General features: G+C 43.5%; 3 protein-coding genes across 6 annotated transcripts; 1 reads left to right on the top strand and 2 right to left on the bottom strand.

Moving 5' to 3' along the window:
* Positions 1 to 21,557: 21,557 nt before the first annotated feature.
* Positions 21,558 to 118,871, top strand: LOC144596678 (fasciculation and elongation protein zeta-2-like). 3 transcript variants are annotated; one of them, XM_078405331.1, is made up of 10 exons: positions 21,558 to 21,972; positions 66,260 to 66,368; positions 79,107 to 79,223; positions 84,232 to 84,376; positions 96,582 to 96,850; positions 99,590 to 99,670; positions 102,098 to 102,173; positions 106,424 to 106,489; positions 108,679 to 108,706; positions 117,942 to 118,871. In XM_078405331.1, the coding sequence occupies exons 1-9, from the start codon at positions 21,569 to 21,571 to the stop codon at positions 108,687 to 108,689; spliced, it is 1,278 nt and encodes a 425-aa protein (XP_078261457.1). In that variant the 5' UTR covers positions 21,558 to 21,568; the 3' UTR covers positions 108,690 to 108,706; positions 117,942 to 118,871. The 3 variants fall into 3 exon arrangements, with proteins under 3 accessions (XP_078261457.1, XP_078261456.1, XP_078261458.1); XM_078405330.1 differs by lacking the exon at positions 108,679 to 108,706 and having other exon boundaries at positions 21,560 to 21,972; XM_078405332.1 differs by lacking the exons at positions 99,590 to 99,670; positions 108,679 to 108,706 and having other exon boundaries at positions 21,560 to 21,972.
* Positions 118,872 to 135,760: 16,889 nt separating this feature from the next.
* riox1 (ribosomal oxygenase 1) lies at positions 135,761 to 205,103 on the bottom strand. Its single transcript, XM_078405875.1, has 15 exons — positions 205,013 to 205,103; positions 201,931 to 202,287; positions 194,017 to 194,156; positions 191,209 to 191,308; positions 188,475 to 188,588; positions 174,842 to 174,948; positions 170,580 to 170,687; positions 166,763 to 166,797; positions 166,461 to 166,639; positions 152,595 to 152,699; positions 144,812 to 144,956; positions 143,070 to 143,190; positions 139,294 to 139,393; positions 138,922 to 139,008; positions 135,761 to 136,838 (listed from the first exon to the last, which is right to left on the bottom strand). Exons 1-15 carry the CDS (start codon positions 205,082 to 205,084, stop codon positions 136,764 to 136,766), a joined length of 1,845 nt encoding a protein of 614 aa, XP_078262001.1. The 5' UTR covers positions 205,085 to 205,103; the 3' UTR covers positions 135,761 to 136,763.
* A 24,593-nt stretch (positions 205,104 to 229,696) lies between these two features.
* On the bottom strand, positions 229,697 to 431,232 carry crim1 (cysteine rich transmembrane BMP regulator 1 (chordin-like)). Of its 2 annotated transcripts, XM_078405327.1 has the most exons (18): positions 430,885 to 431,232; positions 425,096 to 425,269; positions 326,498 to 326,740; positions 321,431 to 321,551; positions 319,924 to 320,045; positions 296,056 to 296,238; positions 291,523 to 291,720; positions 270,212 to 270,340; positions 262,372 to 262,528; positions 258,470 to 258,591; positions 250,372 to 250,581; positions 247,111 to 247,326; positions 243,281 to 243,502; positions 241,723 to 241,917; positions 240,594 to 240,722; positions 238,040 to 238,221; positions 234,229 to 234,405; positions 229,697 to 233,498 (listed from the first exon to the last, which is right to left on the bottom strand). In XM_078405327.1, exons 1-18 carry the CDS (start codon positions 431,195 to 431,197, stop codon positions 233,484 to 233,486), a joined length of 3,108 nt encoding a protein of 1,035 aa, XP_078261453.1. In that variant the 5' UTR covers positions 431,198 to 431,232; the 3' UTR covers positions 229,697 to 233,483. The 2 variants fall into 2 exon arrangements, with proteins under 2 accessions (XP_078261453.1, XP_078261455.1); XM_078405329.1 differs by lacking the exon at positions 234,229 to 234,405.
* Between the last annotated feature and the right edge of the window lie 130,466 nt (positions 431,233 to 561,698).

Raw genomic sequence — 561,698 nt, 5'->3', positions numbered from 1 at the left:
TCCAACATGGTAATACCATCTATTTTAATCCTTCTACATCCCACAGACCATTTCAAGTTGACCGCAGTTCCTTACTTTCTTTCACAGCTTTCAATGGACCGCTGTGCTCAACTTTAGGAGTGACTACACTGCAAATATTAATGAAGTAGTAACCAAGCTATTGTCTGACAGCACAGAATAAATTTCAACTTTAATTATTTCTCCTTTGTGATAAAGACACACTGTGCTGATAAACCCAGCTAATGAGTTGAACATCTCGGGAGAATTCAAGGGAACACAACTTTGCATTCAGCAGCTCACATTCTTGCCCCCTCTCTTATACCAGTTCTTTCCTTTCTTTTCTCTTTACATCCCATAGCTTACCCAGTGTTGCTCTGAGCTATTTTCACACACATTCTCAGGTGCCAACACATTCTTCTCTTGTGATGTTAATGTGCAGAGTTCATTTGGATTAATCAATTGTTTTGGGTTTTGAAATCAGTTGTGAAAATGCACTTAAAAAAACCATCTGCCCAGGGATTTATGGATCAGCTGAGGCTTAGTTCGATTTTAGGATTCCTTCTACTCCAATTGACAAAGAGGATTGAGAACACTGTACTGAGACACACAGTGGTGCAACACCAGGGATCCAGGTACACTCCTGATTCCCATGTGTATATTTGCCCCTTCTCCCTTTGACTGTGTAGTGTATCCCATGTACTCTGGTTTCCTCCCACTTCTCAAAATGGTATGAGTTGGTAGGTTAATTTAGTCATCTAAGTTCCACAAGTGTAGGTAGTAGCTACATTTATCAGGGTGGTGTTGATGGAGTCGTGAGAGTACAGGTTACAATGAATATGTTACGCAGGTGGAGTTAATGGGATTATGCTGTGATCAAGCATGAACTAAATAGGTTGTAAGGCATCCTTTGTTGTAAGAAAATACATTATGGAAATAGAAAGAAAATGTCACTGGAGAGACCCATTCCAAATAATAAATTGCTTCTGAGGACATTTTAATTCCAGGATTATTGCTCTCGACACAATACTGTTGGCAATAGTTGCCCTTTTTTACTGGAACCATTGAAGTTTTTTTCATATGGAAACTCAATGCTAATGCTATTTTTTTGGACCCCTATTAAACTAATTCCAGAGTCCTAAACTACTTAACCAGCTAACTTTCACAAATATGCTCCATACCATACACTGCCAAGAAGCAATGTATAAGGGTATATATGGTATTTATGTTCCATTTTGTTTCTTTGCTCACTTCATTATCTCATTTTAGCTATGATGATCTATTAAAACATTTAAATTAAAAAACATATTCATGTGTATACATTGATATGGGAACCACTGGCAAGGCCGGCATTTATTGCTGATCCTTAATATGGTGTTGTTAAATCACCTTTTTGAACCTCTGCAGATTGTCTCATGAATGCAATCCCAGAAATCCACGAAGGAGGGATTTCTAGGATTTTAATCCATTAACGATGGAACAATATATTTGCAAGTCAGCATGTGCGACTTCAAGGAGAACATGCATGAGGTGGTGTTCCCATGTGTCCAACGCTCTTATTCTTCTTGGTATTAGAAGCTGCAGTTTGTCAGATATTGACGGATTAGCCTGGGTAATTGTATTTTGTCGCTGGTATGCACTGCAGCCACGGTGTGTCAGTAGTACATAGAACACAGAGCATCTATTACTCTCTGTGTAAAAAAACTTGCCTTCAAATCTCCTTTAAGACATTCTCTCTCTCACTGATCTTAAAGCTATGGTCTCTATCCTTTGATATTTCTACACTGAGAAAGAATGTTCTGATTGTCTATTCTATCTATGCCTTTCATAATTTTATATACATCTATCAGGTTTCCCCCTCAACCTCTGATGCTTGGGAGAAAACAATCTGTTTGTTCAATCTCCCCTTAGACAGATACCTTCTAATCCAGGCAGCATCCTGGTAAACCTCTTCTCTTCTGCACCCTTTTCAAAGCCTCGATTACTCCTGTAATGGGGCCAAAACTGCACACAACACATCAAATGCAGCCTAACCAGTTTTATAAAGCTGCAACATGACTTCCTGACTCCTATATACAATACCTTGACCGATGAAGGCAAGCATCACCTTCTTTATTACTCTTAGTTTTAGTTTTAGTTTAGTTTATTATTGTCATGTGTACTTTTTGTTGTGTGTTATCCAGTCAACAAAAAGACTATACATGGTTAAGGCACAATCAAGCCTCTACCTCTGTTGCTGCTGTTGGGCGAGATGGACTTGGACCCCAAGATCCCTCTCTGCATGTATGCTGTTAAGGGTATTAGAGATAATAGTTTTAAGATATCCATGAAATGAGCTGATGTTGAACTGTTTAGATGTTGCTGTAGTGGCGCTCATCCAGGCAAGTGGAGAGTATTCCATCATACACCTGATTACAATATTTACACTATTGACCATATCACTTTTATTTGTGCATTCTCAATACTCCTAAAGAATAACAATAAATTATTGATTATGTCTTACAATTATTATTTTCATGTTGGTTTGAATGCATTAATTCTATTTTTATCAGACGCATGATGGATAACAATATTTTGTGCACAATGGATGCATAAATAATGGATTTTTTCCCCCACAGAATCAATCTTTTTTACAGTTTGGAATAAATGTCATTATTTACCAATTTTCTAGCAATTAAATGGGCTTTGCTGAATGAGTCATGCTGTTGGGTTAATATAGTAATAAGAATATTAGAACATCTACAATAGGCATATAATCATGCTAAGCTTGGCTTCATTCTTCAGTCTGCTTTATAATCTGATTGATGTTTTTTACTGTAAACTGCAGCTAAATCTTTGGAGTGAAATGTAAGGTTAAGTGAATCTAACACAAGGTCATTATGACTTGAGCAATTAATTTAGCAGCTTTAAAAAATCCAACTTATGAAATACTCTACCCATCATTCTTTGCAGTTTACAGATAGGCTCAATTTCGCAGCACATCTTTAGGCTAACTAATGACTTTCATAAAAAGCAATGGAAGTCCGACAGGAATTGGTAGCATAGTAGTTAATATGTGAAGGTCTGGGTTATTAATATGGAAGCTTGAGATTGAATCTCTGTGCAGCAGCTAGAGGATTTAAATGCATCTGCTATCAGTAATGGTAACCATGAAATTACTTGATTGTCATTAAAACTTCATCTGACTCAGAAAGCCCATTGGAGAATGAAAGATCCACCAGCATGGTTGAAATCTGACTCTTGACTGTGCCATGCTAGTCAATAAACCTTAGGAACAATTAGCGACATACAACAAGCACAGGTATTGTCAGCAACATTCACTTCCCATAAACAAATATGACACCAAGTGATTTAGGAGGTGCACTATACATAGATCATTAAAATGTCATGGAGTGGTAAGGAAAATAGCTCAGAAGTTCTAAAGAAGTAAATGGAACTCAAGTACCAGCATTCCCCGACTTACATCGAGTCAAAGAGTGATACAGTGTGGAAACAGGCCCTTTGGCCCAACTTGCCCATACTGGCCAACATGTCCCAGCTGCCCTACCAGCCGAGGTTTGGTCCATATCCCTCCATACCTGTCCTATAAATGTATCTGTCTAACTGTTTCTTAAATGTTGGGATAGTCCCTGCCTCTACAATGACTTCTGGCAGCTTGTTTCATACACCCGCCAACCTATGTGTGAAAAAGTTACCCTTCAGATTCCTTAAACCTACATCCTCTGATCCTCGATTCACCTACTCTGGGCAAGAGACTCTGTGCATCTACCCAATCTATTCCTCTCATGATTTTATACATAATAGGTGACTTACATAAATTCACACTTACATAAGCAATCTTTTAGTCCACAGACGCCCATGTGGTCTCCACGTTGGAGCTCCTCGGTGTCCCCATGGTGTCCACGTCAGAGCTCCCACGTTGGCTCCGCATTGGAGCCCTACCCCATGGTCTCTGTCTCAAATAGTAAATTTACACGCGCGCAGTAGCACTACCTTTCCGATTTACATAATATGCAACTTACGCAAGGGTCTACGAGACGTGGCCCTTACGTAAGTCGGGGAGTGTCTGTATAAGGAAGTAGAAATGATGCCACAGCAATTCAAAGACCCATTTAGGACACACCGGGAGAACTGTGGGTACCATAGAACTTACTGTGTGTCATTTTTTTGGAAAAACAGCATCTGCAGTTCTTTGTTTCTACATAGACTAGTATAACACAGAAACAGGCTTTTTGGCCCATAATATCCATGCTGAACATGATGCCAAGTCAAATAAATCTCTGCATGTACATATTCCATATTCTTCCAATCCCTGTATGTCCATGAACCTTTCCAAAAGCCTTTTAAATGCCGCTATCGTTTATGTCTCCAGTACCACGCCAAGCAGTGTGTTTCAGGCACCCACCACTTTCTGTGCAAAATCTTGCCATTCCCTTCCCCCCCCCTCCCATTTTACTGCTATGCCCTCTAGTCTTTGACATTTCCATACTAGAAAAAAGGTTCTGAAGTGGGGGAGAGGGGAGGAGTGGCGGATAAGGGGGGTGAGGGGGGATGGAGTGAGTGAGTGGGGGAGGTAAGGGAGTAGAGGGGGGATGGAGTGGGTGAGAGGAGGGGAAGTGGGGGAGGGGAGGGTGCTACACCAATGCAGGAGAGGTTTGGGGGGATGGAGTGGGTGAGGGAGGGGGGGAGGTGGGGATAAGGGGGGTTGAGAAGGGATGGAGTAGGTGAGTGGGGGGAGAGGGGGAGGGGAGGGAAGGAGTGGTGGGGGAGGAGAGGGTGCTGGACCAATGCAGGTTTGGGGCCAATGAGGGGGAGGAGGCTGCTGAACCCACGATCTGCTGCTAACTTTAATAGATTCGCCGCCCCCCCTCACCAGGAGGAGCGGCCCCTGTCCCGGTGCGCCCCGTGCCTGACTTTCCTCCCGTGGTCCAGCGCGGCAGCAGAGGGTCCAACAAGATGGCCGTCGCCACTGTTCGCCGACGATTGCCGCTGTGCTGCAGGAGATGCTTTGGGTCCACAGCTCGCAGGGAGGAGTGTCCCCCCTCGCCCGCCCATGCCCCCTGGGGGACACTCCCTGCCCGGCAACGGGCTTCGTCAGCTGGAGAGGGTTGCCAGGCCTGCAGGATCGTCAGTTTGGGGAGGGTTGCCCCAGGAGAGGCCCGCAGGAGAGATTTGGACCCAACGGGTTCACCTCAGTCTAGTTTTGAAATAAAAACAGAAAATGATGAAAATACTGAGCAGGTCAAGCAGCATCTGTGGAGAGAGAATCGGAGTCAATTCAATTATTCAGTTCCCTAATAGAACCAAAATAATCAGTCTGCTTTTTACTCCCATGATATCAGTTTGATTGATGACCTGTGTTTTTTACGCACTGATGAATGTAAATGTTATCCTATTGTCTTTGGAGGTCTCCTGTACTTGGGCCCGTGGATACTTTCTTGGCAGGATAGACACAAAATGCTGGAATAACTCAGTGGGTTAGGCAGCATCTCTGGAGAAAAGGAATAGATGACGTCTCGACCCAAAATGTCACCTGTTGCTTTTCTCCAGAGATGCTGCCTGAGCCGCTGAGTTCCTCTAGCATTTTGTGTCTATCTTCGGTGTAAACCAACATCTATAGTTCCTTCCTACATTTTCTCGGCAGGAATTTGGGTTGGGACTGGACACATCTCTGGATGAGATTAATCATTACTGCATCAAACTATGGCTTGGGGAGAAATGTATTAATAGGTGGTGTTGAGGTATGGAAAGAGCCGTGGATTATACTAAAAGGAGACTCCATGAGAATAAGTGCCATCATTTTGGAATCATTCTATAACCTAAATCATTGTTTCTTTTTCTGTGTACTGTATAAATGCATTAAGTGTTAACAATATTTTCCATTTTCTGTTTTTCTGTTATGTGGCCCTAGTTTTTCTTATCCAACTCATTTGTCTAGCCTCTTGGGCAAGTCCCACCACCTTACCATTCATGACTCATTACTCGGACTAATGCAAGGTAATGAAGCCCTTTGGACTCATTTTATCTCAGACATTCTTTTTATGCCACACATTCCTCCTCCACCTTCTCTCATACAGAAACTAACCTACACAAAAAACAAAGTGCTGAAAGTACTAGGCAGCATCTGCGGAGGGAAATGGACATACAACATTTCGGTTCTGATGGAGTGGGGGGGGGGGGGGGGGGAAGCTGCAAAAGAGGTAGAGGTGGGGCAAAGTTATCATTTAGTTAGGCAAAGTTATTCTGAAAACCAACTTGTATTTTTTTCTTTCCCAATTCTGACAAAGAGTTGCAAACCTGAAATTTAACACAGGTCTCTCTTTCCACAGATGCTGTCTGATCTGCTGAGCTTTTCCAGTATTTTTTGTTTTGTTTTGGAATAATTGAACATTTGAACAACAGCAACAAGTCAACCTATGAGCTAGAGGGGTGGGTCACATGGCTCACAGCAAACAGTCTATGGCTCAGCAAAGAACTGCTGTGCCGCCGTGGGTGGCATTGTGGCGCAGCAGTAGAGTTGCTGCCTTACAGCGTTTGCAGCACCAGAGACCCGGGATCGATTCCGACTACTGTCTGTATGTAGTTTGTACGTGACTGCGTGGCTTTTCTCCGAGATCTTCGGTTTCCTCCTGCATTCCAATATCGTACAGGTTTGTAGGTTAATTGGCTTGGTACAAGTGCAAATTGTCCCCAATCTGTGTAGGATGGTGTTAATGTGCGGGGATTGCTGGTCAGTGCGGACTCGGTGGGCCAAAGGGCCTGTTTCCGCACTGTATCTCTAAACTAAACTAAACTAAAGAAAGCCAATTTATGCAGAAGGTGAAGCCAATTAAGAGACTGGAGGACATAGCGACCTACAACTTTTCCCAATAAAAGCAGTAACACAAGAAACTCCACAAACTGCAGTTATTTCTCCAGAAAACTGCACTGTGGAAGATAGTTAGATATAAATTATATGCAAAAAATTGTTCTCAGTAACTTACAAGCAGTGTGATCATCATGTTTGATACCCCGATTATCTTAAGTTACCAAACTGTAACATGCCATTGGATGCTGCCTTTTTAACAGTTAAGCCACTGACAGGACGTACGAAATCAAGCAACCAATTTGCCCTCCAACCAAGTCCAACATATAGCAACGTAACAATAAGCTGAAAATGTGCTCTGAAGTGTGGCTTGAAGGACAGATATTGGTAATAGAAGTTGAGCCAGAATCAGACAGTGAGGCTGCAGAGCTAAGCTGGCAGCAGAAGAGAAAAAGACCATCTGGCATGTCACAGAGAAAAGATCAAGGGAAATTCTGGTTCTGCAAATGGGATAAAGTGCAGGGAAGCTGGTGTGGAATCTGGCATGGCCATGTTGTTATCCTTCCCAGACCTCATGGGTGTCAGCTGCCATCTGACCAAGAACATCACATGTTCCCCTTCAGATGAACCACAATCTACCATTAATCCATCAAAACGCCAAAACCAGCAGCGATATTGACAGTAGAATATTTGCTATTTTCCCCCAGCTGGTACCATAGAGAGATCTACAGATTAACCTGGCTGAGAAAGTAGCAGACATTACATTTTCAGAAAAAAAAATTATATGACCAACCAATTAAGATATTTAAGTAAGTTCAATATATTAGTGAATTCCATTCACCAAATTACCTGACAGAAACAATTTGACCAGCTTTATACTGGCACAGCAGGGTAAATAAATTAAGACTGCAGCTATAATAGTCCACAATAAATCACACATCAGCAGTGCACTGTAAGGCTAGAAGGTCTCCCAAAAATATAGAATTCCAAATACACGAATGAAGACACCATTAATACTTGTCAGATGAGTGTGAAATCACCAGCATTATCCCCCTCACCCCCCCCCCCCCCCCCCCCCCCATCCCATCCCGGCAGTCTGTGGCTGTTGTGTGCCCACGAGCAACAAATACAGCAAATAAAGATACAAGAGTCTGTAGATGCTGGAATCTTGAGCAAAATACAAAGTGATGGAGGAACTCGGGTAGCATCTGAGGAGAGAATGGACAGGTGATGATTCGGGTCTGCAGAAAGATCCCGTCCCGGAATGTCACTTGTCCATTCCCTCCCCTTAGGCTGCCTGACCTGCTAAATACAGCAAATAATTCAGTGGTCATGTACTTGTGGAGCGTGTTGCTGACATGTGAGTGTCTGGGTTCCATAGGAATGAAAGATGAAGTTGGCACAGGCTGTGAGAACATTGCGTAGACCTGCTTGGTGACCTTCATTAATAGGTCTTCAAGCCTTCATTAGTGCCTGTAGACCTGTTTGGGTTGAATTCAATGGGGGAAAGGTACATTCTGGTCTCTGGCAGTACACGTAAAAGTGAGTATCAACTGTGTATTTGCTCCACTAATTTCAATGCACATATATTGGATGAAAATGTACAAGATAGGATTAGTACGTTTGCAGATGGAAATGGCACTAAAATGGGTGGTATCATAGATAGTGAAGATGGTTATCAAAAATTATAGTAGGTTCTTGGCAGCTGGGCAAGTGGGCTGAGGGATGGCTAATGGAGTGGTAAAGAAGACTTTTGATACATTGGCCTTCAATACTCAGGGTATTGAGTATAGAAATTGGGACATTATGTTACAGTTGTATAAGATATTGGTGAGGCCGCCTTTGGAGTATTGTGTTCAGTTTTGGTCATCCTATTATTGGAAGAATGCCATTAAGCTGGAAAGAATGCAGAGAAGATTTACAAGTATGTTGTCATGATTTGAGGGCCTGATCTTGGGGAGAGGCTCGAGGCTCGAGGCTTGGACTTTATTTCTTGGAGTGATCCTATAGAGGTATATAAAATCATAAGAGGAATAAATAGGGTGATAGGAACCTGAGGAGTAACTTTTACACTGAGAGGGTCGTGAGTATATGGAACCAGCTGCCAGAGCAGGTAGTTGAGGAAGACGATATAACGATGTTTAAAAGACATTTGGACAGGCACATGGCTAGAAAAATTTTAGAGAGATATTATGGACCAAACATGGGCATGTGTGACTCACATAGATGGGACATTTTTGTCGGCATGGAGGGGTTGGGCCGAAGGACCTGTTTCTATGCTATATGATTCTATAATTCTTAACCTCTTTAGTCAATAAATATCGTTTCTAACCTCAATCAGTCAAATTCTTCTCAGGAATACTTTATGATGCAAAATTTGGGGAAAGAATACAAATACCACAGACTTCTTTATATTTACAATCAGAGGAGATGGAAAACTTAATTTAGAGAGGATTGGAAAACAATCAGTTTCTGTTTTTTTCTGTTCTATTATATTTTGCTTGGAGGAGATGTACCACAGGCTGTTCAGAACGATGCAGATAAAGAAATTTATAAGCACAGATTGCATATACAGTATATAAAGCTTATATTTTGTTCTGATGATTAAGGCCTTGATCTAACTTAGCATATGATTAAAGCCATAAACAAAATGATAGAAGCTATTGCCTGGAAATACATCAGTGCCAAACGTGTTTTATGATAGCAGCAGCACTTCTCAAATTAGTTACAGCATAGTCAATATAATTGATCTTTGGTGTCATACTGTAATACACAGATTCAGTATCATCGAGCATGCATTGGTTTAATGTTACCACCCAATCATGCTGGCTGATGGTGCTATGAATCTGACAGGTCACATCCAGGTAGGAGAGATCCTGGATGCATGATAAGAATCCAATTGGCTGCTGCTGAGGTCAACCCCATCTCACCCAGATCAACCTTTAACTTGTTAGCTGTTGCCCTACCCTTTCCCCTCACCTCTTTCTACCAGCTACCTCCCTTCTACTCCGTCAGTCAAGTGAAGAGCCCTGACCCGAAATGTCATCTATTCATTTCCCTCCACAGATGTTGCCTGACCTGCTGTATCTTGTCCTAATATAATGCAGTCAGTCCCATTCCCTAGGTCTCTACAAATTTGCCTATTCAATTCCTATTTGAAGATGATTGATTCTATTGTCACAACGATCAAAAGCAGTGAGTTCCAAATCATTGAGTCATAGAGTGATACAGTGTGGAAACACCTCTTTAGCCCAATTTGTCCACACTGACCAACATATCCCATCTACAATTGTCCCACCTGCCTGCTTTGGCTCATATCCCTCTAAACTTGTCCTATCCACGTACCTGTCTAATTGTTTCTTAAACGTTGTGATAGTCCCTGTGTCAACTACCTCCTCTGGCAGCTCGTTCCATAGCCCCACCACCCTTTGAGTGGAAAAAGTTACCCCTCAGATTCCTATTAAATCTTTTCCTCTTCACCTTAAACCTATGTCTTCTGGTTCTCGATTCCCCTACCCTGGTCAAGGGAATGTGCATCTACTCAATCCATTCCTCTCATGAATCTATACATCTCTATAATATCACCCCTCATCCTCCTGCACTCCAAGGAAGAGAGTCTCAGCCTGTTCAACCTCTCCCTATAGCTCAGACCCTCGAGTCCTGGCAACATCTTTGTAAATCTTCTCTGTACCCTTTTCACTTGACAACATCTTTCCTATAACATATGGTGCCCAGAACCGAACACAATACTCTAAATGCGGCCTCACCAACGTCTTATATAACTGCAACGTGACCTCCCAACTTCTATACTCCATACTCTGACTGATGAAGGCCAATGTGCCAAAAGCCTTTTTAACCACTCGATCTACCTGTGACGCCACCTTTAGGAAATCCTAACTATTGTGTGTGTGCATTAACATGTAAATTTGTACAATCAAAATGGGTATCAATGTTTCAATTATACTTTATTGTCACATGTAGATAGGTGCAGGTGCTCCTCAGCTTCCGATGGGGTTCTGTTCCGAGAAACCCATCGGAAACAGAGGTATTTTAAGTCGAAATGCATTGAAAACGCATGATCACGTGTCCGGAAGCGAGCGGTGGTACACTACAGGTCGCTACCAATTGCACCAACGTAAAATCAAACTATCGCAAGTCGAAACATCGTAAGCTGAGGAGTACCTGTACAGTGGAATGCTTTGTTTTGCATACAACCCGGTAAAATCACATAGCAGACCTCACCTAGGCAGTACACTAGCATTGCCATGTTTTGGAGCCGACAAACTTAGAAAAGTTCACCAAACAATCCTACCTACTGCCTGTCGTCGCACATGTCAGCGGCCACCCCCGCTGGGTCCCCCCTTCATTTTTGGTGGCCCCCCTCACTCTCGACAGTCCCCTCGCTTTCCAATGGACCTCCTTGTTCTCCAATGGCCTTTTTTGCTCTCCGACAGCCTTCCTCGACGGTCTTCTTGCTCTCCAACAAACCCCTCTCTATCCGACAGCTCTACGTTCCGTTTGTTTATGTCTTTATGCCATTGTTTCTTTATGCGGTTGTTTGTACGCTTTTCATCCACAAAAAAAAGGTACATGAAAAAAATGGTACATGATAGCGTAACAATTTTAGCACCACCTTACTCACCTTTGGCCTGGGGACACCTTCATCCAAGTTTCATTCAAATTGGTCTTATATCTTTAAAGTTAGAGAGATTTTAAAGTTTTAAAATTACCTTATTAAACCGATGCTTGCCATGTTCAGCATGACGTCACAATGGGACCTGCCCGTGTGACGGCCAATTAGAGGGAGGGGGGGGGCACGATGACCGCCAGGGGCGGGACCCACCAGAGTGACGAGAGTCGTGGCCAATGAGGGGGGGCTAAATTTAATAATTGGAGGACTGGAGGACTGGCGCCCCTCCCTCACCCACTCACCTGCAACCCCCCCACCAGGAGGACGAGTGAGTGGGGGGAGGGGAGGAGTGGGAGATAAGGGGGTTGAGGGGGGATGGGGTGAGGGGGAGGAGAAAAAGGGGGAGTGGGGAAGGGGAGGGTGCTAGACCAATGCAGGAGAGGTTTGGTGGGGTTGAGGGGGTGGAGTGGGTGAGTGGGTGATGGGAGGGGGATAAGGGGGGTTGAGGAGGGATGGAATGGTTGAGGGGGAGGGGAGGAGGTGGGGTTGAGGGGGGATCGAGTGCATGAGTGGGGGGAGGGGAGGAGGGGGATAAGGGGGGGAATAGAATGGGTGAGTGGTGGGGGAGGGGGAGGGGGGAGTGGAGGGTGCTGGACCAATGCAGGAGAGGTTTGGGGCCAATGAGGGGGAGGGGGCTGCTGAGCCCACGAGCTGCCACTAACTTTAATAGATGTGCTCCCCCCCACCGGGAGGACTGGTGCCTGTCCCGGCGCCCGTCCCGGCGTGCCTCGCGCCTGACCTTCCTCCCTTGGTGCAGCGCGACGGCAGAGGGTCCAACAAGATGGCCGTTGCCGTTGTTCACTGACAATTGTCGCCATGCTGCAGGAGAGGCTTTGGGTCCACAGCTCGCTCTGGCTGCAGCGCTGGCAGCACGGGGCCGGGATGAGTGGCTCTCTGTCCGCCCTCGTCCACCCACGGCCCCGGGGGACACTCCCCGCCCGGCAACGTCAGTTGGAGAGGGTTGCCAGTCCAGTAGGATCGTCAGTTGGGGGAGGGTTGCAGGAGAGATTTGGACCCACCGGTTCACCTCAGTCTAGTAAATATCAAGCTGCCAGGTAAAGACCAGCACCGTACCAGTTAATCTGACAGACAATACTGGCCACTCCGGGAGAGGTACTGGGAGAGAGATGGATGTATGATGGTGAACCACAGTGGAGTTATTAAGCTGAAGTTTGGAGAAGCGCAACTGTTTCTGATATGTTTAATATAAGTAAAGTCTCTTCTGATACATTGACAACTGCTACTGAAGACTGAATAATATGCAGTGTTCTGGGGAGATGAGTATAATACTGGGACTGGTGAGGTTGTTGTACTAGGATGTTCAATGGACTCAATGACGTCCTTTCCCAAAATTGTTGCGCTATCCTGTACCGTTATGGCTGTGTTTTGGGTTCACACAAACAGACAAGATGATAGTTTTATATACTAGACCAAGTGGACCTGTTGGGCCCAAACCTCTCCTGCATTGGTGCAGCACCCACTCCACCCCCCCTCCCAAGCTCCCCCCCTCCCCCTTCCCCTCACCCTCTCTCCCCCACCTCCTCCCCCCATCCCCCTCCCCTACCCCCTCCACCCTATCCCCCCTCCTTCCCCCCTCCCTAGGAGATAGATTTAAACTTTAAAATGTGAATAACTTAAAAAATATAACACCGATTTCAATGAAACTTCTTCCATTAGCACCAAAGGGAGGACGGTGAGTAAGGTAGGCCTAAAATTGTCGCGCTATCTTGCACGGTTTTGGCTGTAGTTCAGGAACAAACAAACAATCAAACGAGTTTTAGTATATAGATACTAGACAGGCGTGGACCCATTGGGTCCAAATCTCTCCTGCAGGCCCAGCAACCCCCGTTGGGTCCAAACCTCACCTGCGGGCCCGGCAACCCTCCATGCAAACCCCCCCCCCCTTCACCCACTCCATCCCCCCTCAATCCCCCTTATCCACTCCTCTCCTCACCCCCTGCCCCTCACCCATTCCATCCCCCCTCAACCCCCCCACTTCCCCCTCCCCCTTGCCCTCCCCCCCACTTGCTCACCCACTCCATCCCCCCTTATCCCACCCTCCACACCTCACCCCCCTCACCCACTCCATGCCTCCTCAACCCCCCTCTCCCTCCTCCCCACTCACCCACTCCATCCCCCCTCAACCCCCCTTATCCATCCCTGCCGTTTGGACCATCGCAAAATCGAAATATCATCCAAATCTCCTGCGGGCCAGGCAACCCTCCATGCACCCCCCACCCCCCCCCCCCCCCCACTCATCCACTCCATCCCCCCTCAACCCCCCTTATCCCCCCTCCACCCCATAACCCCCCCTCACCCGCTCCATTCCCCCTCAAACCCCCTTATCCCCCCCTCCCCCTTCCCCACCCACTCACCTACTCTATCCCCCCTCAACCCTTGCACCATTGCAAAGTCGAAATATCGTAACTCGAAGCATGGTAAGTCGGGGAGCATCTGTATTAGAGCACGTATTAGAGCATCTGTATTATGGCACGTGGCTGGAAGCGAGCTGTGGCTTGTTACGGGTCACTGTTGTCGAAATATCGTAAGTCGAAATATCGTAAGTCGAAGCATCGTAATTTGGGGAGCATCTGTATTAGATCAACGGGCCCCAACTGCGCACGCGCGGACCTTCTCCCATTGTGACGTCGAAAACGCAGCTCGGGTGCGACGGCCATCTTGTTTGACCCACTGCCGCCGCGCTGGAGGAAGGTCAGGCGCTGGGCACAGTGGGACGGGCGCCGGTCCTACCGGCGGGGGGGAGCGCAATTATTAAAGTTTCAGCTTGATGGCTCAGCAACAGCGGCAGCTCATCGGCTCAGCAGTACCCCCCTCATTGGCCGCCACTCCCGTCACTCGGGCGGGTCCCATTGTGACGTTGAATGCGGCCGATGGCCAGGTAAAATGGAAAAGTGATTTTTTAAACTTTAAAATGTCAATAACCTAAAAAATATGACCAATTTGAATGAAACTTCCTCCAGCCTACCCCAGGATAATGGTGTAAGGCGTGCCTAATATTGTTGTGCTATCGTGCACCATTTTGGCCTAACAAACAAGATGAGATTTTTAGTTTTATATATATATATATTATATATATATAGATAATCATGGAGTCATAGAGCTGTGCAGCTTAAAAACAACCCCTTTGGCCCACGTTATACATGCCAACCAACTTGGCATTCTGGGCTAGTTCTATTTTCCTGCATTTGGACCATGAAATCTAAATTCTTCCTATCTCATATCTGTCCAAATGTCTATGAAAAAAAATCCAGATGTCACTTGTCAAGGGTGTGTTTGTTAAATCCATGGACATTTATAATTTATCAATTTTAGCAGTGTAAACATCACTTTTTAAGTTAATTTGACTGATTTGTCCACTGACTGCATCTTTGTAAAAATTAAATTTGCATTTCCTGGATTGGTGTATCTGATGATTTTGCATGCCTCTGGGCTTCAACATGGAAACTCATAACAATCCATTCATGACATTGTAAGAGGAACCCTCAGTACAATTTCTCGAGCAATCTCAGGTGGAGGTGAAATAAATCTCTGAAAGATACATTTCAAGGGGAATAGATTCTGGTTGCACTGACTGTCAACTAACAAAATTATAATTCTCAATAACCTCAGGGTCTTCAGTGGTAATGCGAGGTGCAGATGGTATAATACATTAGAAACGGGTTAATTGACTGCTACATTCAGGGAAATGAGTCAGTGAATATGAATGAGGTTGTGATCCTAATAACATAAGAGATTAACTCACATAAAGATCTCTTGCAGTTCAGATATGTATCTGGCATGGAGCCGATTCACAGGATGCTACATATGCAGTGTGTATGAAGCAATGTTGACAGTCTGGCAACTAATGTATGCTGTCGTTATTACAGACAGGGCAATGAACAAGATCCATTCAGAGCACACAAAGGCTGTGTATCCAGCACGGCAACCACTCACTGTAACCACCTCTCATATACCATTTTTCCAGACAGAACACATTATTTATGAATCCCTTATCTGCACAGAATCCATGAAAAATGCTGGCTTCGTAACATGATCATATGTATAACACATTTAATGTTTTTCAATGCATGTCCATCAAGAGAGATTAGATTACTTTTCCAGTCTTTCTTTCACCAGAATGGCAGCTAAAGAACAGCCAAATGAATTACAGCCACATCTGTGACCTCAGCTTTCCCCGCAAGCCTACAGAGAAAAGAGCTGGTTACTGCAGGCAAAATCAAACATGGCAAATGTCCTGTGATTCTGAAGGGGTGACATCTTCTAGGATATGGCCACTAACAAAATATCACAGATATAGCTGGAAAACAAAAAAATAAACAAGCAATGATCCTAAAAAAAATGATTGGTGTCAGGGGAGCAGTATATGAATGCATGAGATTCACCTTTTTTCTTCATTTATATACACACAAACACTTATTGCAAAATTGGCTGAACACAGTAACATAATCAATTTACATGCAAAGTGCAAATAAATGAAACTGACATAAAACCCATCAATGTTTCAAATATTTGGCGAGGGAGAAGGGTTACGTTGAATTTGAAAAAGAAAAATAATGTGCAGAGACTCATTTAGAAAAAGGAAAAAATACACTTGTGAAGTGCCTTCATTGATTCCAGTGTGAGAAAATCAGATTTTCTCATTCTTTTCCTTGAACATTGTGCAATGAAATAATGGGGAAAAAATCAATATAGGGATGAAATAGTATGTTGATGAAGCACGTAAACATGTCTGGGATGTATGCAACCCTGAGACTACCAGATGTCATTCATGAATAATACTCCTAACGTTTGCAATTTAGAAAGGACGTTATTAAGGATGGAAAACTCATGCACATAAATTTGAAGGAATGCAACTCAATGTTCTTAATCCTTCGAATTACAGTCCGGCACATGCCAGATAACATAGCTTTATTATATATAGGCAGGACTGTATCGTGACGAATTACTGTTGATGCTTCACTGACAAACTTTAATCTTGAAATTAATGAAAATATAATAAAGATGCAAGTCCAACCTATTTTCTTCTTTCAAACGCCAACTGCCATCATATACATTTCCATAAATCCCAACTCTCCACTTCTCCCTCATCAATACACTATTTAACTATTATCCCTTAATCAAGCTATTAATTAACTTCACTGATACCTTATCCTTTGACTTATTGTCTCTGTTCTACCTTATGTCTCTGATAAAAACTTTACCTTAGAACATATTTCTATGAAAAAGATAATCCTTTTAATAACAAGCGGCTGTTGCCCAGCACTAAAGAACCAATCTACTCATAACATTTCCATTGTTGACATAATTTTGATAACTGTGGCATGGCACATTATTTTCAGTAATGACAGAGATCTGAATTCCACTTAAATTATTTGTCCATCTTAAACAAAGATAAAACATAAGATTAGGTATCTGAACATTCAATGTAGACTTCAAGAATTTCACTGTCACTTGGGGAATTATTGTCTAGGTCACATTTTGTGTGATCTACAATATTGCATAAAACTGACGGCACCCATATTGCATGCAAGCATAATCAACCATGTACAATATTCCCAGAAATCCAGCTGTCCAGGTATTGCTTTGCATCTAAACTTTCATAGGAAAAAAAAATGCAAATGCCGATTTAAATCGAAGACACAAAATGCTGGTGTAACTCAGCGGGTCAGGCAGCATCTCGGGAGAGAAGTAATGGCGTTTCGGGTCGAGACCCTTTCATGTTGCTTTTCAAAACATGAATGAATGTTGCCATCACTTTAAAAAGTATATCGTGAAAGATATAAAAAGTATATCGTGAAGATACAAATGAAGCCTTGTGCTTTTCTCCATAAATTTTCAAAGGACAAACAAATACCAAAGGTTTCAAAGGTCTTCTATTGTCATGTGCATCAAGTAAGGTACAGGGATATGTGAATTACCATACAGCCATACCAAAAAAGCAGCAAGACACACAACTACATAAAGGTTGACATAAACATCCACCACAGCGGATTCCCCACATTCCTCACTGTGATGGAAGGCAATAAAGTCTAACCTTCTTCCCTCATTTTTCTCCCGCAGTCAGGGCAGTCAAACCATCTGTCGGGACGATTGAAGCTCCAGCAGCCGGCGGTCGAAGCCCCTGCATCGGGGCGATCGAAGCCCCTGCATTGGAGCGATCGAAGCTCCCGCGATCGGGGCGGTCGACGCTCCTGCGGCTTGGAGTTTCCAATGTCGGTCTCTAACCAGAGACCGCAAGCTCCATGATGTTAAAGTCCGCAGGCACCCACGGTATAGCTCAAAGGTCGATCCCTGGCAAAGGGATCGCGGGCTCCACGATGGTAAGTCTGCAGCACCTGCGGTGGAGGTCTCGAAGTCGGTCTCCAGCAAAGGCCGCCAACTCCTCGATGTTAGGCCGCAATGTGGATGGAGTTACGATACTGAAAAGAATCGCATCTCCGTCCAGGTAAGAGATTAGAAAAAAATTTCCCCCAACCCCCCACATAAAACAAGCTAAAGAACACTGAAAACATACATATACCACATACTAGAAAAACAACAAAGAAAAAAGGGACATACAGACTGATGGGAAGGTGGTCTACGGTAGGTGAAAATTAAAAAAAACTGCAGATGCTGGAAATCTAAAATAAATTCAGAAAATGCTGGAAATACTCAGGGGGCATCTGTGGGGATGAGAAGCAGAGTGAATGTTTCAGGTAGAAGACCCTTCATCAGAACCTGGTAGCTAAAGTAGTTTTTGTGCCACTTGTCCAATGATAGCTATACATTGGTGTCTTCCTTGGTATTCAGGATGATTCAGGAGATATTGGAATCAAGGCTTAATGTGCTCATAATAGCATCATATATATAGAAAGGTGTTACTGGTGGTGCTGCTGTGCTAGAAACCGTTTGCAAATCCCTCTCTGCCAATATTCCAACCCACTGTCAGGAATCTGGTTGAGGCTTCAACCCTTGATTGTTGCTATTGCACAGCTTGATGTCGAGTGAACCACTAATGAAATGTGCAGGGACTACTGTGAGGGATGAAGACAGAGGGTTGGCAATGTGGCCACTCAGTGCTGTGGGGCTCAGAATGACCCTGACCAAGCAGTGGTGCAGTCATTACTGGGGACCTCCATCAGCTGCTCCATCTGTTGTATGACTGCACAGATCTTCCCTTCCCCAAGGTCTCTCTGTGATAACAAGCTCAAAGGTGGCTTGTAGCCCAAGCTGAGGTCTTTTTTAATAATGCTTGATGGTGTGTACCTGTAAGTGTTCAGATTCCAAGATCAAGAACACTACAGTGAATTAGCACACTATAGGATAGTTAGAAATAAAGACTTGGATTTCTATGGAGATGTAAGGAACAGCAAATGGCGATTTACAAATAAAGACACAAAGTGCTGGAGTAACTCAGTGGGTCAGGCAGTATCTCAGGAGAACATGGACAGGTGACGTTTTGGGTCAAGACCTTTCTGCAGACTCTTGCATTTGAAAGAAGGGTCCGGACCTGAAATGTCACCTGTCCTTGTTCTCCAGAGATGCTGCCTGACCCCCTGACTACTCCAGCACTTTGTGACTTTTTTTACATGAATTTATATACTACTTTACATCTTCCTATCTGGAGGCCCCATAACAGTTTATGGCCTGGTTTTGAAATGTTGTCATTTTAGCAAAGTAGAAACACAGCAGCCACTTTATGAATCAACACACACAAATACCAAACAGATAATGACCAGATGATCTGTTTCAGCATGGTTGGGTAGGTATAATACTGGCTGGGGATCCAGCAATGGCTTCCCTACTCATATTCACCTGAGGTTGTAGACAAAGTCTCAGTTTACCATATCATTCAAAAGATGGCACTTCGAACAGTGCAGCACTCCATCAGAACTGCAGTGGGATATTGGTCTTGATCTTTGTCTCTTTGGAACAGGATTTGAATCTCCAACCTCATGATACAGACCTAAGACCCACAGATCCTCAGTGATCATTTTTGCAACATTTAACATTCCTGAACTTACATGATAAGACCATATCTGTTTATAAAGACAATAATTTGGCCTGATTTCTAAAACTGTTCACTCCACTGATTTCATGTTATGTTCAAATCAATTTTCTTGACTTAACATAGTTCTTCCCCAGTGCATGATATTATTACAATAATAAAATGTAATACTTAGATCTAGAGGGATGCGATCTCGCTGGCTCTCCACACTGCATGGGACCACTTGGACAGTAAAAGCACATATGTCAGGTCATTGAAGACCTGTCCTGTACCCAACACATTGATGCAATCATAAAGAAAGCCCATGAACTTCCTTAGAAGATTGAGGAGCTTCAGTATGCCGACAATACTCTCTTGAACTTCTGCAGGTGTACGGCAGAGAGCATATTGACTGGTTGCATGCCTGGTTCAGCAACCCAAATGCCCAGGAAGGAAGATTACAAAAAGTGGTAAACACTGCCTGGACCAACAGATTCTGACCTTCCCACCATCATAGGGATTTATAAGAGGTGTTGTTCAAAAAAACAGCCAGCATCATCAAGACCTTACACCACCCTGGGCATACTTTCATTTCACTCCCGCAATCAGGAGTCTGAAAACTATAATGTCCAGGTATAGGAACAGCTTCCTCCAACAACCATCAACACTGTGGACTCCAATTAAATTCTGAACTACCTGGGTTGCACTCAGTACTTTGCATTGTGTTTTTCACTATATTGGGTTTTTACTGAACTTATTTTTTTGTTTATTTCATTATCTTTTGAGTACTGTGCTTAAAACAGGTTGTGCTGCTTCTGTACGTACGAATTTAATTGTTTCGTTTCGATACATATAACAACATGACTCTCTTGACTTGCCTTCACGCCCGACCTCAAGCATGGCCGAAGATAGACACAAAAATGCTGGAGTATCTCAGTGGGACAGGCAGTATCCCTGGAGAGAAGCAATGGGCGACGTCTTGGGTCGAAACCCTTCTTCAGATTGAGAATTCCGGGGAGAGGGAAACTAGAGAAATGGAAAGGTAAGGTGTGAAAAGGACAGATCAAAGCAGATGCTGTTCAAGGAAATTTAGAATGGTTCATTGTTGGCTGAGGGGAAGGTAACAATGTTGCATACAAACAGTAGTCATAGAGTGATATAGTATGGAAACAGGCCCTTTGGCCCAACTTGCCTACACCAGCCAACATGTCCCAGCTACACTAGTCCCACCTGCCTGCGTTTGGTCCATATCCCTCCAAACTTCCTATCCATGTACCTGTCTGTTTCTTAAATGTTGGGATACTCCCAGCCTCAACTACCTCCTAGATCATATCATCATATCATATATATACAGCCGGAAACAGGCCTTTTCGGCCCTCCAAGTCCGTGCCGCCCTGTGATCCCCGTACATTAACACTATCCTACACCCACTAGGGACAATTTTTACATTTACCCAGCCAATTAACCTACATACCTGGCAGCTTGTTCCATACACCCACCACCCTTTGTGTGAAAAAGTTACCCCTCAGATTCCTATTAAATCTTTTCCCCTTCACCTCGAATCTATGTCGTCTGGTCCTCGAATCCCCTACTCTGGGCAAGAGATTTTGTACATCTACCTGATTTATTCCTCTCGTGATTTTATACACCTCTATAGGATCACCCCTCATTCTCCTGCACTCTAAGGAATAGAGAACCAGCCTACTCAACCTCTCCCTCAGACCCTCTAATCCTGGCAACATCCTCGTAAATCTTCTCTGAACCCTTTAAAGCTTGATAATATCATGGTGCCCAGAACTGAACACAATATTGAAATCAATTAGGCCAGTGAAACTAGTAGGATGACTAATGTGGGGGAGGGAGGGACTGAGAGAGAAGGAAAGCAAAGGTTATTTGAAGTAAGAGAAATCAATACTCGTACTGCTGCGGTTGTCAGCAGCCCAAGAAGACCGGGCACACGCCTCGAGTTGTCGAGGTCACGTGGTTGGTCGGGAACGCTCTGCCCCCCCGCCCGGCGATCCATGCGGACGGAGTGATGTCACGGCGCATGGGGCGGCGACGCCACGCTGCTGGCTGGCAGTTGGCGTGCATGCGCGCGCGCGCCCCCGTCGCTGGAGGGAGGGACGGACGGAGTGGTCGAGCGACGGGAGGTCCGATTGCTGCGGCCATGGCGGCTCCCTTGGCGCAGTTCGACGAGGACTGGCAGGATTTCTTCGAGTTCAAGGCGCCCTCCGGCAATTTCAAACTGGATCGGGTAAACTCTAACGGCGTCCCTGCTCCGGCCGGCGGCCCCGGAACGCTGGAGCAGAGCCTGGAAGATTTCTCCGAGCTTGACAACTTCTCCGGCGAGATAGTCAGCTTCAAATCGATGGAGGATCTGGTCAATGACTTCGACGAGAAGTTAACCGTGTGCTTCCGCAACTACAACACCAACACGGAAAACATTGCTCCGGTCAAACCCATCTCCGATGAGAACATAATGAGAGACGACGAGTGAGTGCGGGGCGAGGGTCGCGAATGGGACCGGGTCTGGGAATGTGTGTGTCGGGGCGGGGGAGGTTCTCCGTGATCCGTTGTTGCATCCATCCAGTGAATCTGCATTGATGCAAACTTTGTCCTCGCCACTTTGTCGTCCTGGCTTTCAGTGCAACATCACCGGCGGACTATAGGTCTGTACTTGAGATGTCGTTTTCCCCTCTGCAGATCTTTTCCAGGTGATGGGCGAATTGTAGTGCTCCTGTATGTTTCATTAGAATTCACTTTTCGAGCAGATCTGTATGTTTTGCAGAATACATTCTTCTCATCGGAACATGAAACTTTTTATGTAAGGTCATTTGCTTCCTACAATGTGAAAAAAAAGAACATTGAGCATACTGGATATGTTATGGGCTTGCATGATATGTCATATTCATAGAGGGATCCAGCACGGAAACAGGTCCTTTGGCCCACCGAGTGCATCATCCATCTATTTACACTAATCCAGCATTAATCCATAAAACATTTTTATATTGTCACCCCATTCTCATCGATTGGTCAAGTGACCTACTAATCTGTACATCGTTACGGTGTGGCAGGAAACGGGAGCCTCCTGAGGCATCCCACGGTCACTGGGAGAATGTACAGACTTCACAGTTAACAACCTTGGTCAGTATTGAACCTGGGGCTCTGGCACTGTCAAAAGGTTTCTCTCTTTGCTGTGTGTGCTGCACTGTGTAGGCAGAGCTAACTGCCTTATTTATATTTGTACACAAAAAGGTTTTGTTGCACAGTTCTTTAGGTCTCCAAATTTGTGGAAGGATATTCTTGCTATTGAGGGCGTGCAGCGTAGGTTTACTAGGTTAATTCCCGGAATGGCGGGACTGTCATATGTTGAAAGACTGGAGCGTCTAGGCTTGTATACATTGGAATTTAGAAGGATGAGAGGGGATCTTATCGAAACGTATAAGATTATTAAGGGGTTAGACACGTTAGAGGCAGGAAACATATTCCCAATGTTGGGGGAGTCCAGAACCAGGGGCCACAGTTTAAGAATAAGGGGTAGGCCATTTAGAACGGAGATGAGGAAAAACCTTTTCAGTCGGAGAGTTGTGAATCTGTGGAATTCTCTCTCAGAAGGCAGTGGAGGCCAATTCTCTGAATGTATTCAAGAGAGAGCTAGATAGAGCTCTTAAGGATAGCGGAGTCAGGGGTATGGGGAGAAGGCAGGAATGGGGTACTGATTGAGAATGATCAGCCATGATCACATTGAATGGGAGTGCTGGCTCGAAGGGCCGAATGGCCTACTTCACCTATTGTCTATTGTAAACTGAATTGGTCCTGATTGTGTATTGCAAGTAAAAGTTTGGAGGATAATGACTGATTTTAATCATAATGTTGAGTATGTAAGTTTTCAATTTATGAATTGGCTCTATTGGAGTATACCGTGATTTATAGTATTTTAGCATCCAGTGCATAGCTGCAGAATATAAATCTATGATAGTCTCAAAATGCTGGAGTAACTCAGCAGAACACGTGGCATATCTGGAGAGAAGGAATGGGTGATGTTTCAGGTAGAGACCCTTCTTCAGATGGGTCTGAATATTGTTTCCTCATAGAACTGTAGACTTGGTGCTGCATTGAGATCATCTGGGTGGGTAACTAGCCTATGTAGCCCAGGTAGCTTATTGTAAGAAAAAAAAAAATGTTGGAAATATTCAGATATTCATATATTCAGCAAAATATTCAACCTCGGTAAAAGGATGTAGTGGTAACATTTCAGGTCGATGACTGTTCATCAGAACTCACCTGAGTATTTCCAGTAATTTCTGTTTTTATTAAAGATTTTCAGCTTTTTGTCTCATTATAAGCCAAATTCTGTTAGCAAGAAATCATTTGAGATTCTATGCAATAATGTTTACAAGGAATTGAATATTGGAACCAATCTTCACTTCAGTTACTTTTTAATAATTTAAAATCATTTTTTTTGTTCATCTTTATCTTTGCTGTTGTAGAGATGTGAATAACATGTGCATGTCATATCTTACATTCTACTAAATTACTCAATCCATGTCTTTCATTAGTAAAGATGCAAATATGGTGACCAGTTTATACAGAGTGAGGTATTGAATGTGTTTCATTGATTTTCAAACCATGTTGTGAGTTACCTCTTTACTAAGTTTCCAAGTACAACACTTTGTTCCTGTTTTGACCCTGCTCATTTTTCTTAGCACCAAATACTGCTTAAATAATTCAGTAAGGGTGGTTTGCTTGTTCTGCCTTATTTAAGTAAGTTCTGGCACGGTACTAGTACAAGTTCAGTGCACAAATGACACATTTAAGAGAAATCTATCCGGTAGTCATGTTAATGTGATTATATTGGTACCAAAGTCAGTTAAGGGTCAATGTGGATTTTAGGAGGAATGAACGAAATAAGTTTTAATAATGTGGAATTTGATTTCACATGCTTGCTGTTTCACAAAGTATGGATTTATTACCTGTAAATCAAGGAATCCTTTTTGTAACAACAAGGTATTGCAGATACAGGTTTATACCAAAGAAAGACACAAAATTCTGGAGTAAACTCAGCAGGTCAGGTAGCATCCTTGGATGACATGGATGGATGACGTTTTGGGTTGTGACCCTTCTTCAGACTCTTTGTGGGGGGGGGGGGGGGGAGAGAGGGGGAGAGGGAAAAGCTAGAAGGGAGGAGGGGCCAGACAGAGAATGTCCGGGAATAGGTGAACGCGGGCAAGGGGGGGTTTTGATAGGCAGATTGTTGGACAAAGACCAGAGATAAAAAGACAGATGTGAGCCCAAAAGGACAGAGATGTGAATTATGGAGCTTGAAGGTTTTGAATTTTGTGGATGGAATGCAGGTGCAGGGGGATGAGAGAAACGGTCAGGGAAGGGGAGTGGAGGGAAGAAGCTTACGGGAGAAAGGAGAGGGGACGGGATTATTTGTGGGATAGTTGTAGTTATCTAAAATTGGACAATTCAATGTTCATGTCATTGGGTTGTAAGCTACCCAAGTGGAATACAAATTTCTGATCCTCCAGTTTGTGTGTGGCCTCACTCTGGCAATGGAGGAGGCCCAGGACTCAAAAGTCACTATGGGAAGGGGTTCTTAAAATGGTTAGCGATCGGGAGACCCAGTAGGCCTTGGTGGGCCGAGTGTAAGTGTTCGGCAAAGCAATCGACAAGTCTACACATGATCTCACCGATGTACAGGAGGCCACATCAGGAACATTGGATGCAGAGGATGAAGTTCGAGGAGGTGCAAATGAACATCTGTCTCAATTGGAAGGACTGCTGGGGTCCCTGGATGGGGGTGACGGAGGAGGTATGGAGACAGGTGCTGCATCACCTGTGGTTGCAGGGGAAAGTAATATCTGCACATCAATGTCACATCTTCCCATCTCTACCCCTTTCCACCTTCCATATAGATCGCTCACTCGGCAACTCCTTGGTTCACTCATTCCTTCCCACCCAAACCATCTCCCCCCCCCCCCCCCCCCCCCAGTACTTTCCCATAGCACATCCAGTGTTCCCAAAATGGCCTCGATCTTTGGTAAACATGGTTTCCCCCCCTGCTGCATAGATGAATCCTTCTCTCGTGTCTCCTCTGTGTCCTATAGTTCTACTCTGCTCTCGCTCGCCTTCTCTCACACTGAACAAGGATAGTTCCCCTAGTCCTTGCCTTTCACTCCACCGGCCTCTGCATCCAGCACATCATTCTCTAACATTTCCATCACCTCCAACGTGATCTCGCTGCCAGTTGCATCTTTTGATCCGCACTACTTTCCACCTTCTGCAGAGACCACTGCCTCTGCAACTCCATGGTTCACTCATCTCATCCCACCTGAACCACTCCCCCCTCATGTACTTTCCCCTGCAACCACAAGCGATGTGCAACTATTCTCTTCCGAATCCCATGCTGATCTTTCTCTCCCTGGCTGCTTTCTTGGCACACAAACTGGAGGAAAAACAACTCACATTCCGGTTGGATAGCTTTCCAATGGTATGAACATCAAATTCTGCAATTTTAGGTAACAACAAAAACTCCCCCTCTATTCAGAAGATTGACACAAAAATCTGGAGGAACAGTGGGTCAGGCAGCATCTCTGGAGAGAAGGAGTGGGTGATGTTTTGAGTCGAGACCCTTCTTCAGACTGAAAGTCACGGGAAAAGGAAACGAGAGAAAAAGACGATAATGTAGAGAGAGACAAGAACAATGAATGAAAGATAAGCAGAAAAGTAACCAATAAAGGAAACAGGCCATTTTGTTAGCTGCTTGTTGGGTGAAAACGAGAAGCTGGTGTGACTTGGGTGGGGGAGGGATAGAGAGAGAGGGAATGCCAGGGTTACTTGAAGTTAGAGAAATCAATATTCATACCACTGGGCTGTAAGCTGCCCAAGCGAAATATGAGATGCTGCCTGACCTGCTGAGTTACTCCAGCTTTTGGCCTCACTCTGACAATGGAGGAGACCTAGGACAGTAAAGTCAGTGTGGGAATGGGAAGGAGAATTAAAGTGTTTAGCTACTCATTACTATTCAGAGTTGTTGTAATAAAAACACTCTTTCAGACTTCCTTAAAATATATTTATAAAGTCCAGATTGGGAACCTGTGCTGCTGGTAATTTACTTAATGCCAAAGTTAATTTGTGGAACCCTGTTAGTGTTTACATGACAGAGAGGTTGCATACTTCTTCACCTCGACATTTTCAAATTTTCCTCCTTGACACCAAATTGGCAAAATATCTAGTATTAATGCATGGCAAAATTTGTTTATTTTAACTTTTTAACTTTAGTTGAAAACTTTATTGTGACAGGTATGCTTTTTTTGCAATTCTAATTATGATCAATATTATTATCAATAATTTTGTCTTTTTAAAATTAGACTATTAGAAATTCCTACCTACCAGCCTTGGTAAGGTATCTTCTTCAGAAGATCTACAGTGAGTTAAGATAAAAGCCCATCATCACCACATGTGACCTATTCATCTTAATTACTACGTGCCTGGAAAATTATCCTGACCCCATGAATATCGCTCAAAGTTCCTTGTGTGCCGTGTTGCAGATCTAACCACTTTCAGTTGCTTTATCAATTATAAAGTCAGTAGTAGGTATGTTGGATGGTGATTTTAGAGTTCATTTGCATTTACACCAGCCCGCAAAATGAAGCAATCAATATTTCAAGCTCAGAAACAGGCCCTTCGGCCCACCGTGTCCACGCTGCCCAGCGATCCCTGCACGCTAACACTATCCTACACGTACTAGGGACAATTTGCAATTATACCAAGGCAATTAATCTACAAACCTGTACGTCTTTGGAGGAAATTGGAGATCCTGAAGAAAGCCCACGCAGGTCATGGGAAGAATGAACAAACTCCGTGAAAAAAAGCACCCACGTAGTTAATATCGAACCCGGGTCTTTGGCGCTCTCAGGCAGTAACTCTACCGCTGTGCCAACCTGCTGCCCTTGGGGAGTTGGGGAGGGGTCACCACTGACGAGACATCTCAACTGGACTAGGATGAGGAGCTAAGGACTAGGAGCTAAGATATCCTGCAGCATATGACTTGATTCCTGATACCTCAAAACTTTTCACATGCCTATAAGGCACATTAAGAGTGTGGTGGAATACTGTTCACTTGCTTGGATGTAGACAGCTTCAACAACACTCAAAGTAGTTCATTATCAATGGCAATTCAACTGGGTTGATTGGCATCCCATCTATCAACCTAAATCTTCATCTCCAGTGCAATATGAATGCAGTGTGTACCCTCAACAAAACGTCATATGGTTCTTTGCCGAGGTCCCCTGAAAGCACCTACTGTGAAAGCCAAGGACAACAGGTGCTTAGGAATGGCACCACTTGCAAATTTGCAGTACATAACTGACCATTCCAACTCTAAACATATCACTGTTCCTTCATTGCTGCTTAGTCTGACTCTTCAAACTTCTACCCACCAGCCTTGTTAGAATAAATTTAAGGTGGTTGGTCATCATCACCACTTAAGGATGGACGATACTTCTTGGCCATGCCAGTGACACCTTGGTACCAAAAAGTGAATATTTAAAACAAATATCAACTGTGTCTACTAGCACCACTGTGAAGGCTGAACCTGTCCACTTTTGAATTTTTTTTCATTATTCTTACTGGTTTTATCGTAAAACAATAATCTCTTGGAGAGAGAAAATAATAAGTTTAATGCAAACTGAATCAAGGCAGAAAAATACTGAAAGTTCTGATTCCATGCACAAATTGTGACTTGAAATGTATGAATTTTATTATGAGATTTTTCAACGTTATGATATTTTATCTCTTTCCAATGATCTATAATTACGTGCCATAGTCAAGAAATGCTGACTTGTTTGTTGCAATCTATAAGTCTGGTTTGCAACAACTGAATCTATATACTAAAACTCTCATTTGTTATCATGTTTGTGATTGAACTTCAGCCAAAACGATACACGATAGCGTCAACAATTTTAGGCCCACCTTACTCACCATTGTCACTTTAGTGATAATGCAAGTAGTTTCATTGAAATCGGTCTTATATTTTTAAAGTTATTCACATTTTAAAGTTTAAAAGGAGGGGGGAGGGGGGGAGAAGGGAGAGGGGAGGGGGGGGGGGTTGAGGAGAGAGGGGAGTGGGGGAGGACAGGGTGCTGCACCAATGCAGGAAAGGTTTGGTCCCAACGGGTCCACTTGGTCTAGTATACTCTATTGTGGATCAATATTTTCCTCTGGGAAGCTGCACTGAAAGTTATTACCTATTCTTAGACTGCTTGCAGCCCAGAATTAGTTAAGAATAGCCTTTTCATGTTTCCATTATATTTTATATTTTTTATTCCTCCTTAAATCATCCTGCAATACTGAGTGTTCTGCATTTTCAGAGGTGAACCGATTCCAGGGGACATCCTTATTGATTTAATAGGCTACTCTATAATTTAGTTTAGAGTTTAGCAATACTGCGCGGAAAAAGGCCCTTCGGCCCATTGAGTCCGCACCGACCAGCGATCCCCGCACATTAACACTGCCCTACACACACTAGGGACAATTTACAATTGTACCAAGTATACAAACCCAAGCCAATCATCCTACAAACCAGTACGTCTTTGGAGTGTGGGAGGAAACCGAAGTTCTCGGAGAAAACCCACGCAGGTCACGGGGAGAACGTACAAACTCCTTACAGGCAGCCACCGTAGTCTAGATTGAACCCGGGTCTCCGGCGCTGCAAGCGCTGTAAGGCAGCAACTCTACCGCTGCGCCACCGTGTAAATGAACAAAGTTAATTTAAATGTGTTACATTTAAAGAAGAGCAGTTTGCTAAGTATCCTGCCTAGCACCCTCTTGATTATTATAGAACTATGAGTTGGTCTTAATCTACCAATCTGAATTGATGAATTTGTCAATATAAAATATGTTCACTGCGTGTGTAATATGCATCCAACATGTTCTGCTTTTATTTCAGATTTCCAGCATCTAGTTTTTTTTAACTATCATTAGTTTGCTGCATCTAGTTACATCTTGTTGATCATTCAATGGGCAATCTAAATGTCCAATTCATTTTGATAGTGTAATCAGTGCACTTCAGTTAGGAAATATTGTAAAGTTACGTTTTATTCTTTAGAATGTTTCCATTCTAAATAATCCGAGTTACTCCTTTCACATTTTATACAAAGGATGATTAAAAACATTATCTCAAGGCTTAAAATATTTATGATATTAGTTTATCTTAAATTAAAATAAAACTTAATTTAATCTCCCATGATGTTCGTGCAAATAAGTGTGAAATTGATGCTGACTTAGAATTGTTGCTGAAAAATGTAAATTGCATTTTACTGTTCTTTCTACCGTGCAGATTTGTGTGACTTTCTGGCTTTCACCAGGGCAATTGTGGTGACTTTTAGTACTTTATATTCCTTGGAGTGCAGGAGTGTATAAGATCATGAGGGAAATAGCTAGGGTGAATGAATGCACTGAGTCTTTTACCAGAGGACATAGGTTTAAGGTGAAAGGGGAAAGATTTAATAGAAATCCATGGGGGCAAACTTTTTCACAGAGGGTGCTGAGTATATGGAACAAACTGCCAGAGAAGGTAGTTGAGGCAGGTACTATAAACAACATTTAAAATACATTTGGACAGTTACATGGATAGGTAAGGTTTAGAGCGATATGGGCCAAATGCGGGCAGGTGGAACTAGTGTAGATGGGGCATCTTGGCCAACATGCATCTTGGGCTAGTTGGCCAAAAAGACCTATTTCCGTGCTATATAACTATGACTCTGTGACCCTGTCACTAATGCATTGGTAATTGTTACTAAACAGAGTAAGAGACATAATAGAGACACAAGAAACTACAGATGCTGGAATCTTGAGTAAAGTAGTGTTGGAGGAAGTCAGCAGGTCAGACAGCATTTATGGAGGGAATGGGCAGGCAATGTTTGTGTCAGGACCCTTCAGCATAATAGACTGATGGAGTTACTATTATTATTAATATTCAATAACACTTTTGATTATTTGTGTCTAGAGCCATTTCAATTTAGTTTGTAATCATTTGAGGTTATTGTATCTGTTTGGGGCACATTCTTATGTTTCAGTGCTGGAGTAACTCAGCAGGTCAGGCGGCATTTCTGGAGAATGGATTGGTGACGTTTCGTGTCACGACCCCTCAGTCTGATGAGTCCCTCCAGCAGTTTGTGTCATTTCACCTTAAAACAAGGCGCCGATGCCATTGGTCTGCATGACATGAGCGAGCTCTTCTTCACCAGCTGCCGCATGGTCCAGATGGCTCTGCTGTTGTTGTGGCTCACATTATAGCCCCTGGCTGGCAACGCTTTCTTTGGGCTACCAACAGGTTGCACTCGGTCACTGTGGAACCCCCTCCCCTTTCACCAGCCGCAGCTTCTTCCGGCCAGCCATTGCTTTGTCCATTCCCTGCTCCTCCACCGCCGCCGCCTCCTCCCCGGCAGTCATCAACATCTTCCATGGTGGAGTATGTCGGAGAATCCGGGGGAGAAGGAGGAGGCAATGGTGGAGGGAGGAAGAGGCCGAGTGGACAAAGCGACATGAGGATGAGGAGGAGGCAATGGGAAGCGGACAAAGCAATGGTCAACAGGAGGTGGCAGCTGATGAGAGGGGAGGGAGCCCCACAGTGACCGAGTGCGTCCTGCCGGGGGCCATAACGTGAGCCACATCAACCGGATAGAGTGGGCATCTGGTGGAGAAGGGCTCGTTGGTGTATTTTGTTGGCCTCTTTCCACCTCCCCTCCGCCGCCTCCCCAGAGTCACTGACATACTGTATCTTCGAAGATATCGATGACTCCTGGCGAGGAGGAGGAGGAGGCAGCATCGGAGTGGACAAAGTGATAGGAGAAGGAGGAGGAGGCCGCAGTGTAGAGCGGAGCGGACGAAGTGATGGCTGGTGAGAAGGGAGGAAGCTCCACGCTGGCCTAGTGCATCCTGTCGGTGGCTATGGCCTGAGGAAAGCGCTATTCCCAAGGGCTACAACGTTAACTGCAACAATCATTCTTGATTAGTACAGATGTCAAACATTATGGGGAGAAGGCAGGAGAATGGGGTTAGGAGTGAGAGATAGATCAGACATGATTGAATGGTGGAGTAGACTTGATGGGCCGAATGGCATAATTCTACTATCACTTATGACCTTATTACAACAGCCACTTCAACTGAATGATGTGGGCAGTAAGAGGCCTGGGAGGCAGTGCCAGCCGAGGTCCTTCCGCTATAACCGAAATCCGTCAAGAGGTCCGTTAAAACAAAGGTTTACTGTATTCATGAGCATTTAAATTGTGAAGAAAAGTCATGAATTTTTTTAATCCTGTCCATTTTGACAATTTTTTTTTGTTAAAGCGTGGCTCACCACAGAATCTGTTTTTTTTTTCTACTTTCTCTCATGGAGATGCAAAGTGAGGACAATATCATTTTGGACTCCCATTATTTGTCTGAAGTACTTATGGGTTATACAAGCTTGCCTAAAGTAGCTGCAGCATAATATTTCGTATTCACAACAATTAACATTAACCCTGATTTCCACTAGACAACTCGTGCAGAGCAATGTGCTTATTTTTATTTCACCATTTGATGCATTTGTAGTTTATGGTTATGGTGAAATTGTCTGCTTTGTAAACCTTTCAAAATTCATTAATAACACAATGCATTATTTTGACTGAGTGGTGATCAGGGCATCCTGATACGATATGATAGAACTTTATTTATCACAGGCGGGAAATTGTCTGCCAACAGTCATAAAAACACAACATACATGAAATTAACTTTACGAGTGGAAAGGATTGAGGATGTGGAAAGATTGGGGATGGGGGGGGTGGGGAGAGGGGGTCAGTCTCGGTCTACCCCACGATAGAGGGGGGAGGAGTTGTACAGTTTGATAGCCACAGGGAAGAAGGATCTCCTGTGGCGTTCTGTCCTGCATCTTGGTGGAATCAGTCTGTTGCTGAAGGTACTCCTCAGGGTTGACCAGTGTGTCATGGAGGGGGTGAGCTGTATTGTCCAGGATGCTCCGCAATTTGAGGAGCTTCCTCCCCTCCAAGACCACCTCTCATGAAGCCAGCCTTCCTGATCTTTGTTGATCCTATTGGCGTCCGCAGCCTTCGCCTTCCTGCCCCAGCACACAGCAGCGAAGAAGATGGCATTGGCTGCCACTGATTGGTAGAACATCTGCAGCATCTTACTGCAGACGTTGAAGGAGCGGAGACTTCTCAAAAAGTACAGCCGGCTCCGATAAAATTGAAGTTATAGTGCATTGAAGGGAAGATACTCCAATGAATGGAGATACGTGTCACACAAATGAAGATGGTTATGGTTGACAGAAGTCAATCATCACAGCCCCAGGCCATCTCTGCAGGAATGCCCCATGGCAATGTGCTAGACACAACCATTCACTGCTGCTTCATCCATAATAAACTCAGAAGTGGACATTTTTGCTGCTGACTGCACAAAGGTCCCAATGCTATTTGTAGCTGCAAGGAACAGCAAATGTTGCTTTACAAAAAAAAGACAATGCTGGAATAACTCAGCGGGCCAGGAAGCATCCCATGAGAAGATGGATAGGTAATGTTTTGGGTCAGGACCCTTCTAAATGTCACCTATTCATGTTCTCCAAGGATGCTGCCTAACATGCTGCATTATTCCAGCACTCTGTGTCTCTCCATATGTAGCTCCTCAGCAAACCACACACATCTCTGAAGAAGGGCCTTGACCCAAAACGTAACAAATTCCTTCTCTCCAGGGAATTTAGCAGGTCAGCATCTGTGGAGGGAAAGTGATTGTTGATGTTTCAGGTCAAGACTCTCTCAGCAGATTGTTTTTTTGCTCCATATCTCTGCATCTGCAGTCTCTTGGGTCCCTAGATTCTGACCTGTTGTTTTGTTAATCATGTTTTTCTTGGTTTTAGAATTTTATATGAATTGTTGCTGTAATTTTTAGGCTGCTATGCTTTGATACAGTGTGTAACCGTGTACTAGTGTGTTGGTTCTATTTAACAAGCCCAATCTGAAAATGCATCACTTCCATTATTTTTGCCAGGTCAAATTGGTTCTTGCCCTACAGAACAATGCATACTATCACAAAAAGGACCCTGTCAGTTCAAAAAGGTGTTTCATAACAATATTTTTGAATGATTAATGATTATTTGAATGTAAGAATCCTGAGGGAGCAATGCTCAATCAAGGCTCTCCAGCAGCTAACATCCAACAGTGGTTATAACTAAAACCAGAGGAAAAACAGTTATACTTGGGGCAGCTGGCTGGACTGGCAGAAATTTGGGTCTTTCATGCGGTTGGGTTTTAAGGCATCAAATTCTGTCCTGATAAGTACTGCATATCTGCTTTAATAGCATCTATATTAAAAAAAAAGCTTCAAAAAAGGAAAGTGTTTCAGTGGAGAATTTTTTATTCAAAGAATATTTTACCAGTTAAATATTCCTAGTTCAAAAAAAAGATGCTAGCGATTGGGGACAACAGTGGAAGTATCTTTGATAATGACACTGATTCTGTTATAACACATTGTGGGAATGCAAACTCGCCTTTGGGGCATGAAATAATTGCTGTAGAAATACTTTTCCACTGAGAATTGTGGAGCAGAGGGTTCTAGGAATGCAGATGCATCGTTCCTTAAAAGTGGCGTCACAAGGTGGTCAAGAAGGCCTTCATCAGTCAGAGTATTGAGCATAGAAGTTGGGAGGTCATGTTACAATTATATACAGGCATGTGAATTTTCCGTATTTTTAAAATCCATTTTCCGCACTTTTTGCATGATTTCCGCGTTTTTCACTTTGCCAAATAAACGGAGAAATCGGATCGAAAAAAAGATAGAAAGAAAAAACCATGTATAGACTTGTAATGAACACTAGGGTTCCGCTAGAGGTCGGTTCCGCGAGAAATCCCCCGGTGCCCTGGAAGTCGCCCCAAAAAAGTGGCACCTAGGCTGGGCAAAGCAGCCAATCTCGACCTCATCGGGACTTCCATGACCGATTGGTGGCTTGAATTTGCAACCTGCGGCCGGGGCTCTGGAACTCCAGCCCAGCTGGAGCCAGCACATCTATCCCCGTAGCCGACTTCCTTGGCCTGCTGGATTAACCAGCAAAGCTCTGGAACCAAGAGTGCCAGAAAATCAGTGGTGGAACTGTAATGAGTAAATATTAAATTTAAACGCAAGATTTTATAACTAAATTAATTAAGACAGGGTTAAAATATAAAACACAGCAGAAAAGCCAATTACCACCTTTTTGGGCTGATTATTCAAAAAAGTGCTATAAGAAAGACGTACAGGTATGTAGGTTAATTGGCTGGGTAAATGTAAAAATTGTCCCTAGTGGGTGTAGGATAGTGTTAATGTACGGGGATCGCTGGGCGGCACGGAGTTGGTGGGCCGAAAAGGCCTGTTTCCGGCTGTATATATATGATATGATATGATATGATGATAATTGTCAATAAGGCTGGTTATAATGACCCAACCAACCCATTATTTATGAAATCATATGCCCTAAAATTTATGGACCTAGTAGACTTTAAAACTCTACAAATAATGTTTAGAGCAAAAGAAAGAACAATTCCTGACTGTATCCAAGGTTTGTTTTCAGTGAGGGAGAGCAGGTATCCATCCACTCAGGGGTAATTATATATTTCAAAAAATGAGGGTAAGAACAAATGTGAAAAATAGATGTGTGACTGTTAAAGGGGTCAATTTATGGAATAGTTGCAACAATGAATTAAAAGAGTATAGTAATATGTGTAAATTCAAGAAAATGTTCAAAAATATTATATTTGAAAGATACAAAATATGTGATCAGCACTGAGAAATGACTGACATGACAGAAATGATGGTTCTTGACTATATTTGTGTTTCTTTCTATATTTTGTTTATCTGCTTCTGACCTATGATGTGTTTTGTTAAGTATTAAGGGTAGGCATAATAAGCTTTGGCTTCTGCCAACACCTTTATTTTTCGGTCAGAAAATATAATGTGTGATTATATTGGGGTTTTTTTGATACAATGATTTTTGCATTATTTAACTTTCACAACTGTATGGTCTGTTGTATTGTATTGACCGGAAAAAAAATAAAAATAATGTGCGAATTTACTTCAAAATGTTATTAGTGACATATTCACATTATTTTGTAATGTCTGATTTTACTTTGAAATGCACTAAAAGAGACATGAAACGGGTAATTTTGCGTGTACGTTTTAAAAAAATCCGATTTTTTGACCCCCATTGCTCGGCTCTTTTCCTCTCTTTTTTTAACCTCACTCACATGCCTGTATATAAGACGTTGGTGTGGCCACATTTAGAGTAGTGTGTTCAGTTTTGGTCACCTTTTTATAGGAAAGATATTGTCAAGCTTAAGGGTTCAGAGAAGATTTACCAGGATGTTGCCAGTACTTGAGGGACTGCGCCATAGGGAGAGGTTGAGCAGAGCTTTATTCTTTGGAATGCAGGAGGATGAGGGGTAATCTTCTGGAGGTGTACAAAAACATGCGATGAATAGATCGGGTAAACACACAGTGTCTTTTAAAATCTTAATCCATCTTAAAGATAGCGGAGTCAGGGGGTTTGGGGAGAAGGCAGGAACGGGGTACCGATTGCGAATGAACAGCCAAGATCACATTGAATGGCGTTGCTGGCTCGAAGGGCAGAATGGCCTACTCCTGCACCTATTGTCTATTGTCTATTTTGCTTAGAGTAGGGGAATGGAGAACCAGAGGACATAGGGCTGGGGGGGGGGGGGGGGGGGGGAGGATTTAACAGGAACCTGAGGGGTAACTTTTTTTTACACAATCGGCGGTGGGTGTATGGAACAAGCTGCCGGAGGAGGTAGTTGAGGCAGGTACTATCGCAACGTTTAAGAAAATTTAGACAGGTACATGGATAGGGTAGCTTTAGAGGGATATGGGCCAAAAACTTGTAGGTGGGATTAGTGTAGATGAATAAGTTTATTAATAACTTTAAGTTTATTGGCCAAGTATGCATATACAAGGAAAGTGCCTTGGTGCTCCGCTCACAAATGACAACACAAACATACAGTTAACAATTAAGAATAAAGCATAACCACATCAAAACAATGATACAACGTTACGGTCTAAACATGTGGGTGAAAATAAACCAGGGCAAAAAAGAGACTACAGACTTTGGTTATTGAGTAGAACTATCACTCGTGGAAAAAAGCTGTTTTTATGTCTGGCTGTGGTTGCTTTGACAGTCCAGAGTCGCCTTCCAGAGGAAAGTGCTTCGAAGAGTTTGTGGCCAGGGTGAGAGGGGTCAGAGATGATCTTGCCCGCTCGCTTCCTGGCCCTTGCAGTGTACAGTTCATCAATGGGGGGAAGATTGCAGCCAACAACCTTCTCAGCTGTGCGAACGATCCGTTGCAGCCTCCGGATGTCGTGCTTGGTGGCTGAGCTAAACCAGACCATGATGGAGAAGGTGAGGACGGACTCAATGATAGCAGTATAGAATTGGACCATCATTGCCTGTGGCAGATTGTGTTTCTTCAGTTGCCGCAGGAAGGACATCCTTTGTTGGGCCTTTTTGACTGTGTTGGGCCTTTGTTGGGCCTTCTGGGTCCACCTTGTCCATGCCAACCATAGATCGCCTGATCACACTGGTTCAGGTTATCCCACTTTCCCAACCAGTCTCAACATATTAGAGACAATTTAGAAGCCAATTAATCTACAAACCTGCATCTTTGGGGTGTGGGAGGATACCAAAGCATCTGGTCCCTCAATGTAATAGTGTGGATTCTATTCATCAAGGGATATGATCCTCACTAAATGACGTCAAGGAAGTAGTACTGTTCAACTATGCCTTTTTCACCTTATAAAAAGCCTTTTACTCTGCAAATTGGGATAGATTGTGAGCAGCAGAGAAATAACGGTCCATGATGAAACCCTGGAAAGCTTGGGCCGCTTTCCAAATCTCAAAGTAAAAAATATTGATGATAAAATTGATCATGGTCTTCAGTGTGCCAGCACAGCTCGACCTTTATCAGAGGGAATGTGTAGGAAGGAACTGGAGTTGCTGGATAAACCGAAGATCGACACAAAATGCTGTAGTAACTCAGAGGGACAGGCAGTATCTCTGGAGAGAAGGAATAGGTGATGTTTTGGGTCGAGACCCTTCTTCAGACTGAAAGTCTGAAGAAGGGCCTTGTCCTGAAACATCACCCATTCCTGCTGAGTTACTCCGGCATTTTGTATCTATCTTCTGTTATCTGACGGAATCAAGATGTCAAACTTGGCAGATAGTCCATTGACTACTTGGCAGTAGCAATCTCTGCCCTACCATAAACATCTGAGCTGTAGACTACCTTCAGCGAGAGCTCAAAGCACTGGAGATGTAACTCCAATACTGTTCCAGCAAAATCCTTCAAATCTAGTGGTACGATAAGTATATCAATGTCATTTCCTTTCCGCGACAGAGATCCTCACTATCAAAGCTTGAATTACCCGTGGCTGGATCAGATCAACAGGCCTCGTATTTTGCGGACCTGACGTTAAACTCCTCAAGCAGGCACTTAAGCTTTGTCATAGCAAGAGTACATAAGAATCAGTTCATTTCTTTTTTCTCAGTCTCCTGGAAAAATGGTAATGCTGCTCCTGATTTATGGGAATCCTTGATCCATGATATCTCAAAGGGGAGCACGCGGAAATGCAATGAAAACAATGGAAGGTGCCACCACCTGCCAGGCTGATTCACTTGGTCCATCAGGACTCCCAATTGTAAAATCTGTCAGGCTGACCTGGGCTTCATCAGCTGGAGAAATGGTGTGGAAGTAAGTCATCCATGACCATTTGAAACTGCGTAAGAAAAAAGTAAAAGCCATAGAAAAAGTGTTATGATAGACCTCTGTCTTGTCAAGTCAGATTGTGGCAGGAAGGAGGTGCCTTTCAAGATTAACCCTTTATTGTTTCCGTTAGGACATATATTAAACAGCTATTCTGAAAGATGAAATAATCACTTTTTTTACAATTGTCCTGTTTAGTCAGAGAAATTATTTTTGGGCTGAATAGTGGGCGATTGTTTGAAATTATATTTACAATCTTTTCACACCAACAATACCCAAGATTTGGGTCTCAAAAAAATCAGTGAGATTTTAGCCAGACAGATCCTTTTGGGTTTTTCTTAAAATGTTATCTCTTTGCCTGGCTGTGCTTCAGCGAATGGCTTCTAATATCTTACCAATATCTTCTGCAAACCATTAGGTGAGTCTTTTTCGTGTGGCTAATTAAGGCACATTTTCTACAATGAGTGTTAACTAAAGACCTTAACTTCTACAATGAGTGTTAACTAAATGTAGATACACTATCAAATGTATATTTGCCTTGCTCTAATAGCACAGTTGTTTGCAACCTTAAAGTTCTGGGGAAATGCTTATTCTTTTTTGCTCTGGATAACATTGTTGACTCAGTTTCCGAATTAGTTTGATAAATATACTGTGTTTTGGTAGCTTTATAGTTTTGTTCTTTGGCTTCTAACACATTCTCTCTTTATTACAAGCGGTTAGAAAGAGGTAGATGGGACTGACCCTACCATGCTGCAGCTCCCCCTCCCCCCCACACATCCCTTTCTAGGTGATCACAGCTTCTGGACTTTATTACTTATTCCTTTAGAACATATATGAAACGGGCAGGGATGGAGCTTATTATCTATTCCTAATTATCAATGAAATGGTTGTAGATGAGCCACATTTTTAAATTGCTGTGATACTATCCTAATTCAGACTGATAAGTGATTTTGAGAGGAAGTTATGGACTTCCCCTGTGCTTGTTAGATCCTTGTAAATTTAAAAGATTGGATGTTTGGGAGATGTTGAGGCTCTGGATTGCTACAGTACATCTTATAGATAATACCCATCACAGGCACTCTGCACAAGTAAGTGGTGAAGGAAATGAGGGTTTTAGATGGATGGGTTGCCAATCAAACTAGCTTCTTGATCCAATAGTGCTGAGCATCTTTAGTGTTGAAACACAATTGTTTGACTTTGATAGAAGACTCCTTGTTCTTTAAGAGTGATATGACAGTCAGCTGTAAAGGACAGAAATGTAAAAGCAGCCACTGCTATAGAAAAAAACAAATTGTTTATTAATTTTTTTAAAGATATATTTGTAAAGCTGACATGAGGGAAAGGTATCAATATGCATAATTGAACTTACCTTTGCAGGTTATCACTATACTTGACACAAATGACATAAATTGCAAAACTCCTTGTCGTAAAACCTCATAGCGCTCAAGATATGTCCCTAGAAAATGAAGTGCTACATGAACCAGTGTTATACAGGAACATTATAACATAGCATTAATGGAGATGAGATACTGATAAGTTATTTTTAACTCGCTTATTCCATTTGCTGTTCCTGTATAAAAAGAGAAGTGAAACAACAGGATTCCCCCGATTTTCTCCGACTGGTGCTTTCGTTGCCTCTCGCAACTTTAATAGGCTCCTACAGAGATGCTACCAGACCTGCTGAGTTACTCAGGCACTTTTTTTGTCTACGTAAGATACCAGCATCTCCAGTTTCTTGTGTCTACCACCCAATCCTAACTGGGGAGCACTAGAGCATACTCCAGGAGGGAACTGGAACATAACCTGCCTGCACCTAGCCATAAACCTCACTGGGCGGAACGGCAAAACACAAACCTGGTGAGGCACAAACTGGAACCTTAGTGGGTAAATGAGCTGGTTGCACCCTGCAGAAGGTATCTGGAGACCGAAAGGGTAAATCCTGCCCCTTCAACTGTCCTGTGTCCCTATGGCCCGTGAAAATTGCCTGTGCTCACCCAGTAGAAAGTGCCTCCAGTCCCCAGAAGCAAGCAAATCCAACTTCTTGCAATCCTCCGGTCTCCCAGTGGTCAGGGGAAATCACCCATACTCACCCAGCAGAAGAAGCCTGCAATCCTACAGGCAGAGCCACCTGTACACCCAACGCAGCGGCTCTAATTGACAATTGTGCCTCTGCTGTGTCAGCACTTTCAAAAGCACCTGCCTCCATGCTACCTATTAAGCCCCCTGAATTCATTAAGCCAAAGTACGGACTGGAAAAATAAGACTCCAAAATGAAAAAGGGCTATGCAGGGTAGCGTTAAGCAAGGGATACCTGTACATTCCTAACTGGCAATTTTTTGCTTGATCATTCTTCTTTATTGCCCTTTCTTGAAGGGATTGTCTTCTTTGTTTGGAATGGTTATAAGTGACCACCTTATTATTTGGTCAAAACTTTTTTTATGTTTGCGGAAAACAGAGGAATTGATTGTGGAACAGCATCACAACTTGAATACCCAAATTAAACATTCATGCAATTTGAGTTGGGAAATGGTTTGACAATAGACAATAGACAATAGGTGCAGGAGTAGGCCATTCGGCCCTTCGAGCCAGCACCGCCATTCAATGTGATCATGGCTGATCATTCTCAATCAGTACCCTGTTCCTGCTTTCTCCCCATACCCCCTGACTCCGCTATCCTTAAGAGCTCTATCTAGCTCTCTCTTGAATGTATTCAGAGAATTGGCCTCCACTGCCCACTGAGGCAGAGAATTCCACAGATTCACAACTCTCTGACTGAAAATGTTTTTCCTCATCTCTGTTCTAAATGGCTCACCCCTTATTCTTAAACTGTGGCCCCGGTTCTGGACTCCCCCAACATTGGGAACATGCTTCCTGCCTCTAACGTGTCCAACCCCTTAATAATCTTATACGTTTCGATAAGATCCCCTCTCATCCTTCTAAATTCCAGTGTATACAAGCCTAGTCGCTCCAGTCTTTCAACATATGACAGTCCCGCCATTCCTGGAATTAACCTAGTAAACGTACGCTGCACGCCCTCAATAGCAAGAATATCCTTCCTTAAATTTGGAGACCAAAACTGCACACAGTACTCCAGGTGCGGTCTCACTAGGGCCCTGTACAACTGCAGAAGGACCTCTTTGCTCCTATACTCAACTCCTCTTGTTATGAAGGCCAACATTCCATTGGCTTTCTTCACTGCCTGCTGTACCTGCATGCTTCCTTTCAGTGACTGATGCACTAGGACACCCAGATCACGTTGTACGTCCCCTTTTCCTAACTTGACACCATTCAGATAACACTCTGCCTTCCTATTCTTACCACCAAAGTGGATAACCTCACACTTATCCACATTAAACTGCATCTGCCAAGCATCCGCCCACTCACACAACCTGTCCAAGTCACCCTGCAACCTCATAGCATCTTCCTCACAGTTCACACTGCCACCCAGCTTTGTATCATCTGCAAATTTGCTAATGGTACTTTTAATCCCTTCATCCAAGTCATTGATGTATATTGTAAATAGCTGCGGTCCCAACACCGAGCCTTGCGGTACCCCACTAGTCACTGCCTGCCATTCTGAAAGGGACCCATTTATCCCCACTCTTTGCTCCGCCATTAGTGCCTTTTTTTGCCAAGCTATCATTGAAAATAATCTGAATCAGGATTCAGATATCTGAGTTGCAAAGGGACTTGGGAGTGCTGGTGCAGGATTCCCAAAAGGTTAATTTGCAAGTTGAATAGGTAGTAGGGAAGTCAAATGCAATGTTAGCTTTTATATTGCAAGGACTTGAATATAAAAACTGGGATGTAATGCTGAGGCTTTACAAGACACTGGCCAAACCTCATTTGTGCGTAGTTTTGGGTCCCATATCTGAGGAGGGATGTGCTGCCGTTGGAGAGGGTTCAGACGAGGTTTACAAGAATAATTCGGGGGTTGATTGGGTTGGCATATGATGAGTGTTTGATGCCACCAGCTCTGTACCTGCTGGAGTTTAGAAGGATGAGGGGGGACCAAATAATGAAAGGCCTAGATAAAGTGGATGTAGAGTGTCTTGGGGAGAGTTTCCATTAGTGGGATTGTCTAGGACCAAAGAGCACAGCCTCGGAATGAGGTACCTTTACAAAGGAGATGAGGAATTTCTTTAGTCAGAGAGTGGTGAATCAGTGGAATTCATTGTCGCAGACAGATGTGTAGGCAAAGTCATTGGGTATTTTTAAAAGCGGTGATTGACAGATTCTTGCTCAGTAAGAGTGTCAAATGTTATGGGATTAAGAGGGAAAGGTGAATCAACCATGATTGAATGGGGATTAGACTCGATGGGCCGAATGACCTAATTCTGCTCCTATGACTTATGAACTTATGCTTTGTCCTCTGTGATTTTATTTATAAATCAGTTTTCCCTTTGCATTTTAAATAGTATAAGATCTGTTCCAAAAAATTCACATGGGTTTTTTTGCCACAAACTATGGTTCTGTAGAACAAAAGGTTTTGCATTTTTCATTTCCTGACTTAAAAGCATGGAAAATTTTCTGCTGCTGTCAATTATCATGTACTTAATATTCTTCACTTGGATCATTGTGAATGCGCAATTTATCTGTCAAGTATTTTCCTCAACTCTGCTGCTGCATGATTTTGAGAGAGCTGCATGTTATTCACTGAAAATAAATGAGCTTCTACTTTGAATGTGATTAGAGCCCATTTCCCATGAGGAAAACAAGGCTGCTGTGCTGGGATCTGGAAGCCTTTGTGCTCAGAAAATGTCTCGGGATGTAAATGGTGTAAATTAATATTCATGCTCTTTTATACAGAATATATAAAACCATACCAACGGCCTTTTTTTTAATCAAGGTGCTCTTTACAATTCTGTATACTTGCATCGTAATGAGAAAAAACCTCTGTTCATTATTGTTTCTTACATATTTATTATTAATATAATCCCTCAATTGCTTCATGGTTATTTGACCCCTGTAATTTCATCCCCCTCTTGTAGGCCGGTTTATTGTTGGAGAGTGTTTATTCTGCTTACTTTAAAGAGTGAATGCCAACAGGTTATGGAAGCAATTCTATTGTAATTGGTTGTTTTAATGCACATGGTGTTATTCTCTGAATCTGCTTATCCTTATCTTTTGACCTAGCCACCCATCTATATTTCATTCAACTTGCCTTGCTCATGCCTCCTAATGTAGCATTTAGCCCTGTTAGCTACAGAATGATAGTGAAGTTGCTGATGATGCGCGGGACACCTGGCAGTTCACAGATTGATCAGCATCTGCGACTGGTTTGAGTTTTATCGGGAATCATCCATCCTCTTCACCAATGATATGAAGATGCTGGGGATCTGGTTAGGACTGGCCAAGGCGTGCAACAAAAAATGGCTGGAGTGGGTAGGCATTGTTATCATATCATATCAGATTGGGATGGTAAGGTCAACATTTCTTCTCCACAATTGTTAAAAACCTGGTCATCGGGTACGAGGCACTCACGGGGTTACTGTACTTGGAGCGGGTGTGGCCTGTTCCCTCGCTCTGGCATTCACCTGGGCTGTATTCTGGGAAATCATAGAAGAAGCGTGTCGAATGAGTCACGATTCACAAATCCACAGACAAAAGCTTACCCAGCATTGTCCTCCTTGTGATGGCCACATTCGAATGTGGCTGCATCAAGCTCTACATTGAGCCACAGCATGTCCACCAAATATCATTACCTGCTGAGGTTTGACCTATCCCCAGTGTGGGGAAGGATCATCCTGATATGACTGCCATGCAATGCGCCAGCCAGCTGGACATTGTCCCACCATGTTGTGGGAAAATTCTTCCAGTCCATCAACTTACACCATAAACCCATCAGGCAGTGCTTAGCATGGGACATCCTGAAGGCGGAATAAGGAATTGATGGATCCTGGAGCGGTTCCCTTAGCAGACTGCCCAGATTGATTGGCAAAGTGCCTCATCATCACAACCCACCAACAAGCACCAAGACCTCACTTTGCTGGTGGTCAGAAGGGCCCTCCCAATCAGATCCATCCTGTACTGTTGGAATCTTAATGACAATGCTAGGTGTCCTTGGGACAGCTGCTATGGAGAGAAGATGGTTGCCCAGCTCTTTGAAGAGTGCGGTTTCGCAAAGAGGCTCTGGAGAAGCATGTAAGGGTCCTTGCAGGTCTGATGATCTGCATCCCAGAGTACTTAAGTGGCTCTAGAAATCGTAGATGCATTGGTGATCATTTTCCAATGTTCTATAGATTCAGGATCAGTTCCTGTGGATTGGAAGGAAGCTAATTTAATCCCACTTTTTAAGAAAGGAGGGAGAGAGAAAAACGTAATTATAGACCAGTTAGCCTGACATCGGTGGTTGGGAAGATGCTGGAGTCAATTATAAAAAATGAAATAACGGCACATTTGGATAGCAGTAACAGGAACGGTCTGAGTCAGCATGGATTTACGATTGGGAAATCATGCTTGACTAATCGTTTGGATTTTGAGGATGTAACTAGGAAAATGGACAATGGAGAGCCAGTGGATATAGTGTACCTGGACTTTCAGAAACCCTTAGATAAGGTCCCACATAGGAGATTAGTGGGCAAAATTAGAGCGTATGGTATTGGGGGTAGGGTACTGACATGGATAGAAAATTGGTTGGCAGACAGGAAACAAAGCGTAGGGATTAAGGCAGTGAAGAAAGATAGAGTTGCTGCCTTACAGCGAATGCAGTGCGGGAGACTCAGGTTCGATCCTGACTACGGGCGCCGTCTGTATGGAGTTTGTACGTTCTCCCCGTGACCTGCGTGGGTTTTCTCCGAGATCTTCGGTTTCCTCCCACACTCCAAAGACGTGCAGGTTTGTAGGTTAATTGACTGGGTAAATGTAAAAATTGTCCTTGGTGTGTGTAGGATAGTGTTAATGTGCGGGGATCACTGGGCGGCGCAGACTTGGTGGGCCGAAAGGGCCTGTTTCCGCGCTGTAGAATCTAAATCTAAAAAAAAAAAAAAAAGAGGAGTTGAGTATAGGAGCAAAGAGGTCTTTCTGCAGTTCATGGCACTAGTGAGACCACACCTGGAGTATTGTGTGCAGTTTTGGTCTCCAAATTTGAGGAAGGACATTCTTGCTATTGGCCAGACTGTCATATGTTGAAAGAATGGAGCGACTGGGCTTATATACACTGGAATTTAGAAGGATGAGATGGGATCTTATTGAAACATATAAGATTATTAAGGGATTGGACACGTTAGAGGCAGGAAACATGTTCCTAATGTTGGGGGAGTCCTGAACCAAGGGCCACAGTTTAAGAACAAGGGGTAGGCCATTTAGAATGGAGATGAGGAAGAACCTTTTCACCCAGAGAATTGTGAATCTGTGGAATACTTTGCCTCAGAAGGCCGTGGAGGCCAATTCTCTGGATGCTTTCAAGAGAGAGTTAGATAGAGCTCTTAAAGATAGTGGAGTCAAGGGATAAGGGGAGAAGGCAGGAAAGGGGTACCGATTGTGGATGATCAGCCATGATCACAGTGAATGGTGGTGCTGACGCAAAGGGGCGAATGGCCTACTCCTGCACCTGTTGTCTATTGTCCTTGCCATGGTTCATCCCGTAGCTGTGTAACAGACTGCTTTCTGATTTATGAACTGTTTGCAGGGATACACTAGGAGACAGACATCAAGTATTGCTGGATGATCATTAATTCGGTGAACCAGCACAGCGAGATGTCCACAAGAAAATATTGCTGACTGGCCAAAGCCAGACTGCAGGAATACCTGCTGAGGGACGCAATACAAAAGCTCAGTGAGGGAGGACCACAGTCAAGGGTCCTTTCACTGCTGGACATTAAGGAGTTGAGTCTGGTGGGAATACCCCATAGACAAGGGAAGGCATATCACCCCAGGGGGGCAAATGAGTGGCTGTTTTGTGTAAGGACACGTACTAACAGTACTGAAGACAGACACAAAATACTGGAGTAACTTAGCGGGACAGACAGCGTCTCTGGAAAGAAGGAATGGGTGGTGTTTTCGATCGAGACCCTTATTCAAACTGAGAGTCAAGGGAGCGGGAAACTGGAGATATGGAAGGGTACTAAGAGAATGTAAGGTGTGTAACGACAGATCAAAGCAGACAAAGCTAAAGGAAATATAGAATGGTTCATTGTTGACTATGGGGAAGGTGACAACTAGGCATAAACAGTAAAGTAGCGAGTCTGGGTCAAAACGTGGTCGTAGAGCAGGAGGGCAAGAGAAATCACAGAGGGGGAGCAGCGAGAGAGCATGTTGCTAAACTCGTCGAAGAGAGGAGGAGAACGTCTTCAAAGTGGACATACCTTGAGGAGAAATCGCAGTGGAGCAACAGGTAGTGTAAGAAAATAACTGCAGATGCTGGTACAAATCAAAGGTATTTATTCACAAAATGCTGGAGTAACTCAGCAGGTCAGGCAGCATCTCAGGAGAGAAGGAATGGGTGACGTTTCGGGTCGAGACCCTTCTTCAGACTGATGTCAGGGGGGCGGGACAAAGGAAGGATATAGGTGGAGACAGGAAGACAGTGGGAGATCTGGGAAGGAGGAGAGGAAGAGAGGGACAGAGGAACTATCTAAAGTTGGAGAAGTCAATGTTCATACCACTGGGCTGCAAGCTGCCCAGGCGAAATATGAGGTGCTGTTCCTCCAATTTCCGGTGGGCCTCACTATGGCACTGGAGGAGGCCCATGACAGAAAGGTCAGACTGGGAATGGGAGGGGGAGTTGAAATGCTGGGCCACCGGGAGATCAAGTTGGTTAAGGCGGTCTGAGCGAAGGTGTTGGGCGAAGCGATCACCAAGCCTGCGTTTGGTTTCGCCGATGTAAAGAAGTTGACATCTAGAGCAGCGGATGCAATAGATGAGTTTGGAGGAGGTGCAGGTGAACCTCTGTCTCACCTGGAAAGACTGTTTGGGTCCTTGGATTGAGGTGAGGGGGGAGGTAAAGGGACAGGTGTTGCATCTCCTGCGGTTGCAGGGGAAAGTGCCCGGGGATGGGTGGTTTGGGTAGGCAGGGACGAGTGAACCAGGGAGTTACAGAGGGAACGGTCTCTGCGGAACGCAGAAAGGGGAGGGGATGGGAAGATATGGCCAGTGGTGGGGTCCCGTTGTAGGTGACGGAAATGTTGGCGGATGATTTGTTGGATACGCTGGCTGGTGGGGTGGAAGGTGAGAATGAGGGGGATTCTGTCCTTGTTACGAATGGAGGGAGGGGGAGCAAGAGCGGAGCTGCGGGATGTAGAAGAGACCCTAGTGAGAGCCTCATCTATAATGGAAGAGGGGAAGCCCCGTTTCCTGAAGAATGAGGACATCTCTGATGCCCTGGTGTGAAACACCTCATCCCGGGCGCAGATGCGGCGTAGACGGAGGAATTGGGAGTAGGGGGTAGACTTTTTGCAGGAGACAGAGTGGGCAGAAGTGTAGTCCAGATAGCTGTGCGAGTCAGTGGGTTTATAGTAGATGTCAGTCAATAGTCTGTCTCCTGTGATGGCACGGTGGCGCAGCAGTAGATTTGCTGCCTTACAGCGAATGCAGCGCCGGAGACTCGGGTTCGATCCTGACTACGGGCGCTGTCTGTACGGAGTTTGTACGTGACCTGCGTGGGTTTTCTCCGAGATTTTCGGTTTCCTCCCACACTCCAAAGACGTACAAGTATGTAGGTTAATTGGCTGGGCAAATGTAAAAAAAAATTGTCCCTAGTGTGTGTAGGATAATGTTAGTGTGCGGGGATCGCAGGGCGGCGCGGACCCGGTGGGCCGAAGGGCCTGTTTCTGTGCTGTATCTCTAAATCTAAAAATCTAAAATTAATCAGTACAATAAAACTAGGGTAGGGGAGGGATGGAGGGAGAGGGAAAGCAAGGGTTACTAGAAGTTGGAGAAATCAATATTCATACCACTGTGTTGGAAACTGCCCAGGAGGTGCTGTTCCTCCACTTTACATTTGGTTTCATTCTGACAATGGAGGAGGCCCAGAACTGAAAGATAAGTATGGGAATGGGAGGGGAGTTAGTGTTTAGCAGCCATAAGATCACATAGGCCTTGGCAGACTGAGCAAAGGTGTTCAGTGAAACGATCGCTGAGCCTGGACTTCTCGCCGAAATATAGGCGTCCACTCCTGGAACAGCAGATACAGTAGATGAGCTTGGAGGAGGTGCTAGTGAACCTCTGCCTCGCCCAAGGGGGAGGTATATGAACAGGTGTTGCATCTCCTGCGGTTGCAGGGCAAAGTACCTGGGGAGGGGGTGGCTAACCAGGGTGTTGTGGAGGAAACAGTCTCTGCGGGAAGGGGTGGAGATGAGAAGTTGTGACTAGTGGTGGGATCCTGGAGGTGGTGAAAATGTTGGAGGAATATGTGCTGTATGCGATAAGCTGATGGGGTGAAAGGTGAATACTGGGGGACTCTGTCCCTGATGTGACTGGGGGGAGGGGGAGCAAGAGCGGAGCAAGAGCGGAGCTGCGGGACACCAAGGAGACCCTTGTGAGATCCTCATCTATGATGGGAGAGGGGAACCCCCATTCCCTAAAGGGTAAGGACATCTCGGATGTCCTGGTATGGAACACCTGATCTTGGGCGCTGATGCGGTGTTGATGGAGGAATTGGGATTAGGGAATGGAGTCTTTACAGAAGGCAGTGTGGGATGAAGTGTAGCTGTGGGAGTCAATAGGTTTATATCGACTGATGTCTATTGTAAACCTACTGACTGAAGCTAACGTTTGAGGGGCTGAGTGTGGTGGGGAAACCCCTCAAACAACAGAAGACATCACCCTCAGGGGCCAAGTGAATGGCATTGATGCTTATGTGCTAACACTATGTATAAAATCAATAGCACAAAATATAGAGCAACTAAGAATGTATTATGAGTTTTCCACTAATTCCTTTCATTTTTTTCAAATAAAGTTTATCTCAGAAATAAAAAAATATCACACAACAAAAAAAAAACTCCATGTGGCACTCTGCATCAAGTTTCATTGTTCACAATATAGTCGTGGATCTTGTGAGATTAAATTACTGTGTCCAGATTCCAGCATGTCTCCCCAAGTAACTGAGTATTCACTCTAACTTTAAATAAGGAAAGGCAAATGTTAAAATCGGTTTTAGTTTGGAGGGAAGCCAAAATAAGTTGAATGATAGCACTCTGCCCTTCAATTTTCAGCTTATTTAATGACCCATTGTGAAACAACCTCAGTTGGAGTGATTTTCTGCTTTGCTTGTTGGATGGTAATCATTTGCTCATCTGAGTTTTAAGATAAGTTTTTTTTTATGGCATAAAAATGAGTGATTTCTGGAAAAAGGCAAGAGACCTGCTACACTCAATTGTCTCCAAGCATTAAAGTCAAACATTCCAAAAAAAATAATTTGTGTCTAAAATGTCAGACAAAAATAATATAATTTTGAAAACTGCATATTATACAGGTCTTAAGATGTTAAAACTGTTCCCCTTTCTATTGAAATCTTCATTTGTTTTGTTTGGCTCTTAAAGTTTGTGGATGATTTAGACAGGTGTGTGTTGATTGATTGCAATTTTGAAAATAACAGCATGAACTAGAAAGGATTCTTCAAGAAAAAGTAGAAATTGACTGTTGGTTTACTTAATGAGTAAAGTAGAATGGATGTGTGGCCTGTGAATGCTGAAATGGGTGGGCTAAATATCCTATTTCTGTGCTGTACATAATAATGTAATCTGCAAGAAAGAGTGATGTGATTTGTGAATCTTGATGACCTGACATACTGATGTGCAACCAACGGTATTGCGAATCCATGAAGGCAGTGTGACTACAAATTTATCCACAAAATTGTGGTTTAGATCAGAAACTGTTTTGATTGCCATTTAAGATTTGTTTCTAAATCCTGCTTGCATTAGGTATATGATTTATCTCTCAGCTGACTACAGAGAAAAGGATGAAATATGTACAATTGCTGCTTAATCCACTTAACTGATACTTTAATAATATTGCAGCAGTAATAAAGAACATGTATTTAGTAACTTTTCAATATCTGTGGCTAAAGTGCTACAGATTTAAATAAAATCTATTGTATAATTTAAAAAAAAATGTAATTTCAGCAACGTATGATGTTATAATTGAATTTCAAGCTCCAGATCCAAGTACTTTGGTGCTTTGGTTGCAAAAGATTGAATATCTGTAATCCATACCGTTACAACTCTTTTCTGAGTATAAAATAAGCTCTCAAAGCAGTATTTTTTTCAAATAATAGCTGGAAAGCATTGAAACATGGTTAAATATTGTAATGCTTGAAGCAATGTTCAATGCTATGATGTCTGACTGATCATCAAGATATTCTGAACATTATTAACTTAAAAGTAATGTGGTAAAAATTAGATTAATATTTATGTAAAACAAATGAAACACTAAGAAAATATAGAGACATGGGACAAGAAAAATGACTATTTTATGTGCATTAAAATTTGTTTTACAAAATCTGAAATTCTGTTACCTATGTATGCTTGCATCAAAATTTATTTTCACCACTTTTCCCTTGAAGCCTCAAGATGGAAATTGGACTTGGTTCAAAATTGGTTCAGCAATATCAGCCCCATATTAGGGGCTGATAACTGAGCCAAGAATGCCGAAGACCATTGTTCAATTAACTTCATAGCTCTTTTCATTTAAAAGAGCTTTTGTTTGAAATCTCTCATGACTTATCTTTGAGGAAGAAAGTTTAGTCACCGGGTCAGAGTCATAGAGCTGCGCAGCACAGGAGCAGGCACTTTGGCCCACCATGTCCATACCAGCCAAGCTGACATACTGGATTAGTCCAAATTGCCTGTATTTGGCACATGTTCCTCTAAACCTTTCGTATCCATATCTGTCCAAATGTCTTTTAAAGTAGTAATTGTATCCATTTCTATAACTTCCTCTGGCAGCAAATTCCAGATAACGACTACCGTCTGAATGAAAAAATTGCCCCAGGATTTCTCCTAAATCTCTCCCTTCCAACTTTAAGCCGATGCCCTCTAGTTTTAGAAATCTCTATCTGGAAAAAAGACTGAGCGTTCATTTTATTCACACCCCTCATGATCGTATACATCTCAACAAGGCCACCCCTTAGCCTCAACATTCGGTCTCAGCCTGCCCAACCTCTCCCTATACCTTAACACCGCAAGCCAGATAATGTATTGGTGTATAAGAAAAAAAGTGCAGATGCTGGTTTAAATCGAAGGTAGACACAAAATGCTGGAGTAACTCAGCACGTCAGGCAGCATCTCGGGAGAGAAGGAATGGGTGACGTTTCGGGTCGTGAACTTCAGACTGATATCAGGGGAGGGGGTGGGACAAGATAGAATGTAGTTGGAGACAGTAAGACGTGGGAGAACTGGGAAGGGGGAGGGGATAGAGTGGGAAAGCAAGGGCTGTCTGAAGTTAAAGAAGTCAATGTTCGAACCGCTGGGGTGTAAACTGCCCAAGCGAAATATGAGGTGCTGTTCCTCCAATTTGCGCTGGGCCTCACTCTGACATTGGAGTATATTGGTGCATGTCGTTGCACCCTTTCCAACTTAACAACATCCTTCCTATAGCTGGGTTAGAGGGATATGGGCCAAATGTGGGCACATGGGACTAGCTAAGATGAGTCGACATGATCGACAAGATTGGTCTGCATGGATGAGTTCATGTGAAGGGCCTGTTTTCATGCTGTATGATTCCATGACCAGAATGCGTACATACTTCATGCGTTATCTTACCAAGGGCTTGTACAGCTGCATCAGCCTTTTGTACTTGTTACCCATCCCAAATGAAGGCAAGCATGCCAAATGCCTTCATAACACCGTCCACCTGACTCACCATTTGTATGAGAAGTATTCATTTAATATCTCCCCATCTTTTGTAGCCCTATACAAAGACAAATATGATGATCTTTATAGTGGACCTATTCGTTCCCTAGCCACCTTTTTACTTTACTTTACCTTGCCTGCTAGCTCCATTTCATATCCTTTTTTGCCCTCCAAGAGCGCGCACTTCTTGCGTGTACTCCTACACTTCATTTACTTGTGTAGGTATTTGCTTCATCCTGTCCTCCTTTATCTAACATGCCTCTTTTTTCTGTGCAGAACCTCAACAACTATCATTAGCCATGTTTCCCTAAACTCCTTCAAGTTCCCACCTAATGGCTACAAAATTGGCCCTGTCTTTTATTCATATGCAAGAATTTTAGCATATAGCACAGATTGCAGTCTAGAATTTTCATCAGAATCAGCAATGTAAATTTAAGTTAGAAAAATTGTATTTCCTACTTGTTCTTCTTAAGACTGCACTTCTTAAGACTACTCCGGAAAAACAGACTGAAGGAGAATCTGCTGGTGACCTACCGCTCCACCATTGAGAGCGTACTGGCATACTGCACCATTGTGTGGTATGCTGGCTGCTCGGCTGCAGACCAGAAGGCCCTCCAGAAGGTCATCAAGACAGCAGAGAAAATCATCTCTGAAGGACATCACCAGCTCGCGCTGTCTGAACAGGGCCAGAAACATAATCAAGGACAGCACTCACCCAGGACACGAACTGTTTGCTTTCCTGCCCTCTGGGAGGCGCTACAGGAGCCTAAGGGCCAGAACAAATCGACTCAAAAACAGTTTCTTTCCCTGGGCCATAAGAACAGTGAATGGAAGCACATGACTTGACTACTCTCATTTTCGTCGCATATTTAAAAAAGAAACATTTTTTAGAATTTTAGGTGTAAAACTCATTCATTATTTATAAGGTTTTTTAAATTGTTTTTTTTATTGATACTGGTATTTGTTATGTTGGTTCGTATGTCTGTGCAATTGTCTTTGAAAGATATGCACTGTCGCACTGTTATCAGCTGTAGCACTTCTAATTTCGTTGTACCTTGCGTACAATGACAATAAAGGCATATTATTATTATTATTCTTCAAAGAGCAACATCTTCAAATTTATTTCAGAAAAGATTTCATTTGTTCACATACTATTCAACATTGGATATACTTGTGTGATTTGTGTAATTTGTACAGTACAATAACTTGTTCACAACACTTCAATTTTAAATAACCGATTACTTGAATGAATACGCCACAGTCGTTACAGACTTCATAAGGAAATGTGTGGAGGACTGTGTTCCTCCAAAAACCATCCAAGTGTTTCCGAACCAGAAGCCTTGGATGAACTAGGAGGTCCTCATTCTTCTGAGGACCAGATCCCGAGCATTCAGTTCTGGCAATGCAGAGATGTATAACAAGTCCAGATACGACCTTAACAAGGCCATCAAAAGGTCAAAAGGGACTTTTGCTCTAAGCTGGAGGATGAGGCGGATGACAATAGACAATAGGTGCAGGAGTAGGCCATTCGGCCCTTTGAGCCAGCACCACCATTCAATGTGATCATGGCTGATCGTTCTCAATCAATACCCCGTTCCTGCCTTCTCCCCATACCCCCTGACTCCACTACCCTTAAGAGCTCTATCTAGCTCTCTCGTGAATGCATTCAAAGAATTGGCCTCCACTGCCTTCAGAGGATTTTCGGCAACTGAGGCAGGGCTTGAATGCCATCACTTCCTATAAGGTGAAATCAGGAGGCAGCTTAAGCGACAGTGAAACACCACTCCCTGGCAAGCTCAATGCGTTCTACGCACGCTTTGATAGGGAGTACAGTGATGTTCCTTCCCGAGCCCCCACTCGTCCTGATGGTATTACTGTTACAGAGGCCAATGTCAGAAGATCCTTCAAGGGGGTGAACCTTCGGAAAGTGTCTGGACTTGATGGTACCCGGTCGAGTTCTCAAAGTCTGTGCAGACCAACTGGCTGGAGTTTTTGCAGACATTTTCAACCTCTCATTACTAAGGTCTGAGATTCCCACCTGCTTTAAGAGAGCATCAATAATACTGGTGCTCAAGAATAAGGTGGCGTACCTCAACGACTATCGACCGGTGGCAATATTTTCCGTGGTGATGAAGTGCTTTGAGAGGTTGGTTATGGTGCATATCAACTCCTACCTCTTTAAGAAGCTTGACCCACTACAATTTGCTCACCGCCACAACAGGTCAACGGAGGATGCGATCTCACGGGCCCTCCACTCTGCACTGGACCACTTGAACAATAAAAACACACACATCAGGCTACAGCTCGGCGTTCAATACCATCATCTCCTCCAAGCTGGTTACCAAGCTCACGGGACTAGCTCTCCGTGCATCCCTCTGCAACTGGATCCTCGACTTCCTCATCAACAGGCACTTCCTCAATAACAATCAGTACGGGAGCATCTCAAGGCTGTGTGCTCAGCCCCCTACTCTATTCACGACTGTATAGCCGGACGCAGTGTGAACTCCATCTTCAAGTTCACCGACGACACCACCGTTGTTGGACAAATTATAGATGGTGATGAGTCAGAGTATAGAAGTGAGATTGACCGATTGACCAAATAGTGCCGACCCAACAACCTGGCTCTCAACATCAGTAAGACCAATGAACTGATTGTGGACTTTGGAAGAGGAAGAATGAGGATCCACAATCCTGTTTATATCAACGGGACGATAGTGGAAAGAGTCAAAAACTTCAAATTCCTGGGCATGCATATTTCAGATCTTTCCTGGACCCAGCACACTGATGCAATTATAAAGAAAGCTCATCAATGCCTCTACTTTCTGAGAAGATTACGGTGATTTTGTATGTCAGTGAGGATTCTCTTGAACTTCTACAGATGTACAGTAGAGAGCATATTGACTGGTTACGTCACAGCCTGGTTCATCAACTTGAATGCCCAGTAGCGAAGAAGACTGCAAAAAGTTGAGAGCACTGCCCAGAGTATCACCGGCTCTGACCTCCCCACCATCGAAGGGGTTTACCAGAGTCGCTGCCTCAAAAAGGCAGCCAGCGTCATCAGAGTCCCACACCACCCTGGCCATACACTCATTTCACCCCTGCCATCGGGAAAAAAGTAACAGGAGCCTGAAAATTAACGTTCAGGTTCAGAAACAGCTTCTGCCCTACAGCCATTCGGGTATTAAACACTGCAACCTCAAATAATCTCTGAACTACATAGACTATTATTATTATTGCACTATTTTTGTTTGTTTTTTTGTTTGTATGTGTGTGTGTATACGTATATGTGTGTATATTTCAAGTGTGTATTTGTGAGTTTATGTATATATACACGCACTGAACTTTTTTCTCTCGTTTATTACATTGTTTACAATGTATTATGTTTACATATTATGTTGCGCTGCTGCAATTTCATTGTTCTATCTGGGACATATGACAATAAAACACTCTTGACTCTTGAGTTAAAATATCTGTTTCGGCACGGTCCATTTGGACTAGAGTAAAAAGCATTGGTAGGTGCTTCACAGCCACCAACAATATGCCTCTTTGTTTTCCTGGGAACTGAAGCACATTGTGTGGACCCATTAGTAACACTTTTTTAATAATATTATAAACTTTACGGTAAAATCCAGAAACCCACTATTTTATTTATTCATTCGTAGTATGTCGACCACTGGCAATGCCAGAATTTACTGTCTATTCCTAATTATCCCTGATCTGAGGAACAACAACAGTCAACTGAAGGTTATTTGAAAACCAGACGGGTTTTAAACACACTGGTGGTTTCAGGGCAATTATTATTGTGACGAGTAGACTTCAGTTGCTTGTATATAAATTCTCCGAGCTGTCAGAATGAGGTTCAAACTTGTGTCTGAATCAATGAGGTGCAAGTTTGAGCATTAGTCCGGTAACTACTACAAAGCCAAACCCACTGACTTCCCTTACCACATGGCTATTTCCATTCAAAGTATTTACAGCTGTTTTATTTAAAAATTCAATGTGCAGAGCATCCTTGCTAATACTGAATTGCATGTACCATTTTTAAACCCATCTTCTAATTTTATCAATATCCATTTACAGTTCACTCAAGCATTCTAACAAGGTAACTCCTATTCTTGTGTCATTTGCATATCCTGCCATAATTTCTTCAAAACCCTTGATGTATTATTCACAATAATACAAAAGGAATCTAAGGCAGTCTTTGTTCCCCAGGATGGCTAAATCAGAGCTGCTTCTCATCCATCGTAATCTATTTTGAAGCACCAGAACCCTTTGCATTGATTCAGCTTTCACTTAGAAAATTCAGCAGCAAATCAAATGAAATTGGTTTTCACTGGGGCACGTTAGTGTAGGAAATCTACCAGTCATGCTTGACCACGTTGTTGGACTGTTAAGTCCCTCTTCAGATCAGGGATTCTGGATTTTACTATGGGGTCTATAATATTGATCAAAATATTGAGTTCATATAATCAGCTCCCAGGAAGGCAAAGAAAATAGAGGCTAAAATGAAACAGAAAAAATAGATATTACATGACACATGCCAGGGCAGAATGCAATTAAAAATTGCCCAAAATACATAGTGCAAAAAAAAGAAAAATGCTGAAGGAAGTCAGAGGTTCAGGCAATATCTATGGACGGAAATGGGCAGACTATTTTTTGGGTCAGGGCCCCTCCTTAGTCTGCCTATTTCCTGAAATGTGAAAGAGGTGATTGATTCATGAGACTGAGAGCTGTGGGGAAAAAGGTGTTCTTGAGCCCAGACATCTGGGATTCCAAGCTCCTGGATCTTTTTTTCTCAGAAGGTAGAAGAGAGCAAAGGGAATGGTAAGGTTGGCAGGCATCCTTGGCGATACTGCAAGCTGCCTTGATGCAATGCACCATGAAGATGGACTGGATGGAAGGAAGGGAGGACCTGTGTTGGATGGGGCCATTCAGCCCATCGAGTGTATTCTACCATTCAATAATGGCTGATGTAACTTTCCCCCTCATCACATTCTCCTGCCTTTTCTCCAAACCTTTGACACCTTTACTAATCAATAATCTGTCAATATCTGCTTTAATAATTCCCAATGACGGCCTGCACAGCTGTCTGTGGCATTGAATTCCACAAATTCACCACCCTCTGGCTATAGAAATTTTACCTCATCTCCTTCCTAAAGGTACATCATTTTATTCTGAAGCTATGTCCTCTTGTCCTAGACTCTCCCACTAGTGGAATCATCCTCTCTACATCCACTCTATCCAAGCCTTTCACCATTCGATAATTTTCAACAAGGTTGTCTCTCATCCTTCTGAACTACAGCAAGTAATGGCCAGTGTCATCAAACACTCATCATGTGTTAACCCAATCATTCCCGGGATTATTCACTGAACCCTTTCCATGCCAGCATATCCCTCCTCGGAGAGTGGGGGTGGGGGGAGGGGGGAGGACGTGGTGGGGGGCAGGAGTGAGTGGGGGTGGGGGGAGGGGAGAGTGGGGGTGGGGGAGGAGAGGGTGAGGGAGGAGAGAGTGGGTGTGGGTGTGGGGGTGGGGGAGGAGAGAATGGGGGTGGGGGAAGGGGGAGAGTGGGGGTGGGGAGGAGGGAAGAATGGGGGGTGGGGAGGGAGGTGAGGGAAGGAGGAAGGGGGAGTAGGGGTGGAGAGGGGGGAATGGGAGTGGAGGCAGGGCTGGGGGAGTGGGGGTGGGAGCAGGGGAGGGTGGGGGGATGGAGTGGGTCAGTGGGGGGAGGAGGGGGGATAAGGGGGATTAAATTGGGGGGGGGGGTTGAGGGTGCTACACCAATACAGGAGAGGCTTTTGAGTCCAGGGCTCACTCACTCACTCACTCACTCACACTCTCTCCCCTTCCCTGTCCCCCCTCTACAAGGAATGGGCCCATGGGTCCACTTGGTCTAGTCTATTATAAAACTGAAGATAATTCTTGGTACGCAGGGCAGAAATAAAAAAGCAGAATGGTTAATAAAATTGATTAAAATGGTGAATGGTGATTCCTACACATAATTTGCAGTGTTTCTTACAAATGATTTACGCAAATAAGGCATATAGGGAAGGAATGGGAGAAAGGGGTAAGTCATTCAATAAAATAGCAAAAACTTCAAGTGCAAACCAGGGTTATTTTGTTTAGCTATCTGTGAAATTTCAGAACTTCATTCAACCTGCATAAAAAGTTAAGACCATCAATTTCAGACATGTACAGTACTTTGGTATTCAAAACAACGGTCAGAAACCTTAGATGTGTTTGATACAACGACTTTATGCAATAATCACTTGATTGCAGCATTTGTATTCACGTCAAATTCGAAAGTATGTACGAAAGTGTATACACAAAAGTGTAAACGCAGGCATGTGGGACTCGTGTAGCTGGGGCATTGTTGGCCGGTGTGGGCAAGTTGGGCCGAAGGACCTGTTTCCACACTGTATCACTCATTGACTATGACTCCTCAAAATTAGATGCAAAAGTCTAATTGAACACATTTAATCAAGATATATAATCATTCTATTGATTAAACTCCTTTTTGTCATCAATGCAACCCTAGTAAAGTGGAAACAATGTTGAAATTGTTCTTTGCTATTTACAGACATTCCATCTAAAGACAACAATTATTATGGAACCCAATTTATCAACTGCAACTATCATATCATATCATATCATATATATACAGCGCGGAAACAGGCCTTTTCGGCCCACCAAGTCCGCGCCGCCCAGTGATCCCCGCACATTAACACTATCCTACACCCACTAGGGACAATTTTTATATTTACCCAGCCAATTAACCTACATACCTGTACGTCTTTGGAGTGTGGGAGGTAACCGAAGATCTCGGAGAAAACCCACATGCAGGTCACGGGGAGAACGTACAAACTCCTTACAGTGCAGCACCCGTAGTCAGGATCGAACCTGAGTCTCCGGCACTGCATTCGCTGTAAAGCAGCAACTCTACCGCTGCGCTACCGTGCCGCCCGGTACTGGATAAAATAATGTTATAAACAAGTTTGGCTCCCTAGCATTTAACAGCATTAAATCATTTTTATATTTTCACCAGGAAAGCAATCCCATTTGCACAACTAGAGTCAAGAGTGTTTTATTGTCATATGTCCCTGATAGAACAATGACATTCTTACTTGCTGCAGCACACCAGAATATGTAAACATAGTACATTGTAAACAATATAATAAACAAGAGAGAAAAAACGAGATGAACAAATGACAATGTAAATCGATGTTAGTTAGCGATGAGCACCAGACAACCCATGATAGGCAGGAGACAAACCTCATTCCGTGCCAACCATCATCACCTTCAAAATATCAAGTGGAACTTTTTTTGAATAAGTACATGAGCAGCACAGTGGCACAGCTGGTAGAGTTGCTTCCTCACAAAGCCAGAGGCCTGTGTTTGATCTGACCTCGGAAATGGTGTTGGGTAGACTGATGGGACTGAAGGCTGATAAATCCCCAGGGCCTGATGGTCTGCATCCCAGAGTACTTAAGGAGGTGGCGCTAGAAATTGTGGACGTATTGGTGATCATTTTCCAATGTTCTATAGATTCAGGATCAGTTCCTGTGGATTGGAGGGTAGCTAATGTTGTCCGACTTTTTAAGAAAGGAGGGAGAGAGAAAACGGGAAATTATAGACCAGTTAGTCTTACATCAGTGGTGGGGAAGATGCTGGAGTCAATTATAAAAGACGAAATTGCGGAGCATTTGAATAGTAGTAACAGGATCTTGACTCATTACTTTTGCGAAAGGGAAATCATGCTTGACTAATCTTCTGGAATTCTTTGAGAATGTAACTAGGAAAATTGACAGGGGAGAGCCAGTGGATGTGGTGTACCTTGACTTTCAGAAAGCCTTCGACAAGGTTCCACATAGGAGATTAGTGGGCAAAATTAGAGCACATGGTATTGGAGGTAGGGTACTGACATGGATAGAAAATTGGTTGACCGACAGAAAGCAAAGAGTGGGGATAAATCGGTCCCTTTCAGAATGGCAGGCAGTAACTAGTGGGGTACCGCAAGGCTCGGTGCTGGGACTGCAGCTTTTTACAATATATATTAATGACTTGGATGAAGGGATTAAAAGTACCATTAGCAAATTTGCAGATGATACAAAGCTGGGTGGTAGTGTGAACTGTGAGGAAGATGCTATAAGGTTGTATGGTGACTTGGACAGGTTGTGTGAGTGGGCGGATGCATGGCAGATGCAGTTTAATGTGGATAAGTGTGAGGTTATCCACTTTGGTGGTAAGAATAGGAAGGCAGAGTATTATCTGAATGGTGTCAAATTAGGAAAAGGGGACGTACAACGAGATCTGGGTGTCCTAGTGCATCAGTCACTGAAAGGAAGCATGCAGGTACAGCAGGCAGTGAAGAAAGCCAATGGAATGTTGGCCTTCTTAACAAAAGGAATTGAGTATAGGAGCAAAGAGGTCCTTCTGCACGTAGGTTTACTAGGTTAATTCCCGGAATGGCGGGACTGTCATATGTTGAAAGACTGGAGCGACTAGGCTTGTATACACTGGAATTTAGAAGGATGAGAGGGGATCTTATCGAAACGTATAAGATTATTAAGGGGTTGGACACGTTAGAGGCAGGAAACATGTTCCCAATGTTGGGGGAGTCTAGAACAAGGGGCCACAGTTTAAGAATAAGGGGTAGGCCATTTAGAACTGAGATGAGGAAAAAAAATTTCAGTCAGAGTTGTGAATCTGCCAATTCTCTGAATGCATTCAAGAGAGAGCTAGATAGAGCTCTTAAAGAGAGCAGAGTCAGGGGGTATGGGGAGAAGGCAGGAACGGGGTACTGATTGAGAATGATCAGCCATGATCACATTGAATGGCGGTGCTGGCTCGAAGGGCCGAATGGCCTCCTCCTGCACCTATTGTCTATTGTCTATTATTCGTGGAAAGAGGATCTGAGTTATTTCAAATTGAGGACCTTTCATCAAACAATTTTCTGCTATCTCGTACCAAGTGTCGTATTTTCCCCCATCATGATTCAGGACTTTAAAATTAGTTATGTCAAATAATATTCTTAACTTTATTTTTGAAGTGATGTTTTTACATAATATTTGCATCATTTGCAATAATTTCATGATTTTTCAGCTTTTGCTGCCAAAGGCAATGACATTACAATAAATGATTCTTTCTGACATCAGCCTGAAGTAATAAACATGATGAGGTCATTTTGATTTGAGAATGTAAATGTGGATAATTTTATTCCACTTCCTGCAGGTTATTTTTTGTGGAATTTTCACTTGGAAAGGGTTTGAACGTTAAAAAATAGTTATTTCCATGTGTTGAAATTTTTAAGCAAGAATGAATTGTGGAATAATTCTGTCCTTGAGTGATTTGCTTTCATAGTAGATTGTATGGCATTGATGTGACTTTCATCTATAAATACCACTTTGCCTAGGACATATGACGTTGGAGAATTGTGTAAGTTTTTCAGTTCACAGTCTAATAAGCATGTTTTGTGAGTTTAAATTTAAAATAGCAGGGTTTCTAATTGTTAAGCTTAATTTCTATTCATTTTTGCTGACTTTGGGATTAGGATACCGAAGATGCTTCTGAAAAATGTTTGAATTATAATACAGGCCATCTAATACGTTGCACCTTGTGCTGTTTTTTTTCCAATTGTCCCCTCTGACTCTGTTTCTCTGCCATTTTGCTTTTTATGTTATATTTATCTTTAAACATTTAGCTCTCCTTTAAATACTGCTTTAATCAGTTGGGTTGGTGGACTGAGGACTGGTTAATGGAATTTAATTCAGAGAAATGTGAGGTGTTGCATTTTTGGAAGTTGAACATGGACAGGACCAACACAATGAATAGTGGGGCTTTGGGGAGTGTTGCAGAACAGAGGGATCTAGGTGTTCAGGTGCATTGTTCCTTGAAAGTAGTGTCACGGGTGGATAGAGTGGTCAAGAAGTCTTTCGGCACATTGCCCTTCAACAGTCAGAGTATTGAATATAGAAGTTGGGATGTTGGTGAGGCCACATTTAGAGTATTGCATTCAGTTTTGGTCACCATGTTATGGGAAAGATTTTGTCAAGCTTGAAATGTGGATTTCTTTCACAGAAGGCAGTAGGGACCAATTCACTGGATGTTTTCAAGCGAGAGTTAGACCTAGCTCTTAGGGCTAACGGAATCAAGGGATATGGGGATAAAGAAGGAACAGGGTACTGATTTTGGATGATCAGCTATGATCATATTGAAAGACGGTGCTGGCTCGAAGGGCCGAATGGCCTACTCCTGTACCTATTTTCTATGTTTCTATGAAAGGGCTCAAAGATGATTTACCAGGATATTGCCAGGACTTGAGGAACTGTGAAATCTCCTCAGGGTATGTCTACTTTGAAGAAGTTCTCCTCCTCTCTCCGACGAGAGTTCAGCAACATCCTCTCTCACTGCTCCCCCTCTGTGACCCATTCCTTCTCTCCAGAGATGCTGTCGATCTCGCTGAGTTACTCCTGCAACTAATGATGTGCGTCGGGGATCACTGCTGGTCCCATTAGTTTTAGGTTTCAATGGGTCTTTTATTGTCACATGTACCAATTAAGGTACAGTGATATGCGAATTACCATACAGCCATGCGAAAAATAAGACACACAACTACATAAAAGTTAACATAAACATCCACCACAGTGGATTCCCCACATTATTCTGTGATGGAAGGCAGAAAAGTCCAATCTTCCTCTTTATTCTCCCGCGGTCGGGGCAGTCAAACCATCCGTTGGGGTGATCAAAGCTCCCGCAGCCAGCGGTCGAAGATCCCATGTCGAGCGATCGAAACTCCAGCATCGGGACAGTTGAAGCTCCTGCGGCTTGAAGTTACCGAAGTCGGTCTCTGACCAGAGACCGCGAGCTACGTGATGTTAAAGTCCACAGGCACCCACGATGGAGCTCTCAAAAATCAGTTTTCAACAAAGGCCGCCAACTCCTTGATGTAGGAAAATAACTGCAGATGCTGGTACAAATTGAAGGTATCACAAAATGCTGGAGTAACTCAGCAGGTCAGGCAGCATCTAGGAGAGAGGGAATGGGTGACATTTCGGGTCGAGACCCTTCTTCAGACTGATCCGTTTCGGGTCGAGCTGCCTGACCTGCTGAGTTACTCCAACAATTTGTGATGCCAACTTTCCGTCGAGGTAAGAGATTTAAAAAAGTTTCTCCCAACCCCCACCCCCCTCATAAAACAAGCTAAAGAACACTAAAAACATACATTTAACACATACTATTAAAACACAAAGAAGGAAGGGACAGACAGGCTGTTGGCGATGCAGCCATTGCTAGCGCCTCTATATTAATGATTTGGATGAGAAAGTACAAAGCATGATTAGTAAATTTGCAGAAAACACTAAAATATGTGGTATAGTAGGCAGTGAATATAGTTTCAAGAATTATAGTAGGGACAAAGGGCTGAGGAGTGACAAATGGTCTCAAATTCCGATAAGGTTGCATTTTGGGAAGTTTAAATTTGGACAAGATCTCCACAGTGAATGAGAGGCGCCCTGGGAAGTATTGTGGAGCTGAGGGATCTAGGAGTACATTTACAATGTTCCTTGATAGTGACATTGCAAGAGGATAGGATGGTGAAGAAGGCATTTGGCATATTGGCCTACGTCAGTCAGGAAAGTGAAAAAAGAAGATGTTACAGTAATACAAGACATTGAGATGAGGAAAAACTTTTTCAGTCAGAGAGTTGTAAATCTGGAATTCTCTGCCTCAAGAGAGAGCTAGATAGAGCTCTTAAGGATAGCAGAGTCAGGGGGTATGCGGAGAAGGCAAGAACGGGGTACTAATTGGGAATGATCAGCCATGATCACATTGAATGGCGGTGCTGGCTCAAAGGACCGAATGGCCTACTGCACCTATTGTCTATTGTCTATTGCTGAAGCCACATTTAGAGTATTGTTTAATTTTGGTCACCCTGCTGTAGGAAAAATGACACTAAGCTGGAAAGAATGCAGCGAATACTGAAGAGGATTGGAAGGCAGAGTTTGGGCAATCTAGGATATAGGTTTAAGTGAGAGGGCAAAGATTTAATAGGAACCTGAGGGGTCAATGTTTTTACTTGAGTATTATGTGTATTTGGAACAAGCTGCCAGAGGAAGTAGTTGAGGTAGGTACAATAAAAAACACTTAGAAGACATTTGGATGGACCCATGGATAGGAAAGGTTTGGATGCATATGGGTGAAATGCGTGCAAATGGGACTACCTTAGGTATCTTGGATAGCGTGAATGACTTGAGCCGAATGAGCCTGTTTCCATGCTGTATTACTCTATGGCTGTATGATCTCTGATTCTGGGCTTAGGAAATTGCTAAATATAAGTTTATTGAACCTTTTCTGATAGTCTACTTAGTGTGTTGCTATTATGTAGGAAATGTTCTTTTCTAAGGAAATTGCACATTTAAACACCCGAGCATTAACTTAATGGTGGCAGCACTCAGCAGTTGGACAATCTTAAGGATTTTAATGAATTTAAATGGTATTGCAGATGAATCACGAGTTCTTGGCTGTTAATTCCAGTCAATTGTTCAGCTACCTTTTCTGCAGCTACTTGATTATGTATGTTTGATGTGCCAGAAATCGGCTAATCATCCATGGCTGTAAACATCAGAGACTCACAAATGCCCATGTGGTTTTGTTAATCTTAATTGAGAAGGCAGTGTATGATTACTTCTTTCGGCATGCTAATATCTTCACTAAAATGAAAGTCTTGTGGCTACAATTCCAATTGGTACTCTTAATTTAAATAGTACTTCTGCCAGTGTCCATGCATGTCTGGTACCTTTTGTCTTGGGGAATGCTTAGGAGCACCTTACTTTGCAAAGAAACATTATCTGGATGGATTTATTTACTTACATTGCATGTCTCCCAAAAATAGGTAGTTGTGTTTACACTGTCTAGCATCACAACAAGCCCTAATCCTGCCTCTGCCTTCCTCTCCATCCAAGTCTTACCATTTTTAAAGTTTCACCATCAAACTCTGTTTCTGCAATTCCTTGTTTTAACAAACCCCGTTTCTCCCTGAGTGAAACTGCACATCAACTGAAGATTGATGATCCCAGTCTCTTCAATCAATGTCCTTCCACTCTCATCTTTCTTATTTTGATCATTCACAATTTTGAAAACCATGTCAATTGCCTCTTGCTTTCTTGGAGATAAAATACCAGGTGACAGTGCTCAAATGAATGACCAGTTAAAGATAAGGGTGAGTTGTGGTTCAGTGATAGCCTCAAAATCAGAACATTTATCTTTGATCTGCAACCCATTGGCTTCTTTATAATTTGCCATTTAGACTCAGCGATGGGAACGTGAATAGGTAATTAAACTGAATGTATGTCTCCCTATGTAAAAGATTCCACACGGTTATATGAAAAATTAGATCTTATTCTGAAATTGCCTGTGCTATTCCTCACTTTGAAAATCTGCTGACATTAAACTGTCATAATTGAAGCAGATAAACTGTTTCAAGAGAGAGTTAGATTTAGCTCTTGGGGCTAAAGGAATCAAGGGATATGGGGAAAAAGTCGGAGCGGGGCCATGATGATATTGAATGGTGGTACTGGCTCGAAGGGCCGACTGGCCTACTCCTGCACCTATTTTCTATGTTTCTTCTCGGTATGCTCTGGTTTGGGTAATCAACTCCTGAATGCTCATCTAAGCAGTGCTGTTTTTATTGTCTGGTTGGCTGTGCCTTTTTTTCTTCAATCTTTTCCTGTGGGCCTTTTAGACTCCAGAGTGAAGTTTGTTTTAGATATGTCAATCCTACTTGGATTTATCTGCGCATTGTTCCTTAATCAATTGTAAATTGTCTGCAAACAGAATTTGGCATTTCTTTAAACTCTGGTTTTCGCGATTTATCCTTAGATGTTTGTCTAACTAGTGGGAAAGTACTGTATGTCGCTCTGCTTGTTATCCATGTTGTTTTACCCAGAGGGCACAGTGTAAAATGAGCTTTTCGGGACCTTGGCTGTAGATCTAGATTTTGCTGTTCTTGAATACCCATTTGAGCTAAATATATGGCATAAATGTTTGAAGCATATGTTCATTTGCATAAGATTTTCTGATTTTTTTTTGCATTGGATTGCAGGTTATAATGCATTTAAGACAAAGCTGAATTTCTGCCAGATTGTAGACGGCCACTTTCCTCATTATCGTTCATGAATCTATTTTTTTTCTAGAATTTGGAATGCATTGACTGATAACTATGGTAATGTAATGGCCGTGGACTGGAAGACTTCCCATACCCGTGCTTTACACCTGCCAACACTTAATCTAACAGAAAAGGCGGTGAGTGTTTTATCATTCCTGATCTCAATATCAATAAATTGGCAATTTTGGTTGTTTCTTATGGAATTGGCTTGCAGCCGTGTGAAGATATCTGTCATGATGATCTTTATGGGTTATTTTTTAATTATCTTGCCCCATTTTCTCCTCCTTGATCTGTCTGCAATTTTGACCACATTAGTCATACTAACCCCTCCAATTCTGTTTCACCATTCTTCCTTTGAGTGGCGTCCCATTCACTTTGTTCCATTCTTATCTATCCTGTCATAATCAATGATATTTCTATGATAGCTTCTCTTCCTCCCCTTGCGCCATTATTTGTTTTATCTCCATCTAAGGAGCTATCCTTCGCTCCCACTTATCCACATGCTGTGTCTTGATGGCACCATACAAAAATATAGCACTAATGTTCACACCTGCACTGCGTGCGCCATTTGTACCTTGACAATACTTTTATTGACCCTTACATACACCAAATTGTCATATTACTTATCTAACATAGCACTAGATGAGCTTTTCTTTCCTTCAAATAACTGTGAAAACCAATGCATTGTCTTTCATCAACTTCATCAACTCTCTTCCTTTATCACTTATCACTATCACTTATCCTACTCCATTGCAGTGTCCTGAAACTGAATTCAGTTATTAGCAATCTTGTAACATTTGATCAAGAGATGAGGTTTTGGTTATGTATCATTATGCCTACCTATTCTGATCCATGGTGTCATTGAACTTTTTGTAGCCTTGGTCTGTATGCTTCTGGACATCAGTGATCCAACACAGTGCTAATTGGATTCCCATATTCTACCTTTCATAAACAAGACTTTTCAAAACATTGCTGCCCATGTCGCAAATCCCATCAAGTCCCATGTTTGTTTAAACTTCCGTGGCAGCTATCAAGCATCACCTCTCGGACTTGTTTTAAAATCTTTCCATAACCACACAGTTTAGAATCCACTCTGTTCTTACAATGATCAGATTTCTGTGCTCCATTTCTGATGACTTGATCAATCCTAATTTTAATTGCTGCGTGTTTGGCAACTGTCTTCGTTTCTGGAGTTATCAGATAATTATTCATGCATCACTTATCTTTCCTCCTTTAAGTCACTCCTTTATAGTATTTAACTCTTTGACGGATCATCTGCCCTAATATGTTCAATATCTAATGTGTGGTTCAATATCAATTTTTGATTAACCATTTGGGACGTTCTTCATTAGAGGTGATATATAAACATGAGGTGTTAATATTGGGAATCAATAAGTAATAAATGACCTAAAAATCCCACTGCTAACAAGGAGTGTTCATTTATATGTTTGTAATCCTGTTATATTGGTGCTTATTTTTAGAATTCCTCCTCCTCTGTCCTGCTCCTGGCATTTTTATTATTAGTCTGTTTTCTATTGTGTCGACAGACATATGAATCAAGATAAAACAGCTTAATCACTGGGAATAGCTCAAACATGTAGTCTTAGACTTCAAATTAAGTGAAATCCAGCATTCAAACAGCATTAAAGCTTTGTTCTCACTGTGTAGCTTGATTTGTTCATTTTGTGGTTCTCATTGACAAGACTGCAGTCTCCCTTGGCAGCGATTTGCCAAGAGTTAGTTAATTATCCAGATTGTGACTGTGAATGGCGGTGTCACTAAACGTTGTCTGGACTAAATATGTCAAAGAGGACATATATGCCGCCAGAGTGACAGGAGTTGCGGTCAATGAGGGGGGGAGCTAACTTTAATGATTGCGCTCTCTCCCCCACCCCCTGCCGGGAGGACAGGCACCCCTCCCTCACCCGCTCCCCACCGGGAGGACAAGCTGCACTCACCCGCTACCCCCCCCCTCACTGGGAGGACGAGCTGTGTATTCGACGTCAGTCCGTGTGTGCGCATTTGGCACCCGTCCATCCATTACAGATGCTCCCCGACTTAGTGGGTGAGTGGGGAGGAGGGGAGGGGGGATGGAGTGGGTGAGGAGGGGGGTTGAGGGGAATGGAGTGGGTGAGTGGGGGGGAGGGGAGAAGGTGGGTTCAGGGGGGGGGTGGAGTGGGTGAGTGGAGGCGGGAGGGGAGGAGGGGGGTTGAGATGGGATGGAGTGGGTGAGGGACGGCAGTTGAGGGGGGGTGGAGTGGGTGTGTGGGGCGGAGGGGGGTTCAGGGGGATGGAGTGGGTGAGTGGGGGGGATGGGGAGATAAGGGGGGTTGAGGGAGGATGGAGAGGGTGAGTGTGGGGGGAGGATGGGGAGATAAAGGGGAGGGTGGAGTGGGTGAGTGGGGGGAGGGGAAGAGGGGGGGTTCAGGGGAGATGGAGTGGGTGAGTTGGGGGGGAAGGGGAGTGGGGGGGTTCATGGGGGATGGAGTGGGTGAGTGGGGGGGAGGGGTTGGGAGTGATAAGGAGGTTGAGGGGGGATGGAGTGGGGGGGGAAAGAGGGGGAGTAGGGGAGTGTGCCAGACCAATGCAGGAGAGGTTTGGGGGGTTCAGGGGGGATGGAGTGGGGGAGGATGGGAAGATAAGGAGGGTTTGAGGGGGGATGGAGTGGGTGAGTGGGAGGGGGGAAGGGGGAGTGGGGGAGGGGCGGGTGCTAGACTAATATAGGAGAGGTTTGATGGGTTCAGGGGTGAGGGAGATGGGAAGGAGGGGGTCATAGGGGGGGTTGAGAAGGTGAGGGGGAGGGGGGTTGAGTGGGGGAGGAGGGGGGGGATAAGGGGATTCAGGGGAGATCAAGTGGGTGAGTGGGGGGAAGGTGGGGGAGGACAGGGTGCTAGACCAATGCAGGAGAGGTTTGGGCCCAACGGGTCCGCTTGGTCAATTTCATTTTTGAAAAAGACGTTTAATTTAAACAGACAATGCTTTATTTTAAAGAGATTTTTTCCCCTTTTTTAAAAAAAGATCGCCATTTATGGGGGTATGGGGAGAAGGCAGGAACGGGGTACTGATTGAGAATGATCAGCCATGATCATATTGAATGGTGGTGCTGGCTCGAAGGACCGAATGGCCTACTCCTGCACCTATTGTCTATTGTCTATTTTCATTTACATTTCTTTCACCTTAAAAAAAGCCGTTTAATTTAAAAGAATAACGCTTTATTTTAAAGAAAGATTTATTTCATTTTTTTTAAAACGCCACTTTCATTTACATTTATTTCATTTAAAAAAAGTTAATTTAAACAAATTTTAAAAATTTAAATAAAAAACGCTCGGCGACCGATTGGTCTGGGTACCACATGGGGGCAGCACCGCCGCCGCTCTGATTGGTCGCCGGCTCTTCCTGCTCCAAGCACCCTGGTTGTCCGTTGGGGCTTCTTCATCGCGATTTTCATTGAGATTTATTTTATTTCTTTAAAAAAGCCATTTATTTTAAAGAAAAAACACAATTTTGCCACGTCACAACAGGAACCCAACGAGGAATGGGCCCAACGGGTCCACTTGGTCTAGTTGTCATTAAAATTGTTCAATCAATCTCTGACCAGTTGTATTGATGGAAGAACTCCCTCTTCATAAAACTGAATCAATTTTTAGGATTTATTGAACCTGTTTTTCTTTTATTTTGTATTTTTCAGTTTTTCTTTTCTCTGATAGTTTTATCTGTTTGTGGAATCGGGATGTTTACTGTGAAATGAAGCAGGACTGCACACAAAATGCCAAATGTGGCCTGACCCAAGTCCATTATTAAAGCTGCAACATGATTGTTTGACTCATATACTCAATGCCCCAACCGATGAAGGCAAGCATACCATATACCACCTTTACCATTCTATCTACTTGTATTGCTTCTTTCAGGGAGCTATGGACTTGGATCCCAAGATAATCTTTCGTTAGTAAACACATGCAATATTATTTTTGTCCAGCCTATTACTAACAAAAGGCTTTGGCAGTGACAGTTGGCCTTGGGATCTGCTCACAAGAACCACACCAGAAATGTGTATTATTTCACTTCCCTCATCTGTTACTCTCCCATGTTTCCAAAGGACCTACTGAAGGCTTCTTTAATACAGTTACTCCATTCTGCCACTGGACTGCCAACTGACTCCAAAGTTTCGTTAGTTTAGTTTAGAGATACAGCGCAGAAACAGGCCATTCGGCCCACTGAGTCCACACTGACCAGCGATCCCCATGCATTAACACTATCCTACACGCAAGGAACAATTTGCAATTTTTACCGATGCCAATTAACCTGTCTTTGAAGTGTGGGAGGAAACCGGAGCACCCAGGGAAAACCCACATGGCCACAGGGAGAATGTACAAACTCCATACAGACAGCATCGGTAGTCAGGATTGAACCTGGGACTCTTGCGCTGTAAGGCAGCATCTATTTATCGCTGCGCCACAGTGCCACCCCAAAGGTGGAACACTAATGAGTAACGCTAAAAGGTGGAACACTGAATTAAGAGGTTAGATCCAACACTTTACATTTATGCCAGCCATTTGAAAGGGGTCGCTGACCCTGACATTATTTTGCATATCTATATTTTTCTTTCATTTCAATCCTTTTAAGGATTTAAAGAAAAGTGAAGACATCTTATTGAAATTATTTAAAATTCTGTGACTATACTTGGAGTATATTATGCATGTCTGGCTTCCCTACCGCATGAAGGATGTATTTGTAATGGAAGGGGTGCAAAGAAGGTTCACCAGATTGATTTCTGGAATTGTGGGGAATTTCCTCTGATAAGGGATTAAACAGACTGGTCCTGTATCTTTGAGTGAGGAGAATGGGAACTGGTCTCATTGAAGCATGCCAAATTCTTAAGTGGCTCGACAAGGTAGATAGAATAAAGATGATTTCACCCACCTGAGGCATTGAGACGTCATGGTCACAATATAAGGTATTGGCCATTCAGGACTGTGATGAGACATTTAATTTTCTTTTAATTGAGGGAATGGATGAATATGGATTATGTGCAGGCAGATAAGGGTTGATACAGTGAAAAGCTACATTTTGCATGCTATCCAGGCAAATAAGCAGTGCAGAAGAAAGTGTGACAGCTATTGGGAAAATGCAGGTTTAAAAAAGTGAAAGGCCCCAACAAAATAGTTTCAAAAATCGTGAATTTGCCCTTGGCATATGAGAGGTTTGTTCAGGAGTTTACTAAATAGGGAAGAAACTATTCTTGAATCTAGTAGTTTGTGCATTCAAGCTTTTGTATGTTCTGCCCAATGGAAGAGGGGAGAAGAGGGAATAACAGGTGTTTGAGTGGCCCTTGATTATGCTGGCTACTTTCCTGAGGCAGCGTGAAGTGCAGATGGAGTTAACGGGGAGGCTGGTTTGCATGATGGAATAGGTTGCATTCACAATTCCTAGCAAATTCTTGCGACCTTGCATTGTTGGGCTTTCTTGGTTCCATTGCTTTCATCTTGCTTTCATAGTGTGATTGTGGTTGGACCGGGATGATTTATTAGAGATAGTTACACCAAGGAACTTGAAGCTTGACCTTTTCCACTGCATCCGACTGGGGCATGCACTCCACCAAGCTTGCTGAAATCAATGACCAGTTTCTTCGATTTCCTGACAATGAGGGAGAGGTTGTTGTCTTGACACTGTGCTACTGAGCTCCTATCTCCTTCCTGTAGTTGATCTTATCATTATTTGAGATCCATCCAGCTCACTAGGGGATGTCATCTGTAAATTTATGTTTGCAACCAAGACTGGTTTGATTAAGAAATGGGTTCAGACAGCAATTGATAAATATTAATGCGTCATTACCTTCAGATATCTAATCGTCTGAAGAACCTCGGTAAAATGGATAACTTGGTGTTTATTAAATTTCAGGGATGAGAGACTCAGCAAAAGTGTAACCTTCATCATGAAATTGGAGAGTGTGTTCTCATCGACTGGATCAAGTGATATGCTTTTGCCCATCATTTACTTTGCATTGCTGCTTCTGGAGACAGCAGTTATGCAAAGTAATCAATTTTACCAATGAGTGCAAAGGTTTAATTGGCACTTCTGACAAAGATATGAAAGGCATTGACTAAATATAAAACATTTACTTCAGTGTTTGCATCTGTTGAGAATTTTTCAATTTAAAATATTGTCTCCTCAGTTGCTTCCTGACTAGTGAATTTGCCATGGAAGGAGCAGAGCAAAGAATTTACTTGCCTGTTTCCAGGGTGGTGGATTAGCATACAAGGAAAAATTTGGACTGTATAGTCAAAAATTTAGGGGAATGAGAGGGAAATCATGGAAACATACAAAATTATTACAGGACTTGACAGGTTCAATGTAAAGAGGATATTTCCCATGTTCATGGAATCTGGAACCAGAGGGCATATATTAAGAATATGCCTTGTCCTCCAGGATTCAGATGCCAAATTTCATGCAGAAGGTAGTGAAACTCTGGAATTCTCTAACTTGGAGGGTTATGGAGGCTCAGTCAATATATTCATTCAAAATAGTGAAGGATAAATTTCAAGACATTGACTTGAAGAACAAGGGATTCCACCTCTGTAGTTTTTTATTTGGCAAGAAATTCTCCTTCCTCCCTAAAGGCAGCACCTTCACTACTGCGTCACCATCACTCACTGTGATGTCTAACAAATAAAACAAATGTAAACAGTGTAAAATTTAAACTTCTGAGATTGAGTGACTCAAAGTTGGACGGAAGAGATAAATGATGGAGATTTGTTTCAATTTCCTATCAGCATTGCAGTCGTTTTTAATCTTCCGTTGGTAGTTTCCGGCAAAATGCATATTTATGATGTGAGATTCTCTGTGGGTTGATCGGTGACTTATCACAGCTATCAGTATTGGAGCTGCTCTACCATGTTATTGATACTATATTTAAAAGTCTCTTGATATTTAGTCCTTTAAATAATGTTCTTATGTCCATCAACTAACTAGCCAGCTATTATCCCAAGGGGCCTCAGGCCTCATGTTCTTAAATATTAAACCTTGCACTATTTTACAGACCTTTCTAATCCTTCAGACCTAATCTCTTCTTGTCTCCTCGCTTAACTATTTTATCATTTTATTTTTCTTTTAGTGTAAAGAGTGCATGAGTCATTACCATACTGTAAATTCTCTGCAATGGAATACAGGGCATAAATCTACTGATGTGATGTTGAAGGTAGACACAAAATGCTGGAGTAACTCAGCGGGACAGGCAGCATCTCTGGAGAGAAGGAATGGGTGACGTTTCGGATGGAGACCCTTCTTCAGTCTGAGTTACTCCAGCATTTTGTGTCTACCTTCGATTTAAGCCAGCATCTGCAGTTCTTTCCTACACAATGTGATGTTGAAATTTATTTCAAGTCAGATAGATTCAGTTCTAAATTCATCTAGTATTTCATTTCTATTTAGAGCTCTAATACTATCCATAATTGATACTCTTTATTCTGCCTTCCTGTTTTCCTTCTCTATCATTCCTTATATATTTGTTGATCTTCTTTTCAGTGTAGATACATCCTAACCCAAATTGCAACTTCACTAATCTTATTGATTAATTTATGGATGTGGATTTCCATTCAATTTATTATCTCCTTCAATCTGCCCCTTGTACATAGTTTGTGAAAACGTTGCTATTTTTGGTTTAGATTGCTGGTTCTTGGGTTTTTTTCCATTTCTTCTGCCAGATTAGTTTAAATGTTGCCAATAAGAGCATTGTTCAGATACAAACTATCTATTCTGTAGCAAAATCTAAAAATATTTATCGTTCTTCATTTCTTGTGTTTCCCATCTGCATTATGTCACTAAAGAGAAGTGCTGGAGGAATTCAGAGGAAAACAGGGCAAACCTCCTGAGCCTGATGGACTACAAATCTAGAATTCTTAGTGGCAGACAGAGATAACAGGTGCATGAGCAATGCACTTCCAAAATTCTGAAACAGTTCCTGCAGATTAGAATATAATACTGCCAATTAAGATAGGAGGGTTATAAATAAATAAGGATCTACGCTAGCTTTAAATCTGTCACGAGCAAAGTGGTGGATTCCATTATTAAAATGTGTTAACAGGGTACTTAGAAAATCAACATAGAGTTACAGAATCATTGCGCAGAAACAGACCAAGTCCATGCTCATCATCAGAAATCAATTTACACTAAATCCACATTCCCATCAACCCTCTCCACCCCCCCCCCCCCCCCCACCCAAAGACTCCACCACTACTACAAACACAGGGGTCACTTTGCAGTACCCAACTAATTGGCATTAGTTTATCATTGTCTCGATACCGAGATACAGCGCAAAGCTTTGTTTGTATGTTATCCAATCAACTCAGATCATACTACATGAGGGTGTCTTGTGATGAAAGGCCGAAACACTCAGTGACGATGAGGTACACAACTGAAGATGTGTTTGAATGGTAGCAACATCACCTAGTAGTCATCCCCAAGAAGAACACCATGCAAGTCAATTGTAGTGCAAAACTTTAGGGATTGTAACAGCCAGTCCTACTAATCAATCTGAGTACAACCAAGCACATAAGTTACCATGCTCTGGCATCATCTTTCTGTATGTCTTGAAGGAAACTTGATTACCTGGAGGAAGTTCTCTCAGTTGATGAGAACTTGCAAACTCCACACGGAGAGCACCATCAGATAGGATTGAATCCGGGTCACTGGAGCTGAGGCCATTTTTCTAAAATGTGCTGTTTTGCTGATCTGCCATATAACCAGGCTCAATCAATGTGTTTTTTGGGGGGAAAAAATATGCCCATTTTTGAAATTGTAATGAGCAATAGATGGGGAAAGCAGTGGATGAAATCTGTTTTGATTCTCAAAAGATATCTGATCAGGTGTCTGATGGTTATGTAAAATCACGATTTGCAACTTGGGTGCAACATACACGGATGAGCCAAAACATTATGACCACCTGCCTAATATGCTGTTGGTCCTCTGTGTGCCGCCAAAACAGCGTCGACCCGCCGAGCCATGGACTCTACAAGACCCCTGAAGGTATCCTGTGGTATCTGGCACCAAAACATTAGCAGCAGATCCTTCAAGTCCTGTAAGTTGTGAGGTGGAGCCGCCGTGGATCGGACATAGATCCAGCACATCCCACAGATACTCAATCTGATTGATATCTGGAGAATTTGGAGGCCAGGGCAACACCGTGAACACTTCATCATGTTCCTCAAACCATTCCCGAACAATGTGTGCAGTGTGGCAGGGTGCATTATCCTGCTGAGAGGCCACTGCCATCAGGGCATACCATTGCCATGAAGGGGTGTACCTGGTCTGCAACGATGTTTAGGTAGGTGACACGTGTCAAATTGACGTCCACATGAATGGCTGGACCCAGGGTTTCCCAGCAGAACATTGCCCAGAGCATCACACTCCCTCCACCAGCTTGTCGTCTTCCCACAGTGCATCCTGGTGCCATCACTTCCCCAGGTAAACGGCGCACACGTACACGGCCATCGACGTGATCTAAAAGAAAACGGGACCCATCGGACCAGGCGACCTTATTCCACTGCTCCAAGGTCCAGTTCCGACGCTCGCCTGCCCAATGTAGGCGCTTTTGATGGTGGATAGGGGTCATCATGGGCACTCTGACTGGTCTTCAGCTACACAGCCCCATACGCAGCAGGGTGCAATGCACTGTGTATTGTGACACATTCCTCCCGTGACCACCATTAAAATTATCTGTGACTTGTGCCACAGAAGACCTTCTGTCGGATCGGACCAGACAGGATAGCCTTCGTTGCCCTCACGCATCGATGAGCCTTGGGCGCCCAACACCCTGTCGCCGGTTTGTGGTTTGTCCCTCCTCGGACCACTTTCGGTAGGTACTCACCACTGCTGACCTGGTGCAGTATTTTCATTTACAGAAAAGTAATATTTTATCATTGTGGGCGAAACCAAGAGAGAGGCTTAAAACTCAGTGGTGGCCTTCAACAGCACAGGATTGAATGATCTGGCTTATTGTGGTAGAACCTTTATCATTTGGTCACTTGATCTACAATTTGTACAATATTGCCATTCAAGTAAGGCCTTGGTTAATAGTATTGGATTCAACTTTTCTGCTGATATGAAGATAGGCTACAAAGTGAGGAGAACACAAAATGTCTACATAGTAATGAAGACCTATTATATCCCCTACACGGGTGCTAACTGAGTCGGCAAGAGGAAATGCAAGTCGGGCACTTTGTTGGAAGGAATAGATAGAAATAGAAAGAGAATACTAAAAGCAAAAATATATATTATTTGTTCAAAAAGTAAAAATGCAGATACAACAAACAATTTGAAAGACAAATGGCTTGTAGGTTTACAGCATAAAGGGTAGAAGTTGACCATGGAATTTTGGAGAACAAGAACCGCATTCTACTGGGAACCACAAAATTCTGAAAAGGATCAACAGGAAAGATGTTGAGCAGAGACATCGTCTGAATAGAACTAGTCGTAGTCTCAAAAGAATTGTCCACTTAGAAGTTGGTAAGCTTTGCACAAAGGATTGGAATTCTGTACTCTAAGAGCAGTGGATGTTTAATTATTAAGTGCATTCAAAACTGAAATCAATAGCTGAACACGAGAATTGGAGGAACAAAAAAGCTTTTCACTGGACCTTGGTCATCCCGTCCGAATTTGGCGGAAAGTTTCCGCTTTCTTATTTCATTTCCGCCATTCCGATTGCTCCTCACATTTTCCCGCAAAACAGTCGGTAATTGCAATTTGTCGATTCGGCAGCTACAGGTCGCTCGGGGTTCCACGAGCCTGGAAGTCTCCCCGAAAATGTGCCACCTAGGCTGGGCAAGGCAGCCAATCTCGACCTCATCGGGACTTCCATGGCCAATCGGTGGGTTGAATTTGCAACCTGCGGCCGGGGCTCTGGAACTCCAGCCCAGCTGGAGCCAGCACATCTATCCCCATCACCGAGCGACTTATTTGGCCGGCTGGATAAACCAGCAAAGCACTGGAACCGAGAGCCAGAAAATCAGTGGTTTAACTGTAATGAGTAAATATTAAATTTAAGTGCAAGATTATATAACTATATTAATTAATTAAGGCGGGGTTAAATTATAAAACAGCCCAAAAGCCAATTACCACCTTTTTGGGTTGATTATCAATTAATGTGCGAATGTATTTCAACAAGTGCTTCCGTATGCTTAGTCGATTTGCATATATCAACTCTTTCTTCATAACTTAGTCATACATTTTATGACCATTGTTCTTTTATTCAATACCAAAAGAATTGGGATGTGTAAGGAAAAAGCAAAACAGAAAAAAACAAGACAAAACCATTTTTTCTTTGTGTTGCAAAAAATATGTCTATTCAATAACCTTTCTATAAATATCAGAATATACTCATGATAGGCCTGACATTGTACATGTAGTCCAAGAACTACATACAGACTGTTGGAAATAATAGTCGTTTTTCACACTTGAAGCGTATGCGCATTTGGCATGCATACTTTTTTTTGCTGAAAAGTTGCATTACACGCCATATTATGAATTTTGATGTAAAATTCTGAATTTTCGACATCTAAATTATGAATTTTTAATATCAAAGGTTGGGAGGTCTGCTTGGTACACCTGACAATAAACTTAACTAAACTAATATATATGTTTTGAATGTGGATTTTCAATGATTTTATTGAATGATTGAGCACTAGTTGTAATTTTGATATTAGCACTTTTGTGATTGGACTTTAAATTTTTTTTAGCTTTCTGCAGGAGGGCTAATAATTGAGAATGGCCTTTTGGTTCTGATCAGGCCAGTGTAGTGGATACTTTGTGAAGTGGTACTTTTCTTCTGCCATATGCTCCCAACACATGGATTTGAGATTCACATTTGAGATAAAATAAACAAAAGAGAATAGAAATGTTGGATTAATGCTTTTAGGAAATCTTTGACAGTTCTATATTTATGAATTTTGAGTCTTTGAAGGGAATTTAATATCTTCACTAATCTTATGAGAAAGCAGAAATGTATAAAATGGTGAGATTATGCATTTCTGATTTTTATCTTTTTCTAACAACTTCCAGTTATGTGACACAACATAATGAACCAAAATTATAATCAAGGTTGCTCAGCAAGCATAATTGTGGTAGGTGAACAGTGTGCTGTACCAGTTGATTTGTGGGAACCAGTATTTTGGATAGGTATGGTAAACAGAGATGGAAAGTCAGGAAGCCATCCAGAAGTGAATTGGTAGAATAAAATCTAGAGATGCCAAGGACCAGGAGCTTCATAGCAGATTAAGACTGTTACTGAAATTAAAATATGGGCTGACTTTAAAGGGGTGAAGATGGGGGATGTGATTTTGCATGGGATCAAAGGAGAGAGTGACCGATCTGAATGATGGCTACAGAAATGTAGCAGATGGTGGTCCAAAAGTTGCAAGGCATTTTGGGAAAAGCCTGCAGTTTTCAGAATTGCACATATTGAATTCTAAACCTGCACAGAGCGGTTCGCAATAAAGAATGGTGTTAGCAAGTAATATCTGCCAGTTAAATAAAGATGTGTAAAGGTGTGAAGGTATTCATTTCTACAATTGTAACTGCTAATCTGATTCAATCTTTATATTGGACAGCTGTTTACAGTATCATTCCCTTACCGGAATGAACCCACACTTTTACTTGTAGTGCAACATATAACAATTGAAACTTTGCCTTGAACTCAGAAATAGGTAGATACCTGGGTTATCTCTTGAACTACTGTTGGGGTGGATGAATATTTTTCAGCATAGCTCAGGCATACATGGTCTTATAGAACATCATATAGGTGAAGCTAATGGTTGTTTGCAACAATGTAATTCATGAGAGTTGTGCTGGAAGGCAATAACATTGACTTTATTTGTGTTTTCTAGTTGAACGATAACCTTAACCTTGATCTTTCTGATGATGAGGAACTGCGGGATCAGCTAGACATGCATTCCATTATTGTCTCTTGCATAAATGATGAACCACTCTTCACAGCTGAACAGGTGACTTCATTACGAACATGCAATTTTTATAATATAAGTTGCTATGAAGCAGCTAGATTTTTTAACTAAGAATGTCCAATTTACTTAACAAAATAACTGTTCAGGTTAACAAATACAGAAAATGCTGGAAATACTCATACTTCAGGCAACATCTGCAGCAAGAAACAGGGCTGTGGGTGGTCAGTGATGTGGGAGGGCAGCTAATGTTATCCCACTTTTCAAGAAAGGAGCGAGAGAGAAAACGGGGAATTATAGACCAGTTAGCCTGACATCGGTGGTGGGGAAGATGCTGGAGTCAATTATTAAAGAGGCTATAACGGCGCATTTGGATAGCAGTAAAAGGATTGGTCCAAGTCAGCATAGATTTATGAAGGGGAAATCCTGCTTGAGTAATCTTCTGGAATTTTTTGAGGATGTGACCAGTAAAATGGATGAAGGAGAGCCAGTGGATATAGTGTATCTAGACTTTCAGAAAGCCTTTGATAAGGTCCCACACGGGAGGTTGGTGAGCAAAATTAGATCACATGGTATTGGAGGTAGGGTATTGACATGGATAGAGAATTGGTTGGCAGACAGCAAGCAAATGTAGGAATAAACGGGTCCTTTTCAGAATGGCAGGCAGTGGCATGTGAAGTGTCGCAAGGCTCGGTGCTGAGGCCGCAACTATTTACAATATATATTAATGATTTGGATGATGGAATTAGAAGTAACATTATCAAGTTTGCAGATCACACAAAGCTGGGTGGCAGTGTGAACTGCGAAGAGGATGTTAGGAGGTTGCAGGGTGACTTGGACAGGTTGAGTGAGTGGGCAGATGCATGGCAGATGCAGTATAATATAGATAAATGTGAGGTTATCCACTTTGGCGGCAAAAACAAAGAGGCAAATTATTATCTCAATGGTGTCAGATTAGGTAAAGGGGAAGTGCAGCGGGACCTTGGTGTCCTTGTGCACCAGTCACTGAAAGTAAGCGTGCAGGTACAGCAGGCTGTGAAGAATGCTAATGGCATGTTGGCCTTCATAACGAGAGGGTTTGAGTATAGGAGCAAAGAAGTCCTTCTGCATTTGTATAAGGTCCTGGTGAGACCACATCTGGAGTATTGTGTGCAGTTTTGTTCTCCTAATGTGAGGAAGGACGTCCTTGCTATTGAGGCAGTGCAGCGTAGGTTCACGAGGTTTATCCCTGGGATGGAGGGACTGTCCTATGAGGAAAGATTGGAAAGACTGGGCTTGTATTCACTAGAGTTTAGAAGGATGATGGGATAAGAGGGGATCTTATAGAGACGTATAAAATTATAAAAGGACTGGACAAGCTAGATGCAGGAAAAATGTTCCTAATGTTGGACGAGTCCAGAACCAGGGGCCACAGTCTAAGAATAAAGGGGAGGCCATTTAAAACTGAGGTGAGAAGAAACCTTTTCACCCAGAGAGTTGTGCATTTGTGGAATTCTCTGTCACGGAAGGCAGTGGAGACCAATTCACTGGATGAATTTAAAACAGAGTTAGATAGAGCTCTGGGGGCTAGTGGGATCAAGGGATATGGGCAGGGACAGGTTACTGATTGTGGATGATCAGCCATGATCACAATGAATGGTGGTGCTGGCTCGAAGGGCAAAATGGCCGCCTCCTGCACCTATTTTCTATGTTTTTTTGTAAAGTTTAAATGGAGAGCGAATAAAGCTGGACAGACATTGACATTGATCTCGCACCAGATTCGCACATGGCAGTGTTGCTTCCTACTTAGCTGGTCTTGTAGAATTCTCTCAAATATCTTGAGACTGTGTTTCAAATGTGAGAGCTGAGCCACTGACCAGCCAAGCACCAGCCTGATGTTATATTCACAGAATTGTACCTTGCAGACAGATTCCTACATTGCAATCCTGGGTGCATGTGATCCTATCAGCAGGACAGACTGCTGGTGTTGGTGGTGTTGTAGTAATATACCAGCAAGATAGTACCCCTTGGATTTTCTCAGCATTGATTTTGGAAAGTCTTGTGGCATTAAGTCAATCACCAGCTGTCCTCCCTCAACTGTTGAATTAGTGTTTCTCCATCTTGAACAATTGTTGAAAGAAGCACTGAAATAGCAGTGGTGCAGCATGTACTCTCGAGTAGTCTTCAATATCTGTCACAATTGGCTTGGTAGGTGGCCCAATTCTGTAGCTTCTTCCTATGATTTCAACCATCACATAAATCAATTTTTCACCAATTTGATTAACTACATGTGTTAGCAAGAAACTCCTGAAAGCACAGGATAGAGCCATGGCTATGGCGTGTGACAACGCCCCAGCTGCAGTACTGAAGATTTACACTCCAGAGGATCTGCATTCCAGAACCAGCTGCTCTCTAGTCAAGCTGTTCCAGTAAAATTACAACACTGGCATGTCCCAACAGCGTGGAAAATCGACCAAATATTTATCTTTCTCAAAAAGCATGACAAATCCAATTTGGCTAATTACTAACCCTGTGTGTGAACTATTGGTCATCAGCAAAAGACGGAACTTGTTGTAGACAATGCAATCAAGTGACCCCTACTCACCAATGCCCAATTTGCATTTTACCAGCGCCACTAGTCTCCATATTTCATCACAACCTTGTTCAACATGTGGATCAGAGAGCTGAATTTTAGAGGAAAGGTGATAGTAACTGCCATTGACTGAGTCAGGTATCATGGTGCTGTGGTAGCACTGAAGATAATGGAGATCAAAGTGAAAGAGGTTGGAAGAATGGCTCACATAAAAGAAAATGTTTATGGTTGTTGACTTTTCTGTAACCATGAGGTAGAATTGGTCACGTTGCAAATGATTGCTCAATTTCTTTCACAAATTTTCAGCATTACAATTCACAAAAGATCTAGCCAACACACAAAAGTGCCAGGATATGACCATCTCCAACAAGGAGAGTTGAACCACCTTTCTTGATATTCAAGACAATACCATCACCAAGCCCCCACTACCAATTTTCTGCAGATCACCTTTGACTAGAAACTTAACTGAAACAGCCACAAGTGCTCTGGCTGCAAGAACAGGTCAGAGGCTCATTATTGTCCTGTGAGTGAGTTACCTCTTAAAACTGAGTCCTTTCCACCTACATGGCACAGCTGGATGGTGATGCAATACTCTCCACTTACCTGAATGGATGCAGTGCCAACTAAAAGCTGTTCATTTGAATGACGCTACATCAACCACTCAAACATTTATTCTCCTATCACACAGTGGCTGCAGTATCTCCCATCTGCAAAGTCACTGCAGTTCCTCACCCAGGCTGCTACTATCATCAACTTCCAACTCAACCTCTGCCACCAAAAGGATGAGGACACCAGGTACATGGCAACAGTACCAGTCTCCAAGTAACTGGAAATATATTGCAGGTCCTTCATCGCTGTTGGTTATAAATCCTAGAGATCAGTCCCCAACAGCATTATGGAAGTACTTTCATCAGTAAATATGTAGCATTTTAAGAAAGTAGGATATCACCATTTTAAGAACAATTAGGACAAGGTAGTAAATGCTAGCCTTACTAATGACACCCAGATTCTGAAACTAAATCTAAAATGAAATCTGTAATCATAGAGTGACAAAGTGTGGATATAGGTCCTTCGGCCCAACTTACCCACACCAGCCAACAATGTCCCAGCTACACTAGTCCCTCTTGCCTGCGCTTGGCCTACATCCCTCCAAACCTGTCCTATCCATGTACCTGTCTAACCCAGAGATGCTGCCTGTCCCACTGAGTTAGTCCAGCATTTTGTGTCTACCTGTCTAATTGTTTCTTAAACGATGGGATAGTTCTAGCCTCAACTTAACTCCTCTGGCAGCTTGTTCCATACACCCACCCCCTTTGTGTGAAAAAGTTACCCCTTGGATTCCTATTAAATCTTTTCCCCTTCACCTTGAACCTATGTCCTCTGGTCCTCGATTCCCCTACTTTGGGCAAGAGACTGTACATTTATCCCTCTCATGATTTTGGGCACCACTATAAGATCAACCCTCATCCTCCTGCGCTCCATGGGATAGAGACCCAGCCTACTCAACCTCTCCCTATAGCTCACACCCTCTAGTCCTGGCCACATCCTCGTAAATCTTTTCTGAACCCTTTCAAGCTTGACAAAATCTTTCCTATAACATGGTGCCCAGAACCGATCACAATATTCTAAATGCGGTCTCACCAAAGTCTTGTACAACTACAACATGACCTCCCAACTTCTATACTCAATACTCTGATTGATGAAGGCCAAAGTGCCAAATACCTTTTTGGCCACCTTATCGACCTGCGACTCGACCTTCAAGGAACCATGCACCTGTACTCCTAGATCCCTCTGCTCTACAACACTACCCAGAGCCCTACCATTTATTGTGTAGGTCCTGCCCTTGTTCGACTTCCCAAAATGCAACACCTCACATTTCTCGTATTAAATTCCATCAATCATTCCTCCGTCCACCTGGCCAATCGATCCAGATCCTGCTGCAATCTTTCACAACCAACTTCACTATCTGCAAAACCACTAACTTTTGTATCATCAGCAAATTTGCTAATCTTGCCCTGTATGTTCTCATCCAAATCATTGATGTGGATGACAAACAGTAACAGGCCCAGCACCGAACCCTGAGGCACACCACTAGTCACAGGCCTCCAGTCCGAGAAGCAAACTTCCACCATCACCCTCTGCTTCCTTCCTTGGAGCCAATTTGCTATCCATTCAGCTATCTTTCCTTGGATCCCATGTGATTTTGGAGCTACCCAAATGAGATCTGTCATACCTTTAATGCAAGCCACTTGTAATTGGTTTGTGCTGAGAAGTGTTTTGAAAGGGAAGTGCTTTGAAAAATGGTGTGTATGCTTGAGTTTAACATTACCAAGTAACAGAGTGGATGATCCAATTACAATAGAATTAATAAGAACATTGCAGTTAATGTTGCAGTTATTTTTGGCAAATTGATTCAATCCATTAATTGTATTTATGATCTAATAATTGCAGATTTAAAATACTCTCTTGCTTCTTCACAAGGTAATTGAGGAAATAGAAGAAATGATGCAAGAATCGCCTGATCCTGAAGAAGATGATACACCCACTCAGTCTGACCGACTTTCCATACTTTCCCAGGAAATTCAAACACTCAAGAGGTCTCACACCAGCAATAGTTATGAAGAACGTAAGCACCCGTGACTGCAATTAATTAATTTTGGGCTGTGGGAACTTTTTCAGTGTTGTAGTAAGACAGTATATGTTTGTAACATTGTAAAAGACAGTTTATTCTCTATGATGGGAGGTTAGCTGGAAAGGTAGAAGGTTTGTTTCAAATTGTTATTAAAAAAACAAACATAATAAATTGGAGAGTGGACGCAAGTAACTGCAGGTGCTGGTTTACAAAAAGACACAAAGTACTGGAGTAACTCAGCGGATCAGACAGAATCTCAGGAGAACATGGATTGATGATGATTCAAGTCAGGATCCTTCAGACTAAATTGTGATTCAGTCTGAAGAAGAGTGAACATTATGAATTGCAAAGATATTGAAATCATCCATTGCAGTTTAAATTAGCCAGATTAGATAGAAGAGATAACTAGAATACTAGTACTTAGTTTTCTAAGTTTCAGAATACTAATGGGATAATATACTGCTTTCTTTGTGTCAAAGTGTAGTTTAAGATCCTATAGCTTTTATGGTTATGTTCTTGAATTTCAGTGTGTTGTAAAGTGACAAAATTCCATAATATTAATGTTTATTACCATGCTTTCTTAATTAGTCCAACAGTATTTACCTTTAATACAATATTCCTATTTTCTTTGAAATTTTCATCATTAATGTACACATGATCTACATAGAATACCCAAGAATTAGACATTCAAGGTAAATGTTATTAAACACAATACCAGTGTTTGAAATTTTCTGTTATTTTTTAGTGTCATCCCCACCATCTACTTTACCACCTCTCCAGGTAGAAATGTCTTTCTAAAACAAATAACTTCCCTCTCTGCCATTGCAACAGTGACAAGAACAACCTACTGATTTTTCCTGATTTCTTTCCTACACTTTCCCCGTGAGAACCATTTATATGTTGTAATTAGTGTGGCTCATTCAGTTTGTGTAAATCAATGGAATTGCTGAATGGGATTTTAAAATTCTAGGCTAAACCCTTGAGTCTGCATGGTGAAATGAAAATCTTGCCTCAATTGGGCAGTATAAAAAAGGATGTTTTTAAAAAAGAATTGCCATTAAGTAGCCCGTTACTTATGAAATATCAGTCTGAGGTTCCCACCTGCATCAAAAGGGCACTAAAGAATCAGTACAGAATAAACTGAAAATGTCATTTAGGCTTTCATGTCAGAATGTGCCTGATCCTTTAGAAAGGATTTATTCATTGGGATTTAGTAATATCCATTTGAACTGACTCAGATAAAGATATTTCTAATCATTTCTGAAGAATGCTTGTATTTTTGACCCCCAAAAGTAATTATCTCTTTTTGTCACAAATAAGTTTCAGAACGTTTTTAATTGGAGAGTCTGTACAGAATAATTGATTCAATTGAATAAATTGGATTAAACCAATAATGTTGTAATATACAGTTTAAAGATGCCACTGCCATCAGTCTTTTCCTGATTCAGTTACAAATGCGTGGAGTAACCAATTTTGTAAAAGCGGGTTGTGTTTTTATTACTGAAACAAAGGGAGAAGGAAGCGGTAGCCTTTTATTTAAGAATAAAGACAGAAATTCTATTGTAAATTGCAGGTTTTTTTATACTACACAAAAGAATTGTATTTGAAATTCTAACTGAAATATATTAGAAATTTTATTTTATTTCTAATTGGTAGCACCATATTTACATATTGCATTATAGTAATTATGGCACAGTGCTTTGTGCATATGATGAACTTCTGCATGAAGGTGAATGATGTGTCCAGAGATGTCCAATGGTATGATTTGCACTGCTGGAACAGCGTGAATATGCAATGTGCATTTGACAAAGTCCTTGACTGTTAGAACAGTTTTAAAATAGAGAAACTAAGAAAGTAATTGTAACCTTAAATAAAAACTTCTCACTTTCACAAATATTATCTAACGTACATGTTTTTCATCTGCACCGCTGGAGCAGTTTGCTAAGAGCTCAGAGCTAGAGCTATAGATAGCTAGGCTGTCATTGCTCCTGACACGGAGCAAATATGCCAATAGACAAAATCCATTCTGGTAAGAAATTCCCCATTTCACAATTAAATGTATGCACATTCATATTGATGATGCTCCATAGAAGGAGAGGCTATAATACTTGCCCATTGAAATCAGCTAAACATTCTATGTTTTAATATTCCAAAAAAAAGGATTCTATTATCAGCACAATGGTCAAATGATGAAAGTAAATATTTTAAATGTTTCTGTAGCATATTATAATGTAGTTCTTGGACATGTGAGTTAGTACATTCTTGGACATGTGAGCAAAGCTGCTATAATTTCCCATTTTTACTTGCTTTGCGAATGTGAACTGGTTTCTTCTTGAAACAGTGTTATTAGATAGGGATCTCTATCTAATATATTATTAACATCATTTTTGATAAGCTTAGGATTTTGACCCATTAGTTGTAAAGAAACTGCCATTTCAGTCATCAGCTTGGTCTGTAAGAAAGAAAACTGCAGATGCTGATTTAAATCGAAGGTAGACACAAAATGCTGGAGTAACTCAGCGGGTCATGCTGCATCTCTGGAGAGAAAAAATGGGTGACGTTTCGGGTTGAGACCCTTCTTCAGACTGAAGGGTCTCGACCCGAAACGTCATCCATTCCTTCTCTCCAGAGATGCTGTGTGATCCGCTGAGTTACTCCAGCATTTTGTGTCTCTCATCAGCTTGGTCTGTGACTATGGAGCTTTGAAGGTGATTGTGTTTCTATTATACCCTTTCTCTCAACTTTGGCAGTAGTGGTTGTCAGAGCTAAGAGGTTGTCAATTTAATGAGTTATATACTATATTTGTTTTATCTGCTAATAACACAGGGGGTACAGTTGGAATACCATCGTTTGTCATTATTGTTGTAGTTATACTCAACCAGGCTCATAATAAGCATTCTTATGCATTCAAATAGTGAAGCTTTAAAGGTTAAAAGCGGAATTGCTTTACATAATATCTGGCTTCTGTCTTGTTTATTTGTTGTGTGATGCTGCTGTTCTCTTAAGATCCTGGTGTATACAGCCCTGTAGGCATTGGTTAAGGATTATAGGGATTTGGTGATAGTGGTCGTGTTGAAAATTAAAAGGGCTGTGATTGAGATATGTTATTGGTTATCTGATGCATAAATGTTCAATCCTCTTGTAGTTCTGCAAGATAATAAAGGCCTTCTCTGGGCCACCTGGTTTGTTTCATTATCTAAAGAATTGTGAATAGAACTAAGCATTGTAAATATTCATAGTCATGATTATCCAATAATAGGAAGGTAACTGATAAAGCAATTGGTGATAGTCAACTTAGACTGCTGTCCTGGTGATCATTTGTCTTGGGATGGGGTAAAAACATAGAAAATAGGTGCGGGAGTAGGCCCTTCAAGCTGGCACAGCCATTCAATATGATCATGGCTGATCATTCAAAATCAGTACCCTGTTCCTGCTTTCTCCCATATCCCTTGATTCTGTTAGCCGTAAGAGCTATATCTAACTCTCTCTTGAATATATCCAGTGAATTAGCCACCACTGCCTTATGTGGCAGAGAATTCCACAGATTCACAACTCTCTGGGTGAAAATGTTTTTCTTAATCTCAGTCCTAAATGGCCTACCCTTTATTCTTAATCTGTGACCCCTGGTTCTGGACTCCCCCAACATCAGGAACATTTTTTCCGGCATCTAACCTGTCTAATCTCTTAAGAATTTTCTCAAGATTAGTTTATTATCATATGCACAGGTTCAGTGAGGCACAGGTGCAGTAAAATCCAGCAGCGACAGTATGGCAGTCCCATAGACTCAAACAACACAAACAAAAATGATACACAAATCTCAAGTTTTGCAAGACAGTGAAAACAAAAGTATTGTGCAGAAAGACGATATTCTGCAAGAGGTGGGCTATTGTGTTCTGTTGCCAGAAGAGGATTAGGGTTGTACAGGTCGGTTCAAGAACTTGGTGAGATTTTAGAGTCAATTATAAAGGATGAGGTTACTTAGTACTTAGAAGTTCACGATAAAATAGGATGAAGTTAGCATGGTTTTGTGAAGGGAAAATCTTGCCTGACGAATCTGCTCGAGTTCTTTGAGGAAGTTAATAGTAGGACAGACAGAGGGGAGGTTGTAGATGTTGTTTACCTAGATTTTCAGAAGGCCTTCGATGAGGTGGCGCACGTCAGGCTGCTAGGGAAGATGAGAGCCCATGGTATTAAAGGGAAAATACCAGAATGGATAGCAGGTTGGCTGGATGGCAGAAGGCAAAAAGTTGCATTAAAAGGTGCTTTTTCTGGTTGGCTGCCAGTGACTAGTGGAGTTCTGCAAGGGTCGGTGATGGCCTGCTTCTCTTCATGTTATAGATTAATGATTTGGATAAGGGGATTGAAGGCTTTGTGGCCAAGTTTGCAGATGATGCTAAGATAGGTGGAGGGGCAGGCAGTGTAGAGGAAGCAAGGACTCTGCGAAAGGACTTGGACAGGTTAGGAGAGTGGGCAGAGAAGTGGCAGACGAAATTCATTGTGGCAAATTGTGGAGTCATGCATTTTGGTAATAAGAATAAAGGCGTAGATTATTTTCTAAATGGAGAGAGAATCCAGAAATCAGAGGTGCAAAGGGACTTGGGAGTGCTAGTGCAAGACTCCCAAAAAGTTCATTTGCGAGTCGAATCAGTAGTAAGGAAGGCAAATTCAATGATATCAAGAGGACTGGAATACAAAAACAGATGTAATGCTGAGGCTCTATAAGGCACTGGTCAGGCTGCATTTGGAATACTGTGAGCCAATTTTGGCCCCATATCTGAGGACGGATGTGCTGGCTCTGGAGAGGGTCCAGAGGAGGTTTACAAGAATGATTCCAGGAATGAGTGGGTTAGCATATAATGAGCACTTGACAACACTGGGTCTTTACTCGCTGGAGTTTAGATAGTTGAGGGGGAACCTCATTGAAACTTACAGAATAATGAAAGGCATAGATAGAGTGGATGTGGAGAGGATGTTTCCACTGGTGGGAGAGTCTAGGACTAGAGGTCATAGCCTCAGAATTAAAGGGCACTTTTAGAAAAGAGGTGAGGAGGAACCTCTTTAGTCAGAGGGTAGTTAATCTGTGGAACTCATTGTCACAGAGGGCTGTGGAGGCCAAGTCGGTGGATATTTTTAAGGCAGAGATAGACAAATTCTTGATTAGAATGGGTGTCAAGGGCTATTGGGGGGAAGGCAGGAAAATGGGATTTGGAGGCAGAGATCAGCCATGATTGAATTGTGCGGTAGACTCGATGGTCCGAATGGCCTAATTCTACTCATATAACTTGTAAACTTAATTGTTGTGGAAAGTGGCTGTTCCTGAGCCTGGATGTATGGGACTTCAGGGTTCTATACCTTCTGCCCAACAGTAGCAGTGAGAAGAACACATGGCCAAGATGGTGGGGATCCTTGGTGATAGATGCTGCGTTCTTGAGGTGAAACCTTATGTAGGATGCTTTTCATGGTTTGGAGGCTGGGTCCATGTTGGACTGCGCTCTGTCCACCAATCTCTGCTGTCCCTGGATGCAACCAGTCAGGATATCGTCTACAATTCATCAGGATATGTAGTATTCAGTGATATATCAAATCTCTTTAAACTTCTTAGAAATTAGAGGTGCTGCCGCTTCTTCTTCATGATTACATCTATGTGCTAGGACAGGTTATCCTATTTGTTAATGGCCAGGAACCTGGAGTTGCTAACTCTCCAACCCACCAATGAAAACTGGCTTATGGTCTCCTGACTTCCCTTTACTGAAGTTAATGATAAGTTCCTTGGTTTTGTTGATGTTGAGTGAAAGGTGTTGCGGCACCATTCATGCAGGTCTTCTATCTCCTGCATGCCACCCCTGTTTCGGCCAACAACAGAATTTGTAGATGGCTTTCGAGTTGTGCTAAGCGGCATGGTCAAGCGGCATAAAGAGAGCAGAGCGGGAAGCTGAGACCAGAGCCTTGCGATGCACCTTTATTGATGGTAATTTCCTTGTTATTGATCCGCTCTGATTTCGGTCTACCAATAAGGATCCAGATGCAAAAGGAGGTACAAAGGCCAAGGTCTTGGAGTTTGGTAATGATTTTGGAGGGGATGAATATGTTGAACGTCTATGTACCGCAGCCTGATATGTGTTTCTTTTATTCAAATAGCCTGAGCAGAGCAGGGATCAATAGCAATCAACTGTTGACCTATTGCTGCAAAGGTAATTGAAGCAGATCCAGTTCATTTGAGATAGGTGTTGATTCACTCGCATAGCTAACCTCTCTAAGCACATTATTGCTTACCATTATTGCTTGTAACTGCTACCAGATAATTGTCATTGAGGCAGGTCACCGTGCTCTTCTTGGTAGATAAATGCCCTTTTGATGCAGGTGGGAACCTCAGACTCAGGAGCGAGAGGTTGAAGATATCCTTGAATATTCCAGTCAGTTATCCAATAAGTCGTTGGCACTCTGCTAACAACGCCGTCCACCCTTGACCTCAAACTAGATTGTGCTGTGGTCAGTGAGGAATTTACATCAATTTTACCTGTGATGCAATTGGTACACAGGGAGAAATGAATAATGAAATCAACAAGGAAGTGAATAATGAAACATAGAGCACAATAAGATAGCCAAGAAATGGAAGAAATTAAATATGGAATTTTACTTTAAATTTAGTTGTGGGAACAAAAAAGGAAGTAAAAGTAATAATAGGTAAATTTACACTTCTATCAGAAGATACTGCTTCTCAAAGAATAATTAACATTTTGAATACAGTTGACTAGGATCTTGAAATTTTTGAAGTGATAATTAGTCATGGAATTATACAAATGGAAACAGGCTCTTTGGCCTAACTCATTAATGCCGACCAAGTTGTCTGAGCAATTTCTACATGTCTACATTTGATCCATATCCCTTTAAACTTCCCTTCCTTTTACCCGGTCCAAATGTTGTTGAACTATTGTAATTTTACCCGCCTCCACAATTTCTTCTGGCAGCTTGTTCCACATACACACAGCCCTCGGTATGAAAAATTTGTCCCTCAGGTTCCCTTCAAATTTTTCCCTTCTCACCCTAAATCTATGCCCTCTAGTTTTAAATTCACCCCTAGCCTGGGAAAAAGACTGACCATAAACCTCTGAGGTCATCTCCCCCCCCCCGCCAGTCTCCTTTGCTCCAAGGAAAAAAGCCCCATGCTATCCAGTCTCTCATATCTGAAGCCCTCCAGTCATGATAACATCCTTGTGAATCTTTGCTGTATCCTTTCCAGCTTAATGCCATCCTTCCTGGAGCTTGACAATCAGCACTCATCAACATCTTGTATAGTGGTATTATGATGTCCCATATTGTACGCAATGCCCTGAGCAATGAAATCATGCATAAAATATGTTGCCTTCATCACCTTATCTCCCTGTGTCATGACTTTTAAGAAACTATGTATTTTTACCCCTTAGTCTCCCTGTTCTACAATACTCTTCAGTGCCCTGCCATTCACTGTGTACTTCCTGCCCTGATTTAATTTGCCAAAATACAATACTTTGTACTTGTCCAAGATAAATTCCAATTAGATATTACTGTAAGAGGATTTTTAAATGGGTGATTTAAAATGGGATCAATTAAATAATCTCCATGATTTGTGATCTTCATAAAATAAAAAGACTTCTAAATAGGAATCTGCAGGGTAATGAAGGATTTTACTTTGATGTAGCAGCCAGAAAAGTCTGAGAAAATGAAATTTGGTCATACAAATCCCTGTTGAAATCTTTTTCAGTTCTTTTTCTCCACCACTACGCCTCCAGCCCACCATCCCTTACCCGCCACATTATTATCACTATAACCAAAATTAAATTAAATTAAAATGATGCAAATCCCACTCAAGATGTGTAGTTTATGTCTGAAGGATGGATGGCTGCAATTAGATTTCTGTTCAAATGGATTTTTTTTAATGATAATTTTGTTTGGACATTTGGCTAGCTTCTCATATTTGCATTCCTTAAGCAGCTCCTTGATGCCATGAAGACTGAAATACAGTTTTGTTTCAGATGTTTTAAGCATTCTAAACCTATTTTAGGATCTCACCAAATTGAAATACTTTTAAACAGTTAATTTATCTCAAAGTTCTGCCTCCTAAATATTATTTTAGATAATTTACTAAATATTTGTAGGTAACCCTCGCAGATATCCCTAACAATCTTCCCGAATAGAATTCTAGAAATTTCTGTCTTAAATATTTTGTGTATCTTCTGGAGTTTGATATATGGTTTTCTACATTATCAGTGATTGACTGGCTTGACACCAGCATTTGCTTTTATTCAAAAGGCAAGCTAATTAAAACAAAAATGATAATTGATCTTCGCATTCAAATTGGGTAGGGATTGTACAAGTTTGCAGTACTTACCAGCACTGAGCACATGGCTCCAAATCCTTTCAATAGATATCACAAGTTTTGGTAAACACATTTTCTTTCAATGGAATGTTCCCAAGCCAAGAAGCCAAGCTTAGGAGGAAATGTAAAAATATATTTACAAATTAACCAAAATATAACACACACGCATGAAGAATTCTGATGGACTTCAAAAAAAGAGCTGAGCCCCAGATTCATAAGAGGGAACAATTTACTTTCTTGGTATCATGTGTCAGGCTTTTCAATGATAAGCATGTTGTAAACTGTGTGGATGGAAGCATGCAGTAACAAAGATGTTAAGAGGTGAAGTGAATGGGCTAAGATGTAGAATAACTTTATTGATCCAGAAGCCACTTTGAAATGATCCAGGGATCTGAGTTCAAGTTGCACTTGGAGCCACTCTAGGCATTGAATGTCATCTAACAAAGTCCTAACGCTGCTGCAGAAAGTTTGAAGAAGTGCTTAAATTCGAAGAGCTATTGCACAACAGACAGTAATATGTGGTCACATTGTAAGAATCATGACATTAAAACAATTTCCAGACTCATTCCTGAAGCACCATTCCTGGACCTATTGGCCATACATGGTGGAACAAAAATGAAGAGTTAGAAAATAATTGTCCTAAGTCAGACTTCAACTTGATGTGTCATGGCATTGGATGAGCAAGGAAACCTCCTAATTATCTTCTACCATCCTACCCCAGTTTATGAATCAGTACTCCTTCAATTTGAACACTATTTGGAGGCAATAACAAGGCTGCAGAATGTACTTTTAGATGGGACTTTAATGTTCATCACTAAGAGTGGCTCATTAGCACTTTCACTGGCTGAGCTAGACAAGTACTGAAGGACCTTGCTGCCTCACAGGGTCTGCAGTTGGATTGTGAGAGAAACAGCAGTTGATGACTTCTTGAGAGTGACTGCTACACTGCTCTTGTAGAAACAAAATCCCACCATGCTCTCCATTACGTATGTGGTCCTACAATGTGCCAAATTAGTAAATTCAAAACCAATCTGCATCTGAAATCTGAGGCACAGTGTGTCAATCGCAAAATGGTATCGCTTCAGAATCTTTTGCTTCATGGTCAGACACACCCATCTGGCTAACAATGGCAGCAGTTGCTTTTGAGTTAAAACTCAACAACATGCTGTTGACAGAGAAAAGTGATCTTACAACTTTTGGTTCAGGTCAAAGCTCTGCAACTGAATTTTGGGAATGTTAAGTCATGAAGTTTTCATCAACAACTTCATACATTCAAAATGTATTTATGATACTAAAGGCTGGAGTAAAATAAATATTGGGCATATATAAACCAACTGGCTAGGAAGTCAGGTGTAAATGCTGGGTATTGATCATGGTTATGTTGTCCGGGGGGGGGGGGGTAAGGGGGTAAATGTGCCATATATAAAAGCATCCCTTTGTCATTATGACTAAGTTGGAGACCACCATATTGGCTTTTCATTAAACTTTGCAAAGTTTGAACATAATTTTCCCCTTATGCAAAGTTATGATTTAGTGCTTTAGTTAGTTTCACTATTTGTCTCCCATATCTAAAATCTGGGAAGGGAGCTGTGGGTTTATGATGATTGCCAGATATTAATCTTTGACTTGAAGGAATTGTATTTTTCCTGGTTTCGGCAGCATGTCAGTGGAAGTGAATAATGACTTTCTGGCACATATGCAATGTTTGAACGTAAATTTCACTTTCTTGGGTATTAATTATGGCAGAGGATTTGCAATGGAAGAATGAAATACAAACAAGGTCTGGTTTGATTTTAGAATGCATTTTTGTAGCATGATATTGTATTGAAATGTGTCAGAACACTTCACATGATGAATGCCTTTTGAAGTTTGGTGACTATTGCACAGTACATCAGAGACAAGAAGGGTAATTTTGGCCCAGGGCTGCCAGACTATTGAATCTGCTGCTATGTGCTACAGCTCGTTATTAGGGAGGTTTGACCAAATGCTTTGAATCATTTCACAGATAGACCCTACCCCTTAATTTATTCTGAAGCAAATCGGGTATGTTTCGGTAATTAAATTAAATGAAAGATTATATAAATATGCCATTATTACAGATTTGTTATAATTGAAATGAGTTACACATGAGCTCCATTCAGAACTTCACAGATGCAGTAAATTTACTATGGACCATTGCGATATATGACTCCAGGTTGTTTCATCGCCCATGTACAGCCATGAGGGAATGGGTAGCACTCTGAGCCATTCTTCAAACACAACACAGTGTTCAATCCCACTCATCTTAGTAAACAACATTTTAACAAAAGCAGAGTCAACACAAACATTGTGAGAGTTTTGCGTGATTACCTAAAACAATGTACAAACTTCTGTATTTATACGATGAATGGCATTTTTTTTTCAGCCAGTACTAAATTGTGTTAGAAACATAGAAAATAGGTGCAGGAGGAGGCTATTTGGCCCTTCGAGCCAGCACCGTCATTCATTGTGATCATGGCTGATCATCCACAATCAGTAACATGTGCCCAACTTCTCCCCATATCCCTTGATTCCACTAGCCCCCAGAGCTCTGTCTAACTCTCTCTTAAATTCATCCAGTGATTTGGCCTCTACTGCCCTCTGTGGCAGAGAATTCCACAAATTCACAACTGGGTGAAAAAATACCTTCTCACCTCAGTTTTAAATGGCCTCCCCTTTATTCTAAGACCGTGGCCCCTGGTTCTGCACTCCCCCAACATTGGGACCATTTTTCCTGCATCTAGCTTGTCCAGTCCTTTTATAATTTTATATGTCTCTATAAGATCCCCTCTCATCCTTCGAAACTCCAGTGAATACAAGCTTAGTCTTTTCAATCTTTCCTCATATGACGGTCCCACCATCCCAGGGATCAATCTCGTGAACCTACGCTGCACTGCCTCAATTACAAGGATGTCCTTCCTCAAATTAGGAGACCAAAACTGTACACAATACTCCAAGTGTGGTCTTACCAGGGCCCTATGCAACTGCAGAACCTATACTGAAATCCTCTTGTTATGAAACTCGTATACTGAAATCCTCTCGTGTTGTTTAAGATATCAAGGCCGAAGATTTTCCAACCATTTTCAGAGAATGGGCAGAGAAACTATGTTGGCTTTTAATCACCTTGAACCTCTTTAAAGGCATAGGCAATTGAGTTAGTACTTATGATTTAGCAGAAAGGAAGGAGTTTTCGATGATAGACATTGTGAAGATTTATATGTTGAATAAAGAAAGGATGTCTTCAGTTATACTTAATACAGAAATAATGAATGGCACCCTTGAAGTACAATTTTGTGTAGCCGGGGAAAGGTAGAGAAAGGCATAGCATGCATCTTCTGTTGTTTGAGAAAGTTCAGTCATTGATGAACAGCTGGGGAAAGTCAGCTGTGAATTGTGAAGTTGAAAGGAAGTGAAAAAATACTGCACAGGGAAATTGAGTATGTGCATTTTGTGTAGCAATAAGATTTGTGACTGTTATAGAAATATTTGTTGACGCGGAAGATAAATATTTTATTTTAAGTCGTAAATGTCTGTGCTGTGTTTGAGGCTGGCCAGTTAATTGAAAATCATCTGATATGCATGTTCTGAGAAAATGGAGTTTATATTTAAATAATTTTGTGAAAGAAAATTTGAATCTTTTCCTTGCTTTCAGGTGATTGCAACTATCTATTTTCCCAACAAATGGTTTGGGTAATACAGAAACAGATTTGTCATTTATTAATGCACAAAATGTTAAAATATTAGATTTCAGAAACTGTTAGCAAATTTCTTGGTTATTGCACATTCCGTTTGATCCCTCAGCGGTTCTGATCAACATTTTTTCAGGTGTGAAGCGATTGCCCATGGCTGAATTAAATGAACTTTTGGAGGAAATTGAGACTGCAATAAAAGACTTTTCAGAGGAGTTAATCCAACAGCTAGCCTTGCGAGATGAGCTTGAGTTTGAAAAGGAGGTGAAAAACAGCTTTATCTCCATCCTCATCGAGGTTCAAAACAAACAGAAAGAACACAAGGAAACAATGAAGAAGAAAAAGAAACAGAAGAATGGAAGCCCACAAAATGGAAAGCAAGAGAAAAGTCACATGCCAGGAACGGTGAGTAATGCCGAGATTAGTGGAGGAACAAATTTAGCATTATCAGTGATGAAGTGTGATGATTATTCAATTTTTAAATTTCTATTGGGGAGCAAATTTACAAAGGTTTGATTGATCAATCTGCATTATGGGAAGAGTGGCTATATTGTGGCATCTGGTGGAACGGTATCCAGAGATAGAACTGTCTCTTGAGATGGGGATGGGGGGGAGGGGGGTCTTAATTTAAAATTGCATGGCTGTAAAAGTGATCTAGTCACAGGGGAGTTTGTGCTGTCCTATTATTTGACTGCAGGCTGTCAGAGATGGACTTTAAGATATTGCTTCCACCTGATTAATAATGAGAGCAGGGGATAGAAATATAACCAAGCATTTTTGATCTTGCTTTTATCCAGTATTATTATTACTTCCGGTCCCATTTAATACTGCAGCACAATTAACTTTTAGAATGTACAGCTCCCACATATGATTTGCTTCAAGAAGGGTCTTGACCCGAAATGTCACCCATTCCTTCTCTCCAGAGATGCTGCCTGTCCCGCTGAGTTACTCCAGCTTTTTGTGTCTATCTTCGGTTTAAACCAGCATCTGCAGTTCCTTCTTACACATATCATTTGTGTTGTCAGATGCATTCCCTTTAATGTTTTGAAAAACCTAGGTCAACAGCTAAGGAAATTAAAATTTATATGCAGGACCAGAGCTCCAACCAAATAATTTTCTTTACGTCAGGGAATGCACAATTACGTCTTGTTGATGCCATGCCACATAGTACTTCTGCTGCAAGTGTGCTGAATTCTCCCTATTTACATAGCATGACAATGAAGTTATCTATGAATAGGCTTATTCATCCTGATAATTATAAAATCTAATTTTCTTGCAGTGGACCTTTCTCCATGTTAACATTACAAAATCTGCACAGGCTTTTTGTGACAACTTCATTGAAGATTAACAGGAAAACCAACACCAAATTTCTCCCACTGAGCCAATTCAGTGGATTAACACGTCAAAGGAATTAGCACAACATGCTGGAGAAACTGGAAGGTTTATTTTAAAAGAGGAGGGATAATTTCACAACAGTGAAACAGTGCATTTGAACACTGCTACATCTCTATACCACAGTGATAGTTAAGGGATTATCCTTGGGTTCTTTCCGATCTTACTAGTGAAAAAGCTTTTAAATCGAATTGTAATTATGTCTTATAGCTGCACTACTTATTAAAGAGATCTTTAAATTAATATTTTAGACAGTGAATTCCATTATCTAATTTCCTCGAGATGCATTGTCCCAGTGCAGATATTTCAATCGGTTTGACATCATCAAAAATGACTGATCGATGGCAGCATTTTTGTCCATTAACTTGTCACATTCCATATAGTTTCCCTCTACTTTGTTATTAAAGATAAGACCCAATTTACAGCATCGATATGATAAGGAAATATATTTTGCAAATGTTACTTTTATCTTATTTTTCATTTCAACTTGAAATGCTGCTGTTTCAATGACAGTGTGAACTGAAAAAAATAATTTAACCAAGGCTTGCAGGTTTGAATGATCGCACTTCTTGGAACAAATTTGGGACTTTAACTGAAGTTTTCAGCTTCAAGAAGTTTTTATTTTGCTTTGGGATATCTCTTGCCTATTAACTTCAGCTGAGCAAGGATAGGAAGTAAATTAGAGTTTTTGAGTATTTTCCAATTAGGACATTCGGCAATAGAAGGATTCCGACTCAAAATGTCACCTATCCATGTTCTTCAGAGATGCTGCCTGACCCGCTGAGTTACTCCAGCACTTTTGTTTCCAGCAGTAGCAACTCACCTTGATGGAATTACATTTGAAGGGCACATTTCAACATCAAAACAGCTTTGTTTATTGTAAGATATTGATGGTTCATTACATGTTGGAACATTTCTGAAAAATATTAGGTGGAAGGCCAGCAAATTCCATGAATTATTCCATATAGTATCTGTTTCATCATCAAATTATTGTCAGCATTGGAAATAAATGTTAGTCTATTGTCAGACTCTTTTTGCTTTGTCCTTCAAATTCTTGCTCACAGATTGGAAAATAACAAGGATAGGGTTTAGGGAAAAATAATGCTTCAGATGATTTGGATTTTGTCGTTTTTTTAACATATAGTATATCTGTATGAAAGATGAATGTATAAAACATTTATCCTTATGCTATAAATATATCCTGTTTAGCCATGAGTTGCTTTTAAGTATTAAGTGCATAAAGTTAGTCAGATAACTAAATATATGAAACAAAAGAAGTACTCAGGTATTTGGTTCAACATCTGAGAGGGAAACCGTTAATGTTATAGTTCAATAATCTTGTTAAAGCTAGTATGTTCAGGTTTAACACCTATTTTATGCAGAGAAAGGGTATGAAGTGAAATGAACAACAAGGAGTCTTTGGTAGACTGGAATACATGTTTTAATGAGATGTGATCCTTTCATTTTTATATCAAATGTTATAGCACTTTATCTCAAATTTATCTACACAATTACAAAAGCCATTAAAACAACTACATATGCAGATACATGGTATTTGGGGGAAGGATTTTAACTGACTCCTCATATCAATTATACTTTTTGAAGCATTAACAGTGATATTTTAAATGTGTGTTAATGGTTTGTCTTCATCTTCTGTCTTCTTGCTCTTGTCCCTGCTATGTGTTGTCAGTTGTGAGCTTGCAATTTTCATATGCTCTTTCTCTGTCCTTTTTATGCTTTCTCCTGCTTCAGCGTTTCAGCATGGAGGGACTCTCAAATGTCATTCAGAATGGCTTTCGCCAAACATTTGGAAGCTCAGGTGGCGAGAAACAGGTGCCTTATATGGTTTATTCCAGTCATTTCTTCATGTGGTTGCAGTTTTCATCATCTGTGATTATAGACTCTTTGGATGGTGTACATTTGTCATAATTTTGTTGTTAAACAATTCAAATTGGTTTTCGATGTGGGCCATTTATTTATAGAGCAGATAGCGAGGACAATTTTTACTTCTATATTAACTGTCAACAGTGGTGATTGCAAGGCAGTTTTTTTTAAACCAAGGCATGCTTATGGTGTTGTCTTAATGATTTTTTTCTTTAGTGATTGCTGGCTTTTCCCTTGAGTCAAAGATCTTTCAATAATAATAGCAACCAACAATTTATTGGTTGTGTATTAAGAACTAGGTTTAAGCATTATCTATCTAAAAAATATATTGTTCAGGCAAATACCAAATTTAGCATCTTGATTTTGAAATGCGTGTTTTATTATTCTTAAATATTCTCTGAGGACAACTCGAACATACAAAAGACTATGAAATGCTCTGGCTCAGAGAGGACTGAATTTTTAGGGTGCATCCAGGAGAGCTTTTAGATCAGGTATTGGGGAATACAACTGGTCAAATGGAAGGAATGTCAGTGAGAGTGCATTTTGGAGATAGTGGCCATAACTGTATATTTTAGAAACAAAGAACTGCAGATAATATTTTAATATGCAATCTTAGGGCAAGTTACATTGGAAAAAAGTATGAGAATGGGACTACTTAGATTAATCTAAATAAGATAGCATGGATTTAAAAGGCTGTGTGGTTGCCTCCTGTGTGCCATAACAATTGTGTTATTCTAGTTTGCATTAAAATTTAATGTGGACTTTGATAGAACTATAAGGAAGACTATAAAGTTATTGGTTTACAAAATGTCTCTGAATTTTCATTTGAGAAAATAGTTTCTTCTACCTTATTAAATCGTTTAATCATTTTAATTACACCATCTGTAGAAACATTTAGAAGCAAAAGAATATAGGCCTAGCTATCCAATAGCCCTCTAATTTTACCCTTTTTGGTTGGGTGTTACTTGTATCACTATATAAGGCTTGCATTTATCCCTCAAAATGCAGTGCCTAGACTGTAATATTTTGGATGAATCTAAGCTTTGTAAGTCTGAGGTGGTCTTCGGCGAAATCATATGAATATAGACCTATTAAAGAGGTGAATCCTAATCAGTCGTCCTGTAGCAGGATTTATGAAGTGCTCTCTTGAGCTTCTCCAGATGGTGAATCATTCCTCTACAGTAACCATTCTTTGCTCTTAAGTAGAAATGCACTCATCCTTTTGGTACTGCAGTTAATTAGGACTTCTGTCTACTTCTATCTTCTAACATTTCAAATAAATGATGCAACTGCCCATGTAAATTCCTTCAGATATATCAATTAATCCAGTGGGTAAGAAGAAGCTGCAGATACTGGCTTACACGGAAGATAGTTACAAATTGCTGGAGTAACTCAGCGGGTCAGGCAGCATCTCTGGAGAAAAGCAATAGGTGATGTTTCAGGTTGAGACCCTTCATCAGACTCAGAGTCTGATGAAGCATCTTGACTCGAAAAGTCACCTATTCCTTTTCGTCAGAGATGCTGCCTGATCCACTGAGTTACTCCAGCATTTTAAGTCTCTCTCCAATGAATCCAGTGATCAATTTCCCAAATATAGGTAAAAATACAGGTGCATCAGAATCTAATTATCATTTTCCTACCTGCAATAGCAGGTGGATAGCTCCCCAATGGATTTAACCTAGAATGCAAATTGCAGATTTACATTATGCACCAACATAATGTATTTTCATTCTAATATCAAGACAGAAATGAGCTGGGAAGTGATAATCCTTTGGGAACTGACTTTCTCTTGCTCCCCCATATTCGGCAGACCAAAACCACTGATTCAAGTGGGGTGAATGCTATTCAGTTTTGTGTTTTTACACTTTAGTATATTGCTCAATGACAGAATACTTTGTGACTAAATTCCAGACATTTAAGAATTTGAGGCATAATTTTATTTGCTTCACTAAAGACTAATTGTACAGTTGTAAATTCTGCATAACTTTCCAGTAGCTGACGCATCTCTTTTTTCCCCCCTATGTTCCATTTACATCCCTTTCTGTGGTTTGCATTGTATAGTGATATGTTTAAGAATAGTCTGTTGTTTTGCTTTTTAGCTGCAGCAGTCTATGTGATTTATATTAGTTATTTACTTGTATGTCTGAAGGATTGACATGAATTGTTTCCAGCATGTAAATAAAAAGCATGAAATGGTGCAAAAGATTGGATTGTACCAGAAGCTATTTCCCCCTGTGTTTTCCTCCTACTGGTTATAGCTTGCAGCCAGTGAAGATATACATAGAGTTGGTGAAAATGTGGCACTTGTAACAGCAAATGTATATTAATGCCTCTCATAGCAGATCTATATTACTTATTTTACTCTTTTTGTAACAGTATTTGACTACAGTTATTCCTTATGAAAAGAAGGCTGGACCCCCATCTGTAGAAGATCTGCAAATTTTAACTAAAAGTGAGTAAAGACCATCTTATAAAATGGAGTTCATCCTCGGGCTAGCTTTTACTATTTAAAGTGTTGGGGGAAACATTTCTTCAGTTATTTCCAGTGAACAACAATACAACCTTGATATTACAACCCTGCTATTACAACCCTGCTATTACAACTCTGCTAAATTGCAGTTTCAATACACTAAGGGCATTATCATGGGTAGACACAAAATGCTGGAATAACTCAGCGGGACACTCCCCTGACATCAGTCTGAAGAAGGGTCTCGACCCGAAACATCACCCATTCCTTCGCTCCTGAGATGCTGCCTGTCCTGCTGAGTTACTCCAGCATTTTGTGTCTACAGTGCCCTCCATAATGTTTGGGGCAAAGACCCATCATTTATTTATTTGCCTCTGTACTCCACAATTTGAGATTTGTAATAGAAAAAAATCACACGTGGTTACAGTGCACATTGTCAGATTTTATTAAAGGGTATTTTTATACATTTTGGTTTCACCATGTAGAAATTACAGCTGTGTTTATACATAGTCCCCTCATTTCAGGGCACCATAATGTTTGGGACACATGGCTTCACAGGTCTTTGTAATTGCTCAGGTGTGTTTAAATGACTCAATGCAAGTATAAGAGAGCTCTCAGCACATAGTCTTTCCTCCATGCTTTCCATCACCTTTGGAATCTTTTATTGCTGTTTATCAACATGAGGACCAAAGTTGTGCCAATGAAAGTCAAAGAAGCCATTATGAGACCGAGAAACAAGAATAAAACTGTTAGAGACATCAGCCAAACTTTAGGCTTACCAAAATCAACTGTTTGGAACCATTAAGAAGAAAGAGAGCACTGGTGAGCTTACTAATCGCAAAGGGACTGGCAGGCCAAGAAAGACCTCCACAGCTGATGACAGAAGATTTCTCACTCTAATAAAGAAAAATCCCCAAACACCTGTCCGACAGATCAGAAACACTCTTCAGGAGTCAGGTGTAGATTTGTCAATGACCACTGTCCGCAGAAGACTCCATGAACAGAAATACAAAGGTTACACTGCAAGATGCAAACCACTGGTTAGCCGCAAAAATAGGATGGCCAGGTTACAGTTTGCCAAGAAGTACTTAAAAGAGCAACCATAGTTCTGGAAAAAGGTCTTGTGGACAGATGAGACGAAGATTAACTTATATCAAGAGCAAAATATGGAGGAGAGAAGGAACTGCCCAAGATCCAAAGCATACCACCACATCTGTGAAACACAGTGGTGGTATGGCTGCTGAAGGTACTCTCTCATTTATCTTCATCGATGATACAACTGCTGATGGCAGTAGTGTGAGATGCAAATGTGAGTGCTCACAATCACGATGCTCGAGACAATCTAGAGAAACAAGTATTTTATTTGCAAGTCTGCAGAGTTGGGTGCCTTCCCTCTCAAGACACACCGAGGTCGGGAAAATCCCTTCTTTTTATTCACTTCACTTTACAATTGTCACACCTTAAATTCCTCCCCTCTGGACTCCTTCCAATCGGAGCACTGAGGTGCACAATCTAACGACACCGCCCCTGTTGCCTCCCACATCATACATCGCATGTGCATTTAAATGAGGCATCTTGTCATGCGGGGCGTTTTTGCAATATTCATTTATCTTATTAGGCAGGCACAGTACAGAGTAGTTCATGCCCTCTCTCCTAGTTCTTTGGATATCTTGCCCTCTCTCCTAGTGCTCTGGTTATCTTGCCCTCTCTCCTAGTTCTCTGGATATCTTGTGCTCTCTCTGCTAGTTCTTTGGATATCTTGCCCTTATCCTTGGAATGTCACCATTTGTTCTTGCGGTTCTTATCTAGCCGAGCACAGTCGGGTCAGCTATTTCTCATGGTCCTTAGTTTAAATCAATTATCCCTTCTCTCTCACAGTAGCATAATTAATTCTGAAGTGTGTAGACACATCGTATCTGCTCAAGTTCAAACAAATGCCTCAAAACTGATTGGCCGGCGGTTCATCTTAAATACTTAAATACCGTCAGACCCAGCTTCAACTGTTTTCTCCCGCACTGCATTCATGGCATATGACACTCACTGAATGGTGAAGGTGCACATCATATCTCCTTTAAATCTCTTTCCACTAATCCTAAACCTTTGTCCTCTAGTTTATTTTGTCCTAAGAACAGAAAAAAAATCCGTTGCAGTCTACCTTATCCATACCATAAAAAAAGACACATAGTTCTAGAGTACTAGAGCGCAGCGGTAGCATTGATACCTTACAGTGCTTGCAGCGCCGGAGACCTGGGTTCGATCCCGACTACGGGTGCTATTTGCACGGAGCTTGTACATTCTTCCCGTGACCGTGTGGGTTTTCTCCGAGATCTTTAGTTTCCTCCCACACTCCAAAGACGTCCAGGTTTGCAGGTTAATTGGTTTGGCATATATGTAAATTGTCCCTAGTATGTGTACGATAGTGTTAATGTGCGGGGATCGCTAGTCGGTGCCGACTCAGTGGGCCAAAGGGCCTGTTTCAGCGCTGTATCTCTAAACTAAACTAAAAGTAGCTCAGCAGCCCAGGCAGCATTTCTGGAAAACATGGTCGGAAGGTGATGTTTTAGGTTGGGGCCCTTCTACAGACTGATTATGATGGGGGAGGGGGGGAGGGGAGGAGTGGAGCATGGGGAAGAAAGCTGGACGAGAGGAAGGGCAGGTCAGGACAAAGCCTGGCGAGTGATTGGGGAATACAGGTGAGTGGGGGGTTGATAAGCAGAATGGTTGGACAAAGACCAGTGACAGAAAGATATAGATGGTGATGTGGAGAGATAATGAACAATGAATGAAAGATATAACGATGATAAAGGAAACAGGCCTGTGTATGTTTGGAACAAAGACTGTTCGATGTAACCAACTACACAGGCACTATTCCCCTACTCTTTCTCCGCTACATTAACAACGGCATAGGGGCTGCATCCTGTGCCTATGCAGAACTCTTTGATTTCATTAACTTTACTACTAACTTCCATGCTGTCCTCAAATTCACTTGGATTATCTGACGCTGCTCTCCCATTTCTTGATCTCTGCCTTGAGCACAGGGGACCGATTATGGACTGCTGTCTACTACAAACACACCAACTCCCAGATATATCTCGACTACACCTCCTCCCGCACCAATTCTTGCACAGATGCTATCACTGTCTCCGTTGCATGTGCTGCCAGGATGAGGCTTTCCATTCTAGGACACCTGAAATGTCCTCTTTCTTAAAAAACATGGTTTTCCTTCCCGCTTTGATGGATGAATACCTTACCCACATCTCCTCTGTAGGGGTTAGAGTTCCCTGGTCCTCACCTTTCACCCCACCAGCCACTGCATCCAACACCCAACACATAATTCAAATTAAAGATGTAGCCATAGGCATTCACATGGGCTCCAGCTATGCCTGTGTAACTTGAAAAAGTGAGCGGATTCAAAAGATAAGTTATTGAGGGTGAGGATAATTCTGCCAGGTGGAGGAGAGTGTTAGTAGAAGGAAACTGATTTGGTCTCTGTTCAAGGAAGAACCAGAGGGCTTTGAGACCTTCCTGGTGGGGGACAAAGGTCTAAAGGGACTGGACGTCCATGGTTTTGGTCCACTCTCACTGCATCCACTCCATTTTGTTCTTGCGTTCTACCCATATGGCTTTATTTGGAAGGAATAGGAATACTTTATTGTCACATGTGACTAGGCACAGTGAGATTCTTTGCTTGCATACACAATGTATACAAATAGCAGCCACCTACGGTGTTGACAAAGTTACAAAGCACGTCGACTCCCCCTTTTGTGTCCCCTCTCCCCCCCCCCCCAAAAGTGCCCCCATGCCGGGTCCCCATTGTCCTTTGTCGTCGTCACCTCCCTCCCCCCCGCCCCATTGTCCATTGTTCTCCCCCCACCTCCCTCACGGCGGTCCCCCAACGCCGGGTCCTCCATTGTTCTTCCCCATCCCCCACACGGTGGTCCTCCATGTTTCACCACTGCCAAACATTTAGAGGATAAATCTAATCCGACTGACAGGTTGATATTAGGGATAGATTTCCCAAATGCAAAGTCAATAGTTTGATCATTCACGTCCATTTAATTTGAATAGTTTCTGCAGACATTTGTTAATCAAAGTTATGATTGCTGAGGTTTTGATCTTCCATTTCTATTTTTGTTTAAATACTGCAAAGAAATTGAGTTTCATGCTGCACTGTAAAACCATCTCCTGAATTTTAAAAATCATGATTTGAAAATCTAATAAGCATTTTATTTTAGTCCTTCAGGCAATGAAAGAAGATAGTGAAAGAGTGCCAACCTTGTTGACAGATTACATTCTTAAAGGTAAGTGCAAATGTACTTCTATCATTTACTGATAAGCTTGAAAGTCACACTTTGATCTATAATTGTCCACACCTTTATATTGGTGAGGTCAGGTACATAATGTTATTTCAGTGTCTGCTATTTTACTTCATTCAAACTTAAAATGTGATTATCACAAACCTATTCTGTATTGCTCGCCCATATTGACATCACTGTTAGAAAGATTTGAGCACAATGTATTCCAAAACTGCACGGACAGCATACAGAAATTACCTGCAAACTAGAAATGATTTTTTTTTGCTGAAAAAGCACTGCAGGACATCCCAAGGACATGAAAGGTAGTAACTAATGCACATTCTTGTTCTCCTGGCGGCTACTCCCAAAGGCAGGCAAGCTAGATGAAATTCTATGTCATCTTAAATGTAGCAAATTAAATGTAAATTGTAGATCAAGTCCAAGCTTTGAACCCGGAGTGCTAATGGTGCCATTTATATGCAAGACTGTTTAAATAGTGTGACAAATCACTGCAGAAATGTTTCATTTGCAAAATATTCATGCTGATGGCTATGCTCAGACACGTATCTTATCCCTATATTCAACATACACCATGAAAACTATATGGCATGTTCCTTGGCAGCTTTTATTTCCTAAAATTCCTACCACAAATAAACTTCTGTAGTGTTTATAGCAAGCAAAGTTGAGCAATTTTACTATTGTGATCTCATCTTCAGGTACTTTATTGCAGGCTGAATCATGTGAAATGCCTTTCAGTGAAGATAAAATGGAAACTAACAGAAATAGAAGAGCAGATAAATGCACACTATTGTTAATTCTATCATATGGACAAAGAGAGTTTATTCCTCTCTCATTGCTGTGAATATAAAGTAGTTCAGTCACTGACCGGTTCCACATTGGTTTCTGGATGGATGACATGTTACTAATTAGACATCCAGAGATTTCAACTCCATGTTTGGAGGTAGGGTGATGGTTATTAGGGATATTATAATATTTAATAAAGAATTCCTATTCAAATAAATGGAGGAGCTGCACTGCCCACAGAATTGAGGTGTGTCTGTGGTCAAAATTCCATCAGAAATTGATGGAATGGAGGGTCGGATTATTATTCTTGTTTCCACTTGTACTCAGGCAAAATACACCCAAGTTGGCGCAGCGGTAGAGTTGCTGCCTTACAGCGAATGCAGCGCTAAAGAGCCGGGTTCGATCCTGACTACGGGTGCTGTCTGTACGGAGTTTGTACATTCTCCCCGTGACTTGCGTGGCTTTTCTCCAAAATCTTCGGTGTCCTCCCACATTCCAAAGATGTGCAGGTTTTTAGGTTAATTGGCTTGGTAAATGTAAAAATTGTCCCTAGTGTGTGCAGGATAATATTAGTGTGTGGGGATCACTGGTCGGCCCAGACCCGGTGAGCTGAAGGGCCTGTTTCCATGCTGTATCTCTAAACTAAACATTCTCTGATCTGACCTGAATCTGCCTACGTTTCTGAAATTCAGGTTTTCTGTATAAATCGGCCCTCCCTTCATTTGTAGTTGCGGCCAGCATCAAATTCTCTGTCAATCCATAATCAAGTCCCAGCCTCTTCTCAGACCAGGAACAAATTTCATCAAGAAACCATGAGCATGTAAAAATGAACCAATGGTTACAAGTGGTATGGCTTAACAATTAAAACACTAAATCTTGGTTTAAATGATTGCTGAGGCTTTATGTGTGGGAAATAATACAGGACTTATCCAATATGGTGACTATTTGCAGATTTGTGTTGCCAATATGTCTGACTCTCTGGCTTCAGCCACCCTGGTCAATTCAGCAATCAGATGATGCACCAACCGAGAGATAAGAGATTATCTGGGAAAAGAGCTGAAATTCAAGCTTTATTCTATACAAATTGGCTCCCTATTGGTTAGCAGCAGTTTGATGCCAGCTGTAGAAAGTTGAGGCCAAGCTTTGCCTTCCTTTGAGGATAGGGTCCCTCGACACCAATAGAAAATCATTTATAAATAGAAAGCTAATATATGACGCTGATAAAATGAGTTCAATTCACCTGAACCAATTTAATAACAGTGGATTGCAAAAGCTACTTTCTCATTGAATTCTCTTCAGCTTTTTTTTATGTTGCTTTGAGATTTTTTTATTTCTATTAAATTTATATTTTCTTTCCTCTCTGACTTTGTTTTGCTTTTTTGTTGTGCTAGCATTCGTATAAAGGCTGGATTGACTGAGGTTTGTGTATACTATATGGAGCACAGACGGCAATGGGGTATTTGTTGTCATCAGTAATTGTATATGTGTGCAGTTCATAGGAATTAGTATCTTGGTCTTTTAACACGGTGTAAAAGATTAAATGATTTCTGGAATCATGGGTGATTACACGGTGGTTGGTTTACTAAGGGGTTTGTGCATGTCTGTCGCTTCACCAGAACCCTAAAATCTAAGTAAATGCCTTTTAACAAATCCACTTCTTTAATATAATGTATATCATACTTTTATTTTAGTTTTCTAACAGATGCATTTAATTGAAACACTGCTGGTGGAAGGGTATTTATTTCATTCTGTAAATGTGTGTTATGAATCACCTGACTTTTTCTCCACATAAAACATATTCTCCTTTCTCATGCATGCATGAGCTCTTGTGTGGATGGGAAGCAGAAGCATGTTCCCTGTGAATATCTTTATTGATTGTTGGCTGGTACAAAATGAGAACTGGGTGATGGAACTTTTAAGTAGGAATATGATCAGTGAGCTTTGCTAAACTCTATCATCCTTTGTGGAATGAGGTCCCTCATCTTATAGATCTTGTAGAAGGATGAGAGGGGATCTTATAAGGATGAGAGGGGATCTTATTAGAAGGATGAGAGGGGATCTTATAAGAAGGATGAGAGGGGATCTTATAGAAACATATAGAATTATAAAAGGACTGGACAAGCTAGATGCAGGAAATTTTTTCCCAATGTTGGGCGAGTCCAGAACCAGGGGCCACAGTCTTAGAATAAAGGGGAGGCCATTTAAAACTGAAGTGAGAAAAAACTCTTTCACCCAGAGAGTTGTGAATTTGTGGAATTCTCTGCCACAGAGGGCAGTGGAAGCCAAATCACTGGATGGATTTAAGAGAGAGTTAGATAGAGCTCTAGGGGCTAGTGGAATCAAGGAATATGGGGAGAAGGCAGGCACGGGGTATTGATTGGGGACGATCAGCCATGATCACAATGAATGGTGGTGCTGGCTCGAAGGACCGAATGGCCTCCTCCTGCACCTATTTCCTATGTTTCTATCTACAGGAAAGCATACCTGCTAATTTGCTAAAATAATTGAACATTTCTAATGATGTAAGAGAAATTACAGCCAAATGTGAATAATAAAAGTTAAAATCTAAAATAGTTTCACGATTCAGATTTAATCCACAGATATTAGCTCAGGTATAGCTTTTTAAAGATTTTCTTTTAACATTTGCGTTTCAAATATATTAAGAAAATCTGTTCTTTTACAAAGGACTTTTGCCAATATGATCTGTTTCTTGTTTTCTGGTGTTCTGGCATTTACGCCTTTAAGGGATAGTTGAGAGGGTGGCAGTTTGTGGAGGAGATTAGTAATGGAAGAGCTAATTCCTTTGCAAGTTTGATTGCAGACATTTAAACATGTATGTTTAAATGACATATATATGATTCCTCGCAATTTTTTCCAGGATTCCTAATGAATAAAAATAGATGTTGAGAGACGATTTTTAAAACCTACTCTTTCACCAGTACAAAAATATCCTGGCCACATTCTCCCCACCAATCAAGAGTCAAAAGTGTTTAATTGATATATGTACCAAAAACTTAACAATTACATTCTTTTCAATCTCTTACCTTGCCGGAGATGTGATTTTTTTCCGGATCGTATCTCTGGTCGCTCTGCAGCCTAACATCATGGAGCTGGCGGCCTTGCTCGGGACTGACTTTGAACCCCACCGCGGGAACGTGGACTCACCATCAGAGCCTGCAATCCCTTGCCTGGGATCGACCCTCCAGTCGTGGCCTGCAGATTTCACCATCGAGGAGCTCGCAGTCTCGTGTAGAGGCTGATGTCGGGAAGCTCAAGTCACAGAAGGTTTGACTAGCCCCGACTCGGGGTCAGATCGCCTGGCGCGGGGGAGCCGAGATCCCCCCCCCCCCGATGCAGGAGCTTGATCGCCCCGACATGGAGAGCCCGAACGCCGGCTACGGGAGCAAGATTGTCCCGTCAACGGAAGGCTCGAGGCCCCTGACCGTGGGAGAACAAAGAAGAAGCAGATTGGACTTTTTTTCACCTTCCATCACAGTGAGGAATGTGGAGGAGTCGCCATGGTTTCTGACTCCTTTACCTTCTTCCTGATGATAGCGAAATGAGAGCATTGCCAGTAGTCTTTGATGACACTGGCTGCCTTTTCGAGAGCACCTCTTATAGATCCTTTCGATGGTGGGGAGCTCAGTAACAGTGATGGACCGAGCAGTGTCCACCACCACCGAACCAGGCCATGATGCAACCAATTACTATGCTCTCTACCGTACCCCTGAAGAAGTCTAAGAGGGTATTCATCGACATAACAAATCTCCTCGTTCTGAGGGATTAGTCATTGATGGGCTTTCTTTATGATAGCATTAATGTGCTGTGCCCAGTACAAACCTTCAGAAATATGCACACGTAGGAACTTGAAGTTGTTGACTTTCTCTGCTGCCAGTCCATCGATGAAGATAGGTTTGTGGATCCTTGGCCATCCCCTTCTAAAGTCAACAATTGGCTCCTTGGTCTTGCTTGTGCTGAAAGCAAGATTGTTATTCTAGCACCGTTCAGTCAGATTTATAATCTCCCTCCTATACTCTGATTCATCATTACCCATCATTCGCCCAACAACAATGGTATCGTTGGTAATTTAAAGATAGTGTTGGAATTGTGTCTGGCTACTCTGTCACAGGTATAAATTGAGTAGAGCAGAGGACTGAGCACACAGCCTTGACGTGCTTCTGTGCTGATGGTTATCAAGGTGGAAGTGTTGCCAATTTGTACTGATTGTGGTCTGCTGATGAGGAAATCAAGGATCCAGATGTGTAGGGCTGAGCAGAGACCCAGTTCCCTGAGTTTGATAATACGTTTGGAGGGAATCGTATGTTGAACGCCGAACTGTAGTCAATGAACAACAGCCTAATGTATGTCGTCTTAGAGTGGTCCAATGCAGAGTGGAGAGCCAGCAAGAATATAGGATGAGAAATAGAGACCTGTCCCCTCAAGCCTGGCTACCTTTCAATACAAAACATGGCTGATTTGTGCAGGTATCAACTCCTTATAACCATCAATTACCCGATCTTTCAAAAATGTATCTATCTCCTCTTTAAAGACTTCAAATAAGGTAGCCACAAGTCTCTGGTGTAGAGAATACTGGGGATTTGCCACTTCCTGCGAGAAGAATGCACTTCAGTTTTCGATTACCTTCCCCTTGTAACTGCATCTCTTTGCTCAAGAAAGCCAATGGAATGTTGGCCTTCGTAACAAGAGGAGTTGAGTATAGGAGCAAAGAGGTCCTTCTACAGTTGTACCGGGCCCTGGTGAGACCGCACCTGGAGTACTGTGTGCAGTTTTGGTCTCCAAATTTGAGGAAGGATATTCTTGCTATTGAGGGCGTGCAGCGTAGGTTCACTAGGTTAATTCCCGGAATGGCGGGACTGTCGTATGTTGAAAGGCTGGAGCAATTAGGCTTGTATACACTGGAATATAGAAGGATGAGGGGGGATCTTATTGAAACATATAAGATCATTAGGGGATTGGACACATTAGAGGCAGGAAACATGTTCCCAATGTTGGGGGAGTCCAGAACAAGGGGCCACAGTTTAAGAATAAGGGGTAGGCCATTTAGAACGGAGATGAGGAAGAACCTTTTCAGTCAGAGAGTGGTGAAGGTGTGGAATTCTCTGCCTCAGAAGGCAGTGGAGGCCAGTTCGTTGGATGCTTTCAAGAGAGAGCTGGATAGAGCTCTTAAGGATAGCGGAGTGAGGGGGTATGGGGAGAAGGCAGGAACGGGGTACTGATTGAGAGTGATCAGCCATGATCGCATTGAATGGCGGTGCTGGCTCGAAGGGCTGAATGGCCTACTCCTGCACCTATTGTCTATTGTCTATTGTCTATTGTCACGAATGGAAGTATTGCAGCATCTACCCTGTCATATTCCCTTAGGATCTTGTATGTTTCAGTAAGATGTCCACTTCTGAATTCCAAAGAATAGAGATCCAGCTTCATTGCCACTTGTTATAGGTCAATGCTCTTGTCACAGGAATTAGCCCTCCGAATTTATTTTACACTGTCTCTAAAGCTAGAAAAACCTGTCCAAAACGTTGTACAATACTCCTGGTGTGGCCCCGCCAAGATCCTGAACAATAGTAAGAAACTCTATTGCCAAGATTTTGCCACTCTATCTATCTATATTCTGTTGCTGTCCAATTTTAGTGTAATTGCAAATTTGGATAGCTTACATTCTGTTCGTATTCATTAGTAAATAACTGCTAAAATAAGGCTAAAAGATGATCCTTGGGGCAGGACAAAATGCTGGAGTAACTCAGCGGGTCAGGCAGCATCTCTGGAGAGAAGGAATGGGTGACGGTTTGGGTCGAGACGCTTCTTCAGACTGATGGGTCATGTCATTAGTTAAATCTTTCCAGCCTGAAAAAGACCCATGCATTCTGGCTCTGTCTTCTGTGCATTAAGAAATCTTTAATCCATGCTCATGCACTCTCCTATACCATGAGCTCCTATGTATTCAAGATACAAAGATATGGCGATGAATTTCATGATCAGAAGGCTAATTGGTTACATCAATGGAAGCACAAAGTTCCAAGGTAACTAAGTGTGAAAAGCAGTAAAAAAAAGTTAAGTTGTTTATAGGGAAATATGAGACCATCAACATTTTGATCCAAACAAATACTAGTTTTTAAGACTAGTTAAGACTAGTCCATGTGCACTAAAACATAGAGAAAAGTCATTGAGGTAATGGGACGTTGTTCTTATGGCAAAAGGTTTTGAATTCGAGTATAGTAACCTTGCAGTGTACAGGACCATGGTCAGAGAAAAATGGATCAGAAGAATTTGCTGATAATGCCTTAAGAATGGTGGCAGTAGATCTTAATAGACAATAGACAATAGATGCAGGAGTAGGCCATTGAGCCCTTCGAGCCAGCACCACCATTCACTGTGAACATGGCTGATCATCCACAATCAGGACCCTGTTCCAGCCTTCTCCCAATATTGCTTGACTCCGCTTTCTTTAAGAGCTCTATCTAACTCTCTCTTGAAAGCACTCAGAGAATTGGCCTCCACTGCCTTCTGAGGCTGAGAATTCCACAGATTCACAACTCTCTGAGTGAAAACGTTTTTCCTCATCTCTGTTCTAAATGGCCTACTGTGGCGGATCAGGCCACTCCTTGGGTCAGCCCCCTCGTTACGTGACGGACAGGCGTAAGGGGTTAAAAGCCAGCCCATGGGGAGGCGTGGCTCATCCCTAGGTGGACTACGCTGTGGGCAGGAGCTCACAGCCTAATAAAGAACCTTACTTAAAACTGCCTGGCGTCTTGCCTTTTCTCTGGCCTCCGCCAGGCCACTACACTACCTTTATTCTTAAACTGTGGCCCCTGGTTCTGGACTCCCCCAACATCGGGTACATGTTTCCTGCCTCTAACGTGTCTAATCCCTTAATAATCTTAATGTTTCAATAGGATCCCCTCTCATCCTTCTAAATTCTAGTGTATACAAGCTCAGTCACTTCAGTCTTTCAACATACAACAGTCCCGCCATCCCGGGAATTAACCTCATGAACCTTAGCTACACTCCCTCAATAGCAAGAATGTCCTTCCTCAAATTTGGAGACCAAAACTGCACACAATACTCCAGGTGTGGTCTCACTAGGGCCCTGTACAACTACAGAAGGACCTCTTTGCTCCTGTACTCAACTCCTCTTGTTATGAAGCCCAACATGCCATTAGCTTTCTTCACTGCCTACTGTACCTGCATGCTTACTTTCAGTGACTGGTGAACAAGGACACCCAGATCTCGTTGTACTTCCCCTTTGTAGATTGTGCATGCTAGTTCACCTTCACTATATATATATAGCATCACATCCTAACTTGATACCATTCAGATAATAATCTGCCTCCCTGTTCTTGCTACCAAAGTGGATAACCTCACATTTATCCACATTAAACTGCATCTGCCCACTCACACAACCTGTCCAAGTCACCCTGCATCATCATAGCATCCTCCTCACAGTTCACACTGCCACCCAGCTTTGTGTCATCTGCAAAATTGCTAATGTTACTTTTAATCCCTTCCTCTAAATCATTAATGTATATTTTAAATAGCTGCGGTCCCAGCACCGAACCTTGTGGTACCCCACTTGTGGTACCCCACTAGTCACTGCCTGCCATTCTGAAAGGGTTCCGTTAATCCCTACTCTTTGTTTCCTGCAAACCAATTTTCTATCTATGTCAGTACCCTACCCCTAATACCATGTGCTCTAATTTTGCCCACTAATCTCCTATGTAGGACCTTATCAAAGGCTTTCTGAACGTCCAGGTACACTCCATCCACTGGCTCTCCCTTGTCCATTTCCTTGTTACATCCTCAAAAAAATTCCAGAAGATTAGTCAAGCATGATTTCCCCTTCGTAAATCCATGCTGACTCGGAACGATCCTGTTACTGCTATCCAAATGTTCCACTATTTCTTCTTTTATAATTAACTCCAGCATCTTCCCAACCACCAATGTCAGGCTAACTGGTCTATAATTTCCTGTTTTCTCTCTCCCTCCTTTCTTAAAAAGTGGGATAACATTAGCTACCCTCCAATCCGCAGGAACTGATCCTGAATCTATAGAACATGGGAAAATGATCACCAATACGTCCACGATTCAAGTACCCTGGGATGCAGACCATCAGGCCCTGAGGATTTATTGGCCTTCAGTCCCATCAGTCTACCCAATACCATTTCCTGCCTAATGTGAATTTCCTTCAGTTCCTCCGTCACCCTGGGACCTCTGGCCACTAGAACATCTGGGAGATTGTTTGTGTCTTCCTTAGTGAAGACAGATCCAAAGTACCTGTTCAAATCGTCTGCCATTTCCTTGTTCCCCATAATAAATTCACCTGCTTCTGTCTTCAAGGGACCCACATTTGTCTTAACTATTTTTTTCCTCTTCACATACCTAAAGAAGCTTTAACTATCCTCCTTTAGATTCTTGGCTAGCTTACCTTTTTACCTCATCCTTTCTCCCCATATTGCTTTTTTAAGTTATCTTCTGTTGCTCTTTAAAAGTTTCCCAATCCTCTGGCTTCCTGCTCATCTTTGCAATGTCATACTTCTCTTTTATTTTTATACTGTCCTTGACTTCCCTTGTCAGCCATGGTCGCCTCTTCCTCCCCTTAGAATCTTTCTTCCTCTTTGGAATGAACTGATCCTGCACCTTCTGTATTAATTCCAGAAATACCTGCCATTGGGGGCGTGGCTGCGTTCTGCAGCTGCGACTCACCGGCAGTCTCTCTGTCTTTTTTTTTGTTTTTGTCTTTGTTATCGTTTAAATGTTTCTTTTGATTTATTTTTAACTCTGTATATGTGGGGGGTGGTGGGGGGGTGGGGGAAACCTTTTTTTCCAATCTCCTCCTCAACGGTGAAGCGACCTTTACCGTGTTGTGTCTCCGTTTGCGCTACGGCCTAACACCGTGGAGTCGGCGGCCTCCAGCTGGGATCGACCTTGAAGACTCCAGTCGCAGGGCCTGGACTTACCATCTCGGCGGCTTCGGCCGTGGGCCATGCAGACCGCAACATCGGGAGTTCGCAGGTCCCTGGCTGGCGACTGGCTTTCGGGAGCTCCAGCCGTAGCAGCTTCGACCGCCCCGAAACGCGAGGTTTGATTGACCCGCTCGCAGGCCCCTCATCGCCCTGCGTGGCCTGGCCGCGGCACTTTCCATCGCCCGGTGGGGGCTCAGGACCTTCATCGGCCTGCTCGGCTCGGCCCTGGGACTTTCCATCGCCCGGTGGGGGCTTCAAAAGTCGGGAGCCTCGATCGCCTCGTGGCACCACGGGAGAAGAATGAGGAGGAGATAAGACTTTTCTATGCCTTCCATCACAGTGAGGGTGTGCCTGGAGCAATCACTGTGATGGCTGTTTGTGTTAAAAATTGTAATTTGTGTGTCTTGTGTCCTTCATTGTTTACTGCCGGACCCTGACGTGAGAGGACGCTGGCGCTATTTGTTCGCCGCTTCTCCGTCAGGACAGTTCGTTTGTTTGTTTTTATGTCTTGACTGTTTTTGTAACGCGTCTTTGAGCATTTGGAAAAGCGCTATATAAAATAAATGTTTATTATTATATGTTTATTATTGTTGTTCCACCGTCTTCCCTGCTCGGGTCTCTTTCCAGTCAACTTTGGCCAGCTCCTCCCTCATGCCTCCATAGCCCTCATGCCTCCATAGTCCCCTTTGCTGAACTGTAATAGTGACACTTCCGATTTTCCCTTCTCCATCTCAAATTGTAGATTAAAACTTCATATTATGATCACTACCTCCTAATGGCGATTTTACCTTGAGTTCCCCTATCAAATCCGGTTCATTACACAGCACTAAATCCAGAATTGCCGTCTCCCTGCTAGGCTCCAGTACAAGCTGCTCTAAGAATCTATATGGAAAATAAACACCGAATAACCTTTTTGTGTATTATAAATAATTTAGAATTCTTTGTAATTTCTCAAAATGTGCTCTCTCCAGCTAAGGGGAAATCAAAACATTCCCTTTGTCCAGGGAGGATGTGCAGCAGTTTAATAAAATGCCCTCTAGGAACAACCGTCATTCTCAAGTTGCAATCATGCACCAGCTGAAATGAAAAGCTTTGTTATGAAGATAAGGACAAATACTTAGGGATCTGGGAAACTTAACCTCGTTTATGTAATTTTAAACATATCCACTTGACAGAAATGAGTGTCTACATATATTAAACTAAATAAACTATATTATTAAATGCTTCAGAATCAGTCATCCATTAGTTTCCTCCATTTGGAGTTCTATTGAAAGAAGACAACATGCCTATTCACCAAATGTGGAATTAACATCAATATTTGGCAACAGAGAATATTTTTCTGGCACCAGCACTTATTACAAATTACTCAAATGACTTGATAAAATGGTTTTAGCAGCTACTAATTGATTAAGAAATTTATTATGAGCATTAATTCTTTCTTATTAAATAAGACTTGACTTGTTCTGTTCCCTGTTGATCATAAAATTGCACAACATAAATGATACGTACAACAGAATAACTGAAAATATTTACCGTTATCCTTTTTCCAGTGTATGCGCACGTCGTCCACTTCACTTTGTTTCGAGCACAATTTCTTTACCAAGTTGAAGCTTTGCATTATGGTCTTCTGATTCTACAAAAATGGTAATAATATACTTTTATTCTTTTTGCAGTACTCTGCCCAACCTAAAGCCAACACCCTGTCTTCACATCAGACTGGCTTCAAGACCACATTCTGCTAGATCATGTGAAGAAAGAAACACTTTTTTAAAATCCAGAGATCCTAGTAAACAAATTTCCCTACTTGAGCATTTTACTTACCTTCTCTTCATTTAATCTAACTAGTCCATGGAGAGTAGTTCTATTAGTGAAGATAGTGTTGAAGCTTTCCACAATCCCACCCCACCAAACTTCTTCACCCCTTTAACAAACAGTGTTAGACAAGCCAACTACAAGTTCAAGTATTAGCACTATACCCCAGTGCAAATCCAGCTTCTGTTTTTATTAGTGCATAGAACAAAATAAGGCCTGTATACTTTTAACCATGAGTATTGTATTAACAGTGTAATATCTATTTTTACAATATGCACAATTCAAAGGTTAACTTTTTATCATTAATGAAACTGTTCAAGAAACAGTGTATGTAAATAGGCTCAAGAGGTTTAATCAAACCATAATGCAGCAAACCTGTACTTATTATTTATTCCAATTATGCTGATTTTCAAAAAGGGAACAAATGGTTTAACTGCACTACTAAGGTACCCCCTGAGAACACGGCTTCTTAATGCAATGCTTACTTTGTGGGGTGGTAAATGAGTTCAAGGTTTGAAAATGTAACTCATCGAGTTGCACGATTAGAAATCAGACAGAATTCTATAAAGTTGTGTGATCTGTTTCTGGATATTCTCCCATTAACGGTGATTTAACAATGAGGCACTTGTTTGTAATAATGGAGGAGCTAATCTGCCAACAAATTTGCTTTTCATATCTCACAACTTCAGTTAGATTAAGAAATACAACTGTTTAAGAAAGAATTGCTGGTATTGGTTCGTATAAAATGAAATAGACTGGTCTCCCCAACCCCTCTTCAAAATTCACTACTACTAAAATTATTTTTTAGTGATTAGTTGGCCTCCATAGCATTTTCTGGTGTATGATCATTTTGAAACATTTTTAATTTGAGGAGAGAATATGATTACTTCAATGAGTGTTAAATGAAAGCTGAAAGGTCCAATATAAGCAGTAAGACTGTCTGAAATAAAATTGAGTATTACTCCATCAAGATCACATTTACTCTTAGAAAAGAAAGTCATTTGAATTTGCAAAATCAGGAAAATAATCAGTCTCAACTGGGCCCAGCAAGCAGGATTGTGTTTATTGGGCCATATTGTAGAATGTTTTGTACTCATTCTGTGTCTCAATTAATTTAATGTACCATACTGTTTTATGCTAATAATGTGCAATGAATGTTAATAGGTTCATTATTAGAAGCCTAGTTAACTTACATATTTCTTAATGGTGGACATAGGAGAGTATTATGTATGTGCTTAGTCCATGTGTAAATTAAAGGCAGCATGCTAATCATGTTTGTCAACTGAGTATGTACCGTGATTTCATTTAAGATACAATATGGATTATTTTGAAGTGCAGACTTTTATTTTAACTTGTCTCATCTGTCCCTCTTTTCTTGTCTTTTACTGCCATGCTTATCAACAAAATCAATCACAAAATTCCCTAAACATGACTGGGAACCAGTTCACATATGGAGCACCAATGCTTGCAGCAGTTTTTAAATGAGAGCACAGTTTTGGTACAGTTGCTTACAAGTTTGGCTGAAAGCTCCATCGAATTAGTTGCTGTGTGGAAAGCAGAGCCTCATCAATGTACTATGTACCATCACATATACTGATGAGCCAAAACATTATGACCACCTGCCTAATATGCCTTCGTTGCCCTCACGGCCTCCAACACCCTGTCGCCAGTTTGTGGTTTGTACCTCTTCAGACCACTGTCGGTAGATACTCGCCAATGCTGACTGGGAGCACCCCACAAGTCTTGCCATTTTCAGAGATGCTCTGACCCAGTCGTCTGGCCATAACAATTTGGCCCATGTCAAAGTCGCTCAGGTCTTTACTGCTGACCATTTCTCCTGCATCCAACATATCAACTTCAAGAACTGACTATTCAAGAACTGACTATTCACTTGCTGCCTAATATATCCCACCCCTTGACAGGTGCCATTGTAACAAGATAATCAATGTTATTCACTTCACCTGTTAGTGGTCATAATGTGTTGGCTCATCGGTGTATGATTTACAGAATGGAGGGACATGAACATGGCACAAAGCATATCAGTCAAAACTGGCAATACTCGCATTATTATGGTTGCATGAGCAATTTTTGGAATTATGCTGAAACATATCGACTTCTGACAGTATCTGCAGCCCTCGTTGAACAAAGCATGCCTGTGTGCATAGTGTTGTCGTAATCCTCCTGTAACTTAGTATGGTTTCGTATTTTTAAGTGGTGTTTGTCGTAATTTGTTTATCCTACATCTTTGACAGCTGTAAAGTTTGTGGCAGTAATTTTATTTCATAATTGAACCTTTTGCGAACAAATAAAGTGATTTACACATTTTGTGGAGTGAACTGTATGTGTGTTCTAGAATATTTTATTTATACAGTTAATAGTAAAACTTCTATGCAGTATGAAGCCAGTGCAGGTAAATCATGGCCGATCAGTATTACCACTCAATATGTTTCTACTTTTCATAATCTTTTTGGATCCATTCCAGTAATCATAATTGAAATTCTTAATTGATTTCAATTTCCAGAGTTGGAGGAGAAATCAGGATTTCTGGTACACTTCAGATAAAATTTTCATCTATTCATGCGATTTTGACATGGCTGGCGTTTATTGCCCTTTCCTAACTGTTAGGCCATTTCGGAGGACAGTGGACAGTCAGCCACTTTGCTATTGGTCTGGAATTTCATATGGGTCAGCCAACTGTTTTTCACTCTTGATATTGCTATAAATTTAAGAATATGTCCTATATGTCCCTATGTTCACTTTAAGGAACGATTAATCCATTGTCATATTCATCTTAAACACTTCTTAACGTGAGTACATGTAAAGTTGTCTTGCTACAATTGTACAGGTCCTTGGTGAGACAACCCATGGAATATAGTGTACGGTTTTACTTGTCTTGCCTAAAATAAGATATACTTGTCACAGAGGAAGTGGAGCAAAAGTTCACTAAATTGCTTCAAGGGATGATAGATTTGCTATATAAAGAGTTTAGACTGAGACTGTTGGAGTTTAGAAGAATGAGAAGCTATGCATTCAATTCTAAGAGCCTGACAGGCTGGATCCAGGGAAGATGTTGCCACTGGCTGAGAAGTCTGGAACTAGTGATCACTGTTTTAGATAAGGGGTAAGGCAATTATTACTATGATGTGAAATTTCTACTCACACTGGATAAAGAATTTTAGCAATTTACACCCTGATCGGTCTCTGGATATTTATGGATTTAGGATTAAGCAGGAAAATGACATTGAGGTAGAAGAATCTTGATGAATGATGAAGCAAGCTTGAAGAGCTAGATACCCTATTCTTGTTTCTAATGTTCAATCCGATATTCTTTAATTGCCGATATTTCAGAGTCTATGTTACCCATTTTAATATTTAACCCATCTATTTGAGAATGGCGCATTGTCTCTTTGTGTATAAAAAGAACGAGGAAGGACCTGTTTTTGCTCAGAGATAGGTATTGGACAACCTCCAATTGTTAGTTGCCTATTATTTCATGGACCCCAGCAAGAGGAATTTTTTTGAAAGATGGGGGAAAAAAATGAAAGGACTGGAAATTGTGCAGAACAGCAATGTGCATGTAACCCAGTATTCCAAAGCTGCTATCAGCAATGATGGGGAAGGGATTCAGAGAGATGATGAGAGATATGATCAAACCAACAGATTTTCCATAAGCTTTTAAAGAGAAATGTTGAAAGAATCTGCACATTTGTCAGATACATTAACAAACGTAATTTGGAGCTAAAACTGGAAAGATTTGTGTGTATTTTAAAATATTTGACGTATATATTCAGACAAAGTAGACTGCAGTGGAAATTATGGCTGGGGCTTGGGTCGGCACCACAAAGGCGTCCGGAGAGGACCCGGCAGCAATAGTGGAGACGTCGGTGCGGCGGTTGATGATGGCACCGAACGAGGGCGGATACATGGATGTGAGGATGCCAGGTGAAGGAGCAAAGAAGGACCTGGCGTGGGGGGACCGCTGTGGGGGAGGGGAGAGGGAGGGGGGAGAGAACAAAAGGGGACCGGGGAAAGGGGGAAGAGAACAAAAGGGAACTGCTGTGGGGGAGGGAGGAGAACAGAGGGGGGGGGACCTGGAGCGGGATACTTTACAAGCACTCTTTATGTGGTGACTATTTGCATACCTTGGGTATGCTAGCAAAGAATTTCATTGTGACTTATCACGTGACAATAAAGCATTCATTCATTCAGTACATGTGACAATAATAAACGATACTACTGGTAAATGGGATGAGTATGAATTGGTACTTGGTGACACCAAAGAATGCAGATGCTTGTGATCTTGAGCAAAACACAAGGTACTGGAGAAATTCAGCAGGTCGGGGCATCTGTGAAGGAAATGGACAGGCAATGTTTTGGGTCAGGACCCTTCTTCCAGCTGTCTGAAGAAGGGCCCTGACCCGAAATATCTGTCCGTTTCCCTCCCACCGATGTTGCCGGGATTGTTAAGGTTCTCCAACATAGAGAGGGATCTGATGGTCAGCCTGGAGAGGTTGGCCTGTTTCAGTACTGTATGATACTCAAGGGTAGAGTACCGCGTGCAAACAGACCATTCTCGGGGAGGGGGATGATGTCCACCATTGCCGATTGTCTGCTACAAACCGAGTAAGGGATTACCAAGTAACATTGCACAAGTAGAAACAAAGAACTCCAGATGCTGGTAAATACACAAAAGGACATAAAGTGCTGGAGTAACTCAGCTGGAGAACATGGATAGATGATGCTTTGGGTCTCGACCCTTCTTTAGACTCTCAGTCTGGACCTGGACGTGAAATCCAGATGAGTTAACGGCCCCGGCCTGCTAGCAGCCATGGAAAAGGTGAGGATCGGCAGCCATTTGTCGCAGCCCACAGGTGGCCGGAGTGCAGGTAAGGGGTGGTGATGGCGGCAGGCATAGCCCGAAGTAGCTGAGGAAGCGATGTAGGCTGGGGGTGCTGTCGGCAATCTGTCTGTAGAATTGATAGGTTATCAAGAATAGATACCCTTTTGTCTAAGAATGATCAAAACATAATACCTCGCTCCTTAGCTTTGGTGCAGAATCCATCTGTCGCCATTACAAATTTCCAGGCCTCGATAAATCATCCCAGCACAGATCCTTGCTGAAAGCTGATCTCAAAATGTTGATTTAACCTTGATATTTCAGGGCAGGGTTTTAATAATATAATTTCATAAGCTTTAAACCTTGCCACATTAAGTTACAAATTGATGGTATGATTTCAATCAGCAGAAAACTTTCAAATCGAGTAAATATTATAAGGAGATGACCACTTAAGTATTAAGAATATTTTTTCAGATGGGTAAGCATAGCATGAGGATGTTTGCCACACATCAATTGGTTAAGTTTTTGCAGTCAGAGGAAACTGAATAATATGTCAACACTGAAGTGAAGGACACATTCTGGATCTATTAAGTAGCAACTTGGCTGAACTACAAGTGGAAAATGTTGCAGTTCAATTTCAACACTGATAAAGGTGCTGTGGGAGTTGTCCATCTGCAGAGGAGAGATACACTGGAATAAGCAAACAACAAATGAGTTGGTCAAAGATGTGGTGCCTGTGTGGAATTCTCTGCCTGCTTTTCTTCAGTTTTGCCCCTTTATGTAGGAGCAAGGACCCACTTCACCATGCTGTTCCCAAGGAAGGAATACTGAAGGATGCCTTTCACAACAGAAGCATCATCACAAATCAGCAGTAAGTTCATTGCAAAGTGATAGGTGCCAGCCCTATCACTTAGTTATCCCCTGCCCCCCCCCCCCCCCCCCCCCCCCCCCCCCACCCATATGTTATTACATACTTATTTTCTGGCAGATGTTTTGCAATGCTCTGAAGACGCTGTTCTACCAGGGTACATCATTTCAGGAACATTAGAAATAGCACAGGGCGGGGAGAGGGTATCAAAATAGAAATGCAACAAGATGTAGATGCTTGAAATCTCAAATTTAAAAACTCAGAAATTTCTGGAAATACTCAGCAGGTCAGAGTTAAAATTTGCGGTCAAATTGTTATGAATGGTCTTTACCTGAAACATTAACTCTATCTCACCTTCCGTAGATGCTGCCTAATCTGTTGAGTGTTTCCAGCATTTTCTGTGTTTATTCTAAATAGCACTAGAAAACCTGTGCTAATGTCCTAGATAGTTGAAGCACATCCATACGATTTGGTGCAAGAAACAATTGAAATTCACATTTCATCCTCAATATTATGATTTCTGTGCTACCTCTTGCCTCTAACGTTTACCTACGAGGTTCAGTTTCAAATGGGAAACACCAGTTGAAATGAGGAGGAGAAAGCTTTCTCCCCCTACTGGAGTCAGTCTGAAGAAGGGACCCAACATGAAATATCGCCTAACCGTTTTCTGGAGATGCTGTCTGACCTACTGAGTTACTCCAGCACTTTGGTCTTTTAAAAAAAACCCAGTATCTACAGTTACTTGTGTCTGAACCTGTTGACGCTGGCCAGCTCGCATTAAAGTCATGCTAATAGATCTTAAAGCATTAAAATACCAAGTGTTGGAGGAACTCAGTGGGTCAGGCGGCATCTGTGGAGGGAATAGACCTCAACATTTTGAGTTGGGACCCTTCAGACTGATGGATTAGAATGAGAATGCTTGAAAAGAGAGGTGGGGGTGGGACAAAGCCTGGCGAGTGATAGGTGGATATAGGTGGGGGGAATGATTGGCAACTGGGTGAAGTAAGTGACAAAGTAGAGGTGTAAGGGAGACATAGGGATGTCAGATAAGGAGAGGGGAAGAGTGAAATGTAAAGCCAGAGGGAGTGGTGTATATGGAAAGAGACATGGGGAGAGAAAGTGGGGGAAAAACAAGAAATGAGAGAGGAGAATACAAAGGAGGCCAATGAACCCGCGGAGGTTCACTTTCTGTTTTGATCAGGATTCCAGCATCTGCAGTCTCTTGTGTCTCGATCTTAAAGAGTTGCTGCTCTTTGCCTGTGGCTATCAGTGGAGCTATAGCAAACTTAAGGAAACTTGGTAGAAGCCACGGCCGAGTGCAAATATGTGTTAGTATCCTGATTTTACTTCAGAATCTGGACTCTTTGCTGGGTGAGATGAAGAGATGTCCCCAGCTCCCTGGGATCCAGGAATCCTCCATGTCCACTGAAGCTGGAGGCAAACTAAAAGTAGTGACCAGCTCTGTTAACTTGTAAATCAAACTATGGTCAACATCACCTTCCAGTGCAAACTCTGAACAGTATTTGTTTCTTTATTTTAAATTAGTCATGCAATGTTGTCTGCAATGCAGCCCAGCATTTAATGGTAACCCCTATGTGCATTTGAGTCTGATGACTGTTTCAGCCTTCTGCACAGCCAGTGGTGAAGGTTCAGTAGAGAGTTGTAGGACCCAGCAAGAGGTGAGAAGAACAACTGATATATTTCCAAGTCAGGGTAATGTGTGAGGGGTGATGTTCTCAGGTGCTCACTACCTTTGATCCTATCAATGGTGGAGTTAGCACATTTGCTCTAGAAGGAACTTTGGACAAGTTGTTGCCATACATTTTGGAGACTGTACACGCTGCAACATGGCTGATGGAGGCTCTAAATGTTAAGGATAATAGATGGGTGCATATCAAGCAGGCTGCTTTGGCCTAGGTCCTTGAGCATTACTGCCCTGCACACATCCAGTGAAATGCTGAGTATTCCATTGCACTCATGACATGTTTTTATGCAAATGGTGGAAAGCTCTTGTGTTGTCAGGAGGTAAATTATTTACTGCATTTGGGTTTGGATATTTAGTGTATCCAAATGCAAACACTAAATTAGAAATGCAATAGAATTGCTGCCCTTGCTGAGAGGAGTGTTTGACTGAGAGGGTGTTAGGAAGGATTATAGAGTCATACGGCATGGAAACAGGCTCTTGTCCATGCTGACCAAGATGCCTACCTGACCTTGTCGCATTTGGTAATAGGATAGCTGTTATAACTTCTGCAGTAGTGTGGGAAGGTGAAGTGTAAATGATACTGGTCATTTGTAGACATGCAACTGCTCTGACCTTGGAAGGAAGGTCATTGATGATTTGATCGGAGACTGATCCTTCACTGGTAGGCAATCTGATCTGTAAATTGGTTCAAAACTCTGACATGATACAAGCAATTCATTTCCTCTGACTATTAAACAGTTAGCTCTCCAGTTGCCAGCTTGTGATGTTGCTTGAAATGCTTCAGAGCGTTAAAAAATCTGTGTTGTCACGTCATGCAAGCAAATTAAATTCATTTTGATTTAATATGCTTGTATGGTCTGACAGCACAGATTTCAGCTTCTCTGAATCATTTCAAGCTGAGTTAAATGGAAATCAGTCCGGGAGGCAATTCAAGCATCAGTCAGATCTAAATCTACATCGGGAGATAAAATCCTAGACAAGTTCCTTCATGGTTGGTTGCTCAGCATGTATTTGTCAGGATGCTGAAGCCCAGCTTTCTTACACAGGTCTGTGTCTCTTCCCAAGGAAGGGTAAAACTGATAAAGATAAAACTGATAGCGATGATCGACAAGATTGATTTCTGAGAGAGAGGGATTGTACTGTGAAGTATGAAGGGATGAAACATGCAAAATGTACTGAGCCTGAGAAGACACATTATTTAATGACCACAATTATATTTTATTTTCTTGTTCGTGGATTATTCGCTTGCTGACAAAGCCAGCATATATTGTCCATCCCTAAAGTGGTTGGACCCTGAACTGCATGGTTCACCACAGCAATCCTGAGGTCAGTTCAGAGTGAACCACTTTGAAATGGGGTCTCACATAGGTCAGACTGGATTGGAATGGCAGACTTTCTACAAAAAAATAGATGTTAGTGAACTAGTGGCTTTTCAACTGATTTCATTATTTTAATTTAATTTCCTCAGTTGCCATTTGAACTCAGGACTTTGAATTAACAGTCCACGGTTTTGGATACAAGTCCAGTAATGCAACTCCATATCACAATACCGCATACAAGTGGACCAGACTTCCTCAGACAGTGGAGACTGTCGGGGAAATCTGATTATCTGATGAGCCAGTTGAAATGAAATCCAACAGTGATGTATGTGCCAGGCGGACAAGGGAGCTACACATGGGTACAAATTTAGTGAGTTCAACTTCTCTCTCCAGCCCTGCTGCAATGCCACCACTTTATATTCAAGATGAAAACATGTTTGTCTTTCCAGTCACCTTGAGGAGGAGTTGAAGCAGCATCTTGGGAAGATTGACTTGGAGCAAATGTCAGAAAAGGAGCTGGAATTCTATTATTTCACGTGAGTCGGGTTCCTCTGCATTTCCTTTGAATGACTTCATAAATGAAATTCCAGTAGTCGCTCAGCTGCTGACACTGAGTTTTTTGTTTGTCACAATGTTGTTTACTGGGTGTGATTTGCCTGCTGTGTTTCCAACAGTAGGGGGGGGGGGCATGAACAAAGAGGACCAGGTGGGAGGGGGGGGGGGGGGGTTGGGGGTGGCACGGAGAACGAAGAGGGACCAACATGACTGTAATTAGTATTTTTTAAACTGTGAAACATGATGACTCTTTGTGTACTTTGTGTATTGTATGCAAAAACAAATAATTTTACTGTATCTAGGTAGATGTGACAATAAAGTGTCATTGAATTGAAGAGGCCATTTCGGGAACACTGGATGCAGTAAATGTGCATCTCCTTTAGACCTCTGTCTCACCTGGAAGGACTGTTCAGGTTCCTGGATGGAGGTGAGGGAGGAGGTATATGGGCAGGTGTTATATTCCCTGCGGTGGCAGGGAGAGTACCCAAACGCATTGCGGATGAAGATGTCTCTGCGGAAGGTGTAAATGGTGGGAGATGAGAAGAGATAGCTGGTGGTGAGATCACATTTGAGTTAACGGAGATGTTGGAGAATGATGTGTTGGATGCGGAGACTGGTGGGGTGAAAGGTGAGGACCAGGGGAATTCTATCCTTGTTCAATCAGGAGGGGGAGCCAGAGCAAAGCTACGGGATACAGAGGAGGCGCTGGTGAGGGATCTATCAATGATAGTAGGGGCGATACCACGTTTACTAAAGAAAGAAGACATTTCAGATATTCTAGAATGGAAAGCTTCATCTTGAGAGCAGATGTGGTGAAGATGGAGAACTTGAGAGCAGAGGATAGCACCTTTGCAAGAGGCAAGGTGGGAGGAAGTGTAGTCCAGATAATTGTGGGAGTCAGTAGATTTGTAGTGGATGCCAGTCGATAGACTGTCCCCTGTGATGGATGGAGAGAGATCAGGAAAGGGGAGAGAGGTGGCACGGACAGTCCAAGTGAATTTGAAGGCAAGGAGGAATTAGTGGTAAAGTTGATGAAAACAATGTGTTCTCCATGGATTTAGGAGGCAGTCCCAATGCAGTTGACGATGCAGTGGAGGTGTTGGAGGATGGTGCCAGAGTACGTTTGGAAAAGGATTTTTCGACATAACCAACAAAAATGCAGGCACAGCTGGGGTCCATGTGAGTGCCCGTGGCTATACCTTTATCTTGAAGGTAGTCAAAAGTGAAGTTATTGAGGGTGAGACAAGTATTGGCAGGCAGAGGAAAGTGTTAGAAGAGGGAAACTGATTGGGTATCGCATATCTGTTGGGGAATCAAAATAATTAAAAGAACATTCATTTATTTTATTAGGCGAATGCAGATTTTCTGAGAAACAGCAATCGCATGTGTTAAATAATAATTATGTATTAAAATAGGTAATAATCTAATATTCACATCAACATAAGAGCACAAATGCGGCTGTGTCTGCAGGTCTGGACACAGAATTCCTGCAGCTATTTTTTGTCTTGATGAATTGCAGTTGAAAAATCAAGAGTAAACAGATATTCTTGCATATTAACACTTGTTTGAACATGGTTGTTAAGATAATAGAGAGAATTGGCAGATGCCCAGCACAGACAAGATATGGAGAAACAAGGAACTGCTGATGCTACTTTACAGAAATAGACACAAAGTGTTGGGTCAGGCAGCATTTCCGGAGAGCATAGATAGGTGACGTTAGATAGATAGAGCAGAGGAGCAGGATATTGCCTGTCAGGTCATAGGTGGAGACAGGTGAGGGGGCTTCAGGTGGGCAAATGGTTGGACAAAGGCCAGATGTGAAAAGACAAGAAGTATGAGATGAGGGTAGAGGAGTTGCGAATTGTCAAGCCAGTGAAAGGAATGTGGGTGGAAGGTAACGGGAGGGGGGGGGAATGTGGCCTCACTCTGGCAATGTAGGAGGCCCAGGTCCGAAAGGTCAGTATGGGAATGGGAAGGGCCGTTAAAATTGTTGGCAACCGGGAGATCCAGTAGACCATGGTGGACCAAGCGCAAATGTTCAGCAAAATGGTCGTTCAGTCTACACTTAGTTAGCTGATGTAAAGGAGGGCACATCAGGAACAACATTTGGAGTAGCTGAGGTTAGAGGAGGACTTCTCACCTGGAAGGACTGCTGGGGTCCCTGGATGGATGTGAGGTAAGACGTATTGGGGCAGGTGTTACTAAGATATGAATGGAGTTCTTTTTAACCATGATCTTGTTAAATAGAGCTGGTTAACAGCTCAGTGATACAATGTTAGCCAGAGTTTTTAATGGCAAAGTGGATATGGGTACTATATTGAATCACTTGGTTCACTTCATTGATTAAAGTGCTAATGCAGGAGTATATTTCACCAAATGCATCTAGGCAAGGCTGAAAAAGAAATGAGCCAAATTGATCAAGCCAACTTGAATTTTTTTTGACAGCTTTGTTCCTCTAAATTACATAGCTCCATACATCATTGTTGCTGAGAATTGCTACCTGACAGTAAACGTGAGAGTATCTTTACAACACTTACAACAGTGGTTCATGAAAATAGCTCTCCGCCATCTTCCCCAAGGCAACCAGCATTGAAGATTAAATGCAGGCCACCCCAGCTCTGCCCATGTTTTGAGAAAAGAAACTAGAAATAATTGGGTATTATTCCATGTTGAGCATGGAGGGTACTGCCTGGCTCTGCCCAGCACTGTAATGAAACCACAACACATCCTGCCATCCCCTGTCATGGAGAATGGTTTATACATGTCTTCATATCTCAAGCATAAAAAAAACCTAAAGAGAAGTTAAATAAAACCACAGGCAGATTACTTTTGACTGCCAGGGTCAAAAGGGAACCTTCCCAGTGTGATAATTCTTCAGACTACTTAGTTTAGTTTAGAGATACAATGCGGAAACTGATCCTTTGGCCCATGGAGTCCGTACTGACCAGCGATCCCACACATTAACACTATCCTACACTAGGGTCAATTTTCACATTTATACTAAGCCAATTAACCTACAAACCTGTACGTTTTTGGAGTGTGGGAGAAAACCAAAGTTCTCAGAGAAAACACACGCAAATCACGGGAAGAATGTACAAACTCCGTACGGAGAAGCACCTGTAGCCAGGAATGAACCCGGGTCTCTGGCGTTGCAAGCGCTGTGCAGCAACTCTACCCCTGTGCCACCTTGCCGCCCTTTTCTTCCCCATCTGATTGAAAAACACTAATTAATCAGCTTGTATCTTTCTCCCTCTATCCAGCCTGCACGACTTTGACAAAAACATGCTCTTGGACGGTCTTGAAATAATGACAGCATTGGAAGAATCACTTGAAGATGCCATGGCTGCTTTTTCAACAGAAATCATGATGAATTTACTAATAGGTATAAATTGTAAATTAATGCTTGAGATTGTCTGTGTGGCTAAATCATCAGAATCATGGAGAGAAAGGCCATCGGTTTGGTGATGATCTTCAAACACGTTGCCAGTCCCTCCCATACAGCTACATACTAGGAGCAATATACTGTGGCTGATTCATCTAATAACCCACATATCTTTGAAATGCGGAAGGAATCCTGAGCCCCAGGGGAAACCCCAGATACAAAAGCCCCAGATACAAATGGCACTGGAGCCCAGATTTAGTTTAGAGATACAGTGAGGAAACAGGCCCTTCAGTCTTTCGAGTCTGTGCTGACCAGCGATCAACCATACCATATCATATCATATCATATATATACAGCCGGAAACAGGCCTTTTCGGCCCACCAAGTCCGTGCCGCCCAGCGATCCCCGCACATTAACACCATCCTACAACCACTAGGGACAATTTTTACATTTACCCAGTCAATTAACCTACATACCTGTACGTCTTTGGAGTGTGGGAGGAAACCGAAGATCTCGGAGAAAACCCACGCAGGTCACGGGGAGAACGTACAAACTCCTTACAGTGCAGCACCCGTAGTCAGGATCGAACCTGAGTCTCCGGCGCTGCATTCGCTGTAAAGCAGCAACTCTACCGCTGCGCTACCGTGCCGCCACCATCTAGGAACAATTTACAGAAGCCAATTTACCAACAAACCTGCACGTCTTTGGAATGTGGAAGGAAACCGGAGCACCCGGAGAAAACCCACGCGGTCACATGGAGACGTACAAACTCCGTACAGACAGCACCCATAGGTCAGGATCAAACCCGGGTCTGTGGCGCTGTAAGGCAGCAACTCTACTGCTGCACCTCTGTCCTTTCTAATCCTGGAATAATGTCTAGACTGAGATTAAGGTACATACCCGTCTCAACTCCATTGTCCGTCTTCAGTAAAATGCATATTTTATGATGGTCACACTTTCCTCAGCGTAACTAGTAATCTTCCATGGTTATTAAAAGAAATGCAGATTCTGCAAAGCACCATGGCTTATGCATAGGACATATCACTTTATCGACTGGTGTTAGTCAGAAAGTTCCCATCTAAAGTTCAAAAACTCTAAATTAATATTATATCCGGCAAACAGTAAGGCCGCAAATACTTAATTGGTCTTAAGTATTTGACCAAACTCTCCACAAAACAGGTGTGGCAAACTCTCCACAAAACAGGTCCTAATATTTGCACCATTATTCACTGTGGTGGATTTCTTGATTGTGCATCTTATCATATCATATCATATCATATATATACAGCCGGAAACAGGCCTTTTCGGCCCACCAAGTCCGTGCCGCCCAACGATCCCCGTACATTAACACTATCCTACACCCACTAGGGACAATTTTTATTTTTTTTACATTTACCCAGCCAATTAACCTACATACCTGTACGTCTTTGGAGTGTGGGAGGAAACCGAAGATCTCGGAGAAAACCCACGCAGGTCACGGGGAGAACGTCCAAACTCCTTGCAGTGCAGCACCCGTAGTCAGGATCGAACCTGAGTCTCCGGCACTGCATTCGCTGTAAAGCAGCAACTCTACCACTGCGCTACCGTGCTTAACAGAGCTCTTTAAGAGATCTTTTTGGTAAAGATTGGTCACTTGTTGAAAATTATTTGTTTACAAGTTACATGACAACTCTATACACGTGGAATTTTGTAAACAATTTTACCTATTTTTAAACCATTATTTATAAAGGGGATTGTTTCTAGCACAGGATCAGTCTTTGCTTATCTTGTGCAAAGCAGATTTTCAGCAATATTGTTGATATTACAGCAGGTTACCGCTCATTAATGAATATGGAAAAATGTCAGTCATAGAATCATACAGCATGGAAATAGGTTATTCGGCCCAACTTGCCCACGCCGACCAACATGCCCCATCTATACTAGTCCCACCTGCCTGTGGTTGGCCCATATCCTTTTAAACCTACCCTATCCATGTACCTGTCCAAATGTTTTTTGAACACTGTGATAGTACTTGCCTCAACTACCTCCTCTGGCTGATCGTTCCATATAACCACCCTTTGTGTTGAAAAAATTGCCCACTGGGTTCCTATTAAATCTCCTCCCACCTACCCCACCCCACTCCCCTCACCTTCAACCTATGTCCACTGGTTCTTGATTCCCCTACACTGGGTACAAGACTGTGCATATTATCTATTCCTTTCATGATCGTGTACGCTTCTATAAGATCACCGCTCACCATGAAATCTCGACCCGAAACGTCACCTATCCGTTTCCTCCAGAGATGCTGCTTAACCCGCTGAATTACTCCAGCACTGTTTTACCGAGGATGAAGATAATATATTTTCTAGTACCTTTGTTTTGGCAAAAATACCCAGCTAGAATACTTGTTATTGCTAGAATACTTGTTATATCTGCTTACTAAATAGACTGCTTTGTGAACAAATTTCTAACTTGTGGTTAGATGTGTTTCTGGGATAAATTTCTATAGCTCATAATCATGATCAAGATTATATTTTGTACATAGTATTAGAGCAGCAGAGTTGAGTATTGAAGTCCAAGATCTCTTTCATGGCATTGGTGTTGCCATGTGGAGGATACTGACACCTCCTGTTTAAGCCCAGTATTTACAATTTGGTCAATAGTTTTAAGTTCAGAATTGTGTGTGAATGAATGAATGAATGCTTTATTGTCACCTGTGACAAGTCACAGTGAAATTCGTGAAGCTGCCATTTGTAAAGGGGATTCGGGGCCATCCAAGCCTTGTGCTAGAGCTCCAGTGAAACTATTTGGTTGGATCATGGTTAAGCAATTGGTTCCTAATGTCTATAAGTCTGACCACTGAATGCCAATTATCAGCGATTGATTCTGTGCTTCTTAAAGAGGATTTGTAGAGCAAAGTTTTTTTAATCCAATAAACCTTACCATCTCCACTCTTTTTTGGTAAAGAAATGACAGATGAAGTTTTGGAAAAGGATGATGTGGACAGAGATGGATATTTATCCTACTCCGAGTACATGCACTCTCAGAACAGGACAGCCAGCCTCACCACCATCCTTGATAAAAGTGCAAGAGATAAAACAGCAAACCTGATGTTGTGAATACATCGTACGCAAAGTCCATTGGAAGAACCTGATGGATAAGGGCAGACAAACCTGTTATATTTTATATATATAACTCATTAAATCACGAGTGAAAGATAATCTGACTCCTATTGATATCAGCAGAGAGATTGCCAACTCCTCCCAAACCCGCATTCTGCTTCTCAAGGTCAGTCAGTCACATAGCACGGAACTGTGCCCTTTGGCCCACTGAGACCGACCGCACCAACTATCAAGCGCCCATCTACAATAATCACATGCTAATTGGATTTTATTCCAACTCCTCTCAGGGTTCACCCAGCACACTAGTGGCAATTTACAGTGACCAATTAACCTACCAATCCAAATGTTTTGGGGATATGGGAGGAAACTGGAACACCTGAATGATATTCAGTCACGGGAGAGCATGCAAACTCCAGACAGTGCTGCAAGTCTGGGCTAAACCTGGCCAAAGGAGCTATTTGACCTGCTGAAGCAGGACTCTGAAATTTCATCCTGAGTGAATGGAGGTAATATTGATAGAAAAGAAATATAACTGGAAATGCAAATGCTGGAAATCTGAAATAAATACCCCAAATAGTGGAAATACTCAGTAGGTCACTCAACATCTCAAGACACTCATTTGTATGATTGCTACATCTAAAACTGGATGCACCACCTTCCATTGACCTGTGTGCCGCATGTGAACACTGCAAAGTAAATTGCCGAAAGGCAGGTTTTGTGGCTACAACAGCAGGCATTTCTGTAGCAAGTGATATATTTCCTGATTCCCTAGTTTTCTGCCATTCCATAAGAACATTGCAGTAATCACTTCTACCAATGTTCTCATGCCAAATGCAACTGTATGGCTGGGTTAGTAAGGATGATATCAAATGGAGGTCCTTCTCACCAACTTCTGCAATCCCAGTAAGGCAGCAATGTCCTTCAGGAGTCAGTCATTCGTGATACTACCCAACGAGTCTGGATGATTGTGTGGGAAGGATCTGCAGATGCTGTTTGTGCATTGTGTCTTTGCTACCTTTAGTTCTGCAATAGAGAACTGACTTTGCATCCAAGATAAATTCCTCCCAAGAAGCCAATTCTGTTTTGTCAGCAAACTCTCACTGGATTCAACGCAATCTTCCAGCGCAGCCAATCGAGTTCATGAGAGAAACCCCGCAAACTAAATTGCATGTATTCAACATATATTCATGGAGTTCTTCAGCTTAGAAAGATGCCCTCCATGCAGACTGAGCTAGTCCCACTTTGCCCATACCCTTCCAAACCTTTTCTATAAATGTACCTCCCTCCCTCAATGTTTTTCAAACAACAATTTGTTGACGTCTTCTAGCAGCTCGTTGTACATACACCATCTCAGTGAAAAAGATGCCCCTCAGGTTCTTTAAATCATTCCTCTCACCTTAAACCTCTGCTCTCTAGTTTTCAACTCCACTACACTGGGGGAAAAAGACAGTGACCATCCATCTTATCTATGCCCCTCATGATTTAATGTGCCTCTCTAAGGTCACCCCGTTGCATTCAATGCTCCTGGGTAAAAACACCCAGCTTATCCAGCCTCTCCTTATAATTCTAGCCCTCCAGTCCTGTTTAAATTCTTGTGAATATTTTCTGCATCCACACTTCAGCAAGTGTAGTGCAAGGGAACATCCTTTGTCATTCGTCTGAAAGGGACCTACACACATTTGGCTGAAATTACAATGCAGACAGCCTCTAATCCAACATTTGTTTCAGCTTGGCGCTATATAGGGAATCGTTGACAATATGTAAATAGAACATAAGAGCTAGGCTGCTAAAGTCATTCGGTAAGGCAGGACAAGTTCAGACCAGGAAATAAATGTAAATATTCAGGAAACAAAATATACATTGGGGTATACAGATGGAATCAATAGAGAGAAATATGAAAAAGACTGATAGAATGTACTTAAATAAACCTTTAATTTAAAAAAATCAACAGCATTTATTTTTCTGATGAACTGAGACACAGCATTATTTTTTTCATAGCCATAGCAGCTGCTCAAAGTACAATAATCTTTTGTGTCTTTTAAAACTCTATTACTTAAGCCTGCACCAGCATGAACCTTGTCAGGCATGTTTAACACAGTAATACTCGGTAAATACATCACACTGATTCCGTTTCAACAGCAAGTGTCAGTGAACATTACAATCCTGCAGCATATGGTGCAGCAGGGTGGGTCTGAGAGCAACTTCTGGATATCCATGTTTAAAGTGCACATGTAGGCACTAAAGGCTGCAGTCAAACCTACCCTGATATTGCAGTGAATGTTAACAGCCTCCCCCTTTTTACCTGACATCTGTTTTAATCAAATAGTACAGCAAAGAAGGAGGCCATTCAGCCTCTAAAAGGGTTTCCCAATTTGGCTCACTTCCCTTTGGCCTTACTTAGATTTTCTTTTCAAATACGGAAGTAATTTATGACATTCGCTTCACAATTCTTACTTCTCCCCATCACATAATTAGGAATCCAAAAATGGTGGGTTACATAATTTGCTTTAATAGTTTTTCAGAGCATTCTGCCTGCCCCTTGTGGCAGCAGCAAAAAAATCATAATTCAATACTCATCAGCATACTGTGCACATTTCTTATTCACTTATGGTTCTGCAGTACATATACATAGAAAGCACTGCAAAATACCAAGGATTCTCCAGTAACAATGGGGTAGAGTCACATACCACTGAACACACATCTATTCTAGTCAATAATGCATTTTTCAATGGTGGCGTGATCTTGCTTCATTTCTGAATTTAAATAACTATAAGTACATAAAAAAGGCAAGACCAGTCAAACTGGAAACAAAATCATATTTAAATCAAATCTTAAGTATTTGTACAATGAACTATGCAAATATGAAATAAGTGGATAACTGGATGCAACGGGCCTTTAAAATGTCCAGTTCCCAGATCAATCTCTCTTGGGTAGGAGTGGATATTCAGTCATCAGCAGACCTTTTTCATACAAGGCAACAGCTAAGGAGATCTGTAGAAAGAAGCAAATGCAGTTAGCTATGGATACATTCTGCCTTGTATTTTGTATGTAAACACAATATCAACTGCTTCCCATCTGACAGTAAACTGTGAAGTTGTGTCTCCCAGCCATTCTAAATCCCAAGTCTAAACGGTCACTTAACTTATGCCAGTAAGTTAAATGAAAACTGGACCTCCAGAACCTTTTTTTTGCAGAATAGAAAAATTAAATGCAAGAGGCTTTACAGTGAGAGGGGCAAAGTTCTAAAGAGATGAGCGGGACAACATTTTAAAAAAGACGGTGGGGAGTGTCTGGAACGCGTTGCCTGGATTCGTAGGTGAGGCATTTACAACAGTGGCATCTGAGAAGCTCTTGGATAGACATATAGATATGCAGGGAATTGGGGGATATGCATTATGTGCAGGTGGATAAGACATGGCCTTGGCATCATATTCAACATGGACATTGTGGGCTGAAGGGTCTGTTCTTGTGCGTTATTGTTCTATGAATGTATAAACTTCTATTGTGGAAATGAACAAGACAACCTGGAAACATCTAGAGGTTTTAGAGGTTTAAACATCTGTCAGTGCTGAGATTTCTGTTCTTAGCAGAGAGAGTAGTTGAACTGTTAGAATTGGCCTTAATATCACGCAGCTGTGGAAAAAGGCCATCGGCCAGAACATACTCAGCGAATAATATAACACATAAACATGCCACCTGGCTTATTATGTTTGGTCTGGTTCTTTGAAAGGACTTTCCAATCAGCCCCCCTGCTGCTTTATTCCCTTTATAGCCATCAAACGTTTTATTCCTTTGTGTATTTATTCAATTCCCTTTGCAATATATTAAGTTTGCTTTGTCCATCCCTGCAGGCAAAAATCCCAAACTCGCTGAGGAAAAGAAGTTTCTTCCCTCCTCTGGCTCTTGCAGCAGTTATTGTAAGCTTATGTTCACTGGTTACTGCATCTTCTTTGTGAAGTAGCTTCTCCTTATTTAATCCTATCAAAACCTTTCATAGCTTTTAGCAGCGCTATTAAATTTCAATGTTCTCCTCTCCTCAAGAACCCCATTCAATAGAGTGGCATAGCAAAGAGAGGCCCTTTGGTCCACCATTATACTTGTCTATTCCTTATCTCTCTTGCTTCCACAAGCATAACTGAGCAGGGCTCCAAATGTATGTCATAGGGTTAGTGAATTATGCTAGAAAAGATATTGGTAGATGGGGACAGAACGTGGACTGGTTGTATCAAGCTGACATAAGTTCAGTCAGTAGGGTGACTGCATAACTACAGCCTAGATGGTAGAACTGCTTCAGGACGATGGTGTGAGAGGCACGACAGTGGGAGTGGAGGTAGCTGGTAAAGATGGACTGGCAGGGAGGGGTGTTCAATGGACCTTAGAATCCCAGTGGTCTAATCCCACTAGTGGTCTAACTATAAGAATACTATGTACAGGTTTGATCACCTTATGCAAGAAAAAATACTTGCCTTGCAAGTAGCATGGAGAAGACCCACCACATTGATTTTGGTTACAAAAAATTACAAGAAAAGATAGTGTTTATATTCTCAAGTTAGGAAGAATGATGGGTGATCTTATGGAAACATACAAGATCTTGATACATAGATTTCTTATGGTGGAAGATTGAGAGATAGAAGACACAATCTCAGGATAATGCGTTGGAGACAGAAGACTTCAATGAGAAGGAATTTTTTATCTGTCAAAGTATTTCAAAATTCTCCCCACAGAACAATGAAGAGTGTGATATTAAATATATCCAGGATTGAGATTAACTTCAGTGAAATTGAAGGTATGGAGACCAAGCAAAAAAGGGTTGAGGACAAGAGGAAATCAACAGCAAAAATCTCACCGACTAGAGGAGCAGACTCAAGAAACCGTACTGTTTCTTGTTATGCTCTTATTTATCCTATCATATCCATGAGTTGAAATGTACTATCTCTGTATATTCTATGTTATTTATCTATTTCCTTATGGTTGCCAGCTCTTTCAAACCCATTTAAATTCAGATACTGAGCGCAGACCAGGCGAGCACATAACGGACTGATGCGCTCAGTTTCCAACCTAGGAGATTTCCTACCTTGTCATCAAGATTTCCAGCTGGAAGACTATCAACCTTTATATATTGTGGATATGAGCAAAGCAATAGCTCTACCCCATCAGCGAGCTGGAAGAAAAACAGGACAAGTTTATAGTTGCAGAAAAACTTGTATTACTCAGTTCTTCAAAATGCAGCATCTTACACTTCCATGTTCAATTAAGATGTTATGCTAGTGAACTAAACAGTCAGCTAGTTTACTCAAGCAATTGTTTGTCCAGGCACCCTGCACACAAGCCCAAAATTTGAAAGACATTTGAAATATTACAATAATAATTAATATAAGGAAATAAAAGGATATTTGTTTTTTCTAAAATATCATTTCAAAGGAACTCAAGACAATATCTATCTTACCTCAGGATCTATTTCTATGCATTTACTTTCCTCCTTGTGGTATTCTCTGGAATTTTCAATTGTATAATAGAGTAAAATGCTCCCATTCTCACCACATAACCTATTGAAGGGGAACAAAATAGGCACATCTATTAGTATGGATGAGAAATTGATGTGAGAGAACTGTCAACTGAATTTAACATGTCGGGTCAATGAGCATATAGCACGTTTGGTTGTCTCAATAAGGTCAAGAAACTTTTGAGAACTATTTCCATTGCAAAACCACTATACACATCTCCAGTAGAAGGCTCCTACTTGGATGTCTGAGTAGCTAATACAATGTTGTAAGGCAATGGGCTCAGATTTATTCAATGTGAGATGAGCCTGCCAAAATGTTTTGCTGGTGAACTTGTACAACTGAAGGCTGGACAGAGTTTGATGTCAGGTCTGAAGGCCAACGACATATTTTGTAATCCACTGCACCACTCTGTTCCTTTATGGCTTTGCTCACTTAAAAAATTATGGGACTTATTACTTAAAGTAAATGACAAAGAAATCAGCAAAGCTGAATTTTAATTGTTGGGCTAAATTTTACTCAACTAATTAAAGTGAAGTATCTTACAGGATAGTATAACAATCTTGGATTCATTCCAAATAATTTTCAGCATTGTTTTACACCCGAAGACACCAAAACAGGCAGGTGGGTGAAAGATTTAAGTTCACCTAAAACTGCGAGTATAATTACCACAACAAATTGGTAAGAGGATTTCCACAAAGATGGCACAAAAGCTATCTATATTAAAAATTAGCATTAACTATTAAGCATTTCTGATAGGAAACTATGGACAAATTATACTCCTTAGGCAGACCTCCCAACATTTGATTTTACAAATTCATAATTTTGATGTTCAGAATTTTATATCAAAATTCATATGGCACGTAATGCAACTTTTCAGCAAAAAAAAGTATGCACGCCAAATGCGTATACGCTTTGTGTGAAAAATGACTATTATTTCCAACAGTCTGTAGTTCTTGGACTACATGTACAATGTCAGGCCTATCATGAGTATATTTTGCTATTTTAGAAAGGTTATTGAAAAGAGATACTTTTTGCAACACAAAGAAAAAATTGTTTTGTTTTGTTTTTTCTATTTTGCTTTTTCTTTACACATCCCAATACACTTGGTATTAAATAAAAGAACAATGGTCATAAAATGTATGACTAGGTTATGAAGAAAGAGTTGATATATGTGACTCAACTAATCATACAGAAGTACTTGTTGAAGTAAATTTGCACATTAATTGATAATCAGCCCAAAAAGGTGGTAATTGGCTTTTCTGCTGTGTTTTATATTTTAACCCCGTCTTAATTAATTAATACTATAATCTTGCACTTATATAATCTTGCACTTAAATTTAATATTTACTCATTACAGTTCTAGTTTTCTGGCATGCTTGGTTCCAGAGCTTTGCTGGTTTATCCAGCTGGCCAAGGAAGTCAGCTATGGGGATAGATGTGCTGGCTCCAGCTGGGCTGGCGTTCCAGAGCCCCGGCTGCAAATTCAACCCACCGATCGGCCATGGAAGTCCCGATGAGGTCGAGATTGGTTGCGTTGCCCAGCCTAGGTGCCACATTTTTGGGGAGACTTCCAGGGCGGGGGGATTTCTCGCGGAACCCCTAGCAACCTCCAGCAGCCGAATTGACAAATTGCAATTACCGACTGTTTTGCGGAAAAATGTGAGGCGAAATCAGAATGGCGGAAATTAAATAAGAAAGCGGAAACTTTCCGCCAAATTCGGAAGGGTTGAGAGGGGTACTTAGATGAAAAGAAGAATAAAGTTTGTAAGGAAAGTACTCTTCCAACAGATCCTTCTTGTTTGAATTTATTTGTGAAAACCAATCTTTCTGATTTTTTACATAGCTAATTCACATCCACTGATTTCTCAGGTGGAAACCGTGGAGTGATCATTTTCAAATACTCATAGTTTCTAGTTCATTTCCTACTTAAATATAGGCAGATAATGTACACAAAAAAAGGGAGGAAAAGAGAAAACATGGAATTAAAAAAGCTATTAACCTGGTACCAGTGAGGGGGGATATGCTAGAGTCCATTATTAAAAGTTTAATAGCTGATAATTGGAAATTGGTGACAGGTTCTGTCAAACAACGTTAATTTACAAGAGGGAGATTACACTGTAACTAAAATTCTCTATGAACTCATGATGGAGTAGATGTAAAAAAGCCCTCTTTTGAGCGGCAGGTAGTGAGTAACAGTGCAGAGCAGATTTCAGTGCTTGGGCCCCAGCTATTCACAATATACATATTAACGATTTAGATGAGGGAACTAAATCTAGTAGCACCAAATGCTACTAAGCTGCATGAGAGCGTGAGTTGTGAAGCAGATGCAGAGAACCTTCAGAGTGATTTGGGCAGTTTGAGACAGCAGCTGTGGTAATAATGTGGATAAATGTGCAGTTATCCACTCAGTTGGCAGAAACAGGAAGACAGATTACCTGCAGAGTGAGAGAGGGGGCAAGGGGTATGGTGAGACCCGAGTGTCCTTGTACACCAGTTAAGTACAAGAAGGCAATTGCTGTATTGACCATCGCAACGAGAGGAATTGAGTACAGGTAGAGATACTTTACTGCAATTGTACAGGATTTTAAAGGCACCTGTTGAGGTGGGTACAATTACAATATTTAAAAAAACAAGTACATGGAAAGAAATGTTTGAGAGGATTATGCACCAAATGCAGGCAAATGGGACTAGCTCAGATAGACATAGACATATTGGCTGGCATGGGCGAGTTGGGCTAAAAGGCCTCACTCCATGCTGTATGATGTCAAATTTAAAAAAATTGCAAAATCCTGAAAAACCAAATGGAATAGATGGAGGAATGATGTTGCTGATAGTGGGAAGGACCAGAACCAGTCACAGCCTAAGGTTAAGGGGTAATTAGGATTTATATGGGGAGAGATCTTTTCACGAATTGTGAACAAATGGCATTTCTATTACAGAAGGCAGTTGAGGCCAGATCATTACATATATTCAAAGAGAGGTTAGATGTGGTAGCAACAGTTAAAGAGATCAAGGTATATGGGGAGAAATCTGAAATGGGACATTGAACTGGATGAACAGCCATGATTTCACTGAAGGACAGAACAGACTTGAAGGGCCTGCTGCAAATTTTTATGTTAATTCTCTTTTTGTTGGTGTTGATTGAGCAATGATTATGATGAGAATTTTGGAATCTGCCTGTTAAATGGAAACTTGGGATCCTGCCTGTCCCATAGCAATCTACTGGGGACACTCAATACATCGAGCATAGAAAAGTACTACACACGGACAGGGTCTTTGGTGCATAATGTCTGTGCCGAACATGATGCCAAGATAAACTAACTCCATCTGCCTACACATGATCCATATCCCCCCATTTCCTGCATATCCATGTAAGAGTAGGGTAACACCCTGCTTATTATTCATCAGTGTATTTCACAATGATCAAAAATTTTAGCCCTCAAATTATGACGGTCACATTAGAATGTTCCAAGATCAGTATTTCTTGGCAGAGAGCAGGAGATGCAGTTCATAACACGTAGCCTTAACTTTGTGTATTTCTTCCTAAGAGAACATTCTGTATTAGTGAAAGGAGTGGCAGGGTGGGGAGTTCTATGATCTCACTTTCTTCCCACTAGATGCACTGATGCTCTGTGCCAAGATGTGATCAAAAAACTAATACAATTTTATGAGATCACTATTATGAAAGCTATTAACAAAATAAGTAGAATTAAGAGACCTGGCAATATTACTACGAAGCATTCGTATCCGGGTACTTCCTCGTAACTGCACGACAGCGTTGTGTGGTGCACCATTTCTCCATCGAACTGGTGAACTGTACACAGTGCATGCCAGTTCCTCTAGGAGGGAAAATGCAATTATTCTTAATTAGAAAGTAAGCAGTTTTGAGTCTGAGCCACACATTTTATACTATGAGAGGTCCAGGCTCAATCTGAACATACCCGATATTTCTGTATCAATCTCCATCTATCAGACTCTCCCTGTAACACCAATACCCCACTCACACAACTACCTCCAGTGCAACAACCAGAATACTGAAATACAAGTATTCATAACTAAAGCAGGTGACTAAACTGATTTGGAGGCTTATGTTGAGAACATCTGTTTGAGAGCTCTTGCATGCAAATTTATTGGAGGGTTAACGGTTTCCTACTATATCTATACAAGGATTAATTTAGATTAATACAAATAATCCTGCAGGTCAAGATGACAGATGAGTGAAAAGGACAAACAAAAGTATTCATTTTTAAAGAGTATCGCAGATGTTAGTACATGTGGCTTCAGGTTTCAACTATTCTAGTAATTTGTGACACTTAATTTGCACTTTAAATATACTGCATTTAAAAGAATTGCTGTCCCGTGCCCCATGTACTTGTCAAGTGAATAGACAAGCTTCCATTTTATCGCGGAGAACAATAATTTACCATTATCCTGCTAATTATAGTTATCCCTCAAGGAAAGACCAATGAACTGGTTACTTCTATCAAGGCAGTTGGTTCCATTTTGACACCTTATTATAAACAATAATATTTCAAGTAATTTATTAACCACAAAGTTGTTTGAACTGTAAAATCAAAATTTCCTTTAAACTAAGGGGCTAAGATGAATTGGTTATCTAAAAATAGCCTCTCCCCAGAGCCATGCAACTCCCTTCCTTTGGTATATTTATCCAGCTCCCATGTCAATGCTCCCATTAAATCACTTTCTGCCACCATCAGACCCTAACTGTGCAAAAATGTTATTCCTCATTTTCCCCTGTGGTGATTCAATCAGAAAGGCACTCAGAGCTTTGGGATGCACTCTCATCATAAGGGTATAGAGATAAAGTTGGGACATTGACAGTCATCTCTTACATCTTCTAACATAGTGAACAGTTTAAAAGGACATAGTAGAGATAGTAGAAATAATAAACCCCAAAGAGGACTTTGATGAAAGCTGTGAAAATTGTGATGTTTTCAAACCAGAAAGACTGCAAATGAAGCAGTGATCTGTTGAGGCTATGTGGCTCACATAAGGTAACCCAGACCCAGTAAGAGTGAAAAGAAAACCAAAATATGAAACAAATCGTCAGTAAAAATTACATTTAAAACTTATACAATTAATAATAACATGCCATGGCTTTTAGAGGGTTTTAGAGGCAAATCCAGGGTTTGACTGGATATAGAAAAGGAAACATCTATTTGACCTTATCTGTTGCTTTATACATAAAAAGAACAAAAGATTCCAAAAGTGATTCTTTTTTCAGGCTCACAGCAATAAAAATGAAGTGCTGGTGAATGATAGCTCCCAAAACAATGTCTCATGTGCACTATGTATGAGGTGATGTGCCAAAACATTAAGTGTGCAGTATTCACATGGTATCCCAGTGGGAGCATGACTCGCTGCAGAGAGCTGAATTTATTCAATACTAGTTATTCCACTCACATTAAAAGGCTGCAATTAATAAAATAATCAAAATACCTTTTGTAAGTACAGGAGGTAGGCAATCATGAATAAAATCTTTGGCTTTCTGATCAACAGCTGCATCGATTGGTGCATACTTGAGTAACTTTTTCAGTAGATTGTAAACCTTCTTATTAAATATTTCCCTCCGTGGGTCATCTTCCTAAGAAATAAAATTCAGATTTCAGGCATGTGAGTGAGGTAAAAAAGAGGAAAAGAGCCGAGTGCTGGCGCGAGGCGTACAGCGGGGGGCAAGAAATTGGAAAAACCTTAGAAAAATTACCAGGTTCAAGCCTCTTTTAGTACATTTCAAAGTAAAAACGGACATTACAAAATAACGTGTATACTAATAACATTTTTATTGTTTTAATTAATTTAATTATATAATCTTGCACTTAAATTTAATATTTACTCATTACAGTTCCACCACTGATTTTCTGGCCCTCTTGGTTCCAGAGCTTTGCTGGTTTATCCAGCTGGCTAAGGAAGTTGGCTATGGGGATAGATGTGCTGGCTCCATCACATGAGCTGGGCTGGAGTACCAGAGTCCCGGCCGCAGGTTGCAAATTCAACCCACCGATCGGCTGTGGAAATCCCGATGAGGTCGAGATTGGCTGCCTTGTCCAGCCTAGGTGCCACATTTTCGGGGAGATTTTCAGGATGCGGGAGGTTTCTCGCAGAACCCTTAGCGACCTCTAACGGAACCCTAGTGCTCATTACAAGTCTATACATCGTTTATTTTCTTTTTTTTACTGATCCGATTTCGCCGTTGGTAAACGCGATTTTGACAAAGTGAAAAACGCGGAAATCATGCAAAAAGCGCGGAAAATGGATGATAAAAACGTGTAAATCCGTGGAAAATTCACATGCCTGGAAATAAACTGTTGCAGCTGTATTGCAGGAATGGTATGGGTAAGGAACAAAGATAATAGAGCAGAGCAAGATAGACCACTCGACCCTAAAAACCGTAGTATGTCATGGTACCATTTTAATAGGCAGAAACTTGCAGAAACATTTACAAAGAAAAATAACAAAAATCTGTGAATTGATAGACGAGTTCCCCCAAAACACTGATTACACTGCGAGAGGCATAGCAAATGGCAGGGTTTGCTTATTAAAATTGCGCTCCTTTGCATACTACACTTCAGTATAGGCCATTTCGACAGAGTGGTTCATCTTGCTCCTCTAGTATCTTTGATAAGGAATAAGGTCCAGCGTATACAAGCAATAAGCCAATGTTCCGAAGGGCGTGGTGCAGTGATTTAAATTATATTAGTAATCCAGACACCTGGGTCAAAGAAGTATAGAGAGTACAGATCTTATTACACGAGTGAAGAATTTAAATTTGACGTTTTTATCGCCTGCCGAAAAATAAAAATAGATCTCTAAGAGTAGTATTCAGACTTCATTGGGGCTTGCCAGAGTTGTTGTCAAAGAACAAGCAATGTTTTTTTTGTCGACTCTTTCAGACAATGATGATGATCATTGATCCTGTCCCATTGGGATTTTGTATGGAAAACTGACTTGATCACTGTACTTCAAGAGACAAGTCAGAAACTGAAGTAAAAACGGTGAGTTGACAGCATTCATGAAGAGAGAAACAGAATTATCACATCAAACAGTAATGGCCAAGAGAGCACACCAACACCTCTTCCTTAGAAGTCTTGGTAGGTTCGGCATGTCGCCCAACAGCCTTCACCAACATTACATGCGCTGTAGAAAGCATTTTATCAGGATGCATCACAGCATGGTTGAAGACTGCAAGAAATTGCAGAGAGTTGTGGATGTAGCCCAGATCATCATGCAAACCAACCTCCTCCCTTCCATGGACTCCACTAACACTTCCATGGACTCCACTTACACCATGCTGTGTTGGCAAGGCCATCAGCGTGATCAAGGACCAGTCTCACCCTAGTCACTCCCTCTTCTCCCTTCCCCCATCAAGAGGTACAGACGTTTGAAAATGCATACCTCCAGATTCAGGGACAGTTTATTTCCAGCTGATATCAGGTAACTGAACCGTCCTCTCACAAGGTAGGGTGCAGTCCTGAGCTACTATCTACCTCGTTGGATTCCTTTGAACAATGTTGGACAATATTGGACTTCATCTTGCACTAAATTATATAGCCTTTATCTGTACTACTGTGGATGGTTTGATTGTAATCATGTATAGTCTTTTCGTTGACAAAATGGGGACAGAATCCAGAAATCGGAGGTGCAAAGGGACTTGGGAGTGCTGGTGCACAATTCCCAAAAAGTTAATCTGCAAGTTGAATCAGTAGTAAAGAAAGCAAACTCAATGTTAGCATTTATTTCAAGAGGGCTTGTGTACAAAAACAGGGATGTAATGCTGAGGCTCTATTAGGCGCTGGTACGATCCGATACGATAGAACTTTATTTATCCCAGGAGGGAAATTAATTTGCCAACAGTCATAAAACACACAAAATACATATTAGCCCCTCCCCCCCCCCCCCATGGGTGATGCATCCTAGTTGGCTGCTTGCTCCACACCTCGGCTAGAGCAGCGTCGCTTGTGGCTGAAGAGACCAATGCGGGAATGACAGTCTCTGTCGCAAAGGTCAGATTTGTGTGTGGTCTCTGGTCTGTTGAAGTTGCTGCGCTCCTTTCTGCGTGCCCGCTTGTCTGCCACTGCATTCATCAGTTTCTCTTTCCCCATTTTGAGATGTTGGTTCAGGGTACCTCTCCACCTCGTACAGTCAGCTGCAAGGCTCCCCCAGGACTCCACACCAATGTCGAGCACCTTTAAATCTCTCTTGCAGACATCCTTGTAACGTAGCTGGGGGTGGCCGATGGTTCTCCTCCCAGATGTCAGCTCTCCATAGACGATATCTTTTGAAATTCGGCCATCCTCCATGGCCCAGCCATGCTGTTGACACAGGCGTGCTGTTGACACAGGCGTTGTAGACTGTGCTCTTTGTCTTCACTGTCAGCTTTGGGTTGGTCCACACTCGAGTTGTGAGGCGAGCGAGAGTTGTAGCTGCCTTCCCGATCCTCTTGTCAATCTCTGTGTCCAAGGACAGGTTGTCGGTGATGGTGGAGCCGAGGTACGTGAACTGATGGACGCATCGAGTTCGTAGTCGTCGATGATGATGACAGACAGTGCCTCTATATCCTGCCCTAGGACGTTCGTCTACTTCAGGCTGATGGTCAGTCCGAAGTCCTTGCAAGCCCGATAGAAGCGGTCCATCAGTGACTGTAGTTCCTGCTGGGTGTGGGACACAACTGCTGCGTCATCGGCGAACAACATGTCTCTGATGAGAGTTTCACGTACTTTTAGCGGCTCTGAGGCGGGTGAGGTTGAAGAGCCTGCCATCTGATCTAGTAGGCAGGTAGATCCCCTCTGTTGCAGTGCCGAAGGCATGTTTCAGGAGCAGAGCGCAGAAAATCCCAGAGTGGGGGAGCGAGGACTCAGCCTTGTTTGACGCCACCGCGGATGTCAAAGGGCTCCGAGGAACTGCCAATGAACTGCACTGCCCCCTTCATGTTGCTGTGGAAGGATTCTATCATGCTCTGCAGTTCTGGTGGGCAGCTGATCTTTGCGAGAGCCTTGAATAGGCCATCTCTACTGACGAAGTCGAACGCCTTGGTGAGGTCAATGAAAGCAATATACAGGGGCATCCGCTGTTCTCTCCACTTCTCCTGGAGCTGGCGAAGGGAGAAGACCATGTCTACCGTTGACCTTCCAGCTCGGAAACCACACTGTGACTCTGGGTAGACACCTTCTGCCAGCTTCTGCAGGCGGATCAAGATGACCCGAGCAAAGACCTTGCCGATGATGTTGAGGAGGGAGATGCCTCTGTAGTTGTTGCAGTCGCTTCTCTCGCCCTTGTTCTTGTAGAGGGTAATGATCATGGCATCCCTCATGTCCTGTGGTACAGCTCCGTCTTCAGAGGACAATTTGCAATGCTTGATCAGGTCAGGGGGAATCCCGTCGCTGCCTGGGGCCTTGCCTGAGGCCAGGCTGTCAATGGCCCTGCTGAGCTCTTCTACCGTCGGCTCTCCATCTAACTCATCCAGGGTCGGCAGGCACTCGATGGTGTCAAGGGCTGAGTGGGACACAGTGTTCTCTCTCGAGTAGAGGTCGGAGTAGTGTTCCACCCATCTCTCCATCTGCTGGCATCTGTCTGTAATTACTTCCCCAGTGGAGGATTTGAGGGGGGCTGTCTTGCTCTGGACTGGTCCTAGTGCCTTCTTAATGCCATCATCCCCTTATGTTCCCTGTTATGGCAGCCTTCTGGATGTCCTCACCAAGCTGTGTCCAGTACTCACTGGTGCAACGCCTGGCAGTCTGCTGAGCCTTGCTCCTGGCAGCCCTGAGGATCTGCAGATTTTTCTTGTTGGCTGACCGCTTGTACTCGGCTAGGGCGGCCGGTCGGACAGTCAACAAACTGAGTGAAAGTGGGTAGGGTAGTGTCCAGAGTCACGTGGTTGAAATGCCCCGAGATAGCGATGAAAGCACTCAGGTGTTGTGTCTGGAGTCTTGCTGTAACTGTGTGGATGACGTCACACGCGCTCAGCAGGTTGGCGGATGGAAGAAAGTAAACAGCCACCACAATAGCACGTGAGAATTCCCTGGGCATATAGTATGGACGGAGACCCACAGCCATCCTTAACCGTGATGTGACCAGGGTTGTACAGTTGATGTTAACGAGAATAGCAAGTCCCCGACATTTACACTTGCCACTCTCTCTGCAGTCCCTGTCCGCCCGAACAGTCTGAAAGCCATCCATACTAGTGGTGAACTTAGGGATGTCCTCGTGGAGCCATGTCTCCGTGAAGCACATCACATTGCTCTCACAGTACCCCCTCTGGGTCCTCACTAGTGCTGCTAGCTTGTCCATCTTGTTAGCCAGTGATCTCACTTTCCCAATTATGATGGAAGGCAAGTATGGCTTGTACCTCCTTTTTTCCACATGTCGTTTTACTCCCACTCGGCATCCCCTATATTTCCTCCTCAGTTCCTTGGGGATTTCTGATGTAACCCTGGCGAAGCCAGCCAGTGGGGGCGGACGGAGCTCCAGCAGTTGATCCCTTGTGCTAAACCTGTGGTCAGAACAACGAAAAGGTGGACAAGCAGGGACATTGAAAAACTACAGTCCTGCTTTGACTGCACTGATTGGAATGTGTTCAGGGAAGCAACCACAAGCCTCGATGAGTACACAGACACTGTGACATGCTATGTCAGTTTTTGCGAGGACAGTTGCATTCCCAAGAAGACCCGGATCTGGTACAACAACAACAAACCCTGGTTCACAGCAGAACTCAGGCAGCTCCGCCAGTCAAAAAATGAGGCCTACAGGAGCGGGGATGCAGACCTCTACAGGCAGGCCAAGTACAAGCTGAGAAGAGGAATCAGAGCGGCCAAGGAAGCTGAGAAGCAAGTTCCCAGCTAATGACTCCTATTCAGTTTGGAAGGGCTTGCAAGAAATCACCAGGTACAAGAGGAAAATTCCACGCTCCTTGGACAATCGTCAGCTGACCAACGACCTGAACGAGTTCTACTGCAGGTTCGAGAAACAGAAACATAACCCTAGGACCCCCTCCCCCCACCCCCAATCACCACTTCACACGTACTCAAAGACTGACTCCAGTTTGCAAAGACTGGATCCGTCCCCCCCCACCACCACCCCTCTGCAATCACCAATTTGCACATCCTCACAGAATGACTCCAGTTTAACAATAGAAATTGCGGAGATGGAGAAGCTATTCAGAAAACAGAAAAGCCTGAAATCTCCAGGACCGGACAATGTTTCCCCCTCTACCCTCAAGCTCTGTGCCGAACAACTGGCACCGATCTACAGACATTTTCAACCAGTCCCTGCAAACCTGCACTGTCCCTGCCTGCATCAGGTACTATTGTCCATCCCCTCCCCCCACTCACCATCAACAATACCATAGTCACATCTGTGGAGTCATTTAAGTTCCTTGGAACCATCATCTCCAGGGACCTTAAATGGGGGGCCACCATCGACTCCACAGTCAAAAAGGCCCAACAGAGGATGTACTCCCTGCGGCAACTGAAGAAACACAATCTGCACAGGCATTGATGGTCCAATTCTATACTGATATCATTGAGTTCGTCCTCACCTTCTCCATCATGGTCTGGTTTTGCTCAGCCACCAAGCACGACATCCGGAGGCTGCAACGGTTCATTCGCACAGCTGAGAAGGTTGTTGGCTGCAACCTTCCCCCCATTGACGAACTGTACACTACAAGGGCCAGGAAGCGAGCGGGAAAGATCATCTCTGACCCCTCTCACCTTGGCCACAAACTCTTCGAAGCACTTCCCTCTGGAAGGCGACTCTGGACTGTCAAAGCAGCCACAGCCAGACATAAAAACAGCTTTTTTTCCACGAGTGATATTTCTACTCAATAACCAAAGTCTGTAGTCTCTTTTTTGCTTATTTTCACCCACATGTTTAGACCGTAATGTTGTATCCTTATTGTTTTGATGTGTTTATGCTTTATTCTTAATTGTTAACTGTATGTTTGGGTTGTCATTTGTGAGCGGAGCACCAAGGCACATTCCTTGTATCTGCATACTTGGCCAATAAACTTATTCGTTCATTCATTGTGTAGTCAACAAAGAGACCAGCTCCTGGTTGTTGCAGTGCAGAGACAGAGACAGGGTGAAAATGTGTCTCCCCAACGAGGAAAGAGATAAAACGTTTGCCCCACCACAACATGGTACAGTAAACTTATTAATTAACCAAAGAAACACAATATAAACAGGAATTAAATAAGTCATTTAATTCTGGTAATTAAGAAATGGGAAAGCCGCATTTGGAATATAGTGAGCAATTTTGGGCACCATATTTGAGGAAGGACGTCTCTGGAGAAGGTCCAGAGGAGGTTTACAAGAATGATCCTAGGAATAAGCAGGTTAACCTATGATAAGTGGTTGTCGGCACTGGCCTGCACTCGCTGGAGTTTAGAATAATGAGGGGGGACCTCAATGAAATGTACAAAATAATGAAAGGCTTGAATAGAGTGGATGTAGAGAGGATGTTTCCACTAGTGGAAGAGTCTAGGACTAGAGGTCATAGCCTCAGAATTAAAGGCCGTTCTTTTAGGAAGGAGATGAGGAGAAATGTCTTTAGTCAGAGGGTGGTGAATCTGTGGAATTCTTTGCCACCGAAGGCTGTGGAGGCCAGATCAGTGGATATTTTTAAGGCATAAATTCCTGATTAGTGCAGGTGTCAGAGGTTATGGTGAGAAGGCACGAGAATGGGATTTGGAGGGTGAGATAGATCAGCCATGATTGAATGGAGTAGACTTGATGGGCCAAATGGGCTAATTCCACTATCACTTATGACCTAGCATGCCACATAAAAGCTTTTCACTGTACCTCGGTACACGTGACAATAATAAACTAAACTCAAGTAACTACAAGGTTTTTCTTTAGAACCTAAAGAATTAGGCATTTGCAGTTTTAAATTGGGACTGAAACAGGGTAGAGGGAGGAAAATGATAGTAAGTTACATTCCAGGGGCGTATGTGCTGGATTGGATGAGAGATTAAGTGATAAAACTAATAACAAGAAGCTAGAAGTCCTGTTTGCAAACAAAACTAAAACATTCTACAAAATATCCACCGTCTGCATATAATGTCCTGCAAAGAGGGCTAGACAACAAACAAAAAACCTTCCGTCCTCTTGCAGGGTTATGAAGTACCAAAGTCAAAAATCAAAGTTTGCACAGACTCGCTTTACTCAGAATATTATTTTCTACTGTAATTTTTAAAAAGACATTATCACAGAAAGCAAAGATGGGAATTTACCCTTTCAGAATTCTGGACTCCCATGTAGTCTAAGTAATCAACAGGCAAGCCTTCACGGAATTCTACATCATCTTCTATTGCCATGTCCAAGGCAGTTGGAAAAAGCTGTAACATACAGAAATTAAAGTCTATTTTAAAATGAATTGTGTGCCCATAGCGGTACTTATGCTTCCGGAACTTTTATTGATTCAGTTACAAACTAGGGGTACTCAATACAGTAGTTACAATATTGAACTGATAATGCAGAAACTGGACCACAAGGCCCATGCCTACGTCAATAGACACGAGTTACACGCGACCACAATCTCTGCAGAACTCAAATTCTGAAACACACAAAACAAGCAGCAAAATTAAAGTCGGGATCAGTAATAGTTAAAGCCTGGAATGTCACAAAATCCTATCTAGTTTGATATGAAATTTAGGAAAGGAAACCTTCTGTCTTTAACCATGCTGAAATATAAGTGCCTCCATACACAGAAGTAATGAGTTTCTTGAACCGTCCACTGACAAGGCATAGCAAGCTACTTAGTCTTGAACAGTGAGGGACAGGAACAAAATGCTGGCCATAGTAGCAATAATTATATTATCTGAACAAATAAATAAAAGTCAAAAAATGAATTACAGTTAATATGTGCTTGTGTGAATAAAAATATACATCATAATTTGCTGGAGACATCTGGAGACTATCTTTGTATTGAGCAAGAATTCTAACAACAGTCAAATATGCAAGATAATGATTTGAATAGCATGCAGAGTGAACAAGGATTTGTGAAAGATTATGTTTGACTAACCTAATGGAGTTCTTGTGAGGGTAAAGAAGGCATTGTACTGGATGTGGTGTATTTGGATTTTCAGAAGGCTTTACCATGCATGTCATTGAACAAAATTAGAGTACACGGAGTATAAGAAAATAACTGCAGATGCTGGTACAAATCGATTTATTCACAAAATGAAGTAGTTGGATATAGTACTATTCGGGTCACAGATCTACCTACCAAGTCCTCATTGTTCATCAAACCACACATTTACACTAATCTTATATTCATTCTCTTTTTTATATTGCCCAACTCATCTCATTAACTCCCCCTGGATTTGCCATAGATCCGTCAACGCGAGCTCTATAGCACGGAAACAGGCCCTTTGACCAATCTCGCCCATGCCGATCAAGCTGCTTAACCGAACAAGTCCCACTTCCCTGAGCCTGGCCCATACCTCTAAAAACATACTAATTCTTGTACCTGTCTAAGTGCCTTTTAAAAGTCGTAATTGTACCTGCCTCTACTACTTCCACTCGCAACCTTGGTGTGAAAAAAATGCTTCTCATACCCCTTTTAAATCTTTCCTTCTCATCATAAAACTAGGACCTGTAGTTTTAGACTCCCCAACCCTAGGGAAACGACTGTGGCTGTTCACTTTATCTATACCCCTCTATCAGGTCATCTAATCTCCAAGCAAAAAAAACCTCAGCTTATCTTACAGCTCAAACCGTCTAGACCCAGTAACATCCTTGTCCACTTTTTCAAGTTTAATAACATCGTTCCTATGGCAGGGTGGCCTGAACTGAACACAGTACTCCAAATGTGGCCATACCGATTCCTGTTCTCAACACCCTAATCAATGAAGTATAACAACTGCCTTCTTCACCATCCTGTCCACCTGTCATCACTTTCATGGAACTATGCATCTGCACCCCTAGATTTCTCAGTTCTACCATAATGCTAAGGCCCTTTTTACTGTCTAAGTCCTGCCCAGGTTTGTCCTATCAAAACGCAACACCTTGCATTTATCCGAATTATACTCCATCTGCCGTTTCTTGGCACAATCGATCAAGATCCTGTGGTAATAGTAGAAACCATCTTCACTAACTACCAATATCATCAATTTTAGTGGTCATCTTCACATTTACACACCATGCCAACTTTATTCACATCTAAAACGTTAATATAATTCACGAACAACAGTGGACACATGAGGCATACGGAACTACAGATGCTGGAATCTTGAGTGCTGGAGGGAGTCAGCAAGTCAGGCAGCATTTGTGGAAGGAATGGACTGGTTATGTTTTGGATCAGAACACTTCAGATTCAGTGGACCCATTGATCCCTTGCTACACACTTGCTACCGGCCTCCAGTCTGAAAAGCAACTCTCTATCACCACCACCTGTTTCCTACCTTTAAGGCAATTTTGGATTCAACTGGCCAGCCCTGGATCCCATGTAACGTAACTTTCCAGACCAGCCTGCTATGCATTTTGCCAAAGGGGAGCCGGCGTGCTCTGTAACTTTGTCAGCGCTATAGGTGGCTGCTATTGGTACACATTGTGTAGGCAAGCAAAGAATCTCACTGTGCCTAGTCACATGTGACAATAAAGTATTCCTATTCCTACAATTGACATTGACATTCTTGGCTGTGTTAATCAAGATCCCGTGGTAATCGTGGTAAAACTGTGCATCACCCTATCTATTCACCTCAGGATCTTAAATGCAGTGCCCGCCATAATGTTTGAAACCAAGACCCATCATTTATTTATTTGCCTCTATACTCCACAAATTGAGATTTGTAATAGAAAAAAAATCACATGTGGTTAAAGTGCACATTGTCAGATTTTATTAAAGGCCATTTTTATACATTTTGGTTTCACCATGTAGAAATTACAGCTGTGTTTATACATAGTCCCCCCATTTCAGGGCACCATAATGTTTGGGACACATGGCTTCACAGGTGTTTGTAATTGCTCAGGTGTGTTTAATTGCCTCCTTAATGCAGGTATAAGAGACCTCTCAGCACCTAGTCTTTCCATCACTTTTGGAAACTTTCATTGCTGTTTATCCACATGAGGAACAAATTGTGCCAATGAAAGTCAAAGAAGCCATTATGAGACTGAAAAACAAGAATAAAACTGTTAAGAGACATCAGCCAAACCTTAGGCTTACCAAAATCAACTGTTTAGAACATCATTAAGAAGAAAGAGAGCTCTGGTGAGCTTACTAATCACAAAGGGACTGCCAGGCCAAGGAAGACCTCCAGCAGATCAGAAACACTCTTCAAGAGTCAGTTGTGGATTTGTCAATGACCACTGTCCGCAGGAGACTTCATGAACAGAAATACAGAGGCTGTAGGAGCCATTTGTGTTTGTAATGGCTGCTGTTAGCATATTATATTATTTTGTCTAGATATATCTTGCCTTATTATTTTGGACATTTGGGGCTGTTGTTAGATGAATATATATATGGGCACAATGGACGGGGAGGAGCCAGAACAAGATGGTATATCTGTGGATACAAGGACTGGGAGGAGTTAGACAAGGGGAGTCAGGAGAGGATACAGTTCTTACCAGACATGCAACGAGACCTGTGAGCAGACGGGGGGGGGGGGGGGGGGGGGGAAGAGAGCAGCCAGCTAAGACTTGTATGCAAAATAAGTACAGCCTGATATGTTCATCTCTTTGTTTGTACAACTACTTCAATAAACAACTAATTAAACTGAAAAAACCCCATCTTTGTTGGGGTTTTCGCCAAGATCACTCCCACACCCTGTATAGTAATGGCAATTAGAAAAGAGTTTACTGGAAAAGACTGCAGTTGCCATTACAGAGGCTACACTGCAAGATGCAAACCACTGGATAGCTGCAAAAATAGGGTGGCCAGTTTACAGTTTGCCAAGAAGTACTTAAAAGAGCAACCACAATTCTGGAAAAAGGTCTTGTGGACAGATGAGACAAAGATTAACTTATATCAGAGTGATGGCAAGAGCAAAGTATGGAGGAGAGAAGGAACTGCCCAAGATCCAAAGCATACCACCTCATCTGTGAAACACTGTGGTGGGGATGTTATGGCTTGGGCATGTATGGCTGCTGAAGGTACTGGCTCACTTATCTTCATTGATGATACAACTGCTGATGGTAGTAACATAATGAATTCTGAAGTGTATATACTCATCCTATCTGCTCAAGTTCAAGCAAATGCCTCATAACTCATTGGCCGGCGGTTCATTCTACAGCAAGGCAATTATCCCAAACATACTGCTAAAGCAACAAAGGAGTTTTTCAAAGCTAAAAAATGGTAAATTCTTGAGTGGCGGGTCAACCACCCGATCTGAATCCAATTGAGCATGCCTTTTATAAGCTGAAGAGAAAACTGAAGGGGACTAGCCCCCAAAACAAGCATAAGCAAATGATGGCTGCAATACAGGCCCTGCAGAGCATCACCAGAGAAGACACCCAGCAACTGGTGATGTCCATGAATCACAGACTTCAAGCAGTCATTGCATGCATAGGATAAGCAAGAAAATACTAAACATGACTACTTTCATTTACACGACATTGCTGTGTCCCAAACATTATGGTGCCCTGAAATGGGGGAGTATGCATAAACACTGCTGTAATTTCTACATGGTGAAACCAAAATCTATTAAAATGGTCTTTTAAAAAATCTGACAATGTGCACTTTAACCACGTATGATTTTTTATATTATAAATCTCAAATTGTGGAGTACCGAGGCAAATAAATAAATGATGGGTCTTTGTCCCAAACATTATGGAGGGCACTGTACCTCTATAAAATCCCCCTCATCCTCTTCCTTTCCAATGACTAGAGTCCTAGCCTGCCCAACCTCTTTCTACAGCTCAGGGTCTCAAGTGCTGGCAACATTCTCGTACATCTACTCTGCACTCTTTCAACTCTTTCAAGCTTAACAACATCTTTCCTACAGCAGAGTGATCAAAACTGAACACAATACTCCAAACCTGACTTTTCAATCATCTTGTATAGCTGTAACATAACATCCCAGCTTCCATACTCAATACTCCGATGAAGGCCAAAGTTGGCATAAGCCTTCATGACCACCCTATCTACCTGTGATGTGACTTTCAAGGTACCTTGAACCTGCACTCATCCCTCTGCTCAACAACACTATACCAAAACTCAGATTGATCTGGTCCACAACACTAGAGCCCTGCTACTGTGGAAGGTCTTGCACCCGTTAGACTTCCCAAAATGCAACACCTCACACTTATTTGCATTAAACGCCATTAACCATTCCTCAGCCCACTTGCCCAACTGATCAAGATCCCGCTATATTTTTTAATAACCAACTTCACTATCTACAATACCACGCGGACACTACGTGGAAGCTCCCAAAAAATAGATGGCTTGCAAAAATGGCCGCATGAGCAGTAGCGCACTGCTACCGAGATGCGCAACTCAGAAATAAACCAGTGGTCTTAAAGAATTGCTTACATAAATGCGAGAATTGTTTACACAAATCGACTATTACGCAAGTTGGAGAATAATTGTACTTAGAAAATCTCTCCCTTCAGTTCCTTAGCATCCACATCTTTCTCCATTGAAAATATGCACCAGAAATATTCATTTAATACCTTGCCCATTTTCTGTGCCTCCACACAGATGAACTCGTTGATATTTATGGGTCTTTATTTTCTCCCTGTTTACTCTTCTTCCCTTACAATCTATTTGGATTTTCATTTCCTTATCTGCCAAAACTACATCATGCCCCATTTTTGTCCTGATTTCCCTCCTAAGTGTACTCCTATTCTCTAGTATAGGAGTGTAATATATAGTGTAGAACCCTATGAATCTATGAACTAGTCTCGCTGGCGATACGAAGTAGTGACTTTACTGACTGTGCCACTGTCAACCGAAGTAGGTTGAGAATTGGTTAATGGAAAGTTATGACTGGGAGTAAATGGGTCCTTCTAAGGTTGGTAGGTTGCAACATGACTGCCACTCTAAATCTGCACTAAAGATGTAGCTAACCTTTTAAAGTCGGTTGATGACACCAAACTAGATACATGAGCTAGGATGAGGTTGCAATGAGGCTTCAAACAGTTGGGACCAGCTGCGTGAGTGGGTTACATCGTAACGCATGGATAATAGTGTGGAAAAATGTGAGGATATTCACTTTGTAAAAGAAACAGAATGCCAACTCTTTTTTTGAATGATGAGAGATAGGGAAATGGTGATGTTGAAAGGACATCCTTGCACACCAGCCACATAAAGCCAAAATGCAGATGCAGTGGTCTGTTTGGAAACCTAAATGTTGGCCTTTTGGGCAAGAATTGAGATGCCTTCCTATAAGTTGGATGGCACATTTAGAACAGCCACTGGCTGTCAACGCAAAAGACCCCTGATCAATCTTCACCTGTATGACCAGGGTGCAGTCTATGTTGAGTTAGCAAGTTCTCCCTGTGACTATGTGGATTCTCCCGGGTGCTTCAGTTTACTTCCATATCCCCAATATAAATTGTGTGTGTGTGTGTGATTATTTGAGAGAATGTGTGTGTGTGTGATTGTTTGAGAGTGTTTGTGTGTGATTATTTGAGAGTATGTGAGTGTGTGTGTGAGATTATTTGAGTATGTGTGTGTGATTGTTTGAGAGAGTTGTGTGTGTGTGTGAGATTGTTTGAGAGTTGTGTGTGTGTGTGTGTGTGTGTGTGTGTGAGATTGTTTGAGAGAGTGTGTGTGTGTGTGTGTGTGTGTGTGTGTGTGTGTGTGTGTGTGCGCGCGCGTGTGAGATAATATCGAGTTGGGGGTATATTAATAACAATAAGAATTCAAAAAAGGGTATAATGTAGGGTTAATAGACAATATGTGCAGGAGTAGGCCATTCGGCCCTTCGAGCCAGCACCACCATTCAATGTGATCATGGCTGATCATTCTCAATCAGTACCCCGTTCCTGCCTTCTCCCCATACCCCCTGACTCCGCTATCCTTAAGAGCTCTATCGTGTTCTCTCTTGAATGCATTCAGAGAATTGGCCTCCACTGCCTTCTGACGCAGAGAATTCCACTGACTGAAAAAGTTTTTCCTCATATCCGTTCTAAATGGCCTACCCATTATTCTTAAACTGTGGTCCCTGGTTCTGGACTCCCCCAACATTGGGAACATGTTTCCTGCCACTAACGTGTCCAACCCCTTAATAATCATATGTTTCGATAAGATCCCCTCTCATCCTTCTAAATTGCAGTGTATACAAGCCTAGTCGCTCCAGTTTTTCAACATATGACAGTCCCGCCATTCCGGGAATTAACCTAGTAAACCTATGCTGCACGCCATCAATAGCAAGAATATCCTTCCTCAAATTTGGAGACCAAAACTGCACAGTACTCCAGGTGCGGTCTCACTAGGGCCCTGTACAACGGCAGAAGGACCTCTTTGCTCCTATACTCAACTCCTCTTGTTATGAAGGCCAACATTCCATTGGCTTTCTTCACTGCCTGCTGTACCTGCATGCTTCCTTTCAGTGACTGATGCACTAGGACATCCAGATCTCGTTGTACGTCCCCTTTTCCTAACGACACCATTCAGATAATAATCTGCCTTCCTATTCTTACCACATTAAACTGCATCTGCCATGCATCCACCCACTCACACAACCTGTCCAAGTCACCCTGCAACCTCACAGCATCTTCCTCACAGTTCACACTGCCACCCAGCTTTGTATCATCTGCAAATTTGCTAATGGTACTTTTAATCCCTTCATCCAAGTCATTAATGTATATTGTAAATAGCTGCGGTCCCAGCACCGAGCCTTGCGGTACCCCACTAGTCACTGCCTGCCATTCTGAAAGGGACCAATTTATCCCCACTCTTTGGTTTCTGTCTGCCAACCAATTTTCTATTCATGTCAGTACCTTACCCCCAATACCATGTGCTCTAATTTTGCCCACTAATCTCCTATGTGGGACCTTGTCGAAGGCTTTCCGAAAGTCAAGGTACACTACATCCAACGGCTCTCCCCTGTCAATTTTCCTACTTACATCCTCAAAAAATACAAGAAGATTAGTCAAGCACGATTTCCCCTTCGTAAATCCATGCTGACTCGGAACGATCCTGTTACTGCTATCCAAATGCTCCGCAATTTTGTCTTTTATAATTGACTCCAGCATCTTCCCCACCACTGATGTCAGACTAACTGGTCTATAATTTCCCGTTTAAAAAGTGCGATAACATTAGCTACCCTCCAATCCACAGGAACTGATCCTGAATCTAAAGAACATTGGAAAATGATCACCAATGCGTCCACAATTTCTAGAGCCACCTCCTTAAGTACCCTGGGATGCAGACCATCAGCCTTCAGTCCCATCAGTCTACCCAACACCATTTCCTGCCTAATGTGAATTTTCTTCAGTTCCTCCGTCACCCTAGGATCTCTGGCCACTAGAACATCTGGGAGATTGTTTGTATCTTCCTTAGTGAAGACAGATCCAAAGTACCGGTTCAACTCGTCTGCCATTTCCTTGTTCCCCATAATAAATTCCCCTGCTTCTGTCTTCAAGGGACCCACATTTGCCTTGACTATTTTTTTCCTCTTCACATACCTAAAAAAGCTTTTACTATCCTCCTTTATATTATTGGCTATCTTACCCTCGTACCTCATCTTTTCTCCCCGTATTGCCTTTTTAGTTATCTTTTGTTGCTCTTTAAAAGAGTCCCAATCCTCTGGCTTTCCACTCTTCTTTGCTATGTTATTTTATAGACAATAGACAATAGGTGCAGGAGGAGGCCATTCGGCCCTTCGAGCCAGCACCGCCATTCAATGTGATCATGGCTGATCATTCTCAATCAGTACCCCGTTCCTGCCTTCTCCCCATACCCCCTGACTCCGCCATCCTTAAGAGCTCTATCTAGCTCTCTCTTGAATGCATTCAGAGAATTGGCCTCCACTGCCTTCTGAGGCAGAGAATTCCACAGATTCACAACTCTCTGACTGAAAACGTTTTTCCTCATCTCAGTTCATCTAATTTCTTCTCTTTTATTTTTATGCTGTCCTTGACTTCCCTTGTCAGCTATGGGTGCCTCTTACTCCCCTTAGAATCTTTCCTCCTCTTTGGGATAAATTGATCCTGCAACGTCTGCATTATTCCCAGGAATACCTGCCATTGCTGTTCCACAGTCTTCCCTGCTAGGGCCTCCTTCCAGTCAAATCTGGCCAGCTCCTGCCTCATGCCTCTGTAATCCCCTTTGCTCTACTGTAATGCTGACACTTCCGAGTTTCCCTTCTCCCTCTCAATTTGTAGAGTAAAACTTATCATATTGTTAGTTTAATAGGTGGATGCTGGTGAGATATGGAGGGTATATCAAATGACGTATTATTGAGTAGGCTAGGGTTCTGTCCTCTCGAGATCAGAAGACACTGTGTCAGGAAAGATACAAAATAGTATAGTTTAGTTTAGTTTAGAGATATAGTGTGAAACAAGCCCTTCAGCCCAACAAGTCCGCACCAATTAACAATCACCAGTACACTAGTTCTATCCTGCACACTAGGGCAATTTACAAAAAGTCAATTAACCTACAAACTTGCACGTTTTTTGGAAAGTGGGAGGAAAACCAGACCACCCGGGGCGGTCACAGACAGCACCTGTAGTCAGGATAAAATACCTAGAAGGCTCAACAGGGTAGACATGGGGAAGATAGCTTCAGTAACTCGGGATAGGACACTCAAGGCTCAGAAAGGGATAAATTTCATCAGTTGGTGGTGTTTCTTTGTAATTCTCTAACCCAGGAACTGTGCAGGATGAGTTTTTGATTACAATCGAAACTGGTATAAAATTTTGGTTTAGTTTAGTCTAGCTATGATGTGGAAACAGGCCCTTTGGCCCATCGAGTCCACACCGACCCACGATCCCCGCACATTAACATTATCCTACGCACATTAGGGACAAATTTACATTCATACCAAGCCAATTAACCTACAAACCTGTACATTTTTAGCATGTGGGAGGAAACCGAAGATCTTGGAGAAAACCCACGCGGTCACGTGGAGAACGCACAAACTCCACGCAGACTGCACCCGTAGTTGGGATCAAACACGAGTCTCTGGTGCTGCAAGTGCTGTAAGGCAGCAACTCTACTGCTGCGCCACCGCGCCGCCCAAGGCGGTTAGGCCACATTTGTAATTTGGTGTGCAGTTCTGGTCGCTGTACGATAATAAGGATATGGGGGCTATGGATAGAGTGTAGAAGAGATTCACCAGGATGTTAGAAACAAGAAACAGATGCTGGTGTACAAAAAAAAGACACAAAATGCTCAAGTAACTCAACGGATTAGGCAGCATCTGCACAGAACATGGATAGACTTTACAACTTTAGATAGCTCCTCTGTCCCTCCCTTCCCCTCCTCCTTCCCAGATCTCCCTCTATCTTCCAGTCTCCACCTATATCCTTCCTTTGTTCCGCCCCCCTGACATCAGTCTGAAGAAGGGTCTCGACCCGAAACGTCACCCATTCCTTCTCTCCCGAGATGCTGCCTGACCTGCTGAGTTACTCCAGCATTTTGTGAATAAATCGATTTGTACCAGCATCTGCAGTTATTTTCTTATATGGATAGACTACTTTTCAGATGGGGACCCTTCAGGCTCATTGTGAGGGGCTGGGGAGTGAAAGCTGGGAGGAGGGCAGGGCAAAGCTTGGCAGATAATACATTGTTACAGGTGAGGTGGGTTTTTTGATAGGTAGATGGTTGGACAACCAGAGATGCAACGACAGAAGGTGTGAGACAAAAGGGTGGAAGAGTTGCTACGTGGGAAGTTAGCGGAAGGAATGTAGGTGGAAAGGGAGGGTGAGGAGAGAAATAGGTGTGAACCCAGGTGTGGCACAGGGATGAAGGGTGGGACAGGGACAGAGGAGAAAGGGGTGTATATGGGAGAAGGGGGAAAGGATGGACTATATAGTAGTTACCCAAAATTACAAGATTTTAATGTTCATACCAGGATGTTGCTTGGACTAGAGGGCATGTGCTACAAGGAGAGATTGAACAATCTTGGATTGATTTCTCTGCAGCATTGAAGGCTGAGGGGTGATTTGGCAGTATATAAAATTATGAGAGGCATAGACAGGGTTGACAGAATCTTTTTTCCAAGGGTGGAAATATCCAACACCAGAGATTTAAAAGGAGAGAGGGAAAGTTTGAAGGGGATTTATGTGGCATGTTTTTTTTAACAATGTTGTCGTGCCTGTAATGTGCTGCCAGAAGTGGAAACAGATACATTAGCAATATTTAAGAGGCGTTTAAACAAACACATGAAGAGGCAGGGAATTGAGGAAAATAGACTGGGCAGGCTGATGCGGTTTAAATTGGCATCATGGTGGGCACAGAGATCCTGTGCTGTACTATTCTATGTTCAGTGCTTGATAGATTTCTGGACATTGAAGGAATAAAGGGATATGGGAACAGAATAGGTTAATTGTAATAGATCAGCCATGGTCCTATTTAATTGCAGAGCTGAAGTGAGGGGCTAACGTTTCTTTCGTACTTGTGTCATCTCGTCACCTTGATATTACTTGTGAATAAATGATCATGAAATAAGATGCTATTTATAAAAAATATTTCAGTCAGTATTGTTCTTAATTTAAGACATCTTCAAAAGTATTGAATCTGTATCAGGGCTGAAAAAATTCATTCAACTGAATTTTATGCTTTGCATAACCTGGCGTCAACAAACTCAGGGCGATTGAAGAGCAAGAAAATTAATACTGTAGTAGCTGATTGTGACCACTTGGGGCTGCTCCAACACACATAGAATCACTACAGTACTGTAATCTTACGATAATACAGCAAAAACATCTCATTTAAAAACAGAGCAGTGTGTCTGCGGGTTGGTACAAATCTTGTTGGAAAAATAAATTAATGCCAAATTAACGTACAAAACATACAGCAATTTCAGAAAATTGAGGTTATTCCATGAATTACTAATCTCCAGGATTTGCTGGTTAATTTATGTAATCTATTTCACAAAGATGGTATCTCACCTTTAACTGCCTTAATATTTCTAAATACTTGTCAGATTTGCACATTAATTACATATTAAGCTTGCAGCAGAAAGTTAAAAGCACAAGTCACCTTCCAACAATTTTGACAACTGTTTAATGCAAAGCCAATCCCTTGCTCTAGGGCATAAATTTCATTCTATAAAAAGCTTATTTAAAATCACATCTTTACCTTTTCCTTTCTAACTCTGTTTACGCAATCTTTCGTTTGAACTCCTTTGGAATATCATTTCATTTGAATGCACCAACTCTAATTCTGCTGCTTCATAAATCTGAGTAATTAAGAGGTTCATTGCTCAACTGTATTCAATCCTGATTTTTGATGCTCTCTGAGTGGAGTTTTCACATTTTCCCTGTGACCACACATTTCCTCCGGAGCTAAATATGTGCAGGTTGGTAAGTATATGGGCTACTACAAATTATCCCAAGTGTATGCGGATATAGGCAGTGGTAGAATCTGGGGAAGTTAATAAGAATGTGGGGAGAATAAAGTGGGATTAGTTCTTGGGGTAAGTTCTTGATGATTGGTGTGGACCGAAGGGACTTTCGTTGCAAGCGTGGACTCTATAAGACATCTGAAGGTGTCCTGTGGTATCTGGCACCAAAACACTAGCAGCAAATCCTTCAAGTCCTATAATTTGCGAGGTGGAGCCGCCGTGGATCGGACTTGCCAATCCAGCACATCCCACAGATACTCAATCGGATTGAGATCTGGAGAATTTGGAGGCCAGGGCAACACCGTGAACATTTCATCATGTTCCTCAAACCATTCCCGAACAATGTGTGCAGTGTGGCAGGGCGCATTATCCTGCTGAAAGAGGCCACTGCCATCAGGGAATAACATTGCCATAAAGGGGTGTATCTGGTCTGCAACAATGTTTAGGTAGGTGACACGTGTCAAATTGACATCCACATGAATGGCCGGACCCAGGGTTTCCCAGCAGAACATTGCAGAACATCACAGTCCCTCCACCAGCTTGTCGTCTTCCCAGTGTATCCTGGTCCCATCACTTGCCCTCGAAGAGCCTTGGGCGCCTAACACCCTGTCGCCAGTTTGTGGTTTGTCCCTTCTCGGACCACTATCGGTAGGTACTCACCACTGCTAACTGGGAGCACCCCACAAGCCTTACAGTTTCAGAGATGCTCTGACCCAGTCGGTTGGCCATAACAATTTGGCCATTATCAAAATTGCTCAAGTCTTTACTCCTGCCCATTTCTCCTGCGTCCAACACATCAACTTCAAGAACTGACTGTTCACTTGCTGCCTAATATATCCCACCCCTTGACAGGTGAAATTGTAACAAGATAATCAATGTTATTCACTTCACCTATCAGTGGTCAAAATGTTTTGACTCATTAGTGTGTGTGTATATAGTGCAAAGACATATATATTTATTTTATATTACACTACGAGTATATTAAACCACTGAAAGCCTGCCACTTTCAACACACGCTTTCCAGCAAGATCTGGCATGTAAATGTTTTGACCGATAGGATGCAGAGCAAAACCTAATGTGGGATCCTCCTCACCCCATTATTGATATAAGATTGCCTCCAAACAACTATATGGAAGACACATCAGCAAATGCAACTCAATTTTAAATGTGCATGAAATAAGCAGCTATTTATAAAACATTTGGGCATTACTCTTAAGACACCTGCAAAGGTTCAACAATCAGCTTTTGCACTATCGATCTTCATCCGTGGCTCTATGTAATTTGTGGTCAGGTTTCCACTCGTTAATTTATCCCAGACAAAGATGTGAACCTGAAGCCACCTGATGCATGTGCCTTGTGATCCCACTAAATGAAGAAGTTCACCATGCTGTAACCAGCCCCCATGATGGAGTAATCATTGTGGAAAATAAATTTCTTCAAGCAGGAAGTTCAGAAAATTATTAACATTCTTGAACCTATAGTGTGCATGTAAAATTTGCCAATGGGTCATTCTCACCCCAGCAGATTCAATTTGCTGATGAGCTGTGAAGTAGAGGAAATTTAGGAAACTCAGAGGGAGAGGGTTATTTGGAAAAATTGGCTATGTACAACACTTCTAAATAAATATCACAAGTATCCACCTACTTTACGCAGCACATCTCCCCAAGAGTTCTTCTGGTAAGTTGAAATGGTGATGTGGAGCGAATGGTGTTCTGGTGAACAATTTGCTTGGTGGATAAAGCCTCTTGGAAAATAAAGCATGTCCCCAGCTTCAAGCATGGCATCCATAATAGGAGTGCCCAACTCCGGCTGATTAAAGTTACCTGGGCAAGACAACGCAAAGAGTCACAATTACTTCTGGTAATTGTGGAGTCATACAGTGCAAAATACATGCATAACACAAAAAAATGAAGAGGAACTGAATACAACTTTTTGAAAGTACTCACGGCTTGGAAGACTTGGAAGAATTTCTTCAGCTGACCTGTGAATACGATTGAAAAGATGTTGGCACCAAAAAGAGTGACTTACATTATTTACAACAAAAATAAAAAATACCAAACATAACAAAATAATGCAAATGCACAATATTTTACATGTTAGAAATCCAAAATAAAAACAGAAAATGCGAGAAATATTCAACTGTTCAAACTGCATCTATAGAGGGGGAATCTGATGAAAAGTTAGTTCGATGGCCTTTTGTTAATGCCAAGTAATAGTTTAGTTTATTATTGTCATGTATACTGAGGTATATTGAAAAGGTTTTTATTGTGTGCTATCCAGTCAAAGACTATACACATGATTGCAAACAAGCCATCCACTATACTGATAAAGGATAAAAGGGTAATACATTTAATGCAAATTCAATGAAAGATATCTCAAATGGGGTAGATGGGAAGTCAGGATCGCACTCTACCTGGTGAGAAGACGGTTCAGTTGCCTGATAACAGCTGGGAAAAAACTGTCCCTGAACCCGGAGGTAAGCATTTTCAAACTTCTGTTCCTATTGCCTGATGAGATAGGGGTGAAGAGGGAGTGACTGGGGTGAGGCTTGTCCTTGATTTTGTTGGTGGTCTTTCTGAGGTAGCGTGAGGTGTAGATGGAGTCAATGGAAGTGAGGTTGGTTTGCATGATGATCAGGGCTATGTCCACAACTCTCTGCAATTTTTTTGTGGTCTTGGATAAGGTGTTCCGAAACCATGCTGTGATGCATCCTGATAAAATACTTTCCACGGCACATCTGTAGAAGTTGGTGAAGGTTGTTGGGAACATGCCAAACTTCCTAAGCCTTCTAAGAAAGGTGAGGCATTGTCGTGCTTTCTTGGCCATAACTTCGATTAGGCTGGTCCAGGACAAGTGGCTGGTGATATTTCTTGTTGGGAACTTGATGTTTTTGGCCATCTCTACATCAGCGCCATCAATGTGCAGCAGGGTGTGTGTATACTGCTTCGTTTCCTAAAGTCAATCACAACCTCCTTTGTCTTGCTGACATTGAGGGAGAAGTTGTTGCCTTGGTACCAGGTTACTAGGTGCTCAATCTCCTTCCTCTACTCCGTCTCATGATTAATTGATATCTGGCTCACTACGGTGGTGCCGTCTGCAAACTTGTAAATTGGGTTGGATTGGTATTTGGCTGCACAGTCATGAAGGTATAAGGAGTAGAGGGCTGAGAACACTTCCTTGCGGGGTACCAGTATCGAGGATTATCAAAGAGGATGATTTGTCACTTATTCTTGCTGATTGTGGCCTATTGGTCAGGACTTCAAGGATCCAATTGCAGAGGTGAGTGTTGACTCAATGTTCCATGAGTTTGGAGAAAATTGTGGTTGGGATAATGGTATTGAAAACAGAGCTGTAGTCTTTGAATAGGTGTCTGAAGTAGGTGTCATTCTTATCCAGGTGTTCCAGGTATGAATGTAGGGCCAGGGAGATGGCATATGCTGTGGACCTGTTGTGACGGTAAGCAAACAGCAATGGATCAAGGCTGCTTGGTAGGCTGGATTTAATATGTACCATAATCAACCTCTCGAAGCACTTCATGATGGTGGGTGTCAAGGCCAATGGGCAGCAGTCATTAAGGCATGCGATCTTGCTGTTAGTTTAGTTCATTGAGTTTAAAGATACAGCGTGGAAACAGGCCCTTCGGCCCACTGAGTCTGCACCGACCACCGATCCCCGCACATTAATACTATCCTACACACACTAGGGACAACTTACACCACGCCAATTAACCTACAAACCTGTACGTCTTTGGAGTGTGGGAGGAAACTGAAGATCTCAGAGAAAACACACAGTCACGGGGAGAACGCACAAACTCCGGACAGACAGCACCCGTAGTCGTGATCGAACCCGGGTCTCTGGCAAGCACTGTAAGGCAGTAACTCTACCGCTGTGCCACCGTGCCGCCCTAAAATTGTACCATCCTGGTTTTCTTTGCCACCGGGATGATAGTGGTCTTCCTGCAGCAGGTGGGTACCTCAGAATGAAGTAGGGAGAAAGTAAAGACGTCCGTGAACACTCCCGCTTGTTGTTCCTCGCAGTTCTTAAGGAAGCGGCCAGGGACTCCGACTGGGCCAGTTGCTTTCAGAGCCTCAGGTAGGCCGATCTAACCTCTGCAACAATGACCCAGGGAAAACTGCACTTGAGTCTGATGGGATGGCTTGGCCTTCTGCTGAAAGCGAGCATAGAATGCATTCAGTTCATCAGGGGGAGAACTGCACTATCATTAGTGATGCTGCCTGACTTCATTTTGCAGCCAGTTATAGTATTCAGACCTTGCCACAGTCGATAGATGTCTGAGTGTTTATACTGGGACTCATGTTTGGCCCAATCTGAACCTTGGCATTCCTGATGGCTCTGCAAAGATTGTGGTAAGATTTCTCGTATCGCTCAGGACCATTTAACGTACACAGTGGTCTTGGCGTTCACCTGGGAACGGACCTCATGGTTGATCCATGGCTTCTGGTTGAGGAACACTCAGATTGTCTTCTTGGGGACGCATTCCTCTACACATATACTGATGAATTCAGTCATGGCAGAGGCATACTCCTTCAGGTTGGCTGCAGATTCCATGAATATGGACCAGCCCTCTGACTAAAAAAAATCACGAGGATGTCATTTGTTTCTGCAGACCAGCACTGAATTTCTTTCTGTAACAGATCTTCCCACTTCAGTTTTTGTTTGTAGGCATGGAGTACAAGTACAGCTAGATGATCCAATTTCCCGAAATACGGCCAGAGAATGGAGAGGTAGGAAGAAGAGACATGCAGATAGTATTTTGGTAGTACTTTCTTGAAATTGGCTTAAGTGCCCGGCTACAATGACCGGGCCATCAGGGTCTCTCAAGGTTAATTGAAGCAGAGTGCAGTTCATTCAGAGCAAGCTTAAAATCAGTATTGGGAGCAAGGTAGACTGCTGTCAGGATAGATGAGGTGAATTCCAACGGAAGGTATTAGGGACAGCACTTCAGTTAGATATTCCATATCTGGAGAGCATGAGCTTGCCAGGGCCACCATGTCTGAGCAACACGAGGTACTGATTAGGGGGCAATATTAGACAGAAGGACAATATTCTTGAAGGTCTGAGACCCTCTTCCATTTACAAGATTATTTAGGGTGAATAAGCATTGAGCATCAAAATGGTTAGGGATTTTCCACAGGAAAACAATATCCTCTAGGTTATTGAGTTATTCTGCATTTCACGAGGAAGTGGAAGCCAAATAAATCACATTACTCCTCAGAAAGCAATGAAGAACACTGATTTAGAAATTAAGAAAGGCCTCTTAAATGATGATAGCCCTTCTACAATTTCAGAACTGTGCACTGTTATGTAGTGATAAAATAAGCTAGATCACTAGGAAAACAGCATGATTATCTAGCTTTTCCAGGTTTCGATAGAAATGAAAATACAAAAATCGTCTTCTCAGTTATAGTACTTCAGAAGTTTTTTAATCCTTTTCCTTCCCTAGAGATTCCTGGCATATTCCCCATTAGCACCTACAATGATACGTTTCTGCTTGTCTCCATGTAGGTGTCTATTTTTGAACCATCAGTTCACGTCTACCATGAAATGGGAAATTATTTGATTGGCTAAGTATGAAATGTCTGAGATACAATGTATTTTCTATTAACTTCTATCCAATAATGGATCATGAGAGATGATCAAAAAAAGTTGGAAAATTTATTATACTGCAGAAACACAGCCTTCGGGTAAATGAGGTCTGGGGAGCAGTCACTACTGTGCTCGGATAGATTACATGCTACACACCTAGGATCATAGACACGCCAGGCCTTTGTTCCTTCCAGTTGAATCACAAATGCTTCAATATCATCATAGTGTGGTGCGAATCCCTGATTCCCAGGAGGAGTCAGATAACTTTCATAAGAAAACAAAACAAAGATTAAAATATTTTCATGTTAGACCAAATGCCTATTAATTTAAACTGAATTTGACAGTTTTAGCGATTCCCCTGGATATTAATTTTTCATTAATAAATAAATAATTTTGAGAAATGCCACCACTGAAATAATAGTTACAATAGTGATTACAAAATTCTACTCAATTACATCAACACACTAAAATGAATAATCTAGCACCCTTGGGGCTTTGGTAATGGCAGATAACAGATTTACCGGACCATTGGAAATTATTTTTTTTTATCAAAGAATAGGTAAGCTTATGTCTTTTTTTTACAAGCTGTTCAGAGTAGTATAAATTTTCCAATGAACCAAGTATTTTTAAAATGAGTGTACAAACAGGGCTTCAGAGTGTTTAAAATGAGGGACGGAACTGGGTCCCCGAGTGTTTAAAGTGAAAGGAAACATGGGCCCCATGTGCTAAAAGTGAATTTGGCACAGGGCACAGGGCCCAGGTATATTTAAAGTGAATTGAAACAGTGTCCCAGTGTGTGGGAACAGGGGCCTATATGCTTAAAACGTGTTTGGGGCCCCTGTATTTAAAGTAAATGGCGAGATTAAAGTGAGTGTGGGAACAGGACCCCTAAGTGTTTAATGTAAGTCAATTAACGGGTCCTCCACTGTGTATTAAGTGTGTGTTGCAACAAGGCCCCAGTGTGTTTAAAGTGGGGGTCAGAATGGGGCCCCGAATGTTCAAAATGAGCTCTGTTGAGTCAGAAGGCAGATCATTGGAATTTCCGATCAATGAGATATGGATCATTAGTGTTTTACTTTAAATGTATATAAAACTAGTATATACATGGTGTGAAACAATGAGCTCACTTCATTTTTTCAGGAGCAACTTCATTTTTTCTAAACCATAAATTTTTTTCTAAAAGACCAAAATGCTAAAGTAATACAGAACCCAAAGGATTAAATTGAATATTTTAAAGAGTCTATATAAGAAGTGGCAAGTAAGATACATGCCAAAAAAGGTGACAAGGCAATGACTCTCAATACAAAGGAAAAATGTAACCACCTAGTTTTGACATTAAAAGATAAAAAGTCACCAAAAAAAAAGTCTTGCAGTCTTAATTCCATTAAAATCCTGGGGATTACCATTGACCACCATATAATTGCAATGGGTTACAAGAGAAGGTCAGCAGCTGGGTATCCTGTGGCAAGTAACTCATCTCCTGAAATTTCAAAGCCTTTCCACCATCTACAATGATAAACATCAAGAATATGATAAAAGCTCAGCCCTGGCACCAAAAGCAATTAAAATGGTCAACATCATCAGCTCAAAGCAGCCCACTTGATTGACCCCCATATTTACAGTCAATCATCCATTGTCTCGACCAACAGTGCATAGTTGCTGCACTATGTACCATCAGTGTACTAAAGGGTACTGCAGTTACTTCCCTAAATTACATTGACACCTCCCAAACCTGCAACCTTTACTGTCAAAAAGAAAATGGAATTTAGATGCGCTTATTCCTTTCCATACCCCACATTTTCCTAACTTGGATCTATCCAAGATATATAACTTGGATATATCCAAGTTATTATATATATATAAACATAGCACAAAAAGTAAGGAAATTTGTGTTTGGTAGATTATTTCTTTGTTGTAACAATGCTTCTTGGCAATAAATCTTATACCGTTGGAAAGCCTGTTTATTTCCCTTTTAAATGGTGCCACATTTGTAAGGAACATGCATTTGTGGGATGAGCAGCAGAGCTGAGTATATGGGTTGCGCCCATGAAAAATTTGCCAAATCTTCTCTGCCAATGCCAAACAGCTTATTCTGCTGTTGCTATTGACTCTTGTTTTGAGCTTCTGGTACCCCCAGGTGCTGACAATCAGGTGCCTGATTGGCACCTGATTGGCAGCATCTGTGAGCATGGGCCCTGCTACAGTGGTCAGTAGGTGTCTGCTCCAAGAATCGGCATGCCACGTTTGACTGATCTGGATAGGGCCCGTGCGATAGGGCAACTTCAAGCTGGTATTCCGCAAAACCAAGTTGCGGCATTATTTGGAGTAAGCCCTAGTACCATCTCCAAAGTGAAGGCCAAGTTCCATATAACGGGGGATGTCAGAGACAGGCCGTGAAGTGGGCGTCCCAAGAAGACGACACCCGAAGAAGATCATTTCCTCACCCTGTCAGCACTTAGGAACCGTAGGCTGTCTTCTACAGATTTGCAGTCAAAGTTTGCAGGACGATATGGCCGACGGCTCTCTGCCCAGACAATTCGGAACAGACTGCACGCAGCCGATCTCCGGTCTCATAGGGCTGCCAGGAGGCCTGCCATGACTGCCCTTCACCGTCAGGCCCGTTTGCGCTGGTGTCGGCAACACATGCACTGGAACCTGAACATGTGGAGGAACGTTATGTTCAGCGATGAGTCCAGATTCTGCCTACGGCAGTTGGATCATAGGGTCAAAGTGTGGAGAAGATGCGGAGAACGCTATGCTGATTGCTGCACTGATAGAGTAACATCTTTTGGTGGAGGCAGTGTGATGGTGTGGGGCGGCATCTCCCTCACTGGAAAAACAAGGCTTGTCATCATTCGAGGCAATCTCAATGCAGAGAGATATCGAGATGAGATTCTGCAACCAGTGGCAATCCCATATCTCCACAGTCTGGGACCGAACTCTATCCTCCAAGATGACAATGCTCGCCCCCACAGAGCAGGGTTTCTCAGAGACTACCTCCAGAATTTGGGAGTGGAGAGGATGGAATGGCCTGCCAGCAGTCCTGACCTCAACCCCATTGAACACTTGTGGGATCAGCTTGGGCGTGCTGTTCGTGCCAGAGTGACCAACACAACCACGTTGGCTGACTTGCGACAAATGCTGGTTGAAGAATGGGATGCCATCCCACAACAGTGTGTGACCAGGCTGGTGACCAGCATGAGGAGGAGGTGCCAGGCTGTTGTGGCTGTGTATGGTTCTTCCACACGCTACTGAGGCTCCTGTTTATTAAATGAATAAATTGTTAAATTGCCAATATGTCTTGTTTCTTCAGGCTTCAATCATCCAATCCACCAAACAACACCGAACAAGAGTCAATGGCAGAATAAGCTGTTTGGCATTGGCAGAGATGATTTGGCAGATTTTTCATGGGCGCAACCCACATACTCAGCTCTGCTGCTCATCCCACAAATGCATGTTCCTTACAAATGTGGCACCATTTAAAAGGGAAATAAACAGGCTTTCCAACGGTATAAGATTTATTGCCAAGAAGCATTGTTACAACAAAGAAATAATCTACCAAACACAAATTTCCTTACTTTTTGTGCTATGTTTATATATATAAATACACATTGGCACTCCTTCAATGTCATTGGGTCTGAGTACTTTACCCAATCTGACAGTGGGAATGCCTTCACCAGAAATACATTAGTGATTCAAAACTGTTGGCACACCAGCACCTTCATGGACAATTAGGGGTTGACAATATACCCTGGGTTTATCTGCAATAATAAGATTCCCAAAAATGATTTTTTTTAAATAAAGTCTTGCGGTCTTAACTCCATTAACTATGTAACATTTCACCTCTGAATTTAGGAATTTCCAGGAAACAAAAGTAAAAATAATTAGTTAAATACTTCTACAGGACCATCATGTTGACAATGCGCATGGGTTGAATTGCTATATTTGGTTTTGGTTTTGTATTTTGCTGATAGGGGAAACAACTCCGCTGAAGAAACAACACACAACTCTTTTGCACTTTCTTAAATATTGAACTCAATTATAACTACTGAGAGCAAAATATCCATTTCATATCCACAGCAAGTACCTTTTGAGAGGTGGAGCGGGGGGGGGGGGGGGGGGGGGGGGGGGGGGGAGAGAGAGCTCAGGAACTAACTCTTTCCCGATAATGTCTTTCAATATTTTATCTTCAATCAACCAACACCCTGAATCAAACCTAAGCTACTCTTTGAATTGAATAATCATGTTATCAAATGGAAACATTTTGCAGCAATTAGCACAAGAATTAATTACATTGCACATTAACCAATGAAGAGTGAACATTTTTAATTGCATTCATGTCATTTAGCCAATTTGACAAGAATTTTCCTCTAATTTATTAACAGATTTTCATACAAAACAGAAAAATAGATACTTGCATATTGGCCCCAACCATGCTCCCAAAAGCTTCCTGAAGAATAGACAGAATGTTCCAAATGGTTCCAGAAAAGGCCTGAGGATTCAGCAGACGCAAAGAACATCCACTCTGCCGACAGAAAAACACATTTAGTTAGTTCCTGATCGATGTGCAACTCATCTTCCCCTAAAGCTGGAATAGATTGCAATTCAGAAAGTACTCCAAAGATAAAACTGTAGCCAGCATTTAAATCCAGTATTTACAATCAGTATCTCTGCGGTTAATAAAGTTCCAAACAATTATGATTAATGACAAACTCCTGCCAACATATCTGGTGAACAGGTTGATGCTCCCAATTTATTTGTCCAAATAAGTCAAATTCTTCCCATGTGTAACACAAACAGCCATGTTCCGCGTTAATAAGTTAAGCATTGAAAGTACACAGGGAATTGCATTTGAGAGGGTGGTAGGAATATGGAGCGAGCTGCCAGGGCAAGTGGTTGAGGCAGGTACAATAACAGCATTTGAAAGACATTTGAACAAGTGCATTGGTAGGAAAAGTTTAGAGGGATACGGGTCAAATGCAAGCACATGGAACGAGCGTAGATGAGCATCTTGATTCGCAGGGAAGAGTTAGGTCGAAGGGCTTGCTTTTGTGCCATATGACTCTGACTCTGAAATGAATAATTCACCTGGAACACGTGGACTACATCCCAGTGTACTGAAAGGAGTGGCTGTTGAGATCAGAGGTATTAGTAGTGATCTTTCAAGAATCGTTAGTCATGAATGGTTCCAGTGGACTGGAAAATTGTAAATGTAACTCCATTGCTTCAGAACGGAGCGAGGCAAAAGATAGGAAATTATAGGCCAGTTAGTCTGACTTCTGTGGTTGGTAAGATTTTAGAGTCCATTATTAGGGATGTTGTCTCGGGGTACTTTGAAGCACATGATAAAATAGGCTGTAGTCAGCATGGTTTTGTTAAGGGGAGATCTCATCTGATCTGTTGGAATTCTTTGAGGAAGTAACAAACAGAATAGGCAAAGAAGTCTGTTGAGGTTGTTTACTTGGATTTTCAGAAGGCCTTTTATAAGGTACCACACGAGGCTGCTGAACAAGATAAGTAGAAGGCAAAGAATGGGAATAAAGGGGACCTTTTCTGGTTAACTGCCAGTGACTAGTGGTGATCCGCAGGGGTAAGTGTTGATCCATCTGCTTTTCACTTTTAATGTTAATGATCTGAACGATGGAATTAATTGGTTTGTGGCCAGGTTTGCAGATGATACAAAATAGGTGGAGGTGCAGATAGTGTTGAGGAAGCAGAGAGTCAGCAGAAGGACTTGGACTGTTTGGGAGGATGGGCAAAGAAGTGGCAAATGAAATATAGCATTGCAAAGTGCACAGTTTGAAGGTTGAGTTGTTGGTAAGGAAGGTAAATGCAATGCTAGCATTCATTTTAAAAGGACTAGAATATAAAAGCAAGGATGTAATACTGAGGCTTTATAAGGCACTGATGAGGCCACATTTGGAACATTGTGATCAGTTCTGGGCCCCATATCTGAGGAAGGATGAGGGCCTGGATGGGGTTTACGAGAATGATCCCAGGGATTGGATTAACATTTGAGGTGCGTTTGTCGGCTCTGGGCCTGTAATTGCTTGGGTTTTGAAGGATGAGATGGGTTTCATTGAAACCTACTTAATAGTGAACGCCCTAGATAGAATGGATGTGGAAAGGATGATTCCAGTAATGGGAGAGTCTAGAACCAGAGGACTCAGCCTTAGAATAAAAGGACATATCTTTAGAATGGAAATAAGCAGAATTTTCTGGCTATGAAATCAACTTAACAACGAATCTGGGTAATTTGGTGAATTAAACTGAGATTTTATCTATGAGTTACAAGTTCCAGTGTTGCCTGTCCCGATGAGCGGCAGATTATAGAACACAAAATCGTATAGCATAGAAAATGTTTCCAGGCTGACCGTGATGCCTATTCATGTTAATTCCATTTGCATGGATTAGGCCTGTATCTCACTGTGTTTTCCCTATCTATGAACCTTTTCAAATACCTTTCAAACATTGTAATAATACAGTGCCCTCCACAATGTTTGGGACAAAGACTCATCATTTATTTATTTGCCTCTGTACTCCACTATTTGAGAATCATATGTGGTTGAAGTGCACATTGTCAGATTTTAATAAAGGCAAATTTTATACATTTTGGGTTTCACCATGTGGAAATTACAGCGGTGTTTATACATAATCCTCCCATTTCAGGGCACCATAATGTTTGGGACACAGCAATGTCATGTAAATAAAAGTAGTCATGTTTAGCATTTTGTTGTAAACATAGCACAAAAAGTAAGGAAATTTGTGTTTGGTAGATTATTTATTTGTTGTAACAATGCTTCTTGGCAATAAATCTTATACCGTTGGAAAGCCTGTTTATTTCCCTTTTAAATGGTGCCACATTTGTAAGGAACATGCATTTGTGGGATGAGCAGCAGAGCTGAGTATGTGGGTTGCGCCCATGAAAAATCTGCCAAATCTTCTCTGCCAATGCCAAACAGCTTATGCTGCCATTGACTCTTGTTCGGTGTTGTTTGGTGGATTGGATGATTGAAGTCTGAAGAAACAAGACATATTGGCAATTTAACAATTTATTCATTTAATAAACAGGAGCCACAGTAGCGTGTGGAAGAACCATACACAGCCACAACAGCCTGGCACCTCCTCCTCATGCTGGTCACCAGCCTGGTCACACACTGTTGTGGGATGGCATCCCATTCTTCAACCAGCATTTGTCGCAAGTCAGCCAACGTGGTTGTGTTGGTCACTCTGGCACGAACAGCACGCCCAAGCTGATCCCACAAGTGTTCAATGGGGTTGAGGTCAGGACTGCTGGCAGGCCATTCCATCCTCTCCACTCCCAAATTCTGGAGGTAGTCTCTGAGAAACCCTGCTCTGTGGGGGCGAGCATTGTCATCTTGGAGGATAGAGTTCGGTCCCAGACTGTGGAGATATGGGATTGCCACTGGTTGCAGAATCTCATCTCGATATCTCTCTGCATTGAGATTGCCTCCAATGATGACAAGCCTCGTTTTTCCAGTGAGGGAGATGCCGCCCCACACCATCACACTGCCTCCACCAAAAGATGTTACTCTATCGGTGCAGCAATCAGCATAGCGTTCTCCGCATCTTCTCCACGCTTTGACCCTATGATCCAACTGCCGTAGGCAGAATCTGGACTCATCGCTGAACATAACGTTCCTCCACATGTTCAGGTTCCAGTGCACGTGTTGCCGACACCAGCGCAAACGGGCCTGACGGTGAAGGGCAGTCATGGCAGGCCTCCTGGCAGCCCTATGAGACCGGAGATCGGCTGCGTGCAGTCTGTTCCGAATTGTCTGGGCAGAGAGCCGTCGGCCATATCATCCTGCAAACCTTGACTGCAAATCTGTAGAAGACAGCCTATGGTTCCTAAGTGCTGACAGGGTGAGGAAACGGTCTTCTTCGGGTGTCGTCTTCTTGGGACGCCCACTTCGCGGCCTGTCTCTGACATCCCCCGTTATATGGAACTTGGCCTTCACTTTGGAGATGGTACTAGGGCTCACTCCAAATAATGCCGCAACTTGGTTTTGCGGAACACCAGCTTGAAGTTGCCCTATCGCACGGGCCCTATCCAGATCAGTCAAACGTGGCATGCCGATTCTTGGAGCAGACACCTACTGACCACTGTAGCAGGGCCCATGCTCACAGATGCTGCCAATCAGGTGCCAATCAGGCACCTGGGGGTACCAGAAGCTCAAAACAAGAGTCAATAGCAACGGCAGAATAAGCCGTTTGGCATTGGCAGAGAAGATTTGGCAAATTTTTCATGGGCGCAACCCATATACTCAGCTCTGCTGCTCATCCCACAAATGCATGTTCCTTACAAATGTGGCACCATTTAAAAGGGAAATAAACAGGCTTTCCAACGGTATAAGATTTATTGCCAAGAAGCATTGTTATAACAAAGAAATAATCTACCAAACACAAATTTCCTTACTTTTTGTGCTGTGTTTATATCCTTTGCATGCAATGACTGCTTGAAGTCTGCTTGACATCACCAGTTGCTGGGTGTCTTCTCTGGTGATGCTCTGCCAGGCCTGTATTGCAGCCATCTTTAGCTTATGCTTGTTTTGGGGGCCATTCCCCTCCAGTTTTCTCTTCAGCATATAAAAGGCATGATCAATTGGGTTTATCATCATATCATATCATATCATATATATACAGCTGGAAACAGGCCTTTTCGGCCCAAGTCCGTGCCGCCCAGCGATCCCCGTACATTAACACTATCCTACACCCACTCAATTTTTACATTTACCCAGCCAATTAACCTACATATCGAGTGACTTGGCTACTCAAAAACTGACCATTTGTTAGCTTTGAAAAACTCCTTTGTTGCTTTCGCAGTATGTTTGGGATCGTTGTCTTGCTGTAGAATGAACCGCAGGCCAATGAGTTTTGAGGAATTTGCTTGAACTTGAGCAGATAGGATGAGTGTATACACTTCAGAATTCATTATGCTACTACCATCAGCAGTTTATCATCAATGAAGATAAGTGAGCCAGTACCTTCAGCAGCCATACATGCCTAGGCCATAACACCCCCACCACTGTGTGTCACAGATGAGGTAGTATGCTTTGGATCTTGGGCAGTTCCTTCTCTCCTCCATACTTTGCTCTTGCCATCACTCTGATACAAGTTAATCTTCGTCTCATCTGTCCACGAACCTTTTTCCACAACTGTGGTTGCTCTTTTAAGTACTTCTTGGCACACTGTAACCTGGCCATCCTATTTTTGCGAATAACCAGTGGTTAGCATCTTGCAGTGTGGCCTCTGTATTTCTGTTCATGAAGTCTTCTGCGGACAGTGGTCATTGACAAATCCACACCTGACTCCTGAAGCGTTTTTCTGATCTGTCGGACAGGTATTTGGGGATTTTTAAAAGTTATTATAGAGAGAATTCTTCTGTCATCAGCTGTGGAGGTCTTCCTTGGCCTGTCAGTCCCTTTGCGATTAGGAAGCTCACCAGTGCACTCTTTCTTCTTAATGATGTTCCAAACAGTTGATTTTGGTAAGCTTACGGTTTGGCGGACGTCTCTAACAGTTTTATTCTTGTTTCTCAGTCTCATAATGGCTTCTTTGACTTTCATTGGCACAACTTTGGTCCTTATGTTGATAAACAGCAATAAAAGTTTCCAAAGGTGATGGAAAGACTGGTGGAAAGAATGGGTGCTGAGAGCTCTCTTATACCTGCATTAAGAAGGCAATTAAACACACCTGAGCAATTATAAACACCTATGAAGCCATGTGTCCCAAACATTATGGTGCCCTGAAATTAGGGGTCTATGTATAAACACAGCTGTATTTTCTATATGGTGAAACCAAAATGTAAAAAAATGGCCTTTATTAAAATCTGACAATGTGCACTAATATTTAACCACATGTGATTTTTTCTATTACAAATCTCAAATTGTGAGGTACAGAGGCAAACAAATAAATGATGGGTCTTGGTCCCAAACATTATGGAGGGCACTGTATCTGCCCCGACTACCTCCTCTAACCACCCCTCAAATCTCCTTTAAATGTCTCCATTCTTACCTTAAATGTGCGGCCTACAGCTCCAGATTCACTTGCCCTGGGAATATGATTGTGATAATCAATCCTACCAATGGCCCTTTATACGGTCATCCCTCAGCCTTCTATATTCCAGACAGAGTAATCTAGCTTATCCAATCGTTCCTTATAACTACAGCTCTCCAATCCAGGAAACATCCTGGTGATTCTCTTCTGCACTCTCTCCATCATGCCATGTCATTCCTGCTGTGTAGCAACCAGAACTAAACATAATACTCCAACTGCATTTTATTCAATGCAACGTACAACTTCATCCCAACTCTTATATTCAACTAGGCCAAGTGGACCCATTGGGCCCAAACCACTCCTGCATTGGTGCAGCACTCTCTTCTCCCCCACTCCCCTGCCTCTCCCTCCCCCCCTCCTTCACCCCCTCCCCCCTGGGGATGCCACTCCTGCATTGGTGCAGCACCCTCTTCTCCCCCATTCCCCCCTCCCACTGTTGCTGAGCCGCTGGACTCTGGGCGGCATGGGGAAGGCGCTGAGCCAGTTGTGAAGAGGAGAGGGGACGGGGGAGCCGAGGGCAGGCCAGTGCCAGGCCGCGGCCTCCACCTCCACCCGGCCTCAGCGCGGCTGCTGCTGCTGCCGCCTTTCCCCCTGGCCTACCTCAGGCTCACGGTTACCTGGTCACGTCCAGGCTCCGGCTGCTTCTCCCGGCGCCAGGCCTGGCTCTCCCGCCCCCAAGAGACAGGCAGCCGAGCCCTGCTCAACGGGCCCCAACTGCGCAGGCGCAGACGCGTTTGTTCTGCGCACGCGCGGATGTGGCAGCCATCATACGTATGTACCAGATCAACGGAGCCCCAACTACGCATGCGCGGGTTTTTAAACTTTAAAATGTAAATAACTTTAAAAATATTACACCGATTTCAATGAAACTTCTTCCATTAGCACCAAAGGGACGGCGATGAGTAAGGTGGGCCTAAAATTGTCGGGCTATCGTGTACCGTTTTGGCTGTAGTTCAGGAACAGACAAACAAGCAAACAAGGTTCATGAAAGCAAGAATATTAAATACCTTCTGCACTCTCTTTTTGTGTAAAAACCACCATCTTCAGATCTGTGTGTCTACCTTCTTTACTACCCTATCCACCTGTGTTGCCACATTTAGAAAACTATGGACTTACACCCCAAGATGCTTCTATAGTTCAATGCCTCTATAGACCTTGCCATTACTCTATTGGTCCTACAAGAATGTGACTTCCTCAACTGCATTTCCGTACATTTATCTGGATAAAATCTTACCTGCAATCAATCCACCCATCTTTCCAGCTGATCTGTCTCACTGTATCCTTTGACAACTTCCCGTCCAAGAAAGGGCGGGATAGGTGATTTGACGAATAGAACCTTTGAGAGAAAAGGCATAGCCACCAGCTTATCCTAATCTTCTCTCCAAGTAAACTGGAACATTGGTTTCAACGCCAAGTGAATTTGCAACAGTGGAGATATTTATTTCACGACTCCATTTTCCAAGACTACCCAATCCCAATTATTCCCACATCCACAGTGCTCTGCAGAATGGTGCTCTGGCACTGAATTTATGAACAGCCCAATTCTACCTATATGACATCTCAGAGGGGCAGAATTGCTGCTCAAGGAGATATCATCACTGTAGTAGTACCACAAGGCATTGTCCTAAGACTAACCATCTTCTGCTTCTTTATCAATAACCTAAACGTTAGCTTGCAATTCTTGATGCATGCACTGAGATATGGATTTGCATTACTGAGAATCATAATACCGACCGATTTCAAGAAGCACATCCACCCCCCGTAATAATGCAGGGTCACCTGATCTAAGTCCTAAATAAAATGCTCCCCAGATGAATTCAACACAAGGATTGTACTGCAGCACGGAGCGGCCTAGCAGCGAAGGACACCAACACCACCTGACCTGGCTGACCCTGTAACTCGGATCCAGTGCCACCACCAGAACAGGCCTTTATGGCTAAGTTAAGACACTACATTTTTTAACAACCTTTGACTGGAATTATACTAAATGGCACTGGAGATGTGGCGACTCCTGTGTACTGTCTCAGTGTAATCTACCGATCCTATACTCTTGTACTCAAGTATGATTGTACTTATCTATAGTAACATTTTTTTCCTGAACCGTATATAAAAAAAGGAATTTCACTGCACCTAGTACTTGTGACAATAAATTAGCATTGAACCATTGAGGTCTGTAAACTTACTAATCATATCCCTTAGATTCTCATCCAAGTTGTTTCTATATAGACACAAAAAGCTGGAGTAACTCAGCGGGACAGGCAGCATCTCTGGAGAGAAGGAATGGGTGACGTTTCGGGTCAAGATCTTCTTGTTTCTATATAGATGTGTTATAAACAACAAAGGTCCCAATACCCCGTGGTACACCATTGGTTACAGACTTCCAGTCAAAAGAATATCCATCCACCATTCCCCTCTGCCTCCAATCACCAAGCCAATTTTGAATACAGTCTGCCAGTCAGGTAGATACTCCAGCTTTAAATGTCCTACTGTAAATTAACTTGTGTAGTCAATTCAGGAAACACAAAAATAGCCAAACAGATTGGGTGATACCAGATGACTGACATGCAAGTGAAGAAACAATCAAGGCTTCAGAGAATTACTACAAGTGTCTAAGAGCTATATTTTGGTATAGGTTTATTATTGTGGCATTTACCGAGATAAACTTTATTTTGATTTGCAGCAAGCGCTTTTGAGTGTTAGAGGAAATAAATGATTCTCTCATTTGCAGCAAGTGCTTTTGAGTGTTAGAGGAAATAAACGATTCATTCTCTCTCTCTCAATTCACACTCTCTCTCTCTCTCTCTCTCTCTCTCTCTCTCTCTCTCTCTCTCTCTCTCTCTCTCTCTCTCTCTCTCTCTCTCTCTCTACTTACTATCTAAAACTCAGATCTTGTATATATATTTCACTGATGTCGGCTGAATATGGCAATTTCGGCAAAACGGTGAACCGTAGCGCCACGATTTTTATACCGCCTTAATCACCATGCGGTTCGCTGCTGGAAAATGATATTTTTATTTAATTCGGTCGCATATTTTTTAAGTTACAGAGGTTTTAAAGTGCTGCCCCCCCTCATTTATCGAAGTTTTTACAGAAGGGGGGGCGCTGCGGTGCGGATTTAGTCTTCATTGTGATGTCACAATGCCCCTGTGAGATGAACTCGAGCTGACCCCCCTTCCCCCCCCCTGCGCTATTCAGCGTGTGACATCACAATGCCCCTGTGCTACATTGTTGCGAAAAGCTGTCAAGTCAAGTCAATTTTATTTGTATAGCACATTTAAAAACAACCCACGTTGACCAAAGTGCTGTACATCTGATTAGGTACTAAGGAAAAAAATGAAACATACAGCAGCACACAAACAGTTCACAGCGCCTCCTCAATGAGCCTCAGACGCTAGGGAGTAGAAATAGGTTTTGAGCCTGGACTTAAAGGAGTCGATGGAGGGGGAAGTTCTGATGGGGAGAGGGATGCTCTTTCCAACCTCCCTCCCCCCCTCCCGGTTACAATGGAAACCCTACGGGGACGGGCCCCCTCCCTCCCTCCCCCTCCCTCCCCTCTCCCTCCCCCCTTCCATCCCCCTCCCCTCCTCCCTCCACACCTCCCTCCTCCCTCCCTCCCCCTTCCCCCCCTCCCCTCCTCCCGGTTACAAAGGAAACCCTACGAGGACGGGCCCAACGGGGAAAGAGGGGTACTGGGAAAAGGGGAGGTCCCCCTCCTCCCCCCTTCCCCCCTCCCCTCCCTCCCCCCTCCCTCCCCCTACCCCCCTCCCTCCCCTCTCCCTCCCCCATCCCCCTCCCCTCCCCCCTCCCTCCCTCCCCCTCCCCTCCTCCCTCCACACCTCCCTCCTCCCTCCCTCCCCCTTCCCTCCCTCCCGTCCTCCCGGTTACAATGGAAACCCTACGAGGACGGGCCCAACGGGGAAAGAGGGGAACTGGGAAAAGGGGAGGTCCCCCTCCCTCCCCCCTCCCTCCACCTCCCCCCTACCCCCCTCCCTCCACTCTCCCTCCCCCCCTTCCCCCTTCCCCCTCCCTCCCCCTCCCCTCCTCCCTCCACACCTCCCTTCCTTCCCCTTCCCTCCCTCCCCTCCTCCCGGTTACAATGGAAACCCTACGAGGACGGGCCCAACGGGGAAAGGGGTACTGGGAAAAGGGGAGGTCCCCCTCCCTCCCCCCTCCCTCCCCCCTCCCTCCCCTCTCCCTCCCCCTCCCTCCTCCCCCCTTCCCTCCCTCCCCTCCTCCCGGTTACAATGGAAACCCTACGAGGACGGGCCCAACGGGGAAAGAGGGGTACTGGGAAAAGGGGAGGTCCCCCTCCCTCCCCCTCCCCCCTACCGCTCTCCCTCACCCCTCCCTTCCCCCCTCCACACCTCCCTCCCTCCCCCTCCCCTCTCCCTCCCCTCTTCCCCCCTCCCTCCCTCCCCCCCCTCTCTCCTCCCACCCTCCCCCTTCCCTCCCCCCCACTCCCCTCCCGGTTACAATGGAAACCCTACGAGGACGGGCCCAACGGGGAAAGAGGGGTACTGGGAAAAGGGGAGGTCCCCCTCCCTCCCCTCCTTCCCCCCTCCCTCCCTTCCCTCCCCTCCTCCCTCCACACCTCCCTCCTCCCTCCTCCCTCCCTCCCGCCTCCCGGTTACTTGGAAACCCTACGAGGACGGGCCCAACGGGGAAAGAGGGGTACTGGGAAAACGGGTGGTCCCCCTCCCTCCCCCCTTCCCTCCCCTCTCCCTCCCCCCCCCTTCCCCCCTCCCCTCCCCTCCCTCCCTCTCCCCTCCCCCCTCCACACCTCCCTCCTCCCTTCCCTCCCCCCCACTCCCCTCCCGGTTACAATGGAAACCCTACGAGGATGGGCCCAACGGGGAAAGAGGGGTACTGGGAAAAGGGGAGGTCCCCCTCCCTCCCTCTTCCCCCCTCCCCTCCCCCCTCCCCTCCCCCTCCCTCCCCCTCCCCTCCCCCTCCCTCCCCCTCCCTCCCCCATCCCTCCCCCCCTCCCTCCCCTCTCCCTCTCCCTCCCCCTTCCCCCCTCCCCTCCCCCTCCCCTCCTCCCTCCACACCTCCCTCCTCCCTCCCTCCCCCTTCCCTCCTCCCGGTTACAATGGAAACCCTACGAGGACGGGCCCAACGGGGAAAGAGGGGTACTGGGAAAAGGGGAGGTCCCCCTCCCTCCCCCCTCCCTCCCCTCTCCCCTCCCTCCCCCTCCCCTCTCCCCCCCTCCACACCTCCCTCCCTCCCTCCCCCTTCCCTCCTCTCCCCACTCCCCTCCCGGTTACAATGGAAACCCTACGAGGACGGGCCCAACGGGCACACTTGTAATAGTACTATTACTAAAACTCAAATCTTGTGTGTATATTACGTATGTAAATATATGTTTTTCTGTGATTTTGCCAAAACAGTCAACCATAGCGCCACAATAGTCACCACTCTCGCAGCGACTCTTTATAACAACTTTCATTTAAATCGGTCTTATATTTTTTAAGTTAGACATTTTAAAGTTCAAAAATCTCATTTCTAAACACATTTGCCAAGGGCTGCTGTGCGTATGACATCGCCATAGGGCACGCACGGACTCTCTCTTCACTCACACAAACAAGATGGATCCGCCCGCCCGTAATCAGGGGCTCCCCTCTCCTCTTGCTTCTCTCCTCTCTCCCCTCGCTTCTCTCTTCCCTCTTCCCCCTCTACCCCACAACCACTGCGAGTAATCCCAGCTCGGCTAGGCCACAGCCGCCGCCGCGCTGCCCATCTCCAGCAGTCCGGCGCTCCCTCCTCCTCCCTGCACGTTCGGTACGTGGCTTTCGCCGCAAACGGCTCCACGGAGGGGAGTGGACGTGGGGGGCGAGTAGGTGGAGGGGAGGATGGGGGTAGGAGGGGGTGAAGGTGGGGGGAGGAGAGAGTGGGGGAGGCAGGGGATGGGGGAGGAGACGGGCTGGTGGGGAAAGGGGGGGTGGGGGAGAGTAACAGAGGGGGGGAGAGTAACAGAGGGGGGGAGAGGGGGAGGAGGAGAGAGTGGGGGTGGGAGGGAGAGTGGGACTGGGGAGGGGGACAGCGGGGGTGGGGGAAAGGGGGGTTGGTGGTGGGGGAAGAGAGAGTGGGGGAGAGTAAGAGTGGAGATGGGGAGGAGAGAAAGGGGGTGGGGGGAAGAGAGAGTGGGGAAAGGGGGGTGGTGGGGAAAGAGGGGGTGGGGGAGAGTGAGAGTGGAGGAGGAGAGAGTGGGCTCCTCAGTCACATCCTCTCCCCTTCCCTGGCCCCCCTCTAGGAGGAATGGGCCCAACGGGTGGGTGGGTCTGTCTGTCTGTCTACTAATACTCAGATCTTGTGTATGTATATATATATATATATATATGTGTGTGTGTGTGTGTATATCATATCATATCATATACATACAGCCGGAAACAGGCCTTTTCGGCCCACCAAGTCCGTGCCGCCCAGCGATCCCCGTACATTAACACTATCCTACACCCACTAGGGACAATTTTTACATTTACCCAGCCAATTAACCTACATACCTGTACGTCTTTGGAGTGTGGGAGGAAACCGAAGATCTCGGAGGAAACCCACGCAGGTCACGGGGAGAACGTACAAACTCCTTACAGGTATATATATAAATCCGTATGTAATTCAAAATATCCATAGCGGCACAATTTCTGCAGCACCTTCATCACCACTCTTGCGGCGACTGTTTCCAACAACTTTTATTTAAATTGGTCGTATATTTTTTAAGTTAGAGAGGTTTTAAAGTTAAAACATTTCATTTCTAACCGATTTCTTGAAGGTCTTCAGCGTGTGACGTCACAATGGGACCCGTGCAACTGTGAGATGAGCTTGCGCTCCCCCCCCCCCACCCCCAAAAGTTTGAAAGTTTCAAACTTTCATTTCTAACCACATTTTTCCAAGTGCTGTGTGTCTGACGTCACCAGTCACGGCCTCTCTCCACACTCGCACAAACAAGATGGACGCCATTAGCGGAGCCGCCCGCCCGCAATCAGAGGCTCCCCTCTCCTCACGCTTCTCTCCCCTCTCTCTCCCACACCTGGGGGACACGTATTCGAGCAGGAGGGAGATGGTCGAACTGATTGTCCACTCATCCTTCCCTTCCGTTCCTTCAACCCACGCCACGGCATCGTCGAGTCCCCCCTCCCGCCTGGCCCAGCACCATCACTGCACACAAGCCGCAGCGCAGCAGGCAGCTTCTTCTCACGCTCCGCCATCTTGTGCGCACCTCCCGCCGCGCTTCTCTCCTCTCGCTTCTCTCCCCTCCCCATTCTCCCAGACCCGCTGCCGCCCGCCTCAAGTAGTCCCACCTCCGCTGCCCACCTCGAGTAGACCCACCTCCGCTGCCCGCCTCGAGTAGTCCCACCTCCGCTGCCCGCCTCGAGTAGTCCCACCTCCGCTGCCCGACTCGAGTAGTCCCGCACTCCTTCCTCCCTGCACGCTCGGTAAGGGCCTTTCGCCGCCAACGGCTCCACGGAGGGGAGTGGACGTGGGGGCCGAGTGGGTGGAGGGAAGGATGGGGGTAGGAGGGGGGGTGAGGAGAGAAAGGGGGGGTGGGGGAGGAGAGAGTGGGGGAAAGGGGGTGGTGCACTTTCCTCCCCCCACACCCCCATACTCTCCTCCCCACCCTCATCCCCCTCCCCCCCACCCTTCCCCCCATCCACTCGGCCCCTACATCCACTCCCCACTTAGTCTAGTATGTATTAAAATTCAACATCATCTGTAGATGTCTTACTTTCCAGCAATAAACGCTTTTGATGTGGAGGTGTGCAATGTACCAGAATGCTGAAAATTCAGATTAAAGCATTTTTTGTTGAGTCCAAACAAGTACCACTAACTTAGAAATATGCCCTTTGCATGAGAACATTTCCCTTATCCATAAACTTTTCAGAAATTGAAAACAGATGCAAAAATGCATTGAAATTTGAAATAATCTCTGAGCTACTGTTAGGCCTCAGCCAACTTACCTTATAAGGTATTGCTTACCTTATAAAAGTCCCATACCACCACTGGTAGTGCCCTGCCATGAGGAGTATGGGTTTCCTTTTCGCCATCAAAATAACTTGTTACATCCAGGTTTACTCCAAAATTAACAATGTCCTTTAAAATAAAAAGAGAATTATAAAATTGAGTCTGAAACAAAAGAGCCATATGTTCATGCTAAACATGCACTCGGAAATGCATGGTCACCCTTACACTCATTCTATCCGACACACTAGGGACAATTTAGTGAAGCCAATTAACCCACCAATCTGTGGGAGGAAACCAGAATGCCCAGAGAAAACCACATGGTCAAACGGAGATCATACAAACTCTGTATAGACAGTACCCTTGGTCAGGATCATCCGGGTTTTTGGCCTTGAAAGGCTGTAACTCTACCGTTGCGCCACTGTGCTGCCCCGATGCTACCTGATCTGCTAAGATATTTTAAAGGTTTGATATGATAAAGAAATACTTTTCCCTGGTGAGTGAAAATCAAGAATAAAGGGTCATAATCTTAAAATTTGAATTAAACCATTCAGGAATAAAACCAGGAAGCCCTTCCTTCTACTCCTCTGGAAAAATAAATCTGGAATACCTGCCCTATAAGACGGTAGATGATATAACTGAAACTTACATGTGATTGTTAGTTTTTGTCTGGTAGAGGTGTTGAGATTTGGAGCAAAGGCAGGAAATTAGAAATGAAGCTTATGAGTTACTGCAACTGAGTGAAGAACTTGGGTTGAGCAACTTATTAACTTGGTCCTCTTTCTAATGCATCAGGAAATTTCATATTTAAGAAATGTGGCCGTTTTCAGCAGTGTCATACGGTTGCTACTGTCATGTGTGAAGAAGTATTTTGCTGAGGAGTTTTTCTCAGGAAATCACTTCAGAAATCTTGGCAGACAAGCCATCTGTTTGCAACTGATGAAAATAATTTGTTCTCTGCACAAAATATGTGGTCAAGTTGAATCACATTAACTCTGAGCAAAGAGTTTTTTAAATTGTTACCAATTCAGTGATGCACACATTAACGATGTAGCACATAGAACTCTCCATAGTTCTGTGGTACTGTATATTCAGAGAAAGGATCAAGAATATCGCTGAGATAATAGAATTCATGATTTATTATTCTGGAAACCCAGTCAACTTGTTGTGGGACATATTTATGCATTCCCTTTCAACTTCCACAGACCCGAAAATGATGACCCAAGTTAATTCTAAAACATATTTTATCAGTTTATTAAGGAAACACGTAATAAAAACAATGGTATTCATAACATGATATAAATTGCATTCTTTAATTTTAACTTTAGTATTCAATAATGGTTGTGATGTGTAAAAGAACTGGATCACATAGCGTGTGTTGGTGATCCAAACTAAAGTACATTCCCATATTTCTGTGTAATCGCTATGAAATATAGTCTGGGATTTACTGAAAGATTGGGAGGGTGAATTTATCAGTTCAATACACTGCAAGACTGCACACAAAATGGAATCTTGCTGGTAATTCCCAAATGTTATGCTGTGGAAATTGCCTCTCAGGTTCTATATCAAGACCTGGGTGCAGGATCCAAAATGTTAGATTTCAGTGGGGATTAGAAAGTTCAGATTTAGGAGGCAACAGGGAAAGACAATTTAGTTGAATTTGAGTATAGTTTCAAATCTCTGAATGTCAAAGACTTGAAAGATTTAAAAACACGTAGGATTTTCAAAAGATTAAGCTGCACCCCTAGCTTTACCTTCTTGCTGGATGTTTTGAGTTTGGGCTGCTTGCCTATGCTGCTCCTGGCATAACATCTCCCTCTCCCCCTTTCTCCTCCCCCATAAGACTGTAAAACATAGGAGCAAAATGTGGTCATTCAGCCCATCGTAAGCTCCCCCATTTGATTGTGGCTTATCTCTTTTTCCGTCTCAACCCCATTCTTCTGCCTTCTCCTTGTAACTGTTGACACCCTTACTAATCAAGAACCGGTCAATCTTCGCTTTTAAACTACCTAACCACCATCTATGGCAATAAATTCCACAGATTCACCACCCTAAAGAAATTCCTCAACATCTCCATTCTGAAGTATGTCCTTTCATTCTGAAGCTGTGCCTGCTGGTCCTTGGCTCTCCGACTACTGGAAACATCCTCTCTATGTCCACTCTATCTAATCCTTTCATTCTTCGGTGGGTTTCAATGAGATCCCCTCATCCTTCCAGCAAGTGTATGCCCAGAGCCTTCAAACACTCCTCATACGTTAACCCAATTTTCTCAGGGATCATTTTCGTTAATCGCCTCTAGACTGCCTGCAACGCCATCACATCCTTCCTCAAATTTTTAGATCAATAACTGCTCACAATATTCCAAATGTGGCCTCACCAGTTCATTAGAAACCCTCAGCATTATATCCTTACTTTTATATTCTAGTCCTCTCAAAAGGATTGCTAATATCCCATTTGCCTTCCATACTGCTGACTCAACTGCAAATTAACCTCTTGGGAATCCTGCACCAGCACTCCCAAGTCCCTTTGCACCTCCAACTTCTGAATCCTCTCTCCATTCAGAAAGTAGGCTACACCTTTATTCCTTCTATATTTCTTGAATTCAAATGTCCAATGTTATACCACCTTAGTTTCCACAAGATTACTTGAAAGATAACTACAGATTAAGATTTTTGACACAAATAATTATTCCGACATTTAATTGACCATCCTAGTCAATTTTGCTTAAGGGCTTGCAAATATTCGAGTTTACCTCTCTTAGTATTCTATCAAACTCTTCTGAAGAAAACAATCCCTTGTAGTAGCTCACATTGTGTCGTCTGATCAAAGCTGGGGTCTTCTCCCAAATGTCACTAAAATGCAGAAATCAAATAAAGGTTAAGATATTACTCTCATTACTCTCTCCACTATATATATTTATAACATGGGTGTGAAAGTTGCCTGTAATAGCTGCTTTACATTGAGTTTAGAATTGTAATTAAGTTTTGAATCAAGGGATTTTTTTCCCTATAATTCCTTAACAGCATCTAATTAGTTGTAGCTGTCAATTGTTGCTGCAACCTATCTGTCAAATTATAGACAATAGACAATAGGTGTAGTAGGCCATTCGGCCCTTCGAGCCAGCACCGCCATTCAATGTGATCATTCACAATCAGTACCCCGTTCCTGCCTTCTCCCCATACCCCCTGACTCCGCTATCTTTAAGAGCTCGATCTAGCTCTCTCTTGAAAGCATCCAGAGAATTGGCCTCCACTGCCTTCTGAGACAGAGAATTCCACAGATTTACAACTCTCTGACTGAAAACGTTTTTCCTAATTTCCGTTCAAAATGACCTACCCTTTATTCCTAAACTGTGGCCCCCTGGTTCTGGACTCCCCAACACTGGGAACATGTTTCCTGCCTCTAATGTGTCCAATCCCTTAATAATCTTATATGTTTCAATAAGATCCCCTCTCATCCGTCTAAATTCCAGTGTATACAAGCCCAGTCACTCCAGTCTTTCAACATACGACAGTCCCGTCATTCCGGGAATTAACCTAGTGGACCTACGCTGCACTCCCTCAATAGCAAGAATGTTCTTCCTCAAATTTGGAGACCAAAACTGCACACAGTACTCCAGGTGTGGTCTCACTAGGGCCCTGTACAACTGCAGAAGGACCTATTTGCTCCTATACTCAACTCCTCTTGTCATAAAGGCCAACATGTTCACACAACATGTTCGTAGGTCACACAACGGGGAATACGCCCCGATCTTTATCAACGGGGACAGTGTGGAGAGAGTGTTCAGCTTCAAGTTTCTAGGCACTCACATTTCGGAGGACCTAACATGGTCCAATAACACTGCTGCGCTGGTCAAGAGGCACAGCAACGACTGTTCTACCTAAGAACACTGAAGAAGTCTGGACTACACCAACAGCTGCTGACGACATTCTACCGCTGCACCATAGACAGCATCCTAACACATGGCATCCCTGTGTGGTACCTCAGCTGCACGGAGGCAGAAAGGAAAGCTCTTCAGCGGGTGGTCCATAGAGCTCAGAGGACCATCGGAACACAACTACCAGCCTTGGAGGGCATCTACAACACATGATGCCTCAGAAAAGCCACCAGCATCCACAAAGACTCTTCACACCCCTGCAACAGTCTGTTCGAACTCCTACCATCGGGCAGACGATACAAGGCCTTCTACACCTGCACCTCCAGACTCAGGAACAGCTTCATCCCCAGGGCCATAGCTGCTATGAACCGGTCCTGTTGAGCCGGATGGTCAAAACGCACAGTGATCCGGCACAGATCTACTTGCACTGTCTTAAAACTGTTACAATTTATTTCGTTGGGTTGTTGTTGTTTAAATGAATTAAATTATTGCATCGTATGGGAGGCGCATTCCCAATCTCGTTGTACCCCTGTACAATGACAATAAAGATATATTGTATTGTATTGTATGCAATTCAAACAAATCATAACAAAAATCTTCTATTCCCAATGCTATCCTATTCAATTACTTATAAAACATTAACACTGTTAACATGTACATCACTATATTTTGAAATTATTTGCTCTTTTAAAATTTCCAATAAACATGCATGATTAAGATCTAATAAAAGGCACAATTGCTTAATAATAGCGTTCAACCAGATGTGTACCTTCATTTTCTCTTTCTAGATTTTGGAGAATGCAATGAAAAGATGGATTAAAATTGCACGGCAACATTTGAGAGATTGGAAATGCAACCCGTCTACTTCCTGAATGCAATATCAAGAAGACCTGCCAACAGCCATCCCACTTGGTGGCTTATCTTTGGATCATGAACATACCATTATATTTCTGATATCAGTTTTCTGTGATGGCACAATGCAGAATCTGCATCCTTGGGGCAGGGAATGAGTTAGACAGGAGCACAAAACCATGGATGCTTCCACATTCACAGTGGCTCAACCAGAAATAAGTACCTTACTACCATTATGACCTTGGGCTTCATATTACTATTAATTTACCCTCTCCAACCCATTAAATGAGAGTCACATCCCACTATTAACATGCGATGGAATCTCAGCACAGAGATTAAAAGTACAGAAAGCTCCACTTCCAGCCTCTGGAATGTTAATTTGGAGGCTTATCCATGTGAGTTTGGGCATAATCAGGAAGCTGTAGCAAATCCTAACAATTAATGAGCATTCACAATCTTTTTAGACTAACGGAAGCTCAATAAATGGCCACAAACACTTAGTTGGATTGGATAGGTGGGGGAAATGATGACTCAAAGCAAGGGTCATATCCAAACAATTCTTGTGCACTTCCTAATACTTACTTTAAATGGTACAACATAACAAGCTTACCAGCACAATATGACCCATTCCATTAGGAGAAATCAAACACATGTTATCTTTTGAGACATTTTTCAGACATTATCTGAAATTATTTCAGTGCAAATATTACAATTTCAAAAGTGATTTCTGACAGTTCAATTATTGCACTTTCATCTAGCCGAGGTTATTTTAAATACTTTATTAAATGCTTGCATTTATAAAAGTTATGCTGCTATTCTGCATATACCAACCTGAAAAACTTTTTTGAAGCAACTGGTGCTATTAACCAATCAAAGAGTCTAACCGCTCTTTCCTTGCTGTTTTGTATGTGACGTAGATCCCGCAGAAGTACTGATAATGTTGGTCCTGTCCAGGGTCTTGCATCTTTGCTCTGAGCAAGGATCATAAACAAACCGTCATTATCTAGTTACTGTCAATACCATTCTACGTTTTTATAAATTTATCGTTTAAAAAAACATGAATAATGGAGGACACCTAGGACAGAAAGGTCTGTGTGGGAATGGGAAGGAGAATTAAAGTGTTTGGCAACCGGGAGATCAGGTAGGTTCAGGCGAGCTGAGCGAAGGTGCTCAGCGAAACGATCGCCTAGTCTTTCAGGCGGGCTGAGCGAAGGTTTCGCTGAACACCTTCGCTCAGCCCGCCTGAACCTACCTGATCTCCCGGTTGCCAAATACTAATTCTCCTTCCCATTCCCACACAGACCTTTCTGTCCTAGGTATCCTGCATTGTCAGAGTGAGGCTAAACACAAATTGGCAGAACAGCATCTCATATTTCGCTTGGGAAGCTTACAGCCCCGTGCAGACTTCCCAACATTTGATTTTACAAATTCATAAGTTTGAAGTCCAAAATTCAGAATTTTACATCAAAATTTATAATGCAACTTTTCAGCAAAAAAAAAGTATGCACGCCAAATGCGCATTCACGTTGCGTTACATTCATGTGTGAAAAACGACTATTATTTCCAACAGTCTGTAGTTCTTGGACTACATGTACAATGTCAGGCCTATTATGAGTATATTCTGGTATTTATAGAAAGGTTATTGAACAGAAATACTTTTTACAACACCAAGAAAAAATAGTTTTGTTTTGTTTTTTCTATTTTGCTTTTTCCTTGCACATCCCAATTCTCAACGTATTGAATAAAAGAACAATGGTCATAAAATGTATGACTAAGTTATGAAGAAAATTTCATTTAAAACTGCATACCTAATTTAATTGAAGACATACTTGCTCCAGTGGTCTTCAACAGCAAATCACAACAGTCCATGTCCGTCCCCCCCACTCCTACTCACTCCCCTTCCCCCCACTCCTCCCCCCCTAGTCCCCATTCCCTTTCCCCCCTCCCCTCCTCGCCCACCCCCTCTCCTCCCACCCCCCCCCCGCCCCCCATTCCCCACACCCCAACCCCTTCCCCTCATTCACCCACCCCATCCCTTCAATATCAACAGGCCTCATGCTATGCGGAGAGGAGAGCAGCGAGGCCAGGCCAGGCAAGAGGCGAGCGGCCAGGCTAGACCAGGGCAGGCCAGGCTAGGCGAGCGGCGGGGCAAGTGGTGAGGCATATGTTTTGCGGAAAAATGAGAGGCGAAATCGGAATGGCGGAAATGAAATAAGAAAGCAGAAACTTTCCGCCAAATTCGGAAGGGTTGGGAGGTCTGCCAGTGGTATGAATTTTGATTTCTCTCACTTCAGGTAGCCCCGGCATTCCCTCTCTCTCTCTATCCCTCCCCCACCCAAGTCACACTAGCTTCTTGTTTCCACACAACAAACAGCTAACAATGGCCTGTTTCCTTTATCATTGTTACTTTTTTGCATATCTTTTATTCATTGTTCTTTATCTCTCCACATCATCATCTATATCTCTTGTTTCCTTTATCTCTAACCAGTATGAAGAAGGGTCTCAACCCGAAACGTCACCCATTCCTGCCCTCCAGAGATGTTGCCTATCCCGCTGAGTTACTCCAACATTTTGTCTATTTTCTTGTTCAATTTGCTCAATGGAATTTAATTTTATGAGGCACAAGAGATGCTGGAATCTAGCAAAAAAAAAGGAGAGCAACTGGAACAATTCAGTAGGTTAGCAGATGAGCAGAAATGTCTTTTGTTATTTGGAATATTGAAACTATTATCTTTGATCCCGCCACAACCACCCCATTCCTGGTCTATGTCTGTGGCTGAAGAAGTGTTCACAACCTTGATATCTGTTTTGACCCCATGCTGAGCATCCAACCCTACAGACCCTCCCATGGCCAGAACCGCCTAATTCACATCTCCAATTTCATCCATTAACCCCTCTCCAAACACAGGATGTCCATTATAAAGGATGTGGATACGGTGTACTTGGAAGTCCGTGATAAAATAAGCCGATGGCAGCATGGTTTTGTGAAGGGGAGATCTTGCCTGACAAATCTGTTCGAATTCTTTGAGGAAGTAAAAAGCTGGACAGACAAAGGAGTGTAAGAAAATAACTGCAGATGCTGGTTCAAATCGAAGGTATTTATTCACAAAATGCTGGATTAACTCAGGTCAGGCAGCATCTCAGGAGAGAAGGAATGGGTGACGTTTCGAGTCGAGACCCTTCTTCAGACTGATGTCAGGGGGGCAGGACAAAGGAAGGATATAGGTGGAGACAGGAAGATAGAGGGAGAACTGGGAAGGGGGAGGGGAAGAGAGGGACAGAGGAACTATCTAAAGTTGGAGAAATCAATGTTCATACCGCTGGGCTGCAAGCTGCCCAAGCGGAATATGAGGTGCTGTTCCTCCAATTTCCGGTGGGCCTCACTATGGCACTGGAGGAGGCCCATGACAGAAAGGTCAGACTGGGAGTGGGAGGGGGTGCTCAGCCACCGGGAGATCAGGTTGGTTAAGGCGGACTGAGCGAAGGTGTTGAGCGAAACGATCGCCGAGCCTGCGTTTATAGTTCCCCAGCCCCGCACGGACTGATTTTACCTCCTACCTAAAATCCATAAACAGAACTGTCCCGGCAGACCCATTGTCTCTGCCTGCTCATATCCCACCGAACTTATTTCCACCTACCTCGACTCCATCCTATTCCCCCTGGTCAAATCCCTCCCAACCTATGTCCAAGGCACCTCACATGCTCTCCATCTCCTCGATAACATCCGGTTTCCAGGCCCCCACTCCCTCATCTTCACCATGGATGTCCAGTCACTCTACACTTCCATCCCCCACAAGGATGGTCTCAAAGCTCTCCGTTTCTTCCTCGACCGTAGAACCAGCCAATCCCTATCTACTAACACTCTCCTCCGCCTAGCAGAGCTGGTTCTTACTCTTAAAAACTTCTCCTTTGACTCCTCCCACTTCCTCCAAACCAGAGGCGTAGCTATGGGCACTCGCATGGGCCCTAGCTATGCCTGCCTCTTTGTCAGGTACGTCGAACAATCCCTGTTCCGGACGTACACTGGCCCCATCCCCGAACTCTACCTCCGCTACATCGACGACTGCATTGGTGCTGCCTCTTGTACCCATGCAGAACTCTGACTTCATACACTTCACTTCCAATTTCCATCCTGCCCTTAAATATTCTTGGACTATCTCCGACATCTCCCTCCCGTTCCTGGACCTCACCATTTCCATCACAGGAGACAGACTAGTGACTGACATCTACTATAAACCCTCTGACTCGCACAGCTATCTGGACTACACTTCTTCCCACCCTGTCTCCTGCAAAAAGTCTATCCCCTACTCCCAATTCCTCCGTCCACGCCGCATCTGCGCCCGGGATGAGGTGTTTCACACTAGGGCATCAGAGATGTCCTCATTCTTCAGGAAATGGGGCTTCCCCGTTTCCTGAAGAATAGAGGCTATAATAGCCTCTATTATAGATGAGGCTCTCACTAGGGTCTCTTCTACATTCGGCAGCTCCGCTCTTGATCCCCCCTCCCTCCATTCGTAACAAGGACAGAATCCCCCTTGTTCTCACCTTCCACCTCACCAGCCAGCGTATCCAACAAATCATCCGGCAACATTTCCATCACCTACAACGGGACCCCACCACTGGTCACATCTTCCCATCCCCTCCCCTTTCTGCGTTCCGCAGAGACTGTTCCCTCCGTAACTCCCTGGTCCACTCGTCCCTTCCTACCCAAACCACCCCATCCCCGGGGACTTTCCCCTGCAACCGCAGGAGATGCAACACCTGTCCCTTTACCTCCCCCCTCAACTCCATCCAAGGACCCAAGCAGTTCACCTGCACCTCCTCCAACCTCATCTATTGCGTCCGCTGCTCTAGATGTCTACTTCTTTACATCGGCGAAAACAAACGCAGGCTCGGCGATCGTTTCCCTCAACACCTTCGCTCAGTCCGCCTTAACCAACCCTGATCTCCCGGTGGCTGAGCACTTCAACTCCCCCTCCCACTCTCAGTCCGACCTTTCTGTCATGGGCCTCCTCCAGTGCCATAGTGAGGCCCACCGGAAATTGGAGGAACAGCGCCTCATATTCCGCTTGGGCAGCTTGCAGCCCAGCAGTATGAACATTGACTTCTCCAACTTTAGATAGTTCCTCTGTCCCTCTCTTCCCCTCCCCCTTCCCAGTTCTCCCTCTATCTTCCTGTCTCCACCTATATCCTTCCTTTGTCCCGCACCCCTGACATCAGTCTGAAGAAGGGTCTCGACCTGAAACGTCACCCATTCCTTCTCTCCTGAGATGCTGCCTGACCTGCTGAGTTAATCCAGCATTTTGTGGACAAAGGAGAGTCAGTGGATGTTGTTTACCTAGATTTTCAGAAAGCCTTTGATAAAGTGCCGCACATGAGGCTGCTAAAGAAGATGAGCCCATGGTATCAAAGGGAAGATACTGGCATGCATAGCAGGTTGACTGGATGGCAGAAGGCAAAGAGTGGCAATAAAGGGAGCATTTTCTTGTTGTCTGTCAGTGTCTAGCAGGGGTCAGTGCTGGGGCCGCTACTCTTCAGGTTATATATTAATGATTTGGATGAGTGGATTGAAGGCTTTGTGGCCAAGTTTGCAGATGATACAAAGATAGGAGGAACAGGTAATGTTGAGAACACTGCAGGGACTCTGCAGAAGGACTTGGACAGGTCGGGAGAGTGGGCAGAGAAGTGGCAGATGGAATACAGAGTAGCAAAGTGTGGAGTCATAATTTTGGTAGTAGGAATAAAGGCGTAGACCATTTTCTAAATGGGGAGAGAATCCAGAAATTGGAGGTGCAAAGAGACTTGGGAGTGCTGGTGCAGGATTCCCAAAAAGTTAATTTGCAAGTCAAATCGGTAGTAAGGAAGGCAAACATAATGCTAGCATTTATTTCCAAGAGGACTAGAATACAAAAACAGGGATGTAAGCCGCTGGTCAGACTGCCTTTAGAGATTTATGAGCAATTTTGGGCCCCAAATCTGACGTGCTGGCGCTGGAGAGGGTCCAGAGGGGGGTTACGAGAATGATCCCAGGAATGTGTGGGTGAACATATGATAAGCACTTGACGGCAATGGACCTCTACTTGCTAGAGTTTAGTGGAATGAGGGGGGACCTCATTGAAACTTACCGAATAGTGAAAATAAACAACTAATAGAGTTTGCTGCCAAAATTCAAGCCTTATGCAAGTTTTCAAGAGAGAGATTAACATTTCAATTATTCTGATTTCTGGCTAGTTTTATGGGAGAAAATAGGGGAAAGAAAATTGCAGAAAGCTGCACTGTGCATATTTTATGATCCTGGTCTGGAACAAAGGTAGTGACAGTGACACCAAGCATCTGCATATTTTGGTACTCTGTCTCAATAAATGAGTTGATTCTGCATAATATTTTATGTACATAAGAAAATCCAGTCCAAAGGATAAAACCCTAATACTTAGAATGTCCTCACCTCAAGAGTTTCTTCATTCCTTTCCATATTTTAACAGTAACTGGGAATATTTCTGTTCTTCTCCAAAATCTTAGAGACATTAGTTAATGAAATTATTAACTGGGTAAAGTGTGTTATCTTCATACGAATATTTGTGAAGATCCCTGCTGTACAATTGGTGTGATGCTAGACCACTGTAATTCCAACAGTTGACGGAATGACATCAAATGTCATTAAACTGATCACGTTTTAAGTTCCATTGTCATTGCTCAAGTTGTACTGTCATTGCTCTTCTGCAATAAAATTCCATTTAAAATAGGCAAATAATTCTGACATTCAAAAGATTGAAATACAGTCAAGAAAAAAGTCTTCATAAACAATAGAAAGGCACTTTCAAACTTGTTACCCATGATTCTAAGCATTACAAATCTGCATCTCCTGGCAACGGGTTGTTGCCATGGCAACATCACAATCAAATTAAAGCAAGAACACGTGGCGCGTATTATGGTTAAAATCGTAGCAATGTTCAAGGCAATCCAATTAAGAAAAAACAGATTTCAGCAATGTTTGGAGGAACAAGTCTTTGATATGTACGGAAACGGAATTTATGTGTCCAAAACAAGTTAGTGAAACATTAATTCAGGCCTGCTTTTCGTTTGCTTGATCAATTTAATACTGTCTCTGTGCGAACTCTTCAATTTATGGAATCCAGGGATCTTGATGAACAACCAAATTCCAAGTATACCTAAACAAGCACTGCCAGTGTTTAACCATTTAATAATCACTGTTTAACAATACTAGTTCAACACGTTTTATTCATCAACTAGAATCTTATCATCATGGCTTCAGATCCTACATCAAAATACTATCAGAGGAGTGAGATATTTTTACGTTATATATGTAATGTACAATCTTGAGCCCATGCCAACTTCAAAAATAAAACCTAAGCCCTATACTCTGGACAATGAGATGAACAAAAATATTTCAAAATAAATTGTGATTTAACCACTCCAAACTTCCATCTATAAAAACTATTTAAAAAATAATTAGACCACAAAAATTAATCAAATGATTATCCAGATATTGTTTTTCCTTCCACTAAGCTGTACTAGCATTGAATTCCAGACCTTCTCCACTACTTGGGTGAAAATCCATCTTTGTTGCCCTCTAGTTCTTCTACTAACAATATTAAATCTATAGTCTAATTTTTGTCCTATCTCGTAAGCAAAATAGATTCACCCCATTAATCTTATTTAGGCATTTCAATTTTGTACACCTCATTTAAAATCCCACTTCCCAAGAATGCCACCTCAATATTTCCAACTTTCCACAAAGCTCAAAATCTCCAGGTCTGATATCACCTTTCAAACTTCTTCTGAAGTATCTCACGTTACCCCATCCTTTGTACAATGCGAGTACCAGAGCAAAAGTAACACTCAAGCTACTACTTCATATAATGCTAATATGACATCCCTGCATTTATATTCTATTGTTAAACCAATGATAAGCAAATATTCTTTATGACTTAATGACCATCTTATCTATCTGTCCTGGTTTCTTCAGGGAATGATAGGAATGTATTTCAAGATCTCAATCAGTTCCTGCCTTCTTCCCATACCCCCTGACTCCACTATCCTTAAGAGCTCTATCTAGCTCTCTCTTGAATACATTCGGAGAATTGGCCTCCACTGCCTTCTGAGGCAGTGAATTCCACAGATTTACAGCTCTCTGACTGAAAAAGCTTTTCCTCATCTCCGTTCTAAATGGCCTACCCCTTATTCTTAAACTGTGGCCTCTGGTTCTGGACTCCCCCAACATTGGGAACATGTTTCCTGCCTCTAACATGTCCAACCCCTTAATAAACTTATACGTTTCGATAAGATCCCCTCTCATCCTTCTAAATTCCAGTGTATACAAGCATAGTCGCTCCAGTCTTTCAACTGGGTCCAGTCAAAACCCAACTTCCTGGGTGACGTTTCAGGTCAGACCCTTCTTATGCAGAGGGAGTTTTACTGGGTTACAAAGATCTCACTCTATGCAATTTTGATATTTGTAGGAAGTTAACAAGTGATCGGCCACAGATTCCCACAATGGGGTTTTACCAATACTCGATACAAATGGCAGTAAGTTTCCCTTACCTTTTCGCTCTATCTACTGCTGGATATAAAGTAGAAAATCTTTTCAAATCCTACTTGCAGTTCCCTATTTAGAGCAGGTTAACACCATAATCACCATTTCAATGTGTAGCCTGTGAGCCACGCTAATTACTGGCAATGAGATTTAACTCAGGAACAATTGTGAACAAATTGAGGAAGACCCACCTTGGATGGTTGGCTGGGTATATCTATCCTGGAAGCTGCTGTACTCTCTCTTTGCGAATGGTCTGACAGTTCATTATTGAAGGATGCAGCAGCTTTCCTAGACTTTGGTGTCATCCTTTTAATTTTATTCATCCTTTTACTGTTTATTTTTCTTTTAGCACCACGACTTGTAGGTTTTTTCTCAGCGCAGTCGATGTTCCTTTGCAATAATGTAGATTCATTCACAACTGCAAGAGTGCCTGTTGTTGGGATCATTTTAACTTTCAAATATTTACGCTTTTTCTTGATCAACATGCGCCTCCTGGACAAATGTGAATACTTTTTTTGTTCACGCCTTGTTGCTAAAATTCCATTGGCCTGCAATAAATAGTTGTTTGTTAGAGAATAAGCAGAAATTCTAAAATATTAACACAGTTTAAATTATTGTACAGTGAAAAGCTTTTGCTGCGTGCTGTCCAGTCAGCAGGACAATACACGATTACAATTGAACCATTTACAGCCTATAGATACGTAAAAGAATAATATTTTGTGCAAGGTAAAACAAGCAAAGTCTGACATTAATATTATAGTTTCAAGCCTTACAGAGTTTAATGCAAACACTGGAAACTTTGGTAACCAGGTTGGTTAATGAAGGACACTTTGACTGATTTTCCTCAATTGTCGCAGCACCATGCATGCCATATTGATCTCTGCTCTATATTAAGAGGATAATCCATGGCTTCCAATCCTGATCACTATGCATGGCCATAATAATTATAACTTTGAATTGAAATATTACTAACAAAATCCGATGCTGTTTTATTAAAACTAGTTCATGAAGTAGGTTTAATTTGATTTCATCTCTGGGATCAAACATTGATCTGAAATGAACTGTAAACTGTTTCATAACTGTTCTTGGCAGGCAGAAGTCCTGCCAAACATTCAGAATCAAATTGCTAAATAAGGGTTAGGTAAAATAGGGACATCGCAGTGAAGGTAACTGGCCATGGTCAGGCTTTTTTTTAACAGTTCAAAAAAGCAGTCACAACAATTACACATCTTTCGAAATCATTCGTGAGGATCGGGATTAAGCACATTGGCTTCATGATTCGAAATCATAGGCTTAAGCATCTTAAAACCATTTTGAAAATCTGAAAAGTAAATTGTTAAAGGTATGCATATTATTTTGTGAACATATATGCAGCTGTCAGCACAAATGTCACAGCTTGCTCACAAAGCACACTGGTAATCTTACTCCAGGTGATCCAACCAGGGCTAAAGCATATGTTTTTCAAATTTTTCTGGACAAAATGAAAATGATTCTAGACATAAGTAATGCTTCTAGCATCACGTTAGTGTGGATAGTAAGTCAACCATCAGCATTTTGTGAAATAACTGATACAACGACTGAACAGTCAATTCAAGTGCAATCGCTATTAGGAACATCAAGTTGGAGCCATCTGATTCTTGGAGTCTTTATTAAATTCGCTTTCCCAAGAACAATCACCTTTTGGTCTTTAAATAAATTATCAACATAGTTTTTGATTAGATATGAACTAAAATGCTTTTGCCTGTCATTTGTCTCAAAAGTTTATTTTTTAACTTGAGTTATGGTTTCAGGATACTTATTAAAAGATGATGAGTTTCAGTATAAGTGTATCCGGGTAAATTAAAAAAATCACTTCTGATAGAATTGTGTAATTGGATTACACTACTGAGAAATTGAACAACTAAGTTCACCAACTGCAATATCGCTTGGCCAACAAACTCTTTCTCGGATGCGAAAACTTGCCTATGTGTTTCAATTCCATATATCTGAAACTTGCCATGGCACATTGACCATTAGGGGAATCAGGGGTTGGTAATGGAGAGGAAAGTGCCAAATAGTGCGGTATAAGAAATAAGATGGAAAAAGGGGAAAAGATGGAGGTGAGGAGGGAATGTATTGGGAATTATGTATGAAGGAACTGTAGATGTTGGTTTACACCAAAGGTACGCACAAAATGCTGGAGTAACTCAGCAGAACAAGCAGCATCTCTGGAGAGAAGGAATGGGTGACGTTTAAGGTCGGGACCCTTCTTCGGACTGGGAATTGTGGATTGTAGGGGATGCATCGGGCTTGAATGTGTTGGGGAGATTGATTGATTGAAAGATCTCGACCCGAAACGTCACCCATTCCTTCTCTCCCGAGATGCTGCCTGACCTGCTGAGTTACTCCAGCATTTTGTGAATAAATGGAAATAGGCCCTTTGGCCCACCGAGTCCATGCCAACCATCAATCACTCGTTCATACTAGTTCTACATTATCCCAATTTCACATCCAATCCCTACACATTAGGGGCAATTTAGAGGTCAATTAATCTACAAACTGGAACCTCTTTGGGATGTAGGAGGAAACCAGAGCACACGGATGAAACCTAAGTGGTCACAGGGAAAATGCGCAAACTCCACATAGGTAGCACCCGAGCTCTCGGTCAGACCCGTGTATCTTGCGTTGTGAGGCAGCAGCTCTGCCAGCTGCCATCTTTTTAAAAACAAACAGGAGTGTCAACGTGTAGAGATGGAACATGTTGGGGGAGGGGGGACATTTTGGGGATTGGCAGGGGTAAAAGTGATGGGGGAGGATGAAGATGCTGGGGGTTGACTGCGTTGCGGGATGCGAATGGTTTTGGTCAGGGGGAGGGGGTGCAATTACCGTGGGAGGGGCTGTAACTTAGTGGCAGGGCTGGTAGTGTGGTTGTCTGATTAACTAATTAATTTATTGCATCGTATGGAAGTCGCATTCCCAATCTCGTTGTACTCCTGTACAATGACAATGTATTGTCCCTCAGGGACGGGCATTATATAAGGAGGGGAAGGCAAGTTTCGATGGGTCGGTTGTCCGTGGAGGAGGCAGTAGTAGTCCGTGGGAGGGGAGGGGAGGGGTTGTTACCGGGAGTGGCCCCGGCCCCGGCCACACTGACTGCCCTGGCCGGCCACACTGATTGCCCTGGCCGGATACACTGGCCTATCCGGGATGCCGATGCTCCAGCCCCGGCCACACTGACCTGGCCGGGATATCTTGGCCCAAGCCTGGCCACGCAGACTGACCCCGCTGACTGACCTGACCCGGGGGGCCCTTCTTCTCCGCTAGGGTCCGGTACACGGAGAACGCCGACACACGAGGCGCCGCCATCGCTGCACGTTCACACGCCGCTGCGTCATGACGTTCAGAGGCCCCGCCCACGCGCGGGAGGTCGGCAGCGGGGCCGTGACGTCACCTGCCGCGGTTACAGAGACTCAACCCGCGCGTTAACCATTGCACCCCCTCAACCCCACACTGACCCACCCCACCCCACACTGCCCCACCCCCTCAACTCCACACTGCCCCACCCACCCACACTGACCCACCCCACACTGCCCCACCCCCTCAACTCCACACTGCCCCACCCACCCACACTGACCCACCCCACCCCCTCAACCCCACACTGCCCCACTCCCTCAACCCCACACTGACCCGCCCCACCCCCTCAACCCCACACTGCCCCACCCCCTCAACCCCACACTGACCCGCCCCACCCCCTCAACCCCACACTGACCCACCCCACCCCCACACAGACCCGCCCCACCCCCTCAACCCCACACTGACCCACCCCGCCCCACCCCCTCAACTCCACACTGCCCCACCCACCCCCTCAACCCCACACTGACCCACCCCACCCCCTCAACCCCACACTGACCCACCCCCTCAACCCCACACTGACCTGCCCCACCCCCTCAACCCCACACAGACCCGCCCCACCCCCTCAACCCCACACAGACCCGCCCCACCCCCACAACCCCACACAGACCCGCCCCAGCCCCTCAACCCGCACACTGACCCACCGCACCCCTCAACCCACACACTGACCCACCCCACCCTCTCAACCCGCACACTGACCCGCCCCGGCCCCTCAACCCACACACTGACCCACCCCCTCAACCCACACACTGACCCACCCCCTCAACCCGCACACTGACCCGCCCCACCGCACCCCTTCAACCCGCACACTGACCCGCCCCGGCCCACCCCCTCAACCCGCACACTTCCCCACCCCACCCCCTCAACCCGCACACTCACCCACCCCACCCCCTCAACCCGCCCACTGACCCACCCCCTCAACCCGCCCACTGCCCCACCCCCTCAACCCGCCCACTGACCCACCCCCTCAACCCGCACACTGACCCGCCCCACCCCCTCAACCCGCACCCACCCCACCCCCTCAACCCGCACACTGCCCCACCCCCTCAACCCGCCCACTGACCCACCCCCTCAACTCGCACACTGCCCGGGTCACCCCCTCAACCCGCACACTGGCCCACCCCACCGCACCCCCTCAACCCGCACACTGACCCGCCCCAGCCCACCCCCTCAACCCGCACACTTCCCCACCCCACCCCCTCAACCCGCACACTCACCCACCCCACCCCCTCAACCCGCCCACTGACCCACCCCCTCAACCTGCCCACTGACCCACCCCCTCAACCCGCACACTGCCCCACCCCCTCAACCCGCCCACTGACCCACTCCCTCAACCCGCACACTGCCCCACCCCACCTCCTCAACCCGCAGTTGAGTGTCTCCAGCAGTTTCTGTCTTTATTTAAATTTTCCAACATTCATAATGTTCTGATTCTACAATGTTTTGTTTTGCACAATACTGCTTTTGGTTTTTTTTCTCTTTTTCTTTCCATGTTTGTATTCGTAGCCTTCTATTTACATCTCTTCCAGATTCTCTACAATTTACATCTCCGCATTTCCCCTCAGTTGACACCGTCAACACTTGTGTTATTCAATTTCCTCTGATCTCCATCCTGTCATTCTGGAGTTTAAAATCACTGTGTGTGATGCAAATGTGATGATCTCGGAAGTTCCAGTGAGATAAACAGACTGAGATATACTCCACTATTGCGTCAATATAGATATATTGACTGGGACCTGTTTGCACAACAGGCCACCTACGGTTCAGAGGTAGACTTGGAGGAATACGCATCCACTGTGCTCTCCTACATCAACTGCTGTGTGGAGAATGTCACGGAGGACAAGGAGATAAATATGTTCCCAAACCGGAAACCCTGGATGAACAAGGAGGTACAGAACCTGCTGAGGGCACGCAACAATGCCTTTAAATCTGGTGACACTTCAGCATACAGTGTTGCCAGATCACACCTGAGCAAAGGTATTAAAAGAGCCAAAGACACCCATAGGCAACGGGTGGAAGACCACTTCAACACCACGGACACCAGAAGCATGTGGCAGGGTGTCAGGGACATCACTGGCTACAAGAGCAGCCCTGCCTGCCCCACAGCGATATGGCACTGACCAACGAGCTTAACACCTTCTTTGCCCGCTTTGAAACTGGCAAAACCACCTTGAGTGAAAGAACCCCAGCCGAGGCGGTGGGACAGGTCTTGCAACTGAGCACACAGGAGGTACAACGCGCTCTGCAAAGGGTCAACCCACGCAAGGCTGCAGGACCGGATGGAGTTCAAGGAAGGGTACTGAAGGACTGTGCTGAACAGCTGGCTGAAGTATTCACCAGGATCTTTAACCTGTCATTATCTCTGGCTACGGTCCCCAAGTGCCTGAAGTCGGCTATCATAGTTCCGGTGCCGAAAAAAGCAAAGATCTCCAACCTGAACGACTACCGCCCGGTTGCCCTAACGCCGATAGTCATGAAGTGCTTTGAGAGGCTGGTCCTCTCACACATCAAATCCAGCATCCCTGACTCACTGGACCCACATCAATTTGCATACAGGGCAAATAGATCCACAGAGGACGCCATCTCTCTGGCTCTTCACACTGTCCTGACTCACCTAGAGAGACAGGGCACATACGTGAGGATGCTATTCATAGACTATAGCTCCGCCTTCAACACGGTCATCCCCACCAAGCTCATCACCAAACTCCACCAGCTTGGCCTCAGCTCGTCATTATGTGACTGGATCCTGGACTTCCTGCTGGAACGACCGCAGGCAGTGAGAATGGGCCCGCACCTGTCCTCCACTATCACCCTGAGTACCGGCACACCACAGGGCTGTGTTCTGAGCCCCATGCTCTACTCCCTCTTCACACACGACTGTGTTCCTGCATTCGACACCAACACCATTGTCAAGTTTGCAGATGACACAACGGTGATCGGGCTGATCACCAACGGGGATGAAACAAACTATAGAGCGGAGGTGCAGAACCTGGCGGATTGGTGCTCGGATAACAACCTGTCCCTAAATACCACCAAGACCAAGGAGCTGATCATCAACTTCCGTAGGTCACATAACGGGGAATATGCCCCGATCTCTATCAACGGGGACAGTGTGGAGAGAGTGTCCAGCTTCAAGTTTCTGGGCACTCACATTTCGGAGGACCTAACATGGTCCAATAACACTGCTGCGCTGGTCAAGAAGGCACAACAAAGACTGTTCTACTTAAGAACACTGAAAAAGTCTGGTCTACCCCAACAGCTGCTGACGACCTTCTACCGCTGCACCATAGAGAGCATCCTAACGCATGGCATCCCTGTGTGGTACCTCAGCTGCACGGAGGCAGAAAGGAAAGCTCTACAGCGGGTAGTCCATAGAGCTCAGAGGGCCATCGGGACACAGCTACCAGACTTGGAGGGCATCTACAACACACGATGCCTCAGAAAAGCCACCAGCATCCACAAAGACTCTTTACACCCCTGCAACAGTCTGTTCGAACTCCTTCCATCGGGCAGACGATACAAGGCCTTCTATGCCCGCACCTCCAGGCTCAGGAACAGCTTCATCCCCAGGGCCATAGCTGCTATGAACCGGTCCTGCTGAGCCGGATGGCCACAACGCATAGATCAACTTGCACTTTACCCTGCCCAAAACTGTTACAACTGTTTCGTTTCGTTGGGTTGCTGCTGTCTAAATTACCTAAATTATTGCATCGTATGGGAGGCGCATTCCCAATCTCGTTGTATCCCTGGGTACAATGACAATAAAGATATATTGTATTGTATTGTATTGTATTGTATCTAGAGAAATAGGCAGAAAATACCAAAATACTACCACCGCTAGATATCTGAAATAAAAGCAGAAAAGGGAAAGAACATCACAAGACAGTAGGGAGAGAGTAGAATAGATAAAATTGGCCAAATAAGTCTTTCTGAATTCTACGATTCTATAAAAATAAGCAGGGTCAGTGATTTGTAGACAGGCTTGCATTGTTCCTTTATTTCACCTTTTTTGGAAATCCTATTTCCTCAATTGAAATCAGGGAGCATGTAACATTGTGAGCCACACGTGCAAAGTCACTGCCTGAACAGGAATTTAATTTTGTGTGTTTCTGGTGGGGCACATTAATTATTAAACAAATAATTGCTTTATCAATGCATCCTTAATGTGCTTACAATTGATCAGGGGCACCGGCAAGCACCCATTCACCAGCACACGCCTGCTAAAATGTAACATCTTGAAATACTTGATACCCAGTAGTAGTCCAGTACTGAATAACAACATACAATGAACTATTTATTTTGATGCATTTAAATTCAGGCCAATGAAAGTTTAGAGATACAGCGCGGAAACAGGCCCTTCGGCCCACCGGGTCCGCACCGACCAGCGATCCCCGCACATGAACACTATCCTACACCCACGAGGAACAATTTTTATTTTTACCAAGCCAATTAACCTACAAACCTATACGTCTTTGGAGTGTGGGAGGAAACCGAAGACCTCGGAGAAAACCCACGCAGGTCACGGGGAGAACGTACAAACTCTGTACAGACAGCACCCGTAGTCGGGATTGAACCCGGGTCTCCGACGCATCATTCGATGTAAGGCAGCAACTCTACCGCTGCGCCACCATGATTGCAATTTGTGGAGTTAAGCATCGTGGTCTCTCAAGAGAAGCAGCTAATTGCACACTGCTTTTACATTGTCCATGACTCTACTTGAGTAACCCGCATGTTGAGGGTGGTTTCAATTATATCGATCTCCCGCAGAGCTCACTGTATTTTCCCAGTTACTTCTGTTTAATGTTATACAACAGCAACACTTCCAAGGCTGACCTTGTCAAATGTGGGTTTTTTTTTGTCTGAGGAACAATTATTAACATCCTACCTCAAAAATCACAGCCTGGATTTTTACAGACCCGAGTGCAATCTGACTTCCAATGTGAAAATTGTCATGGTGATCAATAAATTCTGGCCAAGTTAATTGGTCTTTGAAAAGCATTGTAGCCCAACACTTTAAAAATGTTAAAAACAGTTAAAAATGGATGAATACATTCATTGTGAACTATTCACGGGGGATAGGGGCACAGACAATAGACAATAGGTGCAGGAGGAGGCCATTCGGCCCTTCGAGCCAGCACCGCCATTCAATGTGATCATGGCTGAACATTCTCCCCACAAATAACAAAAAAAAAACACAGATGCCATTAAGGATACTGGGAATGCCACTAAGACTACAATGACAGACAGCAGTCAACTCCATGGATATAACAACTTTGATGTTTCAGCTTCAATATTTCAGCTCGTTGAAGCAATAGTAGTTCTGGCCCCACATTCCAGGCCCTGACTCCGGCCTCTCACCCCAGATCCCAGCTCCGACCTCTCAGAAAGGAGAAAACTTGCAGGTGGTACAGTTCCCAAGTGACTGCAGCACCTTTCCCTTCTTGGTGATATAGATTACAGACATTGCACATTGTTGTCAAAATAATCTGCGTGAGTAGCTGCAGTGCATTTTATACAATGTGTAGGAAAGAACTACAGATGGTTTAAATCGAAGATAGACATAAAATGCTGGAGTCTCGACCCGAAACGTCACCAATTCCTTCTCTCCATAGATGCCGCCTGTCCTGCTGAGTTACTCCAGCATTTTGTGTCTATCTGTGCATTTTATACATGCAGATGCCCAGTCAACTACCCCACCCAGGTGAGAAACCAGGTGAAGATAATGTAATTGAATCATGTTGAACGCCTGTTATCTCTGTGGCAGGAATGCTACTTGCCGCTTGTCAATGTCTCCCTGCATGTTGTCCATATCCTGCTACATGCGGGCTTACATTGCTTCATTATTGAGGAGATTCAAACGGTATTGGATATTGTGAAATCATTAACAAATATCACCATTTCTGACATGATGGAAAGATAATTGTTAAAGCAGCTGAAGATGGTTGAGCCAATGACACTGCCCTCAGGAATACATGCAGTAATATCCTTCCATTGTGCAAAATAATGACCCCAGCTTTTGACTTCAGTTTTACAGAGCTGTCAGCCCTCTCACACCTCCTTTGGAATTCGGATCCCCATTTGGACCAAGGCTGTGACATGGTTTTGAGCCAAGGTGTCCTGCCAAAACCTAATATAAGCATCAACAAGCAGATGATTGGAAAATAAGTGTAGCTTGAAAGCATTGTTAATGCTGCAGATTGAGAATAGAGAGATTGCAAAGTAAGTAGCAAGCCCGGACATGTCCTGTTTTGTGAGAAGAGGACATACCCGGGCAATGTTTTCACATTATTGGGTGGATGTAACTGTATTGGTGCAGCTTAGCTGGACGCACAGCTGGTTCTGGAGTGCATATCTTCAGTACTGCTGCTGGATTGTCGCCGGATTCCATTATCTTTGCTGTATCTGGATATCAAGTAGAATTAATACAATTGAAAGAACTAGCTTCGATGATGCAGGGGATCTCAAGTGGACGCTGCTGGATGAATTTGGCAACAAATGCTTTAGGTTTGTTTTTAACATCCAAAGGCACTACCTCCTGAAGACTGCATCTATCATTAAGAATCTCCACTGTCTGGACCACGCCCTCTCGTCACTATCACCATCAGGCAGAATGTCCAGAAGCCGGAAGTCCCATACCTCCAGGTTCAGGAACAGCTACTTTCCTACTGTGGAACAGCTACTTTCCATCTTATTCTGTGAACAGATCTATTGAGACGCATACTGACTAACACCTCTGTGCATCTTTCTTTGCTGGGACAACATGGGGGACCTCTACTCGATAGCTATTAATTGTTTTTAATCTATTGTTGTTGATTTCAGGTAATTATTTATGTGAAAGATATCATCCTAATTTTATACACCACTGTAAGATCAGCCCTCAGTCTCATGCACGCTGAAGAATAAAGTCCTAGCCTGCCCAACCTCTCCCCATAACTTAATCCCTGGAGCGCTGGGAGTATCCTCATCAATCGTTTCTGCACTCTTTCCATCTTAATGGCATCTTTCCTACAGCAGGGTGATCAAAACTGAATGCAAAACTCCAAGTATAGCATCACCAACATTTTATACAACTGTAACATATTGTTCCAACTTCCAACTTCTATACTAATTTCCCTAAATGATGAAGGCCAGCATGCCAAAGGCCTTCTTCACCAGCCTATCTACCTGTGGTGCCACTTTCAGAGAATTATACACTTGCACTCCTTGATCCTCTGATCTACAACACTTTCCAGTCACCTTGCTCCCTCGTGCCATTAGATCAAGACCTTTTTCTGTGAAATCTGTGTAGTAGTTGGAGTTGGAGTGTGGCATCTTCCCGCACAATATGAAAATGCAACATTCCCACTAACTTCTGGGAATCTCTGGTCCATGTCCACTCAAAGTGGAAAAGGAGCATTTGTTACTCCAGCGCTTTGTCTTTTTTGTAAATCACCAGCACCTGCAGTTACCAGTGTTGCAGTGCTAATTTTTTAGGTGCCGGAGCTGTCACTGGTGCTGGAGCGGCTGCTGTTAAATTCCCCGCTGGTTAAAATTCCCCGCTGTTTATTTTAGCTTTTTTTTACAGAGGTGCCGGAGGGGCGCTCCGGTGAGCTCCGGCAGCACTGCACCCCTGGCAGTTACTTGTATCTTCCCTTCATTGATCTATGCTTTATTGCACCTTTATTTGTGCTGTTATGTCTTCCCACCCTCCTCATCATTCCTGTATCTCATTGTGGCAGTTAAGTACTCATCTGGTAAAGCTTCAAAACTTGGTCCAATTTATTATTCTCCCCTGCAGGTCATGATCTGATGAGTTCTGTCCCACACAAATCTTTTACATTAAACTGCAAAGTATTCTGTCATTAATTATAGAGGTCGATTTCAGACTGAGGCACACAGACTGGAATTTTCTAATGTATTACAGAAAATGTGTATACATGACTCACAAATGAAGTCTGCAAACTCTTGGACAATAGGGGCCAGAATGAAGCTCACAAACGATAATTGATCAGCTACATTTCATCAGCTGCTTTATGTCAGTTGTGGATAATACTCTTGCCTCTGTGTCAGAAGGTTGTGGGTTCAAGTCCCATTTTGGCAGCTTGATGTGCAAAATCTAAGAATTCCAATGTACTTTTTCAGATGAAAACTTAACCTCTGGTCACATCTGTTTTTCAGGAGATAAAAGATCTCATGCAACTATTTCAAAGATAAAGGGAATTGTAATAAGTGTCCTTAGCCAACATGTATCCCTCAGTCAACCTCACTGCTCACTGAAAGTGATGATCAGGTCATTATCACATTACTCACTGAATGTGGAATTTGCCAATCGGCACAGCTTTCTCTGAAGCACAACAGTGACGATACTTCAAAAGTATTTTTGATTCTGCAGTACTTTAGGTGCTTCTGAGAAGAAGTGTAACAATTTCATATAATTTTATAAAGAATCTCTAGGCTTTCCTGGTAAATGAGACTTCCATTATAAGTATTAGGTTTAGGTTTAGATTTAGGTTCATTATTTTCACGTGCACCGAGGTACAGTGAAAATCTTTATTTTTCATGTTATCCAGACAGATCAGATATACTATAAATAAATACAATCAGGTTAAACTCAGGTATAATAGATAGAGCAATGGGGAAGAAACAGTGCAGAATATAGTTCTCAGCATTGTGACACATCAGTACCATTGACAAATCCAATGACCACAATGGGGGTACAGATGAATCGGAAAGTATGGTAGCTTATGGAAGAAACATAGAACATAGAACAATAGATGCAGGAGTAGGCCATTCGACTCTTTGAGCCAGCACCGCCATTCAATATGATCATGGCTGATCATCTAAAATCAGTACCCTGTTCCTGCTTTTTCCCCATATCCCGTGATTCCTTTAGCCCTAAGAGCTAAATCTCTCTCTTGAAAACATCCAGTGAATTGGCCTCCACTGCCTTCTGTGGCAGAGAATTCCACAGATTCACAACTCCCTGGGTGAAGAAGTTTTTCCCCATCTCAGTCTTAAATGGCCTACCCCTTATTCTTAAACTGTGACCCCTAGTTCTAGACTCCCCCAACATCGGGAACATTTTTCTTGCATCTAGCCTGTTCAATCCTTTAAGAATTTTATATGTTTCTATAAGATCCCCTCTCATCCTTCTAAATTCCAGTGAATACAAGCCCAGTCAACCCATTCTTTCATCATATGTCAGTCCCGCCATCCCGGGAATTAACCTGGTGAACCTACTCTGCACTCCCTCAATAGCAATAATGTCCTTCCTCAAATTAGGAGACTAAAATTGCACACAATACTCCAGGTGCGGTCTCACCAGGGCCCTGTATAACTGCAGTAGGACCTCCTTGCTCCTAAACTCAAATCCCCTTGTAATGAAGGCCAACATGCCATTAGCTTTCTTCACTGCCTGCTGTACCTGCATGCTTACTTTCAGCGACTGATGTACAAGCACACCCAGGTCTCGTTGCATCTCCCCTGTTCCTAATCTGACACCATTCAGATAATAATCTACCTTCCTGTTCTTGCCACCAAAGTGGATAACCTCACATTTATCCACATTATACTGCATCTGCCATGCATCTGCCCACTCACCCAACCTATCCAAGTCACCTTGCAGCCTCATAGCATCTTCATCGCAGCTCACACTGCCACCCAGCTTAGTGTCATCTGCAAACATGGAGATGTCACATTTAATTCCCTCATCTAAATCGTTAATATATATTGTAAATAACCTGGGTCCCAGCACCGAGCCTTGCAGCACCCCACTAGTCACTGCCTGCCATTCTGAAAAGGACCAGTTAATTCCTACTCTTTGCTTCCTGTCTGCCAACAAGTTCTCTATCCATGTCAATACCCTACCCCCAATACCATGTGCTCTAATTTTGCACACTAATCTCTTGTGTGGGACCTTGTCAAAAGCTTCTTGATAGTCCAGATGCACCACATCCACTGGCTCTCCCTTATCCATTCTACTTGTTATATCCTCAAAAAATCCCAGAAGATTAGTCAAGCATGATTTCCCCTTAATAAATCCATGCTGACTTTGACCGATCCTGTCGCTGCTTTCCAAATGCGCTGCTATAACATTTTTAACAATCAACTCAAGCATCTTCCCCACTATCGATGTAAGGCTAACTGGTCTATAATTCCCCGTTTTCTCTCTCCCTCCTTTCTTAAAAAGTGGGGTTACATTAGCTACCCTCCAGTCCACAGGAACTGATCCAGAGTCGAGAGAACATTGGAAAATGATCACCAATGCATCCATGATTTCTAGGGCCACCTCCTTGAGTACTCTGGGATGCAGACCATCAGGCCCTGGGGATTTATCTACCTTCAGAACCAACAGTTTACCCTACACCATTTCCTGCCTAATGTGAATTCCCTTCAGTTCCTCACTCCCTCCCTCGGTCCCTTAGTATTTCTGAGAGATTGTTTGTGCCTTCCTTAGTGAAGATTGAACCAAAGTACACGTTTAACTTCTGCCATTTCCTTGTTTCCCATTATAAATTCACCTGTCCCTGATTGTAAGGAACCTACATTTGTCTTCATTCATCTTTTCCTTTTTACATATCTAAAGAAGCCTTGCCATTACATCTCCACCATCAACCCCTTAAGTATAATTTGCCAGTCTATCCTAGCCAATTCTCGTCTCATACTTTCAAAGTCTCCTTTCTTTATGTTCAATTCCACCATATTATGGTCACTGTTGCCCAAGGGGCTTTGCACAACAAGATCACTAACTAATCCTATCTCATTACACAATACCCAGTCTAGGATTGGCCTGCCCTCTAGTCGGTTCCTCTACATATTGGTTTAAAAAACCATCCCGTACACATTCCAGGAAATCCTCCTTGTCAGTGCTGCTACCAATTTGGTTGGCCCAATCTATATGTAGATTAAAGTCACCCATGATAACTGCATCCAAGCGATCCAAAGCCTGCAAACAGAGAGGAAGAAACTGTTGCTGAGTCTAGTGGTGTGTGGTTTCAAGCTTCTGTATCTTCTGCCAGATGGAGCAGGGAGAACAAGAAATGAGCAGGGTGAGACAAATCTTTGATCCTGTTGGCTGCTTTTCCAAGGCAGCGTCAAGTGTAGATGGAGTCAATGGTCAGAAGTCTGGACTGTGCGATGGACTGGGCTACATTTACAACTCTGCAATTTCTTGCAGTATTCCCAAACCAAGCCGTGAGGCAACTTGACAGTATGCTTTCTATGGTACATCTGTAGAAGTCTGTTAATCACTGAAGACCTGCCGAATTTCCTCAGTCCCTCATGAAGTAGAGGCATTGGTGTGCCTTCTTGGCTGTCGCATCAATTGTGATTGATCCACAACAGATCATTGGTGGCATTAATGTCAAAGAACTGTACCAATCTGGCCTGAGTTAATTGTTGGCAGACAGAAAATTTGTACTGTGTACGTCCTGTCTAATGACAATAGAAATTTGCCCTTATGGAATTCACAAATTACCACCAAAAAAATTGAGATGCAGAAAAACAAATTGCAATTACAAAATTTATTTGAGAAAAATATAACTAAATAAGCACAAATTGTGAAAGAAACAACACATTTTGTCAACTTTTTCATGTTATGGATCAATTACAATACGGGTAGTTTTCCAGGAAAGCTATCCTTTCTTAATGTAGGGATGTCCTGTACTAATGTTTCAATGGGCCCTCATGGCAATGGGGAAATCATTAAGGATTCTGATGCCTTATCATGATTTAATAAATCTAGATAAATCTTGAGTAGGAAAAAAACTGCAGATGCAGGTTAAAATCAAAGGTAGACACAAAATGCTGGAGTAACTCAGCGGGTCAGGCAGCATCTCGGGAGAGACGGAATGGGTGACGTTTCGGAAGAAGGTTCTCCCGAGATGCTGCCTGACCCGCTGGGTTTCTCCAGCATTTTGTGTCTACCTTAGCTAAATCTTGAACCATGTCTGTATGTGGACTTGAGGTTGGAGTTGAAGGAAGGGAGTGGATTTTCCACAGCAGTTTGATAATTTCTCACCATGACTTTTGCAGGAAAGTGAATGAAAAATCCCTGACAATGGTGTAAACCATCATCAGTCCCCATTTTCCCGGGGATTCTACCTCCACCCATGGAAGAACCACAAAGAAATTCCAAACATGTGTGAGGACGGGTCGTAGCTGAGCGAGAATATTTGTTAACCCTGAGTAGTTGGTTAGCAGCAAGAACTTTCACTGGTGGGGAAGATTGGGAAGTGTTGATGCACTTTCAGTGATATCCTCATAAACTCATAATAGAGTGCACTCACAACTCAGCCTCACTCTGCTTGGGCACAAGGTCAGATTCTATAAAGTCTCTGGCACGTGCAAGGAAAGTACCATGAGAGCAGTCTAACTGGACAGGGGCACAGAATATAAAGTTGTTTTGCTGTGTTAGAATCAATACCAAGCCTCGACTTAACATGCAAGCAGTAGCTAAAACATAGCACAAAAAGTAAGGAAATTTGTGTTTGGTAGATTATTTCTTTGTTGTAACAATGCTTCTTGGCAATAAATCTTATACCGTTGGAAAGCCTGTTTATTTCCCTTTTAAATGGTGCCACATTTGTAAGGAACATGCATTTGTGGGATGAGCAGCAGAATTTCCTTACTTTTTGTGCTATGTTTTTAGATGTGGTGCACAAAGATTTGGACAGACCACCTTGCCCTCAATTGTTTAACACATGTTAAATTTGTCATTTCATCCACTCTGATGAAAGGGTTGAAAATTGAGCAAGTCAGTCCACTTCTGGATAAAGGCACTGGTTGGGGAATTGCCCGGGGAATCTTTCAATCAGCAGGATTAAAAGCTGGTTTTAACTTTAACACTGGAACTTTGTATGCAACTCTCCCTCTGTTTTTAAAAGGTGGCACAACCACTGTATATCTCCAAGATAACCCACTCTATGACTTGATCTTGAAAACAGGAGGTGACATTTCAGTGGTTAATCATTCATTTGCAGATGGTTAGAATTTTGCTCTGATCAAACGGGGCGACGGCCATTGACAAAAGAATGGAGACAACTTCAAAATTAATGAATATGCTGTGATGTGTTGGGCATGGTGAGGATGTGAAAAAGCATTGTGTACGTTCTTACTTTGCTCTTTCTCCATCAGCCTCTGTAAATCCCAACTGGTTTGCACGGTGCAAGCATTAGCTGTCACATCTGCTGCAGCATTTGTATGCTGGTGAACCAGTACACTAATGAATCGTGTAGTAAACCTGTAATTGAATTCCTTATCAAAATGGACATCAGAATCTGCAGGGACCGGGGTCTTTTCCATTGACGTGGAGTGTTGTTCTGTGCTGATTAATTCCTTCCATATGCTCCAAGCTTTCTGATATCATGGCCCAGGCTTGGGATGAAATAATAACTAATTGGGAAATTATGGCATGAATATGCGGGAAGCCCACACGAAAGAAACCATAAAAAATTATTTGCAGCTGCAGGGGAAATTGAACACTCCATTAATGAAGTTGGGGGATATTCTCTTGCAAACATAACTAACGATCGCATTTTCTGTACCTATTCTAATGTGCGTCTGCACAGTTTCTGATATTAATCTACTTCTGTGAGCAGCTACATTTACTGGAAGCTTTTCTTTATGACTTGACTGGTATCTGCAAGCCCTGCAAACCTGGGCTCGCAAATCATGCTCCCACCCATCTTTAACAAAGAACATAGAACAGGACAGCATGGGAACAGACCCCTCAGCCAACATGTCAGTGTCGAACATGATACCCAATTAAACGAATTCCTTCTGCTAGCACGTAAACCATTCCCTACACTGCACATTAGAGTTATAGAATCATTGAGCATGGAAACAGGCTCTTCAGCACCACTTGTCCAAGTAGTCACATCTAATCTAGTCCCATTGCTCACATTTGGCCCATATTGCTCTAAACCTTTCCTATCCAAATGCCTTATAAATGTTCTTATTGTACCTACCTCACCCACTTCCTCTGGCAGCTTGTTCCATATACCCACTACTCTTTGTGTGAGAAAGTTACCCTTCAGGTTCCTATGAAATCTGTCCCTTCTCACTGTAAACTAGTGCATGATTTTCCTACCCTGGGAGAAAATTCACCCTATCTATTCCCCTCGTGATTTTATGCGTCTCTCTAAGATCACACCTCAGCCTCCTGCATTCCGAAGAATAAACTCCTCGCCAACTCAACCCCTCCCTACAGCTCAGGCCCTCTGGCCCTCACAAAACACTCACATTTTCTCCGACTCTTTCCAGTTTAACAGCATCTTTCCTACAGTAGGGTGGCCAAAACGGAACACAATACTCCAAGTGCGGATTCACAGAGGTCTTGTAAACGGTAACATACGTCCCAACGTCTATACTCAATTCCCTGACTGATGAAGGCCAATGTGCCAAAAGTCTTGTCACAGTCTGTCCTGTTCACTCACCTGCCAGCCACGCCCACCACGTTAAGCCAACTCCCCTCACCTGTTCACTCACCTGCTCCAGATCACCAATCAAGCCAGCATATACACCCTTCCTGCACACACACTCTTTGCCAGATTGTTCTTAGCCCTCATGCAAGACTCTCCAGCATTCTCTCTTGGATTGATTTCCCGTTGCCGACCCTGCCTGCTCCCGACCTTCATGCCTCGTCGTAGCCCTGGTGAACGCCTCAGTCTTCTGTCCCCGACCACGAGCAGGTAGAAATAAAGCTCATTCTAAAACTATTTCCTTGGTTCCGTGTGCTGCATTTGGGTCTACCTGCGGTCTGTTACAAGTCTTCTTCACATCCTATCTATATGCAATGCAACTTCAAGGAACAATATACTTGTACTTCTCAAATCCTCTGATGTACTACATACCCAATTCTGTGTTCAGTTAACTACCTCTCCCTAAATGCTATGTAATCTAACTTTCCAGAGCAGCCTACCATGTGGAACTTTATCAAAGGCCTTGCTGATGTCCATATGGACTATCTCTATAGCCCTGCCCTCTTCACTGTCTTGATTACTTCTTCAAAAAATTCAATCATATTCCTGTTCCTACTTCCTTTTAAGATATAGCAGCAGCAAGTAAGTTTTTCCCTTGTGGGAAGAATAGGACATTCCATGCAATATCTCCCAGACTTAAATGATGCTGTTGCATGTCTGTATTTACTGAGGACTACGATGGGCAAATATTTTATATTATTTCATCAGAAGTCCCCCAAAAAACAGACGGCGAGTATAGATTTGCTTGACGGTTTGTGGCTGAGCTCATTGTTCTATTATTTTGATTACTGTGAATATACTGACATTAGAGGTGGCATCTCCAAGATAAATATAGATGATGTCATGGTCACAGCTGGAAAACTGTTAAAACAGCATGGATTCTTTCCTCCCGTTGATTTGCGGACTTTTCCTGCAGAATATTACAGATGTTTTAATTCATCACCAGCCAATATCCTTGGCGAGTCAGATTAAGGAGAATCCTTTGGCATTTTATACATTAAAAGCAAATGGGTTAGCAAGAGTGAGGTAGGATCATTCAAGGATAAAGGAAGGAATTTATGCCTAAAGCTAGAGGAAGTGGGTGAGATACTAAATGAGCATCGATATTCACCTTAGTGAATATTAGGGGATCGCTTGGGGCTTGACAGAGATTTTTGATTCCCCTTTATCCACAGGTAAGGTCCCAGAGGGCTGGAAATAACCAACATTGTTGTTTTATTGAAGAAGGGCAACAGAGTTAATCCAGGAAGTTATAGGCCATTGAACCTGACATCAGTGGTGGAGAGATTATTGGAGAAGAATCCAACAGATAGGATTTACATACATTTGGAAAAACATAGACTTTATAAAGACATGGACATGCTGACAAGAGTCCAGGACATGCACTTTCCTGTTAGAGTGAAAGGAAAGGCAGGTGAGCGTAAGGCAAGTTTGGATGACAAGGGAAATTGAGACAGAGGCATGGGGAAGGTATAAGCAGCTGGGATTAAGTATATTCCTGGAGGAGTTGCTGGAAATAAAGGAGTAAGCTAACAAAGAAAATCAGGGGGGCAAAAAGGGGACAGGTGATAGCTCTGGACAGGTGATAGCTCTGGACAGGTGATAGCTCTGGACAGGTGATAGCTCTGGACAGGTGATAGCTCTGGACAGGTGACAGCTCTGGACAGTGCCGGATTAAACTAGTAGCAAAAGTAGCATCTGCTACGGGCCCCGCATTTTTGAGGGCCCTGCACTAAATGCTTGCAAGCTGTCTGGTGAAATTGGCATTTCACAATCTGGCAACCCTGTTGTTTACATGTCGGGGGAGCTGCATGCTACATGGTACGTAATCATTACGGACATCATTAATAACATGATACAAATAAATAATTTTGTTCAAATTTAACTTTAAATTGTCCCGTATTGTCTGGGTGATGGTGAAAGGTTGTTTTTCGGACTGGAGGCTTGCGAGTAGTGGTGTACCTCAGGGTTTGATGGTGTAGATAGAAAGTCTTTCTTCCTAGGTTGGAAATGTCAGATACTAGAGGACATAGTTTTAAGATGAGAGGGGATAAGACTGAATAGGATTTGCAAGACAAGTTTTTCTTTACAGAGAATTATAGGTACTTGCAATAATAATAATAATAATACATTTAATTTATATAGCGCTTTTCTGGAAACTCAAAGACGCTTTACAGAGCAAACAAAACATAAAAACAAACAGACAAACAAAAGATTTATCCAGACGGAGAAGCGGCGAACAAACAGCGCCAGCGTCCTCCCACGTCAGGGTCCGGCGTAAATGGCTGACAATAAACAGTAAATGATTGACAGTAAACAATAAAGAACACAAGACACACAATTACAATTTAACACAGACAACCATCACCAGTGATTGCTCCAGGCACACCCTCACTGTGATGGAAGGCAAAGAAAAGTCTTATCTCCTCCTTATTCTTCTCCCGCGGTCAGGCAGTCAAACTGCTGCCTCGAGGCTCCCGACTTTTGCAACCCCAGCGGCCGAGCCGAGCAGGCCGCTGAAGGTCCTAAGCCCCCACCGGGCGATGGAAAGTGCTGTGGCCGAGCCACGCAGGGCGATGAAGGTCCTGCGAACGGGTCGATCGAGCCTCGCGATTCGGGGCGGTCAAAGCTGCTACGGCTGGAGCTCCCGAAAGCCGGTCGCCAGCCAGGGACCTGCAAGCTCCCGAAGTTGTGGTCCACAGAGCCTGCGGTAAGTCCAGGTAAGTTGGTGAGTCCAGGCCCTGCGACCGGAGTCTTCAAGGTCGCTCCCAGCTGGAGGCCGCCAACTCCACGGTGTTAGGCCGTAGCGCGAACGGAGATGCAACATTGGAAAAGGTCGCATCTCTGTTGAGGAGGAGATTTAGAAAAAAGGTTTCCCCCCCCCCCCCACCCCACCACATATACACAGCTAAAAATAGGTCAATACATACATTTAAACGGTAACAATAGACAGAAAAAAGACAGACAGACTACCGGTGAGCCGCAGCCGCAGGGAAAATGTGCAAACACCACACAGATAGCACCAGAGGTCAGGATCAGACTCAGGTTGTTGGAGCTACGTATGAGGAAGCAATTTTACAAGCTATGCCATTGTATGCCATCAAACATGTGTGATGATGATACACAAGGAAATTATGCTGTACAATTACCGCAGAGTGAATTCATAATGCATTCTCCACAATTTCAACATATTATTTTCTCACAGATGTTACTAGCCTGTATTTGTCTTATTTATCATCCATCCCCTGTTGCCCTGAGGAAATTGTGGTGGGCTTCTCCATGGCTTTTTTCATTCTTTGTGCTGGTGATCGCTCAATGAAACCTTCAGTTTGGGGAAGTCAATTGAATGGTGATAAATAAAGATAATTTATGTCCAAAATGCAATAGGTGTGAATTACAGTAATTGGGTTACTATACCCAGATGTAACAGATTTGCTGCCAAAGAGCAGGATGGTGCAACAATAATTGGGACACATATGAATGGCTGAATGTCCTCCTCTGCCACAAGTTTTCTGTGGTTCAACGAGTTACTACAGTGTAGTATATATCTTGTAACTGCTACGAATTTCAAATCATGGCACGAGAGGCAAAATTAGATAAACAACCATAAGATGAATGTATCGAGGGAAATGATTGAAAATGAACCTTGTTGGGATATCATCTCATTGGAAACTAACAAGCTGGCTTTGCTGTTCACAATTTCCTTGGAATCTTGTGATCGTGTTTGGTTTGTAAAATGCTGTCAGCTGTCTATGCATCCTGATAATGAAGTTCCAGTTTCCGCATTCCTGACAAGTGTACAGGGTTCTCTGAATCCTATTATTTCAGAACTATGATGACATATTCAAGTTAAGACAAAAGGCCAAAGATAATGCAGATTTTGCCCACACCGACCAAGATGCCCCATGTACATTAGTCCCAACTGCCCACGTTCGGCCCATATCTATTTCTCTCATCCTTTCCTATCCATGTTCCTATCTAAAGATCCTTTAAATGTTGTTATAGTACCTGCCTCAACTACCTCTCTGGCAGCTCCTTCTATATCACCACAACCCTCTGTGTGAAAAAGTTGCACCTTGGGTTCCTATTAAATCTTTCCCCTCACCTTGAACCTACGTCCTCTGGTTCTTGATTCCCCTTCTCTGGGTAAAAGACTCTATGCATTCACCCTATCTATTCCATTCATAATCTGATTCACCTCTGTAAGATCACCTCTCATTCTCCTGCACTGCAAGGAACAGTCTGCCCAACCTCTCCCTATAGCTCAGAATCTCAAGTGCTGGCAAATTTCCCATGAATTTTCTCACCATTCTTCCCAGCTTAAAGACATCCTTTCTGTAGTATGGTGACTGAAACTGTACACATTGCTCCAAATGAGGCATCACCAAGTTTTGTACAACTGCAACATAACATCCCAACTTCTCTACTCAATAACCTGAAGGCCAATGTAGTAAAGTCATGATCAAATTGAATGGCGGTGCTGGCTTGAAGGGCCGAATGGCCTCCTCTTGCACCTATTGTCTATAAAGTCCTTCTTAATCCCTCTCGACCTGTGATGGATGCCCCCTTCAAGGAACTATGTAACTGCACTCCTAGATTCCTCCACTCTACATTCCCTGGGGGCCTGCCATTTATTGTGACGGTCCTACCCTGGTTTGACTTTGCAAAATGCAATACCTCACACTTGTCTGTGTTAAACTCCATTAAGCATTCCTCAGCCCACTTGCCCAACTGATCCTGCATTTTCTAGTTTATGATTGCTGTCTCGCTATCTTAGATAGCACCTTTAGTATCATCTGCAAATTTACTAATCTACAAACTCATTCAAATCATTGGAATACTTATTATCATTAGAATTCACATTATTTGAATTAATTTGAATAAAGCAGGTTGGCTCATGTGCACTCGGGGATCAACCTTGCAGGCAAGCTAAGAATGAATGAATGAATATAACTTTATTGTCATTCAAAACTATACAGACGAGTGCATATTTGAACGGAATTCCATTGCAACTGGCTTCAATGTAACACCAAATAATAAAAATTGATTAAAGAAAAATAAATAAATAAGTAACTCGCACATAAAATAATGGCGGCGGATCGTTGTGAATTCAAGAGTCTGATGGCTCGGGGGAAGAAGCTATTAGCAGTATTAATGGTCAAAACAAGGACAAATAGCTCCCAGGCATCACCTCAAAACACAATGTATTCAGTCCATGGAGCATGCAGGAGGCTCCACTCATTTAAGATTCAAAATCAAATACAAGAAGAAATTCCACATAAGCAACCTATGAAGAAAAATTAAGTCCAAAAACCCCAATGTATTTTTAACTTATCTTTAAAAAATACAAGCCCAAAGCTGTTTAATACAAATAAAATTAGAGCTGAGAACACCTGCAAGTGTCCCATTACAGGATTGGTATCAACTAAGGTCATAAACAATAGCAGAATTAGGCCATTCGGCCCATCGTCTACTCCGCCATTCAATCATGGCTGATCTATCTTTGCCTCCTAACCCCATTCTCCTGCCTCTTCCCATAACCTCTGACACCAATCAAGGGTTTTGCCTCTGAATGTTGTGGTCGCTGATACCAGTCCTGTAAAACGAAGACCTTACTAAAGTGGAAGAGGAGGCTGTGTCTGCAGGTGAGCCTGACCACAAGGTGGAGTGGAGGGAGAGAACTTGAAGAATGGAGAGAGGAAGCCAGTGATGATCAGAGCTACCTGCACACGTTATCTACTCACACCTTCCTTTTGTAAACAATCAACTGGCACCTCATTGCAAGCATTTAGTAAGCCCCACCAGGGCTGTCACATCTTTTTTTTATTAACATCATTGATGTGGCCACAGGAGAGCTATGGATCTTCACACATCATTACTTGAACAGCAAGAAAGCAAATATTTGGTAACTGTTCAATTTTACAGTGCTTTCTGATAGAGCAGGTAAATGCCGAATAGGCCATTATGTAAGAATCATTTTCCCAGGGCGCTTATTTCTTGGCTCCCTGCTTCACTTCTGTAGAAAACCCCTCAGCCAGACTGCTTCAGCAGCATTTGTTCACTGTCCACTTGTTCCTTGTCTTATTTTTAATTAGATACAGCTAAATTTGTCCTCTGTCAAAAGTGCTAAAGAACTGAATACCAGGCGAGTTTACTCTGTGTGATGAAATTCAGTGAAACCAAATTTCAGAAGCAAATGTTAAAGAGCACATTGTGCACTTAGTGCACATATAAGACATGGATCGCATATTTAACAAGGGGGAATTTCTGTCCCACCAGACTATGCTACCTAATTGTTCTTTGTTTATGCTTAAGTTCTACACAAGTTTCAATTCTACTAACCCACCAGGTGTAAACGGTGGTCTGATACCCCTATGGATTTATTCATAGTTTATTTTATTCTCCTGTCGGCATAGAACATTACAGCAAAGGAGCAGGCCCCTCAGCCCACAATGCTCATGCTGAACATGCCAAGTTAAACTAAACTCCTCTGCCTGCACATGATGGATGTCCCCTGCAAATCCATGTGCCTATACAAAAGTATCTTCAATGTCACTATACAAAGTATCTGTAAGCCACTATCTTACCAGTGTTGCATTCCTTCATAAAAGGACAGATTTGTCCTACCTCTGTCCTATCAAGTCCCATAGTGGGAATAACCACGTGGTCACAGGGAGAACGTACAAACTCCATACAGACAGCACCCATAGTTAGGATTGAACCCGGGTCGCTGGTGCTGTGCTTTATGACAATTCAGCAGTTCTGCAGTTGTAATATTAGTGTCTATATTCCATAGTATAGACTGAATCACAGTTGTCATTTCCATGGTGGGATGCATACTCCAGCTAGATTGTCCATCTTACATTTGTCTAACTTTCCACATGGCTTGAAGCTTTCTCACTCCACCATCCAAATGCTGATCTGGTCTTTTCCTTACACTTAATTTCTCAGGAGTCAAGAGTGTTCACATGTCATCTGCACCAGGACCAGAACAATTAAATTCTTACTGGCCACATGATTGCAACAACACAAAAATATAAATATGCGATAAATAATAAATGATCAGTTATAGCAGATAACCAGACCATAATAGTGCAAGCCGAAGCACAAAGTGCACCATTATACAAAATCAATAGTAGTTCGATGCTGAGGAAGGATTGTGGTTAGGGTTGTGGTTCAAGAGCCCAATGATTGATGGGAAGCTGTTCTTGAACTTGGAGGTAACAGTTCTCAGGCTCTTGTATATTCTTCCTGATGGTGGGAGCAAGAAGAGAGAGTGAACAGGGTGATGTGAGACTTTGATTATATTAGCTGTCTTCTTGAGGCAGCATTTCCTGTGGATTTCTTTGATGCTTGCAACCTGGCCTTATTCACTGCTTTCTGCTGCCTCTTTCATTCTTGGGTGTTTGAGTTACTGAACCAGGGCACGATGCAATGGTCAATATGCTCTCCAATGTACACCTAAAAAAGTTTGATAGAGATTATTCATTGACATAGCAAATCTCCTCAATCTTCCAAGGAAGTAGAGGCATTGATGGGGTTTCTTTATGATTGCATCAATGTGGTGTGCCTAGGACAGAAGTACAGAGATATACAAGTCCTGGAACTTGAAGTTGTTGACTCTCACCACTGCCATCGAATAGATGAAAACAGGTACCTGATTCCTCAGGATTGCCTCAGCAAACAATGAGGTACTTGGTCTTGCTAACAGTAAAAGCAAGATTTTTGTTTGCAGCACCACTCAAACCAAATGATCAGGAAACATGAGCACTCTGAGCCACTTGCTGAAGGCTCTCCCCAGCACCACCTCAAATACCAGCTTCAGGGGCTGTGCTAGGCTGGAGAGAGGCAGTGTGCACTTGTCACTGACGATTTACTGGACATAAAGTTGGAGGTGGCAGAAACTTTACAGCAGGGGCCAACTCACCTGAGGGCAAATTCCAGCTCTCCTTCAGAGGACACAAAGCATGACATTGAGGGCCCAGGTTACTGGTGAAAGTTCATGGTGATAGACCATGTAGGTGTGGAGGACTCCAAGCATTAAGGAGTGCAAGCATTTCACTTTGTGTATTTAATAATCATCTGTGTAACGTGGTCAGTGGTGGGCTCCTCACTTTTGCATTTGTTGTCAGTTATTGCTGCAATGCAAGGTCGGGTTTGGGAGAACATTATTCTTCATTTTGTTCAGGCGTAGAGCTGCAGGAGCATCAAGACGGTGGCTGTTTGAGTGCGGCACTTGATGTTCACCTGACCCATGATGACTGTGATTGCCTCGCCCTTGTCTGTGCATCGGGCTTGGAAAATCAAAATACTGCAGATGTTGAACATAAAGATGAAACATTCTGGAAAAACTCAACAGGTCAGGGAGCATCGGTGAAAGAAGAAACTTGTAACTTTTATCTCACTTTCCACACGACCTGACAACTTTCTCATGCCATCACCCATAATAAGCTCAGTTAGTTGTGCATACTGAGCACAGGAGTGACCCTGAGCTCTTGGTTTCATTCACAAGCCCACTTCCACTCCAACCTTTCCGCCCGTGGTCTGCGGAACTCTTACAAGACCCAGGCTCAACCTAAGCCTGGCGCAAGCTTGACCCAAGTTATTGCAAGCCTGGACCGCAACTCCTCACCTTTGTCTGGTATGTTGCAACCTGGAAGACTTAACATCAAATTCTCCAACAGATGACTGATCCTTTCTGTTCACAAGAGAATCAACCATTTTTTGCCTGCATCTTTTTGGTGTGTTATCAGTCTATTACACAGGCTTTTCAATGTTGGTAAAATATTACACAGAGAAAGGTACTTAACAGCCCCATTATTTCACCCCTATCAGAGAAATTCCTCTTGTTCCACTTACCACGTTCCCTGCTATCTAGAGTAACTCACTTCTTCCAGTTTTGAAGAAGGGTGCTGACTCAAAACATCTTCAGCCCATTGTTTTGCCTGACCTGCTGAGTTCCTCCAGCAGTTTGATTTTTGGTCCAGGTTCGAGCGCCTGCAGTCTCGTGTCCCCCCTCTTCCTTGTTTCCATTTTCACAGATGCTGCCTGACCTGCTGAGATTTTCTAGCATTTTCTGTTTTTACCTTATTTTCATGCAAATCAGCTGGGTTTCACTGCACACAGTCGTCGTTTCCATACAGCTGCCAGAGGAGAACATACAGCCCCTTGAGAATCTGCTGCATGGCCAATCCAATCTATCACTCCATTTCCTTGCTTGAAGTCACTCACCGTTGCCATCTTCAGTGGCCTCAACAGTAGGCAGGAGCTTTTCCCAGTTCTGCATCCAAAACATTAACCGTCTCTCTGTCCACAGACACTGCCTGACCTGCTGCGTGTTCCCAGCACTTTCTGTTCTCCTACCCTATCCTCCTGTCTTGGAGCAGTCGGGGCAAGCATTCGTTAAATGCTGTACCTGTGCAGGAGGCCATGGATGGGTCAGAGTGGGAGTCGGATGGTGAATTAAAAGAGCAGTGTAAAGGCCTCTTATAATTGCCAGGATGAGTGGCTCACATGTACCCAAGTCCAAATTGTAGATCGCCTGTCAATCCTGGTCAAGAATGGTTTTCAACTTAATCCCAATTTCAAGTTCTTGGTTTGTAATCCTATAAAATTCACTGTCCTTTAAATGCATGTTCACACATTTTTTAACTGCATTGAAGGTTTCTCCCTCCAGTACACTTTCAGGCAGTGAGCTAATCAGGTTGATTGAATTTTTTTTTTTTCAACTGCCCTCTAATCCCTCTACAAATTAACATGCATCACTGCTCTGTATTTATTGAGTTTTCTGCTAGGTACTTTCTATTTATCCGATTTTTCCCTTCTCACAATATGCTTCAACTGAAAAACAATTAATTTCCCACCAGTTTCCTTCGTTGCAACGAAAACAACCCCAGCCTAGTCCGTCGTGCCTCAGAGCTACAATTTTCCAGCTACAGCATATTCCTTGTAAATCTCCTCTGTGGTCTCACATGCCATCAGACAAGGGCATTGACATCCAGTAATCGAATAACTGAAACCTACTGCTGGGTGAATTGGATTTGAAAATGAGCATGTAATGCGCATCAATACCACTCCAGATTCAAGATATTGACGATACACAGAAACATGGGGTCTAACATTGTTTATTGTGCTGTCAAGAGCAAATGTACATGAAAAAAATGCCTTACATTTAAAAAAAAAGTAAACAAGCAAACTGCAGAACACTCCAAGTGCCACATACGCATCTATTTTAGAAATATTTTGCATTATTTTACATTAGCACAACAGTAACCAAAGTACAAGAATGTCAGATACAGGACGGAGTGGGCAGCTATCTTGTTTTTCCCCTTCTCAGTTTCTTTTTTTAAAAAGCATCTTATTCCAATGTCCTGTATCTTCTTTCTTTTTTCTCACCAGAACACAACCACAATCACAAAATAAAAACAAGCAGTGAACGATACCTGTTTAAAAAAAATACTTCTCAACTTAAGTCTTTTGGTTGGGAAAGCAATGAGCAATCGGTCTTGACAGAACATAACTTTTTTGAGCCAGACAGGAACAATCCAATTCCTGTACACAAGGGATTAGGAAGGGTAAGGTGGGGAAGAGGGGAGCAAGAGACAGCAGCTAAGAAAGGTCTCAGGAAGTAACTTTGTGGGAAAATAGAAAAGAAAAAGGCCACATAGATAAGAAAATCTCGACCCTTACTTAAACCAGATCACCTTTCTTTTCCCCCCGTACAAATAACGCAAAAAAAAAACGTACATCTTGCAATGTTCTAACTTTTCATTAATCTCCAGATTAATAAATTAGGGCAAACAATAAATTAGATTTTTTTCAGCCTAAAGTTTAACAAGCTCTGAGCCCAAGTATCTACAACAATACTTGGGAATTCCACTACGAAACAAAATTACAAATGTTTTCACATTAAAGCAAAATGGGTAATGGATTCCCTCGTGAAAGCACTTTAAAAAGGTTATTACACAAAAAAGGGGTAATTAGTACAAAAGTGCCAAGACCTGTCAATTTTTTTAATATATTTAGTAGGTTATGACCACTAAGAGGCTTACTACAAAGAAAAAGTCCAGCTTATCAATGCCAGCATTCCAGTAGTTCTTTTGTTAGTAACTCTTCAGCAACAGGAAACATATCATCTTTGTTCTTGTCTCTCCCTCCAGCTCTCCAGAAATTCCATCTCTGTGATGCCTTCGATGTCTTCTGGAGTTCTTCACAATTACCCATAATACAAACTGCATGAGAGAGAATACCACCTCACATTATCCCCACCTATTGACAATAACATGCATTTGTACAGCAATGAGGTCCCTTGGCACTGCACAGGAACACAAGCAGACAACAACCAACACTGAGCCAAAGTAAGGTGAGCTAAAGTTTGGCCAGACAGATCAGCTTTAAGGATGGGATTATGCAAAGGTTGCCAGCGTTGTGCAAATGGCTATAGCCGGAAATAAGACCCAATTGAGGAGATTGAAACTTGGGACTTGGAGGCAGCAAAAGGTTTGAAGAAGGTGGAGATGGGGTCGTGTGCTAAGATAGAGGAACTAAGTAGTGTTTGTTTTGAATTGGTTGCCAATGTCAGTTGCAAAAGAGAGGGGAAGAAAACCTGATGAAGAGGGAACCTTTTATCAGGTTAGCATAGGATTTGTATGGAAAGCAAAGATGCTGAGAGAGAAGGATCTGGGTTCCACAGACAAGCTAGGAACACGCATAAAGAAATAGGGAACTAAAAGAAAACATGATTTCAGGGGTCATCTGGGGATGATGAGCAAGAGAAGGTGGAGGAGGAGGGGGTGGCAGTGTGTCAGGCAAAAGCCACAACTGAGGGGATAGTCCTGATCTTATTGACAAAAGAAGTCCATCACGTTGCATATGCTGTTGGAGATGAAAAGGGAAGGAGTTTACGGTGGCAATTAACCGGTGAAAATAATTCAGAGGCGAGACAGCTATTTTTGGGTTTCAAGCCCATCCTGAAGTTGTGAGCAGTTTTGGCAGATCACTTCACATGATGCAATTGGATCTGCTGATTGAAGGACAGACTGGCAGATATGGGATTGAGGATGTGTTGGTGGAGGCTATGCCAAGGGGTATGTGCAGGTTGTGAGAGACTGAGGATTTACCAGGCACGAGGGGATTAAATGGAGGATGAAGGCAACAGGCTATGTCAGATTTGATCATGAGTAATGAGTAATAAGACATCTTGTGATTAATGATTTCCGAGGACATAGTGTCCACAGAATGTTAGAATTCAGATGCAGATTGAGGATGAACACCACATGATCAAAACCACTGTCTTTGGTTTAAATTAGGAGTATGGGGATCAAAGGCTAGATGGCTGGATGTTGGGGCAACAGTTTTACTGGGATAGATCAATGGAAATGGAGTTAGAAAATATTACAGCAATGTAATTGCAGGTGGCAAGTTAAAGGAGGATGCTATGAAGATAATTTAGTATGTATATGTGGAATGAGGGATTTAGGGGGGGGGGGCTGCAAACTCAGAGCAGGGAGCAAGAAAGTAAGGAGTCACTCAAGGCCGATCTCACAACCTTGGGCAATCTGATTAACTCCTTTTGTCTTTAATGCTGTTTCCTTCCCACCTCTCTCCATCCTATTGCCCCGACTCCAGGGGAGGTTGGTCTATGCTTAATGTTTGCTCTTGGTGCCTTGTTCAGGGTGTTCATTTCATCACAGGTGCTTGGAAAATGACATGTTGAGCCTGAAAAGGTATTGCCCGAGTAAACCCTGACCCCCAATTCCATGCATATTCTTTGCTCAGTTAGGAAATTGATCAGAGGCAGGCAGCCTAGTTGACTGAATTCCCACAGCCTGCTCATCACCCTAACTCTGCATTCCCAACCTGTGGATCATATACCTATTGTACTGTCCCTCCTATCACTCTATCCAAGAGGGGCCAGCTCAAGTATGACCTGGCTTCTGAATCAACAAACTTCTTGTTCTGTGGACTGACTGTCTCTCCAGGATGTGCATCCCTTCACTGAGCCAACAAGACATTTTCTTTTTGATGAAGACAAAGTCTGGAGTTCCCAGAAGGATCTGGAAGATGGAGACTCTTTGACAAACTTCCACAGGGGAAGGCAAAAAGAAGAAGCAAATGCAAAGCACACTGTTTATAATGGGAACCTGAAATTATGTGGCCCAGTACATGATATCCCCAATATTAACTTGACCAGGGATCGGACAACAGATGGACAGAACAAGCTGCATGGATTTGTCTATGCTGCAATGGCGGGACAAAATAAAACGGGGATAAAATAATCAAGATCGGCACACATTGGCACTGTATTATAGATAACTGTGAGACCCAATGTGCGATCTTTAAAGCCCTTTGTAGGCTGAAATCAGAAATGGCGAGAGTAATGCTGAGGCCATCAGCAAAAAGGCACAAAATCTGAGGCAAAATGAGATGCTCTTTCCTTCCACGAGTCCTGTGAGCCACCAAGCACTAAAATGGAATGCCTGTTAAGCTAATTTTTTTTAAAACTGGATAAAATCTCTCTAGGATATAAATACATTAAACAGGAAAACATAGAAAATTATATATATGTACAAATACTTTTGTTTTAGCATAATATATATTAACATAAATATTCCTATAATGCTAATGTTTCACAAAGCATAATTTCCTTTTTCTCAGTTTCAAAAAAGGTGCTTGAGTAATATATAATTACGAAGCTTCCTACCACGGAAGCAGTCTCTAATCTGCATACCAGTAAGTACAAAAACCCAGTCTCTTTTCTCTTTCAATATCGAGCAGGAACTCTGTCCAACAAAACGTCTTCTATGTTCACCTTCAGAAACTTAGGAAGCCACCAGAGAGGCTGGGAGCTTAATGGGAAAAGCTTGCTGTGGTTGTCCTCATCCCTGGTAGTATCTTTACACGATCCAGTGCTAATATCATACAAAACAAAAAAAAAGGATGTTTAGGCCGCAGCCTCACGCTGTCCTTGCCAACCAACTGGCCATCGAAAAGCAGCACACAGTACACTTTAATATGACTCAGTCGACCCACCCTTAACATCTGCCATGCTCTTATAAACAGTAATAAAAAAACTTATCTTAAATTTCCATGTGTACAGAAAACATTGCCCCTAAGGCAGGCCTGGGACTATGTTAATTCTCTTATATAGTTTGTACTTGTGGCATACTCTAGGACATTCATGTCAAGGGCTCTTTCTCTCTAGTTTCAGTGAGTTAGACATTGTCAATAACAGATACTGAGAGCGAGGAAACTTAAGAGTCCACAAGCTTGGAAAGTTGCTGTTTGGTAGTCAACTAGAAAGGACTTTCTTCCCACGCAATGTCCTTCACCTCTCTACAGCTATTTATTACATGCAGAAAAACCATAATAACTGCAACTTTGGTGCTAAAGTGTTCCAGCAAACACTTGGTCAAATATCACAAGGAAAAGCGGGAATGATTCTTTCTTTCTCTCTGGCACACTGTTGGAGCAAAATGGAGCCCGTCCTGTTCATGTCTCAGAGTTGTACATGAATTCACAAACCCGATACCGTCCATTAAGCAAGTGCACAATTGTAGCTGTTTTTTTTTTGTATATTTTTTTGTGTTTTTTGTAGCGGGTAAAGAAAAAAGTCTTTCTGTTTAGAGAGGTGCCTCACACCGTCTGATAGAAGCTGTCCGCCTGCAAGTTGTTTTGCTTTGTATTTGGCATGCTGTAAAAACCACTGTGTCTGGAATCCGGGTCCGCCATTCTCAGCATCCTCTGGGAACTATCTACTTGAACCATGGTTCCTTTCTTACAGTCCACGTACACCAACTGGTTGTTCAGACACGAGGGCTGTTGGGATAAACAGAATTAATTCACTAACTTAATACCCACAACTTTGTTCTCTTTTCCACGATTCCATTTGTCATGGAATGCAGGTATTATTGTCAAGGCCAGCAGCTATTGCCCATCCCTCATATATTGGCATTGGACACAGTCCAAAAGCAAATTCTTGGGATGAGCGAGTTGTCTTTTCACCGGCTAAAGAAATTTGATCCATATTCTTCGGAGTTTGGAAGATCAGTGATTTCAGTGAAGCATATCATAGCGACAGGTATAACAGGATAGATATCAAGATGTTTACACCAGTAATAGAATCTTAACTGGGAGGGTATAGTTACAATGTTTTGGGTTGAGGGTGTGGGGGGGAAATCATTTAAAACTAAAGTGCACAGGAAGTTCTTCCTGCAGAGGTTGGGGAATGTGTTGCAAATTTCTACCCTAGCAGATTATGGAGGCTTGATCATTGGGGATATTTAAATGGGAAATAGATAATTTTTGAAAGATCAGGGAATTGAGGACTAGGGGAATCTGGCACAAAAGAGGAGTTGAGGCGGGCAGATTGACCATGCACATATTAAATAGCGGGGTAAGCTTAAGGGACCAGTAACCCTACTCCTGTCATTTTCTTCTATTTCTTATGTTAAACTGAGTAGCTTGTCAGGTCATTCAGGAGGACAGCAACCTGTCAGCCATTCTGCTGGCAGTCTGGATCACATACTAAAAACAAGTGTTCTGAAGAAATCGAAGAATTGTTAAATAGAAACAGAAAATACTGCAAATACTCTGTGGGTCAAGGGAGCGTCTGCAGAGAAACAACAGATTTATCAGTTCCATTTGTTGCCAGAATCATAAAGTCACGAATTATTCAACAGGAAAACAGGCCCACCTTGACCAAGTTGTCATGTTGGGCTAATCCCATTTGCCTGAATTTGGCCCATGGTCCTCTAAACCCTTCCTATCCATTTATCAATCCAAATATATTTTTAAAGTTATAATTGTATCCACTTCTATAGCTTCCTCTGGCAACTCATTCCTGATACAGATTACCCTCTGACTGAAAAAAATAAATTACTCCTCTCTCACCTTAAGCCTGTGTCCTCTAAGTTTAGGATTGTCTACCCTGGGAAAGAGACTGCAAGCATTCACTTTATCATGATCTTGTACACCTCAATAAGGTCACCCCTCAGTCTCCTATGCTCCAAAGAAAAACGTCCCAGCCTATCCAACCGCTCCCTATAACTGAAGCTTACAAGCCCAGGAAACATCCTGGAGAAACTCGTCTACACCCTTTCCAACTTAATCACGTGGGAAACATACTGGTAAAACGCTCTACACCCTTTCCAACTTGATGACATCTTTCCTAGGATTGGGTGACCAGACTGCACAAGTACTCCATTCTATATCACCAACGACTTGTGCAGCTACATCATGATGTCACATCTTGTGTACTCTTGTGTCTTTTTTTGTACTCAATACCCTTCCCAATGAAGGCAAGTGTGCCAAATGTATTTTTCACCACACTGCCCACTTGACTCTTGCATTCAGAGAACCATGCACCTGTACTCCGACATCTCACTGTTCTGCAACACTCTCCAGGGTTCCACCATGTACTGTGTTACGCTTTGCCCTAGTATGACATACCAAAGTGCAACAACGCACACTTGTCAGTTACATTCCATTATCCATTTCTTGGCCCACCTTCCTAACTGACGTAGATCCTGTTGATTTTCCTAACTGACGTAGATCCTCAGATATCGTACTTCATCGTCCACTATACCATTAATTTTGGTGTCATCAGTAAATTTACAAATAAAAGTTAAATGCATTGTCATTCAAATTGTTAATGTATACAATAAAAAGCTGTGGAGTCAGCACTGACCACAGCAGCATTCCGCTAGTCCCAGGCCTCCCAATCAGAAACCTTCCACAACTAGCCTTTGATTCCTTCTTCCCATCCAATTTTAAATTCAATTGGCTAGCTCACCGTGGTTTCCATATGATCTAACTTTCCAGATTAGTCAACTATGTGGGATCTTGTCAAAGGTCTTTGTTAAAGTCCATATAAATTATGTCCACTGCCCTGCTCTAATCAATTCTCTCGGTGACCTCTTCAAAAAAACTCTCAGATTTGGGAGACAAGATTTCCCATGGACAAAGGCATGCTGACTATCCCTAATCAATCTGTGCCTATCCAAATGCTGGTAGATCCTGTCCCTAAGAATTCCCTCGATCAACTTTCCAACCATTGATGTCAGGCTCACCAGCCTATAGTTCCCTGTCTTGCCCTTGCTGCTTCCCAAATAATGGTACAACATTATCTATCCTCCAGTCTTCCATAAATTCACCTGTGGCTAAACATGATGCAAATATCTCTGCAAGGACTTCCACAATTTTCTCCTACTGTAGCTTCTCACAGGGATGTATTTAGCCAGCCCTGGGGATTCATCCATTTTAATAGTATTAATTTAATATCGCTTCCATCTCCTGTAGTTCTACACAAAGGCAGCTGTGCTGATCTTTAAGGGGATCTATTATTTTCCAAACTATCCTTTTACTTTAGTTTAGATTTTGTGATGTTAAATCTGTCACATGCCTCAATCATTTTCCTGGCCAGAGCCTCAACATCTCTCATCAACCAGGGTTCCCTAAACTTACCAACTTTTCCCTTCACCCTAACAGGAACATTCTGCCCCTGTACGCTTGCTATCTCACTTTTGAAAGCCTCCCACTTGCCAAGCATCCCCTTACCTGCAAACAGTCTAGCCAAAATCGACCTCTGCAAGTTCCCACCTTATTCCTCCAAACTTGGCCTTGTCCCAGTTTGACCTTAACTTGTGGGTCAATCCTCTCCATCTCCAGAATCACTTACAGACCAATATAATTATGATCACTGGTCCCAAAGTATGTCCACTGTTGCACCCACTCATTCATGGTGACTATTGGAAGGACCATAATACAGTCCCAAAGTGATCATTCCCTTCCTGTTTCTAAATCCTACAAATAAAGCATCACTGGACAACTCTCTCAGCGTGGTAATCATGCTTCCCTGGCTGGATAGCATGTAACAAAAGCTTTGGAACAAGTGACAATAAATTAAACTGAAACTGAGATCCCCATGATTTAAAAACCGAACCTTCGCCAGCTCCTCAGGCACGTATTCAGATAACCCATCCTTCTATTCCTGCTCTCACGCGCACATGGTACTGGAAGTAATCCAGAGAGTCTTGAAGAAGGTGCAATAAAATAACTACAAAATATTGTACCTATACATTGCCACATAATGACATTCAGACCATTATGGTCACCAATATGAGAGTCAGTTACTGAATTTAAATTTACCAGCTGCTATGGAGGGATTTGAACTTACACATTTGGATCATGGGTCTAGGCCCCTCAATTGTTAATTCAGCAATTTAATCCTGATGGAACTTTAAGTTTCCTCCCACTCCAGTTCTCAGTCTTATTGGTACCACTTATTCAATCTTCAATTCCACAAGCTTGACAATGGACAGATGCTGTTCCACCAAGAAGACAAACATTATTTTACAGAAACCCTGCTGCCTAGAGCATGCACAAGAATCTCTGGTCCTTTATCTCGGTCATAAGTATCCACGCGATAAGGAATTAGTTAAGGATGCCGCACCTTTGTAGGAGCTCTGTAGCAGGGCACCGGGATCCACTGCTTCTTCTGGTTAACCAACAGCAGAGCGATGACGAGAATGAGGGCAATCATAACAGGCACAGCTACCCATGTCACTGAGCGCATGGCAGAATCTTCATTGTCCCGCGGATAGTCTCCACCTATAGCGTTCACACGGAGATTCTCTGCAAGGGTAGTGAGAAAAAAAGCCTTGTTACTGGAGATAGGCACAAAAAACTAGAGTAACTCAGCGGGTCAGGCAGCATCTCTGGGGAAAAGAAATAGGTGATGTTTCCGGTCGAGACCCGGAGGTTGGTTGCCAAGGACACCGAGGCAGAGAAACCAGGTACAAGCTCGAGGCAGAGGAGATGTGCATCTACAACAGCAGCACAACCACTTCAAAACTCATTTTAAATTTCCAGAGGGATATAAAAAGAGACAAAGTGCTAGAGTAACTCAGCGGGTCAGGCAGCATTTCTGGAGAGCATGGATAGGTGATGTTTGAGGTCTGGATCCTTCTGCAGACCGACCTACTAAGTTACTCCAGCACTTTGTGTCTTTTGTTAAAAAATCAGCAGTTCCTTCTGTCTCCATTCCTGAGGAATACGTTTCAAACACATTTATTGGAGCAAAAAATAATGATGAAAATAATGCAGGTAGACGAGACAGCAGATCCTTGAATCTTGAGTTAAAAATCAAATGCTGGATAAACTCAGCGGATTAGGCAGCAGCTGTGGAAGGGAATGGAGAGACATCATTTCAGGTCAGGACCTTTCTTCAGACTGAAGGAAGAGTCTGAAGAAGGCACATAACTGGAAACATTGTCTGTCCATTTCTCTCCACAAATGCTGCTGCCTGACCCACTGAGTTCCTTTCTGTGGATAGACACAAAATGCTGGAGTAACTCAGCAGGTCAGGCGGCATCTCTGGAGAAAAGGGAATAGGTGACATTTCGGGTCGAGACCCTTCATCAGTCTGCTGCCGGGCCCGCTGAATTACTCCAGCATTTTGTGTCTATCTTCGGTGTAAACTTCTTTCTTAAACATAATTCCTTTCTGTGTTGGTTTTGAATGAGAAACAATCTCTGACAAATGTTGGAAGTCTGTAATAAAAGAGAATACTGAAAATACACTGGAGGTCAGGCAGCATCTGTAGAGAAGGAAAAAGTGAGTTAATATCACAGATTGGTGCTCAGAACTGATCACCTCTTACAAACTAGAATGGCTGTTGGTCTGAAATTGATGAACGTAAGGGTGTGAAGCATACAGTATTTGGCAGATTGGAAGGCCAGTGAATTGCTGGAAGGACTATGAGTCCCTGGATGGTGGGCAGATGTATGGAAGGATCAGAGGAGTAATTTACAAAAAATTATAGATATTTCTGTTCAAAATAAATTCCCCATTAATTATTTTTTAGCTTCCTTTGCAACTGTTGTTTTTTTATAGGACGATGGATTCTACAACCTCTTCCCCTCTTCAACCCAGCGCTCTGAGGTTACTGAGGGTGAAATGGCTATCTAACCCCTTCTGTACTCATTTGGCTGCAAGTACTGGGATGTGAATGGTGTAACACAACTGCATGTGTCTATTGCATGAGGTTATCCGAGTAACAGCAGTGGGTAGGATGGTGCTGCTGTTACCGGTTGCAATTCTGGGCTGATCCTGTGGATCAGCTGTGACTGGGCTGTGACGTCGCTGCACTCAAGCAACGTGACTGCACTCACAGTCAGGAGTGAAGCAACTACCACGGCTATCGAGGCCAAAGGACCTTCGTGCAACTGTTCCCCTCCTCCAACATGAATCAACAGCTGGGAGCAGGGATCAAAACAGAGGACTAAAGAAGAATGGTGATGAAAAATGATCTGTAAATAGTGGTAATATGTGGTGGATACCACACACATGAAGCAATCGATCACTCCTATTGTACACGGTGGAAGTGGGTGACACAAACCACATGACAACCCTTTAAAATGCTGATGGATTACAGAAGGGAGTTAAGGTACAAACAGTAATGTGACTGTCTTCAGTCTGTGATGTAGCTGAATAGTTCCCTTACTCTTCTTCAAATGAAGGATGTTGATCGATTTAAAGATATAGCATGGAAACTGGTCCCTCGGCCCACTGAGTCCATGCCAACCATTGATCATCTTCTCACACTTTTGTTTTGCTTCTTCCAGAGAGAGCAATGATCTCAGCGTGGGACTTCACCAGAAGAACGGCGGCTGTGTCAGGCTCACACTCTCACTGCTATACCTGATGGGAGGTGGTGAGGGTGGAGGCAGCAGTGTTTGGCCAAGAGTTTCACACCTAAGTTAATAGATTGGAATTTAAACCCACAAGGCTTTTGATTCAGAGGCAAGACCTCTACTTGGTGATCTACATCTGACACAACAGAAGAGCCAACCTTGGTAAACATAAGACAGCATTGACAGGTCATTACATCAGAAACTGGGTACTGGAAGGAAAGTTAACAATGGCAGCAATTCTCCCGACATGCAGCAGCTCAGAGAATACAACAGAGGCCCGTGTGTCGGGGAGTAAAGTGTCCCCTGACTTACCATCATCCCGAAGGTGGGCAGGGATTTCGTTCCCACTGGGAGTCGGCCAGAATGGTGCTTCCACCTCAATCTCTCCTCTCTGGTCAAATTTCTCAATGGGAATGTTGGTCGGTTCCGGCAGGTACAAGTCTAAAGGAGAGAGCGAGAGCAGTTAAAGGCATGGGAAAGACTCTGTTCCTTGGTGATTGGATAAACACTGCTAGGTCACATGGAGACAACTTGATGCTGTCCTGTAACTCTGCTGATCACCAGGACTCTCAGAAAACCTCTGACTCCACGGACATGGATTATAACATGTTCCCTCCTTTGAGATTGTCCCATTAGCGGAAACCTCTTAACAACTACCCTGTTATGTCCATTAGATCTTATATGTTCAGCAAGAATGCTCCTCACTCTCCTAAACTCCAAAGAATACAGATCTCACTCTATTAGCTATTCGCAGTAGAGCAGCGCTCTCCTCCCAGGAAGTTACTCGGCTAATTTGTTCAAGCCTGTCTCCACTGCTAGTATATTCTTTCTTAAATAAGGGGACCAAAACAGTGAGTAGTACTCCTGGTATGGCCTCACCAATACCCTGTGTATAAGTAACTTCCCCAATTCTGAAGATGACACAGGAGATTGCAGATGGTGGAATCTGGAGCAACAAACAAACTGCTGGAGAAACTCAGTGGGCCAGGCAACGCCTGTGGTTGAGAAATGAACAGTTGATGTTTTGAGTCAGGACCCTTCATCTGTTCTCTGCTTCTACACTCTGTCCCCTTGCAATAAAGTCCAATCTGCCACTTAATTACCTGCTGCCACTGGTCGCTACCTCTTGGTGGAGGCCAGTTCGTTGGATGCTTTCAAGAGAGAGCTGGATAGAGCTCTTAAGGATAGCGGAGTGAGGGGGTATGGGGAGAAGGCAGGAACGGGGTACTGATTGATAGTGATCAGCCATGATCGCATTGAATGGCGGTGCTGGCTCGAAGGGCTGAATGGCCTACTCCTGCACCTATTGTCTATTGTCTATTGTCTATTGGTGTTGGTTAAAGTGTATCATTCACTGTGTTCCCTGTGGGCTTTAGATAGGAATGATCACAGAAGAGGGCTGAGGACAAGGTGCGGTCACTAGCCAAGACAATGTATTTACCTGGACACACTGGGCAGCAGCTTCCCTCCATGTAGACAGGCTCCAGGCAGGGCAGGGGTGGGCAGCTGACCGTCGAACAAAGGGTCTGACCCTGGAGGCAGTAACAGTGGGTGCAGCTGTCGATATCCCATCGCTCCTCATCTGCGTACGTCCTCTCATTGAAGTGGCACACCACTTTACTCGGAATGGTCTCCTCTGTGACAGAGCGGGGGTCATGAGAAACAAAATGGGGCCACATTAGTGTGTTGCCATGGTTGTTCTATACTTCTTGCAGTGGGGAAACCTTTTCTTTAATCCCTTCAGTTAGTTTCATAATTAATTCTAAACACAGATCCTTTGGCTCTGCTGTTAGATTTCTTGTCAGCTTGGATCCATTCCTTGCTGCTTACTGATGGAGCACAGAATCATAGAGGTTTACAGCGCAGCACCAAGTCTGCGCCAACCATTAAGCACCAAGTCTGCGCCAACCATTAAGCACATCCTACCCTAAGCTATTGCATTCTCCCCATATTCCTATCAACTGACCCCCCGGATTCTACCACTTATCTAAACACTAGGGGCAATTTTCATCCATTAATCCACCAACTGGCATGTCTTCAGGATGTGGGAGGACACTAGTGCCTCTGGGGAAATCCTCACAGTCACAGGGAGAATGTGCAAATTCCACGCAGATGCCACAGGAGATCAGGATCGAATCGGGTTGCTGGAACTGTGAGGCAACAACTGTACAAGCTGTGCCACTGTGCCACCCACTTAACTTGCTGCTTACTGAGAGAGCAAACACTGGTCATTTAAAGGGACAATTTTAAGGACCTAAAATCAGCTTTTCAGACCAAGGGAGTCTCTATTTGTATATTCTTCAATGAGATGAATGCATAATTTTAAGGCCCATCTCTAATTGCCCTTAAGAGACACCTCTTTCAATGCATTGCACGAGAGAGTGATGGAGATGGAGGTTCTCACAACATTTTAGAAGCTAGCAGATGAAACTAGTGCTGATAGATGGTGCAGGTAAGGCTTTAATGGTTGACATGGACATTCTGAACTAAAGGACCTTTTACTGTACTGTATAACTCTATGATTCTAGACTCCCCGGGACATTCAGTAACAGCCTGGCACTGGTGTTATTCGAGCAAAATCACAGTCACAGTCTCCCGAAACAGGGAGTATGGAAAAAAAAGCAAACAATTCCCGTGTGCATTTGCTGAGACTTAATATCCAGCTGCCTTGATCTTTGGGCTTTGGTTTACAGATCACCACTAGAGGGAGCAAGAGCACCGTGGACAGAGGAACTGTTGCTGTGCTCAGCCTGTGGAGAGATCAGTGTGTGCAAAGGGTGGAGAGATCAGTGTGTGCAAAGGGTGCAGAGTCAGGGGTGGAAAAGCTGGGCTGATCTCCCTGGAGCAAAGGAAGTTGGGAGGTTTGTCGGAGTTGGGTTCGGCGGGCTGAAGGGACTCATTTGATAGAGTTAGGCACAACGGCGAGGATAAATAGCAATAAATATTTCCCATGAATCCAGGGGCCCTCCTCCCACTGTTGGTTTGGCGCTGTCACTCACCGATGCAATAAGGGCAGCACTGGCCCTTCCGCAGGACGGGCCGGGGGCAGGTGATGGCCGGACACGACTCTGAGTAGCAGCTGATGATGCCCTCCAGACAGATGCAACTGGTGCAGACGTTCGGCTTCCAGGATTCGGCTTCCAAGAAGATGTCGCCCTCATCGTTCCTGCAGTAGCCAGGTATGCTTCTATTGCTTGGCAACAAGGGTTGAAGTGGCTCATCTTCAGGCATAAGATACAAAAGCTTATAAGCACGTACCACCAGATTCAGGAATCCACATTGTTATCAGTCTCACTTCATCCCCACTGTTATCAGACTACAGAACAATCCTCTCATAAGCTAAGGGAGTGGTCCTGATCTCCCAACCTACCTCATTGTATCGCTTGCCCTTTTAAAAAATCTGTACTTTCTCTGTAGCTGTACCACTGCAATGCTGTGACACTATATTCTACATTCTGGTATTTTACTCTTTGCACTATTTTGATGTATTTGTATGGGGTTTGATTGTACTCATGTCTGGTATGATTTCACTAGATAGCACAAAACAAAGTTTTTCATTGTACCTCAGTATATGTGAATACTACACCAATACCAATGCAAAGGAGAGAATAAGCAACAGATTAACAAAGCAATGGTGAACACTTCTTCTGATCTAATGTGCTTATCGCATCGACCCCATCTATACATCTTGATGCCTCGGGAAAGCAGCCAACATTAGCAAGGACCACTCACAATCTGGTCATTCTCTCTTCTCCCCTCGCAAGTACTAGCATATACAAGAAAAGCTTCTTCCCCACTGTTATTGGACTGCTGAACATACCTCTCATAGGCTAGGGATGTATTTCCGATCTACAAATCTACCTCGTTGCGGCCCTTTTGCGGTACGTTTTTAATCTGCATTTTGTCTCTTGTTGTAACACTATATTCTGCACTCTGTTTCCTTCCTCTTTTGCATTACCTGTTGTATTCATGTGTGGTATGATATGCCTGGACATGACTTTAAGTTTTTTGCTGTATCTCAGTACACGAGACAATAAAACACCTGTGCCGATACCAAATAAAATATTGGCTGTGCTTAAACTGGAGTCCAGTCTGTAAGTAAATATGTTTACCCAGAGGGTGGTTCAACTCACTGCCACAGAAGGGGTGGGCGAAAGTGGAGGGAGAGAAGATGTTCCCATTATTTGATGGCTTGAGAACCAGGAGACGCTGGTTTAAAAGTTTCAGCCAAAGATAAAGGGGAAATTGGGGAACAATTTTGTTTTATGTAGACTGGTGATATTGGCACTCTCTGTAGAAATGGTGGAAACAGAGTCAATCAGTTCTTTAAAAGGGAATTGGATTAAACAGTCCCGGAGAGAAGGAGGGAATGGGACTGATGGGGTCAATGCACCAGGAGCTGGAACAGACCTATTGGCCTAAATTGCAGGATTCTATGAATACCTCGATACATTTCAAGGGAAACTAGCAAAGGTATCCAAGCTGGAAGTGCTGCCTAACACTGCAAAACAACCCAGCGAGGAATGTGGTGGGAGTGCCCAAGCTCCGTGGCAATTCACATAGGATGAGCTTGCGTGGAGCAGAAACATTGCCCAAGACTGGATGGCCATGTTTCTGTATGTGGGTGATTTCATTTTTCATACAAACCATGGACAAGCAAAGCTGCCATTTTGAACAGGATACCTCGTATCTATGTGACTGCAACCTCACAAAGATCTGATCACCTAGCTTGCATTGACCAGAACTATTGTTGCAGTTTCCATGTTATAGTGCAGAGGTTCATCATTTAGCCTATTCCACGGGGGCTTTAGGGTTCATCTCATTTCCCAGCTCTCCCACAGCACATGGCTTTCCCCTCTGGCAGGGCGGCACAGTGGCGCAGCGGTAGAGTTGCTGCCTTACAGCGAATACAGCGCCGGAGGCTCAGGTTCGATCCTGACTACGGGCGCCGTCTGTATGGAGTTTGTACGTTCTCCCCGTGACCTGCGTGGGTTTTCTCCAAGATCTTCGGTTTCCTCCCACACTCCAAAGACGTACAGGTATGTAGGTTAATTGGCTGGGCAAATGTAAAAATTGTCCCTAGTGGGTGTAGGATAGTGTTAGTGTGCGGGGATCGCTGGGCGGCGCGGACCCGGTGGGCCGAAGGGCCTGTTTCTGCGCTGTATCTCTAAATCTAAAAAATCTAAATCTAAAGGTCTGTCAAGACTAAGTTCTATTCACCTCCTTGATTGTAATACGTACTGGCCTTAAAAGATCACATTTAACATTCCCAAGTTTCCTAGTCTTCAAGTCTTTTCTCTGTGGTAAAAACAGAGGAGAAATATTCATTGAGGAATTTGCCCATCTTCTTTGGCTCCATGCACAGACGACCATTTTGGTTTCTGAGGGGCCTTCTTCTCTCTCCAGTTACCCGTTTCCCCCCTAATATGTTTATAAAATCTTTTTGGAAACTCTTATCCGCCAGAGCTCTCCCATGGCCCCGTTATAGCTTCCTGATTTGCTCAATCCCCTAAACTACTCCGGGGATACAATTGATTCCTGACCAGGGCCTCGATTTCTCCTGTCATACAAGGTTCCTTACTCCTACCTGCCTCGCCTTCCACTCTATCGGGAACATGCATACTTTGAACTTTCACAACCATACTTTTAAAAGCATCCAACTTTCCGGGTGTCCGCTTGTTTGCAAACTACTGCAATCAACTTTTGCAAGTTCCTGCTTAATACGATCAAAGTCAGCACTCACCTATATCTGTTGGGTAAACAAAAAATAATCTCAAATCCTCACTAATCTTTATCCCTATCACTTTTCTCTAACCAGGAGATCATTGTTTAAAATGGTTTTAATAAGTCCACTCCCTCTCTCCCTTACTCCTAAACGTTACTGAGGAGTTTCAGCTGCACTCAGGATCTTGGGGTAATCTCGACTGATAAATGTCTGCTCATGGCTGTGAGCTGAACTTTGTCTCTGTATGTACAACTGTTGTATTTTTATTTAACTTAAATAACTTTACAGACCTTAAAGTTCACCCAGTTCACATGTAAAAATAATTATGTACAGAATTAGACTACTGATCGGCACAGCAAGTTCCAGCTCTATTGAATTGTAAGCAGTTGTAAATAGGAGTAGGCGTTTCTGGGTTTGGAACTAAGGGCAGAAATGAGGGGGCCCAAAACAACTGAAGTGCATTTACAGAGACAATCTGACCCTCTTGTTCCTGTAACATCTTAACATCCATTAAGCCAGTTATCTTATCGATCCACCACTGCTGTTATAAATTGGTTGCTATTTATTCTACTCATCGCAGAAAGGCTACACTTCAATGAAGCAAAGTGGCACAGATGATAGAGCCTCTGCTTATTTTTTCATTTTTTTATTTTCATATTTTCATATTTTGCTTCTGTCCTAGACTCAATCCTGACCTTGGGTTCTGCCTGTGAGGAGTTAGCATGTTCTCCCTATGTTTCCACCCACATCTCAAAGATGTGCAGGTTAGTGGTTATTAAGCCGTTATAAATTGCCCCTGTTGTGCTGGTGAGTGTTAGAATCTGGGGTGAGTAGGTGAGACTGTGGAGAAAATAAATGATGGGTTTTAGCAGAGGATTGGTGTAAATTGCTGGTTGATGACCCAGTGCTGACTCAGTGGCCTGTTTCCAATCCGTATCTCTTCATGACAACCATGGTTTTCAGGTTTATCCCGATTTTGAGAAAAGTGCTAAGAAATGCAAGCTCTTTCCCCTGTCTGGACTCTCATAAAACCTGTTTTGCAATAAGCAAAAAAACTTATTAACCTTAATAAGCAAGACCACAATAAACAGGTTGTGTGCCTACCTGGACACTGTGGGCAGCAGGAGTCTGTGGTCCTGGTGGGATCCTGGCAGAGGATGGGTGGGCACACCTCTGTATCGCACAGCACCCGGCCACTGTGGCAGGTACACTGCGTGCATGAGTCGATGTTCCAGGTCTCTCCCTCTACGTAATACTCTCCCCCAGGAGCATGGCAGATTGACGAGTCACTTTGTTCTGGCTTCCACAGCCCCAAGTCCTCTGAGAACACAGCAAACAGGAGGCGATGAGAACCAGGGTCTCTGTAGCAGATATACCCACCGCGGAAGAAACTTCGATACGAGCTAGGACCAGGAGAAGGTGAGTCAACCTCTCAAGCCAACTCCACCACCCAGTAAATCACAGCTGATCTGACTCGAATTGCACCCCTGCTTTCCTGCCTCGCTCTGGTAACTTTTTATTTTTAAAGTACCAATCTACCTCCACATTAAAAATGTTTAGGAAATCTATTTCGAGGGAAATCTATTTTGAGGGAAAATTTCAACATGAGGTGGAATGGAAACGCTCATAAAGTATTAGAATAATGAGATATAGAGAGGGGGCAGAGAAATCCAGGAGCTGCTGACTCAGGTTTAAAAGGCAGCACCTATACAGGCATCAACTGGATGGTTTCCTTTACTTCAGTCATTTCCTGCAGGTTGTAAATTAAAAGGTCAAGTGTCGGAAGAAAGGAAAATAATTTCCCAACTGCACATAATAAAGCTGTATATTTATTTCAGTTGATTACTCCTTTCTTATACTTATTACAAGGGCATCACGCATCATGTGGTGCTGGTGAACTGTGGCTGGCTCACAGCTGTGATTCTTTGTTTTCCATTTCCCATATTTCCTTTGCAATATAGGAGAACATCTCGCCCATCGAGTCTGTGGCAGCTCACAGGCAATCTCTTTCTCTCATTAATTTCCCTGTAACCTGTTCTCCCCACATTGCTATCACCCCCCCCCCCCCCCTTCCACATCAACATCTCCCTATATACTACCATTCACCTATAAACCAAGGATAAAGTGACCAATTAGCTTACCCATGTCTTTGGGATGTGGGAGAAAACTGGGAAGAACCAAAGGACGCCAGCATGATCACAGGGACAATGTGAAAACTCCACACTGACTGGATGTGGGTCAAACGCAGACAGGTGGGACTAGTGTAGATGGGGCGCTAGTTGGTCGGTGTGGGCAAGTTGGTCCGAAGGGTCTGTTTGCATGCTGTATGACCCTAAGACATGTGAGAGGACCAGGGTAGATAGGAGGATAGAGAAAGGGCAGAGGGTGTGCAGGTTACCTGAAATTGATGAATTCAATGTTCCTGTCTTTGGGTTGCAAGTCCCCGAGATGGAAGACAAGGAGCAGTAACAACACCTCTCTTCATTTTCAGTTCCTCTTAAACCCAAAGTTCCACTTTCCAGCCACCTTCTAAGCTCAGCCACTCATGATTCCCGGTAATAATGCTACAATACTTCTCGGCCCAGCTTTTCCTTTCCTTTCCTTTCACCTTGTCTGTTTACATACGATTGTTCTCCTTTTAGTCATTTAATCTCTCCTGCATTACATCCCATTGCAGACTTCCTTTTTGTCCTTACTTACTACTCTACCCCCTTCTCTGCATCTTAATACTTATTTTTTATCTAAACATTCCCCATTCCAGTGAAACTTTGGAAACAGTTTGTACTGAATTTAGGCTCCCCCATTCCAGCACGGTGGTGCAGCAGTAGAGTTGTTGCCTTGCAGCGCCAGAGACCCGGGTTCAACCCTGAATACGGGTGCTTGTCTGTATGGAGTTTCTACGTTCTCCCTGTGGCCTGCATTGGTTTTCCCCGAGAGCTCTGGTTTCCTCCCACACTCCAAAGACGTGCAGGTTGTAGGTTAATTAACTTGGTATAATTTTAAGTTGTCCCTAGTGCGCATAGGATAGTGTTAATGTGCGGTGATTGCTGGTCAGCTTGGACTCGGTAGGCCGAAAGGCCTGTTTCCACGCTGTATCGCTAAACTAAACTAAGCAGACTCGCAGGCCCAGTGTATGACGACCTCTGGTTATAGGGAGGCTAGATTTGATGCCAGCTTTCACATGAATGCCAGTCTTCTGTAAGTCAATCTCCAAGTCAGAACACAGTAGACAGGGAGAGGATGTGTTCTCTTGTGGGCCAATCATCTAGATTCTTGAACTACTGGTTACAGCTTAAAAATAAGAATTCACCCATTTAACAGAGAGATGATGAGAATTTGAATCCTGGGACTTCACTCTCTTCCTCAAAGAACGGTGGAAGCAGTGTCTTGGTTGAATATTTTTAAGGCAGAGGTAGATAGATATTTGCTCAGCAAAAGCTTGAGAGATTACAGTGGGTAAGTGGGCACACAAAATTGAGAATTTTATCAGCCATGTCTTTGTTGAATGATGGAGCAGCTCAAGGAGCTAAATAGCTTGCTCCTACACCACGTGTTCATAGTTCTGCCAATTTAAATCCAGCACAGTGTGATATGTTTACACACTTATCGATTAGTGCAGTGTTTGATTGGTAAAATGCTAACAGTAATAATTTGAATGAGATTCAAAGCCCGGTTCAATACAGAGCTCAAAATCCATTGGGGATCCACCATGGCAAAGGATCATCTAAAATTATTCTGTGCTTGGTCTCACTCTCACTTTAAATTCAGTGCACATCTAAACTGCAGAGTGTCTTATTACCATCGAATAAAATTCCCCTAAACGTAGGAAATCTGCCCCCTCATTGAGCCGTGGACAGCTCTTTTTAGAGCCAGCATCTCTGGACACGGTACCCCTTCCTGCACAGCGGAATGGATTGATGATGCAAGTTTCTGAATTTGATCAACGTTTGAATACCAAGGCAGCTGAGGAATCTGACTTCACTTAATTAAAAAAAATTGGAATTGCGATCAGTAACGGTGGCCAAGAAAACAAGAATTTTTGAACACTTGTGTGGTTCAGAAATACTTTTCAGGAGAGGAAACCCGCCATCTCTATCTGTCGAGCCTTAATGGATTCCACATCTAACAACATGGCTGAGTCTGAATTGCCCCTTCATTCTGGGAACAATTAGGGATGCGTAAGAAAATGGCAGCCTTCTCAGTGATGCCCATTATTCCGCCAATGAATTCCCCATGAAACGCCCAGACTATGTTTGTTACATAGAAACAGAAAATAGGTGCAGGAGGAGGCCATTTGGCCCTTTGAGCCAGCACCGCCATTCATTGTGATCATGGCTGATCATCTACAGTTTGGGTGTTCCTTACCTGGACACGTTGGGCAACACTGTCCTGGGCGAATGGCTGGGTTTCCACAGTTGGGCACAGAGCAGGTGATAAGCGCGCACATCTCACGCCCGCTGTTGCAGTAACACTCCCGGCAGCCATCGTGCCAGCTCTCGCCACTCTCGTGTCGGCGGCCGTCCATGCTCAGGCAGGAGTTGGCCTTCACCGGCGGCACCATGGTGGTGGGTATCTCTGAAGGGAAAGAACGAGAGTCAGCCTCTGGGAGGGGGTGTGGGGGACAACGTCTCCCTCCAAGCACGCAGCAATTTACAGCAATGTTGCTGTGGAGTTTTACACAGGAACGCGTGTACGCCCTTTGCTTCCAGAGACCTGGATACTAATGATTTGGCCATAGAGTCACATAGTGACAGTACGGAAACAGGCCCATTTGGCACACCTTGTTCATGCCGACCAAGTTGCCATACTGGGCTAGTCACATTTGGCAGCATTTGGCTCATAAACCCATGTATCTGACCAAACGCCATGTGAAAATCATAGTAGTATCCGCTTCTATTGCTTACTCTGGCAGCTCATTTCAAATACCGACTACCCTTTCAGTGAAAATATTTCCCCTAAGGTCTCTCTTTCTCATCTCAAGCCTGTTTCCTCCAATTTTGTAGCCTTCTGCTTTGAGAGAAAAATAACTGAGCATTCACTTTATCCATCCCTTCATAATCTTGTACACTTCAATAAGGCCACCCCCCTCAGCATCCAATGCCACAAAGTAAAAATTACCAGGCTATACAAACCTCTCTATAATTCAAGCCCATTAGCCCAGGGAATATACTGGTGAATCTCTTCTGACCTGAGTTCAAATCCCACTTGGCAGCTGAGCAACTTCCATTTGAACAGTAAAATATATCTGGGATTAAAAAGTCATGCTTAACTATAGTGACCATTAAAACAATGGCTTGGCATTAAACTCAAGAGGTTCCTTAATGCTTCCTGGGAAGGAAGGCTGCTGCCTTTGTCCAAATATGACACGTGACACACCAAATTGTTTCACTCTAAATGGTCTGGCATGCCATTCAAGTAGGGATGGGTAATAAATACCACCCATGCCAATGATGCCCACACCTAAGAAATGATAAGGTGCTCCGGTTTCCACCCGTGTCCAAAAGACATGTGGGTTGATTGGTTAGTTGCCCCTAGTGTGTAGGGAGTGGTGGAATCTGAGGGAGTTGATAAGAATGTGGGGAGAATAAAAAAGGAGATTAAAGTAGGAATAGTGTAATGGGGTTGTTGATGGTCAGTGTGGACTCCATGGATTGACGCGCCTGTTTCCGTACTGTATCTCTCTATGACTCTAGAAAATAAAGAACACTAAATTAAAGTATTAACATAGTGTATTTTACAACCTTAGGGTTGTAGAATACAAGGAGATCTCACTGAAACTTATAACTTTATTACAGGGTTTGAAGGGCAGGGAGGAGCCAGTCATTGAATTCAGGAAGCATGGTGGAGTACATGGCCCAATCAGTATCAATGGTGCGTGCGGATGTGGAAAATGGTCGAGAGCTCCAGGGCTTTAATATCACCAATGATCTTTCATGGACCAACCACATTGATGTGACAGCCAAGTAGGCACATCGATGCCTCTACTTGCTGAGGAGACTGAGGAAATTCACCATGTCTCCATTGTCTCTTACAAACTTCAATAGATGCACCATAGAAAACATACTTTCGGGTTGCATCACAGTTGGGTTTGGGAACAGCTCTGCCCAAGATGGCAAGAAATTGCAGAGAGTTGCAGATGTAGCCTAGTCCTTCAAACAGCCCAGACTTCTCACCATTGACTCGATGTACACTTCATGCTGTCTTTGAAAAGCAACCAATATATCAAAGACTTGGCCCAAAATTGGTCATTCTTTTTTCTCCCTGATCCCATTTGGTAGAAAGTACAGAACCTTGAAAGCATGCACCACCAGACTCGGGAAACAATTTCTTCCCCTCTTTTATCACGCTTCTGACTGGTTCTTCCACAAACTCGGGTGCTGTTTGATTCACCTCTACCACTGAGGACATTGGACTTTGTGTAAGGAACCGATGCGCTACAATGCTGAGAACTATATTCTGCACTCTGTATCTTGCACCTTTGCTCTATCTATTGTACTTGAATTTGAACTGATTGTATCTATGTATGGTAGGAAAATAACTGCAGATGCTGGTACAAATCGAAGGTACAACAAAATGCTGGAGTAACTCAGCAGGTCAGGCAGCATCTCAGGAGGGAAGGAATGGGTGACGTTTCGGGTCGAGACCTTTCTTCAGACTGAAGAAGGGTCTCGACCCGAAACGTCACCCATTCCTTCCCTCCTGAGATGCTGCCTGACCTGCTGAGTTACTCTAGCATTTTGTGATACTTTCATATCTATGTATAGTATATCTATCTGATCTGTTTGCCTAACATGCAAATCAAAACTTTGCACTGTACTTGGTACATGTGACAATAATAAACCTAAACTTGAGAATCTAAGGAGTTCCCCACCCTGGAGGACTGTAGAGATTACAGAATAGAGATCGATAGTGTTCCAGAAATTAAAACATCAGGGGATATGGGGATAGCATGGGACAATGGTGCTGAGGAGAAGAATCAGTCACAACCATGATGAAGGATGGAGCAGGTTCAAATGGCCTCCTCCTGCTCTGATTTCCTTTGTTCATATTCCTAATATTTTACCAGCAATGAGGAGCTCTAGAAGTGTAGTCACTTCTGTAAAATTGCACACAGCCAGATCCAACAGTAGCAACATGTTAAAGACTGCATAATCTGTCTTTGTGATATTGAGTGATGGACATGAGTGAGACCTCTTCTGTTCCCCTTCAAAGAGATCATACACTGCCATCCAGCACAGTAGATTGGATATGGTGACACATCCATAAAAGGAGACACACGAGACTGCTGATGCTATTCATTTTTCCGGCTTTCTCCCGCCCACTCCATCAGTCTGAAGGAGGGTCCTGCCTGAAACATCGTCTGTCCATTCCCTCCACAGATGTTGACTGACCCCCTGAGTTTTTCCTCATCCATAAAAGGACGTTGACAGCTCTGTGTTCCTTCAGTAGTTCACTGATGTGTCAGCCTCTTTCTGGAGAGGCGCTCAGACTGACCTTTGGACTCAGAGGCAAATGTGTTTCTCACAGAGCTACAGGTATCACTGGGCACTCCCTTTCCTCTTTCCCAATAAGTGGATAATCAGAAACCTTGATATAAAGGATCCCCCTTCCATTTGTCCCTTCTTCTGTGTGTTCCAGATATACTGGGGTCCTGCTTGTACCTTCAACAACTTTACCTCTCTCCTGACCCAATTTCATTGGTTTTAGGGGGTCAATATTCCCCACATTGCCTTCATCTTTATAATATATCCCAACCTACCACATAGTGGACCATGCACTTTAAAGAAAATCTGCACTTTCTCAATAATTGTAATGCTACACTTCAGACTACACTACACTTCACCTCAGACTCTGGTATACTTCTTTTTGCACAACCTGTTGTGCTTGTGTATGGTTTAATTGTACTCATGTATCACATGATTTGACTGGATAGCACACAAACAATATTTTTGCACTGACATTAATAAACCAATACCTCTTCTGCACCACACTATTGGGACTCCTCACACCTATCGATCTGCTGACAGTCATTACGGGTTTAATCTCTGTAGTGGATGAGTGGCTTTGCTGCTAACCGGGTGCTAGGGTGGGAATCTGTAGGAAAGCTTCCTATTGACTGTGGTGACATTTAAGTTACTGAAAACAATTGCTCGACAAAACAGCTCAGTCCAAAATCCCATGTGTTTATTGTGCTGAACTGATGCATCGGAACATTTGGCTGCCAAACATATTTCCTCACTGTCCCTTTCAGTTTTAACTGTTTGAGGGGCTTCATGTTGTCATTTGAGGAACTGTGCTTCACATATCCAACATGGGGCAGGAATGTACACACACCCACACAAATCCTCAAGTGAGACAAAAGGGGAAGCAATAAATTAATCAATGGCACTTAACTCTTACTCTGTAAAATTACTTCTGAGAACATAGTCCCAATGTGGCTTCCTGTATATCAGCGAGACCAAACGTAGACTCGGCGACCATTTCGGCGAACGCTTGTGCTTCATCCGCCAAGGCCTACTAGATCTCCCTGTTGTTAACCACTTTAACTCCCCTTCCCATTCTGACCTTTCTGTCCTGGGCCCCCTCCTCCTGAAGGCACACACAAACTGGAGGAACAGCACCTTATATTCCGCTTGGGTAGCTTACAACCCAACGGTATGAACATTTAATTCTCTGATTTTAGGTAACCTTTCCTAACAACCCCCCTTTTCTCCCCAAACTACCCCCCCTCACCCAATTGGGCTCCCACTGATTTCTCCCCTCCACCCCACCCTGCCAATTTCCACCCTTTGTCTTTATAATACACAACTCTTCAAACCTGACTCACACCTTCCGTGGGTTCTTATCTTTGGCATTTGTTCCATCTTTTTTAGTTTAGTTCAGAGATACAGCACGGAAACAGGCCCATCGGCCCACCGAGTCTGCGATCCCCACACATTATCACTATCCTACACACACTAGGGACAATTTATATTTCTACCAAGCCAATTAACCCACAAGCCTGTACACCCTTAGTGTGTGGGAGGAAACCGAACATCTTGGAGAAAAACCCACTCGGTCATGGGGAGAACGTAAAACGTCCGTACAGACAGCACCCGTAGTCGGGATTGAACCCAGGGCTCTGCTGAAAGCGCTGTACGGCAGCAGCTCTACCGCTGCGCCACCATGCCGTCCCTCACCTGCCTATCAAAACCCCCCCTCTCTCGCCTGCGTCGACCTATTATCTGCCACACAGGACCTGCCTCTCCCCCTTTCCAGCTTTCTCTCTTCCCCTCGGTCTCAAATGTTACCTATCCTTGTTCTCCAGGGATGATGCATGACCAGCTGATTTATTCCAGCTTATTGTGTCCTTTTGTGCAGTAACCACCATCTGATTTTTTTTGTTTGTTTCAACAGTCTTATAATCCGACTTCCTTTTCAAAAGTTTCCAGCAGAGGTTTGGATTAGAGGCCGAAGGGTCAGCTTAATATTGAAGAGAAATGCAGGAGTATGGAGACGGGTAGGACATGGAGATATTGCAAAAGTTTTGAATGGAGGAGGGATGGGACTAAAGGGCCAAATGGCTTAGCCCTGTATCTATTTGTTATGGTTCACAGGTACGCCTAGCTGACCATGTCCCAGTGTGAGAGCCAACGCTGAATCTTATTTGATCATAAGGGGTATCGAATCAAATACTGCCCCCTTATGAATCAACCAGATAACGATTGAGAGCTGGAAGTTCCCCTTCCCCAGAGAGTAGAACAATCCAGTAGGTCACTTCTAAAAGCACTTTAATATTAAATACTTTGCATGCACACATTCCAAGTTATTTCATTGAAATATTCTGTTGTTTGGAGAGTCCCTGATCAAGTGACCTAAATAATTTCTGATTTGCAGTAGAGGTCCAAGTGATTAAAAGTGAGTGCTGGCAGGCTCCTTGGAGACATTGGAATTGGGTCACGCACAGGGATACACTGTGATGCCTTCTTTCTTCCATCATATTTCTCTTTACCCGCTCCCACTTCCCCTCTAGGCACGGACTCTCCTCAAAATGACTGCATCTCCACCAGCACTGAACATTCTCCAATCCCTTGGCCCACGTGCCTCCAACTGCTACTGCCTCAGCTCAGACTCCTTCATCAAGAGACAGAGGACATCAAGTGTCATTTTACCTTGCACAGCCACACTTTATTCATTCAATTACTCCTGCCTTTCACTCTGTCACAGATCTTTACCTTTTAAATTATACGCTCCACTCCACAGCCTCACCCTTTCCTCTCACCCTTTTCTCTCTCTGTAGTAACTCTCTGTGAGAGTGCTAGGTTTGTCCCTGCCTTCTGCTTCTGGAATGGGTTGTCCCTTTAACCTCAACGTCTAATTGCTGAGAGTAGGCTCATCTTGAGGATCAATTCGAGGCTAAATATTCTTCAGCCACATCCTGTGATTAATTAGAGGTGCAATTACTCTCCACATACCTTCAGGTCAATTAGAGGTCAAGGACATTCTGAAACATTCTCCTTTAAGAACGCCTGGAAAATGTAAATAGAAAACCTGCAAGGCTTTTCCAATGGAAATGGGTGGGCGTTGTTGTCTAAAGCTCGTCTCCCTCCCTCCCCATTCTCCTACAGCACACAAGGAGGCCATTCAGTGAATCTTGCCCCTTTCTACCCAGTTAATTCACATTGCCCACACATACAGATTTCAGTGTGATAATCTAATTCACTTGTCACTTCCAGCACCTTTTCTGACATATTCCAGATCATTATCAGAGCATTATGCTTAAAAAATCTTATCATATTCCCTTTTAGAATATTTGCCAACCACAAATCATGCATTCTCTGCTGTCCAGTTAGTTTTAGGTTTATTTTTGTCACTTGTGTAGTGAAAAGTTTTGTTTTGCTGCTATCCTACCAGATCAGATAATACTATTCATAAATACAATCATGTCAAACTCAGGTACAATAGATAGAACGAAGGGGAAGATACAGAGTGCAGAATATAGTTCTCAGCAACGTTGCGAATCAGTTCCAGAGACCAAGTCCTATGTCCGCACAGTACCCTAGCTTATTGAAGAACCCTTTCCTATCAATCTAAATCAGCTTGCCTCTGACAAAATCCAAAGAAACGTAGAACTATTAAATCTTCCCTTAACGTGGAAGGGAATGTAAACACATCTGCTTGGGTACTTATTCCTGCCTCAGGAGGGGTTTCGGAGAGCGAGGCTCAACAGCAGATGTTTAAAATTAAATTTGACTTGGCATGGTGCAAATAAAACAGGAATCATCATGCACAGTGAACGCTTCTCATCCTTGCTCTGCAGCAGGGAAGGCTCCCAGCTAATGTGCAACAATTAAATGAAAAACATCCCGTCAAAGACCTTACGGCAGAATTAGCTCGCAGCGCTGGCATGGCCACATGTTTGCAATTTGTCTATTCCACGGAGGTTTAGAGAACATTTTGGGGATTAATCAAAATTGGCACTAAACACAGTTGATGTGACTGCCCCTTGCTACACTCTCGTAGCATCAGGTATTTGGTCTCTCCTCACTGCCCCGACTCACAACAACTTCTATTGAACAGGCATCTTGTATCTGTAAAATGTACCAAGGTGTGATCAAACAAAATTCGACACAGAGTCGCATAAGGTTAAGTGCCCTGGACACAAGAGGCATTACATGGCACAGGGACAGAGCAGAAATATAGTATCTATTGAGGTAGCGGATCATCAAAGATTGTCGTGAATGAAGCTCAAAGGGCTTGCTTCAGGCTCCCAATTCGCAGTCCAGGAATGAGGTTTTAAGAAATGTCTTAAAGGCAGAGGGTGAGGTGGGAAAGCAGGGAACTTTAGGGAGAACATTCTAAAGCATTAGGCTGACAATGCTGGAGCAATTAAAAATCAGGCGTGTTGTAGAGGACAGAAACAGAGTCACAGTAATCTCAGAAGGACGAAGGTAACTGATATAGGGAGGTGGTGGGATTTGAAAACAAGGACGAGGAGCTGAAAGTTGTTTAGCTTACAATGGTTGCCAGAGTCCGAGTAACTATCACCTCACCGGCCTCTGGCATATTAGCTGTTGAGTTTGGATTCAGCAGCAATGGCTTGTTACTCACACAATCAATCTACTAATACAAAATAAAAAAATACTGTCAGCATGTAACCTCTCAATGGAATTCTCAATTGTTTCACTTACCTGCACGCCAATGACTTCCTGAAAGGCAGTCTGCACTATGTAAATGGTACATATGCAGTGTGAGTGATTAGCTAATGCTCTCCACTTCCCTTGAGGGAGTTGGATACAATCAAAACCCTTCCAGGAAAGGTGCCTTTGCTGAAGATGACTATCTTAATTAACACCAGAGCCGACACTACAATTTTCCTTCGGCCTCAGAAAAATTGGGATTCCCTTGGCAATTATTGTCTCCTTCCTCAGGACCAGTGCAATAACGGCTCAATACACCAGATAAAAGCAATTAGCTCCCCTACCTCTGCATTTGCAGATAAGGCAGCCAAATACGTCCTGCTCGAACCCCATTGGACAATACTTGTCACACGGGCGATCAGGGCACTTCTTGCAGCGACAGATATCACAGCCATGTTTGTTCTTTCTGTTTTGAGAAGCAAAGATAGAATGAATTCCCAAACTATCATGTCCAGCCTGTAAAACCTGATGAATATATTTCCCCAGAAAGGATCTGCAGTCCAGCAAATTGCTTTCAAAATTCCAAACCCGCGGTTAGAGTCTCAGATCCAAGCCACTGGGAATTTGCATTACAGCTTGCTGTAGCCTTGATTTGCCAATTGAAAGGCAGAGGATAGGGTAACAAAAGGTCTCATGATCGCAGTATCACACGTGCAGGGATTTTCTTTTGATTTTTGGGATGTGGGTGTTATTAGTAAACCAGCATTTATTGCCCATCTTTAATGATATCTGAACCTAGTTTGTTCAAACCCAGTTGCCTACCCCAGTGAGGAGGTGATGAGCAAAGGCCAATAAACTAAGAAGGAGGAATGGTGGAGTCCTACCAACTCCCTTTATCCACACTCCAGCATGTTTCCTGGCTCCTTTTGCAAGGCACCATTGAGTTTGGTACCATTGAATTTGGATTGAGCTATGTATCCCAGTGCAACAACCCACTGCATAGAAAATACACTTGCGCTTCCTCCAACAATTACTTTGGATCATAACACAAAGTGCTGTAGTAACTCAGCACTTTGGCGATGTTTCAGATCGGATCCCTTCTTCAGACCAATCCACATCTTCAGGTCAATGATTCTCTAGTTACTTTCCTACCCTTTCAAAAAACTGGTCCTGGTTTTGAACATTTCCCTTGACAAGAAGGAATATTATAACTGGATCACTTATTTTCAGAGTGGTTGAGATCTGGAAGGGGTTCAGATGGCAGAGATTTTAAACAGGGGAGTACATAAAATATTACCAACGTAGAGAAAGGTAGGAATTTAGTTATTACATTTGAGAAAGATTATCAATGATGATTATGTTGGAGAGAATTAGATTGCCTGTTATTAGTATTTTGCATTTATCGGTGTGGACAAGCTGGAATAACTTCAGCTGTGACTAGTAAAGAATAATACTCCAGTGACTGTGGCGTTGTGTGTGTGCACGCATGTGTGTCTGTGCGCATGTGGCGCGAATATGAATGTGTGTTTACATGCATGCATTCATGTATGTGTATGCACACACACATGTGCGTGTGCGCCTGTGTGTGCTGCATGAATGTGTCTCTCTCTCTCTCTCTCTCTCTCTCTCTCTCTCTCTCTCTCTCTCTCTCTCTTCTCTCTCTCTCTCTCTCTCTCTCTCTCTCTCTCTCTCTCTCTCTCTCTCTCTCTCTCTCTCTCTCTCTCTCTCTCTCTCTCTCTCTCTCTCACATAACTGAGTTCAGTGGCCTTTCAAAGGCAGCTTCAACTCTTGTCCCTGCCCTGGGAAGGAAAGGTCACCGAGGGTTCCAGGCCCCGATTGGAGCTAAGCAGAGTAAAACTGTGCATATTGAGATTGGGGAAGGGCTGATGTGGGTTTCTCTGCAATGGCATCAATGCTTGAAGAGCCTGCCAAAATACCATTCTTGAAAACAACTGTCTCGTGGTAAATATTTCTCTTTTGAGAGCCTGGGTAGTAACACAACTGAGTTTGCCTCAGCCTGTTGTGCATGTATCTGCCAATCTTGACTTCTCCCTAAATCACAGGCATTCACGACCACATTGAGATCCTATCTTTTATTATTAAATAATTACCCAGCTTAGGCACGGCTCATGATCTGAGCGCTGATAACAGTGATGTCTGCTAAACCCCTCTGCTTGCTTTTGCTTCATTGAAAAGAAAGAAATGTCCGTGTGATGGTTCAGTGAGTAAATGCACCACATGGTGTTCTGCTGATTTTTCAAGACCCAAGCAAGCCCTTGGTTTCATCACTGCTGTGTGCTCAGTACCAGGGGCACAACAACACAATGTACATGGGGCTGCCGTGGGCAAAAATATATAACCAGGTGCCTATTAGCAACACCTGGGAGCAAGCTGGTAGTAATAACTGCAGGACAGATATTTTGGGAAGGAAGGAATATTGGATTACTGCAGGAAAAGGCACTGAGGTAAAAGATGAGGCATGATCGAACTCAAATGTAGAGCAGGCACGCGGGACTGAATGGCCTAACTCTGCTGCTGTTGCTTTCAATTTTACGTTTAATTTTGCTGCAGCCAAGGTGACACTGCAAGTACAACTGTTGCCTTTCCACTCCAGTGACCCAAGTTCAATCCAAACCTCTGGGGTGTGGAGTTCGCACGTGCTCCCTGTGCTTGTGTGGGTTTACCCCTCATGCACTGGTATCCTTGTGTATCCCAAAGCCATGCTGGCTGGTGGGATAATTGGTTACTGCAAATTACCCTGAGTGTGCGTGGGTGGTAGGTGCTTCATGGTGGAGTTGGTGTGCATGAAAGAGAGATTACAGGAAAAAAACTAGGGAGATGGAGAGCTGGTACAGGCTCAATGGGCCAAATGGCCTCCTCCTGTGTCATAGAGAAATATGTTTATTCTACCTGTTTATTACAGGTAAACAGTTTCCAAAGCACAATAACGAATAATGCACATTCTTCTTTGTTTAATGCTTTATGTAAAACCATGAGGCTAATAGAGCCATAGAGTAATGCAGCACAGAATCTGGCCTTTTGATTCAACTCGTCCATGCTGACTAAAATTCCTGAATAAGTTTGTGTTGAAATACAGCAACAACAACAAAAAAAATCCTTCAAGAAGTCTGCAGTTTGGCAGCTGGGAGATAGGAATGGCAGCCTTTGAAAAATATATTTCTTCAAATGGTAGGCTCTCCTGTTCCCTGATTTGCTGAAGATTCTGAATAATGAGTCTTTACAAGTGACTATTACTTCCAGAAGTTTAACTCCCTGGGATTTGGGAAGAATCCTTTATTCGGTGAAAAAGACCATTGCTGTTCACCTTATCTGTGCCCCTCATAATTTCTTAAGGTCACCCCTTAGCCTCCTGCGCTCCAGGGAAAAAAAGACCCAGCCTATTGGCTTCTCCTTATGACTCAAAAGCTCCAGACCTTGTACTATCCTTGTAAATCCTTTTTGTATTCTTTTCAGTTTAATGCATTTTTCCTAAGAGTCTAAGAAACATTTAGACAGGCACATGGAAAGAATAAGCTTAGAGGGATATGTGCCAAACGCAGGCAAGTGGGACTAGTGTAGATGGGGCATGTTGGTTGGCGTGGGCAAGTTCAGACAAAGGGCCTGTTTCCACACTGTATGACCCGATGATTCTATAACCTCATCAATTCTTTGCAAAACACTAACCCATCAATTGTCTGCAAGCCCCTACATAGGTACTATCACACTGTTTACAAATTTACGCAGGTACATGGATAGGATAGGTTTAGAAGGTTATGGGCCAAACGCAGGCAGATGAGTCATGTTGGTGAGCGTGGGCAAGTTGGGCCGAAGGGCCTATACCCACACCGTAGGACTCTATGACATCCTAAACTAACACCGTGTACGATTCATGAAAATTAGTCTTTTAGATGCATATTTGATGCAAACTACCAAAAAGCCTGAGATATTTATTACAGGCCAGGCTCGAGGAGTAATTAAACTGTCTGTCATGTGCACAAAGATATGAAAGACATTAAGAGATGGACAATAACTCACACAGTAAAAAAAAATAAAGTGAGCATCAGCTCTAATATATGACACTTTGCAAATTACTACTGACCATCCTCAACAGAAAGGGAAATAATCCTGCACCTGAAACAATGCTGCCAGCTTTACTCACCCACCCCAGCCAGTGCCTTGATATCTCTCTTATTTCACTGTGTCAGTTTTGGGAAATACAAGGTCATATTAGTAAGAAAGCACTTACGTGTATCCGAACGGACAGTACTTGTCGCACACAGCGGGCTTGCACTTCTTTGGTCGTGCCCGACACTGGCAGATTTCGCAGCCGTGTACATCAGTCTGCAGGCCAAAGGGACAGTCCAAACCACAGCCTGAGATCAGGCCTGTACAAAGCTCCTCTCCTGCAATTAAGACAAAACGAGATAAAACACAAGGTCACAGATCAGATGCCATTGAAAGGAAAGGATTGCATTTGTATAGAGTCCTTTATAACCTTGGGAAGAACCAAAGTCTTTCATGGCCAATGAGAGGCAGTTACTGTTGCCTTACAGGAATCAATTTTGACTTTTAGTATAATTACTAGAACCTCTGTGAAAACTAAAGCACAGGAGGGGACTCAGTGGGTCAGGCAACATCTGGGAAGGGAATGGACAGATGGTGGTTTGGGTCGGGACCCTTCTCCTGAGCTTAAATGCCATCTGTTCATTCCCTACATAGATGCTGCCTGACCTGCTGAATTCCTCCAGCACTTTGTTTTCACTCAACATTCCAGCATCTGAAGTCTCTTCTGCCTCCGGCCTCTGTGCAAGCTGAGAATGCTGGAATAGCTTAGAAGGTCAGGTAGAATCTGTGGAAAGGGAAGGAGAGTTAACATTTTAGATCAATGGCCTTTCACCAGATCTGAAACGTAAACTCTGTTTCTCTCTGTAATCTATAATTGGCCTGCTCCTCTTAGCAAGTCTGCTTGTGTCTCACTTTAGTTCTCTCTCCTCCACCTCCCAGCCATTTAAATGCCTTGGGACTTAAGAAAGCTGTAATTCTGCAACACATTTTATGCCAAAAACCATTGCCATAGTACACACAGGAAAGATGAAATAAATTAATTAATGCTGGAAATACATAGCAGATCATATAGAAAATCTAGAGAGAGTGAGGGCAGGATTCAATTCACTCTGAAACATGAACTGTTTCCATTCCTAGGAATACTGCCTGACCTGCTGAACATTTCCAGCAAATTCTGTTTTTTTAGGCAAAGCTGACAGCTAATTTGATTCAGAAAATTCCCACAAGTAACAATCAACACAGAGATAATTTTATTTGCTGGCGTGGGCTGGGAGAAGAATGTTGTCCATGACCTTAGAAGAACTGACTGCTCTTTTTCAATTATATGCCTGGAATCTTTCATGGATATAACGCCTCTGTTTCATTTCCTCAATGTGCAATAGCAAAGATTTCATTCCGTTGCTTTCTTTTTCATACACCATCCCACCCCCTTCCCTTCCCTGGCCCACCAGTATTTTAGTCCAAATCTCACCATGCGGGAAAGCCACAGAACAAACACCCTGCCAAGAGTAACTTTGGAACAATACTTGTGATCTCTGGCACCACATTGGTAATGGGGGTATTTTTATCACCAAGTTCAATCTCCTGCCCTCACTTGAAAATACACCTCTGTTCCTTCACCACTGTTGTTTCTAAATCCTGGAACTCTCTGCATTGAAGGAGTACCGTTACCAGAAGGACCATGGTGGTTCACCACTATCTTCTCAAAGGCATGTGGCATTGGGCAATAAATGCAGGTCCACGTCATGTAAATGAAAAGAAAAAAAAAATATGGGTATACCTTTGCACTTTAATATATATGATGATTTCCATTTGAATTTTCTTATGATGGGAAAGGTTAGAGGGATATGGACCAAAAACGCAGGCAGGTGGGACTAGTGTAATGGGGTATCTTGGTCAGCATGGATGAAAGGCCTGTTTCCGTGCTGTATGACTCAATGACATTGGCTACATTATGCACTGTCTACTACAGTATATTAAGCATCATACTATGGCTAATTCAAACTCCTTGCTGCTGGCCTCAGTTATGGCGCCCTCTACGGAGCACCCTACCTGGCCAGGCTCTGTCTCTTTCGAGCTCAATCCATTCAAACATGGCCGATCTTCTATCTCAAATCCTTCTCCTGTCTATAACTCTTGCTGGCTTTTATGGAAAGTGAAGGACACATTCCTTATGGCCAATAAGAGTTGGGATGTTTGGGTACAAACTTTATAAAACATTGGTTAGGCCAAACTAGAAGTGTGGTTGCCACACTAACAGAAGAACATAGTTGCACTGGACAGAGTACAGATGACATTCACTAAGATATTGCTTGGAATTGGAGGACTTTAGTCATGGGTAGAGATGAATGGGCTGGGCCTGTTTTCCCTAGAGTGAAATAGGCTGAGGGGTGACCTGAGAGAAGCAGAAAAGATTCTGAGAGACATAGGATGGAAGGACAAGACCTTTTCCTCATGGTAAGGGTATTAAAAACAAGGTCAAAGGAAGATTTACTGGGAATGTGAGAAGTTAGTCTTTTGCACAGAATGTTGTTTATACTGTCAGGAAGGTGGTGGAGTGAGATACAAATGTTACGCATAAGAGGTTTTAGACAGACAAGGCTTTTAGACAGTCTCTTAAATAGACAAGGTGCAAAAGAAACACAAAGTGATGGATTAACTCAGCAGGTCAGGCCAGCATCTCTGGAGAACTTGGATAGGTGATGTTTCGGGTCAGAATCCTTCTTCGGACTGATTATAGGGATGGGTGGGTGGGGGGGAATAAAGTTGGAAGAGAAGAGGGGCAGGACAAAGCATGGCAAGTACTAGGTGAACACAGGCGAGCGGGGCTTCTCATAGGCAAATGGTTGAACAAAGGATAGTGTGAAAGGTTGTGTAGCCAGAGGAAGAAAGGCAGGTAAAGGAAGATGGGAGAAAGAAATGCATCCAGGTTGGACATGGTGAGGGGTGGGGAAGAATGGGGATATAGGGGAGAAAGATTGGGAGGGGGGGTGGTTTGTAGCGGTACCTATAATTGGAGAATTCAATATTCATACCGTTGGATTGTAAGCTACTCAAGCAGAATATCAGGTGCTTTTTCTCCAGTTTGCGTATGACCTCACTCTGACAATGAAGGAGGCCCAGGACAGAAAGGTCACTATGGGCATCAGAACGGGAGTTTAAATTGTTAGCAACTGGGTGAACTGGTACGCCTGCCTGGTGGACCGAGCGCAAATGCTCAGCGAAGTGATCGCCGAGTCTATCCTTGGTCTCGCCGATGCACAGGAGGCCACGTCGGCAACACCAGATTGTGTAGTTGAGGTTAGAGGAGGTGCACGTGAACCTCTGTCTCACCTGGAAGGAATGCTGGGGTTCCTGAGTGAAGGCAAAGGAGGAGGTAAGGGTCCTGACCCAAAACATCACCAATCCATGTTCTCCAGAGATGCTGCCTGACCTGCTGATTTATTCCAGCACTTTGTGCCTTTTTTTTTGTAAAACCAGCATTTGCAGTTCCTTGTTTCTACAACGTTCAGAAGGATATGGATGTGGACAAATGGGATTCATGTAGATGGGCAAAATTGTCAGCATGAATGTGGTGAGCTGAAGGACCTGTTTCCCTGCAGTATGATTCTGTGTCTCCACCTGTCCCATGGGGTTGAGTTGGGTTGGGTTCTCCTGCCGAGGCTTACAAAGGCCAATAATTGGGTGCAGCCAATTTTTACCATGGTGTTCTTTCCAACTCTTTTTGGAACACTTCCATTGTGCCGGGAGCTCTCCCATCACCAGGCTCAGGCATGGCACAGGAATAGTCGCACTCTTCCTTTCTCACCAGGGACCCAAACAGTCTTTCCAGGTGAAACAGTGTTTCATTTGCACTTCTTCCAATCTAGTATACTGCAATCTGTGTTTGGTTTCTCCTCTATGTTGGGGGATCCAAACACAGATTGTGTGCCCACTGCAATTTAGATTTAGATTCTACAGCGCGGAAACAGGCCCTTTCGGCCCACCAAGTCCACGCCGCCCAGCGATCCCCGCACATTAACACTATCCTACACACACCAGGGACAATTTTTACATTTACCCAGTCAATTAACCTACAAACCTGCACGTCTTTGGAGTGTGGGAGGAAACCGAAGATGTCGGAGAAAACCCACGCAGGTCACGGGGAGATCGTACAAACTCCATACAGACGGCACCCGTAGTCAGGATCGAACCTGAGTCTCCGGCGCTGCATTCGCTGTAAGGCAGCAACTCTACCGCTGCGCCACTGGCGCGCAATGTTAGCTCTATTTCTCTTTCCATGGATGAGGCCTGACCTGCTGAGTTTTTCCAGCATTTTCTGTTTCTATTTGGGATTTCTAGCTTCATCAGGTTTGTTGAAACTCCTTGCGGTAGTTGCTTGGCTCCATGGATTGGCATTCGTCAAACAAATAAACAATATCAACAAACATACAAGAGGTGCAAATTGATGGCAGATCACCACTACTGAGTCTCGCACTTCAAGCTTTCCTTTCCAACATCACCATAGGAACTCCATGATTACAAATATATCACCAGTTCAAAGAGATGGTTTGCCATCAGCACCACATTCCTACCAGGACATCTAGCCCACATTTTTTCACTAAGCAACAAACACTTTGCTGCAGAAACTCAGCAGATTAGCAGCACCCATCGGTGGAAGGGAATGGTCGACGTTTTGAGTCAAAACCATCCATTTCCCTGCACAATGCTGTTCATTGGTTCTGCTTGACCCGCTGAGTTCCTCCAGCAGAATGTTTCTTGCTCCAGATTCCAGCCTCTGCAGTCTCAAAATGTTTTAAAAGTCCTTTCCTTCCTTGGCCCTGATCCTCTCACAACGGTGGATGCTCTGATTTATCTTACTTATTTCTTTACCCTCTGAAACCTTCATGTTCAGAGGTTGCAGGGCCTAGCTCTGTGTAGAAATAAAGGGTCCCTTTAAGGCATACGTAGAGAAATTCATTAAGTATGTTAAAAATGTAAAATAAAAACAACCCCCATCAATTGCTTCAGGGTGGCCATTGTCCTCATAATGAATCCTTCCAGCAGGATAATTAACAAAATGTATTGTAGGAATTCCATAAAATGTGGTGAATGGAATTTTTATTGGTTTCTGAACAAAACATTCTGGCCCTGGGTTAGATACAGCCTGAGAAATAGTGGATATTCATTGCCAACCGTTAAGACAGATAGCACTAAACAAGAGAAAGGAAACATAGCCTAAGAAGACGGAGGATATTCAACAATGGTACGCATTTCTCTATAAAATTTACCTCATGCCTTTTAAGACATGTAAGTTCATGAAACATTTAATGACTTTGAGAGCTACTCCCTGGATATGTTTATGGAGGTGATTCTGGCAATATATTTAAACTCTACAGGTGAGAGCTTCAACTTTCACCTTTTTCCTACTTTTCTAAAATCCACTCATGGATTGCAGGAGCTGCGGCATTTATTGCTCATCCTCAACTGCTCTTCAAGAACTCAAGTAGGCCACCAGGGGCCCCTTAAGCCTACCCTACCATTCAATATGATCGTGGTTAATCTAGGCTGGCCTTATCTCCTAAACTTGACACACTTTCTTGAATTGGTCCTTTAGTTTAGTTTAGGGATACAGGGTGGAAACAGGCCCTTCGGCCCATCGAGTCGGCGCTGACCAGCGATCCCCGCACATTAACATTATCCTGCACACACTAGGGTCAATTTACAATTATACCAATCCAATTAACCTACAAACCTGTACGTCTTTGGAGATCCTGGAGAAAACCCACGCAGGTCACGAGGAGAACGTACAAACTCCGTACAGACAAGCACCTGTAGTCAGAATCAAAACCGGGTCCCTGACACCGTAAGGCAGCAACTCTGCCGCTGTGCCACCATGCCGTCCTGACCAAGGTGCTCACAGAGTACGATTGGGGAGGTAGGGTTAATTTCCAAATCAACGTGAGGTGTCACTTTGAAATAAATCCTGCCTACCCAACAACACTGTGAAGGGGAACTTGCTGCTGGCGAAGGTCGTGCCTGCTGTTCTTTCTGGGTGGTGCAAGTCCTAAGTTTGGGGAACCACTGCTGAAGTAGTGTTGGCGAGTTATGGCAGTGCATTTATGCATGGTATACACTGCTGTCATCCCTTGTGGGGAAATAAGTGCCCTTTCCTACCTCATCTGTGGCAGACAGACCACAATAGTGACAAGCTATTTGACCACATGGAGCTCACGCCAATTGTATTCCTAGCCAACATCCGTAGGCAGGCACAAAATGCTGGAGTAACTCAGCAGGACAGGCAGCATATCTGGAGAGAAGGAATGGGTGACGTTTCGGGTCATGACCCTTCTTCAGCCATAGGCAGGCATTGGGGGAACTCTGACTTTTTGCTACAGCACCCGGCTTTGTTTGTCTTTTGTGTAGGAAGGAACTGCAGATGCTGGTTTAAATCGAAGTAGACACAAAATGCTGGAGTAACTCAGCGGGACAGGCAGCATCTCTGGAGAGAAGGAATGGGTGACGTTTCGGGTCAATACTCTTCTTCAGACTCTGAAGAAGGGTCTCGTCCCGAATCGTCGCCCATTCCTTCTCTCCAGAGATGTTGCCTGTCCCGCTGAGTTACTCCAGCATTTTGTGTCTATTTTTGTTTGTCATTTCCTCTATGGCACAAGGATGTTATGAACGCCTGCCACAACTGGTATCAACCAGCTTAAACATAAATCGGCCATTGAAACTGGGAGCTTCACGGTTTAATGTGAATCAGTTACTCACTGGAAAATCTCACTGAGCCATTTTAGAAATGGAAACTATTGTTCGACAGAAACAACGTCTTTTGTTTGGGCCTTGCTTCCTCATTAATCTTTAAAAGGACTGTTAAACTTAGGCGAGGTGTTATTTTAGAATGTCTATTTCCCTGCTGGAATGAAAACCCTTAGGAAAGTCTCCCTCCATAGGCTGATGCTCTACAGCCAATCAAAAAGCCGGCTAAAGCCTGATGGGAAAGCTGACAACAGTAACTGCACATTGAACAAAGTTCTTTTGTGGACTGGAAGGCATTTGGAGATGTCCTGATGTTGTAAAATGCAATTTCTTTCTCCTACTTCAAATAGTCCTGAAAGTTCTGGCAGTGTTAGAAACCACACTACCGATTGGGAATGTAAATCCTGAGACTTCACACATCTGGGGATGTTACCTGCCATTGCCGTGCTTGGGCTCAGCTATCCAGAATATATATCAAAGTGTATAAGCACATGAAACGAAAGCCTAACTTTTCCTTTTTCCCCTTTAAAACTTAAAATATACTGAGCATCGAGTGCTCTGAAGTGAGATATCACTTCACTTCACAGTTGCTCTCATTTGAGAGTATGTGAAGCAACACCATGCAAATGAACAAACAGAGCCATTTCCCTGGCATAAGACCACAGTGTTGAAGTGTCACAACAACAGCTTTTCACTTCACTTACTCTGCCTACAAAAAAAATCTTACTCCCTTGTCTGATACCCCACACCAAAAGCCTCATGAGCTGAATCTGTGGCGGAGAACTGCAATAAATGATATATTTTCCACTTGTTTGGCTGCCATTACCAACTTGTGAATCATTTGCTTCACAAATATTTAGCGATCATACACAGAGTGCTATTGCTATTTGTATTCATAAGCCTGTTAATAGATTCAGGTGGCAACGCAGGCTGTTTACCATCTCTGGCAATATCGCCACACAAACTCGAATGCATGTACAGAGACAACCTGCGTTACACACAACACACGTACACATGCATACACTCAAGCATATGCACAAACACATCTGCAGAGGCACACACTCCACTAGTACATACATGTGCACAGGCATAGATACACATGTGCATGTGTACACATGGTCACAAACATGTTCAGTTGCATAAACACGCCATCCACCAGCACACTCACACATGCACATGTAGACATGGTCTATCTCACACACACACATACAAGCACACACGCACATACTGTGCTATGTGCCAGCTGATAGGTGCTGTACAGAATAAGATGGTGTACTCACTGGTTTTGCACTGGCATATGTGGCATCCACTGCTGTCCAGCTTGAAGCCATAGATGCAATCCCTCTCCGTCAGTGTGCAGTTGATCAGCAGCTCGCAGACTGGAGGCCCTATGGTGATATACGTCGGCTCTGCAGAAGCAAAGGAGGAAGGGAGGAGAATGAGAGGTGTTACAGAGGGTCAGCCAAACACACCATTCCCGTCTTCCATTCAGCTTGGCAACATACACACTCTGGCATCAGAATGTTGTTGACTCATGTCCCTAGCCATAACCTGAGCAGTTCATTCAAATGACACAGCACTTCCCTGGTGCTGAACTAGCTGATGTGCTGTCCATTGTCTAAGGCGCTGCGCACCATCTGTTCCGATGGATCAAGTGGATGTTAAAAAGCTCCTATGGCACTACTTAAGGAGTTGTGATGTCTGCCACTGCCTTGACTGAACCAACACTATCCAGCCGAGTTGCTGGGCTGTTTCTTTCAGAATAGCTATTGGATTTGCCTGTAAAAAACAACTTCACTTCAATAATAATTCACTGCATGTAGCACACTGCATGTACCACATTCCAAGTGAATAACATTGTACCCGTGAAAGCCCTTTATAATTTTAATTACACATCAACGCATCTCAGCTAACTGGGTAACATTTCATGCTTGGAAAAACCCCAGAAAATACTGGAAATACTCAGCGGGTCTGGTTGCACCGGTGGGAAGAGAAACATAGTTAATGTTTCAGGTCAAAGTTGTCTCCTTGACTGGAAAAGAGTTTTGAATTCCCAACTTAGACTGAGAAGAGGGTATGATATTAAAGTTAAACACAAAGTGCTGGAGCAACTGAGGTATTGCGGGTCAGGTGACATCTGTGGAGGAAATAGACTGGCAATGTTTCAGGTCGAGACCCCTCAGATGGTTAAAGTGATATTAAAGTGTTCAGTGATGGCCCATGCTGAAGGTGGCACTTGTAGTGCATGAAATTGATGCATTCAGAACACGATCTAAATCCTGGGTAGACACAAAATGCTGGAGAGAAGGAATGGGTGACGTTTCGAGACCCTTCTTCAGTCTGAAACGAAACGTCACCCATTCCTTCTCTCCCGAGATGCTGCCTGACCCGCTGAGTTACTCCAGCATTTTGTGTCTACCTTCGATTTAAACCAGCATTTGCAGTTTTTTTCCTACGATCTAAATCCTGGGCCCTCGCTCATAATAAAGTAGGGGATAGTGGGGCAGAGCGCTGGAAGGTAGCTGAGGCAAAGGTCACAATTGTAAGCCTTTCTGGAATTCATATGAAATCCGACGAGATTGATGCCTATTCAAGATTTAAAAATTAACTGGACTTTATTCCACTTAGCCAAGCAAATTGAATGAATTGTCCCAAACCTTTGTTTTTTATTACAGTTCTCTAAGTAAACCTGCCAACACCTCAGTGAGGGGAGCATATTTCACATTTCAAGCGAAACTCAATGGCTATTTATGGTGCAAGGAATGTCTCCTGGACTGAAGCTTATGGAGGCAGTGGAGTCAAAGGGCACTGGCATGGCCCATTTATCACCAGTCGGCTGTAGCTGTGCAGGAGCATGACAGTCCCAGCATTACATTAACAAAGGACTCGACAAAACAAAGTAGCTGATGGCGCACCTGGTACATGCGAAAAATGCCATTTAATTTCCGCAAGGCAACTCAGGAATCTTAAACACGGCCAGCTTAATCAGAGGTAGGAGTTTTACATGGCTGGTCTTAGAGGTTGGAGTGAAACCAAACTGGCTAAAATAAGGATTTCCACAGACCCAAAACGTGGTTAAAATCCACCATGTGCTACAATGGGTAAATACCCACCATGTAGATAGGGTCTAATGGTTGTACTAATCCCTGTTTTCTGGATTTGAAGCAATTTATTGGAAGTATAACTTGCTGGCACAAATGCAATTTGATGTCTTACTCGATGCACCAGTTGAAAAGCATTAGTGATTAAATGACAACTACATAATATAGAAAACCAAACTTGTATAAAGCTGCAGATTGTTGAAACATAGGAACACCCAACGAGACTCCACATGAATTTGTAGACACTTGACCAGATAATCTAAGTGATGTCTGTCCAGGGATTTTCTTGTCCACTGTTGTTCCAGCCACCAGGAGCACGAGGCAGCTTGATGGACCAGCTTCCCTGCCTATCCTACTCCTGTGCCTAAGAATGTGACCACCCCTCTCAAGCAAGAGTTGTGATTCTGTGGAATTCTCTGCCTCAGAAGGCAGTGGAGGCCGATTCACTGGATGCATTCAAAAGAGAGTTAGATGGAGCTCTTAGGGCTGGCGGAATCAAGGGATATGGGGAGAAGGCAGAAACGGGGTACTGCTTGTGGATGATCAGCCATAATCACCTTGAATGGCGGTGCTGGCTCGAAGGGCCGAATGGCCTACTCCTGCACCTATTTTCTATGTATCTATGTAAATAGCGAGGTCCATAATCCCAGATCCTGCTTTTCTTAATTTTTGAAGAATAGGGGTCAGGCAGAATTGACAATGGTGTAATTGCATTCTATGGTGAATGAATGGTTGGGCCAACAAATGTCATTAATGAAATGGGTTGTGCTTTTTTTAAAGTTGCTTGACGATAAAATCAAATAGGACTTTGTGTTTAATGCATTGCAGCAAGAATGAAAGACGCAGTAGGAAGTGCCCTTTCACACGACACATATTAGTGTCATGGAGAGATAAGAGTGCAGGAACAGGTCCACCGAGTCAGTGCCAACCACACATTTACACTAATCCAACATTCATCCCATTTTTTAGTTTTCCTAAATACAGTAAACCCTCATTTTAACGGACCTCTTTATAATTGATTTTGTATAAAAGACAGAATCTGTTGTAGACAGAGTTTGCTGTTTTACGGAATGCCCACTAGGTGGATAGAGTGAATGATAACTTTGAATCATTTTAGCGTAGTTTAGTTTAGAGATACAGCGTAGAAACACAGAGTCTGTGCCGACCAGCGATCACCCATACGCTAGTTATAGTCATAGAGACATGGAGTGATACAGTGTGGAAACAGGCCCTTTGGCCCAACTTGCCCACACTGGCCAACATGTCCCAGCTACACTAGTCCCACCTGCCCGCGTTTGGTCCATATCCCTCCAAACCTGTCCTATCCATGTATCTGTCTAACTGTTTTTTAAACCCTATCCTTCAGGGACAATGCATGGTGTGTAGGATAGAACTACCGCAGTGGTTCTATCTATCCTCCCGCATTGCAAAGGCAAAGACATTGTGACAGCATGTCTTCGCCCTGGCCTGCAACTTAACTGGCCTCTGTGAACCACCGCCGCACAAGGCCAGAGTCCCTGGCCTAATGCCGACCCCGGGTGCCCCCGGCCATCGTGCGGCACCTACCATCCCCGGGGGGCCCTGACACACCAGCTCACCCCACACACGAGGGACAACTCACAGCATGTAGGATAGAACCAGTGCACCGGAGCATCCGGAGGAAACCCACATGGTCGCAGGGAGCATCTGAGGCCAGGATCGAACCCAAGCCCCAGGCGGCATGAGGCAGTGACTCCACCAGCGAGCCACATGACCCAACCAAACCATAATACTGCATGTCTCTGCTACACAGGAGGAAGCCCAAGCACCCAGAGGAAACCCATGATGCCACAGGGAGTACCCAAGGTCAGGTAAGGTACTGTAAGACAAGGTACACTTTGGCACTGTAAGGTAGCAACTCTACCGTCATGCCATTGTGCCGTCCCAAGGTGTTGTGTATTTTGTGTGCTCTACATCTTCTCTGAACCATTATCAAGCTTGAAATGGTTCAGAGAAGATTTACGAGGATGTTGCCAGGACTAGGGGGTCTGAGCTATAGGGAGAGGTTGAGTAGGCTGGGTCTCTATTCCTTAGAGTGCAGGAGAATGAGCGTTGATATTATGGAGGTGTATAAAATCACGAGAGAGATAGATCAGGTAAATGCGCAGGGTTTCTTGCCCAGAGTAGGGGAATCGAGGATCAGAGGACATAGGTTCAAGGTGAAGGGGAAAAGATTTAATAGGCATCTGAGGGGTAACTTTTTCACACAAAAGGTGGTGGGTGTATGGAACAAGCTGCCAGAGGAGGTAGTTGAGGCTGGGACTATCCCATCGTTTAAGAAACAGTTAGACATGTACATGGATAGGACAGGTTTGGAGGGATATGGACCAAGTGTAGGCAGGTGGGACTAGTGAAGCTGGGACATGTTGGCCGGTGTGGGCAAGTTGGGCCGAAGGGCCTGTTTCCACAGTGTATCAATCTATGACTGTCTGACTACTGATTATTATGCAGTGTATGTTTATTGGCTATATTTACAATAGCACTGCACATATTAACCCCATTATTCGGTTATAGCAGACAATCTCCCCCTGTGTGGTCCGTAATAGCGAGGGTTTACTGTACTTGTCAACTACCACCACCTTGGATTCTACAACTTACCTAAACACTAGCAGCAATTTACCATGGCTAATTAACCTAACAACCCACAGACAGTCTTTGGGATGTGGGAGCTCACTAACTCAGTTACAGGGAGAATGTGCGAAGTCCAGGCAGACAGCACCCGGGGTCAGGATTGAACCCATTTTGCTATATTTTGCTAGCATTGTCAGGCCACAGGCTTTACTGGCTGCGTCACAGTGCCAGCCATTTACATCCTCCTCCCTCTGAGGAACTTCACAATCCCTGAGCTAGGGAGTTGACAGGTGGGGATAACCTGAACAGTTTCACCGTTCCTGCATGGGAGTGATGGGCAGAACGGCCTCCTTTTGTGCCATAAACTTAGAAGATTCTATGTCTTCCCTCAGAGGGATGTGAATCATTGGATTTCTCTATCCAGAGATATGTATCTCAAATCACTACATATATTCAAGGCTGTTGGACTGCAGAGGAATCAATAATTTTTGGCAAAAGGCAGGATCTGAGGCCAGTGATTAAATTATTAAATAATGGAATATGATCAAGGGGCTGTACTGCCTATTCCTGCCCCTGTTACTGATGTTTTCATGAATGAGCTTAGAGGGGAATATATTATTGAAAAAGGATGACATTGATAGCACATTAACTGACTTGCTTTGAGAAAGAAAATGTCAACTGAACGTATGTCCTATTTACGAGTTAATCGTTATTTTCCTCCAGGAATTAATTTTGGTTTATAGCCAATAACCAGGTCACTAATAATTGTATTTTCTGGGGGCGGAATCTCAATTTTAGGGCATCTACACACACATCAACATGGCAATAATTAAAAAAAATTTAGCAATACTATTTTTATGTGACAACTTAAGAGCTGCAATAGAGGAGAAGAAACTGCTGAGCCTCTTGGCCATAGAATAACACAAACATTGTTGAGTAAAAGAGAGGGCTGTAAAATATAAATAAGAGTGCGGGCAGGAGAATGGAAAAAAACACTATTTGAAACGCTCTTGCACAACATTTCCATTTTATCCCACAAAAACATTCCATCAGCTTTTCTGCCTCTCATGTGTAACATTCTTTCCACTTGCTCAAATATCTGAGCATTTACAGCATACACTCTGATTAGGCCACACAATCCCAGGTATCTGCAATTCTTTGGCAGAAAAGACGCTCACACTGAAAAGTCTGCCTTGCAATGATTGTTTCACTCATTAGATGGGCCCCGTTCAAGGTCAAAGGCAGTCATGGCGGCTCAGAGTTGCCATGGAAATCCACATTAACCCAAATTATCTGGAGGTGGGGGCACCATTAGAGAACGACTGTGACAACGAGGTAGAGAGAGACAGATGCACACACATATGCGTCACACAAACTCACAGTTCACAGAGCAGAACATACATGCGCACAGCAAAATCATGCACACACCTGCACACGTGAAAACCCATGCATGGAGACGCAACACAAACACACACATCCCCCACTCCATCCCTATCCGGATGTGTTCATGATTGCCACAATAACCTGTGGTCAAGCTGCAAATTCATGGATTTGGACCATCCTTCACAGCCCCGCAGTAGCATGCTGCAACAGCTGCTAAACGTGATGGGAGAATGCAGTAAAGTTCAACTTATTCCTGCTATTAATCATCTGGGCACGGACAATATCTCGTAGCCCGAGGTAAAGTTGGATATGTTTTTTATCACTTATCTCTGAAAATGAGAAGCAACGTGAAATGCAGTCCCTTGGGTCCCATGCGCTAAAGTCAGACTGAGAATCAACACGACGTGGTTAAAAAGAGCAAACGTCAATACATGTTGGCGTTTAAATCTCATTTTGATTTATACGTTCCCACAGGGTATCTTCTTCTTATATTAATTTTGCTGCTACTCTTGTCTGCATTATTAGTGATATAAAACAGTTTCGCTTATTTATCGATCTATCAGTCCTACATGTTCAGTTCATGTACATTACATCAACACTGGCCGCTAAATCACCTCTCATTAGCCCCCGCACAGGAGAAGTGATTACTTCACACATCACCACCACCATCTGAAGTGTAAGAAAATAACTGCAGATGCTGGTACAAAGTTATGTACCAGCTCGCGCCTGGAAAGCCCTACCAGGAACCACACATCACGGTGAAGGGGCAGAATCTACAGGCAGTCGACAGCTTTACCTATCTGGGTAGTACACTCTCGCGAGTGGTGAACATTGACGCTGAGGTCAACAACAGGATTGCCAAGGCCAGCGCTGCCTTTGGGCGACTCCGTGAGAATGTTTGGGAGCGGAGAGGACTCAGCCTTACCACCAAGCCGAAGGTCTACCGTGCAGTGGTACTTACCACTCTTCTCTATGCCAGTGAGACCTGGACTGTCTACAGCAGACATGCCAAACAGCTCAACCACTTTCACTTGAGCTGCCTACGCAGACTCCTTCACATCAGGTGGCAGGACACAATTCCCGACACAGAGGTCTTGGAACGGGCCGAAATCCCCAGCGTCCACACCCTCCTACGGAAAGCCCAAGCCATATGGGCAGGCCATGTCGTCAGAATGCCCGAGAGTCGACTGCCAAAACAGCTTCTGTATGGAGAACTGTGTCAGGGCAAGCGCTCAGTAGGAGGACAGAAGAAACGGTTTAAGGACTGCCTCAAAATGTCCCTCAAAGTCTTGGACATCAACCTCAGCACTTGGGAGTCTCTTGCTCTGGACCGTCCAACCTGGCGTAGCAAGCTCACCACAGGAGCCCGTGCAGCAGAGAACAGACGCACTGCAGAGGCCCAGAGGAAACGCACCGCGCGCAAGGCCCGGGCTACCTCCACTTCCACTGCAGCAGCCATCCACTTGTGTCCTACGTGTGGGCGTGCCTTCCGGGCCCGGATTGGCCTCACCCAGTCACTTCCGGACCCACAGTCACCAATCCTCCAACTGAAAGTGAAGTCATGGTCATCTTCGAACCCGAAGGACGAACAACAACACCACCACCCCACTGGCCCACTGACCATCTGAATGAACAACCGGGGGAACAAAATGTGTGAAGGTTCTCCACAAAGCAACAATTACAACAAAACTTCAGTAGCAATGTGCTCTCACCAACTCATATTTTAAGGCATGCTAGGTGGGGTAGACCCAAATCCTGGAGAAGGCCATTAAAGAGGTTTTCTTGTCACTACCCTTCATGAGAAGCCCTCAGTGTTAACAATACATTGAAAGATGAATGTGACCTTGCATTTTCTCACTTGCTAACAACAAAAGGTTCATTTTTAAACCTTCCTTTGATTTACTGCATTGACTCACATATTTTATAGTAAGTGGGACCTATACAATACGAAATCTCACCTTCCTTTATCTAGTTTGACAAATTAGAAGCATTGAGACATACAGCACAGAAACAGGCCCTTCGGCCCATTTGTCCACGCCGACCAATACACCCCATGTAAGTTAATGCCATTTGCTTGAGTTTGGCCCATATCCCTCTAAACGTTTCCCATCCATGTACCTGTACAAGTGTATTTTAAACATTGCTATGGCACCTGCCTCAACTACCTCATCTGGCAGCTTGTTCCATATACCCATCATCCTCTGAGTGAAATAGTTTAACCTCGGGTTCCTGTTAAACCTTTCCTATCTCACCTTAAACCCATGTCATCTAGTTCTTGAAGGCTCTGTGCATTTATTTACCCTATCGATTCCCCTCATGATTTTAGAGGTTTCTTTCTCCTGGACTGCTATTTCATCAGCTGGTGCGGGGATAGTAGTGGTTGGTTGCCATTGGGTTGAAAACCCATGTGGTCACTGGGAGAACGTTTAAACATTACTCAGTTTGTACTCAGTTTACACATACTCAGTTGAGCTTGCATGCTCCTGGCACTTCCCAATGGAAAAGATCAAGAACTCTTGGCAACAATGGAAATCCAACGATCTTTTAGTTTAGTTTAATAGTTTAGTTTAGAGATACAGCGCGAAAACAGGCCCTTCAGCCCACCGTCCACACTGACCAGCAATCCCTGCACATTAACACCATCCAACGGTATGGACAATTTTGACATTTCTACCAAGCCAATTAACCCACAAACCTGTACGTCTTTGGAGTGTGGGAGGAAACTAAAGTTCTCGGAGAAAGCCCACGCAGGTCACGGGGAAAACATACAAACTGTAAGGCAGCAACTCTACCGCTGTGCCACCATGCAGTCACTGGGTCATTCTAACATCCGGCACCAACCCCTAAAGAATTCACGTTCTACTTTGACAGGATGACTCCCTTATTAGGAAAACCCTAGAGTTTAGGCAGACTAGCCTCAAATATCAATTATAGATGGGAATAGAATCCTAACATGGCAAACCCTACAACACCCAGGCACACAGTGTAGCCTGTATTTCAGTTATGATTTTCACAGCTTCAGGGTCGTAGCACTAAGAAGGCAACATAATAAGTCTGAAACCATCCTGTAAATTCTTTGTGGACTGCAAGTTCTCATAAAGAGAAACATGACTTTGACCATCAATCCTGTTTTAGCGATTTGTATTTTCAGATATGTTTCCATATATTCTCTGGTATGGATTCAAAAAGAGATTAATCTGACATAGAAGAAGACCATTAGGCTGTCGTCTACACTGACTTACTGTGTCATCCCATTCCCCACTATTTTTTCCTGTTACCTATTCTCCCCAATCAAGCCAACTTCAATCTTCCTGATTCTTCTTCAACTCCCTTCAGATTCTACAGTTAACCTGCACTGGGAGCAATTAACAGTGACCTATTAAAGTACAACTCCACATGTCTTGGGATTTGGGAAGAGCACCCTAAGCTCACAGAGAGAACATGCAAAGTCAGGCGGTTCCAGAAGTCGGGATTCAACCAGGGTTCAACGGGACCTCCGCCTGCTGCACCACCATGAAGCCCATACTTCTTCTTTCACCTTCTCTCCTATAACAGTCATACAGCACAAAAGACGGTTCTTTGGCCCATCATCACCCTGACGACTATCCACTTTGAAGAGTAGACAGGACCTTAGCTTGAAGAAAACACCTTCAACACTGTAGCACTTCTTCTGGGCTGCATTTAAGAATCAGCCTGCACTCATGTACCCGGGACAGGAAAATGAAAATGGAAATCTGAAAGGAAAGCAGAAAATGCTAGAAACACTTCACTCTTCACACTGGAACGTTAATTCTATTTTTTTTCTTCCACAGCTGCTGCCTGACCTGCTGGAGTTTTCTAGCATTTTGTGTACTGATACTGGAAGTAGGACTTGAATTTATAATACCTCTACTGCTGGGTAAGAGTGCTACCCGTTGATCTATTTAGAGGAACTGTGGGACTGAGGCAGTTGAAGCTCAAAACAGCTTTCCCCATTGGCATGTGTGAAGTGCCTACAGGCAAGTATTTGTGGACAGGCTTGTGTGTGTTATTTTATTCGTATCAAGGTGCATATTTGAACACTGTTATTTATTTTATGCATGCCTGTGATTAAATGAGCTGCGATCAGAGGACAATGGAAATAATTTCACAAAAAAATGCAGTCTGAAAAAGAAGTATCTGCCCTTTTCACTTCACTGGGCAAGACCTAACACATAAAGCCAGACTGGTGCGCACTTGAATAGACAGACATAGTTAACTTGGGGAAAAAACGAACAATCTAATCTACTTTGACTACTGTGCTCTGATAGTGAGACAAACCACCAGACTCGAGGGAATTTAAAAAAAGATGGGAATGGGGGGGGGGAGAGAGAATTGTTACAGGTCACTGTGAGAGTTGATACAGACCCAGATCCCACTGACCCGTCAAATTAATCCTCTTTGATTTTTCATCGTCACCCACAAAGACTCCACCCCATCATCCTGACATCTCCCCCGGTCTCAAGTATTCTCCTACATACAGGGGTACAGTCATTCACTGAGACCATGCCCTCTGGAATGTGCGCTATGCAGGTTTCTCAATAGCTGATTGTAATAGTGCCATAGTGCTTATGCTAGTAGTCTTGTAAGGATGAGTGCATTTCACTTGCAAAACAACGCAGACGTACTGTTTGCATGTGTGTGTGAGCGAGAGTGAGTGCATGGGAGATGCACAATGTCTTGTATAAATGTGTGAACAGTGTGGGGGGGGGGGAGAGAGTGTAATATGGACACATTATTATCTCACGGACAAAAGGCATAGAATATCTTCATCAAGTATAAGTGAGATAATATCTGACATGGGACCTTTGCCCACAATCTAAAAGCAATTTAATTATTTCTTGCGTTCCTATTCTCTGCGTGCTGAATCCATGGCAACTTCCCCACCTTGACAGTCTGCAACATTGGTAACTCACTATTCTCCACTGGCCTTGTGGAACAAAAGGTAAAAGAAATGTACACAATCGACTGATGTGAGAACTGTGTACATTCATTTAATACCATTTCTGCACTGAGCCAATATTGAATCTCAGTCTGAAATACAGTTTTCAAGTAGTTGGGGACATACTAAGTCTCTGGGATGGCACGGCCAAGGCTTTGACTTTCAGACCAAACTTATCTAATTGTCTCCAATCCCCACATTCTTGAATCAAGAATCCATTAAAAACTCTCATGCATGCGTTCTGCTCTTCATCATCTTACTCAAGTGTAGGGAGGAAAGTATACTTACTCGCTCAAATATGCCTCGAATCACCAACTTTACCTTTCACTTTGACCTCAAGCATCATAGCACTCACATGATACACAGGATTACGTACATCTTCAAATCTCTCCAAGGCATCATTCTGCCTACCACTAAAGCTTCTAGAGTCTTGCGCCACTCTCTTTCTTGCAGGTTTCTTGGATGCCAGTATTGGCTCTCCTACCAATCTTTGCCCCACCACTGGCTCCAATATCTTCAGATACCATTGCTTTGGAATTCCTTCCTTAAACTCCTCTCTCTCCATATATATTGCACGGGAATGTGGCATTGCTAGCTGGCCCATCAATTATTGTCTATCCATGAGTACTCTTGAGAAGGTGCCTCCTTCAACCTTTACTCAGTCTACTGTCCCGTGAGGCTGTTGAGATAAAGCATTCCAGGGTTTTGACCCAGCAATGTTTAATGAACTGTAGCCCCAGCTAATGTGCCATCACATCGTGCAGGGAGTGCCAACATGTTGGCATACCATTTCACCAACCTGACATAAGGAAACAGATGAGGGAAAGGCCATTAGGCCAAGCATTTGACGGATTAGGTACAATGTACCTACTTGAGCTCTCCATTCTTCCCCGGTATTAAAAAATTCTTCAGAAGCACAAAGTGATTCTCAAGAGAACGGATCAACGCAAGGTGTTGCCACACCTTACTTATTTAACCCTCGCCTGTTGACTTCTTGACAATATTCCATGACCACCACGTACGTCCATACCAAAAAAGGTTTGCAAGGCACTTTGGTTCGCTTCTGAAATAAAAACAGAAAATGCAGCAAACACTCAGCAGGTCAGGCAGCTTTGGTGGAGAGAGAAACAAAGCCAATGTACCAGGGAGATGATCTTCATTAAGTCTACCACAATCTAGATGATGAAAGTCGGATTTTCTGAGCCATCCACCAACGTCAGCAACACTCTTTCAGCCTTGGACTTTGACTAAATACCTCAATGGATATCACTGGTAGGGCCAGCACTAACTGCCCATCCCAAAGTTCCCTTGAGAAGATGATGGTATTCTACCTAAGAAAGACGCAAAATGCTGGAGGAACTCAGTGGGTCAGCCAGCATCTCTGGAGAAAAGGAATAGGTGACGTTTCGGGTCAAAACCCTTCTTCAGACTGAGAGTCAGGGGAGTGGGTAACTAGAGGCATGACAAGGTCCAGGAGATGCTATCTGTACTACACTGCTATCTGTTCCAGGAATTTGATCCTACAACTATGAAGGAATTGTGATATATTTCTAAGTTTGTCCATTTGGTTTTGTTTTCGTACGTATTTTTAAATTAAGGTGTTCATAGAAATTGGACATCAGTGACAATGTGGGAATATCCTTAAATGAAAGAAAGATGACAACAAGATTCGACGGTATTGCTGGGTCTGGAGTTACATACACATTCCCCTTGCTGAAGACCCTTAGTGAATAAGATTTGTTCCAACATGAATCCACTAGCTTTTTAACAACATTTCAGATGTCATGAGGGATTTGCTCTCATCCTTCAATCATGTGGCCCAGATGTCCAGTGGACTAGTTCAGTCACATAACCATGATGCTCCGATACCTCGACAGCAAAGAGGTTAATTGAAAGATTTTTGTAGTCATTTTAGTGTCACTATTAGATACCAGACTTCTTTCCCTAAAAGATCTGGTAAACCAGACGAGAAAAAATTCTGTAGTTTCCTGGCCATCATTGCTGATGAAAATTTTAAAATTCACATGCTAGAAACCTGAAATCCAAACAGAAAATGCTGGAAATATTCAGCAGGGTCATGCAGTATCTGTGGAAAGAGAAATAGTTAATGTTCCAGCAAAAAATTAAACTGCTGGAGGAAATTAATGGGTCAGGCAGCATCTTTAGGATCAAAACGTTGTCTGCCCATTCTCTCAACAGATGCTGTTTGACCCGCGAAGTTCCTCCAGCAGTTTTCATTTTGTTCAAGATTCCAACATCTGTAGTTTCTTGTGTCTCCAGTTAATATTCCAGTTCTGATGAAGGGTTTATCAGGTGTGTCTGATGAAGGATTCCAGAGCTGAAATGTTCATTGTTTCTTTCTCCACAAATGCTGCTTCGCCCCATGAGTGTTCCCAACATTTTTGTTTTTTGTCAACATTTCTGATACTGGTGTTTTAAATACCAAATTCTGAAATTAGCTGAATTTGAATTTACTCAGATACATGGATTTGAACTCACATTATTCGTGAAAGTAACAAGGACTCCACTCTACTATCAAACCATACATGAATACATCAAGTAGTGCAAGGTAGAAAATAAACAGAATGTAGAATAGACTATTACATGTCCAAAACTATCTTCTCTCTCCCTTTCCTCTCCATCTTCCACAGATGGGATTGCCTCACTACAAGCAGTCACAGTCTAGTAGAAGTAAATTTCTTCTGCGTCTGATCCCAAGCGCCATTCGTTCCTGGAGAGTAAGTCGTGCTCGGTTTAGAATGCCACAGTGGAAATGGGGCCCACTGCTGGGGTTTCCTATCCCAACTGGAAAAAGTTTCCAGTGCTTAATGTTTCCTCTACTTCGACGACTCAAATTTCACCCGCCAACAAAAACGAAGGTTGCTCTGCTTTTTAAACAAATGAAATTCAACTGCTGCTGCCCTAATTTAAGCTGTAAATACCTTTGTTTATTCTTTCTGATGTTATTATTGGTACATCTGTTTATCCTATCCTGCAGTGTGCAATGATTTCCTGCAATCTATTATAATAACAACACTTGCCTCTATGCACTATCTTAACACCAGGAAACATCTTGAAGTGGTTCAGACAATGCAGTACTTTTGAACTGTGCTGATTGCTTCAGGAGACCCCTACAAACAGCTATTGTGTAGATTCAGAAGGGTTGTGGGGGTGGAGGAAAGGAATCTCCGTGATGATAACTCTTGAATGGCTTCCAGGAGACCATGTCTAATACCCTCATTAATGGCTTAACCAATCCTGACCAACTCCAATCCATTAAACTAATCATTAAGACCTAATAAGAAATGACTAGAAATTAAATCAATAACACAAGGTGAGACTGAGGTTATTGCTGGCTGTGCATATTAGCATTGGTTGTGGTACAGAATCTGCAGAGGTGCGTTCCAAAGTTCTTTTACACTTCAGTGCAAGTGGTCAAATATTTAACCTCTTTCCAGAGATACAAGATCACAGGGTCAGTAAACCTTGTGCAAACCTAAACCATTAGAGTCTGGTAGGTTCATCAGACTTGGTGCTCATTACAAGTCCCAGGTGCATAAGAAAGAATGAGGGATTATGTTATTCAAACATATAGCATCCCAAGGAGGCATGACGAGGTAGATGTTGCAATTTTTTCACTGCCTGGGGAGTCTCAAATGAAGGACATAGGTGCAAAATAGTGGCCAGACATATAAAAACAGGTGCATCAAAATTGCTTCTCACAGAAAGTAGTGCATCTTTGGAACTCTCTGCTCCTGAGAGTGGTAGATATGTTTAAGGTGGAGATAGATAAATAATTGAAAGATTGATGAATTGAGGTTATGGGGAATTGGTACAGAAGAGGAGTTGGTACCAGCGTAGGTCAACCAATATCTAAAGGCAGGGTTAAGGGGTTGAGTGGCTCTTACTGATCAGGTAATAAAGATAAAGTTTAGCACTTTAAGAGAATAATAGGTGACATAGTGGCGTAGTGAGTAGAGCCACTGCCTCGCCGAGACCCGGGTTCAATCATGGATTTGGATTCCAAATGTGTGGAGTTCACATGTTCTTCCTGTAACTATGTGAGCTACCCCAGGTGTACCAGCTTCCTTCCACTTCTCGGATGTGGAGGGTGGGTGCAATAATTGGCCATGGTAAATTGCCCCGAATATAGATGAGTAGTTGAATCTGGGGGAAGTTGATAAGAATTTGGGGAGAATAAAATGGGATTAATGTCGAATTAATGTAAATGGGAGGTTGATGGTCAACATAGACTCAGTGTGCTGGGTCAGCGTAGACTCAGTGGGACGAAGGGCCTGCTTCTGTGCTGAATCTTGCAATGACTTGAAAATCTTGGTTCTCAGGCCCAAAATGTCAACCATTTCCCTTCCCACGGATGGTGTTTGCCCTGTGAAGTGTATCCAGCATTTTCTGTTTTTATTTCACATACCCAGCATTTGTAGTTATGTTTTAATTTTCATTTAGAGAATGTTGTTATGTAACAAAATAATTCTCTTATTCAATTAATTTGTGGAAAAGCAAAATATTCTTGTTTTCAGACCAATATACTGCTTTATTTTTAAAAGACTTGAGCCATGGCCTCCCCTCTAACATTTTGCTAGTGAGGAAGCCCCTAAAGAGTGTTTTTCTTTCCGTTGGTATGCAGGGCTTTGCTTGCGACAGCTGCCATGAGCTAATTCTGAAGTGTTACCCTGTCACTGATGATGTGTTCTGAAAAATGCAACAAAGGTTGTGCTGATCCGCAGAACTGGCAGCCTGGGATTGCTCTTTTCCATGTGAAACTGCTGGCATTTGATCCCACCCTCTGTACGGCAGTCCCTGATGGGTATCAGGTGACGCGTGCTGTGCTCCTCCATGACCATGAATAAAAATCTTACCGCTTGCAGTGCTGGCTCACTGCGAACGGATCTCGGAGCTGGAATGTGATGGTACCACCCATCCCGAATTCTTTCAGAGCATACGGGTCATGGCAGCTTTGGATCTTTATGCTGAAAGCCAACTCGGGTAGGGTTGGCTTGTGGCACCTGCTGACTTCATTGGGTTACATAGCTTTCATAGAGTTTCACAGAGATGTACAGCATGAAAACAGGCCCTTCTCACCAACTCACCCATGCCTTCCAAAATTCCTATCAATGTAAATCCCATTTGCCTGCGTGTGGCCCATATCCCACTAAACCATTCCTATCCATGTACCTGTCCAAATGGCTTTAAAACATTGCAATAGCACCTGTCTCTACCACCTCCTCTGGCAGCTCATTCCATATACCCGCTGACCTCTCTATGAAGAATCTGCTCCTCAGGTACTCTTTAAATCTTTCCCCGATCAGTAAACCCATGCCCTCTTGTTTTGGACACGGCTCTGCTGGGGGTAGGGAGGAGGGGGGGGGGGGGGGGGTAGGGAGGGGTGGAGAGGCAGGGGTGGAGAGGGTGGGCGTAGGGAGAAGGGGAGGGAGGGAGAGGGGAGGGAGGGGTGAAGGGGATGGGTGAAGGGGAGGAGGGGGTGCTGCACCAATGCAGGAGGGGTTTGGACCCAACGAGTCCACTTGGTGTAGTTTTTTATAAATCTCTGTGTGTGGACCTTTAAACATTGCTAACAGTAGCCACTTCCCTCTATTTGCTTTCCAAGTAGGTTGAATGGTGAGACAAGGAGTGCAAGATCATGACTTCCCCCGGCTCCAATCTGAACTTATAGCTCATCACTAGAACCGTTCTAATAAATATTTTCTGCATTCTCTTGTAAGATGCTGCTACCCTTCCTGAACTACAAAGTTGAACACAATATTCCAGTTGTTGGGGAGGGGAGATGTCTCTGAGAGGGTAAGATTGGGGGGACCCAGGGGATAAGCTGTAAACAATGTTTACAAAGATTCCCCATTTACTCATTGACCCAGGTCGTGGCCTGAGCAGTGTTTTGGGCAGGTTCAACAGAACATAGACGTGATAAATGTGTCATATCGCATCCAGTTCCCACGTCCATTAAGTTGATTTCAGCTTCCTGTATCCAGTCAGAGCTGGTGCAATGGACTGGGAGATGGGGGTGGATGAGGGGAACATAGTGCAGGAGGGAACTCGAACATCCTGATCCGTCTTCACAATGTATGGTAACCAAAGACCTAGCTGGGCTCAGGGAAGCATTGTTACACTCAAACTAACCAGGCCCTCAACTACCAATAGTACAAAAGAATGTCCTCACATATGTGGGATCCTCCTCTGCACAGATTGATTGTCTCAAGTCCTTCATTAAAAAGCACTTCATTGGCTATGACGTGCTTGGGTTATTATGCAAAGAGTTGTGTAAATGCCACCATTTTTTGTAGCTAGATGCAAAGGAGAGTGTTGCCTCTGGCTTGCTTTTTCCTCTGGCTAATAGGCACTGAGGCCTACTGATGATACTGAGAGGTTTATCATATCATATCATATCATATCATATCATATCATATATATACAGCCGGAAACAGGCCTTTTCGGCCCTCCAAGTCCGTGCCGCCCAGCGATCCCCGTACATTAACACTATCCCACACCCACTAGGGACAATTAAAAAAAAAACATTTTACCCAGCCAATTAACCTACATACCTGTACGTCTTTGACATTTTTATTCTGTGTGTAACATTATACAGCAGGCACTACTGGTAACACTGGTAACTGGTAACAGTCTGGGAGACTGGTTACTCTCTGGGCTCTGTTAATACACTTCTCCTTGTTCAGAGCCAGAGGCAGTCATTGATTCAAGGTGGAGATTGATGGAACATTTAAGTGAGTGGATTGATGGATGTGGTGAGAGAATGAGGTGTTGTGGCTAAGACAAGATAAGCCATGATCTTGGTAAATGGTGGTGGAACCTCAAGGGGTCCACTCACCACCTCCTCTCTCATCCTTATGTTATTGATTTTAAGGCCAAATAACATCAAGGTTTTCTGGACAAGCCATTTCCATATGGCAATTGGGAGATCGGGGATGGACCTTAATTGACAATAAAAGATCTTTGAATCTTTGAAACAGGAAAGGTATCAAAATGAGACACAAAATGCTGGATCAGGCAGCATCTCTGGAGAACATGGATAGGTGTCTTTTCAGGTTGGGACCCTTCTTCAGACCCTGATATCCTGGTTAGATACGAACTAGGAGACCTGGAAGATCTGCATTTTCTTGTATCCACATGGTATCAAAATGAAACTGATTTAAAAGAAACATAATCACCCTAATTTGTTTGAAAGGTAGGTGTGATCCAAGGTAGTTAACATAGTTGGGAAGTGAGGAAGTTAAGAAAAACAAAGTGTGAGCTACTGGGATTAAAAAAAAGAGAACAGTGTTGACAAACAAGAACAGTTAATGAGTTACAATGAGGTAAATGGTTCCCCCCCCCCCCTTCCCCCCTCCCCTCCCCCTCCCCTCCTCCCTCCACACCTCCCTCCTCCCTCCATCCCCCTTCCCTCCCTCCCCTCCTCCCGGTTACAAGTTTCCCTCTGGTTACCACCACTGGGAAATTCATCGCTCCATGTCCCAGGAAATTCCCAACCTCTGTGGAAAACATGTATGCTGCGGAATTCAGGATAATAAAATGTAAAGGGGAGAGCGAGAGGGAGAGCCAGAGGGCACTAATTTAACAGTAGTTTCAAAAATAAACACTTGAACTGCTTCCAGATTTTGTGATTGAAACATTGCCACACCTTAATAATATATGCTCCGGTTCATCACTGCTGCTGCAAGATTGTGCTTGTTCTGCAGACTTCCTTCAGGCAAATCTTAGGCGGTAATCAGTGTTCCATTCCATGTACACTGAAACAGTCCTTGTGCGATGTAGTGGCCTGCAGTTCCAGGTTCTGACACCTGTTCGATACTTTTTTAAAGTGGGCAACCCCGTGACTGTTCTGGCATCAAGTTGGCAAGACATATTGTGCACACCGTTTAACAACGGCCTCTCGTTCGATGCCTTGGCTGTTTTGCCTCAGGCCTCACCTCTTCTGTGCAAGATCCGCATTGTCCACAATTCTTGGATCACTCAAAGATCTATCTACTTCCACTTTAAATGTCTCCAAAGATTCAGACTCCATAATGCTCTGGGATGCAGAATTCCAGAGATTCACTACCCTCTATGAGAAGAAGTTTCCACACCCCTCAGTTTTAAGTAATCTATCCTGAATCTTGCAGTCATGCCCCTCGTTGGCGATCCTCCTGCAAGTGGAAACATCTTGACATCTACCCTGTCATGCTCCGAATAATGTTATATATGTTTCAATAAGATCACCCCTCATCCTTTTATATTCCAAACAATAAAGATTTTCTATCTTTAGATGCTCCTGACAGGACAACCCTCTCTTTCCAGGAAATTGGTGAGTGAATCTTTTTTGCCCCAAAAGATCAGGCAGATGCTGACATTCCTCGTGAGTTGCCTCCCCCCTTTCTTCATTTCAACCCTGTTAAAGATATTTGCATCCAATTTCTAAGAAAGTTAGCATAAGTTTTACTGGCTTGCCTATGTTGGACTCACTGCTTCTGAAATTCAGTTGCAATGACCTCAATGGGATGGAATTTTAGCAGTACAGAGGCCAATTTCTTTTACTCGTGAGCTGATCAAACTGCAGTGCTGTTTGTTGGGAGCTACCAGGCCTATAACATGCAAAGGTTTCTTTTATACCTACCTGGAAGAATCAACAGGTCTAGGGTTTAATGCCTCACGACACCAGCAGTGACCAACTTATACCACTCTGGAGTGTTGACCTAGGGATGATGCGCATATCCCTGTCACAGCTGCCACAAATAGTCAATCTATGCGTTGCATTGGGACTGGATTCGACCAGACCAGCAAGCATTGCACATTTCCTTCACAGGGCTTTTATGACTTCCAGTAATTTCCTGGTCAGCATTACTGATATTAACTACTTGTTTCTTTAGTTTCTCAGCTGGCTTGGTGGGATTCCAAGTCGTGTCTCCAGATCACCTAGTCCAAGCCTCTTAACACCAAGTGCGGTAACTTAACCATTATGCTGCAGAGTGTAAACATGTTGCTTAAATATCAAGGATGACTCTTGAACTGGTGGCATTCTGACTTAGTTTGAGATAGAAAAAAGAAACCCAGACAAATACTTTTGCAAGACAGAAGGGCATGGTATCTATAGGATGAGGCACATAAATGCATTTGTGCATGCATTCACATGAATGTGCACACACACACACATCAAATTACTGCAGGTCTTCCATGTCAACAGGTTCCAAGGGGAGAATGTCGTACTGAATTACCAGACTCAGTACAAAAACATACCTTACACCGAGTACATACTGGATATACTATAAAGCACAGATCACAGGGAAATAAATCAAGCTCTATCTGTTTCCTTGTTGCCTCAAAGCAGCCACCTGCTAGGCGTGAATTTGAAAATGTACTCTAAATGTTGTTGTAAGGTCCCAGTGAAAACACACAGATCATTCCAAAAATAACTTTTCTTTTACCACTCGCATTCCTCAGATTCCTGATTTCCCATCTGAAACAGGGGAATGACCTACTTTATTTGAAGCAGTGCTGCCTAGCTTCAGTAAAGCTGTGGGTGTGTCTGTATAAACCAAAGGGTCTGTATTTCCAGTAATCCCATCTCACAAGTACTTCCCAGAATGTGTGCGTGTGTGTGCATGTGTGCTCCACGTGCACGTGTGCATTCCTTGTTCGTGTACTTTTGTGTTTGTGCCTGTACATGTTTGCACCCTTATTTGAGCTGTGTTCATGCATGTGTATGTACAAGCACGTGTTTGTAAGTATTGTGAGTACATATACGTGCGAGTTTCTGCATTTGTGTGCATGCTTACATGTGCATGTGTCTATCTTTGCATGTGCATTGATTACGGGCTTGCTTTGTGACATGTGTGTGTGCCAACTTGGGCAGGAGTGATGGATTAGAAAAAAATAGATGCAGGAGTAGGCCATTCGGCCCTTTGAGCCAGCACCGCCATTCAATATGATCATCTAAAATCAGTACCCCGTTCTGGCTTTTCCCCCCATATCTCTTGATTCCCTTAGCCCGAAGAGCTAAATCTAACTCTCTCTTGAAAATATCCAGTGAATTGGCCTCCACTGCTTTCTATGGCAGAGAATTCCACAGATTCACAACTCTCTGGGTGAAGAGGGATCCATCCTTCCCTCTGGCTTGGAAGGTCATGCATGCAGGGCTGAAGATGAATGGCCGTCATTGGATCTGGCCCACGTGCTTGTACACATGGAGGTCAGGAGCCGACACTAATCAGGGCCGATGTTGCAATAGCAATGCTTTCCACTGAATGCTGATAACACTGGGTGCCCAAAGAAACGGTTTCAGAAAGAATCATTGTATTATGCTATAGGTTCCCTGTGACTCTGGAGCAGCAGGTGAGTGGGCCAGTCTTACTTCAGTACTTGAATGCTCATTGAGGCCACCCCCACAAACTATTTTCTTAAAGCTGCAGAATATTCATGTACATTGCTATCAATTATTGTGTTCCACACGCTACCTTCAGAGAGCGGTTTCTCAGCTCCCAGGACACGCTGCACTCATTTTGCGGTTCCTTACCTTCGCAGACGGGGCAGCACTCTCCGGGGATTTTCACTGGGTTCAGGCAGCTCTGTCCGCAGGCTGTGGCCATGCAGTGTGGCTCTCCATTGACACACTGGCAGAAGGTGCAGTCGTCTTCTCGCCAGCGGTCACCATGCGCGCGGATCTGTCCATTGGCGTAACAGCCGGCAGGATTGTGGATCGGGTAAATCGGATCTGTCAGGATGGCGGTGGAAAGAGGTAGAACAGGGTTAGCCAGCTGCATGAGTGGTGACATCTCGATGGGGGACGATACAAGTATACGGCAAAGAGGCAGGCAGACATGATCAGAGCAGCAGGCACAGCAACTGTGGTTTAAAATGTGCAATATAAACTCTGGAAACTACTCCACCCCATTAAACAAAGCAGCCCAGAGCAAAACACTGCTATGGCAGGGTAAAGGATCTGCTTCAATGCAGCTCAGTGAACTGGCCTACTAACCTTTCCTGTTTTTATTTCTATTAAGCTCATCCATTCAATGAAAACCAACTGGTGAGCGGAGATTGTCATTAATCACTGGACACAAATACACTCATTAGGATCAACATCTTAAGAGTCGTACAGCATGGAAACAGGCCCTTCAGCCCGACGACTAAATGCCATAGAAGCCAGTTCCAACACTTTCCACCCTTCTAGAAAGCAGGGACTATTCCTGCTTTTTTCCACCCAATCTTTCACTCATATCAACAGTATCAACAGTAATTGAAGGTTGGCAACATTTGATTGGGATGGTATTTCAATTATGAGGAGAGAACAGAACCATAAGAAGCTGCAAATGCTGGAATCTGAAGCAAAAAAAAAATCAAACTGCTGGAGGATCTCAGCGAATCAGACAACCTCTGTGAGAAAATTGTCGACGTTTTGTGTCGAAACCTGCAGCAAGACCGTGAGTGACAACCTCCTCTTGCCGGTCTTGATCCAAACATTGACTTCTCTGACTTCAAGTAGCCCTTGCTTTCCCTCTCTCTCCATCCCCTCCCCTTCCCAGTACTCCTGCCAGTCTTACTATCTCCGATTACATTGTATCTCTGTACCACCCACACCCACTTCTCTCTGGAGATGCTGCCTGTCCCGCCGAGTTACTCCAGCATTTTGTCTCTATCAACAATTCCTTTTCCCCCACAGACGTTGCCTGACCCGCTGACTTCCGTGAGCACTTTGCTTTTTGTGTGATGAGAGACTGAATGGGACGGATTTGTTTTTCCTTGAAGCAGTGGAGGGACTTAAATGAGGTTTACAAAATTATGAGGGTATAGATAGGGTTGGCAGTAAGAAACTTTTCCCTAAAGTAGAGGGAATATTATAATATTCAAGGGCATAAGCTTAGGATAAGGGGGTAAGTGATTGAGAAGGAATTCGAGAAACAAAACTTTCACTCGGATGGTGGTTTGAATCTGGAATGTACTGCCTGTAGGAATGCTGGAGGCAAGTACTCTCACAACATTTAATTACTTACAAGAGTTTTGAACAGAAGGCTTGAAGGCAACGGACTAATTACTGATAAATGGGGTTAGTGACTAGGTGATGGTTGGCATGGACCTGATGGGTCTAAGGACCTATTTCTGTGCTGTATGACACAATGAAAGGACATGTTTAATATAAAGTCATTGAGCTGAACTGCACAGTAATAGCCCTTTGGACCCATGTGTCCATGGGTGCAGATGTAAGTGTCCATAACGTGATCGATGATTATTGGGATTGGACATGTGCCCTTGCTGCCCTCTCATAGGAGTGAATGCCCCTATGTGTTCACTGCTCTTCCAGATGGTACATGCCAGCCATACCGACAGAGAGCTGACAAAAGTCAAGACAGTAAGCCGAGCCAAAAGCATGGGTACTTGCGGGCAGGTAGCATTGTGACCATGTTAGATATAGCTCTTAGGTCTAACCAAGGGATATGGGGAGAAAGCAGGAACAAGGTACTGATTCTGAATGATCAGCTATGATCATATTGAATGGCGGTGCGGGCTCGAAGGGCCGAATGGCCTACTTCTGCACCTATTTTCTATGACCAGAGGCCAGCATGCGTGAGAGTTTTAAATATGGAATTACACAGGCAGTAGAGCATTGAGGCGTAGCATGTCAATGTTTGTGCTCCACATGAGTCTTGATACACTCCATCTCAGAGGCAACAAAACTGACAATAACACCTTAGGCCCTGCCAGCAAAAATTTAGTGTGGATCTAGGCTTGGTCCCAAGATCCTCTGATCTGTGCAACTTGGGGCTAATCTTCAACTCTAATTATAGATGTACCTATTGTTCAATCTTATGCTGTCTTATACGGTTAAGCCCCTCTCCAGGGACATCAGCATTGGACTTAAGGTAGTTCTGCATGGTCAGAGGAGCTAGCGTACCTCAGCTGATATAAAAGATACTGCTGGTTGAGTAAGAGCAGGGGATATGTTCTCCTCTGTGCTTTGTTCATCGTTTGCCTTGAAAGCCAGCATCATTAAAAAAATTGGTGACTAAAACATTGGCATTTTTGGGACCTTGTAATGGACCGATTGACTGCTACATTCCGTCATGTGACCGGCCATGATGTGTTTTGGAATATCCTGAGGTTGTGAACGGCGCTACGTAAATGCAAGTAACCTACTGCCTTCAGCACAGGGGCGGTACGTTGGCACAGTGGTAGAGTTGCTGCCTTACAGCGCCAAAGACCCGGGTTCGATCCTGACTACAGGCGTTATCTGTACAGATGAATATTGCACGCACATATTATGTTGAATATTGCACGCACTGCTGTCTGATCTGTTTAGCACACGTTCATTTACAAATGCTGGGTGGACAGAGACAGAGAAGGATCTACCAAGCTAGCAGATAATTCCTATTCTTGTTGCACTAGAAAGCATCCCAGGCCAGCAACAAGAAGTGTAGAAGGTCTAGCAGCGTTATTTGTACGTTCTCCCAGTTGTGCAGGAAAATAATTGCAAATGCTGGTACAAATCAAAGGTATCACAAAATGGTGGAGTAGCTCAGCGGGTCAGGCAGCATCTCAGGAGAGAAGGAATGGGTGACGTTTCGGGTCGAGATCCTTCTTCAGACTGATGTCAGGGGGGCGGGACAAAGAAAGGATGTAGTTGGAAACAGGAAGACAGTGGGAGAACTGGGAAGGGGGAGGGGAAGAGAGGAACAGAGGAGCTATCTAAAGTCAGAGAAGTCAATGTTCATACTGCTGGGCTGCAAGCCTCCCAAGAGAAATACGAGGTGCTGTTCCTCCAATTTGCGGTGGGCCTCACTATGACACTGGAGGAGGCCCATGACAGAAAGTTCAGACTGGGAGTGGGAGGGGGAGTTGAAGTGCTCAGCCACCAGGAGATCAGGTTGGTTAAGGCGGACTGAGCAACGGTGTTTGTGCGAAACGATCATTGAGCCTGTCTCCGGTGATGGAGATGGTGAGATCCAGAAACGGTCGGGAGATGTCGGAGATGGTCCAAGTATATTTAAAAGCAGGATAGAAATTAGTGGTGAAATGTGTGAAGTCAGTGAGTTCTACATGGGTATAAGAGGTAGCACCAATGCAGTCATTCCAGACGTACACTGGCCCCATCCCCGAACTCTAAATAAAAAATCAAGGTACTTGTATGTTCTCCCGGTGACCGCATGGGTTTTCCCTGGATGCTCCGGTTTCTTCCCACACTCCAAAGATGTACAGATTTGTAGGTTAATTTGGCTTTGGTAAAAATTGTAAATTATTCCTAGTGTGTAGGATAGGGCTAGTGTACGTAGATCGCTAGGCCAAAGGGCCTGCTTCCGCACTGTATCTCTAAACTAAACTAAACCTCACTTCAACCAGCCCCCTCAGGCTGGGTAATCAAAGACAATAATCACTACTTTTAAAAGTTTTAAAATGTTTACAACATTTAAAAGACATTTGGGTGCGTATGTGGATAGAAAAGATTTAAAGGGATACTAGACCAAGTGGACCCGTTGGGCCCAAACCTCTCCTGCATTGGTGCAGCACCCTCTCCTCCCCCCCTCCCTCCTCTGCCCCCTCCCCTTCCCCCCTCCTCCCTTCTCCATCCCCCTCAACCCCCCGTATCCTCCCTCCTCACCCCTCCCTCCCTAGGAGATAGATTTAAACTTTAAAATGTGAATAACTTAAAAAATATAACACCGATTTCGATGAAACTTCTTCCATTGCCACCAAAGGGACTACGGTGACTAAGGTGGCCTTAAAATTGTCGCGCTATCGTGTACCGTTTTGGCTGAAGTTCAGGAACAAACAAACAAGAGTTTTAGTATATAGATATGGACCAAATGTGGGCAAATGGAATTAGCTTAGATGGGGTGTCTTGTTTGACATGGACGAGTTGGGCCAAAGGGCTGTATGACTCTTTGACTACCCATGTATTGCCTGTACAATTTTTTATCCATTGGGTCTATTGGGAGAAGTAGTGGTAGAAGGAGGCTGACGGGTTCAAGGCTAAATAGGGTTGATGAAGGCTCCTCCTCGCTCCCTCCTCCACTCCCCATCCTGTATCATTGTGTGGGGAAGCGGCAAGGCTTACCTTCACAGACGGGGCAGCACTCTCCCTCCGGCACGTAGTATCTGTCACAGTGCAGCTCACCGCACTGGGCTGAGAAACAGATGGAGACACCCCCTTGACACCTGCAGAAGCGGCAGGCATCCATCCGGAACATGTTTCCATCGTAATACTCCATGCCGTTGAATATGCAGGTGGGCTTTGTCTCTGCAAGGACAGAGCAAAATAAACCGCTTCTTTCAGAATCTGTCATATCACAAGAGCACTTCAGGGAAAACTGGATAAACACGAAGAAATGTATGGCTGGGTGCAAGAAGGAAACAAACAAGATGAGGAGACCATTTGATCTATCTAGTCAATGCGAGCTCTCACAGAATTTCCATCAATCTCATTCCCCTTCTTATTTCCCTGCAACTTGTCCTCTCTTGCAATGCACATCAACTGCCCCTGACTCTCCTGCCACTCACCTACACCAGTGGTAATTCTACAGACACATGCTGGTTTACAGAAAAATACACAAAGTGCTGGAGTATCTCATCAGATCAGTGCTGGCGTTAATTTTACAGATGTCAATTAACCTGACAGTGCATCTTTTGGATGTGGGAAAAAAACAGGGCACCCAGTGAAAATCCACAGTGAACCATGCAAACTGACAGACAGTATCCTCGGACTTGGATCCAGGCCGCTGGGGGCTATGAGGCAGTGGCACCCTGCCACATTCACCCCTGCCACAGTGTGCTGTAATCACTGTGCAATACTACCATTGCTTGGAGCGTGATTTACGTCACATTGTCAGCTGCTGCTTTGCATGCTGTCTTGTTCCAATTTTCCCTACTGTTTCTATAAAGCTGACATCTTAAGTTGAGTTGTTCTCTCTCTCTGCCTCACCTTCACTCTCTCTTTCATTATTTCTGTCCATCTTTCCCTTTCTTTCCATCCCCTTTCTCCCCAACCCCCCCCCCCCCCCCCCCCCCCCTCGTTGTCCCTCCTCCCTCTCGTTTCTGCACAAAGTGTCCATTCTGAAAGAGTTGGACTGGACTTTTCTCCAGTCACCAACGAATGGTTGGGAAATGTGGATTGGATGTCAGTTATATTCAGTCAGAAAATCGTTGCTGTGAAACCAAAGATGTGCCCTCACTTGACTCTGCTGATAAGTAGCCATCCTAAACTTTACTGCAGATTTTTTTTGTTGATAATCTGACATGCTCAGGTCTTTGGTCATTCTAGAAGGGTAGATTTTCTCGACTACCAATGTGTTTCCATTCACTTTTTTTAAACGATGTTACACAGTACTATAGTAAATTTTCCAGTGAATCCGGTAAAAGTTTAAAGCATAGAAATTGGTACTCGGGTGATATTAAAGGGTTTGTGAGTTTCGATAACTTGAAGGGCAGTGCAGGAACCTGAGCCCCAGTGTGTTAAAGTGAGCGTAGGAACTGGGTCCTTAGTGTGTTAAAGGAAGTATAGGAACTGAGGCCTTGGAGTGTCAAAGGGAATGCAGGAATTGGGACATAAATGTCACAGGGAGGAAAGGAACCGGGGATCCTGTGGCATTTACATCACCTTGTCCCCTAGGTGGCTGGGTGGTCTTGAGCCTGGTTACGATCTCCACTGCCTCAACTGAGCCCAGCTAGCTCAGCCGAGGACAAGCCAGAGAAACCTGAGGCCAGAGTAATGCAATGCCCCAGCGACAGGTAATAATGGCATCCAGTGAGTCATCCGCATGTACTGTCCAACCTCTGCGGTCAGGTTGTGGGAGGGAATTGTTTCTGCAACTGATTGCTCTGTCAACAAGCCTGTAGAACCAGCTAACCTCAAGCACTGAGCGCAACCACAAAATAAAGATCTGACGCTTAGCTGTCCTGACGAGTTTCCAGCATGAACTCCAGCAGATGTTTTCCATTGACAAATCTGAGCAGCCAGCTTTCAGAAGAAGCCGACAAAATTGCTCTGATCTGGAAGTCAAAAATAGCAAGCCTTCACCCCGTGATCGCAGTATCTACTGGAACTGACGACAACAGCTCAATGGAGCCGATGAAAATAACTTTTGAACTGGCGAATGACTGCATGTGACTTCATTCCCATTTTTGGGAAACCTCACTATGCACAGGCTGACATTGGGAACAGGAAGTTGGTTCCTACAGATGCACAGAGAGCCCTGGATTTTCCAGAGGATCCCACACCGAACTGCCTTGCCCAAGCTTACATGAGCAAAAAAGGTGAATTATGGAAATTTACAGTACCGGAGGAGGCTATTCAGCCCATTATGACCACACCAGCCCAGACCAAAGCTATCAGGTCAACTCCCATTTTCTAATTCATTGTCCTCCCCATCAAGGCACATCCATGTTCTTTGGCTTTTTTAAAATGTGGTGGGTGCTTAGTTTAGTTTAGTTTAGAGAAACAGGCCCTTCGGCCCACCGTGTCCACGCCGACCAACGATCCCCGAATATTAACGCTATCCTCCACACACTAGGGACAATTTTTACATTTACCAAGCCAATTAACCTACAAACCTGTACGTCTTTGGAGTGTGGGAGGAAACCGAAGATCTCAGAGAAAACCCACGTGGTCATGGGGAGAATGTACAAACTCCGTACAGACAGCACCCGTCGCCAGGATCGAACCTGAGTCTCTGGCACTGCAAGCGCTGTAAGGCAGCAATTCTACCACTATTCCACCGTGCTGCCCTCTCAGTGGTTTCTTGGCATCCACTACCCCTTTGGGCAGTGAGGTCCAGACCCCATACTCTCAAAATAATTTTTGTTCTGATCTGTTTTACCTATTACTTTAAACCCATACAACCCCATTACTGACATCTCTGCTGAGGAAAAGCCCCCTCCTTTACACCCTATCCAGGCCTTTCCTAATACCTTGCTCTTCATTACTTTGTTCGACAAAGCCCTGGTCTAGCTCAATTTGCCCCATGACTAAACTTCCACTGGACATGGCAAAATCTTTGTGAATCTCTTCCTCATCCTCTCAGCCTTCGTACAGTGATCATGGAACATAGAGCATAGAAACGCACAGCACAGTAATAGATCCTTTGAACCACAATGTCTGTGTTGAAAAATGATATCAAGCTGAACTAATCTCATCTGCATCGGATCAGAAGTATACACAGTACCAACTGCGTTATTTTCTGTCAGAATTATGCTGCCTCGTTAGTCTACGGATCTACAAAACGATCAGAATAAGGCAGGGTAGTTTATTGATACAATGAGAGCTTTGATCAGGCTCTCTCTAACAATGAAATGCAGGCCAGCATTTGTGCACACGCACACACAAAACATATACGTACACAACATACATACACATGTGTACCATCACACTCACACAATACCTGCATAATATACATACACATGCCAGCGCACACACACACACACACACACACACATACATACAACACACACACCAGTAAAAGAGTGACAAATACAGATAGAGATGTAGTGAAATGGACAGAATGAGATACTGACATTATAGGAAAGTGACAAAAAGAGATTACGACAGGGACAGGCAGAAAGTTAGAGGACAAGAGCCCATTTACTCCAGTAATTGGTGCTTCATTTATCCAAACGCAGTTGAAAACTCCTGTCCCCAGATAGTTTGTTACTGCTGAACGGAGTCAACAATCATTATTCAAATTGGGAATAGTGCAATAGACACTGCATTATAGAACAAAGACAAAACAAGCAAGGAGGCAATCATGCAAGCCTCAAAAAACCCATTATTCACTCTGTCTTATACTAGCACTTCAAGGGTTGCTGCAGGAACTGTTTCATTCCCCGAGGCTATACCTGGAACATCTTACTGACGCTGAATAATTGCAATCTTGTTGCTGATGCTGCCTGCTGAATGAGGCTGGATATTCTGTGGGCACCTTTGGTACTGGGCAATTATCCTGAATAATTGTGCTGGAGACCAGAGAGCTTCCATCCATTTTGCCCTGAGATATTTAGCTTCAGGGGAAAGGGCAAGTAATGCACCTGCCACGCTGGGAGGGAAGCCTTGCCTTGCCTTGCAAACAATAGCGGCTCTCCCACGGTTACAATGAAATGAGAGGAGGTGGAGGGTTGTTTTCCACGCCAGAGGTTTGGGCACTGTCGACGAGGATGTGTCGCATCATCACCTTGCAGACAAGACCCTGTTTGCCCTCTCATGTGACCCAGAAAGGGATGGAAGCAGGTTGGGGGGGGGGGGGGGGGGGGGGGGGAGTTTGCCCTGGTGTCCTAGTCAATATTTAACCCTCCCCCTTCAATCAAGCCCTCCCTAAAATGTTGGTCTGTTTAATGTGAAATCTGTTCAATGGAAGTAATAGCTTTAACTTGAGTCTTTTAACATCAGTACATGTTTCAAGGGAGTGCATTTTCCTTGAATATATATGCTAATGATTAAAAAATAAATATATATTTTGACTTTGCTCTTTTTGAAAGACCATTGCTCTTTTAAAAATATGTATATTGCCACATGTCTTCCACGTGGTTTATGGGATCTTGCAGTGCACAAATGCACTTCAGGAGTAGCCTGTGAGGTTCCAAGTGCTTTGGGCTGGGTTGCAGTCACGGGAGGGGCTGCATAAAAGGCAAAAATGTTCCCCTTTGTGGAGGGGTCTGGGGTAAATAGGGTATGGAGACGCGGTCACAACCCTGCAGTGTCCTGAGATCAACATGCAGGTGATCTGACGAACGGCCTGGCTCACAGGTTTGTCCCTGCACCCCAGGGGCAGCTAAGAAAATAAAATACAACATGAAGTGATTTTAAAAAACAATTACGTTAAAAGAAGGGAATGCACATCTGCTAACACTGCTGGCAACGCATGTCCCCACTGAAGCATGTTTTTATAGAATTAACCGTGATTAGGGAGCCTGTTTTCAGCACGCACCAAGAAAGGCCCTGCTGTGATCTCACATGGCAACACTTCTAACATGGCAATGCAGACTGCAGCCTTCTAAATTGGGAATCTGGAATGTTCTGGGAGGGAGCCAGGGCTCTGGTTTCTATTCTCATTTCATGGGGTACCATTTGTGGCAACATTTGCCAGGGGGCAGGCTTGAATTTTGGGTGCGCTCCAATACAAGGATGAACGAGGGAAACAGTGCTTTCACTCATGCTCATTTAAGAAGTCAGTGACACTTCTAAAATTGCAGGTGTCCAGGTTATTTTTTGGAGTGAGGGGCCCGGTTTGCCTGCGGGTGCCATTACCAGACAAGTGATGACGGCGGGCTTGAGAGACTGCTGGGTGACCTGGGAGACCATGACATCCTGTTCCAACCTTGGTCTGAACTTGAGATATAGCACGCGTTGGGGACTCCCAGAGCATGAACTTCCTCAGCCTTGACCTGGATGTCTGGGTCATGAAGGAAAACAGGCCTCATGCTAGACCCTGGGCTTTGCACCATGTATCTCCACTTAAAGGGCAGCTGGGTGATATAAGGGTGCTGGAGGAAGGGGATAGAAAGAAAAAAACAGATAATCTTGTCTTATTCCTTTGATAGCATGAAATTTTCCTGTTGCTTTCCAATTCTCACAGTCCAGTTCAAGTGTGGATAAATACACGTTGTCTGGCAGCTTGTTACATGTACCCAACACCTGTGTGAATCACTAGTTCCCTCAGTACTCCTTTTAAATCCACCCCCTCTCAACCTAAACCTATGCGTTCTAGTTTAGACTCTCCAATCCAGGGAAAAGACTGTGACTTTATGATTTTCATGATTTTATAAATTGTAACGTGACCCCTTGGCTTCCTTTGCTCTAGGGAAAACAGACCCAGCCTCTCCTGTCTTCGTTACAACTAATGCCCTCCAGTCATGGCGACATTCTTGTGATTGTCTTTTCTGTACCCCACTAGCTTAATCACATCTTTCCTATAGGATGGTGACCAGAAATGGATACAGTGTTCTAGATGCAGTCTAACCAATGTTTTGTACAATTGTAACATGATGTCCCATCTCTTGTACTCAGTGCCCTGACTGAGGAAGGCAAGCATGCTACCGATCAGCCAAAACATTATGACCACTGACAAGTGAAGTGAATAACATTGGTTATCTTGTTACAATGGCACCTGTCAAGGGGTGGGATATATTAGGCAGCAAGTGAACAGTCAGTTCTTGAAGTTGATGTGTTAGATGCAGGAGAAATGGGCAGGAGTAAAGACCCGAGCGACTTTGACAAGGGCCAAATTGTTATGGCCAGACGACTAGGTCAGAGTATCTCTGAAACGGAGTACCTACTGACAGTGGCCCGAGGAGGGACAAACCAAAAACTGGCCACAGGATGTTGGGCACCCAAGGCTCATCGATGCGCGAGGTTCAACGAAGGCTATCCCATCTGGTCCAAACCGACTGTGGGAAGATGACAAGTCGGTGGAGGTTGTGTGTTGCTCAGGACAATGTTCTGCTGGGAAACCCTGGGTCCGGCCATTCATGTGGACGTCAATTTGACACGTGTCGCCTACCTAAACATCGTTGCAGACCAGGTACCCATTCATGGCAATGGTATTCCCTGATGGCAGTGGCCTCTTTCAGCAGGATAATGCACCCTGCCACACTGCACACATTGTTCGGGAATCAGACTTCCATTGCATTCCATCTAAGGCAAGCATACACTTTCTTAGGTAAAGTAAATGGAAAATACAAAATAGCAATCAGGCCACACTGTGAGCAAATTAACAATGTCAATGCTGCTGATCAATTATCTCTCATTAGAATCTAGATGCCTCATGGGGCTGGGAGTGTTAAAACAAGTTGGGTCCATCTGCAGAGTCAAGAGGCCAATAAGGTGTTGGTTGGATGTCTCGTGCTGACAGTGGAGCAGAATGTGATGGAGTACAAGAGGTGCACAACTAATCACTGAAAAGATGGGAGGTTGTAGACTTCAATGTAAGGCTGGTAATTATTTTAGGTAGAAGAAGGAATATTTTCCCACAGAGCACTTCAAGTAAACTTTGCAGAAAACGTGATGAGGGTAGGAAGATTGAGAAAGGAAGAGACCTTTCAATCAGATTATGGCTGCTCTGTGTTTAACTTGGCTCTATATGCATCAATACCCTTATTCGGGTAGAAACTGATTGATTGCAGATTTTAAGTTATTAATGGGACTTTCTGCATGAGACATAACCCTTTGTGAGAAGTATTTGTTAACATCTCTCCTTAACAGACTGCCTCTTCTTCCCACACTTTATTTTTTGACATTGATTTATTATTGTCACATATATTGAGATATAGTGACCCCTGTTCCATCAATGGTGTGGATGTGCCAGTTTACCAGAGAGTACAAATACCTTGGAGTGTACCTGTAACGTAAACTGGACTGGTCCAGGAACATTGAGGGCCTGTACAAGAAGGGACAGCCGGCTGTACTTTTTGAGCAGGCTCCACTCCTTCAACGTCTGCAGTGAGATGCTGCAGATGTCCTACCAATCAGTGGTAGCCAGTGCCATCTTCTTTGTTGCCGTGTGCTGGGGCAACAGGGTGAAGACTGCGGACACGAATAGGATCAACAAACTCATCAGGAAGGCTGGCTCCGTCCTGAAGGCGGAGTTCGATTCATGGGAGGTGGTCTTGGAGGGGAGGATGCTCCTCAAACTGCGGAGTGTCTTGGGCAATACAGCTCATCCCCTCCTTGACACACAGGTCAACCTGAGGAGCACCTTCAGCAATAGACAGGTTCCACCAAGATGCAATACAGAATGTCACAGGAGATCCTTCTTCCCTGTGGCTATCAAACTGTATAACTCCCTCCCCTTCTGTCATGGGGTAGACTGACTCCCCTCTCTCCTCCCCAATCCTTTCCTTTAATTTCATGTATTTTGTGTTTTATGACTGTTGGCAGACTAATTTCCCTCCTGAGATAAAGTTCTATCGTATTGTAACTTATTTCCACTGTAGAGTGATTCCCTCTTCACTTTCAATTCCTTTCAAAATCCCAAACACCTCAATCATATCCTTAATTGAGAAAATATTCTAGGGAATGTTGGAATATTGCTGCTGCTTTGGAAACCTTGTAGCTCTGATTATCCCGATGGATCCATACCAAAGCAAGAGATGGCCACGATATCAAGAGTAGTGAAGCTCTCTCTCCCTGCTGCGTTGGTACACATTTATTCGTAATTCAACATCAAAAAACAATTATCGGCTTGGTTTGACATCGGTAATTATGTGAACTTACTGTGCACAAACCAGCTACTGGGTTTCCTGCATTGTAGCAGTGAGTACAATTCCAAAGGTACTCCATTGACTGTGAAAGGCTTTTGGGATATCCTAAAACCTTTCTATACATAGAATGTGTAGTCAGAAGAGATCAAACTGCCCGAAACTGCCATCAATCCTGAACCTTCATGCAGGAAGCACTCTTTATCTTTATATCCAAGTAATCATTGCTATTTGACACGGTAATGTTAGATGCTCTTCCCTTTTAGACTTAACGACTGCAATGAGTATGTGTGCTTTTGTGAAGGGTTCTTGATCACCCTCCTTTTTATCTTCCAGTACCTCTAGAATGCAGAATCTTTTGTTCCACGAGTTATTTCTCTCTTTGACCATTGATCATCTTGTTAAATTATTAATCACCTTTTGTGCTGCTACATATTTTATGAAGTGTTTTCCCTATGGTAGATTTGTCACAGTCTGTGTCGGATTTCACCGGGGCTGCCATGCCCACGACAGCACTTTGTGGCTTGACGTGTGCTGTCTTATCTACTTGCTTCGCTTCTGATAATTTGTAACATGGTTACACACCCTCCTGGAATTGTTCAGCCATTCTACACTCTGCATTCTTTCTGGGAAGAGGAGCTCTGTGTAGGAGTGCTGGAAGAAAGTTCTGGTTTTGTTTTGTGTGCTATTTCCTGAAAATTCCAGACTCGTGAGTACTTCTTCCTGACTGTTGACACCAGGAGCTCAAAAGCCTGCACCCAGCTTGAAAACAGAATGCTGACAATTTCCACCCCCTCCACCACCCCAACCTGTGACCCATTAATGGTACAGTATTGAGTTAGAAATGCAGTGGCGTCCTGAGTAAACACACAATTCCCCTATCACCCAGCCTTAGCCCCAGCCGCCCCCTCTCGACTGCTGGTTGAACAGAAATGTCCTTCAACTTTCTTTGAGAATTTGCCAGGAAGCCTCCGTGTCAATAACAGGCGGCCACTTGCTTTCTTTTAATCAACAATACGCCAGTAGAATTGTTTTCAGTTTAAACCACTGCGTGTTTCACGGGGAATTGCGATAGGGAACGCCAGCTGTCAAGATCTCTTTTGTTGCTAAGCCGTGTAAAAAAACTATTTTTCCTGTCTTACATGAATACAACAGTTCTGCAGCAAGGTGAGCAATACATTTGACGAAAGCAGCCTTTCAGCTCCGTCCTCTGCATAAAGTTTAAGTATACAGGGAGCAAGTTCAGTTATATCTCTGAATGGAAAACACGGAGCAATTCCTGTCCCTCTCCTCCAGTGGAGCAATAGGTGAGGAATGGAAGAGTCTGGAAAGGGCAACTAAAAGTAATACGTTCATTCCTGCTGTGTAACATGCTATTCTACCACAGGCAACCATGAGATAGCATACGCACACCTCTCTGACCTGGGTAAATTAGCAGTTCGGAAAGTGAAACCACATTGCTTGTGAACAAAAAATAAGAAGGTTGACTGAAAATATAAAAAAGCAGTTGTAGTATTGAAATGTGTAGGAAGGAACTGCAGATGCTGGTTTAAACCGAAGATAGACACAAAAAGCTGGAGTAACTCAGTGGGACAGGCAGCATCTCTGGAGAGAAGGAATGGGTGATGTTTCAGGTCGAGACCCTTCTTCAAACATTCAAATAGTGCCTTTCACAACTCTGGGACACAGTGATTAAGGTACTATTTGAAGTATAATCACAGATGTAATGCAGAAAACAGAATGCAGCACAAACAAGAATGCATTGAAAAATCATAGAACAATAAAATAACCTATGCTTCCTCTTGTTATAGCAGACCCATTCCTACTCTTTCTCCAGAGCCTTCTCTCAACTAACTGTCCAATTCTTTTTACAAATCCCTGACTGATATTGCTTCCACACTCTTTCAGGCAGTGAGTTTCAGATTGTGACTCCTCTCTGTATAAAAATGTTTTTCCTTTCTTTTGTCTTTAACCTAACACTTTAAATCTGCTCTTGAAACATCCACTAATGGGATCCCCTCCCTTCTATCTACCTCACCTAAACCTTCCACTGCATTGTACAACTCCTCTTGACTAGTTTTCTCAAAGGGTAACCCCCTTGTGTCCTTGATTGAAGGAGAATGTTGCTTAGGACATTTTACGTTCTACCCCCGTGGCTGCCTAGGATTCCTCCATGTGTTCTCTTTGCCTCCCAGATCCCAAAGATGTGTTGGTTGGTCGGATAACTGGAATTGATGAGCATGAGAGAGAAAATAGGTCATGAACAAATCATTGGGGAAATGAATTATTCTGAGAGCTGGCATATACTCAATAGAGTAAATGGCCTTCAATGTTGCAGAAATACCATGAAAATGAAATAAATCCATGTCTTTTTACAACGAGTATCTCAGAAGCCAAACAGAGCCTCAGGTGCACATCTCATGCAAAAGACAGGCAGTGCAGCTTCAGTGCCACCCTTCAAGGTCTTGCCAACTTTTGTCCATTTTCTCTCTCGAACAGGAATGAAAGCAACTTAAATTTCTTCCTGGCACTGTCAAAATATTAACAATGCAAATTTAACCCTTTTAGTCATAGAGTGATACAGTGTGGAAACAGGCCCTTCGGCCCAACTTGCCCACACCGGCCAACATGTCCCAACTACACTAGTTGGTCCTTATCCCTCCACATCTGTCCTATCCGTGTACCTGTCTGTTTCTTAATCATTGGGATAGTCCCAGCCTCAACTACCTCCTCTTTTGTATTGAATGCATATACCACGTTCCTCCCGGATCAGCTAATTTTAACTTTAGGTCTGGATTGTGACTTGAGATTCTGACTCAGCAAGAAGGGCTGCCTGATGAGTCACATCTGCTAAATAGGGTTGACTTGAGTAGAAGGCAGGTTGGTTGTTGGTTGAACGATGAATGGTTATTCTGCAAAGAGGTCGCACTGCAGTTGGAGATGTTTCAACATGCCTAATATCCTACTGAAAGCCACCTGGTACCTGCCTGGTGAGTCTGCACCCAGACTGATGCAGGCAAAATAGGATGGATAGCAAAGTGGGGTGCTAGAGAATACTGAATTGTGGCGAGACCTGTCCAAGGGTCCAAGGGTCCCAGAAATTGACAGCATATGGTGGTATGAGGTGAAGTAGACATACAGGAAACTTGCCTTTACTAGCAAGGACACAGAGGGTTTGAGAGCAAAGTTATGGCAAGGCTACAGGAAGGATGTGATTGTGCTGGAGAGGGTATTGCCTGGGATGGAGCATTTCAGTTATGAGGAAAGACTGGATAGCCTGGGGTTGTTTTCCCTGGAGCAAACTAGGCTTGGGAAGGGGTTGTTATCTGACAAGAGTTATGGAAAATTATGAGGCTTGGAGATACTTTTCTCCGCAGCCGACGTGTGAAAAATTAGAGAGCACTGGTTTGGTTTGGTAACTTGGGAGGCATGATAGAGATGGGCTGAAGGGCCTGTATATGTGCCGTACAGCTTTATGCCTTTAAATAACAGGATTGAAAGGTAAAATGCGGTCAGCTTCAAGGGCAGACTTAAAACTGTTCAGATCCATGAGTAAGATGTGAGTAATGAGAAAGGAGTCCTTGAGACTGAGTTAAAATATTTTGACACACAGGAGTATTAAAAACTCACTTCCCTTTTTGGTGACCATTGTGGAGTCTGTTCAAAGAATTCGGCCCACAAACATTTGTGAAGCATTACTAATACAACCACACTTTAAGCCCTTCATTTGTTTTGTTTTTTAGTAAAGAAAAAGCAACAAAAAAAAAAGGCTTAATTTCTTGGCACAGGTTAAAGTTATTTCAATGTGTGGCCCCCAGATGTCTGTGACGACTTCCTAACAGAAGCAAGCTCTATGATGTTGATTGCCAACAACCCTTGCACTCTTTCAATCACAGAGCCCAGCCCTGGTATGGAAATGAGTTTCAGGCTGGTAAACCACAGGAATCCAAGAACGTCCGTCATCACAGGGTTTGTCTGTCTACTCCTGTGCGCTGCAGCCCTGTTTGTCTGTGTTGTGAATTCCTGAGCAATGACAAAAGAAGCTCAAGCATGAATACATTCATATCCACAGACCGGATTCCTCTTCAGCAGCCCACACCCTGCACCCCTCTCCCTTGTGAACAGCTGCCCCTCACTCCTGCTACCACCGAACCCTCTGCTCTTCCCCACTTCTGGCTTGTGTAAGCACAGCTGCACACGTGTGCATGTGTAGCCACACTGCTTCACGTGTACTGAAAGGTGGGATACATCCATGTACCTGCACAGCATTCAATTTCCAAAAAGGTTAGCTTCACGGAAAGTGTAGAAAGGAACTGCAGATGTTGGTTTAAACCGAAGATAGATACAAAAAGCTGGAGTAACTCAGCAAGTCAGACAGTATCTCTGAAGAAAAGGAACAGGTGACATTTCGGGTCAAGACCCTTCTTCAGACCTTCTTCTAAATAAGGGTCTTGACCCGAAACGTCACCTATTCCTTTTCTCCAGAGTGGCTGTCTGACCCGCTGAGTTACTCCAGCTTTATGTGTCTATCATCAGCCTCACAGATACACTTCATGCCAGGGTCAGCAAGGAACTAACTGTTGACATCAAAAAGGGAGAGAAGGAATGGGTGACGTTTCGGGTCGAGACCCTTCTTCAGTCTGAAGAAGGGTCTCGACCCGAAACAATTGTCAATAGTCAAGTTTCGGGTCGAGACCCTTCTTCAGACTGAAGACCATTCCTTCTTCAGACCATTCCTTCTCTCCTGAGATGCTGCCTGACCTGCTGAGTTACTCCAGCATTTTGTGAATAAATACCATCGATTTGTACCAGCATCTGCAGTTATTTTCTTACACATCAAAAATGGAGGTCAGGAGACCACGTGCCACTTTTCACTGGTGTGTCAGCAGTGGATAGAGTTACCAGCTACAAATTCCTGGATGTTAACATCCCAGTTGACCTGTCCTGGGCCCAGCACTTAGATGCAATTATGGAGAAGGCATACAGTGCCTTTACTTTCTTAGATGTTTAAAGAGATTCAGCATGTTACTGAATAGGCTAACAAAACTCTACAGATGCACTGTAGAAAGCATCTCGAATGTTTGCATCATGGCCTTGGACGGTAATTTCAATGTGAGAGGCTGCAGAGAGCATTGGACTCAGCTTGGTCCATCATGATGACACCTGAAAGCATTTACATACGTAGGTTATTTATCATCAACGATCTTCACCATCCAGGTACGACCGCCTTCTCGTTGCAGCTGTCAGTTTCGTTTAGCTTGGAGATATAGCGCGGAAACAGGCCCTTTGGCCCACCGAGTCCGCACCGACCAGTAATCCCCACACATTAACACTATCCTACATTAGGGACAATTTTTGCTTTTTTACCAAGCCAAATAACCTACAAACCTGTAGGATTGGACTGTGGGAGGAAACGGAAGTTCTCGGAGAAAACCCACGCAGGTCATGGGGAGAACGTACAAACTCCGTGCAGACAAGCACCCGTAGCCCGGATCGAACCCTGTCTCTGACGCTGTAATGCTGCAACTCTACTGCTGCACAACCGTGCTGCCCTTGAGGTCAGGTAAAAAACCTGAAGTTCCATGCCACCAGGTGCAGGAACGGCAACTTTTCACAACTATCAGGTTCTTGAACTGGCACAATCCTAATCTTACCGCGACAATTGAACGCCATGGACCATCTCTTCAACTGAAATGGTAGTGCAAGAGGCTGGACCTAGAGTTCACGTGTAGTTTTGCACATTTCTTGTATTTTGCTCAGTTGTTGTCTTTTTACAATTTATGTTTTTGTGTGTTGTCTGTGTCTATGTCCATGTAATGCTGTTACAAGCAAGATTTCCATTGTATCTGTACCTCAGCGTACTTGTGAGTATGATCAAAATCTTGACTTGAGTATACCGTATGCCTGTGTCAATATCTGTATGTGTGTGTTTACTGCAGTTAAGCAACAGACTGTACACCTGTTCAAAATCAAACAGATAAAAATGTCTTGTGGGGAGAATATATTCCATTACAGACAGCAGACAAATATAGAGACAACTTATATATGGGCTGGCTACAAACCAAAATATAAATTGGTAGTTGTCAATGGGGATGGCTCACATCAGCTTTTTTAACCAGTTTAAAAATAAGTTGCTTTTCCCGCAGATGAGCAAAATGAGCAGATACGTTGTTGATACAAAACAGAATTCTTGTTTCGTTGCTCTGTTTCTCTGCAGGGCACGTGGTTAAGTTGAGGAATCATGATTAGCTTTAACTGGCAATTATTCTCCCACCCTCTCAAAAAAGGGCTCTGCCATGGAAAGACCAATGGTAGCAAATACTTTGAGTTGAGATAATCTCTCATAATGGTCTGCGAAGGTGCGATTTCCCTCCCTACCCTCTGCTCCTGCCTGGAACAACAGACTGATCATTAATAGTTGAACATTACATCAGCTTTGTACCCACCAAACTTGCCATTCCTCATTGGATTTCACTGGAACTTTCTGATAATTGACACGCAGAAAACATGTTGGCAATTTCAACTGAGGAATGCTAAACAAGTTCTTGCCACTGCCTGATATGCTGTTAGTGTTGTTAACCCATTAAAGAGAGCTGAAGCATATCTCATGAATGCATGAGGTTCTGAATGAAGTAAGCTGTGTGTCTTTAATGGCTTTCCCACTCAATGCATCTCATTGTTCCTCTGACCACCTAGACTGCCCCCTACCCCTAGGCACGAGAGTGGCTGGCTGTGAAATCAAACAGTCAAAATCCCAAAATACCTAGTAGGTATGACAACGTCCGTGGAGCAAGAAACTCTCAGGAAATATTCAAGGCCTAATAAAGAAACAAAAAATGTCGAGACACTCATCAGGTCAGGCAGCATCTGTGGAAAGAAACTGAGTTAACAATTCTGTGGGTCTTCAACCTGAAACACTGACGCTGTTTATCTTTCCATAGATGCTGTCTGATCTTTAATTTAGTTTAGTTTGGGAATACAGTGTGGAAACAGGTCCATCAGCCCGAGTTTGTGTCGACCAGTGATCATCACCTGTACACTTGTTCTCTCCCACACACTAGGGACAATTTACAGAATTTACAAACCTGTAAGTCTTTGGAATGTGGGAGGAAACCAGAGCACCCGGAGTAAACCCACATGGTCGCAGGGAAAACGGACAAACTCCATGCTGACTGCACCCGAGGTCAGGATCGAACCCGGGTCTCTGGCACTGTAAGGCAGCAACTCTACCACTGCACTACTGTGCCACCCAGTATATCCAACATTTTCTATTTTTATTTCAGATTTCCACCATCTGAAGTTTTGGGATTTTCATAATCTTTTAGAAAGAAAACCCCTCAATATAAACCAGGGAAAATGCACATAAGAGGATAGACAATTCCAAACATTTCTTCTGTCCTGAATGGCTAATCACTTATTTTGTCACTGTGATCCTGGTTCTAGAAATCACAGCCATAGGAAATATTATATCCTACCCTGTGAACATGTATGTTCCAATAAAATCACTTCTCGTTCTTCCAAACTCTGTAAAATATAGACTCAGTCTTCTTAATCTCCTCATAGGGTTACATCCTCTCCTGAGGAATCTGTACACTGTATTACAAGTGCAGTTTTTTCAGATCCCTACGTAATTGGAGCAAGATGTGTTTTGGAATCAAACCCACTTGCAATAAAAGGCAGTACACCATTTTGCTTCCTAATTGCTTGCCTCGTCTGCATGTTAACTTTTAGTAATAGGCATAAAATGGTACCCTGGTCCCCCCAAACGATTTTTCAATCTTTCAATTTATGGAACTCAAGGTGAATTTAGATCCAATAATTGGCTTTTAAAATTGGAGAGTTATAAGAAGGAAGGCAAAGGGCTTAGTTACTGTACAAGGAGATCTACGATTTCCCATCAAAGCATCAATCTGATTGTCGAATGATTGCAGTTTTTTCCCCTCACAGAATTCCCTTCCCTGTCAGTGGGTTGGGAACTTTGTGTGATTAATTGGAGTGTTCTTATCCTATCTGTGGATTAAAGTGCAATCCCAGATGCATCATCCTGGCGCATTTTTATATGTTGCTGAATCTGTGATTTTTCTGGTTAATACAGATTCAACAATACTGTTTAATTGGGTCAATAATAGGAGTGGATCACATTTGCAGAGATGTGGGGGCAAGGCACAAGGAGGGGGAGGACTTTAAAACAGTTGGCCAAGACTTGATGGTCAAGTGGCGTCCTTTTACGCTGCACTTGTACCAGCGCTATGCATGATCTACTTTCAAGTCAGAAGCTTCAGTTGTTCCCCAGTCCTTATTGCTACACTACTAAATTATACAACTATTAATTGGCATAAAGAACAATCACTAAATGCTAATAATAGTTGGTGTGGAAATATCACTGCTTTAAATGAAACCTCTGCAGACTCAGAACCAAGTTGTAATGCAGCTGTTATTAACTTAAATTCCTTATTGCTTGACTACCTTTTGATCTTCAGCATTGGAACTTACATAAAATGCTTGAGGAAAAGGGGAAGGAAAAAAATCATCCCATTGTCAAATTAGCCAATGCTTTGGAGCCCCATAAAACTATATACCTCCTTGTTCAGCCTTTAGTCTGTCTTTAGGGTAAATCATCTCCCAGTGGTCGATGGAAAGGCATGGGATTGGGTCCCAGCCTGAACTATGTGATCTCAACTGAGGAGACAGAAAGTAACAAAAACACAGAGATTGTTGCAAATACTCAGCAGATCAGGCAGTATCTGTTGAGGGAGAAACGAGGAGCCCTGTTTTCCAATCTGCAACGTTAGTGCAGCTTCTCTTTCCTCAGATGCCACCTGACCTGCTGAATGTTTCTGTTCAATGTGATTTGCTTTCGCAAAGATAATAGCTTTGATTTGTAGAGTGCCTTTCAGGTCATCCCAGAGTACTATATGGGCAAGTGTGGACATTGCTGTAACCTAGGAAACACAGTAACCATTGTGTGCATAGCAAGATTCCACACACAGTAACAGTAATAGCCTGTGATCTACTTTGTGTGAAGTGCTAATTTAGATCAATCATAAGCTTCCAGCCTTGAAACATTTTACAGCCACCTGAGGAGACTGGAAAGACCTTGGTTTAACGTCTTATCTAGAAAAAAGCATGTCAGACAGTGCAGCACCTACACAGCCCTGCCTGGGGGTAATGTGCATCCTCTCATCACACTTCATTCAGTAATATCAAAGCAAAATACTGGAGATGCAGAAATCTCAAATAAACGTTAAAAAATGCTGGAAATATTCAATACTGAGATTTTTATGCCCACGACATTGGAATAATGCTTGAACCCACAAACTTCTGACCAGGGCAACAGGGAATAGAGGGAAGCAACATGCTGTCTGTTGCCTCCTGAGATATGTGTTGGTACAAGAGTTTCAGGCGAGAGTAGAACTATGCTTCTTTCCCTTTCACATGCAGCCTATTGAAGGCTTGGAACTAGTACAGAAGCAAATCAGCCGTGATCATATTGAATGGCGGGCAGGCTTGAGGGGCTGAGACATACTCCGGCTCCCATTTTCTTGCATTCTTAAATTTGTAGGCAGTTAACAGGTTGTTGGGGTCAAGGAAGGAGTGTTCACGTCGCGGCCCTGCTTCCACCAATCTTTCCACCACCACCACGCACAAGAAGCACAAAACGCAATTGTCTGCAGATGCCGAGACGTATGTCCAGCTCTGGCTGATCTTTCTAATCTTGTGATGTGGACTCGATAAGAAGAACAGGCTGTTCAAATATGATGAATACAGCACCCTCCGATCTGTTTCTCTCTTCAAATGCTGCAAGACCTGCTGAGTATTTCCATATCTACAATATTTTGCTTCTGTATTGTTGAACAGTGTGATGACAGGATGTGGAGAGCTTCAAACGCTGAAATACTTCAGAACTACTTTCTTTCAAGGTGGCACTGCGGTAGATTTGCTGCCTTACAATGCCAGAGACCCAGGTTCGATCCTGACTATGGGTGTTGGCTGCACAGAGTTTGTATATTCTGCCCGTGACCACGTGTGTTTTCCCTGGGTGCTCTGGTTTCCTCCCATATTCCAAAGATGTACAGGCTTGCAGGTTAATTTGGCTTTGGTAGAAATTGTAAATTGTCCCTAGTGTGTTGGATAGTGTTAGTGGACGGGAATCGTTGGTCGGTCCGGACTTGTTGGGCCGGAGCCTGTTTCCACACCGTATCTCTAAACTAAACAGTTTTGACTAAATATCAGTACACGGAGTGTGTTAATTGTGCTGTTATCAAGTGCATTCATTTATCCTTTCAGACATGATTGTCATCGGGCCAAACATTTCAGTGAGACAGAGCACAGCAGTCTCCATATTTAGTTTCCAGCAACGTTTAAACATTGGGCTATATTTAAATAGCCAGCTCCTGCTGATGCAGTGTTGCTACGTTGACTGTTTAGAAACACCACAGCAATAATAAATGTTATGGGCAAGGTATCCTTCACACTTTGCAAAATGCATTCTTTCAAGTACGATTCGTGTTTTTCTACACCCCATCTCCATAAATAAGTCGATATGAAACTTCACTCGGTAACAAGGACTTGTGTAGTTAGCTTGTTCTTTGAGTTACTGGTTGAAGAAGTGGTAGGGAATTTGAATGCTACGCACAGATCTTCTCGGGGTCATGGAGGAACAGATTCTGCCAGGGTGCGGAATGTCTGGGTAAGAATGAGCATTCTTACATTGGTTTTCGGAAGGATGATTAGTACGGGTGTCAGAGGTTATGGGGAGAAGGCAGAAGAATGGGGTTAGGAGTAAGTGATAGATAGATCAGCCATGGCTGAATGGCGGAGTAGACTTGATGGGCAGAATTGCCAAATTCTACTCCTATCACTTATGATGATCTGTTGCAATAGACTGGACTGAATAAATAGCCCGCCAGAACTTTGGAAGAAGCCTTCCTCCCATCCAAGTGCTCAGGGGACTTGAAGATGGGGGATTTCTAGTCACAATGACCGTGGCTTTAAACTCTTTCTGCCAACTTTCTGACAATCAGCTGCAGTGCATGTGGTCAGAAGGTACATAATAACATGAGAAACAGAACAGGAGCAGGCCACTGGCTCCCTCGGGCCTGTTTCACCATTCAATGGCTAATCTTACCTCAGTGCCACTCTCCTGAACTAACCATATCCCTTGGCTTGCTTAATATCCAGAAAAATCTATCAATCTCTATCATGAATATATTGAACAACTGAATCTGCACAACCTTCTTAGGTAAATTCACAGCCCTCCAGGTGAAGGCATTTCTTCTGATCAGAGTCCTGAATGGTTATTCTTTATTTTTATACTGTGACCTCTGACTCTGGACAACCTCTTCAGGGAAGCATCATCCCTGTATTTTCGCTCTCACGCCCAGTAATAATTACACGGGTATCTTGCTTACTGTTCTGGATGTGTTCCCAGTAATGAGGGAGTGTTCATGGATTTGGCATGAAGAGGAGTCATTATAACCTTTTATCCATAGACAATGGTTCGCTGGCAATGCTGTGCCTGGAACCTGGTGCAAACCCCTGTTCTCTGATGTGATTCGCACAACCTGCCAGAAGCTCTCCACTGGTGTTTCTGCAGCAATGAAATGGTTTAAGTGACCTAATTGCTGAATGGTTTGGTGGAGGGTACCTGAGAGGGCTGGTGTCGAACAGGCAGCTTGGCTGCTCAGTGCTGATAAGTGGCGCATTGGGCTGCACGCTGGCTGGCATGGTGAGTGTGAGCAATTGCTGCGGTTTCACAGCACCTGGTCTATGTGTCGACAGACTGCCGGGATCCAATGATCTCTCTCATCAACTCTTGTTGGATGTGGTGAAAGCTAGTTTCCCCTGCTCTATATTTAGGTACACAGCTCTCTCCAATTCGGAGATAACGAGATTCTCTTTTAACAATACTTAAAAAAACATCCATCTCTTCCTTACAATCTTACCTCGTTACCTGAATACATTTATTCTGTGTCATGGATTATTTCCTTGACTGTCTGCTGCTCTTTGCCTGTCTTTTCTGTTAATCTCTTGGCCCAGGCCACTTTAGCCAACACGGTCCTCATGCTGGTATAATTCCATCTATTTAAGCTGAACACCCAAGTTTTACGTTCTCATGTGGAATGCAAAATTCTATCACTTACGATGACTATTTTCTATGGAATCTTTTAATCTGAGATAATTTGTTGTACCTGCTTCATCTCCCTTTACCAGGGGTTAGCTGGACAAAGTACTGCTCCAGAAAACTTTTCTCTTTGAATTCATTCTCATCACCACACTAACTCGATCTACACAGAGATTAAGATCTTCTATAATTATTGCACTGCTCTTTTTACAAGACCCCATTATTTGTTAATTTGAATCTTTCTCACAGAGTGGCTACTGTTGGAGGGTCCTTACACTGCTCCTACCAGTGCCATCTTTCCAATGCTGCTTTTAACCTCCACCCAATGGACTCAACCTTGAGCCGCACAGCGGTGCAATGGGTAGATCTGCTGCCTCATAGCGCCAGTGATCTGGATTTAATTCCGATTTCTGGTGCGGTCATGTAGTTTGCAAATTCTGCTCACAGTTGGGTGTGTTTCCTCTGGGTGCTCAGATTCCCCCCACAGCCCAAAGATGTGTGGGTTGTTAGGTTACTTGGCCACTGTAAAGAGCCCTCAGCACACAGTTAATAGGTATAATCTAAGGGCACTAGATGTGCATGTAGAGAATAGATAGCAAGGAAATATTACAGGGGGAATAGAATGGCTCTCTGACCTACCACAAATTCCAAGGGGTGCTAGGTCTTTTACATAGAGTGATGGAGTCTTACAGTGTGGAAACAGACCATACTGACCAATATGTCCTATCTACACTAGTCCCACCTGCCTGCATTTGGCCCATATCCCTCTAAACCCGCCCTATCCATGTACCTGTCTAAATGTTTCTTAAACATTGCGATAGTACCTGCCTCAACTACCTCCTCCAGCTGCTTGTTCCAGACACCCACCACCCTTTTTGTGAAAATGTTACCCCTCAGGTTCCTACTAAATCTTTCCCCCCTCACCTTAAACCTATGTCCCCTGGTTCTCAATTCCCCAACTCTGGGCAAGAGACTCTATGGTGTCAACACTTTCTATTCCTCTCATGATTTTGTACACCTCCATAAGATCACCCCTCATCCTCCTGCACTCCAAGGAATAGAGTCCTAGCCTGCTCAACCTCTCCATATAGCTCAAGTCATTGAGTCCTGGCAACATCTTCGTAAATTTTCTCCGTACCCTTTCCAGCTTGACAACATCTTTCCTATAACACGATGTCCGAAAACTGAACACAATATTCTAAATGCGACCTCACCAATGTCTTGCACAACTGCAACATGACCTCCCAACATCTACACTCACTACTCTTGACTGATGAAGGCCAAAGTGCCAAAAGCCTTTTTGACTACCCTATCTATCTATCTGTGATGCCACTTTTAATGAACATAGAAAACATAGAAAATAGGTGCAGGAGGAGGCCATTAGGCCCTTTGAGCTAGCACCGCCATTCATTGTGATCATGGCTGATCATCCACAATCAGTGACCTGTGCCTGCCTTCTCCCCATATCCCTTGATTCCACTAGCCCCTAGAGCTCTATCTAACTCTCTTTTAAATTCATCCAATGAATTGGCCTCCACTGCCTTCTGCAGCAGAGAAGTCCACAAATTCACAACTCTCTGGGTGAAAAAGATTCTTCTCACCTCAGTTTTAAATGGCCTCCCCTTTATTCTTAGACTGTGGCCCCTGGTTCTGGACTCGCCCAACATTAGGAACATTTTTCCTGCATCTAGCTTGTCCAGTCCTTTTATAAATTTATACGTCTCTATAAGAACCCCTCTCATCCTTCTAAACTTCAGTGAATACAAGCCCAGTCTTTCCAATCTTTCCTCATATGACAGTCCCGCCATCTCAGGGATTAACCTCGTGAACCTACACTGTACTGCCTCAATAACAAGGGCCTCCTTCCTCAAATTAGGAGACCAAAACTGCACACAATACTCCAGATGTAGTCTCACCAGGGCCCTATACAATTGTAGAAGGACCTCTTTGCCTCGAAACTCAAATCCTCTCGTTATAAAGGCCTACATCCCATTAGCTTTCTTCACTGCCTGCTGTACCTGCATGCTTACTTTCAGTGACTGGTGTGCAAGGACACCCAGGTCTCGTTGCACTTCCCCTTTACCTAATCTGACACCATTGAGATAATAATCTGCCTCTTTGTTTTTGCTGCCAAAGTGGATAACCTCACATTTATCTATATTATACTGCATTTGCCATGCATCTGCCCACTCACTCAACTGCCCAAGTCATCCTACAACCTCCTAACATCCTCTTCGCAGTTCACACTGCCTCCTAGCTTTGTGTCATCTGCAAACTTGCTAGTGTTACTTCTAATTCCATCATCCAATTCATTAATATATATTATAAATTGTTGCGGCCCCAACACTGGGCCTTGCGGCATTCCACTCGCCTGCCATTCTGAAAAGGACCCGTTTATTCCTACTCTTTGCTTCCTGTCTGCCAACCAATTCTCTATCCATGTCAATACCCTACCCCCAATACCATGTGCTCTAATTTTGCTCACCAATCTCCCATGTAGGACCTTATCAAAGGCTTTCTGAAAGTCTAGATCAACTACATCTACTGGCTCTCCTTCATCCATTTTACTTGTCACATCCTCAAAAAGTTCCAGAAGATTGGTCAAGCAGGATTTCCCCTTCATAAATCCATGCTGACTTGGGCCAATCCTTTTACTGCTATCCAAATGCGCCGTTATTACCTCTTTGATAATTGACTCCAGCATCTTCCCCACCACCGATGTCAGGTTAACTGGTCTATAATTCCCCGTTTTCTCTCTCGCTCCTTTCTTGAAAAGTGGGCTAACATTAGCTACCCTCCAATCCACAGGAATTGATCCTGAATCAATTGAACATTGGAAAATGATCACCAATGCGTCCAAGATTTCTAGAGCCACCTCCTTGAGTACCCTGGGATGTAGACCAATTTTTGACAACCATCTTCACTATCTACAATACCACCCGCTTTTGCACCATCTGCAAACTTGGTGGTTACATCGTGGGGAAATATGAAATGGCCTGTTGATGTTCATCCTCTGCCATGGAGCTAGCCTGTAGCATGACTGCTGCAACAGCTTCACCACAAAACCTGAAGCTGTTCAAGTTGTCTCTTACCACACGAAATTAGCAAAAAAAATCATTCATAATCAGAGGGGATTTGCCATAGAGGGAAAGGCCATAATTGAAACGGCCATCATGTTTTTTCCACAATCCAAGCAAATCCTGAGGAAAAGGGGTAATGCAGGGTTTACAACCCGAACAACTGGCTTTTCCTATTGTACTCTTCAAAATTAATGATACATTGGAGCAGGCAAAGCATTTGAATGGAGTAATAAAACAGTTTCAAAGCACCTTTGCAGCAAAGGCAATCAAACCTTGTAAATAGCACTGAAAGCATCTCCAAACACATAAACATAAATGCTATTTAGACTCATTTTTTAAAATTAGACCAAAGTGTTATCAATGAAGACCAACAACATCCCCGTTTCTGACCTCCCCCACATCCCTGTTTCTCCTTCTGGTTGTTTGCCACTTGTTCCCCGACCTTCACTGTATCCCCACTCGCCACTTTGCAGGGAAGATTTTGGATTAACATTTGTACAGCAGGCTCTGAAGACATTGGTGTTAAATCTGCACGTACCGTTGATGCACTCAAACCGATCGCAGCAGTTGCCGGGCATGCCATCCCCAGGAGAGATGATCCGTGGCACCATGCCAACCTCGCACTTTGGCACCCGGCAGATTCCCAGCAAACACTCGCACCTGGAACGCAAAACAGACACAATTAGTGAGAGGCAGGAATGCTCCAGGACCTGTGACTGTCCTGCAGGAACCCCAGGCTCACAAACGTTGTGAGCGAGACAACATTCCTTACCACCAGGCCTAGCAACCCTGAGTCTTCTACTCCCAAGAAAGCTCCTGGTTTTCCTATGTCTGGGCCTTTCGATTAAAAGCTCAAGGGATGGAATTTGTTTTCAAAGTGGCTTGAAGATGCTTACCTGGCACCTCTCCAATGTTTTCATCTTACAAAATGCCTGGGGAAAGCTCCAGGCATAGACATTTTGAAACAGGCCTCAGGCACCAGCTTGGGCCCTGCGTGTTAATCGTCCATTTATTGATTGTGTGGTAGCAGCATTACTGTCCATCCTCATTGTTCTTGGACCAGGAGGACAATTAAAGGCCACTGCTGTGAAAGTGTGTGAAGATAGCAGATTTACCTCCAAAAGGGCAGAAGCAAAACACAGAGGTTTGACAACAGTCTTGTGGTCTATTCACCACTTTTGGTGGTTTCAGCTCTTTATTTTGGAATTATTCAATTTGAATTTCCTAGGAGATTGGTGGGATTTGAATTCACATCTGTGGATCAATAATCTAAATAAGTGAATAACCAACATGCTAAGTACCCATGTCAATGCCTGCCATTGTTTGACAGAATCTATCATTTTTATACATATGGCTGCAGAATTGTACTGAATGATACACACTACCGCTAGTCGAGCTACTGCCTCACAATGGCGGCACGGTAGCGCAGCGGTAGAGTTGCTGTTTTACAGCGAATGCAGCGCCGGAGACTCAGGTTCGATCCTGACTACGGGTGCTGCACTGTAAGGACTTTGTACGTTCTCCCCGTGACCTGCGTGGGTTTTCTCCGAGATCTTCGGTTTCCTCCCACACTCCAAAGACGTACAGGTATATGTAGGTTAATTGGCTGGGTAAATGTGAAAATTGTCCCTAGTGGGTGTAGGATAGTGTTAATGTGCGGGGATCACTGGGCGGCACGGACTTGGAGGGCCGAAAAGGCCTGTTTCCGGCTGTATATATATGATATGGTATGATAATGCCAGCAACTGGGTTTGGTCCTGACTGATGCTGTTTGTGTGGAGTTTGCACATTGTCCCTGTGACAGTGAAGGATTCTTCCAGGTGTTCTGTCTTTCTCATACACCCCCTCAAACAAGCTGATGGTTTAACTGGCCACGGTACATTGCCCCGTCCATGCAGGCGGGTGGGAGAATCTGGGGCAGATTAGGTAAATGTAGGAAAGTCAGACCACCCCCGACAGAGCAAGGGAACATTTGAAGAGTAGCTCATGTGTGGATGGCGGTGAAAGGGCGTCCATTCACCGAGCACAACCGCCGACAGACTCACCGTATCGGGAGAGTGCAGCAGCCATCTGTGGTCAATCTGGTTGGAGTCTCCTGGCTGTCAGGAGGGCAGTCCACTGGCTGACTGGCAGGACACTCCACTGTGCTGCAGTCCACGTTGTAGACTACAAGAGACAAAAGAAAGCATCAACATTGGCCACATTCTGCCCGCTCTTTGCTCAACCGAGATACATGCGTAAACCCGTTCGGATGCATGTGGCAGCTGTGTACTGCTCCATGGCTCGACATTCCTTTCTTCATCACAGGCTGAGGATGTTGGAGTAATAGAGAGATACAGCGTGGAAACAGGCTCTTCAGCCCACTGAGTCACTGAGTCCACCGCCTCTGAATTTATCACCAAAGGCACCTCATCAGTGGAGCCCAAGTGAGTGTGAATTCTCAACACCTCTGCTTCGTGAGCTGGAGGGACTCCCCTATCAGCACAAATGCAGTGATTGATTCCTTAGGTCTATATCCTGGTGCTCCATCCTCCTCTACCTATATGGAGATCTTACATGTACTTTGATAGTTACTGAAATTTGTGCACTTATGAGTGAGTAAATGAGTGTGAGACAGAGTGTGCATGTATCAGTGTGTGCTCATGCATGTGTCTGTATTTCTCTGGTGTGTGTGTGTGTGTGCGTGTTTAATTACTTGTACATCTGTGGCTGTGGGATGGATGAGGGCAAAGTGAATGTCAGTTTCTTGAACCTGAACAGATACAATGCTCTGAGAATGCAACATGGTTTGAAAGCATGTGTCACTATACTCGTACCAAATGTGTTCATGGTTTCACTTAAAATTCTTCTGTGCTGTTTTAAAGACCTCAACATGTGGATTTTGCATGACTACGCTAATGCATTCACTTGCAAGCATTGTAAAATGTCTTCAGCCCAAGTATTCCAGAATAGCAACTACATTTAATGCCGTTAACAATGAACCAACCCAAGGTACTTTGCTTAATAGTGTTCATCAGACTAAAATCGATGTGGTGGTACAGCAGTAGAGCGATAGAGCTGCAGACTCACAGCGCAAGAGACTCGGGTTCGATCCTGACTATTGGTGCTGGCTGTGCAGAGTTTATACATTCGTCTTGGGACCATGTGGGTTTCTCCTGGTGCTCCGATTTCCTCCCAAATTCCAAAGACGTGCACATTTGAAGGTTAATTGGTTTCTGTAAATTGCACTTAGTGTGCAGGATACGTAAGTGGGATAACATAGAACTAGTGTCTGGGTGATCCATAGTCGGTGTAGACTCGGTGGGCCGAAGGGCCTGTCTCCATGCTGTACCTCTGCAATAAACTAAAACAGAAGTAAAGGAAGTGTGGTGGTTGGCACTAGCTGAGTCAAAGGAATCTGAATTGGGCCCGAAGGAGGTCAGAGAGATTAGGTATAAGGGAATGCTGGGATGTGGAGACTGTTGCAGAGAGAGGGAAGAGAGATGCCAACAAGTATTGATGAATGGAAAAGTTTAAACTTAAGATGCTGGGCGAGTGAGCTTCATGTGATCAAGAAATGTAATTGCATCCTGGTGGAAACGATAATATACTAACACCACCATTGTTGGACAATTTACAGATGATGATGAGTCGGAATATAGGAGGGAGATCGATCGATTGACAAAATTGTGCCTGAACAACAACCTTGCTCTCAACGTCAGTAAAACCATAGAATTGATTGTTAACTTTGGAAGAGGAAGGTTGATGATCCACAAATATGTTTTCATTGTTGGGACCGTGATGGAGAGAATTAAAAACTTCAAATTCCTGAGCATACATATCTCGGAAGATCTGTCCTGGATTCAATACATTGACGTAATCATAAAGAAAGCTCATCAATGCCTCCACTTCTTTACAAGATTGAGGAGATTTAGAATGTCAATGAATGCTCTCTTACAACTTCTACAGGTGTACAGCAGAAGAGCATATTGACTGATTGCATCACAGGCTGGTTCAGTAACTCGAATGCCCAGGAGCGAAGAAGATTGCAGAAAGTGATGAACATATACTGAACTTTTTGTTGTTGTTTATTACGATGTTTACAGAGTACTATGTTTACGTATCTGTTGTGTTTCTGCAAGTTAAGAATGTCATTGTTCCATTTTGGGACATATGACAAAAAAACACTCTTGACTCTTGAATCTATATCTAAAACTAGGTCACCAAATGGTGGGATGATGGGTGGGCAGGAAATGCGTGGGAGAGGGCATAGCTAGGAAGGATTTTAGTTTGGTTGAATGGTGTGGAGAGTGGAGTGCAGAAGGCCAGTCACGGGAGCAATGGAAGAATCACACCTGCAGGTGATGAAGATGATCATTCTGGCAGGAGATGAGCTGAGGCTGGGGATGTCATCCAAGTATGTTGTCTTTGAGGTAGATAATGCAGTGGGGTGGAAGTTCAGACCAGGATCATAAGGCAACCACAAGTTGCATAGCACCTGGGATAGAGAGAGGATCGGTGAATGGGAGAAGGTATGGCACGGGGAGTGTAAAGTCTGGCCATGTGCATTTATTGCTCTTTCTTAGTTACTTAGTTAACTGATGTAGGTGAGTTTTCAACCAACTCACTTAACTTAGTTGGTGAGTTGGTTGATGGCTCGCAGTTTGGTGAGCCACCTTGAAGCACTGTAGTGCTCCTAGCGACGATACTCCCAATGATACTGGGGAGTGTTCCAGGATTTGTGCCACCGGGAGAGGTGTGGAGAACCTCTCTGGTTGATGCAAAACTTTGGGATGATTGACTAGTGTCCCAGTAAAGGCCTGGAGTTTGTCAACCAATCGCAATGACAAAACCAGTAAGCTTCTTCCAGTGTCTTCACAATTGCCGACAAATGAGGAACACCGGTCACTGAGCAGTTTTCGTACATTGTGTTATACTGGATGTGTGGAAATTCCATAACTGGCTAGACTGGAGGCTCGTCAGCAAAATAAACAGCACCTGGATGTACAGAGGATTGAACTTTGCAATCTGCTAAATGCTGCTGTCAGCAGTTTAAGCCAGCTGATGAGCGAAGGACTGCTCCCAGATCTGGATGTTATCGCACTAGGCAGGAGACTGGATTCAATCAGAACTTAAAAGGGATGTTGAGCTCGGTTAGGCCAATTGCTCCTAAAAATACCCATGTCCTCATTAGTGCTATTTTTAATCGATCCAATCATGGTGACAAAATGCAGGCAGAGGAGGAAGGCTGGGTGGAATGCAAGGCTGAGGAAACAGGGAAAGGGGCGCAGAGCGGGAAATGGGGAACAAAGTAGGTTTTGGCCAGAGAGAGTGTATGGGAATAGGAAAGGCATGGGAATGGAAAAAGTATGGTAAAGTGAATAGGAAAGGCATAGGAATGGCAAGGACACAAGAATGGGAAAAGCATGGGAATGGGAAAAGCACCACCACTGCGAGACGGAAAGAGATGTGAGGATCAGATAGAAATGGCAAGGATAACAAAGGTAGGGTGGAACACTCTATCCCAATGCAAAATGGCACAGAGATATGGGTTGCTTATTTTATTAAAGTCAGAGGATAATCATAATGAGGGTGGGGTCTGGTTGGTGGACTGGGTTGGGCAGGGACATTGCTGGTGAGGTTACCATTAACATGACTTTACTGTGAAGGGATTCAATGGAGATTCCACATGACAGGTCATTCTCTCACAGAGGGTTTCCCCTTTCTCAATGCCAAAGATGTGTTCTCTGTGTTTTCTTATTTTTAAGCTTATGCCAAAACTTACATCTTCTCACATTTTCTCTCTCTTCATCTCTCCCCAGCCTCATTCAGCTCTTTACATTCACTTTGTGGCCACAGTTTTAGCAATGATTAAGAAACAAACCAATTTTAATTTTCCAAGGCAACACAAGGAGTTAACATGGCAGAGCAGCCTGTGGCGGCTTTCGGGAAGCCCAAGTACTGTAAGTAAGCACACCTGAGGTGAATTGCTGCAGGTGATTGTAGCTTCAAGGTTGGAACTTGCTTGGAAGGTGTGGGTTAAATTATTGTTTTCTAACTTAAAAAATACCTCTACTTTGAAGACGTACAGAGGGGAACCATAGGCAGGGGCTCTGTCCATACCAGTCACTGATAGATGGGAGGGGCGAATTGAACCTGATAACAATAGCAGCCATAACTGATTGACTGCCTGTTAAATCACCTCTCATACATTTTTTTATCATCAGACTCAAACTGCTCCTCTTAGCTACTGCCAGAGGTTACAATTTCCCCAAAGGAACGATGTGCTTGTTGAGTGGAAGTGAGTTGAAAGGAGGTGATAATTCCTCTCAAGTGTGTAGATGTAACCAAGTTGCTGTCAAGGGCTAAAGGGCTGTGCCTGCAGTGTAGTATTTGTTTGATGTTTCATATCTTAAAAGTCATACTCCCCATTATTCCCCTTATATATACTTATATATACTGTGACAGATGCTATGGCCGTTTGTAAAACAAGAAATATGCTTGGTTGGTGGATTTTCACATAGAAAGCCTTCCATTATCAAAGTGCCCACATCTGAGAATGAGAAGGCCGTTCGACTCAAGGCAAAGAGACTCATGGCATCATCCCCAGTAACATATCCCACTTCATTCAATCCAATACCCAGAAATGTACAAGACAGTCCTCAGGTCACTTCGTTTATACTAGAATTAGAGTAAACAAAAATAGCTACCTACAGTCACTATATCCATGAACTATCTCAGAGTGGAACATCCTTCCCGACCCCACCAGATGTGCACCAACCTTGTCACTCTTCAAGTCACACCCCGACAACGTGGACATGGATTATCTCACCAAACTTGCCCACATAAAAATCTAAATAACCCTTTTGCAACCAGTACCCCCACACGAGCGAAGCCTGCACGAGATAGCCCAGCTGTTGGCGGTTGTGCAGTAGAAAGCAGAAAAGAAAAGGATCTTTACTATCTTTTTGATTGTGGACAGATTTGGTCATGTTGCCACTGGGAAATGAGTGCCCATGTTTAGCCATCAGGGAAATACCATCTCTTCGGAAACTGGAAGAGGAAAACTAACAGTGTGACTTGGTCACCCTTAACAAGTAATCTCTAAAGGATAAAATGGACTTCCCCCTCACCTTTCTTGCATTCATAGAGGTCGCAGCATTCCCCTGGCTTTCCTGAAGCCTTGGAAACCAGAATACTCTGGTATCCGGGCTGGCAGACTTTCCTCAGGCAGTCGGCTGGATTGCACATGCAGCGGCTCGGCAGCGGGCAGCATTCGCCGGGCGGGGCATAGCCTTCGATCAGGATGGAGTCCTCGGGGCAGCGAGGCGAGAACTGGACCTCACATCTGGCTTTCGAGCAATCCGGTTTCTCTTCTGCAAAAGAAATAAGGGAGGTTGGTGGAGGGCAGATGTTAGAGACAGCTGTCTGACTCACTGTGTTGGCGTGTTGATACCATGTCGCCTGGGCGGCTGTTTTATTGTTGGTTTCTCTGCACCCATCCCTCTGCTCATCCTACCACCACATGGGTCTCTCCCCGCCCCCCATCCAGTTCAGAATCTTAAGCCACAAGATCAGCTGGCATTTCATTCTGCGCTGATCTCCACTTCTTCTCAACTCTGTACCCAGGTCATCTTCTACCTTTCTGCAGTAATGTTCCGTCCTTCTATCATTTCTTGATGTTCACCTTCTTTCTTGAATCTTTCCATTCTTTCCCTTCTTTTCTTCCTACCTCCCATTTTTCTTACTTCCTTGCCTTCCTTCTTCCTTATTTCCCTCCATTCTTCCTACCTCCCTTTCTCTTCCTATCCTTAGGAACAATGCCAGACAGCAAATAGGAATCCCAGATTGCTTTGAGCATTGATCTCTTCTGTTGCCAAATCTAAGGTCAATGCTTTTCATGTTCTCCATGTGTCTGCCACAGTTCAATGCTCAGCAACACGATCTCTTTCTTGATTAAACTTTCTTTTATCTTGTACATATTTTGTTTATTTTTTGAATCTGACATCCGCCTTCTTTGAAGGTTGCTGAGTGGAAGCCAGGGCAATACAGAGATAAGGAGAATGAGGGAGGACGAAAGAGAGAGGGGCAGTTCAAACAGGCTTAACATGACGTGACCAGTAAGCCTCGCAGTGTAATGGGCCTAATCTTGGGTTGCAGTTAAATTATTAGCACAATGGAGGAAAATACCCAGCTCTGTGTTGATCCCTGACTCGAGGTCCATTGGCCCAATTTGGCCTGAGGGAGGGGAATATCCCGATACAGGTAGCAGAGAAGAAGATCCCAACTCCTGATCACAGTCTGGGGAAAATGTGTGCGACACTAAGCGAAAATAGAATTGGGATTGGCTGTGTTTACTGGAATAGGATTACAGAGTTCTGGACTGACGATATGCAGGCATGAGATCCCATCCTGTCAGTGCACTGGGGAGCATTTAAACTCACACAATTAAATAACACTGGCATGAAAATAACGGTGCTCATGAAACCAATAGATTGTCATCACAAACTCATTTATGATTATAGCTCCGCCTGAACTCCATGCAACGATTGCCCCATGGAACGTGGGCTAGTCTTTGCTGTTTTCTGGAATGGCCCTGCTGCTGTGACGGGGGATGGGCAATAAATGGCAGCTTATCCAGCCACCCTCACTTCCAGTGAATGAATAGTGTTACCAGAAATCCATTGGAGCCCTCAAAGCTGTATTCCAAGAGGGGGCTTCAGGAGGGAGGAACAGGGAAGAGAGGAAGAATGGGAAAGATTACAAGCCAGAGGCATGATGGGCTGAATGGCCTCTCTTCTGCAAAGTACAGCAGCTTGAAAAGAGCAAAAAAGAAAATGGGACAATCAACATGAAAAAGGAAGTGGGAGCTAGTTTCAGAACTGAGGCTTGCCAACTTTGCTCTGCTGTTACAGGCCCTTGATCCTGGGCACTGGTTGCGGTCCTGTGCAGGAAATTCCATTCTAGCTTTGCCAGCAGAATCAAAGGGAAATGTTGCCACTATTTATAAAGAACTTACTACATGGAAGATTGGAAATTCCATCACGACCTTTTCAGGGTCTATCTAGCATACAATCACGAGAGTCCTATGTGTGATTGAAAAGCTCTGCTTGGTTCCACTGTGGTACAACCCTAGTCCTTAGTCACAGCCACAAATGGGTTGGCACTTTTCATAATGATGTCCTTAACCCGGTCACTATCACTGCCACCCTGGAAGACATCACAGAGACATTTGTGCAGTTCTTTCACTCTTTGCCAAACAATGTAGCCCAGTGGGATGTGCTCCAGGACAATGGGTACAAAACCTATCTTACCAGCTGACACCTCCCACGCTGACTTAGATTGGATTCTAACACACATTTCATAAATGTTCCTTTTGTAGTTTAAGTACCAGACTCTGGTGACCAGCAGCGAGCAAATGCTATTTGAATTTCAAATCTCCGGCAGCCGGGCAGTGTCCGTCCCTTCAGTCACCTTCAGAGCAAACTAAACTTTACAGAATTTATTTTCTTGGAAATGCTCCTCTTGTTGCTACCTTCTCTCCGCTCATTCTGCAGGGCACGGTTTCACATCCCCCAACTTGCCTGCCAGGCTACTTGTCTTTTGCAGATGAATCTACTCTGTGTACACACACCTCATAGATCAGCTGAGGCTTTTGGCTATATTTCTACATTCCAGCAGCACTGTGGCCTAACTGTGTGTGATACAGTGGTGTAGCTATCAGGCCTGCTGCCACACAGCTGCCCAAACCAGGGTTAGATCCTAATCTCCAGTGCTATCTGTGTGGAGTTTGCGTGTTCTCTCAGTGACTGTCCCAGATTCCCCTCAGATGCTCCAGTTTCATTGCACATTGCAAAGACGAAGCAAGTTGGTAAGTTAATTGGCTGCTGTAAATTCCATGCAATACTAATGAGTGGTGGGAGAGTCAGAGGGGAATTAATGGGTTTGTGAGGGGAAAATGGGTTACGGGGAAATAAGTTGAGGAATGGGATTGTTTTGAGAGCTGGTATAGACAATGGGCTGAATGGCCTCCTTCTATGTTGTACGGAAATATTAAATATAATAAATACGAGAGGCCATTGTGCAATACAATGTCAGCATGGCAAAGAATCACACTTGGTTATCACATTATATTACAGAGACTTTACATTATCATGCCATTGGGAAGAACTCCTAAGGGATACTTTGAAACACTGTCCTTTTCCCCTTCTCTTTCCACCCATGTCATGTGTTGCCTGCAGAGTGGCACTGTAACAATCTGGTCCTCCTGTGGCTAAGAGTGTCTGTGGGACTGTGGATTAGCGATACACAAAGAGCAAGAGACTCAGTCGCAGTGACTCCTGGTTCCCTGGCATTTGCCCCTGAACCTCCCTGTCAGGAGAGTGGAGTTGGGACTTTGCACCTGTCTACACTCCTTGCAGGCCTGTTTAGCACCAGGAGAGTATGATGGTTGGCACCACTGACAGAGGGAACTGGCGTAAGTAACATGGGCATTTCAAGCCTTTGGCTCTTACACTGTTTCATGGAATCATGGAAACTTACAGCACAGAAACCATTTGGCCTACCATGTCTAAGCTGAGCATCAAGTATCTATCTATTCCAATTCAATTTATCATCCATAGCCTTCTATGCCCTGTCAATTCAATTATTCTTCTGAATAGACTTCCTGCATCCTCCACTCCCTCAGGCTGTATATTTTGCTACTTTTCATCCACCTTCCCACCCAATTGCCTTCCTACTACCTATTGTTAACTGCAGCAGACTGAAATGTATCTGTACTGCCTTGTGTACAAGAGAAAACGATGAAGCCCACTCCCAGCAACACTGAACCAACAGACACTGTTAGCTCTTCAGTTCAAATAGCTTTAATAGGACCACTGACAAATATCTCATATTCCTTTTCATTTTCCTCATTTTCATATTGATCAAAGCACTGACATGTGAGATGATTAAAGCACCCACTTAGGTGATTTTTTAGGCGACTGCCATAGTCGTAGCAGGTCGCCGAAAAACCGGTGACTGGACCCCCTACGACAATGTCTACGACAAGCTACAACAACCTACCACCTAGTCGACGTCAAGCTGCCGACAACTGGCGACCCAAGGATCGCGACTAGGACGTCCACCTACAACTGCACCTACGACAACCTACGATGACACCTACGACCACACAGGCGACAACCGAAGTCAATCTACGTCCACCGGCGACAAGCTACGACCTGAAGACTGAAGACAACTGAAGACAATTCACGTCATTCTGGCCTCCAATACAATGGAATCACCCAGTTTCCCTATAAAAGGGGGTGTATGGTACTACTCTGAAATACAATAACTTCACACATCAATTTTCCGTCAAAATGTTAAGAATTTCCTTTATGCCCTAGTCCCATGACCACGGGTGTTCGCCAAGGACGCGCCACTGACGTAGCATGGCGTAGCTAGTCGTGTCAACTATCGACGATGGTAGCCAGCTGTCATAGGTTGCCGTAGGTTGTCGCTGGTATGGTTGTAGCTTGTCGCCGGTATGGTCGTACCTTGTCGCCGGTATGGTCGTAGATTGTCGCCAATATAGGCGTACATGGACTTTATTCATCAGCATCACGACTGGCTGTTGTCGCTTGACTTCTGTGGGCTTGGGTTTTCCCAATGGCTGTCGCAACTTGACTTCTCTTGACGCCGGTACCTGTCGCCGGTACCTGTCGCCGGTTGACCTAGGTTGACATAGGTAGTCGCCAATGGAATTCACCGAAGTCAGCACCGGCGACAACCTACGACAGTACCTACGTCAGGAGACGTCAAGCTACGCTCATTGGCATCAAACCCACTGTTGCCAAAAAATTTGTCAACATTCTGAAAATTCAGCGGCGACCAGAAGACGCTACGGCTCTTTGGAGACTACTCACCACCATACAGGCGACACCCCGGCGATAGCCTAGTCACCTAAAAAATTGCCTAAGTGGGACAGGCCCTTAAGTATTCCGTGTGTAAATTTAGCGCAATTAACCTTTGGTATATTGTCAATCACTTTCTACTTTAAAAATCTGGCAATTGGAAAATGAACCTAGCCAACAGAGTGCAGTAATAAGTTTCAGTACAAGCTTTCTGTCTTAAAAAAAAGGAATTGATTAGACTGATTTCAGAGTTTTTAAAATTATAACCCATAGCTTAAAGTTACTGCAACATATTAAACAAGGATATTTAATTAAATGCGATACGTTAAGGGACATCTCGACGTATGGGAATCCAATTGCCAACCAGCTTTCTCTCAAGGGAGAAATTGCAATTTCTGATCGGTACATCCTTAAATACTTTAATGCCACTTTAATGATGATCTGCTTCTTCCCTTCAACACACAATTTATCATCAGCAACATTGTAGGGAACTCAATTCCCTTTGCCATTGGTTGTGACTTTAGGAAGGAGATTAAAATTGAACTGGGCTGTGATTATTTCTGAAAAAGACCAGGTTTAGTAGGACTTTGTACAATCAGACACAGGCACATTTATGGATATGCACGCAGGCAAACAAATGCACAAGCACATAGATTCAACCCACTTATGAATGAATGGATGAATGAATGAATAAGTTTATTGGCCAAGTATGTGCATATACAAGGAATGTGCCTTGGTGCTCCGCTCACAAATGACAACACAAACATACAGTTAACAATTAAGAATAAAGCATAAACACATCAAAACAATAAGTATACAACATTACAGTCTAAACATGTGGGTGAAAATAAACCACAGCAAAAAAGAGACTACGGACTTTGGTTATTGAGTAAAACTATCACTCGTGGAATAAAGCTGTTTTTATGTCTGGCCGTGGCTGCTTTGACAGTCCGGAGTTGCCTTCCAGAGGGAAGTGCTTCAAAGAGTTTGTGGCCAGGGTGAGAGGGGTCAGAGATGATCTTGCCCGCTCGCTTCCTGGCCCTTGCAGTGTACAGTTCGTCAATGGGGGGGAAAGCCAACAACCTTCTCAGCTGTGCGAAAGATCCGTTGCAGCCTCCGGATGTCGTGCTTGGTGGCTGAGCCAAACCAGACCATGATGGAGAAGGTGAGGACGGACCCAATGATAGCAGTATAGAATTGGACCATCATTGCCTGTGGCAGATTGTGTTTCCTCAGCTGCTGCAGGAAGTACATCCTCTGTTGGGCCTTTTTGACTGTGGAGTCAATGGTGGCCCCCCATTTAAGGTCTCTGGAGATGATGGTTCCAAGGAACTTAAATTACTCCACAGATGTGACTATGGTGTTGTTGATGGTGAGTGGGGGGAGGGGAGGGGGAGCTCTTCGAATTACATTATACATGTAATCTCATGTGCACACATATATACAGCCACACACACACACTCATTTGCACATGCTCTCACACTCAACTACATCATCACCTGCATGCACACAAACATTTGCACGCACACACTCATATATACATCGATCTCTGAGCTCTACTGCAGGTGCCTGCGGACTTTAACAATGTGGAGCTCCAAGCCGCAGGAGCCTCAACCCCCCGACGAGGGAGCTTTGATCGCCCCGTCGCAGGAGCTTCGACCACCGGCTGCGGGAGCTTTGATCGCCCCAACGGGTGGTTCGACTGCCCCGACCGAGGGAGAAGAATAAGGGAAGAAGATTGAACTTTATTGCCTTCCTTCACAGTGAGGAATGTGGGGAATCTGCTGTGGTGGATGTTTATGTTAACTTTTATGTAGTTGTGTGGCTTGTTGCTTTTCTTTGGTATGGCTGTATGGTAATTCGCATATCACTGTTCCTTAATTGGTACACGTGGCGATAAAAGGCCTTTGAAACCTTTACTCACATACAGACATGCTCATGTACACATTCATGCATGCTTGTACTATAGATTTCCATTCTAATAAATATAACAGCTGTGTACAGTTCAGTCAACTGTGAGCATGCATAATTAAAGAGAAATGTTGGCTGTGTGGGACATGTCTGCAAAGCAGTGAAATCAAACAACATCTCAGACACACGACTCAGCAGAAGCAGGGCTGTGAAGGACCCATCCCAATGTGGCTAAACTCTCTGTGAATGCCTTATTTGCCACAAAGATTCCTTTGAGTGCATCTTGCTTTTGTACAATTGTGTCTAACAGGCAGAAACAAGACCGCTAACACTGCTGAGATCCAGTTTTGATCCACCACAACAACGCCACAATCTGTTGCCAATGTTAACCTTAGTGATATTCTATCAACCAGTTCACCATTTTTTCCACACACTATTAATCCTTTTTTGCTGGCACACATGTAAGAGCAAGCTCACACCTAACATGATCCAGTGTATAAGGAGCTCAGTTCACAAGTGATGTGGTGGACTTTCTGAAGGTGCACAGATTATTCAGAGTAAGCTAAAGGCAAAATCTGCAGTTACAAGAAATCTTAAATAATAAAAATACTGAGGCAACTCAGCATGAGAAGCATCAACTGTGGAGAGAGAAATAAAGTTAATGTTTCAGGTCTATGATCTGAACTGATGCAAATTTATTGCTCGAAAGATTGACTTCATTTCTTTCTCCACTGATGCTGTTTGGCCTGCAGAGTGTTTCCAGCATCTGCAAGATTTTGCATTCGGAAGATTTTGCATAGGTAAGTAACACTGGAGGTTTGGTCTGCTTTCTTAGAAGCAGCTAATATCTAAAAGCAAGCATACTAAGTCCTTAATCAGTTAACTGATCACGCTGCTGATCAGTTAACTAATCACGCTGCTGATCAGTTAACTGATTAAGGACATATTGCTTCTATCCAGTGTGCCATGGCAACGGCTGCCACTGACAAGTACTCGTAGGTGGTGCAGACATGTTGTACAGTAAACCCCAGCAAGGTGTGGATGGGGACACTACTGATAAAGTCAGCAATTACTGCCCATACACAACTGTATCCTCAACTCAGCTGGGCCATTTCAGAGGGCAGCCAGGAAATATCTGGAGTCAAAGTTAGGGGAAGGATGGCTGATTTCTTCCAATGAAGGATATTAAGAGCCAGAGGCTTTTTAATGACAACTAGACCAAGTGGACTCATTGGGTCCAAACCTCTCCTGCATTGGTCAGGCACCCTCTCCTCTCCCCCTCCCCACCATCCCTCCCCCTTCCCCCCATCCCTCCAACCCCCCTCCCCCTCCCCCCATCCCTACCCCTCCCCTTCCTCTCCCCCCACACTCCATCCCCCTCAACTCTTATCTTCCCTCCTCCCCCCTCCCTCCCTCCCCTCCTTCCTCCCTTGGAGATAGATTTAAACTTTAAAATGTGAATAACAAAAAATATAACACCGATTTCAATGAAACTTCTTCCATTAGCACCAAAGGGACAAAGGTGAGCTTAAAATTGTCGCGCAATCGTGTACCGTTTTGGCTGCAGTTCAGGAACAAACAAACAAACAAACTAGAGTTTTAGTATATAGATGTTACCGATAAAACTTAAAAACTGCAGATGCTCGAAAACTGAAATAAAATAATATTAGCTCATTGACCTGAAAGTTTTACTCTGTTCTCTCTAAACATATGCTGCCTGGTGTGCTGAATGCTCCCAGCAATTTCTGGCTTTGTCAACATCATTGATGCTTGCTTTCCTTTTAATTGCAAACTTGTTTCTTTTTTCTTTATTCATCTAGGGTTCGTGGATGCCATTGGCAAGGCAAACATTTATCATCCAATTCTAATTGCTTTTGATTTGATTGGCTCGCTGAGCCTGGAGTCATGTAAAGGACAGAGAACAGACATTCTCTCAACATTAGTGAACTGAATGAATTTTTAATAACAGTCTGGTGGTTTCATGGTCACCATCAAATTGCCAGATCAAATCCCACCATGGCAGCTGAGGAATTTAAATTGAAGTTATTAAATAAAAGCTAGAATTGTAATGATTCTACCATTTTATTACGGATTTATTTAAAAACTTCAATTTAAATTCCTCTGCAGCTACGGCGGGATTTGAACTGGCAATTTAATGACTGTGCTGCTGTGATAAAAACATTGTTCTGGAAGCACTCAGTGGATCAGGCAGCAGCATTGTTGACTGAAACAGAGTTAATGTTTTCAGTCTAAGAACCTTTCTCAGAACTGGGAAAGTTTTAAGTTAAAAGAGGAGGATGGATGAATGCGACAAATATCTCGGTAAAATGTGTCCAAGATTACCCAGGTAATTTCAATAATGACATAGGCATCAGGTTTATAGATGGTTGAGGGAATTAAAAGAGAGAGAAAGCAAAGGAACATGTTGAAACTGTGAAGTACAGGTCCGAGCTGGTGGAGAAAATTGAAGCAAAGGGAGTGCTAGAAATACCCAGGTCGTCAGGCGGTGCATGTGGAGAAAGTTAATACGACAGATGCATAACGTGAGAACAGAATTGACCTCTTTAGCCAGCACCAATCCCTGAATTTAAACTCCACAACTGCACTGCTACAAAAACAATCTCATTCAGATCAATAGTCCAAGCCTCTGGATACTGGTTTAGTGTCGTGACAGAATACACACCTCATGCCAGTATATTCAGTGTAATTCTACAAGTAAGCTTTAAGTCACCTTAGGCTTGTGAGCAAATGGGTAAAGATTTCCATTAAATTATGCAACTAACAGTATAATTAAATGTGAATGCAATTTATATTTGCCCACAAAATCAAGTCATTCGTATCCTACTGTGAATAATGAATCAACACTCAGAAGGAAGCTGCAAAAATAGATATGCCTATCACATTTTATCATTAGCATGACCTGTGGTCAGTTTATTAATGTGCTTGAACACAGCTGGATATGACAACCTGAACATGATGAATGTTCTTCTTTTTGATGCACAGACAGCATGGTACTGTGATTGGGAGCAGGGGTCAGCAGGGATATAAAATAAAAACATGATCCAAACCGAGTAAGACCAACCAAAGCTAGATGGAAGGCAAGTAATAATGTTCTTCTTCCATTCCTGACCTGACCGTGAGGCTTTTGCAGACAAGCTGAGAAAGGGACCAGCGATGCTGCCCATGTACTGTCATCGATCACGGGCAAAGCACAAATATAGCAAAACCGCATATCGTCCAGACTCTAATACAGAACACATTTAGGCCAGCAAGGAATTGCCCAACCAAATGTGCTTGAATCGGGAGCATCTTAAGCAGCAAACTAAATGACGGTTACCAATGGCTCCCGCACTACAAACAGATTTGTTTAGGGCTTGAATGTTTTATTTATTTATTTATAGTTTAACCCCTCAGTGCTTTTAATTTCATATTAACGTTTAGCAGACTTGAGTATTTTTAGCGAAACAAATCTCGGCCAAAGATATGTTTCAACTGTTGATCAAGATGGTGGCATCTGTCGTCAGGGATCATCACCATCCAGGCGGGCCATGGCATCTTATCACTGTTACTGTTGGGCAGGAGGTATAGAAGCCTGAAGTCCCATCCCCACCAGGACCAGGAACATCTACTTTCCTGCAACCATCCGTGTCGAGAACAAACCTGTATACACCCTATCCCTAACAACAATGGAACACCGTGGAACACCTCTTGCACTACCATGTTGTTTTTTTCTAATTATATTTTGCACCTATGTCTTTTTTTGCAGTCTTTTCTTTTAATGTCTTGCAGAGGTTTGTGCAATTTATGTTTTTGTATGTTGTCAGGGTCTATGTGCCTGTGATGCTGCTGCAGGCATGATTTTTATTGGACCTGTACCTCACTGTACTTGTGCATATGACAATAAAAAACACATTCACTTAGAAACTGGGCACACCTAAATCAAAAGTATACAAAGTGGCGGAGTAACTCAGTGGGTCAGGCAGGGTCTCTGGAGAACATGGATAGGTAACCTGCTGAGTTGCTCCAGCACTTTGTGTCCCTTTGTGTATTCCGGCACCTGTTTCCGCACCCGAATCAAAATCCGTAACAATAAGCTACAGAGTTGTCCATCCAGGCTATAGTGTAATTTCCTTCAACACCTTAGTTTTCATTCATATATCTGCAACCACTTTTTGTTTATCGACCCCTTTCCAGACACATTTTTCATCTTCCATTCCTTCTCACCAGCAAAATGACACTGACCAGCAAAGCCTTGGTCAAAAGGTTAATATGTCATATTTTTGAACATATTGAAAGCTTTGAGAGACACTTTTAAAGCAAATTGAATGTACATAATGCACATTATGTTTGGGACAAAGACCCATCATTTATTTATTTGCCTCTGTACTCCACAATGCGATTTATTTCTACTACAAATCTCATGTGGTTGAAGTGCACATTGTCAGATTTTAATAAAGGCCATTTTTGAACATTTTGGTTTCACTATGTAGAAATTACAGCAGTGTTTAGACATAGTCCCCCCATTTCAGGGCACCATAATGTTTGGGACACAGCAATGTCATGTAAATGAAAGTAATCACGTTTAGTATTTTGTTGCATATCCTTTGCATGCAATGAGTGTTTGAAGTCTGCGATTCATGGACATCACCAGTTGCTGGGTGTCTTCTCTGGTGATGCTCTGCCAGGCTTGTATTGCAGCCATCTTTAGCTTATGCTTGTTTAGGGGGCTAGTCCCCTTCAGTTTTCTCTTCAGCAAATAAAAGGCATGCTCAATTGGGTTCAGATTGGGTGGTTGACCTGCCTTCTCAAGAATTGACCTTTTTTTAGCTTTGAAAAACTCCTTTGTTGCTTTAGCAGTATGTTTGGAATCATTGTCTTGCTGTAGAATGAACCGCCGGACAATGAGTTTTGAGGCATTTGTTTGAACTTGAGCAGATAAGATGTGTCTATACACTTCAGATTTCATTACGCTACCACCATCAGCAGTTGTATCATCAATGAAGATAAGTGAGCCAGTACCTTCAGCAGCCATAGATGCCCAGGCCATAACACCGCCACCACCGTGTTTCACAGATGAGGTGGTATGCTTTCGATCTTGGGCAGTTCCTTCTCTCCTCCATACTTTGCTCTTGCCATCACTCTGATATAAGTTAATCTTCATCTCATCTGTCCACAAGACCTTTTTCCAGAAGTGGTTGCTCTTTTAAGTACTTCTTGGCACACTTTAATCTGGCCATCCTATTTTGGGGGCTAACCAGTGGTTTGCAACTTGCAGTGTAGCCTCTGTATTTCTGTTCATGAAGTCTTCTGCAGACAGTGGTCATTGGCAATTCCACACCTGACTCCTGAAGAGTGTTTCTGATCTGTCGGGCAGGTGTTTGTTTTTTTCCCCTTTATTATAGAGAGAATTCTTCTGTCATCAGCTGTGGAGGTCTTCCTTGGCCTGCCAGTCCCTTTGCGATTAGTAAGCTCACCAGTGCTCTCTTTCTTCTTAATGATGTTCCAAACAGTTGATTTTGATAAGCCTAAGATTTGGCTGATATCTCTAACAGTTTTATTCTTGTTTCTCAGTCTCATAATGGCTTCTTTGACTTTCATTGGCACAACTTTGGTCCTCATGTTGATAAACAGCAATAAAAGTTTCCAAAGTTTATGGAAAGACTAGGTGCTGAGTGCTCTCTTATACCTGCATTAAGGAGGCAATTAAACACACCTGAGCAATTACAACCGCCTTTGAAGCCATGTGGCCCAAACATTATGGTGCCCTGAAATGAGGGGACTATGTATAAACACAGCTGTAATTTCTACATTGGGAAACCAAAATGTACAAAAATACCCTTTAATAAAATCTGACAATGTGCACTCTAACCACATGTGATTTTTTTTCTATTACAAATCTCAAATTGAGGAGTACAGAGGCAAATAAATGAATGATAGGTCTTTGTCCCAAACATTATGGAGGGCACTGTAAATGTAAATTATGGTGCATTCAATGCTTCAACTTCATCAGTGAAATGAGCCTTCAAGGGGGTCTTCTGAAGTGCAGGGGGCTGAGGGGTGACCTTAGAAGTTTATAAAATCATCAGGAGAATAGATAGAGTGAATGCACAGTTTTTTTCTCAGGGTAGGGGAATCATGAACTAGAGGGTTTATATAGGTTTATATTGAAAGGGGAAAGGCTTAATGGGAACCTGAGGAGTAACTTTTTCACGCAGAGGGTAGTGTATACGGAATGAGCTGCCCAATGAAGAGGAGGCAGGAACAATAATAAAATTTAACAGACATTATTCCAGATACATGGAGAGGAAGGGTTTAGAGAGATACAAGGGCCAAGAGCAGGCAAATGTGACTAGCTTAGGTCGGGCATCTTAGTCGGGCCTGTTTCCATGTTGTTTTATACTTTGACTCTTTAATTGGTTACAAATGAAGAAATCAAGACCCAGATATACTTAATGACAGATAATTCAAGGTAAAGGGATGATGCAGATGCTGCCTGCGAGGTCAATATTTTTGATGAATTATAGTATCAGAGACCTGTTACAGTGGAGGTTGAGGACATCCAGCCCATTTGTATTGCTAAGAGTAATTGCTCAAGAACCACAATCCCGTCAGTCCCTTGCCTTGTATCCCTGCAAATTATTCTCTCTCATCCTGATCCAATTCTGTTTTGAAGGCTGAAATTGATTCAGCATCCACCACCTCTGCAACAGTGAGTTCTACAACAATGAGTAAATAAACTTGTTCCTTAAATCCCCCTTGAGCTTTTTGCCCTTCACATTAAAACTGTGTGCAGACCTTGGGAACGTCTTTTCATTCTCCACCTATTTTAATTAAATGGAGTCATGATCTTGTTCATCGCTTCGAAATCTCACCTCAACCCCAAATTTAAATCCTCTGACTGTGCCCATCTACCGACACAATACTGTGAGGTTTCATTAACGGCACACTCACAAGTAATCAGATCAGCTCTGCAGTCTCAGTCTCAGTCTCTCTCTCTCTCTCTTTCCCTTTCCCTCTCTCTCTTTCCCAGACATCTGCCTGTTTTTTCAGTATAACATTCTGCTTAATGAATCCAGCATTAAAAAATGCCCCTGGAGCTCGCCTCTGACTGGAACACACTCCCTCAATGGCTCCCAGGAGGGCGGAGACTTGGGAAGGCAATTTCATGCAAAGATCCAATGTGACTTCACTGCCAATAACTTTAACAGCGCGCATTAAGAACAAACTGACATCTTAATCCAACTGCACTGCCAAAGAGGCCGGCGCCTGCCATTTACTTTTATATGCCAATCTACTCCACCTTGTTTTGGACAAGCACTAATGCTGAAAGTTCTCATGTGACCCTGCGGCCAAACACTAGAGACAATGAGCAGGATCTTGGAACTACCAGAGTGGAAGAAAACACACTTCTTACAAAGAAAGCCATGAAAGAAACTGTGTACACACAGGGCAAGACAGGAAAAGAAGTAATGAGGATTCATTTATACAAATTTGGCTCGGACTGCATGTTTCTTTCAGTGCAAAGTCTCATAGAGAGATACAGCACAGAAACAGGCCCTTCAGCCCACTAAATCCTCACTGACCATCAACTATCCATTTATACACTAAACCCATTTTAAATTCTCTCCGCATTATCATCAATTCCTCCCAAATTCTACCACTTATCTAAATATGAGGAGTGATTTATATTGGCCGATTAACCTACCACCCTGCATGTGTTCATAAGGTCATTAGTGATAGGAGCAGAATTAGGTCATTTGGCCCATCAAGTCTACTCCGCCATTCAATCATGGCTGATATGTCTCTCCTCCTAACCCCATTCTCTTGCCTTCTTCCCATAACCCTTGACACTCGTACTAATTAAGAACACCCGCACTAATCAAGCCTTTGGGATGGGGAGGAAACCAGAGGACCAGGAAGAATGTGCAAACTCCACATTTACAGGACCTGATGCCAGGACTGAACCTAGGCCTCTGGCACTGTGAGTCAGTGGCTCTACTAGCTACGTCACCGTAGTCATAGGGGATGGCGTGTTAGCTCAGCAGTAGAGTTGCTCTGCCTTACAGCGCCAGAGACCTGGGTTTAATCCTAACTACAGGCGCTGTCTGTATGGAGTTTGTACATTTTCCCTGTGACCTTGTGGGTTTTCTCCGGGTGCTCCGGTTTCCTCTCACATTCCAAAGACGTGCATGTTTGTAGATTTATTGGCTTCAATAAATTGTCCCTAGTATGTAGGATAGAACTAGTGTATGGGTGATCGTTGGTTGGTGTGGACTCAGTGGGCCGAAGGGCCTGTTTCCACACAGTATCTCTAAACTAAACTGTCACTGAGGCACTCTGTCTCTCGGATATCCATCTTGTGCTTTTTAATGCAGTCTCTTTGTAGTTATCCCTCATAGCCCATGATGAAAGTGTTCCCACAGTGCTGCTGAAGAGGGAGTTAGATTCAGTGATGATGAAGAACCGCTGACGTATTTCCATGTCATGATGGTGCTTGAGCTAGAAGGGGGTTTGCAAGTTTGGATGTTTCCAATGCCCCACCAGCCATAATCCCTCCACAACCTCAGCCACAAATCAACTGGGAGTCAGGAGGATATACACATAAAACTAGTAACTCAGCGGTCAGACAGCATCTCTGGAGAAAAGGAACAGACTGGAAGTGTCTCGCCCCGAAACGTCACCAATTCCTTTTCTCTCGAGATGCTGTCTAACCCGCTGAGTTACTCCAGCTTTTTGTTTATCTTCGGTTTAAACCGGCATCTGCAGTTTCTTCCTACACGGGAGTCAGGAGGATCTGAGAACAAACCCCTACTCAAGGAACAGTGACCAAAGCTAACTTGCCTGTGCAGTTCTGATGGAGTGCCACACTGCTAAAGGTGCTGTTTATCAGAAGAAATGTTTTAGGCCAAATTTGCTGTCTCATGTGCACATAAACAAAAAACCTCACAACACAATCTGCAAGTAACGTATTCCTCATGCCCTGGTCCAATTATCCTTCAATTAAAATGTTCTGGGCACCAAATGCCGTGTCTTTATTGCATGGCTGTTTAAGGTATTTCTCTGGCTGAGAGGAGTTTCATGAAAGGCACAATGTAAGCGCAAGCCAGTCTTTCCTCCTTTATTGTCAGATGAATCTCTACCTGTGCCTGATCAACATTCCTCCCACCAGTATCAAAAGGAGAAGTTTACTTTAGAGATACAGTGTGGAAACAGGCCCTTTGGCCCACCAAGTTCACACAAACCATTGATCACCTGTTCATGCTAGTCCGATATTATCTCACTTTTCCGCTGAGCTACTCCAGCATTTTATGTCAACCTTCAATTTGAACCAGCATCTGCAGTTAGTTTCCCAGCACATCACTTTCTCATCCTCTCCTTACAGAACAGGGGAAATTTCCAGAGGTCAATTAATCTACTAACCCACACGTCTTTGGGATGTGGGAGGAAACCAGAGCACCCGGAAGAAACTCACGCAGTCATGAGGAGAACATGCAAACTCCTCACAGACAGTATCCGAGTCAGGATTGAACTTGGGTCCCTGACACTGAGGCAACAGTTCTACCAGCTGTTCTGCCCTGCACAGTTCTGGCTGCAGCCCTTGTTTATACAACAGTTGGTATGGTGCATGGTTTCATCAAAAACATGACCAGAGTGTGGAGCAACTGGGGAGGGAAATGGACAGACCACATTTAGGTCTTCACCCTTCTTCAGACGTAAGATCCTGACCTTGAATATCGTCCATTCCCCTGTATTTTCCGCCCAAGATTCCAGCATCTCATGGCTCTGCAAAGCATCAACGTTTTATAGCACTGCATTTTAATAGTGTTAGCTCAACCATTTCACTGGAGGAGAAATCTAATTGACGGCTTGCTAATATTTTTTTCTTGTTATTTCCTTGTTGATGCTGGGATTAAATGATTCTTTTGTTCAGCTGATATATCTATATTCACATGTCCAGTGACACACATCCTACCTTTGCCTGGGATTTTCATGTTACTTAAGGTTTATTTGCAATGAACTAATTGGAGGTTTGAGATGGTTGCCAGTAAGGTACTGCTTTTGCCCCCAAAGGAGTGATGGCTGCAAAAGATTCCTTTCTCCTGCTCTCAACCTCCATCTCTCTGAGCTCACCAGGCCATGCCCATGTTTTCTCTTCATTTTTAAATTCATTCTTAGCTTGGACATGTCACTGGTTAGAACGTGGCCCTTCAGACCATAATGTCTGTGCCAGACATGATGCCAAATTAAATCATTCCCACTTGCCTGCACATTATCCATATCCAACCATTCCATGCATTTTCATGCGCCTGTCTAAACGCCTTTTATATGCTACAAGAGTAACTGCTTCCACCATCAACCCAGGCGCTTACTAATCTTTGTGAAAAAAACTCGCCTGTACATCTGTTTCAAACTTTCCCCTCTGTCATCTTAAAGCTATGCCCTCCAGTATTCGGCATTTCCAACCTGTAAAAATATTCTGACTATCAACCCGACCTATGCCTCTCATAATTTCATAAACTTCCTCATTGTCAGATTGTACATCAGTACAGATTGGTAACAACATCTCCTCCTCACTGTCCATCAACACAGGTGCACCTCAAGGCTGCGTGCTTAGCCTGCTGCTCTACTCTCTTTACTACCATGACTGGCTGAGCACTGCAGCAATGTCATCTATAAATTCCCGATGACACCACTGTTGATGGCCAAGTCATGGGTGGGATGAGAATGATAAAGCACCTGGTTGATTGCTGTTACAATTCAAAGTCAACAAAACTTAATGAACAAATTGTTGACTTCAGAAAGGGGAAGTCTGGGAGACCATGTGCCAGTTTTTATTTGTGGGTCTGCAGTGGAGATTTAGCAGCTTCACAATCTTAAGCATTAACATCTCGCATCAACCGTCCTGGAGCCAGCACATGGATGCAATCACGAAGAAGGCATGACATACTTTCTTGGAAGTTTAAAGAGATCTGGCATGTCACCGAATACTCGACCAAACTACTCCAGACGCATTGTAGGTTCATAAATTCATAAATTCTAGGAGAAAAATAAGGCCATTCAGCCCATCAAATCTACTCTGCCACTCAATCATGGCTGATCTATCTTTCTCTCTCAACCCCATTCTCCTGCCTTCGCCCCGTAATCTGATACCCTTACTCATCAAAAATCTGTCAATCTCCGCCTTAAAAATATCAATTGAATTGGCCTCCACAGCCGTCTGTGGCAATGAATTCCAGGTATTCTGACTGATTGCATCAGGGCCCGGTTTGGTAATTCCAACACATAAGAACACGAAAGGCTGTAGAGCTTTTTACCCTCGCGGAACCCTTGAAATAATTTTCATGTGTCAGGGAACCCCTACATAAAAATTATGAAATCTTTATTAATCTCTTTCTTTCTCTTTCATAAACTTAAAGTTCATAAGGAAAACATAATATATTTTTCTGATAACTAGTTTAAGCAAAAAATAACATACGTTTTTCTCAAGTTTATTGACAATGCAAAACACAAAAATGACTCAAATGCATTTACATATGATTAGCCTATTTATCACTATTTCTCTCGGAACCTCTAGTGACCTCTCGCGGATCCCTAGTGTTCCTGGGAACCCCAGTGCTCCTGGGAACCCCGGTTGAGAAACGCTGCTGTAGAGACTAGTGCACTCAGTCTGATCCATCACACGAGCATCTCTGGTATAATTGAAAGCATCTAAATGAGGCACTGCATCAAGAAGGTGGCATCTTTCATCAAGGATCCCCACCAACCAATGCCCATGACCAATTCTTTCTGCCACCAACAGCCAGGAGGTACATAACTCTGAAGTCCCACACTACCAGGTTCAGGCACAGCTACTTTCCCACAACCATTTCTTGAACCGGCCTACACAAACCAAATCCTTTCTCAGCAACAAACGCAATGGATCACATCTCGCTCTAGCATGGACATTATCTAATTGCGTTTTGGTCCTATGTTTTACTATGTTGCACTGGGTTTTTCTTTTCACTTTCTTGTACAATTTATGTATAATTTAGGTGTAATTTATGCTTTTGTGTATTGCCTGAGTTTATGTGCCTGTGATGCTGCTGCACCAAGAATTTGATTATACCTGTAACTCACTATACTTGTACATATGACTACAAACTTGATTTGACTTGAATTAACTAAATTTTGTGTCTGGAAAACAAAGGGGCTGTTCATCAACGTCAGAAAGTGGGGTGGAGTAGCCTGTATCAATCCCGAGTCTGTATCAATGATGCTGAAGTGGAAGTGGTTGAGAGCCTCAAGTTTCTAGATGGAAGTATCATCAACAATTTGTCTCGGTCTCACTACATTGACACAGCCGTCAAGAAAGCACACCGACACCTCTACTTCCTCAGAAGGCTAAGGAACTTCAGTGACAACTCTTCCAAATATTTGCTGATGCAGCACAGAAAGCTTGCTATCTGCGTACACCACAGCTTGGTTTGGCAACTGCTCTGCCCAAGGCCACAAACAATTGCAGAGAGTTGTGAGTTCAGCCCAGTGCATCGTGTAAACCAGCCTCTCTCCCTCACACCATCGACTCCATCTGTATTTCATGTTGGATTGGGAACGCAGACGGCAAAATCAAGGATCACTCGCACCAGTTATTGTCGCTTCTCCCCTCTCCTGTCTGGCACAAAAGCTTGAAAGCATGCACCATCAGATTCAAGGACAGCTTCTTCCCTGCTGTTATCAGTCTCTTGTATGGACCTCTCATAAGCCAAGGTTGAATTCCCAATCTTCTAATCCACCTTGGTGCAGCACTTGTAATTGTTTTAATCTGTACTTTTTCTGTTTCTGCAACATCATTTTCTGCACTCTAGTTACATGGTCTTTTGCATTACCTGACATATTCATGTCCAGTATGACTGGCCTGGACTGCACTGTGTCTTGGTATACGTGACAGTAATAAGCCAACACCAATACTAAAGTCACGTAGACACATCTACTGCTCTGCCCTCATCAATCACCATCGTCACCTCAGATTTAGAAGAGGTTAATCTGGTATTTGTCCAATATATATTATTAATAAAATTTGCAATTACATACTACAGGACATTCATCTGTTATCATCCATGCACCAAACATATCATTGAGTTTGCTAACAGCATTTATAATAAGTCATCAATGATTCTTTTCCAAACCTTCCATCAGCGATGTGTTTGATAGGTAATTACAAAGAATAGAGTAGTGGGAGGAACCTAAACTGTGGCCCCTCTCCTTTGTGTGGTGGCTGTACATACACCTTTGCGAGCATCCATCAGCATATAGTTCAGTAGAACAGAATGTGCCCATCAGGGGCATTTGTTTGCAGACGGTTGCATGTACTCGAAAACCAGTGACCTTTGGGTATATCAAAGTGCTCTTTTCATTGAGTTAACATAACATAACATAACATAACAACACTTTATTGTCACTCGGCTTTTTACACCGAACGAAATTTCAGCAGTCACACAAAACACAGCAAAAAAGAAAAGAACACAGGACACCCGACCCCAACACAAACATCCATCACAGTGACTCCAAACACCCCCTCACTGTGATGGAGGCAACAAAACTTCCCCTCTCTTCCCCCCGCACCCACGGACAGGCAGCTCGACCCCTACCGAGGCAAACGACACACACAGCCCCCGCAAGGGGATGGAAGGCCCCGCGGCCGAGCCGCCCTGGGCACCGAAACGTCCCGCGGCCGCACCGGGCGATGTCGGCCGAGCCGCACCGGGCACTGAAACGTCCCGCGGCCGAGCCGCACCGGGCACCAAAACGTCCCGCGGCCGAGCCGCACCGGGCACCGAAACGTCCCGCGGCCGAGCCGCACCGGGCGATGTTAAGTCCAGCGGCCGAGCCGCACCGGGCACTGAAACGTCCCGCGGCCGAGCCGCGCTGGCGATGTTAAGTCCAGCGGCCAAGCCGCGCCGGGCACCGAAACGTCCCGCGGCCGAGCCGCGCTGGCGATGTTAAGTCCCGCAGCCGAGCCGCACCGGCGATGGAAGGCCCCGCGGGCGAGCTGCGCCCCGGGGAAGAGACCTAATAAAAGAAAGGTTTCCCACACCCCACCCCCCCACCACACATACACAGCCAAAAACAGAAACAAAAACCATCCCAACACCGACACAAACAAAAAAAAAGAAAAAAAGACAAACAGACTGCCAGAGAGCTGCAGCCGTTCCTGCAGTGATCAATGTTTGTTTTCTGTGTTTATCCCTGGGAGCAGCACATAGAGCACAGCATTCTATGTCATTGGGTTCTTGATTCCCCAACTCCGGCTAAAAGATTCCATGCATTCACCCTATTTATTCCATGTAGACAATCTCAACTGCCCTACCCCTCTGGCTGCTCAGGACGGAGACGATGGGAAGAACCGTACCCACTTTCAGCCAAGCATGAAGGGTTCCGACCCGAAACGTCACGTACCCATGTCCTCCAGAGATCAGCCTCAAGAGGAGTCCCGACCCGAAAAGTCACCTATCCCTTTTTTTCCCAGAGTTGATGCCTAACCCTGAGTTACTCCAGCACTTTGTGTCTTTTTTTTTGGTAAACCAGCATCTGCAGTTCCTTGTGTCTCCTAGCAAGATCCTGTCGATTGTATGAAAGTTCTGAAGCTGAGGAATTCTGCCAAATTACTTTGACACTCTGCTTGAGGGATTATCTAGAGGATCCACAATCCTTTCTCCACAGGCACTCAAGGACATTTTGTGTAGACCACTGCCTGAGTGATTTGTGGTCGAAGATATTTGCCTGCACAAACGTTTCTACAAGAGTCACGTGGTATGGCACAGTGTAACAGAATGCACTTTTGTGAACCAGATTTTTTCGGACAACAGTAGCAATCTGTCACTATTTACTGTCATCATTCCAAGTTGTTTTAAAAAATATTTACCTTTAGTTCAATTTCAGTTCCCCACATGCCATAGTGAGTTTTGAATTCACACCCCCAGATCATCAGTTCAGATCTCTGGGATGCATCGCTGTGCAATATGTGCATTGAACCATCGCACTGTACAGCAGAGAAACAAGCCCTTCGGCCCACTGCGTTCATGCCAGCCACCAATAACCTACTTTCACTAATCCCATTTTATTTTCTTCAGAAAAGGGTCTCGACCCGAAGAAGGGTCTCGACCCGAAACGTCACACATTCCTTCTCTCCCGAGATGCTGCCTGACCTGCTGAGCTACTCCAGCATTTTGTGAATAATTATTTTCTTCAGACTCCTATTAACGTCCCAAGATTCCTCCATTTACCTTCACACTAGGGGTAATTTGCAATGACCCAGTTAACCTGCCAACTAACCCACACGTCCTAGGGATGTGGCAGGAAACCGGAATACCCTGAAGAAACCTGTACCATCAATGGGCGAATGTACAAACTCTACACAGACAGTACTGGAGGTCGGAATTGAATCCAGGTCACTGGGGCTGTGAGACAGCAGCTCTGTCACCTGCACCATGTTGCCAGGACCACCTCCTCCACCAAGGCTGAGCCTGGGCCCAATCTTGCCCTTGGCCTACCACCATGCACAAACAATTACCAGTCACTGGACAATGGCAAGAGGATGTGTGCAGGCTTTCTTTCTCCAGTGGAAATAGCGACCTCAGCACCGAGCAACACTAACAGCGCCACATGACACTGTCCACAGGCACTGTCTTATTTGTAGTATTTCCAGTTTTTATTTCAGATTTCCAACAGAACATCTGCAGAATGTCATAGTTTGGGAATTGGGCAGAAAGTAACAAGATTTTGCTTCGGGTATATGGGCATTAGTGTGACCACACCTGGCGTACTGTATGCCGCACTGATGCCCTTCCTTAAGGATGGATGTCAATGCTTTGGAGACAATTCAGAGAATAATTCTGAACTAATACCTGAAATGGACAGAGTATGAGGAAAGGCTAGCCTTGTATCAGCTGGAGTTTACAAGTGTGAGAGGCAATTTGATTAAAACATACAAATTCTGAGGGGTCGTGACAGAGTTAATGAAGAATGTTTCCTGTTGTTAAATCTAGATCTAGGCTTCACTATTCAAAAAGAGATTACACATTTAACCCAAACGGGATTTTTCTTTTTGCACAAAGGGCAGTGAAAGCAATCTTTGAATACTTTAAAAGCACAGTTAGAAACTTTCTTCGCAACAGGGTGTTGAAAAGTTATCTTCTATCAAAGGTGTGGTTGAACTCGGGTATTGAACAGACCAGCTGTGATCATACATGATGGTGGGGCAGGCTGGAGGAGCTGAGTGGCCTACTACTGTTCCTTGTTCAATGTCCCTAAAAGATATCTCTGCACTATTTTGTAAAAAATAAAGCACAAATTTCACCTGACCCCGTTAATGGTTGTTCTTCATCAACATCCCTAAAAGCAGAATCTGGTCATGGTCCCATTACTGCTTGTGGAAGCTTGCTGTGCATAAATTGGCTGTAACATTTATTGCATTCCAAAAGTAACCACACTTCATGAAGTACCTCACTAGTTTTAAAGTGGTTATACAGCCCTGAGGACATAAAAGAACCATATCAGTGCAAATCTTTTTTTATTAGATCCATGCATAACTGACAACCACTTGCAGGAACTTTACAGCAGAGTGACAGGATCATAAGTTTCCAAAGGTTGGAACCCTAAGTACTGTTTTACCTCCACTGACACGAATGCCAGAAATTCAAAGTTACCCAGTTCACCATCAACCAGGGATTGCTCTAGTGGCCATCCAGACCATCCACTGGGAGCAGTGTGTCAGCCCATGTGTTAAAGGCAGTATGGAATGTGTGGTAGGACTTGTAACAAGCAGTCTACTTGACAACTTGCACTTACTATGGTAAATCATCATAGAAGCGCTTTCTAGGAACAGCACAGCGGTGCAGTTGGGATGCATGGTGGTGCAGTTGGTGGAGCTGCCGCCTTACAGTGGCAGTAACCTGAGTTCGATTCTGACCTCTGGCCTTATCTATGTGGAATTTGCATGTTTTCCCAGCATTATTTCCAGTATGTAAATCATGATGACTATCCTTAATCAGTTCTTGTCTATCCAAATGTAAATGCAACCTTCCCTCAATATCCCTCCCAGTAACTTGCCAGGCACTGATGTTAGGCTGTGGTGCCCTGGCTTATCCTGGTAACCTTCTTAAATAAAGACATTAACTATCCTTCAGTCTTTTACCTCACCCGTGCCTAATAAATATCCAAAAGCTCAGCTGGGACCTCAAGAATTTCCTTCCTTGCTTCCCATGACATGCTAGAATGCACTTGGTCAGGGCCCAGGAATTTATCCATCCTAATGCATTTCAGGACCTTGTGTAGCTTAGTTCTGTGTGATTAACTCTATGACTCCCTTCCTAATCCTCTCACACCTCTATCCCCTTTAAGATGCACCTTAAAAACTACCACTCCTTGCCTAATGTATAATTTTCTGGTACAGTTTTAAATTTTCCATATTCCATGTCAACATGCCATTGAATGTCATTTGTCCCATCTGGTTAATGACAGATCTCAGAGCAATCCTACTTTGATTTTTCCCTGTAACCTCACATCTACTCACATTGCTAACAACACCCCTCCTCTTGGCACTAAACCACACTTTGGATTTGAAAGGAGCAGTCTACCATTTGAAAGAATGTCTTACAAATTTTATTCCATCTTTTGAAGAGGTAACCAAGATTGATGAAGGTAGGGCAGTAGACATTGTCAGCATGGACTTTAGCAAGGCCTTTGACAAGGTCCCACATGTTAGTCTGTCTGGAAGATTAGAACTCATGGGATCTCAGGTGTGCTAATTAATTGGATACACAATTGGCTTGGTGGTAGGTGGCAGAGGGTGGTAGTTGAGGGTTGGTTTTCCGATTGGGGCTTGTGGCTATCTACATATATAAACGATTTGGATAAGAATGCAGAAGACTTTTAATGGGTACGTTTGCTAATCACACTACAAATGGCGCACAATGGGCAGAGGAGAACGCTGTCTAAGTTTTCACAGAATATCAATAAACTGGGAAATTGTCAAAGGAATGGCAGATAGAGTTTAACATGTGAAGTGATGAATTTTGGGAAGTTAAACCAAGGTAAAACATACATAGTGACGGTCAGGGTCCTTGGGAGTGTTGCTAAACAGAGGCCTAGGGGTACAAGTACAGTTCCCTGAAAATGACCATACAGCATGAAGAAGGCATTTGGCGCGCTTACATTCATCGACTGGGGTACTGAATACAAGAGTTGGGACTTTATATTACAGTTGTATAATACATTGGGGTATTGTGTGCAGTTCCGGTCACAATTACAGGAAAGAGATCGTTAAGCTACAGAGGGCGCAGAAAAGATTCACAAGTATGTTGCCTGGATTAGAGGGTTTGAGTTATGAGGAGATCCCACACAAGAGATTAGTGGACAAAATTAGAGCACATGGTATTGGGGGTAGGGTATTGGCATGGATAGAGAATTGGTTGGCAGACGGGAAACAAAGAGTAGGAATAAACAGGTCCCTATCAAAATGGCAGGCAGTGGCGAGTGGAGTGCCGCAAGGCTTGGTGCTGGGGCCGCAACTATTTACAATATATATTAATGATTTAGATGATGAAATTAAAAGTAACACTAGCAAATTTGCAGATGACACAAAGCTGGGTGGCAGTGTGAACTGCGAAGAGGATGTTAGGAGGTTGCAGGGTGACTTGGACAGGTTGAGTGAGTGGGCAGATGCATGGCAGATGCAATATAATGTAGATAAATGTGAGGTTATCCACTTTGGCGACAAGAACAAGGAGGCAGATTATTATCTCAATGGTGTTAGATTAGGAAAATGGGAAGTGCAACGAGACCTGGGTGTCCTTGTACACCAGTCACTGAAAGTAAACATGCAGATACAGCAGGCAGTGAAGACAGCTAATGACATGTTTGCCTTCGTAATGAGAAGATTTGAGTATAGGAGTAAAGAGGTCCTTCTGCCGTTGTACAGGGTCCTGGTGAAACCACATCTGGAGTATTGTGTGCAGTTTTAGTCTCCCAATTTGAGGAAGAACATCCTTGCTATTGAGGCTATTGAGGTTCACAAGATTAATCCCCGGGATGGCGGGACTGTCATATCAGGAAAGATTGAAAAGACTGGGCTTGTATTCACTGGAATTTAGAAGGATGAGAGGAGATCTTATAGAAACGTATAAAATTATAAAAGGACTGGACAAGCTAGATGCAAGAAAAATGTTCCCAATGTTTGGGGAGTCCAGACCCAGGGGCCACAATCTAAGAATAAAGCGGAGACCATTTAAAACTTAGATGAGAAAAAACTTTTTCACCCAGAGGATTGTGAATTTGTGGAATTCTCTGCCACAGAAGGCAGTAGAGGCCAATTCACTGGATGAACTTAAAAGAAAGTTAGATAAAGCTCTAGGGGCTAGCGGAATCAAGGGATATGGGGAGAAGACAGGCATGGGTTACTGATTGCGCATGATCAGCCATAATCACAATGAATGGCGGTGCTGGCTCGAAGGGCCAAATGGCCTCCTCCTGCAACTATTTTCTATGTTTTCTATGTTTCTATGAGAGATTAGATAGCCTGGATCTATTTTCCTTGGACCAAAGGAGGTTGTGAGATGACATGATAGAGGTATATAAAATTATGAGAGACACAGATAGGGTAGATAGCTATTGTCTATTTCCCATGGTAGGGGTGTCTAAACATAAAGGGTAAGGGTTTAATGCGACAAGGAGAACTTGTCCTTTAAGGAGATCTGCAGGGTAAATATTTCACAAAACCAGTAGCTAATATTTTAGTTTTAGTTTTAGAGATACAACATGGAAACAGGCCCTTCGGCCCACCAAGCCCATGTCGACCAGCAATCAGCTGTACACTAGTTCTATCCTACACACTAAGGACAATTTACAGAAGTCAACTAACCTACAAATCTGCATGTCTTCGGGAAGGGGGTGGAAATTGGAGCACCCGGAGGAAACCATGCAGTCACAGGGAGAACATATAAACTCGTATAGACAGCACAAGTAGTCAGGATCGATCCCGGGTCTCTCGCGCGGTAAGACAACAACTCTATTGCTGCGCCACTGTACCAATATCTGTAATGAACTGCCAGAGGAGGAGATGGAGCCAAGAGCAGTAACAATAATTAAGAGGAATCTGGACAGGTCGTTGAATGAGCACAGCATAGACAGATATCAAATTGATGCACACAAGTGAGATTAGTAGAGATTGACATGATGGCTAGCATAGATGTGGTGGGTCGAAGGGCCTGTTTCCGTGCTGAACAACTTGTTGATTGTGATGAATGAGTTGAGTCTTATATTACACCTGACAGTTTTTCAGATTCTATTTAAATGCTGTCTCTATAAACTAGAAAAACACAGAACTCATGCATGACCAAAGCAACAACAGTCTCCTGAGAAAACCAGCATAATTTCTCCAGCACAATAAAGATAGTTTAGGATAATTCCATAATTCAGGTTATGTAACACCATTCCCAGCTACATACAGCAGTAAGTCTCCTGCAGTTCCCAAAGAAGGAATTACTTAATCATCTCCATTCTGTCTAAGAATTGCTCCAACTCTGAATGCAGCTATCTGCTGTACAACACCTTATCCCTGGGACACTGGGTCAGCCACACATATTTTTAACTATTGCCCGGCACCTTTGCCAAGAACCACTGAGGAAAGATCATCCTGGCATTGATAAGAGTCTTTCAGAATTTTTAGAGCAGTTTAAAAAGAGTAAACCAGGACAAACTATTTCCATTAGCAGATGTTTCAAGGAGCACGGTTTATAATTTTGGCCTAAAGATAGAAGGGAGATATGAGGAAAATCTTCATTCACGCAGTAACAAACAATTTGCTGCTGGAACTCAGCATCTATGGAGGGAAATGGACAGTTGATGCTACCGTTTGGGACCCTTCAGCTGGTCATGATGAGTTCCTCCAGCAGATTCCTCCAGCACCTATGCTATATTTGCCAGCAGAAGGCCCATTCCCAATTAACTGCTAATTAAGGACCCCCTGGACATGATGTTGCCATTTTGCATTTCGATGTGAATGACCAATGAAGCTGCTACCAAATCAATGGTATCCCTTGCAAATGATGGCCAAATATATACTGTATTTTTGTCACAAGAGATTTGCGAAATTTGAAGCACTACATGGGAGCAATAACATCCTGTCCCTCTGCTACCAAGAATTACCTGCAGAACAAATACATTCCATGTCTGACACACCTATGACACGCCAATGATGGGCACCTAAATACTGAAAAAGTGCGGCAGAGAGGGTGTGGGAGAAAACTAGTGATGAATCTGCAGGAAGAACTAATAAGAAACTTACTAGTAGACGCGCATTATACTCTGCTTCCAAAGCTTCATTCCATTGACGTCACAATATTGCCGCAACACACATTCATCACTGCTGACTGAGGACAGATTCACACCCCATCGTCTTTTAAATTTGGAGGAAGCATGGTTTGCCACAAAATAAAACTGATGGGGAGTAAAACTATTTAAAAGCTCTTCCTGAAGATTCGTCACCAGTTTTCTGAGCCGAACGACGTCACTAATTATCAAAGAATGCACACACCAGCTGAAAACAACCCGTCGACCTTGAAGGCATCTAAGCTACAGTCTGGCTGGCGGAGCCCCGTGACAGCGGCTGGCTAGGCTGGCTGGATCCTGGTGGAGGAGGCTGCACTGCTTTAGCCCGAGGGGAAATTTGAACCATCTTTACAAGTAAAACAAGAAAACAATTCCACTGCAGCAGTGATTTGTCGGCCACTTTGAAGGGACAGCGGGCTGCTGGAACGTGTCAGGGCAGATATCGCAATGGGGGCGCTGAGGAATGTCAGTCAGCTCGACTGATTGATGACACCAGCTAATCTCAAGTGTCTGCAAATTAGTGTGAAGTTGGCAGGCAGCGCAGATGGGGGAAATTGGGAGCTACAATTTCATAGATGTATTCGTGACCCATGCTCACATCTAGAAAAAAGTCTGTTGCAGGAGCACAGTGCCCTCATTTATTTATTAATTGCATTTTCAATTTCTAGCATCTAGCGCACATAAATGAAATTATTTATGAGAATGGATTAAAAATTAACCCATTTATGTCATCGCTAGCAGACATTCCAGTTTGTACTGGCATCACTTCCTTACATTCAGCTGAATCCAACAAAATGGATTGATGGTGCTACATAATGACTGGGAAATAGGATCCAGTCTTCTGGATGGTGACCCTCTCCTGCTTACCAATATCTTTTATTGTCATTGTACAAGTACAAATCATTGTACAAGTACAATGAGATTGAAGATTTCATTTATGTGCGCTAGATGCTAGAAATTGAAAATGCAATTAATAATCGGTGTCGGGTACTGTGCTCTTTCATCCCTCTTCACTGGATGTCGTCAAGATAGGATACTCGAATGAATGACCGAGTAGCATGCAGTATTATGCTTCCTATTGTAAATAAGCAATGCAATTTGCAGGGGTGTGAGGTCGAGGAGATTGGGGTACAAAACGAAGGCACAAACTGGGCTATAATGAAAAAGAACAGCAGATGCCAGTTTATACCAAAGATAGACACAAAATGCAGAAGTAACTCAGTGGGTTAGGCAGCATCTGTGGAGAAAATGGATGTGACATTTTGTTTCAGGTCAGGACACTTCTTCAGATTGATTGTAGGTGGGGTTACTGGAAGCAAGAAAAGACCAGGATTAATCAGGGCCGGGAACAGATAACCTCAGGCAGGGATGTTCCCTAATAGGCCGATAGCTTGTTTGGGACAGTGTGATCCCAAGAGGGAAAATTCATTTCAAATTGTGGAACTCGGTTAACCAGCTTTTGGGGAGGAAGGGAGGTGTGTGGATAGGGGAATGGGAGGGGGAGAGTGAGAGGAGGGGGGGAAAGGAAAGTGTTTGAAGTTACCTAAAATTAGAGAATTCATTGTTCATACCACTGAACATACTTAAGGTGGTGTTCCTCCAATTTGCATGTGACCTCACTCTAGCATTGGAGGAGGCCCATGACAGAAAGGCCAGCATGGGAATGGGAAAGGATTGTAAATGGTTGACAACCAGGAGATCTAGTGGGCCTTGGTGGACTGAGCATAATTGTTCAGCGAAACGGTCGTCCTGTCTACGCTTTGTATCACCATTCTCCTGGAGGCCACATTGGGAACACCAGATGCAGCAGATGAGGTTAGAGGAGGTACACATGAACCTCCGTCTCAGCTGGAAAGACTGTTGGGAGTCCCTGTTGGTCCCAATTTCTACCTCTCTTTTCACTCCCCTACTCCATCAATCTGAAAAAGTGTCCTGGCCCAAAGCTCTGCCTGATCATTCCCTCCAGATGTACTGCCCGACCCAATGAGTTCCTTCTATACTTTGTTTCTTTTTTAAAATTCAGGAACATTAATTGTTGGAATTCTATAGCCAGGAAGGTTGCAAAACCTCAGACACTGAGTATATTTGAGGAAGTTACAATCTGACATAAATAATATACATTGTTAAGCCTAGCCAATTGTGAAACATTACCCATACCAAATACATTGCAGAGGGACTGACACAATCAACACATTTCACATCATTGAGAATGTACAAGGCATGATTAGTAAGTTTGCAGATGACACTAAAGTGGGTGATATCATAGATAGCGAAGATGTTTATCAAAAATCACAACAGGACCTTGATACTTGGGAAAATGGGCTGAGGAATGGTTAATGCAGTTTAATGTAGATAAGTGCGAGGTGTTCCATTTTGGAAAGTCAAACCAGGGCAGGACCTACACTGAATGGGTAGTGTTGTGGAGCTGAAGGATCTACGAGTGCAAGTAACTAATGTCTTGAAAGTGGTGTCACAGGTAGATATGGTGGTGAAGATGACTTTCAGCACATTGACCATCATCAGTCAGGGTATTGAGTTTATAAATGGGGATGTTAAGTGACAGTTGTACAAGATGCTAGTGAGGCCCTATTTGCAGTAATGTGTTCAGTTTTGGTCACTCTAGGAAATATACCGATCAGGCAAAATATTATGACCACCTGCCTAATATGCTGTTGGTCCTCTGTGTGCTGCCAAAACAGCGCCGACCCATCGAGGCATGAACTCTACAAGACCCCTGAAGGTGTCCTGTGGTATCTGGCACCAAAACATTAGCAGCAGATCCTTCAAGTCCTGTAAGTTGCGAGGTGGAGCCGCCGTGGATCGAACTTGTCGATCCAGCACATCCCACAGATGCTCAATCGGATTGAGATCTGGAGAATTGGGAGGCCAGGGCAACACCGTGAACATTTCAACATGTTCCTCAAACCATTCCCGAACAATGTGTGCAGAGTGGCAGGGCGCATTATCCTGCTGAGAGGCCACTGCCATCAGGGAATAATACCATTGCCATGAAGGGGTGTACCTGGTCTGCAACGATGTTTAGGTAGGTGACACGTGTCAAATTGACGTCCACATGAATGGCCGGATCCAGGGTTTCCCAGCATCACACTCCCTCCACTGGCTTGTCGTCTTCCCATAGTCGGTTCAGACCAGACGGGATAGCCTTCGTTGCCCTCATGCATCGATGAGCCTTGTGGGCCCAACACACTGTCGCCGGTTTATGGTTTGTCACTCCTCGGGCCACTGTCAGTAGGTACTCACCACTGCTGACCGGGAGCACCCCAACAAACCTTGCCGTTTCAGAGATGCTCTGACCCAGTCATCTAGTCATAACAATTTGGCCCTTGTCAAAGTCGCTCAGGTCTTTACTCCTGGCCATTTCTCCTGCATCCAACACATCAACTTCAAGAACTGACTGTTCACTTGCTGCCTAATATATCCCACCCCTTGACAGGTGGCATTGTAACAAGATAACCAATGTTATTCACATCACCTGTCTGTGGTCATAATGTTTTGGTTGATCGATGTATGTTGTTAAGCTGGAAAGAGTGCAGAGAGGATTTACAAGGATGTTGCCAGGGATTGAGCTATAGAGAGAAATTGAGCGGGCTAGGACTTGATTACGGTGCATAGGATGAGGGGTGATCTTATAGAGGTGCATTAGATCATGAAGGGAATAGACAGGTTTAAGGTGAGAGGGGAAAGATTCAATAGGAACCTGAAGGGCAACTTTTCACATGAGGGTGGTGGGTATATGGAACGAGCTGCCAGAGGAGGTAGTTGAGGCAGGTATGATAACAAAATCTAAAAGGCTTTTGGACAGGTGCATGGATAGGAAATGTTTACAGGGATATGGGCCAAACACGGGCAGGTGGGGCTAGTGTAGATGGGACATATTGGTCGGCAAGGGCAAGTTATGCCTAGGGTCTGTTTCCCTGCTGAATGACTGACGTAATTTCATTCATCTGTTTGTGGAATGTGAAAGTGCAAAACCAGGATTTATTATCAATTTGCCTCTTGCCTTTGGTAGATGAGGAGTCACACACAATTAATTCCTGTTGCACTGGTGAACCAGGTGGGTTCTGAACCACTATCCCTTGGCTTCATGATCTGCTTTATCATTACCAGCATTTTATTCCAGACTTACATAAAAAAATGAATTTAAATTCCCCAGTTGGTAAGATGGACTTCGAACTCCCGTCTCCGGATAAGGTCCTGAGAAATAGAAGCCAGAGCAGGCCATTTGGCCCTTCATGTCCGTCCTGCCATTCAGTATGAACATGGCTGATCTTTAATTTTCCTCAGCTACTTCCCTGTGCTAAGCCCATATTCCTTCTTTGCCGTAGTAACTGTCTTGAATAAACTCTGTGTCTGTGGTTCCGCAGCTCTCTTGGGTACAGAATTCCAATGATTAATGTTCCTGGCCTCTGGACAGATGCACAGTCACAACCCCCAAGCTGTCTTATCTTTCAAAAAGAGCCAGGAAGCCACAAATAGATGGAAAACCCGCAAGGCTCCAGGTAGAGCAGGAAAGGTGACCACGTTCTCCCCCGAGGACCGAACGTACTGGGACTATGAGAGCCATAGGCGCAGAGAGTACACAACACTGTCAAAAGCAGAAACAGACACATAGCGAGTGAGGTGGCAAGGGAAGGCATGCGAGGAGCAAAGTGAAAGTCGAAATGGAGTGCATGAGTGATATGCAGAGTTAGGAAGTAGTATTCAGACAGGAAGATAACCACAGCAAGAAAAAGGGTGACGGCTGCTCTCACTAAATACACGCAGGTGTGTCAGCTGCTGGGTGTATCACCGCAGCACACACAGTGCAGGTTATGTCAAATGACAACAGAGCCCCTGGCGATTTGGTTTCAACTTTGTAAATGAGCAGCCCCACTGGAGATCAGTCAGAGGCCAGACGGAAAAAAAACCCCATGGCTTCAAAATGAGGAGAGGTAATTTATTTTACCTCGGATTCCTCTGCGCGCTGCCTGTCAAACCACAATGTTACTGAAGTCAGTCGTATTGGCAGCAAACTCAATGTGATGACAACACTTATAATTAAATTCAGTGGGTTTTGCGGTTTCATGTTTATTGTGTGGGATCTGATGCTGAGGAGCACTGTCAACTCACTCATCCATGCAGACGGGTTGGAAAATGAGCCTGAACCCCTAATCGATGGAAGAGTTTAGCAAAGCTGCATGTAAGGAAGGTCTTATGGTCTCCTGGTCGATATCTGGCCAGGCTGACAGGCTGCCTGGGATTGCCATGGGGGATACACTGTGGAGAAGATGCTTGAACAACAGCTAGGAGATCACGGCCACAAACTGGTCTCCAGAAGGAAGTTGCCTTCAGCTTTGCAGTAATACTAATAACTGCGCTGTTATCAGCCATTATTACTAAAGGAGAGAAAACTGGACAGCAACTTCCACTGTAGAGAAACAGGAGGTTTTCCAGTCACTGTAGGTTCCAGGTCACTAACTGATTGAAAGTCGGCTGCAGAATAGTTGCCATCATTTATTAGCCACTGACATACACTCCCTTAATTACATAAGGGTTACATCAGAGTGACACAGTGGTAGAGTTGCTGCTTTACAGCACCAGAGACCTGGGTTCGATCCTGACTCCAGGTGCTATCTGTACGGAGTTTGTATGTTCTCCCTGTGACCGCCTGGGTTTTCCCCTCACATTCCATAGACGTGCAGGTTTGTAGGTTAATTGGCTTCTGTAAAATATCCCTGGTGTATAGGGTAGAACTAGTGTCCAGGTAACAGTTGGTCAGTGTGGACTGTAGCTCTAAATTAAACTAAACTAAAGTCAGATTTTACATGTTGGAATCACCTTAAAACTAGGTTGAAAAAAACCTGCTCATCTTGGTTAATACACAAAATAACACAAAGTGCTGGCGTAACTCTGCAGGTCAGGCAGCATCTCTGGAGAACATGGATAGGTGATGTTTCACATTGGGACCCTTCTTCAGCCGTTGCTGCGTGACCTACTGAGTTACTCAAGCACTTTGTGTCATTTTACCTTAAAATTAGGTGCCGATGGTGCTGGTCTGCCCCAGCGAGCCCTTCACCAGCGAGCCCTTCACCAGCGAGCCCTTCACCAGCGAGCCCTTCACCAGCAAGCCCTTCACCAGCGAGCCCTTCACCAGCGAGCCCTTCACCAGCGAGCCCTTCACCAGCGAGCCCTTCACCAGCTGTCGCAGTAACACGGCCGTTGTTGTGGCTCACATTGCGCTATTGCGTTAACAGGCCTGTTAAGCAGCAGCAAGTAAGAATTTCATTGTTTTGTTGCTGATACATACGACAATTAAACACTCCTGGCTCGTGAACTGCTGTTTTTAATTGAAGGTTTGCATTTATTCACTGTCACAATGCTCCCCAAAATGCCCTTTCAGCCAGTGTGGCACATTTGAAGTATAGCCCCTGCTGGGAACAGCAAGATCCCACAAGCAGCAATCAAGGAACGACCAGTCTTAGTCGAGCATAAAATTAGGATTTCTGTCGTCAAAATCTGATCATACACGCACGCCAGACCAGACCACAGTACACTCCGACCACGGCTCAACCACAAGAGGGAGGGCGACAGACCCAGGCAGCTGCCCCATCATCACATATAATTTACAGAGTCACGGTATCCATTTGCCATGCTTAATTACCAGGTCATTCTAGTTAACCGCCTTACTGTGACCCCGGAATCACACACATTAGCCCGACAGCAGATGCCCTTCCCTAAAGGACAACCGATTTCATAACAAACCCTTGGCTTCCTGGTTCTTACTGCCAATAATAATATTTAATGGAATTTAAATTTCTCCAGCTGCTGGAGTGGGATTTGAACTTTTTATCTCTCGATTGTCAACACCAGGCCAGATTAGTAATTTAGCTGCGCTTCTGTGGCCCCGCATAGGTACTGCCAGGCAAAGCCAGCAATCAGGCCAGGAGTCCATCTTCACCACCACTGGCCATCTAGTCATAGCATCGTGGAACTGTTAGACTCCATGGTTTGTAGTGTGAGAGAGCAATCCCTTCACCCCTACTCATCCAAAATATTGCTTTTCTTAAACAAGCAAATTTGGACAAGCAGGTGAATAATTTGAAAACGAAAAAAAAGGGCCTATCATTTTCTTTGTTATTTTTCTCTCTCACTAATTTATAAATTTATTAACCAGATGACTCCATAAGTATTGGGATGAGGAAAATCTTTTTCACTCAGAGAGTTGTAAATCTGTGGAATTCTCTGCCTCAGAAGGCAGTGGATGGTTTCAAGAGAGAGCTAGATAGAGCTCTTAAAGATAGCGGAGTCAGGGGATATGGGGAGAAGGCAGGAACGGGGTACTGATTGTGGATGATCAGCCATGATCACATTGAATGGCGGTGCTGGCTCGAAGGGCCGAATGGCCTACGCCTGCACCTATTGTCTATTGTCTGTTATCACATGGATAATTCTGGCTTCATTCTATATGGGGCATTTCCTTTGTCTTATCCATCGTTCCCCCACCCTCTCGGCACTTAAAACTAACTCGTTTACTCATTTTCCCAGTTCTAATGAAGGACCATCAACATGAACCATTAACTCTGTTTCTCTTTCCACAGATGCTGCCTGATTTGCTGAGAGTTTAGTTTTGGAGATACAGCATGGAAATAGGACCTTTAGCCCACTGTCCGCACCGACAAACGTATACAAGTTCTATCCTACACACTAGGGACAAATTGAGAAGTCAATTAACCTACAAATCTGCACATCTTTGGAGTGTGGGAGGAGACTGGAGCACCCGGACAAAATCCACGTGGTCACAGGGGAACATACAAACTCCGTAGAGATAGCACCCGTAGTCAGGATCGAACCTGGGTATTTGTAAGGCAGCAACTCTACTGCTGTGCCACCCTTACTGTGCTACTGTGTTGCCCTAGTGTTTCCAGCCTTTTCTGTTTTAAGTCATATTTCATAGAACGGTACAAGAACAGGCCCTTTGACCCATAGTCTGTGCCGAACATGGTGCCAAGACCAGTACTCATCTACCTACACATAACCCATATCTCTCTATTCCTTGCATGTCCGTATGCCAATCATTTAAATGTCACTAATGCATCCGTTTCAACCACCATCCCCAGCAACGCGTTCCAGGCACTCACCATCCTCTCTGCGCTGCAAATCTCCTTTAAACTTTGCCCCTCCCACCTTAATGCTATGCCCTACATTTGAATTTACCATCATCAGAAAAAGATTCTTACTGTCATATCTATTTATGCCTCTCATAATTTTATAAACTTCTCTATCAGGTCACCCTTCGATCCCCAGCGTTCAGAGAAAACAATCTGCCTGTCCAACCTCTCCTTTAGCTAATACCCCGCAATCATTCTGGTAAACCTCCTCTGCACCTTTTCTAAAGCCTCCACATCCTTCATGTAATGGGGCAACCAGAACTGCACACAATACCCAAATATGGCCTAACTAAAATCCTGTAAAGGCCCAGACTTCTTGCATCTGCAATCCTTTGATTTAATAAAAACAAGGAGGAGCTTTGCATTGACAAAAACAGCTCATAAATAGAAACAATGGCAAAAAAATTGAATTAAAGTAAAAACGTTTTTTTCTGTAAAACATGTGCTATAATAAACAGAAGGGAGGTTTTAATGATAAGGTACAAGGTATACTGACATTAATAAGCATTGTGGCAGCCTATCGGATTTAATATTGAATTAAACAATTGTGGATCATTTATTTTCTATGTTCTGATGCCGCTTACCAAAGTACAATATAAATCAGTTTTCCCCTCTTCACTGACATTGCTGATCTTATGGGCATTTCCTACAGTTCTGACCTGCATTTCACAGCTTTTACATGTTGCTTTATTTGTTTACCCTCTCTCTAATTACCCTCATTAAATTATTTAAAAAGGTGGCCTCATCAACACTTGATGCCCAAGGCAACTCTATTAGAGATATTCGTTCTCTTATTAACCCTTTACTGCCCTATCTGCAACTTGGAACTGTTGTTAAACTCCGATAGTCTGAGGGTTTGGTTTGACATCTAGGTCACCAGGTGCTGTTTCCCTGCTCCCTGATGCATTTCCTGTTCTCCCTTTATATCCCTGCTGCATTTCCTGTTCTCCCTTTAAATGCAAATCGTTTATTGTTATGTGCACAAGGAGGGTGAGGTACAGGTACAATGAAAATCTTGCTTGTAACGGCATCACAGGCACAAAGACTTAGATAACACACAAAATCATAAATTATACCTGAATTATACATAGATTCTACAGGACAGTGAAAGTCCGCATCGCAGAGGATCTGACGTGGGCAACGCACATTGCCGCACTGGTGGGTAAGGCTAAGCAGCGCCTTTACCACCTTAGACAACTGAGGAAATTCAGAGTGTCACTGAGGATCCTTCATTGCTTCTACTCTGGGGCTGTAGAGAGCATCCTGTCCGGCAACATTACAGTCTGGTTTGGGAACAGCTCTGCCCAGGACAGGATGGCCCTGCAGAGAGTAGTGCGTTCGGCAGAACGCACCATGGGAACTACACTCGTCCCCCTGCAGGACCTATACATCAGGAGGTGCAGATCCAGAGCAAGCAAGATCATGAGGGACCCCTGCCACCCCAGTAACGGACTGTTCCAGATGCTACGGTCAGGCAAACGCCTCCGCTGTCACGCTGTGAAAACGGAGAGGATGAGACGGAGCTTCTTCCCACAGGCCATCAGGACTGTCAACTTTTATAACCCCAGAGACTAAATTTTTGTCGACACTAATAGTAACTTATTAACTTTATTTATATGCTGTAACTGTAATTCTTTTTGTGCACAACCCGCAGGCATTGCACTTTCATTTCACTGCACATCGTGTATGTGTATGTGACAAACAAATTTGACTTGACTTGAAGCAAAAGCACTATCCAAAAAACAAAGCATTAGATACATTAGAAGCATTAGGACCCACTTCGCATACTCACACTCAGGGTTAAACACAGCAGGGCCTGTTTCCTGCTTCCCCCTTAACCCTTTAAATGCACCAGAGCCCATTTTCCCTTGTTGCCTTTAAACACACCAGGTCCTTTTAAACTCACTAGGCTCACTGGAAAGTTTGTTACGCTACTGTGTAAAATTTTGAAAAAGTGAATTTGTTGTGTGTTGTGGTATTAAGTAAGAATAATATCCAATAATCTAGAACATTTGCCAGTGTGGAACGTCACAGTTTTACTGTAACTAGTTTACTTTCTCTCATTTCTGATGAAGGGTCTTTGATCTGAAATGTTAACCGTGTTACTCTTTCCACTAATGCTTCCTAGCCCATTGAGCATTTCCAGCAATTTTTGTTTTTATTTTAGATTTCCAATATCTTCTTTTAAAAAAAAACTTTCACTGATGAGCATCCACCATAAATTCAGGTTGTTTATGGTATTACCGCCAAATAACCACAACGAGGGAGATTGTGATATTGATCTATGATTAGCATCAATATCACAATTCCTGGTGACTGTACACGTAAATAGGAAACCCAGGCAATAATAACCAACGATGAAGGCTGCAGTCCCTGGCAGATAGCAGGAAGGCCCGGATTTCCTCTTCCAAGAATATTAAACATATTCTTCCCATTCTTATTATTGTTGCTGCAATAATCACCATCAAAGAAAGGACAACAAACTATGCTATAAAGCCTAATGGCTGCAGGAAAAGATCTCCCTTATTGAAATCTGTCAGTTTAACAAATCAATTTTACGGGCAATATGGATACAATTTCCAATAAATGTCTGAATAATGGTTAAGTATTCCCTATTGTGAAAAAAATGGAATTACCATTAATATCGAACATCCATAAAAGACAAAAAAAATCCCACTGCAGGAAAAGCAGCTGCTGAATAGTTTAAATATCTCCAAGGAAACATTAGGACCCTAGTTTCCATGCTTCACTTTTGACCTTTCATCTCTATGGTAACATTTTGTTCGGGTTGCCATGGAAGCAGTCTAACTGAGCATCTGTTGCCATTAGAGCTTCTGGCAAGGTGACAAGGCCCAGGCTTAGAGCAAACATCAGGAACGTCTCTTGTCTCACACACTGCAGGTAGAACGCCAAAAGAAAGAGGGTTAACAAAAAACAAAAACAGCCTATAATCACAAGGAATAATTCACAGCGGTCACTAATGTTCTGCTCTGGGCTAAGACCTGCCTGGAGGAGTGTAGCAATATTAAGTAGAGTTCTCGGTGCATGTGCCTACAACAGTAAAAGAAGTGTGCAGCTCTTCCTCTGAAGTTCAGTTCCGTGGCCTTCACCAAGATTGAATTGCAGAATCAACATTGAAAGTTACCACATTGTGCATTTGTCATGTGGAATCAGTGGACAAATTCCTACTATTTTCAGATTGTATACCGTTGAAGTATGGGGTGATGGTGGAGGAATGAAAATTAAAGACATGATAAAAAATCTGCAGAATGCGTGAGCCAGAGGACCAGGGAGGCAGGGCACTTGAAAAGCAGCTCTAAGGGTGCTCAGGGCCAACGGCTGATGCTGGATCCATCCAGTGAGTGCCAGCACAGTCGAGCAGCATCCTTGCCTCTGACGAGGATGAAAAACTGAGGGAGCGAGTCACACAGCAAACGAGCACTGATCACAGCACAGTGGGGCCACTGCCTTTCAAACTCGATCTCATTCCATTCCCTCGGGTGGGATTCACAAGATCAGATGGTTCCGTCCCAGAGTTATTCCTTGAGGCAGGCCGGCTTTTACCTCCCAATCAACCTCACCAAAGTACATTATTTGGATCTTACCACGTGGTTGCTTTTGAAGCTTGCTATGCACAACCTGGCTGACAGATTCCTCACATTACATTAGTGACTGCACATCAAAGAGTACTTTTCTGTCTGTGAGCCATTTGGAGATGACATGAAACCGTGGAAAACCCTGAAAAAAGGCATCTTGTTCTTTTGCTTTCCCCAAGTCATTCTTCCCCAATTATTTTTTCTTCAACTGTCAGGGTCTAACTAACCTTCCATGGTTGTGTCAATACTGTAATATTTCTTCAGTGGCAGTTTGAGGGTAACTATCCTAATTTTATGCCCATAAATTCCTTACCCACGAGTCAGTTGATGTATTCTTTCACAGTTTACTCCTCACAGCTTTACTTGACTCTTTTCTCGGGGAAGGTGCTGCTGAACCTCCCTGGGTTGTGTGACAGGAGTAACTGGTGCGTTAAGCAAAAGCAGGGAGAGCGGTGATTAGGACGAAATTAGTTTGGAAAATGGAAGCCCGCAGCACCATGGGATCAATGACAAGTGGGATTATTTTTTATTTGAACAACTTTATCTGTTGACAACACCGGCATGTGTTCAAAATGATTGCTGCGTATTGTGAACTGTCAATACCCGGTCCCTGATGATATGCCTGTACTCTCTGCATGCTTAAATTGGTCATTAACAATGGCAAATTAATCCATTTAATATGTCTCCGTCCACTTCTCCCTCCAATCCCAGCAGCCACACCTTCTTCTCCCTGTCCCTCTGTTTATGCACAATTCTGAAGGTGACAGGCAATCTTCAAGTGATGCAGAGAGGAAATCCCTGGGACTGCTGCATCCTCAAACCCAATCCCCTCTGTCGTCCAGTGGCCACACACCCTTCTGACAAAAGAGTAGAGCCAATGGAAGTGAAACTGCCCTTTTCCAAGCCTATTGTAACTCTCAGCTCAGTGCTCCAGAGCTATGACCCACTCATTCCTGGGCTATGCTGACCAACCATGTATAATCATCAAATTTACACGAAAGAAACGAGATTAGCAAAGGGCCATCTACTTTGCTGGAAAGGTTTAACAATACGAAAATGCTGAATTCTACTTGTATGCTGCAAAGTACAGATATTGTTATTTTAACATTACACACACAAAATACTTCCAATATAAAATTCATCGTTGTTTTTCACCACAGGCAGGTGTTAAATGACACAGAGGGGAATGTTCAATAGGCTTAAGGTAGCAGTAGGAATTGGAAGGATGGATGGAGTGCAACTTTTTCTTCTGATGGAGCTTGGGAGGTAGTGATTATCTCAGCAATTGTTTCTCCACTCAAGGCCTGATGAAACCTTGAAAACCCCCCACCAAAACTCAGCTGAGGCTGGTGACGGGTCATGTAATAAATTAAAGGTACACTTTTGTCAGGCAATGCTAATTAGAGTTACCATAATTAATGCTGAACCACACAGATAGGCAGCTTAATATCGAGATAGAATTGAAGGGCTCCAGTCTACCTTTTCTTGCTGTATCCCTATGTAAAATAATTCAGCACCCCTTATACAGGGTCTGTGCGAAATGAACATGAAACTGTGGCTTTTCCTGATTTCAGCGCCTTGAATCACTGTAACCAGATGTTGAAAGTCAACACCACTCTTTCTCACCGTGGTTTCAAAAACAAATACTGTCAATCGCTCAGAGCATAGCCACTGTAACCACATACATTACTGTTTCATCAGCAGTATTCATGCAAAGCAGGTAAGGTCTCCAGCTGATTAAACATGGACTAAACTCCCTGCAAGGATAAACGTGCTTGAAACAGACAATCCCAGTATCTTACTGTTTACAGGCAACCCCAGATTACTGGGGCTTGACCTTCATTAAGAAACGGTCTCTTTCACGGTTTTCCAAAAAGGCAATGCCAAGTCAAAATTACATGCATCAGAAAGTGAGAGTTGAAAAAAAGTAAATATGTTTACTTGTTTTTTTTCCATTTAAATTCCATTAGAACTAATTTTATTTTGTATCTCAAAGTTTTGGTGGTGATTTGTGAATTCTGTACGGATGAATTTCCATTACCCGAGGGTCACCTGTATTGCTTGGATGTGTGTCTTAGTTGATTTAGCTTGTGATTACATTCTAATTTGAGAATTTGGACTTTGGAAAAGAACCACTGACTGAGCAGCACAGTGGCGCAGCGGTAGAGTTGCTGCCTTATAGCACTAGAGACCCATGTTCGATTCTGACTACGGGTACTCTCTGTATGGAGTTTGCACTTTCTCCCTGCGACCACCTGGGTTTTCCCCAGGTGCTCCAGTTTCCTCCCACATTCCAAAGACGGGCAGGTTTGTAGGTCAATTGGCCTCTGTAAATTGTCCCTAGTGTGTAGGAAAGAACTTGTGCATGGGTGATTCAGTGGGCTGAAAGGCCAGTTTCCATACTGTAGGTGTAAACTAAACTAAACTATTGGCTGAATCATGGGTGGCAATGAGTCAGCATACAGAAGAGATAGAACACCTGGTTGAGTGGTGCGACAACAACAATGTCGATCAGCTCAATGTCAACTAGACTAAGAAACTAATCGTTGACTTCACAAAGGGAAAGTCGAGAGACAAGTGGCTAATTGTCATGGTGGGTCAGTGATGGAGAGTCAACAGCTTCAATTCCTGAGCATTTACATTTCGGACGACCTGTCCTGGGCCCAGCAGATGGGTGTAATCACAAAGGCAGCGTACCAGCATCTGTGTGTATGTCGCTGAATACTCTAACAGACCTCTATAGACAATAGACAATAGACAATAGACAATAGGTGCAGGAGTAGGCCATTCAGCCCTTCGAGCCAGCACCGCCATTCAATGCGATCATGGCTGATCACTCTCAATCAGTACCCCGTTCCTGCCTTCTCCCCATACCCCCTCACTCCGCTATCCTTAAGAGCTCTATCCAGCTCTCTCTTGAAAGCATCCAACGAACTGGCCTCCACTGCCTTCTGAGGCAGAGAATTCCACACCTTCACCACCCTCTGACTGAAAAAGTTCTTCCTCATCTCCGTTCTAAATGGCCTACCCCTTATTCTCAAACTGTGGCCCCTTGTTCTGGACTCCCCCAACATTGGGAACATGTTATCTGCCTCTAATGTGTCCAATCCCCTAATTATCTTATATGTTTCAATAAGATCCCCCCTCATCCTTCTAAATTCCAGTGTATACAAGCCCAATCGCTCCAGCCTTTCAACATACGACAGTCCCGCCATTCCGGGAATTAACCTAGTGAACCTACGCTGCACGCCCTCCATAGCAAGAATATCCTTCCTCAAATTTGGAGACCAAAACTGCACACAGTACTCCAGGTGCGGTCTCACCAGGGCCCGGTACAACTGTAGAAGGACCTCTTTGCTCCTATACTCAACTCCTCTTGTTACGAAGGCCAACATTCCATTGGCTTTCTTCACTGCCTGCTGAACCTGCATGCTTCCTTTCATTGACTGATGCACTAGGACACCCAGATCTCGTTGAACTCCCCCTCCTCCTAACTTGACACCATTCAGATAATAATCTGCCTTTCTATTCTTACTTCCAAAGTGAATAACCTCACACTTACCTACATTAAACTGCATCTGCCATGTATCCGCCCAATCGCCCTGTCCAAGTCACCCTGCAGCGTTATTGCATCTTCCTCACAATTCACACTACCCCCCAACTTAGTATCATCTGCAAATTTGCTAATGGTACTTTTAATCCCTTCGTCCAAGTCATTAATGTATATCGTAAATAGCTGGGGTCCCAGCACCGAACCTTGCGGTACCCCACTGGTCACTGCCTGCCATTCCGAAAGGGACCCATTTATCCCCACTCTTTGCTTTCTGTCTGTCAACCAATTTTCTATCCATGTCAGTACCCTACCCCCAATACCATGTGCCCTAATTTTGCCCACTAATCTCCTATGTGGGACCTTGTCGAAGGCTTTCTGAAAGTCGAGGTACACCACATCCAATGTCTCTCCCTTGTCAATTTTCCTAGTTACATCCTCAAAAAATTCCAGTAGATTTGTCAAGCATGATTTCCCCTTCGTAAATCCATGCTGACTCGGAATGATCCCGTTACTGCTATCCAAATGCTCAGCAATTTCGTCTTTTATAATTAACTCCAGCATCTTCCCCACCACTGATGTCAGACTAACTGGTCTATAATTACCCGTTTTCTCTCTCCCTCCTTTCTTAAAAAGTGGGATAACATTTGCTATCCTCCAATCCACAGGAACTGATCCTGAATCTATAGAACATTGAAAAATGATCTCCAATGCTTCCACTATTTCTAGAGCCACCTCCTTAAGTACTCTGGGATGCAGACCATCAGGCCCTGGGGATTTATCAGCCTTCAGTCCCATCAGTCTACCCAAAACCATTTCCTGCCTAATGTGGATTTCCTTCAGTTCCTCCATCACCCTAGGTTCTCCGGCCCCTAGAACATTTGGGAGATTGTGTGTATCTTCCTCAGTGAAGACAGATCCAAAGTAACGGTTTAACTCGTCTGCCATTTCTTTGTTCCCCATAATAAATTCCCCTGCTTCTGTCTTCAAGGGACCCACATTTGCCTTGACTATTTTTTTCCTCTTCACGTACCTAAAAAAAACTTTTGCTATCCTCCTTTATATTATTGGCTAGTTTACCCTCGTACCTCATCTTTTCTCCCCGTATTGCCTTTTTAGTTAACTTTTGTTGCTCTTTAAAAGAGTCCCAATCCTCTGTCTTCCCACTCTTCTTTGCTATGTTATACTTCCTCTCCTTAATTTTTATGCTGTCCCTGACTTCCCTCGTCAGCCACAGGTGTCTCTTACTCCCCTTAGAGTCTTTCCACCTCTTTGGAATAAATTGATCCTGCAACCTCTGCATTATTCCCAGGAATACCTGCCATTGCTGTTCTACCGTCTTCCCTGCTAGGGCCTCCTTCCAATCAATTTTGGCCAGCTCCTGCCTCATGCCTCTGTAATCCCCTTTGCTATACTGTAATACCGACACTTCCGATTTTCCCTTCTGCCTTTCCATTTGCAGAGTAAAACTTATCATGTTGTGATCACTGCCTCCTAATGGCTCTTTTACCTCTAGTCCCCTTATCAGATCAGGATCATTACACAACACTAAATCCAGAATTGCCTTCTCCCTGGTAGGCTCCAGTACAAGCTGTTCTAAGAATCCATCTCGAAGGCACTCTACAAACTCTCTTTCCTGGGGTCCATTTCCAACCTGATTTTCCCAGTCTACCTGCATGTTGAAATCTCCCATAACCACCGTAGCATTACATTTTTGACACGCCAATTTTATCTCCTGATTCAACTTGCACCCTATGTCGAGGCTACTGTTTGGGGGCCTATAGATAACTCCCATTAGGGTCTTTTTACCCTTACAATTTCTCATTTCTACAGGTGTACAGAAGAAAATATCCTGCCAGGTTGCATCGTGGCCTGGTACGGCAATTCCATTGCATAGGAACACAAGAGGAACTCAGCCCAGTCCATCACAGGCACAGCCCTACCCAACATCAAAAGCATCTACATGAGGTACAGCCTCAAGAAGGGACCATCTATTTGTGTTTTTTAGCATGATTTGTGTGTATGATATACATTCATGTGTGCACCACTCTCTGTTGTGTATGCACTGTACATGTGGCAAGTATATTGTGTGTATGTGCTTGTGTGTACATGTCTGTGTATGTATGCTTTGTGAATGCCTGCATATGTCGTGTGTGTCTGTATGTTTTCTGCATATGGTGTGCGTGTGTCATGTGCCGTTGGTACCGTTGATGTATTTGCTTTGCCTGGCATTGGGGGACCCAGAGCTTTTCAACTGGATCAGCACTTACTGGCCGCTACCGCTTACAGTTCCAGCGGCCTTTCAAAAGCCAGCACAACAGAAATTAACCATATCTGCATTGTCTTTCAAGAATCCCAGGAAAGCTGCCTTCTTGTAACATGCCTCTAGAGTCCATATCACAACATGACTATAGACTGCAAAAGCCCAATAGTGCATCAGTCATTGTGTTGGCTGCGAGTTTGGTTACACAAGATGTGAGTCCCAGTCTAAACTCTGCTGTATATGTCTGAAGTTTTTCCATTGAACTATACTTGGAATTCACTGGCACTTCATCTAATGTTCCCTTCAAACAAATATTCCATTAAGTGGATGATGCAGTGAGTCATAACACTGTCCTTTCACCTCTGGGAGCAGGATTTGAAGTAAAGCCAGTCCAGGGAGAGTGTGGTCTTCTCTCTGCTGGCTCTGTGTGTCCTATGTGAAGTGATCTCAAACCACAAGGCTTGGTCCCAGGGAACAAAATTGCTTCTGACATTGAAAATCAATGGCATACAAAGACTTACTCTGGTGGAGAACCCAGCAAAGACTGGTATATTCCTAGGGACCACCTGCGTTAAAACACTGAAAGAAAAGATCTAAGGAATGCAGTATTGTACTGCTGAAATGTTTTTTTAATGGAACCCAGAACCAGAATTCATCTTAAAGTCAGAGAAGGTTGAAGCTCAAAAGCAAGTCACAGCCATCCAAAATAGAGCTGGAGAGCGAGTGCTACTTCCTTGCTCTTGGTTCCTTGCCACGTTGTTTCTAACATATAAAGTACAGTTTAAACATAACGAGGTAGTGGCTTCCAAGCTGCCCATTGCCCTCACCCCCATTACTCCTTGAGCCATTACTCCTTGAGCAAGAACATTTCTCCCAATCATCCCTCCTAATCCTTTCCCAGTTTTCTTAAATCTATGCCCCAAACGTGGAAACAAGTCAATAGGACGCAGCACCATTCAGCTCGGCCAACTCCTGTATTGCTGGGAATCCCCTCACATTTGCTGGGGTCCAGTGCGGTGCGAAGTAAGTTGGTATAATCTGGCCTGATAAGGAAAAGGATTAATGCTAATGTATGCACAAGACGTCATTGCTCTGAGACTGAGGGTACAGTGCTCTGGTGACAATAGAGCGCGTGGTACTCTGCACCTGTACTGGCAGTGATTGATGCAAACACTGGCTGACACCGAACCCCGTCAACAACACCAGCATGCCGGTGAAACAATTGGTGCACAGCGTCACACAGTTGCTCACCGCTGGAATAGGAGAACGTCTTTTCCCTCTGCTGTTGTGGGAGCAGAGTGCAAATCCCCACGTCCTCAAACTGGCTTCACCACCAATCTTGTTCACACACGAAGGGATTCAGCACAGCGGTTGACAGGGGTGTCAAACTCATTTTAGGTCATTGGCGGGAATGGGCAAAATGCGACTTCATGTGGCCGAATCAGTTGTGCACATGCGCGCGTGCTCGCACAGCTTTCGTTGCCTTCGTTTTTTCAACCTGCTCTCATGTGTTAAGGGGTTGGACATGCTAGAGGCAGGGAACATGTTCCCAATGTTGGGGGAGTCCAGAATCAGGGGCCACAGTTTAAGAATAAGGGGTAGGCCATTTAGAACGGAGATGAGGAAAATCTTTTTCACTCAGAGAGCTGTAAATCTGTGGAATTCTCTGCCTCAGATGGCAGTGGAGGCCAATTCTCTGGATGCTTTCAAGAGAGAGCTAGATAGAGCTCTTAATGAAAGCGGAGTCAGGGGGTATGAGGAGAGGGCAGGAACGGGGTACTGATTGTGGATGATCAGCCATGATCACATTGAATGGCGGTGCTGGCTCAAAGGGCCGAATGGCCTACTCCTGCACCTATTGTCTCAGTCTCTACTATAAGTACCCTTTACGAATTTTGTTTCTTATGGAGTCCCGCTTTTTGTGTCTATCTTCGGTTTAAACCAGCATCTCCAGTTCCTTCCTACACATTGACAGATACCAATCAGGTGGGGGAGGGAAGGATAGAGATAGCTACATAGGTTGGGAGGGAACAAGGACTCACCAAAGTGCATATTGTGTAATCTGGTAAAACAGAGGTGAAAGAGAGAGAGTGGCGAGAGAGAGAGAGTGGCGAGAGAGAGAGTGAGCGCGGCTGCCGTACAGATACATAATAAATGGTCGTGAATATACTTTTTTCCCCCCAAATCATCCCACGGGCTGGATTTGACCCCTTCGCGGGCCGGATGCAGTAGTTTGACACTCCTGGGTTAAGACAATCATTTGATCCATGTCACGGAGGGAAAGGCCTCATGCCCACCTGTTGGTTTTATAATGCCCACCCTGCTGATTTGTCTCCCCAACACAATACACCTCTAGGCACCTCGGGTGTGCAATGGCTAGCATTGACTTGGTGGACTGCATGACCTGCTTCTGTGCTCTCAGACTTAACCCGCCAGATAACATGAACTTCTCACCGAAACAGGCTCTTTGGCCCATCTAGCACATTCCAACACGTCAGCCCCCTCCCATCTTTCTTCGTATAAATCTCTCAGCTAATCCTCAATTCCCTTGTCTCACATATACTTGTCATAAATGCATTCGCACTGTGTGCTTTAACCATTCCCCGTGGCAGAGAGTTCAACATCCTCACCGCTCTTTGAAATTCTTCTGAATTTTCTATTGAGCTCTGTCAACACTCCAGGTGCTCAAGTTATTATCCATTGGAACAAGACCAAAGAGAATATTCCCACCTTGTGAGGAAGTACCCTGCGTCTGGAAGCCTAATCAATCAAGATTGAGAACTTGACAAATAAGGAACTCTGGTAACCAGTACATCACAGATCCCCTTCCACTGAGTAAGAACCCATTTATATGAAAATGATGCATTACAAGGGAAAGATATAATGAGGCATATTAAACTGATTAATCACCCACCAGTTCACAAGGAGCTTTCAGAGCTTTCACTAACACTGAAGCAAAATAAACCAGCAGTTCACTCAACAGCCAAATGGTAAGGCAGAGATAAAATCTAACTGATTGTTCACATCCTCCACTTCCTCTGTGAGAAGATGAGAATATGCTCAACTTAATGATCACAACACTCAGTTTATGTGGATTGCAGATGTTTATACATCCAATAATGGAGACTGTTTTTACAGAACACTATTCTTGGCAACTAAACAACAGGCGGGTCAAACGGGGGCCTTTCCGTACACTTTCACTGTTGGCCGAGGAGACATAAACAACCCGAGGTCACAGCACTGCAGACAATGAGTTACTTACTGGCGGTTGCCTTTACCACAGCCTGAACACCAATCCTACACACACAACCAGTTCAGCTTTGTTTACAGATACTGCATGGAATCAGGCCTATCGGCCCACCAAGTCCACACCGAACATTGATCACCCATTCACACTAGTTCTATGTTATCCCACTTTTGCATCCATTCCCTACACATTAGGGGAAATTTTGAGGTCAATTAACCTCCAGACTCCAATGTCTTTGGGATGTGGGCGGAAACCGGAGCTCCAGGGAGATACTCATGCCGTCACAGGGAGAAATGTGCAAACTCCACAAAAGACAGTTATCGAGATCAGGATCCAACCCAGGCTTCTGGTGCTGTGAGGCAGTAGCCCTACCAACTGTGCCATCGTTAGACACTACCAATTGGTTGCTTCAAGTTTGGCAATGTTAATCAGCAATGATTGGTAACAGAAGCAATAAATGAAATGGTAAGATACTCTACTCATGTAAACAATACATTTTACTATTCTTACATTGAGATGCAAGTCACTCCTGTGGGACGGGTGGGTTCCCCAGATACTGCAAAGTGATTCTGACCAATCGCAACTATCTATCCCCAACCCCAGCAAACCTCAGTGAGATTCTGGGTTGGGCACATTCCCAAGACTCCAGACTCACAGAGCAGCTGCCTGGCAGCGCCAGAGTCCCAGGTTCAATCCTGACCTAGGGTGCTATCTGCATTCTCCCAGTGGCTGCTTGGCTTTCTTCTGGATGTCCTGGTTAACTTTCACATACCAAAGGGATGTGGGATGGTAGGTTAAAGGCTGCCGTGAATTGCACATAAGTATGAAGGTGAGTGGTAGGTTTAATGGAGAGCGCATGGGAATGTAGGGAGGATGAAGAAGTGGGATTAATGTAAATTACTATTTGATGGTCAACATGGTCAAGTCAAAGGCATGTTTCTGTCTTCCTGACTGTATGACCTGACGCAGACACCAGAATAGTTCCACGTGTCATTTTGGAAGGCCAGATCTCCTTGGGTAATTCACAAGCATTCTGCTTCTTCTGTTTCATAAAAAAGTGATGCAAGCACACCATCTTTACTCAAACAAGGAAAGAAAATACCAGTGGCTGTTCACAGACAAGGCTTTCAGGTCAGATAGAGTAATCTGAGAATCATGGAAAAGCTGCCCAAGTGCTCTAATGGTCATGGAATATCAGTTTATTAAGCACTCGTGTCAAAACAAAAAACAGTGTTAAATTATTGGCAGTAGTAGCAGCAGACTCTATCTGCATATCCCAACATTATCTCCAATGCATGCATTGCACCTCGGCTGGTGCAGCCACAATGTGCCCAGGGTCTGACATTAACCCTGTATTGTTCACCAGGTGTACTTGGTAGCACCGGTGCAAAAATTGGAAAGCCAGTAAACCAAGCAGTGGACTAGTGATGGCAGTTCTGTCTCTACAGCTCACACTCACGCAACACTTTACACATTCTGTCTTCACACGGAAAGAAAATCACGTACATATACATACACAATATCTCCTTCACACACTCACACAGAAACATTTACAAATACACACAATCTCAAGCTCACACAGGCACGTAGTCTCTCCCTGTCTCACACGCACACATAAATTCACAAACATACGCACATCATTTTACAATCAAGCTCGATTTCTCACAAACATACAAAATATGCATACACCCCCAAAATCTCTCCAGTCACACAATCTCAATCTCACAGATACACAACCATACTCATAAATATCTCGGCAGCTAACTGATTTAAGTCCACTAATGCTGCTTTTCACTTTTAATCCCAACTTTGTATCATGGGCTGACCTGTATCTGTATCTCACTGAGATCGTAATGTGCTAGGAACTTACTCTGCACAAATTAACTCTCATACATCCTGCATTAAAATAGAGAGAATTCTGGTAGTCTGGGATGTGTTCAGCAAACTTGATACCCAGAGGCATACCAGTAGCTAGCTGATGGCCAGGATTGCCACAGCACCATTAGCACAAAGGTAAACATACAAGCTGCCAAGTGGGATTTCACATGGACGCTTCAGAAATGCTGCCTTGCTGGAGGAGTCAATTAAAAGTGTCAGTCTTTGCTGCCCTGGTTCTGCGGAGCTGCCGGTAATGGACAGCACCTCAACTGGCTGCTCGCAGGATATCTGTGATTAGCATTAACCCAGGACACTGCAGGGGACAGCATCTGATTCTCTTATTGAAGTGCGATTCAATAAGAGGCAGATTAAAAGGCAACAAAACTGGCGATTAGTAAAATAATAGCAGGAAAGAACATCACGGGATTAAATGGGCCCACGAATGCACATAATACACAACACAGTAACAAAAGAGACTGGCCAAACAGGAAGCAAGGCGATACAGACGTGCACACACACACAATGGAAATTAGTTTGGAGAATTCCACAAAACCCTGGAGTAATTTTGCACACATTTCTGGACACCTAACGCTAAATGGAAAATTCGTCTTGTTTTTCATTCTCCTGAGCACTTTTTTTTCTGGTGTAAACCTCCCCCAAATGACACCAATTGTGCAATGCACAAGATTTGCCTGCAGAGAGATTTTCTATTTCATTAAGTCTGAAAAATGACAGTTTTTACTTTCTCACAATACAATGCATTTTTACTAATCCCATTTCCTCTAGCATTGTGCTAGAGGGCAAACACTCAAAATGCACTCGCCTTCACTGAGATCTACGATCTCCTATGACTTCAAGTTTCACCTCATACATGTGCAACAAACAGCCTGCTGGCTGGAAGAGCTCAGTGGGCCGAGCAGCATCGGTGCAGGGAAATGTGCAGTGACATCAAAACCCTCCAGCCCCCTATCACCCAGCTTCCTTCTCCTCCCCCACCCACTCCAACTGCACACCACCCACACTCTCCTTCCTTTGGGTACCCTCTCCCCATTATACCCATCTGCCCACCCTACCTCCCTTACTTGGTTTCATGCTTTACGTTCCTTTCCTATCAGACTCCATTACCTACATCCCTTTTCTGCCTCCACACTATCACCTCTATCGCTTCTTCCACCATTCCCTCCCTCATCTGCCCATCAATCCCTCCTTACCCGGATCCACCCATCGTCTTGCCAGCTCTTGCCCACTTCTTCTCATCACCCCGTTATACTTACCATCTCCCCTCCATTCTTTCAGTCATAAGGTCACAAGTGATAGGAGGAGAATTAGGCCTTTCGGCCCATCAAGTCTACTCACCATTCAATCATGGCTGATCTATCTCTCCCTCCTAACCCCATTTTCTTGCCTTCTCCCCATTAACCGCTGACACCTGTACTAATCAAGAATCTATCTATCTCTGCCTTAAAAATATCCATTGACGACCTCCACAGCCACCTCCAATATCGATTGACGACCTCCACACCTAAAACACTGATTATCCATTTCTCTTCACAGAGGTTGTTCGACTGTATGAGATCCTTCAGTTTGTTGATCCAGATTCCAACATCTGCAATCTCTTATGTTTCTGCCTTACACATGGGACATGAGCATTTTGTCCATGTAGGTCGGAGTGGAGAAAGCTTTCTCTGCAGCTGTAACACTATATTCTGAACTCTTTATTTTCTCTTTTGCACTAACTGATACAATCATGTTGGGTCTGATTTTCCTGTATCGCACACAAAACAGTTTTTCACTGTATCTTGGTATGTGTGACAACAAGAATCTAAAAAGAATACCAATACCAGGCGAGGTATTGGAGGGTGGTGAATTCCTGGAATTTCCTGCACCCAAGGTTAGAGGAGGACGGATCATTAGAAATATTGAAGATGGAGAAAGATAAATATTTGAAAGATCGCGGAATTGTGGGTTGATGGGAAACTGGCAGAAAGAGGCAGCCGAGATCACCCATGATCACATTGCATGGCAGGACAGGGTTGAGGACTGAGTGGATTACCCTGGCTCCGATATTCTTGTATTGAATCTAGTAACTTATTTTTCCCCTTCTCCGAATCCAGTCAAAGCTTTACAGACTGCACCTTCATGGAAACGGTTTCTCTCTGATACATTGCCCTGCAGGGCAGACTTTGGCAGTGTCACTCAATCAAGGGGAGTGCTTCCTTTAAATACATTATCTATATACTAAAACTCGTTTGCTTGTCTGTTTGCTCCTGAACTACAGCCAAAACGGTACACAATAGCGCGACAATTTTAGGCCCACCGTACTCACTGTCATCCCTTTGGTGCTAATGGAAGTTTAATTGAAATCGGTGTTATATTTTTAAAAGTTATTCATATTTTAAAGTTTAAATCTATCTCCTAGGGAGGAAGGGGGGGAGGGACGGAGGGGGGGGGGGGGGGGGTGGAGGAAGGGGGGTGGAGGGATGGGAGTGGAGGGAGGGGGAAGATAAGGGGGTTGAGGGGGATGGTGTGGGGGGAGGGGGAAGGGGAAGGGAGGGGGAGGGGGGGAGGAGAGGGTGCTGCACCAATGCAAGAGAGGTTTGGGCCCAAAGGGTCCACTTCGTCTAGTACCTCTTAAATCTGAAGACCAAATAACGTGCCTAATGGGAGCGAGTCTGGGTGAGGGCCGGGAGAGCTGAAGCTTAGATGTTTCCCCACTCCAATGCTGAGTGAGATGTGATTGGCATTGGTTCATTAGTGTCACTGGTACTGAGATATGAGAAAAACTTTGTGATATCCAAGCAAATCGTACTATACACAAGTACAATCAAGCCATACACGTACATGAGGTAGTGCAAAGAGAAAAAACATAGAAACATAGAAAAATAGGAGCATGAGTAGGCTATTCGGCCCTTTGAGCCAGCACCGCCGTTCAATATGATCATGGCTGATCATCTAAAATCAATACCCCGTTCCTGCTTTTTCCCCATATCCCTTGATTCCTTTAACCCAAAGAGCTAAATCTAAATCTCTCTTGAAAACATCCAGTGAATTGGCCTCCACTGCCTTCTGTGGCAGAGAATTCCACCGATTCACAGCTCTCTGGGCGAAGAAGTTGTTCATCATCTCAGTCCTGAATTGCCTACCCCTTATTCTTAAACTGTGACCCCTGGACTCCCCCAACATCGGGAACATTTTTCCTGCATCTAGCCTGTCCAATCCTTTAAGGACTTTTAATGTTTTTATAAGATCCCCTCTCATCCTTCTAAATTCCAGTGAATACAAGCCCAGTCGACCCATTCTTTCATCATATGTCAGTCCCGCCATCCCGGGAATTAACCTGGTGAACCTACACTGCACTCTCTCAATAGCAATAATGTCCTTCCTCAAATTAGGAGACCAAAATTGTACACAATACTCCAGGTGCGGTCTCGCCAGGGTCCTGTACAACTGCAGTAGGACCTCCTTGCTCCTAAACTCAAATCCTCTCGCAATGAAGGCCAACATGCCATTAGCTTTCTTCACTGCCTGCTGTACCTGCATGCTTACTTTCACTGACTGATGTACAAGCACACCCAGGTCTCGTTGCACCCTCCCTTTTCCTAATCTGACACCATTCAGATAATAATCTGCCTTCCTGTTCTTGCCACCAAAGTGGATAACCTCACGTTTATCCACATTATACTGGATCTGCCATGTATCTGCCCACTCACCCAACCTGTCCAAGTCACCCTGCAGCCTCATAGCATCTTCATCGCAGCTCACACTGCCACCCAGCTTTATGTCATCCACAAACATGGAGATGTCACATTTAATTCCCTCATCTAAATCATTAATATATATTGTAAATAACTGGGATCCCAGCACTGAGCCTTGCGGCACCCCACTAGTCACTGCCTGCCATTCTGAAAAGGACTTGTTAATTCCTACTGTTTGCTTCCTGTCTGCCAACCAGTTCTCTATCCATGTCAATACCCTACCCCCAATACCATGTGCTCTAATTTTGCACACTAATCACTTGTATGGGACCTTGTCAAAGGCCTTTTGAAAGTCCAGATGCACCACATCCACTGGCTCTCCCTTATCCATTCCACTTGTTACATCCTCAAAAAATCCCAGGATTAGTTAAGCATGATTTCCCCTTCATAAATCCATGCTGACTTTGACCGATCCTGTCACTGCTTTACAAATGTGCTGCTATAATATCTTTAACAATCGACTCAAGCATCTTCCCCACTACCGATGTAAGGCTAACTGGTCTATAATTCCCAGTTTTTTCTCTCCCTCCTTTCTTAAAAAGTGGGGTTCCATTGGCTACCCTCCAGTCCACAGGAACTGATCCAGAGAGAACATTGGAAAATGATCACCAATGCATCCACGATTTCTAGGGCCACCTCCTTGATTATTCTGGGATGCAGACCACCAGGCCCTAGGGATTTATCTGCCTTCAATCCCAACAGTTCACCTAACACCATTTCCTGCCTAACGTGGATTCCCTTCAGTTCCTCCCTCCCACTAGATCCTCAGTCCCCATGTATTTCTGGGAGATTGTTTGTGTCTTCCTTTGTGAAGACAGTACCAAAGTACTCGTTTAACTGTTCTGCCATTTCTTTGTTTCCCATTATAAATACACCTGCCTCTAATTGTAAGGGACCTAGATTTGTCTTCACAAAAAATACCAGAGTGTAGAATATAGTGCACAGCTTTACAATGACAGGGAAAAGGCAGATAAAAAACAACTGCAAGGGCCGCAGTAAGTCGGCACGGCACAATCCTGAAGCCCGGGCTATGATTGTGCATTGTGGTAATGGGATCAATCTGATGTCCAGGCTCCGTGCACCCACAGCCATCTTTAGTTGCCATTTACAGCAGGAGGTGTTTAACAAGTGGACACCATCCCTCCCACCAACCAGGAGCTATACTGTGCTACACCAGCTGACATTAACTCTCTCGGCAAGCACCTCACACCAAGTCAGCAGCCTTAAAGATCTGCTTAGCTCAAAGGAAGGCCAAAGCATCACTTCTCAATTCTCCAGCCCACTGAAGTCTTTTGATGTGCAATAGCTGTTGTAAGAACAGCATCCAAGTTGAACACGACAAGGTGTTAATTACCAGATAATCTGTTCTTAGTGATGCTGGCTGTGGTGGCAGTCATGACTCAGTAGGCAGAGCTCTCACTTCTGAATTAGAAGGCTGCCAATTCATGCCCTCCTCCAGAGAAGCCACAAGCCTACACTGACATTACATGTACAAGTGATACACTCCTGCGGGTATCGTGTTTCAAGTGAGTTTATTCTGATCCCTCACGTAAATAAATGTATGGGTTTACTATTGTCACACGCACTGAGATACTGTGAAATGTTTTGTTTTGTGTGCTGTCCAGGATCTTACTGCTGTATGACCATCCTCCAACTCACCCAATTCCACCTCCCCACTGACAGCCCCTGCCTCACACCTCCCTCTCACCTCTTAACTGGCTATCTCCCCTCCACACTCTCAGTCTTAATGCAGGGTCTTGACCCAAACATTGACCATCTGTTTGCCTCCTCAAACGCCGCGTTCCATCAGCAGTTTATTTTTTTGCTGTACGATCATGTTCTGGTATAGCCATTGTGTGTGCCTTTTCCAAATATTTGTGTGCGTATGTGCATCTCTGCCTTTACCTGCACGTTTGTGATTGCGAGCATGTATGTGTTTGTATGAGTGTGTGTGTGCGCGGGTGTGCACAAATGTGTAAGCGTGCAAGTCTCTGTATGGTGTGTGTGTTTGTATGTGTGGCTGATATTGGGTGCATGTGTGTATGGCAGGTATACGTGCATGGAAGGTGTGTGTACATGTGTGCACGTGTGTACGCACATACATTCTCAAAGTCTCTAAAAAGATGTAATATTCTCATCAAATCCTCTTTGGGAATGAGGTAGGGCAAGTGACTGAAGTGTCAATGGGGCAGTATTTTGGGCCCATAATTTTATTAGATTTAGTTATGGAGAAGGATAGGACTGCCCATAAGTTAAGATCCTAAATTGGGCAAGATCAATTTTGGAGATGTTGGCTGGTACTTGCATAGGTCTAAGGTACCCCATCAGCATTAATGGTCTGAATGGGAGATGGTCAAGAGTTTTAAGTTTCCAGGTGTAAATATCACCAACACTTTGTCCCGGACGAATCACTTTGAAGCTATGGCCAAGAAAGCACACCAATGGCCAAGAAAACTGAGGAAGTCCGGCAAATATCCCATCCCCCAAGCAGCAACATGATTTTGCTGACTCTGATACTGAAAGCCCTAAGACTGAAGAACTCACATGGAGTCCTGGTTTGCTTGATACAACCCAGATACTCAGATGCACAGTCACTGAAAGGAAGCATGCAGGTACCAGTCACTGAAAGGAAGCATGCAGGTACAGCAGGCAGTGAAGAAAGCCAATGGAATGGTGGCCTTCATAACAAGAGGAGTTGAGTATAGGAGCAAAGAGGTCCTTCTGCAGTTGTACAGGGCTCTAGTGAGACCGCACCTGGAGTACTGTGTGCAGTTTTGGTCTCCAAATTTGAGGAAGGATATTCTTGCTATTGAGGGCGTGCAGCGTAGGTTTACTAGGTTAATTCCCGGAATGGCGGGACTGTCATATCTTGAAAGACTGGAGCGACTAGGCTTGCACACACTGGAATTTAGAAGGATGAGAGGGGATCTTATTGAAACATATAAGATTATTAAGGGGTTGGACACGTTAGAGGCAGGAAACATGTTCCCAATGTTGGGGGAGTCCAGAACCAGGGGCCACAGTTTAAGAATAAGGGGTAGGCCATTTAGAACGGAGATGAGGAAAAACCTTTTCAGTCAGAGAGTTGTAAATCTGTGGAATTCTCTGCCTCAGAAGGCAGTGGAGGCCAATTCTCTGAATGCATTCAAGAGAGAGCTAGACAGAGCTCTTAAGTATAGCGGAGTCAGGGGGTATGGGGAGAAGGCACGAACAGGGTACTGATTGAGAATGATCAGCCATGATCACATTGAATGGTGGTGCTGGCTCGAAGGGCCGAATGGCCTACTCCTGCACCTATTGTCTATTGTCTATGCAAGCCTTGTAATTTTTAATAAATTCCATGAAGTTGCAATCTATAGTCCTTTCATTGTTTTACAATATCCATTTCCTTTTGTTTCCTACAACAATATCCTGATTTACTGGATCTTCTCTCCTGTAAGTTACATTTGGAGTATTGTGTTCAGTTTTGGTCACCCCGTTATAGGAAAGAGCGCAGAAATTTTTTTGAGTATGTTGCCAGGACTTGAGGGCCTGAGCTATTGGGAGAGGTTGGGCAGGCAGTGGAGCTGCCTTCCTTGGAGCACAGGAGGATGAGGGGTGATCTTATAGAGGTGTATAAGCTTATGAGGGAAATAGATAGGGCAAATGCACAATATTTTAACCAGAGTAGAGGAAACAAGAATCAGAGCTCAAAGGTTTAAGGAGCTCAGAAAGATTTACTAGGAAGATGTGGGGCAACATTTTCACACAGTGGGTGGTGGGTCTATGGAACAAGTTGCCAGAGAGGTCATTGATGCATGTACTATAACAATATTTAAAAGGCATTTGGACAGGTACATGCATAGGAAACGTTAACAAGGATATGGGCCAAACGCAGCCAGGTGGAACAAGTGAAGATGGGACATCTTGCTTGGTAAGGGCAAATTGGGACGAAGGGCTTGTTTTCCGTGCTGCATGATGTTATGATTCCAAGTGGCCGCCGATGTTTTGTTTGTTCTTGGCTGTGATGTTCAGGCCACAATTTTTTTCATGCATTAATAAACCAGTACAGAGACTGCACATTCTTAAAAGTCTAAGTAGCTTTGCTCAAGGCTTATGATTCAGGATAGATTTATCACCTGCTTGCTTCCTTCCAATAAGGGAAGTTAATGTTGCTTTAAAGGACACCAAAAGCCAGCAGCATCACGTACGAAGAATTTCTAATCAGGATGTGGATCCGGATGTGCACAGGGAATTGCTGTCCAAGATATAACACTGCCTTCCACTTGCACAGTGGCATGACTTTACATTAGAGTCTTTAAACCGTGGATGGAAGTGACAGGCTACACTTTCTGCATCAGTCCCTCCTAGCCATCTCTAACAGTAGCACACAATGACCATGCTGGTTAACTGATGCTCCTCTCTCCTTTGTGTCCTGGCCAATATTAAATACAAAAATAAATGCGCCCCAAGGGGAAAAAAAACAGGATGTGTGAAAGCTAGAGAGATTGACAGTCAGTAAAACTTGTGGGCCAGGGTAGGAATGGGCAGGCGGCTCTGTTACACAAGAAAACGCAAGGGCATTTCCAAACCTTCACTATCTGCAGAGAGAACCTTAAGCAGGGATCAAGCGGTGATCAGTGCTAAGTTTAGTTTAGAGATACAGTATCAAAACAGCCCTTCTGCCCACCAGGTCCACGCTGACCATCGATCAACTGTTCACACTAATTCTATGTTATCCCACTTTCTCATCCACTCCCTATACACTAGGGGCAATTTACAGAGGTCAATTAACCTATAAACCCGCACGTCTTTGGATGTGGGAGGAAACCGGAGCACCCGGAGAAAATCCACGCGGTCACAGGGAGAGCTCCAGTTAATGTCCTTGGGGGCACAATGTCCACCCTCATAGGTGTTGGTGAGAATTTGTTAGGTGGATTTAAGAGGGTTTCTTGAAACATTATGTGGATAGTCCAACTAGCAGAGGGACCGTACTGGACTTTGTATTGTGCATCGAGCCTTGCCCGGTTTTTCACTGGAAGAGCATTTTTGGGAACAGTGATCACAAGTCCATAAGATTTTAGATAGTTATGAATAAGAATAAGCCTTGACTTTTTGAAGGGAGGTACTAAATAGGGGTAAGGCACACTACAACATTGTTAATCTGGAGCTAGGGAGAGTAAAGTAGGAGCAGCTGTTATTGGGCAAGTCCACATCAGACATGTGGAAGCATTCAAAGATCAGCTGATTAGAAGAACTCAGGACCGAGATGTTCCAGTAAGGAGGAGGGATAAAGATGACAAAGTAAAGGAAACTTGGATGATCAGAGGGGTTGTAAATCTGGTCATAAGGGAAAAGGAAGAACATGCAAGCTTTAGGAATATGAAGTCAAATAGGGCCTTTGAGAAATATAAAGCAAGCAGGAAAGAACTCAAGCAGGGAATTTGAAGGGCCAAAAGAGACCATGAAATGTCATTGGCAAGTCAGCTTTTTATACCTACATTAAAAACAAGAGGGTAACTAGGGAGAAGGTAGGACCATTCAAGGGTAAAAGAGGGAATTTATGCCTGGAGTCAAAGGATGTAGGCATGGCACTAAACAAGTACTTTGCATCTGTATTCACCAAGGAGAAGGACATGGAGATCAGTACGGGTATACAAATACACTGGAGCAATTGAGATCAAGAAGTATGTGGTGTTGGGACCCTTGAAAAGCATGAAGGTGGATAAATCACCAGGTTCTGATGGGATCTGCCACAGGTTGTTGAGAGAGCCAAGGCAGAAGATTGCAGGGACCTTGACAAAGATCTCTGCATCCTCTCTGGTCACAGGGGAAGCCCCCGAGGACTGAAGAGTGGCCAATGTTGTTCTTTTGTTTAAGAAAGGAAGTAGAACAAACTGTAGGCCGGTGAGACTCACGTCACTGATGGGGAAGAAGCCATTGGAGAGGATTCTTCGGGGATAGGATTTACTCACATTTGGAAAATAGTGAGATAATTAGGGACAGTCGGCATGACTTTGCCCATGGCAGATCACATCTTGCTAAACTTAAGTGAATTTTTGAGGAAGTGACAAAGATGATTGGTGAGAGTAGGACAATAGATGTTGACTACATGGATTTTAGTAAGCCGTTTTATAAAGTCCCTCTTGGTAGGCTGATCCAGAAGATTAGGATGCATGACTTGTTAGTTTGCTGACTTGTTAGTTATGCTGAGTTGTTTGTTTGGATTCAGAACTGGCTTACCCAGAGAAGACAGAGGGTTGTGGTGGAAGAATGTTATTCCGGCTGGATGTCTGTGACTTGTGGTGTCCCACAGGGATCTGTGTTGGGACCTTCGTTCTTGGTGATATACATTAACGATTTGAACATATGTGTAGATAGATGGGTTAACAAGTTTGCAGTCCACACCAAAATTAGTGGAGTGGTGGACTGTGAGGAAGGCTGTCAATGAATGCACTGGGATACAGATCAGCTACAAATATGGGTGGAGAAATAGCAGATTGGAGTTTAATCTGAGCAAGTATGAGGTGTTGCACTTTTGGTAATTTGAATGTAAGGGGGAAGTGTACGGTTAATGGCAGGACCCTTAAAATCACTGATATACAGAGGGATCATGGGGTCCAAGTCTATAGCTCCCAGAATAAGGCAGACAAGTAAATAGAGCGATGACGTATGGTTTGATGCCATTAATGTTCTCTGCCTGCATGTGATCCCTATCCCTCCATTCCGTGGATGTCTAGGTGTCTATCTATGCTATTAAAGTGTGCTGCCATTAAATGTAAACATTCCCCTTACAGTTGACCTCCCAAAGTACAACACCTCAGTTATCTGGATTAAACTCCATCTACCAGTCTCTACCCATATCTGTAAACTGATCTATAATCCTGCTGTATCCTTGGATAATTGTCTTCACTGTCCCTAGCTCCACCAATTGTTGTTCACATGCTGACTTGCTAACCAACGCATCTATATTTTGTGTAGGAACAAGAAATTACAGATCTTGGTTTACACAAAAAGACACAAGTACCGAGCAGGTCTGGCATCACCTCTGGAGAACATGGATAGTTGCCATTTCAGGTCGGGAGTCTTCATCAGACTGAATGTGTTGGGGGGTGGGGAGAAAGCTTTCTTTCCCCTCCACACCACAATCAGCCTGAAGAAGGATCCCTGCCTGACCCGCTGAGTTGCTCGAACACTGAGTACATTTTGTGTAGGTCATTTATATATATCACAAATAACATATTGCAGCACTGATCCTCACGGAACACCAATGGTCACACATTCTGGCCTGAATAACACTCCTCCATTGTCCTCCTCAGTCTGAAGGGTCTCGACCTGAAACGTCACCCATTCCTTCTCTCCAGAGATGCTGCTTGTCCCATTGAGTTACTCCAGCTTTTTCTGCCTATCTTCGGTTTAAACTAGCATCTGCAGTTCCTCCGTACTCACTCCTCCATTACTACTCTCCAATGTGTTAGCCAATTCTGAATCCAAACTACCAAATCACTGGACCCCATGCAACTTAATGTGTAGGAAAGAACAGCAGGTGCTGAAGAACTGCAGGTCTGAAGAAGGGCCTCAACCCGAAACGTCACCCATTCCTTTTCTCCAGAGATGGTGCCATGCAACCTAATGTAGGAAAATAACTGCAGATGCTGGTACAAATCGAAGGTATCACAAAATGCTGGAGTAACTCAGCAGGTCAGGCAGCATCTCAGGAGAGAAGTAATCGGTGACGTTTCGGGTCGAGACCCTTCTTCAGACTAAGGAGGACAATGGAGGAGTGTTATTCAGTCTGAAGAAGGGTCTCGACCCGAAACATCACCCATTCTTTCTCTCCTGGGATGCTGCCTGACCAGCTGAGTTACTCCAGCATTTTGTGATACCATGCAACTTAATATTCGATATCAGTGTACCATGATGGATCTTGTCAAATGCCTTACTAAAATTCAAATAGACAACATCCACTATCTTACCCTCATTAATCACTTTTGTTGCCTCCTCATAAAAAGCAATCACCTGCCTCAAACAAAGCCATGCTGACGATCACTAATTAGCAAATTCTCTTTCAAATGGAAGTAAATTCTATTGCTAAAAATCCTCTCTAATAACTTCCCTAGGCTATTTAGAGGACCACTGTCCTATAATTTCCTGGATTATTCCAATTTCAGTTTAGAGAGAGAATAAGGTGCAGAACAATGGGGAAATATAGAGTTGGAGTATAGGACTGATGAAGAGTGATGACCTCCCACCTGGGAGGTCCTGAGGGATCAAATGTTCACATCAATTGTAATAATGAAGTCAGATTAGTTATAGTATTCTTCCAGTACCTACATTAAATCCAAAAATGACTATAGTATCCATTAACTTAAAGCTAAAGCTAAACAGCTTTCCTTTACTTTTATGTGATAGCTTTTCAAAGAAGTTAGATTTAGTTAATGAGATTGACTTTTCCACATGTCTTAAATAAATGAATGGTTTCACTTTCTCGTTATCTATTTCTCATAGGTCATTCAATAAGGCAAACTCTACTGGAAACAAAAAGCTTAAAGTTCTCCTAACTGTTTATAAAAATAGCTTCTGACTTATGCCTAATGGCATTTATTGCTGTCGGATCTTCCCATTTTCCATAGGTGTTGATTAAGGTGGTCTTTCTTCCTTAATTATCAGAAAGCAAACTGAAATAATGTGACATTCAGGCTTAAGTGCCTATGGAACAACAACAAGGTTTACCACCTTGTGACAGAAAGATATTCAGATATTATCCATTTTACTGTTCATACAGTCAGGGGAGGGAGAGTGGTGAATGAGAGAAAATGGATGAGAAGGGCAGAGGGTCATCAGCAAAGGGAGACTGGGAGGCAGGAAAGAGAATGTGTAAAATGGAGATATTTAGAAACAGGGATGGAATAAGGGAGAGCAAAAAGAAGCAGAGAAATAGTGTAAGGGAGAAGAAAAAGAATTGGCGTGAGAGGATGGGAAAATAGGAAGAGAGGGGAGAGAGTGGAGGGAGAGAGCGTGGAGGGAGAGAGCAGAGAGGGGAGAAGGCAAAGGTGCACAGCTAAACTCAAAATGTTTCTGATATTCATCTTTGTTGTACAAAGAATTTCATGTCAATTGCACAAACCTACAGTACATGTAATTAATCCCCTGAGTTGAATCGATGCTCTTTAGGTTACACAGTGCGAAGTGAATCCATCTTTTTTTCACATAACTTAAGGAATGCACTACTAAAGAAAGTCGCGTTGAGATTCATTTGCTTTGATTTATCACTCCAGTGGGATGCCAGGAAGATTTACTCCTTGATATATTACTGTTTCTGCCATCAAACTGAATCTGAGAACAATTTAAAAGTTGCCATCCCGCTGACAAATCTTCACTTCTCTCCCGTCATACCTCCTGCTGGAATTATGGCGAGAATGAAGTATCTGCACCACCCTCCAAACCTAGGCCTGTTGCACAAAACAATGGGCTCATGATGGCGTAGTGGTGGGTGGGTGTGTGGGTGAGGGTGAGCTCTCCCTCCACGGCAGACAGGATGTGGCTGTTGAGAGCACTGTAAAACTATAGTTTTTATAAGGAGATAAGGGGAAATGTCTTTAGTCAGAGGGTGATGAATCTGTGGAATTCTTTGCCACAGAAGGCTGTGGAGACTAAGTCAGTGGATATTTTGAAGGCAGAGATAGATAGATTTTTGATTAGTACAGGTGTCAGTGGTTATGGGGAGAAGGCAGGAGAATGGGGTTAGGAGGCAGACTTGATGGGCCCAATGGCCTAATTCTACTCCTATCCCTTATGACCTTAGTCCAGCTTTATGTGTCTATCTTCAACCAGAGGAAAGCCACTCGGTTAGAGGGAGAGCCTGCAAACTCCACTTTGACAGCCTCGGAGGTCAGGACTCAATTCAGGTCCCTGGACCTATGTTCTATTAAATCCACCACTGAAAGTCAGGGCAGTAGAATGTGTCCGTAAAAAGCTAGCACTGGCCTGTGTGGTCTGATTAGATGGAGGGAAGAGAGATGTTGATAAGTTTTATGCTGCATTCCCTTTTTTCTTTGCTGATTTTCAACCACCCCTCCCAGCTGGGAGGCGGCTATCTGTCTCGTATGATCATTCTCAATACGGGTGTATACAGAGCATTGGTAAAGCAGCGGGAGGGTGGGTGGAGCTAGAACAGTAGTCTACTGTGGTAGATTATTCATTGGGCATCACAGCACAGACAAAATGTCATCCTGTGCTTGCATGGCATCACAATTGGCAGGTAGGCATGAAACAGAATGGGTACTGCAAGTAGCACTGCCATCTCAGTTCGAGCAACCCAAGTTCAATCCTGGCCTCTGGTGCAGTCTGAGTGGAGTTTGCTCTGGCTTCCTGTGACCACGTGAGTTTCCCTCCCACCCCAAAGAAAGATTCACTGACACAATAAATTCTCCCTGAAGTAGGCGGCTGACAGGAGAATTGGGAGAAGGAGAATGTTAACAAAATAGGTTACAGATAACAGAGAAATAAGTGGGGGAATGGTATTGCTTTAAGACTCAGCAAGTTTCCACAGTCAGCAGCAAGCTGATCATCAGATTATCTGGCTTTTTAAGGTTGTGTTTTTGAGTGGAACACATCAACCACGACATTGCGGTTGTTTTATTTCAAAAAACCTTTCATGGGATTATTCCAGTGCACCTGAGAGAACAGACAGGCCAGGCCCTCAGTCCTGTCTCCCATCTGAAAGACAGATGCTCCCTCAGTGCAAACTCCCTAAGGCATCAAAGCTTGAACCAAGGATCAAAATGGGACCAGTCTACAACAGTGGCTACACTTCAAAAGCACTTCTTTAGCTCTAAAGCACGTTGAGCTGCCTTGATTGTGAAATGCTCTAAGAAATTCAAGTTCATCTTTTCTTTCCCTGGTGTTTGTCATTCAGTAGCGCGGAGGACAGTGTTGATATGCAAATCGAAGCACGAGGCCCCTTATTCCTTGTGAGTTGCACGTCTCAGACAAATATATATTCGTCAAATAAACGGTACAATACACTCATAAATAAACTTACACCAATTCAGAAACTCAAACATGTAAACGCACTCTCGACATGTCTAACTCACTGACACAATACTCTCCCTTGGGCCTGTTCATTCTCTCATTCTCACACACACACTCCATCTATCCATTTTTCTCTCTGCGCCCATGCTATCCCTGTCCTCCGTTTTTCTCTCATGCATTCCTGTCTCACAGTCAACCCCTCATGCATTATTTTTGTCACACACGCATACCCACTCGTCCTCACACGCACTCATCCTCACACGCACACATTCACTCTCTCATACATACACATTCTTCCGTGCACACACACACAGTCTTCTGTACACACACATACTCCTCCACACTGTCATACGCACACACCCACATATACACCCACACTCTTCCTCACATACATAATCTTCCCAACTTTCCAACACACACAACCTTCCTCTCACATGCTCTTTATCCTCCCCTTACTCTCGTCTTGCTCACACATATGCAGACATGTAAACACAAATGCACCACACTTGCCCCCAGCAATGCTTAATAACAGAGTTACCTGTCAAGTTCAGGCGCTCTTCAGGACACTGAAGGTTCTTTAAAATTAAACAAGTTTCTCTAGCTAAGTGCATTTCCGTGCATGCACATTATCTCAACGCCCTGTCACATAACACTTATCCTCCAATTACTCAGGTTACCCTGCACTCTTTCACTGCCATTCACCTCCCTCTCACTCTTTATGCTGACAGTGCCACAGGCTCTCCCATTACAGGAGCCCTCTGTCAACACTGTGCACACAAAGGAGAAACTTAATCTGTGGATTAAAATGTACTTTAATATATGATATTGTATCTGAAATCCTTTTTACAACATCTGACAGCCACGTAAAATAATACCTTTTTGAAGCAAGGACAGTCCATATAAAATAAATGATACAAGTAACAATGCTCTTAGATTTCTTTGAAAGGTATTCTGTTTCATTCCCGTGTTTAAACTGCAGATTTATTTGAAGGATTTTTTTTATTTCAGGCTTTTTTGGCAGAATGTCGGTGAATTCTGCGATCAAACAAAGGTACCATTAGGGGAACACAGCAGTGTACTGTCTTTTTAAGGCTTGTGTGGAGATCAAACTCCCACAGCGACACAAACACAAACTACTGCTGCTGCAACTCTGACAATGTTCAGCAATCCTGTCAACAGCCACGGAGAAAGCAGACAGACGATTGTCACCACGGGTCCATTATTCTAGTCAAAGCCTCTCTTGTGCTGCTGGAGTTTGGGTATCCCAAATGTCTGGCATTGTGACTCCTGGTTATTTCCCTTCTAAATTCAATCCTCACTTCCTGTTGCTGGTCAGTGCTGGGCCACGACCTGGAAAACTCCATACTCTTTAATTCCCCCCAGTCTGCGTAGAACTCAACAGGATTAATTTTGTCTTTGGCCGACGGTCTGAGATGACTAGCATTGAATCAGTTGAATCCATCTCTCCCCATTTCAATCTCCTTTGAAAACACCAAACACGTCAACTCAGTATTCTAATGTAGCATTCCTATTCTTTATCAAGTAGACTTTACCGAAGGGGACCTCTTCATGGCAAACACGCAATCAAGATTTGCGATCATTTTTTCACATCTTTCCTTACAAGGTCTATCTAACGTCTTTTTGTTCCATGTGGAACGTGCAAAATCTCAGCAAAACGTTTTTGACCAAAATGAATCAAACAGTTACAAATATTACAATTTCAAGTGGAGTTGAATCCCATCTTCAAATTTTATTTGAATATTCAATGGAATATACAAACAAGCTTCTAAACTCCTATGAGCATATAGTCATACAGCATGGAAACAGGCTATTCAGCCCAAATCATCCATGCTGACCAGATGCCCATCCAAGTTATCTAAGCTAATTTGCCTGCATTTGACCCATAACACTCAAACCCTTTCTTATCCACGCACCTGTCTAATTATCTTTGAAATGTTGTTAGTGTACCTGCTTCAACCACTTCCTCTGGATATTTGTTCCATATGCCCATCACCCTCTGTGTGAAACAAAAAGCAACTCGAGTTCCAATTACATTTTTTGCCTCTCACCTTAAACCTATGTCCTCTCGTTCTTGATTCTTCAACCCTGGATAAAAACTGTGCACTCCTCATGATTGTATACACCTCTATAAGATCACTGTCTCTATAAGACCTCAGTCTCCTATGCTCCAAGAAAGAAAATCCCTTTGCCTGTCTAACCTCTCCCAATAACTCAATACCTTTAGTACTGGTAGCATTCTTGTAAATCTTTTCTGCACTCTTTCCTATAACAGGGTGTCCAAATCTAAACAAAACACTCTTAAATGTAGCCTCATCAACACAAGGTCATCATCTGGTACAACTCCAACATATCATTCAATCTTCTATACTCTGGTCCAACCTGCTCAATCTTTCCCCATACATTCCTTCATCCTCAAAATCAACGTAGTGCACCTTCTTAAAAAATTCCTCCAAAGCAATTATGTCATTGTTAATTATGTAGAGGCAGTGCTCTGGGTCTGTTCTCCCCAATGTGCTGTGCAGTTTAGTTTAGTTAGAGATACAGTGCTAAACAGGCCCTTTGGCCCACGAGTCCGCACCGACCAGTGATCCCAGCACATTAATTATACCAAGCCAATTAACATTCAAACCTGTACGGCTTTGGAATGTGGGAGGAAACCGAAGATCTTGGAGAAAACCCATGCGGTCACAGGGAGAACGTACAAACCCCATACAGACAGCACCCTTAGTCGGGATCGAACCTGGGTCTCAGGCGCTGCAAGCGCTGTAAGGCAGCAACTCTACCGCTGTGCCACTGTCTGGAAGAATTCCCCATTTACATACTCCACTTTACTTGCCATAAATAATAGAAACATAGAAAATAGGTGCAGGAGGAGGTCATTCAGCCCTTCGAGCCAGCACCACCATTCATTGTGATCATGGCTGATCATCCACAATCAATAACCTGTGCCCAACTTCTGCCCATATCCCTTGATTCCACTGGCCCCCAGAGCTCTATCTAACTCTCTCTTAAATTAATCCAGTGATTTGGCCTCCACTGCCCTCTGTGGTAGAGAATTCCACAAATTCACAAAAAAATATAAGCAAATAATATTTATAACATTATAACAAAATAATAAAACAAAAATAAATGACTTTGAGCCTGTTCCGCTACTCATGGCTGACGTACAGCTTGCCTTCATCTGCCCTCATGCAGCAGTCAGAAAAGTTGATCCCAATTTTGACATTTCTAACTGATCTCCACCTAGCATTACAAAATCTCCTTGAGGGGACACTGAAGCAGATGAATGCTTAACTTGGCCATTTTCATGAATATCACAATAACTCCAGTTCCAAAGTTTTGTAAATGAATTTTAAATTCCCAAAAGGCAGTGGTGAGATTTGAACTCTGGTTTCTGAAGTTCATGAAATTGCATGCTAACCTGAAACAAGGAGAATTTCCAGCAGTCTGCTGCTGGCAACTGGAAACTAATGCTGTCTATTTCTGTTTTTCTTTCTAAAAACACTACAGAAAGCCAGGAATTGCAGCCAAGTCGTGAAGAATGTTTTTTTTGGGGTACTTTTTCCATAGTCTTTTTTCTTGTAAGTTTTTGTAAGGTTTAAGGCTCCAGTTCCTTCCAAAAATAAAAAGCTAGACAGAGCAGCAGTGTAACAAACCCCTTCAGGACCCAGAAGTGACTCTTTGACACAAACACACACAGTGCTGCCCCACCCCCCAAAGTAAATTACACCCAGTTACTTTACATGGGTCAAGAGCATGGCACTCCTTCACAAAGAAAACGTTATAGCTCCAAAGGAGCCACAGTCAGTTATTCACTGCGCAGCCACACAAAAGAGTGATTATATTTTTCAATTCTGGAGAACCGGCTGCAAGAGGAATAACCATCAAGAACAAACTCACGACGTGAGGTAATTGAAGAGATGCCACAAATGGGCTGCATGTGACATGACAGACAGGTAAATCCATTGGCAAATGGTGGGCCGTTAAGACAATGTTTTAACTGGATCAGTACGTACAGAGCAGTGAAGGAGGAAGTACTGAGCAAGGCGGCCAAAGAACGTGGCTAGAAAGCTGGGTTTCAATGGATGCAAGGCATGTGGAGTCAGTTACACAGCAAGAAACAGGCCCTTCGACCCATTGAATCCATTCTGACTATTGTACACATTTTTTTTAAAACACACACTAGGCCAATTCTAAGCCATTTTATTCTACCCATATTCTCATCAACCCAGCTCCACCCCCATATCTACCACCCCCCAGGTTCTTGATGTCAATGATTAGAGGGCATAGCTTTAAGATCATAAGGGGAAGGTTTAAACAAGATGTCCGGGCGACACAGTGGTGAGTGCCTGGAATGTACTACCAGGGGTGGTGGTGGAAGCACATACGATAGTGGCATTCAAGAGGCTTTTAGATAGGTGCATGGATATGCTGGGAATGGAGGGACACGTGCAGGTTAAAGAAATCAGTTTAACCTGGCACCATCTTTGCACATACATTGTGCGCTGAAGGGCCGATTCCTGTAATAAAAAGGAACTGCAGATGCTGGTTTACATCAGTAGGTCAGGCAGACTGATTGTAGACTCTTCACCCCCCCCCCCCCATCCCCCTTGCAATCAGTCTGACGAAGGGTCCCGACCCGAAACATCACCTATCCATTTTCTCCAGAGATGCTGCCTGACCCACTGAGTTATTCCAACATTTTGGGCCCATTCCTGTGCTGTGCTGTTCTATGTTATGTATATATATTATGTATATGAGAGAGGAAACCAGAGTATCTGGAGACCAAAAACCATGCACTTATCGGGAGAATGTGCAAATTTCACACAGACAGCACTGGAGGTTAGGATTGAAGCCTGGTGCTGGAACTGTGAGGCTGAACTACTGCATCACTTGCCCCTGTTGGTGGAGGCGGTGGGGTTTAAGGAGACTCTGAAAGCTATCCACCCCAGGGCAGTAAGAAGACGCCGTACACAAGGTAAGAATCAGCATTCCTCAGAGCTGGATTGGGGGTGAATGTTAAACATTAAGACAAAAATGTTCAATGGGGGTGGAGTAGAATAGTAGCAGCCATTATCAACAAGCAAAGTTGGGATGAGAGATGACAGCTGAATGATTCATGTCTGTCATGCTGCAAACCACTGACTGCTGTGTGATTACATAATAAACCAGAAACAAACTTTATTTCAAAACCACACGATTTAACCTACATTTGTCACACTTTAAGCTTTTCCATGGGGTTATGTTAGGACAGTGTTTATGTTACCAGTGCCAGCCCAGAGACAAGGCCTCGTCTTACAATATTGGTGATGTTATGCCACATGAAGAGACCAATTGGCCAATCGAGTTAGCTGCAGCTCCTCATAGAACAACCCCTTTGCTTCAACCATTTGCCCTGTAATCCTGCAAATTTTTCTCCACTGACTCAGACACACATTCAAACTTCATCACACCATCTTGGGTATTTCATTCAGTTAATTGAATTAACTGTGAAATGTAAAGACCTGGCATCAAAGACAGTAAACATGAAGCTCCCCGCCCATCATTATGGCATGAGTTAAATAAATTGGGTTTTTGTTTAGAATCATGGAGTAATACAGGCTAAAGAAACGGGCCCTTTAGCCCAATGCCAGCCAAAAAGCACCCATTCACACCAATCCTATACTAAATCCTTTATTTCAACTGCCTGACTGCGGGAGAAGACGGCAGGGAAGAGAGAAGACATTCTGGCCTTCCATCACAGTGAGGTGGTGACTGGAGGAGACTCACTGTGATGGATGTTTTTTGTTGGTTTTTGTGATTTTGTGTTTTATTGCTTTCTTTTTATTGCCTCTCATTGTTGACTGTGGGCAACGTAATTTCGTCCAAAAACATGTTTTTGGATGACAATAAAGGTACTTTATATATATATACTTATTTATTCTCCCCATATTCCCATCTCCCTCAGATTCAATCATTTACCTTGGGGCAATATACAGTGGCCAATTAATTCACCGATCCCCACATCTTTGGGATGTGGAAGGAAACCAGAACACCTGGGAGACACCCACCCACGACGTCACAGGAATAACATGCAAACTCTACACAGACAATACCGGAGGTCGGAACTGAACCCAGGTCACTGGAGTTGTGAGGCGCAAGTTTTACTTGACACGCGACACCAATTCCTCAAATGGTGATATTAATCTGATTATTATTACTTCAATACTCCTGATGGGAGCTTGCTGCAGGTAAATTGACTTGCTGATTCTCTTATATGGCAACAGAGGCCATACTGCAAAACAGTGCTTCAATGGCCTGGGTTGTCCTGAGGTTTGAAGGGCACTGCGGGGACAAAGGAGATAGTGATTGGCTTCGGGAAGCAAAGCAGTACACATACCCCAGTTTGCAACGACAGGACCGAAGTAGAGATGGTCAAAAACGTCAAATTCCTAGGAGTCAATATCACCAACAACTTCTCCTGGACCACACATATGGAAGCAACCACCAAGAAGGCACACCAACGCCTTTACTTCCTTAGAAGGCTTAGAAAGTTCAGCATGTCCCCTACAACTCTCACCAACTTCTACAGATGCAGCGTAGAAAGTATTTTAAACTGTTAGAATCTGGGATGCGGAGGAGGTTGATGAGAATGTGAGAACAATAAAATGATATTAGTATACGATTTGTGTAAATGGGAGCTTGTTAGTTGTTGCTACTTCAGTGGGCCCAAGGCCCTGTTCCAATGCTGTATCTTTCCATGCGTGGCTCTTAACTCTTTCAGGAAAGAGGGAAATGCAGAGAATGAACTGGCAACAGCTGCGAGTTTGCCCTTTGTGCAGCAGCAGTATTCTGAATCCATGGATATGTTCTCATTGAGGACCTCCCATTACTAGGCTTCCCTGCCACAGTGGATAGCTGTGATGATCACAGGGTGCGTGCGGCGAACAGACTCACATGGTCCCGGGAGCCTGCAGCACAAACAGGTCACCAGTAATCCTCCGTAAAAGCTGCAGAGTTCCTACAGCCACAGCCCCGCTCCACCGAGCATGCTTTGGCATGCGAAAACAGGAACAACGCAGAAACCTCAGATGTGCTAATGCACACATAACAAGTGCTTGACTTCCTGCCTCTGTGGTCGGAAAGTGAAACTGCCTTAGCCTGGAACGCCTGTGGTACAATAACACCCTGTCACCACAGCACCATGCTCTGCCAGAGGCAGGGTAGGCTCAAAACCAGCAGCCTGTTGTGGGTGACAAAGTGCCCATGGGAGAATGAAGAAATGCGTTGATGGATGCATATTAGTTCCTGTCAGCTGGAACCTAATCCTGTCTGCAGTCTGAGGCCGATAACAGGAGAGAGGGATTAGTTCACCCTGCCTGCCGCTTTCCTTTCTCTGATGAATTACGGATCTGATTAAAACAGGAGCTGGGTGGCTCTCCTTGCCAGGCTGCAGGCTATTTAAACTTGCCTTTAATGCCACTTTCCTTCTCAAAGACAATCGCGTACAATCGGTACAAGAGTGAATGAACTGCTTTGCAATTTTCTTGGTGGAAGTTGCCCTTGTTTAAAGATATTTCTCTTTTTTCCTGCTCATGAGCTCCTAGTGTTCAGTCATCCAAGGTCCCTTTAGCTCTGGAGATCTCCACCTGCAAACATACACGGGGTGCATGCCGGAATAACTAACTGGAACTCCCTTTACCTGGGCAATGCCTGCTGTTTCTGCACAGCAGTCTTCCTTAGGACAAACCCAAGCCTACAATATACTCTGGCAGAGTGATGTGTAGGAAAGAACTGAGCGGGACAGGCAGCATCTCTGGAGAGAAGGAATGTGTGATGTTTCGGGCCATTTCCTCAGACTGATCAAGTGATACTGTTAAAGGAGGGTATTTGCTGTGAAAGGGAAGAAGGGGGGGGGGGCGGGAAAAGGTGAATCATTTAGAAGAGGCCGAGGTTCAGAGAGAAGGAAACAAAAACTATGGTAAATGATCATTCCGAGGGAAAGTAAGAAAATCTTTTGGAAAGGACAATTGGAGTGAGGGAAGAATAATTCAGGGGGAAGAGATAGTAAAATTGGACAGCAAAAACAGATTTGGTCAGAAGAGGAATTAAGACATCTGAGTTTTGGTGGTGCTGATTAAAGAAGAAATACCAGAGGAAATCCAACCTACTGCTCATCTTCCAACCGAGGTTACCATTTTATCCAGAGGTTTCATATCTGGCAATAAAACATCCTTCAACTGACTTAAAGGCAATGGGACCACCATTAAAGGCAAGGATCCTTTAAGGAAAATATAGTAATGGTATACAAAGGATGATTTCAACCATGGAGTTGATGTCACAAAACATTAGTAACAGTAACATAATGTACTGAAAAAACTATTTAAGGTTAAAGCACTATGGGACTGTTCAATGCCATAGTCTGAGGGTTAGGCTCCAGCACCAGGGTGATAACTGTCAATGAGTTAAGTGGTTCACTGCCAATTTCTCAATGATCATGAGTGATGGCAAGGTGCTGTAATGTTACTGTGATAATGTCCACAATCAGGAACATTGGGCAGAACAACTTCAGAACATAGCCTAAAATTTGCACTTTATTTGACAATAAACTGCGGTACAGCAGGGATTGATTTCAAGGTCTATACACAGGGTGGGGGGGGGGGGGGGGGGGATGGGGAGAATCAGATGACAGCCACAAACTGCTAAATACATTCTCCGAATCCGTTGATTAGATTAGAACTGTGTAATCCTCCTTGCGATGGTAACCATTATTCTCCACTTAGGTTAATATGATTAGGATTCTAATTCATCTCCAAAGAGACTATGTAAGTGGCAGGAGACTTCCGATATGTATAAAGGAGGAGAGGTCTCACAGGGAGAACAGAGGCTTTTAGCTACCTTTAGTCCTGCCCTCCAGAGCCCTCTTCACACAATATCTTCCCTCTGCCACGTCATTCACTGGTTTTAAGAACCTCCTTAAAAGTTAAAACTATTCTCTCCATGTTTATTAATTCTACTGCATTTCAACACACACTTGGAATCCTGAAATCCCTTGGAAAAACAGGACTGCATTAAAGGTACGTGATCACTGCAAGTGACTGTGCATTGAACCCTATCATTTCTTCAAAGCTCCTATTAATATTGGCTTCACTTTAAAAAAATACATCTTTCATTTTAAAATGACAACACGTCAGAGAGTCGAGTGCAGAATCAACAGAAGGAACTCTGTGTTGTCAGAGTTGGTCTCGATCAGATGTTAAATCAAGGTGCCATCTACTCTCTTGGGTGAAGGCAGAAGATCCACCAAGGTTCAGATTATTTTGGGCTGCTTGCTTAAAAGTTATACACTGAGTAACTCAACTGGCTTAAATCATGTTCAGCTGGGGCTGATGAGGCAAGCCACACAATTTGACTTCAGATTCCCAAATCAGGAATTTTACTCCGGGTTCCGTCAGGGCAAACGATCTCCAGGAGAAACAGGTTTCCAAGCTTCCTTGAAAATAATGTAGCAGCCTCATTGAATTATGGGAATCCTAGTCCTGCGACCAATCAAAATAGAGAAGGAGCATCTCGGAAGCACCGAAGGTCTGGAATTCTTTCAATAGGAGCATTTAGAGTCTAACTGAAAATGACAGAAGGAGCACAGAACTTCTTGAAAAGCCCACCCACCCGACTGTCAAGCCCAGGTGTGACCGAGTCAGTAGATCCTACCCTCAGAACCCACGGAGCTGGATGTAAGCAAGTCATATCATATCATATATAACATATAACATATAACAACTACAGCATGGAAACAGGCCTGTCCGGCCCTACCAGTCCACGCCGACCATTCTCCCTGACCTAGTCTCATCTACCTGCACTCAGACCATAACCCTCTAATCCCCTCTTATCCATATACCTATCCAATTTACTCTTAAATAATAAAATCGAGCCAGCCTCCACCACTTCCACTGGGAAGCCCATTCCATATAGCCACAACCCTCTGAGTAAAGAAGTTCCCCCTCATGTTACCCCTAAACCTTTGTCCCTCAATTCTGAAGCTATGTCCCTTTGTTGGAATCTTCCCCACTCTCAAAGGGAAAAGCCTACCCATGTCAACTCTGTCCGTCCCTCTCAATTTTAAAAACCTCTATCAAGTCCCCCCTCAACCTTCTACGCTCCAAAGAATAAAGACCCAACCTGTTCAACCTCTCTCTGTAGCCTAAGTGCTGAAACCCAGGCAACATTCTAGTAAATCTCCTCTGTACCCTCTCCATTTTGTCGACATCCTTCCTATAATTTGGCGACCAGAACTGCACACCATACTCCAGATTCGGCCTCACCAATGCCCTGTACAATTTCAACATTACATCCCAACTTCTATACTCGATGCTCTGATTTATAAAGGCAAGCATACCAAACGCCTTCTTCACCACCCTATCCACATGAGATTCCACCTTCAGGGAACAATGCACAGTTATTCCCAGATCCCTCTGTTCCACTGCATTCCTCAATTCCCTACCATTTACCCTGTACGTCCTATTTTGATTTGTCCTACCAAAATGCAGCACCTCACACTTATCAGCATTAAACTCCATCTGCCATCTTTCAGCCCACCCTTCCAATATATACACAGCCGGAAACAGGCCTTTTCAGCCCACCAAGTCCATGCCGCCCAGTGATCCCCGTACATTAACACTATCCTACACCCACTAGGGACAATTTTTACATTTACCCAGCCAATTAACCTACATACCTGTACGTCTTTGGAGTGTGGGAGGAAACCGAAGATCTCGGAGAAAACCCACGCAGGTCACGGGGAGAACGTACAAACTCCTTACAGTGCAGCACCCGTAGTCAGGATTGAACCTGAGTCTCCGGCGCTGCATTCGCTGTAAAGCAGCAACTCTACCGCTGCGCTACCGTGCCGTCCTTCACCCTGAGGGCTGCCTCGATGAAGATGATAATTATATCAATAATTCTGTGCACAAACTGGCTGCTACTTTATCTGTGGCAGACTGGTCTGACTGATCCTGCCTTGGTTTATTCCAAATGGTCCCATATCAAAAGTTAGAAGAGGAGAGTATGAAAGAAACCAGGAATTAAATGATTTTCTAAATTAACCCAATACTTTCCAGTCTTGGTATTTTCCAGGTGGTGGGTGGGGGGTCATTAATGTGTTTTTACACCACATGAGAAGGTACCATCTCCCACTCAAAACGCCGTTAATAACTCGCTTGAATCAGTCATATAAGGACTGTGGCTTCAAGAGTGAATTCAGAGGCTGGGTATCCCATCATAAGTGATTCATCTCGTAATACCCTTATCAAGGCAAAAGTGTGCTTTATTAAATACTCATTACTTGTCTGTGTGAATTCAGCAGCAACACCCAAGGTGGTCAACAATATTGACAGCACCCAGTCACCCTAAATATTCATTCCCTCCACCACTGGGGCACAACACCTGCAGTGTGTACCATCTACACAAAATACACTGCAGTTGCTCATCCAGGCTACTCCCACAGCACCTTGAAAACCTGAGTGTTATATCACGGAGCAGTGCACTGGGAACACCATCTGCAGATTCCCCTCCCAAGTCATGCGTGGCCAATTTGGAATTGCACCGTCATTCCATCATCACGACTAGTCCAAATCCTGGAGTAAGATTGTGGTAGTGCAGGTAGGAAAGCAGTAGGATTGTGGTAGTGCCCCACCAGAAGAATTGCCGCACTTTCAGACAACACCCTAAACAAGAGCAATTAATGATGGGCAATAAACACTGGCCTTCGTAGCAATGCCAGGATTCAATCAATGAACAAGACTGATCTGTAGAGCTATCTATTACGGCATGCTGATTTCGCTGTTGCTTGTGCAAGGGAGTGAACTACACTTGGTGTATGCCACAGCAAGGATAGATGCAGCTGGAACCCAGGAAATGGTCACCATCCTCCTTTTTCTTCTTAATTCTTTCAATAGGCTGTCCCTTTGAACTGATGAATGTTGTGTTTTGATTCAATTCTGAGAGAAATTGAATATGTAGGAAAAAAATGTAGGAAGAAGGGTCTCGACCCAAAACATCACCCATTCCTTCTCTCCCGAGATGCTGCCTGACCTGCTGAGTTACTGCAGCATTTTGTGTCTAGCTGAGAGAAATTGAAGATGGCTTTGTGTGAATTCCTTTTACAGGGAAGCTGCTTCATACCAGTTACTGATAGAATGAATGATACTCAATCAGCTCAGTTACAGGGTCTAACAGAGGGAGTGCAGATCCTGCTCACCAGACCAAGCATCCATCCATCCATATGCACACACGCATGTACACAACCTTCTGCATACTCTTTTCCTTGAACCACCCATTCCACAACACTGATTCCCCTTTCTCTGCACTCAGCCTACCTTTGACCCTTTCCACAACTGCCCACTTCAATCGTCCCCCTCCCTCATAGCTGCACTGCACTCACTTCCTTCCCTCTTAGTTCCTTTCTCCCTTTCCATCTTGATTCCCAAAGAGGAAATTAAAGACAGAGTTCAATCTTCCACTATGCATCAAGATATTCATGACTAGGGTTATAAATTGAATCCATTTACTCGCGCTCTGGTTATGTGAGTTTGGCACGAAACTTCACTACACTGGCCACCAGCATTATCAATCCAACATTAGTTAACTGCTCAGACCAGAATGAATTAAACTTAAATGATGCCGTTTGTATTGAACGCCCTTATTCCCACAGTGAGTACTGTTGTGTGATACCTTGAAGAGTCTCTCAATCTCAGTAATCCATCAATCGCCATTATCCACCCAGCAGTACAGTGATGGGAATCTTCTCCACAGTGAGGCCCACTTTACCTACAAAGGGCAGCGGTCCTTAAACTGTAGTTCTTGAGCACAACTGACAGACAAGAGCTTTGAATGCCCAGGCAACTGAATCTCATTTGTGTCAATGTTTTTAATTTGCGGATGTATCCTGTTTGGACGGCCTGGAGATTTGGAAAAGGGCTGTGTGCAATGCCAGCCCATCATCAGAACAAATAAATCCTAGCAACACACGCACTGCAGGTACACAGCTTGCTCTCCTCACTTTTTACACAGGGACATCAACACCTTGATGGTACTTTTAAATTCTGCATCAGACCAACCTGCAAGTAGATACTTTCCACAGATTAGTTAGTGCAGCAAGCAATGTGGAGCCCAGCAACATGAGCTGGCCATTTATCCCTATGAACACATTGTCGTTAAAGGAGATCATACTTAAAACATTGTTTAACTCCATCTGCTTGCTTTAGTTCCATATCTCTTACTTGACAGCTTTTTAAAACCCTCCCTATATTTCGATGGTTCAACAGTAAAATTACCAAAGTGCTTGAGGGTGTAAAAAGCACCATATAAATAAATCTAAGCTCTTTTTAATGGAAAAGTGTAACACACAATATATCTGTGTGCTGCATTTTGCTTCAGAAGTTCTGGCCAGTCAGCAGAACAAATATTGGAAGGAGGTGACAATGTGGTTTGACTATCCCACATCCAGCAATAAAGGTTTGGTTTCTTTCCCTTGTTTTCCAAGCAGTGAGTTTGTGAATTCGTAAAATGTTAAAATTATCTGTGATTTCACAGCATTATTCCCTGGTGCAGACCTCCCAACATTAGATTTTACAAATTCATAATTTTAATGTCCAGAATTCAAAATTTTACATCAAAATTCATAATATGGCACGTATTGCAACTTTTCAGCTGCCCCCCCCCCCCCCCTCCACTCCCCCCTCCCTTCCTCCACTCCACCCCACCACCCCCCCCCCCCGTGACCTGGACCTCCATACCCCTGGCTCAGCTTGCCAACCATCTCACCACTAATAGGTTCCAAGCACATGGACTGCCAGCTAAGAAAATGGGTATCACGGGCGACTGGCATAGGTGGGTGACAAACAGGAGCGGCAACCCATCTTCAGCCAGTGAACAGGGAGTTCAGCCTTCCAGTGCAGTACCAGGAAAGCAAGGCTCCCCCTGACCCTGTACCTCTTTCACATCCACCATACTCACCAGCAAAATAATGCCTTCTCTGCAAAGAAAAGTGGTGTTACCTGAATGGTGAACGATTAGGAGAAGGGGAGATGCAACGTGACCTGGGTGTCATGGTGCACCAGTCATTGAAAGCAAGCGTGCAGGTGCAGCAGGCAGTGAAGAAAGCGAATGGTATGTTGGCATTCATAGCAAGAGGATTTGAGTTTAGGAGCAGGGAGGGTCTACTGCAGTTGTACAGGGCCTTGGTGAGACCGCACCTGGAGTATTGTGTGCAGTTTTGGGCTCCTAATCTGAGGAACGACGTTCTTGCCTTAGAGGGAGTACAGAGAAGGTTCACTAGATTGATCCCTGGGATGGCGGGACTTTCATATGAAGAAAGACTGGATAGACTAGGCTTGTACTCGCTGGAATTTAGAAGACTGAGGGGGGATCTTATAGAAACATATAAAATTCTTAAGGGGTTGGAGAGGCTAGATGCGGGAAGATTGTTCCCGATGTTGGGGGAGTCCAGAACCAGGGGTCACAGCTTAAGGATAAGGGGGAAGTCTTTTAGGACCGAGATGAGAAAACATTTCTTCACACAGAGAGTGGTGAGTCTGTGGAATTCTCTGCCACAGAAGGTAGTTGAGGCCAGTTCATTGGCTATATTTAAGAGGGAGTTAGATGTGGCCCTTTTTGCTAAAGGGATCAGGGGATATGGAGAGAAGGCAGGTACAGGTTACTGAGCTGGATGATCAGCCATGATCATATTGAATGGCGGTGCAGGCTCGAAGGGCCGAATGGCCTACTCCTGCACCTATTTTCTATGTTTCTATGTTTCTATGTTTCTAAAATGCACTGGTATTTTTGAGTAGGGGGAAAATAGTTAATCACTTACAGACTAAACACAGCCAGAACGTGTTATTATAAACTCGACAGCACCAACACAATAGCTTATTAAGGTTTGTCTTCCTCTATTAAAATGTAGCTGTGGCTACAACCACAGAAAAAAATGTGATAATGACAGGAGTGTAATAATAGTTTGTCTTTAGTGGATGGGGACCATGGAAGGTGGTAATAATTTTTATGCTTCAGGAGTGAGCAGATGTCAATGTTAAACTCATCCAACTGATTGAGACATGTAGAGGGTTATCAGGTGCATCAAGTAACCCATTTTATCAATCCTATTTGCCATCTGAGATTGTGTGGATCTGTTCAGTTTCCTTCCCAACCCCTACATTTAAGACATTTGGACAGGTTCGTGGATAGGAAAGTTTAGAGGGATGTGGGTCAAACATGAGAAAAATGGGATTACTAAGATGGGCATCTTGGTTGGCATGGATGAGGTGGGCTGAAGCATCCATTTCCCTGCTACATGACACTGACTATGATTCTACATCTGTGCATTGGCTAGTGTTACCCAGGGCTAGTTATATCAAAGTGCAGCAACAGATAGGTTCCAATGGGATAGGACATTGGATGAGAGATCTGGCCCTGCACAGAGCTGGGAATATCTTTGTTTACCTCAGAACCTTTAACTTCCAGAGTGCTTTTGTTGTTCCTTTCAGAACCTTGTGATTTATGTCCATGTATTTTATGTTTTTGGTTGTATTATTGGGCGCAGAAACCATAGAGTCATTGATTCAGTGCAGGGAAACAGGTCCTTCAGCCCATTAGGTAAATGCTGATTGAACCCATCTATACTAATCCCATTTACCTGCAATGTATTTCTACATCAGGGTGATTCAATGCTTCCTAAATGTTGTGAGCGTACCTGCCTCCACCACCACCCCCTTGGGAAGCGTCTTCCCAATTTCACCCACTCTCTGCATGTAAAAACACTTCTGAGAGCCCTCAGATCACCTCTAAACCTCCTTCCAAGCATCTTAAACCAATGCACCCTTGACTTAAGTACCCCATGACACTACCACCATGGGAAAACGATTATTTACCCAATCTACCCTCTCATAGCTTTGTGACATTATTTACTTCTCAGACTTTGATCCAGGAGAAACAAACACAGCCTATCCAATCACTTCAATTTATGCACTGCAAGCTCCCACAAGCAGCAATGCAGTAAAGCCAGGTACAAAGCTCGAGCCACAGATCCTGCAGAATACATGGGAACAGAGACACAAGAGACTGCAGATAAAACAAAACACAAACTGCCGGAGAAACTCAGCGGATCGAGCAGCATTTGTGTGTAACCGGGGAAGGCATTGTTGATGACTCTCTTGCTGCAGGAGATCATTAAGTGCTAACCTATGAGAGACTTGGTTTAACACCTCTGCCACCTGCTATGTAGCACTCAAACACAACCGCCCTGCAGTCTCAGCCTAGGGTTCTGAAGATACAAATGTGGAATAGGACTTGAACTCAAAATCCTCTGAATCAGAAGCAAGAGTGCTGAAAAGGATTGCAAATAATATAATCAAAAAGCCATTCTGGCCAACTTTAAGCCACCTCAGCCTCAGCTGAGTGTGAACCTGCATGATCTATGGGTGGACTACAGTAGATTCCATGATAAATACTCCAAAGCAGGGAATTTTCATGAATGGAGCACCAGTGCTCATTAGACCATTTGAAAACCTTACTTCAAGCGAGGTAATTGGCAACAACTCTTCCCGGCAACATAGAGCATTTCTGTCTCCCGAGCTTAGGTCATCTATATATTCAGTAATCGCCTTCACATCGAAGGAAATTGTGGGTGCTTGCAGTTGGTGGCACTTCAGTGCAAGCCTGTCTCCTGTTTTAACTAAACCTTACAAACTGTCACAGCCAATAATCTTTACTCAGGCAGGACTCCCTGATGATGTCGACGGCTAATTAACAATACTGCCAGTGCATGAAGGGAACCAGAGGAAATAGAAATAAATTAAAAACATATGCGATCGTTCATTGCTAATTCTGTTCTGAAGGTTCACGATTCTCCAAGATAAAGATTCCTAATGGCAACACTCACACTGTAAGCAGAGCTGGTTCACTGCTGCTCAGGCTGAAGACAGCTCCTCAACAACTCAGCGGTCGAGCTCGCCAAGTCCACTGCCCATCAGCTTGCCCTTCAACTCTGTCCCAGGAGCAGCGGACCGATAGGTGCTGTAGGTATATTGAAAACACGACCTTGTTCCAACGAAAAACAGCAAGAATGTGACTAACCAACAAGATTAGCTGTGGAAGCTTTTTGTACAGAGATGGGGGCATTCTTGCAATTTGCCTGTTGCAAAATTTATAAAAGGGACGGTACTGAAATTAAAGATACACAAAAATCTGGAGTAACTTAGCGGGTCAGGCAGCATCTGTGGGAAAAAGGAATAGGTAGCGTTTTGGGTCGAGACCCTTGTTCAGACACTGATTAGCTTATATTTTGGTAACACATACAAGAACTGGGTAAGCTCTTACCCTCCAACCCTAGAACACAATGCGGTCTCACACGGTAACTGTGTAATCATTCCACAGCCATTAAAATCTTTAACCAATTTTACACAGTTGGAATAAATCCAACCCACCACTCCTTCCACAACCAGTGCTTCGCCTGCGTACATTACACTCTGATGATCTTTGCATAGAAGTTAGGATTCAAGCTGAGGGACACACTGAGTAAGCTACAGCATCTTGGCAATATTGAGTCATTTCACCATACGAGGGAAGAGATGAGATTCCATGCCTTGAGGTTATATCCTTGGTGACTCTACAGCAGCAATTACTTGATGGCCAAGACTTTTGATATTCTGCACAGTCTATTCCAACCATCCACTGAAATGCAAACATAAGCCCCCAGTTACAAATCCGTCGACCCCCCCCCCCCCCCCCCCCAAACTGTTTTGGACAATATAGTTCATAATTCTGCAGAAATCAATGCTTCCAGTGGCTCTCAGATGCTGAACATTTTATCATCAGGATCCATGCTAATATCTTCGTATTGCATTGGCCAGATTACCTATGTAACTACTTATATTTAGAGCAAAGCATAGGACATTACTGGATTAGTATCATGACACTTTGGCCTGGAAATCTACCTGTACCATTTTTGTGGCACTAAAATGTGTTTGTAATCTCTTTTACTATATTTCAAAACCGTGAAATTATTTTAACACCTGTACCCAAAGGAACATTTCAAGAACGTTGGGCAAATTTTTCCATCCCTTAATCTTCTTCACAGCTCTGAACAAGGGTCACATCACAGTGCAGCCAGCCCCTCTGTTGGCTGATAAAGAGCACTGGCAAAGACATTTTTATAAAGTATAATTATAGACTTCATCCATAGTAAGAAAGAAATGTACAAAACGAGAACTGAGCAAAACTCAATACATCCTTAGTGTCTCCATATTCAATATTTCTAATGTGTTACCCAGTAGTGTTAACAGCTCCCCTTTTCTTTACATGTAGCATGGGTGTCAGGGGTTATGGGGAGAAGGCAGGAGGATGGGGTTGAAGAGGTGAGATAGATCAGCCATGATTAAATGGCAGAGTAGACTTGATGGGCTGAATGGCCTAATTCTGCTTCTTTCACATAAACATGGGCACCATTGCCACTTGGCAGTGGTGGTGGGTGGGGGGGAGGAAGTAGCAAATGCATACAACAATGAATGTGTATGGGCAGAGGGGTGCTGTAGTTTGATTGGTAAAAATCTCACAAGATCTCACAACTGGGCCCTGGTGAATTTAAAGGGACTGTGGGAAACTGGACACCAGTGGGTTTAAAATTCACATCAGAAACAGCACCCCCGGTGAGTGTAGATGGGACATGAGGAAAGGGAAGCCTGGAGAGTTTAAGTGAGCACGGGAAACTGGGCCCTGGTAAAGTTTATAGGTACAACTTGAAATACTGCCCAGGTGAGTTTAAGTGGAGTATAGGAAACGGGTTCTGGTTAATTTAAAGGGAGCGGAAGTACCGGTTCCCAATGAGTTTAAAGGGAGCAGGGAAACAATGGTGACACAACTGATTCATCTGGTTCCGATCTGTGCAATGCCTTATTTTGACCATTATGCTGAAACATATCTAGATCTTGGACTTTTAAACTGGTGATCCGAGTTTGAATTCCGTCAAGAGGAGAATTTAAATCCAAGCAACTATAATTAATCTGGAACTAAAAAGCTAGCATCGGTGACGGTAATTTTGTGACTGCTGGGTGGTCCTAGAAACATGCAAAAGTCACAAATGTTCTCCCACCCCGATCCCAGAATACAATATGATAGAACTTTATTTATCCCAGGAGGGAAATTGATCTGCCAACAGTCATAAAAAACACAAAATACGTGAAACATGAAGTGACAAGTGGAAAGGATTGGGGATGTGCAAAGATTGGGGAGGGGGAGTCAGTCTCAGTCTACCCCACGACAGAAGGGGGAGGAGTTGTACAGTTGAATCACACCTATGTGGTTGACTCAACTACTTTCTGAAATAGTCCAATAGACAAGCCAAGCAGTTCCAGCACAAACAGGGATGGGCATTAAATTCCAGCCCAGACACCCACATTCAGGAATGTATTAACATACACCACCCCCCCCTCCCCCCCCAGAAACCTGAGCACAATTTTAGAGTTGGAAGTGCCAGTTTTTAGGTGAGAGGTGGATCGGAATACTGAAGTACAGTGTCCTGCTATGTTTCTTCCTATTTAAGCAGGATAACTTCCCTTGGAGGCAGTGCACAACCGTGCAGGTTGATTCCCGTGATGAGGATATTGTTGACTGTGCAGAATGAACCTCTGCTATCTGGACCTTTAAATAATGGGGGATGAGCTCATTGGAACAGATACATTGGAAGGGAAAGGTGGGTGGTGCTCGACAAGGTAGAAGATGCTTCTCCATGGGAAACAATCTGGAACTAGGGAACAATGATATGTCATTAAACAGGAACGGGTGCAAGAAAATTTTATGAGGATGTTTCTGGAGAGTTTGATTATAAGGAGAGGAAAGATGGGCTGGGCCTTTTCCCATTGGAGCACGAGGCTGAGGGACAATCTTAGAGGTACACCATGAGAGACATAGATAAGGTGAATGGTCATTCTTTTCCGGGGAAATCTAAAACTAGATGACATACGTACAAGGCAAGAGAGAAAAGATTTTAAAGGATCCTGAAGGGCCACTTTTTCCACAGAGGATGGGCACCAATAGAATTATCTGCCAGAGAAAGTGGTAGAGGTGGGAACAATTATGGCATTTAAAAGACAGTCCCTCGGGGTTACGGATAACATGCTGCCAGTTTGATCTTGTGAGTTCTCAGGTGATTGATGAAGCCAATGTGGGTAATGTGGACTCTTCCATCAATCGGTTATCCGATCGATGGCATGACCCATCATGGCATGAGTGGGTGAATAATATGTGACAGTGTTCTCTACCTACTGTTTCTGTGAGCTTCCAATGCACGGCCTTGGGGTTCTCCGTGCCTTCCTGAGTGTTCCTTCTCTACTTTGAACAAGCATGGATCAGGGATGTTGAGGATCAGTGGGATCCCAAGGAGACTCCACGATAGCCTTGATTTTCTTTTGACCACCTGGCATCCTATAACAGAGCTTGGAATAGTGTCTGTGTCGGGCATGCAAACAAGCCAGATGCAGATTAGTGCATTGTTATATACACCAGGATGAACTGAAATTTCTTATTCACTTGAAGCTCAGAGTAAACAGTATCCATCATCGTCTATATCTCTCGTTTCCCTTATCCCTAACCAGTCTGAAGAAGGGTCTCAACCTGAAACGTCACCCATTCCTTCTCTCCAGAGATGCTGCCTGTCCCGCTGAGTTATGCCAGCTTTTTGTGTCTATCTTCGATATATACAGTATATGTACAACAATAAATCCACCAGCCAGTGCAGAATAGCAAAATGGTGCAAGATTTTAATGCAATCTGTGAACATACCCCCCCCCCCCCCCAGCAAAAGTGACCGAGCGTAAGTAGCGCCTCAATGTTGGGGATGTTGGCCTGAAAAAAGAAGTTGATGTCGGTTTGTTTATCCAGCCAGTGGATTTAGGTTTATTATTGTCATGTGTACCGAGGCATAGTGAAAAGTTTTGTTTTGCATGCTACCCAATCAAATCGGATAATACTATACACAAATAACATCAAGCTGAACTCAAGTGCAATAGGCAGAGAAGGCAGGGAAAGATAGAGTGCAGAATATATTTCTCAGCATTGTCACATCAGTTTCTGGATCCAGCAGACAGTGTGGGACACATCTCGCCCGTGCATTAAGATGCCTACATTCCTCTATGTGACATTTCTTATGGTACAACAGCAACCACATTTCAAAAGCCTTAAAATGCTTTGTAATGTTCTGAAAGGCACATGACTATAATAATACATACTCAACTAAAGGAGTGAGTTATTTCCAAAAAGGAGTTAATTACATTGTGCAGAAGCAGATGGAATTGGTTAGCTGTAGCATGAGGCAATGAACATGACATGGTAACTGACGATGGCCTGCTGTCAGGTCCTGTCTATTTGCAGCACTTAAGCTGCTCATTTTCATCAGCTAAAACTGCCATTGCTCGGAACAGGCGAATTATCATTCAGACATTTAAAAAAAAAACCCAAACATTAACGACCTACAACTTTGACATGCCATTGTTTCCTTTTATCCTCTCCTGTCTACACACCTGTCATTTGGGTGAATGATTGTCCAAGACTGGAAGAGAAAGTGGCTGAGAGGGGGGTTACAGAGGACAACAGCATGATGAAGCTGATTTGGCATCAGCAGTGATGCAAACATGAATCCGGAGAGAGTCCACAATTGCACCACTTTAAACGTGCAGGATGCTTAAGCGTGCAGCTGCCTTACAATTTTTATCGTGGTATTTTGCTGCCACTCATCCTTTCCAAAAGCAAGCATAAAATTTAATCACAATTCCTTGTTGTGTTTTAATACGAGTCCTGATAGTGAGAGGCTCCCTCCTTTAAACAATGCAAATGCTGACAAGAACAGCTTTTGTCTGCAGCCAGTGGGTCTGACTGTGGACCAATATATTCAAGAGGAGAGCAAACAGTTAAAACACTGCAAATCGGCGCTAGTGTTCCTGAATACTCACTGCTCGGAACAGTGAGGGATGACAAGCCAAGCAGGCTTCCTCATCTCTGCACGCTCCAAAGCACAGTTGCTCTGTAAGGTTTCACTTTGTCGATGGGAAGAAGGAAGACCTTGCTCAACAACAATATGCATTTACATAGAATGTTTTAATGCTCATGGTGCCTTGCCGGGCCGATGCTGGCCAGGGTCTGACAGTGACTCACACAAAGCATGAAGTGGTATTAGAACTGGTGACCAAAAGGCTGGCCACGGATGTGGGTGGTCTTAAAGGAGGGTGGGGTGGAGAGGCTGAAATAGTCAGCGTGGCCACACCATAGCTCAGCGCCAAGGCAGCTGGAAGCAGAAAAGCCAACAGCGACGCACAAGATCAATTTTCAAAACATCATCTTACAGCCTGGTACAGAAAATCCATGGAAGGGTCCCAAGCCAAGTAACAGTAAACCACGTGGGGCGATGGGGGAAGGAAAGCAAGGGGCAATCATGTAAAATGTCTTAGCATAGGCTAATGAAGCATGTGATGGAGAAGCTTGTCAAAACTCTTGAGCTTGACTGTTGCTCTGCGAGAGAGAGGCCATTGAGAACAAGCAGTGATTTCTAAGCACAGCTGGAATCCACTAGGTGTTGTTCCCCCCACAACTTCCGTATAAAACAACAAATTGTTCAACAGCACCATGGCTGGGGCAGAGAGCAACAACAACATGTTGCTCTTGGCACTCACACGACTGTTCTTCGTCCACACAAAGGCTCCTACAAATAGCTGCTTGGTACAAATATTCATTACTGTTAGCCTGCCAAAGATTACAAAGCCACAAAAGCAAAGCAATGGAATGCAAAACATTTTCTCTGCAATGTCCTCTAGTTGAGAAGGTCGTAAGACCAGAGGAGTACAGCTCTGAATTAGAAACTCCTCCTCGAATATTTTCCTGTGCTAGCTAAGTCCCACACAGAGATCATTAAAACAACATTTGTTTTGTGGGACACACATTTAACACAAGCTCTGCATGCTCTATGTTGCTCATTATATCTTGAGAAAAAGCGTATAACATCCGAGCACTTCTGAAAACAAACCTGCACCGAGTCAATTGAACTCTAAGGAGCTATGGTCAATATCTGTGAAAGCAGTAAGGGTTATTGTACAAACTTACAGCTCCAATAACTGTGTAGATCCAAAGACACAAACTTATAATGACAGGCATCATTTCAACCCATTTTGGGTACCAAAAACATTTAAAATAACCCCAACTACTTTATGTACTCAATATGACTAATAAAATATCACTAATACTACAAAATCACTACTTGCAGTAAATTAATCTGTATCTAAAATTCACATACAATTGGATTGTAAATGTGGAGACATCAGTGATGAAAGGAGTAATCTGCACAACAATGTGGAAAATTGCCCAGGAATACTCATTCATAAACATCAGGGCAAATATAATCAGACCACTCTTAATTATCAGCAACGATGGAAAATCCTGTCTGCAGTGCAATAACATGGCACTTACTCAACAATAATGTTTGCAGAAGCCCAGTTTTGCCAGCACCATCCAGCCCTCATTACAACCTTGGGGTTGCAGTCAGATCATCCACAATCTTGTTAAATGGTGGAGAAAGCTTGGAGGGTTAAATGGTGAATTCTGTTTCTAACTCATACATTCTCATGTCTGTAAGCGACCTTCGTGGTATGTAAAAGTGCCAGGCAATTATCATTTCCGGTCAGTGAGGATAGCAGCCATGGATGTGGGTGGTCTTAAAGGAGGGTGGGGTGGAGAGGCTGAAATAGTCAGCGTGGCCACACCATAGCTCAGCGCCAAGGCAGCTGGAAGCAGAAAAGCCAACAGCGACGCACAAGATCAATTTTCAAAACATCATCTTACAGCCTGGTACAGAAAATCCATGGAAGGGTCCCAAGCCAAGTAACAGTAAACCACGTGGGGCGATGGGGGAAGGAAAGCAAGAGGCAATCACGTAAAATGTCTTAGCATGACTGGATAGGCTGATGAAGCATGTGATGGAGAAGCTTGTCAAAACTCTTGAGCTTGGCTGTTGCTCTGCGAGAGAGGCCATTGAGAACATTCTTATTGCCTGTGTTCCAATCATCAATAATACATTGGTTCCATACTCAACTGGATCAGGCATGTAAATATTAGAGTTACTAGAGTGGGTGAAAGGCTGGGGATCCTGCGGTGAGTGCCTCATCCCAAGCCCATTCCACTATCTACAAAGTGCAAATAGCAGGGCGATCATTCACTCCCAGTGGAACCTCCCAATGCTCAATCCAGCGTCTTCTCTCAGCTGACAATCCTGGTGCTGCGTGCCAGCTCTCATGCCAACCAGCATGTCGTTCTAATGCAGACTAACAACACACAATCAGAGTGGCTTTCATCAACAGGCAATCCCCATGCCTTTTCTCAGTACTCAATCCCAATGGCGGAAAACAGCCACTCTCTGTTCCCAACACATAACCAAGACGATTTATTCCAGTCTGAAGAAGGGCCTTAACCCGAAACGTCACCCATTCATTCTCTCCGGAGATGCTGCCTGTGGCGCTGAGTTACTCCAGCATTTTGTGTCTATCTTCAGTTTAAACCAGCATCTGTAGTTCCTTCCAGAGCGGATCCAGTGCTGGGTCCTGAATTTTATCCCAGTACCTGTCCCCAACATCAAAACCCAGCACCTTTCCTTGGCACTCAATCCTGTCATTCACTCACCACTAGTCCCATCATTGCATCCCAGAGCCTGTTTTCACACAGCCTCTGTGCTGAACAGTCACTTAATTCTCTAGCCTGTCTCCCACACTCATTCTGAGTGCCCCCCTCGACCATCAATTCCAGTCCTTTTTTTTCTTGTTTACACCAACGTTTTTGTACCTGCAGTGTCTTTGATGGGAAATGATTCCCTCTCTTATTAATCATTGTGATAAGGAAAGTAGTACTAAATTAAACATTTAGAGCTATTCAGCAGGAAACATTAATAGAATAGGAGGTCCAGGAAACTATTTCATTTAACTGGCAGGGGAGGTGTTTGATTAGATCTTTACTCTTTAGTTTAATTAGTATCTTGAAAATCACAACCTTGCCCGCTGTAGTGAGAAAATGTGGTCACCTCTGTCCTCTTTTAAAACAGGGAAAAGGAGCCTGAGGTCATCGCAGTACATTTGTGCCTCTCTAGATTCAGAAGCTAAGCTTCCCATGTGTGAGTTTCGGTTTCTGATAGTTTTTAAGCTGCGTATTTCTAATTAAATGAAAGGGTAAAAATAGAACAGGGGCGAGAGTGTGCTGAGAACAACCACTGAGTGGTTTACATCTTTAAATTGATCCCAGATGGATTCTTATTGACCTTTTATGGAGCAATGTGCTGAACCACTTCCAGGTCACAACACCAAGACATCAGAAAGTTAAACTGAATGGAGGTGGGAAAGAGAATTCTTCCCCTCGTCTGCAAACAACCGTGGGTGCACATATGCATCAGATAAATATACCCTAAGTGATTTTAAAAAAAGTAACTTTGGAATTGATTTTGGTATATTAGGAAATTATAATTGTTAGGTCATGCAAATGCAAAATACAAATTAGAAAATAAATGCCTTTTAAGAGTTCTGCATGTTCTGAAATTTATACACATAGATATTAATAGATAAAAAGGTTTATGAGGTCTCACTCAACCTCTCCCTCTCATCTGCCTCCATTGCAAACAATGAAAGATATTGCATTATCCATAATGGTTCAGGATAGGAACTTAACAGCCCTATTAATTAAAACAAACATTATCCTTATTTTTGCTGCTCTGCCTGCTGTGTTGAAGAGATAAATGGCTAAATGCAAGGGAAATGTTTGTACCAATCCGGTGATTGGTATGCAGCAAGGACTGCAGCCCAAGGCAACAGACGAGCTGTTCTCAGCAAAGCCCAGAAGTAGAGCCATTTCTCGATTTGCTGATTCTTGCTACAATGCCATTGACTCTGTGGGATACATATCTTCAATTGATGGGTTGACAAGGCTAGATGTTTAGAAAGGAAGTAGATAAATTATTGAATGGAGGGCGATAGGGAACTGGCAGATCAGCCAAGATCATATTGAATGATAGGATGGGCCTTCTCTTGCTCCTATATTCTTATGTTACTCTATTTCTCACTGTAATGAGAAGCACGCTCACTCTTCAGCCTTGACACTACACTGTCCCAAAATTCCCATTGTGCACTTCACCCAGCCTTTTTGTTTTGCGAAAGTGTGTTTAATGAAATATATCCAGGACTGTGTCCTTTTCAAGAACTAAGGAATCCCTGTAATAAGAGGAATAGGCTTAGCAAGTAAGTCCAGCCCCGAGATCCCAGGAATGAGTAGGTTAACATAGGATGAGCGTTTGACGGCACGAGGCCTATACTCGCTGGAGTTTAGAACAATGAGGGGGAACCTCATTGAAACATATAGAATAGTGAAAGGCTTGGATAGAGTGCATGTGGAGAGGACGATTCCACTAGTGGGAGAGTTTAGGACTAGTCATAGCCTCAGAATTAAAAGACTTTCTTTTAGGAAGGAGATGAGGAGGAATTTCTTTAGTCAGAGTGTGGTGAATTTGTGGAATTCTTTACCACAGAAGGCTATGGAGGACATTAGTGCATATTTTTAAGGCAGAGATAGATAGATTCTTAATTAGTACATGTGTCAGAGGTTATGGGGAGAAGGCAGGAGGAAGAGATAGATCAGCCATGATTGAATGGCGGAGTCGACTTGATGGGCTGAATGGCCTAATTCTGCTCCTATCACGATCTGACAAGACCAGAGCAGAACCTCAATTTTCAATGCTGATCATAGAGTAAAAGATTAACATGCCAAGTTAGTGGAAGCTGAAAAAGCAGCAGCATTTTATTCTGATTATAATGTTAAAAACAGCGGAATATTGTAGAATCCATCTCACATGGACAGATTTCAATGACCCCTACATGTGAACCCCAAAATCTCTGTTCCTTTATACCTTTTGAACTATGTCATTATGTCCATATCACCTCTTCTCATACCTTCCGTTGAAAATACATCGCCCCACATTTCTCTATATTAAAGTCTATTCTGAAAGCCCCTCTATATCCGGTTATGAGCTTCACCGTAGTCAGGATACCTCACAAGGGACTTCATTAAAAGCTTTCTAGAAGTTTGTATAATTAACATCCATTAAATTTTCCTTGTCTACTACTTTAGACAACCTTTCAAAACATTCAAGCTGACATGTCAGACAGGATCCACCCTGTTCCAGTCTCTGCAGACTCTCTGATCAATTGAAAGTGTTTAAGGTGTTCAGTTACATATTAATAATAGACTCCAGTAATTTTCTATCAGCAGATTGTCTATAGGTATGTGGGTTTCCTACTTCACCCATATGAGAACCTTGTGACATTCTAATTAGGCTGTCAACAAAGTCTTCATCCATTTCTAACAAATCTTTGAAAAATATTTGGTCTTGGGGAGTTGTCACTATTGTGCCATTGCTTTCTCCTTCACTGCTATTTTGCTGTGTACATTTTCGTGAGCCCATGCCCCAATTTCACATTAATTTTCCCCGGGCGCTGACGTACCATTTTCTTCCAGCATTGCAAATGCCGAAGATGAAAATTCAATACTTCCTATTTTTATTTAAGAGTATTGCAATTATCTGCATTAAGGGGTTCACTTTCAATGCACCAACCCTAAGCTAAATGTGTTAATTTTGAAAGCTCATATCTTTATTTGTTTTACTTCATCATTTTAGCTTCCATCTTTTTTTATTACATTTCGTTTCTCTCAGTAACTTCGAACTCCAAAGGTTTTTGTTCGTCTGTGCTACTTTTATATTGTCCTTAACCTCCTTAGTCGTCAGTGTTTTTTGTTGGCATGCACAACTCTTTTCCCTTAGGTGCATATACTGGCTCTGAATCACATTAAATTCTTTTTTAACGCCTCCTGCTGATCCTCTGTCGTTTTACCCATTAACGGATTAACTCAATTTACAGTAGACAGTCTCTCTCATCGTGTTGAAATCAGCCTTTTCTAAATCTGGAATCGTGGCAGCTGTTTTGCATTTCTCACTTTCAAACATTACACTGTACTCAATCTTATTACGATCACTATTGGATAAATGTTCACACACCATTAGGTTGTTAACCAAATCTGCCTCTTTACTCATTACTAAATCTAATATAGCTTGCTCCTGTTGGCTCAAGGGCATATCATCACAAAAATATGTTCCGGAAATTTAGTATCATTCAGACGTAAGCTTTATCTGATTATCCCGTTTTATGTGAAAGTTAGACCCACACCCTACTCTGCCTTTACAAGATTCTTGTCCAATTTCTACTTCTGTATATTTTTTAATGTCACATACAGTCATGGATCATACATTGTTTCTGTGGGCCACAACATTAAACCATTCTCCACTTGTTAATTCTACTCAAAGTTTCTACTGCTTTACGTGGCTCTGGTATACCCTCTTTTATCAGTGGTGATTTAAAAACAAACTGAATTTGCATTAAAAAAAAAGCAGGATGCTTTCAGTGCATAATTGCAAACTGCAATTATCAAACACTTCCCAGGCATATTTCCTTCATTTGCATCATATGCTTGCTTAGATAATCTCCAACCAACCCTTCAGACAACCTGTGCAGGAAAAAAACCCTGCAGATGCTGGTTTAAATCGAAGGTAGACACAAAATGCTGGAGTAACTCAGCGGGTCAGGCAGCATCTTGGGAGAGAAGGAATGGGTGACGTTTCGAGTCGAGACCGAAACATCACCCATTTCTTCTCTCCCGAGATGCTGCCTGACCCGCCCGCTGAGTTACTCCAGCATTTTGTGTCTACCTTCGGGCAACCTATTACTTGCAAGCTCACATCCAGCACTTTACCATAGTTATTATCTCAGTGTCCAGCCACCAATTTTTCTACAGCAATCACCCCATTTGATTGTACCATATGAAATATTAATCTGCTCCTCCCCACACTCCAGTCCTTAGATATCTAATCGTTCAGACATGAATTCACATACATAATGACTGGGTCTGTGGGGCTTGACATTCAAAGAGTCTGATAAACCAAAGAACTCAAATGATCGAGGCAACCGTATCACCCTTGTTCACAGGGATAGATGTTCTTTCCCACATTTCCAACATGCATATCGCTTGGACCAATTACTGCAATGGCATGCCGACTTTGACTCACAAAATATGCTGCTGTGCCAAGTAATGAAGTGGTCCAACATAAGTTCTCAAACCATTAAAAGAGAACATTATTTCCAATGGTTGATTGGTTCAATTGCTGGGTTCCTGACTGTGACTCAGATATGCGGAAAGGCAAACTGGGTGCATCTGCATGTTAGTTTGTTCAATTTTCGTTCACTGAGCAGCTGAGCAGAAACCCCCTCCATATCCACAGCAGGAAACCTCCCTAAATTCCCCTCCCCACATGTTGGCATGACACCAAAACAGGGTTTGAGCAGTCTAGACTTTCTTACAGAAGGTACAAACATGAACTGGCACTCAGTGGCTGAACACTGCAGTTGTTGAACACCGCAGCTGATGGAAGTAACAAACCTAATTTATAAAGAAATTAAATGTACATTCAAAACCTTACTCTGAGGAAATTACACTGCCTACTCAAGCTTCCCATGGATGGCAGTAAAATGGGGGTGATGTATCGACAATAGAGGCTATTTTCACAGCATTTGGACAGAGAAAGAGTGGGTGGCACTGTGGCGCATAGGTTAATTGGCTTCGGTAAAAATCGTAAATTGTCCCTAGTGTGAAGGCTAGTGCTGATGTACAGGGATCGCTGGATGGTACAGACTTGGTGGGCCAAAGGGCCTGCTTCCATACCATATCTCTAAACTAAAACTAAACTTCTACATTAAACACCTATCATTCCTTATGCAGAAATTCATTCCTGGAATCGGGCACATTAACTGGAACAGACAGAATTTCTCTACCCTACTGACCAAGGTGGTCAGTCAGAAGAAGGGGGCAGCACTGGGAGGATGAGCAGGAATGGGGAAAGGCAGGCAGTAACAGAACTATGCCAAATGACTTGCAGCAAATTCCACAGGCTGCCCCTTCCTGTTTTGTTTTTCCACAGACAGGTGGAGCCTTTTCAAGCATTGCTCCGTCTCCAGTGAAAGAATGAGACAGCTGCACAGCTATCTGCCAGCACCTGCTCACTGGCAGAGCTACAAACCCAAACAAATCTACCAGGTATGTGTTTTCAGCACATCGAGACCAACAAAATAGTTGGGGCCTGCTGTGAAATAATTGGATAAGGGTGCTGGCTAAGCTCTATCTGCAGTGATACCTTTCACAGATACTGTTGCAGCTAATCTGCTGCCACAAAACTGGCAGCGTTTCCTTAGGGTGCCGAGAGGGAATTCAGAAATCTACCTACACACAGAAATACACACTCACACACAAACTCTTATGCATACACACAGATATACATACTTACACACAAGCATACAGACATGTACACTTACAGGGACACAAAAACATGCACGCATAGATATTGACATTTCTAGCATTTTTGTTTACTTTATGTACACTCTTGGACACTGACCACAGACTCAGACCCATACATTTAAATGGACAGATACTCAAACACATATTCACAGCAACGCATGTCCAAACACATATACACTGAGGCACACGCTCACAAAGACACACATATGACACTCAGACACGCACAAGAGTAAAGATGTGCGCTCATGCACATGACACATGCAGGCATGCACACCCTTCTGTCCATACTCCCAGTCACATCATACACACACCACATAACGCATGGATACTTGAACCTTCTCTCTCCCATACACACCCAAGCACATGCCCAGACACTCCCAACATGTACTTTAGTGTGCATGACACACCAACACCAAACTTCCCTCTCCCACGAAGCACACATGCCCAATTATCCATGTCCACACTTAGACTCTCTCCCTGCCCATGCCAACATAGGTACACACACAAACACACACATGCAAACTGTACACATGCACTGACATCCAACAAAGACACAACCTCCCATGCAAGTATGTGCACACATGTACACTCCCACAAGCGTGTATGCAGGCCTTCCTGCCACAAGCACACCTCCCCCACAGAGACACAAGCATATCAAAGCACATCATCCATGGCTCTATTCATTCATGCCCAACCAACTCAAGGCACAAATTACATTCACATACACCTACCTATGCACTACCCTGACTATCTTTGCTGCCACTTTCGGGGAACTATATTTGTTTCAGAGAACTATGTACATCCAGTGGGCTTCAACATAATTCTTGAGGAACACAACTCGCCTTTAAACAGACATAATTCAGTCTGAAGAAGGGTCTCGACCCGAAACGTCACCCATTCCTTCTCTCCCGAGATGCTGCCTGACCTGCTGAGTTACTCCAGCATTTTGTGAATAAATCGATTTGTACCAGCATCTGCAGTTATTTTCTTATAATTCTTGAGGAACACAACTCGCCTTTAAACTTGAAAGATTACAACTTTCAGGAGTAACTTCAACAATCTCAAAATAATTATATTGTAATTTCTATCCATACCTCCTGCTAACAGGTTTCCCATTTCTTAATCTTTCATTTATCCCATTCCTCATTTCCCTGCAGCATCTCGCCTTTTGAAAATAAACAGGCTGGACTGTGCTACTCTTAAGCACCGGACTAGTTACGGTGCTTGTTCCTGCCAGCCAAGCCGGCACACTGTAACTCGGATGTCAACAGCAAGCTGTTGCTGTGCACTGGACTTCCCATCTGTTCCTGGAGTTCAGGGACTTACACCAAACCACCTGACCCCACCTGGGAGCCCATTGCATTGTATCAGACTGCTCAGCTTTACTCCAGGAATGCCTTCGATATGAAGCACAACCACATTCATATCAATGGAGTCTGAAACTGCTGGCCACATTCAGCAGGTCAGAGGGGATCGGTGGTGAGTTAGTATTTCAGGTCAATGACCCTTTATCACAATGGCTTTAATAAATAGTAATTGACCTGAAATGTTAACTGTATTTCTCTCTCCATTGATACTGTTGGACCTACTTAATATTTCCATCATTTTATGTTTTTTCTCCCCTGATTGCCAGCAAGTGCAACTGTTTACTTTTCATTTCAATAGAGTCACCAACTTTGTTTATTTAAAAAGGCAAATGCAGGTGTTTATTTTTTTAATAATTTTAAAATCATTTAAATCCTTTTAAACTATTTTATGTGCCCTTGCTTAAGAGTCTAAAGCATTTGGTACCAGCAAGCCTGGGGAGGTGATCTCAGGATAACCTATTTAGCACCAATTGGTTTCGACTTGTGAATTACTCTGCTGTGCAGGACAACCATGCCAATGAAGCCGAAATATGTTTGAACCCTTGTGGCCACAGGAACAGATGAGCAGGTTGCATGTCTGATCCAGCATAATGATGTTCAAACCCTCCAGCATTTTACTTTATCCCCAAAATTTCCCTTTTGATCTTTCCTCCCTTCCCAGCTGTCTCTGCGTCCACACTAACTCTTCCCGGGTTAATTCGGAGCTGAAATGCTAACTCTGTTCCACTCTTTGAGGGTGCTGCCTGGTCTGCTGAGTATTTCCTGCAGTTTTCTGTTTACAAACATAACTCCACCTTTACTAGATGCCAGAATATACTGTGACAAAACAGACACTTTGAAAGAGAGCGAGAGAGAGTCAAACAGCATGGAAACATGTCCATGCAGATCAAGAGTTTCCGGCTGTATATATATGATATGATATATGATATGATAAGATGCAGATCTAAAAGTTACCTTAGCTTTTTCCATTTCCCTACATTTGACCTTTATCCCTCTAAAACTTTCCTAACCATGTATCTGTGCAATTGTCTTTTCAATAGCGCCTGTCTCAACCATTTCCTCTGACCCCTGTTTCTATATACCTCCACCTCCCAGATATCTGATCTGAAGTATCCATGGAGATGACCCAGGGATTCTACAGAATGACTTCACCAGCCGACATCCAGTTTACAATGTGTGATTATCTGGGACAGAAAACAATGATACATTATACAACTCCAAACTCGAGGTGCTTCACCATCATTCTATGCTTACTCACCTTCAATCCGCTTTAGAGCTGAGAGACAGCTTTCCCGATCGGGAAAGCCAAAGGGACTGTTACAGGTCCGAATGGTATCGCATTCGCACTTCCCATTGATAATATTGCAGCCTGTTGCGAGGTTTTTATTGCAGGGCTCAACTCCAAGAAGCTGGTCGTCCTCCCAGTTCTCATCTGAAAGAAAAGTATTCTCAGAACACGGCCAGGATCAAAACAAGCTCACATCATGTATGCTACTGTAAACGGGACTTAACCATTAAACCAGTCACAACCTTGGCACCCGTTTAGTCACCAATGTAATTGCTGCTCATAAATGTTTTTATGTGGACACATGTAAGATCATTTTAGCTGTTGTACACACATGTGGATTCCAGGCAAGAGAGGGTAGAGTAGCATAGTGGTTGTGTAACTCAATTGGCAGCCAAGAGTCCTGGAATAATGACCCAGAGACACGAGTTCAAATCTCACCACAGCAATTGAAAAATCTAAATTTGAGTAATTAATAAATCTGGACTCAGCATCAGGATCTTTCACATGAAGCTCTGCATTTTGTATGAACCCTTTCAATTCATTATCATATTCATCGGGGAAAGGCCTGATGAGACCCAAGAGCGGTCAATTTTCTAAATTTCCTCCCTGGCTCAGGGCAAATAGAGATGGACATGAAATGCTAGGCATTGCTTGGTAAATTCCCTCCTGTGAACAAACAAAAAGAATCAGAGGCTAATTTCAGTTAATGCAGCAAAACACAGGGCTGCAGTTTTATGCACAAGGCTTTCTGTGCTCAGTTAACAAAGAGCATGTCTAATCATGGGAGGTATGTTTTTAACAATAGAAACCTAATTTCTTCTCTTCCTGTACTACATTAGACCCTCTTAAACGGTCAATGTGTTCGATAATATCTAAATTATAATATAATGTATAGACTTACCTTTACATTTGTTCGCATATTTTTGTCAAAGTCCACTTACACTATGCTACTCTTATACAAGAATAAGATTCATGCTGGATACTCTAATTCAGTTACAAAATAACCTGGAAATTGACTGATCGATTGAAAGATAATGGAAACAGGCTCTTTGGTCCACCAAGTCCATACCGACCACCTGTTCACATTAATTCTATTCTATCCCACTTGCACATCCACTCCTTACATACAACAGCAATTTTGCAGAGGTCACTTAACCTACCAACCTGCACGTCTTTTGAGATAGTTTAGTTTAGAGATAAGGCGGCGGCACGGTGGCGCAGCGGTAGAGCTGCTGCTTTACAGCGAATGCAGCGCCGGAGACTCAGGTTCGATCCTGACTACGGGCATCGTCTGTACGGAGTTTGTACGTTCTCCCCGTGACCTGCGTGGGTTTTCTCCGAGATCTTCGGTTTCCTCCCACACTCCAAAGACGTGCAGGTATGTAGGTTAATTGACTGGGTAATATGTATAAATTGTCCCTAGTGTGTGTAGGATAGTGTTAATGTGCGGGGATCGCTGTGCGGCGCGGACTCGGTGGGCCGAAGGGCCTGTTTCCGCGCTGTATCTCTAAATCTAAAATCTAAATCTAAGGCATGGAAACAGGCCCTAAGGTCCACCAAGTCCAAGCTGACAATCAATCGCCCATTCACACTCGTTCAATGCTGTGCCACTTTCAAGTTTGGGCTTCCTCCCTCTTTTGTGAGATGGGATGACTCTCAGTCTGAAGAAGGGTCTCTACCAAAAACGTGCCCTATTCCTTTTCTCCAGAGATGCTGCCTGACTGAGTTGCTCCAGCTTTTTATGTCCATCTTCAGTTTAAACCAGCATCTGCAGTTCCTTCCTACTCCTCTTAGCATTGTATTTGTATACTGGAGACTCGTACCTCTCCAGGCAGGCACCAGTACAGGCGCATGGAGACTCACCACACCTCTCCACTCATCAACATAGACCTCTTGGGCTAAATGGCCTCCACCCATGTCTTACATTTTCTCCAATTCTTTTTCAACAAATGTTCCATAGTGATAACATCAACACACCAGTTTAAGTGCCAGGAAACTGGAACTTCATATTCATAGAAATTACACCCAGATGTTTGATCTCTACATATTGTTCCACATGGTTCTGCTGCCAGAGTTCTTTAAAATCTTCCTTATTTAAACAAAACTCAGTCTTTAAAAAGAAATATCAGCATGGGAAGGAGAAAATAAATGCACGTACTTAAATATTCTAGTACAGATATGGGGCATTTAAGTTTTGAATAGGACTTTTCCTTTAAAAATAAATTAATGCGTCTGAATCTCTCCCAATCCATGGTAGAGTTACCACTTCAGACAAGCAAGGACTAACTGCTGCAATCCATTTCCCAGCTTTCCTTTTATATTCTTCCCTTTCAAATATTATCCAATTTTTCTTAAGCAATGAAAAAATCTCAAGTCTCTCTAGGCCTTGTGGTGAAGCATTCTAAAGGTTCCAGATAATCCTGTGTGTGAAAGCATTTCTTCTAGCTTCCTATTCCATCTGGTGACATCAGCACGTTGTAACACTCAGTCCCCGGTGACACAAATTACAACGTTAGCTGTTCCAGTCTCCACCGTGCCTTTCCCTTTTGCTTTGCTTTTAACATGCACTAAAGTGCCAGGACCCTGCCTCTCTCAGGAGTCCGAGCAATGGAGAAAACCGCCATCTGGGACAATAAGCTGTTGCTCTTGCAGTTTCCCCACACGGAACTACAGCCCAGTGCAAGAGCCAGCATAATAATTTTTCAATAAAAAGAATCTCAAACAACTGTGGTCTGTGAAGAAATCCTATTTTATAGGAGCTTTAACTTTTAGCCTTCCTAAACTAGGTAATAACTATCTACTGGTTAAAAAACCTTTCAATAATTGCATTATTTTTTCACTTCAGCTATCATTTATGTTATCGGGTTTGTAAAATTCACACTTCTATCAAAGTGCTTCTTTTCACACCAGGGTTTGGTTGTGCAGAGCCTTGTAAACCTTTGGTACCTTATCCTCGTATACAAACACTACTTCCTAATACATCCATGCTGTTATTTTCTTCCATTCATTCTTCTCAAGGACCGAATGGCCTCACTCTGTGTCACTGTGAGTGCGAGATTGGGACATGGGCATATCTGGCCTAATTGTCATAGAGTCAGAACTAAGCAACATGGAAACAAGGCCCGTCAGCCCAGCTCATCCATACCGAGCTTGTTCTACTTGCCTGTGCATGGACCATATTGGGGAAGAATCTTGAATGTCTGATGATCTGAAATATTGTTTAACAGTTTGGCTATGTCAGACGGCTGCTGAACCTTCAACAGTACAAGTTTTAACAGGCTACCTACAAACACCTTTGGCACTAATGCTAAGATTTGAACTCACATCTTCAATCATTAGTCCAGTGCTCTGGATTAGTAGCTGAGGTCAGTGTTCAGGAACAATGCACTTTCCATGCCCTAACCAATGTTATTGAGGGCAGCCGCAACATCCTAAAGAGTGTTATAATTCACAAGCGCTTGTCTCAGCTTAGGGACAGCACAGTGGCGTAACTGGTAAAGTGCTGCTACACCGCGCTGGAGACCTGGGTTCGACCCTGACTTTGGGTGCTGTCTGTGTGGAGTTTACACATTCTCCCTGGAACCGAGCGGTTTTCCTGGTACTCCAGTTTCTTCCCACATCCCGAAACCGTGTTGTTCATTGGCCACTGTATATTGTCCCTAGTGTGTATGGAGTGAATGCAAAAGTGGAATAACATAGAACTAGTGTGAACGAGTAGTGTAAGAAAATAACTGCAGATGCTGGTACAAATCAAAAGTATTTATTCACAAAATGCTGGAGTAACTCAGCAGGTCAGGCAGCATTTCAGGAGAGAAGGAATGGGCGACGTTTCGGGTCGAGACCCTTTTTCAGAAAGTGGTGTACAGTCAGCTTGGACGGTCAGCCGAAGGGCCTGTTTCCATTCTGTATCTCTAAAGTAACTCAACTAGCTGAAATAACTGTCAACAGGTCTGTCAATTTCTTTCCTAGCATTTCAAACTAAATTTCAGAAAGATTAAAAAATCCATTGCTTTGTTTAAAGGCAAGGGAGCACACACAGCTCACGCTTTGGGGGTTCAGCTCAATCCGCTTTCTTTCATGACATCTTAAGTGGGTAACTCTAGTTTCACTATATCCGTTGCTCAACGTTTGTAGCTGTTCCCAGTAAAGGAAATCCTTGACATGTGAAGGAGAGAGAATGGAGGCTCTAAATCTCCAGGTTAAGAAAGATAAAAAACCACACTGCTACCGAGGAATTTGGGGGAAAAAATCCTTGCGCCCCAAGTCAGAACTTTTAACCTTTATAAAAGCAAAAATATTTCTCAGCACACTACATACGTTCCCGTAGCTCCCAACTATCCTCTCCCGTCGCTTTAACAAGTGCTAACTGCGACTGTAGCCAGAGGAAGAAAGTTCCTGGAGAAGTTTTGAATTCAACTATTGTTTTGTTTTACCATGAGAATTTCATTCGCTCGACTCATTGCTGCCGCCTGCCTTTCAAGGTTGAAAGCTCATGTCGCCTCTTTAAATTCTTCCACATTAAAAATAACAGTGAGAATTTACGGGGTGGGGGAGCTTGAGATTGCCGTTTAAAAAAAAAACTGCAATCTTATCGATAAACTGTATTTTAAATATGAAAGACCTTAGCTGAATGGGTAAAATCATAGGATCACATGAAGCCAGATTTGGAAAAGGCAACTGTTTCTAATATATTTGAAAATTGGCTCTCATTTGTGTTTTTATTTCTCGAGCCAATTTCATTCTGTGAAATTTCCACACAAAAAAAAGAAAAACAGACCCTACATTTCAAGTCACCCCTGTCTTATTTACAAATCAGGGTCTGGTGCGTGCCAGCTTTGATGCTACGTTTACCGTAAACCACAGTCTGGGTGCTTCATCTTGATACATTAACGTCTAATGAAACCAAACGGTGCCCATCAGCGGCTAGCATAGGGTTCACACCACGAGTTTTGCATTATCTTTTTTAGAAATAACGGCAAAGCTCCCTGTACCCTATGTTGAGGGAATGGGTGAAAGTTGCGCTGGTAAGTTCTTGGTGCGTCGACGCTGTTATTAGTGTCTGCTCTGCAGTTCGCTGAACACGCGGAGAGTGAAGTCACTAGCCAGCTCACGGTGTCTCTGCAGTTCAGTCCCTTCCTTGAGGCTCAGTGTAGCTTCCAAGTCTGGGATCCGATCCACTAGCAGACATAGCAAACATTCCTGTCAAAAAAAGCCCTCCAACAGTCAGTCAGTCCACCGTGAAGAGGCAGGACTGCGCAGCACCAAATCCAAAAACAGGAAGGAATCTGTTAGCAGAAACAGCTAACAACAACCAAAAACAATATCGTTTATACGTTTCCCCACACCCCATGAATTGGGGATGATGGGTGTCTGGGTGTTGTGGGGGGAGAGATTATCTACTAAGTACACATTTTAGCAGAGAATCCTTTGCAGCGCAAGTCAGCTGCAAACATCACACTGAAGCTAAATAAAAGGAATCTGCAATACTCATAAGGGGCATAGTACAATGCAATGTCTAGAAGCAGCAAAAGGTGAAAAAAAGGTGCATCAGTTCAGGGGAGCACAATAACTAGGATAACCCGGGTTCCGTTTTAATAGGCTGCATGGAATAGTAACATTACAATTATGTATCCTTTAATAAAAAAAACAACACGAATCCTCCTTTTCTCTCCCACCGAATTGTGGAAAACAACTGGAGTTAACTTCAAAGTTACAGTATGCCATCGCGCCATGTTAGAAGTCGGCGTTGCACAACTTACCTTGGCAAATCCCAACTTCGTAGCCGGTGATGGAGCCGCCGCTGAAAGGAGGTTTGATAACGCACTGGAGGCCCAGGTCGCAAGTGCCGTACAGTCCATAGACCCCGCCGCAAGTCTCGTTCTGCTGCTTGGCGCAAGTCGCGCAGCAGCCACAGAAACCCATCAGTATACTCCCCGAACAATTCCTCGGCTCCTCGCACTTGGATCCATCGCAGGGCAAGCACACCAGAGCCCAACTGCTCTGAGCCAATAAATTAATAAGGTGCACGACTCCCAAAAACCTCACAGCCAGGTACATCCAAGAAAGGGCCATTTCCACCACTTTCTTTCAGCGTTAAGACAAATGTTTTTCCCCCCTCCCCTCAAAAGTTTCTTTCCCCCCCCCTTCAAATATGGGAGTAAAAACAAATCACAGCGAAAGTTAAAAAAAAACCTCTTGCACTGGACGTCGGGGTGGAACGAAGATCACCTACAGATGCAAACGCCAGCCCTTGAATATAAGCCAGCAGCATGCGATGCAAAAAAAGGAAACGAGATCCCACCCCCCTCCCCACCACAGAAAAGTTTCTTCCTGGTTAAGGACCAACAAAGTTGAGCCGGATTCTTATTTTCTTCTCTCGCGGCCACAAATTGTCTCATAAACTTCTGCAATTTCTGTCCACTGTCGTTGCCGTGATTCCAAATTCGGTTTCTCTTTTTGAATCAGATGCAGACGACGCCTCTCTTTCTTTTTTTCCTTGCAGGTTTTTCTTTTTGCTCCCCTCTTTGAGGGTGCTGGTAGCGGTATAGCTAACAGCCTGTGCTGTGCTGGGCTGTGCTGGGCTGGGCTGTCACACTGGGCTGGAGCTGAGTGCGCGGCACCGGAGCCGCAGCAACACATGGACGAGCATCCCCGGTCCCAGCCAACCAGCCCGCACACCCGCCCGTCAATCCACCCACGCTGCCATTGTGACGTACTCGCCCAGGCCCCGCCCCGCCCCGCCCAGCGCACGCAGCGCGCCTGCGCGCATTCCACAAATTGTTACACGGGCGAAACGCGGGTGCCAGTAATCCACCGCAAATTCCCCTTTTACCCGTCTTATTTATCACCCCCCAGCCCAAGCCCCAAGCCCCGATATTTCTTGCAGCTCTCTGTATTTTCTTTCAGTGAATGCATGCAATAACGTATGACGATTCTGCGTGGGTTGGTGACATATCAAAGCCCCATCATTTCTCAGGTAACCAACGAGGCACTAGAAGGTAGAAAAAACATTCTACACCCCCCCCCCAGCTAACGATTAACCATTCTACATGTCTTTGATCAAAGTCTGTTTGATCTGTCGTTTTCATGTCTTATCCTTCCATTTAGCTAGTTTCCCTCTCCCCTGACTCAGTCTGAAGAAGGGTCACCCATTCCTTCTCTCCAGAGATGCTGCCTGTCCCCTTGACTTACTCCAGCATTTTGTGTCTATCTTAGAGACAAGAGAGGACACATCCTGCAGACATCAGAGGAAAATAGACACGTTTTTATAAAGTTCGCTCCCCAGAGCACCAACAAAAGGCTTGTACAATAGTGGCATTTCTTTGCCGAATGGATTTTTTCACATTCAAACATTTAGCACCTGACCAGAACCTGATCTTTTGACATTTACAGCATACTTCCAAATGAATGCAACATTGAACAGATTGATGCACTTCAGTGGCAAAACGGGGGAGTGGGGGTGGTGACTCACTTAACCTTAAATTACAGGAAGTAACCGCATGAGCTGTGCAAGAAAGAACCAACGCGACGCATGCAGTTTCGCTCCTTAAATCTCTGCTGAGAGTTTTAAATACTTGTAATCCACCAAATAGTTATGTACCTCTCCCCGCCCCGTTCCTTCTCCTTGGCTCAAATTTAAAAAAATACCCCACAAATGGCACGAGTAAATGAGGTAAAGAAGAATTTTCTGCGCAACATTCCAATAGGGTTACTCAAATAATTTCCCCACGTGAGGCTCTCGTTAATCCTGTTTCCAGAATGTGCAGGACTGGGAAAGGACAGTATTCCAGCAACATTCCCCAGGCTGAGTTGTTCACCGCTGTGTGAGTGTTTGCAGCGTTTAGTTTAGAAAGATGAAAGATAACAAGGGCAGCACTTTAGTGACTGTCATTCATTTGTCGATTCTGTAGGAGCTTGATGGTCTGGCGCCAGTTTGTTCTTGTTCCAATGCCCACCTCCATCAAACAGTGGAAAAAAGCTAAGCTGCTTTGCCACCTTCACTGGCAAACAGATTAAAGTTATTGTGAATCTGAGTGGAGCTTGAGAGGAACTGATCTTACACGTTCTTACACATTGCTCCTGATATCAGCATTTACTGCTCTCCATTCCCCCCCCCCCCCTTCCCCCCTTGAGAAGCTGATGGTGGTCTTGCACCACCGCGATCCCCATGATGAAGGTACTCCTGCAGTGCTGTCTCCTGATTTCCCCCCAGTCACACCGGAGTAATAGTGATGTATTTCAGTGGTGTGAGCCTGCAGGAAGGTGGTAGTGTTCCCATGTGTCTAGTCCCTTATTATTCTGGACGGCAGAAGTCACGAATTAGATGCAAATAGATATAAAAATATATACAAAAAGACACAAAGTGCCCGAGTAACTCAGCAGGTTAGGCAGCATCTCTGGAGAACATGGATAGATGGCGTTTTGGGTCAGGACCATCCTCACTCACCCCCCTTTGTTTCATGGAGGCGCCTTTTTCGGTCGACCTTGAAGGCACATTAGGCCAGACCCCAGTTCCCTCTCCTACCTACCTCGCTCCTCGCCAGTCGCATCATCATTGTCACTGGCTCCATCCTTTCGGTCTCTGGTCTTTGGGGGATGAGTAGGGACTGGCTTGGTGGCCTCCCCCATGCAGGCCGCCATACGCCGGGTCCTGAGTAGAGCTTTAAATGCAGATTCAACATAACTACCCTGCTTTCGTACTCCATGCCTCTGTTAAAGAATCCCACAATCCCAATTCTTTACTAGTCAATCTCTCAGCCTGTCCTGGCACTTTAAACAAAAACGTAGCTATGTAGCCAGCTCTCTCTGTTCCTGCACATCCTTCAGAACATTAAGTTTGTATTATCTTCCTGAACTACTTCTCCTAAATGTATAATTTCATAAGTTTTGTCTGCCCTCCAACCACTCATTCCACCAGATGATATCTTTCTGCAGTCTATTATTAACCTCCTTATTGTTTACTGCATTTCCAACCGTTGAGTCATCCCCAGATTCAGATTTTGACCTAAAACACTCATGTCATAAGGTCATAAGAGAAAGGAGCAGAATTAGGCCATTCGGCCCTTCAAGTCCACTCTGCCATTCAATTATGGCTGGTCTGTCTCATCCTCCCAACCCCATTATCTGGCCTTCTCCACATAACCCCCGACACCCCTGTCTGTCATTAATATATTAAAAAAGCAGTGATGCCAACAATGACAGGATAGCTCTACTCAATCAGTACCCAGTTCCTGCCTTCTCCCCATACCCCCTGACTCCGCTATCCTTAAGAGCTCTATCTAGCTCTCTCTTGAAAGCATCCAGAGAAATGGCTTCCACTGCCTTCTGAGGCAGAGAATTCCACAGATTTACAACTCTCTGACTGAAAAAGGTTTTCCTCATCTCCGTTCTAAATGGCCTACCCCTTATTCTTAAACTGTGGCCCCTGGTTCTGGACTCCCCCAACATTGGGAACGGTTCCAAACTCAATTTTTAATTTTTTTTTTAATGTATGGTGTTCTTTAAGGTAAATATGTTCAATTTGTTCATTTACTTTTCCTATGATTTATTTTCTAGAGTCAAGGAATCATACACCACAGAAATGGGCCATTCAGCCAACCACGTCAACACCAACCATCAAGTATCTATCAATGCTAATCCCATTAACCAGCACCACTAAATGTTCCCCATCCCAGCTTCCTGAATAATACAGTTTACAACATAACTAACAGGGGTGGCAGTGATGTGATCAAGAGAGAACTGGAAGTGGACTGGATTAGAGGGTGTTAGCTAGAAGGAGAGGTTGGACAAGCTTAGATTGTTTTCTCTGTAGCATCTGAAGTTGAGGGGAGACCTGTCAGAAGTATATGGAATTATGAGAGACACAGATAGGTGAACAGAACTTTATTCCTAGAGTGGAAATATCAAAGACATGCGGCCATAGTTTTAAGGTTAGAGGGAGAAGATTTAAAGGAGATGTGCGGGGAAAGTTTTGTACAGAGTGTGGTGGGTGCCTGTAATGTGCTGTCTTGGGTGATAATGGAAGCAGATATGATAGTATGGCGAGTCGTAAGGCGATGTGCGTTGAGGTAGACGTTTATTGGAAGACTAACAATCGTGACAAAACCAACGCACTAAACGACAGACAACCATAAATCTTACTGTCTCTCTCGGAGTTCTAAACCAGACTGCTTGGTTCCTTTACCTGCGCACCACCTCACCTCTTCTACCAATCAGAGGGTTCGATGGTCTGGACCAATCCCTGTGCCCCTACATGACCACCCCCCAGAACCCTCGGCACGGTACCGGGCAGGTGCCCGGACCACCCGACCGGAGCGGGTGCGGAGAGGAGAGGGAGGCCCCACCGGGGGTGGGGACGGGGAAGGAGGGGAAACTGACGGAGCCGGAGGCGGCAGTGGCAAGGCGACCGGGGGAAGAGGAGTCCCGAACGGGGGCAGCGAGGGGGAAAACTGCTGTACGGGAGCCGCGGCCGGCGGTCGGCCCCGGCGAGGAGGTTGAGCCGCTATGACGGGCTGGTCTGGGTCCAAATAGGCAGGCTTGAGGCGGGACACTGAGACGACCTCCTGTCGTGTGCCCACTTCCAACGTGAAGGTGACTGTGCCTTTCTTCACTACCCTGAACGGACCCTGGTAAACCGGCCAGAATGGGGGACGGTGGGCATTGATGCGTCGGAACACAAACTCGCAGTCGCCCAAGGCCGCCGGGACATGTGAAGGGGGATCCCCGTGACGAGAAGCAGGGACCGGGGCCAGGGACCCCACCCGCGCTCGGAGTGAAGCTAAGAGTGCTGGCATGGAGGGAGGGGGGGTAGAACATTGGGGGAGAACGTCGCCTGGTACCCGCAGGGGCGAACCATAGACCAGGTCTGCCGAGGAAGCTCCGAGATCGTGCTTCGGAGCCGTGCGGATACCCAGGAGAACCCATGGGAGCTGGTCGGCCCAGTCGGGGCCGGACAGGCGGGCAGTGAGGGACGCTTTAAGCTGCCTGTGGAACCGCTCCACCATCCCGTTGGCCTGGGGGTGATAGGTGGTGGTTTGCTGTAATCGGGACCCGCACAGCTGAGTCAGAGCCACCCACAGGGACGAGGTGAATTGGGCGCCCCGGTCGGTAGTGATGACGTCCGGGACGCCGAAAAGGGCAACCCAATTTAGTGCCAGAGCCCGAGCGCAGGAGGCTGCTGAGATGTCGGACAACGGGAGCGCCTCTGGCCACCGGGTGAACCGCTCGACTACCGTGAGGAGGTGGGTGTAGCCCCTGGAGTGGGGTAACGGGCCGACGAGATCCACATGGATGTGGAGGAATCGGACTGCGGGGACCGTGAACTGCTGGACGGGGGGCTGAGTGTGCCGGTGTACCTTGGAGGTTTGACAAGGAATGCAGAAGCGGGACCAGGCGGCCACCTGCCTCCGCAGCCCGTGCCAGACAAAGCGAGCCGCAACCAGAGCCGAAGTGGCCCGGATGGATGGATGTGCCAGGCCGTGAATGGTATCAAAAACCTGGCGCCGCATGGAAGTGGGCACTACCGGGCGGGCGCGTGGCAGAGAAACATCGCAACAGAGTTTGGTACGCGTGAGACCACAGGCTACCTGTGCCAACCGCAACCCCGAGGTGGTGTGGGGGTACAGGGAGGGGGTGTCTTCCAGGCGCTGAGCTTCCGCGAGCTCCTGGAAATCCACCCTGGAACTTACCTCGGCAACCGGGGAAACCACCGGTCTGGACAGGGCATCCGCCACGGCGTTTAGTTTTCCCGCAATGTGCCGAACGTCGGTGGTAAATTCCGAAACGAAAGTGAGGTGTCTCTGCTGGCGGGCCGACCACGGATCGGAAACCTTCAAAAAAGCAAACGTCAGTGGCTTGTGGTCAGTGAAGGCCTCTAAAAAATAGCGAAAATGACGGATCGCCAGGTAGAGGGCCAGGAGTTCCCGATCAAAGGCACTGTAAGCTATTTTGGGGAGAGTGAGCTGGTGGCTGAAAAACGCCAAAGGGTGCCAGAGGCCGTTAACCTGCTGTTCTAAGACGCCCCCCACCGCCACGCCGGAGGCATCGACGGTGAGGGCGGTGGGGGCAGAGGAGCGCGGGTGGACGAGCATGGTGGCGTTCGCGAGGGCCAGCTTGGCCGCCGCGAAAGCCGCGTCGGCAGCAGGGAACCACACGAGCTCGGTGGGGTTACCCGCGAGGCATTGGAAAAGGGGGCGCATGATGCGAGCTGCCGCCGGGACGAATCGGTGGTAAAAATTCACCATGCCTACAAATTCTTGTAACCCTTTGATAGTGTCGGGGCGGGGAAAAGAGCGGATAGCAGCCACCTTCTCGGGCAAGGGAACGGCACCGGCCTGTGTGATCCGATGACCCAGGAAATCGACTGAGGATAGTCCGAATTGGCATTTGGACGGGTGTAGGATCAGACCGTGGTCCTGCAACCTTTGGAATATGGAGCGCAGGTGGGACCGGTGTTCGTGAGCCGACCGACTTGCCACGAGAATATCGTCCAGATAGATGAACACAAAAGGCATACCCCGACCCACATGATCCATGAGGCGTTGAAACGCCTGGGCGGCGTTTTTGAGGCCGAAAGGCATCCGTAGCCACTCAAAAAGCCCGAACGGGGTGATCGTGGCGGTCTTTGGGATGTCTGCAGGGCGAACCGGGATCTGGTGATACCCTCGGACTAAGTCCAGTTTTGAGAATACCGTGGCACCCTCCAGGCTGGCGGAAAAATCCTGAATATGCGGGATCAGGTATCGGTCAGCCGTGGTGATGGCGTTCAGACGTCGGTAATCGCCACACGGTCTCCACCCCCCAGATGCTTTTGGGACCATGTGTAACGGTGAGGCCCTCGGGCTGTCCGACGGGCGCACGATCCCCAGCCGTTCCAAAGTGAGGAACTCTTCGCGAGCGACTGCCAGCTTATCAGGGGGTAGGCGTCGGGCTCGGGCGAAAACAGGCGGTCCCTCCGTAGGGATGAAGTGCACAACGTGCTTGGCGGCAGGTGTGTCGAAACGCTGGACTAGGAGCTCCGGGAATTCAGCGAGTATCGCAGCAAACGGGTCGGAGGTCGTGGTGATGGCCTGGACGGTCGGGCTGGATGACACGGAAACCGAAGGAGCGGGAGGGTCAACGCTACTGGACGACGGCTGCAGGGTCTTCCCGCGGACGTCAGGGATTAATGAGAAAGCCCAAAGGAAATCCGCGCCCAGGATTGCCTGGCCTACATCTGCGATGATGAAAGTCCAGTTGTAGGTCCTGGAACCAAAGGACAGGGACATGTCCCGTGTTCCGTAGGTACGGACAGGGCTGCCGTTCACCGCAATGAGTGGGGGGCCGGTCTTACCTGATCGCGCTTCCTGGCAGGATGGAGGCACAATGCTGACGATCGCCCCGGTGTCCACGAGGAAAACGGTACCTGTATGTTGCTCAGCAAGGTAGAGGCGATGGTTCTGGCCGATTGAGATTGCCTCTACATTTGATCGGCCGAGGCATTTCCCGAGAATGTGCAGGGGCTTCTACAGTTGCGTGCCGCTGCTCCCCACTGTTTATGAAAGAAACACCAGCCGCGCTGGTGTGTTTCTATGTCGCGGGCCTGTTTCAAAATGGCCGCCGTCGACGTAGCAGCTTGGCGGGTTTTTTGAAAAGTGGCGGGCGGATGGGCACCGTCTTGGCCGCGCGGTCGGTCGCTCACCTGTGTGGAAACCCGATTTACTGATCCGGGGCGCCTCGTCTTTGCCGCGACCAGTGCGTCCGCCTTTTCTGCGAAATCCATCGGGTCCCCGAAAGTAACGTCTGCTAGGACTACGCGGACGTCCTCTGGCAGCTTCTCGCGGAATGCCTCCTCGAACATGAGGCATTTGGTGTGCTCTCCCGCTAGAGTCATCATCTCCGTCATGAGGACCAACGGCGGTCGGTCCCCTAGCTCAGGTAAGTGCAGGAGTGTGCTGGCTCGCTGTTGTTGGCTGCGGCCAAAGGTTTTCAGCAGCAGCGACTTGAGGCCCGCATACTTGCCGGTTTCTGGCGGGTCGGTGACATACTGCGCGACCCGTGCGGACGTCTCCGACGGCAGGATGCTCAATAGATGGTAGAACCTGGTTTCGTCCTCCTGTCCTCCCCGGAGGTGGAACTGTGCCTCCGCTTGGGCAAACCACAGGCGTGGTTGGTGGGCCCAGAACGGGGGCAGATGAACGCTGACTGCGTTCGGCGTCGATGCCTCCCGATGGGACATCTTGGTGATCTGTAATCACGTCGGGGTCACCACTATGGCGAGTCGTAATGCGATGTGCGTTGATGTAGACGTTTATTGGAAGACTAACAACCGTGACAAAACCAACGCACCAAACGACAGACAACCATAAATATTACTGTCTCTCTCGGAGTTCTAAACCAGACTGCTTGGTTCCTTTACCTGCGCACCACCTCACCTCTTCTACCAATCAGAGGGTTCGATGGTCTGGACCAATCCCTGTGCCCCTACAATAGTGGCTTTTAAGATACTTTTAGATGGGCTTATAAACATGCAGGGAATGGAGGGATGTGAATCATATGCAGGCAGAGGAGTTGGTTGAACTTGGCATTTCTGTTCATCATAGATATTGTGGGTGGAGGAGCCTGTTCTGGTGCAGCACTGTACGATATTCTGAGAACATTTGGGGAGAGAGCATGTTAAGCTCAGTTACAAGCAGGGATCTTCAGTTATCTGAAGTGATTTGAGCAGTTAATGTTAGGTTCAATGTAACTACCTTGGATAAGGAATGATTATAAGAAATCTAATAGATATTAGCCACTTTGATAAAGCGACTGTGAGACCATGTTTTCTCTGGCGAGCAGATTGGCACAATGTATCATACAATACTGAGAGGGCTAGACAGATGAGATGTGACGTCGATGCGAACTTTAACATCAAGAAGCTCGCAGTCTCGGGTTGAGACCGGTCGGGAACTCCAAGGTGCACGAGGTTCGACAAGCCGCGACCCGGGGTAGATCGCCCAGCGCGGGGGGACTGAGAACCCCCCGGTGCAGGAGCTTAATCACCCCGACGACGAAGGACCGCCGCCGGCTACGGGAGTCAAGATCGTCCCGTCAACAGAAGGTTAGAGGCCCCCGACCGCTGGAGGACAAAGAAGGGAGAGATTGAACTTGTTTTCGCCTTCCATCACAGTGAGGAATGCGGAGGAGTCACTGTGGTGGATGTTCATGTTAAAATGTATTTTGGGTGTCCCTGTTATGACTGTATGGCAAATGACCTTGCTCATATGTTGCAAAACATACTTGACTAATAAAGTATGATTGTCATTGTGATGTTTACTCAGGATAATAATAATAATAATAATAATGCATTACATTTATATAGCGCTTTTCAAACACTCAAAGACGCCTTACAGAGATTTCTAGAACATAGAGAAGTGAATAAATAGATAAATAAGTAAACGAACAGAAAAAGGAGACAGAAGGTGAGGTGACCTTCAGTGGTTGAAGGCAGTGCTGAACAGGTGAGACTTCAGTGATGTTTTGAATGTGGTGAGTGAGGAGGAGTCTCTGACGGTTTGGGGTAATAATAATAATAATAATGTATTTTATTTATATAGCGCTTTTCATATACTCAAAGACGCTTTACAGAGATTTAGAGAACATAGGGAAATTAATAAATAGATAAATAAGTAAATAAATAAACGAACAGAGAAAGGAGACAGAAGGTGAGGTGACCTTCAGAGGTTGAAGGCAGTACTGAACAGGTGAGACTTCAGCGATGTTTTGAATGTGGTGAGTGTGGAGGAGTCTCTAACGTTTTGGGGTAGTGAGTTCCATAGGGTGGGAGCAGCGATGGAGAAAGCCCTGTCCCCCCAGGATCTGAGTTTGGTCCGGATGTGGGGGGATAGGAGATTGGCAGCAGCAGAGCGGAGGGTGCAGGTGGGAGTGTGCCTGTGGAGGAGGTCGGTCAGGTAGGATGGGGCCAGGTTATGGAGGGCTTTGTAGGTTATGAGGAGGATTTTGTACTGGATTCTCTGGGGGATGGGGAGCCAGTGGAGTTTATAAAGGACGGGGGTGACATGGTCACGGATCGGGGTGTGGGTGAGTAGACGGGCAGCGGAGTTTTGAATGTATTGAAGTTTACTGATGATTTTTGAGGGTGCGCCATAGAGGAGGCTGTCGCAGTTGTCCAGACGGGAGGTGATGAAGGCGTGGATGAGGGTTTCTGCAGCTGTGGAGGAGAGGGATGGACGGAGATGGGCAATGTTTTTGAGGTGGAAGAAGGCTGTCTTTGTGATGTGTTTGATGTGTTTGTCGAAGGAGAGGGCTTGATCAAAGATGATTCCAAGATTCCGGATGTGAGGTGAGGTGGATACTGGGAGACCATCAATGTTGAGGATGAAGTTTTGGGTGGATTTGGTGAGCGTTTTTGGACCAATGATGATGATTTCAGATTTGTTGCAATTGAGTTTGAGGAAATTTGATTGAAGCCAAGATTTTATTTCAGTGATGCAGTTTGTCAGTGTAGAGTGTGTGGTGGGGGAGATTGACTTGGTGGAGATGAGGAGCTGGATATCATCGGCGAAGCAGTGGAAGTTGAGACCATGACGGCGGATTAATTGACCAAGGGGGAACAGGTAGAGGATGCAGAGGAGGGGGCCAAGGACTGAGCCTTGGGGGACACCTTGGGGGAGGGGAGCGGTGGGGGATTTACAGTTGTTAATGGAGATGAACTGGTGTCTGTCAGAGAGGTAAGATTTGAACCAGGATAGGGCTGTGCCGGTGATGTTAAGGGAGGTTTCAAGTCGGGTGAGGAGAATGGAGTGATTTATGGTGTCAAAGGCGGCGCTGAGGTCAAGTAGGATGAGGATGTTGAGGTTGCCAGCGTCGGAGGAGAGGAGAATGTCGTTTGTGATTTTGAGGAGCGCAGTTTCAGTACAGTGGTTGGAGCGGAATCCGGATTGGAAAGTTTCATACAGGTTATTGGTAGAGAGGTGGTGTTTGAGTTGGGAAGCTACAGCACGTTCCAAAACTGGACAGAAAGGGTAGGTTGGAGATTGGTCTGAAGTTGTTTGGGGTGTCAGGGTTTAGACCAGGTTTTTTCAGAATGGGTGTGACAGCAGCGATTTTGAGGGATGGCGGGACGATGCCAGTGGACAGGGAGGAGTTTATTGTTGCAGTGATAAGTGGAGAGAGAGCAGGAAGGCAGGCCTTGACAAAGCTGGAGGGGATGGGGTCCAGAGAGCAGGTGGCAGTTTTTATTCCTGTGAAGAGGTCAGAGAGGTCGGTGGTGGAGATTGGGGAGAATTGAGGCAGGGGCTGACAGGATAAGGGGGGGCAGGTGGTTTGAGGGGGAGCAGGTGCGTTGGTGGTTAAGGTGCTGTAGATGTTGTCTATTTTGCTTTGGAAGAATGAAAGGAAAATGGTGCATTTGTCAACTGTGAATGATTGGGAGACGGTGTCCAGGGGGCTGAGGAGTTTGTTTATTGTAGAGAAGAGTGTTTTTGGGTTTCCGGAGCCAGAGTGAATTATTTGAGAGTAGTAGGTGGAGTGGGCGCGGGAGAGGGCATCTTTGTAGTGCTGCATGTGGTCTTTGTAGGCTTGGGAGTGAATTGTGAGACCTGTTTTGTTGCGGAGTCTTTCAAGGGGAAAGTGATAGTGAGGGGTAGTGAGTTCCAGAGGGTGGGAGCAGCGATGGAGAAAGCCCTGTCCCCCCAGGATCTGAGTTTGGTCCGGATGGGGGGGGACAGGAGATTGGCAGCAGCAGAGCGGAGGGTGCAGGTGGGAGTGTGCCTGTGGAGGAGGTCAGTCAGGTAGGATGGGGCCAGGTTATGGAGGGCTTTTTAGGTCATGAGGAGGATTTTGTACTGGATTCTCTGGGGGATGGGGAGCCAGTGGAGTTTGTAAAGGACGGGGGTGATATGGTCACGGATCGGGGAGTGGGTGAGTAGACGGGCAACTGAGTTTTGAATGTATTGAAGTTTACTGATGATTTTTGAGGGTGAGCCATAGAGGAGGCTGTTGCAGTAGTCCAGACGGGAGGTGATGAAGGCTTCTGCAGCTGGATGAGGGTTTCTGCAGCTGTGGAGGAGAGGGATGGATTGAGACGGGCAATGTTTTTGAGGTGGAAGAAGGCTGTCTTTGTGATGTGATGTGATGAGGAGTCCAGAACAACAGGGTCACAGCCTCAGGATACAGGGCAAGTCATTTAAGACTGAGATAACGAGAAACAACTTCACTTCTATTCAGATTTTCTAAGTGACTTGGCTAGTTCATTGTAGTTGAACTGATTTCAAGTCCCAGCTGACTCATTGAGAGATGTTTATGTTACTTACTGTATTTTAGTGGAGTTTGCTTGATTGCCATGGAAAATCATTTCCGGGAAAACACCATTAGCTTTTTCCTCAGGTCCATGAAGTCGGTGTGCGTGATGGACTAGATCTTTGCTCTGTCACTTTGGGGCACAAGTCTGCATTATGATAAGTAAATCTATTGTAGAGGCTTGGATGTAAAATTGGTTGAATTGCAGACAGTGAAGAAAGCTATCAAAGGATACAACACAAGATAGATCAATTTCAGATATGGGTGGAGAAATGGCAGATGGGTTTAATTTGGGCACGTGTCAAGTGTTGCACTTTGGAGGGATCAAATGCGAGGGGAAAGTATCCAGTTAATGGCAGGACCCTTAATAGCGTTGATTTACAGAGGGATATCGGGGTCCATATTTATTGGCTCCCTGAAAGCAGCAACACAAGTAGATAGAGTGCAACAAAAAAAAAGGCCAGAGGTATGCTTGCCTTTATCAGTCAGGGCATTTAGCATTGTAGTCAGGAAGTCATGATGCAACTTTACAAAACTTTGGTTGGGCCGCATATGAATTATAGCGTGAATTTCTGTTGTAGCCAATACCCTCTAATTCAGGCATCACCTTGGTAAACATCTTCTGCACCCTCTCCAAAGCCTCCACATCCTTTCTGTATGGTGCCACCATACAGAAAGGATGTGGAGGCTTTAGAGAGGGTGCGGAAGATGTTTACCAAGGTGATGCCTGAATTAGAGGGTATTACCTGTAAGAAGAGGTTGGAGAAATGTTGATTGTTTTCTTTGGAGCATTGGAGGCTGAGGAAAGACCTTATAGAAGTATATAAAGTTATGAGAAGTGTAGGCAATCAGAAACATCTTCCTAGGGTGAAAATGTCAAAGCCTGGAGGGCAGAGCTTTAAGTTGAGGGAGCCAAATTTAAAGGAGACGTGGGGGACAATTTTTTAACACAGAGAGTGGTAGTTGCCTGGAACACGCTCCCATGAATGGCAATGGAAACGGATACAATAGTGGCATTTAGATCGGTAAATGAATGTGCGGTGGTAGAGGGATACAGATCATGTACAGGCAGAGGAGATTAGTTTAATTTGGCATCCAATTGTTAGCATAGGCATTGTGGTATGAAATACGTTCCTGTGTGGTACTTTCTATGTACTATGTATTTTGGAGAAGAGCAGGAGCTCTCTTGGCATCTTCTCTGCGATGTGAGCCTATGATCGCATTGAACACCACCAGATGTACCTCTGGTGTGTTTGAGTGCGTATAGTGTGCATAGTATATTCTTGCCTTTACTCATACGAGGCCATACCCATCAATACAAAAATACTAGAAACAATAAAACCTATCGGATGAACTCAGCGGCTCAAGCAGCATCTGTGGGGGCAAAGGAATTGTCCATGTTTTGGGTCAAGACCCTGCATCAGGAATGTGGATTCCAGCATCTGTAGTCTCTTGTGTCTCCATTGAAGGCCAGGCCCAAATTCTGATAGGATTAGTATCAGATTGTTGTTCTGAACATAGTGGGCCACAGGGCCTGTTTCAGGGCTCTGAGACTCCATGACATATCAACTGTAAATGCAGTTCAGAAGTGATTGATTGGCTGTGATGCACTTTGGAATGTCTTTCAAAATATGGAAGGGTGGCCAGGCTTTTTAACTTATGCTGAACATGTGCAAATTTCCCATGCTGGCGTGTATCCCTGACTGAACTACAGTTGAGCTCACAGCCTCTTAACTGGTAGTTTATGTCCGTTAGTGTACAAGGTCCAAAAGGCAATTTTACAATTGAGTGCTACTGGTAGGAAGCTCCACCCACAACTGAGAGTTTGCAGGTAACTCAACTCCTATCTTCAAGTGAGAATTAATTTCTGCTTTGGATACTCACAACCATCATGTAGTCCCTGATTAGGTGCAGTACAGTCAGAGCGATAGTATCCTTAACTCTGTTCCCCAGCCACAGAATTCATCTGCTATTGACAGGGCAGTATCTCTATTGGATCTGAGTCTCACTTCCAAGTTGTGCTCTGAATTCAAAAGTGTGATCTGACACTCACGAGGTACCATCTTTCAGCTGAGATGTTAAACTGAGGCCCTATCTCCCATCTTGAATGGATTTGATAGTTCCCGGGGGCTATGCAGAAGAAGAACAGCAGTTTTTCTAACTGTGCTGGCCAATATTTATCCGTTGCTCAGCATTATAATAAAACGTTATCTGATCTCATTGACATTTCTGGGATTTTTCTGTGCAAACATTGGCTGAAATGCTAATCTTCACTGTAGAACTGAGAACAGTCCAATACAGGAACAGGCCTTTAGGCTCACTATGTCTGTACCAAACATGATGCCAAGCCTGCATGTGACCCACATCCCTCCATTCCCTGCATATCCATGTGCCTAAATCAAAAACCTCTTAAATGCCACCATCGTATCTGCCTCCACCAGCAACCCTGGTAGCATGTTCCAGGCATGTTCCAAGTGTGGCATCCACCACACTATGTGTGAAAAACCTACCCCGCACATCTCCTTTAAACTTTTGCTGCTCTCATCTTAAAGTTATACTCTCTAGTCTTTGACATTTCCACATTGTTTAGTTTAGTTTAGAGTGCAGAAACAGGTCCTTCGGCTCACCGAGTCCGCACCAACCAGCAATCCCCTCACATTAATACTATCCTACACACTCTAGGGATAATTTACACATACACCAAGCCAATTAACCTGCATACCTGTACGTATTGGAGTGTGGAGGAAACCTAAGATCTCGGAGAAAACCCATGCGGTCACGGCGAGAGTGTTCAAACTACAGGAAACACCATAGTTGGGATCGAACCCAGGTCTCTGGGGCTGCAAGCGCTGTAAGGCTGCAACTCTACCACTGATCAACCGTGCCGCCCGATTCCACGGGGAAAAGGAATCTGATTGTCTATATTATCTATACTTCTCAGAATTTTATCAACTTCTATAAAGTCTCCCCTCAGCCTCTCTCGTTCCAGAGAAAACAATCCAAGCTTGTCTAACTAATGCCCTCTTATCCAGGCAGCATTATGGTAAATATTTTATGCACCCTCTCCAAAGTCCCCACATCTGTTTTGTAATGGGACAATTAGAACTGCATGCTATATTCTGGCCTAAACAAGTCCTATAAAGCGACAAAAAGATTTCCTAACTCTTATACCCATTGCCCTGACTGATGAAGGCAAGCGTGCCATAAGCCTTCTTTACCTCTCTATCCTCAGGGAGCTATGGACTTAGACCCCAAGATTCCTCTGTATGTCAAAGATCCCTCTGCACATTAAAACAGCATGTCATTTGGAAATCTTTGAAAGGGAGGTGAAAGGTGCCACAGAATTGAAACTCCTTTTCCTTCATTCCTGACCATATCAGTGTCATTTTTATCCCTCAGTTCCTTCTGCAGCAATTTCTGAGTATGTTCTGTGTGAAACTAACAGCCAATGCATAGATCTTTTATCTGCAGGTTTGCCTTTGCTCGGAACTGAGCTGAGACTGACAAAAGCCAGTCTGATTAGGACTGTCAAAGTGGAGAGGGGAAAGAAATCCCCTGGAGTTGGACTTAAATTGTACCTCAGGATGAAAGGACACTGTGCAAATCCGCTGCACTTACCCAGCGATATTCAGTCCCCCAAGGAGTGACAAATTATACCTTTTAAAAGTGCATTCAAAATTCAGATCCTTATGATTGAGCAGGGAACAGTGAATTCCTTGTGAAAATGTACTTGGATATTATCTGGTACCATAGTTTAAATTGGCAGTTTTTGGTTCACTGACAGAAGTTGGGAAGGTGACCTTGTAACATAGTACTGTGGCCTTGCAAAATCATACACTTTATAAATGTATATGTGTGGAATGTGAACTTTGTGTATTTTTAAGAGAAGGATATCTTGTTTCCCTTTAATGTGTTTTGGAATTTGTGAACCTTGAATGCAAAAATGGAAAACAATCAAATTAAATCAAGCAAACTTTCATTTTTAGGAAGGAACTGCAGATGCTGGTTTCGAGTCGAGACCTTTCTTCAAACTGAGAGTCATGGAAAAAGGATCCCCTGAGTCTCATTCTGAAGAAGGGTCTCAACCCGAAACGTCACCTATTCCTTTTCTCTGGAGATGCTGTCTGAGTTACTCGATGTTTTTTTGTATATCTTTAATTTTTAATACTTTTACATTCTCACCTTGTCTCCGAGGTCACTAATAAATTTCTATAGATGCATATTAGAAAGTCCATAAGTCTTCGGAGCAGAATTAGGCCATTTGGCCCTTCAAGTCAACACCACCATTCAATCATGGCTGATCTATCATTCCCTCTCAACCCCATTTTCCTGCCTTCTCCCCATAATTTCTGACTCTCCTACTGATCAAAAACCTGTCTATCTCCACTTTAAAAATACTCAATGACTTGGCCTCCACAGCCGCTTGTGGTAATTCTTCCTCAATTCCTTTCAAAAAGTATATCCTTTTATTCTGAGACTATACCCTGAGCTCCTAGTCTCTCCCACTTGTTGAAACATCCTATCCAGATCCTCTCTATCCAGGCCTTTCACTATTTGGTAACTTTCAATGTCTCCACTCATCCTTCTAAACTTCAGTGAGTATAGGCACAGAGCCGTCAAACGTTCACCATACATTACCCCAATCATCCCCAGGATTATCCTCATAAAAATCCTCTAGACACTCTCCAACACCAGCACATCCTTCCTCTGATATGGGAGCCATTACTGCTCACGATACTCCAAATGCGGTCTGACCAGCGCTTTCAGAATTACATGCTTCCTCTCGAAATAAATGCTAACATTGCATTTGTTTTCTTTACTCCCAATTCAGCTTGCAAATTAACCTTTTGGGAATCCTGCACCAGCAATCACAAATCCATTTGCACCTCTGATTTCTAAATCCTCTCCTCATTTAGAAAATTGTCTATGCCTTTAATCCTACTACGCAAATTCATGACCATGGACCTCACTACACTGTATTCCATCTGCCACTTCTTTGCCCACTCTTCTAACCTGTTCAAGTCCTTCTGCAGACTCCCTGCTTCCTGTACACTGCCTGCACTTCTACCATCTTTGTATCATTTGTAAACCTGGCCACAAAGCTAACAATTCCATCATCCAAATCATTGATATACAATGTGAGGAGTAATGGCCCCAACACCTACCCCTGCGGAACACCACTGGTGATTGGCAGCCAACCAGAAAAAGCCCCCTTTGGTCCCACTTTTTGCCTTCTGCCATTCATCGTGTCTTCTCACCATACTGGTATCTTCCATCTAATACCATGGGCTCTCATCTTGTTCAGCAGCCTCATGTGTGTTGTACTTCGTGGTCCGGTACCTGTTGTACCTTTAGTGACTCTGGACGGACCACAAGTACACGTGTATAAAAGGTTACAATGCTGGAGCTCAACTCCAGGCTGTTTATTCCGTGGTCATCTGGATCCAGAGTGACCACCCAATCACACCAACCTCTTATATACGCATTCCTGCACATGCAAACAAAGTAGTCCTTGGGATACACAAAGTAGTCCCAGCAATATCACAACATCCCCCTTGTCTTATAAAAGAAATATATATATATATATATATATATATATATGTAACAACAAACTCTAAACACAAACGTTTTTTTGAAACACCATAAAACATTAACAAATATCAACAGTAACGTGCAGGTTTCTTACTGGCACGTCCCGAGCGTGTCACATAATCCCCATCATCATTACGGGCCGCTCGTTCCTCCGCTTCACATTGGGTCTCAGCCCTATCGCTGCCTGGGGGGACACAATGGGGACCAACCCCTGGCTTCTCCAGTGGAAGATCTCTCAACTGCACTCGATTCCCCTGAACCGATTTCCATTCGGCGTCTCAATAATGTAAGACCTTGACTGGGGTTCGTCGCAGACCGATCTCACTTCTGCTGGAACCCAGACCTGATTCGCTTTATCCAGAACCCGGACCTTCTGTCCAGCGTGCAATGGCAACAAGTCATGTCTCTTGACCGAACTGTCAAACTGTGCCTTCATATTCTGCTGACGCTCCTCAAGTCGCTCAAAGGTCCTCTGCCTTTCGTATGCCTTGTTCATGTCAAGGTTCGTGGGGAGAGGCGTCCGAATCTGTCTTCCAAACATCATCTCCGCCGGTGACGGTAACTTGGAATCAATCGGTGTAGTGCGCAAGTTGCGTAAAGCTGCTGCTACACTCTGTCCCGTTGCCAAGGACTTCTTGATAACAGACTTCACCGTTCGTACCATGCGCTCAACCAGCCCATTCGACTGAGAGTACCTAGGCGAGGACGTTGTATGGGTGATTCCCCATTGCTTGCACATGGACTGGAAAGCTTCACCCACAAATTGTGGACCATTGTCGGAGATGATCTCCGTCGGTGCTCCCAGCAGACCAAACATTGCAGTCACCATATTAGCAACCATGGCACTCGTGGTGCTAGTCAGTCGGTTCACCACCGGAAACTTGGAATGGTAATCCACCATGACAAGATATTGAACGTTGTCAAGTTCAAACATGTCCATTGCTATTTTGGTCCAAGGTGTGACTGGTATCTCATGTGGCATGAGTGTTTCCCTCATTTGCTCTGGCATGTGCATCTGGCACGGACTACACCTTTGGACAAGGTCATCAATGTGTTGGTTCATGTTGGGCCAATAGACCATTTGTCTCGCTAGAAGTCTCGTCTTCTCAATGCCTTGGTGGCCAACATGAAGTTGCTGCAATACATCCTGTCTCATCGACTCAGGAATGACCACTTGCCGTCCTTTGAAAATGACCCCATTTGACATGCCCAACTCATCTCGAAAAGGCCAGTAGGGCCGCAGGTCGGTAGGTATCTCCTGTAGGGTCGCCGGCCATCCGGAATGGACATACTGCATAACCCTATGCAGTATAGGGTCACGACAAGTTTCTGTCTGCAGCTCCACCCTTTTGAGTTTGCCGAAGTGTATCAAGTCGACATCTAGTGTGTCCTCGATGTTGTCGAAGAAGATGCTCTCTACATGTACATCGAGATCTATGCTCTCTGTCTTCTCCGGATTGGGCAGCCTGCTGAGAGTGTCAGCAATGATCATCTCAGCCCCAGGTCTGTGCTCTATGGTGAAGTTGTATCCTTGCACCTTGATGAGCAACCGCTGCAGTCGGGGTGGGGCACTCACTGGTGAGTGGCTTGCCGCAGATAGTGACAAGAGGCTTGTGATCAGTCAACACCTTAAAATCCCGCCCAAATAGGTACGTATGAAACCTTGTGATGCCAAAAACCAAGGCAAGGGTCTCGCGTTCAATATTGGAGTAGTTGGACTGGCATGAAGACAGTGCCTTCGAAGCGTACGCAACAGGCCGTCCTTCCTGCGAAAGGCATGCTCCCACTCCTTTCATTGACGCATCTACCTCAAGGGTGACAGGAGCATCAGGGCGATAGTACTGGAGGACAGATTCCTCCTGTATGCAGCTCTTCAGGTTACAGAACGCCGTTTGGTGGTCTTCTTGCCACAAGAATGGGACATCTTTCTTCAGCAAATCCCTCAAAATGGCGACCAGGTCTGCATACTTTGGGATGTATGGCGATAAAAAATTCATCATCCCCAGGAACCGTTGTAAATCTTCCTTATCTTGTGGTGTTGGCATCTTATGAATGTCCTGCACCTTACCAAGATCTGGCCGAATACCTGTGTCTGAATACATTGTCCCGAAGAAGTTGATAGAGTTAGCCTTCACTACGCACTTAGCACTGTTGAAAGCTAGTCCTTCCCGGGACGCTGCCTCTAACAGCTTCCTTAGAATATAATCATGTTCTTGCGCTGTGGATTCCACTATGACAATATCATCCGCAATGCAGACGCATCCAGGAACCTGTTCTATGATCGTGTCCATACGCTGCTGGAATATATCCTGACTCACCGACAAACCGAAAGGCAACCTCTTGTAGCAATACCTGCCAAAAGGCGTGCGGAACGTGGTAAGTTCCTGGCTAGCCTCATCAAGTCGGTCAGACCAATAACCCGCTTTAGCATCGAGTTTGGAGAACAATTTCCCATTGGCAAAAGCCGGATTGATCTCCTCAAGTGTCTGGATCTTGTGTGGGCAACGTTTGAGACTTGCATTCAAACGCTTCGGGTCTAGGCATACCCTGATTGGCCCATCCTTCTTAACGGAGGTGGTTATTGAACTGCACCAGTCCGTATGGTGAGTCACCTTTCGGATGACTCCATCATCCTCCATCTTGCCCAACTCAGCCCGCAACTTGTCTTTGAGATGGATACTACATTTCCTTGGCGCATCAATGTGTGGTGTGGCCTCCTCCTTGAGATGAAGGGTGGCTGGCCCCTTGAAGTTGCCAATCCGATCAAACTGATTAGGCCACCTATTCATTAGGTCCCCCACCGAGTTGAAACTGTCTTGCTCCTTCCGAGCGTCTGATGGGTGCTCCTCTATTCCCATAGCATGTATCATGACAACCTGAAGTTGCTTAATACCTGGGAGGCCTATGACAGCGGATCCTGCCACGTCAACCCACGAAAAATTCCTGAGGACACCACATCGACCCCTGGTATCGGCACGAAACGGATATAGTTCCAACACACATGATTTCCGTCCCATTATATGCTGTCAGATGGACTTTGCATGGTCGTAGGTGCTGCTTGTATTTGTCATTTGGATACATGTCTCGTATGATCCGAAGGGGAAGGGTATTTCCTCCAGCCCCGGTGTCTATCTTCACCTTCAGTCGATGTTGCCCCTTCATTGACGGGCATTTGATGTTCAACACCGCAAACGCCTCATCACCTATTGGAGGCATCCTGTCCATACCTGAAATGGTGATATTATGGAAATACATATCCGATCCTTCCTCTTGACTGTCACAGCACGATGCATCACCGTCATGGGACTGCTGCTGCACCTCGTCAACTCGCTTGTATTTGCCCCTGGACCATTTAGATGGGCGCACAGGATCCACTTTATACCTACAGCATTTTGCCCAATGCCCTTTCTTGCCACACTTCTTGCATGTGTCGCGATACGCCGGGCATTGCCTGGGCTTATGAAACAAATCACAGTAGCCACAAGGGTTTTGTCTCTCATCCTGCGACTTCTGTTTCGTCGACCCTCGTGTCTTGACAGCATCAATATGGCTAGACCCGGGCTCTAAATTTGCAATGCACTGTCTGCCCGCTGCAATGGCCTCATACTGCCTGCCTAACGTAAGCACCTCTGGAATGGTGTGACCTGCAGGCTTCTGTAGAAGCTCTCGCTGTAGACCTTCATGGGGCGTGGACGTGATTACCAACTCCATGACTGTCAGTGAGCTCCTGCTCAGTGAAATCACACTGGAGACTTTTTTCGCGACACCGGGTCACAAACTGAGCAAGCAACTCCCCCGGCTTCTGGCGATACCGCATCAACTCCAACCTGTGGACCCTGAAATTTACCTTCATCCTCAGCTGGTCCTCAAAAAATGCCCATATGCACTCCGGTTTGCTCCGATCCTCCACACTCAGACCTGACGCATTCAAACGACGAAGTCCTTCCACTCCCAAAGCGATTTTTATCTTCGTGGCCTGCTTAGATTCCGATGCGATTTCTAAGTCTTCCAGGCACAGTTGCAGCCTCTCCTTGAACAGGGAGAACTCATTGGGGATGTCCAGCACTTGCCAGTTCATTTCAGGTAACCGAGACATGTTATTTGCACTATATGGCAGAAACACAGTAACTTGAACAATTACAAACAAAACCAAAACAACCGTATCACAGGACCCCAACCCTTGCTATCAGCAAATCTATAGAACTATATGCACTCACAGAAATAAACATACATATACCATAGTATCAAATGCAAACAGTAATCTTTCAGTATTACATACAGATAATCACACAAAGCAATGTCCAAATCTTCCCTTCAAGAAGCAGACTGCCCGTGTAGATCAGCGTAGCGTAGGCTCTAGATGGGTGAAGGTCGCTGCTCCACCGCGATGATCTGCCTCGCAACGATGGGCCCGCAACGATGGGCTCGCAACGATGGGCCCGCAGCGATGGGCTCGCAACGATGGGCCCGCAACGATGGGCTCGCAATGATGGGCCCGCAACGATGCAGCTCCCAGCTGCTGTAACCGCGGTGCGATCGGGCCTCGGCTGCGGTGCGCGTTGGCCCCGCCCATAGGTGCTCCCGGCCGCTGCCGCTCAGTCGACGCGTGCTGCCGCTGCCTCGGGCCCAGGGCCTTCCCGACTCACCGGTCGCCGCGCCTGGGTAAGGATGCAGTGCCTCGGCCTTACCAGTCGTCGCGCCTCCGTGGGTGGTCGGTCCCTCCGGTCGCCGAACTCCCCCGCGATGTCGGGTCTCACCGGACTCTGCACTCCCCCGCTATGTCGGGTCTCACCGGACTCTGTCGGTGACGGTGTCGTCGTCGGTGTGGGCCTTAACACACCTCCCTCAGCAGCTTGCAACGTCCCGTCGGCAGCTCAGCGCTGACTACAGATCAGGTAAGTGCACATACACGGTTGGCCCTGTCGAGAGGCAATCCAGCGTCCCGTACGAGCTGGAAACTACTTTTTATTTCTGTTTCTTTCCCCTAGGGCACTAGTTTCATTATTTACATAGTATAATTTTCACCAAAAAAAATCATCATTTAAAAAAAATCTTGTTTTAAAATATATATTTTTTAATGACTTGTGAACCTTTTCCGCTTGGGTTTCTCTTTACCTTTCTAGGCAAATCACCAAACCGCTGCCACCATGTTGTACTTCGTGGTCCGGTACCTGTTGTACCTTTAGTGACTCTGGACGGACCACAAGTACACGTGTATAAAAGGTTACAATGCTGGAGCTCAACTCCAGGCTGTTTATTCCGTGGTCATCTGGATCCAGAGTGACCACCCAATCACACCAACCTCTTATATACGCATTCCTGCACATGCAAACAAAGTAGTCCTTGGGATACACAAAGTAGTCCCAGCAATATCACAACAATGTGTGGCACCTCAACAAAGGCCTTCTGAAAATCCAGGTAAACAACATCCACTGACTCTTCTTTGTCTGTCCAGCTTGTCATTTCTTCAAAGACCTCCAACAGATTAGTCAGGCAAGATCCCCTTTTCACAAAACCATGCTGACTTTGGCCTATTTTATCATGTATTAGATCTGGAACACTCATCTTTGATAATGGACTCATTATGTTACCAACCACTGAAGTCAGGCTATAGTTTCCCTTCTTTTGCCCCACTCCCCATGCACAGGGAGAGTGATGAACTGGCTACCAATCAAGCAGATTGGTTTGTCCTGGATGATGTTGAATACTAAAGTGTATTTACTCATTCAGAAAAACTGCAAGCCTACTCTGATACTGTGCTCTGTGCTTGCAGCCTGGCCATATACAAAATGCTCTGCAGCAATTCACCTACAACACACCCAGTTACCTTTATCCTTAAAACGCAGAATGCTTTCTCAAAACTGGCGTAGTACATTCTATTAAGGTTTATATCTTTAGTGTGAATTTCAGTCCTTCATAAGATAAAGAATAGCAGCTCTGGTTCCATAGAGTTTTGGACTTGGCACTATAATTAATTATCACACTTAACAAGCATTCAAAATTGAATGAGGGATGTTCAACTTTAATTTATCATTGGAATTACATTGTCAGTGGAACAGCAGTTCAAATGGATTTAAACTTTCCGGAACTGGGCATTTCATACCAGGAAATGTATAATTTCTGTGTCTGAAATTGCTTTTTGTTCATTTAAATTTGAATTTTATTGAGGCCATTCAATGAAGCACCTTTGCACCTAATAAATATAATTCAGTTCACTCAGGTAATTTAACTCCACCCAGTCAATTTCCTCCTATGACATATCTCACATGGGCTGTTAACATGTGCAGAAGAGATGCTTTTTTTTCTAAAGACTGTATAATTTATAAAGGGTTACTGATAGTGAAACTCCATCTGTCTTAATGCCAGACCATATAAAAGTGGCTTGTTGGGAAAAGTTGCCATCTAACTGGACAATGGATTGTTCCTGATATTTTTTTTATTTTTTTTAAAAATTTCTGAAAAGCATATATACAAATAAAAGACACATTTGTTACAGAGTTCTTACATAGCTTCAATTTTTAAATTTTTAAAGAGAGAAAATAAAAAATAAAGAAGAAAGGAAAAAAAAACAAAAAAAAACTATAAACTATTGGGAAGGGAGAATAAGAGGATTAAAAAAAAGATATAACTATAAAAATTAAAGGGAGTAGATCCGGGAGACAATAACCACAGTTGTACATCCAACCCTTAACTCAAGTTTCAACTTTAAATTTAAATTTTTTATTTTAGTCCTGTGCCAAACCCATTTACTTTTCTAAAAATTCAATAAATGGAGACCATATTTTAAAAAATAACTCAGGTTTGTCAATTAAGGCAAATCTTATTTTTTCCAAATGCAGGGTCTCTGTCATTTCCGTAGTCCACATTTTAATTGTGGGGGTTATTGGTTTTTTCCAAAATTTAAGTATTAATTTTTTCGCAGTTATTAGACTGTAATCAAGAAAATGTACCTGACTTGTTGTAAAGTTTGTAGTATGTTCTGATAATCCTAATATAATTAATTTTGGATCCATATCCAATTGCTTGTTGATAACTTTAGAAACTATTTTAAAAATCTCCAACCAGAAGTTTTGCATTTTTATACAAGTTACAAAAATATGAGTTAAATTAGCTTCTTGAAATTGACATTTATCACAAATAGGAGAGATACTAGGAAAAATCCTATTTAATTTCGTCTTCGAATAATGTAATCTATGTATTATTTTAAATTGTATTAAGGAATGTCTAGTATTTAATGAACATTGGTGTATATGTTGTAAACTTTCATCCCATATATCTTGCATTATGAGTTGATTCAATTCGTCCTCCCATGCTCGTCTATAAGATTCTGATGACGGAATGTCAGTGTCTAGGAGAGTATTATAAATAAAGGATATTAATTTATTTGAATTATAATGTTGATTCAGGCATACATCAAGTGTTTCTGGACCTCTAAACTTATATTCTTGCATGTGTAATTTTACATAATCTCTAAGTTGTAAATATCTAAAATAATTATTAACATGTAATCCGTACTTCTGCTGTAAATCCTGAAAAGAAAGAAAAGTTCCCTTATGATAAAGATCTCCCACCCTTTTAATTCCATAACTTTTCCATTGAGCAAATCCTCTATCTAAGACAGATGGTTTAAAAGAAGGGTTATTCGCAATAGGAAGGAAAACAGATAATTTACTCAATTTTAACGTAAGATTTAATTGTTTCCAGGTACGGATAACACTGTGTATAATGGGATTACCTCCATATGTTTTTTTATTTAAATTTATTGGAGCTATTTGACAAAGCTGCTGCCAAAGGAAAGTTGTATCCTTATCAAAGTTATATCGTTTTCAGGATCTCTTTGGAAAGAAATTAGAGCCACCATTTCACAGTATTAGAACATCCTAAAGTCATAGAGCTGTACAGCATAGAAATATACTCCAGCCCATCCCTTCCATGCCAATCTATATGCCTATCTACATTAATCCCATTTGCCCTCATTAGGTCTATATCCTTCTATGCTTTGCCTATTTAAGTGTCTTTCTGAATGTCTCTTAAACATAATGATTGTATGTGACTCCACCACCTCCCCTGGCAGCAAGTTCCAAATATCAACCACTCTCTTTGTAACAAAAATTTCAGCTCAAATCTCCTTTAAAACTCCTTCCTCTCACCTTACACCCATGGCCTCTTGTTTTTGATACCCTCACCAAGGGAAAAATTCTCTGATTACTACACTATCTATTCCTCATATAATTTTATCTATCTCTATGAGGTCACCCCCCTAGCCTCATACCCTCCAGGAAACACAAACTGAACCTATCTAATATTTCACCATAACTTAAAGTCCTTCAATACAGCAACATCCTGGTGAACCTCCTCTGCAGTTCCTCCAATGCACTCATGTCCTCCCTATATTGTGCCGGGCGGAGATAGCCACAACACTCCAAGTGCAGCACTTTGCAAACGTCCCTATTGTATATCCTAATAGTTGATATCTGGAACTTGCTGGCAGAGGGGACGGTGGAGTCAGATACAATCTATGCAGGGGTGCAGAAGAGATTCACCAGAATTTTAGCTGGACCTGTGGGCTTGATTATGGGGAGAGGTTGGATAGGCTGCGACTTTTTTCTTTGCACTGCAGGAATTTGAGGGGTGAAGTTATTGAGGTGTACAAGATTGTGAGGGATATCGATGAAGTGAACGTTCACAGTCTTTTTACCCAGGGTAGAGGATTCTAAAACTAGAGAGCATTGGCTTAAGGTTAGAGGGGAAAGAATTAAGAGGATATCAGTGGGCAACATTTTTCACTCAGAGGGTAGTACATTTATGGAACAAACTGTTAGAGGAATGAATGAATGAATGAATAAGTTTATTGACCAAGTATGCAGATACAAGGAATGTGTCTTGGTGCTCCGCTCACAAATGACAACACAAACATACAATTAACAATTAAGAATAAAGCATAAACACATCAAAACAACAAGGATACACCATTACGGTCTAAACATGTGGGTGAAAATAAACCAGAGCAAAAAAGAGATTACAGACTTTGGTTATTGAGTAGAACTATCACTCATGGAAAAAAGCTGTTTTTATGTCTGGCTGTGGCTGCTTTGACAGTCCGGAGTCTCCTTCCAGAGGGAAGTGCTTCAAAGAGTTTGTGGCCAGGGTGAGAGGGGTCAGAGATGATCTTGCCCGCTCGCTTCCTGGCCCTTGTAGTGTACAGTTCGTCAATGGGGGGAAGGTTGCAGCCAACAACCTTCTCAGCTGTGCGAACGATCCGTTGCAGCCTCCGGATGTCGTGCTTGGTGGCTGAGCCAAACCAGACCATGATGGAGAAGGTGAGGACGGACTCAATGATAGCAGTATAGAATTGGACCATCATTGCCTGTGGCAGATTGTGTTTCTTCAGTTGCCGCAGGAAGTACATCCTCTATTGGGCCTTTTTGACTGTGGAGTCGATGATGGCCCCCCATTTAAGGTCCCTGGAGATGATGGTTCCAAGGAACTTAAATGACTCCACAGATGTGACTATGGTGCTGTTGATGGTGAGTGGGGGGAGGGGAGGGGGGATCTCTTCGAAAGTCTACAATTAGTTCCACTGTTTTGAGAGCATTGAGCTCCAGGTTGTTGCGATGGCACCAGGACACCAGCTGAATCTATACCAGCGGGATATAATTACTAGGGTAAAAGACATTTGGACATATGCATGGATAGGAAGGGTTTAGAAGGCGATGGGTTAAATGCAGACAAAATGCAGAATGCTGAAAGTAAGCATGCAGGTACAGCAGGCAGTGAAGAAAGCAAATGGCATATTGGCCTTCATAGCGAGAGGATTTGAGTATAGGAGCAAGGAGGTCCTACTGCAGTTGTTCAAGGCCCTGGTGAGACCGCACCTGGAGTACTGTGTGCAGTTTTGGTCTCCTAATTTGAGGAAGGACATTCTTGCTATTGAGGCAGTGCGGCGGGAGGGAGAACTGGGAAGGGGAGGGGAAGAGAGGGACAGAGGAACTATCTAAAGTTGGAGAAGTCAATGTTCATACCGCTGGGCTGCAAGTATGAACATTGATTTCTCCAACTTTAGATAGTTCCTCTGTCCCTCTCTTCCCCTCCCCCTTCCCAGTTCTCCCTCTATCTTCCTGTCTCCACCTATATCCTTCCTTTGTCCCGCCCCCCTGACATCAGTCTGAAGAAGGGTCTCGACCCGAAACGTCACCATTCCTTCTCTCCAGAGATGCTGCCTGACCTGCTGAGTTACTCCAGCATTTTGTGAAATATGATGAAAGAATGGATCGACTGGGTTCAGATTCACTGGAATTTAGGATAAGAGGGGATCTTATAGAAACATATAAAATTCCCAAGGGATTGGACAGGCTAGATGCAGGAAAAATGTTCCCCATGTTGGGGGAGTCCAGAACCAGGGGTCACAGTTTAAGAATAAGGGGTAGGCCATTTAGGACTGAGAAGAGAAAAAACGTTTTCACCCTGAGTGTTGTGAATTTGTGGAATTCTCTGCCACTGAAGGCAATGGAGGCCAATTGACTGGATGTATTTGAGAGTTAGATATAGCTCTTCGGGTTAACGGAATCAAGGGATATGGGGGAAAGCAGGAACGGGGTACTGATTTTGGATGATCAGCCATGATCATATAGAATGGCAATGCTGGCTCGAAGGGTTGAATGGCCTACTCCTTAACCTATTTTCTATGTTTCTATGTTTCTAAATGGAGCAGTCCAGCAAGCCAAGGACAAGTTGGGCTGAAGTGCCCGTTTCCATGTTGTACAGATCTATGACCCAATGACTTTGAAAACTGCTTCGGTATTCACAACAGCTCCCGGGCAGAAAAAGCAATTGTGTCATTGGAAGTAAAAATGTTGACAAGAAGTGAACCTAACCTGTGCCTTCATTGCTGTATTAGCACATTGTGTTTGGTGCTCAAGGTGTTGCTGTCAAAGGCCACAGGCAAATGCCTCACACTCAGCCCAGGCAGTCTTTGGCTGGTGTCAGCTGTGCAGAACCTACATCAGTGACTGGGGGAAGTGAATCAGCCCTTGAGGAAACACTTATTGCTTGCAGCTTTCTAAGGTCACTTCTAAAGTGGTTTCAGCTGCTGTGGATGTGTCCCCACTGAATAAATCCGCATCTCATGCACAACAATTGGAACAGCAGGCAATGTTGCAGATTCATGCCTTCCTACATTGCGCTAACAAAGCGAAGCATCTCACAGTTCTCAACAGGAGCAACGTCAAGCAAAACATCACACTACACCATGTAAGATGGCATTAGGGTAGAAGATCCAATGCTGATCAAAAGCCATTTTCAAGAAATCTCATCGAACAGGGATGAGAGGGAGGTATTTTGGTGAGCTTTACATCCGTGGGACGAAAGTTGTTGAAGAACATAAAACAGAACAAAGAACAGTACAGCACAGGAACAGGCCCTGTCTGTGCTGATTATGATGTTCAGTTAAACTAATTTCCTCTGCCTGCATGTGATGGATGTACTCCCATTCCCTGGACATCCATGTGCCTATCTGAAAACCTCTTGACCGCCATTATCAAACCTGCTTCCATCGCCAAAATGGAGTGTGCTCCAGGAACTCACCAGTCTCTGTGTAAAAGCCTTGCCTCACACTTATCCTATACACTTTCCCCCTCTCACCTTCAAGCTATTGCCTCTCGTCTTTGACACTTCCACCCTGGGGAGAAGGTTCTGACTGTCCACCCTATCTGTGCCTCCCATAATTGTATATACATCTATCGCATCTCCCCTCAACTTGTCACACTCACATTCTAAGTTTGTCCAACTTCTCCTTATAGCCAATACCCTCTAACCAGGTAATATTCCGGTAAACCTCTTCCACCCCCTCTCCAAAGCTTCCACATCCTTTCTGTAATTGGGCGACCAAAACAATACTCCAAATGCGGCCTAAATAAAGGTTTAATAAAACTGCAAAAGGACTTCCTGACTCTTATACTAAAGTGCTAATTGATGAAGGAAGCATACTGCATGCCTTCTTTACCACTCTATTTACTTGTGTTACTTCAGCCAAAATAACGCCCTTCCACCAGTACCCACAGTCCTCTATGTGTAGGAAAGAGCTGCAGATGCTGGTTTAAATCCAAGGTAGACACAAAATGCTGGAGTAACAGCGGGACAGGCAGCACCTCTGGAGAGAAGGAATGGGTGATGTTTTGTGTCGACAATCCGAAGAAAGGTCTCGACCCGAAACGTCACCCATTCCTTCTCTCCAGAGATGCTGCCTGTCCCGCTGAGTTACTCCAGCATTTTGTGTCTACCCGCAGTCCTCTATATGTAAGCCAGTTCTAAATCCAAACTACCAGGTCCAGGAGGATCCCATTCATCTTTTTCACCTTCTGGATTATGAGGCACTTCATCAAAAGCCTTATTAAAGTCCATTAGACAACATCCACTGCCCAACCTGGAGATCATGTGTCACAAATTGTTTTGAAGAGGTAACTAAGAAAATTGATGAAAGCAGAAAAATAGGCCTGCTTTACAGGGACTTTAGGAAGGCATTTGATGAGGTCCCATATGCCAGGATTTCCCAGAAGGCCAAGACACAAGGGATCCAAGGCATGTTTACAAACCTGACCCAAAATTTGTTTGGTGATCGGAGGCAGAGGGTGGTGGATGATGGGTGTTTTGGTAACTGGAAGTCTGTAATCAGTGGTGTATGGCAGGGATCAGAGTTGGGACCGTTGTTGTTTGCAATACATCTAAATGGCTTGAAAAGAGAATGTAGGTGATCTGATTGGTAAGTTTGGTAGACAGCATGAAAATCGGTGTCATTGTAGATAGCATAGCGTGTTGTCTAAGAATATAATGGGACATAGATCAGTTGGAAGTTTGGGATGAATGGTGGCAGATTAGATTTATTCTAGACAACCATGTGTTAATGCACTTTGCGATGTCAAATTCTGGTGGGACAAATAGATTACATGGTCTTGGAAGCATTTATGTGCAGAAGAACCTTGGAGTGCAAATCCATTACTCCCTATAAGTGATGACACAGGGTAATGAAGAAGGAATTTGATATGCTTGCCTTCACAGGCCAAGACATTGAGTGTAAGGGTTGGGATATCATGATGTGGCTGTACAAAACACTAGTGAGATGGCATGGAGTATTGTGTGCAGTACTGCTCACCACACTACAGGAAGGTTGTGGTAGCAATAGAGAGACAGCAGAAGTGATTCACTAGGATTTCGTCTGGATTGAAGGGCTGTTGTCATAAGGAAAGATTGGATTGTTTGGGTTTATTCTGACTGGAATCTAAGAGGCTGATGGGAGATTTTGTAGAGGATTATAAAATTATTAAGGGCACAGATATGAGAGATAGTCTTTTTCCCAGGGTAGGGGAGCATAGAACTAGAGCGCGCCGTTTGAGGTAGGAGGGGAAACATTTCAACAAGATCTAAGGGGTAGGCATTTCACACAGAGGGTGGTGTTTACCAGGAACAAGTTGCCAGAGGGGACATTAGAGATAGGTACAATAACAATGTTTAAAATGCTTAAAAGACTTGTACGTATAGGGAAGGTGAGAAGTGTTATGGGTCCATCATATGCAAATGTGATTAGTGTAAATAGACAACATGTTTGGCATGGATGACATGGGCCAAAAGGGCTTGTTTCTCTGCTAACCATTTCTATGAATCCATGATTCTTTCACTTCCAGATCTAGGAGCCTTAGCAATATGAAGGCACTCTACCAATAATGGGGCCATTTAAACCGGGACACCCAAGAGGCCAGAGTTGGAGCAATCCAAGTAGTTTGAGGCTTGAAAGATGTACAATTACCTTGCAACTAAAACATGTCCATTTTTGGAGCACCAAAACCTGGCTGCGTGTTGCACACTCAACCAGATCCCAATGCAAAATAAATGGAAATCATTCATAATTTAGTTTGAAATGTTATTAGGGTGATTACCTCCCTGATACAGAGACCGACATGATTCCTGATAGGACCTCACCTGTACTTCATACTTCCTGACACTTTTCTGCGTGGTAATCAGAGAAGGTTGCCAGCCTTTGAAGGCACACTTCCCGAGGCAGCAGCCGAATAGAAATGCACCGTTTGGTTGTTGTGGTGGTCACATGGTTACAAGAGGGAAGTGAAACGCCCTCACTCATAGGAACGTGCATTACAGGATCACTCAAAGGGATATGTAAGTTGTGGTTACTCAAGATACAGGCCAGAAGGAAGTTCTGTACTCAGGGAAATCGCAAGATCCACCAAGCCCATCACAAAACGGGTGAAGAAATTTAATGACTTGACAAGATAGATCTGTTTAGAACTGAAGAGTAGAGATCATCACAGGAAATGAATTTATGCACATGCTTGAGCTCTTTAAGCAAAGTGAATACATCGGGAAATACAGGAATGCTGTAGCAAGCTGTTAAAAATAATTGGAACAGGGTTTCATTCATTCATGTGTTACTGTACATTTAGGCCAGCGAAACCTGTGTAGCAGAAAGCAAGGAGATTTTAATGCATAATCTCAGTTCTTCCAGCCAATTATTGGTGATGTATACTCAGGACTGGAATGTGGTGGGGTTACTTGGCTTGCAATTTGCAAGCTCCTTATGAAAATAGTCTCTGTTTGGAAATCCCTGATATCCCTGTGGCCAAGGCCCTCCTCTGCTCAGCCGGGAGGTTAGGTTGTGGATGGTAAGAAGAGACAGACACTGATAGCAGTTGCCTCCTTCCTCTCCAGGCTCCGCTTCGCAATCCTTGGAGTCTGGGTACACATAGATCTCTTCTACTGGCTGCTGTCTTTGGGTGGCAGGGTTATGTAGCGTGCAGTGCACTGGGGTGAACTCTCTGCATCTTTTTTTCGCATCTACCACAAGGTGCCTCGGAAATGATGCAGGAACAAAAACGTAACTTTGAGAGACAGATGGCATTTTCCCCAACAATCTTGGTATCTCCGTGGCTCTGCCTCAGCTTTAATGTTCAAAAAGCAATTACTTCAAATTAACAGCATACGATGAAGGATCTCTCAACACATGCTCCCTGTGTGTGGAGCAGTTTGTGTGTTATTTCAGGTTTCCAGCATTTACCGCTTTTCGATTGTAACAAAAATAAAACTTGCTGTGTAAAGGCTGAATGTACAGGCTTGATCTGTGAGCCACATAGCTAGACAGCCTTAGCCTCAGGGTGGCTGCAATGGAGTGGTACTTGAACTGGTCTGTTTCTCCCTGTCCCCACCCTGGTCAAAGAGAAGAAAATTATTAAGGTTTCTGCATCCTTCCTCAGGTGTGCAGTTTTAGACAAAGGTTGGGAGGAGGATTGCGCTCAGGAGAGTCAAATAAGTAGGTTTCATTTGCTGGTTCACTCAAGGGCATGTCATCAAATTGCTTCCCACAAATGAAGAGCCTAAACCATGCAGACCATTGGGGACTTTTTAGGAGATAGAAGAAAAAATGAGCCCAATAAAAAGAAAACATGAACACTGTAATAATCTTCAGCTGCCGCAGTGTTGTACGGGCGTGTTGATGAAAGGAGTTCCAGTGATGATGTGTGCCAGTGCAAACTGATAGAGCCTGAGTCTGAACACAGCTCAATGCTGAATTCAGCACAAGAACCAACATGTGGAAGAGAAAATTTGCAGCAACCACGAAGAAACTAAAACAATTAGGGTTAAGGTGATGATTTATTGTATTAATTTCTTATTAAGCTGCAGTGTGATGTTCACAATAGTATTCAGGGAATAAGAATTTATTATATTTCATTGATCAAATATGAAACATTAAGAGTGGTGTCTATTTTTTCCCACACTCTTCTTAGGCTGTGGAATCCCCAAGTAATCTCAACACGTAGCCCGCAAGTAAAGAGCTAAATTGAGAAATGCATTACTACAATGGCTGGAGTAATGGTCCTAAACCTTTAGGGCTATGTCTGGGTCCAATCCAGAGAGATGGTACAAATAATGTGCAGATTGTTTGAGTCCTCAGTAATTATTAACCACCTTTGCCATGAGTTGATCATTTCACCAAGGCACACCAATGGATGACAAGTAAAATGGAAATGCTATCCTGCCACTATTGGATATTACCACAGCTGGAGTTTTACATCACGGCCTCACCTGCTGATCTTGTTGTTGCTGTTTACCAATGGAACCAAGAACAATGTCACTTCCAAGGGAAGAATCCACGACTTTGCAGATGGACAGTAGATGTGGGAAAAAGACACAAGGAACTGTAGATGCTGGAATCCTGAGCAAAAACACTGAGAGCTGGAGTAACTCAGCGACTCAGGCAGCATCTGTGGAAGAAATGGATAGGCAATGCTTCCAGTTAGGTCCGTTCTTCGCAAGTGGGATATTCAGTTTCTTACTTGGGTTCCAATAATATTACCAGGGTACCGAGGAAGAGCTTTTCCCTAGGTTTAACAGATGCTTTGGTTAATCTGGAGTGGGTGATGTTGGGTGCTTGAAATGGAAAAGGATAGCAGTCTTTCTCAGAGATTAGTGGCCAAACATTTCTCCTCAAATTAACAGGCGTAAAAAATCTGAGTTTATTGGATTTTTTTAAATAAGAAATTGTGTTCCCCAGGTTTGTTAACCTTGATTATATGATGCAGCTTTCTCACCACCCCTACCTCTCCAAAACTGCAGATATTTTGTTCACATACCTATCTTGTTTACTGCAATAATTGGATGAGGGGGTGAGTTTGCATTGTGTTTCTGAATTGCATGTAATTTGGTAAATGAGATGGTGTCAGTCATGGTCCCAAAGCAAAGCTCAGGAGCCGGTAATGAGCTTTTGTTACTTCCTTCAGCTATTCCCAGAGACTTCATGAATCCATATATCTTTGAAGTTAATTAACTGCTTTTAACACAACTTCCAAAAATCATTTTCAAGTAAGGCATTTGACAAAGTTCCTCATGGTATGCCGATCCTGAAGATATAGATGCATGGGATCCACAGTGACTTGGTAGTTTGGATTTGGGTCTCGCTTAGCCAGAGAGGGGAGTGGTATGTTATTCTGGATAGACATCTTTGAACCAATGGTATTTCCGCAGGGATCAGTGCTGGAACTTCTGTTGTTTGTGAGCTATGTAAATGATTTGGACGAAAATGTACATGGGTTGGTTAATAAATTTGCAGATGATACAAATTTGCAGATGACGTGAGTTGTGAACAGTGAAGTAAGCTGTCCAAGGATACAGCATGATATACAGTGCATTCAGAAAGTATTCAGACCCCTTCACTTTTCCACATTTTGCTACATTACAGCCTTATTTTACAATGGACTAAGTTCATTTTTTAATCATCAATCTACACACAATACCCCATAATAAAAAAGTGAAAACAGGTGTTTAGAAATTTTTGCAGGTGTTATAAAACGAGAAATTTCTGGAAATATTCTGTGGTCCGTTAGCATCTATGGCAAAAGAAACAATTTCATGTCTTGGACCCTTTGTCAAACCCAGGAAAAGGGAAGATCGCATTAGTTTTCAGTAGCAAATAAAGCTGGGGAGGGACGGGTAGAATTGCAGGGATACGTCTGATGGGATAAGTCCCAAATGGGTTAATGGGGGCAGTTACCAGCATATTATGCTTCTTTATGTAGGGATGCTACCTGACCCGTTGAGTTGCTCTAACAATTAAAAACCAGCATCTGTAGTTCCTTATGTTTCTCTGAAAAGTTAATGGTTTCTCCTTCCACAGATGCTGGCTGACCGGCTGAGTGTTTCCAGCATTTTATTTTATTTCTGATTTTATTGCAGATTTCCAGCATCTGCAGGTTTTTGATTTTACGTGGACAGCTGATACCTTGCCTAATTGGTGTTTTAATGCGGTTATGTCATTATGTCCGATCAGGCTGCTGCTCCATTACGGCTGAACTGAATTGTATGCACACCCAGTCCTCACCTTCCTCTGAGATAGTCTGGGAGATGTTTCTATCTCTTCCCTTCTAAGTCCAGGATACTGCTTCAATGGGAAAGGACTTCAGTTTCAGTTCGGTTTAGTTTATTGTCATGTGTACCGAGGTATAGTGAAAAGTTTTTGTTGTGTGCTAACCAGTCAGCAGAAAGACAGTACATGATTACAATCGATCCATTTACAGAATATAGAAACATAGAAACATAGAAACATAGAAAATAGGTGCAGGAGTAAGCCATTTGGCCCTTCGAGCCTGCACCGCCATTCAATATGATCATTCACTAAAGGAGTCTCAAGGAACCGTTTCTTCACTGTCACTGAAATCACAAAACTTAATCATATCATGTAGTGTTGATTTAGGAACATGCCCATTTTAGCTTGTAGTTTAAATCTATTATTTTATGGAAGTGGTGACTAATTAATTATTTACAAGGGTTTTATATGTGATAAGATGAACACTTGTGACTGAAAAATGATTACAGCTTTGCTCTTAGATTCTGAGGATTGAGTGAAACACTAATTTCCACATTCAACTCCCATCCCAAACACAGAATCTTCTGTTTATTATATTAATTTGTTGTTATTTCATTTACTATGACAACCAAAATTGCCTTAATATTTGTAGATGAAAACAAATTAAATCCCAAATGGTGAAGCCCAGATTTAAATGAATTCACGGAAAAGAAACATGACTCTAATTGAGAATTTTAATAACACTTTACCAGTGAGGGGACTGCCTTAGTGAGATGTGCAATGTTCTTGGGTTATAATAATTATTGCCTTGTTCTTTCTGACTTTCTTGAGTGGAAGATTTGTGCAGGCATACACTTAAACTGATGTTTATACGAGGGAGTTCTTGTACTTTTTCTGAGCAATTTATCCGGAGCATCCCACAAGGCTTTTTTTTTAATCTATAAGAATCATTATCATTTTTTGCTTAGTGGATAGAAGTTCCACTATGCGTGTACATTCAAAACCCACCCAAGAAGCCAATGCACACCCTGTGCGTAGGGGAGAGGGTAGGGCCGAAGATGTCCTTGTTGGGTTGCTCCTGGGCCAGGCTAAGCTGGCCATCCGTGACTCACGGCGCCAGGCGGAAGAGGGCTCTGCCCGAGCCAGCTGCCTGCCCCTTTTCCGAGGTTACGTCCGTGCCAGGGTGGTGTTAGAGAGGGACTACGCGCTGTCCACGGGCACCCTGGAGGATTTCCGGGACCGCTGGGCACCGCGGGGGATTGGATGTATCCTGGATGGGGATTGTAATATAATTGTATAATAGTTTCAATAGGTATATTTGTTTGTATAATATTCTGGTGGTGGGTTCTGTTTTGGTTTTATTGTATTGTATATATTATTTTAATATTTGAATAAATATTTTTGATTAAAAAAAAAAAAAAAAAAAAAAAAGAAGCCAATGCATACGCCTGGCTGGCCTGCACACGAGTTGCTTTCCTTAGGCTGTTAAATGAGGCCCGCTCACCAGTTGGATGTGAATATAAAAGTCACCATGTCGTGACTATGAGGAAGTATGGTGGAGTTAGCCTGGTCTCCTGCCCAATAGCCACCCCTCATCAGGCATCACTAAAGAAACAGCTTTACCAGAAAAAGCTGCTTATGTTTACTTGCTTTGTTTGAATTTGCTATTCATATGCTAAGGATGTATTCCAAATCTTCCAATCTACTTTACTGTGGCATTCGCAGTTTTTTAAAAAAGCTGCACGTTCTCAGTAGCTGTAACACCATAATCTGCAATGGCTATTTTTGCATAACCTGTTATGCACTAAGGTATGGTGTGATTGCACTTGTGCAAGGTATGATTGCACTTATGTCCAGTGTGATCTGCCTGGATAGCACACAAACCAAACGTTTTCATTATATCTTGATACATGACATTAATAAACAGATACCAACACCCAGACCTGGTTGGCCCAGCTCCTTATTATAAATTTCAATGGACCATGCCATGTGATTGCTGCTGTATAAAAATTCAAGTCTTTCATTCTGTACATGTTCAGCTAATCACGAGATGCAGAGCTTGCCTGGACCTGACAGAGTATGAAAGATTTAAAAATGCTGGTGATGGAGATTGGTGCCATATTTAAATAAATCTCAGGTTACAAATCCAGAGTGGCTACTGTTCCAGACAACAGGCTCTTTTATTGTAGACCCTGGATGCTACAAATTAAGTCAGTACTGATTATTCTTTCAAGATTTCAGTTGACCTGAGATCCCAAACAACCAATGGCTTATCTTACTATTGAATCTGATGGTTGAGTTGGGTGGTTTAATAGCCTTACTCTTTACCTCACCTAATGAGACCATCACAAGGCCACTTCCAAACCAGAATTAATGGTCAATCATTAGAATTAACTGCCCAAGAGTCAAATTAGACTCTAATGGTTGGCTCTGTGTCGAAATGGTTAATCTCAATCTTATTTTAATATTGTTGCTATTATCAACAGAGCTCATCTAATTGGGAGGTCATGAAAACTCTACTTCTGTCAACATGGAAATAAATGATTTTTGCCATTACATTTGTTACCCTACAATTGCACTTTATCATTGACAAATTCAATCAATTTGAAGAAAAGTCCACACCCGAAACATTATCTGCCCATTCCCTGTCCCGTTGAGTTCCTCCAGCACTTAGTGCTTTGCTCAAGATTTCAGCACCTACAGTTTCTTGTGTCTCTTTCATCCACTTTGTCCGTTGTCAATTGCATTTTCAATATCTCTCCTGAAACCATAATATGCAAACCAGATCCAAGAAGGTGAGATCCTCTTGCACCTAATAACTTGTAAGACCTTTGCCCACCATCATCATTTACCCCTCCCCTTCCCATAACCCCCACTTCACCCCTCCCCTACAAAAGCTTCTTTAACCATTTCACTGATATTCCAGGGCAGAGGAGATCGGCTAGTGCGCTGACAGGAGATCCAATAACACTGCTAATTACAAGATTTATTTCTCCAACTTTTTGTGTCTCTGCTGATCCTGCACTTTAAACAACTTCCACATGTCGTCTGTGGACTTACCCCAAAACAACTGCTTCCAATCTACCCCCCTTAGCTCCTGCCTAATGACATTGTAATTTGTCTTGGCCCAATTGAGTAATTTCCCCCAATATCCAAACCTGTCCCTATTCAAAACAGACATCAAATTTATGGCGTTCTGATCACTATCTCCAAATTTTCCTTCCACCACAACACCAGTCACCTGCAATGACCTCATTGCATACGGATAGCAATCTTACATTGCCCTGGAGCCGCTGGGGATGAAACTCCAGGATGTTGCTTGTGTAATTCGTCACATAATTAAAACATTTATAAACTGTGAAAAAAAGTTGGAAAGATAGAAAAGTAGTTTTACAGATAGTCAAGAGTTTACCCAGTACAAGGTCTAGTATGGCCCCTCCTCGAGTTGAACTACCACATGCTGTTTAAGGAAATCTTAACAAATTAAAACTGAGGTTGCCCCCTTTTTCACCCAGAGAGTTGTGAATTTGTGGAATTCTCTGCCACAGAAGGCAGTGGAGGCCAATTCACTGGATGAATTTAAAAGAGAGTTAGACAGAGCTCTAGGGGCTAGTGGAATCAAGGGATATGGGGAGAAGGCAGGCACAGGTTACTGATTGTAGATGATCAGCCATGATCAGAATGAATGGCGGTGGTGGCTCGAAGGGTCAAATGGCCTCCTCCTGCACCTATTTTCTATGTTTCCATGTTTCTATGACTAATCTTCTTGTCCCAGTAAGTCCCAGTCAATATTGGGGAAGTTAAAGTCACCCACAACAATAACCCTGTGGTTCTCGCATCCTTCTGTAATCTGTCTACATACCTGATCCTCTTTCTCACACTGGCTATTGGGAGGCCTATAATATAACCCCATTAGTAAATACCCCTTACTTTCTTAAACAGCTTGGTTTACAACTATTTTTCAGTTTTTCACAAATTTTCACAACTAAACTCATAACAGGAGGGGGCAACCTGAGGGGCACCTTTTCATACAAAGGATGGCAGGTGTATGGAACTAGCTGCCGGAGGAGGTAGTTGAGGCAGGGACTATCGGAACATTTAAAAAACATTTAGACAGGTATGCGGATAGGATAGAGGGATATGGGCCCCAAAATATGATTAGAGGGATATGGGCCAAACACAGGCAGGTGGGACTAGTGTAGATGGGACATGTTGGTTGGTGTGGGCAAGTTGGGCTGAATGGCCTGTTTCTACGCTGTATGGCTCTATGACTCTATAACCAGTATTGGTAATGATGACCGCCATTACTAGATGGTTGTAATCTGGTTCACTGATGTCCTTCAGAGGAGGAAATCTGCCATCATTATTTGGTCTTGCTAATGTGTGACTCCAAACCAACTTCATGTGGTTGACTGCTCAGTGTCTGTGAAGTGGCCCAGCAGACCACTCAACCTGGTAGCTCACAACTATTTCTTAAAAGGCAAAAAGGGATGAACAATAAATGCTGCCCATGCTATCAATTTCTAGGTCCTGACAAATAAATAGTGAAAATTAAACAAGCCACATATAATTTAAAAGAAAGGAACTTACCATAATATTTCCCACAGTTCTATAATCCTCCTCAAATCATGGGCATCTGGATTCTGTGCTAGCTCCACCCTGGCCAGTATCGAAGAGAAGCTTCCCCAGAATGTACCACTGGCAAATCGTAGCAAGATCCAGCTCCATTGCTGGACTCCACCATATCCACACGGGGATCCTAAACCTGTCAGCAGTCACATGGCGAGATGTAAAACAGTTCTGCGAGGAGCTGCTAGCATTTAACCATAAAATCTGGGACCATGTTTTTATCCTCAAGGGCTGTTTTATTGTAGATTCTCCAACCTTATAATCATACACCATTCTTAATGTGCTCCATACCATTTCACATCTGTGACTTAATATAAGTCCTATGTGCAGATTTTTGGTATTATTCTTCTTCAGAGGCAACTACTAACTTTTGTCGTTTTGCTTAATATTATTGTTTAAAAAAAAAGCATATGAACACCTGGATTTTCCTTTAAAAATCATTTTGTTTTGTTTTGCATGTAGAGATATGGTCAGGCAACATACCAAAGTGGGCAGGCACTTTTGGAATCACTAGTCCAGAAAATAGTGGTCGTGATTATTGTCCAATTACCTCATTGCATAAGGATAGCAATTTTACATTGCCCCGGAGCCGCTGGGAATTAATCTCCAGGATGTTGCTCTGGGTAATTTATCACATAATTAAAATTAATATTATTTAAACATTTATAAACCGTGAAAAAAAATTGTATAGATGGGAAAAGTACTTTTACTGATAGTTGAAAGTTTACCCAGTTTGTTAACGAAGAGTTCATTCATTTTCCAAAAAGTGCCATGAAAATGGAATACTTGGCAATCAATCTGAGAACAGGTTGAGAGGTCATGTGATGACATTCTGGATACATGTCTATTCAGGGTTGATAATGCCACCACTCTACTAAGAGCCAGAAGTACCCCTTAAAATTTTGGAGTGAAAATATGCATGGTCATGATCAGTTTTGAAAACAATTTGTCTTTGTTTGGATTACAAAAGCATGCTCTGGTATTATTATTCTCCTACAGAGGCAACTACTAACTTTTGTAGTTATGCGTAATAATATTAAACAAGATAGAACAGTTTAAAAAAAACCAGTAGTTTACTGTAGTCTATTACATATGGGCAGGAAGGTATCAGGATTGCACAGATTGGCTGAGAATCACTTTGAAAGTGCTTGCATATATATGAGAATATCCTGGGATATGACATTTGAGCAGGAGAGTGGTGCTGATGTAAAGGTTCAGCCATGATTTGGTTGAATGCTAGAGGAGGTATGAGGGGCTGAATGGCCTTCTGCAGCTCCTGCTTCTTATGTTTTGTACAAAACTTGCAGTAACTGTGTTTTTACCTGAGGGAATGCTGCAAGGCACTTTGAATGGTTCCTACATTAACCCGAGTAGCACATTCTGTTCCGCTTCTGAACCACGATTCTATCTGAATTGGTTTTGGATCTACCACCAAAGATACAGTAGCTGTCTTATGGATGAGGCATTAAATCCAGTATATCCTCACCTCTCAAAGTAATAGTGTCCATGTCATTTCAGAAAGATAGAGATATTTATTTGGACACCATGACCGATACTCACCAATGATTAGTAAGAGTGTCAGGGGTTATGGTGAGAAGGCAGGAGATTGGGGTTGAGAGGGAAAGATAGAACAGCCATGATTGAATGGCGGAGTAGATTTGATGGGCCAAATGGCCTAATTCTGCTCCTTGAACTTATGGACTTCAATTCAGTTTAGTTTACTGTCATGTGTACCGAGGTACAATGAAAAGCTTTTGTTGCATGCTAACCAGTCAGCTTAAAGACAATACATGATTACAATGGAGTCATTTACAGCATATAGATACATGATAAGGGAATAACGTTTAGTGCAACTTATGAACTTATATACTCACCCTTTATGCGTACTCACTCAGAAGAGAGTATCTGATTGCTAATCTTATATGGGAGCCTAGTTGAGCTTGAGGACATCATTGACTGTTAAGTGCTTTAGGCCATCCTGAGTTTGTGAAAGGAACTGTATAAATGCATGTCTTTTTAGGAATGGGCTGACAGATGTGAAGCGTGAAAGGGAAGTTCATTCCGGGGATTTAATGTGCCTGTGCTGGGAGAAAGACAATACACACATATCCGAGAACTGGACTGAAACCAGGAGGAGGCAGCAACTGGCGACCTGTGGGTCAGACCAAAGGGAAGTTCCATCAAGTTGACCTTCCCAGGGAAAGCTGCGTTTTCCCTCCTGAGAGTTGTTGCCGGATAATGGCAGCTGGTGTACACTGACCTGGAGCCTTCCTGCACCAGGGACCCTGCTTTGTGGATCTGACAACAACATATACGTTTTATGCAGCTGGTTGCCTCTTGGCTGCCTCTGATGGTCAATGGTGATGGCAGTGAGTCAACATCACTGCGTCACGCAGGTCACGGATACCCTGTTCATCAGTGCCTCTGACATCATTCAGGTCCACAGGCACTTAGCGAAGCTTACACAATCAACGCCTTCCAGGTGGCCACATTCCCAAATATTCGGAGTTACCATGGAGAAGACCCAAGTGGCCACAATCATCAAGACCACACCTGATGGCTTCATTGGCAGGAAGTGATTTCATTTCCTGAATGTCCAGATGTACAGTTGTTTACAGAGGCAGCAGAGGGGCAGATCCAGCAACCATCGACCAGTCAGTCTAACATCAGTAGCAGGCCAATGACTTGAAAGTGCAATCATGGTGCAACTTGATAGTCAACCTTAGAAGGTATTTAGGTGTGACTATGTGAGATGGGTCTGGATTCCCGTGCCAGCCAGGTACGGTAAGGATGTCTATTGATGACAGATTTTCTTTCCTGAAGGGGATATCAATGAACCAGATAGATTTTAGTTTTAGTTTAGTTCAGAGATACAGTGTGGAAACAGGCCCTTCGGCCCACCGAGCCCACACCGACCAGCGATCCCCACATATTAACACTACCCTACACACACTAGGGACAATTTTTACATTCATACCATGCCAATAAAACTACAAACCTGTACATCTTTGGAGTATGCGAGGAAACCGAAGATCTCGGAGAATGAGGAGAAGGTACGAACTCCTACAGACAACCACCCGTAGGCGGGATTGAACCGGGGTCTCTGGGGCTGTATGGCAATAGCTCTACCGCTACGCCACCATGCCACCTTTCATTTCTGCCCCGTGCATTTCTGTGACAATGCAGTAGTAGTCACCATACTAATATGAGTTGTGTTTTTTTCAACCAAATTCCAGATTATAAATTAATTTTAATACAATGAAAGTATATTGCTTCTCATTCATCAAGTCCTGGAGGTCCCTTTGCAACAGCTTTGTGGGAGCAACTTCACCAGGGGAATCCAGTAGTTCAAGAATGTGGCCCCTATTCAAGGGTATATAATGCACCACCTATTCAAGGGTAATTAGGGAGGGACATTAAAACCCTGGCGTGCCCACATCATAAAAATGATCGTTAAAAGTCCAATAAAAATTCTGAGTGATGGCATTAATCAAGATTTATCAAATGAATCAGGGCTTTAGTTAGGCTGCATTTAGAGTACTGTGTAAAGTTCTGATTTCCCCACTACAGGAAAGAAGTGGAGATTTGGAGAAGGTACAGAAACGGTTTACCAGAATGCTGTCTAGATTAGAGGATATCAGCTACAAGGAGAGGTTGGATAAACTTAGGTTATTTTCTCTGGAGCATCAGAGGCTAAGGGGAGACCTGACAAATTGATAAAATTATGAAAGGGTTTGATAGGTTTTCTCAGGGTGGAAATGTCAAATACCAGATATCAAAGCATTACAGTAAGTAGGAGAATGCGTTAAGGAGGTGCTTGGCACATTCTGACGAAGGGTCTCAACCCGAAACGTCACCCATTCCTTCTCTCCAGAGATGCTGCCTGATCTGCTGAGTTACTCCAGCTTTTTGTGTCTAACTTCGGTTTAAACCAGCATCTGCAATTCCTTCCTACACAGTGCATGGCACATTATATTTTATACAGATAGTGATAGGTGCCTGGACTGTGCTGCCAGGGGTGATGGTGGAAAACTATGACATCGGTATTTAAGAGGCTTTCTGATAGGGACATGGATGTGCTGGGAATGGAGGGATATGGCACACGTGCAGGCAGAGGTGATTAGTTTAAATTGGCATCATGTTCGGCACAGACATAGTGGGCCGAAGGGCCTGTTCATGTGCTGAACTGTTCTATTTACGGAGATACGGGTTAATCAAGGATAGCATAGATTTGTGAAAGGAAGCCAAAGACATGGGGTCGAACATGACAAAGTGGATAAAGACAGAGAAGTTGTCTCAATGCTTTGGATTAGTGTGAAGTTGGTCGTGGAAATGTTCACACTCTGATTACAATACAAGGACAGGTTGGTGAGTCAACAATAAAGAGTTGCTAGACGTTCCGGGACCTCCATAATAATAGATATATAGAGATATACAGCATGCAAATAGGTCCAAAGGTGCAAATCATCCATGCCAACCAAAATGCCTTACTATTCTAATCCCATTTGCCTGCATTCGGCCCATATCCCTCCAAACCTTCCCTGGTCAGTAACGTTTCCCCGGGCTCTTTTTCATACCATGGTCTTATTGAAGTTCCATCTACCATTGGTTGAAGAGCTTGAAAGCACATAACACCAGGTTCAAAAACAACTTCTTCCTCCTTGTTATCAGTCTCTTAAATGGATCTATCATAAGCTGAGGGTGAATTCTCAATCTTTCATTCTACTTTGTTGTGGTGCTTCCACTTTTTTTTACTTGAAAACATCTTGTCGATCTTTTAATTGTTACTGGGTTTAAGCCTCAGCACAGTGGGAGTACCTTCACCATAAGAATGACAAAGGTTCAGGGTGATGGATCACTGCCATCTTCCAAAGTGTAATTAGGTGATGAACGGTAAATATTGTGACACAGACATCCTCTAAAGTAGAGGAAAAAACAGGCCAAATTTCTGGGGCAGAGAGGTTTTGATGGTTGAAAAGTAGCGTGTAGATCAGATGAGCAATTTTCCTTTCATTTTTAATGAAACATAATGTCTTTACAAATGAGAGCATGTCTGTTTTTTGTATCCTCCCTCTCTGGAGAGAAGGAATGGGTGACATTTCGGGTTGAGACCAAAAGTGTCTGAAGAAAGCTCTCGACCCGAAGAGTCTGAAGAAGGGTCTCGACCCGAAACGTCACCCATTCCTTCTCTCCAGAGATGTTGCCTGTCCCACTGAGTCACTCCAGCAATTTGTTTCTATCTTCGGTGTAGAAACATAGAAACATTGAAAATAGGTGCAGGAAGAGGCCATTCGGCCCTTCGAGCCAGCACCACCATTCATTGTGATCATGGCTGATCGTTCCCAATCAATACCCTGTGCCTGCCTTCTCCCCATATCCCTTGATTCCACTAGCCCCTAGAGCTCTATCCAACTTTCGTTTAAATCCATCCAGTGATTTGGCTTCCACTGCCCTCTGTGGCAGAGAATTCCACAAATTCACAACTCTCTGGGTGAATTTTTTTTTCTCACCTCAGTTTTAAATGCCTCCCCTTTATTCTAAGACTGTGGCCCCTGGTTCTGTACTCGCTCAACATTGGGCGAGCATCTAGCTTGTCCAGTCCTTTTATAATTTTATATGTTTCTATAAACTAGCATCTGCAGTTCCTTGCTACACAATGAGTGACAGATAATTATTTAATTTTATATGTCAAACAAAATAGAATTGTTACATTGTATATTTTCTTAAACAATTTAAATAATGCAATTAAATGGTTTTGCTCTTAATATGTTAAACGTATATGATCCAGCTGTATGATTGGCTGTAAACGTTTATGATCCAGCACACCTCAGGTCTTCAGCTTGAACTGGCTTTGTGGGCTCGTGGATTTTAATTGTACTCTCAGTACTATTTTTTAATGAAGGTTACAAACAAATGCTTTAGGAATTAACTTACTGAATGTAATAAACAATAGCACACAAAGTGTTTCATTACCAATGTTTGCATGCTTTCAAATGTCCGTTCTCGAGCAATATTCTAATTAGATATGATTTGCATAGTGGGCATTATTAGTGAATTACCTCAGGACTTCAATAAATTAATTGGAACTGAACAAGCCTGGATATAAAGCTCACACAGCTTTCTCCTCTGTGTAATGTGACTTAATTAATTTGGAACACAAATGTGAAAATACAAATTACACACACAGGCAGGTTTATATTTCACCCACTGGGAGGTTTATATTGCACCCATTGGGAGGTTTATATTGCACACAGGGAGGTTTATATTTCACCCACTGGGAGGTTTATTTTGCACATACAGGGTTTATATTGCACACAGGGAGGTTTATATTGCACATACAGGGTTTATATTTCACCCACTGGGAGGTTTATTTTGCACCCATTGGGAGGTTTATATTGCACACAGGGAGGTTTATATTGCACATACAGGGTTTATATTTCATCCACTGGGAGGTTTATATTGCACACAGGGAGGTTTATATTGCACACACAGGGTATATATTGCACCCACAGGGAGGTTTATATTGCACACAGGGAGGTTTATATTGCACACAGGGAGGTTTATATTGCACCCACAGGGAGGTTTATATTGCACACACAGGGTATATATTGCACCCACTGGGAGGTTTATATTGCACACAGGGAGGATTATATTGCACACAGGGTGATTTATATTGCACACAGGGTGATTTATATTGCACCCACAGGGTTTATATTGCACCCACAGGGTTTATATTGCACACACAGGGTTTATATTGCACACACAGGGGTTATATTGCACCCATTGGGTGGTTTATATTGCATCAAACACTTCCACTTTGCTTGTATCAATGTTGGTGTCAGCAGGAGGGAATAAAACATGACACAGATGCAATCAACATATCAAGCCCCCCACTAATTGAATGTGCTTCCTTGATGATGAAGGCAGTTTTAATTTGGACACAACCTAACCTCATTCTCACCTGCTGAAATCCTGATGGCAGTACCACCCTTACAAGAGCAAAGTTTCACTTCCATGGCGAGACTCCTTAGTATCACGCAGTGTGGCATCAGTGCCACTCTAAAGAGTCCGATTGGTTTTGCCCGTTACACATTGGTTTCGATATTTCATATGAAACTAGACCTGTGGCTTCACCACGTAGCAATCTCACGAGATGTGATCGGGAGTTTACCCTGAAGTTCTGAAAGGCTTATCTAAGTGCAAGACCTCCTTGTTTCGTCATAGTATTTTGCAGACCAAAGCAACCTTGAATACAACTGGCTGTATCTAAATTGGTGACCATCATAATCTTTATTCTCACCTGTGAACACAATCATTGCTGCATTGCTGCAACATGGAGATTTACAGCATGAAAACAGGCTTTCCAGCTGCACCAAGCCAAGCATTTTCTTTACACTAATCCTTCCCTCATCCATTTTATTCTCCATATTCCCATCAACTCCCCCGTCCACTCCAACTCTAAATTCTGAGAGACAATTTACTGTTGCTAATTAGACCTGTCAACCTGCATGTCACAGGGATGTGGGAGGAAAGCCACATGCTGATAGAGAGAATGTGAAACTCCACACGGACAGCACTGCAAGACAGGATTTAACCCAGGCTGCTGGAGTTATGAGGTAGTAGCACTGCTGAATTTTTCTGACTCCATAACTCTACGGCTCTACCTTGGGCCGATAGTTTTTGATAGAAATCGATGGTCAATCTTTGCAGAACCTAATTGGAAGAAATCTCTGCAAATACAATGTTATCAGTTGGACAAGTAATGTAATTATTTAGAAACAGGGGAATGGTCAGGAGAGGTAATGGTGATTTTGAGGCAAGCCTTAGCTAGCTTATTCACACTGTGTCTTCAAGGGCAAGGCTAAGGTTGGGTGTTTCATCAGAAATAGTTCACTTCCTGACTCCTAGAGTTTCAAGACAATTTATAGTCTTGGATCAAGTTTCTTGTGTTATACTAACCATTCACTTGAACAAACTCATCTGCAGCAGCAGTCAGGCAAACTCATCACCATCAAAGACCATATGTTTGATTAAGAATCAATAATCAACTTAGATCCTCAATGTCCACCTATTTTGCCATTGATGCTGTGACTATAAAATATTCATTACATGAATTGTCGCGACGATTTTAACTTGGCAGCATCTCCTGTCCCTGTAAGTGACAGTAGCAGCAATGTCACCATCACCTCCACAGTGTTCACCAGAACTCCATTGCTTATCATAATTTCTACATCATTGTTGGAATCTTTAAAAAAAAATTCTACTCCTTACTCTGTCACTGAGAATCAAGATATTTACATACAAAGTATTTAATATATGCACATATATAGTGTCTAGGTATTAATTTTTGCACAATTAAGTTTGTAGTGAATAACATTATAAATGACTTATTTATGGGATGCCAGGATCACTGGCAAGGTTGTTATGTATTGCGCTTTGCCAATTCCCCTGGGAAGTTGGGCAGAAGAATGGCACAGCTGATAGAGCTGCTACCTCACCGAACCAGAGACCTGACTTTGATCTTGACACTGAGTGCTGTCTGTGTAAAGTTTGCACATTCTCCCGCGACTGTGTGGGTTTCCTCCAGGTGCTCTGGTTTCCTTCCACATCCCAAAGATGTGCAGGTTTGCAGGTAAATTGGCCTCTTCAGGTTGTTCCCAGTGTGCAGGGAGTGGAAGTGAAAGTGGGAGAACTTAGAACCTGTGAACAGGTGATCGATGGCCGGTTGTTGGGAAATGAATTGAGATCTTGCTACAATGAAGGGACAATGACAAAATGACACAAATTGCTGGATTAATTCAGCAGGTCAGGCAGCATCTCTGGAGTTTGTGGATGACCGATCCATGTTCTCCAGAGATGCTGTCTGACCCTTTGAGCTACTCCATCACTTTGTGTCTCGTTTTGTAAACCAGCATCTGCAGTTCCTCATTTCTCCAAAGAACAATGACATATTGCCAAGTCTTTGCAGTAAAGACTGTGGTGCCATGCAGCAGATGGTGGTGCCACACCCTTCCGTTGGCAGCAGGCTTGGCTCACCCGCTGTGATGCTGGGAAACGCCTCCCCAAGAGGCAAGCCACCGAGCCCTACCCCGGCTCATCCTCGAGGGCTGGAGAAGATGGTGAAGAGATTCAAGATGGCATTGGTGAAGGAAACAAAAGGCCAATAAGCATAATCTGGGTCTTACCTCCTGCCCCCATAAAGTGCTCTGTATGATACGAGGTTGGCAGCTGGAGGCGGCCCAGGGGCACAAAGGCTAAATGGTGGGCAGTTGAGGCTGCCAACCTTGTATCATACAATGGTTCGCTGGCTGTGCAGATTCGGATCAAGGCAACGGCAGAGTTGGCTGCTGGAGGCTCGACTGAGATTGAGCGTGTAGACCGGATGCGTCCTGCAGCAGCATGGAGCCGTGGAGCAGCAGTGGTGCAGCAGTGGAAGAGACCAATGGCTTTGCCTGGCCAGGCCAACCCTGCAACACCGCCATGACAACGGGCCTTTGTGGGCTAGGTTAATAACACTGCACTTATAATAACTTGAAAATTGCACCAAAACCTCGCAACTCTTGTATCTTGTCTCAGTGCATGATTCCTATATACTGTACTTAGTCTAAGATTGTGCTTATATCTACAAAAAAGAAATTCACTACACCTCAGTACATGTGACAATAAAGTACCATTAAACCATACAAATATCTTCCCAGTCACACTTGATCCATTACCTTATTTTCAAATGGAAAAGTGTGAAAATATTTCCATTGGAAATCTGGTAAAGCTACGGCATTGAGGCCAGAAATCCCCAACCTACAGAATATGTATACACAGAACCTAAAAGACATCTGTGGACTAAAACTAGATATGGGCAGGGTACATATCAAGTCCCAATAAATCCAAAGAACAAAATCTCTCTCCCTGGAGCACAGGCCAGTGGATATTTAATCTAGATGTTATGATAGAAAGATGAACATTTTTAGAATACGTTTTACAGCATCTTAAGGCAGAGTACAGTCAATTGTAGTCATTTAGCCACTGCAACACCCCACAAATTACACTGAAATAATGAACAGACACATACACTCTTTAGTAATATTGGTCGAGGTACAGATGTTGAAGAGCTTATCTGCTTTTCTTTGAATAGCATCACGGAATTATTTTACATCTGAGAATGCAGAAAGGGCAAATGCTATGTTCAAATGTGCTCTACTGGAATCTCTAAAGGGGGATTTAAACCAACATGAGAAGAACTCAGATCCACGTTTACTCAAGTAAGCCACAACTGACCTTATGCACAAATACCTAATAATCTTTGTATCAGATCAAAGCTAGAATAAAATACAGACAAATATATTTTGATAAGACTACAAGCTCTGTATATATGCATAGATTATAATAAATGCAAATGAGAATGGTCAACAATATGTAAAGCAAATTAAAAAGTTGTTTCTTTGTTTCCTTTACCTTTAGCAAATTGAAAGCTGTAGTGTGCTTAATATTCACTATGAGAATCAATTTCACTCTCACATATGTATTAAGGAAATACAAATATGAGCATTTGAAAAACACAGATAATGCCGTAAAGCCATGGAATAAATTAATGAAAATTACCATACTATTAAAATGAATATAAGTCTGTGCTCCTCAGAGCTGACAGGTGTCTCTAATCATACCGAGAGATGGAAATATGGTTCATTAGTTGCAGATCATGACAAGTACGGCATTTTAAAATGGGAGCTTGTGAGAACTCAGGCAGAGATATTAAATTATTCTAAGGAATGGGGATTAAAGACAGATTCTACAAATGGAGAAACATTAATTAAATTTAACAAATTGAGACCAGGAAGTATTAGTTCACTGACAGCAGGCTGCGCATATAACAAGCTAAAGAATACGTTTAATTACCATAGAACCTAAGGCTTAATTCTGCCTGTGTACAAATTGCTTCTTTACTGTCATGCATGGGAAAAAATGAAGAAAATGCAATCATATATGTTAATGTAAATGATGATCTTTAATCCTAAACTGATGTATATTCATATAGCGTTTTATTGGAGATTTCTGCCACATCATTTTAAATCCTGTGATACATCTATTTTTTAACACTATAAATTTTTGTAGTCATATAAATAAAACTTTTATGCTTAAAATGCATAATTGCAATGTGTCTCAAGACAGTAATATGTCTTCGGTATTAAATGACGCTGATTAATTAGTTGAACTTTATTCCTGTCGTCGATGAAATCGCTCTAACCTCTCAATGTCTCATAATGCAATCTTGTTTATGTGTCAGCCTACATTACATATTACTGTAGGCAGCATGTCTCATCATACCAATAACATTCTATTTCCTGTGGTCTGCTTTTGATTAGTTGGCCCAACATCCCGCTGTTGCACTTGTCCAAAATTAGTTTTATGCTTGCTGCTAGCATTGACGAACTTGCAGAAAGAATTTTATTGGAGCCTGACTTACCTTCTCTTGGTGACCACAGTCATATGTTTCCAACAGTGATATAGTGATAAGGAGTGGAAAACCCGAAGCTAACATGAGCTAACTAGTAACTCTATACAGTGCTGCTAGAACCAACCTGAAGAGAGGCATCAAGGATGCCAAAGCGTCCTACAAGAGGAAGATTGAAGACCACTTCTCCAACAATGACCCACGGCGGGTATGGCAAGGCATCCAGCACATCACCAACTACAAGACCAGCAACCGCACGACTGCCGACGGCGACGCCTCGCTGGCTGAGGAACTTAACTGTTTCTTTGCTCGTTTCGAGGTGAAAGCTACAGTGGCAGACATTACACCCTCTCCAGCACCTGACAGCAACACCTTCACTGTGCAGGAGTATGATGTTAAGCGCGTGCTCAGAGCAGTGAATCCCAGGAAAGCTGCAGGCCCCGATGGTGTGACGGGCAGAGTGCTGAGGGAATGTGCAGACCAATTATCTGAGGTCTTCACAAAAATCTTCAACCTGTCCCTTTTAAAATCCACCATCCCTCCCTGCCTGAAGTCCGCCATAATCATCCCACTGCCGAAAAAGTCTGTCATCAGCAGTCTTAACGACTACCGTCCGGTAGCACTCACACCGGTCATCACAAAGTGCTTCGAGAGACTGGTCCTGCAGCACATCAAAGCCAGCCTCCCACCCACCTTCGACCCACACCAGTTTGCCTACAGAGCAAATAGGTCTACAGGGGATGCCATCGACACTGCTCTTCACACTGCACTGACCCACCTTGAACACCAGGGGAGCTATGTGAGGATGCTCTTCCTCGACTTCAGCTCTGCCTTTAACACGGTCATCCCGAGCAGACTGGTCACCAAACTTTCCGACCTTGGATTTTCCCAAACCATCTGCAAATGGATCAAGGACTTTCTGACCAACCGCCCCCAGACAGTCAAAATAGGCCCTCACCTCTCCTCCACCATTACACTGAGCACCGGCTCACCACAGGGCTGTGTGTTGAGCCCCATCCTTTACTCCCTCTACACTCACGACTGCGCCCCCACCCATCCCACCAACACCATCATCAAGTTCGCGGATGACACGACTGTGGTTGGACTCATCTCAGAAGGAGATGAGACAGCCTATAGGGATGAAATCCAAAGGCTGGCAGCATGGTGTTCAGTGAACAATCTGGTCCTGAACTCCTCCAAAACAAAGGAACTTATAATTGACTTTAGGAAAACCAGTGGAGATTACGACCCACTCTACATCAATGGGGTCTGTGTGGAAAGGGTACCAGCTTTCAGGTTCCTGGGTACGCACATCGCAGAGGATCTCACCTGGTCTACCAACACCATCACCACAGTAAAGAAGGCACAGCAGAGACTCCACTTCCTGAGGATCCTCAGGAAAACCAACCTGCAGGAGAAGCTCATGTTGTCCTTCTATCGCTGCTCCATCGAGAGTGTGCTGGCATACTGTATAACCACATGGTATGCCAGCTGCTCAGAAAAGGACAGGAAGGCCCTTCAGAGGGTCATCACGACGGCCCAGAAAATCATCGGCTGCTCACTGCCCTCCCTGGAGCACCTGTTCAGCCTACGCTGCCTCAGTAGAGCAGGCAAAATAATAAAAGATCCATCCCACCCCGGCCACCGTCTGTTTGTTCATCTGCCCTCTGGTCGACGTTTCAGGTCGATAAAATCCCGAACAAACAGACTTAAGAACAGTTTTTACCCCAGGGCCATACGAGAACTGAACACTACCTTTGCACTAGGCAACACTAAAAAATCTTTGTACTTAACATAATTGTATTTAATTGTATTTATGTATTTATTTGTTTTTGCATTTATTGCATATATGTTTGTACGCACCGTCAGGATTGGCTATTTTTTAATTTCGTTGTACTCGTTGCAATGACAATAAATGAATATTATTATTATTATTATTGTGGAGCCAAGGTTGCTGTGGCCAACTGTATCCTTTCTCAGCCAAAGCATCTGACTTACCACTCATTGAACTTTATAGTGGTACTTGCAACCCTCCCTATTACCCCATCACCAGTTTTTTGTGCTCAGGTCCCAATGTGAACCTCACATAGTGTGAGACCATCAGCATGTGCCTCCTGCTCTCTTCATTAACTGAAGAGATCAATGATGGAGATGTACCATTCTCCTCATAAGTATACCCGTGATTTTGAGTTAGCTTTTTAAATGTGGCCACTTGCTTTTCCAAGACTGAGGTCCCCACTCAATCCCACTACATACAATCCTTTTGCACTGCACATGATTCTTCAAAAGCCTTTAAACGTGTTGTGCATTTTTAAATGTAATTGTATGATTGGATCCACTGTGTAGAATTAAAATCTTGTGCAGTCCTTCACGCTGAGAGTTTTATTGCAGAGTTGTGCTGTGCCTGAGTCAATGTGTGCGGGAATAAATAACTGTTTTGCTCACATCCAGCTGCATGCTTTTGATTGAACCATTCAGCACTGTTGCATACATTATATAAAATAGAACAGAGGAATTTTGACACAAGCTGTCATGTTCAAGATGGAAATGTATAACTATTTAACAGAGTAAAGAATTTAGTTTGAATTTCAAAGTGTCTTTTTGTGAGGGTCATGACACGCACAGAAATTGGACCTTTGTCCTACCGCATTGATGCTGACCATTTTACCTATCAATACTAATCCCATTTGCCATAAATGCTCTTTGCCTTTGCTGGTCAATTAGCCTCTTGGATACCTCTTAAATAGGGTGTCTCCATCCCCTCCAGTACATTCCAGATATCAATCAATCTGTGTGAACATCTTTCCTTCAGATCCCCTCTGAACCCCACAGCAAACCTATGCAATCTTGGTTTAGGCTCTTGCCTCCCACTTTGGGAAAAGACTGACTGTCTACCCAATGTATGTCTCTCAAGATTTTATATTTGTCCATCAGAATACTGCAAAATCTCCTTCACTCCAGGAAAACAAACCCAGTTTATCCAATCTCACCTGATAACCGAACTACTGCAATTCAGGCAATGTCCTGGTGAATCTCCTCCAGACGTCCTCCAAGGCAACCTCATCTTTCCTATAGTGTGGAGGCTATATTTGCACAACACATGCATGCAGGCCAGACAGAAATCCAGTTTTGTAGGTTGCTACAAGGTTACCCCCCACCGGCACTGTTCAGTGAAACTTCAGACTGGAATAAATTCTTACAAATTATAATTACAGAGACATGTCATGATATTGTTCAAACTATGCCATAACAGATGGATTATGATGACTGCAATGGCTCTGTGTTACCTGGCAGTTGTCTACACTGCTGCTAGCCAGTGGTAGTTTATGCAGGGCAGAATATTGATTGTCTGCTGACATCTGTAGCAGGGGTTTTCACTTTGCCATTTCAATACACAACCATTTTGGGGTTTGAGTGGAGAATAGGATTCAAATGTTCAGAGGTGTAGAGAGAGACAAGATATATTTAGCTGGATTGACTTGTAAACTACTTTACACTTACAGAACTTATATTGCTACACATTATCAACTGTAATAGTACTTTATCCTCCTAATTAAGAAATCTATAGTCAGTACAGCAAATGTTACACTTTTATTTGTTATCTGTATCACTCCTTTTTTGAGGATGTAACTAGGAAAATTGACAGGGGAGAGCCGGTGGATGAGGTGTACCTTGACTTTCAGAAAGCCTTCGACAAGGTCCCACATAGGAGATTAGTGGGCAAAATTAGAGCACATGGTATTGGGGGTAGGGTACTGACATAGATAGAAAATTGGTTGACAGACAGAAAGCAAAGAGTGGGGATAAATGGGTCCTTTTCAGAATGGCAGGCAGTGACTAGTGGGGTACCGCAAGGCTCGGTACTGGGACCGCAGCTATTTACAATATACATTAATGACTTGGATGAAGGGATTAAAAGTACCATTAGCAAATTTGCAGATGATACAAAGCTGGGTGGTAGTGTGAGCTGTGAGGAAGATGCTATGAGGTTGCAGGGTGACTTGGACAGGTTGTGTGAGTGGGCGGATGCATGGCAGATGCAGTTTAATGTGGATAAGTGTGAGGTAAGAATAAGAAGGCAGATTATTATCTGAATGGTGTCAAGTTAGGAAAAGGGGACGTACAACGAGATCTGGGTGTCCTAGTGCATCAGTCACTGAAAGGAAGCCTGCAGGTACAGCAGGCAGTGAAGAAAGCCAATGGAATGTTGACCTTCATAACAAGAGGAGTTGAGTATAGGAGCAATGAGGTCCTTCTGCAGTTGTACAGGGCCCTAGTGAGACCGCACCTGGAGTACTGTGCGCAGTTTTGGTCTCCAAATTTGAGGAAGGATATTCTTGCTATTGAGGCCGTGCAGCGTGGGTTTACTGGGTTAATTCCCGGAATGGAGGGACTGTCATATGTTGAAAGACTGGAGCGACTAGGCTTGTCTACACTGGAATTTAGAAGGATGAGAGAGGATCTTATTGAAACATATAAGATTATTAAGGGGTTGGACACGTTAGAGGCAGGAAACATGTTCCCAATTTTGGGGGAGTCCAGATCCAGGGTCCACAGTTTAAGAATAAGGGGTAGGCCAGTTAGAACGGAGATGAGGAAAAACTTTTTCAGTCAGAGAGTTGTAAATATGTGGAATTCACTGCCTCAGAAGGCAGTGGAGACCAATTCTCTGAATGCATTCAAGAGAGAGCTAGATAGAGCTCCTAAGGATAGTGGAGTCAGGGGGAATGGGGAGAAGGCAAGAACGGGGTACTGATTGAGAATGATCAGCCATGATCACATTGAATGGTGGTGCTGGCTCGAAGGGCCGAATGGCCTACTCCTGCACCTATTGTCCATTGTCTATTGTCTATTGTCTATTGTCTATTGTCCTCATGCATTTTTCCACATCGAAAACTTGCTGATGTGGTTCGATAAGGTTTATCATTATAATTACAATTCCACTTGTATTGTTAGATTTTTTTGCTTAACTTTACAGAAATTGCTTTCTTGTATTTTCAAAGCTATGAGCTTTACTGCACCGAAAGCAATTTCTGTGAAGTTAAGAATTTCCTATACATAATTAGAACCCCAGGTTGACAGAGATTGCAAAAAGAGGTTGATGAGTTCATGTGATCAATTTCAAATGGTTGATTGCTCAGTAGGTTCTATGAGCTCTCTCTGTATTTCAATAAGGCATCTCAATTCCGGGTTACTGTACTTGTTGTCAGAGGTAATTAGATTATCTGCATGTTCCTTGTCAACAACACTGGGGACTAGGGTCAGGACAGCCAGATCCTGATGATCGAAGACATGGTGTCGCCCATTTTTTGTTCAGTTTAGTTTAATTTAGAGATACAGCGTGGAAACAGGCTATTCGGCCCATTGAGTCCGCACCGCCCAGCGATCCCCACACATTAACACTAGCCTACACACACTAGGGACAATTTTACATTTATATCACCAATTAACTTACAAATCTGGACGTCTTTGGAGTGTGGGAGGAAATCGAAGATCTCAGAGAAAACCCATGCAGCTCACATGGAGAACGTACCAACTCTGTACAAACAAGCACCCGTAGTCAGAATCAAACTGGGGTCTCTGATGCTGTAAGGCAGTAGTTCGATCGCTGCGCCACCGTACTGCCCTTATTTGGCAGTTTGTGTTGGCAACGCACAGATTTCTGGTGACTGGAAAGATATGACGACACAAGGGGCTGGACGATATCCTTGGGAATATTGAGCTGTGTGGGCAGCATGACAGCATTGCAACCTCAGTGGAGATACATTCCTGTGCCGGGCCAACAATTCCCTGACATGACCAGTGCAGTTTTGGTCTCGAAATTTGAGGAAGGATATTCTTGCTATTGAGGGCGTGCAGCGTAGGTTCACTAGGTTAATTCCCGGAATGGCGGGACTGTCGTATGTTGAAAGGCTGGAGCAATTAGGCTTGTATACACTGGAATTTAGAAGGATGAGGGGGGATCTTATTGAAACATATAAGATAATTAGGGGATTGGACACATTAGAGGCAGGAAACATGTTCCCAATGTTGGGGGAGTCCAGAACAAGGGGCCACAGTTTAAGAATAAGGGGTAGGCCATTTAGAACGGAGATGAGGAAGAACTTTTTCAGTCAGAGAGTGGTGAAGGTGTGGAATTCTCTGCCTCAGAAGGTAGTGGAGGCCAGTTCGTTTGATGCTTTCAAGAGAGAGCTGGATAGAGCTCTTAAGGATAGCGGAGTGAAGGGGTATGGGGAGAAGGCAGGAACGGGGTACTGATTGAGAGTGATCAGCCATGATCGCATTGAATGGCGGTGCTGGCTCGAAGGGCTGAATGGCCTACTCCTGCACCTATTGTCTATTGTCTATTTTCTATTGTCAAAATCTGAATGCAACTTCCAGAGGGAGTGAGGATTTAGTTTAGTTCTGATTGTATTATCATGTTTTTAATACAATTTTTGTTAGTTAGCTGAATGTGAATACAAAACCGGGATGTATTGCCAGTTAATCTGTCCTACGATGGTATTGGTTAGAAGGTGAATGTTGACTTGGACATCAGAGCTACTTCAAAATCTGGCTAAACCAGAGGGAGTGCACTAAACAGATTATTCTCTTCCTCCTGCATCGTATTTTCAGACTAGTTTACAATGAGTTACAAAACATCGAGACGTAATTCAGTCAATAGGTCTATGCTATTATTAACTCCTCTCACATTTACCCAGTACCTCCTGCATCTTCTCAATCTATCATTATATCCTCCTAGTTCTTCCTTACTCGTCTTTATCTAATTTCCCCTGAAGCATATCAATGACATCACACTACATGTTCTCCTCTCTTACTAAGTAAGAAGTTTTCTCGTTACCATATTGTATTATTATTGATCATTCTATCTTTTGACCATTGTGCAAGTCTTTCTCATCAGTGCGAACCTTGTCTGCGCTATCAAATTCCTTCTGAATTTTAATGGCCTCTTATAAGGTTGTCCCCCAAGGTTCCAACCTGTTTAGTCAGTTTTGATAAATATATTCACTCAGTTATGAGCTCAGTGAGTCGTACAATCATAAAGTTTGGAGACAGGCCACTCGGCCCACCACATCCATGCTGACTTGAGAGCATCATCCTCACTAATCCCATCTCCCAGTACTAGCCTCATACCCCTCTACATCAAAGCATTTCAAGTACTCATCTGGCTGTCAGTGACCCTCCTCTACTACTTTCTTGGGCAGTGCATTTTACATACACACAACTCTCTGGGTGAGAAAGGTCGGCTTCAGATGCACTCTGTCTCTTCCTGCTTACCTTAAGTCCATCTACCTCTGATATGGGGAAAAGTTTCCTGTGGTTTATACTATCTATACCACTCACAATCTTACCACAACCATGGCCCCTCTTAACTTCTCCCTCTTCAAGGAGAACAGACCCAACCCCTCCAATCTCTCATAATAAGTCTCACCCTTGAAATGTTTGTTGTGGTACTTCCTATGATAGTTCGACAAGTTATTTGTAAAGCAGCAAACAAAATTGCACTTAGTATTCTAAATATGCTTCAACCAAGAGTCAATGGACCGGATCCTGAATCACAATCTTCTAATTATGAAGCTTTTAAGATATTAACTGAGATAAGGTGACACAACTGTGGTATTTTGAAGAGTTGTTGAACAAATTTAACTGTTGACACTACCCATCTCTGTTATGTGGTTATCATGCAATTCCACCAAAGCATGCATTTGCGGTCGTTCAGTTGATATAAACAGATGATTCCATTGTAAATTACAGTGTAGGCCAATTTTATCCTTGTATGGAATCATAGAGAGACCATTCAGCCCATTAAATTTATGGCTGTGGAAGTGATGCTATTCATCTCAGTCAAATCAGAGCTATTTCAATTTTTTTGGGGGGTGGGGGGGGGGGGGGGGGGGGTTGGGTATTGCTGGCCATGTCGACAGTTATTGTCCATCCCTAATTGTCCTTGAGAAGGTGATAGTGAGTAATTTGCTTGAATCATTGTTGTCCCACTGCCTGGTTGAGTTGGAAGGTCCAGGTTTTAGACCTGGCAGTGAAAAAATAACAGTGATATATTCCCACGTCAGGACAGTGTGTGATTTGGAGGGGAACTTGTTGGTGGTGCTGCCCTTGTCCTCTTAATGGTAGAGGTTGCAGGTTCAGGAGGTGCTGTTGGAGTAACCAGGCATGTATTGTATTTTATATTGAACTATGTCTATTTCTATTATATTGTCCATTGTGCATCCCTATTACCTGCAGGAGAGCCATCAGCAATGAGAAAACTGTTGATTTCCTCCCCCCATCCTCTTTACCCAAGAGGCCCAGAAATAACTGCTGAGTCAACCATGAACTCAAGGCTAAAACTGAAGATCATCTGATTGTCTGGTGCAATTTCTCACTGCCTCTGTCCATCTGAGTCATTGGCTACTGGCTGTTGTACGACTGTTTAAAGAAAGGCTTTACAAGGCCAAGCTGTAGATGTAATGGTTGCCACATTCATAAAGAAAACTACAAAGAAACTGAAATGTTATAACTTTGTATGAACATGACGCTCGGTAATTGTTGCATTAGGAAACCAAGGACTGTTTTTTTTTATAACACCGCGTACATCTGGTGCTAAGCTACCAGAGTTCAAGTTGTGCAGGGCATAATTCAGATCAGATTACACATGGTTAATAAATATGACCATTAACATCTGTGGGTAAAATTGCACTGTTAGCACAGGAACATCTGTACCAATACCTGCTTAATCCTATATGTAAAACCAATGAGAAATGTCACACACAAGCAAAACATCACTGAAAAGTTAATTCACACTGGGAATTAACTTTTGGATTTCATATTGAACTTTGTAAATAATGAGTGGGAAGGGTGGGGACAGGGTGGTGGGGGGCTGGTGACTAGGAACACAATGTCTTGAATAATCTGAAAATAGGATTGTCACCTCATCCAAAGTCTTACTCATCTTGGTTGTTAGGAATATGTTTAAACAAAATACCAAAAAAAAGTCAATTTGCTTCAATAAACAAGCTAAGTGAACCAAAGAGAATGTTCTTGAGCACAAGGAAATTTGATTGTTTGGTTAGTTTGAACAAGGAAATAGATTATACTGATGCTCATGATTACTCCTCCATTGACGTCCTGCAATGGAGCATCCGGAACTGCATGCAATATTCCAAATGGGGTCTGACCAAAGTCTTGCACCACAACTCCCTGATTCTTATACTCAATGCCCCAAACTGATAAAGGCAAGCATACCATGTGTCTTCTTAACCACTCTATCTACTTGTGATGCCACATTCAGGGACTTGCAGGGTCATCCCTGATAACTGTTTCAGCTGGAACTTCTATTGTCCTGTGCTGAGGACCAGAAGATTCTCATTCTTACTTGCTACCCGGTAGAAGCTGAGTCAAAGGAAGTCGATAGATGCGATGGAGGAGCACAAGCTCATGGCTGATTTAGATGGGGAAGATGTGCCCACTTGTGGATGGCTTAAACCATGGAACACCAATGTGAAGGGCAAAAATGCAATGAGAAAGAGTGATTTAAAAAAAAATGAAAGACTGGTAATAATTTAGAATTCACTGCCTGCAATTCAGATGGAACAACTATTGAAGCTAAGGATGGAGATGATAAATGATGACAGCCATTGTTGATTAATATTTAACATCTCTGTGACAAATTTAATTTTGAACGTTGAGAAATCTACTTCAAAAAGTTTGGTCATCTACCTGTGGAGAGGCTTTGGCACATAGGAAAGAAAAATGGTAGGCGGGTCTCTCCCCAACTCCCTCCAAATCTAATTCCACCTTATAAACCTACCAACCTTCCCCATTGTGGGTATATAGCTCTTTATCTCTACTGGAAATCAAAAGAAATTGGAGATGTTGGACATCGAAAATAAAAGCAGAAAATGTTGGAAAAACTCAGCATGAAATGCAAGGACAATGTGTTTTGCTTATTCAAGTTAGTTACATGCTATCTTCGTGTTACAGTTCCTGTGAGATTGTCAACAAGGTGGAAAAGTGACAAACTGGAGGAAATCTACAGCAGTAGTAGCAAAGTTCTTATCCGGCCGTCCGTTCTTTAACATGGTGCACTACTTAGTTCTACTTAGTTCTAATTCTGGATGGTGTACATTTCCTGACATCTAAGCCGATAGTTGTAACATAAAGTGTTTTAAATGGCTTCAGCACTGTTCGACTGAGTTTTCTCTCTCTTAAAAGGTTCACTTGAATGCTTGGGAAGCTACGGTTACACTGCTGTCAGATGCACATGCCCTCTAGTGACAAAAATGATACAAAGAGAGAATGTGCTGTTGATTAGTGACAAGAAATTGGTAAATAAACCAAGAAAATCATCAGGACTTGCAGAAGATTTAAGACTCACCGGAATTTCGAAGGTTGACTGTAAAAGATGTTAATCCGAGAGGGTGTTTGAAACCTGCAGAGTGAATACATTGATGCAAGTGCTTTGAAGCTGAAAAAGAGAGAGAGATGCATTTTTCAATGTATTCAGCTGGATGTGAATGGCATTTGGGCAGATGCATATTATGAGATGGTGGTGCATATGAATGGAACTCTTCATGTTTTCTTGCATTACTGCGGCTACGGGTGAAGACAGCCTGGCATTAACACCGGCTGGTAAATGTAATGCTTTACAAATACATTGCATTCATCCAAAGAGGAGATGCCATTTGAAAATCCAAATAAATTATTTACATGTTGAACAATTAAACTGCAAGGATTGTTGGTGAGGATGTGACATTGCTACAGAGTGGGCACAAAATATGACTCAATATGAACATAGCACAGAAGAACAATTTTTTAAAAGCAATTGCAGTTTAATCAACAACAATTTAATAATTGGTCTAGTAGATGGATTTTGGAGTCTTCCTAATCTCCTTCCATATCTTGGTCTTGAACCAAATCTGAAGGTTTGTTTGTTTCTGGATATGAACTCAATGAAGATTTTGTTTCTTTGTTGAACATACTAGGATTTATACTTTACTTCCTGAAGACAGTACTAGTTCCAACTCAGATGCAACTTATTGTTCAATTGATTCACTGTCCAGACTTGGTCCATCTCCAATAGATCTACACAACCTTGAAACCTTTTTTTCTTATTTATTATATTGTTTACAGTGTACTATGTTTACATATTCTGTTGTGGGACATCTATTACTAAAACTCTGGTTTGTTTGTTTGTTCCTGAAGTACAGCCAAAACGATACATGGTTGCATGACAACTTTAGGCCCACCTTACTCACCATTGTCCTGTGGTGCCATGGATTAAGTTTCATTCAAATTGGTGTTATATTTTTTAAGTTATTCACATTTTAAAGTTTAAAAAAACGCGCGCGCAGTTGATCTGCCACTTACGTAAGATGGCCACCACATCCACGCATGCACAGAACAAACGCGTCTGCACCTGCGCAGTTGGGGCCCATTGATCTCGGGTATGAGCAGGGCTAGGGGGATAAGGGGATCGAGGGGGATGGTGAGTGGGAGGGGAAGGGGGGTGGGGGAGGGGGAGGAGAGGGGAGTGGGGAGGTGTGGAGGAGGGGGGTGGAGGGAGGGGGAGGGGTGAGGGTGAGGGGGAGCGGGGACTGAGGGAGGGGGGAGGGAAGGAAGGGGAGGGAGAGGAGGGAGGGGGGAAGAGGGGAGGGGGGAGGGAAGGAGGGGGGAGGCGGGGAGGGAGGGTGGTGGGAGGGGAGGGGGTGGGGGGAGAGGGGAGTGGTGAGGAGAGGATGCTGCACCAATGATGGTTTGGGCCTAACAGGTCCACTTGGTCGAGTATGACAATAAAAACACTCTTGACTCTTGACTCTTGACCCTTCAGATTCTGTTGCCAATATCAGCCATATGTCTCTTGGTTCCCCAAACCTTTAACATGGTTCCTACTTTCAACGTGTGAGACCTTCACTTGTTGAGTGAAAACAAATGTGTTCATTTTATGTGAAATGTTTATTTTCCTAATAATAACTTTTTGGCATTTTCACTCAGCTGTTCTATTTCTAGAAGCCAAATTTGATTGAATAAGGCCAATCATCATACCACTAGTTGTGTTGGTGTGGTCCCTCCAGCAGAGATTCTGTAGTGTCAGCACAGTACCACACCAAGAAACAAATAACATTTCATACTTTGAATTTCCTGCAAATCAATGATGGCCAACCTTCCAAGCACACAATTTGAAAGAAATGTTTTACACAATTCCATCGCACAAAGTTAGCGAACAGAACAAACCATCTCATGGCATGCATCAGAACAGAATTGAGGGCCCACTTGAGGGTCATTTTTAGAAACAAGCTCTTCAGATTTGCTCTGAAAAGCATGTGTAAACTGCTAAGCACCCACAGGTTTGTTCAGTGGTGCTATTTGGAGCCATGCATTTCATTTCAACCCATTGAGTTACAAATGATTAAATGTTTAAAATCTTAATGGGCACAGGTAGCGTGAATGCATGTAGTCATTTTCTCAGGGCTGGAAATTCAAGAACCACAGGGCACAGGGAGAAAGATAGGAATCTGAGGGGCAACGGTTTCACACAGAGGGTGGTGGATATAGGGAATGAGCTGCCAATGAAGTAGTTGAGGCAAATAAAACAACAATTGCCTCTTACAGTAAAGGCAATTGTACATAGTGCCATTATATATTTATCTTCCTAATTGCTTGCTATACCTTTATGTTAACTTACAGTGACGCATAGACAAGAGCACCCAGGCCCCTTAATAGCTTTTAATCCCTTACCAATTAAAATAATGCTCTTGTTGTACTATTTCTGCCAAAATAGGTGGTCACATTTTTCAACGTTATGTTTCGGCTGAATTCACTGAGCCTGTCTGTACCCCCTGAGGTCTTGCTGCATCCTTCTCATGGCTCACAATGTCACCCAGCTTTCTCTCATCAGCAAACATTGATAAATCACACCTGGCGCACTCATCCAAACATTGATGTGGATCAATGTGGGGCTCCAAAACTGATCCCTGAGGAACACTATTAATCATGGTGTCTCAACATGAAAATGGCTGGTTTATGCTTCCTGTTTTCTCTCGGTAGTAAAATGTTATTGCAGCTCTTCCCTCCGCCCATCGATCGACAACTCATTGCAATGATCGCAGAATACATCTCAGTCCTCACCAGTACACTTGTCACATTCTGCCCTTCCTTTCAATGTCTGTTCATGAAGAAAGCTTTTCAGAACCGAGTCCTGCTGGGGGTTCTTACGATTTCTGATGCGGTCAACAGGACCATATCCACGATAGATTACATTTAACATCAAGTTCCAAATTTCACTTCCAACATCAGATTTCTCACATATAGTTGTGATAGTACATAAAGTCATAGAGTCGTACAGCATGGAAACAGGTCCTTCGGCCAAACTTGTCCATGCTGACCAAGATGCTTATCTAAGCTAGTCCCATTTCCCCGCATTTTAAACCACACCTCTACAAACCTTTCCCATCTATATACCTGTCCAAAGTCTTTTAAATGTTGTTATTGTACTTGCCTCAACCACTTAATCAAGCAGTTCATTCCATATAACCACAACCCTCTGTGTGAAACCAGAGAGCTACCAGAGAAGGTAGTTGAGGCAGGGGCAATCCCAACATTTAAGAAACAGTTAGACAAGTACATGGATAGTACAGTTTTGGAGGGATATGGGCCAAACTTGGGCAGTTGTGACTAGTGTAGCAGGGACATCTTGGCCAGTGTAGGCAAGTTGGGCCGAAGGGCCTGTTTCCCCACTGTATCACTCTATGACTCTATGACACTTTCGCATCTATTCTCAACTCACCTGCAGCTCTATAAGATATGTGCCTGTGCCGCTCAGCTAATAAACCAATACCAACGGCAATACAGTTTTCAAAGGGGCACCATTTATTTCTAGTCATTCCAGTTCCTTTCCAGCTTGACTTTTTAGAGTGACTTTTTAGAGTTAATATGTGCTTGAAATAGACTGGCTTGGCATTTGATTTCTTGCAAATATGTGCAAATATACTGGTTAGGCATCTTCAAATATACCGTTATCATATGTTTTTAATAGCTTGCTACCAGACAACTTTGAAGCATCACTTGAAGCAGAAAATATTCTTCCATTCCAGCATGAATTGACCCAGTCAATCTTCACCATCAAAGATAGACACAAAATGCTGGAGTAACTCAGCAGGGCCAAGCAGCATTCTGGAGAGAACCATCAAGTCTGGCCTACTGTATTTTCATTGAGTGCTGTGCTCATTTTCCATTGTGTTGCACTGTGGAGTCCGTTTGTTTTCCATGTCTTTAAACCACAGCTGAGCGGGTTTTCAGTGGGAGGCTGTTTTCTGTCAACGGTATCTGGCTGAGCTTGCTACGATAAGTGTCAACTTAACATTGGAGCATCTGCAGCAGTATTAATTTGCATGTTAATCACCACCTTTACTCAAAAGTCTGTCTGCTTGCTGCCATTTATTGCTTGCGGTGTAGTTATGTACAATTCCAATGCCATACCATGAGGTGCACCTTTCTGATATCTGAATTGCTTTTGTCACTTGTCTTGGCCTTGGATCAGACGGCTGTCAAAACACGACCATTGTTTTGGCAGCTGACAAGACCATGGCTGAGAACGGCCATTACAACAATAGCAGCAGATGGAATTGGCCTCATTGCTACACTTTAGACTTCGTTTCATCGCCTTGAACTACGCTACAGCTCCCTGACAGTGGAATGTGCAGCTTTAGCAGTCGCTTGAGATGGATGAAATTCTCCAGTGCCTCCCAGGCACTACAATTTTACACAGCAGTGTAAATGTCAGGTTTTGCATGCCTAACAGCTTTGACTGAATTTGCTTATCGGCTCTACCGAAACATAGACCTATTCGAAAGGGCATTACAAGAGCAAGGCAAAGATTAGTGAAAGTCACAGAGAGTTATACAGCATGAAGATGTCCTTTGGCCCACCAAGTCCATGTTGATCTTCAAGCATCAACTTACACTCGTTCTAAACTAATACTATTTTATTCCCCCAACATTCCCAAATAAATTCCCGGAGATTTTACCACTCATCTTCACGCTACGTACCCACTTGTTTTTGCGAGGTGCGTGTAAAAAGGAGCTCCTGCAGGAAGCCCACACAGTCACAGGGAGAACACTGGGTGTCCAAACTCCACACAGACAGCACTAGAGGTCAGGATAGATCCCCCTGTTTGCTGGGATTTGAGACTATAATCTAACTCATTAATTGTCTCATCCTGAATTTGGTTCCTTATCCTGACTACATACCTATCAGCCCTTTCAAACTGCTTTGGATTTCAGTATCTATTCAGTCCTTGGATAATATCATTAGATTCATAGAATCATAGTTATACAGCATGGAAACAGGCCCTGTGATCCACCTTGTCCATGTGCATTCCTGAGCCACCCCCATTTACTGGCATTTGGCCCATACCCCTCTGATTTTTCTGCTTAGTTATACATCCTGATGTAGTAATTTAGGGAAGCGGTGTTGCCTCACTTTTATTCAATAGTGGGTCACTTAAACCTGTTATGTACAGTAATCCAGAGGTCCAAGAGGGAACCAGAGTCTCTGTCACAGGTAGAGAGGAGGTGACTGCTGGAGCAGATGGATGGGCAATTAGGAGAAATGAAAAAATAATCTACAGCAAGTCCAAGGTTATGCTTTTGTTTGTCCCCCCCCCAATCCACCCCCCCCCCCACCCACCACCCGCTTCTCTCCCCTCCTTCCTCTCCCTCACCTTCATAGGTAATTTTTTTAGTTTAGAGATACAGCGCGGAAACAGGCCCTTCGGCCCACCGAGTCCTCACCAGCCAGCGATCCCCACACATTAACACTAGCCTATACACACTAGGGACAATTTACACTTATACTAAGCAAATTAACCTACAAACCTGTACGTCTTTGGAGTGTCGGAGGAAACCTAAGATCTTGGAAAAAACCCAAGCAGTCACGGGGAGAACGTACAAACTCCGTGCAAACACGCATCCATGGTCAGGGATCGAACCCATGTCTCTGGCGCTGCAAGAGCTGTAAAACAGCAACTCTCCCACTGTGCCACCATGCCACCAATTCTTGAGAATATTTCTGTAGTAAATATTGCAAATAGCTATCCTGGCAGTTGTGAATTATTTATCCTATCACTCAGATTCCAATACAGTAGATATAAGAGAGCAGGTAGGGGACTTGTTTGCATATCTGCACTCACTATGTGACTCATTTCCTGACACAGCTATGGGCAGCGATATGAACAGATTCATGCACTTTGCTATTGTGATTTTGATGAGATCCTTCGGTAGCACAGGTCACCTCCCACATACAGAGCTGACAACTAGCTCTGTTTCTCCGTCAACTCACCTGATCCCTCCAGCACTGAAAAAAAAATCCTATTATCATATTGTAGTTTGTGGGACTTTCCTGTGCTAATGTTAATGACTGCATTTCCTACCTTACATCCACAAGACATTTTAGAAAGCATTTTGATAATAAAGCTCTTTGAAGCAGTGTAAATCTGTGATCAGTACAATGCACAAAAAGCGTTTCTTTATGACAAAGATTACTAGAATTATTACTAGCCTTGAAACATTAATCTGTTTTCATTTGGTACGAAAAAAGTAAAAAAATAAAAGTTTTATGATCTTATTTTTCCCAAACCAGTTTTAGTAATAAAAGGCTATAATTCCAGGAAAATATTAACAGCGCAGGGTTAGTGTTGGGTCTGTTACTCTTCACATTGTATATTAATGATTTGGATGATGGAATTGATGGCCTTTGACCAAGTTTGTGGATGATACAAAGATAGGTAGTGCTCTCCCACCCCCCCATCAGTGTCCGTTTTGCAAGTCTGGTGTCAAGCATGCAAGTGACAATCATATCATATCATATCATATATATACAGCCGGAAACAGGCCTTTTCGGCCCACCAAGTCCGTGCCGCCCAGTGATCCCCGTACATTAACACTATCCTACACCCACTAGGGACAATTTTTTTATTTTTACATTTACCCAGCCAATTAACCTACATACCTGTACGTCTTTAACCTACATACCTGTACGACAAGACCTCTTTGATGTAGCCAAATGAGAGTAACCGGGGCCTCAGTGAAGGGAATGGTATCTTAGGAGAGGAAGGTGACTTTGGTTCACTTATTGCTCCAGAGAATCTAGGGGATAATTATATTTAATAACGTTTTAAAGGTAAGAATGTAGAAAATGGTGTGCACCAACCAGAACATTCGTGTGCTTATGCTTGACGCATGGTGGTATGCAAGCAATTAGGAACGCAAATGTTTTATTGGCCTTAATTGGGACTGAGTGAATGAAAAAGGAAGTTTTGTTGCACTTTAACAGGATGCTGGTGAGTAATGCAAAGACATTTGGTCTCTATAACTAAGAAAACATGTCTTGGCACTGGTGCTGGAAAGATTCATGAAATTGATTCTGGAAATGAGATGAAAGGAATCCTTGGAGATGAAATTTAGCAGAAGCTCTGGAGTTCAGATGAATGGGAGGTGGGCTCATTGAGACAGCAGAGCCTAAGAGGGATAGAGGGTAGTTGCTGGAAGGCACATTCCTCAGGCTGGAAGATCTAGAACTAATAACAGGATGAGGGTGGTCAGACCGTGTGGACTGCGAGTTGGTAGATGTTTAGAGTTCTCCTCAACTTCCCATCAGTGTCGACACTGAATGTATTCAAGGCTGAGATCAGTCAATTTTTGGACATTTTTTATGAGAATACAATAATGCGAGGAGTTAGAGGACCAGCCATGTTGAATGGTAAAAGCAAGCTCACGAGGCTACTTCAATTTACATTTCTGTGTGGAGTCTGTTCATTCTACACATGAATTTCCCCAGGGTTCCGGTGTCTTCCCACATCGCAAAGACCCACAGGTTGAACGATTAATTGTCCACTGCAGGTGTTTGCGTGCATGTGTGTGCGTATGCGTGTGTGTGCGTGTGTATGGGTGGAAGAAGAACCGGGGGAATACCTTTACAGGGAAATAAGTGGGGAGAATGGGACTCATGTGATTGCTCTGTGGGCTGCCACCAAATTGATGGGTTGGATGGTCCTCTATGCCATTTCGCGACATGAAATATATTCCTATTTCCGTAGTTTTATAATAGTGACATTGCAGGTTTTCATGAAGAGATTATCTGTTGGGTGGGGTTTGGAGAGGAGCAGAGACTGGAGTTTGTTGATGGGGAAAGATATCTAATTCCTACCAAGTTTATCAGTTTCCATAGTAATATTACAATAAAATATGCAAATAGGGTCAGAGATGAAAGGATGGGAAACCTATGTAAAATAAAATTACTCTGCTGCTGAATTTCTTCCGATATTTCAGTGGGTAATTGGAAGAACTTTGGAATTCATGCCAAATTTTCTGGGGATTTCCCATTCCTATTCTCCCTTTGAGAAAAATATTCTACTGGTGTTCTTGTTAATATTACTTATGAATCATTAAAAGAATATGGTAGCTAAAGATAACCCTTCCTTGTATGCTAAGCACTCCGAAAGGAAAGGAAAGCATGCAGGTACAGCAGGCAGTGAAGGAAGCCAATGGAATGTTGGCCTTCATAACAAGAGGAGTTGAGTATAGGAGCAAAGAGGTCCTTCTGCAGTTGTACAGGGCCCTAGTGAGATCGCACCTGGAGTACTGTGTGCAGTTTTGGTCTCCAAATTTGAGGAAGGATATTCTTGCTATTGAGGGCGTGCAGCGTAGATTTACTAGGTTAATTCCCGGAATGGCGGGAATGTCATATGTTGAAAGACTGGAGCGACTAGGCTTGTATACACTGGAATTTAGAAGGATGACAATAGACAATAGACAATAGACAATAGGTGCAGGAGTAGGCCATTCAGCCCTTCGAGCCAGCACCGCCATTCAATGCGATCATGGCTGATCACTATCAATCAGTACCCCGTTCCTGCCTTCTCCCCATACCCCCTCACTCCGCTATCCTTAAGAGCTCTATCCAGCTCTCTCTTGAAAGCATCCAACGAACTGGCCTCCACTGCCTTCTGAGGCAGAGAATTCCACACCTTCACCACCCTCTGACTGAAAAAGTTCTTCCTCATCTCCGTTCTAAATGGCCTACCCCTTATTCTCAAACTGTGGCCCCTTGTTCTGGACTCCCCCAACATTGGGAACATGTTATCTGCCTCTAATGTGTCCAATCCCCTAATTATCTTATATGTTTCAATAAGATCCCCCCTCATCCTTCTAAATTCCAGTGTATACAAGCCCAATCGCTCCAGCCTTTCAACATACGACAGTCCCGCCATTCCGGGAATTAATCTAGTGAACCTACGCTGCACGCCCTCCATAGCAAGAATATCCTTCCTCAAATTTGGAGACCAAAACTGCACACAGTACTCCAGGTGCAGTCTCACCAGGGCCCGGTACAACTGTAGAAGGACCTCTTTGCTCCTATACTCAACTCCTCTTGTTACGAAGGCCAACATTCCATTGGCTTTCTTCACTGCCTGCTGAACCTGCATGCTTCCTTTCATTGACTGATGCACTAGGACACCCAGATCTCGTTGAACTCCCCCTCCTCCTAACTTGACACCATTCAGATAATAATCTGCCTTTCTATTCTTACTTCCAAAGTGAATAACCTCACACTTATCTACATTAAACTGCATCTGCCATGTATCCGCCCACTCACACAACCTGTCCAGGTCACCCTGCAGCCTTATTGCATCTTCCTCACAATTCACACTACCCCCCAACTTAGTATCATCTGCAAATTTGCTAATGGTACTTTTAATCCCTTCGTCTAAGTCATTAATGTATATCGTAAATAGCTGGGGTCCCAGCACCGAACCTTGTGGTACCCCACTGGTCACTGCCTGCCATTCCGAAAGGGACCCATTTATCCCCACTCTTTGCTTTCTGTCTGTTAACCAATTTTCTATCCATGTCAGTACCCTACCCCCAATACCATGTGCCCTAATTTTGCCCACTAATCTCCTATGCGGGACCTTGTCGAAGGCTTTCTGAAAGTCGAGGTACACCACATCCACTGACTCTCCCTTGTCAATTTTCCTAGTTACATCCTCAAAAAATTCCAGTAGATTTGTCAAGCATGATTTCCCCTTCGTAAATCCATGCTGACTCGGAACGATCCCGTTACTGCTATCCAAATGCTCAGCAATTTCGTCTTTTATAATTGACTCCAGCATTTTCCCCACCACTGATGTCAGACTAACTGGTCTATAATTACCCGTTTTCTCTCTCCCTCCTTTCTTAAAAAGTGGGATAACATTTGCTATTCTCCAATCCACAGGAACTGATCCTGAATCTATAGAACATTGAAAAATGATCTCCAATGCTTCCACTATTTCTAGAGCCACCTCCTTAAGTACTCTGGGATGCAGACCATCAGGCCCTGGGGATTTATCAGCCTTCAGTCCCATCAGTCTACCCAAAACCATTTCCTGCCTAATGATGAGAGGAGATCTTATCGAAACATATAAGATTATTAAGGGGTTGGACACATTAGAGGCAGGAAACATGTTCCCAATGTTGGGGGAGTCCAGAACAAGGAGCCACAGTTTAAGAATAAGGGGTAGGCCATTTTGAACTGAAATGAGGAAAAACTTTTTCAGTCAGAGAGTTGTGAATCTGTGGAATTCTCTGCCTCAGAAGGCAGTGGAGGCCAATTCTCTGAATGCATTCAAGAGAGAGCTAGATAGAGCTCTTAAGGATAGCGGAGTCAGGGGGTATGGGGAGAAGGCAGGAACGGGGTACAGATTGAGAATGATCAGCCATGATCACATTGAATGGCGGTGCTGGCTCGAAGGGCAGAATGGCCTCCTTCTGCACCTATTGTCTATTGTCTATTGAAAATTGTCATCAAATACTTCAAAGTGAAACTTAAGACATTTGATCATGAGGTAAAACTAGTTGTTTTATACTGTCCAGAAATTACAGAAATGTTGGCGTGGAAGCACCCCAGCAATTCATAGAACATAGAACAGTACAGCACAGGAACAGGCCCTTTGGCCCACAATGCCTGTGCCTAATTTGATACCAAGATCAACTCTTATCTGCCTGCACATAATCCATATGCCTCCATTCCCTGCATTCGCACGCGTCTATCCAAAAGCTTCCTTCCCTGAAGAATGACTAGCAATTTTATTAAGATGCATTGATATCCATTATCCAGGTTCTCCTCTGCTTATTCATTGCATATGTAGCTGTAGAGCCAATGCCTGTGGCCACCATCACCACAGGTCCATTGGCAGACACCATCTCCCAAGGCTTATTCATCTCTGGAACAAGTAGATAACAAGAACACATACGTCAGACTCCTATTTATTCACTATAGCTCTGCCTTTAATCCCATCCTAATTCATCTACAAACTCATAAACCTAGGAATCAGCAATCTCCTCTGTGACAGGATCCTTGACCTTTTGACCCATAGAACACAATCTGTGAGGATAGGTGACAACAAATCCTCTGCAATAATGCTCAACATTGATGCCCTGCAAGGACATGTTCTAAGCCTCTTACTATACTCGTTTTTACTCGTGATTGTGCAGCCAAATTCTGCCCTAACTCTGTTGATAAGTTTGCAGATGACACCACTGTAGTGGATCAGATCTCAAACAATGGCGGAACAGAGTACAGGATGGATTTAGAGAGCTTAGTAATATGATGTTAAATAAACCTTTCCCTTAATGTCAGCAAGACGAGGGAGTTGGATATTGACATTAGGAAGCATGCTAGAGTACATATAATATAAGAAAATAACTGCAGATGCTGGTACAAATCGAAGGTATTTATTCACAAAATGCTGGAGTAACTCAGCAGGTCAGGCAGCATCTCTGGAGAGAAGGAATGGGTGACGTTTCGGGTCGAGACCCTTCTTCAGACTGATGTCAGGGGGGCGGGACAAAGGAAGGATATAGGTGGAGTCAGGAAGATAGAGGGAGATCTGGGAAGGAGGAGGGGAAGAGAGGGACAGAGGAACTATCTAAAGTTGGAGAAGTCGATGTTCATACCACTGGGCTGCAAGCTGCCCAGGCGAAATATGAAGTGCTGTTCCTCCAATTTCCGGTGGGCCTCACTATGGCAATGGAGTACATACCCCAATCAACACTGATAGTGCTGAGGTAAATATGGTTGAGAATTCCTGGGTAAACATCACCAACAATTTGTCCTGAACCAACCACATTGAAGTTATGGCCAAAAAAGCACACTGACACCTCTGCTTCCTCAGGAGACTAAGGAAGTTCAGCCTGTCTTCAATATGGCTCACCAACTAGACACCACAGCTAGCAGCCTGTTGGGTTTGAAGGTGAATAAATTCCCAGGATCTGAGGAGATGTTGGTCGGGCTGGTATAGAGGGAAGGGGGCAGATGAGTGCTATAGAGGTAAGGGGGCAGATTGTTGGGGCTCTGACAGAAATTTTCAAATCTTATATGTCCACAGAAGAGCTGTCAGATAATTGGAAGATAGTGAATTCGTTAGTTAAGAGCAGCAGGAAAATGGCAGTTTATTATTGGTCTGTGAGTCTAACATCAGTGGTAGGGAAATTGTTGAAAAATTTCTGACGGGCAGAAATAATTTGCACTTGGGGAGGCTTGTACTGCAAATAATTAGGAAAGCTAACAGAGTGTTATTGTTATTGCTATGAGAATTGAATGCAAGAGCAGGAAGGTTTTGCTTCAGTTATATGGAATATTGATGAGACCACATCTAGAGCAATGTGTACAATCTCAATAGATAATGGACAATAGACAATAGACAATAGGTGCAGGAGTAGGCCATTCGGCCCTTCGAGCCAGCACCGCCATTCACCGTGATCATGGCTGATCATCCACAATGAGTACCCCGTTCCTGCCTTCTCCCCATACCCCCTGACTCCGCTATCTTTAAGAGCTCTATCTAACTCTCTCTTGAAAGCATCCAGGGAATTGGCCTCCACTGCCTTCTGAGGCAGAGAGTTCCACAGCTTCACAACTCTCTGAGTGAAAAAGGTTTTCCTCATCTCTGTTCTAAATGGCCTACCCCATATTCTTAAACTGTGGCCCCTGGTTCGGGACTCCCCCAACATTGGGAACATGTTTCCTGCCTCTAGTGTGTCTAATCCCTTAATAATCTTATATGTTTCAATAAGATTCCCTCTCATCCTTCTAAATTCCAGAGTATACAAGCCCAGTCGCTCCAGTCTTTCAACATATGACAGTCCCACCATTCCGGGAATTAACCTCGTGAACCTATGCTGCACTCCCTCAATAGCAAGAATGTCCTTCCTTAAATTTGGAGACCAAAACTGCACACAATACTCCAACAGTGGTCTCACTAGGGCCCTGTACAACTGCAGAAGGACCTCTTTGCTCCTATACTCAACTCCTCTTGTTATGAAGGCCAACATTCCATTGGCTTTCTTCACTGCCTGCTGTACCTGCATGCTTCCTTTCAGTGACTGATGAACTAGGACACCCAGATCTTGTTGTACTTTCCCTTTTCCTAATTTGACACCATTCAGATAATAATCTGCCTTCCTGTTCTTACCACCAAGCTGGATAACCTCACATTTATCCACATTAAACTGCATCTGCCATGCATCTGCCCACTCACACAACCTGTCCAAGTCATCCTGCATCCTCATAGCATCCTCCTCACACTTCACACTGCCACCCAGCTTTGTGTCATTTGCAAATTTGCTAATGTTACTTTTAATCCCTTCATCTAAGTCATTAATGTATATTGTAAATAGCTACGGTCCTCGGCCTTCTCATTAAGGGAATACATTGGAAGTGGTTTGAAGAAGGTTTGCTGGGCTAAACCCTGGAATGGGTGGAGTGTGTTGTGAGGAAATGTTGGACAGGCCAGGCCTGCGACAGCTGAAATCTGAAAATATTAGAGGGAGAGGGGTGGTCAGATGGAAACATGAAGGATTCTGAGAGATTCTGACAAGGTGGATGTGAAAGGGATCTTCCTCTTTATGGGAGAATCACAAAGAGAACAATGAGTCACCTATTTGGGACAGATATGGCATAATTTACTTTTAAGCGTTTGAGAGTTTTTAGAACTCTTTTCAGGGTAAGATAGTCCTTCAATCAGGAAGTCGTGATGCAGCTTTATACTACTTTGGTTAAGCTGTATTTGAAGATTGCAGTTTTGGTCACCTCATGACAGGAAAGATGTGGAGGCTTTGGAAAGGGTGCAGAGGAGGTTTACCAGAGTGCTGCCTGGATTAGAGGGTTTCAGCTCCAGGGAGAGGTTGGGTAGACTTGGATTGTTTTCATTGGAATGGAGGATGAGGGGAGACTTGATAGAAGTTATAAAGTCATAAGGAATAGGAGTAGAATTAGGCTATTCGGTCCATCAAGTCTACTCTGCCATTCAAAGATAGTGATCTATCTTTCCCTCCTAACCCCATTCTCCTGCCTTCTCCCCTTAACCTCTGTCACGTGTACTAATCAATAATCTATCTATCTCTGCCGTTAAAATATCCACTGACTTGGCCTCTACTGTGGCAAATAATTCCACAGATTCACCACTCCCTGACTAAAGAAATGTCTCCTCATCTCCTTCCTAAAAGAACGTCCTTTAATTCTGAGGCTATGACCTCTAGTTCTAGACTCTCCCACTAATGAAAACATCCTCTCCGCATCCATACATGGAAACATCCTTTCCATATCAGTATATATAACTATGAGACGTATAGATAGTGTAGACAGTCAGAACCTTTTTCCCAGGATAGAAATGTCCACCAGTAGAGGGCATAGCTGTGAGGTGAAAGGGGAAAGCTTAATGGAGATGTATGGGCAGGTTTTATTTGCACATAGAACAGTGAGGGCCTGGAGCGCATTGCCAGGGGTGGTGGTGGAAGCAGAAAAAAGTGGCATTTAAACAGCTTTTCAATAGGTGCATGGATGGGAAGGGAATAGAGGGATGTGGTTCACATAAAGGCAGATGAGATCTCTTTAACTTGGCATCATGTTCAGCACAAGAATTATGGGCTGAAGGGACCATTCCTATGCTATACTGTTCTATGTTGTAATATGTTTAAGGCACAAGTGGAGAGATTCTTGATAAGCGAGGGTAGTGAAAGGTTAGCACAGGAGACAGGAATGCGAAGTTGAAGTTACTGTCAAGTCAGCCAAGCACTTACTAATTGGCAAAAGAGGCTGAATGATGGATCCCTGTTCCTTACTCAATCAGTCTGAAGAAGTGTCCTGACCAGCAACATCCATTTCTCTTCACAGGTTTGTTTTTACTCACGATTCCAGAATCTGCAATCTCTTCTGTGTTCTGCTCTTAATTCGTTGGTTTCTAAAAACTTTGAAATCCAGTGCCTAAAATGGTGACAGAGGAGGAAACCATTTAGAATTGTAAAATTATGAGAAGCATATACAGGCACTCCCTGATTTACGTAATAGGTTACTTACGTAAGCTCGCACTTACGTAACCAATTCTTTAAGCCCACTGATGCCCACGTGGTCTCTGCATCGGAGCTCCCCTGTGCTCTCCATAATGAAGCTCCTCCATGTTCTCCGTGTCGAATAGTAAATTTATGCTTGAAATGGTTCAGAGAAGATTTACAATGATGTTGCCAGGACTAGAGGGTCTGAGCTATAGGGAGAGGTTGAGTAGGCTGGGTCGTTATTCCTTGGAGCGCAGGAGGATGAGGGGTGATCTTATAGAGGTGTATAAAATCACGAGAGGAATAGATTGGGTAGATGCACAGATTCTCTTGTCCAGAGTATGGGAATCGAGGACCAGAGGACACAGGTTCAAGGTGAAAGGGAAAAGATTTAATAGGAATCTGAGGGGTAACTTTTTCACACAAAGGGTAGTGGGTTTGTGGAACAAGCTACCAGAGGAGATAGTTGAGGCTGGGACTATCCCAACATTTAAGAAACAGTTCGACAGGTACATGGATAGGGCAGGTTTGGAGGGATATGGATCAAGCACAGGCAGGTGGGACATGTTGACCTGTGTGGGCAAGTTGGGCTGAAGGGTCTGTTTCCACACTGTATCATTCTATGACTCTATGAAGTGTGGGCAGTAGCACTTCCGTTTCTGACTTACATAATACCTGACTTACGCAAGGGTCCATGGGATGTAACCCTTACGCAAGTCAGGGTAGGTTGTAAGAATGATTTCCCCCAACAGGGGAGAAAGGGGTTTGAAAAGATGGGCATGGAGAAAACACTACAATTGACAGTATCCAAATCCAATATAAAAACAGGATATCCTGGAAATATTCATAGTTCCGACAGTTTTTGTGGAGGGAAACACACGGGGTTAATATTTCAAGGCAATGCCAATGAGCAGAATCGGTAAAAGTCTGGGATAAAATTAATTTTAAACCACTAAAGAAAAGGGGAGTGGCAGCAGAAAATGAAAAGGAGAGTCTGTGAAAGGGTGGAATGCAGGAGCCTTCAATTGATAAAAGGCATGATCATCCAAAAAGAGTGACGGTGCTACTGGTATGAGAGACAAAAGATTAATCTGATTGAGCTATAATTGGATTTGATGACTCATTTAATCTCTCCTACTTTCCACCCACCATGATAAACTCCCTGACATTTGCTCCTCCTGTCCTTTCTGTATCAGTTACTTAAAACTCTCTCTCAAGGCAAACGAGCAGCATTAGACAATTCAGCCCATCAAGTCTGCTCTGCCATTCAATCATGGCTGATCTTTTTTCCCCTCTCAATCCCTTACTCCTGTTGTCTCCGTGTAACCTTTGACACCCTTCCTAATGAGTTCACCCTATATTAACCCAATCAGCCCCAGTATCATCCCCGTAAACCTCCTTTGGAGCCTCTCCAACGCCAACACATCCTTCCTCAGATATGGGGCCTAAAACTGCTTACAATATTCCAAATGTGGCCTCGCCAGTGCCTGTATCAGCAAATGTCTCAGCATTACATCCTTGCTTTTAGATTCTAGTCCCCTCAAACTGAATGATAGCATTGAATTTGCCTTCCGAACTGCTGACGCAACCTGCAAATTAACCTTTTCAGAATCCTGCACCAGCACTCCCAAGTCCCTTTACACCTCTGATTTCTGAATCCACTCCCCATTTAGAAAGTAGTCAATGTCTTTATTCTTTGAAACCAAAGTGCATGACTGTACACTTTGCTAAGCTGTATTCCATTTGCTACATCTTTGTCCATTTTCCCAACCTGTCCAAGTCCTTCTGCAGCCTACCTGCTTCCTCAACCCCACCTGCCCTTCCACTTATCTTTTGTAACGCTCACAAGCTTGCTCACAAAGCCCTCAAAGGTAGGCACAAAATGCTGGAGTAACTCAGCGAAACAGGCTGCATCTCTAGAGAGAAGGAAAGGGTGACGTTTCGGATCGAGACCCTGATCCTACACATTGATCCTACACATCAATTCCCTCACACTCACCCTGATCATTAGCAAATGACGTGAAAAGTAGCGGCCCGAACACCAACCCCAGTAGAACGCCACTCGTCACCAGCAGGCAACCAGAAAAGGCCTCCTTTATTCCAACTCTTTGCCTTCTGCCCATCATCCAATCTTCTATTCATGCTAGTACCTTGCCTCTAATGCAATGGGCTCCTATCTTGTTTAGCAGTCTCATGTGCGGCACCTTATCAAAGGCCTTCTGAAAATCCAAGTAAACAACATCCACTGACTCTCCTTTGTTTCTCCTGCTTGTCACCTCCTCAAAAAAAACTCCAACAGATTTGTCAGGTAAGATCTCCCCTTAACAAAACCATGTGCTTCCAAGTACCCCGAAACCTCATCCTTAATAATGGACTCTAAAATTTTACCAACCACAGAAGTCAAACTAACAGGCCAGGCAAATCACTGGTGGATACAAGAGAGGGATTTTTGACATGCAGACGGTTGGACAAAGGCCTGTGATGAAAAGATAAAAGATGTGAGGTAAGGATAGAAGAGTTCAGAATTGTGAAGACAAAAAAAAGAATATAGGTGGAAGGGGAGAAATGGGTGTGAGTCCAGGTGGAACTCAGGGAAGATGGCGGGGTGGGGAGGTCGGGGGGAGAGGGGGAGTAAAAAAAGGTTGTTTGTTGGTTCGTTACCAAATATTGGAGAAATCAATACTCCTACCGTTGGGTTGTAAGCTAATCAAGTGAAAAATGGGGTGCTGTTCCTCCCATTTGCATGCGGCCTTACTCTGGCAATGGAGGAGGCCCAGGATAGAAAGGTTAGTGTGAGAATAGGATGAGTTAAAATGGTTAGCAAGCGGGAGGTCCAGGCAGGTCTTGGTGGACAGAGTGCAAGCGTTTGGTGGAACAGTCACTCAATCTACACTTGGTCTCGCCAATGTCAAGGAGGTCACATTGGGAACACTGATGAAATTAGATGAGGTGCACATGAATCTCTGTCTCACTGTTGGAGTCCCGAGATGGATGTGAGGGAAGAGGCAATGGGATAGGTCCCCTGTGGTTGCAGGTGAAAGTACCTGGGAGGGGATGGTTTAGATGGGAAGTGATGAGTGAACCAAAGAGTTGCATTCATTCTCCAACAGGAGAATGACATTTGGTCCGTTCAGCTATATCATTAACATAATGTGTAAATAACAGAAGCCCAAGCACTGATTCCTGCATTACCCCTTTAGTTACCATCTCCCAATCCAAAAAAATCCATCAATTGCCCATTTCCCTCCACAGATGCTGCCTGACCCGTGGGTTCGTCAAGCAGTTTGTTTTTTGCTCAAGAGCCATTTATTGCCTTTGCTTTCTGGCCGATAACCAGATTTCAATCTCTGTTTGTATATTACCTCGATTCTGCCAGCTCCAACCTTTATGATCATTTTCTTTATGGAACCTTATTAAAAACCATCTGAAAATCCAAATACACTGCATCCACTGGTTCTCTTTTATATATTATTAAAGATCCTCAAGGATCTTTAGTAGAAAAATCTTATGCGATTTTCCATTCATAAATGCATGCTGACTCTACTGAATCCTATTCTTCATTAGAGATTACTCGATATCTTACTCGATATCAGACTAATGCATTGGTAGTTCCCTATTATCTCCCTGCTTGCTCTTTTAAATAGCAAGATTACATTTGCGTGCAGCGTAGGTTTACTAGGTTAATTCTCGGAATGGCGGGACTATCATATGTTGAAAGACTGGAGCGGCTAGGCTTGTATACACTGGAATTTAGAAGGATGAGATTATTAAGGGGTTGGACACGTTGGAGGCAGGAAACATGTTCCCAATGTTGGGGGAGTCCAGAACAAGGGGCCACAGTTTAAGAATAAGGGGTAGGCCATTTAGAACTGAGATGAGGAAAAACTTTTTCAGTCAGAGAGTTGTGAATCTGTGGAATTCTCTGCCTCAGAAGGCAGTGGAGGCCAATTCTCTGAATGCATTCAAGAGAGAGCTGGGTAGAGCTCTTAAGGATAGCGGAGTCAGGGGGTATGGGGAGAAGGCAGGAACGGGGTACTGATTGAGAATGATCAGCCATGATCACATTAAATGGCCGTGCTGGCTCGAAGGGCCGAATGGCCTCCTCCTGCACCTATTGTCTATTGTCTATTGTCTATTTGCTTTCCTCCAATCCACAAAAAACCTCTAGATTGTGTAGCATTTTAGAAGACAATAGCCAAAGCATCCATTTTCTCTATAGCCGCTTCTTTCAAAACTCTGGTGTCTACTCTTTAGGATCCAAGGCTTTGATGCGATCGACTTGGTCTTATCTTTCTAGTAATATTCATTCTTTTCAGTCCCTTATTTTTGCTGGACATGTGATCTCTGGTATTCTGACAAGGGGGAACTACTTGGGAAATTCTGGCCTGCCTGTTGACATTTTTACAGTTAAGTGATGAAGGCAGAGTTATGTTTTTTTTGGGAAAAAAACGTAATTGGAGAGGAACAGTGAGCATTCAGCTATATTACATCCTTAATCGAATTTCATGTCTGTTAATTTTTAAGTGTTAGGTCACATGTCGGGAAGAAAGCCCCTCCCCCCAGTCTTCATGCCACGGGTATCAGGCAGTGTGGAAGCAGGTTCATGATCTGAACAGGTAGACATGCTCCACATTGACCCAACTGTCTGCCCTGGTACTTTCGAGCACATCAAGTGTTTTCCAATCAGCATGCCCAACCATGAGAAATCCAAGTATCAACAAGACAACTGGATCTCTGCCATTGGATTGGGAAGTTTTCTTACATAGATAATACATTCATAACAGTTGAACTTTTTATTTCCCTTTCTGAACACTCCTAACTAAGGGTGGCACGGTGGCACAGCGGTAGAGTTGCTGCCTTACAGTGAATGTGCTGTCTGTACAGTTTGTACGTTCTCCCTGTGACCTGCATGGGTTTTCTCCGAGATCTTCGGTTTCCTCCCACACTCCACAGGTATGTAGGTGAATTGGCTTGGTAAATGTAAAAATTGTCCCTAGTGGGTATAGGGTATTGTTAATGTGCGGGGATTGCTGGTCGGCACGGACCCGGTGGGCCAAAAGGGCCTGTTCCCGCGCTGTATCTCTAAACTAAACTACATTTGAATCATCTCTTTTATCGAGTAGGAAATGTAGCAGCCAACTTACATATTGGAAGCTCCCACACTCACCAGAGGCTCTCTGAAAGAGCTACTAATTATTCCCACTTCTGCACTTTGCACCATGTATTTTCCTATTCCCTTGAGAACATTACTGTTGAATTAATAAACTTATATCTTGAATTTTTCTCTTCCCACAAAATGAAGGTTATTCTTGCAATAGAGGGAGTGTAGTAAAGGTTCACCAGATTGATTGGAGGGTAATTGACCTATCATAAAAGATTAAGGGGTTTGAAAGAATGGGTGGTGATCCCGTGGAACATACATTATTCATTTATATGACAGAATAGAAGCAGGAGTGATGTTTCTCCTGGCTTGGGTGAATAGCACCAGGAGTCAGAGTCTCAAAATAAGAAGTCAGCCATTCAAGACTGAAATGAGAAGAATAGACTTTATCTTCCACTAAATGTTATTCCCTTTATCATGTATCTGGTTGGCTCGATTGTAGTCATGTATTGTCTTTCCGCTCTCTGGTTAGCACGCAACAAAAGTTTTTCACTGTTCCACGGTTCATGTGACAATAAACTAAACTAAACTTTTTTTTACCCTGTGGAGGGTCAGTCATTAAATATTAAGGCAGAGATAGGTAGTTCTTTTGATATTAGCGGAATTAAGAAATGTATATATTTTTTAACACAGAGAATGGTCGGTGCCTAGAATGTACTGTCGGAGAAGTGGTGGGGGCGATATGATGGTGACATTTAAGCGGCATTTAGTTGGGGACATGAACAGGCAGGGAATGTAGGGATATAGAGCATGTGCAGGCAGATAGGATGAGTTTAAATTAGCATCATGGTCAGCGCATGCACGATGAAGGGATGAAGGGATGGAATGAAGGGTCTGTTTCTGTGCTTTGCTGTTCTATGTTGTATGTTCTCAATGGGGAATTGGCACATCGGTTAAATATCAGAATGGATCTTTTTTAAATGGTGGAGGAAGCAGAATGATCTGCTCCTGCTTTTACTTTTTATACTTTTTTTAATCTTCTTTCCAGCAGCTCATTCCACATTAACAATGCACTCTCAGTTACGCAATTGATAACGACCAGAAACAAAGCAGTGCAGAAAAGGGTCCTGAAATGTTAAGTTTGGAAGGTGATTTGACATCATTTCCCCTTCAAAGGAAACGGAGCCTGCTGCTAACATTGTGTGGAGGAGCCGTGCAGATAAGAGGGATGAAAAATACAGCTGCTGCTCTGCACGGTGTGAATGTCACAGGTTTACCCGTCCATGACAGGATGAAGGTGCTGTCAGAGAGGTGAACGGGTTCAACCAGGATGACAGGCACACATACTGCATGAGGACCGAGTAGAAAAGAGATAGCAAAGTACTGGCAGAGAGCAAGAGAAGCGGCAAATATTAGTGGGAGGATAAGGCTGTGGACGGCAGCAGAGAAGGATTAAACAGGGAAGGCAATGATTAAACAGGGAAGGCAATATCCTTAAGAAATTGAGGTCAACCCATTTTAACATGTACACACCCAAGTTTAAAAATTCTGCTCTGTAAAAGCATTGCAGGAAATGTCAGACTTAGGGCATTCTTAGCAGTTTTCAGTGTAAAAAGGGATTGAGCCATGGAAATTCGAAATCATGAATTCTTTACTACCAATTGAATAATTGGAGCCCGAAAACATTTCTTATTGATTAGGAATTTGTTTGGTGGTTCAAAATAAAAAGAAACGACCCTGGAATCAGTTGCCATGTTGGGTTTCCAACACGTGGAGGTACTGGTCAAAATGTTAATCTACAGGAAACCTGGGCTATCTTGAAATACTTGGAAGCATTTACAGCAGAGTTGTTTAAAATTCTGAGAGGCCTAGATGCTGTGAATAGGTAGGACCTATTTTCCTTAGCAGAGAAGTCAATAACTGAAGGTCACAGATATAAAGTGATGTTAAATCTTTTCTTGAAGAATTTTGTTTCCACACAGAGTGTAGAGGGTCTGGAACTGGATCTCAGTATATCGATACTGGAATCCATGTGATATTTTAAAAGTTACGTGATGCATCTTATCCCGGCCAGAGCTTGACATTTGAAGATGGGATTAGTTTCAATCTATTTTATGGTAGACATAGACACATCAGTGCTGCAAACTCTCACAATTATCCGAGAAGGTTCTCCACTGGGGTGGTGACATAAGTAGTGTTAAGACCTGTAATCATGTGGAAATCTCCTTAAGTCTGAATGAGTAAACTGTAGTTGCACTGAAGCAATAACCAAAGTAAACAATTCAGTTGCTTGAAAGACCCAATGAGTTTTGCTAGTCTGATACATTTCTTAACGTATTTGGAAAAAAAGGATGTCAGTTCTTGAACTTTTTACAAGAGGATTGAAATAATAATGTGTTATTAATATTAATAATGAATACATTAACATGCCTTTTCCCAGGACCTGCTATTTTTATTAAGTACACATGAAAGAATTTCATGGAAATGGATTTGTTGCTCAAATTGCACTATCAAATGTCACTCTTGTTCAACAAGAGAAGAAAACGGGTTACGCAAAGATTAGATTTTATCACTGATATTGATCTTTAAAATCATTACTCAACATTAGTCTATTTGGTTGAAATTTGCCTGGGCAATAAAGAATGGGACAAGTGGATAGTTAAACTAATGGACATGCATTCTTAATTAACTCCACTCACTGCCATTTTAGTGGAACATTTTCTTTTTGATTTTGTGATAGGAAGTGGCAAGAGGCAGATAGGGAAATTGTGAAAATATTAACACTAAGCTATCTTGAACCAAATAAGTGTCATGGAAGATAGACACACAATGCTGGAGTAACTCAGTGGATCAGGCAGCATCTCTGGAGAAAAGGAATTGGTCTCATGGAATAGTCAGCGTAATAGTGTCATGGGTGTCTTAGTCAGTGGTTGAATCACTACCAACATCGGGCTGGATTGGTGGCTCAGAGTAATTACGTCTGTTTCTAAGGGTGCACATCATTCACCTCCCATAAAGCAATGCACTGCATAACCTAGCCATGTTGTAATTATAACATAGAACAATGCAGCACCAGAACAGACCCTTAGACCCACAATGTCCATGCTGAATATGATGTTAAGGTGAACTACTATAAACCCAATATTATAAACCCACTATTATAAACCCACTGACTCCCATAGCTATCTAGACTACACTTCTTCCCACCCTGCTTCCTGCAAAGACTCTATCCCCTACTCCCAATTCCTCCTTCTAGGTCGCACCTGCGCCCAAGATGAGGTGTTCCTTACCAGGACATCGGAGATGTCCGCTTTCTTTAGAGAACGGGGGCTTCCACTCTTCCAAGATAGACGAGGCCCACATTAGGGTCTCCTCGATATCCCGCAGCACCGCTCTTGCTCCCCCTCCCCCAGTCACAACAGGGACAGAGTCCCCCTTGTCCTCACCTTCCACCCCATCAGCCGTGGCATACTGCGCATAAACCACCAACATTTTAGCCACCTGCAACGGGATCCCACCACTAGCCACATCTTCCCATCTCCACCCCTTTTTGCTTTCCGCGGAGATTGTTCCCTCCGCAACTCCCTGGTCAACTCATCCCTTCCCACCGAAACCAACCGCTTCCCAGGTACTTTCCCCAGCAACCTCAGGAGATGCAACACCTGTCCCTTTACCTCCCCTCTTGACCATGCAAGGACCCCGACAGTCTTTTCAGGTGAGGCGGAGGTTCACTTGCACCTCCTCCAACCTCAAATACTATATCCATTGGTCCAGGTGTGGAATCCTGTAAATCGGCGAGACCAAGCGCAGTCTCGGCTATTGTTTTGCTGAACACCCCCGCTCACTCCGCCTAAACCTATCTGATCACCCAGTTGCTGAACATTTTAACTTGTCCTCCCATTCCCATGCTGATCTTTCTGTCCTGGTCCTCCTCCATTGTCAGAGTGAGGCCTAGCGCAAACTGGAGGAACACCACCTCATATTTCGCTTGGGCAGCTTACACCTCAGCGGTATGAATATTGACTTCTCTGACTTCAAGTAACCCTTGCTTTCCCTCTCTCTCCATTCCTCCCCTTCCCAGTTCTCCAAACAGTCTGACCGTCTCCGACTACATTTTGAATGAATGAATGAATGAATGAATGAATAAGTTTATTGGCCACGTATGCATATACAAGGAATGTGCCTTGGTGCTCCACTCACAAATGACAACACAAACATACAGTTAATAATTAACAATAAAGCATAACCACATCAAAACAATAAGGATACAACATTACGGTCTAAACATGTGGGTGAAAATAAACCAGAGCGAAAAAGAGACTACAGACTTTGGTTATTGAATAGAACTATCACTCGTGGAAAAAAAGCTGTTTTTATGTCTGGCTGTGGCTGCTTTGACAGTCCGGAGTCGCCTTCCAGAGGGAAGTGCTTCGAAGAGTTTGTGGCCAGGGTGAGAGGGGTCAGAGATGATCTTGCCCGCTCGCTTCCTGGCCCTTGCAGTGTACAGTTCATCAATGGGGGGAAGGTTGCAGCCAACATACAGGGCGGCGCGGTGGCGCAACGGTAGAGTTGTTGCTTTACAGCGAATGCAGCGCCGGAGACTCAGGTTCGATCCTGACTACGGGTGCTGTACTGTAAGGAGTTTGTATGTTCTCCCCGTGACCTGCGTGGGTTTTCTCCGAGATCTTCGGTTTCCTCCCACACTCCAAAGACGTACAGGTATGTAGGTTAATTGACTGGGTAAATGTAAAAATTGTCCCTATTGTGTGTAGATAGTGTTAATGTGCGGGGATCGCTGGGCGGCGCCGACTTGGTGGGCCGAAAAGGCCTGTTTCCGCGCTGTATCTGAAATATGAAACAACCTTCTCAGCTGTGCGAACGATCCGTTGCAGCCTCCGGATGTCGTGCTTGGTGGCTGAGCCAAACCAGACCATGATGGAGAAGGTGAGGACGGACTCAATGATAGCAGTATAGAATTGGACCATCATTGCCTGTGGCATTTTTATTTCTGTTTGCTTTGTTGCTACCTTCTCCCAGCTAACAATGATTTATTCTCCATTTTCCTTGATCTCCTTTCCCTTTGTCCTGTTTTCACATTTATATTTCCTTATCAATGTATCTCCTACTCTCGTGAAATCAGTCTGAAGAAGGGTCTCAACCCGAAACATCACCCATTCCTTCTCTCCAGAGATGCTGCCTGTCCCACTGAGTTACTCCAGCATTTTGTGCCTACCAAGTTGAACTAATCTTCTTTGCCATAGCTCTCCATTTAGAGTTTAATTTAGAGATAAAGCGTGGAAACAGGCCTTTCAGCCCACTGAGTCTGTGCCGATCAGCAATCATCCATACGTTATACTTCACACTAGGGCCAATATACAGGAGCCAATTTACCTACAAACCTGCACATCTTTGGAATGTGGGAGGTAACAGGAGCACCCAAAGAAAACCCACATGGTCAAAGGGAGAACCTATAAACTCCATACAGCCAATACACATTTTCAGGATCAAACCCAAGTCTTTAAAGCTGTAAGGCAGCAACTCTACCACTGCACCACTGTGCTGTCCCTACATATCCATGTGCCTGTCTAAAATGCTCTTAAATGCCACTATTATATCGCCACGACCACCTCTGGCAGTGTATTTCAGGCACCCACCACCCTCTGTATAAAAACACACACATCCCTTTTAAACTTTGCCACTTTCACCTTAAAGCTATGCCCTCTGCTATTTATATTTCCAGCCTGGGAAAAATTGTCTACCCTATCAATGCCTCTCATAATTTTATATACTTCTGCCAGGACTCCCATCAACTTCCACGTTCCAGAGAAAACCATCCAAGTTTGTCCTTACAACTAATACCCTCTAACCCAGGCCGCATTTGTGTAAATATCTTTTTGTCCTCTTCAAAGCTTCTACATCCTTCCTGTAGGGATGCCCGAGACTGCACAGAATACTCCAAATGTGGTGTAAGCAAAGTTCTATAAAGCTGCAACATGATTTACTGACTTAAACTTAATGGCCTGACCTATGAAAGCAAGCAGACATACTCTTTCGTTACCACTCTATCTACTTGTGTTGCCATTTTCAGGGAGCTATGGACTTAAATCCCAAGATCCCTCTGTACATCAAAGGTACAAAAAGGGGGAGGGGAGGTTAGTTACCTAAAATTGGAGAATTCAAAGTTCATGCCATTGGGTAGTAATCTACCCAAGCGGAATATGAGGTGCTGTTCCTCCAGTTTGTGTGTGACCTCACTCTGGTAATGGAGATGGTTCAGGACAGAAAGGTCAGTGTGGGAATGGGGAGAGAAGTTCAACTGGTTAGCAACCAGGAGATCCTTTTTATCTCTTTTTTCTTTTTATCTTTTTAAAAAATATATATAAATTCTCTTTTAACCTCTTTTTTAAAATCTACGATTACATAGAGACTGGGAGGTCTATACCCTATATGTATTTTGAAACTGGATTTATATTTAGTTTATATTTGTTGTTAATGTAATCCCGATCCCTATGTATCAAGATTACTGTTATGCTACCAACACCATTACCACAGTGAAGAAGGCACAGCAGAGACTCCACTTGCTGAGGATCCTCAGGAAGACCAACCTGCAGGAGAAGCTCATGATGTCCTTCTACCGCTGCTCCATCGAGAGTGTGCTGGCATACTGTATAACCACATGGTATGCCAGCTGCTCAGGAAAGGACAGGAAGGCCCTTCAGAGGGTCATCCCGACGGCACAGAAGATCATTGGCTGCTCACTGCCCTCCCTGGAGCACCTGTTCAGCCTACGCTGCCTCAGCAGAGCAGGCAAAATAATAAAAGACCCATCCCACCCCGGCCACCGTCTGTTTGTTCTTCTGCCCTCTGGTCGACATTTCAGGTCGATCAAATCCCGAACAAACAGACTCAAGAACAGTTTTTACCCCAGGGCCATACGAGAACTGAACACTACTTTCTGCACTAGGTCACACTGTTAAAACTTTTGTATTTAATACATTTGTATTTATTTGTTTTGCATTGATTGCATATATGTTTTACTTTTCGTGTTACGCACTGTCAGGATTGCTATTTTTAATTTTGTTGTACCTGTTGCAACGACAATAAAGGAATTCTATTCTATTCTATTCTATTCTAAAAAAAAAACAAACAAAGATTTGAAAAGGAGATCCAATAGGCCTTGGCAAACCAATTGCAGGTGTTTGGCGAAATGGTTACCGAGTCTACACTTGGTCTTGCTGATGTGCAGGAGGCCACATTGGGAACACCGAATGCAGTAACCTATTACCTATCTATCCTATTACCTACCAGGCACTGACCTGCCACTCCTCCCTTCCAGCTCCCCTCTCCCTACAATACGTACAGGTATGTAGGTTAATTGGCTGGGTAAATGTAAAAATTGTCCCTAGTGGGTGTAGGATAGTGTTAATGTACGGGGATCGCTGGGCGGCACGGACGGAGGGCCGGAAAGGCCTGTTTCCGGCTGTATATATATGATATGATATGATAATCAGTCTGAAGACAGGTCATGACCCAAATCATTAACTACCCATGTTCTCCGGAGATGCTGCCTGACCAGATGCTCCAGCACTTTGTGTCCTTTTTTGTAAATCAGCATCTGCAATTCCTTGTTTCTGCCTGATAGAAGATTCAACACATTCCATCAGCTTCTGTGCCTTAATGACACATGAGTAATGCAGCCACAGCAGGTCATATTTGGCAACATTGTATGGCCAATGAACAAATGTGTGAAATGAGGATTAATTCAATGGCAAATATTAGAACTGCATTTTATTCATTTCAGAGCACATTACCTGACCTTAAAGGTTAACTACCTTTGGGTCATGTGTCTTTCTTCTGAGTGTTGTGGTTTCCTCCATGCTGGTTGGTAGGGTATTTGGTAATAGGTAAATTAATCCTGGTACATGTGGGTAGGAGGAGATTCCAGGGGCAATTGGTGCGTCGAAATAGGTGCAGGCAGAAATGGAAAAATCCTGTGAGCAGGCACAGACTCAAAGGGCCAAATGACCTCTTTCTATGTTGTGAGAGATAGAAAATACTTTAGAAATATGCACTCTCTCTCTCCAGAGACCCCAGTACATCTAGAGGAATGTTACCATGATTAGGTCTGAAGAAGGGACTCGACCCAAAACGTCACCCATTCCTTCTCTCCAGAGATGTTGCCTGTCCCGCTGAGTTACACCAGCTTTTTGTATCTATCTACCATTCTGTAGAGACCTATGCCAATGAGTTCTGTGTGCTGGAAACTGCAATTGGCCCTTGGTTGCTGTCAGGGCAATTCAGGAGGGCTGACCTGCCGACTCATTTCACCACCACAGCAACCCACCCCAACTTCCATCAAATGTCACTTGCCCTTTGTTTTATCGATTGGAGTAATTGTCTACAAGCCTGTTATGGGTCTCCTCCAGAGGAACAGTAAACTCCCCCAAATGGCTGAGAGCACATGACAGCATTTTTGAAATAAATCACTAAAGTGAGGAATGAATGGACTCAATCAATGGTTTTATTTACAAACTGTAAATATTGTATCTTGGTTTGATAATAGAATGTTGTGGCCTTAGACGTGGAGCTCAGAGTTGTGGGCATTTTTCATTTATTAATGGCAATTCTTGCTGTAGTCAGAATTTCTTTCTCTAGATTTGCATTAGCCATTACAAACCAACCACATTTTTGACACCATGACTTGTTTTGAAAACTAATTTACTTCTTTATTATAACTGTTATTTGAGCAGTGATTTTTGTTTGTGTCAGCTGTGAATTTTCACTCGATTTCTTCAAAACGACTTCAAATTTAAAGAAAAAATGGAAATCATGTGCCATTCAGTGACTTATATATTAGGTCTTAATTTAAAAGAAAGAGGCAAATCACTTTACTGAGCTACCATTAAATTTGATCAAATTACAGTGATAATACAGAATTTATTTTTCTCAACTGCTGCTCACATGACTGTCAGAAAGTAATGAAAAATGAGGATTATTTTTCCAAGTGAAGGTTGAACTCAATATGATTGACAGCATTGTATTAAGATTTGTAGTCTTTAAGTATTTTGGGACTTGGGGCATCATAGAACTTCGATTTCACAACAATTGAATGGTCCCATGTAGCAATGTGCAGTGGCTATTTTATATAAAGATTCCAGTTAGTAAATATTGAACAATACTTTGCGAAATATCATACTTAAACAGTGATTTAATAGCTGGTTTTCTGACTGATCCCTCATTATAAAGAGTAGAAATTTCAATAGTTTAGTTGGAGGCATACGCTTCTGGCCAAGAAAACACCCAATGGTTGCAATAGTTTGTGAATACGTTTACCACTAATTCTCTTTGGATGAAGGATCTGTCGAATGGTTGAAGGTAGTAATCATTCTACCCATTCGGCAGTTACAGACCAGTACACACCATGGGAGAATATAAAATGGGTGTGAAGGCTGGATGTCCAGCCAATGTACTGAGTCATTTGCCAGGTCTGCTTTGCAAATTAACTCTGCACCTAACAAAGTAAATATTGATACCAACTTTCTTGTGCACACCGATACTGTGAGATGCCAGCCTTTGCAGCTTTGAAGTGACTTCAATCCCTGTGTTTCTCTGCTGTTCATTGGATTAACCAGCTGAAATTTTCAACGATGTGCTTCAGTTATAAAATGCATTGGTGAAATCACATTTAAAGTACTGCATACAATATTAGTCTGATTGCTTATGGATGTTAATGTGTTGGAAGCACTTCAGAGATGACTGATAAGTAAATGGAGATATTGATATTGGTAATCCTTTATTATTGTTAGGTATACTGAGATACAATGAAAATCTTTGTTTTGCATATTACCCAGGCAGTTTCCACCATACATGAGTACAACAGGTAAAGCAAAGAAAATAAACAGTGCATAATATAATGATTCAGCTACAGAGAAAGTGGGCATTAAAAAAAACATGCAAGTGGATGAACTGTCTTGTGAGAAAACATTAAACAGGTTAGGGTAGGAAAATAACTGCAGATGCTGGTACAAATCGAAGGTATCACAAAATGCTGGAGTAACTCAACGGGTCAGGCAACATCTCAGGAGAGAAGGAATGGGTGACGTTTCGGGTCGAGACCCTTCTTCAGACTGATGTCAGGGGAGGGGGCGGGACAAAGATAGGATGTAGTAGGAGACAGGAAGACAGTGGGAGAACTGGGAAGGTGGAAGGGAAAGAGATGAGGTTGGAGGAGATGCAGGTGAACCTCTGCCTCACCTGGAAAGACTGATTGGGTCCTTGGATGGAGTCGAGGGGGGAGGTAATGGGACAGGTGTTGCATCTCCTGCGGTTGCAGGGGAAAGTACCTGGGGAGGGGGTGGTTTGGGTGGGAAGGGACGAGTGGACCAAGGAGTTACGGAGGGAACGGTCTCTGTGGAATGCAGAAAGGGGAGGAGATGGGAAGATGTAGCCAGTAGTGGGATCCCGTTGGAGGTGATGGAAATGTTGGAGGGTAATTTGTTGTATACGCTGGCTGATGGGGTGGAAGGTGAGGACAAGGGGGACTCTATCCTTGTTACGAATGGGGAAAGGGGGAGTAAGAGCGGAGCTGCAGGATATAGAGGAGACCCTTGTGAGAGCCTCATCTATAACGGATTGCAGGTCCCAAAGACCACAGTGGCCTCCCTCATTCTTAAATGGAAGAATTTTGGAACCACCAGGACTCTTCATAGAGCTGGCCACCCGGCCAAACTGAGCAATTGGGGGAGAAGGCCCTTGGTCAGGGAGGTGACCAAGAACCAGATGGTCACTCTGACAGAGCTCCAGAGTTCCTCTGTGAAGACAGGAGAATCTTCCAGAAGAACAAGTATATCTGCAGCACTCCACCAATCAGGCATTTATGGTAGAGTGGCCAGACGCAAGCCATTCCTCAGTAAGAGGCACATGACAGCCCACTTGGAGTTTGCCAAAAAGCACCTCAAGGACTCAAGAAACAAGATTTTCTGATCTGATGAAACCAAGATTGAACTCTTTGGTCTGAATGCCAAGCGTTACGTCTGGAGGAAACCAGGCATCACTCAGCACCTGGCCAATACCATACCTACGGTGAGGCATGATGGTGGCAGCATCATGCTATGGTGATGTTTTTCAGTGGCAGGAACTGGGAGACTGGTGGCGCTGCCATAGCAGCTGCGGCTTACCTGCGGTCCATTTGTCTTTGTGTTTTTGTTGTTTTTTTGTCTTAATTGTAGTTGTGATGTCGTGTTTTTGTGTTTGTGTACTATGTGTGTATGTGGGGGGGAGGGGGGTACTGTAAAATTGTAAATAGGTGTCCCTTCCGAACGGAGACCCGACCTTTGTTTTCTGGGCCGTGTCTCCGTTCCTGCTGCGGCCTACCATCGGCCCAACTCCTGGAGCTGTCGGCCTCCAGGGCTCTGGTTCGCAGAGCCCACGGATCGGACTTATCATCAGCGGAGCCGGCCGTCTTTGGAGGCTGCGGGAGCGGCTGCGACTCGCCTTGGGCTTGGGCCGCGTGGATGCCGACATCGGGAGCTCCGGCAGCGGCAGCGTGTTCGCCCGCCCCGGATCGCGGGGCTTGGGTCGCGGACATTTCACCGTTCGGCGCGGCCTAAAATATGCCGCGGGATGTTTCTCTGCTGGGCGGGGGCTTCGGTGTCGGGAGCCACGACCGCCCCGACGTGCAGCAACAGCGGCAGCGTGTTCGCCCGCCCCGGATCGGACTTATCATCGGCGGAGCCGGCCGTCTTCGGAGGCTGCGGGAGCGGCTGCGACTCGCCTTGGGCCGGCCCGCTGCGGACCGTCCGGCGCGGCCTCCAACCACAACAACCTGGCCGCGGGAGAAGACGGCAGGAGAAGGGAAAGACATTGTGGCCTTCCATCACAGTGAGGAGAGGACTGAAGGAGACTCACTGTGATGGATGTTTTTTTGATGGATGTTTCTTTTTTTGTGTGTTTTGGGGTTGTGTAATTTTAATGCCTATTTAATGCTTTTATTGTTGGACTGTGGGTGACTGAATTTCGTCCAATATTGGATGACAAATAAAGCTATCTTGAATCTCTTGAATCTTGAATCTTGACTTGTCAGGATCGAGGGAAAGATGAAAGGAGCAAAATTCAGAGATCTTTGATGAAAACCTGCTCCAGAATGTTCTGGACCTCAGACTGGGGCGGAGGTTCACCTTCCAACAGGACAACAACCCTAAGCACACAGCCAAGACAATGCAGAAATGGCTTCATGACAAGTCTGTGAATGTCTTTGAGAGGCCCAGACAGAGCCCGAACTTGAATCCGATCGAACATCTCTGGAGCGACCTGAAAATAGCTGTGCATTGACGCTCTCCATCCAACCTGACAGAGCTTGAGAGGCCCTGCAGAGAAGAATGGGAGAAATTACCCAAATACGGGTGTGCCAAGCTTGTAGCGTCTTACCCAAGAAGACCTGAGGCGGCCAAAGGTGCCTCACAAAGTACTGAGTAAAGGATCTGAATACTTATGTAAATGTGATATTTCAGTTATTTCTTTTTAATTACTTTGCAAAAATTTCTAAACACCTGTTCTTGCTTTTTTAATTATGGGGATTGGGTGTAGATTGATGATAAAAAAAAAGAATTAATCCATTTTAAAATAAAGGCTGTAATGTAACAAAATGTGGAAAAACTGAAGGGGTCTGAATACTTTCTGAATGCACTGTATATGAAGTCAGACTCTGGTCTACTTGTGAATGTAGTAACATGGATCAAGCAATGGATGTCATCATTACATCATGCCCTTGATGCAAATATATTTCACAAGTTCATAAGTGATAGGAGTAGAATTATGCCATTCGGCTCATCAAGTCTACTCCACCATTCAATCATGGCTAATCTATCTCTCCCTCCTAATCCCATTCTCTTGCCTTCTCCCCATAACCTCAAAGGTTGACTCCCTTCCCAAAAAAAGTCAGAAACCACAAAACCAGTTTATAAATGTCACCCTGGCCTTGTGCAAGAAGGTGAACTGAATTTTTGTGGTAATCAAAACTAGAAATTTGCACAGTTAACATGGAGAGAGTCTTGTTAAACAGGAAAGATACCAAAGTTAAGGCAGCTATCAGGAATGCAGAAGCAAAATGTTGCTGATTTTGGAAACCTAAAATAAAGTCAGAAAATACTGGGAATACTCAACATAGAAACATAGACTTTATTTGGCACCAATGTATATTTATTTGTTTACCGCAAGAAACAAAGTACTGGATAAAGTCAACAGGTCAGACAGCATCTGTGGAGGGAAATGGACAGACAACATTTTGGGTCAGGACCTTTCATTAGACTTATCAAGTTGAGGGAGAAAGCTGATAAAGAAAGATGAGGGTGAGAGGTGGGGCAAAGCCCAACAAGTGATAGGTGGATACAGCAAGTGATTGGCAAATGGGTGGAGTTAATGACAAAGGCTCGAGATGACAAGGAGACAAAAGGGTGCCAAGTGAGGAAGGAAGAGGGAGATGGGTGGATTTACTTGTTTTGTGATGTTGCATTTAATGTGCCTGTAAAGCTGCAGCAAATAAGGATTTGATTGAACCTGTCCTGGTGCCGATGACAATTAGAAGCTTTGGAAATCTCTTGAATACAGGCTTGTTGTAAATATGGATAGGAGAAACACATCTAAGAATAACATGGATCTAAACATTAGTCAAAGTGGGAAGGCTAAACAGCCTCGTCAGCATAAGGCTCCGCACAGGGGTTGGCCGGTTCAATGCCAACATGCATCGTTGGGGGTTGTGTCCATCAGCAGCCTGCTTGTGTGGAGCAGACCAGCAAACAGCGCAGCATGTCATTTTCGACTGCACTGTCCTCCGTCCCCCTGGTGGAGGGGTAGATCTCACGGCCCTTGACAACACTGGTTACAGCGCTTGGAGGGCGTTACATAACTTCTGCTGCCTCAAACGCAAGAAGAAGAAGCATAAGCCGATACACAGAAGCCCTTAGAAAGGACAAAAGTGCCTGCATATTTAGGAGCAATAAGGAGTCTCACCTTCAAAGCTTCTCTTGGTGGGCAGGAGAGTGTTGTAGTGATCCTGCGTTGTAATGTTATAATGACACTCGCTGGAACACTATGTCTCTGGCAAGAGCTTGAAGACTCTACATGTATTTAAGGTCAGGGTTATATCTTGTAAATAAATGATTAACTCTTTTAAATTACTTGCACTGTGCTTCAGTGTTACGTGAAGATGCCGCAAATTGATGAGAAGGGCAGTGTCCCATGTAGTTATCTGTCAAGATCACTTAACAAGCCTTAAATGTTTTTACTACCAAAACTGACATTTCATCTTATTTTTCTGCGGCCACTTGCACTGAATTTTGTTTGTGTGAAGGTGAGAGTGCTTGGTATAGCCAGCCAGAGTGGCAAGGTTATAGAGGTGTTAACATCACCAGACCATTGCAAGCCCCAAGTTTAGCTGTATTTGTATAGAATGGGCAGTACTGTGATGCAGCGCCAATCCCTGCTGCCTTACAGCTTCCAGAGCCCATGGTTCGATCCTGATCTTGGATGCTATCTGCCTGGAGTTCTAGCTACTGCAGTATTCTGCATCTCCTAGTTCAATAGGTTATTTAATTATTTTTTCTCTCTAACAAGATATCGCCAAAAATGTTGTGCTACCTGGATAGCCTTGGTCTCTACTCTATCCCTCTGTTTGATCCACCCCTTCCTCTCCCTGCAATTCAAAACACACTTGTTTTCCCAGAGTGTGAAAGGTGGTTGACTTCCACAAATGCCAGCTGACTTGCTGATATCTTCGGCATTTGCTGCTTTAATTTCAGAGTACGAGTGTTGGTTTTCGTGTGGAAGTAGACAGTAGGGGTCTGGTGGCAGGAATAAAAGATGGTGCTGAGATTTGCTAAGATACACAACAGTCGGGGGAATATTCACATCCAACGAATGTCAGATGCCTCTCGCTCTGTTTGTTCTGATGAATGCTTAAGCCAGTCTGCTTTGCTGAACATCTCAACATTCTCTACCCCTTGGCCTCTGCTGCAGCAAAAGATTACCTGGGAATCGGACTGAAGCCCAGCACCAGGGTGAACTGCAGCTCCTTGATCTTGCATTGGTCTTTAGTAGCCGAGCATGGGCTCCCAACGTGTGTGTTACAGCACCGGGAATCTGTTCTATGCACCGCTAAATATTTTTGGGGCTCAAAACTTGAAGAAACCAATAAATTGTAGAGAATGCATGAAGGAAGCAGGCCCTTGGCCCAGCATGTCCACACTGTCCATCAATCAACCATCCAACTTGGACATGTGATTGAGAGTCACAATCTCAAGGTTCTCTAGGTTATGCGTGGATGGGATGTTTAGCACCTTGGAAAATAAATGACATCTGGTGATTCTGGTCAATTGTACTCTTCAATAAAGTTAGTGGATTGTAGAATTATGTGGAGTACCAAATCTGACATTCCATCTGATCCTTCAGAATACCTACAGTGGCATTGTGAAGCATTAATAGGGCTCAGGGTAATGGTTTCCATAATTTGGTTCCCTCTTTGCTAACATGGCAACCATGTGGGACATTTACACTTCCCAAGAATTCCCATTGCGGGCAAGCTGAATCTGTATCCTCCCAATTTGCTTAATCATTCGTTCCCAAGATTTGTGACAGAAGAAACTGGGCCAATATTGTATTTTCATACAGCTCTGCAATGCTCTGAGCTGCAAATGAAGGGTCCAAAGTGATTGAAATAGCAAGCAGGATTTTAATGCCTTCTTCTGCAATGAGCCTTGAAAACAGCTACAGCAATGTCTTTGCTAGATTTGATGCCAATGCAAAGTTAATTTTTCACAGGCAAAACTCTGCATTCTTGTACCAAAAGCAATTTTTATTTGAAAATCACCTTTTTTCCTTCATGCCTTTTAAATAGAACAATTTAACTAAAAATGTTCAAAGCGCAACAATGCAGAACAATGGCCCAATGAAATTACCCAGGCCAAACGGCAATAGAAGTAAATGCACCATTAAGTTCTTCCAAATAAGTAATTACAGTCAAGATTCTTTACCCTTCTACAAAATATAAATCAAATGCATTATCAAGGAACACAGAATATGTGATTTGTATTTTTCTGGTGACAGTAATAACAATGTGCACCTTTGCTTTTTGAAAGAAATGTGGTTTGTTCATGTAGAATGTAGATGATTTAAAGCCCACTGATATTACCAGAAATGTCTGTTTTATGGGAGGGAGCGGAACGTTTTTACTCATGCAGTAAGTATGGTATATTTCATATTTTATCCCCTTGCTTTTGGAGAAGGCCACTTTTGCTCGCAGTTATCAGTAAATAAAATGGAAACTATCGATGAAAACACTTGACAGAAAGATTTTGGGTACAATATATATTCTGTTCTTCTGGGTACCTTTGACAGAGGTTTAAGATTCTGCACTTTTACTTTATCAAAATTAGGATAGATGTGTCAATGATTTATGAAAAAACGAAATCTTAATTTGAAGTATTCTGTCTGACGTCAGGAGTTCCTGGTTCATTTATATGGCTGCAGCATGCCTTTTGCTATTTCCATTGCTCTGTTTATTTTGAATCTTCTGTTGTCTCTGAGTGTTATGGTTCAGTTTCCTGTATTTCTGCCTGCTTTCCCTTCAGGAACTATAATACATGCTAATGGCATTCATCTACACTCTGCACATAATGGGTTTCGTGAGAAACCACTGGATTCGCTTCTCAGTGACCGAGTGCTTTTCACTTCAGATCTGTCCTGCACCTGATCTTACAGTTCTGTCCATCTCTCTCTATGGCTTCACCTAAATTCCATGGTGAATTTCACTGTCACCCTTTGCAATATTAATGGCCCGATTTCTCGATTTATGTAATTTTCCTATTGAATCTGTCTGCATTTTTCCTGCCATTTTAGAATACATCTCTGGATGGAATTTCCAGCCCCTTTTTTGCCGGTATGAAAATATCAAATACTACAGGACATAGTTTGAAGGTGAAAGAGACAAAGTATAAAGGAAATGTGCAAGTCAAGATTTTTTCACAGATGATGGTGGCACCTGAAACATATTGTCAGGTTGAGGCAGGTATGATAGTGGCATTTGAATTAGGTGCAGGCAGATAAGAGTTGGTCTTGGCATCATGTTCTGCACAGACATTGTGGTTTGAAGAGCCTATTCTTGTTTTGTACTGATCTATGGTCTATGCTGCAAAATAATCAGAGGCCCAGAAGGAAATGCAGAAACACTTTCATCCAAGTCTGAAAAAAAGATGTAGGCCAGTTGCAGAAGAAGGGTCCTGACCTGAAATGTCACCTACCCATGTTTTTCAGGGATCCTGACTAACCGCCGAGTTACCCCAGCACTTTGTGTCTTCTAAGGTTAGTTTCAAGTTTTCTAACACAACTTGCAGTATCCCGGCAATTATAAATGATTTGTGACTAAGTCTCTGTGCATGGGATAGAATTGCATGCACTGTTACAGTCCGCGAAAGGCAGGAAAATCATTGGGCAATACTGACTTTGTGTCATCATAAAAATCGACAGTGTGATGCTGATTTGTTGTATGTCATTAGGTCTCTGGGTAGAAGATGGATCAATAAACAAATCTAAAGTGCAGCAGTTCTTTATGATGTTAAATGGAGATCTGGATTAAAGGTAGAATCTCCTGTGATACTGAAATACAGCATCATTATGCACAGAAGGAGGATTTTCAGCCCATAAACTCCATAAGAGTCTGAAGAAGGGCCTCTACCCAAAATGTCACAGATTCGTTTTCTCCAGAGAAATGCTGTCTGATCCGCTGTTACTCCAGCTTTTTGTGTCTATCTTCGGCTTAAACCAACATCTGCAGTTCCTTCCGAGACAAACTCCATATTGGCGATAGACAAATAATGCTGGAGTAACTCAGCGGGACAGCATCTCTGGAGAGAAGGAATGGATGACGTTTCAAGTCAAGACGCTTCTTCATGTCTAAATGGCTCTTTGTTGAGGAATCTAACCATTCTGCTTTTTCCCTGGAGTCCTGCAAGTCATTTTCCTTTAAGTGTTTGTCCAATTCCCTTCTAAATGCCCTGAATGATCTGTTTCTAATACCCTCAAGGGCAGTGAGTTCCAGACTGAATACAAACTGCATGAAAACACTTTCCTTCAGTTTCTCCAGAAGCTGTGGTCTCTTGATACTTTAACCAGCTGCCAATGGGAATTACATTAAGTGGGTGAAATTGAAGAATTACTACATGGTTTACCAGAAATACATAATTTCTTTAAGGCACAAAAGCCTAACAAGTAATCCAAACTAATCCAATCCAGTAATCCAATCACATTTGATGAAGGATCTTTGACCTGAGACATTGACTCTGTCTCTCTTCCCAGAGATGCAGCCTGACTTGCTGAGTATTTCCAGATTTTTCAGTTTCTATTTTTAGTTTAGATTGCCAGCATCTGCAGCTTCTGTTTTGATTTTCTGATCTGGTTGATATTACGTTCTGCTAAAGTTAGCAGAAAGTAGTATTGAGAGAGAGAGACCATTTTTTTCAGGTCAGAAGGGAAAGATTCAAAATGGTCCCAAGAGCAACTTTTTCCACACACAAGGTCGTGTGTACATGGAATGAGCTGCCAGAGGAAGTGGTCGAGGCAGGTACAATTACATTTAAAGCACACATGGACAGGTATATGGATACAAAAGGTTTGGAAGGATATGGGCCAGGCACAGGCAAGTGGGTTAGTTGATTTGGCTAAATTGGTCAACATGGATGGGTTGGGCCAAATAATCTGTTTCCATGCTGTATATCTCTATCACTCTATGACTATGATGTTCCATTTGATCTTGTGACGGGTAAATTGCTTCAGAATGTCTCTAGTGATATTTTAAAGCATGAATGGGGCTCAGCAATTTTCAAATGTAATTCAAATGTAGCTAACAAGGGAAATCAAAGAAAGCATTGCACCAATTGAAAAAGGCTTCTAATGTTGTCAAAAGAGCAGCAAGCCTGAGGATTGCCACTACTCCAGAATGTATCAAGGGAGGAGCATGCCATTGGCAAGAAATGGAAAATCAGAATATGAGAGTAGTCCAGAAGGTAAAATAACAATAGACTCCAATTACATCTATTAATTTACAAAAAGGAAACAAAATAGAAAATGTTAATCTGGATTATTTGTAGAGTGAGAAATAGAACATAAAACAGCACAGAATAAGATTGGCCCCTCAGGCCCACAATGTCTGTGCTGAACATAATGGCAAGACTCTCTGATATAACTGTGGATAATCCATATCCTTACGTTCCCTACATAACCATATCCTTTCCCGACATAACCATATCCTTCCATTCCCTACATAACCATATCCTTACGTTCCCTACATAACTATATCCCGTTGTTCCCTACATAACCATATGCCTGTTCAAAAGCCTCTTAAATGCCATTATCATATTTGCCTCACTCACTAACCCTGCCTGCACATTCCAGGCACTCACCACCCTCTGGGTAAAAAAAGGTTGCCTGGTACATCCCGTTTAAAGTTTGCCCCTCTCCCCTTAAAGCTATGCCCTCTAGTTTTTGATTTTTCCACCTTGAGGAAAAAAGGTTCTGACACTATCACTGCTTGTCATAATTTTATATACTTCTATCAGGCCCGCAATCCCCGGCATACCAGAGGCAGTAATCCAAGCCTGTCCAATCTTTCCCTGTAGCTAATACCCCGTAATCTAGGCAAGACGTTCTTGCCTTAGAGGGAGTACAGAGAAGGTTCACCAGATTGAACCCTGGGATGGCGGGACTTTCATATGAAGAAAGACTGGATAGACTGGGCTTGTACTCGCTGGAATTTAGAAGACTGAGGGGGGATCTTATAGAAACATATAAAATTCTTAAGGGGTTGGAGAGGCTAGATGCGGGAAGATTGTTCCCGATGTTGGGGGAGTCCAGAACCAGGGGTCACAGCTTAAGGATAAGGGGGAAGTCTTTTAGGACCGAGATGAGAAAACATTTCTTCACACAGAGTCTGTGGAATTCTCTGCCACAGAAGGTAGTTGAGGCCAGTTCATTGGCTATATTTAAGAGGGAGTTAGATGTGGCCCTTTTTGCTAAAGGGATCAGGGGGTATGGAGAGAAGGCAGGTACAGGCTACCGAGCTGGATGATCAGCCATGATCATATTGAATGGCGGTGCAGGCTCGAAGGGCCGAATGGCCTACTCCTGCACCTATTTTCTATGTCTATGTTTCTATGCAACATTCTGGTAAACCTCCACTGCAACCTTTTCCAAACCCTCCACATCCTTCCTGTAATGGGGTGACCAGAACGACACACAATATTCCAAACGTGGCCGAACAAATGTCCTATAAAGCTGCATCATGACATCCTGACTCTTATACTCAATGCCCTGACCTTTGACGGCAAGCATACCATATGCCTTCTACACTCTTCTTGTGTTTGTTACTTTCAGGGAGCTATGATCTTGGACCCCCAGATCCCTCTGTACATCTATGCTGTTGAGGGTCGTACCATTTATTGTAATTGCCCAAAGCTTCCCTACTGCTGAGGTGAGGTTCATTGGTCTAGAATTCCCTGGATTCTATCATTTTCCCTTCTTAAATAAAGGAACAACATTATCTACTGTCCAGTCCTCCGGGACCTCACCTGTGACTAGCGAAGATGCAATGATCTTCGTCTCAGCCCCCTCAATCTCCTCACTTGTTTTATTCAATAAATTTTATCCACCTTGATGTTCTTCAGGAGCCCTAACACCTCCTCCTACTTAATCACAAATGCTTAACATTTTTGTGTTCGCTACACTTATCCCACTGTCCTCCATTTCCTTCTCATTGGTGAAAGCAGATACCCATTGATTCCTTATCTCTAACATTTTTGCCCTTTCTGCCCTACTTGCTACCTGCATTTGAACTGCACATAAGACTTCAAATATTCTGGGCTTCATTTTTTTCCAGTGATGTTGTTATCAAAACTCATCCATTGCAAACTAGCCCCAATTTAAAAATGCAGAGTTAATTTTCAATATGCAACAGTATGTTTCTTTAAAGCAATGCAAATAGAAAAGGCTGGATAAAACTTGGTTGGTATGTTGCATTATTCACAACATTTTGATCCATAACATGAAATGTTTCTCACTGTTAGAAGCATGGTTGTCAAAGTCAAGCAGGTTCTTAATACATTTTTAGTAGCAATTATTCTATTTGTCACCTCACATCAGTGGCGGGGAAGTCAGGAAGGGATTGTGAGGAACTTGATCTATTTGCATTTGGAAAGACAAGGATAGAATTGGGACAGTCAGCATGGCTTTGTTTGTGGGAGATACAAACGTGATTGAGTTTTGAGGAAGTCCAAGATAATTGATGAGGAGAGGGTGATGGACATTATCTATATGGACTTCAGCAAGGTCTTGACCAAGATCCCGTATTATAGACTGGTCCGGAAATTTATAAAAAATGGGATCTAGGCCAAGAAAGCAAAGTGGATACATAATTATATTGGTGGAAGGAAGCAGTGGGTGGTAGGAAAGGGTTATTTTTCAGATTGGAGACTTTGCCACAGAGATCAATGTTTTATTTTTTTATCATATAGACTAATGATTGGAAGGAATGTAGGGGGCATGATTGGTAAGTTTGCAGATTACATCAAAATTAGTGGCAGTGTGGGCCTCCTGAATGTGTGGCACAGGTAGATAGAATGGGGAAGAATGTGTCTTGTATCCTTGCCTTCATCAACTGATGTATTGAATATTGTAGTTGTACAGGATCATTGTTTGGACCACACTTGAAACATTATGTGCAGTTATGGTCACTATGTTATAGGAAAGACATGATTAAGCTAGAGATGGTGCAGAAAAGATTCATAAGGATGTTGCAGAGACTGGAAAGTTTGAGTGAGAAGGAGCAATTGGAAAGACTAGGATTGTTTTCCCTGGGGCAAAGGTGTCTGTGGGGTGACCTTATATAGGTTTGTAAAATTATGAAGGGTATACATAGGGCAGATAGTCACAGTTATCTTCCTATGATAGGCTAGTCTAAACCGAGTCTTCCATTTAAGGTGAGAAGGAAAGATTTAAACAGGATTTGAGAGTGAAATGTATTGCACAGGGTGGTGGGTATATGAAAGAGGTATGTGGTACAATTACAATGTTTAAAAAAACATTTGGACTGGTACATGGATAGGAAAGCTTTAGGGGGGATTTGGGCCAAACTTGGGCAAATGTGATGAGCGTAGATAGGCATTGAGGTCAGCATGGATATTTTGACCACTGGCTTACCACCAGTTTAAATCATGCTGCTAAAGAGGGAGACATTGGATTCATTTACTTATAATCCTTTGGATAACAGAAGCCGATTCACTGTCATGCACACACTACTTAACATTAGAGGAGGTACACAAATGCTGGTTTCACTAACACTAACTATATGCCATTTAGGTTGCACTGAATAGAACATATAACATACAACATACAGCAATACAGCGCAAGGACTGACCCTTCAAGGCCCAAATACCTCTTCCATGCCAGACAAACTCATATCTGCCTGCACATAATCCATAACTCTCCATTCCTTGCATATCCATATGCCTATCCAAAGGTCATATAAATGCCACTACCATGTCAGCCTCCACTACCTCTCCTGACAACATGTTCCAGGAACTCACCTCCTTCTGTGTAAAAAAAACGCGCCCCACACATCCTCCATTAAACTTTCCCCACTTACCTGAAAGCTACAGCTGGTGTTGGGCATTTCCACCCTGGGGAAAAGATTCTGACTGTCTACCCTATCTACACTTGTAATGGTAGAGCTACTGCCTTACAGCGCCAGAGACCCGCGTTCGATCCTGACTACGGGTGCTTGTCTTTATGGAGTTTGTATGTTCTCCCCATGACCGCATGGTTTTCTCCGAGATCTTCGGTTTCCTCCCACATTCCAAAGATGTACAGGTTTGTAGGTTAATTGGCTTGGAATAAATGTAAAAAAAATTGTCCCTAGTGTGAGTAGGGTGGTGTCAATGTGCGGACTCAGTAGGCCGAAGGGTATGTTTCCGCGCTGTATCTCTGATCTAAACTAAACTAAAAAAAAATCTAAGACTCTACATTTGCAACCAATTCATTTATATATATCACAGACATCAGAGGTTTCAGCATAGATCCCTACAGAACCCCACTGGTTACAGACCTACAGCCTGAATATTGCCCTTCCACCACAACCCTCTGCCTTTCATCCGTAAGCCAGTTTTGAATCCATACAACCGTTACTGTTAATCCCATGCAGCTTAATCTTCTGGATCAGTTTTGGGATTTTCATTAATCTGACTTGCCAAAGCTGTTTTGTGGCCCCTTTTGGCCTTTCTAATGTCCTATCCAGTCATGGTCAGAGAGAGAGAGAGATCCAAGAAGGAAAAAGGCCCTTCGACTCACCATGCCGTCCATCAACCAATCATTTACACTGAGCCTATATTAATTTCCACATTCCCATCTACTTGGTCGCGGGGCCTTTCATCGCCCGGCTCGGCCGTGAGACGTTTCAGCACCCGGTGCGATTCGGCCGCGGGGACTTCCATCCCCTTGCGGGGACTGTGCGGGTCGGTCGGGGACGAGCTGTCTGTCCGTGGGCGTGGGGAAGAGAGTGGAAGTTCTGTTGCCTCCATCACAGTGAGGGGGTGTTTGGAGTCACTGTGATGGACGTTTGTGTTGGGGTTATGTGTCTTGTGTTCTTTTTTTGTATGACTGCTATGTAGTTTCGTTCGGTACCTCGGTACCGAATGACAAATAAAGCTCTGTTATACTGTTATACTGTTATACTCCTTCAACATCCCACCTCTCACCTACACACGAGAGGCAATTCACAGTGGCCAAATTAGTTGTCAACCCACATGTTTTGGGGATACGGATGGAAATTGGAGCACACGCAAGAAACTCAAGCGGTCAGAGAGAGAATGTGCAAACTCCACATAGACATTTCAATGTTAGTGCACTGTCGGATTAACCAAACTACAATGGGTGGAAGGATGTGGGATGAGTCATTTGGTGCCTTACGATCATTCTGCATATCCCACCTCCGAAAGGAATTAAAAGACTTCCACCTCAATCAATGCTCAACACCTGAGTAAGCAGTAAAACAGTGGTTTGGGTGTGTGGCCACTATACAGGAAGGTAACATGGATCCTTCGTGTTAAGGCAATAACAAGGCACCACCCTATGGGAAGGGAATGAGAGTAGGAAAAACACCACTGGAAATGTAAATTCATGTACCCATCAAGCATAGAACAGTGTGCTGGTTCCACACATTTAGGTCACGTACTTAGGCATCAGTGATGAAGTTCAAACTGATTGGGCAGCCTTACAATACAGCCTCCTGACCCATCGTAAAACATCCCCGTGCTGAGATATGTACAGGTCAATCACATCTGCAACTCAATGACCAGCACAGCAGGCCGTGGCAGAGATCTGGGCTGAAAATGTCACTGTGGATTTATAGAAGTAGTGGTAATACAGCAAGGAACTTTGACAGTAATTTGATTTATATTTTAAAGAGTGCCGCAGCAACTTGGTACAAATCACATCCATCAGTAACTGCCTTGTCCGACACGTTCATACCCAGCTTTACCAATACCATTTATTATTTTATACTTGGCTTCTGCTCCGCTGTAAATAATGACAAAAGTGTTCAGTGCAATGTGGCTGATGCATGCAGACATTTTTGTTCGTTCGTGATGTGAAAATGCTGGGAGCTCAGTTTCAGTTATCAAAATACAGGATGTGGCTGTCATAACTTAAAAACACGTTGGAAGCATCTTCACCAGAAAGGCTGCCATGTTTTAAGTAGGTGCCATATCTCTCTATCAGCTCACTTAGGGGTGGGGATAAATATTTGACTGGCCAGCAATGCCCAAACCCCATCAAGAAATAAATAGAACAGAATTACTGTCCATCCCCAATTGTTCAAGAATGCAGTGGGGACCCTGGCAGTGCTGCTGCCTCACTGCTCCATGACCCTGTGTTTGATCGTGACCTCGGGTGCTGGTTGTGCGGGCTCTGCATTCCCTTCCTGCAACTGGGAGGGTGTCGGAGAAGTGCTCTGGTTTCCTCTCTCCTCCCAAAAATGTGTTGTGGATTAATTGGCCTTGGTTCAACAAAGAGTGCAGGGGGACCTGTCTGGAAGGGCACCAGGCACGCCTAGAAACAATAAGGCCAGTGAAACTTCAGTATAAGATTACTTCTCCCTTTATCAACAAGAGCAGCTTGCAATGGACAGAGCTGCGTGATCTCACCGACAATAGACCAGCTGAGATCCTTATAGTCCACCACTTTGTTGTAAATGGTGGAGGACAATTAAACAGCTAATGGGAGGAAGAGAATTCGAGGACATCCATGTACTTAATGATGGGGGCTGTGGCATCCCAGCAGGTGAGTGCTGAAGGCATGGTCAAAGCATTCACTGCCATATTCAGCCAGAACACACAACACGTCCCTTTAGCATAGAAGCAATTTTCCTGCCAATTCAATTCACTCCGCATAGTGTCAAGAATCAGCTGCAGTCATGGGATACAATAAAGGCTGCAGGACCAGATAACATCCCAGTTGTGGTACCGAAGACCATGCTGCAGAATTGGCTGTCTTACTCAGTAAGGTGTTCCTGTGCAGTACCACAGGAATGTACCTGATAGTGAGGAAAATAACCTGGATATAACCCATTCTTGCGAAGCAGGATAATCCAATATGACTAGTCTCTCACCATTACTATACTGGGGGGGGGGTCACCACTAACCAAAAAATTCAACAGGAGCAGCTGCATATATCCCACGGCAAGAGCATGTCCCAAACCCATAGCTTCCAACCCCCAGAAGCTAGCGGTAGCAAATGCATTGGAACACCACCACACACAGTCCCTCTCTGAGTTACATACCATCCTGACTTGGAAATACAGAGCCACACAAGCCCACTGAGTATGCATCAAGCACTCACGTCCACCAATCCAACACTCGCCCCATTTTATTCTCACCATATTCCCATCAACTCTCTACACACTAGGGTCAATGTACAGTGGATAACATTGAAGTGGTTTACCTACCAAACCACATGCTTTTGGGATGTATGAGGAAACAAGGATACTTGTTAGAAACTCAAAGGTATTTATTTCACAAAATGCTGGAGTAACTCAGCAGGTCAGGCAGGAATGGGTGACGTTTTGGGTCGAGACCCTTCTTCAGATCATTTCCGGCGATATATTAAAGACTAACTCTAACCTCTCCCCTCCTGAACGTGCAGCCCTCCACTAACTCTGCAACAACCCTGACTTAGTCATCAAACCCACTGACAAGGGAGGTGCTGTGGTAGTCTGGCGGGCTGACCTCTACCGTACCGAGGCCAGACGACAATTCTCAGACACCTCTTCCTACTTGTCCTTGGACCATGACCCCACCGATGAACACCAGACCTTAATCATCAGCACCATCACGGACCTCACCATTTCCGGCGATATATTATAAAGTCTACTTTGTTAGAAACTCAGGTAGTCACAGTGAGAACATGCAAACTCCACCCAGATAGCAGCAGAGGTCAGGAATGAAGTCTGATAGGTGGAGCTATGAGGCAATGGCTCTACTATCTGAACCATATATTGTGCACTATCAGCCCTTCATGGTCCCCGAGTCAAAATCCTGGATATAGCACTGTGTGTGTTCCTTCATCAGAAAAATTGCAAGAGATTAAGAAGGTGGCTCACCAAAACCTTCTCAAGGGCATTTAACAATGGGCAATATATGTTGCTGCAATCCCAAAAATTAATGTAAAAAAGTACTGTTGCGCATGGGTGAGAGGCAAAAAGAATCAAGGGGGGACGGATTAATGGACTATTGTGGGAAAACAAGTTGAAGGCCTACAGAGAAATAAGTAAAGGAGGGTTGGGATCAATGGGATTGCTTCTGAGAGGCAACATGGACCTGATGGGCTAAATAGCCTTCTTCTGTGCCATAACAAGTCAGAGAGGATGTGTTCTTCCTTGATCCATTGTGATCTTTGCGGGGTAGGTGTTCACAGGATGTTATTTTAGTGTCCATATCAAGAAGGAGAGGAACTAGTGGATTTTGTTGTTTTCATGCAGCTTGTGCATTCATTTTCTCAATAGAAATGTTGATAAAGAAGGCTTGGTGAGCTACAGTGGGTCTTGAGGTTGGTAAATGCTGGAATTACAGGGTGCCAGTGAAGGGGTTGATTATAGAACTAGCGGGCCTATTATATGTGGCCTCTTCTGTTCCAATTACCTTAACGATATATGATGTGGATGAAAATCAGATAATTGCTGTTTTATGACAATTTTACTGCTAACAAGACGCAGAATATACTGAAGTGTGACAGCGGTGACATTATTTAAGAACTGACCATGTAAACCAAAATAGATTAAAAAGACCCAAATTGTTAATATATATTTCTCTCTGTAGCTGGTACACCCACTGTGCATTTCTGTTGTACATCAGCTCTTCTGGAATTGTAGTAATTTTCCATATTTATATCCTGAGGCAGTTCACGCTCAGTCTATTGCTGAACCAATCATATCGTTACTAATGGAAGCTTGGCACTAAATTTCACTCAGATATTTTCTGTCATGTGAGTTGTTCCATGACAGCCTGATGGTGCAATGGTATTGTGGTTGCAAATCATCTCTCTTCAACTCCACTAATTGCTCTGTCAAAGCCTTTTCCTTGACAGTAAGAGGTCGGGCAAAGGGCTGGAAGAAACTCCCGTGCGTGCAGAAGCGGTTGAAGGGTACTGTGAGAAAGGTAGCAACAACAAGATAAAAGCTAATGGTACCATTTCACATGCAGCACCATATATGGTTTCAAAGGGCAAGTGCCGATAATAATGAATTGTTGCAGGACAGCATTTGAGAAGCGTTTAAGTTTAACACGGGCAGTTCAACAATTGTCTTACAAACAGCTTGAGGTCAAAGATCACATCCTGGGTTACCATGCCTCTACGAAATACTTTTGCACGAGTTTTCTCCAATCTCTAACATTGGACAATAACAGAGCAGTTGAAGAGAGTTGCCCTTCAATACCCAGTAGGTCACGGGGAACTACTGACACAGTGTGGGTTGCAGATCTCAGTATTTCTGGTTCTCAAATCCATACTGACTGTGATATCACAAACAACGAATGTAAATAGAATCTTATAAAAATAAAAATCTTTATGTTCACAGCTTGAAATAAATATCTTCACTTCTCTGGGAATTGAAATGAAAATGTTACTCTGCAGTGTGTCTAAGCACCAACTGAGAACCATTTCAGCCTGCCAGATTGCTTTAATAGTCCATGATTTGAGGGGTGACTGAGAGTAATAAACCAGGGCCAAGCCCACTCTTCTACTGGTGTAAACAAAGAATCCCTGCAAGGAACTAAAGGAAAAGTCCAGCAACACACACATGTGGAACTGCACTGGAAATGCTCTCCATGTGATATCAATCTGTAGCCCAAGGAAATTAATGTCATGGGATATTTAATTTCTCTTTAGAGTCAGGTGGGGCCCAGCTCTGCATTTACATTTCAACTTTAGCCAGAGGATTGGGCAACTTTCAAAGGACAACAGAAGATAGCAAAAAGTGCAATACGGGCTGAAAAGATGAGGTACGAAGCAAAGCTGGCCAAAAAAAAAGAAAGACAGTAAAAGCTTCTTTAGGTATGTTAAGAGACTAAAGTTTTGTACTGGTATCAAAGGGACCTCTAACCTGTGGAGAGTTTTGCATTCTCAAACTGTGTTTTATGACTGAACTCCTTTCTGGTTTATTGCATGACGCCTGTCTTTCCATGCTGGAAGTCAAATAAATAGTTGCTGACTAATGTGGATAATGCTCCACAAAATATCAATTGTTCCCCTATGCAAAAAAGGTCAGGTAATCACTAAGTAACGAGCTGATGGAAAGAACGTTCTGTGGACATTGACTAACTGGAGGTCACAGATATGAAACATTCAGTCGTCAAACAGGAGGCACAATTATGAAGAATGCAGGGTGATTGTCACAGATGAAACAGTTTTAGGAGAACCCAAAACACTGAAGGATTATATATGCACAGTGAAACTCTTTCAGATAGATAGTAACTCAGCACAAGTTCAATCTTCTGCTTTCTTCCAAATGTGTTTCTTCGTGTACTAGTTCTGGGCTCAACAATACCTTGTACACGCTGCAACATAATGTCCCAATTCCCGTACTCAGTACCCTTACTGATAAACACAAGCATGCCAAATACTTTCTTCATCGCCCTATCTATCTGTATCATCACTTTCAGGGAACCATGTAGCTGCATCATATCATCTCTCTGCTCTACAACTGTCTCCAGGGTCTGACCATTTACTATATAAATCCTGCTCTTCTTTGACTTATCACAATACATCACCTCACATTTGTCCACATTAAATTCCATCTCTCTTTCCTTTTCCCGCTTCCCTAGTTGAACTGGAACCTTTTGTAAACTTAGATGGACTTCTTATTTTTCCACTATAACTTCCCAGCTTCCCACGATATCCAATGATTTGCTAAGTCATGGCCTGGGTATTTAACCACCTTAATATACTTTAAGACTGGAATGACGGTGGAACAGCAATGGCAGGAATTTCTGGGCGTAATCCAGAAGATGCAGGATCATTTCATTCCAAAGAGGAAGAAAGATTCTAAGGGGAGTAAGAGGCAAGCGTGGCTAACAAGGGAAGTTAGAGATGGAATAAAACTAAAAGAAAAGATGTATAACATAGCAAAGAGTAGCAGGAAGCCAGAGGATTGGGCAACTTTCAAAGGACAACAGAAGATAGCAAAAAGTGCAATACGGGCTGAAAAGATGAGGTACGAAGCAAAGCTGGCCAAAAAAAAAGAAAGACAGTAAAAGCTTCTTTAGGTATGTTAAGAGAAAAAGATTAGTGAAGGCAAATGTGGGTCCCTTGGAGGCAGAAACGGGTGAAATTATTATGGGTAACAAGGAAATGGCGGAAGAGTTGAACAGGTACTTCGGATCTGTCTTCACTAAGAAAGACACAAACAATCTCCCAGATGTATTAGAGGACAGAGGATCTAGGGAGACAGAGGAACTGATAGAAATTTGCAATAGGCAAGAAATAGTATTGGGTAGATTGATGGGACTGAAGGCTGATAAATCCCCAGGGCCTGATGGTCTGCATCCCAGGGTACTCAAGGAGATGGGTCAAGAAATCGTGGACACATTGGTGATCATTTTCCAATGTTCAATAGATTCAGGATCAGTTCCTGTGGATTGGAGGGCAGCTAATGTTATCCCACTTTTCAAGAAAGGAGCGAGAGAGAGAAAACAGGGAATTATAGACCAGTTAGCCTGACATCGGTGGTGGGGAAATGCTGGAGTCAATTATTAAAGAGGTAATAACGGCGCATTTGGATAGTGGTAAAAGGATTAGTCTAAGTCAGCATGAATTTATGAAGGAGAAATCCTGCTTGACTAATCCTCTGGAATTTTTTGAGGATGTGACAAATAAAATGGATGAAGGAGAGCCAGTGGATGTAGTGTATCTAGACTTTCAGAAAGTCTTTGATAAGGTCCCACACGGGAGGTTAGTGAGCAAAATTAGAGCACATGGTATTGGGGGTAGGGTATTGACATGGAAAGAGCATTGGTTGGCAGACAGCAAGCAAAGAGTAGGAATAAACGTGTCCCTGTCTGAATGGCAGGCGAGTGGAGTGCCGCAAGGCTCGGTGCTGGGGCTGCATCTATTTACAATATATATTAATGATTTGGATGATGGAATTAGAAGTAACACTAGCAAGTTTGCGGATGACACAAAGCTGGGTGGCAGTGTGAACTGCGAAAAGGAAGTTAGGAGGTTGCAGGGTGACTTGGACAGGTTGAGTGAGTGGGCAGATGCGTGGCAGATGCAGTATAATGTAGATAAATGCGAGGTTATCCACTTTGGCGGCAAAAGTAAGGAGGCAGATTATTATCTCAATGGGGTCAGATTAGGTAAAGGGGAAGTACAACAAGACCTTAGTGTCCTTGTACACTAGTCACTGAAAGTAAGCGTGCAGGCACGGCAGGCGGTGAAGAAAGCTAATGGCATGTTGGTTTTCATAACGAGAGGATTTGAGTACAGGAGCAAAGAAGTCCTTCTGCAGTTGTACAGGGCCCTAGTGAGACCACATCTGGAATATTGTGTGCAGCTTTGTTCTCCTAATGTGAGGAAGGACGTCCTTGCTATTGAGGCAGTGCAGCATAGGTTCACAAGGTTTATCCCTGGGATGGAGGGACTGTCATATGAGGAAAGATTGGAAAGACTGGGCTTGTATTCACTGGAGTTTAGAAGGATGAGAGGGGATCTTATAGAGACGTATAAAAAAAGCTAGATGCAGGAAAAATGTTCCCAATGTTGGGGGAGTCCAGAACCAGGGAACACAGTCTACGAACTAAAGGGAGGCCATTTAAAACTGAGGTGAGAAGAAACTTTTTCACCCAGAGTTGTGAATTTGTGGAATTCTCTGCCACAGAAGGCAGTGGAGGCCAATTCACTGGATAAATTGAAAAGTTTGATACTCTAGGGGCTAGCGGAATCAAGGGATATGGGGAGAAGACAGGCACAGGTTACTGATTGTAGATGATCAGCCATGACCACAATGAATGGCGGTGCTGGCTCGAAGGGCCAAATGTCCTCCTCCTGCACCTATTTTCTATGTTTCTATGACCACTATGACTTCCTCTTCTGTAACTTGGACATGGTCCAACACATCACTATTCATTTTTCTAAATGATTTTGTTTCCATGGTCTTCTCCTCAGTAAATAAAGATGAGAAGTATTCATTTAATACCTGGCCCATCTTCTGAGATCAACACATATGTAACCATGTTGGTTCTTAAGAGGAACTATTTTCTCACTTGTTTCCATTTTGCTCTTATTGAATTGATTTTTCCTGCACATTAATGCAAAATCTGCTGTCACTTGTTCATTGGGTATTGATCCTGATTTATTATTAGACAATAGACAATAGGTGCAGGAGTAGGCCATTCGGCCCTTCGAGCCAGCACCGCCATTCAATGTGATCATGGCTAATCATTCACAATCAGTTCCCCGTTCCTGCCTTCTCCCCATACCCCCTGACTCCGCTATTTTTAGGAGCTCTATCTTGAAAGCATCCAGAGAATTGGCCTCCACTGCCTTCTGAGGCAGAAAATTCCACAGATTTACAACTCTCTGACTGAAAAAGTTTTTCCTCATCTCCGTCTATTATTGTCACGTGTACTGAGATACCGTGAAAAAACTTTGTATTATGCCATTTACAGGTAAATTATACTACACCAAATAGTACAAAGGGGAACATAAACAGAGTGCAGAATATGGTGTAAAGTTACTGATGGTCGGACAGTTGTGAACTTAAAAGAGTAGACTGATTGTAATAAAACCTTATTAGATTTGTTAGGGCCAGCACACATAGAATCACCATGATCCGACACTATGATGAACTAGCAATTCAATAACCAATGGAAATACTACTTGGCTTGGCAACACAGACCTGTTATTTTTATAACATTTCTATTCTGATATGACCAAAGGTCAAATACAAATATGTTACACAGGCTCACAATAATTTACTTTTCAAGGTTTGAGATACAACATAGATACAAGAAAAGGGATAGACCCAAGCAGTAACTTGGGTGGCACGGTGGCGCAGTGGTAGAGTTGCCGCCTTACATCACCAGAGACAGGGGTTCAATCCTAACTACAGGTACTTGTCTGTACGGAGTTTGTATGTTCTCCCCGTGACCTGCATGGTTTTTCCCCGGGAGCTCTGGTTTTCTCCCACACTCCAAAGACGTCCAGGTTTGTAGATTAATTGGCTTTGGTAACATTTTAAATTGACCCTAGTGTGTGTAGGAGAGTGTTCATTTGTGGGGATCTCTGGTTGGCGCAGACTTGGTGGGCCAAAGGGCCTGTTTCCGCATTGTAACTTAAAACTAAACTAAACTGAGTAACATTACAAATGAAAAATACCATCAGAATGAGTGCATAGAAAAGTAATGTGTATCAAATTTGTGCTCTCCCCTAAATCCTGACTCTTCAGAAATGAGTCCAACCTGGTGATACATTTATTTTGTTACATGTGATTCTCTGATCGTGCTAAGGGCTGAGAAGCAATGACGGTGAACACCAAGCATCTATCTAATTAAAGCCATTTTTCCATTCTCCATGTTTTAAATGTAAAATATCCGCTTTCAGAAATAACAGATTTTGCATGGCAACTTATTAAATGGCAGGATTAGGCCCATTTGGCCCTTCGAGCCAGCACCGCCATTCAATGTGATCATGGCGGATCATTCTCAATCAGTACCCCGTTCCTGCCTTCTCCCCATACCCACTGACTCAGCTATCCTTAAGAGCTCTATCTAGCTCTCTCTTGAATGTATTCAGAGAATTGGCCTCCACTGCCTTCTGAGGAAGAGAATTTCAGATTCAAAACTCTCTGACTGAAAACGTTTTTCCTCATCTCTGTTCTAAATGGCCTACCCCTTATTCTTAAACTGTGGCCCCTGGTTTGGGACTCCCCCAACATTGGGAACATGTTTCCTGCCTCTAACGTGTACAACCCCTTAATAATCTTATATGTTTCGATAAGATCCCCTCTCATCCTAAATTCCAGTGTATACAAGCCTAGTCGCTCCAGTCTTTCAACATATGACAGTCCTGCCATTCCGGGAATTAACCTAGTAAACCTACGCTGCACGCCCTCAATAGCAAGAATATCCTTCCTCAAATTTGGAGTTTCCTCAAAACTGAACACAGTACTCCAGATGCAGTCTCACTAGGGCCCTGTACAACTGCAGGAGGACCTCTTTGCTCCTATACTCAACTCCTCTTGTTGTGAAGGCCAACATTCCATTGGCCTTCTTCACTTCCTGCTGTTTTCCTGCATGCTCCCTTTCAGTGACTGATGCACTAGGACACCCAGATCTCGTTGTACGTCCCCTTTTCCTAACTTGACACCATTCAGATAATAATCTGCCTTCCTATTCTTACCACCAAAGTGGATAACCTCACACTTATCCACATTAAACTGCATCTGCCATGCATCCGCCCACTCACACAACCTGTCCAAGTCACCCTGCAACCTCATAGCATCTTCCTCACAGCTCACACTATCACCCAGCTTTGTATCATCTGCAAATTTGCTAATGGTACTTTTAATCCCTTCATCCAAGTCATTGATGTATATTGTAAATAGCTGTGGTCCCAGCACCGAGCCTTGCGGTACCCCCACTAGTCACTGCCTGCAATTCTGAAAGGGACCCATTTATCCCCACTCTTTGCTTTCTGTCTTCCAGAGGAATAAGGATGGGAAGAAGATTATTCCAGAGGAATAAGGATGGGAAGAAGACTAGGAGGAAAGGGAGGTAAATGGCAACAATCAGTTTATTAATTGATAACATACAAAACCTTAAAGGCATTTCCTACAATGAATGGTAAATTTTTATTTTTTTATTTTTATTTATTTTTTAATTTTTGAAAAGCATATGTACAAATAGAAATAAAAGACACATTTGTTACAGAATTCTTACATAGCTTCAATTTTTAAATTTTTAAAGAGAGAAAATAAAAAAATAAAATATAAAGAAGAAAGGAAAAAAAAAGATATAACTATAAAAATTAAAGGGAGTAGATCCAGGAGACAATAACCACAGTTGTACATCCAACCCCCAACTCAAGTTTCAACTTTTAATTTAATTTTTTTATTTTAGTCCTGTGCCAAACCCATTTACTTTTCTAAAAATTCAATAAATGGAGACCATATTTTAAAAAATAACTCAAGTTTGTCAATTAAGGCAAATCTTATTTTTTCCAAATGCAGGGTCTCTGTCATTTCCGTAGTCCACATTTTAATTGTGGGGGTTATTGGTTTTTTCCAAAATTTAAGTATTAATTTTTTCGCAGTTATTAGACTGTAATCAAGAAAATGTACCTGACTTGTTGTAAAGTTTGTAGTATGTTCTGATAATCCTAATATAATTAATTTTGGATCCATATCCAATTGCTTGTTAATAACTTTAGAAACTATTTTTAAAATCTCCAACCAGAAGTTTTGCATTTTTATACAAGTTACAAAAATATGAGTTAAATTAGCTTCTTGAAATTGACATTTATCACAAATAGGAGAGATACTAGGAAAAATCCTATTTAATTTCGTCTTCGGTAAATGTAATCTATGTATTATTTCTTAATAAACCTGCCATATCTCTGTTATAAATCTGTCATTGTGAATGCCAGTGATGCTGCCTTGACACTGAAGGCCAACAATCTCTAACAGCAGCTGCTGACATCAAAACTGACACAAGGCTAAACAAATCTACTCCGTAAATTGTTGCAATACTTCACTTGCAATGATTACTAAGCAGATAATCTAATCTTACAAGAATGGTTCTAAACTGCTTAGCTCACATGGTTAAGGCATCCTTCTCGACAAAACCTGCTGACGTATTCTCTTCAAATTCAATTTTTCCATGCCACTTGTATTTGCATTTCATATTAAACATAGTCCATAGAACAGTACAGCACACGAACAGGTTCTTCAGCCCACAAGGCAAGACAAAGATAAGGCAGCACGGTGGCACAGTGGTAGAGTTGCTGCTTTACAGCGAATGCAGCACTGGAGACCTGGGTTTGATCCCGACTACGGGCGCTGTCTGTACGGAGTTTGTACGTTCTCCCCATGACCTGTGTGGGTTTCCTCCGAGATCTTCGGTTTCCTCCCACACTCCAAAGACACACAGGTTTGTAGGTAAATTGGCTTGGTAAATGTAAAAATTGTCCCAAGTGATCACTGGTCGGCGCGGACCTGGTGGGCTGAAGGGCCTGTTTCCGCGCTGTATCTCTAAACTAAACTAAAACTAAAACTAAAACTTCACACTCCTCTATTCCCTGCATATCCATGTGCCTTTCTAAAAGGCTCTTAAACATCACAAAATTACTTGTCTCTCTAACCCTTGGCAGTGTCCTAGGCATCCACCACTCTTTGTGTAATAACCTGCCCCACCAATCTCCTTTAAAATTTGCTACTCTCACCTCAAAGCAATGCCCTCAAGTTTTTGGCATTTCGACCTTGAGAAAAAGGTTTTGACCGTCTACCCGATCTATGCCTCTCGTGATTATAGAAGCATAAAGTCATTGAGTGATACAGTGTGGAAACAGGCCCTTCAGCCCAACTTACCCACACCGACCAACATGTCCCAGCTATATTAGTCCCACCTGCCTGCGTTTGGTCCATATCCCTACAAACCTGTCCTATGTTGGGATCGTCCCAGCCTCAACTACCTCCTCTGGCAGCTTGTTCCATAAATTGTCCATACTTCTGTCAGGTGTCCCCTTAATCTCTGGCATTTCAGATAAATCAATCCAAGTTCATCTAACCCCTCCTTATGGCTAACACTCCCTAATTGAGACATTTTGGTAATCCTCTTCTGCACATTCTCCAAAGCCTCCACATAATACTGTAATGGCCGACCAGAACTACACACAATACTCCAACTGCAGGTAACCGACGTATTACAGAGCTGTATCGTGTCTTCCTGGCTCTTATACAATTATTCTGCACATTTAATTAACCACAACACCGCAGACTGAAATTTGCATCTAAAAAGATACAAAATACTGGAGTAAGTCAATGGGTCAGGCCTCAGCTCTGGAGAACACGGCTAAGTGACGTTTCAAATTGGGATCCTTCTTCAGACTAATTGTGAGGGGATAGGGGAGGGGGGAGAAAGCTGGGGAGAGGAGAGGCAGACAAAGCGAGGCCTGTGATGGACGCAGGCAAAGGGGGCTTTTGATAGTCAGCTCGTGGGAACAAGGCCAGAGATTAAAGCAGAATGTGTGAGATAGAGGGATTGAAGAGTTGCAAATTGTGAAGCTAGAGAAAGGATTATAGAGCGGGAGGTGGATAAATTGGTGTGAGTCAGAGCAGGGCACAGGGGAGGGAGAGGGGGAGGGGAGGGGGAGGGGAGGGGGGTTGTTAGAGGTTACCTAGAATTATAAAATTCAATGTTCATACTGTTGGATGTAAGCTACCCAAGTGGAATATGACGTGCTGTTCTGCCAGTTTGCGTGTGGCCTCACTCTGGCTATGGCGGAGGCTCAGGACAAAATGATTAGAGTGGTAAAGTGAGTTAATTGCCTCAGGTCTGGAATGCACTGCTAGGATTTAAGTAGAGGAAAATTCAATTGTGATTGAGCTGGATGACTTTATGAATGGAAAGAGTTAGCGTGGTTTAATTTGCAGGGTTTGGTGAAAGGGCCTTTGACTACATCTCAGCATTTTTTAACAGCATCATCCCTTCCAAACTTGTTACCAAGCACAGAGAACTGTATCCCCCTGCAAATGGACCATTACTTCTTCCTCGACGGAACACAATCAGTACAAATTAGCAACAACACTTCTTCCTCAATAACCATCAGCACAGAAGCACTTCACGGCTGTGTCTCAGCCCCTGCTCTATTCACTCTAAACCCATGACTGACAGTTTAAAGACACTTGGACAGATATATGGTTAGAAAAGGTTTGGAGGGTAATAGCCAGATGCAGGCATGGGTCTGGGTGGGTTAGACAATATGGTTGGCAAGGATAAATTTGGCTTAAGGACCTGTTTTGATGCTGTATAACTGTGATATCTCCATGACTGTCACCTTCAGGTGCCTCTGAATTGTCTTCATTTTTTCTGAACAGCTGCTTCCCCTTAGTCATTGTTAAGAGGACTGCATCTCATCCATTGCACATCCCTCTGCCTTCAGCTCTTCTTCTGGACTGAATAAAGATAGGGTGCCCTTGGTCCTGACCTCCTACCCCACCAGCCTCCACCCCATCGTTCTCCACTAATAAAGTCGACAAAGTATTCTTGGGACTTCCATTCCCTTTCCACAGATGCCATCTGACGCCCTGAGTGTTTCCAGCATTTTCTGTTTTTGTTACCTTCAACTGAAGGCAGCAGTAGAGTTGCTGCCTTACAGCGCCAGAGATCTGGGTTCGATCTTGACGACAGGTGCTTTCAGTTAGGAGTTTGTATGCTCTCTCCATTACCTATGTGGGCTTTCTCCGGGTGCTCCAGTTTCCTCCCATAATCCAAAGATGTACAGGTTTGTAGGTTAATTGGCTGTGGTAAAATTGTAAATTGTCCCTAGTATGTAGGAAAGTGCTAGTGTACAGGGTGATTGTTGATAGGAGTGGACTCGGTGGGCTGAAGGGCCAGTTTCCGTGCTGTATCTCTAAAGTCTAAAAGTCTAAACTGATGTTGGTCACACACAACGTTAGACCCTTGCCAAAGGATGCAGCAGTTGGCAAGCAGCATGCAATTAGTAAGTCCCGAGCGAGCAGGTTAATTATGGAATACATTCTCCAGACCTGTTTAAATGATCTGTGAATTTTACTTTCTTTCCCACCCCCTGCCCACCCCATCGTATTTTAGCATAATGTATGTTGGCAGGAGAAAATCTCATTGTTACTCTGAAGGCAGGAATATTTCTGCAGAACAGAGAAAGCTTCTCACTATTGTCCCCAAGGTTACATGAGTTTTTATATTCAGTATCATATTCAGCAGCTGAATGCTTTAACCCAGAATTGTTTAAAAAAAATCTCCTTATAAGCACTGAACGTGATAGATGATTCCTACAGAACCAATGAATGTTAATGGATTTTGCACAAGCTATTCTCAAGTAATGTTGTTTTCCCATCAGCTGTTTTAAAAATTTCATTAATCTTTATGTTTCACCTGATGATTTATGGGCAGTAAGTGCCTCGTTGCAGATCTCTCCTTGACTCCTCCTGTCAGGACAATGTCCACTTTGTGCCGCCTGTATAATCTTTCAGCCATCAGGATGGTATTCACACCTGCAATCAATTTTCCTCATTCATAGCAAAGCAGAAACAAGCTTTCAATCCCTCAAGCCTGGTCCACCAGTCAATTAGGTTAAGGCTGATCTGTATCTGAAAGCCATTTGCCTGCTTTGGTTCCATAACCCAAAATATCCCTGCTGAACAAAAACTTATCTATTATGGTTTACATTTTCCAATGACACCACTCTTTAAAGGTGACACGATGAAAATACTCCAAAATAGCACAGAAATTGGAATTGATGGTAAGATGTGTCACCGTCTATAAAAAGAATTTATGGTGCACTAGTCAAATCGAATTAGAAGATGAACATCACAGTCATTCATGAATATGATGGAGATAATATGAGATTTATTTCAATGATTTGTTGCACGCTTGCAGAAACTAATTAAAATACTTTGAAAACAGCTTTTAACCAGACTGTATGTGCTTCCCACTACAAAGTCTTATTGGGAAGGGGCCAATAGACCATCATCCAAGTGGCCATTCTTTTAAATTCACCTGGGCATCACCACTGTGATTGGTATCTATTGCTGTCCCAGACAGCCCAATTTTGTCAAATGACCAATGCTGTATGTTGAAGTTTCTTTGACCTGAAACATTAACTCTGTTTTTCTTTCAAGAAGCGGAATGTGAAAAGTTCGGCCCACAAAGTTCCTGCCGAGCAGTGATCCCAACACACTAACACTATCCCTCACGCTAGAGACAATTTACAATTATACCAATTAACCAACAAACCTGTACATCTTCGGAGTGTGGGTGGAAACCGGAGAACCCGGAGAAAGCCCACGCAGGTCATGGGGAGAACAGCCAAATCCATACAGACAGCACCCACAGTCAGGATCAAATCCGCTGTAAGTCAACAACTCCACCGCTGCGACTTCGTGTCGCCACGAATCAGAGTGTGGAAACAGGCCTTCCGCCCACCTTGTCCATGATGACAAAGATACACATCTATACAAGTCTCATTTGCTCGGGTTTGACCCATATTCCCCTGACCTTTCTTATATATTTTGCTGTCCAAACGTCCCTTAAACGAGTCATTGCTTGATTTGCAGAGTCTTTCTAGCATTTTAATTTCCGTTCTGAACTCTGCAGTATCTGCAGTTTTTTTGATTTTCAATCACTGAACAATTATTTGCTGTGTATTTCACATAGGTAATTCAGGTACTTTATTGAGGTCCAACACCAGACTTAAAAAATGTGTGCTGGCAAGCTAATTCACCATGGGCGGTGTCACCACTCAGTCTGCTTATGATCAACAAAGGTGATACATTTCAATCTTCAGTGAGAGCTCTCCAGTGACTAAATGGAAAGGAGATGGAATCAGATGCACATGTAAATCGTCACCATCTGTCTGCTACCCAACTGAAGTTGAACATTCCCAGAAGAGATCATTTGAAAGCAATTTAAGAAAGTGAACTTTGGCTGAATTTTTATTGGACTGATTTGTCCCCTTCCCTGCCCAGAGGTGAGGATTCCTGCAGTAAATCCTAGCACCATTCCAACTAACGATCACAGAAATTAACACATCTCAGGTTGAGTTTAGCAGGATGAGGGCGGACCTCATTGAAACTTACTAAATAGTGCAAGGCCTGGATAGAGTGGATGTGAAGAGGATGTTTCCACTCGGGGGAAAGTCTAGGGCCAGAGGCCAATGCCTCAAAAAAAAAGATCGCATGTTTAGAAAGGAGATGAGGAGGAATTCCTTGAGTCAGAGGGTGGTGAATCTATAGAATTTATTGCCACAGATGGCTGTGGAGGCCAAATCAATTGATATTTTTAAGGCAGATTGACAGATTCTTGATTAATACGGGTGTCAAGGGTTATGGGGAGAAGGCGGGACAACGTGGTTGAGAGGGAAAGATAGATCAGCCATGATTGAATGGTGGAGTAGACTTTAAGCGCCGAATGGCCCAATTCTGCTCCTATAACTTATGAATGTGTGGCCCTGTAGGTTCCATAATTCAGATCCACACCACATCAAGAATTCATCCACTAAACAACTGACAGAACCTAAAGTCATACCATCATTGCAGCACAGAAATAGGCTCTTCATCTCATTGAACCGTAATGACCAAAAGGTGCCCATCTATATACTAAAACTCTCATTTGTTTGTTTGTTTGTTCCTGAACTACAGCCAAAACGGTACACGATAGCGTGACAATTTTAAGCCCACCTTACTCACCGTCGTCCCTTTGGTGCTAATGGAAGAAGTTTCATTGAAATCGGTGTTATATTTTTTAAACATTCACATTTTAAAGTTTAAATCTATCTCCTAGGGAGGGAGGGGGGGAGGGAGGGAGGGAGGGGGGGAGAGGGGGAGGGGTGGAGGGGGAGGATGGAGGGGGGGGTGGAGGGGAGGGAGGATAAAGGGGGTTGGGGGGGAGAGAGGGAGGGAAAATCAGCATTTTCTTTTTCATTACAAAAAAAATATTGGTAGTAAAATTTGCAGCAGATATGGTGATGCATTCGGGCCGATGCAGGGCCGGATTAAGCAGGGCGGTGTGTGTGGGTCTGTGTCTCGGGGTTGGTGGTTGGGCGGTGACACGCTGGCCGCCCATTGGTCCGTGCAGCCCCGCCGTTAACAACACATTTTAACCGCGGCGGTTGGGGCGCGCAACACAGCGCGGGGCCTTCAAAAGCGCGGGGCCCGTAGCAAATGCTACTTTTGCTACTATGTTCATCCGGCCCTGGGTCTATGTTACTTAATTAATATTCTTTTAGTTTTAGTTTAGTTTTAGTTTAGAGATACAGCATGGAAACAAGCCCTTCTGCCCACCGTGTCCACGCCGACCAGAGATCCTCGCATATTAACACTATCCTACACCCACTAGGGACAATTTTTACATTTACCAAGCCAATTAACCTACTTACCTGTACGTCTTTGGAATGCGGGAGGAAACCGAAGATCTCAGACACAGGTCATGGGGAGAACATACAAACTCCGTACCGAATCATTTAATTCATTTTTCTTTTACATTGTTAATGTTTTATTAACGGGGGCTTTTATTACACTTAGTCATAGTCATACACCGCAGAAACAGATATTTCAACCTACCACATCCAAGTTGACCTTTTTGTCCTCTACACTATTTGCTTTTGCCTGCATTATCCTTCTATGCTTACCTATTAAATGTCTATCTATATGCCTCTTGAAAATAGTATATGTCTGATTTCACCCTTTCTAACAGCGCATTCTAAAATTCGACCACTCTCTGTGGTTACTAACCCCTCAAAACCCCTTTAAAACTCCTTTCTCTTGCCTTAAGCCTTTTGTTTTTGATACTCCTATCATGCGAAAAAGGTATTGGCTATTGAGTAATTTTATGCCGTATAATTTTACATTGTTATATCAGGTCACCTCTCAACCTTCTTCACTCGTGGAAAACAACCCCAGTCTATTCAATCTCCCCCTGTAACCAATGTCCCCAATCTCATCTGCACTCTGCATCACAACCCTTCCCATTGTTTAGTGTCGGAAGAAATTGCAGATCCTTGTTTAAACTAAAGATAAAAACTGGAGATAGACTGAAGAAGGGTCTCGACCTGAAACGTCACCCATTCCTTCTCTCCAGAGATGCTGCCTGTCCCACCCAGTTACTCCAGCTTTTTGTGAATAAATACCTTCAATTTGTACCAACATCTGCAGTTATCTTCTTATCCAACTTATTTAATTGTATTTATTATTGTACTTTCAAGAAAGTCCTTTGGTTTGTCCTTCGTTAAATACATGCATGGTTTGCAGAAGGTATTAAGGCTCTGGGAAATAGATATAGAAGTGAAACTGTGCTAAATTATTTTCACATCGCTACGTATGGTTATGAAACTGATGACAGAAGAGCAGTGTCTCATTTTGTTAAAGTTACATGCATGCTACAAACAAATTATTGTGCTTTCTGCTGTTAATTGTTTAATGAAAGAAATGTACGATACATGACAGATTCAGCAACATATAGTTACCTTTATTTCACATCCACAAAATACTCTACATAAGGGTTAGATTTTTCACAATAGGAACACCAGAAAATAGCATCAGGAATGGTTACATGGGTTCTCACGCTTGCCCTCCTGTGCAATATTATCATGACTGATCCCCTCAGACATTAACTCTTTTGTGCCATTTCCCCATAGTCCCTGAGCTTTCAAAACTGCATCTACATCCTCTTTAAATACCTCCAATGGTCAAGCCTACAAAATCCTGTGGTGGAGAATTCCAGGGATTCACTCCATTTTGTAAGAAGTTGTTCCTACACACGTCAGTTTTAAGTGACCAGCTCCTCATTTTGGAACTATGTCCTCTGTTTGAGATTCTCTCACTATTGGAAATATCTCAATATCTGCTCTCTCAAGCCTCCTTAGGATCTCATATGTTTCAATAAAATTATCCCTCATTCTTCTAAACTTCAAAGAACACAGATCCAAATGATTATTCTTATGAAGGTATGAGAGACATGGAAATGGTAGACAATTAAAATCCTTTTCCCATGGTAGAAATGTCAACGATGAGAGGTGTAGCTTTAATGTCAGAAGAGGTATGTTTTTAAATGAGATGTACGAGCAAGATTTTTACACAGTGGTAAGCGCCTAAGATGTGCTGCCAGTCTAGTGGCAGAGGCAGATGTTTCGTGGCATTTAAGACAGGCACATGAATATGCAGGGAATATGAATTCCCTGAGGGATATAGATAATGTGCAGGCAGAAGATATTAATTTAATTTGGTATCATATTGAACAAAATATTGTGGGCCAAAGGATTTGTCCCTGTGCTGTACTGTTCAATGTTCTTTGTTTTTAGCCACTTGTGATCAGGCAAATCTCTTAGAAACATAGAAAATAGGTGCAGGAGTAGGTTATTTGGCCCTTCAAGCCAGCACCGCCATTCAATATGATCATGGCTGATCATCCAAAATCAATACCCCATTCCTGCTTATTCCCCATATCCCTTGATTCCATTAGCCCTACGAGCTAAATCTAACTCGCTCTTGAAAACATCCAGTGAATTGGCCTCCACTGCCTTCTGTGGCAGAGAATTCCACAGATTCACAACTCTCTGGGTGAAAATGATTTTCCTGGTATTCCAGGAATTAGCCCAGTGGATTGGAATTGCCTCCAATAAAGCAAAGAGAAAATGGAAAGCACTAATGAAAGTTTATTTAGAAACATTCTTAATTTTTGGAACACATAACATTGTTATTTATTTTTGTTTAAGATGACTTCAAATGAATTTTAAAACAGATACGGAGACCGATAGTTATTCCCATTTCTGTGTGGAATGAATCTCAGTGCCATGACAAAGGCGTGACCTGGAAGAGAATGATGAACTTTAATGTGAATATGCCCGGAAATACAAAATGGGTAGTCACAACTTTGAATTCAATTGGATTTTCTGGAGACTGAAAGTTGATTCACATCAAGAAATTTTGTTTTTAATTAGCAAAAATATGTAATTTTGCTGAACGAGAACAAAAACTGGAAAAACACCCATGAGCTGAACTCAGACTAAAAATGAAAAAAATGTCAAGCTCCCTTTGCTCTGCAGCAAAAGATTTCTCGCACCCACTTTCACCTCAGATGACGGTCATTCTGCCAAAGCTCATCATCATGATTTCATCAATCTGATGAGACAGAAAAGAGCATTCTGTCATGTTGTGGTCAAAGCACGAATGACTAAAGTTCACAAAACAGAAAAGACAGAAAGTGCTGAGCAATTCAATATAAAACTTTTCTTAAAATTAAGTGCAGGAGTAGGCAATAGAAATATAACAGTCATAGGAATAAACAGCAAGGAAATGGGCACCATCTATCAACTACCCATTTTCATTCATCATACATTAATCCCATTTTTGATTCTCCCTAAAATTCTGATTAACACCCCCAAAATTGCGTCACTCACCTGTACATTCAGGGCAATTTACAGTGGTCAATTAACCCACCAACCCACACTTCTTCAGGATGTGAGAAGAAACCAGAGCACCTGAACAAACTGCACTCGGTCACAGGATCAGCCAATCTTCCCTGTCCCGCCTGCAACTGGTCCTGACGGGTACCCGTAAAAGGGACCACATCACCCCGATTCTGGCCTCTCTCCACTGGCTCCCTGTACGGTACAGAATCAACTTCAAGCTCCTCCTATTCACGTATAAAGCCCTAAATGGACACTCCCCCCCCTACATCAAAAATCTTCTAACCCCCCTCTCTAACTCCAGGTCCCTCAGGTCGGCCGACTTGGGGCTACTCACTATCCCGCGGTCTAGGCTTAAGCTCAGGGGTGACCGCGCTTTTGTGGTTGCAGCTCCTAGACTGTGGAACAGCATCCCTCTCCCCATCAGAACTGCCCCCTCCATCGACTCCTTTAAGTCCAGGCTCAAAACCTATTTCTACTCCCTAGCGTTTGAGGCTCATTGAGGAGGCGCTGTGAACTGTTTGCGTGCTACTGTATGTTTCATTTTTTTTCCCATTGGAACCTAATCAGATGTACAGCACTTTGGTCAACGTGGGTTGTTTTTAAATGTGCTATATAAATAAAATTGACTTGACTTGACTTGACAGGGAGAGTACACAAAGTCCACGCAGACTGCACGTGAAGACTGGATTGAAGCTGGGTCCCCGACACTGTGGAATGGTGGCTCCTTTAGTTGAACACAATATTAAAAGTGTGCAGCATTGTTCATTTTCCCCTGGGGCCTAGAAACATTAAAACAATATATACAGTCTTCAGCCCCATTTATTTCTCCAAAGCACGGAGAAAAAAGTTATATTGCTTATTATCAATATACTGTAGGCACACGTTCATTTTCAAAATTACATTTGGTGGAATGACAGACAGATGTATTTAAAAACAAGACAAATATATATTTAGAAACAAGAAGGAAGTGAACATGGGACATTCTGAGGAGGAGAAATAGAGAAGAGGCATAAGAACAGAAACTTGCTGAAAAGGTACAAAGACTGTTGCTACAGAGTCAGAGCATGAAAAGAGGCTCTTTGGCACAACTCCTCCGAGCCTACAGGTGAACCAACTATTTCCCGCACCCTTGGTTCCAAAGCCTTGCCTCCTGATTATCCGTTTCGCTGGACCAACAGAGGTCACAATAATAATTCACCAATACACCTCTGACTCACTAATTATATCCCTCCCGTTTCTCTAAAGCACCATGGGCTGCTAGAAACTTGATTAATTATATTAATAGAAACAATTAACTCTTTTGGGATGGAGGCACATGCCCTGAAAGAGCTTGCGCCACACACATGGCCTTCTGTGGCTGCCCAGTGCGTTCTCGTAATCTTGTCTGGATTTAAGGAGGTGCCAGACCATCAGTTGCCCGAATATTGGTGGTGAACTTGTACCAGGTTTTAGAATTGACCCAGTCCCATTTTCTGAGTTTGGTCCATATCCCTCTAAATTTTTCCTATCCAAGTCCTTTAAATGTTGCCATTGTACCTGCCTCGACAGCTTACTCTGGTAGTTCCTTCCTCATACACACCACCCACTGCATGGAAGAATTTAGCCCTCAGGTCACTTTTAAATCTTTCCCCTCACACCGTAAACCTATGCCCTCTAGTTCTGGACTCCTCTACTCTGAGAAAAAAGATGTGACCATTCACTTTATCTATGCCACTCATGATTTTGTATACCTCTGTAAGGTCACCCCTTACCCCTTTACGCTCCAGGGAATAAAGTCCCAGTTTACTCGGCCCCTCCCTATAATTCAATCCCTCAAGTTCTGGTAACATCTTGGTCATTTTCTCTGCAACCTTTCCAGCTAATGATATCCTTCCTTTAACAAAGCAGCCAGAAAGGTGCACAATACTCCTAATGTAATCTCATCAACATTTGAACAGTTGGAGCATGACATCCTAGTTCCTGTACTCAATACTCTTACTGATGAAGGCAAGTGTGCCAGATGCCTTCTTTGCCCGAGTCTCCCTGAGTCACCATTTTCATGGAACTGTGTGTCTATACATTCCGGTCTCTCTGGACTACCACACTCCCCAGAGCCTTAACCTTGGCAATGTAAGTCCTGCCCTAGTTTGACTTACCAAAATGCATCATCTTACACTGAATTCCATCTGCCATTGTTTGGCCCACTTCCTTTTGATAATACAAGTATAATCAGTGACGGAGCAGAGAGGAATACCAACACGGAGACAAATAATTGAAGAGACAAGGAGTGGGACAACTGGGTGGACAGAGAAACAAATAAAATGTCTTCTGAAGTTTGCAAATGTGGTTTTGGTTTATACTGGTCTGTCTGCTCAACGTCTGCACTCACAGTTTGCAGACTTCCCTTCCATGTGGAGGTCATCCTACCTTCATGGAACCACATCATTTACTTTTTAAAATCCTGTTCTCCAGTGGCACTGAGAGTTTGTAACCATTAGCACAAATGAGAGCTGTGCATCTTCTGAGATTACACTTTAACTGTACTTTAACTCCAAAGATTTCAGGTACATTTCCAGTTCACCGTGGGTTATTTCCCAGAATGAGGTAACATTCCCTTTCAAACTAACAAGTGGGAGACCTCTGCTGATTGGAGTCCTGGTGAGGGTCCGGTACTAAATGGAGGGTGCAAACACATCACTAGAGTGTGTAAAGAGGAGAGGGTGAGAAAGGTTAACACGTTAACCCAGCCCATTCATCATTTCCCTGGTTTACCACAACAGTTTATTCTCCTGGATTCACCAGAGAACCACCAGCTCCAGTTTGGAAATAGTTGAGATGTTATGTAGACTTGTCTAGTGCCAACAACCTGGGACAGTGGATTCAGTAGATGAGGACGGAGGAGATGCAAGTGAACCTCTACCTCACCTGAAAGGATTGTCGGGATCCCTGGTCAGAGTCGAGAGAGCAGGCGTTGGATCCCCCGCGGCTGCAGGGGAACCTGTATCTCTCTTTCCTCTTCCCCCCGAATCTCACTCTGAAGAAGGGTCTCGACCCGAAACGTCACCTATTCCTTTTCTCCAGAGATGCTGCCTGACCCGCTGAGTTACTCCAGCATTTTGTGTCTGTCTTCGGTTTAAACAAACATCTGCATTTTCTCACTAAACATTTCACAAAGAGACGTTCGCAAATGCCTCTGTACACACACTTACATGGAGATGAAAGGAGTGATAAGACAGTAAAGCCTTTCACAGGGAGCGTGTGCATTCAAGACGGATTAATGTTCAACCAACATTAATGTCAGTACTAAAACTGACATTGGACTCGTGCCGCTGTTACACACACATGCAACAGGTCCCTGAATTCTGACTCGGGGTAACGAGAAAAGAAAGCCACGACTGAGTTCCTTCTAATACGTGTAACCTTTTCGAACCAAGAGGAAGTATAACATGTGACTCGCAAATGCACTGGTGCTAGACATCACGTACACTCTCTGCAAAGTAAAACCGCCATGCATTTCAGGGAAGTGTGGCTATGAGGTTGTCAGACAAAGTGCAGTGAACTTTGCT

This window comes from Rhinoraja longicauda, chromosome 9 (genome assembly GCF_053455715.1).
Source record: "Rhinoraja longicauda isolate Sanriku21f chromosome 9, sRhiLon1.1, whole genome shotgun sequence".
Classification (NCBI taxonomy): Eukaryota; Metazoa; Chordata; class Chondrichthyes; order Rajiformes; family Arhynchobatidae; genus Rhinoraja; species Rhinoraja longicauda.
This window is presented reverse-complemented; position numbering and strand designations above follow the sequence as displayed.

Coding starts and splice junctions, on each gene's coding strand:
- riox1 (XM_078405875.1), bottom strand. CDS start 205,084: ATGGCGGCGCCTCGTGTGTCGGCGTTCTCCGTGTACCGGACCCTAGCG. Junction 191,309..194,016: donor GCTTCAAAAAAGTTTTTCAG/GTTGGTATATGC, acceptor TCTGCATTTTAG/TGACATTTGGGAGAAGACCC. Junction 188,589..191,208: donor TTGATAGAATACTAAGAGAG/GTAAACTCGAAT, acceptor TTTATTTTAAAG/GACATTGTTAATTTTGGAGT.
- LOC144596678 (XM_078405330.1), top strand. CDS start 21,569: ATGCGCGCGCGCGCCCCCGTCGCTGGAGGGAGGGACGGACGGAGTGGT. Junction 21,973..66,259: donor AACATAATGAGAGACGACGA/GTGAGTGCGGGG, acceptor TTTTTTTTCTAG/AATTTGGAATGCATTGACTG. Junction 96,851..99,589: donor AAAGTCACATGCCAGGAACG/GTGAGTAATGCC, acceptor CTCCTGCTTCAG/CGTTTCAGCATGGAGGGACT.
- crim1 (XM_078405327.1), bottom strand. CDS start 431,197: ATGGCCCTTTCTTGGATGTACCTGGCTGTGAGGTTTTTGGGAGTCGTG. Junction 425,270..430,884: donor CGAAGTTGGGATTTGCCAAG/GTAAGTTGTGCA, acceptor CTTTTCTTTCAG/ATGAGAACTGGGAGGACGAC. Junction 326,741..425,095: donor AGCTCTAAAGCGGATTGAAG/GTGAGTAAGCAT, acceptor TTTCTTTTGCAG/AAGAGAAACCGGATTGCTCG.